Source organism: Cyprinus carpio, chromosome B5 (genome assembly GCF_018340385.1).
Source record: "Cyprinus carpio isolate SPL01 chromosome B5, ASM1834038v1, whole genome shotgun sequence".
In the NCBI taxonomy this organism is placed as follows: Eukaryota; Metazoa; Chordata; class Actinopteri; order Cypriniformes; family Cyprinidae; genus Cyprinus; species Cyprinus carpio.
This window is the reverse complement of record NC_056601.1, coordinates 23,058,764-23,635,479: the sequence shown is the minus strand read 5'-3', so window position 1 is coordinate 23,635,479 and position 576,716 is coordinate 23,058,764. Positions and strand designations below refer to the sequence as shown.

The 576,716-nt window shown below is 37.3% G+C and overlaps 31 protein-coding genes, 1 long non-coding RNA gene and 1 other non-coding gene across 51 annotated transcripts; 13 read left to right on the top strand and 20 right to left on the bottom strand.

Moving 5' to 3' along the window:
- Nucleotides 1–105,593: 105,593 nt before the first annotated feature.
- Nucleotides 105,594–113,365, bottom strand: LOC109078546 (protein phosphatase 1D-like). Its single transcript, XM_019093798.2, has 6 exons — nucleotides 112,722–113,365; nucleotides 110,446–110,674; nucleotides 110,177–110,301; nucleotides 109,267–109,448; nucleotides 108,963–109,187; nucleotides 105,594–106,964 (listed from the first exon to the last, which is right to left on the bottom strand). Exons 1-6 carry the CDS (start codon nucleotides 113,185–113,187, stop codon nucleotides 106,590–106,592), a joined length of 1,602 nt encoding a protein of 533 aa, XP_018949343.1. The 5' UTR covers nucleotides 113,188–113,365; the 3' UTR covers nucleotides 105,594–106,589.
- An 8,629-nt stretch (nucleotides 113,366–121,994) lies between these two features.
- On the bottom strand, nucleotides 121,995–131,523 carry tia1 (TIA1 cytotoxic granule-associated RNA binding protein). Of its 2 annotated transcripts, none has more exons than XM_042724980.1 (12): nucleotides 131,268–131,523; nucleotides 130,226–130,322; nucleotides 129,922–130,020; nucleotides 127,375–127,429; nucleotides 127,121–127,208; nucleotides 126,544–126,619; nucleotides 126,302–126,410; nucleotides 125,750–125,845; nucleotides 125,545–125,629; nucleotides 125,324–125,462; nucleotides 124,990–125,138; nucleotides 121,995–123,516 (listed from the first exon to the last, which is right to left on the bottom strand). In XM_042724980.1, exons 1-12 carry the CDS (start codon nucleotides 131,294–131,296, stop codon nucleotides 123,378–123,380), a joined length of 1,161 nt encoding a protein of 386 aa, XP_042580914.1. In that variant the 5' UTR covers nucleotides 131,297–131,523; the 3' UTR covers nucleotides 121,995–123,377. The 2 variants fall into 2 exon arrangements, with proteins under 2 accessions (XP_042580914.1, XP_042580915.1); XM_042724981.1 differs by having other exon boundaries at nucleotides 124,990–125,135.
- A 178-nt stretch (nucleotides 131,524–131,701) lies between these two features.
- trnag-ccc lies at nucleotides 131,702–131,772 on the bottom strand. The gene has a single exon. It is a non-coding gene; the product is annotated as a tRNA-Gly (tRNA).
- A 330-nt stretch (nucleotides 131,773–132,102) lies between these two features.
- tmem232 (transmembrane protein 232) lies at nucleotides 132,103–146,354 on the top strand. The gene is made up of 13 exons (XM_042724979.1): nucleotides 132,103–132,298; nucleotides 132,450–132,561; nucleotides 132,892–132,997; nucleotides 133,286–133,443; nucleotides 133,672–133,768; nucleotides 134,391–134,506; nucleotides 134,585–134,733; nucleotides 134,855–134,966; nucleotides 137,428–137,605; nucleotides 143,867–144,036; nucleotides 145,412–145,695; nucleotides 145,910–145,988; nucleotides 146,199–146,354. Exons 1-13 carry the CDS (start codon nucleotides 132,165–132,167, stop codon nucleotides 146,352–146,354), a joined length of 1,851 nt encoding a protein of 616 aa, XP_042580913.1. The 5' UTR covers nucleotides 132,103–132,164.
- Nucleotides 146,355–146,356: 2 nt separating this feature from the next.
- Nucleotides 146,357–205,919, bottom strand: man2a1 (mannosidase, alpha, class 2A, member 1). Its single transcript, XM_042724978.1, has 22 exons — nucleotides 205,447–205,919; nucleotides 203,456–203,713; nucleotides 200,078–200,222; nucleotides 191,748–191,919; nucleotides 187,282–187,409; nucleotides 184,948–185,121; nucleotides 179,100–179,286; nucleotides 178,725–178,902; nucleotides 178,402–178,613; nucleotides 175,273–175,458; nucleotides 173,250–173,364; nucleotides 173,086–173,153; nucleotides 172,691–172,856; nucleotides 172,294–172,524; nucleotides 172,086–172,208; nucleotides 170,913–171,027; nucleotides 168,736–168,869; nucleotides 165,587–165,728; nucleotides 164,172–164,305; nucleotides 162,387–162,584; nucleotides 151,575–151,688; nucleotides 146,357–148,333 (listed from the first exon to the last, which is right to left on the bottom strand). The coding sequence occupies exons 1-22, from the start codon at nucleotides 205,570–205,572 to the stop codon at nucleotides 148,181–148,183; spliced, it is 3,459 nt and encodes a 1,152-aa protein (XP_042580912.1). The 5' UTR covers nucleotides 205,573–205,919; the 3' UTR covers nucleotides 146,357–148,180.
- Nucleotides 205,920–207,276: 1,357 nt separating this feature from the next.
- LOC109055415 (E3 ubiquitin-protein ligase Praja-2-like) lies at nucleotides 207,277–221,471 on the top strand. Of its 2 annotated transcripts, none has more exons than XM_042724977.1 (9): nucleotides 207,277–207,427; nucleotides 208,836–209,027; nucleotides 210,312–211,284; nucleotides 212,299–212,475; nucleotides 213,033–213,218; nucleotides 213,734–213,848; nucleotides 216,640–216,754; nucleotides 218,996–219,111; nucleotides 221,026–221,471. In XM_042724977.1, the coding sequence occupies exons 2-9, from the start codon at nucleotides 208,838–208,840 to the stop codon at nucleotides 221,143–221,145; spliced, it is 1,992 nt and encodes a 663-aa protein (XP_042580911.1). In that variant the 5' UTR covers nucleotides 207,277–207,427; nucleotides 208,836–208,837; the 3' UTR covers nucleotides 221,146–221,471. The 2 variants fall into 2 exon arrangements, with proteins under 2 accessions (XP_042580911.1, XP_042580910.1); XM_042724976.1 differs by having other exon boundaries at nucleotides 212,296–212,475.
- Nucleotides 221,472–223,529: 2,058 nt separating this feature from the next.
- On the bottom strand, nucleotides 223,530–250,220 carry LOC109090630 (tyrosine-protein kinase Fer-like). 2 transcript variants are annotated; one of them, XM_042724974.1, is made up of 20 exons: nucleotides 249,891–250,220; nucleotides 249,665–249,785; nucleotides 243,951–244,233; nucleotides 243,564–243,737; nucleotides 241,963–242,062; nucleotides 240,612–240,795; nucleotides 238,668–238,805; nucleotides 238,378–238,497; nucleotides 238,013–238,135; nucleotides 236,629–236,818; nucleotides 236,079–236,174; nucleotides 235,782–235,985; nucleotides 235,408–235,530; nucleotides 233,225–233,281; nucleotides 232,293–232,408; nucleotides 232,038–232,132; nucleotides 231,772–231,895; nucleotides 228,661–228,815; nucleotides 227,342–227,462; nucleotides 223,530–226,935 (listed from the first exon to the last, which is right to left on the bottom strand). In XM_042724974.1, exons 3-20 carry the CDS (start codon nucleotides 244,158–244,160, stop codon nucleotides 226,797–226,799), a joined length of 2,469 nt encoding a protein of 822 aa, XP_042580908.1. In that variant the 5' UTR covers nucleotides 244,161–244,233; nucleotides 249,665–249,785; nucleotides 249,891–250,220; the 3' UTR covers nucleotides 223,530–226,796. The 2 variants fall into 2 exon arrangements, with proteins under 2 accessions (XP_042580908.1, XP_042580907.1); XM_042724973.1 differs by lacking the exons at nucleotides 223,530–226,935; nucleotides 227,342–227,462 and having other exon boundaries at nucleotides 227,950–228,815; nucleotides 249,891–250,219.
- Nucleotides 250,221–251,495: 1,275 nt separating this feature from the next.
- Nucleotides 251,496–253,931, top strand: LOC109090130 (V-type proton ATPase subunit G 1-like). The gene is made up of 3 exons (XM_042724975.1): nucleotides 251,496–251,697; nucleotides 252,392–252,492; nucleotides 253,160–253,931. The coding sequence occupies exons 1-3, from the start codon at nucleotides 251,616–251,618 to the stop codon at nucleotides 253,331–253,333; spliced, it is 357 nt and encodes a 118-aa protein (XP_042580909.1). The 5' UTR covers nucleotides 251,496–251,615; the 3' UTR covers nucleotides 253,334–253,931.
- A 950-nt stretch (nucleotides 253,932–254,881) lies between these two features.
- LOC109090631 (high affinity copper uptake protein 1-like) lies at nucleotides 254,882–267,978 on the top strand. Its single transcript, XM_042724971.1, is given in 6 exon segments — nucleotides 254,882–255,093; nucleotides 265,244–265,383; nucleotides 265,609–265,681; nucleotides 266,231–266,399; nucleotides 267,630–267,776; nucleotides 267,778–267,978. Coding segments are annotated over 5 exon segments (558 nt in total). The 5' UTR covers nucleotides 254,882–255,093; nucleotides 265,244–265,266; the 3' UTR covers nucleotides 267,830–267,978.
- A 1,378-nt stretch (nucleotides 267,979–269,356) lies between these two features.
- LOC109090632 (anaphase-promoting complex subunit CDC26-like) lies at nucleotides 269,357–272,049 on the bottom strand. Its single transcript, XM_019104460.2, has 3 exons — nucleotides 271,966–272,049; nucleotides 271,408–271,512; nucleotides 269,357–269,675 (listed from the first exon to the last, which is right to left on the bottom strand). Exons 1-3 carry the CDS (start codon nucleotides 272,011–272,013, stop codon nucleotides 269,490–269,492), a joined length of 339 nt encoding a protein of 112 aa, XP_018960005.1. The 5' UTR covers nucleotides 272,014–272,049; the 3' UTR covers nucleotides 269,357–269,489.
- Nucleotides 272,050–272,622: 573 nt separating this feature from the next.
- On the top strand, nucleotides 272,623–278,625 carry prpf4 (PRP4 pre-mRNA processing factor 4 homolog (yeast)). The gene is made up of 14 exons (XM_042724970.1): nucleotides 272,623–272,775; nucleotides 273,221–273,421; nucleotides 274,227–274,413; nucleotides 274,718–274,805; nucleotides 274,912–274,991; nucleotides 275,103–275,196; nucleotides 275,293–275,387; nucleotides 276,299–276,357; nucleotides 276,476–276,599; nucleotides 276,681–276,770; nucleotides 276,911–277,033; nucleotides 277,408–277,515; nucleotides 277,620–277,738; nucleotides 278,075–278,625. The coding sequence occupies exons 2-14, from the start codon at nucleotides 273,259–273,261 to the stop codon at nucleotides 278,266–278,268; spliced, it is 1,524 nt and encodes a 507-aa protein (XP_042580904.1). The 5' UTR covers nucleotides 272,623–272,775; nucleotides 273,221–273,258; the 3' UTR covers nucleotides 278,269–278,625.
- Nucleotides 278,626–278,701: 76 nt separating this feature from the next.
- On the bottom strand, nucleotides 278,702–282,774 carry rnf224 (ring finger protein 224). Its single transcript, XM_019104453.2, has 3 exons — nucleotides 282,444–282,774; nucleotides 281,453–281,663; nucleotides 278,702–278,983 (listed from the first exon to the last, which is right to left on the bottom strand). The coding sequence occupies exons 1-3, from the start codon at nucleotides 282,521–282,523 to the stop codon at nucleotides 278,702–278,704; spliced, it is 573 nt and encodes a 190-aa protein (XP_018959998.1). The 5' UTR covers nucleotides 282,524–282,774.
- Nucleotides 282,775–292,846: 10,072 nt separating this feature from the next.
- On the top strand, nucleotides 292,847–295,578 carry si:ch211-202f5.3. Of its 3 annotated transcripts, none has more exons than XM_042724969.1 (2): nucleotides 292,847–293,056; nucleotides 293,961–295,578. In XM_042724969.1, exon 2 carries the CDS (start codon nucleotides 294,294–294,296, stop codon nucleotides 294,597–294,599), a length of 306 nt encoding a protein of 101 aa, XP_042580903.1. In that variant the 5' UTR covers nucleotides 292,847–293,056; nucleotides 293,961–294,293; the 3' UTR covers nucleotides 294,600–295,578. The 3 variants fall into 3 exon arrangements, with proteins under 3 accessions (XP_042580903.1, XP_042580902.1, XP_042580901.1); XM_042724968.1 differs by having other exon boundaries at nucleotides 292,851–293,056; nucleotides 294,285–295,578; XM_042724967.1 differs by having other exon boundaries at nucleotides 292,861–293,056; nucleotides 294,183–295,578.
- Nucleotides 295,579–297,911: 2,333 nt separating this feature from the next.
- Nucleotides 297,912–332,444, bottom strand: pisd (phosphatidylserine decarboxylase). Of its 4 annotated transcripts, XM_042724964.1 has the most exons (9): nucleotides 332,362–332,430; nucleotides 323,696–323,754; nucleotides 322,714–322,868; nucleotides 310,875–311,040; nucleotides 308,103–308,339; nucleotides 305,516–305,654; nucleotides 304,399–304,548; nucleotides 304,025–304,185; nucleotides 297,912–299,216 (listed from the first exon to the last, which is right to left on the bottom strand). In XM_042724964.1, the coding sequence occupies exons 3-9, from the start codon at nucleotides 322,794–322,796 to the stop codon at nucleotides 298,992–298,994; spliced, it is 1,161 nt and encodes a 386-aa protein (XP_042580898.1). In that variant the 5' UTR covers nucleotides 322,797–322,868; nucleotides 323,696–323,754; nucleotides 332,362–332,430; the 3' UTR covers nucleotides 297,912–298,991. The 4 variants fall into 4 exon arrangements, with proteins under 4 accessions (XP_042580898.1, XP_042580900.1, XP_042580897.1 ...); XM_042724966.1 differs by lacking the exon at nucleotides 310,875–311,040 and having other exon boundaries at nucleotides 332,362–332,444; XM_042724963.1 differs by lacking the exons at nucleotides 322,714–322,868; nucleotides 323,696–323,754; nucleotides 332,362–332,430 and adding an exon at nucleotides 315,518–315,984.
- Nucleotides 332,445–333,349: 905 nt separating this feature from the next.
- LOC109065832 lies at nucleotides 333,350–345,396 on the bottom strand. 2 transcript variants are annotated; one of them, XM_019082837.2, is made up of 9 exons: nucleotides 345,027–345,394; nucleotides 344,062–344,377; nucleotides 342,197–342,517; nucleotides 339,993–341,748; nucleotides 339,783–339,839; nucleotides 338,444–338,657; nucleotides 338,136–338,269; nucleotides 335,763–335,834; nucleotides 333,350–335,685 (listed from the first exon to the last, which is right to left on the bottom strand). In XM_019082837.2, the coding sequence occupies exons 2-9, from the start codon at nucleotides 344,363–344,365 to the stop codon at nucleotides 335,415–335,417; spliced, it is 3,129 nt and encodes a 1,042-aa protein (XP_018938382.2). In that variant the 5' UTR covers nucleotides 344,366–344,377; nucleotides 345,027–345,394; the 3' UTR covers nucleotides 333,350–335,414. The 2 variants fall into 2 exon arrangements, with proteins under 2 accessions (XP_018938382.2, XP_018938383.2); XM_019082838.2 differs by lacking the exon at nucleotides 339,783–339,839 and having other exon boundaries at nucleotides 345,027–345,396.
- Nucleotides 345,397–351,664: 6,268 nt separating this feature from the next.
- hspb2 (heat shock protein, alpha-crystallin-related, b2) lies at nucleotides 351,665–354,065 on the bottom strand. Its single transcript, XM_019104722.2, has 2 exons — nucleotides 353,795–354,065; nucleotides 351,665–352,186 (listed from the first exon to the last, which is right to left on the bottom strand). The coding sequence occupies exons 1-2, from the start codon at nucleotides 353,886–353,888 to the stop codon at nucleotides 351,774–351,776; spliced, it is 507 nt and encodes a 168-aa protein (XP_018960267.1). The 5' UTR covers nucleotides 353,889–354,065; the 3' UTR covers nucleotides 351,665–351,773.
- Nucleotides 354,066–355,687: 1,622 nt separating this feature from the next.
- cryabb (crystallin, alpha B, b) lies at nucleotides 355,688–358,840 on the top strand. Its single transcript, XM_019104723.2, has 3 exons — nucleotides 355,688–355,997; nucleotides 356,941–357,063; nucleotides 357,395–358,840. Exons 1-3 carry the CDS (start codon nucleotides 355,815–355,817, stop codon nucleotides 357,596–357,598), a joined length of 510 nt encoding a protein of 169 aa, XP_018960268.1. The 5' UTR covers nucleotides 355,688–355,814; the 3' UTR covers nucleotides 357,599–358,840.
- A 166-nt stretch (nucleotides 358,841–359,006) lies between these two features.
- On the bottom strand, nucleotides 359,007–361,438 carry cb5h11orf1 (chromosome B5 C11orf1 homolog). The gene is made up of 4 exons (XM_019095481.2): nucleotides 361,289–361,438; nucleotides 360,619–360,871; nucleotides 360,097–360,166; nucleotides 359,007–359,975 (listed from the first exon to the last, which is right to left on the bottom strand). The coding sequence occupies exons 2-4, from the start codon at nucleotides 360,862–360,864 to the stop codon at nucleotides 359,800–359,802; spliced, it is 492 nt and encodes a 163-aa protein (XP_018951026.1). The 5' UTR covers nucleotides 360,865–360,871; nucleotides 361,289–361,438; the 3' UTR covers nucleotides 359,007–359,799.
- Nucleotides 361,439–361,510: 72 nt separating this feature from the next.
- On the bottom strand, nucleotides 361,511–362,994 carry LOC109090638 (melanoma-derived growth regulatory protein-like). The gene is made up of 4 exons (XM_019104463.2): nucleotides 362,831–362,994; nucleotides 362,150–362,283; nucleotides 361,878–361,988; nucleotides 361,511–361,764 (listed from the first exon to the last, which is right to left on the bottom strand). Exons 1-4 carry the CDS (start codon nucleotides 362,958–362,960, stop codon nucleotides 361,741–361,743), a joined length of 399 nt encoding a protein of 132 aa, XP_018960008.1. The 5' UTR covers nucleotides 362,961–362,994; the 3' UTR covers nucleotides 361,511–361,740.
- Nucleotides 362,995–365,099: 2,105 nt separating this feature from the next.
- bicdl2 (BICD family like cargo adaptor 2) lies at nucleotides 365,100–371,389 on the top strand. 2 transcript variants are annotated; one of them, XM_042724961.1, is made up of 10 exons: nucleotides 365,100–365,189; nucleotides 365,968–366,467; nucleotides 367,766–367,981; nucleotides 368,208–368,324; nucleotides 368,490–368,636; nucleotides 369,695–369,841; nucleotides 370,060–370,134; nucleotides 370,228–370,310; nucleotides 370,501–370,615; nucleotides 370,994–371,389. In XM_042724961.1, the coding sequence occupies exons 2-10, from the start codon at nucleotides 366,204–366,206 to the stop codon at nucleotides 371,162–371,164; spliced, it is 1,335 nt and encodes a 444-aa protein (XP_042580895.1). In that variant the 5' UTR covers nucleotides 365,100–365,189; nucleotides 365,968–366,203; the 3' UTR covers nucleotides 371,165–371,389. The 2 variants fall into 2 exon arrangements, with proteins under 2 accessions (XP_042580895.1, XP_042580896.1); XM_042724962.1 differs by lacking the exon at nucleotides 369,695–369,841.
- Nucleotides 371,390–371,399: 10 nt separating this feature from the next.
- Nucleotides 371,400–376,356, bottom strand: crfb12 (cytokine receptor family member B12). Of its 2 annotated transcripts, none has more exons than XM_019083634.2 (8): nucleotides 376,047–376,356; nucleotides 375,648–375,767; nucleotides 375,280–375,409; nucleotides 374,997–375,181; nucleotides 374,743–374,891; nucleotides 374,502–374,649; nucleotides 373,867–374,006; nucleotides 371,400–373,372 (listed from the first exon to the last, which is right to left on the bottom strand). In XM_019083634.2, exons 2-8 carry the CDS (start codon nucleotides 375,706–375,708, stop codon nucleotides 372,803–372,805), a joined length of 1,383 nt encoding a protein of 460 aa, XP_018939179.1. In that variant the 5' UTR covers nucleotides 375,709–375,767; nucleotides 376,047–376,356; the 3' UTR covers nucleotides 371,400–372,802. The 2 variants fall into 2 exon arrangements, with proteins under 2 accessions (XP_018939179.1, XP_018939181.1); XM_019083636.2 differs by having other exon boundaries at nucleotides 371,401–373,372; nucleotides 375,732–375,767.
- Nucleotides 376,357–378,004: 1,648 nt separating this feature from the next.
- Nucleotides 378,005–385,575, bottom strand: si:dkey-71l1.1 (uncharacterized protein LOC569883 homolog). 2 transcript variants are annotated; one of them, XM_042724958.1, is made up of 10 exons: nucleotides 385,321–385,575; nucleotides 384,796–384,975; nucleotides 384,637–384,704; nucleotides 384,411–384,503; nucleotides 383,297–383,398; nucleotides 382,865–382,970; nucleotides 381,481–381,603; nucleotides 381,256–381,332; nucleotides 381,074–381,176; nucleotides 378,005–379,034 (listed from the first exon to the last, which is right to left on the bottom strand). In XM_042724958.1, the coding sequence occupies exons 2-10, from the start codon at nucleotides 384,938–384,940 to the stop codon at nucleotides 378,895–378,897; spliced, it is 957 nt and encodes a 318-aa protein (XP_042580892.1). In that variant the 5' UTR covers nucleotides 384,941–384,975; nucleotides 385,321–385,575; the 3' UTR covers nucleotides 378,005–378,894. The 2 variants fall into 2 exon arrangements, with proteins under 2 accessions (XP_042580892.1, XP_018960010.1); XM_019104465.2 differs by having other exon boundaries at nucleotides 384,796–384,980; nucleotides 385,321–385,574.
- Nucleotides 385,576–385,879: 304 nt separating this feature from the next.
- On the top strand, nucleotides 385,880–387,443 carry ufc1 (ubiquitin-fold modifier conjugating enzyme 1). Its single transcript, XM_042724959.1, has 6 exons — nucleotides 385,880–386,153; nucleotides 386,349–386,416; nucleotides 386,507–386,570; nucleotides 386,658–386,734; nucleotides 386,900–386,990; nucleotides 387,102–387,443. The coding sequence occupies exons 1-6, from the start codon at nucleotides 386,031–386,033 to the stop codon at nucleotides 387,180–387,182; spliced, it is 504 nt and encodes a 167-aa protein (XP_042580893.1). The 5' UTR covers nucleotides 385,880–386,030; the 3' UTR covers nucleotides 387,183–387,443.
- A 676-nt stretch (nucleotides 387,444–388,119) lies between these two features.
- Nucleotides 388,120–389,933, bottom strand: LOC109090645 (grass carp reovirus (GCRV)-induced gene 2p). Its single transcript, XM_019104468.2, has 2 exons — nucleotides 389,641–389,933; nucleotides 388,120–389,094 (listed from the first exon to the last, which is right to left on the bottom strand). Exon 2 carries the CDS (start codon nucleotides 389,077–389,079, stop codon nucleotides 388,438–388,440), a length of 642 nt encoding a protein of 213 aa, XP_018960013.1. The 5' UTR covers nucleotides 389,080–389,094; nucleotides 389,641–389,933; the 3' UTR covers nucleotides 388,120–388,437.
- A 430-nt stretch (nucleotides 389,934–390,363) lies between these two features.
- Nucleotides 390,364–395,591, top strand: fdxacb1 (ferredoxin-fold anticodon binding domain containing 1). Its single transcript, XM_042724957.1, has 5 exons — nucleotides 390,364–391,231; nucleotides 391,589–391,745; nucleotides 391,918–392,121; nucleotides 392,257–392,415; nucleotides 393,142–395,591. Exons 1-5 carry the CDS (start codon nucleotides 390,991–390,993, stop codon nucleotides 394,193–394,195), a joined length of 1,815 nt encoding a protein of 604 aa, XP_042580891.1. The 5' UTR covers nucleotides 390,364–390,990; the 3' UTR covers nucleotides 394,196–395,591.
- Nucleotides 395,592–395,987: 396 nt separating this feature from the next.
- On the top strand, nucleotides 395,988–407,193 carry alg9 (ALG9 alpha-1,2-mannosyltransferase). 2 transcript variants are annotated; one of them, XM_042724956.1, is made up of 15 exons: nucleotides 395,988–396,221; nucleotides 396,950–397,085; nucleotides 398,114–398,248; nucleotides 399,432–399,502; nucleotides 399,606–399,694; nucleotides 399,783–399,918; nucleotides 401,156–401,243; nucleotides 401,427–401,532; nucleotides 401,650–401,772; nucleotides 401,853–402,007; nucleotides 404,160–404,265; nucleotides 404,464–404,611; nucleotides 404,957–405,086; nucleotides 405,380–405,510; nucleotides 406,343–407,193. In XM_042724956.1, exons 1-15 carry the CDS (start codon nucleotides 396,049–396,051, stop codon nucleotides 406,464–406,466), a joined length of 1,851 nt encoding a protein of 616 aa, XP_042580890.1. In that variant the 5' UTR covers nucleotides 395,988–396,048; the 3' UTR covers nucleotides 406,467–407,193. The 2 variants fall into 2 exon arrangements, with proteins under 2 accessions (XP_042580890.1, XP_042580889.1); XM_042724955.1 differs by having other exon boundaries at nucleotides 396,001–396,221; nucleotides 404,136–404,265.
- A 7,700-nt stretch (nucleotides 407,194–414,893) lies between these two features.
- Nucleotides 414,894–430,800, top strand: ppp2r1ba (protein phosphatase 2, regulatory subunit A, beta a). Its single transcript, XM_042724954.1, has 15 exons — nucleotides 414,894–415,048; nucleotides 415,942–416,032; nucleotides 416,140–416,240; nucleotides 416,349–416,581; nucleotides 417,696–417,843; nucleotides 418,060–418,215; nucleotides 420,625–420,739; nucleotides 421,606–421,676; nucleotides 425,281–425,415; nucleotides 428,190–428,363; nucleotides 428,580–428,640; nucleotides 428,803–428,957; nucleotides 429,226–429,368; nucleotides 429,467–429,558; nucleotides 429,765–430,800. Exons 1-15 carry the CDS (start codon nucleotides 414,971–414,973, stop codon nucleotides 429,779–429,781), a joined length of 1,770 nt encoding a protein of 589 aa, XP_042580888.1. The 5' UTR covers nucleotides 414,894–414,970; the 3' UTR covers nucleotides 429,782–430,800.
- A 6,037-nt stretch (nucleotides 430,801–436,837) lies between these two features.
- On the bottom strand, nucleotides 436,838–477,414 carry sik2a (salt-inducible kinase 2a). 4 transcript variants are annotated; one of them, XR_006154900.1, is made up of 16 exons: nucleotides 476,802–477,405; nucleotides 475,125–475,241; nucleotides 473,828–473,891; nucleotides 469,076–469,237; nucleotides 452,050–452,174; nucleotides 451,403–451,526; nucleotides 450,998–451,224; nucleotides 449,860–450,012; nucleotides 449,353–449,511; nucleotides 446,011–446,227; nucleotides 444,204–444,467; nucleotides 442,386–442,546; nucleotides 442,090–442,209; nucleotides 439,687–439,781; nucleotides 438,538–439,591; nucleotides 436,839–438,403 (listed from the first exon to the last, which is right to left on the bottom strand). XR_006154900.1 is itself a non-coding variant. In XM_042724953.1 (16 exons), the coding sequence occupies exons 1-15, from the start codon at nucleotides 476,937–476,939 to the stop codon at nucleotides 439,732–439,734; spliced, it is 2,112 nt and encodes a 703-aa protein (XP_042580887.1). In that variant the 5' UTR covers nucleotides 476,940–477,414; the 3' UTR covers nucleotides 439,451–439,591; nucleotides 439,687–439,731. The 4 variants fall into 4 exon arrangements, 3 of the variants coding, with proteins under 3 accessions (XP_018960016.2, XP_042580886.1, XP_042580887.1); XM_042724953.1 differs by lacking the exon at nucleotides 436,839–438,403 and adding an exon at nucleotides 440,582–440,612 and having other exon boundaries at nucleotides 439,451–439,591; nucleotides 476,802–477,414; XM_019104471.2 differs by having other exon boundaries at nucleotides 436,838–439,591.
- A 3,214-nt stretch (nucleotides 477,415–480,628) lies between these two features.
- layna (layilin a) lies at nucleotides 480,629–486,896 on the bottom strand. The gene is made up of 8 exons (XM_019104475.2): nucleotides 486,784–486,896; nucleotides 486,379–486,396; nucleotides 485,559–485,856; nucleotides 485,330–485,487; nucleotides 484,851–484,895; nucleotides 483,703–483,789; nucleotides 481,383–481,485; nucleotides 480,629–481,296 (listed from the first exon to the last, which is right to left on the bottom strand). Exons 1-8 carry the CDS (start codon nucleotides 486,857–486,859, stop codon nucleotides 480,945–480,947), a joined length of 1,137 nt encoding a protein of 378 aa, XP_018960020.2. The 5' UTR covers nucleotides 486,860–486,896; the 3' UTR covers nucleotides 480,629–480,944.
- A 338-nt stretch (nucleotides 486,897–487,234) lies between these two features.
- hoatz (HOATZ cilia and flagella associated protein) lies at nucleotides 487,235–495,061 on the bottom strand. Of its 2 annotated transcripts, XM_019104491.2 has the most exons (6): nucleotides 494,440–495,058; nucleotides 494,151–494,186; nucleotides 493,980–494,053; nucleotides 489,433–489,492; nucleotides 488,214–488,269; nucleotides 487,235–487,370 (listed from the first exon to the last, which is right to left on the bottom strand). In XM_019104491.2, the coding sequence occupies exons 1-6, from the start codon at nucleotides 494,639–494,641 to the stop codon at nucleotides 487,316–487,318; spliced, it is 483 nt and encodes a 160-aa protein (XP_018960036.2). In that variant the 5' UTR covers nucleotides 494,642–495,058; the 3' UTR covers nucleotides 487,235–487,315. The 2 variants fall into 2 exon arrangements, with proteins under 2 accessions (XP_018960036.2, XP_018960037.2); XM_019104492.2 differs by lacking the exon at nucleotides 488,214–488,269 and having other exon boundaries at nucleotides 487,236–487,370; nucleotides 494,440–495,061.
- Nucleotides 495,062–497,644: 2,583 nt separating this feature from the next.
- On the top strand, nucleotides 497,645–499,111 carry LOC109090657 (maternal B9.15 protein-like). Of its 2 annotated transcripts, none has more exons than XM_042724950.1 (4): nucleotides 497,645–498,020; nucleotides 498,104–498,232; nucleotides 498,350–498,608; nucleotides 498,706–499,111. In XM_042724950.1, exons 1-4 carry the CDS (start codon nucleotides 497,848–497,850, stop codon nucleotides 498,907–498,909), a joined length of 765 nt encoding a protein of 254 aa, XP_042580884.1. In that variant the 5' UTR covers nucleotides 497,645–497,847; the 3' UTR covers nucleotides 498,910–499,111. The 2 variants fall into 2 exon arrangements, with proteins under 2 accessions (XP_042580884.1, XP_042580883.1); XM_042724949.1 differs by having other exon boundaries at nucleotides 498,095–498,232.
- Nucleotides 499,112–537,900: 38,789 nt separating this feature from the next.
- LOC122137500 lies at nucleotides 537,901–539,754 on the bottom strand. Its single transcript, XR_006154899.1, has 2 exons — nucleotides 538,954–539,754; nucleotides 537,901–538,851 (listed from the first exon to the last, which is right to left on the bottom strand). It is a non-coding gene; the product is annotated as an uncharacterized LOC122137500 (long non-coding RNA).
- A 2,629-nt stretch (nucleotides 539,755–542,383) lies between these two features.
- Nucleotides 542,384–543,440, bottom strand: LOC109057344 (proline rich transmembrane protein 1B-like). The gene is made up of 2 exons (XM_019074578.2): nucleotides 543,244–543,440; nucleotides 542,384–543,143 (listed from the first exon to the last, which is right to left on the bottom strand). Exons 1-2 carry the CDS (start codon nucleotides 543,365–543,367, stop codon nucleotides 542,998–543,000), a joined length of 270 nt encoding a protein of 89 aa, XP_018930123.1. The 5' UTR covers nucleotides 543,368–543,440; the 3' UTR covers nucleotides 542,384–542,997.
- Between the last annotated feature and the right edge of the window lie 33,276 nt (nucleotides 543,441–576,716).

Here is a 576,716-nt window from a genome sequence, read left to right as displayed (position 1 = left end):
AAAGATGTCATAGGGATATTTGTGAGATCAAAATTGAATGATCTCCAAGAGTTTGGCGTCTTTCTTCCTCTCTTTGTGTCATCCTTCCTTAGCCTCTTTTTTGCTTCTGAGGCACAACAGTTCCAGAGAGACAGTTCAGAAGAAGAGCCAGGCTTTGGGCTCTATGGGCCCTCAGGGTGTTTGTGGCTACAACATCCCCCATGAAACCACAATGATGTCTTATCCTAATAATGAGCACACCCATAAGCAGCCAATGTGATAGCCACAAGACGAGTCATTCTCCCCATGGCACGATACTAAGGTCAGCTCATCCTCACGCCAGTACCAAGTTCAAGCCATCATGAATATGAGTGTGACAGTGGGTTGGTGTTAGCGTGATGGAGAAAATGTGTGTGCAGTGAAAAGAGGTCATGTCATCTCCCATAAGAAAGAGCTGAAGTTCACAGTTACTCTGAGGCCTCAGAGGAGCTCCACAGTCCAGCCATTAAAGCCCTGTTAAAACTGTTCTGATGCTGTCAGCTTAGAAGAAGGGAGATAGACAGAGAACCAGACAGAGATGGTGGAGGAAATTGAAAGTGTCCCATTCAGCACAACGGCACAACGTCTGTCTGGCCGGCAGCACTTTGCTTGGTCTCCAGCTTGCATAGGTGTCAGATCAGCAAGCTCGTAATTTCAGCATCAAACATTCATGAGCACACAGCAAGATTCACCGAGGAGCACTGGAGGCCTTAGAGCTCAGAGCTTAAAATGCTAAAAGCCTCTCAAAGATGTTTTAAGTGTCTTCTCAGATGATCAAAGCTGGTGGATTCTCTTATACTGGGGCAGTTGTTGTCATTTATAGTCATGATCAGATGGAAAAGATAGGTTAGATGGTTGTGAACTTGTGAGCCCTGTTTAAATGCTTGTTTAGATTTATTACATTTTGTATTGTAATATGCAACCCAAGCTCACTGGAAATACTAGTCTCTTTCTACATTTCTGAAAAACTCTAAAAAAAAAAAATACCTATAGGTATTATTTCCCACCCAGGCTGACTGGAAATACATGCTGTAATTATTGCATGTTTCACGGTAGTTTCAAAATTAAATGTTTGGGGAGTGTCACTAAAAAGTTAATGCTCTATCGTGTTGGAAAATAATATACCCCCTCCATAAAGCATGTCACCTCAAAGGGGCAACGCTGTACAGCATGTTAAAATTGTTTTGAATAGTGCAAAAAATAGTGAAAATTAGGCTATTTTAATCGAAACTCTGTAAATCATACTTTTCGTGGAAAGGAATAAAAGTTGTCAGAGTTTTTTTTTTGTTTTGCAGAAATGTAGGTAGAGGCACATACTGTATTTACAATGAGACTGGGTAGCATATATCACTGCAGTTTCCAGCTGAAAACTAGATGCAGTAAAACATTCCTTTTTATTCCTTTTCACATAAATTATGATTAAAAGAAAATTATCAATTAATAATGACTCATGTTCACATGGTTCCTTGTACAATACAAAGTTATATGACCTCAGAACACTCATACCATATTCAGTGATTTGTAAAGTAATATATTTTGATGTTTATATCACATAACCAGCTCCGTATGTATGGCTTTTCTAATTTAGTAAACTTGTTCAGTAGCTCACCTGGCACAGCATTGCACTTGCAATGCAGAGTGCTCATGTATAAGTCCTGTAAAACATGTCCTGACATTCCACAAAAGACCACAAAGCCAAAACAGTTGATTCAGCCGTTGATTTTTTTTCTCACATTTGCTTTTGGTAACACTATTTGTTATGTTTAGTGTAAGGGTTTGTTATTTTCAAATACAATAGAACATTAACCTTATACTGCCACTCTCATTTCCAATATCTAATGGGGGTAGTAATGGGGTGTTGAGCATTGTAATCTCACCCGCTTTTAAAAGTGATTCTATTTGTCCCAGCTCAATTCTGAAGATTTTTTTTTTTAATTGAAGGTACTTGATATGTTTATATGCACCAGTCCAAATTTTCTTCATGCAATCCCTCTTTTTTATGAGTGACTGTCAATGCCTGCTGCAACAAAAATAGACCCAAATGGTTTGTGCCTCTGAACTTGACCCTCTTGACCTCTCCTCCACTCTTGAGGGCTGGAAGGCGCCAGGCCTTGCTCAACATACCATGTCAGTAAGCGATCACACAGTATCTCAAGGCTCTTGCGTTATAAATGGAACACTTATAACAATGTGTGCTATTTCCGGGTTTAAATTGCTAAAAGCAGTGCTACTCACCTTTGATGTAATGGAGACACCCTGCCATGGGCTTTTATAAGAGAGAAAGAATTGTACAAACCCAATTCCAAAAAAGTTGGGACACTGTACAAATTGTGAGTAAAAAAGGAATGGAATAATTTACAAATCTCATAAACTTATATTTTATCCACAATAGAGTATAGATAACATATCAAATGTTGAAAGTGAGACATTTTGAAATGTCATGCCAAATATTGACTCATTTTGAATTTCATAAGAGCTACACATTCCAAAAAGGTTGGGACAGGTAGCAATAAGAGGCCGGAAAAGTTAAATGTACATATAAGGAACAGATGGAGGACCAATTTGCAACTTATTAGGTCAAATAGCAACATGATTGGGTATAAAAAGAGCCTCTCAGAGTGGCAGTGTCTCTCAGAAGTCAAGATGGGCAGAGGATCACCAGTTCCCCCAATGCTACAGTGAAAAATAGTGGAGCGATATCAGAAAGGAGTTTCTCAGAGAAAAATTGCAAAGAGTTTGAAGTTATCATCATCTACAGTGCATTATATCATCCATCATCATTCAGAGAATCTGGAACAATCTCTGTGCGTAAGGGTCAAGGCCGGAAAACCATACTGGATGCCCGTGATCTTTAGGCCCTTAGACGGCACTGCATCACATACAGGAATGCTACTGTAATGGAAATTCACAACATGGGCTCAGGAATACTTCCAGAAAACATTGTCAGTGAACACAATCCACCGTGCCATTCGCCGTTGCCGGCTAAAACTCTATAGGTCAAAAAAGAAGCCATATCTAAACATGATCCAGAAGCGTAGGCATTTTCTCTGGGCCAAGGCTCATTTAAAATGGACTGTGGCAAAGTGGAAAACTGTTCTGTGCTCAGACGAATCAAAATTTGAAGTTCTTTTTGGAAAACTGGGACGCCATGTCATCCGGACTAAAGAGGACAAGGACAACCAAAGTTGTTATAAGTGATCAGTTCAGAAGCCTGCATCTCTGATGGTATGGGGTTCCATGCGTGTGGCATGGGCAGCTTACACATCTGGAAAGGCACCATCAATGCTGAAAGGTATATCCAAGTTCTAGAACAACATATGCTCACATCCAGACGTTGTCTCTTTCAGGGAAGACCTTGCATTTTCCAACATGACAATGCCAGCCCACATACTCCATCAATTACTACATCATGGCTGCGTAGAAGAAGGATTCGGGTACTGAAATGGCCAGCCTGCAGTCCAGATCTTTCACCCATAGAAAACTAAAAAACATTTGCCGCATCATAAAGAGGAAGATGCGACAAAGAAGACCTAAGACAGTTGAGCAACTAAAAGTCTGTATTAGACAAGAATGGGACAACATTCCTATTCCTAAACTTGAGCAACTTGTCTCCTCAGTCCCCACACATTTGCAGACTGTTACAAAAAGAAGAGGGGATGCCACACAGTGGTAAACATGGCCTTGTCCCAACTTTTTTGATATGTGTTGATGCCATGAAATTTAAAATCAATTGATTTTTCCCTTAAAATGGTACATTTTCTCAGTTTAAACATTTGATATGTCATCTATGTTGTATTCTGAATAAAATATCGAAATTTGAAACTTCCACATCATTGCATTCTGTTTTTATTCACAATTTGTACAGTGTCCCAACTTTTTTGGAATCGGGTTTGTATAAACTTCTTAAATCATCTAATCCAGTGACATGTATGTTAGATATAGAATATAGAATAGATAGAATATAGAATATAGATATAGAATCTGAAACACTCAGTTCAGTTCATGGATATCTCTCTCAATGAGCTGAAGACCTGAATCAGGTGCATTAAATAAGGGAGACATACAAAATATGCAGAGCAGTGGGTCCCGAGGACTGGAGTTGAGAACCACTCTGTTAGACCCTATTCCATCTAAGCTACTAAAAGAGGTTCTTCCAGAAGTCATAGATCTTCTTCTGAATATTATTAATTTGTCATTGTCACTGTATTTCTCTAAAACCTTTGGCCAGGTTGTTACAAATCAGAGTAGAGACCTGCACTCCCGCGGGAGTACCGTGGGACCCGCGGGACCCAATACAGCAGAGTGCGGCACGGGACAACTCTTGGTGGGCGAGTGCGGGCGGGAAGAGACTCATGTGTGTGCGGGATGCGGGAGAATAAAATGATAGGCAAAATAGAAATTATCTAAACAAAGTGTCTAAAACACTAAAATAAATTGTTATTTATCTGTTGCACAAAAGCAAAAAGATCAACTAATATTAACATTAAAATGAGGCGAATGAAATAGACTGCGCCATTGACCAACTAAAACCTGGTCTGAAGTCAATGGTGCAGTCTATTTCATTTGCCTCAGAATAGCAACGCGCCAACAATGCACCTAAGCACACCTCGTTTTCAGACCAGCACACCCAAATACATTTGCTATTTAAACAACGTGGCACAGGATGTGACAATGATAACTGTGTCGGGCTGAAACTAGCAAAAACACTTGCACCATAGAGCCCTAAGGCTCTGTGAATTTGTGGCTTGTGTTTTAGAAAATCAAATCTTTCTGTAATCTTGACAAAACATATATAGTTGGAATGGTCTGACAGTCAAGGTTCCATATTTGGTAACAGAAGTGATATTGTGACAGAAAATAATTGATTGGTGACAAAAAAACTGCATCAAAAAATTCAGTAGTGTTTGGGTGTAACCCAGTGGTAACCCACTATTTTTGTGATATCAACTTTAAATTTGGAACATAACTTGGTTAGACATTTGGCTTTGATTTTATAGCAATTTTAGGGTGTAACATATTTTATAAAATATTTATTTTATATAAAATAAAAAAAGTATACTACATTATCATTACTATAATCTTAAACTTTTTTATACTTTTTTTTTTAAATGCTTTCACTTCAGCAATAATCCATTATGTGACTTCTTTAAAAAGAGACCAACCTTAGGTCTTTATTCCAAAGTGTACAGGAATTACAACTATGTTGTAACAAGTTTTGATAAACAAATATTCTGTTTTCAGTGAATTTATACCCCCAAATGGGCAATGTATCCTGGAGAATACAAACATTAAAATACATCAAAACATTAAAATAAGCTGATTGGCAAGCTATCTAGTGTGCTGTGATTGGCTGAATGCCTCAAGTGTGTGACGGAAATGTTACGCCCCTTACCATACTGTGATGCCGTCATGCCATGTGCCCCGGCTTGACCAGACACAAACGAGGCATTTGTTGCATACAGTGGGTCATACTTGCTGATTATAATGACTTATACTGTCTTTTTATGCATTGCGTTGGGTATCGCGCCACATAAACATAAAACCTTTTCTGCGTTTGTGATTGGAGAAACAACAAACAAGCTTCTACTCTACACTGCTCAAAACTCGATTTTGAATCATCAGTGGCAAATCCTTTACATATGAAAACGTACTTACAGACTGTGAGTCAGAAGCGCCAGACTGTCCTTGCAAAGTTGGAATTTCCCCACTTTATAGAAACAGACACCGGCATTGTAGGCTACTCTCGCAGGAAACAGTCCTTGTCATCCGCAAAATGTGCAGCACACATCTGAATATTTGGTTTGAACTGTTTCGGAACAGTGTTGTAAATACAACTTAAATTTCACATTCAGCTGTTTAGTAAATGTGTTGAGATCAGATTGTTTGTCATTTATGTTTATATATATGTAACTTTAATGTTTAATGCTGTCCTGTACACCTTCTGATTTATAATGTATAGTCTATAGTTTTTTGGTTAAATGAATCTGGTCATAGATCTTAGATGCAAAGTGTCATGTTTCTTTGGATATTCAATTAAATCTTTGATATGGTGTGTTGATTCTTTTTTATAATATTAATTTGCCATATACAGTGTAGCCTGTTCATAAAATAAATACATGGTGATATGATATGCTACTTTTACATTAGTGACCAGTCTTCCATGAGCTTACTGTAAAAAATCAGATTTCCCATGCTCCCCTTCTGTGTGGCAGGTCAAGTGCATTAACATTACTATTGATGTTACCATTTCTCCTGCAAACACTGGTTAATTCTTTCTGTCTTGTGAAATGTTTAATTGCAGAAGCCAATTTGCTGTACTAAATGGCACCATTTGAGGGATACACATTAAATACTTTAGCTTTAGCAATGTACCACCCCATGGGGAATCCACTTTAAAGCCCCCAGGTGCTTGTCAATACTAAGCGCTCTCCCTTCCACAAGCATAGAGATGGAAACTGGAGCATAATGTATACTGGCTGCTGAACACCTGCTGGCACTGTGGAGATCAACAGTTACCACACACTGCACAGCCATGCAAATACAAGCAGCCATCTTAAATAAAACTGATCCATGATTACTTGTATTTATGTGAAGTACCACACAGAATCCTGATTATTGATGTTATACTGTTGGCTATAATAAATCAGTTTAGATGTGTTTAAAGAGTGCTAAATACAGCACAAAAGGTGAATGTATTTACAGCTTGTAAGCGATTATCACACACAGAAGACCACCTACAGTTTTACACGGCTTTTAGCTCATAGTGCGACTTAAAATGGGCTGTTGAGAACAGCTGGCATGGCAGGCTGAGTGAGTCACTTTCTGTTTGGGTCTTTCTGGTCTTTTTTTTTTTTAAGAGTGTAAAGCATTCAAAAAATGTGTCAGTCTATCAGATAGGCTGAGGGAAAGAGTATTTAAGGAACTAATAGACTGCAATTTTACTCTATTTTTCATTAATATACCATCTATTTCATTAATATACATTATTAAGACAAGATCAGTCCAAACAGTCTTAATCCTCTGGAGTCTAAGGGTATTTTTGGGGCCTGGAGAAGTTTTGTCATGCCCTGACATTTGTGCTTTTTTCAGTTTCTTATTAATAACTAAATGGCTAAAGTCTAATCTCACTGTAATCAGCACAATGTGGGCTATAAAAATTATATGAGCAGCATGTATGTACATGATTGTGTTTTTGAGAAAAAAAATGTTATGCGTGGTTAGTAAAAAACTAAAAATGTTAAATCACTTGAATAAGGCAATAAAACACATACAGAACATTGGTTCCCGGGACTTTTGAGAACTGGAGCTTGTAGCCTAGAATTTTTCTTTCTAAATTATGTGAAAATCATCTTGTTTACTCACTTACAGAAAACAGGAGAAAATACCCCAAAACGCGTATACGTGTTAATCGACTCCAGAGGGTTAAGAAAAAAATAATAATAATAAAAAATAAATACTGTACCACATTACCACATATCTGACCTGATCTGCCTGCTGTTTGCTATAGCACTAAACTCACTTTGTAGCAAAATTCTCAATGCAAAGAAAGGCTTAACAGCTTAAAAAAAAAAAAAAAAAAATTCTTTAAACATAAATTACTACAGGTGTTGTTTTAGTGCACTGCTCAATTCCTAGAATAAAGAACACAGATATACTGTACAAAGAAATGAAAGAATTTCCAAAGAAGCATTTCCAGTGCTTTGATAAACATAGATCTGGAGGGAAACATTAGCTGTCCGTAATTGTTTTTCAATCATTTGTGAACCAGAAAAGTCTGGTATATTTTAAATGTTAAAAACAACTGGCTGAGATGCATCAGAAATGTTGCTTCTTGGGAAGAAAAAAATAAATTATAATCCAAACAAAAGACCAAATTAAGGCCAAATTTGGGAGTGAATATCCCATTAAGTCCACTGACCAACATTATTAGGAAAAGACTCATAATCCACAGGAAGTGAGAATGATAAATACCTAGAAACAGAAAGACTGGATTGCAAAAGCAAAACGTGCAGAAGACGACATCTAGGAAAGCAAAAGAGAAAGTTTATAGGAAACTGGACTTAAGATTTTTGCATGGTAGAACACAAAACAGATGAAGTCCCATAGGTTTGCAATGAAAGAGGGCTGCATCTGGAGACCAAAATATTATAGAGACTTTATAGGCTTTGACTCTGGGCAGTAAGCTACCTCAGAGCAACACCTCTGCAACCACCAAGATCACCCTAGTAACTACATAACAATGCATGGCCAACCCGTTTTTTTCGATTATCAAGAATTAATTAGCAATACTACTTTTAAAAGGGCACCTATGCTTTTTTATATTTTGCCTTTTTCTAAAGTGTAATATATTTGCTTTAGCTTTGAAACAATCTGCAATTTATAAGACATTAGTACATATATTCACGTATTGCAAAGTCCTACTGAAAACACTTTTCTTATATGCCTTGGTTGGACTCCTGCCATTATTTCTATGACTTAGCTACATCACCATGCTACACATTTGCATGATGTCCACCTTTAGCCTGAGAAAAAATATATATATTCCTTTACAGATCCCCCGTATCGTTATGAAAATTTTAATAACAGTCTGGTTGCATTCCCTACTCGTCTTCACGTTCCATCACACCCAAAGTCATACTAACTTTTTAAGTGTCATTCTCTTGGAGCTCACTAAAATATTTGGAATAGCAGAGCACTAATACAGTATCATAAACCTATTAGAAATATCCAGTAAAACTCCTGAGCAAGGCACGTGCGTGAAGTGCTATCTCCACACTGTCCACATCAGTCTTATTCATGCCTGAGCAAGATGAGCAAAACGAGTGAGATCCTTTTAAAGTGCTTTCCTGGCAGACCTCAAAGCTCTCCACAATGCACTTAGGAGTCAAATATTTGGATTAAGAGCGCCCATCACTCTCTATCAGTATAATATATCCAGTGTGGCGTTTATACTCTTAAGAGCTGTCTGTCTTTATTTGTGGAGATGCTGGTGCTGTGGCTGACTCCTTTAGCTCCAGTGGTACTGCTCAGGTTGACTGTGCACAAATAAACAGCAGTGTGTTGATTTAGGAAAGAGAGAGAGAGGAAATAAAAGACTGAAAGTGGGAATCCAGTTCTGGAGATGCAGTAAACATACAGAGGGTTGGCTCCAGGGCAGACTCATGCTCCTCAGCACAGCAATCCAAATCGAAGAGCAGTAAACTCTCAGCCCTGCTGTCTGGAGCCAGGAGCTCACTCACATGGCATTTAGAAGAGCACTTACAGTACCACCAGTCTTGCCACTAATTACCCCAGAATAAGCATTTGGGAACAGTAGTATGAGAATAACGATTAGTTTGCTAAGACAAGCATATTAATGCTCATATTTAGGGTTGGAGATTTGAACAGACCTGACCTATGTATTAAACTTTGTTGCATGATGTGAGCTGTTTGTACAAACATGATTCCTCAAATCATGCAGACTGTTGAGGAGATGTGATCTTTTAATAAATCAGACTTGCAATTTTCACCTGGTGGATAATAAAACAGGTTTTAAAGGTCTCATAGACATTGCAGTTTTCATCCAACTATTTTCATGCAAATTAGAAAATTTCAATAATGTAAAACCTGTTTAAAAAATACACACTTCACAAAGTAATTGAGGATTTTGTCATTTGAAAATGATTCAAATTCATGTGTGAAGAATGAAAAATTAAGTAATGAAATATCTAGAGGTGATGATTTAACAGGCAGCAGGATTCCAGTCTGTTGACAATTATGTTTTTAGTCATTAATTAAAATAAGTGTTGATGGATGTGCAGAAAGATGAGATGAAGTCATTTGAGTGGGTGAGTGCTGTGAGGTCACACTTGGATTCTGGACTTTTCCTTTCACTGTTCGTTTAAGCATCATTACAAGGGTCAAATTGGCCATTATCCTACCTACTTCATTTAAATAATCACACATGGTCTGATGATGTATTTTACCACTGTTTACTGAAAAAAAAAACACACACACATAAATGTTAATGTTATTGTTATGTCTTCCACTTATAAATTACATTAGAACTTCACTTGGCATATTTATACATTATACAGAGAATATTTTAGTTTATTTTAGCTATTAAGTGTGAATATGTATATAACAGCACTGAAACATATCACTGTTTGTGTCATTTAAATTCTTTGTATTAACTACATAGAATTTGAATTTGATGGATTGCAAAATTTTAATCAAACTTTTTGTTGGTGGAGCAAAAACAACCTTAATTGGTCATATTGTGCCTCTTAATATTAATTTATAGAAGTCTACAGAATTGTTTTATTAAAGCAATCATGCTATTGGTCTGAATATCAGTACTGCTGTTCAAAATTGTATAAAAATTAAAGAAAAAACTCATGCCTACAGCCAAATCTCAAGAGCACTCTGGTTCAACTCATGTTGCTGAATTATGTTGCACTGGATTAAGAACTGAATGTTGTTGAGACTGTCAGTTCACGTTGTCACCTGACATGTCACCAGTGGTACTGTGGGGTCCAGCGGGGGATTGCTGGCTCCTCCAGCATGAGGTCATGACCCTGGGCTACAAAGGTGAGGCCTAGGGCTGCTGGTGGAGGTAGTGTTGGATTACCTCATTTGTTCCTTTCCTGCCATGATTAAGCCAATTACATTACATGGCAGTCATCAACAGACACAATGAACGCTCTTAAAATCACCATCATGAGGAACTGACTGTCAAAGACCTTCACTCAGAGCTCCACATACAGCAGCCTGTGGCCGTATACCTCATGATTATGTAGATGTGGATAGTTTCCAAGGCTCACTGAGTTCCACAATGAGGCATTATACAGGAAACCCTCCACTTTTATCAGATTTACCTCACTGCCACTGACTTAGCTTGTGTTTACATATATATGTTTCACATATTAAACACAATCACACAATACACAAGCTTAACTGTGCCTGGCATGAGCAAACATACAGTCATCTTAAACTGAGCACAATTTAATGGAGTGTCTTTCAAATTTGATTTGCCTACATTTCAGGGTGGAAACTCAAATTCCCTGTATAACCGAATCTAAGCCAATGTGTGTCATGAAATGAAGCCAGACTTTTTTGTTAAACTGACACTGCTTTCAAAAAAGTGAAGTTCAGAGGGTAGCTCTTTCTAACCACTGGGGTAAAGTATGAAAAACTTAGTAACATGAGCACGGAAAGGCAGTGTGTTTTAGAGAGCACTAATATATCACTATTAGCACATAGACACAGTCTTTGTAGGCGCCAAGCCATAAGGGGTACATTGGCATGCTTACAGAAGACTTGAATCAACTTCTGACTTCCCATGATACGTCTTTGCTCACACAAATCTATGTTTAGGTAATAGGAACTCTGTATTAATGGATCCATCAAACATATGGTGGAACTATTCCACTGAAAAAGGGGGATTCAGTCTTTTTCATTTCTTCTTTGAAAATGATTACCTTGAAAAGTTATTACCTTTTATCCTAAATGGAATTATCTACTGATTTGTCTCCTAAATAGTCTCATTTTCATCATTTAAATGGTTAATTCAGTCATAATTTATTCACTCTCATGTCATTCTTGCTATTGATGTTTTTCAGTGAAAAACAAAGAGGAATTTTAAAGAATTCTTCTTGCAGCACTTTTCTGTACATTGACAGACAGTGTCTGCCAAGTTACAGTTTACAAGCTCGGGTTGTTGGGGGGGTTTTCTGTACTTTGATATAGAGTTTATGTAATCAAAATTTAGAATGACAAAAAAAATTATAAACATTGACAGCATTTCGTTTTGTTGCAAAATATTCCTTTAACCTAACTAAATAGATAAAAATGCACTAAATAGTTAAAAACAAAACCTTCTTTCAACTTAGACCATATTGTATCTGATCATTTAATTCTCTTTCATGAGTAAATGTGCAAAAATTTGAACGTTATTAACATGTTATTACTACATTATTAAAACTTGAAACTATTTTTTTATTATTATTTCAAAATATGCATGACCTACAACAAAACCATTCTGATTCCATTTACAAATATATTTTCAATATTTATGAGAAATTTGTTCGAATGTGTCATTAAGTCTACACTGTTTAAAATATATAAATATATATATGAAAGATTATTGGTTTGCAAGAAAATACTATTTCAGAATTTCTGCTTCAAAATTTCACATTTAATTCATTTAATTTAAGATTTTTTGTAATTATTTGTGACATTTACTAGCACTTTCTTATGGAACGTCATCTTTTTCACTGTAAATGAAATTTGTAAGGACATACAATCGGACAATTACCAATGATAAGTCAAGAATAGTCTCTTTGTCTTTTATATTTCCTCGCTTATTTAATAACCGGAACAGTCAGAATCTCCCAGTCATCCTGACTGCATAATAGGAAACGGAAGTGTGAGTAGTGTTGTTAGCATTGATCCTAAACATCTCCACCTGGTCAGCCTGAGGGCCAGTGCCCAGCACCACCCACCTGCAGCATTGGTGGACTATGCTCAAATAGCTATATTGTTTTTGGGAATGGAGGTTGGGGTATTAGTAGCATTGTAGGGGTGGGGTAAATGGTCCTCTGACAGCTGCTGACCCCCAAACCCTTCCTTACCTGCTAAACACACACGCTTGTATACACAGAGGTCTGGTTTCCATTTCAGCTTTCTGGTGGAAAGGGTGGAAAGAAGTTGACCCTGCCCTGTGTAACGCCATTCTCCCTGACAGCTCTACGTGTTAAAGCTGTGATATGGCACACGCACAACCTCCCAATTTAGCCCAAATGGGTCTTGACTGCTACCAGACCTTCCCGGTATCTCTGAGCAAACTCTCCTGCACCCTGCTGCCACTCTGAACATCATCAATCTCCATAAGGGCTTCCTCTGGAAAGCTTTGCTCATTATTATGGTTGTGTTATGTTTCAGAAAACTAAGAACATAAGCAAGGGTGCCGATGAGTTAAATGTTACAGTCCTTATGCTGTATATAATGGACCTAGTTTTATTTTGAAGTCTTTTTTAAAGTCTTTTGAATAAATTATAGGAGTTTAAACACATATGAAATCACTACTGAACCACTTTAAGTCAATGTCAATTAGCTTTAAAACCATCTACTACATGGTCAAAAGTATGTAAGGACACCTGAACATCACACCTGTGTGCTTTAATTTCAAAACCATGAACCATTCCATATATTAAATAATTAGTTCACCCAAAAATGTATTTTAAAAAATCCTTTGAAACAAGTACATAAATTGTTGTTTGATCCAAAAAAACCACAACAACAACAACAAAAATGCTTGAGATAATGTGTGTGTGTGTGTGTGTGTGTGTGTGTGTGTGTGTGTATTTGTTTGTGTGTGTGTGTGTGTGTGTGTCTGTGTGTTTGTTTGTGTGTTTGTGTGTGTGTGTGTGTGTGTGTGTGTGTGTGTGTGTGTGTGTTGTGTGTCTTGTGGTGTGTGTGTGTGTGTGTGTGTGTGTGTGTGTGTGTGTGTGTGTGTGTGTGTGTGTGTGTGTGTGTGTGTGTGTGTGTGTGTGTGTGTGTGTGTGTGTGTGTAGGGTTAGTGTAGGGCTACAGAAAATACAGTTTGTACAGTGTAAAAACCATTACGCATGTAGAGTCCCCATAAAACAAAAATGCAAGTGTGTGTGTGTGCAAAAATTACATTTATATTTATATTAATATACATTTATATGTATATTTACATGTATATAAATAATTTTGTAAAAACCAAAAGAAAAAAAAAAAGGTTGTAAACTTATATAAACATTATATATATATATATATATATATATATATATATATATATATATATACTATCTATATATATATATATATATATATATATATATATATATATATATATATATATATATATATATATATATATATATATATATATATATAATTTTTTCTTTCACACAGAAATGGAATGGAATTTAAAACTTGAACATTGTTGCATTCTTTATGAAATGGGTCCCCCACAAGGGAATTTAGAGGGTCTTTGGCATCAAAAGGTTTGAAAAATCTAGTCTATGCATGCAAGTTAAAATTAAACTTAAAAAAAAAAAAAAAACACTGAGGATTCATGTTCACAAATGCATATACAAATCTTTGTCCAATCAAATGCACTATAAAAAGAAAATGTCTCTCCTACTAAAAGCACATAATGTCAACTTCTAAAAGCAAGGAGCAAATCATGACTGGCTACTTAAAATACATAAGACATATGCCCCTTGACATGCAAATTTTGCAATGGAGAACGTTATCATCACAGCAAAGAAAACTGTGCTCATAAAGGATTTTAACTGTCAATATAGGTCTAGATGCTGCCTCTAAATACAAAAAAATTTCTACAAAGACATTCAAAAAATAATAATAACTAAAAATAAAAAATAAACTTCATATATCTATGTAATGCAATGATGGCATTAGCAATTCCAAAAGAAAATTCTGAGACAAGCACACAGTGCAGTAGTTGACATGCTGGCTGCCAAATAATTTATGGACACAAAACTACTTTGACTACAACACCAGCCGTGACCCCTAAGCCACTCGCCACAAAACATCTCACTGACTGTCAATACTCTAAACCAATAAAAAATTAATCTGGTGTTCACTACATTCCTGTGTAAGGGGTTGGAAATACAATGAAATGTATGCATAGATTTGAGTTCCTGCAATATTTATTATAAGCATATCTATTATTCAGCATACCGTGTGAGAGAATTTCAGTGGCCAGACAAACCGGCATGTACCACTGATAATTTCTGAAATCACAGTGGTGTGAGGGACCACAATGGCAAACTTTCTTCCCACTTTCACATCTGTGAAATGGGCGAGACACAGTCACAAAGCACAAGGCTTTTCCCACCTTAGTGTCTCACAGCCAGTACCCAGTTTCCCAGCAACTTACATGCTAGTCCAAAAAAACACACAAACACCCTTACTGTTAGTGTTTCATGCTCCTAAAATGCACAGTAATGAAGTTTCATGCTCAAGCTAAAACCTAGAAATGGATATTGTAAATAGAGCTGCACAGAATACTTCACAGACAGTGCAAAAATTCCTGGAAGACTCTTTTTTCTCTCTCTCTCAAAGGCATTTGCTATTGTTTTTGGTGCACCAGGGAATTCAAAAATACATACGCATGGATTTGCTTCGCCTCAGGAGTTGATTACATATTTCAGATCCTAAAATAGTTTTGTCTATTCCTAACACGCTGATTAAAGCTGCGGCTCTGTGATTGTGCGTGTGTGTGTGTGTGTGTGTGTGTGTAAACTGTAAATTGTTTTAATGTTTAATAATTTTCTTTTATTGTATGTTTACTTATTTCAAGTGTATTTGTGTGTGCAATTAGTAAAAGTCGCATTTATTTTGTGTGTTACAGTATATTTAATTGTTATGATGTGCTTTCTCAGAAAAAAAAAATATATATATATATATATATATATATATATATATATATATATATAAAAATATATATATATATATATTTCTCAAAGTCTAGTTTTGGATGCCATATATGATGATTAGCCTGTTATGTGATTATATTAACAATATGAAATCAGTTATGGCACACTTATGGCTTAGACACTTAAACTTTATTATATATAACATGAATATTTATACAAAGGCAAGAAAATGTTTCCAGTATTAAATCAACTGATTTCAATGGATTTAATACTGATACTTATATCCTTCTAAATGTCATATAATGATATATTAAATATTTTGTTTTATGAATATTGAAAAAACAATCTTGCATTGAATAAATTTTAAATGAATAAAAGGAGTAAATATAGTAATAACAAGGTAATAACATGGTAACAATAAAAACTGAATTTCTGCACATTTACTAAGTAAGTTATTAATTAAATATAATAGTTATGAAAGTTATGAAAGTTTTATAAACCGATGTTCCACCAGGATTTTTTTTTCTTTCAGTTTTCGAATGCCTTTAGCAGGGTTGAGACATTTTTACTAATATGTAACTTTGTAGGTTTATCTACCAATATGGATTATTTTAGAATCAGAAAAACTAACTAATCCAACAAAACATAACAGAATTCAGTAAATCCACTACTGTTCAATAAATTGCTATAATGCAGCACCTGGGAAAAACAGCAAAACTAACATCAGTGAAATGATTTAAAATTCACCCCATGTTAACTTGTGACACTGTGATAAACAAAACTCTCTGTTGTTCCTATATGTCAGCCAAGTGCACATGCATGTGTGCTATTTGTATAGGTTTGCATTGATTCTGTCTCAACAGCAGTTCAACAGCTGCACGTGTTAATGCCTGCATGTAGTGTGTTGAATATGTCAGCTTTACATTAGACTAGAGAATATGTTAACAGCTGCTTCACAGTCAATACAGTTAAACTGTAGTTAAACTAGACGCAAGAGATCAAACGTAGAAATCAACATTAAGAGATTAAGTCTAGACTTCAGGATGTGTTCATATGATACAATTTATGCAAAGAATTCTTTAAAAAAAATAAACTAAGAATTTGAGGTTTATCTCATTTGCAAATAGGAAATTGCATGTGTATAATGTGTATATAAAGTACATTTATCTTATTTGAAGGGTGCTTGAAATTTTTTTCTAGAAATATGGTATAAAAATATAAAAATACTGATTAAGCAATTTATTTTTTTCAATGAAATGTGACATGAATATTCTCCTACGGGCTGCCCATCCTCTAACATCGAGTGTTGTGTATGTTTTTATCTTCTAAACAAAACAAAAAAATGATTTTGAAACTCTGAGTTTCAAAGAAACATTGCTGAAGTCAATGCAGATATGTTTCCAGTTAGACTGTGTGTGAAATAAATGAGTGACATTAATGCTAACACACCGAAAGCAAAAAAACCACATCAGAGATGCTTCCTACATGCCCATATCTGACAACAGATCATTTCCTGGTAAAGAGTGGGCTACTAAAAAGACAGCTTGTTTGTGCTGTTGACGGATCAGAGAAGTTTGTTTATATATGGTTCCAAATAGAAATATGGAGGAGGAAGTTAAATCAGCAGTGAGCACAGACAACCACACGGCTCTGTTTATTCCCTCATTTCTCATAGACAATTCAGAAACAAATGTATTCACTGGATCAAATATACCATCATTTCTTTGTGGCTGGAGTTCTTTCCCATTTCTGTTTTGCAGTGTATACTTTAGGGGTCAAAGGGCCTCTGAGAACATAAATGAATAAATTCAGACTCAAAGAGCTCATATCATATATATTTTTTTAATTTAATAATTTAATTTGGCACCAAAAACAGTTGTAACTGTCATATACAGTATGGCCACTTTGCTACACTTTGTTAGTTAAATATACTTTCTGTACCCTTTCAAAAGGTACTAATACCCATATGTGCCATTTAGGTACTAATATGTAAACCTTATATATCAATATCTACATTAGGGTACTAATATACATCTTTCAGCAGTAAATAAGGTACAGAAGTGTACTTTTTGGAAATTTGCCATCCAAGTGACAGCCTTTTCTGAGATTGTACCAACTGCAATAATCTTTTTCATCTTGTGATTAGCAAATATTACTTGTGGGTTGTTGTGTCTCACAATATTATATTAAAGGGATAGTTCGCCCAAAAATTAAAATTCTGTCATTAATTACTCACCCTCAAGGTGGTTTCAAACCCATAAGACCTTCGTTCATCTTTGGAAGCATTTTTGAATAAAGTTTAATATTGTTGAATAAAATATGTTTCAGGGCCTGGGAACATTTCAGTTGTATTGCTGTCTACGCAGGGTCAGAAATCTCACAGATGTTATTAAAAATATCCCAATTTGTGTTCTGAAGATAAACTAAGGTCTTACTGGTTTGGAACAACATGAGGGTGAGTAATTAATGACAGAATTTAAATTTTTGGGCAAATTATCCCTTTCATTATATATGTTTGACATCAGACAGAAGCAGAAGTTTGGAGAGAGATGTTTTTGCTGCGTTGTGTCATTATGGTCGTTCTTCACTGGGGAAGAAGTTCTGAAAGTTTTCATAGTACATTTCAACTGTTTTATTTCAAAGATCAAAATATGACTTTAGACAGAACTTTGGGCAGAAACGCTGACCTTTGTTGTGGTTAGAGCTTTGGAAACATAGTGATGGCGTGTAATTATTCCTCCAAAGAACAAAGAGAATTTAAGAAGCGAGGAAAAGAAATACTGGCTATAACAAGAGTTGTGAGTGGAGACAGACAACAGCTTATTTTAGTGCAACAACCTAGTTTGAACAACTGGCTAAGGCAAGGTCAAAATCCCAGCTCAATGGGTCAGTGGTGGAATGTCCCTTTGCATCAGAGGATGAAGAATTCTTGGCAAATATTTTTAATATCCTCATGACAGTAATCTGTGGGCGGAGCGCTATGAATCTGACCACAGTATAGCTTAGGGGGTGAAATAAGCTCTCAAATAATGTGCCCGACACACAGTCTTCCTCATCCCTGTCACCCTTCTTTCTATTGAGTGATTTCCTTGAAGATTTACCTGGGCACTAGTAAGGAAGTGAAGGAAACTGTCTCACTTCAGTGTAGTCTAAGAGAACACAATGAAAACTATCTAAAACTGTGAAATAGCCATTGATTACCTTCACCCTTTGCTGAGTTGATGTGAATATTTGCAAAAACACACATACTTAAGCTAGACTGACAACTGCAGGAGGTCAGTGAGAATTTGGGTGGGGGGGGGATGTGCTCAATTATCATTTAAAATAATGTCAATAATGTCATGCAAAACATACACTGTTATTACTATTATTATTTATATTTCATTATTTTTGGCCTTTTTACAAGACTGTGATGATACATTTCAGCGGTCATCGGCAACGTAAATCCTCAAAAGTTTTTTAGATTCATTTTTTTTTAATGTATGTACATTTATAACACTATACTTTGTATTATATCACCTTTGCATCAAATAACAAAACCACTAGTTAATGCTAATGCAAGGGTGTTTCTAATGCAGCATCTATGGGAGTGACAATAAATTTGACATCATTCTCTCTTCCGACTGCCTTTGTGAAAAAGGTCCATTATTTTGGTGTGAAATGTTTGTTAAATGTCATCATAGATGTCTACAGTGGATGGATGGATGGATGGATGGATTGTTTGATGTGTGTGTGTGGGTGTATGGTTGGTTGGATGTATTTATTTATGATGCCCCCCAGTGTCACCCTTTAAAGACATGCAAAATTAATCCACAATGCTGTACTGAGGGGGCCATGAGGGCCATGCCGGGACATCATCCATCTATTGCCCAAATACACTCTAGTCTGGCAGACGCCTCAGTAAGAGGTGACAGCTGGGGCTAAAGATGTGTTTATCACTAATTTACTCTGACAGCTTTCAAGGAATCCTAATGAGGACGCAGCCTCATTTGCATAATACCCACCACAGAATTGTACAGCCCCCCTTCCCCGTTTTTGACCAAATTTGAATATAACTGTCATCTGTCATATCCATATGTAGATAAAGTTTCAGTATATAAAGTTTCACACTAATGTGATGCTTGATATTCACAGCAAACTCACATCCAAAAGATTAAAAAAAAAAAAACTGTTGATGTTTAAATGCTGATGAGTGCATGACGACAATAGACTGTTATTGGTGTTTGGATAATGTCATAAAGGGACTGGCTGTGATATTTAGCAGCAGACTGGGTGGAGTGGGACAAGAATAAATTCCCAAATGGGGTGAGGTAAAAAGAGAGAGTAAAATAAAGTCTGATTCACCAATAATGAAATAATTTGAGCACACTGTGCTTAATTCTGTTGGATTTGCTCAGTACAATAACATATTTATGAAAGTCATTCAATGTTCAAAATGAGGATTGCAACATTACTCTGAAATGGAAAGAAAATAATGACTGATTTCACAGGGAACTACATGTTGCTAAGCTAAAAACAACTCTAGTAACTGTTAAAAGACATATCATACAAATAAGGTGTAAGAATTTTCACTAGATTTAATCATTTGATATTTTTGCTAATATTAGGAATCAGCATTACTGCATAATGAAGCTATTTATGAAACTACTAAACATTTTGATTAGCTCGTCCAGCACTTCATTTTAGTATTGAGTATGAGTATTTTAGTTGACATTTCTACAATCTTTTCACTGAGCTTGTCACAGTGCATTCTGGGATTGACATATCCATGAAATTTACATGTACAGTAACATTGCCTTAGAAAAAGAAATCTTATAAAGCAGCACAATGCTCTTCCCTACCTTGCAGAGCAGTCGTTCCATCTGGACCGTGTCTATAGGCTAAAGACTGTTTTGACAGATCAGTGTGTTATCTATTGCCATTGGTTGATGCTAGTTTTCACTGATAGAAGATGTTCAAATGGCATTTGTCGAATCGTGGAATGTCTGAGAAGCGTCATACTGTAATCTAGTAATTGTCGGCATCTGTTGGTGCAGTGTAAGTTAGACTTATGATGTCTTAAAATGCTGCCTAAGTAGGCATCTCACTAGATTTTGGAACAGCGCTAATCAATTACTGTAGCTGTTTGCATTAAACAGCAGCAAACACAATACAGGCAGTTTAAAAAGTAAAGTCTTTGAATGCTGTAATTCAAGACAAAACTGTAGATGTACTCCACCATAAAAAAAAAAACTTTAAGTGTAGCATGCACACACATTCACCATTGATCTGACTCTTTCCCAGTCTCTCTCTCTCTCACACACTCCCTCCAGGACTCTTTGGTAAAGGATCGGCAGACTTTCACAGGCTAGTATTATTGAAAACACATATAAAATGTTTGAAGGAGACTGGGAACACAAAGCCAGAGCCACGCTGTACATGCAGTGCAGGCACAGAATCGGGCAGCCCTGCCTTGATTATAGAGACAAGTACCAGGATCCTTCTGTAATGAGCTACATGGCCCATGCGTCACAGTTTGCCACTGCCAAAATGGAAAAGTAGACACAAGATGTTTGCCGCTGGCCCCTAAACTTGTGTTTTACCCCCTGTTCGGGTTTCTCTGTATGCACTGAGCATCAAATGAAAAACACAGCCTGCTACTATGCAGGCCGGCAGCCTGGGGCTGAGAGCGCACTGAGTGAAATGTCAAAAAGGAACAACTTAATGTGCATTAGAACTGGAAGCTGATCTGCACAGCGGGTGTCGGAGTAGGGGATGTTTAGCGGTCATAAAAAGTATACACACAGGCACACATCCACAATCAGAGATAGTACAGCTAAGCATTGCACCAGAGTAACCAGTTTCTAATCCCAAACACATGCACATGTACCCATGGAAACCTTCGACACCCCTCGGAGGATCTGCTCTCTCGCTCTTGTCCCAGATCCTGGGACCATAATGGCAGTGGCGGTCTAAATTAAAGATGAATCCCTGTTGGTGCAAATGCTGTTTAGTCATGTGTGAGAGGTTCCCTGACCCAGTAATTATAATTGCAAACTTTCCCTGAATATTTAATGCTACACTACAGCTGTCAAACAAAAACAACAACAGACAGGGACTCTTAAGAATCAAGATAAACAGCCTTACGGTTCTCATAGGATCAAATCGCCTGTGGCGCAGCACTTCTGCATGTTTGAGCGACAGTTTACACTTCATTATCATCATGAAGGCAAAAATAAAGCTTTTTGATTTAGTGAATAAAGTGGCTCTGTATGTTAAACAAATGTGTGTATGACTGGTGAAATTACAGGGCATAGAATTACACAGAATTAATAGTAAATTACACACTGATGGCAAGAAGGTCACTAAATGATCTATATTAAAATGATACTGGTGACAGAAATATTGTAGAGATGTATCTAGTGCAAATTTACATAAACTGTCTTATCGTCACTTTAATTTTTAAAACACATAAATGTAAATTTCTTTGAAGAACAAAGTTGGCAAAAATAAGTTTCAACTGGACCTTGTATGCAAATAAATTAAAGGAGTCATTCACCCAAAAATGAACATTTTGTGATCATTTATTTCCCTCAAGTCCCCCAAATCTGTATGCCTTTCTTCTACGAAACAAAAAAGAAGAAATTTTAAAAAATGTTTTTGCCCATTCAATGAAAGTCAGTGGGGTCCAAAACAACAACAAACACTGAGCTACTTTTCAAAATATCTCTTTTGGTGCATTACCGAAGAAAGAACATTAAGGTGTATAAATGATCACAGAATTTTTGTTTTTGTGTGATCTATCCCTTTAAGAGTATTAGTGACAAAGGTTCACTGCCAAATGTGAAAAGAGTATCTCTAAATACTGTATGAAAGGTTACAAGAATGGTTACATGGTTTACCATGAGAGTGTTTTTATACATGCATGTCGCGTGTGCAATAAGGAACTCTGTAAATGTCTTATATGCAGCTGTGATATGATTGGGGTGTGCCATTTATCACAAAACACTTCCAAAAAAAAAATACTTGTATTTCTTGGTATGAGAGAGAGAGAGAGAGAGAGAGAGAGAGAGAGAGAGAGAGAGAGAGAGAAAGAGAGAGACAGAGAGAGAGACAAAATAAACTATACTAGTTGGTTAAAGTGTTGATCCAAAGATATATCTTGCCATTAAAACAACTGAACATGTGAACACACCGCTCAACACAAGTGACAATGCTCTAAGTAACACAGTTGTTAAATTTCATTTTAAAAAGAACCAATGATTAAAAATATTCGACTCTTATTTTATGTATTTGTGATTTTACAGTTTCCGAGCACAACACTGATCTTTCTCATGAGTTAACTTTGAACGTCTCACAGAACTGGGCATGAATTGTTTGCTGAGTGAGTGTGTGTATGTGTGTGTATGTGTGTCTAACTTGACAAAGTGAGGGCAGGCCCTTTCCAGCCGAAATTAATGAACTGAGAATGACCTTGATCAATGATTCAAAGCGAGGAGCAGCAAAGCTTTCCCTCCTCTGCCACTCTCGGTCCAGTCATTCATCAAGTGCTCTCTTTTGATCTGTGGACTGGATCGCGTGTGTCTGACCAATCACAGCGCAGCCCTGCCCAAACCCGCAATGCTCCTGCCCATAAAGATATTAACCACACTAATTGAATCCAATGTTGGTCACCTAGGGTCACTTTCTGGGTATGTATATTGTAAATATGCTGAGTATACTTGCAATTACACTTGCAGAACAAGCTAAGCTTGTTAATTCATTTCCAAAAAAAAAAATATATTATTTCTGTCAGTCTTTCTCTGTGGAAATGTGATCTAAAATGCTGCCACAGTGCTTTTATGACATTGTTTTTAACTCTTACATATTAAAAGTTCTTCAGAATATATTGATAAATGTTTTTTCTTTCTTTCCTCATTCCTTAAATTTCTTTGTTTCTTTTTACCTAACATTTCATATCCTGTAGAGTTACCAATGCAAACCATAAATATATTCCCAGTGCTCCACTGCTCTGGATTATGGACTGTGCCATCTAAATCTAGCCATGGGAAAAGAGGTCATTAGATGCACTTACGTTTTAAAAGTGATTTTCCCTCTTCCTCTCCAGGCTACAGATTATTGGATTATATTCCAATACATCTGCTTCGATATTAAGGGCCACAGCATCAAGATTTTTCTCTGTAAATCTCTTGGACTAGGGATGTGAGATCTGACTGATATTTCATGTTTGGGCTTGAAGGCCGATTAGCTGGCACTTATTTTACTTTCTGCCCCTGCAAAGCTCACTAACAAAGATATGTTTAACTGTATATTATTTTAGCTTGTCACATGACACTCTGGCCAGCCTATATTTTTAGCTGGTTTTCAAAAGCAGCTGTGTGAAAAATGTGTGAAATAAATACTTTTACATCACTTCGAAGAGATTCATATATCAGAGGAATGCATGAGTTTGTATGTGTGTACATATATCTCTAAAAAATAAAACTTTAGGAAAATCAATTATGTTTTGTGGTTTTTTGAGAGTGTTCCTTTGTTGTGGGTGTGCGAGCGTTATTTTTCACAGTCCATAAAGTATTCTCAGTCCAACCCACAACCATTATGGGTTTCTCCAGCGCAAGAACAGAGAGAGGAAAGTTGTTCATCAAAGTCTGTGGAAACGTGAGCCATTAATTATGGCGACAGAAGCGGTGTGGCATTCTGGGGTCCACAAAAGGGTCACAATCACTTTCAAATAACCCTCAACACACAGCTGGCTGTTCATCTGAGCAGAGGTCATCTTAATGTCAGTTTAAGGTCTTCATCAAAGTGTTTCAGGCACACAGACATTAGGAAAACATTGGGTCAGGCCTATAACGAATGACTATACTTACTCCAAATGGAGAATATCCCCCTCTGGATGTCAGTCGCAGGCCTAGTTGTTCCTCCTACGCTCATATATGTTTAACATTTAATTTAATTATCTTTATTATTTTTATTGATTGAAATATACTTATATAAACTGAATGTATTGTTTGCCTATTGAAGAAAATAATAAGTATAATCATAAATATAATCATAAAAAAGAAAACATGCTGATCACTGTGCATGCTGTTACATTGAAATTTTTTAAGTGTTGTATGTATACCATGAATATACATACAGTAGGCATCCTTAATAAATACTTCTCTATTTATTTTATTATGTGTGTGTTTTTTTTTGTTTTGCTTGGTTTGTGTTTTATTTATTTTTATTTACATTGTTATCTATTCAGGTGTGATGTCACATACAAACTATCATATTCTATTTGTGCGCACAGATTGTGGCTATAACTTACTCAAACATATGTTAAAAAAAATGTTTTAATGTGTTTATATATAAACACTATTACACACTTCACCTTTAAAGTGATTTTGAAGTGTGTAATTGTTAATACTTAAAAAAAAAAAAAAGTAAAAAAAAAAATGTTTCGCCTGTCCCAGTTGAATATAGGTAGGCTGTTTTCCCAGCAAAATGTAAACCTTGTGTTGCTATCAAAACTTTGATTTACTTTGAAACAACTTTCAAAATTGCAAAGAAATGGCAAGTAACACATTGAATTAAATGCACTTTCTTGTAACGCCATCTTATAATCTCTTATTTACCACTTTGAAAACTTTATTTATTTGTTTGTTTGTTGTTGACTCTATTTGTTTGTCCAATCAACTGCAGATTGAAAAATTCTCAAGAAACCTTTTTGATAACAATCATTATGTTTGCACTTCCATTTGGTGCCACTAGAGCAGTGTTCTGCTGCAATTATATTAAAGCTGATTGTTTTCAAAAGTTTTTATTAATATGTGTTAATAAAAGTGTTTAAAGTGTATGTTCTTTAATAAACCAATACTGTAGTTGTTGAGGGATCAATAAGAAAAAACTGTCTACACCTTGATATTTTCTTTTTCATATTTATTCTTGTTTTATTTTTTTTAATAATAATGCCATGTTGCGGCACTTTTAGAAGTTTGCTGAGGCCCCCTAGTGGACCCCGGTCCCACTTTGAGAACCACTGCTCTGGAGGTACTCAGTTCCCCTTTAAGCAGCAATGTTTACACTTAGACACACCTATCAACCAGAAATTTTTGTGAGCTACATAGGAAGGGTGGTGAGTCAATAGTTCCTCAACATTTTTTCACTCTTTCAACATGTAAAACCATCTAAGTTACAAATTTGCCAAAAGAAGGTTTCCATAACTGCTTTAACCTTCCTCCTTTCATTTTTCTTATGAGGCCACAGGCCGAAAAAAGAGAACAGAGATGGTGGAGATTTGTTTCCCCCAAATGCTGGAGGACTGGGACCTGAGTCATGGGTCTTGCTAATGGCCGTCAATGTTTAAATATAATTATTCTGTTTTTGGGGTTGTGAAGACGGACCCTCATACTGCCAAGGGGAGGCATCTTGAACCATTGCAAGGCTCCTGTTAAGCCATGACAAAATATAGGTCTGGACAATCAGCCAGGCACAAAAAAAATCAAGATTTATGGACAGAAACTCCCCCATAAGAGTGGGGTGAAAACAGTGCTGGGGGCAAAAAGATAGATGGAGGAGGGGGGGAGGTTTGGGAAGTTGAAAGAGAAAATAAATGAAGACAAAATACTCTCTCCACACTCTCTGCTTCATAAGAACTACATGAATCAAAGGTCACTAAAAAGGTAACATTACAAATACAGATGATTGTAATACTGTTATACAGTACTTTATACACTACCATTCAAAAGTTTAGGGTTCAAGATTATTTGGTAATACTTCATTTTAAGGACCAGTTCTCACTAGTTGCTTATTAGAATACATATTGGCTAGCGTATTGGCTGTATATTAGAACTCATGATGCACACATTAATACCTTATTCTGCATGACCATATTTTAGATCCTTTAATCCTACCCCATACCTAACTGTACCATATAAACTATTTATAAGCAGGATTTTTTATTTTTTTTATTTTTTAGTTTGTACAGGGAAAACACTTAATAGTGAATATGTGTTCCCCATTCTAAAGTGTTGCCGTTTTTTTTTTATATATGTATTTATGAAATGAATACTTTTACTCAGCAAGGATGCATTCAATTAATCACATATCAAAACAGCAAAAACATTGACAACAAAGACATTTATAATGTTAAAAAAGATTTAGATTTCAAATATATGGTGTTCTACTGAATTCTCCATTCATCAAAGAATCCTGAAAAAAAAGAAGACTTTTGTCTGGTAGTGTGTACATAACAGTTAATGACTTTTTTGGGGTCCTATATATTAATTTATTTTAAAAAACATTAAAATCATACAAAATGCTGATGCAAGGTTAGTTTGGTTTTATGACTTTTTCTCACAAGACTACAAAATATCACGCTGGTACATCACGAGTAGGTCGCATAATAACCCAGCAAAGGCTTTAATTTCAGATGCACCATTTTTTTCATCCAGTCATGCTTTTTTTATCACTGTTTTGATGGTACATCATGCGCAGTTAAACTCCATTCCTCTCAGCTGTCTACACAGATGGCAACAGTGATCTAATCATTCAAAGCCCTTAAGTCTTACTGCTGAAAGTGTGGCATAACACAACATTAAATCCAGAATTGTGCAGGATGATGATTATCCTGTCAATGCAAAACAAGAACTTTTAAACATTTAAACATTAAACTTTTTTATTTCATTTTAAAGTTATCACTGTATTTAGACATCAAATATCCGATTATCAGTAATTATTTCTTAAGAAAATGTGACTTTATGGTGCCATGGAAGCCTGTGTGAAACCTGTTTTCTCAGCAAGTACCTACATTCAGCCTTTAGCTATGTTCGAAATGGAATACTAATGCACTGCCTGATGTGAAGTATGTACTGTATACGAAAAAAAAGAACTGTGTGTGGAGCAGCAGGATGCACTATGTAATAATATATGATTCTAATGCTATGTTGTGGCCACATGACCTCACGACAAAGCACATTACATTCAGTAGACAACATCCAGTTGTTCAAACCAACAGTGTTGTGACAAGTCATGCTTATTATTATTATTATCTATCCATTCCTTCCATCTATATGTACAGCACAGCTAAACACGAGCAATGCATTAGAGGAATGAGGAAGAGAGAGTGGCAGCTGAGGCTACACTAAAGCTGAGGGGGTTACTAACAGAGAAGATGAATGAAAGAGAAGCACACTCATGGAAGCGTCCGGGGAACTGTTTGAGGGGAAACAGTGTCCGTTTGTGGCCTATGATAATACTTTCCATTCAGCAGGGCTGACAGTGAGCTGATTCCTCTGATTGCAGCCTGGCGCCCTGCTGGCGAGGCTCAGCTCCGAAATTAAATCCACTCTGTACAGTTATAAATTATTATGCTCTATAAACAACACCCCCACTGGGAACAGAGAAAAAGAGAGGGAGAAAGAATGCTTGGATAACTGTCTTCTTAAGGTGTGAAAAGTTTTGCTTTGATATTCCTAAAATATATACACATATTAGAAGTCATTCAATCATAAATACAAGAGCATACATTGTTTATTGCTTCTCTAATTGTAGAGTTCTCTCAATAGACAATTTGTGCATTACAGTATTTATGAGGTGAAACAGGCTGGTGACCACTTTATGTTGCAACATGGTGATATATCCTCCTCCACTTCAACTGGATTCCAAAGTTTAAGATTGTTTAACTGAGCCACTGGACCAAAACACTGCAGCTGTGCGTGACCAAGCCGCCTCTTTTACAAATGTTTGAAAACACCAAGAGGAAAAGACGTCTGTCCTCTTGAAGGTTTACTTTATTTGTTTTAATTGCACAGTTCCGTAAATACAATATATTAAAAATATATATATTACGATGAATGTGGTAAACTGCTGCCCATGGGTGTACCACTTTTATTTCAAGTTCATTAAACCAAATCTCAAAAAGTCTTTAATTTCATGTTCAAAGCTCTGGTTTTCTGGTCTTTGGATGACAGTATTAAAACTACACAAAAGTACTATAGTAATAGGAGGTTTAACCCTCATGTCATCTCTCTGAAGTAGCCAGTGGAACAGCTGGCATCCTGACAGCAACCGAGCAGAGTAAAACTCAACCTGCGCCTGTAGACAAAGCACCAGATGACAACATCACAACAGTTAAGAGTCAGTGTTTAGCCAGACAGACATGTAAGAAAACAGGAACTGACAAGCTGCAGACAAGGGTTTCAGAGAGCTAAACTGGACTGAGCAAGCCAATGAAATGCTGAAGCATTCAGACCAGTGTCTTTCTGAGATGTACGTAAGTGTGTTTGTTGACCATTTGCTGGATCGCCAAGTTAAATAAAGAAGACATTAAAAGTATTGGTCACATTTTATTTTAAGGTCCAATTCTTGCTATTAACAAACCATTAACTACGACTTTTACCTCAATAAACTTTTAATTTGCTGCTTATTAATATTATTAATTTAATTTAGCATTTTGTTATCCATTTTGTTTTTTAGCAATTTGTTATGTGTTTGAGGTTGTTAGCTAGCATTGCTATGCAGCTCCTATGGTTTTCTAGATTTTTTTTACCGTATTGCATGCGGTTGCTGTGTTTTTTGGAAGTTGCTAGGGCATGTTATGTTGTTGTTAAAGGGATAGCTCACCCAAAAATGGAAGTTCTGCATTTACTCATTTAAACAGTTGCCAGTAGCCATTGACCTACTATGGAATACTATGGAAGTAAATGGCTACCATAAACTGTTTGGATACCAACATTCTCCAAAATACCTTCTTTTTTGTTCAACAGAAGAAGAAAAAAGTCATACTGGGTTGGTTGAGGGTGAGTAAATGATGACAAAATTTTCATTTTCTTTAAGATGCTCAGATGTTTTTATTGTGTTGCAATGCAGAGCAGTTTTTTTGTTTGTTTGTTTGTTTGTTTTTTGCATTCTTGTGATTGAAGTTTTGAAGTTGAGCGTTGCTATGTGGTTGTTAAGTGTTTTTTTTTTTAGTAATAATAAAAGTAATATGTATGTTAGCCATCGCCATTAAACGTCATCATATATCAGTAATTTTGTTAATATTCACAGCCAACATCATCACTTTGTATTATATTTCATGGCTATTGTTTCTTGCAGTATTTTCAACTGTCAGTTATTTCTATAACCTAACTCAACCCAGGCTAACGCACAGGTCAGGCAGGTCTAATTCAGCAACGAGTGCACTGCTGAGTCCTTGGTTTATAACCAAAGTGCTGTGTAGTTTGTGCCTGCAGCAATTAACAGGAAATAGAGCAAATGCTTTTTGGTTTAAGGTGTATGAAGAGAGGAGAGCAGGCAAAAGGGTAAAAGATCACGCTAGAGAGAGAGACAGAGAAGGTTGAAAGCATATGTTCTAATGGTTTAGGAGGTCTGTTCCCTCACCCTGCCTGAGGATGAGAGCTGTCAGTTCACATAGCCTGTGACGCGCTGCAGAAGTGAGGGCAAACAAAAAAAAAAAGATGGGGAGAGAAGCAAAACTGCTCTGGTGGTAGAATAAAGAAAACAAAAAAATTAAATAAAAGCAGGAATTCTTGGCCAGTACATAAGAAACAAATATATTTCTATATTTTGCATTCATCCGAGAAAAATATTCACAGATGCACCACTGGAATGGCATAACGTCTTGTGGGCTTTATGTGGGATGCTAACATTGAGCATCAGGCACAATGCCTGTGAGAACAGTGAAGCTTTTATCCACGTTACTATTCAGTTACATCTCCGGCTGAGTCTTTCACCTGGATGTGCAGGTGTGATGTGGAACCAAAGGTCCACACAGAGCCTTTGTGAGGAACAATGGACCAGCAGGTAATAGTTTGACTCAGTAGTCTCATTCTGCAGCTGTCGCTGAGCTGAAACCAGCCATCCTAGTAAGGGGTCAGAAAAAAACCTTAATTGAGAGGAAATAAAAGCACAGGTGTACTGTAAACACTTGAGTTAAGGTCAGTTCCCACCAAGAATGATAACTGTAACAGTAACTATATTAGCGTCCACATCAACGCACAACAACATTCTGTTTATTTTAAGTGTGTGCTGCAGTTGTGTCATCTGCAGCTATAATTGCTCAAGCTCTTTAAAGCAGAATGGATTTTCATTGGCTGTTGATTGGTTTATCATTGATCTGCTTAAAAAAAAAACATTCAGAAAATGATTGCAACAAAATTGCTCATCTGTGCCATTATTGTTATAGTTATGTTGTGGACTCAATTTTTACAACTTTATCTTTATTGTTATCATTAGTGTATCAAACCATCCTTGGTGTAAACTGACCTTGCTGGGTTAAATACAACCCAGTGCTGGGTAAAATATGGACAAACGCAGCGATTGGGTTGTTTTCAACCAACAGATGGGTTAAATGTTTAACCCAACCACTGATCTATATATAATGACTGGATCGCTCATTGTGTTCTAAACTGCCATAATGAATTGAAGTCACATGATGTTTTGGTTTGTGGGAATGTTGTGTGTGTTTGGGCTGTTATTCTCTGTGTTTCAAAGTTGGACTTTTCTAGTTATTTCACCGGATTTGAATTGGATTAGTCTAACAGTTATTCATTTTTGTGACATGTGTATGTAAATTCATTTTACTTCAGATGTTATCTGCAATGTTCATGATCTTTTTGGGCAGGATAAGCGATATATTTAAATCGTTAAGGTGGGTGTGTCTGCTGCTGATTTACAGGTAGCGTTAACTGATCCAACACAAAATTAAGCCAGTTTCTTTATGTACGTAATTATTCAGGAATTATAAAACATGAACATAGTATTAGTATCAGAAATTGATTTGAATATACATTTCCAGTTAGCCTACTGTATAAATAAAAACACTATAACAAAATTACGTCAACAATGAATAGCTGTACAAGACAAATTAAGGTATATGTATAAAGCATAAATCTTTAATCAGATTTCAGAATGAGCACTTTGTCATTTGTTATATATATGGTATGTTGAGGATCTCGTCCATCTGATGTTCCTTACTGTAACATATATGAACATAACAACCATTTACCATTTACATGCCTAGGGTGTTTACATTGTACGATTGTACAGAGATACTTAAGATTTAAAAATGCTGACTTGTTAGGTGATGTTTTCTCCTTCCTATTAAATATTCAATGCAATGAATTAATATGGGAATAGTGGGGAGCCGCCATGCCGCCATTACACTTACAGTAGAGTAACAATAGACTAACTGTTTAAAAACTGCATAGCTTTTCCAGTAACAAGCTACTTTTACAATTTTTTTGTGGTTTAGCATAAACAAACCTCCTTTGCTGTTAAAGTCGCACTGAAACACCCCCGGTCACGAACATAAGCCTTGTTCCCTGATGGAGGGAACGGAGACGTTATGTCATGACGACATTAGGGGTTTACTCAACATAACTCATAGTGACTCACAGATAGGGAACTTTACATTCTCAAATAGAAATTTTGTTAAGGAAAACTATTCTTTCATTAATGGATCAGTCCCACAGTATACTGTACCATTGCATTCTTTAGCCTTTCTCTAATGCGATCACTCAGTTCGTCACACGAACACTATTGAACATACACTCGATCCAGCCTCAGTTCACACCTGTGATTTCTTCATGATATCTTCACTGCAAGAGAAATTGCTTTAAGTGTAAGAGCTTCCCACACCTCTCAGAACATGGGTGAAAGAGAAGAGGTAACCTCATGGATCTTGCTCTAGATAAAGCAGTGTGTTAGAAGAACTGGAGTTGAATCTGCAAAACATCCTGTGCTCCCCATAGAATTACATATTATTTCAGAAGTGGCTCCTCTGACTGTGTCTGGCTGGTGTGGTGATAAATGGCCAGTGTTCCTGTATTCACGCTGCTCCTCGTGCGCTCACAACAAGTCTCTGTTACAAACGGTGACCCCCTGAACTCTCGGATGGGAAACAGTCCATGACTGTGAACAAAGACCAATCCCCCACAATCCCCTACATTCTCATCTCCAGCTCACTTGCTCTCATTCACTCGCTTTTAGCAGTGCAAAATCCTTCAGTCTGCTTTCATCTTCCAGACGTCACTGTCTATGTGTAAATGAAACATTCCTTCAGTCTACACCACAGGGAAAAAAGCAGATCTAATTAAATTGCATGAAATTAAAAGACTAAGATGCTTATGTCTGCCAACCATATCAACATCATGGGTTTTATCAGAGTGTCACAGGACATGGAAGGTTTCCATGCTGGACAAAAAAACAAAACAAAACATGACTTTCGTTGCTGGTGCAGTAATGCCATAGAAGGACCATTTTAAAAGGTTCCCTTAAATAAGCTATTAGGAAACAGTTTAAAAAAAAATTATAATTGTCTTAGCGTATAGAACATTTTACATCTATATATTTATTTTGGTCACACTTTATTTTAAGGCCCATTTCTCACCATTTATAAACCATTAACTATGACTTTTGGCTCAATAATCTCCTAATTTGCTGCTTATTAATAGTTAGTAATAAGGTAGTTGTTAAATTTAGGTATTGGGTAGGATTAGGGATGTAGAATATGGTCATGCAGAATAAATGCATTATAATCAGCCAATATGTTAATAATAGGCATGCTAATAAGCAACTAGTTAATAGTGAGAGTTGGTCCCTATGCTAGTGTTACACTTACTTTCTATTATAAGTCAATTTAAGCTATTGTTCAATGTCCATGGTAAAGAAAAGAAAAACTCTTTAAATTCAAAGTTATTAGAAAAGTGCCCTGGTTTTGACAAACATTAATACTCTTTTCAAGAAAAGTTTAAATATAGCAACTCTAAAAATGAACTATGGTATAACTAAAAAGTAACATATTTTCCCACCTTGAAAATATGTAAGTGTACACACCTTAATCATTATTTTTAAAAGACATTTTGAAAAATAATTGTCAAAATGAAAATTATATATATATATATATATATATATATATATATATATATATATATATATATATATATATATATATATATATAAGCAATAATATATAATATAAAGTCAATATTTTTTATAATATTTTTATAATTAATGTTAATATATTAAAACATGCTTATCAGAAGATTTTATGTTTTATCATATTTTAATAATTAATGTTAATATATTAAAACATGCTCATCAGAAGATTTTTTATTCCAGTTATGGTATGCATGTAGCACATACACATTCATAGTATTTTCTCCGGAAACATTCCAGAGGTGGAAGATGAGTATGGCATGGTGTTAGTGCAGAGTAATTTTTTAGGGAGTCGTGGCCTAATTATTAGAGAGTCGGACTCCCAATCGAAAAGTGTGAGTTCGAGTCCCGGGCCAAGGAATTGTGGGTGGGGGGAGTGCATGTACAGTTCTCTCTCCACCTTCAATACCACGGACTAAGGGGCCCTTCATAACCCCCAACAGACCCCGGGCGCCGCAGCATAACATTGCCCACTGCTCCGGGTGTGTGTTCACAGTGTGTGTGTGTGTTCACTGCTCTGTGTGTGTGTGCACCTTCGGATGGGATGCAGGCACATGAGTATGGGGTTAGAATGTCACGTCACTATCCTTGAGATGGCATGGTGTTAGTGCAGAGTAATAATGACTTTTCAGCTATCTGCTCTGAAGACGACATCAGTTTGTACAAGTGGGAATGAGTGCATGCATTCACAAACACTGAATGTACTAAGGCACCTTGGCAGGAGTTGATGTTATTGCTGTAATTATACAACAGTGTCAGCCCCATGAGGTAGTAATGCTTGTAGTAGGATGGCCTCTCCATGACTTACATACTTATTGTCATGCTGCATTTCACCCAATCACAAACCAACAAAAGCAGTGTTGGGGAAGCTAATTGTTGCTTGCCAAGATACAAGCTACTCAATTTAAAGTAGGTAAACTAAAATCAACTATACCCTTTAAGTACCCACATCATTCCACAGATCTTTCCAAACTCAAAGGGCATGTGCGACAGCTGTGGCCTGACTATATTGGTGCCTGATCTGTAATACAGTTTTGTGCCAGCCAGTTTGGTGGCCATATCTCCAAAAAAAAAAAAAAAAAAATCCAGCTTAGGCTGGTTGATGTGTTTTGGAGTTGGCAGTGTTAGGGAAAGTTACTTTTAAAATTAATGCATTACAATAATGTGTTTCTCACCAAAAAAAGTAACTTATAGTGTTACTGTTACTTTTTATGGAAATTAATGTTACGTTACTTTTGAGTTACTTTTTCTACGACCATCTTAAAACCCTCTTCAGTGTTCCAAAATACAGCTAGCTACCATAATAAGCAAAGCAAACCTATTCTCTACAGTGTCATGGACTATTCATAAAAGTGAGAGGACATTCTAGAAGATTGTTTTTCCCAGACAGCACATGTCACCCAGACGTGTCTATTCTTTGTGTGCATTTCAATCTGGAAGATGTCATTTTTAGTTTGCTTAAGGCTGGAATGCACTAGACGACTTTTTAAAACTGAACAGATCTTAAGATACTTACTCTTAGTAATAGTCACAAAAGAAAAGCTGGCCATCATACACTAATGGACTGAGGATCACACACTTCCAGATTATAAAGATCACAACAAACTCACGCAGAAACGTGCGCCTTGTTGCTAAGAGACTCATGACAAATGGAAAAAAACGTGTTCTAAAATCGGCTCCAAATTTCAAACATGTTTGCTATCCTCCGACTGGATGGAATCATAATCTGAAGCTAAAAAAAATCTGAGTCTGTGACCATCATACACTACTGTATGCGATTTTCTATTAAATCTGTCAACTCAAGATCAGTGGAAAATCAGGGCAAAAATCATGTAGTGTATTCCAGCCTTCATATGCAATACATTTCTGAAATATTTCTGTCTTATGTTAGAATGACATTCAGCAGATGTTTTTGCAACATTTGTGATTTGCAATATGCGTGAATCTGTTCTTTTCAAGATGCGTATCTGATATGGACACAGCAGATGAAACACAATGCTTTCCAGATATATTGTGAGCTTACTGGTTTGATTATTCCCTCGACTGTAAGGTTGCGCAATACAGTGTAACAAAACAATGTGGTGTTTGATATACAAAATAATATTTTGTTACTGAAAAATCTATATTCTTTTGAAAATGATTCAGATACTGTTAAGCTACTGAAAATGTAAATAAGTTGGTAGCATCACCAGTTTTAACACTGCTAAAAAGCTAATGCTAAAATTGTACACATGTATAATTTAAATGCATATCATGCTTTGGTAACAGCTTATAGCTAAAGCTAATAGCTTATTGTTCCTGTATTTTCCTTCAGTCTTGAGTGCAAGCATTACAAACATGTTTTCAGATACAGGATATGTAAAGTTTCCCAGCATATAAACAACCTATAAACACTAATAATATGTGCATTAGCTGTATTAACTGTTCAATTATTACAAAAAGGAGGAGGGCGCGACCTGCGATTACACCTGGTGTAGCCCCCACCAGAAATGACTTCACCTTTATGTCTTGGTCACTGCACATCAGAAGACCCCATAAAACGCTACAAAGGCATGTAATTTTGGGAGCGTTTCAAAGGGAGGTCAGGCTGGTATGTAGGAAAGTGCTTTGCCTAGGCTAAAACAACAGTCTAGCGAGAGTCGCTATGGCAACATCTGTATCCAATTACACACTACATCCTACCAGAGATCCGCAGTAACAAGAACAGCGCAGAAGAGGCTGTGGGTCTAGGAGAGATGTCAAATTTAGGTTAACGCATGGTGCAAGAGTTGAGATGCTTCATTAAATGAGATGAGATCAGAGACCAGACATGAGGATGGAAAGTTTTTTTGTCTGCTGTGAAGTGACATGACCATCTCATGCATGGCCTCTGTGTCTGAGACCTGTGCTTGATTAAGGTGAATTCACTCAGCTTGATGTTATTTGGATCGGCTGGTATTCCTACAAAGATTATGTTCTCAGTTTAACAGTACTCTGTGTACATGCAGACAGTGGTTTTATGACACTCCTCGATACTACAACCACACAATAAGAAATGCAAAGACAAACACACACATGTATTCATGCAAGTTTATCATGGCACTAATAAAACTATGAGCTATGAATATATGAGCTATATTCATAATAGAATATGGTAATACTTTTTTAAAAAGCTAATTGTGTTACTTAGTTATATTATTTTTGCATTACTTTGCGTTAAGCTGGGCTTGCTTGTTTGTTTTTAATATAAAAAAGTAAGTCAAATGAAATTGTTTTTTATTCATTTAGAGAAGCACTAAATCTGTTTTTTAGATTTAGATGATTTTAGATAATTTTATTTGTTTTCATTTTTACAGAAGGTGTGCATATAACACATTGAGAACAACACATTACATACTGTACAAACTTGTCACAATTCCTTAAAAAAAAAAAAAAAAAGTAGTCTATACCTGAATCTGGATCATTTAGGATTATGTGTGCTTTCCAAATCGTAGCTGAAGTGACACATTCTGATCATTTAGGAGTAGGAATACCAATAATCCTACTAGCCTTATAAGGTATCTTTAAATGTTTGTTCTTATTACTGGCTGTAAGTATATGAAAAACACAAATGGCACCATAAGAATTGGCTCAATAATACTCCGATACAGGAGGAGAAGGAGACAATGCCGAACAAACAACTGCTTAAGTTTACAGAGAACTGTAAGTCTCTGCTGACAGCATTTGTAGATACAATTTTGTGCAAGTGAGATGAGTAGATGCATGTTCACATTTAGTCTAGAACTACAGTAACTATCACATATACACAGATCACACAATGACTCTGTACTTACTCCCGAGTTCTTTCAACATGAGAAAAGGAGAGCTGTCAGTCAACAAATGAGAAAACAATAACTGGTGCTTCTTATTTCAAAAAGTAACTCATTTTATTTAATATTTCCATGTAAATTAATGTAAAGTAATGTGTTACTTTACTAGTTACTTGAAAAAAAGTGATCTGATTATGTAACTTGCATTACTTAAAATGCGTTACCCCCAACACTGGTCAAATAAATGTGTAAATGGGACCATCAAACTAATGTATAAACTAAAATATTAGTGTACTCCATATTGCACATTATACAATGAATTGATTTATTATGAGCTTGTTTTTAACCAGAAGCACAAAAAAAATATGTAATGACTATTAAAATGTTATGTAGTGTATTAACTAGGAACTAAAAAAATCTTGAATTATTCATTTATTTTGTTGCATTATATGACATTTTACAACCTGATCTAACCTTTCCTTAGAAAGGTCACATTATCTTATATTTGCAGAGAATATTGACCTTGACACAGTCATCATCAGGACCCCTGTGAAACCTTTATACCTATATATATATATATATATATATATATATATATATATATATATATATATATATATATATACTATATAGTACAGGTCAAAAGTAATGGAAACATTACTATTTTTAATGTTTTTGAAAGAGGTCTCTTCTGCTCATCAAGCCTGCATTTATTTGATCAAAAATACAGAAAAAACATTAATATTGTGAAATATTATTACAACTTAAAATAATAGTTTTTCTATTTGAATATACTTTAAAAAAATAATTTATTCCTGTGATGAAGAGCTGAATTTTCAGCATCATTACTCCAGCCTTCAGTGTCACATGTAACATCCAGTCTATCACATGATCATTTAGAAATCATTCTAATATTCTGATTTATTATGAGTGTTGGAAACAGTTCTGCTGTCTATTATATTTGATGAATAAAAGGTTAAAAAGAACTGCATTTATTAAAAATAAATAAATAAATCTAATAATATATATTCTAATAATATATTTTCTTTACTATCACTTTTTATCAATTTAACACATCCTTGCTGAATAAAAGTATTGATTTTATTTAAAAAAAGAAAGAAAAAAAATACTGACCCCAAATTACTGACCAGTAGTGTATATTGTTATTACAATATTTTTATATTTTTAAAAAATAGCTTCTTTTTTTTTTTTTTTACTTTTTATTCATCAAAGTATCCTAAAAAAGTATCACATGTTCTGAAAAAATATTAAGCAGCAGAACTGTTTCAACTTTGATAATGAATCATCATATTAGAATGATTTCTAAAGGATCATGTGATAATCATCCTAAAAAAATTCAGCTTTGCATCACAGAAATAAATGATAATTTAAAGTATAATAAATTTAAAAACAATTATTTTAAATTGTAATAATATATCACAATATTACATTTTTTTTCTGTATTTTTGATCAAATAAATGCAGGCTTGATGAGCAGAAGAATTTGATCAAAATGCAGCCTTGATTTGTAATGTTTCCAAACTTTTGACCAGTACTGTATGTATGTATATATATATATATATATATATATATATATATATATATAATATATATATATAATGGTTTTCAAGTCGCTATTGTATGTATGACTATACATTTTCTAATGTATCAATACACATCATTGAATGTTGGAGACTATACCAAAAGTTATACTCTTCTAAATATGCACTCTATACTGCAGAGGAAAAAATAATAATATTTCAAACATGCAACGATAAAAAGAGAACATTATGGTGTTTGTTTCTGTGAAAGAAGCTTATTCTAAAGCATCAGCTGATACAGCACACTAACAGAGAGTGTCACCTAACCTGACAGATTCACCAGAGAGCTACTGGCAAACACTGCAGCATGTGACAGCTACAGTCACTGCGTGAAGATCCATTAATTTAATCTACATTCATGGAAATCACATGACTGAAAACATTCCGATTCATACTTCCTCAAATTAATCATCATTAACTGTATCATAAACTGTGTCCTGGTAGTTTTACAATAGATTAGTCTCTGCGGTCTTTTGAAGTCGAGTAATTAGCCACAGGCTTTTTAAATGCTTTAAGATTGATGCAGTAAGTCATCTCATGTAGAACTGCTGGAGCTGCACACTACGCAAATGTACAAAGAGTCACAATACACACAAGAACGCACATGGACATACACACTCAAGTGCACACTGTCTCCCTATGGCAGGGTTGCACTGGTGAAGTGACATTTACCTAATGTGGCTTTGAAGCACAAGAGCTCCTCTCAGCAGCTCTTGTGCTTCAACTGAGTGTGATGCAGTCTGACTGCTGCAGCCTCGGACACTGTTTCTGCTTCATTCACACACACGCACAAACACCCAGAGGAAAAACAAATGATTGGTGAGAGATTGCTCTTTTATAGTACAGGAGATATAATAGAGATCTCAGTTAAGACTTGTGGAGGAAACAACTTTGTCTCTGAAATTTCTCTGAATATTCTGTTGGATAAAAAACAATGAGCCAATTGTACAGTACATATTCAATGTCAAGAAAAAAGTATTTGAATTGGTTGGTTTTCTGCATGAATCGGTCATAAAATGTCATATGATCTTCATCAAGTATAAGTATAGAATGACACAATACACAAACAAGTATGATCTTTCATGTCTTTATTGAACACATCCCATTAAACAATCACATAGAGCTGTGGAAAAAGTAAGTGCGTCATGACTAGTTTGACTTAATGACAGTAAATGCCATTGGTTCTTCATATTTTTAATATTTCATATTTTTCCTTTGGTTATATAGAAAAGAGCAGCTTGGATATTCTTTCTGTTTTCCCCTGAGAAAAGAAAGTAATTGGGGTTTGGAATGACACGGAGGTGAGTACATGATAACACAATTTAGATTTTGGGGTGATTATTACTTTAAATTGTATTAAACCTGTAAACATTACAATGAATAGGAAACAATGTATAGTACTGATAAAGACTATAAAATACATTTGACGTTAATTGCAACATAATAAAATATGTACAAATACATAGGTATTTTAAGATTGTAGGGGGACTGGGAGGTCTCTTAAGAGGGTTGTTGGGTTATTATGGTAAATGCGACTTCTCTGATTGGTGCCTGCATCTTGAATGGTTTATACATTAATGTTAATAATATTGCCAATAATTTTTTCTTTGGAGAAAGTGAATAGGATTTTTACTTTCCAGTACCCAGTCGCCATCCTCTATTTTTAGTCTTTGGCAGAAGCAAGATGTTCACTGTGAGAAAAATCGTAGGTGAAGTGTGTAAGGAATTAGTCACAGCAAAGTGTGTGAAATGAGTTTAACTGTGTATAGCGCTGAATGACTCTCAGTGAGCAATGACACAGGAAGAGGTCATTTATGAGATTATCTAGGGTTAATAACATCAAAATGTCAAACAGACCAGGATGTGATAGTACAAGATGTTTGTGGTGCGATCGGATGTGTGGGTGTGGAAGTGGGTATTTACGATGTGTTTGTGTAGAGTAACACTAACAAATATGTGTGACTGGGAAGATTCATGTTTGCTGAGGTCAAAGCAGAGACAGCGTGGGCAGCTTGAGGCATATTCCTGTGTGAGACGCATTAATGACTCAGAGATTGGAAGTCCCTGATGGGGGCCAGCCCATCCTTCCAATGGCATGAGAATTTCCTTTGCTTGGGCAGAGAGTTTGTTTCCCCTGGCCACTGTTGTACAGTACTCTAAGGACCAGCGCACAGTCTCAGACCATGACTTCCTGTGCTCCCATAGTCCGAAAACAGTGCACCCTCTCACCCTGTGTTATCTAAACATTCATCAGTATTGGGTCTCAGTAGTGATTGGGCCTTTCATCTCAAATCATACAGCACCAAAACGGTGTTTACTGTATGTCAGTTCCACCCCCGACCCAGATCCACTTCACCCCCACAGTGCCATTCAACTATACAAGGGTAGGAGGAACCATAAATCAGTTTCCCGTGTGGTCGCAACACCTTCTAATCAACTGCCTTGGACCAACAGGGGACTTAATCTGATACCAAGACGCCAACAGTTCATCATGTAAAAAGTAGGCCATAAATATAATTTGTCATAAAAATAATGTTGGCAGTAGTACTGGTCTTTAGGGCAGGACATGTTCTTGTGTGCCATTTGTGCTATTACCATCTGTGTTAAAAGCTAACATATAAGCTGTTTTTTTAGCATCCCATGCCATTAGTGAAGAAAGATACCATATTGAGAAAAAATAGTGCAGAATTGTTGTACATACCTAATAGCAGTGTTGGGAAGGTTACTTTGGAAATGTAATAGGTTACAGATTACAAGTTACCCTATATAAAATGTAATAAGTAGTGTAACTCTTTCAATTACATAATTAAATTAATGTAACAGATTACATTTGATTACTTTCTGATTACTTTTCTAAATTTCTAATGTTTTCAATCATTTCAACATTTAAAGCAGGTAGGGTTAACTTTACAGTAGTACTCAACACTGATTACTGTCAGACTTTCAGAATCCTTCATCATTTAAAATTAAGATTATAATAATTTATTTTTAAAGCACAACCACTACAAAATGAGACTTTAGTGCCTCTTTTTAATTTGAGATCATTCTAAGGTTAAGTGGTAGTTACTGAATAACATATTATGGAAAGAAAAATACTATAGAAGTCAATAACGGTAGCCACTGACATCTATAGGATTCTGTAGTTTTTTTTTTTGTTTTTTTTTTTTGTTTTTTACATCCTGTGGAAGTCAATGGCTACCATCAACTTTTTAGTTACCAACATTCTTCAAAAAATATTTTTCTGTGTTCAGCATAAGAAAGAAACTCAGGTTTGGAACAACTTGAGGGTAAGTAAATGATAACAAATTTTTGGGGTGAACTATCCCTATACTGTATATAATTGTTGTTTTACTCTGGCTGTAATAAACTTCTGTATAGCAATGGTAAAGTTATCTTTAAATGTCTGTCATAAACTCTTTATGATATTATGCAGGAGATAGTTAAAAAGAATCTCTTCAAACTGTTCTTGGAAATTAATTTGACCTGCAAGAAAAAAAATGCTATTTGCTATCTATGCAGTTTATGACTGTAGTGCCCCTTGTGGCAACACTGACAATGCAATGCATACAGAAAAATCACATTAAGCATTGTGCTCTGACTCCATGAAAACAACCATAGATTAATATGTCTGTGTTCACTTACTTGTGAAGAGTGTGTTTCAAGACTTAGTCTATTATCCACTGTTAATTTACAGTACATTGTTTTCTTGAGAGGAGACCCTACTTGAACACTTAGTTTTAGTTTAAACTAGTCTGCTCGTTTTGTTATTGCGATGCTCACATATTAAGTGTTGATTCCACATCACCTCTGGAGCGAGATAAATATTTAGACAGGGCCTTCTGTCGTGCATGCGTGCATGACTGTAATGTGGAGAGAAATGACACATCAGGCTCAGAGTGACATCTGAGAGAGACATGGGACATCTGGTGACCCATGCGCATCCCCAACCAGGGCTGTAAGATCAGGTGACAGCCTGCTCAGCCAAATGCTATGCGCAATTCAGAATCAACTCATCCGCATGGCTCGCATTTATTCCACATTCGTTGGTGATCTGCTAACACATTACACGGCCTGACAGCTTTCAATAACAAAACATTTATGATTGCATTTGATTGCATGGATACTAGGTCTTCTCGTTTTAGCTGAATTTATCAATTTACTTTGCTTTTAAGCAGTCTAAAAGTAAAGGGTAACTCCTTCTAAATGCTTTGGGCATCTTCTGTCCGTAAGAAGTGGCATGCTCCCACAAATTTGTTGAGCAAAATGGATTTTAAATGCAACATCCAAAACAATGTTTTGTATTTTTGATAATTGCCCAAAACAGTGGCTTTGACGTGGACTTGTGTAAACATTCATGTTAACATATGAGTTAACATTCACAGTTCAGTTCTAAATCATCAGTGAAGAGTACCGGCACATGCGACGTTGGCCCACACCTCTGCACACTGCACGTGTGGCGGACAGAATGAGGTACATCAGGTGGGCTGCATCTGCGTCACCATATGCCCTCCACATAGTTCCTTAGGGACAGCTGACGGCATGCACCCAGCTGCTTCCTCTGTCACCTCAGCTTGCGTACAGTTACGCCACATGATGAGTTTCTGGCTTGCTTGTGTCGGGGCATCTGCAGTCTGTGCTATAAGTGAAATTGCCTACAGCTTTTGAGTGTGATAAGTTATTACTATGGGACAGATCAGAGATTTATATGTAGTCTGATGTACAGGGCATCTAAGTGTGCTTAGATATATGTTTACTAGAATCTACCAGGTAGGTGGACACCCCTGTCCTAGAATCAAAATAAGGACTATTAAGATCAGGGGTGTCCAGAACTGGTCCTGGAGGGCCAATGTCCTATCAAGTTTAGCTCCAACACAACGGTGAGCGTGATTTCATCAAATGCAACATGTTCCTGGATCAACATCCATGTTGATCCTGGAACAACATTCAAATCAACCAATCAGAATTGAGGCATAAGTTTACAAGATATGTCAATTTTAGCCTTACAACCAGAGTTAGGTGCTTCTACACCCTTGTTATTCAACCATCATTTCCCTCTGATTTTAGGGATCATTTATGGGTAGGGTTAGGTTTAGGGGAAGTGATAGGGTTAGGTCTATATTAGGTCTATATAGATGTTGGTCTTACTTGGCAAAATCACGGGTGATCCTTGAATACTTTGCTAGGGTTGGTTCAGTTGTGTTTAATTAGGGCTAGAGTTCAATTTTTCTGGAAGATGGCCCTCCAGGAGCAGGATTGGACACATACTGAAGTATAGGACAGCTGGGCCAGGCAGTGCCAGTTGTAATCTGCACAGCTGCTATTGGAAGTGGCATGTTTGTGTTAGCCATATAAAAGGATAATCACAAATGAGACCTTTTTAATATCTCAATTCATTCTCATAGGAATAAAGAGTAAATGGAGACTAAAGGGATAGTTCACACAAAAATTTATATTCTGCCATCATTTACTCAACTCTGTGTCTTTCAAAATTCAAATGGCTCCTGATTCTCAGTTTTTTTGAACTGGTTCTACCCATGCTGCAAATCGTTAAAATAATCAATTAACATTATTATAAGAATACTTATGTACAGGAGACACAGGTCAACACATGGCTGACTGGGCAGAAAAGATGAGTGATTTCAAATCATATTCTTCTGGGAAGGTGATTGTTTTCTTGAACTAGGAGCTAGTAGGGTAATTCTCAAAAAATGACATAAAATGTTACTGTTTTGAGTTTTTGCAGACTTGTTCAAGCATTGGAACCATTTTGGAAAACTGAATTGGGCTGCTGGTTTGATTAACTTTATTATTGATGATGTCTGATGTATGATTCATTTCACATAACACTATACCCTGACCAGCAGTTCACTCTTTTACAGGCCTTTAAGGATAAGGCTCTGGAGATTCAAGGCTGCAACCTTTTACTCCAAACAAGAGCAAGACAAAGATGGGCTGGCTCCAATTTGTTTACTGAAAGCCCCTTTGAGATTCCTCTCGGATACACAATAATGCAATGCGAAACGGAGCTGGCACAGGAGTCTGTGCAGCCTCAGGCGTTGATTTTATGATTTTCTTGCTGTTTGTTTGTCTTTGTTCATGGCTAGGATGGGTGTCTGTGGCATGGCCCCTCTTTTGCCTCCTCCCCCAGCTTCGCCTTTCCCGCGCTAAATGATCCTTTCATTTCCTCTTAGACTCGTCTGCCCTGAGGGCTGAGCGCCAGGCCCCGTGGCCCTTTGCGCTGCATGTGAAGTTCACAACTCGTCCTCCATTGGGCAGAACCTCTTTCAAAATGTACTTCCTGTCTGAGCCCCATCTTGCGTGAGATTGCCCAGGGCCAAGGCGACAGCCTTGACTCAACTATGTGAAGCTTAGCACTAAGCAATCATCTCTGCTCACCAGTCCACCATATCCAGGGTTTAAACTGGGATTTCGAAGGTGGAGGAGCCATAAATTCTGGAGGTGATTGCAATGAGTTAGGAAAAATATGACATGGGTCAGTTCAGTGGTATGATTCTATCTGACACTTTTTTTAAAAGACATCCTAAATAAATGTATCAAAATTTCAGAAAATGGGTGTATCTGGTTACTTTTTTCTTTTGGGATTTTATAAAAATGGCATGCAGGCTGTGCAACAAGGTGGGACATGTGTCTAATAGATGGGTGCAGCACCCCCTGCTGCTCTGGAGAACATTGACATTCTAATATGATGCATTGAAGAGGACACTGACATAATGTGTAATGTAATGAACTTTAAACTTTTTTTTTACACTCACTAAATGCCGATGAAATTTAATAGAGTGACAAGCAATAATAACAGTTTTGTTTTGTTGTTTTTTTATCGAAGGTTCAACTCTTCCGGATTGTTGCAGGCCAATTTTACCCCTAACCATAGCCAAACTAACCCAACCACCTTTTGCCCCATTCCCCCATCAAAACCCCACCCTAACCCCCTCCTCTCGTCCTCAGAGACCTGGCTCCGGAACTGACTTAGGAAGTCCCTTAATGGTTACCAAACTGTGGGGGAACTGCATACGCTCAGCGAGGACTAAACATATGTTTAGAGGAGACAACATCAGCAATCACCACTTGACCCTGGCGCTCATACTTCTGTTTTCCTCCCCCTCAGACGGGAGAAAGAACTCAGAACGGGTAATATAATCAGCCGAAAGCACAAAACCAGTGAGGAGGCACTGTGAACATGCCCAGTTCCAGATGTACGGGCAGCCATGTACCGAGACAAGGCTGGGAAGAGAAGCAGAGGATGTCGAGGAGGAGTTAAGAAATAAAGATGAATCACTGCAGAATGAAACTTAGGAAAGAAAATATTTCAAATAAGATCTCTTTGATATCTCTTTTAAACAGCAAATTGGAGGTTTTCTGAGTAACAGGAGCTTCCTTCTTCTCAGATCTTCTCCTGAAATAGACGTCAGCAATCTCACAAATAATTTCAGAAAAAATCCCAACAATGTCTCAGACTGTTCTCAGAATTGCCAGTATACCATAATCAACCAAAGGTTGTAATGGTCTGGATGTTTGTCCCTTTAAGACTCTGATTCAGGGTTTCCTCTGCCCCTGCACTCGTGTGTATATGCTGGGAGAACCATATTGTACTTTCTACCATTTTGAAGCACCTTCCTTTAACATTAATTCATTCGTTGATGGTGACCTGCATTGTGCGTTTCTTTCTTCCATAACGCACAATAGGTTACAAGGTCAAGAAACATTCCTGTTTATACTTTGACTACACTATTCAGTGCCAAAAAGCAACAAAAATGGTCAAATCTGCAGGTTTACAGACACAAGATCACACTCACAAGTTCATTGTAGGAGCATGATTCCATACAGATGTTCAACCGTGAAGAAGAAAAATAGGTGGGAGGGGAAACTGACCAAAGAGTGAGAACAAATTGCTTATGTCTGTGACTTCACATTCAATGTGTAAATAAGATGTTCAAAGAAAACAATATGGAGTTATTCCAAAACATCCCTGAAATCCCCTGCTCCCCCGGGAAGCCGCTTCTCATTGTTTTTCATTAACCTCATGCCTGCGTGTCTCCAGAGGCCATTATTTACAACAGATGAGAAAGTGGTGTTTGAAAAACTCAACTGGTTACTTTCTCCCCTGTACGGTGAAATTGGGTACCTTGTGAACCTGTATTCGATTCTCGGCTTTTAAGACCCGTTATATCAAAGTAACTATATAATTCTATGAGAATAGGCAAATCCACGCCATAACTATAAAGATAACAACATTGTTAATTTGTGCAGTAGCCATCAGGGGAACAAATACTGTCATGACAAAGTTAAAAGATGGTGTCGTAACTGCACTCTCCTACTCACAACAATAAAAAGAAATCATGTGTTTTGGTTTGGTTTATTATTATTACATACATTACATACAAGCAATGGAAAAATAATTTTAAGTCTCAGATCAGTGTACAACAGGCCACTTGTAAAATGGTGCTTTTCCTCATTTCATGGACTCAGTCAGGCATGTGCTAACAAATGGCTGTAAGTTGGCTAACTAAGGGAACATCTCAAAGGAAGAAACATGAGGTGACAATGCAAGTGATAAATTCATTTCAATGTGGAAAAGGTGTAATCATTTGAGAATAGTTACTCATTGCCAGGAATTACTCAGACCCAGCTGTGTAGTACACACAGCCACGAACACACACAAACACACACATCTATCTATCATCCTCCCCTCTGTCCACCCTTACAAATGTTTAGTCACTCACATCTAGTTACCAATGAATAAAAAAAACACCCCTGAAAAAGCCTGACGGAAAAAAATGATGGGAGTTTTCGGTTCACTGTCTAAGGTCAGGTATCAGCACTAATATTTGGCTGAAAAATGTCACTTGAACTTTTTCATTATAAAACATTACCAAACTCCCATTTAGGCATGTAAATATCTCATGGCTGCTTTCTTATTCACTGAATAAGAATATTTACAAAAATAATATTTTTCACTGAATGTTAAACTACAAAATGTGCTCCACATGGTAACTCCTAAATTAATTTAATCCAAATCTTTTATTTAATCTGATATATACATTATATGTTTATTTAATAAAAATAATTCAATAATCTATCTATCTATCTATCTATCTGTCTGTCTGTCTGTCTGTCTGTCTGTCTGTCTGTCTGTCTTTTGGGAGTTAAAAAAAAAAATTAACAAAATGGAACTTTGTGTAACTGAATGTACAAAAAAATGTATGAAATATTTGAGAATAATCATTCATAGCAAAAAAAAAAAAAAAACCTTAGATAAACATTTTTTCCGGGAGCAATTTTGTGAGCCGGGTAGGATTTCCCAGTAGAAATCATCAGCTTGGAGGAAATCATTTAGTCTCAGTAAGTGGCAGACAGCATCCTGATCTCACTGCTCTGGCTCCAGTCTCAGAACAGCTCCTAAGCGCTCTGCAGTCTTTCAGGCCAGGACTATATAAACACTGCTTTAAGAGGCCGACATAATCCTTGTGTGGCCTCTCAATTCTTTTTAGCTCATGAACAATGTTTCAAAAATCTTTAGAGGAGGAAACAAATTTGAGAGACAGAGAGAGGAAAAGAGAGAAGATTGAAATATTATAACATCGAAAAGAGAGATAACAACATAAGCTGAATAAATGTCCATTTCTGCAGAAAATAAGACATGACATTAATCTGTTAAGGCTTGTTGGTTTCTTATTACCATTTCATAATGCCATGATTATTATTATTATTTTTTTTTTTATTCCCTGCAAACACTGCACTGACTAATATGGCATTAATTTCGGACTGATACTGACAGTGGAGTAGAGGAAGCATCATGAAAAATGTATGTTTTTATTAGTTACCAATGCTGATGTTAAGTTAAATTTTCCATTCACAGTCAGCAGTAATTTATTTATTACATATTCTCTTATTATGATATGACTGCTCTTATGTTTACTTTTTTTAAAGTCCTATTCGTTTCTGTGTAAAATAAATAAATAAAAAATGTTTAAAAAGGAAAAAATAACTTCACTTTACATTTGTGCAATTGAATTGATTCTGAACATTGTGCCACAATTATTATGTTTTTATGCATAAATCTAAACTGTATTTTTCTTTAACACTTTCTTCAGCTTTTTTAAAAAAACAAACAGTCCAGTGTACCCACGGATGAAATTGGGCCGTTCATTGACAGCGAGAAGTGTTTGTTTGGGCTCTGGCACGTACAGTACACGTCTATCGCTTATTTAGTAGATTTTGTCCGGCTGATTTGACTGTCTGAGCAGATTCATGCAGAGTGTTTGGCTGTTAGAATGTCCTGCGGGAGATGGTCCTGTTTAAGCGTTGTTTTGTGTGTGTGTCCAATTAAGTCATGGGTGGAGTGGAGATGGGCTACAAGACATGTAAGACGTGCCATATCTGCATTCAGTGCCAAAATGTAAACACATTAAGACAGTTTGACCTCAGAAATCTCCTCGCAGCTGAATCTAGAGTAACAAAGCCCTACAAATCTCCCTTTGTGTCTTCACTCTGAGGAGTATGTTTTCTGTACTTTGATAGACTGAATCTAATGTGGACATATGGAGGATGTGACTGTCCAATAGCTGTGGAAAGCAAAACCATATTTTCACTTTCCGAACGGCCCAACAGAACTGACAGAGTCATTTTCGACGCCATCCCTTTCCCTTTCACTTCCCTCCCTGTCCACAGAGCTACAAAACAGAAACATGACTACAGGTTACATGGCTGAGGCATGTAAAAGAGCTGGCCTCTACCTTGACGTGCACTGTACATGCTTTATTAGAAACACATGCTCGTCTGATTTTTTATTTTGTCTTGGCAATTTGACACAAGCGCAGCTCACTCAAAATGCCACTGCCTTGTGTAAACAGTGGAGATCACAGAGCTGAGGGCGGACAATTCATTAAAGCTTTCCCCTTTATTCATCAAGCCTTGATCTTTCTTTCTTTTACTATCTTGTGAATGAAGTTGCAGGTAAGGGGTGTTTTATTAAACTTTTGAAAATGTAGTTTTTGAAAATCCCTGCGCTACACGGCTATATTACTAACAGCACTATTGCATCATAGCTGTTGTGGATTTATCATTGAGCACAATTGTAAGGAAGAAATGTGCCTAATATTACTGAAAGTGAACTTGTAATTTAATTTAAATCCTAAAAGTATATTTTAAATAAACAGTATATGCAGATAAAATAATGACACAATTAAAGACTAATTAAGTGTACTTAAAGAGTGGACACTTTTCATGACAATGTTTCTAAAAAAACTCTTAAGGACAATTTTAAAATGTGCACTTTTTAATAATTTTAAATTAAACATTTAACATTTAAGTACATTGTAAATCACTTTTTTTATTTTACATTTTTGATGCTCTAAATACTAACATACTAAAGCACATAAAGTACATATAAAGTATAATTTTAACTGTAATGTGATTCAAAATTACAATTAGTTCATATATTTTAAATGTACAAAAAAAATGCAAATTCATAATTACAACCATGTAATTATGAATGTATTTAAATACATGACAAATACGTTTCAACAGACTTAACTGTATAAATGACAGATATATTAGTTTATAATAAATTCTGGTAAGTACATTTTGATTTTGATTTGATTTCATTTAATTTTAATTAATTAATTAAATTCAATTAATTATTATTAGTAGTAGTATTATTATTTTCAAAACCTTTTAAATGGCCACATATATGTAAAATGTTTTGAAAATAATAATAATAATTAATTTAATATATATAATTTATTTATTGCAGGACTGTTTAAAAGTATAATTATTCTGTCTCTCAATGAGTATCCTAAGAACTGCACAAATAACAATTATAAAATCATCATAAAACAGTTTAAAATAGTTTTAGAAGAACATCCCCTGAAGGACACTGGTATGGCATGTCATGTGAACTGCCCGCTTTATATTCTGTGCCCTAAACAATAGCAGAGCCCTCTCCTCTTTATGATTACCTGCTTGTGGTTCCTTATGAGAATGGTCAGGCAACTCAGAATGAATACACAAAGACCTGCTCTGTGCCTCACAGGAACAGGTGATTAGATATCATCTTCCCTTACCGCCGACCCATCTGCACAAATAAACGCTCACAGGAAACGACCTGTCGCCCCAAAAACATGCAAGAATGATACTGGCCTGGAGGGAGAGGGAGCGTGGATGGCTTGTATCTGGTAGGAGTTAAGGTTGATTCAACACACTGTTGTATACTTGGATACACAATACTAATGGTATGTCATTAAATAATGTGATACTCCTTAATAGCTCCCTAACAGTTGAAAGTTATAACAGTATTTCTCAAAGACTGGTCTCTTAGAAGTAATTATTTCTGGCAGGCCATAATTTCTGTTACATTAAGATGAATAGTTTACAGCCCATTTTAAGTTATCATATCTGGCTGTAAATAAAAGTTGGTTTTCTAAAAGGATCCATTGTGTCTTTGCTGAATGAGCTTTAAGTCAAAAGCAAGTATTTTGTAAAAACACTGCCTCACTCCAACCAATCTTTATCTAACAAGACACTCATTGCATGGCTTAGGTAATAATGTTTGGGTTTTATTTTATATTTTTATTTTAAATGCATGCATGTAAATACAATCGTTGCATTGTGTGTCAAGCATCTTTTTCTTGTTTTTCTAATTGCGCAAATGTAACATAATGGAATCTGTAATAAAATCATGTCAGAAGGTGAAATGGAGAATTCAGTTGCATAACACACAGCAGTCATGTACCTTTTTAAACAGTGCCCATAAAAATCTTGTTACATGGTCATTATTGTTGGCCCATAAAATGGCCGAATTAGGGTAGAGAAGGAGAGAGAGGAAGAGAAAGGGACAGATGCTATCAAACAGATTCCACATGGCAGTGTTATGAAAAGCATGGCTCATCCTAAGTTCTTTCTTGTTCTGTCACGAAACAACAGTTCGCTAAAACACTAACACAGAGTACTAAACTTTTTAAAAGAGTACTAAACTTTTTAAAAGAATGAAATCTACTACCACGGTACATATAAACATGAAATTACTTTTTTGCAAGTTAAATTCTACTTCTATCCAACTACTACAGTATCTCCAAAAAATATTAGTATATACCATAGAAGAAACGTTTTAAAATGTTCTACGGATATTAATTGCATGTTATTAGCATGGTGTTATATAGTTGTTAGCACCATTCTATAACGTTTAAGCATATTGCATAGTTTTTGCACATTGTTTGCACTTTGGTAACTTTGCACTTTGGTAACTTGTTTCTAACATGTTTTGGCATAGCGTGCTTGGCAGACTTCTAGCATGTCTTAGAATGTTTGAAAGCTTGTTTTTTTTTGCATTAATTTTTACAATTAAAAATTCAGTGCAAAAACGATTCTTGGCTGCTGTGAGTCATTAGCAGGGTGTTGCTATGTGGTTGTTAAAGTGTAATAGGAGGTTGCTAGGTGGTCTACTAAGACAGAAGAGGCTCTTTGATCAGTATGATATGTTGTGTCTACAATGGAATTTTCACTTGTTTTATACCACGTGAAAATTGTAAGTCAGACAGGGTTGCCAGGTTTTCACAAAAAAAAATCCACCCAATTGCTACTCAAAACCAGCCCAACCACATTCCAGGGGATAAAATACATGTTTTTTGGCAGGGTTCCTCTGGTAAAATTTGCACTTCTGATCTTAAAATTCGGCTAAATATCACATTATTTGGGTCCTTTCAACCCAGTGAAATTTAGAATTATAGTGTGCAAATGTGTTGGTGTTGTGGTATTCAAGGGGAATACCACAGACTTGGCAACACTGAAGTCAGATAGCTTAGAAAAGTGATAGCACAGCTCATTAGCAGCTCCCTTACGTAAATGAACCTTGGTTATTACTGCACATTAAACAAAAACAAAAAAATGGTTACTATAGTTAAACCATGGTAACCACAAATTACCCATGGTCTTGCAACACTAACCATAGTTTAACCATGGTATTTGTAGTAAAACTGTGGTTATACAAATGGTAATCAATGGCACCAAAAAACATGGCTACTACACTTTAACTACAATAAAACCATGGTTAATTTTCATAACGTAAAAACAAATTTTTTTTTATGATATTCGTGACTATAGACCCCACTATGCCATATGCAACTGTAGTTACATGATATCACTAGAGTCTTCCAAAGGTACTCAGCCTTAAGTCCCTTCACATCCTGTTTCATCATCTGCCACTATTTTGAGACCATTTCATGCATGCCGTGAATCCATGAATCATTCCATGTGTTGAAGCAATTTGCCGTTCTGCTCCCAGAGGTCCTTTGAAAGCAGAAAAAGCAAAGCGGGATTATGAATCTCGTAGGCTGCCCAGGACATACCGAATGCCCTGACGGTCAAGCCATCAGGAAACAGGTTCTGCTCTTCCTCTGTGAGATTGTGAAGCTTCTCCTGAGACAAGAGGAAAAGGAGTCGACATGCAAGGCCTGGAAGCACCTGCATCACACCTCTAGATCCATGGAGAAACTGCGGATCGTGTCCGGCCGGCAGTGGGAACAACAGATTGACCAGAAGAAGAGAAGGAGGAAGCTAAAAACTAAAATCTTAGGAAGAAAATTACAGAGTGGGCGACAGGGTTTCTCTCAGGTGCAAAGGTCAGAAGATAAGTCTCCTATCAGTGCTGATAAATAAAAGTACCTCTTGTGAAAGGGCCTCTGTAGGGCTGAATATGAGCACTGTATCAAACAATAAGCCTTTTTAATGAAGCCAGGCTGCCTAATAACAGGCCCGGGGTCAGCCTTCTCTAACCATATCCATTACCAGAGCAGCCACCCTCAACCCACAGAGGAAGGGGAAGCCTTCAGGCGCCGCTATCAGACACAAGCACACAGAAAGGCAGCTGGAGGGACACCTTTTCACCTCTAAGAGAGAGGGGGCTTTGTACCTGTAAAGAGCAACCTCCATGTTCTTTGCACAGCACTCACCTCTTGATCAGTATCTTCTGGGTAATTATATGGTAATATAGTTAATGAGAATGAAAAAGTGCAAGGTGGGGGGGGGTAAAAAGTGAATAAATAGATCAATTAATAAAATACCCCATTATCCAAAATTAACCATTTGCCATCTGTCCATGTAAGCTTGAAAGTATTTTTTGCATAATAATAATAATAATAATTAATTATTTTAATTTTATTTAATAAAACTATATTATAATAATATAGATATACCAATTACTTTTCTTTATAATACTGAATATATGAATATATAATAAATATTATTATAAAATATAATTATAAAAAATATAATAACATCTCAAGACATATATATTCCCATATATTAACTGCGAAACACTATTTTTCGCTTGCCATATCCAAACGTTGGTAAGATTTTAATCTTGTTTCATAATATTTAAAATGTTTTGGATGTTATCATGTGATTGATTTAAGTTTGTTTTGTTGTTTGTTTGGTTGGTTGGTTGGTTGGTTGGTTGGTTTGGTTTTTGATGGCAAATACAGAAGTAAGTACAAAAGTGTTTTCATACTGTATGTTCAGCAGATAATATTCATATTAAGATTTCTTAGGATTTTCTATAAAAAAAAAGGTCAGAGGTTGTCATATTTGAATGTTGGTGCTTGTTGCCACATAAATGTGTTACTACACTTTTGTTTTGTGGAATGAATGAATGAATGAATGAATGAATGAATGAATGAATGAATAATACAGAAAGTGTATGTATTACTATATTAAGTCAATCATATCATTAATTTAATCATTACTTTTGTGTCAGTGTCTATAGTTTTGTTTCTTTACTTGTGCTTTGTGTGGCCTCTGTGGAAATGTCCGTCTGAGAGCTTCATTGATCGAGGGAAACTGAGATACTCCAACTTCACTCCGATTAAAACCAGTCTATTTACTACACAGACACAAACACACACAGGCCTAGACTCAATTACAATGAGGCACAGGCCACCATGACAGCTCTATCCTCTCTTAACCTATCAGACTGAGGTGAGGTGTTCAGAACATATGCACTGCCTGTTAGTTGTGCTCTTTCCACAGGAGATAATGTCATGTGGCGCCTCTATAGATTGAAACCAAACCAAATCAAACTCAGACAATGTGCCTTTGACTGGAGACAATGAAATCAGAGGCGCATCTGCCATCACAAGACTGTTTGTTTCATCCAGTGTGAAGCACAGAGCTCTAGCCCACGCTTTGCCCCAAACAGGAAGTCTGAAGTCATTTTTCTGGGAAAGAAAAAAAAGAAAGAAAAAGAAACACTAGAAATAACTGTTAGGATAAAAGAAAAAAAAAAATGTAAATTAGGGATGGGACAGGTGAGAAATGAACAAAACAGAGACCCTCAATCTCAGCCACCTCAGAGACAATGAGGTAAGACAGTGTGATGTGTTCAGATAAGAGGAGGCGCCGTGCTGCTCGGGGCTCTGGCTGATGAGTAATCACAGTCAGACTGATAAGTGACAGAAGGCAGCAGAGCATACACACACACACATACACATGCACCCACATACATTCACATGTATGAGAAACTCCTAGAATGCAAACAATCATTAATTCATCTATCTATCTATCTATCTATCTATCTATCTGGGCTGTGTTTCCCAAAAGCATCATAACCCTAAGGTGATCATTGCTCCATTGGATTCAATGGGTCTACAATGTACTTACAATGCTTTTTTAATGTTTTTAAATAAAGTCTCTTATGCTCACCAAGGATTTATTTGATTAAAAACACAGTAATACAGTAACATTGTGAAATATTACAATTTAACTTTAATGTTTCAACACTGAAAAGACTAAGAAATGTTTTCTTAAGCAGCAAATCAGCATATTAGAATGATTTGTAAAGGATCATGTGACACTGAAGACTAGAGTAATAATGCTGAAAATTCAGTTTTGCCATCACAAGAATAAAAAGATATTAAAATGTAGACTTGGAGAGAATTACAGGATTTTATTCTAAAATTATTACCTTTTTTGTAGCTGGAGACTGTTGTGAAGCTTTTCTGGAAATACAGAAGGTATGACCCGCTAGATAAGATGTTATCTAATATCTTTAATCAAATCTGCTAGGCTATACACAAGTCGTATCAGCAGAGGAACTAACTGTACAGTAGGCCATCATGTGACAGGCATGATTGGGTTATCTGCCTAACATGATAACAAGATAAAAACGATTCAGACATCTTTTTGGGAATCAATTTGCAAGTAATACAAATTCATAGAGTTTTTTGCATATTGATGGCCAGCATTCAGGAAGGTTACTTTTAAAAGTAAGGTACCAATATTGCATTACTCATTCTGAAAAGCAATTACAGTATAGTAATGGGAAATAACATTATGATACTTCTGCATAAAAAAAATTCTACCAATTGCTGATTGTACTCCATAATAGAATTGGTGTGTTTGGCTTGCATGATTGATTGATTGATTGATTGATTGATTGATTGATTGATTGATTTTTATTTAATTTTGTTGTGGATAAGTTTTTATCCCACCAACATATTTTGCATACATGAATGTAAAAGATGAAATGAAGAAAGAAAATAACATGTCAAGACAAAATTCAGGTTAGTTGAACCTGCAAACTCCATGGGCAAAGTAATCAATCATGCACTGCAATTAATGTGAAAATTAAAATCTGAAAACAATGTTACAAAGCATTTTCTTCATCCAAAGATTCCATTAAAGGGTTAATTCACCCAGAAATAGGGCTTGAACTACTTCTGATTTTTTAAAGTCGACTTTTATGTGATGAAAGTCGAGTCGAAGTTGACTAGTTGCTGATGACGTCATTAATGAACAAATAAGTCTGGAGCTGTGACAAACCCCTTGTGCACAGCTATGGTATATGACACAGTGATGCCCACATGGCTATTGCTCCTATAACAGCTCATTTTTATCAGTTCTTTTGCCTTTGGGTCGTTTTATTTCTCACGTATTTCTGCTCGTTCTAAATCAGATATAGATAAAGTACCACAGTAAAGATTACATTTATATGAATGCATTAGTGAGTGCGATTGCTTGTGTGAATTAATTCTACATGGCAGCATCTCTCTAGTAGTAGTGACACTGTAGGGTTTAGTTATTAATAAATATATGCTTGAACTTTTCGGTTTCTAAACTATTTTGTTGAGAAATCACAGAACAGCATTGACAGTACATTTCCGCACTGAATGATTCTGTGCATACACGATCTGCGCATGACGTACGAGCTACTGTCTGAAGCCTATGTGTGTGCAACCCCTACCCAGAAATGAAAATTAGCCCATAAATGACTCACCCCTCAAGGCATCCTAGGTGTATATGACTTTCTACTTTCAGATGAATCCAGTCTGAGTTAAATTAAAAATTGTCTTTGATCTTTCAAGCTGTTTAATGCCACTCAGTGGGTGTTGTATGCATCAGTCCAAAAGAAGTGAAATAAAAAGTGTCCATCCTTAATATAAAATGTCTCACATGGGTCCAAGGGTGTAATGTAATAATCAATTTAATCTAGCTTGCACTCACTGTTGTAAACGGAAGCAGCTCCGGGCGGATGACGTATGGAGGTCAGCTTTGTGCATGCGCCGCTTAGAAGTGACGAATGCGGAATTGCAGGGGAGAGATCAAAACAAAACTAATTAGAAGTACAAAATGAGGATATGTAAAGAAGAATGACGGAGGATGGTTTTACTTTGCTAAAGAAAGGAAACTTTGCTTCCTTTGCTCCTGTTAACAAACATTGGTTTTCACGAGACTCACCGGCGCATGTGCAACTCTGACCTCATACGTCATCCACCCAGAGCTGCTTCCGTGTACAACTGTTGGCTCAAGCTACATTAAAGTGATTATTACATTTTAAATATGGATATTTTTCTTACAAAAATGCATCGGTTCGCTACAGGAGGACTTTGTTCACCCCCGGAGCCGTGAGAGACACTTTTTATTACGGATGGGTGCTTTTTATTTCACTTCTTTTGGACTGATGCACTGCACCACCCATTAAATAGCTTGAAAGATCAAAGACCATTTTTAATATAACTCAGACTGGATTTGTCTGAAAGAAGAAAGTCATATACACCTAGGATGCCTTGAGGGTGAGTAATTTATGGACTAATTTTCATTTTTGGGTGAACTAACCCTTTAACTTTTAAAATTAATGCTCCATAATTAGATGTAACTTATTTTTAAAAAAGTACCTTGCATATAATGGTGTAAATTTAACTAACCTTTTTTTACATAATCATAGTGACACATTACTTAAAGAGGGAACTTCGATATTAAGGTGTACAGTTAACACACAAAAAATGGCTTTTTTTCCTTACTTGAACAAAACTTACCTGGTTATGTAACATTACTTATTGAAAAGTGTTAAAAAGTAACCAGGATAAAATGGTGTAAATGTATCAAGTAACATGTAGCTATTTTTGTTTCTTGAAAAATGTAATATAATTATGTAACTTAAGTTACTTGTAACTTGTTACTCCCCACACAGATGATGGTGAGTTTACAGTGTATGACACATCGAGTGAAATAAGTGTTGCTGGAAGAGCTTTGGGCTCACGGCCGTCCCCGATGAACTCACTGTGAGGATAATCCACTTCAGATGCTGTTTTGTGACAGAATGCCCAATCTCACACATACACATATTGTCCAATATTGTCTTGTTTTTGTTCCACTGAGCTAATGGATAGTCCTCTTCAAATGGAAGATTTGAGCTCCCTTCTTATGATTCCCACAGTAAAGCCTCTAACATCTCCAACTTACACAATAAATGGGTCATACACAACAGATCCTGTTGTGTTGGCTCAGTGAGCAGATGCTAATGGGGCTTTGAGTGAGAGTATGAGGGTCGAGCGTGAGATGCCCTGGGCTTTTGTACTAACGCCATCATTTTAAGAAATACTAGCTGTGAGTATTAACACACTCTCTGTGGAGCAAAGGCATTATGAGTAGATAACAAAATAATTATCATCATAGGCTTTTTAAGGTACTTGCATAAGCTTTATGGATATTTTTATGGATTTCACACAGATGTGAAAACTTACACACAAATCCAAGAATTGCACACACAAAATGCAAAATGCCTCAAATCTCTTATAAAATGAGGCACTACATTCAAAATATCACAAAAACATATCAAAAGCAAAAATTTGCAAACACCTTTGCCATAATATTAATTCCTGTTAGAGTTTTGTATTTGTAAATGAAAACAGTCAAAGTCAATGGCCGAGAATTGATGTGTGGTTTTGCAGATTTGGTGTGTGGTTCTGGTGTCTGAGTGTCAGGTTTCAGAAATTAAGATTTTGTATGTAAGCAGTTGTAGCAACTGTAAGAAATATCGCTTTTTTCTTTTATACAACTGAACGTTTTAAAACAGAATATGTTTTCTTGGAAACGGTGTTAATCAATATGAAATTGTAGGTTTACCCTGTGTACTTAATTTCACTTTCCATCCTGGTAGATTTTTGTAAAACCCCCTTAACTAACAAAAACCAGGTCCTTAATGACATCTTCCAGCAACTGACTTCATTTTGATGGGAAAACAACCGCACATAGGTTAGTAGGTATTAGCAATGGATTTGATGAATTCTGTGATGTTTATTTCCATGTATTACACATCCTGACCATTTCTTATTGTTGTGTAAACCGTCAAGTTAGAATGAATAAAGTGTAAGCGCCTGATGTTGAGCAGAGCATATTTCTGAAAGCCTGGAAAAGAAATGACAAAACAACACAAGCAAGCTTTGTATGCAGTTTTGAAAGCTACAGACTTCAAAAGGTACTACATAACAAACCAAAAAAAATACCCACTTGTAAAACAATTTAAATAAAGAATGACCTAAAATATGGTCTTGTTGTATGATGCTATCTGACCTTGCAAGCATGACCGTTTAAAGGAAACATTAGCTAGGAACTCATCTTCTTAACAACACAGTTCTTTGCAAACTGTTGGCACTGCTTCAAGAGTATGTTTTGTTCAGACAAAATCTCAGAAAATTGTTTCAAGAATAATGCAATATACAAAACCCATTTAAAAGATAATCAAATGCACAAGGCCTTGCTAACGCTACTTGTTTTGAGTTTACAAGAAGTGCAGTCTAAATACAAGCCACAAATCTGCTGATCACACATAAATGCAGCAAATTATTTAAAATATCAATGTACAGTAACTGTCCAATACATAATGTCAAAAACTGGTGTACTGTATATTATATAGATTATATAAAATCTCTAAAAATTCTTAAGAGCATAATCTATAAAATTATTGTGGCTCACAATATTTGTCCGTGGAAGAATATGATCAGAAATGTTTGAGGTTTTCACTGCAGGTCACTATTAAGTGTCCCCTTTCATGCATCTATATTAGTTTCAATATTGCAAGTCCTTCAAAAAAAAAAAAAATCTTCATCAGTTCAGGTAAAAGCAGCTGCTTTGATTTCTCATGTGAGAGGAAACTCTGCCCTCTTTGCTTGACAGAGCTCATCACGTCCTTAGCATTTCACTCTATCATTAACTGTCTTAATGATCGCTTCTCACTGGAGCAGCACTGAAGCTGCTGATGTATCAGTGTAGCTCAGGTTTCAATCACTCACCTGTTTCACAATCAAGGCTTCACTTGATGGTCCACTGAGGTCCAAGGTTGCCACTCAAATAAGGAGAGGTCATAACTGTAGTATTTGTATTGTTATAACTATGTAATTACTATATTATAACACTACAACAAATATGTTAATGTAACATAGGTTATTATTAATATTAATCACCAGGTCTTTTTAAACAGGTCCTTTCCACACTTTCATCTAGCTGTTTCATTCTCCCATAATTGTTTGTTTCTGTTGGTTCCTACACCATTAAGGGATATTAGGCAGTAATGATGCTTTTCTATGCTAACTGGTTTCAAATGTTGCCTAAATACACATTTACCCATTAGCATGTTTACACTGTGCAAACAGCTGCCTCTTCTCATGTGAAAAGACTTCACAGACCTGACACATAAAGACCAGTTATCATTAATTCACAAGAAATCTCTGACCTGTTACTTAGACTGATACTAAACCCTTTAGGTAGATCGATCATTTTGGTTTTCCATCTGATGCAAGAGCAGGGGTTTTACAATACACTTTTTAAAATAAACGTTCCAAAATTGGTGTTTTTGCAGAGATGTCATAGAAGAACCATTTAAGAACCATTCAGTAACCAATTCTTCTGTTTTATTAATCTAAAGAACTCTTTTCCATGGTAAGGAACCTTTGGTGCAATGGAAAGTTTCAATGGATGCTAAAGGTTCTCATGAAACCATGGATGGGAGTGAAGAACCTTTATTTTTAAGAGGGTATATTCAAGACTTATCAATCATTTAGTCAGTGACAAGTAGGCTCACACACAATCTGCACACTGTTTTATATTTTTTTATTATATATATTTGTTGTTGTTGTTTAACTGCAGAATATATCTTACATGTAACAGTATTACACACAGTAATAATTCTTATGTACTAAAACTAGCAATGTTTATAAAGTGCAGTAAAGGAAGCTTTGATCTAAGATGGTACACCATTGCACATTATCAATAATCACAAGATTGTTAGGTACTACTGTATGTTCATGACAGGCTTATCATATGCATGTTCAAGCAAATAAGAGTCTCACATCTGGGTTACATTATCTCAGATAGTGATAAATGTGCGCCTTTGACTTCATACTGAAAGGTCCTATCTCTTCTCTCCACAGATGTCAGATATATTCAAGTAAATGAAAAGATATTGGCTGACTGTGGATGCTAACATTGGTCCTTGTGAAACCTGAACTGGAAAAGACTGAGCTATGTGATATGCCTCCATATGGATCTGATCTCAAAACAGTAGCATGGTTCGACCTGTATCCAGCTCTGATAGGAAAAGAGAAAAAAAATAGCTTTCACATTTCAGCCATGAAAGTGAATTTGAATTGTTAAATGCACTATGATTTTAAGATACTCTCCAGAGAGGTTGCCACATGTTCCCAGACACTCTATGACTCTTTTATGGAAACACAATAATCCATCTAACCTGCTGCATAATGGTGCAAACATAAGAATCTCTTAAGATGGTGTTCCTAGAATGATACATAAGATATTACATTTATTTATCTTTAAATAAAAACATAAATATTTTTATGTTGTTTCTCATAATTCATGAATATGCACAAAATCCAATGACAATTAAAAATAGAGTTGTTGTTGTTTTTTTGTGTTGATTTATTTCTTATTTAAACAGGAAAATGGGGCTGGATATATCAAAAGACTCATCCCTTTTTAAAAAAAAATAACCTATAGAGAACATAACATAACATAACCTTAGTTATTATATATATTGCTTGAGTGCAATGACAATATATATAAGCCAGTTGAACAATTCTAATAATTTACTTATGTTGTAATATAATCCTAATAATAATAATTTAAGAAAAAAAAACCATGTTAGTTTTTCATTTTTTCACACAGTTGTCATATACAGCTGCCTTTATATTTTAGAAATGCTGTCAATCTTAACATTTGTGTCTTTACCATCAAAAAAAAAAAAACCTATACTAGTGTATAGACGGCCCTATGCTAGCAACACAGACTTAAAGCCACAAAACTCCAATTGTGATTTCATGGAGTTTCAAAAGCTTGAAGTCTGCATCAAATCCATAAAGCTTAAATGATAAGGACAACTGGCGGCTGACCTCAGTCAAAAGCTATCTTGTGCGGATACACTCTAATTATCCTGTGACAGCATAAAAACCTCACAACTTTCGATGTCCCTTTAAACTGTCAGCAAGCCACAAATTAGTCCACCACGTGCTAGCCACCCAGCCCTCCCAATATAACCCCAGCCCTATGGAGGAAGAGCAAGAGTCCAAAGCGACATGCTATTGTTTATTAGTATTGGATGGAGCACGGGGGAAGTTTGGACATGTGTTCTTGCAGCGGTGGAGGTGAAGACTGAGGGAAACGTCTGTGAGGAAGAGGATCTAAACAGACTCCTCTGCTGAATGTTTGGATAATAAACACCATCTTTGTTAGGGTCAAAGTTAAGATTATAGATCATGTCAGGCCAAGGCACGTGTTATAGAAGAAAAAGTAAATCCGGTCCGTTACTACACTGTTAGGCCTGTTTCACAGTACACATAAAAGCAGCACACAATTAACAAAAGTTGTTGGTAAAATTCCTTTTTTTTTACATTTTAAATATATTTACTTTAAATGAAGTACTGAATAACACACTAGAGTATACACGCTAAAACATAATCAAGTACTTTAAATTTGCTTTAGTATGTTAGTCAACACATCAAAATCTGTGTACTTCTTTAAAACTTGACAAAAGGTAAAATGTACAAATTGTGTAAAGAAACATATTAAAGTGTGTTTAAAGAAACAGTCGTCAGCTTCCTTTATGTACACTTAAGTGGCCTTTTATTTCATGACTGTATTTTCTGCACGTGTGTGTGTGTGTGTGTGTGTGTGTGTGTGTGTGTGTGTGTGTGTGTGTGTGTGTGTGTGTGTGTGTGTGTGTGTGTGTGTGTGTGTGTGTGTGTGTGTGTGTTTCAAAGCGGATGACCATTTGGAAGTAAATGTGATTCTTCCTTTCCTTACTTCTAATTTTGTCCAATTTATCATATTATTATCAATGTTGTATTTCATATTTTTTTTTTTTTTATAGCTATCAAACGAGACAAAAATGTGCATCGTGACAAAGACTTTTTTTTAAATGAATTTGAATGAAAACTTGTTGACAAAAGCATGGCGAATGAAACATAGACATAGACATATTATTAAGTTGAAATAATGTTGTTTTTATGTAACAGCGCACTAAAAGACAAAAATTTAATAGCTAAAGATAAAGAATTCAAAACATTGTAGTACAATCCATTATAATGTTATTTCAGGAGCTCAGGTTTTCACAAGCATGTTTACATGTTTCTAAAATATTACAATGCTTGAATATTTGGATTAATTTTGCACTTTGTTTTCAACTAAAAAGTTATATTTGTCAATTACACTTAAATGTAATTTTATCCAGAGTAAAATTGACTAAAATGAATGAATATGACATGATAAAATGCTGACTAAATTTACATTTACATTTAGTCATTTAGCAGATGCCAAATTTAATTTAATTTAACAAATACTTTCATGACAAGACAAAAACAGGAGTAAAAATAGATTGTAGCTCTGTTATGCAGCAGATGCACTGTCAATGCAGGCCTGCTGCTGCATTTGTGCTGCTTATGTGAGCAGTGTAAAACAGTACTGAGCATTAGCACAAGCATTATCCACACCAGCTGGAGATACTAATCAAACACTGAAACATCGGCACAGGAAGTTTGGGGTTCACAAAGTGCAGCATGCTGCTTCCTTTTCTCTCCCAATTTCCTAAAATTACATTCTCATATCAAAGCGGAACAGATACAGGGCAGATAGGAAAGCTGGAGCATGCTTGATGTGGAGGAGAACACACTTTAAATAATAAACTCCCCCGTTAGCCTGCTGAGAACGACAAAAAAAGGAAGGAGAGTGTCTCAGGATTCAAGGAGATGCTATAAAACTGCTCTTCGCCTGGAGCAGGGCCGAAGCTTTTGGGAAACCGAATGAGATTACCAGCACATTTTAGAGGGGGGTCAGATAAGGGCCATTTTAGGGAGTTCATTTAATCCGTAAATTACCAATAGAACTTTGCTTTATAATAGCACCCTACAAATACCTGCAGCTGTCTGTTTTCAATAACCAAAGGAGAAAAAAAATATGATACAAGAGCAGGGGTGAAAAGTATTCTCAGCATCAGAACCACCGGCTGTGTCGAACTGTTTTTTCAATGTCCTGTGTTGGTTTTGGACTCAAGGCCTCAGGAAATAAATCTAGTAATAATATGATTTAAATGTACTATTTTATAGAATATATGAGGCCTATATTGTCCAATTTGAAATTGAATGTGTTGAAGAATTTGTGGTATAAAAGAAGGTACTAAAAGGGTACGGAGGGGAAAAAACGGAAATGAAAAATGAAAACAAAACAAAAAAAATGTTCCAAAGGTTTGGAATAGTAGCGCAGACCTGAGTTATTTTCCATAGTGACATCATGCTTGAACTAATATTTCTACCTCGTTCACAACAGTCCAAAACCACCAACAGCTTTTTCCATAAACATCTGACGTTCAAATGAACCTTTCGCAGGGAATTACTCTGCCAATTTAGTAAAGTGTGAAAAGAATTGTAAAGAGAAGAGTCCAAACATAGATGGTGACAGATTTCTCTGGTCTGTTTCTCAAGCCCTAAATTCCCTGAAGTGGTTCTCAGTGGGAGAGCTATAAAAGACTATATAACCATCATGTTCTGCTTGGAGACCCCAAGGCCTTATTAATAACTAAAAGAATCTTACATTGTTATAAAAATTTAATTGCCGTGCTGATACCTCATTTTACTTCACATGGCACATTATGGCACATTATTTAACATGCAGGTGCAAAACATGGCTAAAAGCAATCAACTCTTAGATTAATTGAATATTTTTTATGGTTGTTGTCCAAAATGCAGCAGTGCCTATCTGCCAGTTTTTAGCAGTACATTTCTGCTAATTTGATTGGTTTATTGTATTTTTGTTTACAATGTTTTACAATTGCTGAAGCCAAATAGAGCCCAAGCAGAAGAATCTCTATTATCTACCTTGTTTTGCAATGCAGAAGTAAGCTGTTTTATTTATATTTGCCACTATAGATGCATTAGCAAAAGAATAACAAACAGGGCAGTAAACAATAAAACCATTTGCACTACAAACAAATGTGTTTATGTAAGGAATAATTGACGACAGGCCATTGAATTATTAGAAAATTAATGCACACCTGAGGTGGTAATGCAAACTGGAGTCAGTTATTCTTATTCATATTCACTTTTACTACAGTTACCACACCTCAAGATATTGTTCAGATGATGTATTTTTAAGACATTTGTCAGGTTTAAGTCCTTTAAAATGCTCTTGAATACAGGACTAATTTCTTATGCGTTTCATCCCACGTCTCAATTTCTAAATTCAAAACATGATTTTAGTGCTAGCAATGGAGGCTTGAGCTATTGATAATGCAGTTATTATTACAGTCTAATACAGTTATTAGAGAGTGAAAGAGATAGAGAGACATTAAATGAGAATGATTAAGAGAGAGAATACAGGATTATAATAATGAAGTTTTACAATAATATGATATATAACTGAAAGCGAATGATACCAGAAACTTTGCGAGTACAAGTTACACATGGCTGCGCCTGCTCTTCCGTTAAAAATAAGATTACATAACAAATCACATTTACGAAAAGTGTTTTACTTTGATTAAAAGAACTAGATGGGAAAATAACAAATTAAAGATGCACTCAGTATATTTTTGTTTATGTTGTGCTGCCTGATATGGCAGTCGGCTTATACTGTCACCTAGTGGTGTGGATGCAGAATCACGTTAAATTTACCGATGCGAGAGTACAAAGTGTGCTATCTGCAGTCAGCCATTCCACAAGCAAAAATATTTGATAGTTCTTCTTTATATTCAGCTCATCATTTAATCACAAAATTAGAGTCTCTGGGTCCCCAGCATATCAAACATGTAGTCAGTATTAACTGAAAATGAGGGTTAAACTGGCAAAATGAGACAGAGAGAAAGAGGAGAATGTGTCCTCAGGAGGATATGCCCTGTGACTCCTTTTTCCTGTATTTATCCTGGACCGTCAGAGATAGTGATAGAGTTGTAAACTGTTTATGGTTTGCATCTCTCATCCTCCTCAGAAGAATAGTGGGTGAGCTTTTCTTGTGCAAAACATCACTCATAAACAAACCTCTTACACAAGCATTGTGTCCTCACTATTTCAAAATGTATTTACAGACGCAGATGTATAGACAAATAAACAAGCGTTGTCTGTATAAACACACCCCTTTTTCTCATCATAATGGCTCTTTGAGACCGATTTAATAACTTAATATGTCTGCATCATACATCACCCTAATGCATATACTTGGACTGGCCTGCAAGCATCAATCTGTCTTATTTTTTATATGCATACATACACACACATTAGCTCGCTGTAAATGAAACATCTGGGATAATGTAGGCAGCAGCGCCCAGTTCACCCGCTCATATGTTTACAAAGGCCGTCTGATAGTCAACACAGGCTTATACACACGCACATGACCACACACACTCAAGTACACAGGTGGGATTTCGTGCCTGCACAGGCTTTTGCATTCTGTGCTTTACATAGAAGAAATAAACAGCAACGGAAGTGTGGGCTTCCTGCCATTGATTCAAAGGAGACAGAAGACAATTTGACATTTGATGGGAGGAAAGTGTGACTTATTGCTTTATATATTTTTATATATCATTTATACATTTGATATGTAGATGAAATCAGGAGGCAGACACCGAGCACCTTTTATGCAGGAACTTGCAGCACGAACAACATGTGATGTTAACACTACCACCAATGGAGTAAAAAAGTGTCGTAAAAAGTGAAGTGAACTTTTTTTTTCAAAGAGTACCACTAAATATCTCTCACTGAACTTCTGAGCACACCAAAATCTTTTTTTGTTTATAATTATTAAAACATTATTTTATTAAGCAAATTCTTCATACTGTAGAATTGGCAACCTTTTACTATAAGCTATAGTCTATAAGAACACTGCTGTGCAACAAAACTAATTAATGATTAGGTGACTGAACAGAACTTGAATTAACTACTTGAATTAATTAATTCAATTAATTAATTAATTAAAACATAAATAAATTGACAAACCAATAAATAAAGAAATAAAAGCAACTGTCAAATAAACATCATGTAATTTTACGTTAAAAAAAATAAATACAAATTTGTCAATTGACATAACATCTATTTGCATGTATTATTAAACTAACATATATTAATAATATTATATTATATTATATTATATTAATTATATTATATTATATTATTAATGTTTTTAAATAAATGTCAAAAATGGCATGACAGTTCTTATTATGAATATATTGCTTTAATTTACAGTTTTTTCAACTACTTACACATAAAATCTTTACTTGTCACACAATTTCTGAAATCTGACACTCAAACACCAGAACCACTCACCAAATCTGCAAAACCATACACTAATTTTCAGCCTTTGACTGTTTTTGTAAACCACAACACACAATTATCTATGTAAAAATCTAACATGAATTAATTTTATGGCAAAGGTGTTTGCAAATGTTTGCTTTTGAGATGTATTTGTGATATTTTGAATGCAATGGTTCATTTTGCAAGAGATGTGAGGCATTTTGTGTGTGCAATTCTTGGATTTGTGTGTAAAGTTTAAAAAAAGTTTTGAAGAGTTTTGAAAATGTAAGCAGTTGAAAAAAACTGTGATTTTAAATTTACATATTACCTTAATGCAAACAAAAAAAAGTTTACATTTTTAATTTTAATTAGATGTTTAAATGCTTTAAATTTCTGTTTATTTATTATATTAAATAATTTTATATATATATATTGCAAGTTATATAATTGGTGTTTTACCCTTTAAATTTCAAATATGTAATGCTTCAGAACTTTTCACGGGAGAGTAAGATGTGACAACTAGATAACTATCCCTGATCCAGCTTTCCTTACACAAATATTTAAATCCAAAATCTCAATGCTGATCAGACGTGTGAACTTGCTGTGAATTAATATGGATGTGTTAGCATGAATACTGTAAATCATCATGAATATGCGATAGGTTCATAACTTCAGACTGCTCTGAATGGAGAGATGTGACATTGTCTAACATTGCTGGTTAGACAAAAGGATTCAGATGATTCAAAAGACCACAGTTAAGACATGAACACTTTTGACAGCAACAAGAAGAAAGAGAAGGATTTCATCATTTTTAGTGCTTCTTCAGTGTTTCAGAGATGAGCACATGGGAGGGGGTGACAGTGATCATGGCTGCACTTCATGAATGCCCCAGACTGCAGCACACTTCCAGATGTGCTGGCCCGGGGGCCCTGATGGGTCTCTCCGTAACCTCGGGCCAAGCTCAAGCGAAGCTGGGGGTGGCGGGGTGCACACATTCCAGCATGTTCCACTGCTGCCTTGGGACCGCTCCTGGAAGTGTTACACAGACCCCGATGTGTGAGCAGGAAGTAAGCATGTCAAAGCTCTGATTATTAAACATCCGACTGTCCGGAATCAGCCGGAACAGAGTTATCACTACACAGCCATGATTGTCTGGACAAGACTGGCAAAACACACACACACACAAGCACGCGCAACTCTTATGATAGTCACATATCTGAAAGTAGCCTGAAAGTTGGCACATTATGATAATTCATCTTCTCAGCAACATGCAGTGGCTGAACTAAAACAACAAAGAAGATGAGGAACAGAGATAGTTTGGCCCCTACGTGAATGAATAAACGAATGTAAGTGTTATCTCAAATAGTCTTCCTTCCAATCAGTAGGCCTACAATGTATAATTTATACACTTTTCATACAAAAACAACTGCAGTCCAAACTTAAGTAGAAATTCCCTTTTAGGCGCCACTGTCTTTGTGTAAAGTAGTTAAGTTGTAGCTCATTACGAAAAATATATACCCCAGAAATAAATCACTTGAAGAGCGTGGTTAGCTTTTCTGTGTTGAAGCATTTCCTAAAATGGTAATTTTGGGATGGACAAACAGAAAGGCTCATCTTGTTTAAATAGCCAGTATTCTTTAGTTGTGTCAGCTACTTGCTAGTCAGCTGTAACTGGAATTAATGGGAGTTATATTCTCAGACAGCATTTGATTGGACAGGAATTTGGGTAGTGCAGCATGAGTCATCAATATTTTTTGGTTGATTTTCCAAAATTAATGTAATTTTTAAATGTGTATATCTGCTAAAAGAATTTTGACAGCTTTTAGAAGCATAGAAATGATGTCAATGCTAGTATATAGGGACTCATTTGATTTCATGGTCTGTGAATGTTGTTGACTTAATGACAAATTACTTGTGATGTTCCTTTAGTTTATCTTTGAATAAAAGCACCTGCTAAATTAATAAATGTTAATGTAAAAATTATTTTGTGAACATGTTACAAGTTCAAATCTATTGTCTTAATAAAAACTATATATTTTTTAATATCAACAACGGTAAATCACATTTACTTTACAATGAAAATCATTTGAATGTAAAATCCACAACACATTTCAGGATATTAGTTTGAGTTTAACATTTGGTGCATCCAAGGGGTGTCCAATCCTGCCACTGTCCTGCAGAGTTTAACACCAACCCAAATAAACACACCTGAATCAAGGTCTCAGGTACACTGGACACTTCCAGGCAGATGTGTTATAGGCTGGAGTTATAGGCTGGAGCTAAACAGGACAGTGGCCCTCCAGGACTGAGTTTCAACATATCTGACCTAGAGCCTTTCATTGAGCCTTACATTAAATTTATATATATATATATATATATATATATATATGTGTGTGTGTGTGTGTGTGTGTGTGTGTGTGTGTGTGTGTGTGTGTGTGTGTGTGTGTGTGTGTGTGATTAAACATGCTTTTTTGCATTTAATATCTCTACTGTGCCTGGATTTTAGTCCAAATATAAGCATATTGTGGATTAGTTCACCCAAAATAAAATAAAATAAAATAAAACGAATGCTACTTTTATGGTGCTTTTGCCTCATTTTGTGCTCCAAGACAGAAAAGTTGTCAGATGTCTTGGAACAACATGAGGGTGAATAAATGATGACAGAAATGTCATGTTTAGGTGAACTTATGAACTTTAAGTACAATAACATGAGAGAAAAATAACTATGTTAGCATAGTAATCAAATATGTTAAGTATAATCTGAGTTTAAAATTCAGTCCTTTCTAAAGATGCCAGCAGCTGGGACTGGTCCAGTGGACACAGCTGTGGTTTTGTGAGAACACCTGGGCACTTCTGGACATGGTGTTCTAACAGCTCTTAATTGGCACAATTGAAGTGAAATGTGAGCAGTCCATGTGAGATGAGCTGGAGGTAACAGCATCATGAGAGGAAAACTCAACACATGATCCAGCCATGCAATGACAAAAGGGCCACTGTCCACCTTGCTTAAATTTTTTTTTTTTTTTTTTTTTTACTTGAATCATTAGAACAATTCTCTGCAAAAAAATAAAAAGTAATGTCTAATTATGCTGTTTTTATAGATAAACATTAAAAGATTTTAAACTTGGGGGTGGAATGGAAGGAAGAACTGATTTATGCGTCAGAAAATTTGAGGAAACAGGGCCAGTGCATACAGTACAATCAACAATATAGCAGCAAAACATGCCATAAACTTGCTACAAGACATTTCAGCATAGGCTGATTGGTGGGGAAAAATGCCTCTACCTATATTTTTGCAAAACATACCTATTTAATCAGTTATCTTTTTTTTTTTCATGAGAAGAAACACGAGTTGTCAGTCTAAACATGTATGAATTGCTTTTGTTGCATGAAAGAAAATATACGAGTTGGCCACAAACTAACAAGCTCGACAGACTGAGCAGAAGAATGAAAATGAATTAAGGAGAGAGAAAGGAAAACAAAAGAAAAAGCCCAGAGACAGAGAGGAAGTTTATGAAGGAGCATGAGAGTGGCAGAGAGTTTAGATCATTAGTCTACCGTGCTGGTTTTCATTATTACTGCGCAATGCCAGCCTTCTAGTTAATCACACGGCACCCATTTAAGACTTCTGCCTTCAATCAAAGGAGCATACAAATATACACACACACACTCGCAAAACCCTAAAGCCCAGGTCGTGAGGACCCTTCATGTCAGAAAGCCCTCTCCGCCCAGCCTATCCATTGGTGAAGGCACCTTTTATAAGGCTGGGGGAGAGGAGAGAAAGGAATCCACAGGAAGCAGACTGAAAAGCCATAATGGTACTTCAGATGGATTGAGAGGAGGAGACGAGGAAGGAAAAATCTTAATGAATCCAGCATCCTCCTTTCACAGAAAGAGGCTTCACCCAATATTTTGTTACTTCAGCTGATGGTGATGAAGACCGGAAACATTACTGGCTAAAATGAAGTACCATGGTATTAATATAGTTTTTGGGCACTATTGATGGTATTCTTGGATGTACAATTCTGATTGTTGAAAGTTTGTATTTTACCATGTGTGAACTTCAGGATAAGTATAAATGTACTATTGACTATTTTAGACCACTGGTTAACAGTGATTTCAAAACATGTCAGTTAGCTGAAGTTAGTTCTGAGAAATAGAAAATACATTTCATTTCAGATTTATTATGCAATGCAAATCATACAATTTAAATACATTTTGGAGCCACTGTATACCACTATCTGATACCATGTGATGATGGTGTTTTTGGTGGGTACTTATAAGTTCTAATTCCAAGTCACTCAAAAGTAACTCTGACTCTCCACAGAGAAACACAGTCGAGTCAGATGGACCCTTTCAAATTCCCTCAACTACTGTTACTACTCAACCACTGCTTTTCCCCACAGGCACAATGAAAACAAATTAAACTGCTCGTTGCAAAATACAGATGCTTTTGGGAAAACAGCCCTCGCAAATGTTGTTTCTTTAGTAATTCACAGATAGCAATGGTCTTTTAAAATCTAGTGTTTGCTTATCAGATCAGCAGTCAGACCCAGTATGGGGTCAGAATGGCCGGTGTGAACGTAGCTCAGTTCTGCTTGTCCTAAAGAAGTCACCAGGGAACCTTAATTCAGAGGACTGCGATCAAAAAGATCTTGAGCTTTGAGTTGTGACACTGTTTGGTGTTTCTTGAAATCTCTCACACACAAACACACAAAAATTATTTAAAAAATTTATCCTCCATGTAAGGAAAGAGGTTGAGATTATTTTGCAGTTTTTAATTTATTTTGGTGCAATTTTCACAGGCAAGTTGTACATGTTCAAAACTCACAATCTCACAACAGATCATAAAAAATCCACTTTTTTCAAACATTTCAGTTGCATTAGTACACAGTAAAACACAAAATCAAAAAAAAAAAATCCTTTCACACCACAAGAGTTTCATCTATGTAAACATTTCATTCACAGTGACTGCCTTTCATAATGCTATTACTATCAAACTTTATTAACCCTTTTCATTTAGTTTAATATGTCAGTCTATGATTCAATCCAACTCATTTTAATGCTTAATCAGGGAATCACTTGGTAAGACATAAATTCTAGAACTGCATGATTTGCAACTAATTAGTCATCCCTAATAACAAAGGAGTAGGGTTTGACTGTAGTTTTTTTTTTTTTTTAGGTTGTACTTTTATATAAAAAGTATATAAAAGTATCAAATGTATAAACGTGTGTGTGTGTGTGTGTGTGTGTGTGTGTGTGTGTGTGTGTGTGTGTGTGTGTGTGTGTGTGTGTGTGTATATATGTGTGTGTGTGTGTGTGTGTATGATTTTGTATAAGACCTATTTTTCAGCAGGGAGGCATTAAATTGACAGAAGGTGACAGAAAAGACATTTGAAAATAAAATAAAATAAAATAAAATCTACATATTTCAAATAAATATTTCTTTTTTATCATTCTATTCATCAAAGAATGTGAAAAAATGTATCATTACTTCAACAAAAAATATTAATCAACATTTTCAACACTGATATTAAGATATTGCAATTTTTAAAGCATGTTATCTTTTCATCATTCATATATTTTCTTACCCAGGCTGCAAATGAGACAAGACTAACACTAGTGCCATTTGGAAAAAGAAAAAAAAATGTCCATGGTGTCCCTGAATACAAACCTCCAATGTTTTTACCCTATTACTACCATTGCACCCAAACTATGGAATTGTCACCCCGGTTCACTTAGTTATATTCACAATAATTCAGATTTTAAATCGCTACTCAAAACACATTTGATCTCTGAATGTTATGCAGTTTAAAGTCACATTCAGCAAACAAGTGAAAGGCAAAAACAGGCCGAGATATAATAAATAGGCCTCAGCATGTGGCTCTGATCAAGAGAGCATAATCTGATAATGTCAACTAATTTAGGCAAATGTGGTAACCACACTGATTATTAAAGTCATGAAGGATCTCGGCGTCCAAAAAGCATGAAGAACGAAAGCAAGAACATCTCAAGTACATTTCGCCACATGTGAAATTCAATTAAGCACCGTTTGACTCATTAAGATGGAGACCGCTGCCCAAGGTCACCCAAAGTTGGACGGTTTCTGTGAATCCCAATGCTGTGGTTCTCATTTGAAAGGGGGAAGAGGTTACAAACACAACGTGTACTATTAGAGCTTGACCATGAGAAACAAAATTATTTCTAAACATGGAAAAAGGCCTCAATAACTTATTATCAAATGGACCAAATATTGCTTGTGGCATATGTTTATTGCAGACAAAATATTAGCAGGCTTTCATGAAGCAATGTAATCCAAAAACATGTAAACTCATTAACGATTGATTCAATGAGGACTGATCTGTTTTTCAGTCTGTTATGGGTAAGCACCGGACAAGGGGGCCTGAAGCTCTGAAGTGGGGCAGCATAATAAAAATCTGCTCATAAGCATATATAAACAAGATGTGGAAGCCAAACTCTGAGAAAAACTACAAAGGAACAACCAAACAGGCTACATTCACCTTTTCTCCCAAACAAGCAAACTGAAAGTCACCAAATGCCTTTAAAACAACATATTTTATGGTGTCTTAAATAGGAGAAGATCAAAGTGTCTCATTGAAGCTTAGCAAATGTACAAACAGAGTTATGGAGTGAAGGTCAGACAAGCATCTGTAATCTCCTTTAATGGTTCCTGGCGAGGCATTCTTAAAAAAAGAAAAAAGAAAAAGAAAAGAAGCAGAAAGCAAGGAGGAAGTAGCCAGAGAGAAAAGTGAACAATCTCAGGGACATCCCTTACTAAGACTAACAGCTGTTTAAACATTTCCCAGATAAAGAAATTGGCTCAATTTATACAAAGCCGGACTTCAAACGGCAGGAGTGAGCTGCTTATATTTACATAACTCACGGCTTGAAAGTCTCCTCACTCCAAAGACATGGAGCCCATTAATGCTGAGCAATAAAACTCGAAACCCAGTCCCGTTCCTTCCATTTTCCTCTCATTTGAGCTTGCCTATGGCTCGGTCTACTCCGCTCGGCTGCGACTGCCCCACTGTCAGATATCTGACAGCTCAAGTTTACATTTGATCATGGTAAAACCATATGCTCCCTAAAACCACTGCGTTTATCCAACTTATCCCAGGAAATCGCCTCTCTCTGTGCCGAAGCACTGTGTTAATAGGGAAAGTGACCTTCTCGTTACAGATTTGGGGAGAGATTAAAATTAATAGCTTTACAATTTTATTTTTCTGTTTTGATGGAGTGTAATTTAGCTGTAACAAGTAAGACCTGTGAGGATTATGTGTTAAATGTCTATGTTGATTGTGGATAGAGGGATGTTAGTGGTTCATCTGCTGCGCTGAGCGAGATAAGACACAACCAAAGCGGTGAAAAAACATGTAGTGGTTTATAAGTGTGATAAGATGGGATAGATCAGTGGTGCAGTTTTTTTGAACATGAAAGGGGACCAGAGTTCAAATCCTGACTAAACATATTTCCTGTTCCATGGGGAAAAGGTCATGTAGATTTGGAGATTTTAGAGTTTAGTCATGTGAATGGGTGATTGCTTTCACAGTATTTTTAAACAAGCACTTTTTTTTACCTTAATTGTGTCTTTAATCTTTACATTTTTTTAGACTAAAAATGCTCATAACTTGAGTATTTAAAAACTAGATTTGTTCTGTAGTCTTCCCAATTGAACTAAGCTTTTTTGAGTTTAATTACTAAAAGTATATATAATATGAATCATTCTAACAATAGTATTTATAATAATTTGATATTTTTCATTAGTAAACATATAAATAATTTATAAAAGATCTTGCCCTCTAATAAAGATTAATATCAATGGTATTCTCTGTGTTCATCCACAAAGCATACTGTGTATTAATTTATCCATGAAGCATAGATCATGGCATAAGCTCATAGAGGGGAAGTAATTCTTTTGGGAGCTGTGCTGTTTTCTAGCTGGATGAAGCTTCAGCACCCCTCATTGGTCAGTCTAGGTAACATCCTATAATCACTAACCCTTTCTCTTTCTTTACATTACATTCATCCATGTGTTTGTATTCAAATGTTTAAGGATCCCCAAAACCAATTCATTTTGCTCAGACTTCATACCAATTGTAAATAGAATCACAAACAAACAGTGTGAACTAGCCAGTATGAGAGTACAACAGAAAGGATTACTGTATATACCGTTTATAACTCTTCAGTAGAAAAGTTTATGCTTTAGCTATGCTTAAAAACTGTAGTTTAAAAAAAAACTTGTGAATAATGTATTTATTTATTTATTTATACATTTACAATTGCTGTTTTACATTTTTTTCTAACTTTCTGTTCAGTAATAATGGGCCTTAATGTTTAGCAGGTATAAAAGAGACATGAATATAGACATTTAAAACTTATGAACTTGATCTGATTTTTTTTCTACTTGTTTTAGAACAATATTTGCAAAATGCCCTTTATAGTGGTAAGTTGAGAAATATCCAGATACATTTTGGAAGGTAATGCCTAAGTAAACAAGCTTGAAGTGTTTAAATTATGTCAACATCACATCTGTTCCAAAACTCGAGAGGCTTCTCATTAGAGCTGAGTGTTCACTATGCCTGAAATACTATATTACAAAAACAGTTCACAGAATAGTTTCCGAATTTAGTAACACACAGTATCAAGTATTTTTGTTAACAAATTCTTTAGTATCCCCATTAAACTGAATTGTGTCTTTCATTTTAATTATTTTCTGAATGCCTAATATGCTCATAACAAAAGTAATATATTTTCTCTTTAAAAAAAAAAAAAAGTAGCCTAATATTCACACAAACACAAAATGAACATTTCACTAAATATTTCCAATTCAAGATGATATAAATAACAACATCAGAAAATATCCCAAAGGTATTAGCAAAACAATTTGCTTAGTTTCTATTTCAGGATATACAGTATAAGAAATGTATAAGCTTTATAATTCAGGATATATAAGAAAGATATAAGAAAGTAGGCAGTGATAGTATTAGCAGAGAGACTGATTGCAAGTTTGTCAGCGCTGACAGGTGGACCCCACGGCTTTTCTTTGAACAGCCGGTCTGATTTACAGCACAGAGACACAGAGCGTTCCAGCCCTCTGATATCACCAGCTGACACTGGTAATTAATACAGTCTTAAGGAATAAGAGCACACACTGGGGAAAACTTAAGAACCGGTAATTAGGCCCAACAGTTGCTAGTTTGACTTCTTTGATTTCTGATGGGCCATAAGTAGCCATGAACGTCACTGTACAAAAATATGACATAACTGTAGCAGAACAACAGCTAAAAATGAAGTTAAACAGGCTGATATTAATATCATTGAAAGCCGAATGTGAAATTAGCCTGATTTCTTGACCCTGACTGAGTTTCCATTCAACACAGAAAGGTAAGGGTGCTGACAGCCCAAGACGCTGACTAATTCACTCATCCGCCACGACTCAACGCTCCATTCAGACCATCCAAGAGACAGACTGCCTCCTCCAGGAACATCACACATCTGATAAAATCTTCCCAAATATTCCAGACATGCAGCTCAGACAAAGGAGAAGGGGTAAGGGGGCTCTCATTATCGTTCCGGTCTTCAGTTAGCCCGCCGTAAAATATGGACGTCTCTTGTCACTTTTCGTGCTTTTGCGGCACAGGTCACTTCAGTTGTGGCGGCAAGGGTCCGGTCAAAAGGAGACTGAAGTCTGAGTCCTAACGCCAGCTTTTATCAAGGCCTGTCTCTGAAATTGAAGGGATAATTGTCCAGGCTATGGTTGCAGCAGGTAATAGCTATTGACTGTTGACTGTGTCTTTTCGTTTTTGGAAAGCTGTTAAATTGGTTGACTCTGATTAACAATGCAGGTATGCACTGCATGTGGTTGTAGTAAAACAGTCTTGATGAAGGTTAAGTATGGTATGCTTCACATAGTAGATCGCTAAAGCCCAAGGGTTCCCACAATTTTCTCTTCTTGATGAGGCACCATCATTTTTCCAGTATAATTTACATAAATATGTACATGGCTGTGTTTATGCTGATTACTGGATCCTGGGAATGCAGGCAACTGCTCTATCTTTCCTGTCTGTTCTTGGTTGTTCTGTTTATAACAAAAATAAAAATGAAAAATCTCACAAATATAATAAATAAAAGACTGATTTTCATGTTTTGTGTATTTTCATGAAAACAACTGGTTTACTGCTGCTTCTTTCAACAAACAAAATTACAAAATAATATTTATTTGTAAGCATTCATTTATAAAGTAATAATTTCAACTTTTAATTTTATATATATATATATATATATATATATATATATATATATATATATATATATTATATATATATATATATATCAAAATAAAAGTAAAGAAGTCAAATTAATAGTTAAAATTCAAATTAAAAGTTGAAATTATTACTTTATAAATGAATAAAATATAGCCTGTTATTGTTCCTTTCTTGTCTTCTATTTTATTTGTGTCAATTTTAATTATAGTGTCATTATATATTTTTTTTTTTTAATTATAAACTTTTTTTGTAATAATAAAAACAAATTGTCAAGGTTTTGCTATACTGTAAAAAATTGTATTTAAAAAGCGTGTTAATAGTACAAAAAAAAGTGTGTTAATTGTTTCTTGGGTAAGATCCACTAAGACTTTCCATGTACATGTAAGATTAAAAAAATTTTGGAAGCAAAAAAAGTCATTTTATAAAATCTGTAAACTGACATTTCTCAGAACTCTCTGTGTGACAGCTCACATTTTATGTTTTTTCACTGAAATAACTGTACATCACAATTTTATATTATGCCTAATGTTAATGTTTATGTTCGGGTTTAATTAATTAAATAAAATGAATGTTTATTAATTAATTGTATGTATGACACTGTGCACCTTCTTTATATTACTTTTTACCTCAGCTTGTGGAAAAGCTACCTGTGATGAAAAAAAATCATAATAATAATTTGGTATATCAACATTATTTCTGTATACAGTTTTTACTGTAAATTTAATTTCAATCTGGAGTGCAAAGAGCTATTAAATAATTTCCATGTATTATAATATTTTGTTATGTTTTGTTTTGTAATCTTTAAACTAGTCACCATTAGCAAAAAATTCAAATCACAAACTTCTCTTCAGCAACCAAGCAACCGCCACAGACATGAACGAGAATGCTAACAATGAATGCTAATACTGTTTACACTAAAAAAACCCCGACACACATCACCTTCAAACAACTCGTTGAACATCAAAAGACTATTAGTGAGTGAGGTCAAAATGCGTATTTGGTTTGTGCTAACTGATCCAAAGGTGGCCTTCGTGTGCTCTGGTTTAGGTTAGTAGCAGTAGACTTACTCCCAAACAATCACTGGATTTCAAAGTGAAAAGTGACCCTCTTAGCCCAAGGTGCAACATTAAAGAGATGTTTAGGTACACGGCGTGTGCCAAGCGGGTTTTTATGTACCCACACGAGCTTGAGGTCAAAGTGGCTACAGCTGTCAATGAAACAGAACAAGCAGAGTCAGGCGGCCACGCAGATAAGCCATGGATGCCAGGCGCCCCGTGGACGTCCTTATCAGGCCTCCACTGCACTCTGGGACAGATAACGGCACTCTCCGGACGCTTGCTGCGCTCCCTCTCATGTTTACTGAGCCACATCAAAGGCCAACGCGTCAGCTGGCCGGTCATGTTAGTCATTGACAAATTATGCAGGGACTCATCTGGTCAGGGAGCTCCCCCTCTTCCCTCTTCTGCACTCTTCTGGAGTCGCTACGCAGCCCGTCCGGTTCTCTTGCTCTGCCCTGAGGTGTTCTACACAGTAATTACTCCTGGGTAATGACAGCCAACACTTCAGTAGTTTGTAAACGGCAGGAGGCTTGTAAAGAGGCTGTGACCGGTGGAGGCGCGAGTGTGCTGGGGTGAAACTACAACAGCAGGGAATCAGGCCCACCCACCAAACCAAGCCGATTCTGCTTTTTTATACTCTACTGAACACTTCTCTACTCTTACTGTACTAGATTCTAAACAACTCTGTTCTTCACTGCTGTACTTAATACTACTGTACTTTGTAAGTCAAATATTGCCAGGGACCCTCTTGTACAATATGAATGCAGCTATATATACTCACTTTTTACAGCCCATTTATATTGTGTACAGAAGTAGTAATAGTAACAGTTTTATATCATTCCACTAAAGCAATAAGAAATAATTTAAATATTACCTGTGAAATATTAGTTTTTTTCTTCCCAAGATCAGAGTACAGTTATAAGTACATAACCTGACAAGAAACATTGTAAAATTCAGTTTCATATATAGGACAATTTTATTTGCAATAACATGTTACAGAGAATATTCCTTTACAAACCTCAGTGAACAAGTTAAATGTGGCAATGATGAGAAGAAACTCTACAAAGAAAGATTCAACAAAACCCAAAAGATGATGCAAGAATGGAGAGACTTTTATTCATCATTTGAAGAATTTTTAAATATGTAAAAATAATAATAATATAATTTAATTAAATATAAAGCAAAGTGAAACAGTAATAGTGTTTTAAATAAATAAATAAATCATTCACTTACTAATTATAATCAATTAATGAATGAAAAATAAAATAACAAATAAATAAATCATGCACTAACTCATTATTATCATCATCAATTAATTATTTTTTTGAAAAAAAAAAATCATTCAGTCAATTATTCTCATTCACTTATTCACTCACTCACTTGTTTATTTATTTTGGGGTCCCCAGACCTGCTTAGAAACTGCTTAAAACTGATGAAGGCATCATCTGACATTCACATTTCTATGAGACAAGAGGCATATCATGAGACTAATTATATCACATTACCTCAGAGGTTTCTAGGGCAGCCCTTTCCCCCATGAAAGTGTCAATTGTTCAACACACAATGCTAACATCTGTTTATCACAATGGTTTCCTAAAGAGAAAAGGCTCACCTACTTATTTACTTTGAATGTAAACAGTGGGATATAAACAGATAAATATCACAGTCTGGAGACAGTTATGAGTTTATTCTGGACCAGACATGGGGGAAGTTTCCTATTTGCATGAAATGCCATGAAAGCAGGGTGTTCTGGAGCGTCATTAGGAGGTTGCTTACTGGCTCATGTGAAAAGAACCCATCATGTGTCTTTAACAACACACCTCTCCACGATTTGAGGTATCGTTCATCTTCGCAGCACAAACAATACCTCATTCTAAGACTATTTGAACATATACAGCTTGCTTTGATGTTAAAAGTGCTAAAATACGAAGTGATTTGTGTGTCTAATTGTTCAGGTGTGTTTGTACATGTATGTGTTAACGACAGATGTCCAGACAGCAGGAAAGGCTCTCAATATCCTTAGACTCCAGAATTCAGACAGACAGTAGATTGACCCTTGACCCCAGAGCCTGCTGTCTTGTTATCAGTCTTCCATTATCTCACAGGGAATCTCTATCGTAAGACCATGTCACCTCAGGTTGCTGCTGGATAGAAGCTGGCTTGAGCTTCGCCGGCTGCAGAGATCAAAGATGGCTGGATGTGCTAGTAGTAATATAACCTAAGCCATTACAGTTGGAATTCTGGTTACTCTATAAATCAAGAACAACTAGTAATGAGTATTAGAATGGATTTGAATTTGCTTCAAAACATTAAGCCTTCAACTTGAGTCAAAATGTCTTCGTCTGGACAGGCAAAAGTGTCTGGCATTTAAAGAAAAATGATTGCTTCTCCCTTTACAAGGAATTTGTAGTTTGAACCTCAGATTTGATTTAGTGGTGAGGTTTCAAAAAGTACATTGACGTGAAAGTCACAGTAATTTAGAGGGATTAGATTTTCCTACGAAGCATGGCCAACACAACAGAAAGTGTCTATGAAGCAACAGCAGCATTTAGCACCATTTCCTATTCATCATGCTAATTGTTCAGGCGTAGAAATATTGTTTGTTTTGGACAATTAGGGTTTGGTTTAGTGCCCTGCGTTAAAGCCCACAGCTGTAAAGAATTTCAGCCTTCGCTATATGACACTTAATTTATGACTCTCACAAGTCAATTATACTTCGTTCTGTGCAAATAGCCAGTTTGTCTCTTCCCCCAGCGGAAAATAGCATTGTCAGACTGTGAGAGGGCTATTAAACAACAATGTCTTCTGTCAATATGAGCCAGACAGCAAGAAGCCTATTCTGAGCGTGGAGTCTCGCGTGCGAGTCTCGTCTCTTGACAGTATTTAGAATACACACATAGACACGAGGGGATGAAAGGGCGTTTTGTGAACGTTGATTTCCAGTTATCGTTGAAACGTAGTGCCGCAGTAAACAGTGCAGCGCTGGGTGGCCATGCGAAAGTTTAAACAAAGAGAGAGGAATGCTGAAATATTCCACATTCAGCAGAACGGTTACGAAACTCAGAAAGAATGGGGGGTCTACACAACAGTGCATCAAAAACAAGTGCTAAATGTCAACATGCAACACTCAATTTGTCATATAAGAATGTGTTCAGCTTCTAAAGACATAGAGAGTAGAGATAAATGTATGACCAATGGGCTTCAGCAGAAAGAGAACAAACAGGAATATTGAAAAAATGGTATATATGCAGTGTTGGGGAAGCTACTTTGAGACTTTATGTCTCTATACTGAAAAAGCTATTGCTTACAGCATACACCTGAGTCACATGTTGCAACATCGACAATGGTAGCAGCGAGGAAGAGTAGTTAAGGCAGGATCTGTGTACAGTGGTTTTATTAAACAACAAGCAAAATCTAAACACACAGGAGATCAGAGGAAACAATTATTAACAACATAAATATCAAAAAACACAGAACATAACCCTGACATTTACACACCCTCCCTAATGGGCGGCCCCTGTCGGTGTAAACAAAAATATCAGCAGTACAGGGGAGGATTGCCAAAACTTTTGCTCAAAAAAAAAAAGTTCAAAAAATAAATAAATGGCATAAAAGGAGGAAAAGTCCTAGCTAAGAATGTGGAAACAAGAGGTTGGGTAGAGCTGGTGGGGACAAAAGAGTTTGGATGCTAGCCGGGACCAATGGTCAGGATAAGAGAGTTCATCCAGCTGGTCAGAACTCGCAAAAGGTGAAGGAGTTTGAGGGTAGGCAAAAGGGTGGGTTCTGGCTCTGTGTCCTCTAAGTCAATAAGCCATTCCTCAACCTCTGTCTCTGGGATGGAGCAAACGTTGGACTCTGTCTCCGGGATGGGCATTGTGGCTGGCTCTAACTATAGGAAGGACATTGTGGCTGGGTCTGGCTCCATCCCAGCTCTGGCTCAGGCTTTAACATTTCATGAACCGATTCACTAGAAATGATTCAATAGAATGAATTGCACAAACTATACCATACATATGACAGAGATCTGTATAAAGCAAGCAGATTAACTAGAATCCAACACTACAGGAGAGAGAACAGGGGTGTCCAATCCTGTTCCAACTAGAGGGACAAATTCCATCAGAGTGTAGCACCTACACAGCTGCCTCAAATTTTCTTGTGATCCTGAATACCTTGATTAGCTAGTTGAGGTGTGTTTAATAAGAGCTAAATTGTGCTGGATGGTGGACCTCCAGTAGCAGGATTGGGCAGCCCTGGTTTAGGATGAACTTATTAATTAGTTTATTTAAAATTTACATTATATGAAATTTCAATATTAGCATTCTTGTAATTGGATTTTTGAGATACCTTGTAGTTACTGAGATGTATGTCAAATTTTAGTTATTGAGATGTGCGACAAATTTCCCAGTCCCAGGCTATGAACAAGATATCTTGTCATATCAATACAGCTTGCCATCGTCCTGAAGTCAATGGGCTTTTTGAATGATTTTTTTTTGTTTAAATGCCTGAAATAAGGTTTGTGGTGAACAAGCTCAACTTTAATAAACAAATAAACAAACAGAAAATGAAAGAAAAAAGCGGCAGCCCCTCACAGACGACTGCTGCATAAAACATAATAACACAATAACATAAAATCCAGGTCGTCGCTCCTCATTTTATCCTTCCGGAGCTCCTCCGTGGGACTCGAGACCGGTGAGTGGTGCAGGTATCGCTCATCATCATTTACTCCACCAGGCTTGCTCTGCTACCACAGCTCTTGGCTCCGCCCCACTCATCACACCCCTTGTGAATTTTTTAAAGAACTACAGGGGGTTATCTGGGTGTAAGAACCATAAATGTTTGTTGGTTTTTGCATAACCCAAACGCCAGTAGAAAAATCCTGGGTTTTTGTTGAGAGAACATATGGGTTGTCCTTCAAAAATATGTAATCACTGCAATCATTGTCTGTTCTTACCAACACTATTCCCATCACTGCAAACTCATTAGTATGGCCTTTTTGTGTATTGAAAATATATATGTTTTTTAAGTTTTGATCTTTGCAACCTCAAAGTGAGTTTAGCCTGTCTAGAAAATTAACTGATGGTGTTCATCCCGTTCTTGAGGCGTTTTGTTTATTCACAGGCTGATGTGCAACATCTCGGACAAACAGAGACATCTTGGCTGGGCTAAAAGGATGAAGACCATGAGTGACAAAGCAACAAATAACAAATCTGCTGCCAAGTTAAGAAAAGCTGCCGTCAAGGATGCAGCCACAGACAAAATACTCTTCTCTTCTCGCATTACCCAGCTCTTTACTGGAGTGAAGGAAAAAGGAAACTTTGGTGACTGTTCCCTCAGCCATCAGGTGTTGTTTATTAGTGTTTTTGTGGGCCCTTTTATGCCAGTTTAGATTTGCAAGACTGAGGGAATGAGGGAAATACAAAGAATTCTGAAAAAGACAGAAATAATGCAAGTGTTTACTCATTCAGCTTTTTGTTTAATCGCCTTAGCTTTGTTTTAAATACTTAAATGCCACTCATAGGCCCATTGGAAATGTTCCTCAGGATTTCTCAGAAAAAACTGGGGTGATAACAAACATGTCTCATTATTTCTGATCAGACCTGACAGCAGAGGTTAAAAACGTTTGAAGTCGCTGGTGCCCCTGCTGTTATCTAAAACTAGCCGCCTGCAGACCTCTCACTATGGGGCATCTGGACTGGCGGCACTCAGCCCCTCTCAGCTCACCGGTCTGTGCTGGGCCACCTAGACAGATTAATACTTAGCTAAGGGTCAGGAGAAAGTTTAGGAAACTTTCAGCAACAACAGCTGAGTTCTGTCTAGTGCAAAACGTCAGGTGACAACAGCAAGGCTGGTTTAATAAATTAATACAAATGAACTTTGAAGTCTGCTTGATATACAATACAGAGACTTAACATAGTGTAACATAAATAGTGGGGTCCAACAGTCTGAGATCACTAGTGAAAATGCTTCTGTTTTGCATCCATTTAATCCATAAAAAAAAAATGGTAATTAAATGATTCTTATTTGTTTTATTTGAACTCAAAATTTATCCACAATTCTAAATCTTCATGTTTATTTCCAGGTTTAAATTAAATTATTCAATCCAGATTGTCACTGTGGTCTCACACTTTTGTACACCACTGTAAATCCATTTTCAAATTCAAAAGAAGTAATGGTAGTGGCTTGCTTGAAAGAATTTGAGGTTCAAAGGTTGAGCAACAGTGCCCCCCTGAGCTAACAAACTTGTTTATGTAATTACACCCTGACCTATAAACTATGACCTGTACAACTTTGTTTTACTATTGAATTGATGACACAACCTCTGTTTTTTTCAATGCATTTTCAACACAGCTGACAGTACAATGCAAAATGTAAACAATATAAACATTTTTATCTTTCAGACAAACACTCCGTGTCCTCACTCGGTTCTCTTTGTCAGACATTGACCTGTGTTCCATCATGTAGCAGGTATGATTAAGAATTGAGTCACTTTGACTCCAGTTTTCCATGAAAAGCTAGAATTATGTCCCTTATTAAGTGTCTCTAAATAGACTCTGCACGGAGGCAGAAGCTTTCAGCAGCCTCCCTAATAAGGCAGCTTTGAGGACACAATAAAGCATTGTCCCCTGCTTTGCTCTCTGCGGAAGGAAGTGGAAGAGCGAAACAGAAAACCAGGGGCTGTATGAATCAAAGCAATCATCAGAGAGATGCAGCCTGGGGTCAGGATCTGTTGCACCATAGCCATGGTGACAGAGATGAGACATGTTTTTACTGCAATATGTGGGCTTGTGTACGCTGTCTTTAAAAAGACACTAATCTTAAAGGGTTAGTTCGCTCAAAAACAATCACTGTCATTAATTACTCACCCTCATGTTGTTCCAAAACAGTAAGACCTTCATTAATTTTCAGAACACAAATTAAGATATTTTTGATGAAATCAGACAGCTTTCTGACCCTCCATACACAGCTACCACATTCAAGATAAGAAAGGTAGTAAGAACATTGTTAATATAGTTCATGTGACATCAGAGTTTCAACTTTAATTTTTTGAAGCTACAAGAATACTTTTTGTCCGCAAAGAAAACAAAAATAACTTTATTCAAAAATTCCTTCTCTTCTATGTCAGTCTTCTATGTGCATTTACGAGAGTACCATGACACATATGTGAGGTGCTGCTGACACAGGAGCCAGCATTCTAATGGAGAACATCCTTCTCTCTTAGTTCATTGTCTGAATATTCTGGATTTAATAAGTAAGGCTTTGCAAAAAAAATTGCAACTTATCCTCTCGACTGAAAGTTTTTTTTTTTTTTTGTTGCACACAACAAGTATTCTCGTAACTTAATACAATTAAGGGTGAACCACTGATGTCCCAGATTATGCCTCAACTTACTGTCTGTATAAATCAGCACTAGTTACCGAAAGTTACCGAAAGTCAGAGCCAATTTGCAGATTTTACATATTTCATAAAAAATGTTGAATGTATGATAAGCACAGACTCCAATTTTTTTCGTTTTGGACTATAAATCGGTCCAGTCAGAGGAACTCAGACATGCTTGATATTTTGAGCCAATTTTAAAAAACAAATTGTTTTCGTTTTTCGTGTGTCTTCTAGAAACAAGGCTCACGTTTCAGCGTGAGTTTGTTGTATTCGGAACGGCTTGAAAGACTGGTAGTGTAATCCTCATTTGGCAAGAGTATTAGTTCGAATTTTGAACCACCCAAAACACCCTAGCAACGATGGTGCAACATAATGATTCTGTTCTAAGTGAAGTACTTAGAACAGCTTGGCATCCACAAACTAAGCCCTAGAACACCTTAGAATTGTGACCACTCATGTTTTCATTCTAGTAGCTTAAACATTTATTCAATATATGTCATCTTTGTGCACTTGCCCATGACATGAGTTGCTGGCTCACGGGGACCCGGGTTCAATTATGATCTGGGTCATGTCCTAGTCTTCTACCCACCGTCCAATCCTGCTCCTGGAGTGCCTTGCTGAAGAGTTAAACTCCATCACTATTTTAACACACCTGAACAAGCTAAGAAAGGTCTTCAGGATCACTGACTTCTCAGTCAAAAGGAAGCATCCTATAAGATTGCATATCTCGTCTGCCACATCATGAAACTCTGTCGAAGGACATCTCAGTTTGATGGATGCTTGGAAGGCAGTCTTCATTCTGACTGTTTTGAAGGATACTTCAGGTTCACATCCACCAGTTACCCACAATAATTTGCACACATTCCAGTTCACCAAAAATAATTAGCTGAAAATGAATCGGCACTGAGCAATGTTTGCGAGACAAAAATGTTTGAGAGATGAAGGCATTATATTTTCTTTTGTTGTAAATGAATCATATAATGCTAAGCTGTGCACCACATAAACCAGACTTCATTACTATAATGAATTAATCAATCGATAATGTATGATATTTTGAATAGAGAGACAACTTGCATTCATATTCAGTCAGGTCTGCTGCAGTTTATTTGTGTTCACATAGCTACATTAAACAGCTTCAATAAGGGCTTATAGTCCAAAAGTGTGCATACCTGGAGAAATATTGATATATTTACACATTTATATTTCTTCAGACAGAATCATAATTTCTATTAATTTTTCACTGATTTGCATGATCAGATGAGCATTAGCTGTTTCCAGCACTGCCTCAAGTCTCGTTTAAGATACAGCAAGCTTGCCTGAAATTTAGGCGAGAGTAGACAGCTGCAGTGAGGGGAGGATGTTAGAATGCTGTTCATCGACTTCAGCTCAGCATTCAACACAATAATCCCACAACAACTAATTAATATCCTAAACCTGCTGGGCCTTAACATTTCCCTCTGTAACTGGATCCTGGACTTTCTAACCAGAAGACCTCAGCCAGTCCGTGTCGGCCACACCTCGAGCACTACCACAGTGAGCACAGGTGCCCCACAAGGCTGTGTGCTCAGCCCACTACTCTTCACATTGCTGACCCAAAACTGCACTGCCAAGTTCAGCTACATCCACATCATTAAGTTTGCTTAAGCTCGACTGTGGAGAGAGTCATCAGCACTAAATTTCTGGGGATGCACATCATAGAGGATCTCATCTGGACCACCAACACCATGTCACTCTCAAAGAAGGCACAACAGTGCCTACACTTTCTCCACCGGCTGAAAAGAGCAAGTCTCCCTCCACCCATTCTTACCACATTCTACAGGGGAACCATTGAGAGCATGCTGACCAGCTGCATCCCTGTCTGGTACGGGAACTGTAGTGCAGCAGACCGCAAGACCCTCCAGTGGACCGTGAACACAGCTGCAAAGATTATCTGTGCCCCTCTCCCCTCCATCCTGGACATTTTCCTTGCACAATGGTCCAGCAAAGCCAACAGTATCGTGAAGGACCCCACCCATCCCTCCCACAGTCTCTCTTCCAGCTCCTACCATCAAGAAGATGGTACCAGAGCATCAGAGCCCACTCCGCCATTGAAACCATTCTTACCTTTATAGTCCAAAACATCCATTCTGGAGAACTTGATCATACAGTTGGCAATAAATGTGAATGTGCAATGGTAGAGCTGTTATGTAAACATGCTGCGTTCATCCAATCAGTGACACTGACACCACAAATATGCAAATAAGGACTTTAACCTGGGGTTTTTGAAATGTGCAGTGTGAAACGGCAGTTTATGAATACCCAGGATTAACTTTTAACTCTGGGTAAAGTATAAGCAGCGTGAAACTTGAAGCAGGATAACCCAGCATTCCACTTACCTGGGGTTTAGAATGACCAAGGGCTAACTCTCTTAAGTATGAAAAGCCCTTTTGTGTAGGGACAGAGAAATACAAAATGCATTTTTTTTTGCTTCTCTAACACTCTCTGTGCAGATCTATCACCCTTAACCCCATTTTTCCACTATATCTATCACTTGCCACTATCTCACTGTCACTAGCTATGTTTCCATCCACCTATTTTTATGTGCATTTTGGAATATCCAATAAAAAAAACGCTGGATGGAAATGCCAAGATTTGCATAAATTCTAAAACTTTGCATAAATCTTATGCACACAGTTTAGTAGAAAAAATGTGCATAAACAACGATGGAAACACATTTTCCATGCGCATCAAAAAAAGTCATGTGACTTTGCGCTATGAGACGGGATAACTTGACTAGCAGCGGACCAATCTCATGCATCTATATGTTGTTATGGTCATTCTGAAATGCCTATGCAAAGTCTGTCGTCAATGTATTTCTGTATAGTTGTCTTACACGACTACGTTCCCAAACAGAAGCATCCGCCTTCAAAAGGTGCAAGTAATTTATCATATATGAAAATTATTGTATTCAGTGGCTTCTCAAACTTTTCAAGTAATATTTAGTGCCAGTTGACCAGTAAGTGACGATTTTGTTCTCTTTGACTCGTTGGATGTAAAATGTTGCTTTATTCACAAATGTTTTATGCGATATTCCAGTTTTGCACATGTTTAATTTGAATCTTTGGATGGAAACATAGCTATTGACACTGTGCCCAGACACACTCATGTGGCAGCTCACACCTGCAGTTCCCCGTTCCCACCAACCCCACATATCAGATCAATGTTCCCTCTTTCTCTTCACGTGTCACAGGCCCTCAGAGAAAGGAACATGTCCAGTGTGATAACCCCACTCAAGCAGGGTCCTGAAACCTGGGACTGTCTGCAATTAATGGACTTTTGGTCTGACAGGCCCTCCGTCGCCCCTCACCTCAAGCACATCTGGAGTCCGGGCCCGGGTGTGCGAGAGGAGTACTCAGCGCTAAGTGCGCCTAAGAGCAGCCTCTTGAACGGCACAAGCCAGACAAAGATGGTGTTGAGGAAGCACAATGTCTGCGCCACATTTTGGCAAGCTTGCAAAGTGCGTATGCCAAAAATGTATATATATTTTTTCCATCCTTTATAAAATGTGGATCCAGAGCAGTCCTTAATGCAAACAGTAAATCTGCAATAAGTCTCAGTCATATGTAAAACCAGTATGCGATTTCAGGTTCACCGTGTGACTGTTCCATACATGTCAACTTCAATTCAGTATTTGGTGTCTGATTTTGCAACTTTAAATCTGAATGTCAGAAAGGAAACTAAACTATCACGCATATTCTGATTCCCATCACTAAAACTAAAAAGCTTTTCTGTAACTAAGCCCGGATGCTGGACTTCCCATGTGTGCAGGTGATAAACAGAAAATTAGCTGCTAAACTACGTCTAATAGGATCCCGTCAGAAGCAACAGCTAAAAGCCAACTGTAGCCTCTTATTTGCACAAGGACATCTGCTTAGGAATTAAGATTAAGAATTTGTTGAAACAAAAACGGTCCTTTTAGCACTGCGGATGAAGACAATGTCGCCCTGTTGGGAGTCCCGTTGCCCCCTTTGAAGAGAAATAAGAGTGGGCCCACATGCGCAAGGTAATCCTATTACCCAGGAGACAAGGGGATCGCTGCTCTCGATCAGGGGTCAGAGCCTGAATGACCTCACTCTTACCAGAACAATGGAGCAGAGAAAGACAGTGGGCTTGGGAAGCTGGCAGCAGCATAAAAGGGAAGTCTAACAGACAGGTTTTTATCAGACATTTCCATTAAATTTATATTAGGGTTCGTTTCTAGGTTAGGGTTGGACTAAGGGATAGGATTAGGGTTATGGATAAAATTAGTCATGCATCATGGGAAATGTTTGGACGGGAAAAGTCTGCTTAACTGTTAACCATTTCATCTCCAATGAATCCTCAAAGACAAAGTGCTGGCCTGGCTGCTCCACTGAACTCTTGGCAGAGATGATGGGCTGGTTGGAAGTATGCAACTTAGTTGTGTGTGTGCTGGCAGAGCCAGTGCAACCGAGACTTTAATGTAGCTGGCATGAGTCCACACAGAGGTAGGTAGAGGCAATGCTGGCATCTCATCAGAACTACTAAAGCTAAAAAAAAAAAAGCTAAAAAAAAAAAACAGCTGTTGCTTTTCCTGTCTTAGCGTGAGAACACCCAGGTCTTCGTGGGTGAGAGCAGAAAAACATTTTTCAGTGCTTATTCAATAAGGCTATGGTATAAAACATCCGCCTGTCCTGAGAGGGTTCACTTCATTAACGCGTATGCATTTCACTTATTCTGAAACTGCAAAAACAACAGTGTTCTCTTACTTATAAAGCACTCAGTCCCAGAGAAATATTTTATTCCTGATTTTTTTTATAGCTCGAAGAGCTTGGAGCTCTCAGATATACATCTGTATATCATCTGATCTCAGATATGCATTTGTGTTGTTATGCAGTTGCTAAGGTCTTCTGAGTGGTTTATAGCAGGGCTGTAACCACCATAGTCATTGAAGGGGACAAGTCCCCTCCAATAATTAAAAAAATTAGATAAAAAAAATATATATATGTGAATTTTGCACTGGTCTGCTACACTCAATGTTGTTAGGATGACAAAAATGTTTAAAAGTTACACTTTTAGGCTGGTCTGCCCCAGCAGTATAATAACCCTTATCAATGCCAAAATGACTGAGATGACCAATCAAATTAAAGTAGGAGGGGTTTATCATTCACAGAAGCAGAGCACAATTTCCAGCTAGAAGCGTCAGTTTTAAGGTTGCAGAAAGTAGTGAAACATTTCATATTTAACAACTGTTTACAGAAGATATTGTAAAACAACCAACGACAATATCCAGTGATACAAACTACTCAATATTTTCTCAAAATGGCCATTTTGAATTGAAAATATGGTATCATTTACCTGATTCATGTCATTCCTAACTGAATGTGACGAGACAATAAATGTTTTGCATTTTCAATATGCATTCAAATTAAAGTTCATGTGAGCTTATTTAAAAAATATTATTTGCAACCAGTTATTTGAAAATATTATTTGTTAAAATGATTACTTTCCAATTAGAGTTAGATTTTTATTCATCCTTTATTCAAAAAATGGTTAAGGCCTTGGTTTTGCACAATTTGCACAATGTGAAGAATACATAAAGAACTGAAATCCTTAATAGGGAATTATTCAAAGCCCTTAAACACCACTGATTTACTATTTTGACTGTATAAGAGAACTGCATATCAGGCAAGCTATCAGCCTGCTAATCAAAATATCTGAAGTGCTGCTTGAACAAAGATCATAGTCTCTTCCCAAAAGTTACCATATCCACAGAGTGTCAGTTCTCAGTCCTCGTCTTATCACTCATCTGCAGCCAGACCAGACCAGACCTCTCCATTTCGACCGTTTTTGATCAGCAGGAAAAAAACTCCCTTAACTGCAATGATTAGAAGATGCATTAGGGGCTGATCAATCAGAAGGCAAATGCTTCTCTTAATAATTGATGACAGGCAATTTACACACTGTCTGTGCATAGGACTCTTTCCCAGTGTTTGACGAATACAGGCGCCGTAGACTATTGACATGCACCAGTGTGATGGAGTTCACCGCTCCTCGCAGACAGCCACAGAGACTCACACTACATTAACTGAATGATACTGAAGATGTCCCCCAACAAAGAGCTGAAGTACAGATGCTTCACTTAAGTAACGATTCTGTGGTACATGAGCCTTGAGACCATCAACATAGTGTTTGGGGTCAACATCCATAGAACTTCTAGCCCCAGCAAGCTTTGTGCAGTCTTCTGAAGCCATACAATAGTTTTGGATGATGAACAGACAAATATGGTACATCTACAGTCACGGTGGACATCAGTGACATTAAACATCATTGGTTCTTGTTTGCATCATGACCAACATCATTGACGGCAAACCTGACAAGCAATGTTTGATTTGAAAGTAAGTAGAGGGCAAGGGAATAATAACTTTAATTTTGGTCTGTTTGTCGCAGAAGAGAAAGAAAATAGAGCACAAGCTGGAATATTTTCTTGGTGTTTGATCACTATTAACTGGCATTATTTGTGAAAGAGCTGTGAGAAGATTCATTCACTTCCATGCATGCACTATACAGAACATTGAGATGAAAGTGATTCTATGCACCTTTTTTTCTGGTTTCAAAGACTGACTATAGCAAACAAACTCTTTGTTGTGTGCTGACTATAAAGCATGTCATTGGTTGGACCTACTTATTGCATACTCCGAAAGCGTTTTATCCAAAGTAACTTCAGGCTAACATTTTTTATCTAACATGTGTTCCCTGGGAATCGAACCCACAACCTTTATCGCTGATAATGCAATGCTCTACCACTGAGCCACGGGAGCATATGTCTCATACGAACATATGTATAATGAATACATCCCTTCACTGTATGAATCTAAATGTGTTTTGAATCTGAATGAGAGCCAGGACATTTTAGTTCCTAGAAGAAATCATCCCAAAAAACAGTTTCAATCCATAATCAATATATTTAGCCTATATTGTTGTCTTTTACTATAGTTTGAAAAGTCCTTCAAAGCCCAGCTGGCAAAATAGGGAGAAAAATAATAGATCTACTTTGTCGTCATGATTAAGCAATATACGTTCACACTGATAATAAAGGATGACGACAATCATGATGTGACTGACCCTGATTTTTTGACAAAATCTTTTGAGTGTCTCAACAGTCATTGGTTGCCATCTTCTGATGTAATGATGTACCTAATGAAAGCCTCTCTGAATGAATCAGTGAATGATTCTGAATCATGTTTTAGTGAACATAATTACAACATTCAATTCATTAATATGATTAAAAATCACTAACATTTTTTAAACATTCACCTTTTATGATCCACATTAAATAAAACAGCATAAAGGTTTGGAATGGCATGGTAAGGAAATAACACATTTTATTTTGGGGTAAACTATTCCAAGAAGAATCCTGATGGAGACACATGTCAGCAGGAGACCAGCATCCAAAACACAACATATGCTGGTTTTCAGTGGGGAAAGTAGCTGACTTCAGGCCAGTTTCCCTTCCTTTATTTAAATTGAGGTTTTCACTGGTTTTAATAAAGACTGGGCTTTAGCTAAGATCAGAAAAAGGCAATCACATTTCCCTATTGATGATACAATATTTTTCCACTGTGTCACAAAGATTTATGGATCAAGGAGCCCCTTAAAAAATCCATGATGTCTATCATCTTAAACCACTGCTGTTTAAGATTCATTTTCAGACCAAGGAATCAGTTAACAGGAAACATGTTTTTCTCTCATCCCTGTTCTTGTTATCTCTTCTATCTGTCTCATTCTCTGAAGTCTCCAGCTTTAAACTTAGACTCAAAGTCAGGCTTAGGCTAAGGGGCATTGTCATAAATTACAACTGCAGCCACAGACTAGCAGTCTGCAAACCCAGTCCCTTTAACTTCATTTTCTCCTTCGGTCTCTCAGCATACTCCCTTTGATGCCCTTAACCATTAAGCCTAATGGCCCTTGTCTCGCACAAGCTGTTGAGGTTCGTTAGGGTCCGATTAGGTGTCTGGGGAATACACACAGTAAATCAATGACAATGCTTTATGATTTGGGAGTGGACTGAAACCATATGGGAGGCTCTATGACTATGCCACATCAGCAAAAGAGCAGAAAAGGTCACGTAAAGCATTGCATTATAAGACAGTGGACATCACCTTCCCCCCGTGCAGACTCAAAGGTCATTTACGTGCATCCACATGTCTCTAAAGGAATCGTTTAGCTGCTGCTAAATGAAGCCAACACTTCATGTTTAAAAGCATACAAGTGAGACAATTATATATGTATGTATTATACTTTTGAATAAAGTACATGTTACATTAAAAATCTGATTAGCTGGCCTTTACAATATACAATGAAAAATTCAACACATTATCATGGAAATCAATAACTATTTTACATTTCAGTGACATAGTGACTAATTCGTATTTGTATAATCTCAGTTCTATGTTTTTGTACAATCTGCTTATGACCCACTGATGGTTAAATGTAAGAGTGGACCTCAATGTGTCCATTTCTGTATGATTCACATTGTACAAATTCATATGAAATTCTTACATGTAATTTTATTGTGAAAAATCTCAAATAAAATGTTTTTGGAAGTTAAAGTAAATGACCTCAACAATGAAAAACAATGAAAGGATATGTTGCATCACATTTGACTGATTTATTGAAATACTTAGACTAATATATAATTCTATAGTACTGTATAATTTCTGTTATCAGTTGTCTTATTCTATATTGTGTTATTTAATGAATGTTTGATGTTTATGTTTAATGAATGTGTATCACTATATTAAAAGTTACATTCTACTGTACCTAAGTACATACTCATGTAAAGCAAAAATGTATTATATAGAAAATCTTGACTGTGTGACTATTGTTCCGAAGTGTAAATTGTAGAAAACAGCTCTTTATATAAAGTTGAATATATTAGCATATCCAACGTTATCCATATACAAAGAGTACACTCATGTAAAGCAATATATACAACACAGCAAATCTCAACTGCTTATTTTTTTTTCATAGCAAAATGTATCTATGTTATCACCCAGCCCTTAATATAAAGTTGGATAGTATACTCATGTAAGGCGATATATACTATATAGAATATATCCAAAATGCTTGATTGCTTGTGGTGCCACAAAATGTTAACTATACTATTAATCTGATAAAAGCAACTATAATATATTAGGAAATTATAAACATTAAAATGATTTTCTCCCAAACTACTTAGGAACAATATGTAACAAGCACTGCACAAAAAAAATCGACTATACATATATATAAATATATATATATATATATATAGGGCCACTATAGACCACCCTTTAAAGGGTCATGAAACCCCAGACTACTTTTTCTGAGATTTTAGCAGAGGTGTTTGTGTTGCACATCATAGAAGACAATGTTAGCATTCGATAGTTTTAACTGTTGGAGAAAAGTGGTTAATTTTAAGCTTTTTTGCGCTATTTTCTTCTTCCGTGTTTAAAATTTACATTGTGTTGATGTCACAATTTGTGACTTGGCAATGGACTGTAGAGACAGAGCGGATTTAGGCCACGCCCACATTGGGGGGGGGGCAATCCAACACACTCCATTGACTTTCTATTGCGGGAAGCTGCCTCCTTGTCATATTGACTTATAACAAAAAACAGAGCAATGCCTAAAAGCTGCTATGTGACAAACTATACAGCAAACAAGCTAAAAAACCCAGAACTACATTTTTGTAAGCTGTCGATCCAAAAAACAGTCGTTTAGGACACAAAAGTAGAGTGCAATGGATCATATTACTCTGAGAACTGCACCCACTGGAGGGAAACATAATCGGCGACAAGACCATTCATTATTTTAACCATGTCAAAGGATTATTTCACCACCTGATTGTGAATCTGAGAGAAGGAGATATATTAAGAAACAAAATTTTATTGGTCTATGTCAGTGCCCCATCTCCTAACCTTCATTTTGTTTGAGAAATGATCCAACTGAACGGCCCAATGTAAAATATCTCAACATCTACAACTATATGTGTCGTAAACACTCATTTTTTGGGGGTTGACAGCTTATAAAAATGTAGTTTGGGATTTTTAGCTTGTTTACTGTACACTTTGTTACATAGCAGCTTAAGGCATTGCTCTGTTTTTAATCAAGTCAGAAATAACGAGGCAACTTCCTTCAATAGAAAGAATTCATCTGTATCATTTCTCAATGAAAAGGAAGGTTAGAAAAAGGGACACTGACATAGACTAATAAAATTTAGTTTCTTAATATATCTCCTCTCAGATGCACATAGGGTCATGAAATAATCCTCTAAAATGGTTAAAAATAATGAATGTTTCCTGTTGCCGATTACATTTCCCTCTAGTGGGCGCAGTTCTTAAAGTAATATGACATGTTGCAACCATAGACTGTATAAAAACATGGACATAGTGTCCTTGACGTCACCCATAGACTCCTGAAGAGTGTTTTTGAAGCTCATAGTGTGCCGAGCGGGCCGTCGCCATCTTGGCAGCGCGTCACCGTGCGACTCTCGCGGATAATCGAAAATGGGCAAAAAGGCGGGAGCTGGTTGCTGAAGCAAAGCCCACCTAGCGCGATGGCATTGTCAGCAGCGGCAACCTGTCACTCAAGTGGCCAACCCCTTAATTATGCAGAACTTTAAGGCTTGATATAATTTAATCGGATGAGTTAAAAAAAAAATTCACCCCCCTCACAGTTGTCATGAAGTGCAAAATTAGCTATATAGAACAAAATAATTTTTTGAACCAGGCTATAAACATGTTTTTTTCAGCTGTAAAGTTGGGCATTTTAACATGGGGAGTCTATGTGACTGACTCCCTTTTGCAGCCAACCTAATTAATGGTGTGGCCACTTGAGTGACAGGTGGTTTGGCGCTGCTGACAGTGCCATCGAGCTAGGTGGGTGTGGCTTCAGCAACCAGCTCCCGCCTTTTTGCCCACTTTCAATGATCCGGGAGTAATGCGCGGTGACGCGCTGCCAAGATGGCGGCGGCCCGCTCCCACCCACTTCAAAAACGCTCTTCAGAAAACTATGGGTAATGTCACGGACACTACGTCCATGTTTTTATACAGTCTATGGTTGCAACATTAGAGTGAATAACAATAGAGAAAGAATCAGGCCACACTCTTTTTAACTAGATCAGCTCTGATCACACCATTGGCCTTTTCCCCAAGAAAAACCTTGAGGATTTCCTCCCAGAGTATCCCGGGAACAATTAGCGCACCAGTCAACGAAATAAGTGTGTCCATCTAAACCAATTACACAGCCTAAGTGGAAAGCATGCTAGCCAGTGGCAGGAGGATGGCTCCTGTACTGATTAACTGGCAGACACATTGACCTGCCTGACCTCTTAAAGCCCTTTGGGGGAAACCCTTGTCATAAGGAATAAATCTGGGACTCCCTCTGTTCAAACATAGCAGAGAGCTCACAATAACCAATAATCCATTAAGCAAAAAGTAGATACGGCTAATAGCATAAACATGGTTCATGGTTCATGCTGCATGGATCTTTTTCAAGACAAAGGAGGTTATGGCCTGTGCGGGGAACAGTTTGACAGAAACAATGTCTGTGATCTGTTTAGGACTACAGGGAAAGCTGTTTGTTTAGTCTATAGCGAGTTTGGTTTCAGCATTGACCTGATTAGCCAATTGAAGTTATTAGCAAGGGAAAGCTTTGATCGGTGATGAAGAGAGGAAGTTTCATGGAAACCTGAACACTGTTTTCATGGAAACCTAGTGAGTCAAACCATCCTGTCAAAATAATATCTTTATTTGTGATGACGTAAACTGGCAGCCAAATATTATTTGTGACTGCTATATCAATCATATTCATCATATAGTCATCTCTAAAGGACATTAGTTTTCGATGTGTGCAGTGACAACCTTATTTTAATTAGTTCAGATGATGTAAGTCTGTTTATATAGAAACAACACATTTCTGAGACCATTTTAACAGTTATTCAAATAAAATAATTACAAAAATATGGTAGCACAATGAATATTAATAATAATAATAAATAATAATGATTATTATATTCATGTACAATTTTATTTACATGGTACTCCAAGGTACTTAAAAGAATATTTGGTAATACTTTAGTTAAAGGTGTCCTTGTTTACACGTTACATGTACTTACTACTATAATAACAATAAATTATGCAGAATTAAATGTAAGTAACCCTAAGCCAAACCCTAATCCTAATCCCAACAATATAGTAAGTACATGTAGTTTTTTTTTGGTCCTACTTCATATTAGGTGGCCTTTACTACTATGTACTTACAAATACTTGTATGTAATTACATCTGTAACTAATTTCTGTAATTACATTTATGATTACACTGTTGACCCATTCCTAAAAACTTAACCCACCTTTAAACCTACCCATACCACTAAACCTGTCCCTAACCTTACCCATATCCCACCTCAATAGCAGCAAAAAAAATTGCAATACAATATGAACACAATAACTACATTGTATTTATTTTTTCATGCAAGTACAGTACATAGTAGTTAAGGCCACCTAATATAAAGTGGGACCCTTTTTTGTCAAAATAGTGGAGATTTGCCCATTACAGTAGATGCATCTTATGCTTTTGGCTTGCATAGCTGGTTTCTGGCCTTTTCATGTGTTCTGTCTGTTGCAGAGGGAACAAAGTGTATGTTTCTGTTGATTGCGATGTGTCACAGGTGTACAATGCACACGTGCCCTTTTGAGATTAAATTCAATAACAAGTTCAAGCCCTCCTTAAACAGTTTATAACCGAATCAGGGAACAACAGAATCCATGAATGCCCTTAGGAATGAGACAGTGCTCAGGGCTCTGTCAGAGCAATCATAATTTACTATTTCCCCCCCTCTCTTTGACAGATCTCTTTGTTCCAGCCGACATTACACATGTCAGGCCATAACAGCATTTCCACCAGCTGACAAGCAAAGGCATGGCTTTAAATGAGGCCCATTATCATGAATCACATTTGAAAATGTCAAAGCCTGAAAATGCAGGAGGTGTACCAGAGTTCTCCTCTTAGATCTTGTTCATGATCCCAACACTGATTATATTATATTAATATATCAGTTACATTGGATTTGATTCCCCATTGACTGATCAAAGCATATACTGCAGTGTAGAGAGGTTATTGGATTAGATGGGGCTGCCAGAGACATAGAGACAAATATATCAAGAGACTATTTAGCTCAAGACCATGCAAAAATGCCTTGGATTTATGTTTGTAGCTAGCCTTTAACACTGACAAAGATTATATTTTACTTAGGATGCAAAATTGGATTTACGTAGGCATGCTTGGTCCTGGGTTGTGCTGTTGATTTGTATTGTGCTGTTGCTCACAAGTCACAGCTTTAGGTAAAGATGAAGTGTATTATTTTTTAAGTCTTTAATTTAATTTAATTTCTGCAATTCTGTTTTAGTGACACAGACATTACATACTTCAACTCTGTGAGACAGTGAAGTGAACTTTTATTAACTGTTATCAAACTTAAACTTTGTTCAAATTCAGTTTACTTTGCTTTTTGGATCCAGTTTTAAGTTCACTCTTCAAATCTAGTGTGAACCTAAACCTTTGCTCTTTGAAGTCAACTTTTGGATCCAGTGTGTTGCTGTTTGGATACACTTTTTAGATCCAGTGTGAAGTTAACTGTGTCACCTTCTCCAGATCCAGTGTGAAATTAAATTTTGGATTTTGCATTCAGTGTGAAACTTTTCTAATAAGATCCAGTGTGAACTGCACAAAAGTTTTTAAATAGATTTTTGTTTTACAAGTTTAAATATCTAAAAATCTTTAAAAGAAGTTCCATTTACTTGAGAAGCAACTCTGAATAACATATGAAGAATGTACATTTAATATAAATGTATTGCAAAGGCAATGTTTTACGTAAAAACCGAAAACATCCAGTGCGGTAGGACAAGATACTCTTATATTCAAGACACAATTTATGACAACATGTCTAATATCTCATACATTGTCTCTTCTCAAGTAAATGTATCTTGTTGTAAGCACTTTCAGACATTTTAACTGGAAAACAAGAAACATTCTAATAAAGAATGTAATTCTTTGTGGTGCATAAGCGTTCACACTCAGATTCAGTGTGAATTTAAACTTTCATGCATCAGACCAATGCAAACTTAATTTTGCACTATTTAAATCCAGTGTGTGAACTTAAACTTTCACTATTCCAATCTGTGTGAGCTTAAACTTTCACTCTTCAAATCCATTGTGAATTTAGAAACATTAATTCTGACTGAAGTTACTGGACAGAGTTCGTTGTCTAAAGTGTTAACATTTTCCGAAGGCAAACTAACCCATCAGAATCAACTTCAGATTTACAGCTCAAACATTTGAGAATGGAAACATCTGGTCTAACTATAACGCTTAAAATAATAGCACGTTCAGCATGACAAGAGGCCATTATCTTCACATTTTATGGTGTTTTTCACATTATTGTGTGCAGTTGATATAGGCAGAGGTCTCTCTCCTGGTGTTTCCCATCTAAGGAGGTAAGGCAGCAGGATTTGGCTATTGGCATTTATTAAATGTGTAAAGTATTCATTCTTGATACACAAGGGCACAGAAGCATAATAGAAACTTCAGCCAAGTCAATAATTGTTATTTTATCCAAGTTCAGTACTTCAGTATTTTATTCCACCATATGGACCAGCTGCAATCCCTTTTATTTACAATCACGCATATGCGAGTAGCCTATATCTTTTATGGCTTCATTACTATAATACAGGTGGATTGTCTTGTAGATGCTTAGTTTTTTCATTGCATTTATGGAGCAATGTAATAAAAATATGTTTTGGAAGATCACCATGAGTATTAAACGCAATCAGTCTAGAAAACAGTACATCCAGTACAACAGGCAAGTGTTTAACCCTCAGAAATCCAGACACACACAAACAAATTTTTCACCAGAGGAGGGATTTAAAGCTGTATATAGTGATGGTCATTATTAAGAAGAGCACATTAATATTATGATAATGCTGTTAGAGGATAAACCATGGACAATGAGAGAGCTCATACAAACAAGTGCTATAATGCTCTGCATACTCTGTAAAATGATTTTCAATGGCATGGTAATGATTATTTTAATTAGGTGTGGTTTTCATTCGATAGATGTTTAAATGTACAGCTTGATGGAAATCAGCAAAAGAATATGGATCAGTGACTAATAGGAGTATCCATTTTATTTATATATATATATATATATATATATATATATATATATATATATATATATATATATATATATATATATAAAAAAACACAAACAGAAAAATTTAGTTTAAAATAAATGAGGCAAGTTCTTTGAAAGAGTCTTTGTATTCAAGTTGTTAAACTTATAACACCCTGAATATGTGAATGTACATGATTGTTTTTTTTTTTGTTTTTTTTTTTTTTTTTATTAAAAGGGAAAAAGGTCAAATATATTTTTACAAATATGTTATTCATTAATTTATAAATATAATTATGTTTTTAGAGCGTCTCACCGCATGACATCTTATATTTTTTATATTTTTCTATGAAATAGAGAAAGAAACAGATGGCAAACTACTCTTTTCCGCCAAGAAGTGTTGCTCTTCATTGTGACAGTTGTATCATCCTGAATTTGTTAATATTATGTCACAAAAAAAAAAAAAAAAAAAAAAAAAACATTAAAATTAGGCTTTTTTAAGATGGCACCAATAGCCTTGTGGGCAGGGCGCCAACATCGTGTCCTGAGTTCAAGTCCCAGCTTGCAGGCTTTTCCCGATCCCATACCCACTCTCTCTCCCACTTCGCTTCCTGTCTAAAATTACTGTCCTGCCCTAACAAACGCCAAAAATAAATCTTTAAAAAAAGAGTAAGTAACTGTTAAAGTAACTGTATACTGCACTAATTACATTTTTAATGTATTTTTAAATAAATTAATAAATCCTGAAAAAAATAATTAGACACTCTTTTTGTGACACTGACCAGTTGTGCTCTCTCAACCTTCATTTTAAGCCTATCACTTCAAGTTCTGACATCTCAGATGATAATAACAGCTCTTAACAAGCACAATAGGAAAGCTTATAGTATAGCTTTATAGTGCACTAATACATAGAGAGACTGTGCCAGTGACAAGTGTGACGCCAATCTCTCGGCCCGAGGCACTGTAATGCAATGTGGGCTTCAGATACAAGGACTTTACAATGTGGGACTGTTTTTCTGGGTTAATCTCTTCACTTCAGTTTGCACCATTGTCCAACAGGTCAGCTGATGTAAATCTGATAACCATTACATTACTGAGACTCAGTCCAGAGAAGAAGTGCAGTGATGTGGAGAATAGTGACATTACTTAGAGCACTCACATAATTCATACACTTTATATCAGTGTAATTCCTCATTATATCATGACAGACTGGTAATGTGAATTCAGTTTCTTGTCACAACACCATCAGCATCATTGTCCACATAGAAACTTACTCCCGCAGTTGAAGCGTATGTTATTCCTCTGAATATGACTTTTCAAACCAACACAACCAACCATATATAGAGAGAGAGAGAGAGAGAGAGAGAGAGAGAGATAGCTATATATAGAGATAGTGTGTCTTAGTGTACTTGTTTATGCTACACTGTGGGGACCAAATGTCCCCACAAGGATAGTAAAATCTGAATTTTTTGACATTGTGGAGACGGATGAGTGAAAAAAAGATTATTATTACAAATAGTAAATGATGTTTATCTGAAAGTGTAACAATGCAAACAGGTTTTAAGTAAGGGGAAGGTTTAGGGTTAGGGTTGGATTAGGGGATAGAAAATATCAAGTAATTGAAGTCTATAGAAAGTCCCCACAATTCACAGAAACAAACATGCATGTGTGTTTGTGTGTGTATAGTTACCGAAATGAGTCAGGTTAGGGAGTTTTATATAGAGATATTTAGATTAACTATAAACTCCCCTTAAAGAAAACACATTTATGTATGTATGTATGTATGTATGTACGTATTCGTTCATTCATTCATCCATTTGTTTATTAAATGAGTAAATAAATAAATGTTCTATTATGTATAAATACTTTTTTACAGTTCATGATACCCCTGAGTTTTTGTATTTTTATGAATACTTTTTACAATTCATGATGTGTTTTCATGCTTTATTAAATATTTAAATAAAGGCATGTAATTTCTGAAATACTAAAAGATTTCTATTGTCAAAAATTAAGACCAAATAAATGAATAAATCCCCCAGATGTCGCTAAAGGGACGTGTTATCAGGTTTGGTTAAACATCTAAATAAGGACATGTGATTCCTTAAACACTAGGCTATATGGTCCCTTTAAGGAAATAATGGGGACGGATCGGTGTGTTTAGATTTTAAATAAAACTAATTAGAATTAATAAAGAGTAATCTTTCAGGGGGAAAAAAACACATTGTTTATTTTGTTATGCTATATACGTTAGGTCTATATTTATTTTTTCCTTTTGAGAACGTCCCAGAAATATTCAGGTAACACCTGAGGACATTTTTCAGCAATTTTCTTCTCGAAGAATAACTAAGTTAAACATGCGCACTCACACACACTCTTCACTCAAGAGGAGCAGCAGATCAGAAGTGTTTCCTTGTCAGTTTAGCACCATTATGGAGGGTGTGGGTTTAGCTGCTGTCAGGCGTGTATCTCCACCACTCATGCTCTCAGATTAGCTTCTAGAAAACGTCAAGCCAAACTGTTCAGTAGTGAACGCTCACAATACTAGATTTTCACTTTAGTCACCTAGTATTGACTGCCATCTAGCGGCGGATAAACACAATGAAATGAATCCACGCCCGTTCTTGTACATAAGTACTTAAAGTCCAAGTACCTTTTATGCCAAAAGTAAGCTCTAAATTACGTTTCAGTAAACAGGTATATATGCTTAATTATGGTATCATTCTTTGCAGTTTATGAAATTCCAATTACGGAGTTCATAAAATGTTACCAGATTCTTCCTCAAGAACAATGACACAGAGAATAGCAATACATACATATTTAAACACAAAACTAAATATCTCTTTAATGCAATATAATAAAATAAAATCCCACTCTGACAGGTTTTAACCATGCAGATTCTGATCAAAACAATATTTCGTATCTCATGTTTTCTCTCTCTCTCTCTCTCTCTCTCTCTCTCTCTCTCTCTCTCGATTTTAACTATTTAGGGCCTTTGTAGATGTGTTTGAAATATAATATAATTGGGTTTTTAAGAAACTATGTATTTAAATCCATCAAACTGTCACTATCATTCAGGCAACATCACATGAGTACTTTTTTTTTTATGGCGATTAATCGCATTGTTATGCTCAAAATTCAATAATGAATTCAAATGTAGTGTATTATGTACTTTTTCCATTTAAAAGTACTGCTATATGAACAAAAGTGCAATTTGGTTTGCAAACACTTTAAACAAATAAGGTGCTTTTACATCAGTATTACTTTTACATAGTAGCAGTTAAAATATTTCTTGTAAATCTCAACTTAATAACATTAATGTAATCAAGTTAAATATAAAACCAAAGTTTTTTGCCACTGCCATGGCATTAACATTTTTATAGAAAATATTTTATAGTTTATAGAAAAACAAGTTATGCTCAGAGTCCAGCCTCGATCATTATAACAGAAACCTTAGAGACTGCGGACGGGTAGAGACTCGTGTGTGAGGTTATGCGGGAGAAAACTCTGCAGGACACCGGCCCTCCAGGACCGAGTTTGGGCATCCCTGCACTAGGCAATCTTAACCATTCCCAACACATGCTATCGTCAGAAACTTCCTATTTTCCACTTATGAAGTCATGAGTGTTTCATGTGAGCGCTGCTGCAGCCTTAGGCCCAGCCCCAAATGCTCATTGGTTGAGACGCGTGATGACACCCATCCCAAGCCAGTACTGATCAACATCCCACCCCTCCTGTGACCCAAGGTTACTCATGTGTATTCAGTGAGCAACGGACTTTCATAATAATAAAATATTTGTCGGCGTTAATCAATTAAGCGATAATAACATGTTAACTTGCCCAGCCCTAATAAAAACACTATGAAAACATTAATTATTATCCACCTTGACAGTTTACTGGAAAATCTCCTTCAAAAAGACAAAGTCTCAAACATGGGGCAACAAACATCCCACTAAAAATGTGCTGTACACTCTGACAAACACCTTCGTCTAAACATCGGCTCATAAGCACACATCACATTAGCTCTGGAACTGGTGTTGGAAGATGTTATCTGCTTTACATTAACAGACATTATTGATATTAAATAACTTACAATATCGAAATACATACGAAAAGGTGGACAGTCAAGAAACAAAACGCTCCAAGATAAAAGACAGTTTCAAAAGGATAGAACATGCAATCCTCATTTTACAAAAGCTTTATCAAAAGAAAATAAATTAATTTGCTATGTTGTCTGATGATCAGAGATCTGTATTCGATGAATTAACTAATGCTCTCTGAAAACAAAAATGGAGCAACTCAAAATGACAAAGACAGGACAATGCTAACAAATACATTGCATACAGGTGTGAATATTTAATGCACAAACAATTAAGTATATTGGCAAGGGAAAATGTGCACACAGGCATTGTGGGGCAAGAAAATTGGGTATTTTGAAAAATATAACAAGTATAAAAATATATTTTGTACACCTCCAACTATTTGGTCATTTTCAGAAAATCTGTACAAGCAATTCATGAAATTTTAAAGATGGATATGAATAATGCTGTTTAATTTAAAAGGAGAAAGATTAAATACATCCTTTAAATGAATATTCCTATAAGAGACTGATCTTTTTTTTTCTTTTTTTTTTATAAAATTACTATAAATCTGATTGCTAAAAAGGAGATTTTCTTTTTAATCTCACACCATTAAAATTAAAGGAAAGAAAAAAACCATAACAAGACAAAAACAAAAAAAAACTACATTACAAACAGAAACAGTAGCACATGGACCCAAACAATAGCAGTTATTTACACTTGTGACCATGCAGCGCATCAGAAACCAGGATGTAGACTGAACGTATTGTATTAGTCTGACGGAGGAGTTCAGCAGACGCAGAGGGTTGCTTTGCGGGGCTGTAGTATAGGGACACTGGGGGTCCGTTTGGGACTGTTGCCGACGTTGCGTTTGGGCACAGAGCGTTCACTAGTCCTCCGGCGGGAGCTGCTTGGGGTGAGGGGGCTCCGTCTGGGCCTCTTCCCCACCGGGCTTGACACATCTGGTGGGGACAGGGGCATCTCTGGGGTCCGGTTACCCTCGCTGGGGCACACAGTCAAGGCAGCTTTGTCCGTGAGCTCACCGTAAGGGAGGTTTTCTTCTAACAGGGGTTCTGCGCTCAGACTCACTCCTGACAAACCGTTCCTCCTCTCCAGCGCCGGCAGAGACTCACTGCTGGCTGAGGACAGGTCTGGATCCGGGGTCTGTAAAGGATCAAACATATGGTCATTTTCTGATTCTATCATTAACATTTTATTATATGCAAATTACAAGTGTTGGGAAAGCTATTTTTAAATTGTAGTATGCCAAGGTAGCAGAAATAGTCCTTTTGAGAAAATTGACTGTTCCAATACAAGTTTTATTTACAGGGACTATTTATATTTTATTATGTCTTTTAAAATGGATTTAATTTATTTTAAAAAAGAACTAAGAAAAAAGCATTTATCAGCATTTACTTAGCTTTTATTTGGCATAAAAACAATAAATGTACTTATCTAACTACATGTAGTGTAGGAGTTACTAAAATTATTAAAGTGACTCAATGTTATATTGCAATAATATTATATTGCAATATATTGTGAAATAGAAATCATTCTGATATGTTGATTTTTCAGGATTGTGTAATGTATAGAATGTTCAAAATAACAGATTTTATTTTGCATTAATGTTTTTTCTAACAAGTAAAAATCTTTACTGTCACCTTTGAACAATTTAGTGCATCCATGGTGAACAAAAGCATTAACTTCTTTCAAAAAAAAAAGAAAATAAATAATTACACAATGTATATTACCCTATATTTTATATTTTTTAAAACTGGATATTTATGCATGTCTATTTGCCCCATGTTTACATTAAGAAAAATAATTATCAGCTACTCAGTATCAGCCAGAACTGTAATATTTAGGAATCCTTAAAAGATATAAAGTAAAAGTGAAAAAAATTATGTTAAAAAAAATTCCCAGAGGAAATACCAGAAACTGCAAACAAATGCCAACAACTCTAAAAGACAAAATACAAATAAAGCAAGTCTTAAGTCTGGTCTTCATCACTATGACAGGGGAAACTCATCGTGGCTGCTCTTTTGCATACTCTTGCCTTGTTCTGTATTTTTCATTTCCTCTCTATCAAAATCATAACAGCACCAGAAGAGCAAACAGGAAAAACGATCAAAGCGGCCTCCCAAACCCTCAAATCCACTCCACTTAAAAGGATTAAAAACACAAACATCTGTCCACTCTCCAGCTCTCCAAGCCAAAGCAAAAACAGCCAAGAGCAGCTGGAGGAGCCGTGCTTCAAACACGCTGGGGCCAAACAAACACGCAGACATGGCTTCCATCGGAACTGCTCTGACAATGGAGGCCTCGATCGGGAAATGGGGGAAGAGAGAGAGAGTGTGTGACAGCGCGAGAGGATAAAGAGAAAAGCATGCAGGACTGATGAGCAGCATGTCAGAGTCTCTTTTGGTGGGCATGGAGCCAAAGTGTGGCTAACATGAGCAGGAACTCTGTAAAAAGTCTTATCTAAAAGCTTCTGATTGGCTGTGAGCCTGGACAGTGTACAAAAATCTCTTGAAGTTCAAGCATATCATGAACTCTTGTTTTTGTGTGCTTGAAGTGGTTGGGTAGTGTTTTCAAAAATAACGGTACTTCAGTACCAGGTCGGTAATGGAATTGTTCAAATGTGACCATACCCGACTTCTTGCAGTACTGGTAGAACTGAATAATGACCCACACATAGGCGACTGCATTTGCGCTCTGAAGATAAAGTGTAAAGTGATAAAGAACAAAGTGTAAACATGCGACTAACAATTAGTCAACTGTAAATGTAAATAATAGTGAATTTTTCACTATTAATTATTGACACAGCGATAATCATAGCAATGATAAAACAAAAAATATATATAAAAAAATAAGTCTTTGCTGAATAAAATAATCCCTAAACCATTATTCTAAAATAATATAAAGTGTTACCATTTATCTAAAATATTTTTTTTTCTAACAGTTCAATAAAATAATAGTAAAGGGAGTGTATTCAAATAGTTTTTGCTTTGTTATCAAAATAAGTACAGAGAACCGTGAAATTTTACTAGTATAAGTACTAACTACTGAAATGTTGGTATTGTGACAATAATGTATTTCTTTCCTTTTTTTCAGCCTGCCTTTACTTCTCAAAGTGTAGCTTTGTGATTTTAGTAATTTTACCTTAATGAGTGGCGTGATGGAGCGGGACCCTATTGAGGGGTCACAGTGTGGGCCCTCTGCCAGGCTAAGTATGACCTCGTCTCTGTGCATAGGTAGATGGGGTTTGCCAGGCTCAGGAAGGGCAATAACTATGACACTAGTGTTGTCTGCACGGAGCATCCGCTGACGCCATCGCATCAATGCATGGCACCCCAACCGACGTGCAACCGACATCCCGAAAGGTGCCTGTAGGGCATAAAACACACTTTTAGATATTAACTTAAATAGCAGTATATCACATAGTTAGGGATAAATTTGTTCGTACCACAGCTTCATCATGGCTCTGGCACACAGTCACTGCCTCCTGTGGTGGCACCATGTTCCAAAGGCCATCACTGCCAACGATGATGTAACGATGCCGTTTAGGGTCAAGGGTCACCACACTGGTGTCAGGCTCAGGAGACACCACAAACTCTCCACTATAGAAGTCATAGCTCCATAGATCACCTGGAATAGTCAACATTATATTTAATATTATTTGCTTACCTTAACCTTTGCCAATAAAAATACCCCAGAAATTATAGGAAAACAAGAAAACAATTCTAAATTCTGATATCAAGCGCCATCAGCTAAAAATAAAAAAAATAAAAATAGTAAACAGGCTCAAACATGCTTGCTTGGCATGAAAGCACCTATGAGGTTTGTTGTTGTGTGTAACACAAACATGTTTAAATCATGTTCAAACTAGTTTTTTTTTTGTGTGTCAAGCAAGTAAAACTCAGCTTCTGTTTAGCATATTTGATGTGCTCTATGCATATGCATTGTTCAATGTTTATATGTAAATAAAAGGCCAAATAACATCTGTTCTCTTCAGAGTCTTCAGTGTCTCTATTAACTTTTTGAAATGTGAAAGCTTTAGTGGACTAAACTTTGAATGGAGAGACAAATCTCTCAGGTTTCATAAAAAATATCTTTATTAGTGGTTCGAAGATGAACAAAAGGTTTATGGGTTTGAACGACATTAGGGAGAAGACAGATTTTTTTATTGTTGGGTGAGCTATCCCTTTAACTGAATTTGACTGTGATGGATTTTACAGAGACACAGTTTGCATTATCCTTCTTAACACTATTTAAAGTAGTGCCCTTGACTTATTAATGAGAACTGAAATCAATAAAAACCACATATTAATCAATAATTAATACATCAGTGTAACTGTGTGATTGTAAGTGTTTACCCAGAGCTCTGGCGACAGCGAGGAAGGGGATCTGATCGATCGGGGTGCTCCTTCTGACCGGGCCGTTGTGAGTTAGCCTAGGCCTCTTCCACACAACACGGTTCACACCAGACTTCTTCACCACACTACACTCACACAAACAAAGGCACGTTAACTGGTCTTCCAAAACACAATTGTACTGGTTAGTTGATTTGTTTTAAGACTGCATGCTATCCAAGAGATTGATTCTTATGATGACTTAAAGGTGTCAGCAAGCATCAAGATCTCACCTGCCACCCAGTCCCTCAATTCTCTGCTTCTCTTTCGGGAGCTCGGGCTTGTGGTCTTGTGTGACCTCCACAGCTTTGATGACTTTATCAGCGGGATCTTCCCTCACACCCAACACAACAGATGAGTCCCCGACATGAGCCACAAACATGCAGTCCCCTCTGATGACCACCACACTGGCTGTAGTGCCCGAAGTACTGGGGAGGCCGGTTAATGTCTTTGGCCATTCAGCTGAAGAAAAAAAGACACATTATTAACCACGACTGCAGCAAGACACTGACCAGTAGATGTCACTAGCATGCCATCACACCCACAAAGTCATTATTTTTAGACCATTTCTCATTAAAATGAGATGCTAAGTTATTATTATGAGAAAGCTTCTCATAATGAGATGTTAAGTTGTGAGGAAGACTCTCATTATGAAAAACGAAGTCGTTGTTACTAGAAACTTTTTTCATTATTATGATATGTTAAGTGATTATGATAGAGATTCTCATTATTATGTGATGCTAAGTCGTTATCAGAAGCTTTCTAATTGTTATAAGCTGTTAGGTGGTTATGTTAGAGTTCTTACTAGAACCAGGAAGTATGACCATATTAGCCTGGTTCTGTCAACACTGCACTGGCTCCCTATTAAACATCGTATAGATTTTAAAATCTTGCTTATTACTTATAAAGCCCGAATGGTTAAGCAGCTCAGTACTTGAGCAAGCTCTAATCGTATTATAGTCCTCCACGTCCGCTGTGTTCTCAAAACTGCCAATTTAATAATACCTAGAATTTCAAAATCAACTGCAGGCGGCAGATCCTTTTCCTATTTAGTGCCCAAACTCTGGAATAACCTACCTAACATGGTTCGGGAGGCAGACACACTCTGTCAGTTTAAATCTAGATTAAAGACCCATCTCTTTAACCTGGCTTACACAACACACTTACACATTTCTAATATTCAAATCCGTTAAAGGATTTTTAGGCTGCATTAATTAGGTCAACCAGAACCGGGAACATTACCCATAACACCCAATGTACTTGCTACATCATTAGAAGAATGGCATCTACGCTAATATTAGTCTGTTTCTCTCTTATTTCGAGGTCACCATAGCCACCAGATCCAGTCTGTATCCAGACCAGATGGTGGATCAGCACCTAGAGATGACCTCGACAGCCCTGAAGGTCAGCGGAGACCAGGACAACTAGATGACTCTGCACAATGTGACTTTGCTGCAGCCTGGAATTGAACTGCTGGTTTCGTCTGGCTAGAGGAGAACTGGCCCCTCCTGACTGAGGCTGGTTTCTCCCAAGGATTTTTCTCCATTCTGTCACCGATGGAGTTTTGGTTCCTTGCCGCTGTCGCCTCTGGCTTGCTTAGAGGAGGACACTTAATATCCAGCAATATCATCGACTTGATTGCACAGATACTATTTAAACTGAACTGAGCTGGACGTTGACATCACTGAATTCAATGATAAACTGCCATTAACTGAAAATTGAGTGTTTACTATTGTCATTTTGCATTATTGACACTGTAAAGTGCTTTGACACAATCTGTACTGTTAAAACCACTATATAAATAAAGATGACTCGCATTACTACAAAATGCTAAATCATTATTATAAGAAAATTCCTCATTATTATCAAATGTTAAGTCATTATTATTAGAACGTCATAATAATAATAAGATTTCTTTTTCGAAATATAACATTAACTTAATTATGAGTTCGTCTCTCATTATTATGATGTACAAAGTACATAATTATGTACAGTTTCTCAATATAATGGAGCAGAAAATCACAATTATGAGAGTTTCTCATTATTACGACTTACAGAATCATATTTTTACTCAGCAGTGGAGGAAACGGGTTTCTGTGTTATAATGCATTTGCTTATTACCTCTAACAGTGTGTAAAAGCTTGCAATAGACCTGCTGATTCCGCGCATGCGCAGTGCGACCCTTCCATTCGAATTTTTTCCGTCTTTTCTGCAGTAAGTAGATAGTGTGGCGCCCGATTTCAAAAAGTGTATTAGTCCAACAGCTAATTTACACAATCGCAACCTCGGTGTATATCTGTCTAACCATACGAAGAATAATTCCAGCACGCATGCGATTTTAATCGTTAAAAATTGCTTTGAGGTCTTAAATTACACTGCCGATCATCATAACCCTATCCTCGGAGCTATTCACAACGTACCGTTAGTTATACAATTATTAAAAAAAAAAGAATGAATGTGAGGAAACGTCACACCATTCACAGGAGAAAACAGTCTAGAATTGACTTACGAAGCTTTTTCCACATTGCATGATGACATGCGATGAAACCCTTGCGGATTGCGGCACAAACTTTCCGGTAATCCTTCGACCAAAAGTCCCGCTGCTGCTTGAGAAAATCCCAGAGATGATCTCGAGCGAACAGCGCAGCTTCTCGCCCTCCGTGGCCGTCAAACACGGCGAAGAACGCGACCGATCTCCTGCTGTCCCCCGCCGCCGCCGGCTCCGTGCCGTCGCTCTCCTCGGTGGACAGTGTGTTTGTCCACGTTACCGTGACAGGTAAAGGCTTGCTTGTGCAGTCCGGCGGATCGCTTTCAGAGACCGGCTCCTGATCCGACTTTGGATCGGTGTGCCCGGCCGCTCGCCTCTCATCGTCGCTGGGCTCCAGCTCCACGATCACCTCCGTTAAATCCTCCATGTATTTCCTTCCTCCTTGTTCGGAGAAGACGCTCACTCGCAGCGATAGGTTGGGATTCATGACCAGTCGGACAGCCCTTGCTGATAGGTCAACCTAAAGACTGCAAACGCGTAATTAAAAGATTTTAGATAACGTCAAATAACATTCATTAATCCGAGCTCGTCTTTTGTTTATTTTATAAGCTGCCAGTCCTTCCTTCCTTCGCAGACACATAGTAATGCAGGCAGAACGGTCATTAGCGCCATCTGTTGGACAGGAAGATTATCTACGATGTAGGGGTGGTTTGTATACTAGTATACTATACTATGTACTATACTATTCTACCTACTATTTCCAAAAATAGTCTACACATTTCAGGTTTGTCACATCACGTTGTTCCAGCATTACCCAAAGGGGTCAAGCCATTCAAAAATATTTGTAGCCTATTCTAAGTAAACTAAGTAAAATAATGTAATTATTGCAGTATATTTCTCAGTGCACAGTTATTTTAGGAGGCTCTATAAGAAGAGAAATTCCTGTGTGAGGTTCAGCCACTGTGCCACACCAGCTCACATCTGCATAACACAGTAAATAACATGTTGTAGAAACCATCAAACTAATTGTTTTAGGGAGTAAACAGATTCCCAGGCAATTAGGCATAACTGCTGATACTGCAGTGTTACACAATAGCTATTGAGATCCTATGTGATGGCACCAGAACTCAGATAATAAATACTGTGGTTCTCATTCATACTCGTTTGACAAAAAAAGAAAAGATAATAAAGTCTGAATTTATTTGAGGTGAATTCTGAGTGCAGATTGTGTTTTTTAGCTAAAGTTGGCTTTGGTTTACTGGTTTACTTTTGAGAAAGTACATGTGCTTAGTCTTTTTCACCCTCCCTGCCATATAATGAAGTTTTGATAAACATATAATTCAGCTTTGAAGAAAACAGTACAATCATATATACTTGAGAGGAAATCATCTAATGAAAAATTTAGGAAAGACATTCGGGTGCATGATTGAATGATCTGATTCAGTTCCAAGAAACCATTAAAGGATTTTTTATTATTTTAATATATTAATAATAATAATTGAGGTTTACTTATAGTGTAAATGAAGTTTTTTGCACACACACACAAAATAAAATAATAATATGTGGGAAAATGATTATTTTCAACCCTCATTCTGAACCTCTCTCTAAAATGACCTGTTTTTAAGGGGCGTGTCCTTTAAGGCTCCTCAGTAATCGGCCACTCTTATGATTGGCTAACATCATTGCATAGGAAACAGTATCAAGGCCCCCTCGCTATTGCATGTGTTTTGACAACATAATCAAAATAAAATGGTCATTTCCAGACAAAGCATTATTAAATATTTTACTTACGGTTTGTGATCCATCTGCAGTCAGATATTACCGCTTCTTTCATCTTTCAACAAATGTTTCTTTGTGAACTCTCCATCACACTGTGCCTCGTTTACAAAACTAAATGCTCCAATCAATCCTCTGGTGCCATTATAAATAAACGATCCACTTGTTCCTTTCGCCGGGATCCTTCTGATATCTGTACAAAGACCTGAACATGAATTACGAAGTCGTGTGAATTACTTGTTGATTTTTGTGATGTTTTTATCAGCTGTTTTGGACTCTCATTCTGAAGGCACCCATTCACTGCAGATGATCCATTGGAAAGCGAGTGACGTACTGTTAAATTTATCGAAATCTGTTCTGAGTAAGAAACAAACTTATGTACATTTTGAATGGCCTGGAAATTTTAAACCAAATTTTCATTTGGGGAAAACCATTCCTTTAATACTACATTTTTTAATACTACTCACTTGTAGTTTTATTTACTCTAAGTATAGTTTTCCTTCTGTCAATGTAGAGATTGTGTCCATTGTTTTTCACGCTCTTTCCACAGGTCACGCTGCTGCTGTTGATTCACATTTGTCCACCAACTGCAGACACCTACGAAACTAAGTGTGCCTCTAATACATCGGAGAGACTTAAGTTGATTGGTTTTTGTCATCCTCTGTGTGAAAGAAAGTATCTTCAAGTCTCGTCCACTAGTTTGCAACTTCATATGACTATGTAAGCCTTCAAATCAGTTAAATGTTTCAGAGACCAAAAGTTGTAAGGTTTTAAACTGTTCTTTATGATATTTTTGTTCTTTATTTTTGTCATCTTGCTGCAGCATTGATGAACATCTGGAAGAGATGAGTTTTTAGCTTTCTCTTGAATATTCAGCATTCTCGATGGGCAGGAAAGACCAGCAAGGAACTGTAAAAAAAAAAAGTGATTTTGTGCTTCTCTGTGATGATACAAGGCAACGCTCACTTACCAATCTCATGTTTCTGGAGGGGGTGTAGACTCGTAAGAATCAGCACAAGATGCACTTATCAATGCTTACTTTCTAATATCTCATTTGATATTTTTTACCCCGGCATAATTCTATCGCACATCATCCGTATTAACAACATCTGTTGTAGAATCCCTTGCAATGCAAAGAAAATAGTTTATAGCAATTCACTTGTTCTCTCTTTTTAGTAATTTTTGTGGTGACCATTTTGCCAAGATCCTTGCGTCAAAGCAGTTGGTACACAACCAGATCTGGGTAGTAACTGATTACATCTAGATTACGTAATCAGATTCCAAAAATTAAGTACTTGCTATTGATTAAATTACATTTTAAAATACTCGTAATCAGACTACACTACAGTTACTTTTTTATTACTTATTATTCACACAGCAGCAATACATTAAGCATAATTTATTGATTCTCCCTATAATCCTCTTTTTCATCTTTTATGTTGTCCTTTCTAAAATAACCTACCATTAAATAGACTCAGGGGGTCTTCCAGTTTTGTGGACATTCACACACAGATCAGTCATTAGTCAGGTGGCTACATAGCATCTGGATTTACAAAAATCATTTCAGTTTTAAGAAGCACTTTAACATGGCATCAACTACTATGAACAGATAAATGTTTCTATGAATCATCACTCAGTAGGTTAACCGTGTATTACTGTCTTTGGAAGGCTTTTGTCTTTCAGACATGTTAAAATGCACAGATTCATGTTATTTCATGTTTCATGCAGAATTCTGGGAGAATGAACAAGGAGACACAGAGCCAGTGTACGTACTATAATAACATTTACAAATTTATTAAGGAAAATGGGTCATATTTATTCAGATAGATTCATGCAATAACATGAAAACACATTCTGTAATGGTCTATCCATAAGCTTTAACGTACCAGTAGAGGACTCCACAAATTTGAGTCTCTTGGAACGATGCGAAATGGAAAGCTCAGTGTGCTGCTGAGACTCAGGTATACCGAGCGTTGTAGCATCTGCCATCTCCTGCAGTCCTGAACATGCATAATAATTCTCACAGTAGAAAAACACTCAACACATTATATATAGATCTGTTCCAAACCTTTAGTAAGCCCTAACTAGATATCACAGGTTTGCTGTCAGCACAAATGCTGTTTCCTAAAGGTAGGAATTGTATACTCTCTAATACAGCTAATTCTGGTCAAGACCTAAAGAAGCATTGCATGTATCTTTAATGGTAAAAGCAATTATAGAATCTACTGTGATAATCACCTGCAGTACAGAGGAGAAAAAACTGTTGAGAGGACATTACTTATATGATTCACTCAATATCAAAAGTTATCAATACAACGTTAATCTTCTAATTCATGAACTTCAAATGCAAAATTTAAAATCTGAAAATATATTTGTGTACTATGCATTTTGAAGTTTATGAGATAATGTTGTTAGCCTGGCATCATGGTAACATCAAAATCTGTTGGAAACAATTCAGCCAAGTTTCCTGTGCACTTCAGGAGGAATATTTTGTGCAGCACAAATAGCTTTCTATGTAGAGCTTTCTGTCACTTCTGAAACCTTGGTTTGAATGCAACCTTAGAGCAGATGTAGTCAACCCTGCTCCTGGAGGACTACCTTCCTAACTGTGGTTTACAAGTAATCCTAAATAACTTGATTAGCTGGTTCATGTGTTTGTGATTCATGTGAAACTCTGCAGAATGGTAGCCCTCCAGTAGCTGGGTTGGCTTAGGCCACATCCACACAAAGCCTGAGCTTTCGCTATCCGATCTTTTTTTTTCCTCGTTCTAAAAAAAAATTATTTAAACACGGCATTGTCTCAAGAAACATCTGCTTACACGAAACCACTAAAACCAACTCAAAACAATGTTATATACATACCAGACCAGTATGTGGCACTGTAGTTCTGCCACAGAGATACAGTAAAAAGACTTGGAACATCCGCATAATCCTTGCACGCTATATACAAACCCAACACAACAACAAAGAAGAACATTTTACTTTAATAAAGCTAATAGGCTCAGTAGCTTCTGCAGCACGAACACTAGCATGTAGTCCACCATTGTTGTTGCTGTTACATGTGATAGCGGTGTCTGACTATTGAGACGTGGGGTGATGGCATCATCACGGCACAAAATGGATTGGCTATACACATGAAAAAAGCAAAGGTGTCATTTTGAGATTTATCCATTCTGGGACCCGGTTTCAAAAAACAGCCGTGTCAGGTTCCCGAAACAGCAGATCCATCTGGCAAACGCCGATACAATACAAAATGTTTAAGTATACAGTTAAATGTGTCTCTGTGTGGATGGGCCCTTAGAGAATAGCTGCCTATCTTAGGCTGTAGACTTGGTTCTCAACTCCAGTTCTGGGGACCCACTGCTGTGCACATTTTGTATGTCTTGCTTATTTAACTCACCTGATTCAGATATTCAGCTCATTAGGAGAGATCTAGATTAACTGAACTGAGTGTTCCAGATGAAAAAGACTTACAAAATGTGCAGAGCAGTGGGTCCCCAGGACCAGGATTGAGAACCACTGAACTAGGGGTGTCTAATCCTGCTCCTGAAGGTCCAACGTCCTGCAGAGTTTAGCTCCAACCAGCTCCCAGACACTTGATGTTTCTACTAAGTCTGAAGACCTCGATTAGGGGGTTCAGGGGTGTTTATTGCAACTTCAGGAACATGCCTTTAAGGAACAGGATTGGACACCACTGCAGCAGACAGAAATTAGGCTCACTAGGTCATTGGTTTTCATTGTTGGTCACTGGCCATTCTGGTCCTGGTGACCCACTGCACATATTTGGTGCTTCTCAAACGGAAGACTGCGTCCTCCGAAGGCTGCATATCTCGGCTGCCACGTCATCAAACATCCCTGAAGGCCATTTCAATCAGAAGGATCCTTGGAAGGCTAGCCTACAAGCCTTCTGTTTGAGAAGCAACCTTTGTATTTCTCTCTTATCTGTCACATTCAGTTCAGTTCATGAAGATCTCTCATAATGAGCTGATGATTTGAATCAGGTGAGTTAGATAAGCATACAAAATGTGCAGGACTGGAATTGAGAACCACTGCACTAGGTTTTGGAAGAGAGCTTATGTGCACATGCACATAAGGCAGGGCTGGGCAACTTCAGTCCTGGAGGGCCACTGTGCTGCAGAGTTTACCTCCAACCCTAATCAAACACACCTTTCTGTAGCTTTCTAGTGATCCTGAAGACACTCCCTGGGTCTCAATGTTCATACTATCCATCCTAAATAGTATGTGAGATTAGAATAAGTGTGTCCCAAAGCATAGTATGTTGAAAAGAGTATGCCAAAAGTCCCAGGATGGTCTACTATTTCAGGTCGATTTTTGAAGTGTGGATCCATGCACACTCTAATGACTAAAATTGCCCACAATCCATTGCGCTTTGGCGAAGGATTCTTCCAGAACTAAAAAACGAATAAAACGTGTTAGAAAAACTACAAATGTGGCAGATGGGCATAAATGGAGATAAATGTGGACTTACCATTAATGTTGTCGTTGAGGAAAGCTAAAAACTCAAATGTCAGCTTTTCATCACTTGTAAAGGCACAAACGCAAGCATAGGAATGAAGGCAGCGCTCAGGTAAACTATGCTGGAGGGAATTTTCTCCTCACCCCCAAATTCCCCTTGGTATTAGGTACGTAACATGCACAGTGAAAGGGAGCCAGACCCATAGTCTTGTCTTTAACACCAGATACAGTCACTGTCAGATGCAGCAGTCCCAGAGGGTGGGCTTCACCTGGATGGCACTTCACTATTAGGGTCCCTTTAAGCCCCTTTCACACTGCACGTTGGACCCGGAAAATTGCCAGAACATTGCCGGGTCACCTTCTGTGTGAATGCAAACAAGTCCCGGGATTGATTCCAGGATTGATCCCGGGTTGGGGACCTAGTAACATTGCCGGATTCAGTCTCGGAAGGGGCGCTGTGTGAACAAAAGCCAGAACTAATGCCGTAAAGGGTGTGTCGTAGTGATGACACACGTTATCGCGCGACTCTTTTAGCGGGTGTTTTGAAGGTAGATCAACGTTCGCGATGAAACAAATGTGCAAACTGTAACGAAGCAGAGATCAGTTAGTTCCTCACTTTCCACATTGAAGCTGAGATCGTGGGCCAGCTTAAGTGAAAGTTAACGTGCCTAGCGTTTTCGACTCGTACATTACACGTCACACCCTGATATCATGTGTCTTCACGGGACCTTTACAGGTTGTGTGTGAACACACGCACATATTCCTGGTAATCACTGGCAGTGTGAAAGGGGCAAAATCTAGCGACCCGGGAACAATTGCCGGGACACATTACCCGTGTATTTTCCGGAATCTCAGTGTGAAAGGGGCTTTAGAGACCCTCTCTGCACCAGGGGTCGCGGTGTCTCGGTAGCCAGCATCCACAACTCTTCCTTGTCTTGGGAAGTGGCCACTAGGGCCTCCAGCACAGAGTTCTTGAGTGGCAGAGGTGTTGCTTGGGTCTGACACTCCATGGCTTGCTTCACATGGGTAGAGGGACTTTTGGATGTTTGTGACACTTGCTGATGGTCACCTTCAACTGTAAACTCCCTTTCGTTCTGCTGGCAAGAGGGCCTGTAACAGCGACCGAGGTTGACACAGGTCAACAGGGTTCCATCTGCGGTGGTAATAGCTGTATCCGTGAGGACTAACTCAACAAAGCCTCGTTCAGAGCCATGTCCCTGCTGACGCACAGAGAACACTTGCGGCCATCCAGCCCTGCCACCTCCACTGTCTATCACAACTCCAACCACTTCACATGCACCTTTCTTTAAAAGTCCCGTTCCATGGTCCTCATCCCTGAAGATGGTTCCACAGGCCTTGTCTTTTTTACTGAGGCAATCAGTATCGCTGTGTGTCTCCGTAAAACATTACTGTTAAATCCTCGTCTGACTGTGGAGATTACCATGTACTGGTTTGTAAATAGGTCTGAAACTGTTCATGATTCAGTTTGATTCATTCTGCCTGCAACTTGTGAATACTGCAGACCAAGGAAATGTATGTTATTTACAAAATATATAACAGTACAAAGAAGAGTATCAAAATATGGGAAAACTTTTTTATTTTTTGATTAGTTTTATTTATTTATTTGGACTTGGGCCAATGAAACTGTATTAAAGGCTAGAAATGCTCCAGGTAAAGTAATGGTATCAGATGGGAATTCCATGTCAGTGGAAGTTTAGTCTCAGCCTCAGACGTCACGCCCATGGACCGTTGGCTAAATGTCTGATGCACATGGGACACAAAAGTGGAAACACTTCAAGATTGTCAAAGTCGTCATTGGATTTGTTGAATTCTACAGGATTTCTGGGAAACCTGTGTTGCGTTCTTTAACGTTCTGTCTGGAAACAAAGGTGCCATGACGCCAAACCCCCTCACAAAAGAAGAAAGCCGTAGTGTTTACAACTGTGACGAGAATGGTTATCAGGATCAACTAAACACTGGAGTTTCAAAAGTATGTGAAATATCTAAAGTTTGCGGCATAGAATCTTTCAAATATGTCCGAGACTTTTACAAACCGGTCTGTTATTGTGGCGAAATTTCAACTCCCCGAAACAAGACGCTGAATGAAATGAACTGTGATTGGTTGTTTGACATGTTGGTCAAACGGCCTCATGGGCGGGCCTTGGACAATGAAAGATGCCATGAATTCGCCATGAAGCCGTCAGTCTGAAGGTCTGGCTACGCGAGACTAGTGGAAGGTTAACATACCAATTGTAGGCTACTTCAGAGAGAAAGAGAAAAAGAAGAAGAAAAAACACGCACATGTCCAAGGAACCCTGGTGTTGGATTACAACGTCTAAAAACCCATATTACTTTATTTGAAAACCCATGGCACTTTATTTGGTTAATGTAATCTCTGATTGAAAAATCCCAAGGCAATAAAACTTTTTAAGTCATATGATGAATAGTTTTAGTACATACTTCATTATGTAAATTTAAATAACGGAGAAAGCACATAATGTCACATTTGCACAAATGATATGAAAATGTCATTGACATGCAATCATACTGTAATATGGTAAAAGATTAACAATGCATTCAAATGACACGGATACATGGACTGATTTGAGTTAAACATTAGCTGTGCGACAGCTTACTCTAGATAATTTAAAGTACTTATGTATAACAGTTACACAATAATATATATCTTATGTGATAAGATTTTTTTTTTTAAATATGAAACTTACTATACCTTCAGTTATTTTTGCTGCTTAAAATTTCATGTAGATTTTGATCTACCTTTGTTCCAGATCCGTCCATATGAAAATAAACCTATACCACATAAATACATTTCATATTTAAACCTATCATAACCTAAACACCTAAAAAAGGACAAACCAACCTTTTTATTAGTTCCATACATTACAGCTGTCCCTCATCTGTCATTTCCCATCTTTCCCCTAATAAAGCTTTTATTATTATTATTATTACTATTATTGTTCTAATTAGCAAGCCCAATATGCCAAGTAAGACAATCTAGCTCAAAGACAGGACAGACAAATGTTGGTTTCGCATCTGTATTTTAATAGGACAAAGCAAGAACACGTAATAATAGGATGAACATTACTTTAAAAAATCCCTCAAAACACAATGTCTCAGTTTATTTGTAGGCACTGCCTATGTTTAATTAACATCAGTTTCTTCAAATGAAATCAACTCAAATAAGGCAACACAACTGGTCTCGTCTTTTAAAACTCCAATGGGCAACAGTGCAAAATTCTGATCCATTCAGGTTTCTCGTCTTGATACTGAATACTTCATTTAAAAAAAAAAAAAAGGTCAACATTTCGATTTTATATATACAGAATTATCGCAATTCTAACAAAACGTTTGTTGCAGCAAGACAGCAGATTTTCCCCCAAGAGTTATCTGGAAGAATCCTTAAACCGTATGGACCAGCATTTAACAGAGCTGCTAATGCTGAAAGATAGTTGCAATGAAGCCCAAAACCCCCTCCCCACCCTCCGCCCCTCCCACCTACCTACAAAAACAAAAAAAAAAGCAAGCAAGCATCCATAATCAACATCTGAATTATCTTTATATAGCGTCCCAACAGTTGAACACAGTTGTTTGGTTATTTATATACAGAATGGTATACTGTACTTATAAGCCCTCAAAAAAGTGGAATGCAAAACAATTTAAAATACCTAAAATTTGCGTAACATCAAATTCTTGTGAAAACGTATTAATATTGTGCAATATTCATCTGCCTTAAAGGAAAAAAATGTGGCAGTCATCCCTGCAATTGGTTCTGTTTGAGAAATTGAATGTCTAATTAAAAAAATACAACAGTTGACATCCATTTTATTCATTTTATAAACAAAAAAAAAAAAAGTTGACATTTCACACGATTCATTGGTGTCATCGCTCCTCTCAACAAAATTTTGCTTTTAAAATGGCAAGTCCAAAAAACAAAAAGGCAAGGCTTCATATATTACAAAATCAGCAGCTGAAATCGCTCTTAAACCAAAAAAGCAAAATGGAAAAAGTTGCAGTTATTGTTGATTTTATTTATAGTACTTTGAGTTAAAAATGGAATAGTCCTCTTCGAATAAATCAGTCGGACACCAGGCCGAAGACTTGTGGATTTATGTGGGTGTGTGTTAATGTGTCTGAATACGTTTATATATATCAGGGTGTGTCATTTAATCCCAGTCTAGGGCAACTCGAGACCCCGCGATGACGAGCAAGATCTGCCTCAATGTCTCAAACTCAAGGAAAATAACAAGTGGAGGATGGTGAGGGTCAGGAAAAAACAAAACAAAACAAAAATGGCACACCCCTTCCCAGGCCAGGTATCTTGATGGGTGTTTAGGAATGCGGTGGGGGTTGTGTGTAGATCCCTGCTGCGGCCGCAGTGGAGTGCTAGAGTTGTCCGTCGCTCCATCAGTGTGTGTGGTATCCTGCAGTGCCCATGCTGGAATGATTGGCTAGCACGGTCCCGTTGACTCCCTGCGCAGGCTCCACCACGCCTCCGTTACTCACGGCGCTCACACCGGGCCATCCAGCACCAGCCTGTATGTGACTACAAGACAAAGTGGCTGTTAGAGGCTGGAAGAGATATTTAGCAGATACTTTGATTTGATCATAATAACTGACAACAGTCTCCCATTTACCTAAAAATGTATGAGTGAAAATGTTGACCACAGAGTCTACACAAGCTTTCCACTAAGGCCCTGTCCACACGAACGTGGTTATTTTTAAAACCGCAGCCTTTTCTATGCGGTTTGGCCATTCGTCCACAAGCAAACGCAGTGCCAGGTCATTGAAACTGAACATTTTTGGAAAACGGCTGCCAGGGTGAAGATTTTCAAAAACTCTGGTTGCGGTGTTATCGTGTAGAAAGTGAAACCGGCGTTTTTGGCTTGTGATGTCGGAGCCAGCGCTGTTATCTCCACCTACTGAAACATTTTTCAGGCTTCTGATTGGCCAACATGGCTTTAACCGTTGAGATTAAATCGCCACCTATTGGCTTGGCATGCTCTTGACAGTTCAGAGCACACGTTTGCATTTTCATGTGGACAGAGATTTTTTTTTTTAAATGGAAGAAGGAAAAACTGTTTATAAAAATACCTGTGTACTTGTGGACATGGCCTAATTTGTTTGGTGGGGTCTATGAAATCCCTCATTTGAACTATTTACCACTGCATAAATGGATAAACCACACATTTTGTGTACAAAAGAAAAGTTCCCACAGATTTTAGACAATGATTTTCTCAATAGTTTGTTTGGGATAGGATTTTATCAATTTAGAATTTTTTTTTTTTTTAAACGCTGCAGTGCACACAAAAAAGAACAATTTGTAGTCAAATAAGTTTTTGAGCTAAACACAACTAAATTATTTTTAGTTGTTGCCAAATATTTGGCTTTTTTTATTATAGGTATTTGCTGATGGGTTCTTCTGTTTGGCTAACAAATGTCAGAAGTGGGACTTAAACTGACAGTATATTTTGAAATCCCCAAAATTATTTAATTTAAATTCATGTCATGTCTTTCCCTTTATCTGTGAAAAAACTATATAAGAATAAAAAATACAAAATCAGCAAGTTGCCAAGGTATAAAACATTGTTATTTTTAAATTCAAGTTATTTTGTTCATACATTTAAATTACAGCACATACTAACTTAGAAATAAAATATTAAAAAAAAAAAAAAAATCATATATATATATAAATCTGATTGTATCATAATTGATATATGAACTATGTACTGCATATCTACACCACTATGGTCTCTAAAGTATTGGCATCAGCCATTGGAAAAAAAATATTTTATTATATATATATATATATATAAAAACCTCTAATTGTATTTACTGTCAAAGTGTCTACAACTGATTTAATTCTCAAGGATTTTACTGTCAGGTTTCCCTGCAGAAAAAAGTACATCCTCACACCATTTTACCAACCATAACAGATTATTATTACCAATATTAATTAAACCAGTAAATTGGACTATAATAGAGTAGCCTTCTGAGGCATGTTGATCTGTAGACTTACTTGAAGCCCTGCTGGTTCCAGGCCTGTCCGTACACACTGTAAGTGGGTACCTGCCAGCCGTTAGGGACGTACTGACTAATTTGTTGTGCGTTGCCGTACCACTGTCCCCACTGGCCATATGGTTGTGCAGCAAAACCAACTTTGTTCTGCTATAAAATCAGAACATGCGCCCATGAGTTATTTATACATTTATTATCAGGAAACTTTAAAAACAGTTCTCACCATACATGCAACATTACTACACAAGAAGAAATACCCCTTTATATTTTTCTGGAACATTTCTAAACTTTTTTTTAAAGAATAAAACAGGGGATGGAAACATACTACTGCTCACCTGGGGTACCTGCACCTGCTGCATGGGGCTCACCATGTCTGTGGTCTCTTTACCCCAGTAACATTTCACTATGTGACCTTCTACAGACGTGCCATTAACAGACACTATGGCATGAGCTGCACTTTCGTGAGAGTTGAACCTGCAGAGATCAACGGTGTTACATCAGCCTCCACCATTATAACCTGTAACCAGCACATTTTACTTGAACAACATTAACATACCTCACAAACGAGTAGCCTTTGTCCGGAAACACTCGAATTTCCATGATTTGACCAAATGGGGAAAAGGTCTGTCTCATGAGTTGTTCCAGAGAAAACAGAAGAGGAACACATTACAAAAATGACTTTCCATGTGCATAACTTTGAATTCAAAAGGGTTACACAGACAGCGCAAAAAAAAAAAAAAAAAAAAAAAAAAAACACCAACCTGTAAGGCCTGTAGTGACTCCGCCACAATACACAGTGCAGTTGCTGGGGCTGGACTGGTTCACCACTTCATCAAACGACAAGTGCTTGGCATTTGCTGTGAAATTGATTAATGAAATGCTGATTAACTGATGGGCCCATGCATTCATTTTAAAGTCCAAACAGTTTAAAATTTGTCATCACTGATTTCAAAATTATTCAAAGCTGAGGTCCATTTTGCTGTAGTCGGTGTTGGTTGTCACTTGTACCCAGACACACTGAACCAGGACTGAAAATGATGACAAACATGTTCTTGCAAGTCCTATAATTAAGGTTAAACCAGTGCGACAAGACTTGAAGTGCCATATTTGAATCAAATTAAATGTGACTTTTAGTGAATAAAGACTTAGATTAAGCAAAAGCTTTATGTGGGTGAAAAAACAAACATGTAAGACATGGAACAAATGAGGGGGGGGGTAATCTAGTATTTATGCTGCTTTGCTTATTTTTGGAGCTCAGGGTTATCTCTTGATTAAAAGCAGTGGAGAAGTCTTTAACGCATATGAATACTCACTTTCATAGGTTGCTTTAGGCGCTGGGGGTTTTCTTGTAGCCCAGTTAGTCCTGATCTGCCTGCCGCCCAACCACTGACCCCCCATTTGCTGAATGGCATTCTCTGCATCCTGCCAATAACCAGCACAACAGGAACATCAGCACATGGCCACAACAGAAGCTTCTGGGATAAGCATTCAAATGCAGATGTTCCCCACCCTTAGTTCAAAACCTGCATTTCCTGATGTTGGGATCGTGACTCACCCACTTGTTGAAGAATGAAACAAAACCATAGCCTTTTGACTTCCCCGTTGCCATGTCTTTGACTACACGTGCGTCTCTAAGAAAATAAGAGAAAAAAGTTGGGTGTGTTGAGAATAGACAGACAATTTAAACTCCGATGTGCTATTTTAAGAGGGAAAAAAATAAGCTGAAATCCTTTGAGACTTGTAAACATATTACTGAGGGAAAAGTCAACCAATGTTAACACTGCTACACGTTGAAAAACTACGCATTACAAAAACCCATTTTAAGTATTCAAATGGAGAACAAAAAATGGCTAGAAAACAGTTTACATGAGATTTGAAATAATCCAAGATTATTTAGCAAAGCTAATAATCATGTGCGTATTTAATAAAATGACAACTGAGCTATACACGCAAACTTAAAGTGGGGCAATTAGCCATGCATGACCTCTCCTCGAGAAAAAGGTGAAAAGGCTTTTACATGACCTTGCACGTTACTGGCTTTATTAGTCTTAAAACAGGCCTAATGACTCAAAGCAGTTAAATGCAACTCACTGATTTTCTTCATTCTAAATGCATCATGTCGTTTCACTTACGATATCCTCCCAAAGGGTGCAAAGGCAGCTCTGATGTCATCAGTGGTGATTTCTGGACTGAGGTCTCCAACAAAGACATGGAAGTGATCTAAAGCACACCAGGCAAGAGTTAATTGGACAGACACCCCATTTGTAAGAATCCAGCCATTCAAGGAGTATGAATGAGTGACAGATCAATGTACGAGCCAGGTCTATTAATCTGAGAATATCTGGTCTTTTTAAGATTACAGGCATTAACTGAAGATGGAACTCACTGGTTGTGTCTTTTTTCTGGCTGCTAGGTGACGTAGCCCAGTTGACCTTTACCTCCTAGGAGAGAGGGGTTTAGGGAGGAAAAAATTCAAAGAAAGATTAGAAATGATACAGATATGGTCAAGCTGCTGCTCTCTACTTATCTATTAATAAATTACTCTCCTTAACACTATAGAGGTCTGAATGCACAGCAGAGAAGAGGGAGACCTGACGATACGAACTTCACACTTCACTGTCCAAGACAAGTGAAAACTTATGAATAGGCAAAAAAAAAAAAAAAAAATTCTTGGTAGCAAAAAGGTCCAAATAACAAGGGACTTACTAAAAAAGTGAATTTACCAACTTGTATTACTCCTCAAATGGTCCTTCATTACCTGTTGAGGATAAAATATTTTGCACTGAATAGGCAGAAGGCTTAATTTGACTAATGTAAAATCTTGTTCTAGAGTCAAATTCTAGGTATATGAAGGGTAATATGCAATATACACTAATGTTTTGAAGTTTGGGATCAGTCATTTTTAAATTTTTTTCAAGTCTGTTTTTCAGGACTCTTTGAATAGAAAATTCAAAAGAAAACCATTTACTCTAACAATTTATTACAGTTAACAAATAATAAGCAGCTGTTTCTTACACTGATAATAAGATGTCTCTGAAGGATCATGTGACACGAGTAATGGCTGCTGAAAATTCAGCTTTGGCATTACTAGAACACATTACATTTTAAAATATATTAAAATTAAAAAAATTTGTGTAGTCATATTTCAGTATCATTGGTTTAAAGGGTCATATGATGCGATTTAAATTGTTCCTTTCTCTGGAGTGTTAAGGGGCGGTCACACTAGACTTTGAACGTGCGAAATTTTTTCGGACACCGCTGCGAATATGGGCGGGAGCAGGTAACGGTCTCCCCTCAGTTATCACATCATGGATTAATGTGCTTGTACTGTGCCTTTTGCGACGGCGTCGAAAACGTTTTATTATGTTTTACTCTCTGTCTGTCTCTCTCTCTATATAAATACATACACACTAAGCAATAAAAAATTATAAAATGTGTCCTCATTCAAATGTACCATCTGTTCCTGTTTCCATTGACACTGCGAACCATGAAGCTTTTTTTTTTAAATAATCTTTTAAAGATGTATTATATAAAATAGGATGCTGCGCTACGGCTAAAATTAGCGCTTCCTTAATTTTTTAATTTCTGTCAGAGAGGTCACGCAGTGACGTATTGATATTCTACTGATCACCCGTCTTCACGTGATGCGAATTCGCAGGTCAGAGTTCACCAAAGTTGAACTTTGGAACGCAGCGAAATGCGAAATTTTTCGCATGAGCTTGCGTTTCCGGTCTGACGCATTCGCATGCGTATGAATGGAAGTCAATGGAACGAAAAGTGCAGTGTGACCGCCCCTTTACACGCTCTTGGTGCATGAAGAAGATCTGTAAAGTTGCAAAGACTAAAGTCTCAAATCCAAAGAAATATTCTTTATCAAAGTTAAGACTCTGACATGCCCCCCTAAAACGGCTCGTTCTAACACGCCCCCACATCTCTATGTCACTATGTGGAAATATTTGCGTAATGCCGCCCAAATGTTCACGCAAAGAAAGAAGGAGTGGTTTCAGTAACTGCAGTTAGTGTTGAAGCAGCAATGTCAGGGAGATGCTGTGTGTATCTAGGCAAAAGCAAGAGCACTTTATTTGGTCTTCCGAAATTGATGCGTTTAGGAATCTTTAAGATTACTTACAACAGAACAGCAACTCATTTTATGAATGACCGTTTCGTGAACCTAGGAGAGGAGGTCATTCTGACTTTGCTATGACAATCTGGCACTTCTGAATCAGCTACTGCAAGTATGTTTTGTTATTAGTTTATTTCTGGGCGAGTGCTTGCGGTGTTCGGCCAGTCACAATGCACTGGGTCAGTTGGCCAATCAGAGCAGACTGTGCTTGTCAGGAGGAGGGACTTTGTAGAAAATGACGCATTTGAGAGAGGCGGGGCATAGAGGACCTATAATAATGTACAGTATTAGAAAAATAATGTGTTTTTTGAACATTAAAGCATGTCAACATATTCTGTTACACCAAATACACAAAATAATGATCTTAAAAAAAAGCATCATATGACCCCTTTAACTTTTGAAAAAATCTTACAAACCTCAAACTTTTAAATGGTAGAGTACATGAGAAGACTTGACGCAAAAACAAAAAAAATGTTACAGAGGTGACATGGATATATATGAATGTGGGTGAAGTTAAGCTTCTTTTTTCAAAATACTATCTTATGTACAAAAGCATCGGTCAGGTGAATTATGTACTATTCACACTAATCTTTACTTTATTCAAACAGAGAACAAAATAATGAGATCTGTATGGCCTGAACATGAAAAATGTCAAAATCTCCCTCTCAGTTCACATTGCACATCCAGTATACATTCTAACGTTGACCTCAGACTCAACTGGTCGAGTCTACTTCGCTAAAAGTCTGCAGAACATCTAAACTGTCCCACCCCCGTCCCAGCCCAACTCACCCTGTAGATACGATAGCTTACCTTACCCATTATTTTACGCCCGTTCATAGCTGCGAGTGAGGCCGCTGCGTGCCTATGCTCGAAGAACTCCACAAAGCAGTATGGATCGTTACCTGCCGCCTGAAGGCAAATGAGTCGATTAGACAAAAGCAACTTACGCCATGTGGTGTATATCCTCAAAATTCTTATTGCAAATTTATAGAGTTTAAGTAGCAGATAAAAGCCTTTTCAGACTGGGTGGGAGATCTTCATGAAAAAGCTACTGGCGCGAGAAATCTTGTAAATTGTAAATAAACCTCAAAGAGAGAAAAAAAAACACACTCACATCCACAATCATTTTACAACTCTTGCAGGGGCCAATTTGACCAAAGAGCTGCATTATAAGGGCCTCGGTCACATCCCGTGACAGGTTTCCTACATACCTGCACAAAAAATAAAAAATAAAATGGATAAGCAAATAACAATGAGTGACTTGCTAAATAGAAGAAACATGTATTTGAATCTATAATTTGAGACACTAATTATAGGCGTGCATGCGCGCAGTCTGTGCCATCTTCAAGTACCTGCGTTCCAACGATCCAACTGATTTACATTATAAAGGAATCAGGTAGGCATGAGGACCCACGGGCCGTTACTTCAGCTTAAAACACCTCAGTAGTCATCCGGCAATGAGCTGCTTATTGTCGTGTATATACAGGTTTGAAACAAAGAGACGACAAACCTGAGCGTGAACGACCAGCAACAAAAGCTCTCCACTGAGAAGTGCGCTGTGACCAAAATATTCGCAGTCTTCACATCTACAAGCTGTATTTACACGTCTGCGTGTCAGTTGCATAAGCATGCAGCGTTTCTAGAAGCGAAGTGTTATACATACGTGAGTGAATACACTAGACTGGCTCTTTGTCTAGCAATGCTGTAACGACAATGAGTTTTCAGTAAGTACAAGGCAACTTTACACACTCAAACACAGACAGCAGTGTGAGTGTGAGCGGCCCTGCTGTGGCCTCGACAGGCCTGCTCTAATTATCTAAATTAACTCGACAACTACCGTTAGCACATGGGTTACGAAGCGCTTTGAAACCACACAACTGTCCCTTTGTCTAACGGTCTTCGGCGACGAATATTACGTAACGTTACATCTTTTATTTCAGAAACCGGAGCTTTTGTTTAAAGCACACAATGTACACGTCTGCTTTGTGGTTGTAAGGTGCGTTAGTTCCCTTTGCATCGCACTCAAGACTGTTAGCAACTACAAATAAGCTAACTGACAAATCGGAAAGTGTTTTTGAAGATATAAGACAGGAATGACTTTATATGATTTGAAGCTGGCTGTCTGAAGTGTTGGCGTGCAATGCTGATATACGTACAGGGTCTTGGGCTGCTCGTCGTCCATCATATTTTTCCGTTTGAATTAAGACACCCAACCCTGAGAGAAAATCCTCTTTGTAGATTTTGAGATGATCTCGAGTTCCGCCTGTGTCCCGTTCTTTCCAGTGTTGTGACCCTCTCTGTTCTCCGCCAAACCTGTTATAACGAGAGTAACTGTGAAATGCCGCCTCGGCTGCCTCCAGTTATGAACAATGGAAAGGCGACATAAGATGGCGGAGGAACCGGACCGGAAATGCAAGCGCGCATGCGCGTACGGACTACAAAGCGCGCAGAAAACAAGCTTTGAAAATGCGCTGTACATTACATTAAACAATAATTTACGTACACTATATGTGCAGTGTTAAGAAGGGGATAACAGTTAAAAAAAATAGAGCAATGCACTGAAATACGTTTGTTTGCAGACCAAAACATGTGCGCCGCCCGGGAATCGAACCCGGGTCGCAAGAATGGGAATCTTGCATGATACCACTACACCAGCGGCGCTGATTGTTGAAGTCTGCCCCTGTGGTCTATCATCACGATTATGACATGAGTGAACGTGAAGTTGTGACATTAAGTCGACATTATCAAATAAAAAAAACCAACAAAATTACATACTAAACCTGAACACTGAGTCGATATTGACATAAAAGGCTAAATTATGAGATAATAAGTAAATTATGACAAAATGTCGTGTCATAAAGACGTTTTATTTCATTTCAAAAAGCTTTAGAAAGTTGTGCACCGCAATTTAAAAGTTTATATTAAGACATGTGCATGTATGATGTAAAACATTGTTTTATTGTTTACTGTTGACAATGTAACCATAGCAACAGTTCGACGTCCCCAGCAGTGTGGACAGTTGCATTGTGAGAGACTGTGCTGAACCTGTCAATATGCCTATCCTCAAAATTCCTATCAAACATTATTTAGGAATAGTGTCTCTGTCTCAACAAGAGGATTTCAAAAAACGTTTCAGAAAAAGGGCCGAAGAAACTGATACTGCTACAAATGCCACCGATGTCAGAAGGTATCTGAATAAATAAAGTACAATTTTGTTTATTTTTTTGCTGCGAAAGCCAAAATGAAATAACGAAAAAATTGTATATCCATCCATTAAAACGTATATTATTGTTATTAAAATTGTGTTTTATTAAACTGACATTTGTCGTATTTTATAGAAACCCCTTTGAAACAACAGAAGGCTTCATTGGAAAATACAATCACGCACAAGGCTGCAAAGAGCAGGAACAGTATGAAAATCTCGCACAGCAGTTTCTTAGTCGATGCAAGGTATTAGGCCAAACATGCTTCCTTAATTTTTCAATCGGTTTAAACCACTGATCTATATATATATATATATATATATATATATATATATATATATATATATATATATATATATATATATATATGTTCTATATTATAGATCAGTGGTTTAAACTGTTTTAGAAAGAAAGCTTCATTACAGAGATATATTCGATTCAGAAAAACCCTCGAAAAAAACTTCTGACTAATAGTTTAAAAAATCGACATGTTACTCTCTCCAGCCACAAGGTGGAGACGAATCTCCACTGATGAAAACACTCGACTCAACCGCAGCGATCCGCTTTTTTTCCTCAGCGTCGTGCAGGATTCACATCTGGAGGTGAAGGCAAGCATGTTGATCTCCCCGGGGCCTGGACACAGCTTCTCCTGCTGAGCTCGTGCAATGGAAAAGTTAGAAATGGTGTGTCAAAAACTTGCAGAGACTGACAGCTTCTATTTTTACAGTTGGCTACAGAATTTACAGTGAGAGTCACAGAGGCTCTCCATGTGTTGACTCCAGTAACGTACTCAGAACATATTAGTACTTTTATATGCCATAAGACTGAATAATTACAATACTCACATACCATGGTTACACTCCAAGGTACTTCTAAGAATATTGTGGTACATACATTTTAAAAACTACGGTATGTTTTGGTGTATTTTGGTTAGTGGAAAAGTGGCAGATGATGCTGATGGGTTTTCTTAGATTCTTTGGATGTCCTGGTCGAGTCATTGGACCATGCACCTGTTGATGCAGATCAGATCCCTGTGCTCTTCCACCTGGCAGAGTCAGCCCAGTATTTCCTGTGCTCTGAAACAACTCTTCTGGACCAGCCATGTTCTTATGAGATGAAGATGCTACAGGTACATGCCAACACGCTGTACAATCTCTAAACATGTGCAGACACTTTTCATTTATTCATTATTATTATTATTATTTATTCAGATATTTGCTAACTAAACACAAGCCTTTTCTCTATGTAATTAAAGAATGATCTATATATCAGTCCTTATTTAGCCTATATATCTTTCTTTTCATATGTAAGTTCTGCTGACAGTTTCACTCTGGTATTTGTTTATTTAATTTTACAGCTTTGTTATTTAGTCTCTCTGAGGCTGTTCATCTTTAAACTGAATGGTAATTTGAAGGGACATCAGCCAAGCAGCATCTATCTTCACAGCTTAAAAGGTCTGAGACAGTCTTAGGTCAAACATTACTTCAAAATGTCAAAAATGAGTGATGCACTAACAAGTTCAAATTATGGCATACAAGTTGATTTGTTAAGATATTAAGTCATAACTATGAGATTAATCCCTAAATCTTGATGTAAAAATTGACATAAAAGGTCATAATTATGAAAAAACTTGTCATTATGGAATAAAAGTTGAAATTGTGATATACCAAGTCATAATTATGACATAAAATGTCATTAATAATTCATGTAATGACTTTTAATATCAGAATTTTGACTTTGTGTCTTATAATAATGACTTTTTATTCATAGTTATGTTTTACCAATGATTCACAATGATTGTTATTCTTAGACGGCAGGAACGGGCTTTCTTAAATATGTTATGTGACATAATATGTACAGTTTTTCTTTTTCAACTGCTTACAAACAACAAAATCTTTACTTGTCACAGTTTCTGAAACCTGACACTCAAACACCAGATCTGCAAGTTATGATCTAATGACAGGTGTTTTCAAAGTATAAGCGTTATGTCAAAACTATGGCAAGTAAATCGTGGGACGTGTCTCAAGAATCAGTGGAATGCATGTAAAGTTAACAGCTGGTTTCATCTGTCAACAGGGCTGTTAAAATGTGAGACACGCTACCAAGAGTTCCCCAACATGTTATTTGCCGTTCACTTCATGCTGCACGTCGGGGAGGATCTGTGTGCTCTTACCAACGACAGTTCAGTGCAGGTTTGAAGGCTGGGTCAGCTGTATCAGAAAGAGAGAGCTGAATGATTCACTGAAGTGAAAACTCTACGTGATTGACAGGTCTCTGCGGAAGCACAGGAGCATGGTGTTAACCAGATACTATGGCACTGCCTTCTCAGCTATCACTGTGTGCAAAACAATGGCACTCAGCTCTCTCAAGTGATCAAACAGCTTATGTTGCTGAGAGATAAACTTCAACATGACAACTGGTGCGTGAAGTGTTTGGGAGATGCTTTCCGCAGGTTTTTACGTTATGTAAGCAGCTTATAGGTGGAACTGTAGGTTAAATCCCACAGTAACATCAGGCTTTTTCACCTTCTCTTTTCTCAGGGCCCACTGTGGGTTAGGACTGATGATTCTGGGAGAGGCTGCCAAATCTAGCATGCTGTGCCTTCAGACACTTATGAACCTTCACATGACCCAAAGACAAGAAAGTTCTCAGGTGCATAAGAATGTAGAGGGATGGGGGGAAAAACACATTGAAACACTGATTGAAAGGAATGGTTCAAAACAAACGAGTAAATGGAAATCAGTTGGGTTCGGATACAAATAATGACAAAATTTTAAAGTTGTATGACTTTAATCTAGTTTTTCAAATATTAATATGCAGTGAAGTAGTTTTGTGAAAATATTTTCCTGAGATACTGAACAAGATAAGGTTAAGTAATAAATTCTTTATTATGATTTATGTATTTATGTTTTATCTCCATGGTATTTTTGACTTTATGCCCCCAAAAACAATATCAAAATGAATATTAATTGAGAAATAAAACAACAATGGTAGAGTATGCTGCAAATTTTCTTTATAAATGAAGGACCTGTACAACATACTAAATTTGCCAAAATGTGCAGATTACAACTAAGCACATTGTTCACAGTATCTCAAAATGCAATGCACTTGCCCTTGCAGTTCAGCATACAGATGGCCTTAAAGGGGTCATATTTTCATCAAATTTTTCTTTTCTCTTTGGAGTGTTACAAGCTCTTGGTGCATAAAGAAGGTCTGTAAAGTTGCAAAGACTAAAGTCTCAAATCCAGAGAGATATTCTTTATAAAAGTTAAGAGTAAACCACACTCCCCTAAAACGCCTCGTTTAAACACGCCCCCACATCTCTACGCCAAGATGTGGGAAGATTTGCATAACGCAGCCCAAACGTTCACGCAAAGAAAGAATGTGTAACTTTTATTCTCGCTGTTGCTGCCGGCGCCATGTTGTGGAGACGCTGTGTTTGATTGTGAAAGTGAAAATACTTTGTTTGGCCTTCTAAAAGAGGACACAACTAGAAATCAGTGGTTAAGTTGTATTTACAACACTGTTCCAGAACAGTTCAACCCAAATATTCAGATGTGTGCAGTGCATTTTATGGAGGACGAGGACTGTGTAGCCGTGTAGAGTAGCGCTTGTTGTTTGTTGTTTCTCAGATCACAAATGCAGACATGGTTTTATGTTTACACAGCGCAATATGCAACGCGTAAAAAGACAGTACAAGTCATTATAATCAGTAATTACATCCCCACTGGATGCAACAAATGCCTCGTTTGTAATGGGTTTTATTGGTTTTGTCTCATTGCACTGGGACACGGCATCACAGTATGGTAAGGGCCGGAGCATTTCCGTCACATGCATGAGGTATTCGGCCAATCACAAAGCACTGGATAACTGGCCAATCAGAGCACACCTCGCTTTTCAGACCGGTGAGCTTTGTAAAAACTGACGGCTTTCAGAAAGGCGGGGCATAGAGGAGAAACAATAATGTACAGTATGTGGAAAATAATGTTTTTTGAACTTGAACCACATAAACGCATTGCATTACACCAAATACACAAAATAATGTTCTTTTTAGCAACATCATATGACCCCTTTAAAACTAGCACAAATAGGCAAGTTGAATTTAAGTCAGTGTCTCTTATTAATGTTTGCGGACTTCAGGAACATAAATAAAGGAAATTATTCTATTTGGAAATCAAAAGACTGACATTCAGTGAAAAACCTCATCATAGAACACGTTATACATGTAAATGTGTTCAAGAATTGCGCGTTAATATAGTTTTTGACAAAAGAGATAAATGACAGAATTTTATGAATGAGAATAACAGAACAGAACAGAAAGAGAAGTTTAATTTGTATCGAATTAATCCTACTCAAAATTCACCCCCAGTTTTCTGAGTTATCGTCATCATTTAATTTGCCTTCCTCTCACCTATTTCAGTACTTTCTAATGAGGCACTGTGCCTCCTCTCTGCTCTCTGGGTTTCCCTCTCTGCCTACAAAGTCCCATGGGAGGAGGCATTTAAACTGAATCTTCATATGGATGGGATTATCTCTAAGATATATGCAATTATCCTGTCAAGGGATAATTCTCACAGCATTAAAATAATCAGGGCTTGGGAAGAGGAACTTGACCTCGAGTTGACTACTGGAGTTCTTGTGCTAGACTTAGCTTTATACAATTTAAAACGATTCACAGAGCTCATCTTTCGAAGGCAAAACTTTCTAAAATATATCCCAGTGTTTCAGATTCGTGTGATAAATTTTTGTCCCAAGTTGCAAAACTTTTGGAATTCTTTTTTTAAAATAGTTTCTGATGTCCAAGGGGTCCAGTTAATTGTCTGCCCTTTGATTGCAGTCTTTGCCCTTTTAGCTGGAGACAGGCTGATGTCATAGCTTTTGCATCTCTTCTTGCTAGGCACAGAATACTGTTATCTTGGACCTCCCCTCAAGCCCCCTCTATTTCAGTTTGGCTTAAAGATTTTAAAACTTGAAAAAAATGTAATGTAAAAATGCAATTTGCAACAATAAAAATAAAAATCACACCCAGAACAGTTCTAAATAAATCTCTAATCATTTGATTCATAAATACTCGTTGTATGATTTATTATTTTTATGTATTTTGTTAATGCAGGAAATGACATCGCAGAAAGCTTCCTGGCCGTGGCAGCTGGAGTACATTTACTGCTCTGTTTTGATCAACATTTGCCAAAACAGCTACTGTGCTGAAATTAAGAAAACAGCCCTCAGTGGACATTCAGACTCTACTCAGTGCAGACGTTCAGGAGGACTTATAACCTTGCTAAAACAGTGTAAGTGCTTTAAACAGAAAGATCTGCATACAACGTCTACATGAGACTAGAATCATAACTCAGAAGGGGCTGTGGGCAATTCTGTCTATTCTGTGTGACAAAGTTTATGTACAGTGGCTTCCAAAAAGTATTAGGTGACATAAAAGTAAGATTTTAACTGATTAAACAATAGACAAAACTATTGAGACACTTTTCTGGTTGTCAAAATGTTTGTATTTAATGTGTTGAGCTGTCATTGGTCGAATTGTAAAAAAAAAAAATCAGAAGGGATGGTGGACAATTTCTTTGACTTTTTATTCTTTATTAAACAGCTCCTTCTGGGGTCTGAAATGAAGGAGTTTTGTTCAATACTGCTACTTACCCTACAATACCCTAACCCTAACCCTAATATTTTTCTGAATGTGTTTTTGTGCTGGCACCTTGGCAGGTTTAGGACTGTCATGGATAAATAAAGATGACAATAAAACCACCCGTAGGTGGCAGCAGGTCCCTGTTTTAATAAATGATTTATTGAATCATTCAAATCAAACGATTCGTTCAAAACATCTCGGTTACGTATGTAACCACGGTTCCCTGAATAGGGAACGAGATGCTGTGGTGACGTCACCGTATGGGAACACCTTTAGGTGTGAGGAATGTCTGAAGCCCTATACCATCCCGCCAATTTTATTGGCCAAATAGCGCTTGGCACCACCTTACACATGCGTACGCATAGTATACCTGAGTGCCGCGCGCTATTTCGCTCAGATTTCATGAACTGAAGAAATGATATCAAGGTACGGAACGGCCGGACCGCAGCATCTCGTTCCCTATTCAGGGAACCGTGGTTACATACGTAACCGAGATGTTCCCTTTCATAGGTCACTTCCGTGCTGCGGTGACGTCACCGTATGGGAACCCTATACCATAACGCCTGACGTACCTGATAGTTGGGATCCAAGGAAAGCATCTGCTCAAGTGGATAGAACCCGGGAGCCAGGAGCCATCCTCACATCCAGACTGTAAAACTTGACAAAAGTGCTCGGGGAGGACCATCCTGCCGCAGCACAGACATCATATATAGAAGATCCACTTAGAAAAGCTTTCGATGAAACCACTGCTCTGGTGGAATGAGCTCTAATTCCTAAGGGCGAAGCGAGTCCGCGCGCCTCATAGGCTAGAGATATAGTCTCCACCAACCAATGGGACATGTGCTGCTTTGTGACAGCATGGCCTCTATTTTGTGTCCTAACAGACAACAGCTGGTCGGACTCACGCCATGGGGCTGTTCGATCAACATAAGTCTTCAGCGCTCTGACAGGGCAAAGACTCAGATCTCCTAGCACCGCCTCAGCAGGGGGTAAAGCTTCCAAGACCACTTGCTGAAAGTGAAAAGGGTTCGAGGCGACCTTGGGGACATAATTAGGCCTCGGTCGCAGCAGTACTTTCACAAACCCTGGTGAAAAGTCCATGCAAGAGGGCTAAACAGAAGGGCCTGCAAATCCCCAACTCTCATGAGGGAGGATAAAGCCACAAGAAGAACTGTCTTTAAAGTAGGATTTATTTATTTTTTAAATTTCCAAGGGCTCAAACGGATGTTCTGATAGACCTTGCAACACAACGAATAAATTCCATGAAGGAACTCGTGCAGGGTGGGAAAGGCTTTAGCCGTCGCAAACCCTGTATAAGCAAGAGACCAGCGGATGATGGCCCACTAAAGTACCATCTATATATACGTGGTTAGCTGAAATGGCTGCCACGTAAACTTAAAGAGTGGCTGGTGTTACTTCATCAGAAAAACGGTCTTGAAGAAACTCCAGTACTGAAGCCACGGGGCAGTAAACTGGATCTAAATTACAAATTCCACATCAGGCAGTAAACAGTTTCCATTTGAGAGCATAAAGCGTCTCGTAGAAACTGCCCTAGAATTCATTATAGTCTCGGTGGTTCCAACTGAAAAACCGGGACATATTAACTCACTCCGCTTAGAGGCCACACCAACAGCTTCCATAGATCTGGCCTTGGGTGCCAAGTCATCCCTCGTGCTTGCGATAGTAAGTCCTGTCTGAGCGGAATCTCCCATGGAGAGCCCGCGACAGATTGACCAGATCCGCAAACCACGGCTGTGTGGCTCCACACTGTCCAGCCAAATTCTGGATAGCACTGCTGGAATTAGTCGAATTGGAGGAAAAGCATAAGCTGGTCCTGGGCCAATCGTGAGCTAACGCATCCAAGCCTAGGGGCGATGGAGGGCATAGGGAGAACCATAGCGGGCAATGCGTAGTCGTGCTCGACATGAATAAGTCCACTGTCGCTTCTCCAAATACTTGCCATATAAGGCTACCGTTTGGGGGATGCAACCTCCATTCCCCTTGCTCCAGGCTCTGTCTGGAGAACAAATCCGTTCCGAAGTTAAGTGCCCGGGGACATGAACCACTCGGATCGACAGAAATCTGTTCTGAGACCAAAGAAGAATAATCCTCGCCAGCCTGCATGGGGTGAGAGCGTAATCCTCCTTTCTGATTCAGATACGACACAACCACTATGTTGTCTGACCTGACTAGTACATAACGGCCGATCAGCAGATTCAAGAAATACTGGAGAGCTAGAAAAACTGCCAGCAATTCCAACCTGTTTATATGCCAGCCGCGTTGTGTCGCCGTCCATGCTCCGTGAGCTGGGCGTCCTTGACAAACAGTTCCCCAACTGGTCAAAGACACGTCCGTCGTGCCAGTCTCGCGGGAAGCACGAATCCCCAGCTGAACTCCAGTTTGAAGGAATTTAGCTGACATCCATGGTTTTATCGACATAACACACCTCCGTGTCACCGAAATCGTACAATGCGGAAAACAAGGGGGTGAATTGTTTTGGCTTTTCGTCCACCACTGAAAATGGGCGCATGTGAAACAAGCCCAGACGGATTACAGGGGATGCCGCTACCATTAGACCCAAAAGTCTGAGGCACAAACTCACCGTCACTGCGCGACCTGCTATGAAATGGCGCAGGCATAACGTGAGAGACTGAACGCGCGGGAGAGATAGTCTTGTTGTCATCGCGCGAGAGTCCAAGTCTATTCCCAGAAGGTTATCTGCTGAGAGGGAATTAAAACACACTTCTGGAAATTTGTGCGTAAGCCCAGGCTGTTTAGATGATTCAGCACAAGATCCCGATGGGAGTGTGCTTGAGTCTGCGATTGTACTAACACCAGCCAATCGTCCAGGTAATTCAATACACGAACGCCCTGGAGCCGCAACAGGGCCAGAACTGCGTCCATGCATTTCGAAATACTCGATGAGCCAAGGCTAAGCCGAAGGGAAGAACACAGTATTGATAAGCTTTGCCCTCTAAAGCGAATCTGAGGAACTTCCTGTGTCTCTTGATGATCTGAATATGAAAATATGCATCCTTCAGATCGATCGTGACAAGCCACCTGTTTGGTTGAATCTGAGACAGAATAGACTTTACCGGTAACATCTTGATTTTTTTGCTCATCCTGAGTGCAAGATTCAAACAGCATAAATCGCCACTTTTTTTTTTTTTTTTTTTTTAATCAAAAATATCTTTTTTTTGATCTTACTGTGTGTGAGATTGATGTGGTTTTAATCCAATATCGGTTGGCAGAGATGCTCCTGCCGCAGCACCACGATTTCCTTTGGTTTAACAACCATGGGAAGATTTCCGCGGCAAGAGACGGGCCTTTCTGAACTGAATGGTGTATCCGTGACGAATTGTGCGTAACACCCATAGTGAAAATGCCGGGCAAGCGCTACCCTGCGGCCCGGAAAACGTAGTGGTTTCCAAGCCTCCGCCTGCAGCATTCCCACATGCATTAATGTCCGAGCACGGAAAGCTCACAGCGTCCGTAAGCAAGGAAAGCGCATGTGTCAAAGTCACTACGTTTCATTGTGTCTAATCCTGAAGTGTATCCACGGCAGGATTAAATCCAACAAAATGAACATCAGGCCCCGCCGCTAGCGTTATTACGGCAGCTGTGTGGGCCGTCATAAACGGGCGGTCTTAGTCAGCCTCTTGTGCCGTCCCTCAAGTGAAGCTCGATTGTGCAGATGATGCTCGAGTGATGCCGATCCAATGCTGCGAGACTTTGCTGCGAGACAGTTAGAGCGTGGGGACTGCAGTGAGAGGGTTGGATGTGCATTAGCGGTCCAACAGCGCTCTCCGGTGGAGGGCACAGTCCCTGACGAACAGCAGAAGTATCAGGAACTGCTGTAAGGGGATTGAGGAAGAGAGGCTTTGCCGTCCAACTCAGGTTTTCTGTAATGTCGGCGAGATTAGCCAAGGTGGCGCTCGACCGTTAACATCCCCGTCATAGAACGGTTCACAGCTCGGGCAGTATGTTTGGTAGCACTTAGCGCCAAATCTGTTGCCCCCCACAGCTTTTTCACAGCCTCTGGTTGTGATATCTTTCTCGTTAAGAACCGCCATCAAGTGAAGTAAATTTGCCGAGATTAGACGCGACTCGACACGCCTTAGAGAGGGGGCGAGACTTTAGGCCGCGGCCGAGTTCGGCGCGATACGCTAGGCTAGAGAGTTCGTCCACCGGCGGCATCGCTGTATAACCGCGGTCCCCCATGTCAGCAATGGTGGCGAAACCCGCGGCGTTCGTGACGCGCGCTGATTAAGGCTGCTTCCAGGACCTCAAAACCTCTTGGTGGAGATCCGTGAAGAAGGGTAGTGGCTCACGGGGGGGATAGTTTATCCACCACAGGGGTAACCAATTCAACAGCTCACTGAGAAAGGGGAGGCGCGTTTCTCCTGTCCGCTCGGAGGGAGATAACCGCATGTGCCGGCCAGAGCGTACTCTGAGTCCGAAGCCGCGGTGGACAAACATAGTTTGTAAAGCAAATCTGCTGATTTAACACACTCGAGTGGGGGAGAGCGAGCGAAGTGGAAAACTCCAGCGCATCACTGTCCTCATAGTCCAAGCCGCACACATCGCCCCAAACCACCGCCTCGTGCGGCGCCTCGGCGACCGCAGAAGCGTAACGGCGGGGGTTAGATGCGAGGCGACCCAGAGAAAATACACTCCCGAGCGCAGAACTGTAGCCGCAGGCTATTACAGAGAGAACATGTAGAGAGGCTGCTAAACGAACCTCTCATGAGTGCCTCCCCGTGATAAACCCGTTATACGGCTCTTACCTTTCGTTGACTCATCGCGTCCGTGAAGAGTAGTTGAACACTGCTCGAAGAAAAAAACGCTGAGAATGCGAGATGGTTTCTTTAGGGCACAGATGATTCGCTTTCCTGAAGGAAATGAAATCTGAGTGAAATAGCGCGCGGCACTCAGGTATACTATGCGTAGGCATGCGTAAGGCGGTGCCAAGCGCTATTTGGCCAATAAAATTGGCGGGATGGTATAGGGCTTCAGACATTCGTCACACCGAAAAGTGTTCCCATACGGTGACGTCACCGCAGCATCGAAGTGACCTATGAAAGGGAACTGCTGATTCAGTTAGAAACGAAACAAGTGAATGGACCGTTGAATCACTGGCTCACTTGATTCGTTCAGAAACAGATTCAATCAAGGATCTACTTTTCAAATGAGAAACTCACCGAGATCTACCAGGTGAAAAATAAATAAATAATAAAATACATACAAAATAAATAAATAAAAAAGTGTGTTGGGGTGTATCTTTATATTGCATTAATTTAAATTTTAAATAAAATACTAATAATAATAATGTTCAATTCTTAGTACCCCTGTAGAACTGTGCCTGCATTTACCTAAAGCAGTGGTTCTCAACCTTTTTTACTCCAAGACCCCCTCCTCTCCAAATCAATACCGCAAGCCCAAACTTTTCTATTCACTAAAACCTTTGTATTTGTTATTACTTTTTAATTACATGTTTTTTTTTTAAAAAACAAAACAAATTCAAGATAGATTTAAACATTCCATGTTCTTTTTTGCAAACATACTTTGCAAAAATGTCATTGCAGATATTCTACACAACTTAAAATGATGTAAAGCTCAATATACAGTAATTTTAACATATAAGCACAAGTCAACCTGTCATTCCAAACAGTACCACAGGGAGATGCCAAAGAACTGCATACTAATATTAATAATACACAACATTATTATTCTAAGGAGGATGGTGGTTTTACTGAGGGGATGCTTTTTGTAATTTTTTTCCACAAGGGGGGTGCCATCCTGAGCCCTGGTTACTCAGTGTTAACTTGAGAACTGACTTCATACTGCTAAAAGTTTTAGCCACTAGTCTTTTATCATACACTGAAAGTAAAGCACATATCTGTGTTTGTAGCGCAGGAAGACATGTGGAGGCTGCGGTACAGTGTGGTTCAGGGTTTGGCTCAGATTAGCCACAGGATCACGCTTCAGGATGGTTTGAGGAACACAGCCTGGTTAACGCTGCAGAAGCACCTGAAGCAGGAGACAGACCTCCGTGTCATGAACGCTGTGAGGATCACTGAGGTACTCCAGCTTCCTTCTGCCCAAATATTACAACACTACTCACAGCAAACTCAAGAAAAACAAAAGCCCTCATTTGCTTAACCTGGCCTGACAGTTACTCTTTTAAACCTTTCACTGGGTAATGTTTCAGGTGAAATCTTTTGACTTAAAACTTATATAGAATCATTTCTTTCTACTAAGAGAGACTTGTGTTACTGAAGTCCGTCAACATTAGTTAAGAGACACTGAAGTCAACATGTCCTTATCTGGTAGTTTTAGGGTCATCTGTATGTGCATTGTGGGATATTGGGCAAATTTAGTAGGTAATACAGGTATTTTATGCATGCAGTAAATTTGCAGAATGCACTACCATTTAAAAGTTAAGATTAATTTTTTTTTTTTTTTTTAAGAAGACTCTTATTCTCACCAAGGCTGCATTTATTTGAATAAAAATTCAGCAAAAACAGTAATATTATGAAATACTATTACAATTTCAAATAACAGTTTTCTGTTTTAATATATTTTGAATAATAATTTATTTCTGTGATGCAAAGCTGAATTTTCAGCATCATTACCTCAGTCTTCAGTGTCACATGACCAGAAATCATTCTAATATGCTGCTCAGAAAACATTTCTTATTATTATCAGTTGTTCTGCTTAATAGTTTTGTGGACACTGATACATTTTCAGGATCCTTAATGAATAGAAAGTTCAAAATAGCATTTATTTGAAATAGAAATCTATTGCACCATTATCAATATCTTTAATGTCACTATTGTTTTATTTTAATGCATCCTTGCTGAAAAAGATATGAATTTCTTTAAACAAAAAAAAAAAAAAAAAACATTACTGACCCCAAACCCCAAAACTATATACTGTAAAAATGGTAAACGTAGAAAGTTACAGTAGTATGTTATCTTGAACAGTGGACAGGGCAGTGTTACTTAAAAACAAAAAGTACAAAAGAAAGAAAAAAAATAAAATGTAAAAATGGTGAAAGTGGAAAGTTACAGTAGTATAAAAAGTACAAAAGAAAGAAAAGAAAGAAAGAAAGAAAGAAAGAAAGAAAGAAAGCAGATGTTTTTTTTATATCTCACCCTCATCCAGCTGAATAATGCATGAGGCTTATGTAGATTAAGTCTAAATTTCGAGTTTTATTGTGCCTAACACTAAGGTGACATGATAATAGAGAGCTCATGAGGCATCAGAAAGGAAAGTCAATCTGAATTTAAACAAAATGCTGAAGCACATTGTTGTAGCTTTAAACGTTCATCTGATGTGACTGCATTAAACTCTGACACTATGAAATCAGACGAGTCAAGAACAGAATCTTAATTTGAGATTCTACATGATCAATAGGACCTACAGTTTCACCCTCTTATTATCTCCATTCCAGGGTGATAAAAGGCTTTTGGAGAACCACAGAGAGAGGATGAGAAGTTCACACACAGCTGAAGTGTGCGTATGTGCACAGAGCGAGCAGATCACTGGTCGGCTAGCACACTCTCTTTCCCAGATCTGCTCTTCAGTTCAGCTCACTACTCATTCTGCAGACCACAGGCACACAACAAAAACCACCAAACCCAGGAAGGAGGCAGTTTCCACAGCCAAGGCCGGAAGAGGACACCCTGAACTGATCACACCCCACTCCATTACGAAAGACCATCACAAGACACAAAGGTTATTGGCTTCTCTTCTAAATATTGCATCTGTTACACTAACAGAAAAATACTGTAGTTTTGTGGTTGTTAAATTTGATTACTTATCATTCACCACTCATCCAGTACCATTGGAATATTTCAAAATACCACAGTATTACCATCTGATACCATCACTGTATCACATGTGCCTCATTTGATCTCTTTCATTTCAAATATGTGCCATATTTGATCAGACAGGGCAAACATGAAGCCTCTCATCTGGACCGGAGAACCAGGACGGATATTGATCTGATTAAAGTTGTGGAAGATCAAGTGAGTATTTCATTCTCTTTGATTCAGTGCAGTAATCCATCAGCCAGTCAGAGATGGCCGATCCGCTAAGCGGTGCTAATGAAGTTTAGATTAGTATTTAGATAGAGGTACAGTAGCTGTTTGTTAATGGGACCCAATGAGCTTGAGGCTAGAGAAATATGTGCAGAGAATTGCTAAAAAATCTATTAATATTCTTTTGAAATCTTTTAGTGGCGAAAGGAACTGAAAATAATGATGGAAAGAGACGAAGAGATGGAAAAGACGGAGCTGGAAATAAGAAAGCAAGAGGAAGAGGAGAAGATCATGAAGAAACACATGGAAAAGGTCAAAAAGAGTACACAACATACCATGAGAAATAGTCCTTAAAATCCAAACAAAACATTTTTTATTTTTTTTTTGTAACATCCCTTTTAAATGACACAATTGTGATTGGCAACACTGGTAAAAAGATGCATACTCATCAGATAGTCACCACAATTTTCAAGATTAAAAAAAAGAGGAATGTTCTCACAAGGTTGGAAAGCATCGGCCTGCTTTCATTATCCTGATTCACTACAGTCACGGACCAATTTGGTCATAAAAGTGTGAATTAAGCAGCTAGTTGGAATACAGTGATCACAGCACTTCTGACTGACCAACAGAACAGCAAGCCAGTCCATATTTTCATAAAAGGAAAAATTACCATTTGAAAAAAAAAAAAAATCACAGTAGCAAGTCAACAAATAATCATCCTTCATCACGCTCAAGACAAGCAACCAACTCTGTTATCGACAGTCTGAAAGCAGATTTAAACAAGAAAACACCTCATAAAAGACACCCAGAGTGTAAGACTTCAGGAATAACCATCACAGAATGAAGGAAACCGCATTTGAGGAAAACATTCATAATACATGTCATAACATGTTGCAAATCTACAACATACCAGAAAAAATTCTCAAGAATTTGTCAGGTAAAGCGGGGAGCATTTCTGACTTGATTTAAGATAAACCCCGTAGGTCCCATGTTACCAGTCGGTTTAAAAAAATAGATCATTGTTGCATAAGACACAAATGTACATTTGCATAGTTTGATTGTGTAATAAATCGTACTTCTAAGATCATTTCCATTCATAAACCTCAACACAATCACACAAAGTTTATAATCCATAATAACAACGACAGCATTTTATGATTCGTTACTCCTTTCAATTAAACCACTGCGTGAATTTATATTTCTATTGATAAAAATATATGCATGTTTATATTCATATAGCCTAATATATTAAATAAAACATTTCATTTCTTCTTTGATAATTATCATCTCTGGGAACAATGGAATTCAATTTTCAGTATACATTCTTTAGGAGATTGTTGCAAGACACCGACCCACCTTTGATGAATTGAAGTTGAACCGATTTACAATCCTTCAGACTGCATAAAATAGACAAAAGGTGACATGTATACAGTATGTTTTAAAAAAAAAGCTAAAGAGAGAATCTGAGGCTTCATCATTTCAATTTCAAGTTGCATTAAACCCATTTCAACGAATTTGATAAACCCATGTAACTTGCACTCCTTTGCAAGAGACATTTAAAAAACAAACAAACAATAGCAGTTTAGTTGACCTGGATTCGAAAACACCAAAAATACAAAATGCATGATTGTAAAGATAAGTGGTTGTTTAAAGATGACTAAAAATTTCTTTACACTAATTTCTCACATCCATTAAGACAAACACCACCCCATGAGACTAAGGCACAGTTCTGAGTCAAAACTCTGGGATTGCAACAAAGTAATACAATCAAATAAAATTTCTGGTAAGACTCCAATCAATTTTACAATCTGTATATATTAACTTTCATCTGGCAATTGTGAGGATAAAATGGGAGCTTTTCTCTTCGTCTTGTAACAGAAGTAAGAAGAGCGTTTCTTGCAACATGCCCACTGTAGCAACACTTTCAAAGCATACAACAGCTTGTACGTTCCCAGTACAAAATGTCAACTTGCAGCACAGTGAATCACACATAAAAAGCGTCTCGTTATGTTAAATAACCTGAGAGAGCTGGTTGGGAAATCTTGGAGATTTCATATTGCGCTTTGCAGTGAAGCTTAAGGTTTCTGTCGACAATCGTTTACCGAGTCCTTGGCTGAAGGCAACAACCTCACGGCTCTCGAGTGTAAAACACGGAGGACGTGAGCAGATGTGACTACAGCTCAGCTCAGCTGCAGGCGGTAAGTCCTGATTTCCATGGGTTTAAGGCTGATCTCCTGGGGGTCTGCATCACTATTGTATGTGTGCATCAGAGACAGCGATACAGGAGTGATGCTTTTCAGCTTCAAATCTGTCAGGAGCTTCTCTAAATGAACCTACACACACACACACAGCAAACACAGTATGGTGATTAGAGCATTTCAAAACGCAACATGTTCAAGTATGCATTTAGTCACAGCTTTAGCTTTGCCTTTTCACTTGTAAGAAGTGAGATGGTTAGTATATGTGACAGTCTGACAAGTTTAAGCACAGTGAAAAGTAAACAACTTGAATTTTCTTATGGGACTTTTTCTGTAAATAGCTAATTTACATAAACATCTTACAGGTGATGTATCATTTTCGAAATGTTTCTTCTGTCTCTTGTTAATATGCAGAGCAACTATCAAGTTCAATTTTAGTAATTTTGTTATGTGCGTATGTCATTTGAATTTGAATGCGTAGGCACCTCATTATTAATATCAATATTAATGTTAATTTTCTTATTATTCTTTGCTCTTGAGTCTATGGCACCTCATAGAACCACTTGTGGGAAAGTAATGAAATATGGCACACAGGACAGTCTGAACATAAACCACAGCAAATTTGGTGTCAATTCAAATCAATTCCTCTAGCACCACCAACCGTCCAGCTTTTGAACCTTAAGGGTTAGAAACAAATTCTCTCTCTCTCTGAATCCTTGGCTCAAGACATCGATTCCATCACTTTTAATTTTCTAACATCCTACTTTTTCCAACTTACAGTTTTTCACTTCGGCTTTAAATCATTAGATTATAAAACCAATAGTTCTGATTCTGAAATCTGATTGGATGAACTGTTTTCCAATGCTTTGTAAAGTAACCTTAATAAGCTTAAATTTAAATTAAATTAAATTAAATTAGGTGGGGTTTTCAAATTTTTATTCTTTATTTATCACATCCAAAATAAAAGTTTTGTTTACATAATATATGTGTGTATACTGTGTATATTTATTATGTATATATAAATACACACACATGCATGTATATATTTAAGAAGAATATGTTATGTTTATATATTAAATATATTTATATATAATATAAAATATAAGAATATAAATATATAAATGTATATACATGTAAATATTTTCTAAATATATAATTTATGTGTGTGTATTTATATATACATAATAAATATACACAGTATACACACATATATTATGTAAACAAAACTTTTATTTTGGATGTGATTAATCGTGATTAATCATTTGACAGCCCTAAAATTAAATTTAAAGATTAGCTTTTAGCTTAAAGAAAGTAGCCTCATTGGTGCTTCTGAACCCATATTATAGCTTGTTAATTATTGAAATAATGTTTTTACATCCACCCTAGCTCTCCTAGGTGAGCTCATCAGAATTTATTAATAAAGTGGCGATATCTAATTTGTCTTTTAGTTACATTTATGCATTAAGCAGACACTTTTATCCAAAGCGACTTACAGTGCATTCAGGCTATACATTTTTCTTTACCTCACGTGTGTTCCCTGGGAATCAAACCCACAACCTTTTGCGCTGCCAACTCAATGCTCTACCACTGAGCCACAAGAAAGGGTTAATTCACCCAAATATGAAAATTAGCCCGTAAATTACTAACCCTCAAGGCATCCTAGGTGTATATGACTTTCTACTTTCAGATGAATCCAGTCGGAGTTATATTAAAAATTGTCTTTGATCTTTCAAGCTGTTTAATGCCACTCAGTGGGTGTTGCATGCATCAGTCCAAAAGAAGTGAAATAAAAAGTGCCCATCCTTGATATAAAGTGTCTCACACATCTCTGGGGGGTGAACAAAGGAGAGAACTGAAGATAATTGATGTGTTTTTGTAAGAAAAATAACCATATTTAAAACGTTATAATCAATTTAATCTAGCTTGCGCTCACTGTTGTACACGGAAGCAGCTCCAGGCTGATGACGTATGGAGGTCGGCTTTGCGAATGCACCGCTTAGAAGTGACGAACGCAGGGGAGAGATCAAAACAAAACAACGGTCACTGATTAGAAGTACAAAATGAGGATTTGTAAAGAAGAATGTCTGAGGATTTCGATATAAGCCAAGAGGAGACTAAAGTAAGGAAATGTTGCTTTCTTTGCTCCTGTTAACAAACGTTGGTTTCACAAGACTCACCAGCACATGCTCAACACTGACCTCTTACGTCATCTGCCCGGAGCTGCTTCCGTGTACAACTGTTGGCGCAAGCTACATTAAAGGGATAATTACGTTTCGAATATGGATATTTTTCTTACAAAAATGCATTGAGTCGCTACAGGAGGACTTTGTTCACCCCCCAAAGCCATGTGAGACGCTTTTTACTATGGATGGGAGCTTTTTATTTCACGTCTTTTGGACTGATGTATGCAACACCCGCTGAGTGCCATTAAACAGCTTGAAAGATCAAAGACAATTTTTAATATAACTCTGACTGGATTCGTCTGAAAGAAGAAAGTCATATACACCTAGGATGCCTTGAGGGTGAGTAATTTATGGGCTAATTTTCATTTTTGGGAGAACTAACCCCTAGAGTTTTTCAATAAATATGCTAACACAAAAACTCAAAACTTGTCTAAATTATAAGTCCTCAAGTTCAAAACAGGTACTTAATATTTCAATAGCAGTGGTTCTTATTAGGTTACTTCCCTGTTTCCCTGAAGATCACAGGTAAGGTTCAGTTTCTTGCACCCACAGATCATTTCGCTTCATAAGACCTCAATATACCATTATACCACAGGTATTAGGTGCTTTATTTGCCTTTCAAAGTGACGGTAGCCATTGACTTTATGAATTATGAATCACCATTTTATTTTTTTATTTTATTACCATTTTATTTCATTTTATATATCACCAAGGACCACGGTTTCACCTAAAAAATCTTCATTAAAGAAGAAAAAGTCACCTACATCTTGGGTGGCCTGAAGATGAGTAAATTAACAGCAAATTTAAATTTTTAGGTAACTATCCTTTTAACTGCTCACTGGAGGGGAAAATATTTGTTTTCTTACCCACTACTGCATGACTTTAGAAGACTAATGCATTTATATCACTTTTATGGTACTTTTGTGTCCTTTTTGAAGCTTGAACGCTCCAGTGCCTTATCATTGTAACTGGATAGAAAGTTCTCCCTATTGTGTTCTATGGAATATTAGTTTTGTGTTAAAAAGAGATTTTCATTTTTGCATGAACTATACTTTTGGGAGCAAATGTACAATCTTTTTTTTTTCTTTTTTAATATAAGCCTCAAGGTCTTCCAAAACTTAGTAGCAGTGATAAGACCCTCTGTAAATTAGTGATGTGTGTCTGTGTGTGGGAAGCCGTGTGATCTGCTTTACCTTGCCACGTGTGGTGGTACACAGTAGGGCAGTGTTCCGATTGGAGAAGCCACAGTCAAAGCCTTTTCTGTGCAGTATCAGAGCAGCTTGCTCGGATGGACCTCCCCCTTCCTCCTGCGAGAGAAGCGAGACAGAGCCTCAGGCCGCATAAACACAACACTGTTTCTCCTCCACACGCACACACTGGGCCAATTATGGAGCGCTGCCTTTCACTCATCAGCTGCAGCTCAGCACCACATGAGAGTCTCTCCCATCCCAACACCATGGAGAGAGCTTCTCCTCAAGATTTCAGAAAACAAAGGAACTTAAAGCAATCCTGTTGGTTTGAAATAACTTGACCTTTATTGATAGCATGTGACAAGCTGCTGATTTGCGCTGAAAATAATTTTGACGTATCCATAGGTTTGTAAAATCAAACAAAGTTTGCATTTACAGTAATGCACTTAGAATGGATTGATGGGGCAAGGCATTCTTTTGGTAAAAAGAAGAAATGAATTTTCACTTATTTCTAACAGAAATGAGCTGTAGTTGTGCAAACCTGGACTTCCCTAAAGTTGTATAGAGAATTATGCGTTGATGTAATTTGGCTGAAATTTCTGGTATCCTTGCACGTATCGCATCACAGTTACAGCATTTACGGACTTATCATGCTCATAAACATACAGTTCAAATACTGGATTTGAAATACTGGTGATTAATTCTTTACCAATCCACCAAACCAAAATAAAAATTTTCATTTAGCAGAAAACAGAAAAAAATATCAAATATCAAATTGAGTTGTATATAAAAATGTAAATTACACATAAGGTAGTTTATATATAAACTTTTTAATGATATGTTAATTATGTTTTTACTCTAATTTGTATATAATATAATATATAATATAAACATTTCAACTGTGATAAATTAATCTAATAGAAGCTTGTTTTCATGAAAGATTTATATTAAATTAAATAGAAAAAAAAACAGGCTAAGTAATAATATAAAGAATATGTAATATAGTGCATATAATAGGCCTTAAGCAAAATGCTAAGGTAAATGTAACATTACATGACAAGCTGTTCTACTTACATCTTACATCATAGCTACATTATACTATAAAGCAGGGATAGGCAACTCCGGTCCTGGAGGGCCACTGTCCTGCAGAGTTTAGTTCCAACCCTAATTAAACACACCTGAACAAGGCAATCAGTGTTTTTGGGATTACTAGATAGATACAGGCAGGTGAGTTTTTATGAGGGCTGAAGCTAAACTCTGCAGGATAGTGGCCCTCCAGGACCGGAGTTGCCTATCCCTGCTATAGAGCGTCAAAACAGCTATTATTTAGATAGAAAATTGACCGAATTTAAAAGCTCATGCTGTTTCATATCCAAAAAAGTATCAAAACGATTAATTGTGCACTACACTGGATCTTCTCCATCCAGTTGGTTTGCACATTATACTGACACCTGTTGGTCTGGATGTATTGTTTGTTTACTAACTGTAGCCACTTTGTATTATTGCTGTTGCCATTGTTAGTACTAATTGGGTGCATGACACAAATGCATTACAAAAATTATAGGGCGCAACTTTAAATCATGTGGCTTTATTTTCAAGAAAGCGTGTATGTAATGTTTTCCCAATACAGTGTCATTCCCCAGTGGCATTTTGCCCCAAACTGGAGTGAGAGTTAATTATTTTCTATGGTAGCACTTCTATCGAACCCGGAACATTCCATTAACTATTTTCTGTCATTATTCATAATAAAATTTGCACTTGAATCTGTACTTGGCCCTTCATGAACAGTGAAACAGGAAAATATTTACACACACCCCTCTGCTCAGCCGAATCTCTCATCACTGTAAACCTGGAGCACTAGATTAACAACAGAAATAGTAAATCACTCTGCACAGTCCATAAAGCTCTCACAACCGAGATACATTTTTGGTCGTGCAAAAAAATAATGAAATGTACTCAATGTCTTCCATGCTTGAAAAACACTTTCCATTTGCATAAAAGGTGTCCTTGAGTGGATATTTCCACGACATGCAACAAAGGAACACTCAGGCATTGTTAAATGATTTTATTCTATTTCAGTGCACCAAAAGCTCTTCTACACTTCAGCCAACTATCCTGTCAATGATTTTAATGAATAATTACATATATCATGAATGAATTCAGCAGTTAAAGGGATTTTTCTGGCTTTTTTATGGTCTGTAACTAACACTCATGTCATTGCTCAATCAAATAATTTGGGAAAGTATAATTCTGATACACCTTAATGTCAAAACTAAATTTGAGTGGCCATGAATGTAGTCAATAAGTGTAAGAGAAACAAAGCCCAACGTTTTAACAGCTCTGCTCCACACCCTAGTTAGCTGTCTACCTAGACAGCATTTTTAACCATTCTAAACATAAAAGGTTGTTCTAAAAAACTGGCAAAATTACACTTTTTAAAATAATATTATGTTGGCCAAATTCTAAAACAGCAATTGACGTATCCTCTGTGGATAAGCTGAATGTATGCATATTATTTGTTAGCTTAGAACATGTTAACATCAAATCCTTTTGGAATGAAATGTGCACTCCATTCCATTAGCGAACTACTATGGTGTGCCCTTGAAAAAATTGGTACACTTCAGCATACTTTTAAAAAGAGCACTTATTAAGGATAATAGAATCTACTTCAGTGTGAACTGAATGTACTGTTTTCAGACACTTAAATGCATGTTCATTGCAATTAAGTGAAAATTTAATATCATTTAATTTGCTAATAAATGCATTTAACTGAACTCTAGATTGCTTTTTGACCCACTTAGGTACATTTTTATATGTAATTTCACAATTACTTTTACTAAATTTGGAATATGCTTAAAGTGTACTGCTATATGTACTGACAGGCATGGTAAACTAAAGTATTTTATATCATATAATGTCATATACTGTATAACAGAAGTCTATTGAAACTTGTAAGTCATGTATTTAAATAGATTTGTTATTATACCTCTGATTATACCAATGATGAAGTTACAGTTGAGTACAGTTTTAAATGTAATATCGAATAACACTGCAGATAAAATTATAATTAATTACTTTACATATGCTTTAGTATGTTAGCCAACACATTAAAATAAATTGAAAAGTACAACAAATTATTAAACTGTAATGATATAAAACTTGTCATGAAAGTGTTCTCTCTTTAAATACACTAAGTGGTCTTTTATTTCCTTACAGTACAGTTCTTTTACAGATATACTTTTAAGATTCAGTACACTAAAAGTGCACTTTTCAGTTAATATTGTTACGGTCCCTGGTCTAGGTCAGGGAAGTAACATAAACAACACAACACTGCTTCTCAGTTAAGTCTTTTATTAGACTGTTCTTGCTCTCTTGATTGTTTTTAGAACATTGCATTTTAGATTTAACAAAGTATCCTGAGTAAATCAGAAAAATTGAACAAAGGGAAAAAAAAGAGAGAGAAAAAAAAGAAGTTGAAGCAAAATCTTCAGGGGTGAGCTAATGCCAAAATAACAAACAAAAAAAAGAAACTAACTTTCCCACAAGAACTAACTTCCCTAGGAACCACAAATAAAGAAAACAAAATATACAATAGCATACCCTATCTCCTTAACTAGCCCATAAACAGGAGAAAAGTATAAGGCCGTTTGGCCTAAAGAAAAAAGGCACTCACCCCCTACAGCTTCTCAAATTCATTTCATTTTGACAGAGGTGATCACAAAGGCACTGAGGTTTCTAAGAGCATGTCACAAACAGTTACCAGTGGCTAACAGCACTCTGTTACCACTACACAGAGCACAACAAACACATTGTACTACACTTTCACAGGTCACACCCACAGTACAACAAAGTGCAGACAAAAAAGAAAGGCAAGGAGCTCCCTCCAGAGTTATTCCAGGGGATTTTATAGTCCCGGCCTCTTTCTCTGGTCCAACCACCAACGGCTTCTCATTAAATCCAAGTCCAATCCTAGAGGAGAAGGAGACAGCAGGAACAACACCAAAAACCTCACAACCGTAACACCCACACCCTTAAAATTACAAATCAATATTTGTAATTACAAGACAATTCTCAATCCCCAAGGTTACATGGTGCACGTGACAAGGCATCAGCAAGCACATTCTCACAACCCTTCTTGTGCCGAATTTCCAAATTAAAACCTTGTATCAAAAGAGAGCAGCGCATCAGTCTTTGATTTGAATTTGACATTCGAAAAAGGAAAAACCAGGGGATTATGTTCCGTATACACCAGGATGGGAACATTACAAGCATCAAGATAAATTTCGAAATGCTGCAGTGCAAGCAACAGCGCAAGAGCCTCCTTTTCGATGTGTGCTATAACGTTGCTGCGATTTCGTAAAATTTCCTTGAAAAATAAGATACTGGGTGATCAATTCCCGTATCATCCTCCTGAATAAGGACTGCTCCTGCTCCCACCTCACTCGCATCCACTTCCAATTTAAATGGTCGCGAAAAATCCGGAGCTGATAAAAACCGGAGCACTACACATCAACGTTTTAACAGCATCAAATGCTGACTGACACTCTGAGGTCCACTCGAAAACTTTAGCTTGACCAAGCAAGTTGGTAAGGGGTGACGCAACTTCAGCAAAATTCTTGCAAAAAGCTCGGTAATATCCCGTCATTCCCAAGAAACGACGCAACTCTCGTTTTGTTTTGGGAGCTGGAAAATCAATTATGCACTCAACTTTTATGTCGACAGGACGCACCTGTCCTTGACCCACACATTTCCCAAGGTATGTCACGACAGCTTTACCGAACTCAAATTTAGCAAGATTCAAGGTAAGAGATGCATCACTTAGTCGATGGAAAACTGCATACAGACTTGTTAGATGCTGTTGCCAGTCAGATGAATAAACGACAATGTCATCCAAGTATGCCTCACAATTCTCTAACCCAGCCAGCACTATTCTCATTAGGCGTTGGAAAGTGGCGGGTGCATTTCGCATACCGAAAGTCATCCTCTTGTACTGCAGGAAGTGGTCAGGCGTAACAAAGGCCGAAATCTCTGAAGCCCTGGCTGTCAAAGGGGAATCTGCCAGTACCCCTTTAACAGGTCAAGCTTAGTTACAAACTTTGCAGCGCCAACCCTATCAATACAATCATCCATCCTTGGTAAAGGATAGGAGTCAGGTTTTTGTGATGGAATTTACCTTGCGGTAAATCGGTGCAGAATCGAAACTTCCCACCTGATTTAGGCACCAACAGACAGGGTGAGCTCCATGGACTGGAACTTGGCACAGCGAAACCATGTTCTAACAAGTATGCAGTCTCTTCTTTGCATTATTCCTCTCTTGATGGGGTTTACTCGATAAGAATTTTGCTTGATAGGAGAGCAATCGCCCACATCAATATCATGTTCCAGTACTGTGGTTTGACTAGGCACATCAGAAAAGAGAACAGGAAACTTTTTAATGAGCGCAATAACATCATTCCGACACGCTTCACCCAAGTAACACAAATGGGACATTAAGTCCTCTAAAAGCTTTGAATTGTCCAGCAGAGCACATGAGACCTCTCGCATTCTAAGCCCATCCTCCTCAGGACAATACACGGCTGCCATAGCAGCAGAGATGGAATCAGTGACTTTTGGCAAACTCTGAGCTACCTCCCTCTGAGTTACATCCCTCATTACATAGGCTTTAAGCATATTTATGTGACACACTCAGGTCTTTCGCTTCCTGTCAGGAGTATTAATGACATAATCTGTGTCACTTAATTTCTGCTTGATAGTATAAGGACCCGAGAACTTTGCCTGTAATGGCGACCCTGGAAGAGGCAGAAAGACAAGCGCCAAATCACCTTCCTGAAAACTTCGATAGACACTTTTTTTTATCAAAGCGGGTCTTCATTTTGCTCTGAGTACGTCCCAACTTCAAAAGTGCCATCTCACGAGCTCGGCCTAGGCGTTCTCTGAACGAACTTACATATTCAAGTACGCTGGTTTGGGGGGTTGTCTCTGCCAGCAACTGTTCACGAAACAGTTTTAACGGGCCCCGCACATTGTGCCCGAACACTAAGTCGGCAGGACTAAAACCCAAGGATTCCTGAACAGTCTCTCGTACTGCAAACATGACCAAGGGAACGCCCTCATCCCAATCTTTCCCAGTTTCAAAACAGTACGTACGCAACATACTTTTCAAGGTCTGATGAAAACGTTCTAGCGCCCCCTGTGACTCTGGATGGTAAGCACTAGAAAGCTTATGCTTTACAGACAGACAATTCAGGACCTGAGAAAACAGCTTAGAGGTAAAATTTGTACCTTGATCTGACTGTATAACTCTGGGAATTCCAAATATAGAGAAAAATTTGACCAGTTCTTAAGTCACATTCTTAGCTCTTATAGTACGCATAGGAATTGCCTCAGGGTACCGCGTAGCAGCACACATTAGAGTCAGCAGATACTGATAACCAGACTTGGTCTTAGGTAATGGACCAACACAATCAATAATAATTCTCTCAAATGGCTCCGACACAATTGGAATAGGATGAAGAGGAGCACTGGGAATTCCCTGGTTAGGTTTACCAGCTAGTTGGCACACATGACACGATCGACAGTACTCTGAAACTGTTTTTGCTCAAGCCAGGCCAATAAAAATAGTGAAGGATGCGACTAAAAGTCTTGTTTACACCAAGATGACCAGAGAGAGCATGGTCATGAGCTAAACACAAAATCTGTTCACGATAATTGTCAGGGACCACTACCTGAAACACAGTTTTCCAGCTCAGATCCTTTTCTGATGGGGACCACTTACGCATAAGCACTCCATCCTCCCAAACATAGGCCACATCCTTATCTGCTACTTCATCTTTTTGTACAGCCTCAGCGAGACACTTGACTAGAGACGGGTCAGCTTTCTGTGCAGCCGCCAGCAGTTCTTTCCCAGCCCCAAGCATAGACTCAAACTGGACTGCAACATCCTGGTCAGAAACACACACATTAGGAGAAACAGCCTGCATACCTTCCTTTCTGTCACCTTTGTCAGTCATAAATGTCTCAGACACATCTAAAACCTCATCAAACTTTTTAGTCTGAGCACGGGTTACCGCACAAGCAGTAAACACAGAAGGAAACTGTTGACCCACATCAACCTGTTCACAACACCCAGACACATCTGGCTTGTCTACAACAATGGGCTGCGGAAACACCTCACTCCCCCCCCAGCAAATATCATTACCTAGTATTAGCCCTACTCCTTCTATCGGAAGTTGAGCACGTACTCCCAAACTTACAACTCCTGTGAACAGATCAGATTGGAGGTAAACAGAGTGCAAGGGAACTTTAACACAGCCGAGCTCAATGCCACGGATTTAACACACTTGATCCGCAGTACGACTCTTCTGAGAAATCTAGTGCGCTTTCCACAATAAAAGATTGAACCGACCCAGTATCTCGCAAGATCGAAATCGGCTTCAAATTTCCCTGCTTCCCTGAGAGAGATACTGAACCATTCATAATAAATGGGCAGTATAAATTTGTATGCAGATTACTAGAATTAAACACAGAGGGAGCAGTATGAACCAGAGCAACTCCCTTTGGTTTCTCAGGGGGTTTATTCTGATTCCAGCGCTTACAATCTGCAATCAAATGTCCTGGATCACGACAGAAAAAACACACACGTCTTTCTCCCTCCCGAGCCACATTTGTATTACGAGACACACTTAAAGCTGCCTCTCTATTCTCTCCTCTTCCCTTACCCCTAAAAAAAACTCTTGAGTTGTTTCTCACAGGAAAATCAGATGAACTGTGTTTCTCTCTATACAAAGATGGAGTAAAAACAGTTTTGTGCGTGAGCACAAATCTCATCTGCCAAAACAGCGGCATCAGTTAAGGACAAGACCTTCTGCTCATTCAGATACACAACAATGTTCTCTGAAACACAAACTTTAAAATCCTCCAACAACAAGAGTTCACGTAATTGCTCAAATGTTGTAACTCTGCTTGCTGCACACCATTTGTCAAACAACACAGTTTTCTCACGAGCAAACTCGCCGAATGTTTGACTAGTAATCTTCTGATGGTTCCTGAATTTCTGGCGATAAGCTTCAGGTACTAATTCGTACGCTCTCAGAACAGCAGCTTTAACAGTATCGTAATTCAAACTTTGTTCAATAGGTAAAGCTGTGCACACTTCCTGAGCTTTACCCACTAACTTACATTGCAATAACAGCGACCACAACTCATTTGGCCAACGTAATGTAGCTGCTATGCGCTCGAAAGCGACAAAATAAGAGTCTACCTCCGTCTCTCTAAAAGGAGGAACAAGTGTAACGTATTTACTTACATCAAAGCTGATTGCAGACGCACCAACAGAAGAGGCAACGGGTGGACTTTGATTCTGCACAGGTGAAACTGGTACATTCCCTGGCAAATGAGGAAACGATGGTCTAGATCTGGGAACAGGCCACAGGCACCTTAGGAGATGATCTGGCCTGCAATTCCAAACTGCGCAGTTTAAATTTATTATTATCAGCCTCCACCTCTCAATAGTCCGCAAATGAAGAAGCTGCGCATCATAATCCTGTTTCTTTAACTGCAGGTCCAACTCCTTCAATTTAATAGCTAGCACAGGATCAAACCGGGGATAACTAGGATCTATACTAGGGAAAGAAACGGTATCCCCATCTCCAGCTGCTTTAGCCCCCTCCCCAGTTACTCCTTCCACAGATTCCTCCGGCAAAATTCCAGCCTCCACCAGTTTACCATACAATTCCTTTTTAACAACTTGTTTTTGTGCCTCCCTAGGAACAACAATTTCAAAAAAATCTGCAATTTGTAACAAATCAGCTTTACGACATTTATTAAACTCCTCCGTAGTAGGAGACAATGTAAACAATGTTAAATCAAATTCCATACTTAAATTCATCCAACACCAGAGAAAAATTACTAGGCAACCAACTGCGTATGTAACCACTATCAATAATCTTCATTGATATGCAATGGACGAGCCCCCAATTTATGTTACGGTCCCTGGTCTAGGTCAGGGGAAGTAAACATAAACAACACAACACTGCTTCTCAGTGAAGTCTTTTATTAGGCTGTTCTTGCTCTCTTGATTGTTTTCAGAATATTGCATTTTAGATTTAACAAAGTATCCTGAGTAAATCAGAAAAATTGAACAAAGGGAAAAAAAAGAGAGAGAGAAAAAAAAAGAAGTGGAAGCAAAATCTTCAGGGGTGAGCTAATGCCAAAATAACAAACAAAAAAAAAAAGAAACTAACTTTCCCACAAGAACTAACTTCCCTAGGAACCACAAATAAAGAAACAAAATATACAATAACATACCCTATCTCCTTAACTAGCCAATAAACAGGAGAAAAGTATAAGGGACGTTTGGCCTAAAGAAAAAAGGCACTCACCCCCTACAGCTTCTCAAATTCATTTCATTTTTGACAGAGGTGATCACAAAGGCACTGAGGTTTCTAAGAGCATGTCACAAACAGTTACCAGTGGCTAACAGCACTCTGTTACCACTACACAGAGCACAACAAACATTGTACTACACTTTCACAGGTCACACCCCACAGTACAACAAAGTGCAGACAAAAAAGACAGGCAAGGAGCTCCCTCCAGAGTTATTCCAGGGGATTTTATTAGTCCCGGCCTCTTTCTCTGGTCCAACCACCAACGGCTTCTCATTAAATCCAAGTCCAATCCTAGAGGAGAAGGAGACAGCAGGAACAACACCAAAAACCTCACAACCGTAACAATATGCTGCCTTAGGAGGTAGCTGTCTGTAGACAGCGAGCCAACTAACTACAGTTTGGAATATAATATCTTTTTATTCCCGTGGGGTCTACTTTACAATGATACTATAGTTTATGTTTCAAAACTCTGCTCAAACTATTTTGTTTGAGCAGATAGCATAGCAATAGCATCCATGCTGAACCTGTATTGTGTGATAGATTCATTAAACAATCAAAGCTGAAATATATCACATAAACTGTTAAATTCAGGCTGACATGATCAAGGATATTGTTAAAAAAGATCAGTTTCAGCTGGTGTTTATAACAGAAGGATACTGCAGAATGACAGCATTTGTTCTGGAGTTAAGAATAAGTATCCATATCCATTTATGAATACCAAATAGACATTGTTGACATGTTAATGTGGGAAGTCATGTGCTTATGTTATTTAAAAAAATGGGGCGTAGTCACATGAGAGGATTTGGGGCCGTAAAGTTACAGTATGTTTTGACAGTACAATGAAGTCTTTGATCTCAAAAGATCAAGAAAATTGTGATTCCTTATGATAAGACCCCTTTAAGCATTTAAGCCAGATTGAATCGCATCCTCTCATCCTAAAATAAGCCCTGTTCTGAGCACTTTTACCTTTATCCTGTCATGCGTTAAAATATTACAGTTCAGCCCTGGGAAATAGTATAGGATGCTAAAATATCAATTTGAAGGTCAATATACTTTATGGCCCTCTTAGGAACTGAGCCAGCAGTCGTGTGCTCCCCAATTACGGCCAAAACAGCTTTCAGCTTCCTCTTTCAAATCCTTGAACAGACCCTATTTTTTCTTTTTAAATTGATGCAACCCATATATATACAGTATACACACAGTTTATATATATATATATATATATATATATATATATATATATATATATATATATATATATATATATATATATAATTATTTTTTTATAATATAAAAAAATGCACATCTATTTTGACATTGCATACTTTGTCCAATTATCACTAGGATTAGCTCGCAGAACTCAGGATTGATCAAAAACTTGGGTATTTTAAAATCGCTGCTCTAGAAGACAAACACAACTGAGACGTACCTTTGACTGGATAGCACGCAGGTTAACCAGATGCATGTCGCAGGGGAAGGAGGCGCTCAGAGGGCTGTAGGGAGTCAAGGATGGGCTCTCCGAGCGCTGACTGACTGCCATTGAGATGAGGGGATGGTTCAGGTACATGTACGACATGTGACTCAGTATAGACGGATAGCTGTATGGTGCACTCTCCTCATTCTGGGCTTAGACAGAAAAGTGATAGCATTAGTGATAGATGATCAGCATTACATTGACATAATTGTAACGTATTTGAAACTACACAAGTATGTGAATGCAAACACTCCTGAATTACAATGACTATTATGGTTTAGCAGCATTTTCAAGAAAGTCTAGCAAAGTAAGTTATTTAAACTATCATCATAAAATACTTATAGTCCCATTGAGTACTGAGGTTTGTCACAGCTACAGTAACACAAGGAAGAACATTAAAGCAAGAATGTACAATCAATGGGACTCCATTGACCAACATTTGCGTCCTTGCATTGAATAAGTTTCTGGCCTAAGTAGACAGTAACCAACAGGTTATTCTGTCAATCTTACTGGGGGAAAAACAGGTAAAGGTGGTCAAGCTGGTTATTACAACATTTGATGCTGGGAGATGGTTTGTTATTGGTCCATGAGCCGACAGTCCATCTGTTTAACCATCTAGACCACCTAATAACCATAAATGACACTTAAAGTCTTGTAATACCGGTATGTTAAGCTCATCTTCAGGGACTCCAATAACCATTTTCATGTTAAAGCCATAGAAGGTTATACTGTTTATCTATATACATACACTGCTGTTAAAAGGTTTGGGATCAGTAAGATTTTTTTCAAATAAATTAAAACTTTTATTAAGCAAGGATGCATTAAATTGATCAAAAGTGACAGTAAAGACATTTAAATGTTACAAAAATATATATTTAAAATAAATGCTTTTATTTTGAACTTTGCAATTTTTTTTTACAGTATTACTGTTTTCATTATTATTATTAATAAATTAAAATATATTAAAAAAATAATGTTAATAAATGTTTCTTGACACTGAAGACTGCAGTAAATGGCTGCTGAAAAATCTGCTTTCCCATCACACGAATAAATCATTTTTTAAATGATTTTTTTATATACTTTTTACTGTTTTTTAATTTTACTGTTTTTACAGTTATCTTTTTTGGCAAAATAAATGCAGCCTTGGTCAGCATAAATTACTTCTTTCAAAAATAGTTTAAAAAATCTTACCGACCACAAACTTTCAAATCTTGAGTCTAAATACATTGTTAAAAAAACATTAAAAACTATGAACAATCATTTTAAATTCTACATGTACATTTAGACATCACAACAATATGATATACAGTATGAAAAAATGTTCTTTCTGAGATTTGCTAAAAATGACATTTAACTGTTTTTAAAGATGAACTTTTAAGTGAGCATTAGATGATGGCAAAAGTAATCTAAATATAACAACAGGGAAATAATTTGATATGCAATATCATTTGACGGTGATAATTTATAACAAGTCTTCCTGTAGCTTGAACAGTAGAGCACAGCACTAGCTACACCATGGTCAACTGATAAAAATGTGTACCTTCAATGCAATGCAAGTCGCTTTGGATAAAAGTGTCTGCCAAGTGCTTAAGTGTACATGTAAATTATATCTAATATCACCTAATAAAGGTCTTAAGTGAGTTTCAGCAGGGAACTTCCAAAATTCCAAAGATGCAGATACTGAGAGCAAGTGGTCATTAATGAATGTCTTTAGCACAATTATTTCTCCATCCTGATTACCTCCTCCGCAGAGCTCCTCTTCTCCAGCAGCAGGCGGAAGGAGTTGGCAGTGATCTTATTGTCCAGCACTCCCTGACCTAAACCTCGATTATCATCCTGATTGAGCCTGCGGTCCATAATCACCTCCAGCTGACCTGTGGAATCCACACCAATGAGCTTCATTAGGATATGGACATGCATAAATCATGTGCTCCACAGACCACGAGACCACAGAGCCTGGTGTTTGAGCACCAAACAAATAAATCTTTTTTGACAAACCCACACTTGACAGATTGTATTAAGGACAAAAGCACTTTACATTCAACTGTGGAGTGGTTTTCACCACTAATTCACCTACGCCTGTAGACCTGCCAGAGTGGAGAAAGGCCACATCTATTCAAACAAAAATGCGAGGATAACGGGTCTTGATGTGTCTACATTGTAGGCTGTCAAATGATTTGCTTACGGATTTGTAACTGTTGCAGCATTAGGTTGGCATGTGGTATTTATAATGAAGTGAGAGGGATATTCTCATTAAAAAGAGCATTTTATTTTTCAGAATGTCTCAGTATTTGGTTTGACTTTCATGACAGCAGCTCTTACGCTGTAAAATAGTTTGATCATGTTCTCCAGCGTGATATGAGAATGATCCAAAGCACATTTCAGATGATATTAAAAATATATACAATTTTGCCTAAAAGAAATAAAAATACAACACACTTAAAACTAAAATCAATCTTTTTTTTTTTTTTTAGTGCCAAATCAATGCTGTAATCCTTAAGTGAATTTAGACATCAAAAGTTTGGAGTAGGTAAAAGATTTGTTTTTGAAAAAGTCTCTTAGGTCACATTTGTTTGATTGAAAAATACAGTAATATTGTAAAATGTTCAAATATGTAAATATAACTGTTCTATTTTAATGTTTTAAAATGTAATTTATTAATGTGATGATAAAAGCTGAATTTTCAGCATCATTTCTCCAGTCTTCAGTGTCACATGATCCTTCAGAAATCATTCTAATATGCTGATCTGCTGCACATTTCTTCTCATTGTCAACATTAAAAACAGCTTAATATTTTTGTATAAAACCATTATATGTTTTTCAGGATTCAGAAAGTTCAAAAGAACAGCATTTGAAACATGAAACACTATAAAAGTCTTTAAATGTGTCCTTGCTCAATAGAAGTATTAATTAAAAAAAAATACTGAGATAAACAGTTGAATGGTTGAGATGATAAAATGGTCAATGGTACAAATGTGTTTATTTGATCAGTATCCAAATAATGCTGAATCTGGAATGTTTAATAATGCATTATTAATTCGACCGAATGCAGAATCTGGGATGTTTCTTATTAATTACTTTAAATTCTTAAAAACATTTTTTATTTCCAGGTTTAATTCAGATTTTCCAGCACTGAGAAGTGAGTTCAAACTGACCGCTCTTAAGGCTGGCCGCTCCGAGTGACTGTGCGGTAAGCAGAGAGAGTCTGGCGCTGGAGTCCTGCAGGTAGACCATGCTGGTCATGGGGTAGAAGTTTGCCTGCAGGGGGAGCTTAGCCATGGTTTTCCTGGGCTGCACCTGTGAAAACAGCCCAAGGCAATTTTAGCAATGCAAGGAGGAAAAACTCCAAATTCCCCCTGTTCAGAGCCCCGCAAACACTGAGTGTGTGCATGTGGAGGCACTTATCTCATGGAAAAAACACTGTAAACTGATGAGCTTCGATGTGTGTGTGTGCGCATCACTAGATATTCCACTGTTTTTATTCATGAGGCATTTGTTTTGAGAAGTCAGTTAATTAGTTTGGATTGAAGAAAAGCACTTAATTCTGGCCAAGGCCAGAGAAACATCATCAGCTAATTAAATGCCATGCCAATACTCCAACATGTCAAAAAAAACATGACAGAGTGATTTAAACTGACACTTGTTTGTTTTGGTCAGCCCTACAGCACACTCTAAACTCTTTTTTGATTAATTATTTGTCAAAAGAAATGAAAAACAAACTGACATTTTCATTATGCCATCCAAAAACAATTAAGCATTTTGACACTATCAACCGAAATCAAACAAGACTGTCAAAATAATCACTTCAAATAAATGAACTAACGTCTGATGACTCCTTTGTTGATTAGTGTTACTTTTCAGTAAACAGAATTAGTCCAGCTAGCTGTCTATATCCGCACCTTCAGATCATATATTTAATATCAACTCTGGCAACAACACGTTTCATTTTCATCTTTAGTCAGAGACTAATCAAAATTTGTTTCCATCACACTTGAGGTGTGTGATCAGCAGTGGGGGAAAATTCACTGGGGGGGGCCCTAGTTTGGAGATGAGTCGGGGTCATTTTAGATGACCTTTCAGATGTATTTAAATTTAAAAACCTTTATAATCTATAATAGCATTAAACTTATTATTTAATTGTTCCTATGAACCATTTTTATTGGGTATCAAGACGTGGTAATGTTGTAGGGTATAATTTAATAAATTTAGGAGAAACTTCTGATCAATGACAAAAATGAACCTTCCCATTATGAGGTGGTATTTGACTCCTTAAAGAAATAGTTCACCCAAAAACTGAAAATTCTGTCATTAATTACTCCCCCTCAAGTTGTTCCAAACCTGTGAGACCTTCATTCATCTTTGGAACACAAAGTAAGTTTTTTTTGATGAATTCCGAGAGCTCTCTGACCCTCTATAGACAGCAACAGAAAAACCACATTCCAGGCCCAGAAAGGTAGTAAGGACATCGTTGAAATAATCCATGTGACATAAACCATAATTTTACGAAGCTACGAGAATACTTTTTGTGCACAAATATAACAAAAACAACAAATTTATTCAACAATTTATCTCCTCCGTGTCACCATGGCACCATTTTGAAAGTATCCACTGAACTTAAAACAACATTTAACAACAAATTAAGTTGTTTACACTTTGATCTGAACGAAAACAACGTTTCCGCAAGGTGCTGCAGACACAGAACAACATACGTTGTTTAAGTTCAGTGGATACTCTCCAGAATGGTGCCAGGGTGACGCGAAGGAGACGAATTGTTGCATAAATTTGTTGTTTTTGTTTTCTTTGTGCTCAAAAAGTATTCTCGTAGCTTCGTAAAATTACGGTTGAACCGCTGACGTAACATGGATTATTTATTATACGTTTCTGGACCTTGATCGTTATAGTATCCTTGCTGTCTATGCAGGGTCAGAGAGCTCTCGGAATTCCTAAAAAAATATCTTAATTTGTGTTCCGAAGATGAACGAAGGTCTTACTGGTTTGGAACGACAGTAATTAATGACAGAATTTTCATTTTTGGGTGAACTAACCCCTTAAAGTGATTCGCAGGGGCACTTTTGTATTAGCCTTTTTTTCTAACCATGTTATTAAATGTTCATTTTTATGTCAAATTTATATTATAAACCCTTTTTAAAAACTGTAATGAAACAAAGAAACTGAATTAGAATAAGACACAATCAGGAAGAATCAAATGAACTCAGTATCAACAAAATTCATCTGTACTACAGAGGCACACAGAAGAACACTAAATGTGCATTTAGGTATACTTATAGACTGTTTGAGGAAGATGAGTGTAATGTTTAAATATAAAGTTTTGAATATAGAAATACTAAATGATTTAAATAACAGAAATGATTATTTAAAAAAGAAACTAAATCCATCAGTAGGTGGTTCAATCGGCTGATTCATTCAGGAACGAAGCAGGTGACATAATGAATGGGTCATTGAATCATCGACTCACTAGATTCGTTCAATAATTCATTCATAACCAAAACAGCACTGTGTTTGATTGGAGATGTCCAGTGGCTCAGCTGTGACTTTGTTTGGAACTATTTCCATTAACGAAATACAGCAAAAACAGAGTTTCTCACTTAATATTAACTGCTTGTTTATTGAACTGTTGTATAAAACCAGTATCACATTTGCTAACACTATTTATAATTATTAAAAAGCTGTCACTCATCTCAGTTCATGACGATCTCACAAACTTGTTATAATCAATGAAACTCTACACTACACAATTAGTCATATTTACTATGTGTCTACCCTTTCTTATAATCAGAGGATAACTCAGCACTGAACAAATACTCCAGTGTTAATTAATTCAATTAATACAGCTTTATCCATATAACATTTTCTGTTACTGCATCTGTTAAAGTAAGATGTTAATATTTTCGACAAAAATCACAATTCATCCTAGATTGTTTACTTGAAGCAGTCTGCTTGCGGTGTCTGTTCTGTGAGCAGGATGTGCACCGATAGAGAAGCATTTCTATTGGCTGCAGTCTGCTGGTATTATGACCAATCACAAAAGTCGACATTGCGCATCCCGCTATGTTTTTATTATAATATATTGCATTTATGTGCAGAACTCCGATCGCGTTCATAAGCTATCAAATGGATCAAATGTACAAATCCTTTTCATTTCAACCCAACCAATATTATTTTGCCAACTCCAGCACCAGATAGTGCCTTGCCTTTATAACAAACACTTGCATATAAACAGTGTTAACGTTATTGTGTATGTGTGCGTCAAGGAGAGAATAAAAAGAATATACTGATGTCCTACCTGGTAGCCATTGAGATCAGTAAAGAATCGATCTTTGCTGTTCAGATCTGAAGTTATCCTCATTGCAATTTCATGGTTGGTTTCGCCTCTTATATCTACAGTGTTACAGATCTCAACAGACTGACCCTCTACACCTATGAGAAACAAGGAAAGCAAAAATGAAGAAGGACTGGATGTCATTTTCCTCCACTTTCATACTACAGTTTCTGTCAAAGCATCAACTGTACCTGAATATTTAAAGGAACAGCTCACAAGAATATCATTCTCATGTTGTTTTAAACCCGTATACTGTTGTTGTTTCTGTGGAACACTGATTTTTAGGAATTCTTGGAAGTGATTGTTTGTGTACTGAATACTTTGAGTAATTTAGCAAGAACCACTAAAGACCACTTCCTTTTAGGCCAATAAGTATAATTAGGCTGATAATGCACACAACAACATCTCATTTACTGTTTGGCGCATAATCGCATACAAACTGCCAAAATACTGCAAATTGTACATTTGCCAACAGCAAATGACTGCTTTCCTTTTTTAACTTTAATAACTTGTTTGCCTGTTCCTGGCTTGAGCTGAATTTGAGCAATTAGATTTTCTGAGTACGGAGAAAATAAGTGAACACTCCTTCAAGCTAAATGTACATTTTGAATTGGACTAATTGAGCCTTTGGGAATAAAACAGTGCAAGAAACAAATATGTTCCATTTCCTTTTAACGAAAATAAAACCCCTTAAAGGTGGAGGTTAACCAGGTTAACCTATAACAAGGTTATGTTTTTATGGAGTACGATAGCTTGGAAACTGTTCAACATGAGCGTGTCCTCATTAGCTCACAGTGAGATGGTAACCTGACACTTTTAGTGATACTACTGCTCATAAGTGAAGTTACTGATTTGAACAAACACCTAAGCATACATATTACAATTTGTTTGTCCTACAGTCATAAATGATATCTCAAACTGTGCGGTTTGATATTACTTTGCTGATTTGGGTGGAAAAGATCTAGATTTACACTAAAGGACCTGAAATACCTCAAGAGACTAAAATATGATAGAGACTTAGGCTCTTTTGACTTGAGCGACAGCATAACAATCCCTAGCAACCACACACACACACACACACACACACACACACAAAACACTCATAACACCTCAGCAATTAGATAAAAACACTATTCAAACCACCTGAAGGAACAGTTCTCGCAAAAATGAAATTCTTGTTTCATTTCAAAAATGAAAACCATATTTACTGACATATCACTCAAGACATACTGATATCAAAATTATAATTAAACAGGATTTGGAGTACTACTTTTACATAAGGCACATTTGTGTCTTTTACAATGAGATGAGATGAGTACATAATGACAGAGACAACTATTTTGTGTGTGAGACGAAGGTCCCTTTCATTAAGCTTTGCATACTAAATTCCAATTTCATCTCAAGGAAATAACCCACCAGAGGTTTTGCCTTATACTTTTCTTTTTCTGAACAAAAACAAACATCACTGGGAGAAAAGTCCCTAAGGCTACAGGGCATGGCTCATGTGACTGCTCTGCTCTTTCAAAAACACTCATGTACATTATCTCATCCAACCCCCTGGTGCTCTTGAGAAGAAAGCCATGAACTCTTTCTGAATGCATTTCATTCTTTCACAAAATGATCCCACTTTTAGCACACCATTAAACTTTTGTTGGATTGTGTTTTGTCTGGTATCAAACTTCCTTGTCTGATGCCGATTAAATTTGTAACTTAGTAGCTTAATGCACTGCCTTTTTAGCACTGACGATCACACAGTTCAAATGATCCATTATAGCTTGAGGAACATTCAAAAGCTTACCTTTACAATTCGAAGATTAATATTGCAATATCAGAGAAAGGAAAATGTTTTGTAAAGCGTATAATAAAAAAAAACCCTTGTATTAAACAAGCTGATATAATAATGTGAATAAATGAAAGATTACTTATGGACATCATCTAGAAGCATTTCAAGGATGTGGAAGTTCTGGGGGTTTTATTCAACTGGAGGTTTTCTGAGGTTACATTTCTAATTATACAGCACTTCCTTCAGACAACTATTCGAACTTGAAAATGTCATTTTGCTAATCCCTGTGTAAATATTGGTGGTGACTGCAAGCATAACTGAGGAGTGCAGGTGATGAGTGTTTGCTGTCCTCTCTTACCCTGGATGTTGTAGAGCCGGAGAGTGTGTGTGATGTGCGTGAAGGTAGTGGTGACTTCAGAAAACAGCGGCCCTTTAGTGACTCGAACCACGGGTGGTTGAGAGGGAGAGTAAATCTGTGTGAGAGAGAAAGAAAATCAATGTGAATCAAATCAAACTCATAAAATCCCCTCAGAGCAGAGCTACCAAAGACACTGCATGACAAAACTGCCTAATGCCCTGACGAAAGACAGAGGTTCGCTCTTATGAGGTTTCCCAGTGTTTGGGTGGATAGCAGATAAAGCTGTGAGCAGTGACTAAACCTCCATTACGTTTAGAACTCCAATCATTGGGATGACACACTTTGATGTTATAAGTTTGAATGAAACTTTACAAAAAACACAACGTTGTAGCAGATTCTCATAGTAATCATTTGTTTGCCACAAATTTACCACAAGCCTGCCACAAATAAACAGTGTTTAGATGGGTGGGTGATTTATAACCCAGTTTTCCATGCACTGGTTCCACGGCTAAATAAAAGATATTTGTTTGCATAAAGTTTACAATTTGAATGACAATTTTAATGACGGTATTTTTTTAGTTTTGTGTGTGATTTTTAAACGGCTAAATAAAAGATATCGAAGGGTTGTGAGTTCGAGTCTCGGGCCGGCAGGAATTGTAGGTGGGGGGAGTGCATGTACAGTTTCTCTCTCCACCTTCAATACCATGACTTAGGTGCCCTTGAGCAAGGCACTGAACCCCCCACCTGCTCCCCGGGCGCCGCAGCATAAAAATGGCTGCCCACTGCTCCGGGTGTGTGTTCACAGTGTGTGGTGTTCACTGCTCTGTGTGTGTGCACTTCGGATGGGTTAAATGCAGAGCGCCTAATGGCTAGAGGGTTGGACTCCCAATCGAAGCGCCTAATGGCTAGAGGGTTGGACTCCCAATCGATTGTTTGATTATGGTTTTGGGTTTGAATGATTGTTTTAATGACGGTATTTTCTGTAACAATAAAAATAATTACGTTATTGCTATTATTGTTATTAAGCAAAAGGTAGAAAAGATGCAATGCAAATAGTATAAAATAAGAATTACAATACAATACAATACAATCAGTACAATTGGGCAAAATATGGAATATCTGATCATTTGAAGAAAAACCAAAAAATGAATAGATTATCAAAATAGTTTTTACTGTTGCTTCTTTGTCAGGCAGGAACAGGTAGGCGCCGCTCTTGTCTTTATTGCTGGTGGTGCCGTACCAAACAAACTCCACCTTGATCAGGTGCTCCGAGTCATCCTCCTTCAAACTCATTTTCTGTAAACGAGACGTTTTCCAAACATTTCAGAGTCATTCCTAGATGTATGAACTTACAACAAAGCCAGAGAGCTGCAGATCTAACCTCTAAAAGACCTGTGGCTGTAGAGATGGAGAGTTTCAGGTGAGGATTTTCAATGTGCACAGGAGCCGCATCTTGTTGGTAGAACTGTTGGAAATGCTCCAGTTCACTGATTGAAATCTGCCTGCCATCCTGAAGAATCATGTACTTAGCAGCTTCTGTCCTTGGCTCCATTCCTTCCATCAGCTGGTACACGCTCAGTCCCAGAGGAGCAGCTTGAGCCACAAACGATAACTGTCGTGGAATAAACACCATCAGCTGGCTTGAAGAGCATTTAGATGACCTCAAACCTCAAATATGGACTAGTTTGAAGACTCCACAATCCTCACATTGCTCTTTTCCGTAAATAGTACACCCATAATAACGCTGTGATATGATGCACTGATGTAGCAGATCTCACCTGGAAGACGTCGGCAGCAGCGTGACTGACATCATTCCACACCGCGCTGACTTGAGCACGGACCACATGACCCAGAGCATTCAGCACACGCACTTTAGGAGTCGTCACATATACTGTAACCATGGACATCCTGGCTTGCTCTGTGGGGTTGTAAACCACCAACAACCTGGGAACAGTAAAAAACTAAGCATATTTATGAAGCATTATATGCCACACTATATGTCATCATCTTCATCAAGTTCATCTACTTCAACACATGTACCATGAATCCATTTTCAACTCAACATTATTCAATATTGTGCTAATTATTATGCTATAAAGCACAACAGCAAGGTTCTCAAAGTAAAATTCCTATTAGTTTTTTTCTAAAAAAATTAAAGGAATTGTTGATTTACCTTGGTTTTTCTTGAACTTCAAAAATTATTTTGCGAGGTAATGCATCTTGGGCTGGCTGAACATCATCCTTTAATACAGAACCAGCAAAAATGTAATGTTCACATAGCAATAACCAAATTTCGGAGTGATGCCATGTTATGGATGTACGATATAAACGGCTCACCATCTGAAGAACGGGATTTGAAGGATCATGGTAGTATGTTTGTTTGTCCTTAAGCACCAACCAGTGAGCTGAGCTCACAATCACTCGCTTCACATTCAGAATAGAGTGAAACAACCTTAGAAATAACAAAGATCATGATGTTTTACCATGTTTTTACCATGTCTCTTTTACCTGATAATATCAGATAATAAGAATCAGAAGTTCGCAAGTGAGCGCGATCATCCCTTCCTCTTTACTACTAGTTTTAATGGGAAATAAACATGAACGAACATCTCCTCAGGTAATCGCTCAATCAGTGTTTCAACCACAGAAAGACGTCAATAAAACTGTTTGTAAACAAAATATCACGTAGCATTTCATTTACTTCAGGCAAGTCATCAGTGTCCACAGCTCGTTAGTTTGCTAGAGATTCTATAGAAGAGCATTTTGCAAAGTTTTAGACTATATATTCTCATCATATTTTACTTTGCCTGTTAGTGATGTCTTAATTATTGTATGTTTAAATAAATCTGTTATAAATAAATCTGAAATATTTCAACAACAAATAGAAATGTTATAATTTAGACATTAATTTAAAAACTGCATTTATTTAAAGGAGCTATGTGGAGGTTTTTACTTAAAAAAATCTTTAAGATAGAGTTTTCATTTGTACATGTATGAGCCAACCATGATGTAAAAAAAAGAATGACACCTCGACTGTCCACCACGGTTGCCTCTATCAGCCTGTAGGCTCAATTGTGTGTAGAGGAGTCGGGCCCGAATTGGTGCGAAAATTCACAAAATGTGACGTCATGCGCGTTCTCGTCTACTTGGGCTTACAACCGTACGGCACGCCAGCCATTATAGTAAGCAGCGGCATTAGTGTTTTCAGATGGACTCTGTGGATGGAAAGAAGCGACCAGCCTCCGGCAGCACAATTCAGACACCCACGGACACTCCTCGTAAGTAAAAAAAAAACAAAAACGTATCTAGTGTGGCAAAGAGAGAGAGCGTGCGCACTGAGAACGAGCATGAGACTGGCTGCAGTTCCTCTAACGGCCACTGGTGTCAGTAACCGTTAGAAATTTCAGAACCTACTCAATGCTCCTTTAAAGAAAGATCGATTTGTTTAGGAAACCACAGTTTAATATAAAAACAATAATAACAATTATGTTTAGTTTGCCCTCCATTGTAACGAAACCATACCTAACCGCGACGTCAAAACCGAGTTATGTACCAAACCATCTTGTTTGTGTACTGTTACACCCCTACATCATTCAAAAGTGAGAGTAAAAACGTTTGAAGTTTTTAAAAGCGTTTGAAGTTTTTACTTTTTAAATATTTCAAATAATTCTATTCTTTTGAATTTGCATTCATCAAAGAACCCTGAAAACAAATAACACATATTAAGCAGCACAACTGTTTTCAAAATTGATAAAATATTTTTTGACCGAATTAGAATATTAGAATGTTTTCTGAAGGTTCATAAGACATTGAAAATTGAGCATAAAGACTGCTAAAAATTCAGATTTACGATCACGGGAATACATTTTTAAAATGTATTAACGTTAAAAAAATAAACATTTAATTGAAATTGTAATATTTCACAATTTTACTGTTTTGCTGTATTTTTAAAGCTTTGATCAAATACAGTGAATACAGCATTTTGTAATATTCAAATTTTTGCATCTAGTCAGCCTTCGAATACCCAACCAGATATGAGAATTACTAATATTTTTTCAGTAAACTTTATTCTTTAAATGCTTTCTATATAATAGGATTTCAAAAAAAAATTTGTTTGTTTTCTTTTAAACTTAATGGCGGTCTTTTGTTTTGTGGATATATGAATACATTCATTATTTTGTCATTGTACAATGGTTATTAATCAGATGGTAGTGACTGCTTGATGAGCAGTTTGGAAGTTCTTCCCTACTGACACTTTGGGTCAAAATGCAACATACGTATGCAAATATTGGTGGTAGTGAAAAGGTGGCATATGTCTTCTGCACATTCACTTTAAGATATTTCAAGCAAGATGCACTACCTGGTTCCATAGTCCACAACCACCCAGTCTTTGCCCGTGCCCGTGATGGCATCATGATGTTGGAAGAGACCTAGATTGCGTCTGGCTTCTGTCAGTAACTTGTAATTATCTACTGCAGGGTAATCATTGGGCTGGCCGTACTTCTGAATGTTGGCCAAGGTCAGAGAGTAGAGGACCTCAGCTGCCCTGCAGACAAACATGAAGTGACATATGAAACTCCCTCCCACACAAGATCAAAAGTCCCCTTAAATCCACACAGAATAAATCCACAGCATTACAATCCATCTGGCATCAAAATACCTCCTGAATCAGGCTAATGTTCAGACTCCAGTAAAAGACAGATAATAGTATGGTATGGTCACTGTTGCGTTGGGAGTGTCCCGAGTGAGAACAACAATAATACCAGAATCTCTCCATATTTTAGTAACAATACAGGTGTCGTCTCTCCAAATAATGACCTTCTCAAATTTTCTACAGCCTACAGGAGATGAAAATCTATACCTGGGCGAACCTCACAAAACCTGTTGAACGTGAGTCATATTTCACATCTTAAAAAAAAAAAAAAAAAAAAAAGAAATTTTATTTTTTCTTTAAGGCAGTGGTTCTCAACCAGGGGCCCAAGGCCTCAGCAAATTTCCAATTGGTGTGCAGGAAGACTAAAAAATAATTTTAATGAAAAAACGGGTAATATATTAAAAATAATCTAACTCTAATATAAATAAAAATGCTACATATACAATAACTATCAATTATTAATACCTAAAAATCGATAACTGTTCTAAACAGTTCTTGAAACATCTGGAATCACAAAATGAATGATGGTTACTTTTTGAAAATATGAATGCTATCGGTTTCTTTAAAAAGTCTGAAAAGAAGCAGCTTTGTCATAATTACAGCAGAAATACAGGAAAATGTTTAGCCTACATTGGAGTGGGGCTTTGATTATTATGTTAAACAGCGGGGGTCAAACATGTTAAGAACACCTACTTTAAGGAAATGAAGCCAATTTTTCCATGTGAAAATATGTAAATTTCAAATAAATCAGTTTAAATGTACAGAATTCACACATGATGTTAGTAGTTGTTTTACTACCTTTCTTTATGCTGATTTAAATAAAATAATTGTATTACAGTAAAGAGAATCTAATGAGAAAAATTTATTTCCAGTAAAATGCAGGTAACATTTTATTTTCTTTATGAATAATATCATTTCTTTCTTTTCTTTTCTTTTTTTAAATGTTGGGGTGAAATGTGACATGGACATGTTTTCTTGAGATATTGACCCAGATAAGGTTTCAGTGAGTGACATTTTATCGAAAAGTGCGGAAAATGATGGCCTCTAACCTGAGTACATCAGTAAACAAGACTGACACAATTCTCCATGGTTTAAATCTATTTTTTTGAACCCAAATAGATCTTTAAAGTGAGTTGATAAAGCAAGACTAAATGGTTTCTGCAGATCAAACTTTTCAACATTTCTACTGTATGGTTCACAAACTGTAGTTAAAAGATAAAAACACAGTACATGTGACCTACATATTTCACATCAAACATACATCTGCTTTCTGCTCCCGCAAGAACAGCCAAACACTGACTTTAATAATTAATTATACATGAAATGACCTTGGACTGAATATCTCTAATCAATCTACTGTGTGTGTGAGAGAGAGAGAAATTGAGCAGAGCTGAACAAAGTCCTATTTGCTGAGTGAAGAAGCCATCGTGTAGAACGGGGAATAGTTTAACAACTGCATACTGATGAAAACTGTCTCCAGCCTAAATTTAGACGCCCATCAAAATGCAAATACTGTCTTAAATAGAGTTCTTCGCAGTTATCACGTTTTGTCATAAACAATGAAATGCAGGACAGCCACTGACATACACAAACACATACACATACATACAGGATGCATAGAATACATAATATCAAAAAAATGGTTTTAGTTAACAATGACAACACTGCTCTACTGTATATGTAAAAAAATGTCTGTAGAGGAGCATGCAGAAAAATCAATGTAGAAAATCAATATGTATCACTGTAACGTCTCATTATCTAGAACCAAGCCAATTAACAAGAGCTCCGAAGAAAATAATACATAAAAATAAATAAATAACAAGGAGTTATTTCTTTCACATTCCACAAATTAGCGATAATATTCTTTATTAAGATCAATTTGTATCTTTCTAGGGCCAATATCATGTTAGAAAGAAGTCAAGGAGTAAAGTTTGTAAAGCACCCACTGATGAGAAGGTGGCACAGTCAATGGCCATGGTCAAATACTGAACAAATACTAAAGCCATTGAGTTGGTGGCTCAAAACCGACTGCTTTAATTTGCTTTGACCTTGTCACAGGGCTTCAGACTTATCGTGACAACACAGACATGCGCTGCAAGAAAAGATGGTAACGTCTGTTATCACAGAGCTCCACTTCCTATAGATAGAATTTGAAAAATGCTATTTTCATGACCGCTAGTATATGTGTGTTAGGACATCTGTATGTTAGTGTACTTATAAAAGCTGATAAAAGAAACTTTTATCAGGTAAAATATAAAGTCTTTTTCTGATGACCAAACAGAAAATATTTGGGTCTCTAAACTCTGAATATTTAGAGAAAAAAGTGTTCAGACTTTGAAAAAGCTGAGTTTCCAGAACATGTCATTTGTTTATACAATATGAATTGCAAATTTTATTGCACATATTACCATGGCATTTGGGTTCATAATTAACTTTATGGTAATTTTGAACTCATGGTCTCAAATGCAAATCAAGTCCAGACATATGGAAATGGTATTTTTTATTGTTTCAACTTTTGGACATTGAGACCCATACCAAAAAAGTTTATGCAGTGCATTTCAAATTTCGTTCTTCACATTTTCTCGTTGGTGCAATGAATGACGTTTTTGGTGCTACAGAGAGCAATAAAAGAAATCCTCTGTGCTTCCTATAAACTTTAACAGATCATTTTGTGATGTCACTGATCTTCTCTTTCATAGACTGTTTCAGCAATGAGTATCAAACTTTTGTTCAGCTGCACACATCAAAATTTAATAACTCAGTTTTATGTATTTGCTGAAGCCAATTTTTACCTCCAATGTCACTGTAGAGATTCATGTAGTGCATTTGGCTCACCTGAGGTGGGATTCCAGCACTCTGTCCAGGCGTTTGTAGAACGGCCGTGAGGTGAAGTATCCGCTCCAGTAGTGATCGTCTCGATCTGCGTAAGTGAAAAAGTCTCCACTTAGCACAGGCAAAGCCAATTGGCCGACATTCATGCCAACCGGATCCATGCCAGTGCTTTTACGCAAGGCCTCGAAATAATCTGAAATAGTTCCAAATTGGGCCTGCAAAGAGAAACAAAAGAAATACATAAGAAAAAAAAGAAACAATTTTACCAAGACTTCAAAGTGTGGCCAACTAAACAAAACACTGAAGTCTGTCTAAGGATACCACACCTGGACATGAAGCTCAGGGTGAGAATTCATGTAGTCAAAGAGTTTCTGGTAGTTTTCAAACTGTTGGTCCCATTCAACAGCTTCAGTGTAACGGAAATCATCTCCAAGTGGTGCCAGCAGCACATTGGTCCGAAAAAGTTTGGATTTCTTCCTGTACTGGTCCAATAGCGTCTGAGCTCTACACATGGAGAGAATAAACTAAGTGGAGGGAAATCTAAAACTAATCAGAATTGAGGGAACACAGATCCACAAACACTGACACAAAACCGTAACTTATTGAAACAGACAGACCTTTTTAAGACATAGTTAGAAACAATCATTGTTATTTCTAGGTGGGTAGTTCCTAATGTCTGTGACTGGTGTGTATGGCTGTACCTCTCCTGTACGTTGTTATCTGTGATAGCCTGAGGAGGAATTCTCCATGGACAGCTGATTCTTCCTCCCGGCAGCCTTTTAAAGTCAAACTGGCAGCAGATTTTTGGGTCAGGACCACATGTATGGGGAACATCGTAGCTGTAGAATGGCATCATGTGACACAAAATATCTGAACTTGAGTCCTGATCTGTTGAAATCAAAAACAAATGCAAAGTTACTAGTCTTGTGTGGCCACGTTGGTGAAATTTCACCTAAATTTCACGAACAAAAAAAGCTACACTGTCTACTGGTAATAGTGCAGTGATAGATGAGGCACAGACTATGCAGAAATCAGGCAGCTCTCAGTCGGTCAACATTGCAAATTTACAATTTCAATTCTGCACCTAAAGACTAATATATTTCTATTTAACAGTTAGTATTGCTATTATGCAAGTGATGTCACCAAGCCCTTTCATTTTGGGGCCTTTTATGTAAATAAGTTCACAACACCCACTTTCCCTGCTACAACTAATTGCTTAGGTGCTAGGGCTGGGCGATATGGCAAAAAAAAAAATCCCAGATTTTTTCACCAAAAATCCGATTTACGATTTAAATCGATTTTTTTTGCCCCCCCCTTTTTTGCCCCCCCCCCCCCTACAATATTCAAATGACAAAGAAATTGTTCAAAACACATTTTAATATAATTCATTATTTATTATTTACCAGTCAAATTTATAACTGAGAAGATGATTTTTTTTTAAATTTTATTTAATACTAGCCCATCATGCATCTAATCATCCACTCGGCGTTAAGAACTGTTAAAATTAAAATTGGCAACTATGCAGTGAGTCATTTTTTTTCTTATATAAATTATTTGTTAATATTGCAGACACTGTCTAAATTTGTCTACACTGGACGCGAGGGTTGTCGGCTGCGCCCCGCTGTGCTAAAAGTCTGTCTAAACTTGACCTCACACTACAGTTGCAAATCATCTGAACGTAGTGTCAGAACATTTTGTCATAAATAGAACGAGCATCAGTTTACTGATGGGGATCGTGTCGCATCACGCCGCGTCCAGTTTAGACAACATCAATGGGTTCTATTTTCTTTTGTCGGATCGCACCACTCATGCCCGGTGTAGACATTGCATGCGTTTTTAAATGGGTTATGTTACAGCCCTGCTTGTTTTTAATTTTTTTATTAAATATCTGTATTGACTGTATGATCATATCATCGTATTATTTACTGCCATGCAAGCCACAAAAGTAAAGCTTGGTGAGCCGTGCAATGAGCATTGCTGCAGGTTGCTTTTTGGCGGATATGCTGTGCTTGTGCTGCCGCGGTCTTGTTCATTTTGTAGGGCAAAACATCTCTCTCACTCGGTAGCGGAGTATGTGAGTGGAGTGGAGCGTCAACTATTTCCCTCCGCGTTCCGAGCATTTAATAATCACTCCACGCTCACTGATACCAGAAACACCGCTCCGCCTTCGCTCCGTATTTAAAGTATTTCAGTATGTTTGAAATGTTATGTTAACATATGTTAGCCTATATTAAAATAAAAAGTAAATAAAATAACAGTAGAGTTTCAAAGTGGCTTAGGCTATTGTGTGCAAACTTTTGTTTCCTACCACATGCCAAACTAATAACACTGTCAGCATTAAAAGGTATAATTGCTGCTTTCTGCTGTGCAAATTTTGTTTGTAATGAAAATAGCAGTTCATTTTCGTCAGTTATTTTATCTACAGATCGATGCATTTCTTACAGATTTCGAAATCAGATAAAGATGAAGTATTGTAAGATTACATTTGTTTGAATGCATTATTGCGAAAGCGATTGCGTGTGAATGTGCTGTATCTGTTTAAATCATGCTTTAACCCAGAAATATTCAGTAAAAAAGAAAAGATAAACTCCTTGAGAACTAGCCTATAACTTCCCGCTCGGTTATTGCCGTCATTATAATCTTCTGATTTGAGAGATTCATCTGTATCAAGCTATAGCTAAATATGTTTAACATGTGAATTATTGCTAAATGTCCAGTTATATTACGGGCCGTTGGCATGAATTGTACTCGTGATGGAGCGGTGCTGGAGTGCTCTTGGAGCGAGTGAAAACCACGACGCTCTGACTTTTAAAAAACCTGCGCCTCGCTCCAGTCAAAATCACACCGCTCTACTCCGCGCTCCGGTGAAACATACTTTGCTCGGCAGCATGTCTTTATGGCAAACGCACGGAGGAGGGTTGAGCCCAATCGGAACAACGGGAGCCCTGAGTGGAGCGTCGGTGGATGTTAAAAAGAAAACCGATTTTCATTCAAACAAACCGATGTAAACTACACATTCGAGTTAATCGATAAAATCGATTTATCGCCCAGCCCTAAGGGGTGCTATTATGCTTTTTCACTTTTTCAACTTTAGTTAGTCTGTAATGTTGCTGTTTGAGCATAAAAAAAGATCTGCAAAGTTACAAAGCTCAAAGTCTAATTCAAAAGGAGATATTTTATTGAACAGAAATCACTTTTCAAAAACTACTAACGAATGACTCGTTTGGACTACAACACATATTTTCCGGGATTTGTGATATCACAAAGATCGACGAATGGGACGAGACCTGGTTGAGCTGCACTAGAGAAGGCAACGAGTGTTATCACTATGTCGGAGACACGCTAGCTTTCTGAAGGCAGATGAACTTGTGTTTACAATCATCCAGGTTTAAATCGCGCTCAAATTGATTTGATTTTGCCGCAATATTTACACTGAACCTCGCAGCAGGCAGCTATGGTAAGGGGCATGACATTTCCCAACCAGGCACCGAGTGCTGTCAATCACAACACATACTGGCCCAGCTAACCAATCACAACACAGACTGGCCCAGCTAACCAATCACAGCACATTTCGTATTTAAGAAGGCCGGCCTTCATTTGATTTAGTTTGTATTCCAGCCGTTCATGCCAGACTGGGGAGAGAGGTGTTGTAATAATGTAAAATATGTGAAAAATATATGTTTTTCAAACAACCTAGTATGAGAGCCTGTTCTAGTACACCCCCAAAACAAAATCAAGACTTTGTAAAAGAGCATAATAGGACCCCTTTAAAGATGGATCAATTCTATTTTTCCCTGTTACTCGCTGAAAACGTTTCGTTTGCACATAATTCAGAGTGCGATTTTGACAAACAACTACGAGTCCATTCAGTTTCAGGGCTTTAAATCATGAAGTGATCCACTAATGTCAAAATCAAATCATAATTTATTTGCAATAAAAATATTCAATTACCCATTCAGCACAGCATGTGCTCCAGAGTGACCTTCATAAAAGCTGTGCGAATAAATAATGCAAGATTTTCCTTTAAACAAGGGACCAGATGTGAAGCACAGAGTAGTCTGGCTGTCTGTTTAATGGTGATATATGGAATTTCATTGAGTAGAAAGCTAATTCAGCCTGGCATAGAGTGCACGCTGTCGCAGCCAAATGAACTGTAATCATATTTGTTCAGCACCAGCTACAGGCAGAGATCTAAGTTCGGAGTCCATTTTTCCAGGGTTTTTTAACACTAGGTCTGGGAAAAAAACAGCATATCCCAAACAGATGCATGACACTGAACAGACAGACAACGGAAAACAATAGATGAGATGTGGGACGACATTCCCTATGACTTCTCTTTATGTTGCCGCTCTGAGAAAAGCTGGCTCCAATTCAGCCCTTCATTTCCCTCAGCATTTTTCATTCAAATCATTAGAGAATAAGTACCAATGAAGCAACATATATCTGCTCCCAAAAACCCAGACTTTTAGAGGTCAGTTCTCCTCAAATTCACAGATGTGAAAAAAGAGAGTAACCACAGGTGTAATTTAGGCACTTACGGATTGAGAAACTTTGCCCTACATAGTAAGAGATTTGGACAGTTAAAGGTTGTAGGGCTTAGTGTATTTCTAAATGCACAAAGGCTGATGCTAATTAGGTTATACTTCACATGAAATATTTACACATTTTACCTCACTAATAAACACTTTCATAATTCAAAACTAACTAAAATAAATGCTTTAAACTGCTTTTCAAACGCCTCATGTTTTAAATATTTTTAATTGTTTTATTTATTTTAATAATCATTTTAATATTTAACATATAGCCTACTGGCTGAATTCATAAAAATAAAAAATAAAAAGCTGGTAGTTCAGCAGTGCAGCAATAAGCAAATGTACTAAGTTATTAGGTAAGCTTCTGTAATACAACTTTGTTTCTTTCATCTCCTTCATTAGAATAACAAAGCAAACACATTTACATTATAATGAGACCAAAAATAACAGTTACAACAGTTTTAACCTTTAAATCCTTTGTATTTGTAACTGCTTATTTTTAGGTTTTAAGAAGTTCATAATAATTTATATGATTTTTATGAAACCACAGAAGAAATGCCATTTACAGACTTGTGAAGTGTGGTCTGGACTGAAAGGTTTTGCAGCAGTGCCAAGAGTATTTTTAAAATCATTCTTATGAGAAGTTCTGGTTGGAAACAACTCTACAACATGGCTGCCATTGTATTAATTTGTTCTTTTCTTTTTGCATTTGAATTTCTATTAATGACTTTATTATTAATGTATGCATTGGTGGTGCTTCATAACCAAAAAGTGTCCAAATGCATCAATCTGAACACCATGTATTGTTTTATTATTTCAAATCTATTCATAAATTTTCAGTGCATTTATTTTGGTTTGAACTTTGTGCTTTGTACTTAGTTTGTACTTTGTTTTCTAATGCAACAACATTCGTTGCACATCTGTGTCTAAATTTTACACTCTGCATGGTTTTTTCCTTGTAACAGCTCAAAAAAAAATGTTTTTTTTTCTTTTTCATAATACAAAATTTGGCATTAGGTGTTGAGCTGAACACTACTGACGTGTAGCTACATGTAGGATGTTACCAAACAATAATTATCAAGCCATAAATGATGAAATGCTGAGGAAAGAGTCTAGGGTGTGTGATGCACGGTCACTGCACCATTATTATCATTAATTTAACCAAGCCCCCAGTGTGGTTTCTGACCTCCTGAGGAGTCTGAGGAACTCAAGCAATCTAAAGCTATCTAGTTTTCATGATTAAAAAGCATGCTGGACAAGCAATATCAACCCATCGCAGACCCACAACATAGCTTCAAGCGCATTTAGTTGAGGGTGACCATCGCAGTTCCTGTCAAAATCTCAGTTTGTGTGATTATCTTTCAGGGTGAGGGTCTGAATGACCTCCAGTGATGGAGATGTATCTGGAACGGGAGATGAGTTTTTCCTAGGCACAGGCTTTGTTAGGTCTGTTACCAACTGCTACAGGGCCAACAGCTGCAGATGCTTCATGGAAAACTGGATTTATATCACTTCGACCTCTATTTCTAAATCATGAGGCTAAATGTAGCGAGCACCCCCACCTCCCCAGGTTTTAATCAACGTAATCGGTAAATAAAAGATGGGAAGTGTGTATGGCACCACTGAGCAGCTCATGTGATTACAACAGAGATTTCCAATCAAATGTGTGAGGCCACTCTGACACACAGTCAGTTTTGAGACTTAAAATGACTCAAAATGATTCTGCAAAACATCTCCATTCGTGTTCTATGGAAGAAGAAAATGGGGTTGTATGGGGTTGGAGTGACATGGTGGTGACTTTCATTTTTCATTTTGCTTTCCCCTAACACTGATTTTGCCACTTGAGTCAAACTGAAATGTCAGATATTTTATTGTAAGAGACCTATATTCATATGCATCATATTTACTAGTTTAAAGTTCCACAGAAAATCATCATAAACATTAAAGCACTGCATAAAAGCATAGTCATTTTCTATAACTTTATCCTCAATTTCCTACATCAAGATCAGCTGCTCACCCCAGTTCTGTCTCCAGAAGAACTCCAGGGTCTTCTGAGAGGCAAAGTGTTTCTTCACTGAGTAGTGTACTCTCTGGATCAGCATGTTAGATAGACCTGCTTGTCTCAGCAGGTAAGCCTGGGTAGGAGTGTGACCGAATGGATCCACAGCCCAGCCAGTCTTGGGTTTCACTCCTAACAAAAAGGGGAGGAATAAGAACCACAATATTATGTACTAACCATACTATAACTGTGTAGTACTAGAAGTGCTTTCCACCATTACATGTACTTAAAACATAACAGAACTCAAAAATGTTCACAGAAGTTTTAGTATATAAAAATATAAATTATATGTATTAATACAGCTGACTATTATTTGCATTACTGATGCATATAAATAAAAAAGAGTCAAAATAACATGCTTGTGTTCATTCACTAAAAACAATGTAAAACATTATTTAACTGATTATTTAAGATTCAAACTGTTTAACTTGATTGTATTTTACTGTATTGACTAAAAGCCGTCAGAACAGTTATATATATATATATATATATATATATATATATATATATATATTATATATATATATATATATATATATATATATATATATATATATTAAGATAAACTCAAAAAAAATTTAAATTTAAGATAAACTCCCATTTAAAGGTTTAGGGTCAGTAAGTTTTATCTTTTCTTTTTTCTTTTTTGTTGAAAGAAATTAATACTTTTATATCAGCAAAGATGCGTAAATATGATCAAACAGTGACAGTGAAGACATTTATAATGTTACAAAAGATTTCTATTCAAAATGAATTGTTGTTTTGAACTTTTTATTTATCAAAAAACCCTGAAAAAAAAAATATCACTTTTAAATTTTAATAATATTTCTGTTTTCACTGTATTTTTCATCAAATAAATGCAGCCTTGGTAAGCATACAAGACTTCTCTCAAAAACATTTAAAAGAAAATCATAATTACTTAAAACTTTTGGCCGGTAGTGCATTTTAAATTGTAATAATATTTCACAAAATTATCACATGTATTTTTTATCAGATAAATCCATTCTTGGTGAGTATAAATATAAGTAGTCTATTCTTTTTCTATTCTATCGGTTTTCTTTTTATTTATTATATTTAAAAACCCCTTGTTACATGTACTGCATTTAAGCTAACTGAGACTTGTTATAGCACTTGTATATCATTGCTCTTTTGTTGATTTTGGTTGCTTCCATTGTCTTCATTTGTAAGTCGCTTTGGATAAAAGTGACTGTTAAACAACTAAATGTAAATGTATAAGAGACATCATTCAAACATATAAAAACTCTCACTGACCCCAGTCTTCTTAACGGAAATGTATGTGTAGAATTCTTTGCCTATAGCACCAATCCCTTGTCACATTTTTACAAACAGCCAAGGTCCCATTTTTAGTGTGGATAAAGAAAAACTGGGAATGTATTCAGCAGAGCAATTACAACAGCTCAGAATGTAAAGGGAGGCAATTCTCAGAAGGAACTCATGGAACAGAGTGAACACAGGGGACGCAGGTAATCTTGAAGGTCACATGTTCTCTGAAGACAGCCGTGTCTATATTCATGAGCACCCGAGCATCACAAACCTGAACACAGCTGCACATAGTTTTCCTCAATGTAATACTGGGTGCATGGCATCATCAGCAAAACAAGTGTTGTTTGAAAGCCAAAGACTCACTGTAGTATCAGTCTCTCCAATCAATCTAGATTTCAGAAGCGGTCCACAGACAGCTGAGATATCAGGAGAGCAGATGGTAGAGTGGATGTGTAGTAATGAGAGCCAGGGCTCTGCTCCATGTTTTAATACACTAATAATGAACACTGAAAAAAAATCTCTCGGAGGTCTTTGAGTCAATATAGGAAGCATAAATATGTAAAAGAGCTAAAATTCCTTACAGTATTGCAGTTAAGAGGTTTAACATTCTGGGTTTCACAACCCACATCTTGAGCTGAGGCTGATTCAGAATTTAAATGGGTCTCAAACAAGATATTATTACCCAGTTTAACATAGGACCGCCCACAGTACCTTCAAACTGGAAAGTTCTTTCTCGATCTAGCAAGTTCTAAACTAATTGACTGGCTTTATATAACATCTGTATCAGTCCGCCTGGAAACAAATCTATTTTTCCACACCACTGTTTTTTTTTTATACCGGTATATTATATATATTATGCAGTTGAAGCATACTTGATGCATTTTTGCTGTTTCTGTGACTTTTAGATTTGAAGTGGAGATATCGACCACTTTGTTGTTGTTAACTTTAAAGAAACTGAATGAATCATAAAGGGGAAATAATCGGGTGAGATGCAATAGATTTACATACCCAAATTTCTCTCCAACCACTGGTGACCTTCAACTAACTGATCTATCAATGCAAAGTAGTGAGTGTTGGCTTCGTCAGGCATCACCCAGCCTCCTGTAGCCACTTCGAGCTGACCGCTCTCTATCAGCCTGCGTTAGAGAAAAAAAGACAGTGAATGAAAGAGAGAGAAAAAGAGAACCTACCTACAGTCAACATGAAACTCATTCACAACTCATTGTACTTCTGTGATGTGTTTTTTTTTAAATAGAAAAAAAAAAACCCAGATATTTCACAAGAAAATAAAGTAAGGTGGGACTTGATTGGATCAATTAAAGTTTTTGTTAAAAACAACCGATATTCCTACAGAGCCTTTTCTTTGAAAGGCCATAAGAAATGTAGGTATGGTGGCCATACTTAAGAATTCGCACCCACTACTTTTTAGTTTGTGGTATTGGCAGGGTGATTTTTCTGATTTTATCGAATCATTAGAATGTAATGTTTTTTTTTTTTTTTTAATTGAGCAATCACAGTTTTAAATAAAAATATTAGCAAACATAACAATTAGACATGTTGACAATACACTGATAGCCTGACGTCACACCTGGTCAAACACGTCCGTCAAGTACGTTTACATAGAAAAAAACAATGGCAAAGCAGCATAAGGAATGCAAAAACCTGTAAAGAACTACTACTGTATGTTTGATATTTCTTGTTTGCATGAGGATGACAGGCTGAAAGGTGCTGGTATATTTATTTATTAATTTATTTATGCTTTTACAAAATATGTAATGTTAATAATAGTCTGCTACTGGTGTTTCACTTTCAGTCAATTTAAATTTAAATGGCCTTGACTTTTTGAGTTAACCTCCAAAACTGCTTTAGAAAAAGCACAGAGGAAGATTTTTTCAGCACTCCATGGAGCACTTATCACCCCATTCCTACTGCATTCCAACTACATTGCAACCTCTGCCCTAATGAGCTTCCTCCTGACGATGGGCATGATCTCTTCCCATCATGCCTGGGTGTTCAGCATCTACAGGAAGCATTTATGGACCCGTGGCCGTATTGTAATTTGCTTCCTATGTCGAAGAGACAGTTGTGTTTAGCGGAAATTGACAATAACCAGAATGCTAGAATTTTGCAAGCAGATCTGACTTTGCAGCAGAAAGCTCAAAAGCACTGCACCTCAGCAACTGCTGGTGATCCTCGGGCTAAGAAAAAAGAGTGTTAAGTCAAGTCAAGTCACCTTTATTTATATAGCGCTTTTAACAATACAGATTGTGTCAAAGCAACTTTACAGTATTAAGTCGGAAAATAGTGTGTCAATAATGCAAAATGACAATAGTAAACACTCAATTTTCAGTTTATTTTCAGTTCATCATTGAATTCAGTGATGTCATCATCCAGCTCAGTTCAGTTTAAATAGTATCTGTGCAATCAAGTCGATGATATCGCTGGATATTAAGCTTAACTAAGCAAAGCCAGAGGCAACAGCGGCAATTTGCGGCAAAAATCCATCGGTGACAGAATGGAGAAAAATCCTTGGGAGAAACCAGCCTCAGTCGGGGGGCCAGTTCTCCCCTGGCCAGACGAAACCAACAGTTCAATTCCAGGCTGCAGCAAAGTCACATTGTGCAGAGGACTCAACTGGTTCCTGTGTAGTCATTTTGCTGGACACCTGTTGTCAAAGAAAGTTGCTTGCCTTTCTTGAGACATACTGTCTTTAACTGAAAATTGAGTGTTTACTATTATCCTTTATTAAATTGTCCACTATTTTCCTATTTTATACTGTAAAGCTGCTTTGACACAATCTGTATTGTTAAAGGCACTATATAAATAAAGGTGACTTGACTTGACATGCTGGAGAAGTATATCTTTTTGCAAAACCTCCAACCTGAAGACTCAGTTCTTACTGCTTCTGTGGCTTCCACGGAGGATCCTCACTCACATTCGTCTAGTGAAGAGCCTACCTATTTGCCCTATACTCCTCATAGAGGTGCTTCAAGGTGGGGCACTGAGCTGCAGGGCTTATATTCCCTCAGATCAGCTCACATCACTACGTGACATCCTTGGTATGTTTTTTTGACCTATCTACTGAAATAGCACCATTTCTTGTAGTCATCCATTACATACATAACCAGTGTTTTGTTTCATGCAGATGTTTTATGTAATATAGTTTCACAAAGATAAAGACAGACTTGTTTAAGTTAATTCAGTTTTTGCTTCAAATAAACAGGCTTATAAACTTTTCAATAGTAGGAGAAAACACAACATATCTTTGGTTGCTGATGTCAAATGCTCGTTCAAACGAGTCATATTGTAAAATCTAGGTTGCATGAAATGCATTCATCTATCCAAGTTTTTAATTGTAATATATTTTAATGTTTGAATTTAAGGCAATTTTTGGGTCACTTGTCCAATGTAAAATCTGGGTCCTTGAGGAAAACCAGATGTGAACCACTTATTCACGAGTGGATGAGTCAGACTGGTTAGTCTATTCACATCTGGAACATTAATGTTTTATTTTTTTTTACTTACAGTAAAACCAGGAATGTATAAAATATATAAAGCATATACAATCCATTTTTATGTCTTTAAACTAAGATAAGCAAAGCTTTGAAGAGTACAGAGGAGCTGCTAATATTTCACCACAGTAACATCATCGACAGCTTTTCTTCAGGGTTTTTATTACAAAGCACTTTCTTCACCTATGCAGCTTTACACACAGTAACTAAATTTTTTTTAATCTTAAGATTTATTGAGTTTTGCCACTGCAAACTAATTAGTTTCTTGAACCAACAGCAGACACCTTAGAGTTCTCCAGGCCTGATTGCCAGTCAGCAGCTTTTCTCTGTAATGCTGAATATTTCAGCTGCGAATTGTATAGAGTGGCCCTCTGGAGGCCAGTAATAAGAGCGGCGGTAGCAAAACCAAGAGCACTAGCTCAGCACGTAACTGACAGAAACTTTCGAAATTACTTTGAAAAATGGTCTGTTATTCTAGAATCAATCACTGGCTACAAAAATGAGCCAATGGGCAGCAATGATTAGACCCTTCATTAAAGTCGATGTGAAATCAAAAACCACCCTATTCACTTTCTTTGTACTTGGGTTTATTGTGTACGATTTATCAATGCATGTTATTCGAAATTTTTGAACAAATGTAATAACTTTACTCAGATAAACCCAGTAAAATGGATTATGAAATCATTTTATGTTGACTTTGACCCTACTGTGAACTTTTTTCCATCATCTAAGACATACTTGGTTCATTTTACACCATAGCAGCAATTTAGACCATGATATATACGTTTACCCCTTTTAGAAAGAGAAATTTGAGGCTAAATGCTTCCTATATCATGTTAAATGTTGAGAGGGCATGAAATTGAGGTTCAGGTGAGGTTAGACCAATCTGAAAATATGTTGACATGCTCTTTGACTAATGAATGAAATATCTGAAAATTCTCATTTCCAATGCTGAGAATTAAATATATATATATATGCCAGCATAGATTTGAATTTATGGACTTATCTGCAGTTCCCATTTTCCGTAACGCACTAAGCAGACTCCAGAGCTCAGACATCTTGATTTATTCTGAAGATACACCTCAATGTATGTGGCAGTAAAAGAAATTCAATCATTATGCTAGACCTTGATTTGGCTGATAAAAAATGAAATAAAACCTGCTCAGGCCTGCCAAAAATCTTGATTTAGAGTCAGCCAAGGCCATCTTGGAAATAAACGGGTGGAGGGGGGGCTGGGGGGTGTTGTAAATGTTCAAAAAGAATAGAGCTTGTTTGCTTCAAACTCTTTCTGTGCATCAAATCAATAGTGAACAAATATTGGCGTTGGATTTTTCATTTGGCTTCAGCCTTCACCTCAGGCCATTTTGAAAGATGTTCTAATTGGAATTCAAACCCACAGCAGAAATGTTTATTACATTTCCACATGGCATTTGTATCTTTTCCCAAGGCTAGCTAAACAGTCAACACAACCAATTCTGTATATTTGACATGCATTTATAGCCCATCCTCTCTTGTGGCAGGGTTGACCTTGTAATCATATGTTAATATGTACTGATGACATCTTTAAACGAATAACATTGATTAACTATAGCTTATTGGGAAAACATGGACGCAATGTTCAAAGAGAAGCGAATGGTTATGAAAATAAATACATACTACAAACTACATTTCCTGTCATTATCACTATTAAAATTGTATGTTTGTATCAAAACAATATCTCAGCTTAATTTTGTTGTCGTTTTATTTTTGTGCATAAACCGTCACCTGAGAGCTAGGCAATAAAGTACAAACTTTGAGCTTAATTAAAATGGGACCAAAAGCACAATGGAGTGCTCCTCCACTCCTCAACATCTCCCAGTCTTGCTTACACCAGACCTGTGTGTGAACGTTGCAATTAATGAATCCATAAATTACACCGACGCATGAGGATATATGGATTTCAGCAGCAGTGAAAAGCCTCACCTCCTGACAGCATCTCGTTTCTGCTCATCAATGTTGTCCCACCATTTGGAAAAATATGAGATCTCGGACCATATCATTTTTCGCCGACTGTCTTCATGTAATTTCACCACCATGTTGTTGAGAATGTGTTGCGTCTGGTCTCTATAGTAGTCATCGAATGTCTTCAGCCAGCCTGAGCAGAACAACACACAAACTTGTTAAACTTTGACTTGACATTAAAAATGGTTTCAAAAATGAAAATTCTGTCATCATTAATGTACTCTCATGTTATTCCAAACCATTCTTTCTTCTGTGGAACACCAAAAGAGATGTTTAACAGAATGTTCAAGCTGATAAATGCGGATCAGGAATAGCGGTAGTCACAATTTACTTTCAATCTATGGAAAAGAGCAGCCTGGATATTCTGCTAAATAGCTCATTTTGTGCTCAATGCAAGAAGGTAGTAGTAAATTATACCTTTAAAAGGGTGTGAAACAAAAAAGCATTATGGTATCAGCATGTTTTTGGGTATGGTATACTAATGCAATCAAAATTATTCAACCCCCCCAGAGTCTATAACAATTTCCAATGTAAGCTTTTTTTGAAGATTTTATAACATCGACAACAGTTAAGTGGCATATTGCAACTATCCCAAAGTATACATCCAAGCTTGGTTCAGGAATTAGTCATAAAATGTTTTTGAGTGGCCAGTTCAGTTTTTAGATTTAAATCTCATTAAAAACATTGGACACAATTCTTGCTATCAACAAACCATTAACTATGACTTTTGCCTCAATAAACTCCTAATTTGCTGCTCATTAATAGTTAGTTAGGCATTTGTTAAGTGAAGGTATTGGGTAGGACAAGGGATGTAGAATATGGTAATGCAGAATATGTGCTTTAGAAGTACTAACAGCCAATACGTTAATAATATGTGTTCTAATAAGCAACTAGTTAATAATGAAAATTGGTCACTATAGTAATGTGTTACCAAAATATTTGCTGAGATTTGAAGAAAGCAGTGGAAAAATGTCAGCACAAAAAGACAACAATTATTGGAGGTAACAAAAAGTAAAAGATTATCTACAAAATGTAACTTTTGGGTGTTTGATAAATTTGTACATGAATGTGTACTGATCCCTTGGTGTAACTGTTTTTATCAAATGTTGTTCAAGGCAACAGAATGTCTTGCAATTCAAGGGGGAGTGAATAATTTTGATTGCAACTGTAGTTTGTTTTAGGTAAGTAACATAAAAATAACACCGTACATTAATATATTTTTGTATAACCAAACATTACTGTTCAAAACTTAAGAGTCAGAAGGTAAAAGAACTTCATTTTAAGAATCTTGAAGACAAATTACAGCATCTAACAAAACAACACAATTAGTCAGGATGCTTAGATTCTGAGGCAAATTAAAGTTATGAAAAATAAGATGGATGTGATATATAAGGAGGAGAAGATTAAAGAGGCACTTGAGTTGTATTATAAATGTCTATATTCTCAAAAGACAACAGGTGCATTGATTAAAATGTTTTTAAATTCTCTTGACATTCCTTCTATTGGACAGAAACAAAATAATCTCTTAAAAGAAAATTACACAGGAAGAATTTAATAGAGCTTTAAATAATCTTACAAATAACAAAATTCCTGGTAATGATGGTTTACCATCAAGGCATTTAGAAAAGAGATTTCACCCATTTTTAACTCATCATTATTTCTCTTGGAGAAAAGCAAACATCTGAGTTATGCCTCAAGAGGACAAGGATAAAGCCCTATTTAGTTCATTTAGACCTGTATCAGTTTTGAATGTAATTGTAAACTACAAATTGTTAGCCTCTATTTCAGCAAAAAGGCTTCAGTCCTTTCTACAGATTTATTAAAGTTAGATCAAAAATAATTTATTAGAGGACAACAGACTCAGGATTAGAGAAATTCTTCATGTAATTCAACAAACTAAAAAAAGATTATGTTAATGCATCTTTAGTAAGCCTGGACACAGAAAAAGCATTTGATTGTGTGAATTAGGAATAGTTATTTCAGGCTCTACTTGCAGTATTTGAAGCCAGTGACTAGCATTAAAATAAATGCTTTCCTTAACAAAAAATATATAAAAGTATAAAGTGGAACATGATATGGGTGACATGACATTCATTTGAACAACCAAATTCAGATTTTGAATTGGGTGGCACACAATTCAAATCAACCTGGATGGATAGGTTTAAATAATTTGTTTAAATAGTTTCTTTAAGGAATTTCCTCCATTTGCACAATTATAAAGGATGGCAATACTGAAAGCTTTCAAACTTTCAAAGACAAGTTTGGCCTTGTAAACCAAGACCTATTTCAATACATGAAAGAGAAAGGATAATGCTCAGATTAATCAAATCACACAAATTATTATACAGGGATACAAGAAAGTTACAAAAATTATAGTATCCAAATTATATAAAGCGATAAATAATTATTGAGGACATTCAACAGAATATATGAAAATGGGAAAAAGAAGTAGGCATCACCTTGACACTGGACAAACGGAATAAAATATGTACTACCCCACATACCTCAACAAGCTCAAAAATGTGCCGTGAGTTCTTTTTGAAGAACCTGACAGGATTGTTTATCACACCGTGACTTACAAACTGGTGCTCCCCACCCATGTTGGAAGAACAGTGGGCTAGAGAAGGCACATCATGCACATAGACAGAATTTTGGCAATGTCCAAAGATGAATAGTTTTTGGGAGGTCATATGGTCTACTATTAATAGTATTTTTTCTCTCTGTTTTCCTAAGCCATTCTGTGTTCAATATTTGGGGGAAATTCCAGATAAGGTTGAAAAGAATAACAGATGCTTGTTTAAGATATTACGGGTATAAAGTTGCACAAAGAGGATACATCTACTGTATTAGAAAGAAAGAATGGTTTCAAATACTAACAAATGTCCAAGAAATGCAAAGACTCATATTTGTACTATAACTGCAAAAACAAATATTTGACAAACAAATAGAGAAAGCTGAATAGATGAATCTGTTTAAAAGATTACATAAGTGTATAATGATTTAATGTACTGCTGAACTGACTGATCGAATATACATAATGTGTTATTTTTTTTTACATGTTTTGTTTTTCTGTAAATTTCTCTTCTTTTAACAAAAACCTTTTAAAAATATGTTAAAAAAAAAACCTGTAAATCAAAGTAAACTAGCATTATCACATTATACAATTCCAGTACCATAGTACCGCGTTTTAGTAGAAAACAAAAAAACGTGGCATGTCTGGTTTTACAGGAAGCAGGAAGAACTGTGTTATGTTTTAACTATTGGCATACCGGTACATAGCAATAAGGGGTTTACATTCATCTAACACACCAGTTCTTCATGTGTGAGGATTGGAATAGTATATCACTGCTGAAAGGGCCCTCACACCCGGGCTCACCGCCACTGGTGGGCAATATGCATAGGAGGAAAATGTCAAAGTCATTTATATGTGCCAAACTTCCTACTGCCAGCTGGTGGCGCTATGACTGTAACTGAATGTTAGCATGTAGATGTCTTCAGACTAGGACTTTTATCAAATCTGTGAAATTTGGTGAAGATTGAACATGGTATGTTTGAGTAAGTGTAAAACATGAAATGTGCTGTTGCCAACAGGTGGCGCTATAAATGATATCTGAAAATCAGCATGTTAATGTTTTTTAATGTTTTAGGGCAGGGGTCTTTTGAAGATTATGTGGATTTTAAGGGGTTTTTTCATTTTTTTTATGTTATTCTATTTTATTATATTAGTTGATGCGAGTTGATTTATTCTTAGTGCGTGCACTAAATCGCTCTGTCTTGCGGCGAAACATTGTTAGCACTTAGCTTAGCCCAGTTCATTCAATAGGGGCCAAGCAGAGAAGTACCTCCACGTTTTCCCTATTTAAATACAGTTACTCGAGTAGTGTAACTCGACCTAGGACGGTGACACAAAACAAAACGTTGCGGAATACCATAGCAAGTGCTCTGGAGCACTTTGACTTGGCGCAGTAATATCTTCACTCATGAAAAGTCCTCTCACCGGCCCCCGCTCCCCACGTGAAGATATTACTGCGCCAAGTCAAAGTGCTCCAGAGCACTTGCTATGGTATTCCGCCATACAATATAGTTATCCATTTTACACGCTTAGAAAAGCTCAACGTTTTGTTTTGTGTCACCGTCCTAGGTTTACACTACTCGAGTAACTGTATTTAAATAGGGAAAACGTGGAGGTGTTTGGTAGCTTCTCTGCTTGGCCCCTATTGAATGAACTGGGCTAAGCTAAGTGCTGACAAAGTTTCGCCGCAAGACAGAGCGATTTAGTGCATGCACTGAGACGAAAGAGGTATGCATCAACTCGTATTAGTTAAGGGAATAACATAGTTTAATATGAAAAAAAACGGTGGAGTATCCCTTTAAGGGCAGATCAGACATTGCATGTTTAAGTCATTTCCTGTTGCCAGCAGGTGGTGCTATAATTATAACTGAATATTGGCCTTTAGATGTGTCCAGGCCAGGACTCTTATAAAAGGTGTGAAGTTTGGGGCAGATTGGGCATTGTATGCATGAGTTACAACAATTTCCTGTTTGATGGCGTTAATAGCATACTATAGCACTAAGCATGTTTCTAACATGTTTAGCACACAATGGCATATTATACTGCTTACAGAGTTAAACATGACACTAGGTGGCACTATGACTATAACTTAATATGGGTATGGGTATTTGTTTATGACAGAACCCCTATGAAACATGTCAAGTTTGGGGCAGATTGGACATTGCTTATCAGAGTTACAGCAACTTCCTGTTTCATGGCAAAACATCAAAATTTGTCAAGCCGCCAGGGACACACCCTTTGACGAAAAACTCAAGATCTTCACAGTTTAATGTCACAGTGGCTTTTATGTGTTATTGTGTAGTTTAATGAACATTTTGTCATTATTGTTGAATCACTGATTAACACTGTTAACACTGTTATTTACTTGGCAGTCTATGGGACAGTCTCAAGCCTACCGGTTTTCATCCAAAATATCTTAAATTGTGTTCCGAAGACGAACGAAGCTTTTACGGGTTTGGAACGACATGGGGGTAAGTGATTATTGACAAAATTTTCATTTTGCGGTGGAGTAACCCTTTAAGATAACTCTTACAAAATTTGAAGATGATCCAATTAAAACTGTAGGAGGAGTTTGTCAAAGTACGAGGCCTGGAAATGGCAAAAACTGCACAAACATCGTACAGGAAATTAAAAATAACTGACTTCCTGTTGGGTTTTGGATTTTGTACCAAGAGACTTTTTTTGTAGGTATTGGTGTGTTACTGATTTTTGCACATGTTCTTAAAACGTAGCTCGAGGCGCACTCCGTTGAATGTATACAGGTGGCGTTACTGAGCCATTTTGCCACACCCACTTCTGAAACCCATATCAGATGTACATTTTCGCCATTTCTGACGCATGTGCAGTTTCATGAGTTTTGGAGCATGTTTAGGTCCTCAAAAATGTGATTCACTTTGGAGAAGAAGAAATGGAGCAATTCCAATAGGGTCCTCCTCACACCATCGGTGCTCGGTCCTAAATATATAGTATAACTATTGTAAGTGTATATTTTTACAGTAGTAATTCCTGGTGTCACCTTATTGTTTTTCAAATTTAAAAGCTCAGGTTGACTAGCAATACAAGTTTACAATTTTAAATGAACTTGGCAAATATTAGAAGTCAAGTGTGTAATTTCTGCGCCTCAATTAGCACCAAATGAAACTCCAAACAAAAAGAGGTTTTGCAAACACTCCCACAGTCTTCTACTATTTATATACAGTCAACAAACTTACAACCTGCAAACAGACACTCCCACTTTCATAATAATTACATATATTTGAATCCCACATGAAAACTAATCCTAATAAGTATAAAGATATACTGACAGCTGTCTAAACACATTAAACTGGTGTGGAAGTATTCTAACATCAAAAAACATTTAAGGTGACCATAACTGACAGTTGCTACACATCCTTTACCGTAAAACATCACATTACGACATTTAACAGGAAAAACAACAACATGACCTTCAAAGAACCAGTTTTCCAACTAAAAGTCAGTGGTGGTTTATCCTGAGGGGACTAACTTGCTGCTCGCTATCTAAACACTAATAAACACAGTAAATTACAGTATATGATAAATGTGAATTCAAAGTTAATTATGAATTAAATGTAGGTCTGTTCATGCACACTTTTTGATGAACAACATTTTGACGAAAAATAACAATGAAACCAGAGTGAAAAGTGAAAGAAATGTTGACACAGAACAAAAACAGGACAGATCAGGTTACCACACACACAAATGAAGTCAAACAACAAACGTGTGTGAGAAGAGTGCATGTTAATTCACCTGGCAACGTTTGCACAACTGAAATGGGTTCATGTTGGAACATTAGTTATCCATCAACAGTCTAGTCACACTTGAGCGAGTAATTTGAATTGTATAGCCTTTATTTATTTACATTTTTGTTGATTTAAGTAATATTTTAAATATTTTAAATATTTAGTTTAGCATATGTTTTTAGCATCTTGTGCCATGCGTATTGTATTTTTCAAGCTTAAAGAGTCTTGTAAGCCCCTATTTTTTTTTGTGCTGCATTAAGCTGAACACAGAAACAACTTATGTAAAAACCTGCTAAAAATCACATTTTCCTTTTGAGTATGGATAACCAACCATATATATATTATCCATACTCAAAAGGAAAATGTGATTTTTAGCAGGTTTTTACACAAGTTGTTTCTGTGTATATATATTACTGTTTAATGTTCACACTATAAATATATCAAAATACACTGAAATTACAAAATAGACAAAATGTTTATCACAGAAGAGGCATATATTTCTTGAAATACTAATATTTAATAATACTTAACATTTCCTGTAAACGCAGACAGCATAGATATGATTTCAGATTTATTTGTAATTATAAAAACATTAATCAGATTAAAAAGAGATAAATCTAGTAACAAAATCCTACCATCAAAGTAAGAGAACATCAGGTAATATCTGTCATATTAAAATAATTTTTGGTGAGTTAAAATACTGACTGCTGTGTATCTGACAAAGATTTCCTTTTTGTCCTTTCTCATATGTAATGTAAAATATGAGGTGCACACTTGGTAATTCACACTGAAGGGTCAAGTAATAAAGCTCCTGTTTTTGTAGAATGCTATTTCATTATTAGCTCTTTTGCCCTGAGTGAGATGACTGCGGAAAGGTACATCAACTGTCATCTATCACAGATATTGAAATATCCTGGAAAAAACACAAACGGCAAGTCTATTCAGTTAGCTGGTTTAAAGAAATATTCAGAGTTCAATAAAAGTTCAGCTATAAACAGCACTTGTCCATCACCACAGGAAGTAATCTCTGCTACCCCTAACTATTTGTAAGTTAAAACTCACAGTTTTAGTAAGGCACTTTATAATGGACAAAATACAGACAATTCTTAAAGTATAACCATGTAAATACTAGACATGTGTGTAAAATTATATTGTATTTTTGAACTTTGTTGTCATGGCGACTTTCTCACAATAAGCACAAGGATAACTGAAAAGGACCTGATGTAACTATGACCCCGTTTACACCTGGTATTAGTATCGCTCTCAGGTGATCCGACCAGAAGTGGTCAAACAGGGCGCAAAATCTTTCCTTACACCAAAACCAACTAAGGAGAAAGTCAGAAGTGCAAGTGGCCACGTGATTATTTCTGTGCGCTCTTTTTGGATGTTGTCTCGTCTAGCTAGTCGTGATCAGATCACAGACAGATCTTAATTCACAGTGCAAATCAAAGACAAAGCTCAAACAGCAACTCTTGCAATTAAAAAGATGTTAATCGTAGACTAAAAGAAATATAGATGTAAAACAAGATCCTACAATTAAAAATCAGTAATGCATGTACTAATAAACCAAATTTGCTTGAGTTTTAATTAGACTGATTGAGAAAGAACTTCCTTCCTACTGTAGGCTACATCAGTTTTACACAGAACAAATATACTCCCATAAGACTATAACTATTCCTAGCTCAAAAATGTTTATTTAGTCAGACTCAAACATAGACTGTTTTTAGTCTATTTAAACTATAGCTATAGTTAAACTATAGATGGCTACTTTGTGCGCGGGTCATTACTCATCTAGTCAATTACTCACGTACATCGCTGGATTTAATCTAGGTCTGCAAGTGATCAAATTTCAGCCATTAGTCACAAATGTTTGTACATACATCAAACAAACACTTGATAAACGGTGATTCTCACTGACTACAAACACAAGACTATGGTCGACAAACATTAGCACTCACCAGGGTCATTATGTGAATGGGGCACAACAAAGACTTGGAGTGGCTCATTGTCCCATTCGTTGTCCTGATAAGAGATATCAAAGCCTTGTTTCCATACTCCACCATCAGGGTTATCAAAGCTGAGTAAATCATAAACATCCAGCATCTGAAAGAAACCAGAAAAAAAAAACATCATTTTATTGAACTATTACAGACATACTTCCATTAAATTCCTATTTTGGTGACTAAGTGCAGAAGTCAGTTCATAATACAACATGTGTACATAAAAATATATTGGTTATGAAAGTGAAAATCATTTTGTGGAGTTACTTAAAGGCTAGGCAGGAGGAAGTATTGATGAAAATTCACTGACAATTAGTTTAATGATAACAAGAGCCTCCTCATGGCTTCTCTGTGATGAAACTCATTCAAGCATCAATTAATTCAAAAGATGACAAAAACCATTATTTGTTTGTATTGGCTAAATTTAGTTAAATCCAGATGGCACTCCTAAAACGTGGTTCTAGCTCATTTCAGCTGTCGGTTTTCTGAAACAAACAAAAAATAAATGATATTCTCTTAAGCATTTCCTGCATGTAAACTCGAAGTTGTTTATTTGGACAGGAATTCAATTGAATTATTGACATACACAACACAACCCTGGTGTTTGTCAAAAAACAGAAGGTAATTCAGCAGGGATTGTTTTCTCAAGTGACGGGTGGAAAAGCAGCAATATTTCTAGGTTGGATAGCAATATAAATCATAGACTTGCACCTGTAAATGCTGATATTACATCACGTCCCCATGTGAAACAAATAAAGGCAGAAAAGGGCTAAGGAAAAAGGCAAGCCATAGACAAACACACATGCAAATATATGCAAAAATTAGTCTGCTAGCGTGACACAATTCACGCGCTGAAATATTTCTCAACCTCCACAGAACAGCCAGTCGGTCTCCAGAAAACAAGTCTCGCTGGCATTGATCTATCCGTGTTTACAGTAACATTGTTCAGGAAAGGAAATTTACTTTAAAAAAAAGTGTATTTTGTGTTTTATAATATAGAAAAATATTTTTTAGGTGTGTATGTGTTTTTTTTTTCTCTCTTTTTCTGTGGTGTGACCCAAATGCTTATGGAATGATGAATGTCTTCCTGATTTAATACAGTATAACAACATACAAAATACATGCAACAGCTGTGAACATATTTGAACCCTTCAGTTAAAGTATGCTAGTGTGGCTCACTTGTGTACGTCTTACAAAAATATGATGATATTGAGGTTTTAGTTTAGAGGAAGTATTGATATCGACTCTCTTTTCCGCCATGAATTAACTGCCATCTGAATGCATGTGTTCTATCACACAGGGCTGTTCGATTATGACAAAAATCATAATCACGATTATTTTGGTCAAAATTGTAATCATGATTATTTAACACAATCATGAGTGGGCCAAATGACCAAATGTCACAATTCTCAATACCACAGCAGAATCCTAGGGTAAATAATATTAGTAAAACATAAAAAAAGTCTTCAAAATTATTGAAAATAGCTAAGCTGTCTGTAATAAAAAAGCAAAGGACAAATTCAATAGAATAAAAAAAATACTAATAAAACAAACTTCTTTAAGGTTGTTGTTTTTTCTAATGCAAGTCTACAGTATTCAGTCTACACAGAAATTGAATAATCTAATGTAAATAAAACAGCATAGTCTTCACTGTAAGAATTAAACTTCATTTGTTTCTTATTAAAGCTACAAAAGTTCTTCAGACAAGAGCAGTGAGTGATTTTTTTCTTTGTCTTTTGTTGTTTGATTAATATTAAGCACACAGTTGCAGCAGGAAAATAGACCGCTGTCACTTTAAGAGCCGCACAGATCTAATTTATTACATAACTGATGAGGGATTAAGTGAATAATCACTAAATGCTGCATTTTAACACCTTGAGCTAAAAGATGACTTTATATGTCCGTGTTCTGTGCCGTCTCTGAGCACATACAGAAATCCTCCCAAGAAGTTCTTTTTCGTGCTTTTAAAACATGAATAAAGCTAATCAACTTTAATAAATCAAGCACGTTCCATTTTGCAGAAGTCACGTTACATTATTTAACTGATTTGCACGTGAAATTGGGCTTTTATGGTGGAGAGCAAAACCACACCGCTGGAAGGAAAGCAGAATAATCATTTATCTTGATTAATGCATTTTTATAATTGTTGAAGTCAAAACTTTATTTCGATTAATTGAACAGCCCTTTTGGCCTATGTAAATGTTATATACAGACTGTTATTTAAAACTGGCTTATTTCCAGCTATTGTTGCTATAAAAAAAAAAAAAAAAAAAAAAAAAAAAACCTTCTACATTTTTTATAGATTTGTTGTAACTTTTTTGTGAGGAAAACTTTTAATAAATATATAAATATAAACTATTTATACTACCACAGCCACAAGTATGGGGTCTGTATAATTTTTGTTTTTTAAGTCACTAATGTTCATCAAAGCTACATTTATTTGATTTTAAAAATACAGTAAAAACAGGAATATTGTGAAATATTATTGCAATTATGGTTATTTTAATATATTTTAAAATTTATTCAGCATTTGAATTATAGTCTAATAATATATATTGTGTATATATCTATTATAATTTTTATTTTATTATATATTTTATTATTACTGATTGTATTTAAATGAAATTATTTGTAAAATATTATTTATATTATTATTTATTATTTAAATATTGAACACACACACACACGCACACACATATGTATATCTACAGGGGCGGATTAAGGTGGTCAGGGGTTCTAGGCTGCTATTTGTGTACCTATTATAGCCTACATACTAATAACAGCCTAGATATGTTATGTAGCCTAATTTGCGCTTCAGGGAGTCAGTTTCAAAACGCGGGGTATTAAAATCGTTTTGTGTATGCGTGTGTGAATTACTTTCAGTTTTGATTTAATGATCACGTGAACTCCCAGCGATGCTGAGCGTGCACAACACATTCATTTTTTCAGACGCTCTGCAACAAATCCTCATTATATTCTCGTTCTTGTGGACCAATCGAGGGTCTTTTTTGTTCATGATGAAGTAAATTTAAATTGATAAAAAAAATAGTCTGGCTAATCCGAGGCCCCTGTCCATGTGGGCCCCTAGGCTGCAGCACAGACAAGACTGTGTGTTAATCTGCACCTGTATATATATATATATATATATATATATATATATATATATATATATATATATATATATATATATATATATATATGTATAATTTTATATCAAATACTGACAGGGCAGGTACAGTAAAAATCTGTATCACTGGGCTAAAGCAAAAGAAATATTATCATTGAGCCCTGACAATCAATTGGTCCGCCTTATCTTAACACTTATTTTTTTTGTACCTGTACTCCATCCGCTGCCTTGGAGTAGGTCCGTGCTGCAAACTGGCAGTCCTCTGAGTGGATGGGGAGCAGCGCAGGAGCAGGGGGCAGCAATTCCAAGTCCCCCTGACTCATGTTCCCTTCAGGAAACATTTTCCCATCTTTCACAGTTTCCCTCAGGTTAATTACAGAGTCCCTGATGTTGCCAATGATCTCATTGTTCTCTGCAAGTAGTCTTTCTAAGTGGTCTATTTTGTCCTGCAGAATACCAAGCTGACCCTGTACAGAAAAACAGAGAAACACTTAAAACTGGTCAAAATCATGTTCCCTCCTCAGTACAGACAATGACATAATTGAATGCATTACTACATAACTAAGTGAAACTGAATTTAGTACATCTCAGACTTTGTTTACAAGACTAATGGATTTAGAAAATATATTTTAACATCCAAAGTAATTTAATGCAGCATCTGACCGCAGATCAGGCTCAAGCACTGTGTCTATGAAAATGGTAGAGAATAAAAGGTACAACATTAATTTTGAATTCTCCTACTGTGGCTCTCAAATGTCATTCAGAAGAGGTGTTTGAATATTTGTCATGCCAGATTATAGTACACTAGTGTTAAGTAAATTAAGGTTAAGTCTACTGGATTTCAAATAGACAGTGTAAGACACATGTGAATCCTGTAGGACTTGTTAGGGTGAGCCTAAATTCACTAAACATCACTGTTTCTCGGCTGTCAATCTTAACCCTCTGTACACATCAGAAATGTGACAGTTTTCCAATATAACAGGTTTCTGTTTCTGAAAAATACAAAACAAACATTTGGAGAAAAAAAAAACATTTATTAAAATAGACAATTTGTCGTAAGGGAGTCAGTTTTTAAATTCAGAATTTAAAAATTGACTCCCTTTCGATTCATGTGCTCATCTGGCCACACCATCAGGAAGCTGTGCTGGAAAACAAATCACTTACAGTAGGCTACATTTGAGTAATGACAGTGTATTTTAATCTGTTTTTAATCGCACATTTTAACAGTATTAAGTGGAAAACGTAAGGGAAAATAGCAAGAATTATGTCTGTCTTAAACCCGAGTGAACTGCCCAGTGGAGAAGAGTCAAAGCTGTTTGCGCATTTTCAGCTTCAGCTTCTACTGACTCTCCAGTGTCACAGCAAAGCAAATGATATTTTATTAGCTCACAGTCTGAATAGAATGAGATGGAATAAAAAGACTATGAAATAATGCCAAAACCACATTTTTTTCCTTTTTTTTTCTGTTGAGCTGACCTCGCAAGCTGTCTGCAAAAGCAAACGTACAGCGCGGACAATGAAGTCCGATTCACGAGCAAATGACTCTTATGAGCCGATTCAACTAATGAAACGTAAAAAATACAATCGTATGATTTCGGTTTAAATCCGTCTGACATAACGAATACTCAACAAAACGTTTATCTTTCCGTCATATCAGACTCGAATTTAACAACTACTTAAGGCTACTTAAGGTGCATGAAATATCGTTGTTTACTTCAACCATAAAAATACAATATTCATTGGACCATTCATTGGAGTATGCGCATGTCTGAATGCAAAGAGATAATTCAGTGACAATCACACTCAGCTCGCTGGGATTTTGAAACACAACCCATGAACGCTGGGGACTGCGGGTTACTGACCTTTGAGATCAGTTCACTGACCGAAGCCAAACACAGTTTTTCTTAATTTCTTAGAACAGTATCACAATAAGTTATTCAACAAAAACACACGATAAAGTATTTGACAAACAGGAAATGACTTATTCTAATGTTCACAGCCATCTTTGTGTCAGTGTATTATTTTGACAGCATATGTCACTTGAAAGGAAGCAGACTATCAATTCAAACTACTGTCTTTTATCAACCACATCAGCATCGAGTTAATATTAGCCTGTAAGTTGACGGACCAGCAGTCTGAACACAGTAAACACACATCTGCTGACAACACAGTGTATTGATAAGCGTAAGACAGTACTTACCTTCTGAATTCTCTCTCCATTTGGGTTTTTGCTATGATCTATGTGATCCAACATCAGGTACAAGGAAAATACCACAACACAGAAGATGGCACTGCCAAAAACTGTGAACTGTCTGCTGAGCTTCATTTCTCAGTTGAGTCCTGTATATTCACATGAAGGGCAAACTTTTAGAAGCGTGTGGCTCGCGAGCGGTGGTCCTGTAGGTGACAGAAGGCAGAGATGAAAAAGAAAGGTCTGTTCTCCATGAAGAGTTGTGCGGAAGGGGACACCTTCTCTAGCGGACGGCGGGGAAATGTCGCGCTGTGTGTCCACGGACTGAAATCCACTGCGATCTGTCTTCAAAGTTTTGACGATGCGGAAGAGTTTGTGTGATTCAGCAAATTGTGATGGTCAAACAAGCAAAAGGAAAGCGCCAACCCTGCCCCCTTCCTGCAGCGCTTACTGGGCTACAGACAGAGAAAAAGTGAGCGTGGAGTTGCGCCGCCTAACGAGAGAACACACACACACACAGCGCGCGCGATCAGGTGAGCCCAGCCCATACATTTTAGTCAATTTACTGTTGAGGCTGTCTTTATCTGTGGGGTCCCAGAGATCTAAAATATCCCCCCCCCCCCCCCCCACTGTAACATAGCATATCTATAGAAATGTAAAAATATGGAATTTATTATAACTAAACGTTTGTTTAGTGTTATTACGTTAGGACTATATTTTATATAAACGTGTTATATCTTAAATTAAAAAAAATACATTGAGATTTAAAATCTGATTTAATGCAAAACACTACAAGCAAACCCGTTTTTTCAGGCACTGGTCAATTTTGAGATTTTGAGTTATTTTGCAACTTGTAGTCTTTGAAACGAGTGGGAAGAAAACGCCCAAAATACACATTTAAGGGTTTATTTTCTTACATTTGATCTGTTTGCTTGTGTACATTTCAATAAAAATACATATCTTTAAAGACCATTTTCTCAAAATGAGTTTTTTTTCTCATGCACTGAAAAAGAAATCTGCATTTCTTACACACACACCTCACTTTCTATTCTTTTTTATTCTTTTCTGTACTCTGAACGTTTATACAGAATGGTTTGTTCATATAACGTCCACCTAATTTGTATAAAATCTTATATAAAATATTGTGATTTTTTTTGGCCGTCTGACAGCATTTTATGATTTATGAAGTGGAATTTTATAATTTATGAACAGATAAAGTAAGATATCCAAAATCCCCTCCTTAAAAACCATTAACTCAATGTCAACAAAATGCTTGCTTTATCCAGTGTTTAGATTTCTGTTCTGGACATATGCAATATTTAGTACATATTTAATTAGATATGCTCATTTGTATATTTCAACATAAATCAGAAAACTTGTGATACAAAACAATGGTATTAATGTACTGTGCTGTAATCTTTTTTTAATGCTGTGTAGCCTACTTATAGTGTCTTGCCTTAATAAATTATTAGCTAATTAATTAATTGATTAATCAATTGAAATTATTTTTGTGCAGTAGCGTTTCTTCCAATTATTAGGTTTATAATGTGTGTGTTTGGCAGTGCTGACTATACGAATGAATGAATGAATAATTTCCTGGTCTACATACATTCACGTAATATTTTATGAAGCACCTAGCAAATGCATCATTGGAAATCAATTCTTTTTCAGTTTCACACAATTAATTCAACCTGAACTTGCATTATTGCAATGTGTCACCCTATCTTATCCTATCCTACCCTGCCCTGTCCCGTCCTGTAGCATTCCACCCCATCTCATCCTATCCCCGCCTGCTTTCTGTTTCCAGGTGGGCTTTAAATTGCACACGTGCTGTTGCAGTTGGTTTACAGCTGCCTAGCTGCACTCGATTATAATACTGCCAATGATACTCACAGCTGATTGGCGGACATGAGTCACGTGACCCTTAAGTTTCGTGGTGACGTTCGCAAGAGTTAGTTAGTTGTGATACAGAAGACATCCAGGAACACAGGTACTGTGCGTTAACAGACAACACATTTCCTACAGCAAAACATCGTGTGCGTTTTCTGCGTGAAATTGGAGGAATGAAGGCGTCAGCAGACATTATAATCCACGTCCTAGAAGCAGCAGCAGCGCCTGTCGACAAACATTAACGTTAGCTTGTTAGCTGAGCTCAACTTGTATCAGGGCCCGTATTCGACTGGATTGATCCTACTGATCATGTGAATCACGGGAATCACGGGATTTGTGTGTTTCTTTGGATAAAAATCTGTTTTGAGGGCTGTATGTTATATTTATTGCAACGATTTATTTCTGTGTAACGTGACAAGCGATAGCATTTGTTAAGCACTTTTAGTGCGTATTGTTGACGGGTGTGATGTGTTTGTTGCAAACCACATTGACAACAATAACAAGACAGTGATGTGTTATAATCAGGCTGTGCTAAAGCACTGTCGTGATGTTACTCTGATAAACATCAGTGTGAGCTGTCATAGGTTAGAAAGCTTTAATTCTTTCTAATCCTGGTCCTGAAGTAGCACTGCATTGCACATTTGGGATATTTCCTGTGTTTAACACCCATGACTTCTTAGTAGATGCTCCAACACCGGAACAGGATGTGTATTTAGGGATTGAACCAGTATTTAAAAGATTGCTGCATTTTCTGCATCAAAGATGGATAATCTTGGTTAGAATTGAATCCTCTTTGTTTTAGGCTTTGTAACATAAAACACTGTGTGTTATTTAATGCATTAGGTTTCACACAGTATGTTTTCATTTACATTGTTACATTTAATCATTTAGCTGATGCTTTTATCCAAAGCGAGGAACATCACAAGCAATTCATCATACATGAGTCAATAAAATTTACAGTACCACAAGGTCGAGTTGCAAGACTAAGTGCATTTGTAATTAAATAATTGAAGTGTCTTTTTTACAGTGACCTCAAAAAGTATGTAGACACTAAAAGTTAAGTTTGCTGTATTGTTACAGTGTCGGTAGTAGGCTTAGGCTATATGTAAATGAACAATGTTTACTTTTTCCACTGTGTTACCTGCACCCAGGTATCCTGTTTATTTGTCATGAAAAGTCCAATGGATGACTCAGAATGTTTTATTTTTCACCAAGGACGATAGCTGTATTTCTAACAAAAATGGTTTAATAATTGTGAATAGGGAACAGAGGAACAATATAGCTGAAAGAACACACTTTTTTTTTTCAGCTGATAAAAACATAAACAGGCAATCTGAGTCTATTTGACTTCAAAGAGCTTGAGCATTTAAAGTGGCAGATGACATAACTGACATATCACACTTACAAGATACAGAACGATATCTTGCGTTGGTGTGGACAGCTATTTAGTTATGGTTATCTTCATAGTTATTGTTCTTGGTGTGAATATATGCTTCTGTTTCTCGTAGGAATGGGTCAAGAAGCAGGCAAGTCTGCATGGCCCAAACCAACAGGAGGATACCAGACCATCTCAGGCAGGAGGTACGGCCGGAGACACGCGTATATCAGTTTCCGGCCAGTTACAGATAAACAAAGAGTCGCATCCACTGTGGACGGTCATAACATGGAGAGGACGAGTAGTCAGAAGGACCCGGCAGTGGGTATGTACCAGCTGGTGATGGAAACCCTCAGTGGATAATTCAGCTAAAGAGTTCCTCAACATTTAAGCCCAAGTGTGTCATTTTCTCACCACAAATGAGGAAAAAAGAACTGGTATTGGTTGAAAAACTGATCCCACTCTAAACTCAAGCCAAGCCATTGTCAATCCAAATAAACAGATCATTTTAAAAAAAAAAGATTATTCTGGAAATCAACTTAAATGTGTCTCACTTATAGTTGTCACTGAATATTATATTAAAATATTATGTTAAACTTCCAAACTTTAGCAACCAAGTCCCGAATAACTGGAAATCTGTGAGCAGTAAAAGTGGAGGAATGGATTTTGAGATTGAGGTTCTCATGGTGAATAAACAGCTTTGTAATATTGGGAATGTAACAGGGATTTTGAAGAGCTGAAATATGCGTGCGTGTGGGTTGTTCTGCATTCATCACCTTTAAAAGGTGTAGACAGAAACTCTGTAGGAGACCATTTGACTTTATTATGCAAATATATATGAGAATGGTGAGGGTGGATAGAAAGTAGTTTGAAATGGGTTTTGGTTTCTTATGTTTTTATAGGGAGACTGTCAGGAAATGCCCAGGTCATATTTCACCCCTAAAACCAAATGAAAACAACAAAAACAATATTTGAAAATGAAGCCTGTTTTCAGGACCAGTAAGACTTTTTTTGCAAATTTGTTTTAATTTTATTTTTTATTTTTTTTACAGCAATTAATCACGTTATAGCATGTTCTCATTTTCTTACTCTGAACAGTCTCTTAATGTCCCTGAATTGATAAAAATGTCATTCTAGTTTAGCTATTTATTAAAATGTTTAATTATTAAATAATGAGATTTTTCTTCGTAAAAATAAAAGGTTTACATTGCGAAGTATAATTAAGCATGTGGCACAATAGTATTTATTGCACTGCCTTTAGTTTGTCATTTTTTTAAATAATTTTTTTGGTAATTTTCAGGACAAGGGTATTTTCATTATTTTATTACAATAATGAATGAGGTTTGGTTTATTACAGTAATTATAATTTTGGGGTAAACATAATTGTCATGAAAGAGACAATACAAAGAATCAAAATGTTTCTAAAATAGGTTTTATTTTTTGTAATGCAAAGAATAAATCTTATTATATTCTTGTAAATTTGGGGGAAATGTAACCAAAACTTTTCTTTGTCCCATTCAGTCTGTAGTGCATATACACTTAGTTCCAATGAAATGATATCCTGTTAAGGAGAATGAATAATAACTGAAAACTTTTTTTTTTCTTCTAGCGTCAAAGGGCAACATTTCTTCAGTGCTTCAGAATATCCTGCCGACAGCATGCACAAATGCAGTGCACCCCGAGTTAAACGCAGCATCAAATCAGGAGGGCCACAGCAGGAGGCAGTCTTCATTGTGTAGAGTCAAAAAAGTGCCCTCAAACCATTTCAAGAGACCAAAGAGTGACCAGGTTGTGCCATATGACAGAAAATATTATTCTGGCATAGAAAAAAGTGAACAGGCCAGAGTGTGGCCCATCAGTGAAGACCCTAAGCCCAACCCGGAAGCTCTGAGTTACATTAACATTGACGCCTATGAGCCTGACAGCAGCGGAGCTGAGGAGGAGGAGGAGGACTCGAGTTTAAATCCATCTCAGGCTGCTCAGAAGAGACGTGATGGTATTTGTGAATTGGGTGGAAATTCACTTGATGATGTATTTTCAAAAAGAAGTAAACATTCGGTGCAAATGGCACCTTCTAAAAGCACGACAGACCTTTGCTGTGAGCAGCCAGATTTTGAAAGAACTGTAAAAGCAAATAGGAAAGTTAGTCCCTTGTTGGTTGGTGAAGACCAAGCTCCAAAATGTCAAGGGGTTACAGCCAGCTCTGCACCCGCTTCCTATAAAAGCACAGGAAAAACCAACCCTGAAGAAACATTTCAGTCCGAAATGGTCGTGAGGCCAAAGATCCGCAAACAGACGAGCGAGACTCACCTTGAAAGGAGGAAATGTTCCGAAAAAGAGGAAGTAAGCCATTTGTCAGGCGCAGCAGTCAGAAACAAGTGTGGCTCAGCACCTCCGGGTTTCCTCTCACAAACAAGCTCTGAAAATGAGTTGCTCTTTGACTTTCCACCCATGGCCTCGAGTGACCTCAACTCTGAGGACAGAAAAAATGAGGGTGACATTAACGCCAAAGTAGATGAGGAGGAGGATGATGATGAGAATTTTGGAAAGAAATGTGACCCATCTACGAAGGTTGATGAAAGGTACAGTATTGCATGTATTTCTATTTAATTTATTTCACTATAAATAAAATTGAATTGATGTCACATTACCTTTTTTACCTTCATGTTATTTATGTAGTAATGGAAGAAAATCTTTAGAGAGAGAAATCTTTCCCACTGTTGTTAATAAAATGTAAGGTATATTTAATTCTTTTGAAAACGGTATTTTATGCTCTCCAAGGCTGCATTTCTGTAATCAAAAATGATAGCAAAAACAGTAATGTTGTGAAATATTATTGCAATTTGAAATATATCTATCTTCTATTTGAACATATTTTAAAATGTAATTTATTCCTGAGATACAGAGCTAGATTTTCAGCAGCCATTACACCAGTCTTCAGTGTCTCGTGATTCTTCAGAAATCATTCTAATTTGCTGACACTTAATTAAAAAAATTTTATCATCATCAATGTGGCTCTAAATATTTTTTCTGGAAACTGAGATGCATTTGTTTTGCAGTATTCTTGGAATAGAAAGTCCAAAATAAAAAGCGTCTGCTTGAAATCTTTGTCACTTTTGATTAATTGAATGTGTCCCAAACTTAAACTTTGCTTGAGGTCAGCTCAGTTATAGAAGTATGTATTTTTAAAATGCAATTTAAATAAACAAAAGCATAATATTTAGCCTGTTACCTATTTTGTGATATTTTAGATCTATTTCTATAGCATTGCGGAAAGTAAATACCATTTCATACACGTTTGCTTATTTATTTATAGAAAATTACAAAATTGCAGAAAACAGGCTTTTAAATTGGTTCCGCAGAAACTGCAAAGTCAGGTGGACCAGCCTCATTTAAAAAATCCTCCTAATTGAAGTCAAGGATGAGCTTGAATGCTTGATAAGGTACACACTCAGGAAATGAGTGAGGTGCCAAAGGTGCGCTCAGTGGGTGCTCGTTCTGCATGCTAAGGCTCTTCAGCTAAGAGGATTAGATTGACTTTTACGAGGTGGGCTCACGTGTGTTTGTGCGTGTATCCTGCTTCGTGTTCTCAGCAGCAGCTCAGAATTCAGCGAGGGCGAGTGGTCGGCCTCGTGGACGTCTGACTCTGGGCTGGAGAAAGAGAGGAGCACGAGTGAGGAAAGCTGGGAGACTCTGCCTGGCATGGATGAGCCGCCTGACAGCTGTAGCAGCAGCAGTCTGGAGGAAGTGCCTTCTCTCAACCTCGCTTTAGAGTAAGCACACATCCTCTAACAAACTCCAAGCACTTAAGTAATAACATCATTACTCTGCTGCCACCCCATTGACAAAGACTAGTATTTCTAAAGATTTTTTGTTTAACCCCCTTAAAAAACAACATTGAGATATCTGTCCACATAGAATTTTTAAAAAGGATTTATTCATACTCTGTTCATTTTAAAGCAGTAGATATAAAAGATCAGTGAGCTGCCTTGCTGATCACATTATTTTGGGCATTATAGGCATGTATTGAGTTAACTAGGCTCACACACTCACATTTGGCAGTAAAATAATGAAGTTGTCTGGGTAGGCCACTTAATGAATTGGCCGTTAGGATCTTTTTTCCCATCATTTACTGATAAATGAGTCTGTCTACAGCAGTGATGTACACATCGAACACAGACACGTGCTACTGCTATTATTCCAACATCTTTGGTCACTGGGGACAGAATGAAATGCAGTGTCAGATGTAATTTAAATGTGTTAAGAATTTAATAATGTTAAAGTATCACTTTTTTCCCGCTGTCTTGTTTTTGTGTGTGGTGTTCTTCAGGGAGCAGACCCCTCTGGAGGAGGGCGAGATCCCCTGGGTCATGTATAATGAGGACTCGGGCAGCAGCAGTGATGAAGACCCTGATGGTGTCAGTCAGTTTGTGCACCCTGGACTCTTTATCCTGGATGGCAACAATAACCTGGAGGATGATTCCAGCATGAGTGAAGACCTGGACACAGAATGGAGGTAAAAAAAAATAAAAAAAAAAATAATGTAATGGCATGTCATCCTTTGATTCTTACAGGGGAAATCTCATGAAACATGTCGACTTAAATTGTTGTACTCTACATACTAATTAATGCAGATTTATTTATATATATATATTTGTATATATTTATTTATTTACTGTAATACGATCATTTTACTTTTGAAAGTTAAATGAGGTTTTTTTTTACCTTTTACCAATTATGCATTATGATAATGAGAATTTGAAAGGGAAATGTGCTTGTCATAAAAATATCACTGCCCCCAAAAATAGAATTAATTCCTTTATGCAAAAATAAATAACTATTTTTTTTGGGTGAAACATGACATGTATTCATGAGATTCACCCCAATGATGCATGCCTAAAATATGTAAAATGGTAATGAAATTTATGTACTATAATATATTACAAAAAGAACTATTGATTGTGTCAGCTGCAACATGAAAGCTGCTGACTAAGAGAGAAAAGCTGTGTTTAGAAGTCTTTTGTTTTTCAGGTTTCTGGATGAATTTGGCGATGGTTTTGGGATGGCTCAAGCAATCTCTTACGTGGATCATTCCCAGCTCCTTACTTACATGGCGTTAGAGGAGCGTCTTGCTCAGGCTATGGAGGTGAGGGACCTCTGCTCTGCTGCATAAACTTGGCTTGCACAATTTGTTGGGGGGGTGGTGTTGATTGTATGTGTTTTTTTTTTTTTATCACAATTTAAATTATGAGTTTAGAACTAACTATCTATCTATCTATCTATCTATCTATCTATCTATCTATCTATATACAGTCATGGCCAAAAGTTTTGGCAGTGACATAAATTTTGTGTTTTGCGAAGTTTGCTGCTTAAGCTGTTGTGGTGTTCATTCACATTGTTTCTAGATTATTGTGTAGAGTAATCGGATGCATTTTTGAAATTTCACAGTTTTTTGTTCCTGTATATGTATATATATAATGTATGACCAGTATACATTAATTGACTAATCATATCAGCAGCACATGTGAAAGTGTGAATGAGTACTAGTCAGGTTAATCACTATCATACTAATTAGATTGTAAGAGCAGACTGATTGCTATAAAAGGAGGGAAGAAGCGCTTCCAATCATTGTGTTCTTGTTAGCAATGGTTACCTCCAAAGGAACACGTGCAGCCCTCATCGCTTTGCATCAAAATGGCCTCACATGCAAAGAAATTGCTACAAAGAATATATAACCATTTACTGGATCATCAAGAACTTCAAGCAGAGAGGTTTGACTGCAGTGAAGAAGTCTTCAGGACGTCCCAGAGTGTCCAGCAAGCACCAGGACCGTCTCCTCCTGAGGAGTCAGCTGGAATCGTGTCACCAGCAGTGCAGAGCTTGCTCAGGAATGACAGCAGGTTGTTGTGAGAGCATCTGCACGCACAGTGAGGACAAGACTTTTGGACAATGGCCTGGTGTCAAGAAGGGCAACAAAGAAGCCACTTGTCTCCAAGAAAAACGTCAAGGACAGAATGAAATTCTGCAGGAAGTACAAGGATTAGAAGGCAGAGGACTGGTTCAAAGTTATTTTCTTTGATAACGCTCCCTTCCGACTGTTTGGGACATCTGGAAAATTGATTGTTCGGAGAAGAAAAGGTGAACACTACCATGAGTCCTGTGACGTGCCAACAGTGAAATATCCTGAGACCATCCATGTGTGGGGTTGCTTATCAACCAAGGAAGTGGGCTCTCTCATAATTCTGCCCAAAAACACTGCCATGAATATAGAATGGTATCAAAACGTTCTTCAACGACTTCTTCCAACAATCCATGAGCAATTTGGTGATGATCCGTGCATTTTTCCAGCATGATGGAGCACCATGTCACAAAGCAAGAGTGATAAAGAAGTGGCTGGAAGATCATTACATTGAAATTTTGGCTCCGTGGCCAGGCAACTTCCCGGATCTCAATCCCATAGAGAACCTGTGGTCAGTCCTCAAAAGGCGAGAGGACAAGCAGAAGCCCACAAATTGTGATTAACTCGGAAAACTAATAAGGCAAGGACGTATCGCCATCAGTCAAGATTTGGCCCAGAAGCTAATATCCAGCATGCCAGAGTGAACTGCAGAGGTTATGAAGAACAAGGGTCAACACTGTTAATATTGACTCATTATATATTTGCCAATAAAAGCCTTTAAAACATATGATATGCTTATTGTTTTTCAGTATACCATAGAAACACTTAAAAAAAAAATAATCGACAAATACTGAAGCAGCAAACTTAGAAAAAACACAAAATTTATGTCACTGCCAAATAGGGCTGTTGCGATTTGTCGGTTTTGTTCAACTATTTGATTTTTAACAATCCTCGACTTCATTTTGCTCGCATCGACTAACTGGCGAAATACCGGAAGTGGTGCATTTCACGGACGAGAATCCATAAAACACATTATTAGACTGTTTCCCAAGACTTCATGATATATTAAACCCATTTAAAAATCATTACTAAGCATAACGTGCACCATTTCATCAGATTTGTAAGGTAAATCATTTATAAATCTACGCAAACTCTGGAGAATACATTGCGGTTTCAAATTAAAAGCTCAAACCCTCACTCGGAGTTTACATGTTTTGATGTCCACATATTTATTAAATTACAGTGGCTATAGCATTTCTGTCGTAAAGAAATGGTCAAATATTAAAGATTAAGTGGACATTTGAATTATATGATGCTTGGTAAATATTAAACAAGTATTAGATTGCACAGCAATGTATAAAAATAATCACCAGGCCGTTGGCTCCCTCTGCAGGCCTTTGTTGTAATGCGCAATGTACATTAGCTCTATTTTTTTTATAATACATTATGTATTTTAACAGTTTTGTTCAATAAAACTATGATTTCTTGATATGACAATTTTATTTCGTTTGATTGTGCAGCTCTAGCATTATATTAAAATGTTTACCAAACAAAGAAGTATTGTGATATTGCAGTTTGAATCACTGTGCAGTCTAATTATATTAGGTTTTGATGTCACCAAGAATCTTTGAGTCAGATGAGTATTTTTTTTTTTAATAAAGAGAAGCTTCTTTTATATATCATCTTGACCAATTTTAATCAGTGGTCGAATTTAAATGGAATCTCAAGATGCATTTAGTTTGATTATTGTTCATGTCTTAATGAGATGAAAGCATAGTAGTCTTGCATAATATATATGCTGCGTTTTCATTAACATAAATATTGTGTTATACAAATAAATGATCCATCTTAATTCAACCAAAAAGACATTAAGAAATTGGACTCGGTTGATGAGTGACGTTGTTAAACCCCAACAAACTTCATTGATTTCAGCCAGTGAGAGGGCACACTAGCAATGTAAGGCTTAATGTATAATTAACTTGCTTCTATCTTTATCCAGGGGAAATGAAATATGTTAATGTGTTTTGTTGTGTTGCAGGCAGCACTGGCTCATCTGGAGTCTTTGGCTATAGATGTGGAGCAGGCTCATCCCCCCGCCACTGAACAAATCATCGACTGCCTTCCCCAGATCACCATCAATGCCGAAAACATTGGTACTGCTTCCTTTACTTGTAGCTACATAAAGTGCACAAAATACAATAATGCAGTCAGCAAGTGTCTTATAGTCTAGTGTAAGGTTTTTAATCAGTCTGTTCAAACAATATGCAAATTTGGACAGACTCAGTGTTTAGTAGAAGTTACAATAAGAAATGTTATTTTATGAAGCATTATTATTATTATGGGGTTTAAGTGTACTATATTGGATAAGCCTGGCATGTCACTAGAGAGATGTTGGTTGCTTCACTGTCAGATCAAGTTTTTGATTTATTGACATTTTTAAAAGAAATGACATGCACAGTCAAACTTTAAATAAATGCATGGATGAATTGATTATTATAATATCAACAAACATGCATTTGGAAAGTAGATGCATTTTTATTTCAAACATACAGTTCAAATTGTCAAATTTGTAAAAAGGAAAAATTAAATTCACAAATTGAAAATTGACTAATTGATTTGTTACAATATGTTTGATAGGTTACAGTAAAAAAAAAGCATATTCAGAAGCAATGAGCATTGTCAAATGGGCAATTTCTGAGTTTGAGGACATGAGTGGCTCTTCGCAAAGTGATGTACGGACAGAGCAAAGGTAACTAAGGGGGGTGGGCCTTAGTTATCTTTGCTACATCCAACAAGCCATGGCACTCTGACGCCACACATCATGTTCTCACGCAATGAAAAATATATCACAGAGCAAACAGGGAACTGATAACACACCGACAGACAAGACAGAGAAGGTTACTTGTAGTATGAAACAAAGTAACAAATTTTTTCATTTTCATTTCTATTTTAAGAAATTCAAACAAAAAATACCATTTTGTGCTAGGACTGGGTGATATAGCTAAAAAACCTTTCATGATATAATATTCGGTATCGGTAATTATTGAAATTTTTTTAAACAAAAAGCAGTAGAAAAAAGGTTTGAATTAAACCACTGTATTTTTTATTTTAGTTTTAACAGTCAAACACAAAATAACATTTAAACAAAAATACCCTTTCTTATATTTTATGTGCAGATTAGCGTTAAAGAAACGTTTGGCTTGTCTTCTTTAGGCCACAGGAGGGCGCAATGAGCAAAATAATGCAGCAGCGGCGCATCTCTTGGGTTCAACTTGATAGGCTAACAAAAACAATAAAATGCAACAATGACACTTACATCATCATTGCCGTTGTTAAGGATCCTTGGACGCACACCTAAAATTCAAATGCAACGTTTTAGCATTCGAATGCAAATTTTGATTTTAAATATGACTAATATTGCTTTTTTATTCTCCTGAACGCAGGCAGACGTTAACGTGTTTGTGTGTTCATGATGACCGGCGCAAGAACCGATCATATCTTCCTCTTTTCTTTACTTTATAGCACAAAATAAACATGAATGAACGACAGAAGGTATCTTGTTTCAACCACTGAAAGATGTCAATACACACAATTTTTCAAGTTTTAAGTTCACCGATGTTAATCTACTCTCCTGTCTGGTTTGTTTGTCGGACAAAATAGCAGATTGGGCGTTATGATGGGTCAGATCGCCTGTCAATCAGACTCCGGGCAAAGGGTGAATTCCAACACGACATACAAGTGTTCATAACTGGTCATAACAGACATGAAAAGTCAGTAATACAGCAGTTGTACACTCATGAGCTGCAGCAGACAGCCTCTATAGGAGTGTTACAAAAAAGGTGTGTGTTTATGTGATTGTACTGTATTTATAATTTGCCTTCCTGTTTCTCACTGCTGCCCAGGTGAAGTGTTATGCAGATGGGAAATTGTAGTGTGTATGAGACACACTTGTGCATACTATCCACCCTATCTGCCCTAAATAGTATTGAAAATGACTAATATCACATAGAATTTAGGATGGATAGTATGCACATTGGGACACAGGCTGAAAGACACCGAAACCCAAGCTCATCACCTACTCCTTTTTAGTGCAATATGAACACCAGATGATAATTTTTTTTTTTCACGAAACTCAACACACGGAATGAATGCCAGGAAAATCATGCTCTCACACTAATGTCCCACTTCAACTTTATTGCCTGAGTGCATTTGGGGCGATAAATCTGCTTTGGAAAGCATAAAATGACTTCACTTTCAGCCCTAATGACTGAAATGAATAATTTGATGTGTGCGTGGCTGGATCGAGACATGCTTAAATATTTGGCTTGGTGTTGTAGGTTCAGAGTTGAGTGTTTTTACATGCTTTCACATGCACACTCTCTTTGGTTCTGCAGAGCAGGAGCAGTGCTGTGCCATCTGCTGTTGTGAATACGTCAAAGATGAGATCGCAACCCTGCTGCCGTGCCGCCACATGTTCCATAAACTCTGTGTCACTCTCTGGCTCAGAAAGGTAATGCTGTTTTGTCTTGCCGCTTGTGAAAGAGACAAATTAAATGGTTATTTCAGCCAAAACATAACATTCTGTCATCATTTACACCCATTTTGATTCAAAAATGTAGTTTATCTTCAGAACGTGAATAAAGAAACTTAATATTCTCTCATCATTTTTGTACATCCATTGAAAGTCAAGTTAAGTGACTTTATTTTAATAATTCTACATTTAAGTACTGAGTAATATTAACTAACTACATGTACTTACTACATGGTTTGGGACAGGATTAGGGTTTGGCTTATCTTAGGGTTACTTGCATGTTGTTATTATGCATAATTTATTGTTATTGTAATATTAAGTACATGTAACGTGTAACAAGGACACCTTAAAATAATCCAAAGAATGTATTGTAAAAGCATTCCATATGCATCCAAGTTTTGAATAGACATGATCATTTTATATAATGAAGAGATTTAATTTAGGTATTTTATATACATTTCATATATATATATTTAATTAATTTTATATTAAAATATATTAAATAATAAAATATATTTAAATAATAAAATAATTTCTTATTTTTATATTTTGAGCTCATCAAATATGGTAAACTTGTAAGCTTTTTTTTTTACGTTTAAAAATGATTGTCAGAATTTATTAAAGACATGCAGGGAATATTAGAAATAAAAAGGCAGACATAGTTATTTTGCAACTGACCATATTGCATATTCTTTCGTAGGAGTTTCCCTGTCAAGAGGTGAATATTTAAAGGGTTACTCCACTGCAAAAATGAAAATTGTCATTAATCACTTACCCCCATGTCGTTCCAAACCCATAAAAGCTTCGTTCATCTTCGGAACACAATTTAAGATATTTTGGATGAAAACCGGGAGGCCTGTGACTGCCAAGTAAATAACTGTCAAGGTCCAGGAAAGTATGAAAAGCATCATCAGAATAGTCCATCTGCCATCAGTGATTCAACTGTAACGTTATGAAACAACAAGAAGATTTTTTGTACACAAACAAAACAAAAATAATGACTTTTTTCAACAATTCCTCTCATCTGTGTCTCTTCAAATTAGCGTAGCGCCATTTTTGCAATTCTTTGTGAGCCGTGCTGTGCCAATGCGCTGTTTGCTTTCAAACCAAAGCGTAAATACAGGTAAAAAACGTATCCTCGTGGCGCGGCTGAAACAGAAGAGTGTAAGCCGCTTGCATACTAGTCAGATTTGTCGAAATGGCACTACGCTGATTTGGAGAGACACAGAGAGGAATTGTTGAATAAAGTCATTATTTTGTTTTCTTCGTGTACAAAAAGTATTCTCGTGGCTTCATAACGTTACGGTTGAACCACTGATGGCAGATGGAGTATTCTGATGATGCTTTTCATACTTTCCTGGAACTTGACACTGTTATTTATTTGGTAGTCTATGGGACAGTCACAAGCCTATTTCATCCAAAATATCTTAAATTGTGTTCTGAAGACGAACGAACGAATCTTTCACGGGTTTGGAACGACATGGGGGTAAGTGAATAATGACAAAATGTTCATTTTGGGATGGAATATCCCTTTAAATGAATCACGCAAGCTGATATACTAAGATTTGCAGTAGTCAGTGTTACTGGTGTTCGCACCATAATTTAACGCCAAAAAACGTTCCACTCCCATTGGCACTTTTATGGCATTGTTCTTTCACGCTAATTTGCTTTGAGTAACTAGATGGACTATAATCGTTGAGGTTTCAATATATCTATTTTACGAATTCAATAAATAATCTTAATTCATGTTTTTTACAGTCCTCTAGGTTTACGGTCCTCTAAGTTCGGAGCGTCAGTAAATGATGACAGAATTTTTTGTGAACTATTCCTTTAAGATTTGAATTTTTTAATGACATCATTATGTGTCGAATACTGTCTTTTCATGATTTTCAGTCTGGCACATGTCCAGTGTGTCGTCACGTTCTGACCCCGGCGGTGAGCGAACCTGCGTCTTCAAATACTGAACAAGAAACGCCGCCATCCAGTCACAGCGCGTCTGGGGGAACGTGTTGAACGTCAGTCATACACACATCAAAACATCCCACAAAGAAACACTTCAGTAATAAATAATCAGTCTCACAAAGAAATGGCAAGCAGCGGCCTGAGCTAGCATTCAGATTCCATTTAACCTAGTGACTTGTGCTGCAATTCATGATCCAAGCGTGGCGAACTAAAACTTATTTTCTAAGAAAATACGACTACGTATATATATTCATAGGAAGCATATTTATTCATGTTTCAGTTACAATGTTTTTGTACATCCAGGCTAAACATAATTTCACGTTATGTCAAATAAAACTCTGATGCAATCCCTCAATAAAAGCTCACTTTTGGTTCAATTGATCATTTCTTTGCTCAATTCAGGTGCTTTCCACCCTGAACTCTCTCCAGATATCCATTCAGAGTTCATTCAGTTGCTGAGGCGCATTGTAATTCCAGATTTAAGTGCATGTAGCTGGATATGAATGATAATAGCTGTGCGATATATTTCACTGTGGTTCGTAAACGTATTTGTATAAATCATCCAAATAATGGCCGCTGAATAGGTAGTTTTCACAAAAGCACCTTCGGGAGCAATATCATTTCCAGATGACTGTGTGCGAGCGGCTGACAGTCTGAACTGGAAAATATGATGGTGGGGGACTATAAATATGAAATGGCTTTGTGCTGTTTATTGCTAAGGCAATTGGCATGTATTGAATGTTGTGTTATTTAGAGGCGGCGGCTCGTATCTGCATCACTGCAGAATAATACTCAATGAAAGGCGCAGGTGTGCAGCCACCCAAATCACACATCATTGTGGACTCTATTTACTGGAATCTTGCAAACCGGACATATTATTTCTGAAAGACAGTGTTAACATGACTAACTAAGCCTTCCAGCAGACTTGACTGGCTGAATGATCAGTGAGATGAGCAGCTGTAGGCACTTTCCACAAATAGGGTGTAAATTGGTGTCCCAGTTTAACAATGAAACACAATGGCTCTTATTCAGTAATAATTATGTGGATTATTCATATCTATATGCACAGGAGAACTTCTCATGAAAAAATAAAATTCCACCTAATTAATGTATTTCATAATTAATATAATTCACAAATTTGGAGCATTTGAAACGAACAGTAATGTGCAGTGATTTGAATAAAGCATATAAGGACTTCCTGCACAGCTTTGTTTTCTGCTTAAGTGATTTATATTGGTGGTGTGTGTTTGTGTATGTAAAGATTTTTCAGACATTTAAAATAAATGTAAATGCAAAAGTTATTTAGGAATTTATGAGAACATTCTTTATGGACAAAATCGTGAGTACGCACAGTTAGAGAGTGAATGAGAACCAATGTACTTTAGAGAGGAAACTACTGGATAAGCTATATCTATATTAGTGCTGTCAAACGATTAATCGCATCCAAAATAAGTTAACGTTACGTTTATGTATTAAATATATACATGTAAATATTTTCAAAATATATGCTGTGTATGTGTGTGTCTTTATATATACATAATATACACCGCACACACAAATATATTATGTAAACAAAAACTTTATTTTGGATGTGATTAATCGCGATTAATCGTTTGACGGCACTAAGTATAGTTATTTGTATTTATCACCAGAAATACTCACTCCATTTTAGAGAAAAATGTTACAATTACTTCATAATTTCCACCAAAATAATGCAAAATTTGATACACATATAAGGTGACATCAGTAAGCTAATTTAATTTTCTCCTAATTTTTTTTTTGTCTACATTCACCAAGCTCAACCGTTCAACTCCATTATCAAATTTCACGAGAAAAAGGATTGTACAATTTAAAAAAAAAAAAAAAAAAATTTATGGGATTTATCTAGAAAAAGTATTCTTTTATTAATTTTAATTCATCTATAAACCAACGCTCTAGCATACAACCAAATTAGCTTCAAGTTTGTATTTCTTTTAATGTTTTTGTTCGTTATTTTATTATTGCTAGAAAATAGACATTTCCCCAAATTTCAGTAACGTGGGTTAAAAATTTTTTTTAAACATTATATTAAACAGACAGACAGCTTATATATTCAGTCTGACCTCCTGAATGTTAAGCACTTCCCTTTACACACAGTATTTTTTTGATTGAAAGCCCCTCATCATCATTCATTAGAGCTTTTCAGTGCTCACTTTGATATAAGGACCAATTCTCACTATTAACTAGTTGCTTATTAGCATGCCTGTTATTAATATATTGGCCGTTTATTAGTGCATAGAAATCACATATTCTGTATGACCATATTCTACATCCCCAATACCTAAACTTAACTGAGCAACAAATTATGAGTTTGAGGCAAAAGTTGTAGTTAATGGCGAGAATTGGACTTTAAAATAAAGTGTGACCCTCAATTTTAATTCATTTCAAGCAGCAAATTCAAAGACTCCAAACTTTATTGTAAGTGTACAATATAAACAATGAGCAGACATCGTTATAGTTGAATGTCCATCAGAGAGGTGTTATGAGCAAACACAGACAGATGAAAGAAAACTACATGGAAACCAAGGAATCAAGCCTTCTAAATGTCAACCATTTCACTTTTCATATTTCCTCTTTCAGTCGGCAGGGGTGAAAATCTCTAAAAGCATTAGTCCAGTGTTGCTTTTCTACTTTTGTTCATGGAACGATCATTTCCTGAAACAGCAATTTTATGCCGTTTTATATTAGGAGATCATGTTAAAGCATAAAAAGGCCAAAAGTGCAATCAATACATTAAGTGTTTCCATCACAATAATAAATAGTCCAGCACATGGAAGGAAGAATTGCCAATCCGAATGACAACAGAAACTTTGGCTTATTGTTAAGGACTTTGAAAAGACTAATCGCTGCTCTAACAAAACAAGCCATTTTTCTGATGGAAGTTTACATGAGCACTCTGTGCAAGTCAGACATGGGAAAGGGCATCTAATGTCTCGGAGTAACACCGATTTCAATATAATGTGAGACACAATACTGGCGTTTGCTTTAATACACTTGACTGTAGGAATTATAGTGAATGGTACAAAAAAAGCAAAAGATTAAAATGCTAGAATAATATTTCAAACAACACACTATAGGGATAATTGCTTTGATGTTTAAAAAAAAAAACAGAAGAGCTCACTCACCAGTAGTTTAATTGATGTAAGCTCAGCTTCACCAAAAAAAATAAAAATAAGATAAAAATAATAATTTTGATCTGAACCCACTGGCGAATCATGCAAGGTTACAAATCCAAACTATTATACAGTAGCTTTGTGTAAATTGTCACCAGTTTTGCATGACTGGCGCATGCATTTTATTGCATGTCAAACTCTGTTGACTTTTTGCTGCATTCGTGATAGCAACAACGTGAAGAAAAAAAAAAAAGATTTTGCAGACTAGAAAGAAGCACAGTCAATGCTATGGGACCCTCTTTACATATTCCAAATGTGCAAATATTAGAGCAGTATTGATCTGGGTCTTCATCGCTACTATTATAGCTGAAAGTTGACGCATCTTCCTGACAGACATCCACATTCTAATATCATTAGTTTTGCAGTGAAAAACCAAACACCTACAAAATTACATTACTCAATCTACAAAAAAGTATTTACAAAATACAAAAGCAATGCTTTGATAGAGTAAACCTTGAAGAAACCACTATTCCATTTTTGTGGAAATGGAATGACAAATTTATGTGACTCGGGAACGAGAAGTTGCTCCGGTGGAGCTTGGGTACATATGCATGGAAAGAAAATGGCACTTGACAAAAATGGCGGGAAACTACCTGGGAAATTCTTAATACAAAACACATCACGGTCTAACCAAACCTGGAATACTTGTGTAGGTCAAGGGTTGTCTGCTTGAGAAAACCTGATCGTAAAATAGCACAAGAACATCACAATCCAAGACAATGGCATAGATACAAATAAACATGCTTGTGACTGGCTTTGGTTGCTGGTTACTGAAGAAAAAAACCAACAACATAAAACACAGTCAGTTTTGGACAGAGCTTTTGGTGACTTCTAATATGCTACATGGCAACATTGTAAATATAAAGAGATCGTTTCTGTCAAAATTTGTATGATTTTCTTTGTTTCTATCTGATGTTTTGAAGGCAATCTGCTCTTTTCCATACATTGAAAGTCACTAGGACTGTCAAGCTACAAAAAGTACCATAAAAGTATCAGAAAAGCTGTCTATTTGACTTTTTTCGCTCTGTGTGACAGAATCTTTTCATTTGATATTTGCTTGTGACAATGAATGGGATTTGGGTATCCTTAAACGTGTTGTCGTACCTTCACATTACTTATCTATATATATGTACAAACCACAAACAAGAACTGAAAGCTACAGTGGAGTGAGAGATTTTCAGTGAACGGCAATTTGTGTCCTCAGCAGATCTGAAATATACTGCAAAAGTCATATAGTCCACTTTTATGATATTTTCTGGTGCTTTTTGAAGCGCAAGGGCTCCGGTAACCATTTTCTTTTGCAGTATGGAAAAGAGCAGCAGGAACATTATAGTAAATTTCTTCTTTTGTGTTCTACAGAAGAAACGAAAATCATGAAGCAATCAGAAAGGCATGGGAATGAGCAAATTATGACAGTTGACTTTTTTTTTTTATTCTGAACTATGACTTTAAACATCGAATATGACTTTTACCATGAAGAGGTGTGAGGTTGAAGTATTTGGAGAGCTTGTAAACTGTAGATTGATGCAGTGTCCATACAAAGCAGCCTGGCAGAATGCCACCTGACTGCAGTATACTATTTTTGTTGTTATAAATTGCACTTAGGTAAATCTATGCATTTGGTCTCATTGCTTGAGGAGTGCTGAAACGCTGGAATATCACTCAGTGAACGTCTTAAGGATGTGATGTTATTATGTGTGACTGACAAACACCTGTATTTTTTTCCCCACAAAAAGGTCCTATTACTCCAGTAACATAAAAATGGCATAAAATGGCTTGACTATAAAACTCCCCGAACCATTAGGTTTTAGGACTTTTAAAAAAAGAAAAAGCAATATTGTCATTGGGTGGACAAACAGTCCATCTTCACACATTCATTTCCATGTTTAAAGGGATAGTTCCCCAAAAATGAACATTGTCATCATTTATTCACCCACGTTCTTCCAAACCAGCATGACTTTTTCTTTCCTCTGGAGAACACAAAAAATGATATTTTGAAGAATGTGAAACGAGTATAAAACAACATTGGACCCAACAAACCCTTACTGATTGGACCAAAAACACTTTTCAAAATGTTTTTTGTGTGTGTGTGTGTTCTAGAGAAGAAAGAAAAGTTCTGCAGGTTTGGAACAACATAAGGGTGAGCAAATGATGACAGAATTTCATTTTTGGGTGAACAACCCCCTCTTTTTCACTTGTGAGTACACAGGAATACTCAATGGCATACTGAATACACTTAATACATCTTATGTGCTGTCTGTCGTAGCTTAACTGTTGCTCAGTTACCAAAAAAATGGGGGAAATCTGCATAATTTTGACATCAGAGCAAAGCTGAGACCTCTCTCTCCATGCTAATGGCTCAAAACAGCTGGTGCATAGGCAGTTCACACAGTAATTGCATGTCATTTGGAGGGTGAAACATTCGTTGTGTTTCTCTCTGCAGATTAGGGATCACCTGGATGTGAAGTATGAGTTTGGCCTCATTAAAGGCTATTTTTTCTTGACCGAGGCCAGTTCTTTCTGAATGTCGACAAATTTGGGTCGATTCTCAGGCTTGTACTCCCAACATCTCTGCATGATCCTGTACACCTCATCTGGACACTTCTGCGGGCAGGACATTCTGTAACCTGCATGACACACAAACAAACTTTCTGTCAGGGTTGATTATAAATCAATAATTGACAGTGGATATATGTTGACAGGATTATTAAAAGGCTAACGGAGATTGCAGGTTATGTTCAGAACATGGTACTAAGGTACTGCACGCTGTGTTGTACGTTCTGTGCAGTACCTACTTTAAAAGAAAACAAATGTGAAATGGTATCCAGTTATTACAGAAATAAAAACAGTCCATTTTTATATAATTTCATTAATAATTATGAATTTATTATATCATTAATTAAAATATAATTTAATAAAATAGAACAAAATCTTAAAATAAATACAAAAATTAAATGAAATCATTCAATTAATTAATTGAAATATCACATCAATCTGTGTATGGTTTATTTACTTAAATGTGGTGTTTTTTGTATTTTTTTAGATGTTTTCTAGAGTGTTGTTTTTTGTTGTGCGGGTGTGGGCACACTCCTAGACTGAAGGTTTCCCACAGGAGGATCCCATAACTCCACACATCACTCTCTGAGCTGTATCTCCCTGGGATTTAAACAACACGTCAAACGTCAGTCTGGATCCAAGCACAAATCAAGTACTTGTGTAACAGTCAATTTTTCAACAGTCTTCTCTGTCTCTCTCCATATCACCGTATGCTGCATATGCTCTTCTGTATCATCTGCACCACAAGGATGCACTGTTTTATTTCAAATCAAAGCTAAATACATGTAGAAACGGTGCATCCTTGTGGTGCGGATGATACAGAAGAGCATACGGTGATATGGAGAGACACAGAGGAGACTGTTGACAAAGGAATTATTGAATTAAGTCGATATTTTTGATTTCTTTGCTTACAAAAAGTAATCCCGTCGCTTCATATAAACCAGATTGCACGTCTGATGGCAGATGGATTATTCTGACGACGACTTTCATACCTTTTATGGACCTTGACACTTTTATTTATTTGGCAGTCTATGAGACAGTCACAGGTCTCCCGGTTTTCATCCAAAATATCTTTAATTGTGTTCTGAAGACGAACAGAGCTTTTACGGGTTTGGAATGACATTGGGGTAAGTGATTAATGACAAAATTTTCATTTTGGGGTGGAGTATCCCTTTAAGTGTTAGAAGTAAAAAGAACTTCTAGGTCACTGATAATTAAAGTGCACAAACAAAGAAGAAAATAACTAAATACAACACCAAAAATTAAGACAAAATAAAATGTGTGTAAATTGTATGGTGACAAATAGTATAAACATACAATATAAAAAGAGATGCCATATGGGCCAAAATGTGTTACTAGTTTTCTATCATTTGAAACTGTTACAGCAGTGGGGAAGATAAATGGCCATTGGTGTTATTTTAACGCTATCCAAATTCAATGAGAGTATTAATGATCTAAATATGATAATCAAGATATTTTGGCCAAATGTATTAAACAAGAAGAAAAACCGAGTGCCTGTATAGCTACAGCAAACTTTCTAACCTGTAAATTGATGAAAATGTAATGTGAATAATCTGCGGCCGTTCTAATGACAGACTAAACAAACCCCATCATTCGTTCATCAAAAACCTCGTTAACTTCATTTAAGCATGCGTTTCAGAAAATGTTAAGTGCAAGTGTCTGATCATATATAAAGCCAAAATACAAACTTTTTGTACTTATCGAAACAGTACTGCGGCAGAAAAAAGGGTTGGGAATCACTGATCTAAGAGCAGCACAGACACCATGAGTGCTTTACCATAGTTCAGTGCTTCCGGTGCAGTCCACTTGATTGGGATCTGTTTCAGTCCTGATGAGGAGTAGATGCCATTGTCCTCCTGGCGGGACATCCCAAAATCACTGATCTTCAGCACATTGTTCTCTCCCACAAGGCAGTTGCGAGCAGCCAGATCTCTGCAAGATTTCAAGACACACTGTCATACCACCTCATAAACACTGAACACATGCATTCTCAGCTCGCAATCATGACTGTGATTGGACATTTCACACCTGCCAACACAATCATCTATGGGAAAATTGGTCTAAACTGGTTTCAAATCAGAGCGCGAGAAAAGTAAACTTCTGGCAACAAAATGATTGTGAGCGGCTGGAGCAAGCGGTCTAGATCCACAATTAACCTGTGATTACACTTATGAACAAAAAAAAGTGCAAAAGTGCCCAATGAGATCTGCAGCGGCCAATACAGACATCATCTGCCTTCTGCTGTCAAAAATATCCAAGTATTCTCATGTCTAACTGTTCTACAAATCTTCAGATTGAAAAAAAAAAAGTGTTATGCAGCCATGTACTTTCTGGGACTGGATCAGTTTGGAACCTGTTGACCTATTGTAACATCACAAATTAGATTTTAGACAAGCTGTGATGTTTCTGGCCAAGTGTAAAAGCTCATTTAAAGAGTTAAATGGATATTCCAACCCAAAAAGAAAATTGTGTCATCAATAACTTACCCCCATGTCGATCCGAACCCGAATAAAACTCAGTTCGTCTTCGGAACACAATTGAAGATATTTTGGATGAAAACGAGGAGTTCTGTGACTGTCATATAGACTGCCAACTAAATAACATTGTCAAAGGTCCATAAAAGGTATGAAAGTCATCGTCAGAATACTCCATCTGCCATCAGACGTGCAATCTGGGTTATATGGGAACAGTTTTTGTAACCGAAGAAAACAAAAATAATGAATTTATTCAACAATTCCTTTGTCAACGGTCTCCTCTGTGTCTCTCCATATCACTGTATGCTGTGTGTGCTCTTCTGTATCATCCGCGCCACAAGGATGCGCTGTTTCCACGTGTATTTAGCTTCGATTTGAAAGAAAACAGCACATCCTTTTCTTCACTTACAAAAAGTGTTTCCGTCACTTCATATAACCCAGATTGCACGTCTGATGGCAGATGGAGAATTCTGACGATGACTTTCATTCCTTTTTGCACGTCTGATGGTTTTATTTATTTGGCAGTCTATGGGACAGTCACAGGTCTCCCGGTTTTCATCCAAAATATCTTAAATTGTGTTCCAAAGACGAACAGAGCTTTTATGGGTTTCGAATGACATGGGGGTAAGTGATTAATGACAAAATTTTCATTTTGGGGTGGAGTATCCCTTTAAACCCCCCAAACTTAATTTTTTATAATAATTTATTCACAATTACGTCATCCCAATATATGATCTTCTTTATTCAGATGAACAGTTTATGACTGTAATCCATATGACCTTAATAAATTACTGAATGTCATCTTATGCAAAACGACAGGTATGTGCAAGAAAAACAATATTTAAAAAAAAAAAAATTTCAGTATAAACCACAGCACGGTGGATCTACTTTTGGGTTACAATCCACATGCATTGTATGGACTCTTTTTATTTTTTATTTTTTTTTTCTTCTAAAAATCTACATCAATAGTGCACAATAGTTTCATGCTTGTTTCATTTATAGGCGTGTTATAAGCAGTTATAAGCATTACAGTAATAATATTCCTTTCCCTGGTAACTAATAGAGAATACTTTTTGTACACAAAGAAAATAAAAATAACGACTTTATTCAACAATGTCTTCTCTGTGTCTCTCCGCATCACTGTAGCACCATTTTGGAGAATATCCGCTGAACGCAGGCAGCTTACGCTCTTCTGTGTCAGCCGCGCCACAAGGATACATTTTCTACATGCATTTACTCTTTGATTTGAAAAAAAAAAAAATAGTGCATCCATGCAATGCGGCTGACACAGAAGAGCGTACGCTGCTTGCGTTCAGCGGATATTCTCTAAAATTGCGCTACTTACAAAAAGTATTCTCATTGCTTCATAATGTTACTGTTGAATCACTGATGGCAGATGGACTATTCTGACGATGACTTTTATACCTTTCTGGACCTTGACAGTGTATTTTAATTGGCAGTCTATGGGACAGTCACAAGCTTCCCGGTTTTCATCCAAAATATCTTAAATTGTGTTCCGAAGACGAACAAAGCTTTTACGGGTTTGTAACGACATGGGGTAAGTGATTAATGACAAAATTTTCATTTGGGGTGGAGTATCCCTTTAATAGAGTAGCTCCATATCTATTTATTTATTTTTTAAGTCTACAAAAGTCAATCGTCATATTCTTAACATCTCTCTCATATAAAGAAGATGATTCTATCTAAACTCTTCCATCCCGAACCAGTGATTTAAGATTCTAGTCTACAGCCACCGCTGTGCCTCTCGCTGGCATTAATGCTGAGCAGACATCCTCAGTCATACAAGCATATTAGGTTGTCACATCCCAAAAATTGCTTTGCTGACATGAGATGGGGAAAGACAGTAGGGGGGAGCGAAGAAGCTGACAGAAAGGTGCTGAAACCGCCGCCACCCCCTAACATGATCATGTCTGATAGTAAATGGATTTTAGTGGGGTGCTGATAGAGCCGTGGCAGTGTAAGCGCCCAGAGTTTAATTCTGAGCGACATGTATTCAGCCGGCCGGCTCTGGTCTCAAACAGCACAATGCACCAAAGCCTATTTCACAGTTTCAAAATCACCACCAGAAAGAAGCAAGAAAATGAGGCTTGTTTCAGTTATAGAAACTTCACAACTTCTTAAATATCATTGAATATTAATTTAAGTTTTATTTTAAGTTTTTAAATAATTTATAGTAATAAATGGCTTGTAAGTTTCATGACTCTTTTTTTTTTCCACATCGTCCACCATTTCTTAAGATTAATGTAATAGATTCTGGGCATTCTTATAAATATATATATATTTTTTTATACAAAATAGTATATACAATATTACTTTTTTTTTTTTTTTAATCTGACAGATTTTTGCTATGATAAGCTGTATCACTATGTCTGAAACATTTCAGTTTTTCTCACCTGTGTATACAGTTCTTCAGCTCCAGGTATGCCATTCCGGCAGCAGCGTCTAATGCAAACTTTACCAGTTGCTTTGTCTTGAGGTCCTCTTTTTTCTTTCTTAAGAATGATAAAAAGTCCCCGCCTGTTGAAAAATGGCAAAATAAATGAGCTACAGATATGCAATAAATTACAAGAGACACCAACATCCCTAAAAAATTGATGACACTTTTATAGAGGAAGGGTTTCAGCAGCTAATGGCTGAAGCAAAGATCCAGTTTACTGACCTGGTACGAGCTCCATTACTATGTAAATGGGCTGCCGTTGGGTACAGACGCCTATTAACTTCACAATGTTGGGGTGATCGTACTGCTTCAGGATCCTAGAGGTGGAGTTAAGCATAAATGAATATGGACATGACCACATTACTTCATCACTCATTTTTAGGAGAATATGAATGAGGCAAACATTATCTTGATGTTTGAGGAATGAGATAAAGAGCAAGTGTGACGTAAAGCATAAAACGGTGAATGTGGGTTCACCTGGCTTCTGAGAGGAACTTTATCTTGAGGTCTTGTGGTAGATCTTCCTTACAAGTTTTCACGGCCACCAGGGTTTTATCTCGCAGCGTTCCTCTGAAAACCTCACCAAAATTTCCCTAAAACAACATTTGTCCAAAAGCATTTCTTAAGTGTCTAATTTTATTATTTTAAATAACAAAAACACCAAAAAGAAATACCTTAACATGGCTTCCTGAACATACATCATAGTAGTAGTACTAGGAGTGGGTCATGACAAATGGCTAATTGTCCAAAAAACTACTTAAAGTTAATTCTTGTGTTTGTTTTTTTTTGTCACAAACTAGTCACAGTGGGATGTTTTTTGTTTTTTTTCATTTACCATGCAAATTATGACCCATGATAAGTTATTATCATGCTATTTATTCAGAGTATACACTAGTTTTGAAATGTTTGGGGCTGGTAAGATTTCCTTTTATGTTTTTAAATTAAGTCTCTTACACTCACCAAGGCTGCATTTATTTTATCAAAACAAAAACAGTAATATTATGAAATATTATTACAACAAATTAAACAGTTTTCTATGTGAATACATTTCAAAATGTATTGTAAATGCATTTTTAAATTCAGAACTTGTTCTAATATTGTGATTTGCTGCTGAAAGACATTTCTAGTTAGTATCCATGGTGATAACTTTTTTGTATTTTTGAATATTTTTGTTGAAATGTTTTTTTTTTTTCAGGATTCTTTGATGAATATAATGTTTAAAAGAACATTTATTTAAAATAGAAACCTTTTGTAACATTTTAAATGTCTTTAGTGCCACTTTAAATATTTTTTAATTAATTAATGAGCATCCTTGCTGAATAAAAGTATTAATTAATTTTTTTTTTTTTTTAAAAACAAAGGGGTATTCTTAACATTCCTAAACACAAGCACAATGGATATGGACTTACTTTCCCAAGGAGTTCTCCAAGAATGACGTCCTCATGATTGAGAATCCATTTCTTATCCTGAGCAAACAAACAAAAATAGCAAATGATCTTTCTGACGCTTGTTCATTAATGAAGTAATGACTCGTGCAGAGACGAACAGAAGAGAGATGCTGAGCGTCCTGTGGGTCAGTCACTGTGTTACTGCTCTGATGAATGATAATGATGCAATTATCACCTCATTCTCCAAAAGCACTCGCTTAGACACAGACATTCTGGGATATCTATGGAATATCTCAAAAATATTTTTTTGTGTGTGTGAGAAAACTCTACTTTTATTTTATTTACGTTATGCACAATTGTATTTGGAAACGAGTACACTATAATGATAACAGCAATATTTTGCAAATAATACCATCATAATTTCATTTCTAAAGGTGCAGCAGGAAGATTTTCTGGAATATTCCTTAAAAGCCATAAAAACACTTACTTTTAAATGCATGCATTTTTCTGTGATTTTCTTTCATTGTGTTTCATTGAAAATTGACCCTAGCTGCTTTTACTGGCACAAATAGCGAATGTAGCACTGTAGTCTATGTTTGAGGGTTCAAAGAGGTTCAGACAATTAAAACACATACAGATGAAAAAAAAATAAAAAACGCTTTCTAAAATCTCAATGCATTTACAGTAGCACTAATGAAATAGACATTTATTACACCACTGATAATGGCATCAATTAAAGAGCCATTATTCTAAACATCTTGAAGATGAGTGACCTGCAGAGTCAACATTAACCTGGACAATAATGCACTTCGCTCAATATAACCGAGCACAACAAAACAAGCAGCACAATCTGAGTTTTAGACAGCTTATTAGTCATTTCAGACTTTGTCTGTCTACTAAAGCTGCCCAAATTGACCAAAACGAACATATTAATGGCTATAAAATAAACATATATCATGCTGCTGCTGCTGCCAAGATATCAAGGGGAAAAAACAAACAAACATAAATAGCTCCAAACCAAATCATATTTGGTCTATTCTCTGCTACCAGTTACTCTTTAAGGGTCTTTACACTTGTTTTCTATTTATTAGTTTTGTTTTGTTTTTTAAAGAATCAAAGTCAGACCTCTTCAGTGACTTAAAAATGAACCCACTTCTCTTTGGATTCACACTGTACATAAACTCGTTGTAATAAGAGTTCAGTTTTCACTAATTTGGAACAAAGTCAAGTCAAATATTATTAGCAATAAAATGATTGCAAACATGAACAACAACAACATTATGATTATTATTATTATGCTATTATATATTGTTTTTCTTAGTTTTCATAATGTTCCTCACTCCAAATCTGCTAAAATGATTGTGTGCCTATAATTATATAGCACCTTATAATGCATTGTACAATCTCATGAATAATTACAATCACAGTTAACACATTATAAAACTTACCAATTCATTGTTACACAATGCATTTTAAATTCGGTTATAATTATTTATGACAAAATATAATATATTACAAACTATGAATAATTATAATGCATTATACCCTCTAAATTAGATTAATTAGCCTTTATGTAATGCATTATAAAGGGATGTTAGAGGCTCTAATATCCCTTTATAATGCATTACATAAAGCATTTAAGTAAAATGTGCAGTTTTACAGTCCAAATGTATCCCAGCATTCACAGGGGTCTGATAGTGTTTTTTTTTGCATGCTGCAGCAGAAACATCACCACTATTATGATTTCAGTCAACATGCTCAGATGAGGTGCTTTACCCCGTCATCAAAAACCCATCAGAGGAACAGCATGGCAGGTAATCATCCGACCTGACGGATGCACACATAGACACACACTTCCTGGGGGAATCCAGCCAGTGTAGACCACCATCAAGAAAGGAGTTCAAACTGATATTTTCTAAACCATTACAATCTTTTTCTGTAGCCAAGAAGAAATCAACACACATACACACACACATCAGCAAGACAGGTTGATTTGAGAAGTGCACTGCACAACATCAATCTAATGTTCAATGTAGCTGCACACGTTAGGGAAAATGAGCAATGCACTGTCCCAATTTCTGTAATAAGGAATTTTATGGCTGCATATTGGAAATATAGTTATAGCTTTAGAAGTGAAGACATATTAAATGACTCTACTGAGAGCAGAACAGCTTGTTAAAATGAAAAGAGAGACAATGTTTCACCTTTATGACAGGGTTCAGGAGCACGACCCCAGATTTCTTGGTGATGACTTGCTTAGTTGTGTAATGATGCTCTATGAGCTGTGGGATGGTGGGGAAGCCAGTGCCTTCAAATCTGTACTGATTCTGCAAACAAAAAGAGGCTAATTAAATCAGACAGTATAGTGAGTTTTAATGCATACCAGCCAATCAGAATCGAGTATTTACACAGACCTTGGTATAAATGTGTTACATAAATATATATAAGCCATCATTTTTAATGATTCCTTTTTCACTCATTGTTGAATCTAAAAATATTCTGACTAAACTATTCTTTGGATGAATAATGACATTGTTTTAAATCAGTGTGGTGCACAGCTTTCTGATCATGCACTCACATCAGCAAACTGAATGATGAAATGTCTGCGCTGTCCATCTGAGAACACAGACAGCACATATTCTCCAGGTTTGCCGTGGCTCTCGCGCACCAGGAAGTCTCCCTGCTGCTTCAGCAGCTCCTGGGCCTCTGTCCTGGGAATGGCACCGTGATACCACTCTTGCTCGCTCAGCGGTTTCTCACTAGTGGGTATCACATCAAAAAACTGAAGAGGAACAAACACAAGGAGGTCAAGGCAGAGAACATGACAGGACAGATAGAAATAAGGAGGTGATGATGGAAAAAGCAGGAGACTTACTGATGAAGAGCCCAGTACAGACTTGGGCGAGCGGATGATTCCAGCGATGGAGTGTCTGAGGGTGTCAAACTTCGATACCTTGTCTTTGCTTTTATCCTGAAATATAATGTATTTTTGCAGCACATTCATTAAACATAAAGAGTATACAAAATAGATAAAAAAAACAGTAAATAAACACTGTACACATGCTGTGTGGTACCAGTTTTCAGTACCAGGGCATTTTAATGACTACAAAGACATATATATTGCAACTAATGATGTGACCCCTTTAAATTGTAGACATTAAAGACAGCCGTGGCAGTTTTGACCTTGGATTTTGCACCAAATTAAAGTCAACAGAGAATCGTCCCAAACTCTTCTTCTGGGATATGATTAATATGAGTTTAAATGAGCAAGCACAGAGACAAGTCAAAAACCCGCCTCTGGTCACCTTTGGCATACTATTTTCAACGGTCTATGATTTGGGACACACAAATTCTAATCCTCCGCACTCTATAAAAAAAAAAGCGTTAGTGTGTGATTTGGGATGCAGCTCCAAGAACTGCCTTACCATTGAGTTGACTGAGCGGGCATCCTCTTCATAATTGACAACAGGCGGTGGTTCTTTGCCCTCGTTCTCTTGCATCTTCTGTTCTAGTAGTTCCCTCTGTGCCATGAGTTTGGCCTCGGAACAGCGCAGCAGCTGGACCGTCTGTCTCAACTCCTCCAGAGACTGCTTCTGACTGAGTAACAACACCACACTGAAAAAAAGAGAGATCACGCAGTTCAATCCACAATGAATGAACACTTGCTTTTAATCTCTTTTTAAGGATTTTTTTTTTAAACGTTACGTCAGAGGCAGAAGAACTGTCAAGATTATTTCTGTAATCTAATCTGAAATGCAACCAATGAAACTACAAAAATATAGCAAAAATGTCTATAATACATGCATGCAAATAATTAGCAAAGTTCTTTTTTTATCCATTTTAACCATTTACATATTCATTTTGACAAAGCCCTTTTTCCACTGCACACAGAATTGCAACAGAATGTCATGAATTTAAATGTAAAGAGTTCAATTTGATTTGCATAGCAAAAATTGCCTTAGTAATATAATATGCTCATGGTGTGAAACAGGCCAGACCATTTCATTCCGATTTCTAAAAGGAGAGAAAAGTATCCTAGAAACAAATATGAAATATCATCCACGACCAAGAAACGTGTACAAACGTGAAAAAAAAAAATAGCATATGAAAGATTAGGTCCATAAAGTGTGGGCAAATATAATTGACTGCATACATCAGCAAAGAGTTTAGCTGGCTAAATTGGCATGAGGAAGTTCAGGTGTAGAGCTGAGCAGCACTGCCGCCCATTTGCAGAGGTGATTATATCAGCATCTCTTGCACTGGATTACCCAGCAGACCTTAAAGAATGTGCTGAAGTTGGACAAATCCTCATGTACCCAGCACAACAGCACAGTTCACTGAGCTCCGTCAGTCCGAGCCCTTTCATCTTCACAGAGGTGCTGAGGTCAACACGGATCAGTCTGCTCAACCTAATGAATCTCTATGGAAACACTTGAGTTCTCCACACATCACTACTGCATTCATTGTTAAAGCTAACACAGAGAGAACACTGAAGCAGGAATGACCATGAATGGAAATTCAGTCAAATAATGGTTTCAGTGGAAAAAGCCCTTGCTGCTTGACACTGTAGAACTCCTTAATTAAAAACTAGTGTAAACTAACATTAGTAAACAAGCATTACGAACATAGTGGCTGGTATTTCTATCTTTAGTTTCTGCTTTTTAATGCGTTCCTCCATTTAAACTAAAATTTGTTTCAGTTTAATTTGTTGTTATCTTGTGGCCTCCTTAGCTAAGAAACACTGGTTTGGAGACAACACCCTGATTTGATATATTCTGTGTAAGGGTTAAAGGAGGTTCATTCTCTCACTCTGATTTCTTCTCAAAGGTTTTGGTAGATTCCTCGAGTTTGTTCTCCAGGTCCAGCATGAGGTCCTCTTTGCTGCGCAGACTCTGCTGTGTTAGGAGCAGATCCTCTGAGGTGGACTTCAGCCTGAGATCAGTCAAACACACATCTTTACTGTTATCTACCATATCAGGTCTACTACTTACTACTGGTAGCATAAAAAGAACTCTGCTTACTGAATATGGAGACTGTGAAAAAGGCTAAAACTCAGTAATGTAAACTAATGCTATCAAGCACTATTACCAAACATAAGGATTGAAGCATTCATGCAAATCTTGCATCTAATACCTAGCTCTTAAGTGACACTGACTGAGAAATGAGCAACTCACATTGCCTGTAAACTGTCTGCTGTCAAATTATTCCACAGAATCTCATTTGCTTGAAGATTCTCAGTTTCTTCTAATAGCGCTGCATCAAATTCTACAATTGGTTCTTTGGCTTCTGGTGATCTGTTGAAAAGTCAATTGAAAAGATCTCAGAGACATTTAACATTTCTGACATAAAAATATTTTAAACAATAAAAACATACTATTTACATTATTATCTAAAAATAAAATGACGTTAATAGAAATTAATCACACCTATAACACCTATAATTTTTTATTCACAAGTGTCTTACTTATAAACGTCGATAAAGCTGTCATACTCTGACAGTGGATCGATTTGGTCGATGGAGGTGTGTATTTCTTTGTGGACCTTCACTATTTCATCTGTTAACAGGCTGGTGATTTCACTGTACTCCTCCAGAATCCCCTTACTAGAATTAAAAAAGAAAACAAAATTAAAATCATTGTTTGCAACCATTTATGAATGTACCATGTCATTGATATGAGTTAATCTACTTGGATTATTATTAACATCAGTGGTGCTTATTGAGCTCACACTTAAAGGTGCTGTATGTAGGATTGACACCGAATTCAGTTTGGACCGATTGCAGTCCAAATTCTAAATATTTAGAGGGTTTTTTCACCAGGCCCCGCCTCCTCAGACTTGACACGCGTAGGTTGCCAGATTGACGACACAAACAGGAACGAGCACACTTGATGATGAATGAAATTAAATGTGCTGTGTTTTCCGCCAACTGGCAACCCGGGGTGCCGAAATACAATTGGGTAAACTGGCAGTGGGCGGGTTTCACAAACCAAAACAAACACTGACATTCCGGCCCTGAACACACATTTTCAACGGAGAATAAGTGACTGTAGCGTTGTTTTTCAGATAAACAAGTATGTTAATTTTGCATGTTTCTTAAATATCTGCAAACATATTATGGTATTTTTATGCTTTAGTAGAGTCAAAATCTTACATACAGCACCTTTAGGGAAGGGTTTTGAACAACCCTATTATTTTAATGTTTTTCTAAACTAAAACTCTATTATTGATCATTTTTTAAATGTTCTGACAGTTCAGATAATCAGTGGTTCTGAATATATAACTTTTCTCTGACTTTATGTCCAACATCGAAGAAACTTCTGCATGGTTGTTTGACCCACACTGAATGGTCATATATAATACAGTGGTGCGTTCTAAATCAATCCCAGAAGGCTCTTGCAAATGTTTCCTTTGTGTGGATTAACCTCCACTTCAGATTACCGCAAACTCTGTGATTAAAAAACAGCTTAAGAAAAGAAAAACCCCAAAGAGACTTCTGTTCTCCGCTAATCCTCTGACAGCCATGAGATATTGGATTGGGGCTACATCATGCAGTGAGGTTTTTAGTGTAGCTGCACTGGTTGCGCAAAGGTCTTCAAGAAAAGATTTTATTACACGTGGCGGTCCAAGGCATTCACCCAGACACAGTACAATCCAAAGACTACACTGCCCTCCCCAGGTCAAGAGGAAGCTCTGTACTCCTGTCAATGCCTAAAAGCTTATTTGTACATATAGAAGGAAAACCTCATTTAATGACAGATATAACTATTATGTGCTTAAATTGTATACTGTTATTAAATTTTACAATACTTACATATGAACTACTGTTCATAGGTTTTATTCAGTAAGGAAGGACACATTAAATTGATCAAAAGTGACAGTAAATACATTCATAATGATATTAAAAAATAATTTAAAATAGATCTTTTCTTTTTTTATTTGATTCTACTAATCAAACAATCCTAAAAACATTTTTATCAACATTGATAATAATAAGCAATATTTCTTGAGCATCAAATCAGCATATTGGAATGATTAATAAAGTATTATGTAACACTGAAGACTGGAGTAAATCCAGTTCCTTTCTACATCTAGAAAAGTAGATCTACCTCAAAATAACCATTTTGATTACTTCACAGTTCAGTAACAATGTTGTTATAGTTGTGCTTTTGAACCCTCTGGTACTTCCAGGATTTAGTTTTAAGGTGCATTATGTAAAACAAATGATTATCTGTTAATTGATATTTGGCTGATATGTACTGTGGACATCAAAATTTACGTGTACATTTATCCATTTGCCAGACACTTTTTAATCCAAAGCAACATACACTACATTCAACATATATACATTTTATCAGTTCATTCGTTCCCTGGGAATCGACGTTTGAGCTACAGAATCTGGAGCACTCACAGTGCATTGATCATCTCCTCCTGCATCTTCTGCAGGGAGTCCAGCAGCAGAGGCAGTGCAGTCTCATGATAGTGCTCCTGATGCAGCTGTGCGCTTTTCACCGCTAGCACATACTGGTTGTGCAGGTTATGCAGCTTTGTGGTGGCTTTGTCATATCGCTCGCGGGCTTTTTCAGTCTCTTTGCCTGCAGGAGAAAGAAAAGTGGTTGTGCCAGTGAGATAAAAGGTGAAGTCCTCTGAACACCTGCTTGTGTTGTGCAAGCCTTTAAGAAATGCAAATTTGTTATACAAGTACCGGTAGTTGTAAATAATGGTCAAGTGATACGGGTTTTTAATGCTCAACACCAATCTGAACCCCTGAACCAGAGGGGGCACTAGGAGACAGTTCACCCAAAAATGAAAATTCTGTCATTAATAACTCGGCCTCATGTCGCTCCAAACCTGTAAGACCTTTGTTCATCTTCAGAACACAAATTAAGATATTTTTGATTAATTCTGAGAGCTCTCTGACCCTCCATAGACCACAAGGGTCCTTACACGATCAAGGTTTAGAAACGTAGCAAGGACATCGTTAAAATAATCCATGTGACATCAGGGGTTCAATCGTAATTTTACAAAGCTACAAAAATACTTTGTGCACAAATAAAACAAGAATAACGACTTATTCAGCAATTTGTCTCCTCTGCGTCACCCTATAGTGCCAATTCAGAGTAAACAATGTATGCAACGTATGTACAGTATGCGGATACATTGTTTACATTCAGATCAAAACATAAACAGCGTATCCGCATACGGTGCTGCCGAGACAGAACAGCATACATTGTTTATGCATGTGATACTTTCCAAAATGGCGCTATAGGGTGAGGCGGAGGAGACAAATTGTTGAAATTGTTTTCTTTGCACACAAAAAGTATTCTCATAGCTTCGTAAAATTACTAGTTGAACCACTGAAGTGACATGGATTATTTTAACGATGTCCTTGCTACGTTTCTAAGCCTTGAACATGTTAGGATCCTTGCTGTCTATGGAGGGTCAAAAAGCTTTCGGAATTCATCAAAACTATCTTAATTTTTGCTGAGTAATTAATGACAGAAGTTAAATTTTTAGGTGAACTATCCCTTTAAGGACACTGAGCTTTCCCATTTATCAGAGCTCAGCACACTTACTTCCTGTCAGTGAATGTGGATACTGGACCGACCCTGATTTTAACTTTTAAGCCTAAAACTTTTTCATATATTTGACTCAAGAAAAAGAATTGATTCATAACAGTTATTTTGTTGTGAATCGGACATCACAACAAATCGAATATTTATTATTTGAAAGAATGAGCAGAAAATAAATAAACAGCTTACCTTTTATAACAGCCTCCTTGTATTTGTCTCTTGCTAAAACAGCATCCTTTGTTAACTGCCTGTAGGTGCATTTCAACTTCTCAAGATCGTTTTTAGTTACCTATGAAGGACAGAAGCCAAGTCAAAACTGATCCGTTACTCTGGTCCTGTTTAAACCTAGTATTACGATGCATTTTCAGTGATCCAATCACAAGCGGACAGCTGAGACAAATTACAATTTACACCTGTTCTTCACATGAGTTTTAAATGTGACCACATGTGTTCAGATTCCGTCACACTCTACATTAGGCTTGCTGCGATAGACGGTGATAAGACACAACACCGGTTATGTCACTTGCCCACCACAGCACTGACCCCCAGCATCGTTGTGATTTTTTTATAATAATAAAAATCACTTAGTTCAGTAAAAGAACAGACACTACAAATAAAAGCTGAATGTGGCTGCTCAATTCAGCGTGCCAAACGATCGCATCACAGATCAGATTTCATTTATCCAGTGAGGAGAGTGAGGAGAGCTGACTGACAAGAAGAGTTAGGTGAGACAGACAAGACGATGGCGGATGATTTAGTTTTAATTTAGTGAAACTAAATGCAAAAGTGCCTGTTTGGCAATATTTCAGATTTTGAAAAGCCTGTTGACTTATGCCGTTAATCTAAGGAGATTTTCGGAAGTTTTTTTAAACATTCATTTCTTATTTAATTGGTTACACATTATTGTTTACTTTATTTAATCTTTGTGTCATTTATTTATTTTATTTGACAATCAAGATGTATGCTGTGCTTCCAAGCTTTCGTACTCGTTTTTCTAATAAATGTTCTACGCGTTTTTGTTTTTTTTTGGTTTTAAACCAAATTTTATTTGGTTATATATTATAAATGTTTACTTAGCCTATTTCCAGTTTTGTATCATTAAACTTTATGTAAGTTATTTGTTACTTTATATTAGGCATAGCCTGCCCTATAGCATGGTTTATTTTTATTTGTTTTGTTAATAAAAGTACTATGTTTTGTTTTATATATAGGCTAAAGTGAGTTTGACGTTGTATTTTGTTGTTGCATTCAAGCAATTGACGCCGAACTGCTGCTAATTTTATAAGTGAAAGAAAATGCACACGGCGCTTTTAAGCTATTTAAAAGAGAAGGAAAGCGAGGAAAAATTCAAACGAGCTAAAAACGACAACTGCTTTACGCCGAATTTGCGCTATTTGAAAGTGAAAGTGAAATCCGATTTTACAAGCTATTTAAAAGCCAAGGAAAGCAAGGAAAAGTGTGTTTTTGTAAAACATAACCAAGTAGGAATCGATTGTTTTGGTGCGCTTCGTCAAAACACGTCCCATAACGATCCCGTTAGGTCAGAGGGTGGCAAGTATAGGCAGCCTTTTGCGATTTTTCAAATACATTCAACTACATGAGTGTCTACCCTACAAAAGCAATTTCATTACTTCTGGAAATGATTGAAAGTGGACAAGCTCAAAATTATTTCTATTCCATTTAGACCTGTATTTAATGTCGTCGACTTGTGATTGGATGAATGAAAACACATCTTAATACCAGGTGTAAACCGGGCCACTGATGTTCTCTGAATCTATATAAAGGCTCACCTTGTGCATCTCAGACTCGATCTGCTGGTGGAGGCTTTGGTAACTCTTCTTCACCTGCTGCTTGTCTTTTATCATCATTGTGAGGCGGTGGAGAGGCCCTGAGTTGAGTTCTTCAGCGTGGCACTTCATAATCTTGCTTAACTGCTCCGTCTGCTGAACCATGTGAGTCCACGACTGATAACAAAAACCACATACCAAGATATAAAAAGATAGGACAAGAAATGTGCGTGAGTGAGTGTGAGAAACAAACAAAGAGATGAGCAGAAATTGAGAAGGCGAGACAAAAACAGAGAGAGCAGGTTGCAGAATGACTAGTTCTGAACATATAAAAAACATATAAAACATCAGCTCCACCTGCCGACCCATAATGCAACTGTGGGCCGTTACCTTGGAGACCGTACTGACGTAGTGGATCTGAGAGTTGTTGTCATGCTTGTCCACCTGCTGACTGATGTTGAGCAGGAGCGATGCATATTCCTTATCGCTCTTCACCCGCAGGGTCATGAAGCGCTTCACCGTCTCCAGCAGCTTCAGCTCCCAGTCCTGCAGCTTCACCAGACCCTCGTGGGAGTTGCGCAGGTCCCGGCCGAACCCCATCTTGCTCGCAAGGCACGTGCTCTCTCTATCTCTCGATCAGTGGGGGGTGCTGCTCAGGTCTGCATTGTTACTGCTGCCAAGATATGATACGGGTAGAGATAATGACTGGTTAGTTAAAGTGCATGAACATATGTGCTAAGTTGTTTTCTTTAGATGGTTTCATATGGTTTATCATTATCTATAAAAGTTTAAATGTAATGACTCTAAAATGTCATATGGTATGTTACCATGACACAAAAAATAATGGTATATTTTTCTTACATGATTACATCTAACGTGAGTGTACATATCTGAATTTAAATTTATTTATTTTTCTTTTACAAACATCATAAATGATTATTTCATCAATATCATTATGTTTTGAAGAGTCACACCATATGACACTATGCCACCTGAACTAACATGGAGCTATCATAAAAAGGTCAAATTATTTGATATTTTAAGAGACTAATTGACATTCTGCAGGGGGTAATCTCTATGATATAATTTCCCGTTTTTATTCTGCATGTTGGTCACAACACATGACTTTGATATGACAGATTTTTTTAAATAAATATAATTTATATAATATTTTTAAATATCTCTTTATCTAATAAATACATAGATATAAAAATAAATGAATAAATCAATAACATAATGCCAGACTTCTTAAAATATTTTTTTTTCTAAATAAATAAATAAACAAATGACTAGGCTATGCCAAACAACTATAAGGTTTTCTTTTCAATTAAAGGGACAGTTCACCCAAAAATGAAAATTCTGTCATTAATTACTCAACATCATGTCGTTCCAAATCTGTAAGACCTTTGTTCATCTTCAGAACACAAAGTAAGATATTTTTGATGAAATCCGAGAGCTTTCTGACCCTCCATAGACAGCAAGGTTACTACCACGATCAAGGCCCAAAGGCAGAAAGGACAAAATCGTTCATGAGACATCAGTAATTCAGCCATAATTTTATGAAGCTACTAGAATACTTTTTGTGCATAACGAAAAGAAAAATAATGACTTTATTCAACAATTCTTCTCTTCCGTGTCAATCTCCACTGCACAATCACGAGAGTACCACGACACATGCACTGTGCCTTGTTTACAAGCAGAGGAATGCACACGCATGTGTCATGGATCTCTCGTGAATGGTGGCTGAGACTGACCCGGAAGAGAAGAAAACGTCATTTTGTTTTCCCTTTGCACACAAAAAGTACATCATAGCTTCATAAAATTAAGGTTGAACCACTGATAACGAATGGACGATTTTATCAATGTCCTTACTACGTTTCTGGGCCTTGAATGTGGTAGTTGCATTGCTGTCTATGGAGGGTCAGAAAGCTCTCGGATTTCATCAAAAATATCTTCATTTGTGTTCCAAAGATGAACGAAGGTCTTGTGGGTTAAGTAATTAATGTAATTAATGACAGACTTTTCATTTTTGAGTGAACTAACCCTTTAAGGCTTTTTTCTTCTTATCATCATCCTGTATCACACTATGTATGAATATATATAAATGCAAATATATATAATCGTCATAAAATTACACTTAACAATTGTTGACATAGGCCTATTTTCTGATGCTTTTCATTTGTTTGCTTGATTTTACACTCTATAGAAGCAACCAAACAAATTACAAAAATACATTTTATGTGATAAATATTATGTAATGGGTTGTTTCTTTTGATTAAAAAAAAACTGTTGAACAAATTCAATTTTTTAAAGAAATTTCTATTTCACATAATAGTCAACTTCCATTACTTCCCAGTAAAATGCAGACAACTTTTTACCATACAACAAGTGGTTTTCCAGAATGGAGAAATATTAGCACACAACCCAAACTGGACATCTGACATGCCACACTCAAGAAGTGTCCATCCAAGCATCACACAAACAACACGATCTGTGTCCACCTCAAAGCCCTCATCTGTCATAAATAACCACGTAACACAAGCATCATAAACCATTCTTACCTTGTTATCAACACATCTCTATTCTGCTAACTAACCTCGCCCGACCAGTGCGTGCGAGTGAAACAGAGGAATATGCCTTAAACCGGTGAACATTTATGCCAGGTTTCCTAATACAGGTTAATTGAAAGAGAATGCAGTTTATCAAGTGCAAATCAAGAGAAAACAGACTTCCTGTGTGACGACCGGCTGATACCCACATGATTTATAAACTCAAGCCTGTTAAGAAAACAGTCAGATCTAAAACAGTCAATGACTGCTGAACTGAAAGCAAGGACTATAACACATCACCACATTTTTACACCTCCAGCTCCTTTCTAAGCAACTAAAAAAAAAAAAAAAGTATGAGAACAACTTCAGGTATTTGTGCCTTGAGGCTAATGTGTGACGACATGCCATGACTAAAATGACTCTGAGACATAACAATACTAATATGCAACAGCTACAGGTAAAACAAAATGCTTTTAATACCAGAAATGGTGGCAGACTGGTTTACAGCCTTTAGTAAAGCAGAAGGTTGTTTAATTACTGAGATTAGTAATGTAGTTTAATACTTCACAAAGCTCTTAATAACCTTCTTATATGAGAGTACATGCCTTCTGCTCCCCTTCATCCACACAGCTCACATTTAGCTTATAGACCATCGATTCATTAAGAAGCTTACAGAAAGGCAGCTCTTTTGAGGAGGTTTGCCACTAAAAGTGATTAAGGCTATTGTGTTGTATCAAAAAAACTTGCAGAATTCAAACAACTGTTTTTGTTAGCAGAGGCATACTTTTTAATCATAAGATATCATAAAGGTAGAGCTCTGGCAATACAATATTAAAATGACATTACTGGCATAATAAAAAGTAAGCAAGTTAAAGGTCTATCTTGCATGGGAAATTTTTATTCAGTTAACATACCAAAGTTCACAGCAATCATTCAGTTTGTATAAAGTTAGTTTTCTGGCAGACTACAAGAGGTGGGTACGTTGTGTCTGTTAACCACAAGAAGAAACCATAGCTGCCAGACAAATAGATGTTACTAAATCTGATGTCAATTTGACAGGAACAGCTATTGTTGGTTTCCTGTGAAAGCTACTGTTCAGACTAACACTGTCAAAAGTGACAGCTCTTGACAGATATATTATTTAGGAAGTTTGTTTAATTATAAATATGCTAAGAATCTGGACTCAAAATCATCTTTTATTCACTCTAAATTGTTGCATGTCAATAAATAGAGATTACAAGCAAGTTCAATATCTTATTGATAGAAGGTGATGAGAAAAAAGTAACACTTTACAATAAGTTAACATTAACAATGAGCAATACATTTGTTACAGTATTTATTAATCTATTGTTAACAACTGTTCATTGTTGTTCAAATAAAACCTTACTTTAAAGTGTTACAGTAAGGACTACATTCTGCACAAAACACAAAATAACCTTCACATGATAATTTTTTGTTAACTTGTATTTGTACACCAGCAACTGATTGGATTTTGTTTTAATTATTGATTTTAATATCAGTTTGCTGTCTTTGTTTAACAAAAAATATTTGACAGAAACATTAATTAAATAAAGCAAATGGTATATGAAAGTTTTACATTGTTAGTCATAGAAAGGCAACCACTATAACACTTTCTCATATTCAGGGATATGGACAGAAGACACACGAGCAATACATTTTTAATTTATGATATCAAAACTATGCTACATTATATCCAGTTGGCCGTTATGTCATATTCACTTCACAGTGTACTGTACCTAAAATTGGTGTTACAAAGTCTTTATTTGAGAAAATATGATTTCATTACATGAAGATGTTTTGACACTTGGTTCGATTGCTTGGTCCGAACACAACTCAATTGCAACCCTCCTTTCAGTCTCTGCAGGCTCTTTCTAGTGGCTGACCAATATGGATTTTTTTGATGGCCTATGCTGATATATTAACTTAAAGAGATGACATAACAGATTTATAATTGATTTAGAAGCCTTATTGCACTATAGTATTTTTCTCAAATAAAGAAATTGTAAAAAGCATGAATAGAAAAGGAAGTGAACACTAACCAACAGTGCAGTCAGTATTAATTTGTTACTTTGGGAACCAGTAATTTCAACGATAGCTCATAAGCAAAAGCCTGAGCCATCTATGAAAACACATCATAGCGCTGTAAAATAACCAGTGTGCTGTATAATCCTCTCTCACCCATAACACAATTAGGCTGCTTAATGCACATCAGTGGGAGTTTAGCTCAACAAGGATTTGCTGTGTGCTACAGAACAGCTCTGTGGGGGCACAGCTGCTTGAATAGCACTTCTGAGCACACCAACGGAGGAATGTGTGTCCTCTATATGAGCGTCTCAAGAACGGGACACCAAACACAGCATGTAAACAAAGTCAGCTGCTCGTTACCGCCATCGCTTTATGTTAGCATAATGGCAGATCCAAGACTTACAGTGTGTGTTCTTCCATTGTAATCCAGGTAAATACATTATGGATGATTCTTACAACCTGTTTTATGACTTAAAAAAAAATACTCGCTGAGTCTCAGCCCACTGGTTGTGACAGCTTTCCCACAGGAAATGAACAGCATGTTACTCAAAGTCCAAAACACTAGCATAGACTCCCAGCTGTCAATGGTACAAATATACCACAACAGACCGAGCATCAGTAAAATGATTGTGATTTACTCTATTAAAACACATGCATATAGTAGCCACAAAATGTATTTGCACACTTGGATTGTTGCATACAAAACTGGAAGTCACTGCATTATAACAAAATATGAAAGCAATTAGCATTTAAAAAAAATAAAGCCAGCACAAGCACACTTAACAAGTTTAGATTATATACAAATGGTACTCAACATCATCTTGTTTTATCGAGTACTATACATCAAAGCAAGTCAGATGCCAAAACTGGACCACAGTAATGCTTGATAATGATAATTTAAAGAGTTTATGATTATCATACAAAAGAGGAAGCTGAAGATTTTCTTTAACACAATTCAATGGAATGACCGATTTCCTTACACACACACACACACACACACACACACACACACACACACACACACAGCCCTTCTCAGGATCCCTCCTCAATCGCACAGAATGACACAATCTGACAGAATATCATTACATACTCATATAATGTGATCGGTTGAGCTGGTCCAGGTGAGTAAACCGCAGTTTAGCTGGTTATCTACACAGTCCGTTTATACCGCTGTTGTCAAAAGTTTAAAAGGAGTGACGGGCGACTGTTTTTCGTTTTCAGATATAACACAACCTCACACATCCATAACCGCCATAAATAACATTTACGGACAGATGACAGACTGCAGAACATATTTTATAGGCTTACTGAACATGTTCATTGGCTTTCCTGTGCTGGTGGGACGTTAGCCGCTGCTAGCGCTGCCCTGCTAATGCTGCCTGGCCTTTTCCTTTGGAAAAACAGCAAAACAATTGAAAACAAACGCGCAAAACCGAGCCTCGCGCCACACCAAACACCGCCTGCGCGCCAACAAAATTGCATATGTGATAGAATAGTAAACTGACTTACTGTAAAGGTGTATTGTGGTATTTGTCCGTGTTTCCTGATTCCTCGGTATTCCTCTTTTCTTTGACTGGGGTTGGAGGAGTTGAGTTTGGGACTCGGGAGGGGTTTCCGCTCAGCTCCAGCGCTGCCACACAAGTATACAGATCAGTGCGCTCACCACACGACCCTCGAGCCTCTGTGTTGTGTGTGTGTGTGTGTGTGGTCAGGGATCAGTACTGTATAGACCTACCTGAAAGCTCATTATTTCTAAGCAGAAGAAAGAGAGGTGTTCATTTTATGGTCATTAACACGAGGGCTGCTGCAGAGCCGCTCTTGTCTAATATACTCAACTGCCGAGGAGATTGAATAGCTTAGTTTTATACTCTTCTGAGTTACTTTACAAAACTAAAGAACCAGTCACCCCCTCATACGCAGAGTGCGCTGAGATTAAATGAATGATCAGCAGATGTCTGTCCGTCTCGAGTCTTGACACCAAACACCCGTCTGTGTTCAGAGTAATTCTGTGAATGTCCAGGAGGTGGCGCTATTTCCTCTGTTAGCTCGATGAACACACTCGTGGACTCTGGACTCTTTACAATCCTGATGATTTACTTTGAGTAACTCTTGTATTTTAAATCCTAAGTATGCAAAATTAACCAAACCTAAAGCTGATTTATGCTGAAGCCCTAAATTCAAATCTCCAGGTTAGACAAAAGAAGTAATACGGAAGTAATGCCTTACTATGTCTATCATTCATGTTTGGGTACTTTTTTCCTTTAGCATTCTATCTATCTATCTATCTATCTATCTATCTATCTATCTATCTATCTATCTATCTATCTATCTATCTATCTATCTATCTATCTGTCTGTCTGTCTGTCTGTCTGTCTGTCTGTCTGTCTGTCTGTCTGTCTAGCTAAGTATATTTTCTAATAAATAAAAATAAAAATGGAAAATATTATTGAGTTTTTTATTCTTCAATTTGATTTTCAATAATTTATAATAATAATAATAATATATTTATAAATAATACATTTATATCTATTTTATTTGTTTGGAAACAAATTCCCAGTGTTAATTTACTTACTATTGTAGATTTTGATAATATTTTGAATTAGTTGAGTTTTATCATTTCTGTTTTTATTTTACTTTTAGTTAGTTTTAGTAGTTTCCTTGTGTTATGTCATTTTAGTTTTTTTATATTCACTTTTTTATTATATTTTTATATTCATTTATTTTCAGTCATTGTATATAGTTTTAGGTTTTAGTTTTTGTTTATTTACTTTTGAGTATTTTAGCACTTCAACTTAAACTAAATAAAATATGAAATGTTGCTTTGGCAACAAAAAAAATGTTTTATCTCAGTTAATGTTTATTTTATTTCATGAAAATGTTTTTTATGTTCATATTTTTAGTTAACGATAACCCTGGAAGGACCTTAATGACAGAAGCCAGTCATGAAGCTGAGGGCTGAGCTTTAATGAACTGATGAACCTGAAGATAGCGAAATAAAATGGATACGGAAAATATATATATATATATTTAACAAGGTTAACTAGCTTGCTAAGTCATTATCAGCAAGTCACAAGCCAGGCCCTGCCGTTCATTAAAAGTATGCTCTCTTTTGGTGGCTGGGAAAAGTGTCTCATGTAGGGTTTAACAAAGAACATCTGTGAGATTAAAGTGCTACTAGACTTGAAGTAAACTGATGGCAAAAATGGGGAATAAAATTAAAATGAAGTAAATTATGAATTTTTAATATTATGATTTGAATATTTCAAAACAGTGAGATTACTAAATGTGGACATACAGCGCGTGAACGTGAATAGTAGGAATGCCCCCTGATGGAAGCTGCGGTCTCGCGCAGTCACGTGATTTTCATCAGGTGACGTTCACTCGACCTTCTCCACTGCGGGAGCTACGGACATCCAAACGTCTCCATCCGCAGCGCTTCAAATATATCCCGTACCGAAGCATGGCGAGCCAATCTCAGGGCATCCAGCAGCTGTTGCAGGCGGAGAAACGAGCCGCGGAAAAGGTCGCAGAAGCCCGTAAAAGTAAGTTGCCGTTTTGCTTGTCATCGCTGCAGACTAGCGCTTAGCTAACATGCTAACTGGCCAACAAGTCCCTGCCGATGTTTTCTGTATATATACAAATAACACAGAGGGGAATGAATGAATTTGAATTGAAAAGACATTTCCCTGACCATGCCAGCCAGATTTGGGAAATGAAGTGTTAATGTTTTTGTTTTTCAGTATTCATTCTTTTCGGCTAACAGCTCTCTATAAAAAAGCCTGTATAATCGATCATATTTACCGGTGCACGACATGACATGTAGAGAATTTTTTTCTTTTGGCCCATTTACACTGAGGATGTCAAAGAATTAAAACACCAGGTAAATTGGAAGGCTTTGTCTCACCACATTTTAACATTTGAAGTCATCTTTTAACTCGTCGTTTTGTGTTTGTTGTTTACATGTGGGAGATACTCAAGTTTCATATTTCATCTTTATAGTGAAGGAAATGATGACTGTAAGTTTACTAAATATCTCCTTTACTCAAGGGTCACAGTGACATTGACTCACTAGACATTCACTCAGTTCCTGTTTTTATAGATTTTTTTTTGCTGAGAGGAATTTCCCTGGCAGAGCAATATTCCACTTTTCAGTTTTTCCTGCCTATACAGTTGTGGCACTGATAGTAACATATTTTTTTTGATAATGCATTTTGTGATGTTGTTTTTTTTTAACAGGAAAAAATCGTCGTCTGAAGCAAGCCAAAGAGGAGGCGCAGGCTGAGATTGAGCAGTACCGTCTGCAAAGGGAGAAAGAGTTTAAGACAAAGGAGGCTGCCGTAAGATTTATTCATTTTTGGTTCAGGCATCCTTTTGTCGCCATATCACTACTTCTGTATTTACATGGGCGAAATCTTGTCAAAAAGTATTTTGGTTCTCTGATTTGAGGAATGCTTTTATTGTAACTTAAATTGTATGGTTACTGGCAGTTATAATGTCTTTCTATTGTAATTTAAGAAGTTCTACCATTTTGAATAATGCCCATATAGTGCTATTGTAAAAAATTTAATTAAATTTTCTCCATAAGGGAATTGATTTTTATCGATAAGAAAGACAAGACATACTGTGAGCTACTTGTTTTGTTAATAGATGGTAATATGCTTTGGTTGAATCATGTTTTACAGCAGAATTCCTGGTGAAAGACTACATTACCCATGATTCCTCAAAAAAAGAAGCCTTAGGATCCTCCCACTCCCTTGAAGCACTGCAAATTACATGATAGTCAATCACCTGTTCTCAAAAAAAAAAAAAAGTTATATTAAACACTTAAATTAATCTCACAATACCTCTGCAGTTCCACTGTGAACCTCGTGGGTCACATGGCTTGTTGGAAAACCCTGACAAATCCGAAAACCTGTCATACTGTAATTGGAAGAAACACACATGTGCATTAGTATTAGTTCTGAATAATGCTTAAGGTTAACGCCCCATTGCTTGGTCCCGCAGGCCCTGGGGTCCCATGGAAACTCTGCTGTAGAGGTGGATAAGGAGACCGTAGATAAGATGAGCCGCATCCAGAGCAGTTATCAGAAGAACAAGGAAGCTGTGCTTGTAAACCTGCTGAAGATGGTGTGCGACATCAAGCCAGAGATCCACGCCAATTACCGCGTCGCTGGATAAACACCTCTATCCAACCACCAACCGTTACAATCCCTAAAGGCCCACAAAGTACTGAGACAAAACTGCTACTACATGTATCTGTTTACAATCCTAATATTTAGATAGCTGGACCACACTGCTTAATAATACACTTCTTATCTACATTATGACATTAACACATTTCCTGGGGTTTGAACAGACATTCATTGATACCTAAACCAGTCAGTGCTCGTGGTACTGCGCACACACATCTCTGCAGTATTTTTCATTGTTTGCAAATATATCTTTGATATGATCCCATGCAAGTCTTTGTCTCTGTTCTTTTAGTTAACTCTAGTATTGTGCAGTATATCAGAGTGAGTTTCTTTGTGAATGATGCCTTTAAATGTTTGTATCTTGATGCTACATTCTTAATTTATAAGTAATCAGATGTTGTTTTATCTAATCGATGTATGCAATATAATTTTTTTTTGTGACAAATCTCATAGTTCTCATAATCTTAATGTTGTATTTGTAATTAAATACACTTCCTCCCGGCGCTCTTGTTCTGTATATGTTGATGGCACTCCTCTATTTCAGCTTGCTGTGAAAATGTAATAAATGTTTGTTTACAAATGGATCTGCACTGTTTTACATGAGAATTCCTCTTTTATTTTTTTTTCTATAATAATTGCTGATGGAGCATAATTATTGAATATTGTTTAACTGTGCTCTACTCTTGAAATCTAAATCTAGGTTTCAGTTAACAATCTGCCACATACGATCTGTTCTAATGTAAAGATCGACCGAGTAGCAACGCTAGGGGTTGCTATTTAACTTTATTGTCCCCGTCTTCGAAATTTATAATTCTCCAAAACCTATTCACTAGTTATAAAACAGCTTAGATGTCTTCACTAGATTCTAATATTATATTTATTGCTCACGGAGAAATATCCTCCACACTTTTCCTGAATAAGTTTAATAAAAAGCTTAATTCTATTTACAAATCTACAACTTGAGCTGTAGATTTAATATACACAAATAAAAATAAGCGCTTATTTTTTTATTTTTTTTTTAAAGGCTAATTTTCATTGGTGGCGAAACATAAGGCATTAAAACGATAAACGTTGCCAAAGCGTAAAGACAATATTTCAAACAATTCTTTGTCAACATCAAGCATTAGTTGCCATGTGGCAACGGAAGTAAGGGAAGTTTTTATTGCATCACATCACCGCGGAACACATGGAAATCTCTTCAAAATACTAGTTGTTTTTAAAATAATCTTTATTTTTCGTTATTAAAAAGAATAGAATAGACAATCCATGACTGCTTGTTAATCAGCGGAAGAAAATGCAGATAGAAAAGGCTTTGTGTTTTATTCTTTACCATGTTAGAACTGAGAACAAGCTTGTAATGTTTCTTGTTTTTGTACTTAAAAATAATACTATTTAAATACAATTATTTTAAAGAGAATTTAAAATAATGCTACAAAGAATAACAAACTGTATTATGTGTGCCTGTATTTTATTGATTTAAACGACTAAGTTAGCATAGAAAATGCTAATAAAAAACCTGTCAATCCGTTCACTTTGAGACGACGGAGTTTTCTCTGGAGACTTTTATTGTGTATTCGGTTCCGCGTTGTGGCGGACTTCACACTGTCACTTCTCTGAGTCGGAGCATCTCGCCGCTGGTCAGTGCAACGATTAAGTTGATTTACACTTGTCCCAAAACTGATGATCTGCAGTTAATCTCAAAAACAGCAAAGGGACCTGTGCACGCATTCGTCGCATGCTGTGAAGGTGAGATTTATGTGACTCTTTGCAGCTCAGTGGAGTATGTTTCCCGTGTAATCTGTGTTGCTGTGACCTCTGAGAAGACATTTGCGCTTCTGCTCTCACTCTCTCTGGCTCATCTATGGCTCATCTCTGTGGATAGCGACTATTCAGCGATAGTTCATTAACGCTACCGAGATTTTGTAATATTTTGTACTCAACAGTAGATGATATTGTCTAAATGCGCTGTACTTGAAGTCGGTTATGCTGGTTTGATAGTCTTCTAGCATCTACATCAGATATTAAAGTGTCAGGGCAGATATATTTTATATTGTCAAAATAGTTGCTCGTGCAGGTCATTCTTGGTTATTATGCTCAGCATTTTCACTTTTAATAAACTTGCAATCCTGATGCATACTTAACTGTTTAGTTTTAGAGTGCCCTTGAGCAACTAAAATGAGAAGTCTTTCCAAACCCATAAGGCTTGCTTTCGTTCGTGTAACACAGAAGAAATCTTGCAGAAGTTTTGCTGGATGTCCCAGCTGCTGTGTTCATTACCTTTTACATATTCCAGGACAGTGTTATTTCAGAATTTTAAATATAAATACTAATACAATTATGCTTTTTGATTGGTTATTATTGTAATATTTAATATTATTTTAAATCATATTTATTTTAGTCATTTTTTTTTAGTATTTTTTAATTTAAATGCATATGTTTTAAATGGCGGTTTTAGTAATTTAGAACTAAAATTTTATTTCTGATTTTTTTTTTTTAAATAAGAGTTTTATTTAATAATTTAATAAGTATGTTTTATCCCATTTCGGCTTTTAAAGTTAAATTTTTTTATTTATTATTTTTATTGTTCGTTAACAATAACCACATTGTTCCAGGTTTTTGCAGAAAGCTGCGTTCTGTGAAACATAAAGTACATCCAAATGCGGCTTATGGTCATGTAAATGCGTAAACAACATTCTTACATTTTCCTAAGTGTGGCATGCGTGTGGAAAATACCGGATAAATAATGTGGAGAGAAAGCTGGTTACTGACTGAGCTGAATGTGTTTAAGAGCACAGTGCTAACACAGTGCATGTAAATCAATGCTGCTTTGCTTTAAGCAGCTTTCTTGTAATAACCATTTTCTAATGTGTATGTAAACCCGTGGTTCTCAAACTTTCTGACTGCAAGGCCCCCCAGTGACAACAGTATTAGAAGGCTTGTGATTTACTGGATAAGGATTAAGGCTAAGGATTTTAACAAAATTTTTTTTTACTTACGATTTCTGGCCCTACAAATGTGTAGAGCTTGACATAACTAGAATGTTGTATTTCTGCATGCATATATGTGTTTATGTTTGTGTGTGTGTGTGAGTGTGTGTCATATTGAGACCCCTTACCACCGGCCCTGGTGACCTAGTTGGGAACCACTGATTGAAACACAGTGAGAGTGAATGGGGACTACAGACATGAAACTCAAAAATGCTTAAAAAGAAAACATAAGCACAGTAAAAGTAGTCCATATGACATACATCCAGTATTCTATGTGTTTTGTTTTAATCTTTTTTTTAGTTTTGTGTGAGGAAATGTAATGCACTGAGATGAAAAAACAGCAATTTGGACATTTTACTAAACTTCTCACTTTGTTTTCATTGTAAAGAAAGACACCGGTCCTTTGTCATATATTCATTCTGTCCTCTAAAAATGGTTTTGATGGGGTTGTGTGAAAAAGTTAAGATAACTCTGCTGTAATACAGAGCTACACAACTCAATTGTTAGACTTCAAGGAAAAAACTATTTACAGAAACTTGCTTTTGTTCCTGGATACAGACTTTTTTTTTTTCTTTTAAAAGGAAGTTAGTATCAAAAGTGGGGGAAGGAAGGATACTGGATTGATTGTTTTGCTGAACCAGAAAACCAGGTATTGAAACTCTGCGACCCGGTTGGATGAGGTCCTGTGCCATATTTCATCAGCATTGTCTAGAATGTCAGTGATGTTGACTATCTTTGTAGACTTTAGTAGTACACCATACAACTATTGTGTAGAATCTACCTTGTTTTTTACTCGTATGTAAAGGCGTGTAAAATACTTTGATTTGGACCTGTATGAAAGTGCAGTAGCAGGTCAGGGCAACACTAGCTCATTGTCTCTCTTGTTGCATGAGTGGACGCTGCTGTGTGTGTGTGTGTGTGTGTGGGTTCACTACCGTGTGTGTGCGCTTGGATGGGTGAAATGCAGAGCACGAATTCCGAGTATGGGACAGGGACACCATACTTGGCCTCACATCATGTCAATTTTTACATTTATTTTTAATTCATTAGACAAGACTTGAGTGATTTTGTTTAATTTTTTTATATAAATAGCTCACCTATGTTGGTAATTAGATACAAGCTATAGGGTTTCAAAAACATCCCCAGTTTGACTTTAACATATTCCTAAGTGATTTAAATTCATGTGATTTTGATAGGTCTATTAAAAGTTCAAGCTCAGATGGTTTGGTTTTTAAATTAACTAGCCATATTGGAATATGGTTTCTGTATTGCGTCACACTGTTATACATATTGGTTTTCTGAAATAGAAACTAGGGCTTTGTGCCTGCATTTATTTTGCATGAAAATTATATTTCACCCTCTTTCTGTAATTTCTATTACTGTAATATTCAATTCAAGTTTATTTGTAGCACTTTTCACAATACAAACCGTTGCAAAGCAGCTTTACAGAATATGAAATATGTTTCTTATTAATCTTATTAAAATCAACGTTTTTATATATTTTTTATAAGTTAAATTCACTACAAAAACTCTACTATGTAATATAAATAACGCAAAATGTACATAATATATAATTTGTAAAACTTTTTCAGTAATATGTTTAGCATTACAGAACTTGCAATGAAAATATGAGAATGCAAAGTATCAGAATAGTCCTAAAAATAGTAAGGCTTGATTTTCCCAGCATCAAGTCTGCATGAATTGAAAATTCACCCTGTCTGTTTTCTAAAAGCATATTATTGATCTTATTGGGAATGAATCCATCAGTGCATGTCTTTATTTATTTGTCATTTTGACCTCATACTTTTTCAAAATGAAATCTTTCAATGAAACAACCGATCTGGCACTACTTCTGATTCATCACGACTTTACATATATATATATATATATATATATATATATATATATATTATATATATATATATATATATATATATATTGTGGTACCAACCAACAGATGATGCTTTTAGTACAGTCAGTTAATAATAATAATGACGTATGTTTGCTGAGAGTGCTGTGATTTCTTAGATTCACTCTAACTGTTGAGCAGAACTGTTTGTTTAACCATATAATACATGACTTCTGGTAAACCAAACAAAATACACATTACAGTTCAACATTTGTTGGCTGTTGTGAAATTTTGAAATGTTGCTCAGTTGCTCTTTGTTCCTCATCTTGACCTCTGCACTAACACTGGTAGATTACACTACTAGTGCTATTGAACACAGTTAATGCTGGCTCATGTTGCTGCCCTCTTCACATTCATTTGCTTGCATTTCTGTTTTATGACCTGCCAATTAGAAGGTTATGTGGTCTGAACATCATAACGATTAGCAATGATTGACCAAATCCTTGTCTTTTATCCAAGCACTCAAAAGATCATTGATACCATCATTTTTTAAAGGTGCTGTGTGTAGGATTGACACCGAGTGGTTGAACTTGGTATTGCAGTCCAAATTCAAAATATTGGAGAGGGGTTTTTCACCCTGCCCCTCCTCCTCAGACTTGCCGCACGCAGGTTGCCAGATTGACGACACAAACAAGAACGAGCGCACTTGATGATGAATGAAATGAAATACGCTGTGTTTTCTGCCAACTGGCAACCCGGGGGGCCAAAATACAATTGGGTAAACTGGCAGTGGGTGGATTTCACAAACCATAACAAACACTGACATTCCGGCCCTGAACACACATATTCAAAAAAGAATAACTGACTGTAGCATTGTTTTTCAGATAAACAATTATGTTAATTTAGCATGTTTCTTAAATATCTGCAAACATATTATGGTATTTTTATGCTTTATTAGAGTCAAAATCTTACATACAGCACCTTTAAGTAATGATTAAGGCTACGTCCACACAAAGCCAGAGCTTTCCCTATCCAATCTTTTTTTTTTCCCTTGTCTCAAGAAATATCTGCGTCCACACGAAACCGACACAAAACTATGTAGTATACATGCCAGACCAGCTTGTGGCGCTGTAATTATGCCACAGAGATACACTAAAAACGGACAAGAAAACTTGGACTATGCTCATAAACCTTACGCACGGTATACAAACGAACATGGAACAATACATTTATTAACCTGTGTTAATGTTTGTTAATAAAAAGACAATCGTTTGGTGTTTGTTCATGTTTTTTGTTGCTGTTACGTGACGTAGCGGTGTCTGACTAGGGGCGAGATGTGGGCTGATGACGTCATCATTTCAGAAAATATACGGATTCGCTGTCCACACGAAAACGCAAGTGCAATGTTTCAGATTTATCTACTCTGGGATAAATTGTTAAAAAAAAAATATCGGTTTCACTCTCCCAAAACGCTGGATCCTTCTGGACGAAACGCCTATACGATACAAAATTAATGCTGATATTGATGTGCAAATATTTAACACATTTTAAACCCCTCCCTTTTTGATTTCTTACTGTCTGTTGTTTATCTTTATGGGAACAAGCACATAGCACATAATTGGATCACTTGTACAGTTCAACATCGTTAAAAGCTGTTCTTTGAACATCGATAATGTTCTTCTTAAAGCACACGTACTTTACCCGTTATGAGCAAACTCAGCCACAGGTTTGCTTTATGACTGTTGAGGAAAGGTCATAATTTGCACAAACAATCAAAACCTATTTGGACTAATAAAATTGTTTTGTATTGTGACATCAGCGGAGTTTTCATTCACCATTTATGCTGTTCTGTTATTGACAAAGTGAACATATGCAATAAAAGTATGCAAATCCAATTGGCCTTTGATGTCATCCTTGAAGAAATGAATTGTTGCATGAAAAGTTTTGGTGTATCACAAAATACATAAAAATATTGATACAGTAAAGATTTGTTTGGAATATAAGTTCGATTTTATGCACCCTTGAACATTTTACCAAGAAACAGCAAAAAACAGCAATTTCTAAGTTCCGAAAACTGTTCTGGTGTGATACGTAACCAAGCGCTGTGAGCTTGAATGAGGTTAAATTGCAATCAGAAACAACAAGCCAAAAAGACAAGATGGCAGGTCCTGCCATTGTAAACCGTGAAAACGTTACATAAAATAAAATGTAACATAACATTCTTATCATACTGGATACAGTCTGTAAGACTGTCAAAGGTCTTTACTATTTATTTATTTTTTCATGGGAGCCGCACTGATAGGGCAGAGTAAATCAGAGAGCAACTTTTACCGCAAAGTATCAAAAGCTAAATCTAGTCACAAAAAGCATGTCTTTTTATCAATCTGTCATCCCTGATATGCAATGCAATGCAATACAAAAGGGGCTATCATTCTTTATCATTTACCAGTCAAATTTGTAACTGAGACAAGATGATTAAAAAAAAAAAAAGCAGTATTACCTTAATGTTGGAAAGATTATACTAGCCCATCATGCATCTAACCATCCATGTGCACACTCGGTGTTAAGAGCTGTTAAGATTAAAACTGCCAACTCCGCAGTGAGTCAGTGTCATGGATGTAGGACAGAGCAAGTGTAAATATATTTTCTAGTCTATATCTCCATCTTGTTGTAAATAGAGCAGACAGTGTCTAACTGTGTCTACACCGTTAGATAACAAGAATAACAACGGCAGCTATTTTCATGAAAATCAAATACACTTCTTCAGTTTTTGAATTTTAGGTAGGCTAGATTAATATATTAAATACATTTTAATTAGCCTAATACAATTAATAAAATTAAGAAGAATGTAAGAATTTCGTTTTGAAAAATTGCCATTTATCTGCATGCATAATTTTAGACAATTATCCAAGAATTTCGGTACAAACAGTAAACATTAGGCCTGCTAGAGACATTTTATGTCGGAGCGGGATCTGAGCGGGAATTGGTTTATGGCGAGGGTGAGCGGAATATTAACGGGGCGCTTGCTTGGTGCGGCTGAGCGACTGAGTGGAGCGCACGTCCATACAGCGGGAAACGTAGCGGAGCTTCACACCATGGGCGGAGCGGGGGGTGGCTAATTGGGCTTAAGCCCCGAATGTTTTGTCAAAAGCCCCGAATCTTTTTTAAAATAACTTTAACTTTGTTTAATTTCCTCTCAATCTTTCAGGCTGGGGCGGCAAAAAATGAAACAAAAGCTCTATTACCGTGCGTGGTGGTGGACGGTAATGCATCGCGCATCACTCAGCTTGTATGCCAACTGCCAATAAAAACTAACGAAGAAGAATATAAATCTTCTTCTTCGTCGTTGTCATCAGGGGCTGGCAGGCTTTTTTATTTCACCGGCGTCGTAGTGAGCTCACTGGCTAACCGGCTGAAATGAACATTATGGATATAACAACATTTTTTAAAAGGATCACTAACAGTAAACCTCACCGGCCGGAGAGAGATTCAGAAGCAGCGTCAGAGGAACTGTGGACAAGTGTTACAAATGTAACCCCCTCCCCCAAAAAAAACCTAAACACACAGCTTGTATCAAATGCTTAAGCCCATTCTGAACTACGGGAGCCCTGAGTGGAGCGCCGGCGGATGTTAAAAAGAAAACCGATTTTCATTCAAACAAATCGATGTAAACTACACATTCGAGTTAATCGATAAAATCGATTTATCGCCCAGCCCTATGTTCTGATGATTCTGTGTTTCCCGTAAAGGATGTCACAAACCAAAAAACAGAAACGCCGCCCTGCCTCGTTAATTACTGAGCACATTGTTTCCAATGACGCGCACTCCACAGACTCACTGCGCCGCATCCTGTCTTTAACTGCCGAACCGTAATCAGAACCAGAACTGCTAGGCGGAACTGGAACCAGAAAATTTCTAACGATTCCAAACACTAATTTTCTTACAGTTGTGAGTTTATATCTCACAATTGCATTTTATGAAGTTAGAATTGTGAGATAGAACCTCGCAAATCTGAGAAAATCAGTTTTGACTTTTTTCTGTTTGTAATTTGGAATATGTAGTATGGAAGGCTGTTTGTGCCACTGAATGAAAAAAAAAAACCTCACAATTTTTTACCTCACAATTCTTACAAAACATTTTTTTTCTTGCAATTGCAAACTTATTCGGAAAAGAAAATTCTGAGAGAAAAAAAGTTAAAATTGCGAGTTTATATTACTCAATTCTGAGAAAAAATCATGGTTGCAAAAAAAAAATCCAAATTTTTAGATAAAAGGCCACAATTACCAGTTCAGTGGCAGAAAGAGGCTTCCATACTACATAATAGGGATGCGCGGTATAACGATACTGGAAAAATACCAATATCTATTATATTTCAAACAGTATATCATTTTGCTCAATTCGGTATTTCATGCGCTGCTGTTCCGAAGTTTACCTGTAGGTGGCAGTGCTTCCCAAATTGATGCAAAACCAGTAAACCTGAAGAACAATGCCATGGATCAAACAGAAGAAACTCTATTAACGCGCCCTGAAACTAATAAATACAGTAGAAGTGAAATATGGCATTACTTTGCATACAAAACAGATGATAAAGGTGAACGAACTGACCACAGGATTCAACATATCAAATCTAGCTAAGCTTTTGTCATGTGCTCATCCTGATCTTTTCCGAGAATTAAGAGATCGACAGGTTAGTGCATCATTCATAAATTCAGACTTAATTTGAACTTTTATTCACAACTGATCAATGCACAAACATAAGATGTGATGCAGTAAACACGAAAGCTCAAACATGTGACGCTAGAACCAGTGACATTTTAGTCACATATATGCACTTTTCAAACAGTCAAATATTAATTTAATTTGAATGAAACGAGTTGATTCAAATGAACAGTTTTGCTATATTAATTTAAGTATTAATAATATGAAGGGAATGATTCTGCCACATTGTCGACCGCTAACACGAAGCAGCCGAGAGAGAGAGAGAGATTTTTATTTAAAGCTTTTTCTTTGGCTTAAATCTTAGTCTGAAATCTGAAAACAATCTGAGGGAAAGAGAAATAATAATGTGATTTTGAATATTACTTTGTTAGAATAACACTTGAAAAAAAAAACATTTGTTATAATTCATCAACAGCATTACAGCACTTATTAATGTAGGTCAATGATTATTTATAAATGATAAATGTAGGCTACTAATACATGTTTAGTATGTTAACATTACTTTATGCATTAAACACATACCTAACATTACCCAAGATTAATAAATATTATAAATGATAATCAATTAATTTTTTTTTTCCTCCATTTTTTTTGTTTGTTTTCAGTTCACTTATTTTTTGAGGCTGGTTTTTTGCTACCTATGGTATCGATTTAGTATTACTTTCTGGTATCGTACCGAAGCAAAATAAAGGTATCGAGCCATCCCTACTAAATAATTACCTTACTTCCATTTGTGTTATAAAAATTATCATTTAAGGGCTATTGTTCAAAAAGGTGGCAAGTATAACAATACAGAATTAGCAGTTTGTCCAAACTTTTGACTGGCACTATATAGTGAGTGGATGAAGAGAGGAGGTATTTCCAGGGTTTTGTGGGTGTGGCTAAAACCTTGTGATTGGATTAATGGCAGAAGAGGGAAATGAAAAGCATATGAGAGGTCACATGAGAAGTCAGTGCAGTCCGAAGAGCCTCACGCTTCATCCCTAATACTGTTCCTGAACACTATCGCTGTCTTGCTGCACATTACTCGCTAATTGCACCTGTTTGCTGAGAGATACTGTGAGAAGAAAAGCCTGACTGGAAATACTTGTACATTTTTGTAGTTCCAAACAGAAAGAAAAAAACTCAATTGAAAAAGCCAACTTCAGAGAGGTGACAGATTTTGCTTGGGTGAGTTATTTCTGGGGAAATTCTTCATTGGATTCAATTTAGTTTTTTTTTTTTATTTTTTATTTTTTGTATTGTATTGTGTTCGACAGTCAGAATTTTTAGAAGATTATATTGTTTTTGTACATAAAAACGTATAACTTTGACCTAGTGTGCAGACGTGTAAGTTATAAGAGAGCGGTCACATGATGTGTTTTACTTCTTGACAACGGTGCACATTGTCTGGACAGTGTATGAAGACAGCAAACAAGCAGATATTTATTTTCTGAGTGTACTTTCTGACTTGATTTTCCCCTTCTTTCACTGTTCCTCAGTTGACCTGGTTAGACCTGAATCTGAGCTAATTGTGAGGAAAAATTCCATCCCACGCTTGTAAAACAGTAGCCAAGTGTCTGCTTAGTCAAACAACAAAATGCTGACTACTGGTTAGTACAGATAGTATAGATAATCACATTCATTAGTCTGGTGTGTGTCACATACAGCCATCTCTGATATGTGTTTTATCCCCGAGGCTGTCCCAGACCTTTAGAAAAGCATGCTTGCCACTTAATGGGGAAAGTAATTGTTTTATAGAGGTAACTGTTTGATTATCTGGACGATGTTGCCGAGGTGAATAGCCTGGGGTTGTTGGAGCATTTGATTAGTGAAGGTCTCTTGTGTCTGTTTTTCCTTTGACAGAATTTGAACACTTTTTAACAACTGAAAATAACCAGAGGCTTCATTTAATACTCCGAGACCATGAGAAAAATATATAAAATTAACCCTTTAATATATCCACTAAAAAGCACTGCTACTACACCAGTTGATTAAAAGTCATTGCTCAGAAGAGTGAAGTTATTTTGCACTTAGCAGATGCAACTTAGTTACATATTATATAAATAATGCAATGATATTCAGATATTTACAAGTATCCAAATACTCTTTGAAGGCTGCTGTAGGCTATTTCTGGCTGCTGCTTTTAACCTGCAGATCAGGATTTATCTTGCAAAGCATCTGCATAGTATCAGTCTCCCAGAGCTAAAAAGCTACTTTCAAGATCTAGAAACACTTGAAACGTTCAGCTATAGTATGATCTGCTCCTTTCATTTAACAGAATAGTTCTAGAACATTCTTTATTATTCTAGAGAGCTGTCAAACGCATAACTTGAATGTTTGCACTCTGATCTCTCCCCAGCACCTCTGTGAAGTAAGATAAAAATGTCAAATCCACACAGTCACCATATGCACCCAACCATGCAGTCAGATGTCTCAGACCATCATGGCGACCATGTGATGTCCCCCGACAAAGGCCACGGAGATCACATGATGATGATGGTAAGACCACCAGGAGTCCATTAAGCCTGTTTGTCAGTATTAAGACGGTTCACTTGATAAAAATCCATCTTCGCATTAAACAAAGACGTGATCATGTTATCTGTTCATTTAAAGTTGTTGTTCAGTGGAAGTAAGGCTACTGCTTCTTTAACATATTATCAGAATTGTGTTATTCATTATGGGAAAAAACATAGGTTGAACACATTGATTCATTTATTCTTTCAGCAAATGACCTTCTACTTCGGCTACAAAAATGTGGAGCTGCTATTCGCTGGGCTGGTCATCAACACACCAGGAGGTAAGATGGTGTTTTTCTAAATTGGTGAAATTTTGCTGCATATGCAGCACGGTGATATGGAGAGGCACAGATGAGACCGTTGACAAAGGAATTATTGAATAAAGTCGTTATTTTTTTGTTTTCTTCACTTACAAAAAGTGTTCCCGTCGCTTCATATAACCCAGATTGCACGTCTGATGGCAGATGGATTATTCTGAAGATGACTTTAATACCTTTTATGGACCTTGACACTGTTAATTACTTGGCAGTCTATGGGACAGTCACAAGCCTCAAGGTTTTCATCCAAAATATCTTAAATTGTGCTTTTACGGGTTTGGAATGACATGGGGGTAAGTGATTAATGACAAAATTTTCATTTTAGGGTGGAGTATCCCTTTAAGGGCAAGTGTACTGGTTGCACAGGTTTTAATAAGCTGATGCATCTGAATTACGAGAACAAAGCAGAATATTTTTGCAGCCAGGAAGTTCCGGGTACACTGGGGTAATAAGATAAAGAAGGTGACAATGTGAAGTTTCCTGGGTTTTAACCCCCCTCATCCTCGTCTCTAGGAATGGTTGGCGCGTGCATTGGTGTGTTCTTGCTGGCTGTGTTCTACGAGGGTCTGAAGATCGCCCGTGAGTTCCTATTGAGAAGGAATCAGGTGAACGTGCGTTACAACTCCATGCCTGTCCCAGGAGCTGATGGCACCGTGCTCATGGAGACACATAAAACAGTCGGGTCAGTGAACGGAGTACTCATGTTTTCAGGATACAATGCAAAAAATGACCCTGTCTTCTTGGTGAACCTTTGTGATCTTCTTGTGAATGATTCATCAGTACTCAAGAATGTTTTTGTTATCTTTCATCAACTTGAAGAAACTTTTCCTTTCAGCACTTATCAGGCCGTGTGTTTTTCAGTTCTCTGTTATGATATGGAATGGCCACTTTGCACTCCATGTTTCACATGAACTACGTAAAAGTCAAATTGGTTGTGAAAGCAATTGCATGTTGACCTTAAAGTTATAAATACTGAAACTGGTCCATAAATGTGACCATTAGCCCCACAAAACTGTTGCAGTCCAAATTTAAAACGAGAACTGGAGTTTGTATGCGCTATATACAGTACATATTTATGGAAGCCCATTTCTGCCACATAAGAAAAAAATCATGCTTTGATAAGACATAATTATGGCACAAGTTAATGATAAAAGAAAATGATCAGATTAAAAAGTCAGAGGTATGACATACCAAGTCATAAATATAAAATAAAGTCAAAATTGACCTATTAAGTTATAAAATAAAAAAAATCATAATAAAAAAAAGTCAACATTAAAGTCAAACATATGGGAGAAGCCATAGTTTTGGCACTCAAAATTCAGACAAGCCATAATTATAATATAAAGTACTAACAATTACTTTTAATGTCATTATGGACTTTTATCTCATAAAGTCTGACTACTTATTATGTCATAATTCGGACTTATGTTGTGATTAAGCATTTTAAAAAAAGTACACAAAAATAAGCGTGGTAATATAAAGAAATGTTAATAATTGGCCTTTATATTGTATATATATTAGGACTAAAGCCAAATGAGACGATTCAGATATTATCTCTATTATTAGATGTATAAAAATTAGATGTATCAATTTATTCATATAGTATCCAGTATTTTTTTTTTCTCTCTTTTTCATTTTGAATCACCACCTTGTTTGAAAACCCCTGGGTTTGCAAACCTCTAGCTCCGATTGAAAACATTTTTCATCACCGCTTTTTAAAATGAGCAAACAGGCAAACACAAATCAACGTTAAGCCTGTTTACATTGATCTAATCATCTCCTGGATGTAGTCATAGCCACACGAGTGACCTCCTGTAGGTAAACATGCATTTCCCAGGTTGTCTTCACACTGATGACCTGCCATCTCTAATCCTGGAAGAAGCTAAACACCTGCTTCTGTTCTCTCCTCCAGCCAGCGAATGCTGAGTCTCGCGCACTTCTTCCAGACGTTTCTTCACATCATCCAAGTGGTGGTCAGTTACTTCCTCATGCTGGTGTTCATGACATACAACGGGTACCTGTGCATCGCTGTGGCGGCAGGCGCTGGCTTCGGCTACTTCCTTCAGCTGGAAGAAGGCAGTGGTGGTGGATATTACAGAACACTGTCATTAACCTCTCCTGTGTATAACCTCAGAAACACCCACTTCACAATCTCAACATGCACCGCAACTCTATAAGTGTAGTGCACTATATGATTTCTTTAATCTCGGTAAATATCAGCCAAGTGGCTCTATTCATTTTAAAGCTCTAAAGCTCTCATTTTCTTACAAATTAGCCCCATATTTCATATTCCAACAACCGTACATCATCACCATCCTAATAATAGCATAAGTGTGCACAGCCTATCAGTCTACCTCCATAGTACCGACAGTCACAACTGACACTGTTTGTAACATCTCACGGATTCTTGTTTATGAAGGTGCTTCTGGGTGCAAAAGAGCCTTACTAAACCCTTTGCCTTAAATTAGGGAACACACACATACACCCAAGAGGGCGACTGTAGACTCTAAAAGCCAAACTGGATCTGGTGGACCCAATATATATATATATAAGTGATGGGAGGGTGTTTTGTTTTTTTTATTTGGAGGTTGTTATGGCCAAGTGTTTCAAATCGCTGAAACCACCGTTAATAATCAGTGACCATTGTTTAGACATAAACACTGGACTGAATGATGTTTGCACAAGAAAGAGAGGTTTTGGGACTCTTGAGTTTGAAGTCGTACTTTGCTCCCTTTGGAGTGCTTTTAAGTAAATACGGGGAGATTAGTGGAAAATAAATTATATCTGATGCCAGTATCACCGATTTCGTTTTATCATTTATATTTGTAACACTCAACTGTATTTGTTATCAATGTTTTCTGGCTATCTTTATGTGGATACTTTTACGTTATGACATTTTTAAATGAAAAAATGTGCCACATTTGTGATGTTGAGCAAATCATGAGCTGTTTAAAAACATTAAGGTCATCGCTCTGATAGTTACTGGGTCTCGGAATGTGAATTTTATGTGGAAATTGATGATAGTTATACTCGTTATTTGAAAGGAGTGTGCCTTTTACATACAGGACCCAATAAAAGTGCCCAAAGAGTCTCAATTGCTCATAAGCTTTCTGAGAAAATCACAAGACCACATATATTTTAAACCAGTAAGCATTTAGGTTTTAGAAGAAAGCATGTTTAAAAGGTTTTTTTTTTTTCCTGTAATTTTCTGATTTTTTTTTTTTTTTAAGCAGAAAAATTATTCAAAAAGAAAATATTCACATCATGTTTTTGTAGCAGTTGTCCCTTTGTAGAATTGTTTGCCATCATCATAGCGGTTACTCAAACTGCAGATTATTTTTAAAAAACAAAGTAAGTTTGCATTGTCTTGAATGGGGAAAAAACTACAATTGTAGACTGAACCTGATTTCCAGTGCTGTGGCAGTGTTAATATTTCTTAGTCTGTTTACGGTTCAGTCAAGTCTGTAGAGTAATTTACTGTAATCATAAAGAAAATGATGAATAAATCTTGTATGATTTCAAAGAGAACTTCTTGACCACCTCATTTATAAACCAACCCGTTTCGATGAGCATCTCACCTATGAAATACTTCTCTTTGTCTTGTTCTTGTTGTATTTACAGTAAAGCGAAAAGATACAGTTTTCCACATCCAACTAACAAGATTTTATTTATTTGAGCAGAAAAATAGTCCTCTGTAATCAGTTATCACGAACACACAGTTAACCAAACCCAGAGTGCTTGTGCTTTCAGTCTATTTCATGTTTGCACATTGTCAAAACTGAAGGTTCCCAAAAAGTGACGGTAACGTGTTAGGCTTTGGGTGGGGTTTGTAACCGATTCGCTCGTGGATCATCTGCTCCCTGGTCTTCCCGTCCGTGCCGCCACCTGATGCGCCGCTCATCTCGCTGGATGTGGCGACACCAACTACATCCACCTCATCCCTCTGTTTCTTTCGACTCTGGACAGACATGGGTAAGAAACGTGGAGATTAAAACAAGATCAATCTTTGCTTACCCAAAACTATCTGTAAGTGTATGTTGTAGATCTTAGCACACATATTTGCTTAAATATGCTATAGACAAACTGTCATTTCCTGCTCAAACCAGATGCGGTTTCAGAGGTTCACATACGGCATTTTCATAAGGTTTTTTAGTTATATAATTACTGTTAGCTACTTCAATCTGGTTTAGGCCTGCTTGACCACGCTTGCAGAACCTCAGTGTACGCAAGATGAAAACTGGATGCCCCTGTATAATTTTGTATAGTATTTTGCTACCCATGAGTCTCAGTACCAGAAGGAATTGTAGGTGAGGGAGTGAATGTACAGAGCTCTCTTCCACCAATTCTGACCTCGTACTTAATTCCCCCAGAACTGCTTCCGTTTACAACAGTGAATGCAAACTATATTAAAGTGATTATTACGTTTTAAATATGGATATTTTTCACATCGGTTCGCTACAGGAGGCCTTTTTTCACCCCCCGAAGCCGTGTGAGAGACTTCTTTTATATGGAAGGGCGCTTTTTATTTCACTTCTTTTGGACAGATGCACTGCAACACCCACTGACTGAAATAATAGAAATTTAAAGATCAAAGGCAATTTTTAATATAACACTGACTGGATTCGTCTGAAAGAATTAAGTCATGTACACCTAGGATGCCTCGGGGGTGAATAAAACGCAGCCTAATTTTCATTTTCGGTTGAACTAACCCTTTAACACTGATATTTTCCAGTTTATTCATGTGAAACTGCTTTGAAAGAATCTGTACAGTACAGTATAAAGCGGTATTTAAATAAATGTGACTTGACTTTAGATTTAAAACTTTTTAGTGTGTAAAACCCTTTAACTGATATCTCTACCACACGGTTGAGCTTACTTTGATAGGGAATAACTCTGTCAAAAGGAAGAGATGAGAGAGCAATCTTTTTACAGCTTTACTGCCCCACATTTCTGTGTCTGCTGTTGCATGGGGGGTTTGGGAATTTGGGAATTTCCAGTTTTCAAGTGACAGCAGCAGTTTACAAACTTCTATCAGTTACACAGAAGGGAGAGCAGTGCCTATTAGTCATCAGAAAATAGAGTCAAACAAGCAATCAGGGAAGTAGGGATAACACCACAATGTCGTTGTGAATAGGATAGAGGGTAAAGAAATGCAAAAATCTTTATTTACCATAATTATCCAAATTCATGCGTGACCGTACAGCTGACATGTCTGTAAATGACATCATATAGCATATATATTGCCATACGGCTGCTGTATATATTATACAGTTGCTTAAATATATATATATATTTTTTTTATCTATGTGGACCCTGAAGGCTATGAAACATATCCAGGATACTAATTAAGTTAAAGGAATGTTTATTGCTTGAAAATAACTCATGAAATAGACTAGTTCTCTGAATTTAAATTGAGATTTACCATGGACAGCTCAACCGTACGGTAGTTTTATATAACAAATAAATTAAAAAATAAAAAAAAGTGCATGATGCTATTTATTAGAGGTCTACTAATAAGAATTTTAAATTAAATATTTTTTTCATTAGCTCCTTATAGTGGTGAAAGTTAAAGGGTTATCTTTTTGGTTGTTTTAGTGTTCTTTTCTGGAAACTCATTTGTATAGAAAGCATCTCCTAAACATCCAGTCCCGTGAAGAACTGGATTTACTGGAGGATCATCTGGACTTTACCTCCAGCTCTTTCTTGACACTTTCAAACTCCTCCGTGTCATCCAGCTTCAGCTCCAGGCGCGTGGGTTTCCTGCGCAGCATCCTCACATCCCCGGGTCTCGATGCCTGGAAGACCGCTGATAGTCACTTACTGTGGCTAAACCACTTAGCTATGTTTACAGCTTTATTATAGCTCTGTGGGATAAACCCACGTTAATTCTGCTGAACCCTTGTTCACATATGTCTCGAGGAAATTACTATCAAAGCAGTCGCTCTGATGACTGCGATACCGACATCTGTAGACATAACACATATATCAATATTTAAAGTTTAGCATCGTTAAGTAATGCATATACCGTCAATTTAAAGACGGGTTTATCGAGTCCTGCTGCAGCAATATAACGTTATTGTTTAGCAGCTACATAATTAGCTCACTAGCTTTGAACTCTCGAGTCTTAAACAGTCACAAACAGCAGGGTAATGAACTATGAAGACTGACGTTTATTTTATTCAACATGACAGATTATTATCAAATAATTCAAACTGAAATGTATAACTGTTTGACATCATGCCACTTACCGCAATCACACACGCTTTATATCCGTCGGAAGTTAGGAAGGGAATCATGGGAAATGTAGTTAAAGCGCAAAGAAAATAAAAGAGGGGAAAGAAATCAGTAATTCAGTAGCACGATGATAGAATAAACTGAAATAAAATGCTGACTTGTTTGAAGTGTTTTGTGTTTTTTTAATTTCAGAATTCTTCTGTTTATTTTTTTTTCTGTTTTATTCTGTCTGTATTTAGATGAAAGGACCACAGTAAAAGTAATACAGTTCGTTTAATAATTCGTTTTTGGTCGAATTTTATATATATATATATTAATGAATTTAATAAATAAACCCACCCTGAGAAATAAATAAATAAATAAATAAAAAAATGGTATAAGAATACTAAAGCAGTCACTGCAGCCCCCGACAACCAGGGGATCTCAATGCGCATTAAAATATGCCAAAACGTCGAAAAATCAAGACTTAATTTATGCTGTATCCTAATTCTAAAACTGTGATCCATACCACAGAACACACGTCAGCGTAATAAGAAAAATATTAAATTGATAATGTTAAAGCACCTATTAGACCCAGACAGTGTATTTCCACTGCGGTCTGACCATAGACTGTATAAAAACAGGGTCTGACATGATTTCAGCCGCTGGATGTCACTATTTGTTCTTGGTAAAGAGTAAAACAGGCGGATATGACGACATACTGTGCGCCAAGTATCCTGCGTCGTGTGGTCGTGTTTGTAGATAATACACATTGGATTTCATATAAACAACGTTTTGTTTTGTTTTTAAAGGAAGCATTCTGTGCGTTTGTGAAAGGATAAAGAGTAAGTGAAGAGTTAGTTGAGCTGGTTGTTCTTATCTTTCATTAGCTTCTCTTGGTTCAGGTAAAATTAGTTTCTGAACACCCTGCAAAAAGTACGACACTGTTGGAACGATACAGTAATATATCATGTGGTAGTAAAATAATATCGAATGATTGCTGTATTCATATAGAATGGTATTTACATGGTGCTTCAGTGTAATTGATAGAATATCACAGTACTTTTGTTTGTTAAGGAGCCCCATCTGACACTGAATGTGTGAATGTGTATGTCCTATCGTTTGTGTCTTCCAGCAATCACATTTTTAATAGCGTTATTTGATAATAATTTATATATCATCAACCAAAGTAAAAGTTAGGTTGGCTAATAAGGTACGATTTAGAACTGTCCATACATTATTTGTAAATAAGGTACTGTGGTTTAAAATTGTGCCTGTTTTTCATATCAGATAACTACTCTGTGGTTGTTGAACAAAGAGTTGAAAAGATGTCGGATGAAGACGAAGTTCCAGTTGTGAAAAAGGCCAGGATCTTCTATGGAAGCCTTGAAGAAAAGGAGAAACTGCGTCTCAGCCGTGAAGGAATATCTAGCACTGCCAAAGATGCTGTTAAAGCTGGCATTGAGGCTGGACATATTAATATCTCCAGTGGTAAGCTGGATATTTCAAGATCGCAAATGTTGTTATCAGAGCCCTAACTACAAACACTAAATTCTTGAAATTTTGTCGAAGCGTTTTAACCCTAAGCCTACTGTAGCATATTTCATTGGAATTTCTAAAGCCTCTAAATTAGCAAAATGTTCAAAACAGTGCTGAAAATACTGTCACACAGAATCTGCTACATGCCTTCTGTTGTCTGCTTAATACTTTATACTTTCAAGCAAGTAAAGGCTTTTTAGTGTGATTTATTTTATTTTTTTTTAATAATTTTCCCCTTTTTTAAAAATTAAACAAAAGTCATTTTTATAATGTTAGTGATACTTTAAAATGAACACTTGCTGGACTGAAGAAATGTATTAGTTTTTAGAAAAATCATATTAAAATGTAAGAATCCATTACAATAAGTCTTACTCAAATATGATACATTGGGCTTTTGAGGAACGTTTTTTTCTTCATTTCTCAATTATTTTATTGCATTGAATTATATAAAAGCTTATCATAAAACTAAACCCATAAAACTTAAATATCATCTTACTAAGACATAAGTGGGAGTTATAGAGTGACCTTTTATACCAAATTGCATATTTTTCCTCAGTTTGGGCCCATAAATAAAATGTTTTTCTTCCTAAAACATAAGCTGCGTGTTTTCATTGTATCATATTATGCAGGCCATAATAGCCTTTTTTTTTTCTCAAATGTCAGCTTTTACAGGGTTAATCTGTGACTGTTTGTGACAGGAAATGATGTTTGTTTGCTCTTTAGCAGTATTCTTTGTTTGTTATTTCTCTCTCGTCAGGTGAGTCTATGGAGATGGAGGAGCGTGTGAGTGAGCGACAGGCTGAAGTGCTGGCAGAGTTTGAGCGTAGAAAGCGAGCGAGACAAATCACGGTCTCCACTGATGATATAGAGGTCAAGGCCTGCCTCCGAGCTCTCGGCGAGCCAATCACGCTGTTTGGGGAGGGGCCTGCAGAGAGACGAGAGAGGTGGGTGGCCAGATTTTTATGACTATTGGTAAGCTTTGCAGTATATTCTGTGCAAGAAATATTTTTGTATAAACCTTGATACATTTTTGCAGCATTATAAATATTATTCCGTTTTGATCAATTGAATTCATCCTTGCTCAATAAAAAGTACTAATTTCTAAAAAACCAAGTACCAAACCATTGAAAGGTGGTGTACTTCTGCACATTGCGTTTGACATTACATAAACACCGTATCTCAAATGACAGAATAAAACTGAAAAAATATATTTCCAGTTTTAATGGTTTCTGACTTTTTCCCTCACAGATTGAGGAACATTCTTTCAGTAGTTGGTCCTGATGCCTTGAAGAAATCAAAGAAAGAGGATGAAAAAGCAAAACGGACTCAAGATGAGGTAAGAACACTTGTTGTATCTTTATAGTTACGGTAGACTGTAGACTATAGGTCATAGATTTGAATGACTAATGGAAGGTGTTTGTCTACGCATGTGTTCTGTGCAGTATCAGCAGACATGGTACCATGAAGGACCGTCATCTCTAAAAGAGGCACGTATTTGGTTAGCCAAGTATTCCCTACCCAGGTAAACAGAGGACAGATATTATTTTCCTGTATCCAACAATCTAAATATAAACTGCAGTGTATGTATTGTATATTTTAAAAGCTAGTTTTGTGTCTTTGTTTGGTTCTCCAGAGCAGTGGAAAGGTTAGATGCTGCAAGAGCACAAAAAGAGATTCCAGAGTCTACAAGAACAGTTAAACAGCAAGAGCTTCACAAGACCCTACGGGTATGCCAAGAAAGTGGAAAAAGACACAGGCTTATGATGTGTTGTCATGTTCTTTCACTTTTAATCCTGTAATAATTATTATTGTGTTTTATTTAGAATGTGAATAACTTCTGCAGCCAAATTGGTGATGACCGTCCAATATCTCACTGCCAGTTTAGTCCCAACTCTGAATTGCTTGTGACCGCATCATGGTATGTTTTTTATATTTAATTATGTGTTGTTATATATACGTCATTCACAAAAACATTTGTTTAAAGAAGGTTATTTATATATGCTTTGTATGCCAGTGGGAATCATCAGATTTAGATTTCCAAGTATTGTAACAATCCAGTGAGATTTTTGTATGAACAATGAGTCCTACAACAGAAGGTATGGCCCACAGACAAGTGAGCACTTTATAAATGAGACAGCCTTAATTAAATTACATGATGAGACCGAAGCAACTCAGAAATAAATAGAAGACCTGTGGCTACTTCTCCAAGATGCTTAGAACAATCTACCTTTACCTAGGTACTTCCTGCAAAATGAGGATGCTTTCAAAAGTAATGCTTGGAGTAGTTTATGCTTAACAGGAAACCTACATTGACTAATAAAATAAAAAAATTGGAGTGACCGTTTTGCCTGAAAAACAGGTTTTTTATTTGATTTTTTTTGTATTATTGTTTGCAGGCTGGTTGTTGGCCGTAATGTCTGTTGTAGGACTTGTTTGAACAAAAAAGTTGCTGGATTAATAAATTATTTACAAAAAAGATGTTTGGAAACAAAAAAAATAATAATTTCTAAATAATATTTTAAAATATATGTTTGAGCATGTATGAAAAAGCATGTTTTAAAAGGCTTGTTATATTTGGTATAAAAACATATATATACAATCTTACTTTGTTGTAGGAGCGCTCACTCAGGGACTTGTTTAGTGACATTGTATCAGAAAAAGACTTTAGAATTCTTCTTAGCATATGTTAAATTAAAAAAAATTGTGCATGGTTTTTATTTTGTGTTTATGTAACTCTTTTATTAATCCAATGTAGTTTTTGCCCTGCAGATAGCCTTAGATGGTGACATGGTAATTAAAATAACTAGTACTATTACTACTTTGTTGTAGGAGTGGGTTGTGTAAATTGTGGAAAGTTCCAGATTGTACACTTATACGCACATTAAGAGGTAAATACAACAAATATGTTCTGTAATATTTTTTGTTGTTGTTGTTATGTTTTTTCATTCCTGTTTACAATACAACATTTACCTCTGGATTCATTGAAGGTGAACTCTTCCTTCTCAGGTCACAATACCAACGTGGGAGCGATTAGCTTTCACCCTCAAGCCACACTCACACTCGAGGAGTCGGATGTCAATATGGCTTCCTGTGCTGCGGATGGATCTGTTAAGCTGTGGAGTTTAGACAGGTGTATATTATTAGTATTCATTAATTTCGGTCTCAATTTGTGAAGTGAAACGTTGTAACATTTACCTGTTCTTATCTGTAGTGATGAGCCTGTAGCAGACATTGAGGGGCACTCTATGAGGGTGGCTCGGGTGGCCTGGCATCCTTCTGGGCGGTTCCTTGGAACGACTTGGTATGAATGTTTTTTTTTATATATATATTTTTTTAGAAGTAAATGGAAAACAATGGTATAAATATTGGTGTCGGGATAAAATTTTCTGTCATATATTTAACAGAATTGTCTTTTCTTTTCTTTTTTCTTTTGCTCTTTAGCTATGATAACTCATGGCGACTTTGGGATCTTGAAGCCCAAGAAGAAATTCTGCATCAGGAGGGTCATAGTAAAGGTGTCCATGACCTGCACTTTCACCCAGATGGCTCTCTGGCAGGAACTGGGTAAGGGCCTCGCACTGAACCCAGAGGCACTCCACTGTTTTTGTAAAGGAACAAGCACAACACTCAAGTCTATACAGTTGCTTTGATGCTCTTAGGAGTCCAAGTATGTTTAGTGTAAGACCAGCCAAATAAAAAATGATCTTTAATCCATCATACATGGTTCCTAATCTTAACCCTGATTCCTCTGATTGCAGCATTGGTCCTGCAATATTCGCATTACCAGAGAACCACTTAATCTTCCACTTTATTTTGTGATTGTTCATTCAGTCTGCTTTTGATAGGTTGAATTATGTTTTATATAATTATATTATTTATATTAGATTTATATTTGGCTTATTAATCTTTCAGTTGTTGTGTTAATGTTATTCATACAGTGGTTTGGATGCATTTGCTCGTGTCTGGGACCTGCGGACTGGTCGTTGTATCATGTTCCTGGAAGGCCACCACCAAGAGATTTATAGCATCAATTTCTCACCAAACGGGTAAGTAAAAGAAAGGGCCTGTGAATATTTAAATGATTTAGTAAGGCTATTTATTGGTATTTGAGCTTTATTTGATAATTAACCCCTAAATCTTCCATGTACAGCTTTCACGTGGCAACAGGAAGTGGAGATAACACCTGTAGAGTGTGGGACCTTCGTCATAGAAGGTGTATGTACACCATTCCTGCCCATGAGAACCTTGTGTCTTCAGTCAAGTTCCAACGTAAGTAGTCAAGAGTCAAGTCAAGAGGACATTTATTATCAGTCATTGAGAGATTATTCATTCAAACATAAAAATACTCATCCTTTACTCACCCCTCTTCTCAGCAACCTTAGTAAGTTCCCAAAATAAAAAATCACTGTAGACATTCAGGAAAATATGCGTGTTTCACAAAAGAAAAAGTCACATGGGTTTTGGGTGAACAAATATTTTATAGGATTTTCGTAGGTCCATAGGTCTACTGACTGTCAAAGTGAATGAGTCATTCACCTCAACTGAACTTGCAAATTTGTGTAACAGTTTTGCAGTGTCAATATTAACAGAATCTCTTCCTTTTAGCTAACGATGGGCATTTTTTGCTGACTGGTGCATATGACAACACAGCCAAAGTGTGGACCCATCCTGGCTGGTCACCTCTGAAGACTCTGGCAGGTCATGAAGGGAAGGTCATGGGTCTTGACCTTTCACCCAATGGACAGCTCATTGCCACCTGCTCTTATGACCGAACCTTCAAACTCTGGATGGCGGAATGAGATTCTGTTTATCTTGATGCATTTTAATTTTTAATTTTTGTCCTACTGTCTTCTATTTTTTTAAGTTTAGATTTAAAGAACTGGAAAACAACAAAGGAGATCTTTAAATTAGAAGCTGATTGACAGTTTGGTTCAATTAAAACAGAAATACAATCAGATTTTCCCCACAGTTTGAATTGTTATAACAAGCAGCTCCTATTCAAGTGGATTGTCTAAGATCTGAAATCCAATCTGTCCATTCTTGAATTGTCTCTCATGTCCATGTATCCTATTCCATTTTGATCACTGAGTTTGCAGAATTTGACATTACTGATCCACTGGGTATCCAAATAAAATGTATTTTATTGTCCCAGGCAATTCTGTAAAGGAATCTGTGGTTTTCAGAGAGTGGGATATCACCTGTCAAATGTTTTTGTACATCATGTACGTGAATCTAGCACCACCAGCAGCAGAGCAGGCAGTGCTTGCAACAAGGGCTCCTGTGGAAGCGATGCTCTGCCACTGCCACATTGGCCCATGCTGAGGGTGGTTGATCTGTGATTGGCTGCTTTATAAAGGAGAGCTTGGTTTCCAGCGGTGCTTTCTGGCTGTAGGTTCGCTGGTTTTCCACTTCAGCTTTAACACCCAGAAAAGCTGCCAGGTCTAGGTCTAGACCAGTGGCGCCCCCGCGAGGTAGAGGAGTGTTCTGCCGGCACTGTGGACAGGGGATCCACATCTAGGGGAAAAAGCGAGTCAGTTACAAACATCTGACACTGCTCAGCTGAAGTGTGTGAAACGGTGCATCAACTATGAAAATTAAAAATATACAGATTGTTTCAAAACAACTTCACAGTAATAAGAAAAGGATTGTTAATGTTGCAAACTAATGCAAATTAATTTTAGATTTATAGCAGTTCTGAAAAGATAACTAATTTTCAGCTTAATTTAGTTTAGCAACAACAGTTTCATTATTGCAATACATGTTCATTAGTTATTACTCAAAATCATAGAAAATAATTACACAGCAGAGCTACATAAGATCATTATTCAGCTCACGTCATTTCAGTGTTGATTTAGTTTAGTTCAATAATAGTGCAAAGTTCATTAAGTTATAAAACGAGCTTAATTAAGTTTAATTTTTAACCCAAGATTTCGCTTGATTAATCAATTCATTAATTATGTAATAATTCAAGTCAAGACACTACAGGTGAAATGGGTAAAAATAATAGCTTTCCCAGATGACGGATTATGTCAAGCAAGTCAGTTTTGTATTACAAGCTGTCTAATGATAAAATGTTTAAATATGCAAATGAGGTATTTGCATATATTTCCAGAACAGAAATCTGAAAATTGGATAAAGCCAGGTTTACAATTCTTTATTACTCCATAAATCAGAAAATTCTGTCAGAAGCCATAAAAAAACACATTTTAATGTTCATAGGAAGAAAATGTTTATTATATATCAAATCAGGTGATTGATATATGAACAAACCCTCTTTTTTTCTAGAAAAAAATAGTGATGCGCTGCATAAAAATGTGCTTATTATTGTGCATATGTGACTTATATATTTTTGAAAATTTGTATTATATCATAGAATTTAGGATGTATAGTGTGCACATTGGGACGCAGGCATCGTTTTCAAACATGTTTATCAGGCATCTCCATTGGTTCAGACAGGTAGTCCTGCCCCCAATCTCATGCCATTGGTTGATGACAATAAATCAATGCCCTTGAACAAAGCACATCTGGTTGTAGTATTTTTTTGTTCCCCTCTCTAAACAAAATAGCCTATATCTTAAAGAGCTGTGGTACTACTCTTTTAAAGGTGACATATTATCCCCCTTTTTACGTTATTTAATATAAGTCTCTGGTGTCCCCAGAATGTGTCTGTAAAGTTTTAGCTCAAAATACTCCACAGATCATTTATTAAAGCATTTTGAAAATGCCTATTTTGATTGGAAACAGAAACAGCTGTTTTTCGTGCCCGTCTCTTTAAATGCAAATGAGCTGCTGATCCCCGCCCCCTTTTCCAGAATAGGGCTGTGTCATTACAGATGGTCCTGCTAAAAACATCTGTTTTGGTTCTGATTATCATGTTTATAGCACTAAAATCATGCCCTTTAAACCATATTAGTTTAAGCTTCTGATATAGGGTTTTCTGAGTGAAGCACATGGACAGAAAGCGGCTATCACAGTATGTGAGTACTAAAGTATTCATTCACACATGAGTTACAAACACAGTCGGTTATGTCTGTGAAGGTTTTAGATCTGTGTGGCAGCAGCAATATACAGTAAATAAATCAATACATCCACTGCTCTCATCTCCTCTAAAGCTGGGACTCTAAAAAGTGTTCTGTGATCGTCTGTGCAACCAAAGACAGAACAGTTAGCATGTTTTGCTCAAACTTTCGCCATTGCATTAGAACTGGTACACAGTTGTCGCTTGCAAAATCAAAATGAGGCACCATGGGCGGAAATGTACAGATTAAGGGGCGGTAATATTATAATGAGATCCCTTTGCCACATCACCAAGTGAGCTAAATCAAACGCGCTGGTTTTCTCAGCATGCAGCAAAAAGGCTTACCAAAACAAAGTTACTGGGTTAACCTATCTCACGTTTCCTTGGTTGGTAGATGCACCGGGGACCTGATTATAGCACGTAAAACCTGGAAAAGTCAGATTTTCATATGTCACCTTTAAGTTATTATGGAAGATGACAGCTTTTTGCAAAAATGCCCCTAAGAACAAAATTTTATATTTATTTATTGTAACAACTGTAACAATAAGCGGCTAGGATTTCTGTTAATTTAACAGACACTGTTGTGATGTAAACAAAAATCTAGTATTTGTAGTTAATTAATATAATTGCTCATAAAGCTAAATGGAATGAAAAGGTGCTGATTTTTGAACAATTTAACATTTGGAAGAAAAAAAAAATTAGGTTTGCAAGCGACATCTGAAAGTAAAACTTGTTTAATCATTGCAGGAAGTCAAGCATCAATTTAAGTTTTTAAGTTATAATAGGTGGAATTTATTTATTTATTTATTTTACATTGCAGTGATATAGGCTGACTACAATTTGTTAAAGATTTCCACATGCAAGCCACAAGCTGGGTGAACATTGCTGTATTTGCACTTTGAAACAAACAGGTCAAGCAAAAATAGTGATATGAGTGATATTAATGAAGGTAGCTTGAATCCCACCTGCTCATTGATGAGGGTGTCCAGCCGCTTCAGACAGGCCTGGCAGAACGTGTGACCACAGTAGAGTTTGCGGGGGAGTCTCTCTCCCAGATTATACACACTGTAGCAGATGATGCAGTCCAGTTTGCGGCTGTCCCTGGAGTTTTGTGCTCCAGCCTCCACGTCCTCATCCACAGGAACCTCAGACACAGGCCCACCCTCATCCGAGACCCTACAGAATGAGCTCAATATGATCCAAACATCTCCCTGTGTTTGCCTGAGATGTTCAGTGCTGACTTTCTAATGGTTGATTATTTGTGGCCAACATAACAGAGCCAGCAATAAAAATGTATTTGAATGAATACACTTGTATAATGTTCTGGAAAATATCAAAGCAGCTGGTTAAAATTGCAAAAATGCCACAAAAGCAAAAACTAATCATTTACATTTTCCCCACAATATTTTACTCTTCCAAGTACACAAGGTCAGCCGTTAAAGAGTGTGTAAGCTGAGCCGCATGTATCTGTTTACTATTAGTGGCCGGCAGCAATGAAATTTGTACACACAAGATGTAATAGTAAAAGATCTGTATACTGTGGGTTCTCAAACTCTTAACGGTGTTCTTTTTATTCCAAACAAACACAAAACATAACCATAAAACATACAATGTGCTCAATCAACTTATGTGAAATATTAGATGGAAAAAGTTTTATTTGCATGATTTGTCAAAGCCATTTCATTCTTTATACTGAAAGCAGGAACCATATGTTTATTTAATAGAATTCATCATTGCAAATATAATAAAATGATATTAAAACTGAATAAGAAACACGTGCATAATCTTAAGAAATAAATTATTTTTAAATGAATGTAAAAAAAGATGTGTTTTTCTCATTCATTGTATTTCATTTTCATTTAAAATAAGCACAAATTCAAATACGTCTTATTTTAATATCACATAAGCAATTTCCTGTAACTTCAAAAAAATGAATTTTCCATGCAGAGGGTCTACCTGTCCACTTCATCCTTGTGTGTGTTCTGTGTGCCGTCGGTCTCTTGAGGTTCTGCTGTTCCGCTTGCAGTTCCATCCATGTTTAATGTACCAAAAGTCCAACTTCTGTCAACATTTTACAGCCGACTCTGTCTTGCTTCACATCCTTTGTCAGGTAGTTTAACACTTGAGTGCACTCTCTGTTGCTTTCCCTGAAGTTGTCCTTGCAGTTCCCAGCAGCACGGGCTCTGTCTTTGTTGCTGTTAGCTCTCTCTCTCTCGCTCTCTCTCTCTCTCAACCAACCACAACTGCCTCTCTGAAATGGAGGGCAAACAATGGTGTGCTTCCCCAGAGCCTTTAATATTTAAGTACCGCCTGTCACCGTGGACCTGTGCTGTTACACACACACACAATTGCACATCCACCCTTTTGAAAAAAGAAAAACAATTGGTGCTTGTGGGAGGAGAGATGCATGTTGTTAAGCAGGTGTTTTAATATTTAGTCAAGAGTTGCACATTTATGCATCTTGGTATAAACTGCTCTGTTATTTTCTGTTATTTACGAAGTAATGATTTCATTCTGTCTTGTATATATTAAGGGAAAATTTCTGAGAACGTCCAACAGTGAAGGAAAGGGCCACAGACACAGTGGCTTCTGAGAAGATTTGGGTTTAGTTTTGTGGAAGAACGTGAAATTAAAGACATCAGACACGTTTAGGGTGCAAGAAAGTATAATGGGAGGAGGGTGTATCGCTTTACAGTCACAAAACAGGCCTGAAATTCAAGCCTAGTCACCCACAGACAGTCTGTCATCAACGTTTCCCTGCCAAATTAGTTCTGAGACCTTCATCACCCCTATAGCGCAGCAAAGGGATGTCCGTATTGGTAGATATCTATTATTATTGAGCAGAAGAAAGTGAAGTGGAAGGGGGTACAGCTAAATTAGAGTCACGTTAGATTTAATGATGGTAACTGAGATGTTGGGGGACTTTAGGGTGGTTTGAGAGATGCGATGAATCACTCCAGATCATCAGCAAAATGACACACAGCTGAGAATTAACACAAAAAAACCCACAATCCTGAGTCTTGTGACATCAAAGGCAGCAGAATGGGAAAAACATTACAGTAAATCCTGAAAGCATGCATCACTGTTTTTACAAATATATAAAGCAGCACAACCATTTAATAAGAGATATTTCTCGCACACTGAATCAGCATATTAGAATGATTTCTGAAGGGTCATGTGACACTGAAGACTGGAGTAATGATGGTTTGCCATCACGGGAATAGATTTTAAAATATATTTAAATATTAAACGGTTACTTTTAATTGTAATAATATTTCACGATATATCTTTCTTTTACTGTATTTTTGATCAAATAAATTTTGAAGATAAGAGACTTCTTTCAAAAACTTTAAACTATTAAAAAAAATAGATTTTTAAGAATGCTGGGAACCAGACAGCATTAAAGCCCACTGGCTTCACACACACAGACACATGGGTAAATTATGACAGAATATTAATTTTTGGGTGAACATTTTAATTCATACGAAATGAGAATTTGTAATATTGTATGTATAATTATAAATCACAACTTTTAACAATATTGCATTTTAAAATCGGTTACTACATAACAAAAACATATCTGACATCACTGCTGTACAGTGATATGGTTGTGTAACTTCAGACTGTTACTCTATTGTGTGCTTTTTCAATATTGGAATGCTTAAAATATCTTAAACAAAATCATCTTAAGATAATCAAAAATGATTTGAAATAAGCATTACTAAAGATTTTTTTCTTTGAAGAAACTGTCACCTTTATTTATATAGTGCTTTATGCAGATCGTGTCAAAGCAGCTGTACAGTATTAAACAGGAAAACAGTCGATAGTGAAAGAGGACAATAAACACTCAATTTTCAGATAAAGTCAGTTCATCATTGATTCAGTGATGTCATCATCCAGCTCAGTTCAGTTCAAACAGTATCTAAACAATCAAGCAGTCCTTGCAAGTCAAGTCAAATAGAGTTCCTTTGGCCTTAAAAAACTTGGATATATGACGTATCTGCCGGTTTTTAAAAGAAATCTCTAGAACTAGAAAAGTCATTTAAATAAATCAAATCTTACAGTAAATATATATTACACTAGTTATTCCAAACTCAATAACCGTAACATTATGAAGTGATGAGAATACAAAGGAATACAATTCCTCTCCTCTGTGTCTCTCCAAATCAGCGTAGCGTAGAGACACAAAGGAGAGAAATTGTTGAATAAAGTTGTTATTTTTGTTTTCTTCATGTACAAAAAGTATTCTCGTTGCTTCATAATGTTACGGTTGAATCACTGATGGCAGATGGACTATTCTGATGATGCTTTTCATACTTTCCTGGACCTTGACACTGTTATTTATTTGGCAGTCTATGGGACAGTCTCAAACCTATTTCATCCAAAATATCTTAAATTGTGTTCCGAAGATGAACAAAGCTTTTACGGGTTTGGAACGACATGGGGGTAAGTGAATAATGACTAAATTTTCATTTTGCAGTGGAGTAACCCTTTAAGAATCCTACATTGATGTGCTGCATGCTACACTGTACACCAGCAGATGACAGCACAGAGCAAATCTTCTTGCATTAGGTACACCTGAGCTTCATAGCGGTCAGCTGTATCTCACTAAACATTTATATGAATTTTCTTTTGCTTTGCCATCTCTAAATGGTGAAGCTATATTATTAAGCAGTGATATAAGAGAAGAACGAGACAGAATATTTTCTTTAGAATAGCAGTTTTGGTTGCTGCAGCATATTTGTATGTCTCTAATTTCACATGTTGGCAATGTGGATGAAGAAATCCAAGTTCACAATGTCCTTCTGCTGGCACAATGAGGGCAATCAGACGTCATTGGTCCTATCAATCCTCTGTTTAGTGTGTGCATGTATCTGTGTTTTTGGTGTAGATTGTCTTTGCATGGGAACTCAACTTGGTGGACACCACACAGATCTCAACTTTCCCATGCACTCTTGATCATTATCTCGCATGTAGGGTTGTGTTGCGGTAAGAAATGATGACATATGCAAATCCCATGACATTGTAAACACAGAAAAAGGTAAGGACCTGCTTTTTAAAACGAGATCTCTTTAGTTTATTTGGACTTGTAGTGGTTCTACTGTTTTAGACTCCGCCTTATCCATCTACCCTAAATATGATGAGACAAAGGAAGACAAGACAAAGTAATTACTAAATCCAGTGTGCTAACATTGCCACCTAGTCCTCAGAGGCCTTTGGCTACCCTAAATATTTACAATGTCTCTTAAACATTTTAATAGAGTTCATAAAGCTATTTTCCTGTAGATAAATACACATGAGACTTAAGTAGTGTTCACACTGACTGCAATTTGCTGTATTTTCCAAACCTGGTCAAAACTGCATTGTTGAGGGAGAGAAAAAAGTTAAATCAGTGTGTGAAAGAGCGTTTACACTTGTAGTTCAGTTCCCTCTGTCCTTTTGGTCTGGATTCAAGAAGAAAATTATACATTTAGTCATTAACATTTAGGTTCACTTAGCGTCCAAACTGTCATTTTTAACACCAAACCTAAAGATACAGAAAAAAAGACATAATTATACGGTCACACGCTGACTGGACAGTTTAATGATGTGTGTTTTGCGAACTTTCCAAACATCCAAAACTGCTGTGTGCTGGGCCAAATGCTCATTAAATGCTTGTACATATGGGGGCATTTTTACCAGCTAACTCACAAAGAGCTTATAAAATGTGCAAAGGAAAACAGTGCCAGGAATTCTTCTGTTTGCACACACAAATTTGCTGCAAGACAGAGCTTCTGACGCCCTGGACCAAACTGTAATGGGCAACATAGCTCCTGTGTACCAGAGTTCCTTTCAGGTCGATGTGACTTTGCAAAGTAAGACATGTTCCTGGATCATCATCTTTTGATGATCCTGGATCAACACTATTGTCCAAAAATATAGACTTAACCCAATCCCTATCCCTAAACCTAACCCTACCCATAATTTATTCCTAAAATCAGTGGGAAACGATAGCTGATTAACAAGGGTGTGGAAGCACCTAACCCTGATTGTAAGCCTAAAGCAGATATTTCCTGAAAAGATATTTCTCAATTCTGATTGGTTTATTGGAATGTTGTTCTAGGATCAACAAGGATGTTGATCCAGAAACATGTTGTACTTGGTGAAATCACACTCACCTTCATTTCAGTCGAAAGAACCGGCCAAGTGTGAACACGCAAGTGGCAAGTCACAGTGCGTCATTGCATGAAGTTGCATTAAACCTATTAGAAGGAGCTAATGAGCTCATGTTAACCACTCAAACCTTAAAGGGATAGTTCAGCCAAAAAAATGAAAATTCTGTCATTTGTGTGCAAAGAAAACAAAAATAACTTTATTCAACAATTTATTTTCTTTCATGGCAGCCTTTGACACACTTTCACAACAGTACCACGTTTTCTTTGCACTCAAAAACAATTCTCATAGCTTCATAAAATTACAGCTGAACCTCTGACGTCAACTATTTTAATGATGTCCTTACTACCTTTCTGGGCCTTGAACATGGTAGTTGCATTGCTGTCTGTGCAGGGACAGAAAACTCTCGGATTTCATCAAAAATACCTTTGTGTTTTGAAAAATGAATGAAGATCTTACTGGTTTGGAACAACATGACGGTGAGTAATTAATGACAGAATTTAAATTTGGGGGTTAACCCCATGCACACACCCTTTTGGCCAAATGCTGCTATCAACCCTTGCAGTCCTCCTCCAAGTTCACATTTTGGTGATGTAAATGTTACACACACCAGTGGTTCTCAACCATTTTGACTCCATCACCTCATACTTTACACTATATTCAACTACATTCTACTACATCTACAACAACATAATTACATTCAAAGGCCTCGACTTTTCCAGTTGTCCATGATTAATTTGATAAATAAATAAAACAAAATATTTAAAAAAAGTAGATTTATCTTAAACACATTTGCAATGTATTTTTTAATTATTATATTTATAAGATTTTATTAATGACTGTTACAGGTCTAGAAATCACAAAAGGAGCTTACATCGTGAGGGCTTAGCAGAGGGAGTTTCTGAATCATACAATGACAAATCGGACACCCTACTGTCCCGTGGGCTTCATAGACACGCACAAGCAAGGACCACAAAACCACAAGTTCACAACAAATGTGCCATATGGGAAAAATTTGTTACATATTATGCAAATAATGCAACAATGCAATGCTTTATGCAACGACTAGTACCAACAGCAGAGAAGACAATGGAGCTCACGTGATCTGCCTCCTGATACAGCTGGATACTGCGGTGACTCAGTGACCCCCAGCGAGTCTAAACTGTAGTGCTGTGGGTAAATATTTGATTCTCTCATGAACTTGAGATACCAGCCTCTACCAGCTGGGTGTGTCATTTGATTATAATGGATAATGTTTAATAACTACAGACTTAAAATGGTCTGAGAACAGCATTTAGGCTCATTTGAGGAGCAAGTCACTGCAGAGTCATAACCTGGGAAACTTATGTAAAGAATTGCGTAAGCTACCACGTGTTGAGGAACTCATTTCTGTGAGTGTGAGAAAAAATTTGACTTAGTTTCAGTAAGGATCAAGTTGTTTTCTATTTCCTTGTTGATTTGTTTAATTTACCACTGTTTGTTTTGGGAGTGCTGCTTTTAGAATTGCGTGCTGCTTTTTGTCAAGCAAGTGGCGTCACATTCTAAAAGACTTCAAATGAACTTACAGTACCATCACTAATATTAAAATGTTGCTCTCAAGCCACTGAAACCCACTGAATGAGAAAGAGAGGAAGAGAATGATTCACTTAGTGTGGAATGTGATTCGGTCACTTGCATGTTTGACTAGGGAACAAGTCTCTGATAAGTTCCTGTTGGCTTTTTTTGGGTCACTGCCACAGGATTTGAATCAAATCATAATACCACGAGAGTTTCCACACTGTCACATGACTAAATGGCCCAGCTGCTAATGTCTTGGCAATCATGAGCCATTTAGTGTGTGGAATCTAATTTAAAAAGGATTATTTTTGTTCATTCTGTTATTTGGGATGTAGCTCATGCTGTATCATCTCAGCAATGAACATAAGAAAATTATATAACTTGTTGAGGAGAGGTGTGCTTCTAAGTGATGCAATTTAAAATTCTGACCTTGTGGGCGATAAAAGGAAATCCCATAGACATACACTGAATAAGAGACCCAAGCATGTCTAGAGGCCGGAATATCATAGACACACAGTAAACACACAGTAATGCAGTAAAAGCAACACTCAACACCTTAGCAGCCACCCACAACAACCTAGCAACCACACTGCAATGTGTTAAAAATAACTCAAAACACTTGAGCAACTGCACAACATCCATCCACTCAGAGCCAACACTGTTTAAAAGCAAGCATCCAAAGTTAGCAAAAAACACAGGGAAGGAGATCAGTGGCCATTTTTTTTTAAGAAAGAAAAAAAATTGCTGATTTATAAGAGAATTTTCTCCAGTGGTAGAGCTGGAACTTGGTATCTCCCAATAATAAGACCATGGCTGTGTTTAAATGGCACTTTACACCCTCATTCACTATTTCCTTCAGATGAATTCAGAGTGCACTGGAAGAGCTGCCACTCTTGCATAGTTTGTGCATGCTGTTTAGTAATCATTTGAAACTTGGCAGCTTCAATAGTAATGAAAAGTGATGGAAACTAGCATATATATTCAATTCAAGTTTTCAATTCAAGTTTATTTGTATAGCGCTTTTTATGATACAAATCGTTGCAAAGCAACTTTACAGAAAATTAAGTTTCTACAATATTTAGTAGTAGCTAATCAGTGATGACTGTCAATTTATGTGCATATGGCAGAAATGTACGGAAAAATCAATTAAAGACGTAATCAAACAGATGATGAACACTATTAACAGCAATTATTATATGATGCAATCAAACTTATAGCAAATTTTGGTAGTTTTGTATGTTTTTTTGGGGTTGTCATTTTATGAGGTCCTCTGAGGGGTTGGCATCATCTCTTCTCAGGTGTTCTGGATCCAGACTGAAGCTTGAGTAAATCCTAGTTACCATGGGATGTAAATTCCGTGGCAAAACAGAGAAACAAATAGAGACATAATTAGCGTTGCTTCTGTTCCAACCAACTGCAGTCCAAAATTATGAGATGCATTATTTGAATGCTTGGCCAAAGAGATGTGTTTTTCATCTAGATTTAAACAGAGAAAGTGTGTCTGAACATTATCAGGAAGGCTATTCCAGAGTTTGGGAGCCAAATGCGAAAACGCTCTACCTCCTTTAGTGGACTTTGCTATAGGTACTACCAAAAGTCCAGAGTTTTGTGATCTTAGGGAGCGTGATGGATTGTAGCGTGGTAGAAAATTAGTTAGGTACGCAGGAGCTAAACCATTAAGGGCCTTATAGGTAAGTAATAATGTTTTGTAACTGATATGGAAACTTATTGCAGAAACTGTAAATTTGGGGTAATATGATCATATTTTCTTGACCTGGTAAGGACTCTAGACGCTGCATTTTGGACTACCTGTAGCTTGTTTATTGAGGATGCAGGACAACCACCTAGCAGTGCATTACAATAGTCCTGTCTAGAGGTCATGAATGCATGAACTAGCTTTTCTGCATCAGAAACAGGTAACGTTTCATAGCTTGGCAATGTTTCTAAGATGGAAGAATGCTGTTTTTTGTAACATGGGAAAATATGGTTTTTCAAAAGACAAGTTGCTTTCTAATATAACACCCAGATTTTTGACTGTAGAGGAAGTAACAGTACATCCATCTAGTTGCAAATTGTAATCTACGAGATTCTGTGTACTGTTTTTTGGTCCAATAAGTAATATCTCTATTAACTGAATTTAATAGGAGAAAATTATTGGTCATCCAATCTTTTAAATTTTTAACACACTTTGTTAGCTTAGATAATTTAAAAGTTTCATCTGGTCTCATTGAGATATACAGTATAGTTGAGTATCATCAGCATAACAGTGGAAACTAATCCTGTATGTTCTAATAATATTACCAAGGGGCAACATGTATATTGAAAATAGCATAGGACCTAGGACAGATCCTTGTGGCACTCCATATTTTGCTGGTGATAAATGAGATGACTCCCCATTTAAAATTAACAATCTTAAAGCCTGCCTTTGAATACCTTTTATAATATAAACCTTTCATTAAATGACTTACTAATCAATTGAAAATAAATGTATAACTATAACCCACATTGGACCAGCGGATTGTAAAATGGATGGATGATTCGGCTGCAAGCACCATCTTCTGGGAAGACACAGGAATTTATTCGGCACGACCCTCACAGTGCATTATGGGTATTCACTAGCTGTTGTGTGTACATCAGTTGTACACTCGTTATTGCAGTGCATCATGGGATTGAATGAGTGCCCTCGCTAATATGCTAATATCTCATCAAATTTTGCCTTTTTTAAGGGTGGGGGCAATTTTGGACACAGCCAAACTCTGCCAAAACCCACTGAAAACACTTTAGCAACTGCATAGAACCCCCCCTGGGAGCCACCCATAACATTATAACAAACAGCAACTGCATATCAACCTCCCATGATCACTAGCAACCAAACAGCAATATGCTAAAAACCGGACAGAAACGTAAAAATGTAGTTATGTTTCTAAGAAAAAAGATATTTGTTTCTCAGGAGTACATGATGTTCAACACTGTCTTTGTTTTTCTGCAAAACTATTATTATTATTTTTTTTGCTCTTTTAGCAATAGCTTTGTTTGTGCTGTTAGCTGCTTTTAATCATTTCTTCTGTTTTGGTCTGTCTAACCACTCTAGTTCTTTGTTGCTGATGTTTGTGTTCGCTGTCACTACGGCTACCTTTGATTGAAGAGCTCTGAAGTGCCTCTTGAGCTCTTTTTAAACCTCTTTAACCTCTGAAAACAGAACCTGGTCAGACACGGCCTTGTTTAAAATTCTTTTAACTTCAATCATCAAATGAGATAAAATGTGGGTGGGGTGGATTTCGCACGTGTATGTAACAATGAGCTGGTTCAGTCCAGATAGGCCTGCCACCCCCTCAAAAATTTAAGATGCACCTTAAAACTCCCAGCAGCACCATTTTTAGCTCGCTAGTCAACAATGTCCTCATTCTCAGGCCTTGAAAAGAATGTGTTGGAACCAGTATGTGTGCATTGATATTGTGTTTTGTCATTAAACACCCTATGATGCCATTCCATCAGAACAATCTATGCTTACAGAACACAACCTGGTCAAAGAATAACTAAGCATTGCAATCGAACAGGAAATCATATGGTAAAAGTGTAACTACAAACAATTCTTTGAAACTAGGTGCATGGGTAGTATATATATATATATATATATATATATATATATATATATATATATATATATATATATATATACACACACACACACGTTTGGATTAAGATTTAAGATTTTAGGTTAAAATTAAAATATACAGTAGGTCCATAACAGTTTGGAATTATATCTTTAAAAAAAATCTTTAAAAAATCTAAAAAAAAAAGCAAGTAACACCTGTAAACAAATGTTGCTGGATTTCCCCCCAGAATTATCTTCACTTCTCAGAGACATTTTTACAATGATTTTCTCATCTGCTCTCAGTGATTTCAAACAGGTGGTAGCAGAGTAACCACAGGTGTAGTTCATCACTTTAACTATAAACATCATCCACTAATGTTTGCCAACCACAAGGTCACAATACTTTTTGTCTTCATTTTGAACAGTATGTCTATTTTTGTGATTAAAACTTCTTAAAATAAACACCATTTGATTTGACACAGCATGTCACACTGCAGGACACTACCCATACATATGTTTTCACTACTTTTGTGGCATTACAATAAGCTCATGACTGAACAAAATTTCATGATGTAAAGTTAGCATCTTTGTAACATGTTTCTCTTTCAACAACAACCAAACCCAGTCAGACAGCTTTTAATTCTCTCTCAGCGTTTAAAAACTGCAGCACCCTTCTACTTTTCCAATCAGAAGTAGTTTAAAAAGTCAATTCTGTTAATGTTTAACAAAGTTAAAACAAGGCTGTGTACTCCTCTCAGCACTGTGATGTTTGCAGAGCATAACCACCTTACACAACAGCATCCACAGAGTTATTATATTTGTTCAGAGCAAAGTAGCTATATCTGGCATCCGTTTGATGAAAAGTATATTTTTTTATTGTATCTTGTCTGCAACATGTCGTCATACAATAATATTAATAATAAATTTTATATTAGCATTCCTGAACTCCCATTAGCCTCCTCCCCAACTATATCTCTCTCTATCTCTCTCTCTCTCTCTCACACACACACACACACACACACACACACACACACACACACAAAAAAAACATGAATACCCAAGGGTGGGGTTACATACACACTGCCATGTTTAAACAAGACTCACGATCAGCTGGACTGCCACCTCCTCCTTTTCCCTCCAGCCTGGTGGCTCAGGTTTGTCTTACCTTATTTCGGAAACACGGAAGAACAGAAGTCACAGCAGAAACAGCGTGCAGCTGTGAAAACTGATTCCCACCAAACAAATCACCCCCAGGCCTCTGCCGGTAAGCACTTTCTCTGTATTTAAGATTCACTGACACAGGAAAAGTTAATTGTTGTTTGTTTTTATTTTTTACAAGTAAAGGAGAGTTATTTGATTTGATGAGGGGAAAAAAAAAATGGTTATAAGAATATTATGTCTTATTTACAATACCAGGGGCCCAGAATATAATTTAACAATTAAGAAATAAAAGTTGCAATAACAACTAAGCATTTATATAATTATTAATGTTACAAAAATACTTAATTCAAGCAATATCAGATTTGAAATCGTGCTGTTGTCCGAGCATGAAGGCCGCAGATATCATCACTGGCCTGCTGTTATTTAGACCACAAACAGCGTGGGAGTGTGCATGATATTGGTTTATTTTATAGGCTACAACTAGGCTACTAAAAACAATAAGTTGATATTGAATAAATTACATGTAAGTTACAATTTTGCCAAAAAAATTGTCCGTTTTTGCACAGCCAATAAAGATTCCAAGCGAAGTTAAATCAGCTGTTGCGTCTCCGAGCAAAACACAGTAGTGTTGAATCAGTTGTGTTTGAAGGAATCGGTTCGGTAAATGAATCAATGTAAAATTGGCGTTCTACCGTTGTACTCTTATTCTGTCATGGCTTTATATGACATAAATACAAAGAGTAGTGTTTTTATTCCGAATTACAGCCTGTCAATTGTTTTGTTGATTAATTATAAGTGTCATTGAACGATTAAATGACACACACTCATAAAGACAGAAAGACTTGTCGCCACCTACTGGCGTTACTTACTGAATCCCCATCCATAATGAACAATCTGGATATCCGCTCGAACAATCAAATTGTAGAACCAGAACTAAAGGCCCTTTCACACCACAGAAGATTACCATGAATAAAAGGTTTTAATAATTGTTCTAATTATCTTCACAGATGAAGGATACGGTTGGAATCATTTTCAGAACAACAGCCACCTGACTTTAAAGAGCTCAAGCATGTAGTGCGCTTTTAATAAACCGAAGATTGTGCGTTGATGTGGATGACAAAATAGTCACGGCTCTTAGATTGAATGGGTTTTGTTGTATAATGTGTTTTGTCATACAATCTCTTGTTTGCTATGCAAATGTTCAAATATTGAAATACATTTTTCCCCAGGAATATTCAAGAAAAATCTGATATTCAGGACCTCATGTTTCAACAGTTTTAACAGACTGTAACCGAGGCTCTTGATTATTCATTTTTGACTTGCTTCTCCAGCCTGACACCATGAACATCTCTCTTGAGAACCCCTATGGTGATGTCACCATCCCTCGTGCCAAACTGCGGGATCCGGCGGATTCCAGCACCATCATCATGAACCCAATGGCCTTGGAGAGCACCTACAACAACCGCAACTCTGCCCTAAACCCCTACAGCAGCACCAAAACCCCAGGCGAGAACAACACCTCAAGTGTGCCAGTCTACGGAGAGGCCAGGAACGGGAGCCAGAACCCCCCTCCGGCTTACACGGTGAGGGAAAGCGAGGAGCAGGTGGGACGCTGCTACGCCTGTTGCTGCCGGAGGAGGAAGTGAGACTAGATTTACCCTGTGAAGCAAAGGATTATGGGTTTTACATTTTGGAACCAACATTCCACCTCCCAAATTTCAGAAGCCAAATGCTGTACAGTTCTAAAATGACTGGATTTTTGGGATCCTTTAGCTATTACATGAACCTGGAGATCATACTGCGGTTTGGACAAAACAAGAGCTGACCTTCTGTGACTGCACCAAAACCTATTATATTAAATATTTACATTTGGATTACATCATTGTTTTGTTAAATTGGCACAGTTAAGTTCAGCTGGATTGCTCCTACTGAACCACATTAAAGCAGCCTTACCTTTATCTGGCTCAGACAATGACATGCTTAGATACTCTTCTTCATTTTGGCGTCACCCAATTGTTCCCATACACTTACTTAAAATAACTCATGTTAAAGTTATTCGACTAATGTTGTTGTTGTTAATGGAGTGTTTCTATAAATCTGTAATGAGGTTAAACAGGTTTTATTGCTGCACACAGAGGTGGGCTCTCTTCAGAATATGTCCCGGTGGACTTCTCCAAGTTTCTTTAGGTTTTTGAGTCACACCCTGACATGCCGTCAAACACAGGTGACTGAAACTTTAGGAAGAACCCTTGTTCTTTTACAAAAAGACACTGTCATCTTTTACTTCAGAATGAGTGTTGTGCCATCTGAGTTTCTATTGAACGAGCTTTTCTGGTTACTGTAGACACACTGCTGACACATTGTGTCTAGGATTGCCAAAGAGACTATTAAGTGCAACACAAAACCCTTATAGTACTAATATTATATGATTATAAGCAATATTATGCTAGTTACATTTAATACAATGGGTCGTTGACAGTTTTTTTGGCCACAAGACTGTGAGCCTGACTATTGTAAATATAAAATATGCCAACCAAAATGTTTTGGATGTCTGTATATGTTAGGCACGATGATCAATATATTTTTTGATACATAAAATCACAGTTGTCTCTGTAAACAACTTTTTTCAAATCATTTTTACTTCTGAACTACTCAACGTTTCCTACAAGGTGACTCATGTGACAAATTCTTTCTAGCTGAGTAAAGGCAGTATTATCAGATAGCAACTGAACCGGTTTGGGACGTAGTGTCCTGAGAGCAAGTTCCTGGAACAAATACACGTGGAGTCCAGATCAGCCGGTTTACAGGTGTAAAGAAACTTTGTTACCTGGAATCTCAAGCACTACAGTATTTCCCGTATATGGGTTATCATTTATATTGACATTAACTGTTAAACTTCAATTAGATTTTATTAATTTTCAGCATAGTGCCAGAGGGTTAATGTAAAGTTATCCAAAGGTTTGCAAAGACAGGGGAGAGAGTCTTAACATTTAAAACATAAAATATATATATATTTTTTTTCATTTAGAAATCAGTTGATGATAGATTCAAAGGGAAACTGTATTTATAAACTTTTGCATATTCTAAACATATATTTTATCTTTACTTTAAAGCTATTCCCCTTGAAAAAAAACATACTAACCATAGAGGTATTGTGTAAAATGATCATAAATTCATGTTGGATCTCATTGTAACAATCGTTTTCAGAATCTTTAGTCTATTTTTTATTATTTGCACAGTGGTGGTTACATTTATAGAGTTTAATCACAACTATAGTTAGTTTTATTTTAGGCCGAAACTATGAGTTTTGTGATTTTTGTAAGGCTAATTAAGCCATCACTAACTGTTGGTAAATTGAAGGCAAGGTTAGGAAAGCATGTGAATACACTAATGTAAACAAAAACGAAAATATGACTCTAAACATAGTACGAGGAAATTCTAGGACAAATGAATGGAAATAAGTATTAATGTGGTTCTCATGATAATGACTGTTGTCTGTGCAGACTGCCAGTAGTCTAGTCTACCGTCGGTAGGGGGAGATAAAAGCTCGTAATTGTAATAAAAATAAAATTTTCTTCGCCCTCAAGTTGCATTTTTGGTTTTATTCACTGGCTTACACTCTTTCTATGACCTTAAAACGTATAGCTACAGATAGTTATATTGTGTTTTGATACTGCTGTGCTTTCTTAACTAGCTTACCTTCTAAAGCTGTTTACTTGAGAGGGAAGATTAGACAAACAACACTATTTTTTATTTCAATTATTTTTTTGTTATTTTATTATTATTATTTTTTTTTTTACATTATATTATTTTACATTTAACATTAGGTTAAAATAGTTACGGGTGTTATTTTTTTGGGGTTAAAAATGTTCCCGATAGCCTATTCATTCATTCAATCAATCATTTAGGCCTAGCTATTTTTAATTGCAATTAAGCTTGATTCACAAACTCATTTTTTTAAATACAATGTCATTTTGAATTTATATGAGGTAAGGCTGTATTTTTAATAATTATGTAAAGAAATATTTATGTACAGTAATTATGCAAAATATCATACACTGATACTGCATCTCATTCAAAAAGAATCTTTTGTGAATTTTTTTGTCATTTTTGTTGACGGTGGTGGCTACGTTTACTGTTTTACAAAGGAGCATAGGTATTTTTGGCTGAAAATATGATATGATTATTGTAAATATATGAATTTGGTAAAGCTAATAGACGTTAGTATGACTTTAATAATAGACATTAATATGGCGCCTGAAAATAATGGTAAATTGAACGCAGCTGTTAGGATAGCACGGGGATACACCAGTGTAAACAAAAAGGAAATATCTGACTTCATACGTGGTCTAGGACGAACCTGCTAAGAGATGCATATTGATTTGGTTATCACAATATTAACTTTGTTTAGTCACTTCAGACTTGGCGCCAGTTGGAGGAGCACATAAAAATTCAACAACCTTCAGAACATTACGAGCGCAGGGGAGACAGGGTAGCGCGGGATTCTCTTAATGGTCCTGTGGGTGACATCATTTTTAAAAGTACAAATATCCCAAACAATCTTACTATTAATATTAAGTAATAAAACAATGCATCGTAAATGAGAATAATTAAATAATTTTAAATAAAGTACAGCATGTCACATTGCTTGATGCTGTTCCTGATTCAGCACTTTCAATTTTAATCCATATTCCGTTGAGATTTTGTTCAATATTAATCAGGTTTACGTAATGATAAATGACTTTCCTCAAATACCGCGGTCAGATTTATCCTTTTTATATTCCCCCATGTATAAATATACAAACTGTCCTGTGAAGCTTACTGTACTAATCCACCACAAACTGTGTATATTAACATTTCCCTGGTCAAGAAGCTGCAAACCTAGTAGCTGTATGCAAAACATTACAACGATGTTATCAAATCTTAATACCAATATCACAAATTTATACAACACAACATTTTAAATAACCTTTAAAATTTATTAATGACACGTTTCTTGCGCTCTGAACTAGTTTGAAATTAATGTCTATGTTACATAAATTGAATTAATGAGACTTTTCTCCAAAAGACGTGTGGCCCAGTGTTTTCAACACATTCAAAACAAAGTGCTTCCCCTAATCTTCATACACTCGTGTGGTCCAGATTAGGGGGGTCCCGAGGGTCTTTATCCTTAGCTCAGGGTGTAGAACTTGCCAGGTGCTGGTTAATAAAACAAAAGTCCAAGAACAAAAAATATACGCCATACAATCACAAGAACTTGATTCATATCAAAAGGGGAAAAAAGTGTGTTAGTAAAAAATATATCTTGTGTTTTGGCACTAATCAAGATGAGACAGCATAATACTTAACATTTATCTCCCAACTAATTGCTACACCAACAAGCAAAGCCATAATTCAATGCCAGAGAACAACAGCAGTGATAAATGTCGCCTGTCTTTTCCAAAACTCGTTCTTAGTGAGTAAATGTGGCCAAGATTTAACGGTCAAAATGACTTGCACCTTATTTGTGAAGAGCAAAAGTTGGACGGAGAGAACGGTTTAAAAGCTAAGCATTGTGAAATACGAAGGTACCAAATAGTGATGGCCTCTCATATATTCCCAATGCTTGCAGAGTCAGCTGTGGAAGTCCTGAACTCTTCAAACCCTTCACACATGTTGACTCAAGCCAAAGGCAATATGGGCAAACACAAAAACTAAACAAAATCGCTTTACCTAAACAAAACAGAAAAATAATTTAGAGCCCAAAAAATTCAGGATGGCATTTCATGGTAAACAGATACAACGTGATGGTCTAAGCTCAGCTTATTTTACAACAAAAACAAAAAAATACCCCTACGCACCCTAACAAAACGACTGTGAGAACCCAATGGCAATAATGCAACAGTGGTGGTTGATTGAGTACATATGAACACACATGTATCTCAGTTTAAACAGAGTACATCTCTGCAAATGTGAGTGTATTAGTTTTTGAGACCCTGAATGCAGCTGCACACAGATTAGCGTGTCCATCATCAGATTCCGTTCCCCTCTCGTAGGCGTTACATTGTCCCAAGAGGCTCTCCAAAACGGATCTTCTGGCCTGCTTTCAAATTAAAGGTAAAATCCCGCGGAGCTTCGAATAACAGTACAATAGTGGAGCCCAAGTTGAATTCGCCCAGGTGTTCTCCTTTTCTCATGCTGACGCCTTCCTGGTTGTTGTTTGTTACGTAACTGAAGTCATTGTATGTTCCTTTGCTGTATCGAGGGTTGTTGGTGCGGAGCTCCTAAAGAGAAAAAACACTTGTTATTGTAACTGCACTACAATCAAATGGCTTGCCTTTTAAAAATCCAACTATCCTCCAAATCTGGTACTTATAACAGATAGGGAACCTCTCTATTTTATTACAAATAAAATCCAAATCCATTAGATTTAGGGAAAACGTACTTTAAGAAATGTGGTATTATGAAATAAGCAGGGTCACGTTTCTCAAGTCGCATGCTGCTACTGAAACAGGTGTCACTACCATCTACATTCAAACACTCGTCTCACCCATTAACCCACATTGTTACACAAGCCCACTACTGTCTAGTGGTCTGATTGCGGCCCATTAGGAATGAGCCCAAATCCACTCTTAGCGGTGTAGCTCAAGTTCTGCTAAAGGTGAATGCTAAGAAAATATATCATACGCCAACAAGAGTGATTCTGCGGCAATTCAGAAATTAAACCATATAGGCCCAGCACCATGTTTGTTCACATTCATGGTCATTTGCATTCAGAAACGCCTCCAATGAACCATATTGTACATGTCCTCACCGAAATCATGACAAAGAACAAGGTACCGACTGAGAAGCCATTCTGTGCTCTCACTAAACAGATCAGCGCAGTCTTTGAAAATGCGTTCTCTGCACTGTGCATGCTTTGCCGAGATCAGCCATGACACTATAGCTACGTTTCAAATGACCTCCCAGCTGTCTTTTATAGCTTTTCACACTAATTACGCAAATGTCTAGCCTGAACTATGAAATTATTAATTGGGTATCTGCAATTAAAGGACAGGCGGCGGCACTTTCTTTTTGTAGTATCACCATTCTACACTAGATTCTCTGTGTAAGCATGCTTAGAGTTGTCCTTATATTTACAGACATTCCTATGTAAAATCACAAGCTGGTAGATCCCACACTTTTTGTGAAACCGTTCTTACGCACACATCATCATTTATCAACTCATTACTGTTGATAAATGAGGGTCCTGGTGTTATATAATTTCAAACAAAGGTCACAATGAGGCCAAAACAAAGTTCCACTGAAATTCATCTCGGGAGTTCGAAACAGCTTTACAGAAAAGAACTACCACTGGTCTGTGGTGATCACGTAATACGTACATCTATTCAAAACCTACATTACTGCCTTTCTCAAGCCCAAAATGTACTTCAATTCTGATACGTACACTTAGCATATGAGTATAGCCAAACGTGAAGTATACTCCATTTGACAGTGAGCGCAAACATATCAAGGTCATGGTCAACTTGTGCACTAGAAAGTTTCCTTGTTGTCCAGCATCTGCGCTATTTCTGCCTTGAAGTTACGCAAAATAAAAATGTCTTTGCACATTTAACCTAGAGTTATATTAGAGATATCAGCGTTTCCCAATCCCAGTCTCTCTTATCACATACTGTACAACGTTTGTTCTAAGTGCCCTGCGAAGTAGACATCACTGGATATGCAGCCATGATTCCATTTTGAAACGAGTGTATATGTTCCATTCAATGGGCATTCAAGTGTGCGAGACTTGAATTAAAATAGCATTTATTTACAGAGGTACAGTATATGATGTCACACTTTACATTTCTCTAGTAAGTTTCATCTGTGAATGAATGTTCTGAAGTGAAGTAAACTTCAATGGATTTGTATGGAGCCATGAAGACTGTATAGGGAGCATGTCAATGGGAACACAGTTCATGCACGGAGCTCACTTCTAATGAGCTGATTATCTGAATCAGGTGTGTTAACTAAGAGAGACGTGCAAAATATGCAGACTCAGGTGTCTGTTGTTGTTGTCTCCAGTAGTTTGTTGTTATAGTTCCGCAAAGGACTGGGACGTTATTGCTACTTTGTAGACCGACAAATTATTGCAAAAAAATTCAAAGTACATGTGTGAGTTTAGCGTTCACAAATTCAAAGTTAGACAAATCAGGACGTGTCCACACAGTACACATTTACAACACTGTAAAAAAAAAAAAAAAATCGACAACTTAAAACCTTTGAATAAAAATGAATAAAGTCGGTCTACTGAGTGTTAAAAGATCTTTCAAAGCAATCAAAGATTTTTAGCATTTAACAATCCTCTTTCATTTAAATTTTTGTTTTCAAAGCCTTCTACATAATTTGGGAAGTATATGCCTCTTAAAACTAAAGGCAAACATTTATGCTGATAGACAAATGTATTAAACAAGTTGCAATGAGATTACTTATACAGTACCTCAGCACACGATTCTCAATCACGGTGAGAATCAACAAATTCTAAATCAGTAAAAATATTAACTCTGTTCCACATGACAGCTAACTGACAGTGACAACAGTAGCAGCAGCATAAATTAAGCCAGTAAAATTTAAAATGATAATATTTTAATAATAATCAACAAAATATTTTCAAGCTGCAGTGCATGCTGGGAACGTGTGCAATATTGTTCAATGTAAAATTGTTTGTTCAGATGACTCAATTTGAAAAGTTAAGGTAAACAAAACAACTTTTGTTAGCGACATGTTTAGAGTATTTTTGTTCAGTTCACACAAAACATTTTTTTTTCAAGAAAACTGTCATACATGTGTTCACAAGAGAGTGGGGTTCCAGCGGATGACGTAGGCCTTCTATTTGACTGCTGAATATCAACACCCATTCATTGCCATTATAAAGCTTGGAGGAGCCAGGACATTTTATATTTGTCTGAAAGAAGAAAGTCATATAAACCTAGGATGCCTTGAGGTCATTTTCATTTTTGAGTGAACTATCACTTTAATTTCAGTTAGTTTTGATTACATTTGTTTTTAATCTCATATTCATATTTTATTTCAGCTTTCAGTTTTTTAATAGTGACTATGGTCAGCGCTGTTAAAGCCTGTCTGAGAATTTTTCATTTAAAGAATTGCTGCTACAGCTTTCAAAGCAGTTCATTTCAATACTGCTGGACAAATCACCTTCTGCGATTAATGTTCCTGTTTTTATGTAGAATCTGCAGGTTTATTTGTGAGATGTTATTGAGAGATTATATTATAGTCTGTTGTTGAATTTTTTTTTATTTTTTTGGTGCTACTTGTCCCTGGGAGCCCTTCAGACTGCTTTAAATATAGTTGCAGTACAAAAATGGCTCGACAAACAGCTGGATACCATGAACTAGATGTTGAACAACCACAATATTTCTAATCAAACAGCCAAGAACTTTTGAACGAGGAGTGGTTTTGAAGTGGTTTGGCTGCAATTTGTATTGGAGCTTTTCATAGATAGTATTCTACTGTAGAAGGTCACAGTTATTTAGGTCACACAAAGAGCAAAGACTGAATATGCAGATTTTAATATGAAAATTTCAGTCTGTCTCATAAAGTTACTGTACTGTATGTCATCAGAAGACTTTTATGTTTTTGTAATATGCAATAAGAGATGCTTGGACATTAGTCTAAATATCTCATTTTATGTTCTACAAAAGAAAGACAGATTTGGAACAACACAAATGATAAGCAAATAATGAAACCAAATAAAAGAATGATAAGCAAATAATAAAAATGATTTCTAACCATATAAAGCTTTTGTTATATTTGATATGTACATTTCTAAGGCCACAAAATTAAAAATTAAATGGCTTTTTATTAAAATCGTAAAAATGTGCCACATATTTCTGCTTTGAAATCCTTACTGAAATGTAAAGGTTATATTGTTAGTCATATTTCAAGACGAACAATTATTGGACTGAAGCAACCTGATCATCCATTCTATAATTTTTATTAGAAAAAATCTAATTAAAATTTCAAATATGATTTATTGGGCTTTTAAGGAATGTTTATTTGTACATCTCTCAATCATCATTGTATTGCATTGTATTGCAAAAACTTCATTGCATTTCCTAAGATTTATTTTTGATGTTTATGGCTTTATTTTGATAGGAAAGTAGTTAGACAGAAAGCGAAATGGAAGAAAGAGAGGAGGACAGGATCGGGAAAGATCCGTGAGCCGAAACTCAAACTTGGGATGCCTAAAGAACAACGGCGCTACATGTCGGCACGCAGAGCTGGGTAGTTACTGATTACATGTCATCTGGATTACGCAATCAGATTCCAAACATTAAGTACCAGGGATGTAACGATTCACTCAACTCACGATTCAATTCGATTCACGATTTTGAGTTCACGATTCGATTCGAGACTAGTTATAAATTAAATGTGTCCTTTTATTATTGCTTGGACAAAATGCTGCACGTTTCTTTGTGAAATTGAAATATAACACTATAATAATATACTAATATAGCACTTGCATATTATTGCACTTTTGTTGGTTTTGATTCCTTCTTTTGTCCTCATTTGTAAGTCGCTTTGGATAAAAGCGTCTGCTAAATAACAAAATGTAAAACTAATGTAAATGTAAATAACAAAACTAAACTGAAATTTTAAAACAAGCCCCCAAATCAAATAAATAAATAACACAATAAAATAAATCTCTTCATATAAACAAAATAAGGCTTTGTCTGTGCTCTTTCCATTTGAAATGAGAGACAACCACTGCATTTTAATCATGATCCAAACAAAGATGCTGCATACATGCAACATGAGCAGTTTTTAATCTAAATTCGATTGTATAATTTCGAAACTTGAAGCAAAACCAGAATGGTTTGACTTCAGTTTTGTGAAACTATACATAAAAAGTATCTGCATGAAACAGAAACAGCAGACGACAAAAACAAGATAGGTCAAAAGTAAAAGGGTTATTATTAGGGGGAACTACTCCTTTAAACACTCATTCTTTTGCAGACGCTAAACAAACAAACAAACAAACAAACAAAAAGAGTAATATTTGTATTTTACTACAGTGCAAATAAATTCTAACCTTGTCAAAATAGATGCGTATAGATCCCACATTTGTTGCTCCTACAGCCGTGAGTGAAAAGAAACCATGCGTCCACTCCCCACTCAAGACCACCCGCTCATTATGGCAGAAAAGTTCCTTGATCCAACGCGCAACTCCTGGGTTCACTGACATCAGAGAACCTATAATACACATAAACATATCAGACCACACTCTGTGCTTCAGTTATGTAACAACACTGATGGTATCACGCTGCTCAGTCGCCATCAGATTAGAAAAGACGCTTAAAACTTAAGCATATAAAACCTAAAGTCACTGTTGATTAATCTTTTAATAACAAATCATATTTTCAAAAAGCAAAGCGAAATAGAAAGAGAACATATAAAGCCGCTGACCTGGGAAGTGGCGTCTGTGTGCCACCCTCCAGTCTGTAGGCGAGTGGAAGCAGTGGTAGTCACCTGGAGCCAGATAAACTACGCAGTGAAACAACTCATTCCCCTCTTTAGTGACCAGGGCATCCTGGTACGTGCCAGGATCATCCTCATCTGAACATGACGGGAAAAAGGTGAGAAAAACTAAAGTGATTATTTTCAATAATTGGTAGGAAAACCAATATGAAAGATACTGGACAGTTTGTTTGTTTTTTTTGTCTTCACATGGCCTATGAGCTTAGCATGATTTATCCAAGTAGGACATGTTCCTTGATGTTCAGATTGGTTAGACAAGAATTTAGGGTAAGGCACAGGGCTTTCAACATTCATATCAGTCTACAATTTCCCTTTGATTTTAGAGGTATTGTTATATTTTTTATTGGACATTAGTCTAGATAAAACAAAAATAACAACTTTATTCAACAGTTACTTTGTCAGCAGTCTCCTGTTTTCTTTGTGCGCTGTTTTATTTCAAATCAAAGCTAAATACATGTAGAAACAGCGCTTTCTTGTGGCATGGATGATACAGAAGAGCACACACAGCATACAGTGATATGGAGAAACACAGAGGAGACTGTTCACAAAGGAATTGTTGAATAAAGTTGTTATTTTAGTTTTCTTCGCTTACAAAAAGTGTTTGTGTCGCTTCATGTAACTCAGATTGCACGTCTGATTAAGTCACTTAGCACAAAACATTTTAATACAGCTTCAGTATAATACATTTATTAGGTGAATTTGCTGAGGCATTTGAAATATGAAGTCAAACAAACAGTGATCCAAAAATTGAGAATAGAACCGCCTTAACTTTGCCACTGCTGTGACAAGCAGTAAGTGTCTGCTGACTGTGCAGTGTGCATGCAAATTGATAAGAGTGAGTGATACTCTCCTTCCTGAAATTGTGATTCTTTCCCAAGTCGTGTTTACAATCTAAAAATAGATTTAGCTGCTTGGAAAACCTTGCATTAAATGTCACTATTACAAATGTTCTAGTGTTAATCTTGTGATGTTCCAGTATCAAAGGATTTTGATCCAGGAACATTGTCCTACTTGGTCAAAATTACATAATTTTACTGAGACTTACTTCTGTTAGCAGATAAATTCTCGGTCCAGTTGCGCGGCCCGAGGAATGTCTCCAGGGAGTAGGTCACTCCCTTCACCTGCTCGACCTCACAGTTCTTCACGCGGCCAAAATGAAGGATCTTGCCATCTGCTGGACTGATCTGTAGAGCAAATCAACAGTTAAAGTAAACTAAACTAGTCCGCAAGTATCTGTGTCGACCAGGGGTGTGCGATATTGTGATATAATATCTGGATATTTTCTGGGATTTTATCGATAATGACAATTAGATGATATTTTGCTGTGTGTCATTGTGCTGGTACCTTAAAGATACCATGGGCAGCTGACTCCTAATGTTTTTGATATTCTTCAAATTCTGTGTGGTGGTCAGTTCACACGGACAGAAATTAATCTTTTCCAATAAGTTTAAACTGATTTGTACATTTTATTAGCATTTTTACCTTTAGAAAGCCATTATTTTTAAAGTTTGCATTATCTTTTGAGTCAAATTTAATCAGTGAATTAGATTAATAAGACATGGCTGTTACCAAGCAAATTAAATCAGTATCAACAAAATTCATCCCTGCAATGCAGAAGAAACACAGAAGTTGCATCTGAAGTGGCATTAGTATTTACACACTGATTAATGCAAGAAATGAATGCATTTAACCTGCAATTACAAATACATATTTGTTTAATATATTAAGAAAAACCATTGAATACTGATATTTTAAATTATTTAAATAATAAAATATACTTGGGATGCAAAATTAAAACCGCCAGTAGGTGGCAGCAAGTCACTGTTAAAGGGGTCATATGATGCGATTTCAAGTTTTCCTTTCTCTTTGGAGTGTTACAAGCTCTTGGTGCATAAAGAAGATCTGTAAAGTTACAAAGACTAAAGTCTCAAATCCAAAGAGATAACTTTATAAAAGTTAAGAGTCAACCATGCCCTCCTAAAACGGCTCGTTCTAACACGCCCCCACATATCTACGTCAGTATGTGGGAAGATTTGCATAACGCCGCCCAAATGTTCACGCAAAGAATGAAGGCATAACTTTGATTCTTGCTGTTGCCGCCGGCGCCATGTTGGGGACACAAACAAAGTAGACAACTAGAAATCAGTGGTTAAGTTGTATTTACAACACTGTTCCAGAACATTTCAACCCAAATATACAGATGTGTGCAGCGCATTTTGCGGAGGACAAGGACTGTAGCCTACAGTGCTGGTGTCTTTTTCTATAAAGTGGGGCAATTTCAACTTTGCAAGGACAGTCTGGCGCTTCTGACTCACAGCCTGTAAGTACTTTTTCATATGTAAAGGATTTGCCACTGATGATTCAAATGCGAGTTTTGAGCAGTGTAGAGTAGAGTTTGTTGTTTTTCGTTTCTCCGATCACAAATGCAGACATGGTTTTATGTTAACACAGCATGATACGCAACGCAACGCATAAAAAGACAGTATAAGTCATTATAATCAGTAATTATGTCCCCACTGGGTGCAACAAATGCCTCGTTTGAAATGGGTTTTATTGGTTTTGTCTGGTCGCGCCGGGTCACAGTATGTTAAGGGGCGTAACATTTCCATCACACGATTGAGGCATTCGGCAAATCAAAATGCAATGGATAGCTGGCCAATCAGAGCACACCTCGCTTTTCAGACCGATTCAGAAAGGCGGGGCATAGAGGATAAACAATAATGTACATTGTGGAATATAATGTGTTTTTTGAACCTTAGACCACATGAACACATTGCATTACACCAAATACACAATATAAGGTTTTTTTTAGGAACGTCACATGACCCCTTTAATAAGTTGCGATTGAACCGAATCAACGGTTGATTCATTCAGGAACGAAACGCCATCATGTTGCTCAGAGACGCAAAACAGCACTGTGGCTTTGTTTGGAATTATTTTTGTTGTTGAAATGGTGCAAAAACAGGAAATATGATGTCTAAAATGTAAGTCTCTCTATTAACTTCTTATTTATTGAACTGTTGTAAAAAATCAATATCACATTTGTAATCATAATTATTGTTGGAGAAAAACGGCACTCTTTGTGTGAAACTGATTAACTATATGAAGTGGTATAAATATATACATTTTCTGCCCCCATGTCTTAATTTGTGATCATTTTAATGGCATTTTAATAGACTGAATCATGCAGTGAAAGAACACTCTAAAGTTATAATATACCTGCACTAGTCTAGACGTAGGGGTGTTTTGAATGCTTTTCTCGATAATGTCAAATCGCACATTGTTAAAACAACAATTACAATATTATCGCAGACGATATATCGCACACCCCAAGCTGACATATTGTTTATTTGGTACATTTTCTGTAAGCTGTATTTAAATTCCAACATAAGTAGATGGAATATGCAGAATGATCAAAATCAAATAAATATTTCAGACACCATAATAAATATTTTGATCAAATAAATGAAAATATTTAAATAAATCTCCAAAATTTATAACATTTAGTCCATCTATTTGCTCTATTGAAATGAAAATTCTCCGTACATGCTTGCATATGAATGAAAGTGAATGGGACAAAAAATCTATTCCATCTACAAAGAATGCCTCTACAGCTACAAACCCAGACTCACCACGCAATGCGAGTCGCACACTGGCCGGACCTGAGGTTTGAGTTTGCGCCTAAAAAACTCGCCCAGGTTTCTGTAGTGTTGTAGATCCTCTATTGCCGCTTCCTTCATGTTGACTCCAAACGTCCATATATACAATCTAAAGATAGGTTTCCGTAACCAAGTTGGCAGGTCCACCTGGTTCAAGCGACCCCAGGCTCTGGAGAGAAGTCTTGTGGGTATGGACTTGTAGATTGTAACCTACGACCCAAGAGACAGAGTTTGGAGACACCATGCTCAAATATCTTATTCACATAAGCAAACATTTGCAGAAAACAAGTAAACACATTTAATGATCTTCCACCTGGAAAGAAAATGTAAGCAAGTGCCACTTTATTTCTTTATATATCATCTGCATAAAAATAAGTGATGTACCGAAATTTCAGCATCTCAAAATATTTGGCCACAATAAAAAAAAAAAAAAGGTTTTGGAGGGCAGAAAACGTTGACCGAAACAGATACATGACACTGTGAACAGCATATACAGTACTATGACCCAATTACCCAATTATATTTGTGTTCAGTTTTTGACTAAATGAAAACCAAACAAAATTTTGGTTTCTGTAAAAAACAACAACAACAACAACAACAAAAACATTTTGGTGCATTACTAATAAAAATATGTGCGTCAAACACTTTTCGTCTGGTTATACTAATTTATATTAATATAACATATGCAATTCACACACACAATGACTTGAACCTTTTCTGAATGTTTTTAATTGAAACTGATTTCAAATTTATTCTGAGATTTTTTGGGGGCATAAAGTAAAAAATAAAGTAATATCATAATGGATTAAAAAAGCATTAACAAATTCATGTAAGTTTTCTATTATTTATATAAAATAAGCAGTTTTGATAACATGTAAAAAAAAAAAAAAACGTTCATGTCAGTCATGCAGGGGAGAAAAAACATAAAAGAGGAAATATAAAACAGGATCCCTGCAAACCCTGTTGAACATAAATTTAATAATTTTTAAACCTGCTGTATTGAGTCCAGCACCTGCATATGGCTTTATATCACCCGCTGTGAACCATGTGCTCCAATGTGTGCATTCCTAGAGTGTTTAGATCAGTGTAGCTCACTGATGGTTATTGATCTGGGCAAAAGGAATGATCCTAGATCAGTGTTACAGATAGTATGGAGGCTGATGCATGACAGGAGCTGGCCTGAGTGTTCAGTGTAAGTGGATTACTGTAGTTAGCTTCAATCCCAGCTGACAGACAGGAGGCTAAATGTGGACACTCTCGGAGTCTTACAGGGTTGGTGGGTTGTAGATAATAGTCATGGGTTTAACAAACAGGAAGTGTAGGATATCTGACCCAGAAAATTCTCTTTAAGAACCAAAAGTGTGTCATTATACGTTCGCTTTTTTTAAACAGCAAATAAATATTAGTTTAAATAATGTATTATTATTATTATTATTATATTTACATTTGTTCTATTTATTTAATTAAACTCCAGTTGCTAGTGGTAATGGTTTTGTTTTGTTTTGTTTGCTTCATTTGTTTTACGTTGGTTTGGCAATGTGAAATAGTTGAGATGCAAGTTCTAGGTTTCTTTTTATTTTTCAGGTGCTGTGAGGATTATTAAATAACTACAATAAATAATAAACGACTCCTTTCATTGACAAAATACAATAACATAACAACTGAATGTTGAATATGTTAAAAGTATTAAAAATATATTAAATATAGAAATATACTCACACACACACACACACATACACACACACACACATATATATATATACTTATTATACTTAGTATACTTATTATAGTAAACTTATTACTTATATAATTACTTATTACTTACTATACTTATTTATAGGGATGTCCCAATCAGGTTTTTTGTGCCCCCGATCTGATCCGAGTCATTGAATATTGAGTATCTGCTGATACAGAGTCTCAATCTGACACTGTATATTCCTAGTGTACTTAAATATAGTTATATACTTACAACTTTATTATTGTGTACTGCAAATATTATTGGCTCTTATGATAAATTGTTTGAGAAGTTCCTAATTTGTAAGTGGATAAAAGCATCTGCTAAATGACTAAAGGTAATGTAATATGTGTACTACTATCAGTGTGGCAGTTATATGTGCAAGATTTCATCATTCATAGTCATGATGCCATGACGCCTCCTGTATGTCCAACACTACAGATTTACATTAACAGACCAAACATTTTTCTGTTTCTCTGTAACTTCCTGTCTGCCAGTGGAGATACGGTATCTGCTTCAGAGCATCAGCATGGGCTGACTGGCCAGTTTTTTGTGGGAACTGAACAATAGTGGTGCCAGAACCACCGTGGCACGATGCCCTCGACTGGGTCTAGAGACAAACTGTTCCTCAGCTCAGAGCTGCACCGTGGGACAATGGCTCTTTTCACACGAGTCCCAATGCAGCTCAGAGCTCAGCGGGTCCATATGCAAGCAGCCATCTGCTGATAGCAGCAACACTTTCTGCTGACCTCACATCAGTTTTGTAGCTTTCTTTCTTCTCTGGGTTATGAATTAAACGTACTGAGCCCAGATCAGGGTTACTTAGGACATTATCCCTTAATGATTCCAGTAAAATTTTCTATAATCTTAAACAAAATCCCAAATGGCCATTACACACTGATTATTCACTGATGGATAACATTTATGTCTCTGGATAGTGAGAATTTGCAAACTCAAACACACACAACATCAGTATGTGGGCTCTATTTGTTGTTTCCACCTGTACTTACTCTGCTTGTGGGCCTCCAGCCTACTTTGGCAAGAGGTTTGAGTGCTCCAAAGGGCAGGATGTAGTAGAGGATGGACAGAGGCCATGAGCGAAGGCGAACAGTAGACCGGGACATGCAGCTCAGCTGGCCTAGTCGCCGCCGTAGGGCCAACTGTGGGAACTGCAACCTGCACAACACATCCGTGATGCCAAAGTGCACAAAATACCCAGACAGACACATGTGAAGTATAAAGAAGGTTGAAATGAAATATATTAGAGCAGATGGTCTAAATGTTGTAGAGCAGGGGTACTCAGTCCTGTTTATGGAGATCTACCTGCTGCATAGTTTAGTTTAGGTTCTTGAAGATCTTATTTAATTGGTAATTGGATAGGTATGGAGCTAAACTGTGCCTGTAGACCTCCAGGAAGAGGACTGAGCCCCACTGTTATAAAGTGAATCTCAAGAAACCTATCAAGACCATTTCTGGATCATATTTCACCCTAAAAATCTTAATAAGCAAGAATTGTGTGAATTTGGAGCAGGATGATTTATATGCCTGTTCAATGAAAGACAGTGGGAGTGAAAACCTGCTGGAAAAAAAGTAATTCTGCAGTTCCATTTGTTGACACTAATGAAAAAATTACAAACTTTTTTACATTTTCATGACAACTAAGCATGTATTTACAAAACCGTTATTACCTCAAGACAGTAGAAAATAATTTAATTAAACATAAATAGTACATAAATATAATTAAGTTCTTGACAATCATATTTGTCCACAATTGTCATTAAATTAATTTAAATAGAATTTTATATTATATAAATATTATTTATTATTATCATCATAATTACAGTGAATATTATTAAACTAAATACAAATATAATTGTATTAAATACATTAAATTTGTTTTCTTGTGATTCTTGAATAATAACAGAAAGAAGGAAGGAAAGATTTATAAAAATGCAGAAACATACCCACAGCGCACTCACACATACCAAAGACCAAACACAAAGACGTCCATACAGAAGACAATAAACAGCAGAAGATAAACGCTAGAAAAGATTCTTGAGATAGGAAAGAGACAGAAATAGCAATTCTCCACTTTACAGTAAACCTGACCTCATGGTTGTTCACACTGCTTTTCTTGACTTCACTGACCATATACTCCTTTCAGCTCAATTCCACTTGCATCAGTCTAAGCAAAGGCTGCTTTCACCTGCACTGAAAAAAAGTGTTTCATTCATCCGATTAAAAAAATGTAGGTTAATGATTCACATCTATATTTTTTAACTTGAGCCAATGAAAAATAAATAATTTTGCCTGAGGGCAAGCATTACCCTAAATTTTTTTAATCGGATGAATGAAACACTTTTTTCAGTGTGCTTAACACCTTTAGTCTCATTTAGGGTTTATCGTCACCTTCCTGCTACACTTGTGCTAGTAATGGTACATGAGGAGAAATACATGACCAAAGGCCTGGGCCAGTCTCAAAAAAGGCCACATTTTAATCAACATAAACCTATTTAACCAACAAGAACATGCATGTTTTTATGGGTCATGCCGAGTGGGATGCTTCCACAGAACTACTGAAGCCATGATGGATATCCGCCAGTAATCTTTTTTAAAAAAGATTTGTGTTCACTGCACTATTTTTAGCACCAGTGCGGGTGGATAACATTCCAGATCAACACAACTGTTAGGCCAATGGAACGGCACGTGCAAGAATATTGCACTTCTATTCTGGTCCTGTTGATGGAGCGCGCTGTCTTGTTTGGCTAGAACTGCTCGCTTTTTATTCAAAATGACACTAAGAGCTACTGCTTCTGGCTAAAGTGAGATTAGCTTTACTGTGTCAGTAAAGTGGGTCAAAGTTGGCCCTGAAAGTGATGACACAGCACCAGCGGGGTTGACAGCTACCATCCAGGGCTGCAGCTACACGGGCTATCTATAGAATATAATACTGTGTCCACCCTAATCAGGATGAAACCCTGTTCTGACCTGTGGACAGAGGAGACTTAGCCATAAAAGGCTAACACAAACACTCAATTTGTCACCTGACTTCGCTCACAATGATGCACACCAGAACATCTTTACTCTGACCCTTTCAATAATCTCTGTTTGAGAAATCAACATTTTTCATGGTCAGGGTGTGTTATCAGATGGTAATAATTCTCAAGTGTATTGACGATAAAAACTATAGCAACACTAGCTCACGGCAGGTTTGTCGGGCTCAGTGGGCAACCTTTTGGTGCCTGGGCGACATTATTTCCCTCCACAATCTTAAAGTACAATGACCTTTTGTGCGTCATCATAACAGCATCTGACGTGCAGGCCTCTTCCACAGAAAGGTGTAAATTTTTATTGCTCTTACTCTAAAAATAGACAAACTGCAGCAGGCATGACATAGGGCAAACTCTGGAGACCAGTCCAGTCACAGCTCTGTTATGAGCAAATGTAAATAGCGACGTTCAAAGTCCTTTGTAAAAGAAAGCGAGTCCACTTGGCGGCCATCCTTGTAATGACGCCAAAGAGACAGCTTCTTTGTATTTGAAAGGTTAAAGACTGAAATCTCTGAAGCTGTTTGTCAATGTAACATTAAAATAATATTGCCTCATGCCTCTACCTAAAACTCCAAAAATGTACCTATACATACAATTCCCTTCAGTTTCCAAACACTAGTGGGCAGTAGTGATGATTATAGGGGTAGATTATTAATTTGTAAACTAACTCACTTTGATGTTGGCATCATAAAATGTTGGATTTTCTGACATGGTAAACTTGCTCGATAGCTCACCTGGTACAACACTGCACTTGCATTGCGGAGCATATATGTATCCCATGAAATACAAGAGCTCAAAAACTTGTGGAAGCAATCTTAATTGCAGTGTTGCTTCCGCAAATGCGTTTGAATTTCATGTTTGCTTTTGTTAACACTATTGGTTAGGTTTAACGTAGGGTTAAGTCTAGACAGTACATCATTTTCAATCATTATAGAGTATTAACCTTTTAACGCCACTCAGTGAACATTTAATTTCGGTACTGCTGCAAAACGTACAACAACCGACGTAAAAGTTGCCAGATTTACATTCATCTGACATTTACTTTCATGTTCAAAATGAACAATTCACTTTTAAAGTGTCGCGAAATGTGCAAGAAGCAATGTAATATAATTTTGCAGAAATGTTGCCAGTGTGCCTGGGTTACTGGTATTGTATGCTGCACTTCTTTAACTCAAGTAATACAAAAATAGCTGTATTTTTAGGTCAGTCAACAAATACGCATAAGCATTTAAATGTAAACAAACAGGTAATGCCTCTATGAGCATTTAAAAAAGCATTTGGCAATTTAAACTGTGGAGCATTATTACATAATATGGCCTATGATAACACAGCGTTCTACCCTCTCTTCACATTTATTTGTAGTGTTTTGTTCAAATCTTTAAAAATTCTACCTAACTTGTCCTGGACCTGGCAGACAAGCATATCTGCCTGGCGGTAAAAAAAAACAAAACAAAAAAAGACAAAGGCTTACATTGAAGTTTGGATTTGAGCCAATACGGAGGGCCCTTTTCACTTGGGACACTAAGCACAACCACGTAGAAGGCCATAGCAACGTCCTATAATCACAAAAGCAACTTTGCCGATGCCACCACCACTCACATTTTCTTGAAAATGCAAAAATCTAGTTTCTTTTGTCATAACATATTTAGAGGTAAAACTACTCATTACACAACCTAACAATGAACCTGATAACCCGCATTTAGCACTACATTTGTAAAAGTGCTGTGCAAATGCCTGGTATAACCTTTCACATTAAACACTTTTAGCGCTGTGCATTATGTAACCTCATTCTAGCGGTTGGCAAATCCAGTTAATACCCCAAAGTGTGGGCTGCGCCCTAGTGCGCTAAAACAGCTCTAAACAATGACTGTGGATTTTTACGAGAGCTTTCAGTCATCAGGTTATCATTCAATTGAATTTAGAGCGTTTCTACCCCTCCCCCATCCTGTCCAGAGCAGATGAATAGCCATCAAAGGACCTTGCATTTCAACAGCTATTCACAGTGCATTACTCAAACTGCGGAGGCTGTTTGAGAGCTGATGATTGCAGCCAGTAAAAAGACAACGTAAAGTCTTCGGATTCGGACTCTTTCTCTTTTGCACACTCTATGTCCTACATAGCCCCCCTCGTTTCTTCATTGCAGGCACATATTGGCCAATCAGTGGCTGAATCTGAGCCTCCCTTAGCTCTTTGCATCTTTCGCTCACTCAAGGGGAACAGCATCTGCTCCGAGTAGAGCTATGCAAATGGTGTGGATTGTATTGGACGGAGAGTGCTAGCAACAGCCTAATGTTACGTTGCAATTAGGCCAAACACAATTGCCGGGACAGTGACGGGTGCTCATCTGGGGGAACCGAGTCCAGTCACACGAACTCAAACTGCACACTGATTGTCCCTCTGCAGGGTGGCCCAGTTCATGCAAGGTCTCTGTAATCCCTCTCACTCGCCCACTTTCCAGCCCTGCTGAACCTTCAATTGTCCTCTCTCACTCCGAGTGCGCCGACAACAACTGTTCTAGATGCCACCAGCAAAATTCACCTGTCATCCACACACATTCTCAGCCTGAACTACATCCTAGAATCTCACACACTCCCTGCTGGTACCTGAATCGGCTCCGGTGGCTGAGCTGAGACGGGCCCCCCGGGGCTCCAGGGCCTCCCGTGCTGGCGTTGTTGGCGCCGTGTGCGGGCTCCCCTGTCGCTCCCGCTGAGGAGCCCGGTGGACGAAAACGCCGCACATCAACCCTGACTCTGTGAAGATTGTAGCAAGAGGGAGAGCTGTTCAAAGACCTGCAGCATCTCACCATTTCCCCGCAGTGCTCCGCACCGGCCCCTTCTGCTTCTGCTGCTTCAGACTCCCCTGACACATGATCACTGTGGAGGGATTAGTGCGTATGGCAGGCTTTAGCCCTCTCTCACGCTCACTCCGTCCGTCTGGACCAGCGGTTTTCTGATGCAAAGCTTAAAGACTGGCCCTCACTGCTCGTCACGTGTGGGATGCTTAACTGCGATTGGTCAGCTGGAGAATGAGTCCACCTTCTCTTCTAAGCCGCTGCTGAATTCAAAGCCTGGTGCTCCTGGGAAGGTGGCGATATGAAAAGGAGGAGGAGAGGGAGGGGTTTGTAAACAGACAATCCTGTCAGCATGTGCTCAGTAGATTCTGAATTCCATCTATGACCCCATCCCCCTCTCTCTCTCATCTCTTTCTCAACTGAAGGATAAAGAGCAATAAGCTCCCGACTGTTATGACAAATGATTTCTGATCTCAAAATCACTTTCTGTACAAAGTCCACCACATCAAAAGTGCCTTAAAAACAGTGCATTTACTTTAACTTGCTTTTTATTTAAAGAATGCATGTTCTGCATGTTCTATAAAACATTTTAGTATAGCAACAATGTGCAAGAAAATCTATGAGTGCATATACCAATTAATATGAATTTTATTTTAATTTTATATATACAGGTGCATCTAAAAATTTTTAGTAACTTATTTCAAAAAGTGAAACTTATATATTCTAGATTCATTTCATGTAAAATATTTAAAAAGTTTTTTTGTTTTAATTTTGATGATTAGAGCTTACAGCTAATGAATTTCAAAAATTCAGTATCTCAAAATATTAGAATGTTTCCTAAGATCAGTTTTAAAAAAAAAAAGGATTTGTAAAACAGAAAAGCTCAAGTTCTTTAAAGTATGTTCATTTATGCACTCAATACTCCTCCAGCATCTTTGGACCACTGAGCAACAGTCCAGTTCTTTTTCTCCTTAGCCCGGGTAAGATGCTTCTGAAGTTTCTGTTTCAGAAGTGAATTGGCAGCCCTTTTGTGAATTTCTTTCTTGCCTATTCTACACATGAAATAGTTTGACAACCTGATGAAGAAAAAAATTCAAGCCCACAACACAAATATACAACTACTAATGGTAATATACAAACTAATTAAATAATAAAAAAGACTTACAAAGGAAATCTTCAAACTCACTTGTACAGTGTGACACAATAAGAGGTCTGTCGATCTTCTTAAAGGACTACACTCCACTCACTGTCTTTGTACTAGGATCCGCTCAGATATGACATGTGTGATGTGATGTCATTACTAAATATTAACCAGACCAATGAGTGAAAGGGCTTACTTCCAATTTGATGACTGTCAACGAGCCCATCCCACTCCATAAACACACACAACTGCAGACAGCTATAGCATGTGTATTCAGTAGACACAGAGAAATAAATATAACTGACAGGACCAAGCGCTTGTGATTAAAGTCATTAAGGAAATAATCACAGTACGTTCGCCACAATAATTTTCACAGAGTGATTGCTTTTGTGTTACAACTATTGCAACATACTGTGACTGATAATTTTTTGGGGGTGGAGGGGTTTCAGTGAACTGATATTACTTTTGGGAATTGGTTTGTAAAGATGTAGCTATGGAAGCCTGTTTCCGCCACTAAATAAAAAATAAAACAAGGTAATTGCGACTTTTATTTTACAATTCTGACTTTACTCTCAGAATAGTGTGATATAAACTCACAATTCTGAGTTATAAAGTCAAAATTGCAAGTTATAAAGTTAGAATTGCATGATATAAATTCGCAACTGCGTGTTATAAACTCAGAATTGCAATATAAACTCGCAACTTCTTTATAACTCACAATTTTGACTTTATAACTCACAATTACAATATGAACCCACAATTGTGAGAAAAAAAGAAAGTTATAATTGTGATACATAAACTCGCAATTCCGAGAAAAAAAGTCAGAATTGCGAGTTTATATCTCACAATTCTAATTTTATAACTCGCAATTTTGACTTTAGAACTCGCAATTGTGTTATAAAGTCAGAATTGCAAGATATGAACTCGCAATTCTGAGGAAAAAAAGTCTGAATTGTGAGATAAAAAATCGGAATTACCATATTACCATACCCAGTTCCATATCTAGCACATGCTTGGCTAGATGATGCATTTTTAAAAAAAAGAATCTAGGAAAAGAAACTAGAAATAGGGCTGTGTATAAAAATATAGATATCTTGATTTTAATTGACTGTCATTTTTACGAAACAATATCGATTCTTAAATCCCAAGAATTGATTAGTCTAACCTGTTTTCAGTTAATGGACGGAACATTGAAGGGCACCTCCCATACAAAATATCACAATAAGCATTGTGCTTTGGTACTTTTAATATGAAACAAAGTCTCAGATTGCAAATTCTGTCCATTATATTGCAGTATTCAAACAATAAATGCTTTTTTGGCACTGTTTAATGTGAAGTGACAGATCGATGTAGCGCCTCAGTTCAACAGACGCAGTAGCGTGTAGCGCACGTGAACTGATCGTCTCCTCCACATTAATACCAGTTTCAGCACAAAATAATCATGACTAAACATCAAGGTAAGAAAAGGTAAAAGAAAGAGTTCAACTTTACAATCCATATTCTGTCTCATGTAATCGCTCAATCAGTGTTTTAACCGTGTAAAGACGTCAATATATCGGCTTGTAAACAATGTCACGTAACGTAACATTTACCTCGGAAACAAACATATTCGGTAACATAAACTCATTAGTCAGCTAGAAAAATAAACTGTAGAGAGGAGCATTTTGCTTAATATATGCACCATATAATATATTCATTACAATTTTTACTTTTCTTAAATGTTTAATTTATATTTTTTTTATGACAGCCACCATTTAAATGTTTATATTAAAGAAAAACGAATTGAAGTAGAAATATTTATGTAATTCTAACTTTTATTATAAAAACTTCATTAAGTGTAATTTATGCAGTTGTATAGCGTAAAAAAAACAAGTCAGTTTTAACCTTCAATATTATAGTAATGTAATACCAACGGACTCTCATGTAGGCCTATATTTTACAGCTTTAGTTAAGAGAATTGTTTTCCTTGAGAAAATTTGGCATGTGTACCTGATATTTATACAAATTAACCGATATTGAATCAAATCAAATCGCAAGCTTGTGAATGAGAATAGAATCGAATTGTGAAATTTGTGTCAAAACCCAGCCCTAATTAGAACGTTTCCGTTATTTCAGTCATTCTGCAATCAAATACAAAAATGAAAGTGAAGAAAATGTCAACCCTAAAAATAGTAAGCAATTAAAAATTCATGTTAGACACCAGCAATTTTTAGTTTTGCATCAAAACATATTGAAGACTGTTTTATCATAATTATAAAACTGATTTAGTGAACTGACATAGCATCATGATGAAAGAGCATCAGAATGCATACATTTAATATTGTTCATTTTTCACTCTAAAAATGCTTATTTCAACCCAATTTTGTGTCAAATATGGACTAACCCAACTTTTGGGTTAAATTTTAGTTACATTTTTGAATTAACTTTTTAACCCAACAGTTGGGTTAGTCTATATTTGACCCAAAATTTGTTATTTTCTGGTTATTTTTTATAATTATAAAATATATTATTTAACCTCTTAAGTGCCACCGGCCCACCAGTGATTTTGAATTTGAAAACTTAAAACCTCAAAATTTATCCTGTGAAAACCATTTTGAAATCGGACATTGCGTTACCATGGAAATCGTAATTTAATATATTTTGGCAGTTTCCTTGCCCTTAGTGGGTGGAGTCAGGTGTCATATTACAAAATGTATTATGGTCTTTTAGAGTCAAAACTTTTTATAATCTTGATAAATACATATCGTCGGAAAGGTCTGAGTCTCAAGATTCCATATCTGGTGGCATATATTTTGTGATAGATGTAATATTGACAGAGATATTTAGACATTTGTGACAGAAAAATGCATAAAAAAATCAGTGACCCAGTGGCTGTTTGTGGTATAACACCCTAAATAAAATCTCTCGGGAACCTCAATTTTTTTTATATCAACTTCAAATTTGGAACATAACTTATTTAGACATAAGGCTTTCATTTTATAGCAATTTTGGATTCTAAAATATTTTGAAAAAAATTTATGTAAAATAAAATAAAAATGGTACAGTGCATTTTCTTAACAGTAAATTTAAACTTCTTTAACTTTTTGATACTTTAATATTTTTAAATGATTCCACTTCTGCAGTAATCTGCAGATTGTCTTCTTAAAAAAAGAGTCCAACCTTAGGTCTGTATTCCAAAGCGTCCATGAATTATAACAATTTAAGTTTGAATAATGCACTTTCACATCTATATTCAAAAATGGGGGGTGCACTTAAAGGGTTAAAAAATATATTTTAAATTGTAATAATATTTCAAAACATTACTATTTTATAGCATTTTATAAATACCACCTTGGTGAGCATAAGAGACTTCTTGTCAGAAACTGATCCCAAAACCTGAACAGTAGATACTGTAATAACAGTTATGTATCATCTGTAGTGTAGTCATGACAGAAGTTTAGTGTACCATAACAGAAGATTTATCATCCATTTATTACCTCTAGGCTGCAAATATAACAAAGCCATTGTGCATCTTAGAAGGTTCTGGAAAAGGGGCACACCTACACAAAGAGTACTGTTTTCTCCAGCAGCAAGGCTTTCTGCTGCACTGTGCCTTATCTGTAAATCTACAACAAACCCACTGAACTGAAATCTGTCCTCATATATCAGCCATAACATAATTGAAGAGTTCATAACCGACAGTCTGTGAACACCAATCATACACAGAGCAAAAGGGTGTTTCAGTGGTACGAATACCACAGACAAATACGCATGCAAATAAAGATAAAGATACATACTGAATGATTTTAATACTTCTGAAAATGTCAAAAGCACTGGCTACTTTTACACTGTTAAAATGCAATGAAATCACATAAGGGTTTAAAATGGCATTGATTCAGCCACTGTATAAAAATAGTCTTGTCCCTTGTAGCTTTGTTGCCCAACCCCCTTTCCACGCAAGAAGAAATCTTGCTATTGTTTGTGAGGTACAAGTCTGCCATGGTGCTGAATGCCCTTGAAAACCATTGCTGTGTGAATGCCAGGACTAAATCCCAATAAAATATATATAAAAATAGGCCTATATATAGACAGAGAGTGTTGGTTCCGGATGCTAATATTGGCTTTGTGTGTTACTGATACAAAATGTCCCAATGTCATGTTTAAAGTCACAAAGATCAAGTTTTTAGAGGTTGTGTCAACTGATTTAACTGCATTATAACAGCTTTGTGTGCAAACATAAGTGTCCGGTGAGACAGGTCATCAGTGGGTCACGATGAGTGACTGCTAAACAGGAGCTCCACGTTGGAGGCCGATGTTTATCTGATATATGAAGCAGATAAAACACTACAGCACTCTCGGGAAAGCCTTCAAACAAAATCAGCCAATCAGATGCTAGTGACAACACCAGTGAATTTCAACATGCTCAGGTGATGTGGACACTCAAACAACCCAATCTGCCGACTGGTATTAAAGGCCACACAATAAATGAACACTAAATTGTACTTGTCCTGGATTTGTGACATGTCATTACATAAGGGAACATTTCATAAAAAAATAAATAAAAAAAACATAAACATTATTAAGTTTGATCAAGTATTATCATATTTAATAGTATTAGACCAGATTCATGTGGTAAGCATTTCTGATTACCAATGGATAAGAAAATACTTTTTGAGTAAAATGATTGACATGAAAACTTGTTTTTTTATTTGATATTTTATTGAGGTTATTTAAATAGTTTAAAGTCAATTTAAATAACTTTGCACAAGCAACAGAATTCAGGTTTGCCAAACTAAATAAATTGCCAAGATTTTCACTGTAACAGCTTGACATCTCCAGCAATGTCACACTGACACTTCCAGGTTTAAATGCAACACCACAATCTCTCTGACAGAGCGGTAAATGACACAATCTCTGTATCTTAGGATCTGTTTCCACTTGGCCACTTCATGCTTTTTCATTGATCATATTGCTATTCTAATATATCATTATGCAAAGAATTACATATAATATATGCACCTTTTTCTTCCTGTAAGAGCAGGAAGATTATATATATATATATATATATATATATATATATATATATATATATATATATATATATATATACACTCTCTGGCCACTTTATTAGGTACAGTACACCTTGCTAGTACCAGGTTGGACCCCCTTTTGCCTTCAGAACTTCCTTAATTCTTTGTGGCATAGATTCAACAAGGTGTTGGAAACATTCCTCAGAGATTTTGGTTTATATTGACATGATAGCATCACGCAGTTGCTGCAGATTTGTCGGCTGCACATCCATGATGCAAATCTCCTGTTTCACCACATCCCAAAGCTGCTCTATTGGATTGAGATCTGGTGACTGTGGAGGCCATTTGAGTAAAGTGAACTCATTGTCATGGGTTCATAATGTACTCGCTCATTATATATATTTTTTACATTTTCAACACAAAACAACACTGTGGCACAGCCCTGCGCTGATTGGACCAGAAGAGCCGGGAGCGGTGGATTTTGTTTATATTGGAGAGAAGTAGCTCCGGCTACAATGTTCTTCTGCCAGACGTGAGTCCCAAAAGTTACTGATTGCAGCTTTAATAAATCACCTAATCGAATATTCTTAAATCAGGACCCATCCCTACACCATACCAGTACAAAAAATGGTTTCAGTGTTTGGGAATTTATTTTTTTTGTTTTGATATCAGTTTTCACAGAATCAGGAAACTTAAATTTTAGTTCATGGCACACAACCTACTATGCTGAAACAAGACTGTGGGGAAATAAGTGGTGGAAGTGGCAGACCATGGCAATGTTTTGCAACAGGACCATGTTTTAATCTGTCTGGAAATAATTTACACACAAATAATATTATATTCTGAGTTTGACCTTACCTGAATTTCACTGGCAATCCGCGGTGGCACTTCAATGCCAAGTTTCTCCAGCTGCCGATCTTTGTATCGCCCATATTGATCATATCCTACATAACCCCCACCTGTAGCCAAAAGAAGAGGAAGGGGTCGTATACGGGCCTGTAGTCCAGGAAAACCTAAGAGAAAAAGGAAAAAACAAACAACAGTAAATGTCTATTACATGTGTGTGACAGTCAATTTAAGAAAGATATTTATAGATCAATAGCAAATATACATAAGAAAATCAAACAGATGCACACCTGCCAGGTTCCATTAGGTGTAAATAATAAAAAAATGTAAGTGAATTATTGTAACAAGGTATTTATTATTTTTCATATTATTTATTATTATCTTTTTGTAGTGTGTCAGTAAGAGATGGTTTACATTTCCAAACATTCCTTTTGTCATTAATTGTAATAATCCAGTGAGATTTTTCTACACACAAAGAGTCTGACAGCAAAGATCTGCTCTCACTATCATCCAGTTTTGTAGCGTCTTGGAGATGTTGCCACTATTCTTCTGTATCTAGTCTGTCTTAGTTTGTTCTGTTTCTTCATGTCAATTGAGACAGATGATGATGATGGTGAGATCAGATCTCTGTTGTCAGACTCCTTGTGCATTCAAAAATCTCATTGGATGATTATAATTAATGGCAAAAGCAATGTTTGGAAATGTAAACTGATATTTCCTACTGACACACTGCAGCAAAAGATAGAAATAATTTGTTTGTATATAAATATACATAAACTCGTGACGTAGCGGTGCCACCTAACGGCTATTATGATGAACTGCAGTATTACATTCTCCAATAAAGACTTTCAGGTTGATTTAAGTTTAATTTACGTTTAGGGACAAACCCTAAACGTTTTTCAAGTTTGTGAAAAATAAGAAACTGTGCAGTGGCGCATAAACACATATGTGGGGCCATTTAGCAGGGATAAAATATTAAGAAAGTGTGACTGACCTTTTGAAAATAACCTCTGATGACTCCATCTGAGACCGACAGCACCGTGCTGCAGGAAACTGCACACAAGACAATTCACGTCACTGTTTAAAAATACTGAAGGACTGCATAACCAACATGTGCATTTCTAGGTGACTCCATTTGGAAATTGAAAATTTGACAAAGAATGTCGCTATTTGCAAATTTGCAGTAATTAAACATTACTAAAGAAAATGAATGACTTAATCTCATCTTGAAATCGCCCCGCTAATGCAGACATTTATGTAGCAGTCACAACTTGCATTATTATAGTAACTGGGCCTCATAGTAACGTTAAAAGACAAGAAATCATATGGGTCAACTTGTTTAATACCACCTTATATGAAATTTAAGACCTAAACTGTTGATGGAAATACACATTATATGACATACATACATACATAATATTTAATGTAAATATATATATATATCATTGCTGTCATAAATTATATTTATTACTAAGATATACAGTAAAATTTTCATATCACCAGACAAATCATACAAAATATCCCCAAAAAAGTACTGCATCACTGAGATTTTTGGTGGTGTAAACAATTTATTCTGAAGCAGTATTTTCATCAGCTTTTCCATACTTAAATCTGCATATTTTTATTTACCTTTACAAAGGCCTGTTTTTTTTTAGCCTTTTTAAATGTGTGCATCATCTTTTATGACAAATTATTACAATTTATCAACAAATTCAATATAAACCATAGCGCTGTTACCAGTCAGATTAAATAATTTACACTGCAAAATTACAACTGCAATAAATAATGTTATGAGATTAATGTTTTAAATACATGTATGAATATACAAATAAGAAATGTTGGCGGGGGGTGCACACGTTTTAACATGCTAAACCACCAGTAGGTGGCAGTAAATCACTTAATGAGTGAATCATTGAGTCATTCATTCAACAGATTGGTTCAAAACGCTGAATCATTCAGTGACAAAACAGCCGAGTGTTGCTTGGAGAATATGCTATACTTCTGATATTTGATTGGAACTATTTTCATTGGTGAAATAGAACAAAACAGTATATAGTTTCTAAAATGTAAGTAACTTAATAAGTACTTGACTACTTGTTTATTGAATTAAAATCAATGTAACATTTGCAGTCGCGAGAATATTCAGCAAAGTAGCCCCCTTGTCATGGTACATTACTTATATTATGCAAAATACGATGAAGCCATCACAACTGGCCCACCTTTACAGGTACTTAGCCCTGCACCAACTGTGAGCCAGTAGCATCGCTTCTCCTCTCCTTCTCTCTTCCTTTTAAGCACCAAATCAAAGAGTTGATCGTCAGATGGGCACCCCCCTTCATTGGTGTTTCACCGATTTAAGCCCGACAGCAGATCCAGCGTCCTGGATTTACCCCTGCTGACAACCACCAACTCTATGTCGTTGTTCGCCCTTCAATAGTTTGGCTCTGCCACCGCACCTCTCGCTGCATCCAGATCCACTGAGATCCTGTTTCTGCCTGTTCGGTAACCTTGCCTACCAGCTGTTTCCTGGCCATGCCTTTAATACCCAGCAGCCCAAGCGTTCTCCAGAGTGACTGCCCAGCAAAACCTCTGCAGTCGACCTCTACTGGTGAATTCCAGGCCTTCCATCCATTTTGCTGGCTCTCAAGGCTAAGATCTTGATATATCTTGCGCTTACGCTCATGAGCCTCCTCCATCCTTTCTTCCCAGGGTACTGTTAACTCTATAAGCACCACCTGCTTAGTGCCTCTAGACCAGAGGACAATATCCGGTCTGAGGCTGGTGTGTGCGATCTCCTCTGGGAATTTTAGCCGCTTCTTTAGATCTGTCTGCATCTCCCAGTCATTTGCTGAGGCCAAGACCCCTCTACTTCTCCGTCCTGCTGCAGTGCTCTCTCCAGTCCTGGCAAATTGAATAAAGTGGTGCCCTCTGGAAAGTTTAACTTTCTTCCTTGTCTGTTCCACGCCATCTGCCAACTGAGACAGGATCTTATCATGACGCCACCGGAATTTCCCATCTGCCAGACTTGACGGACATGCTGAGAGGACATGCTCAAGGTTGGCTTGCTTTCTACACAATGTGCAGCTGGGACTCTCTGCCATCCCCTAAATATGGAGGTTTGATGGAGTAGGCAGCACATCGTAGACAGAACACATCAAGAACTTTATCCGGGGTCCTTCCATGAATCCAAATGTCCTGCCACGTCAGGGCCCTTTCTTGTACGCCCTCCCACCTTACTAAACTATATCATTAAAAAAAGAAACATTTTGAATTGATTCTTAGTTTCTTTACGTGTGCTGTTACGCTCATTTGTAATTTGATGAATTTTGAATTTGGACTGCAATACCTAGTTCAACCATTCTGTGTCAATACTACATACGGCACCTTTAAGTTTTAATTTTAGGTTATTAGTACAGTTGGAGCCGATAAAAAAATAAATAAAAAACAAATATCTAGACGGCTGGTTAGCTTTAGCTTTACCTATATTATTATTATTATTATTATTGAGAACATATATCAACAAAGAAGACTGAAGATATTATAGCGGTAATGTGACCAGAAATATTGAAGACCCATTGAATCTAAATTTAAGACATTTTAAGTCTTTTTAAGGCCTTTTATTAGGAAAACGTAATTTCAGACATTTTAAGAGTTTTTAAGGACCTGCGGACTCCCTGTAAACACTTGAGCTGACGCAACTCTGTAAGGCGCATGTGCAAAGTGGGGCTGTCATTGAAGCTAGTATTTAATGTAAATTAAACTGTAATTACAAGTTATAGGTGTTTCATAGGCTTACACAAATTATATTATACTGCGATTTTGTCACGCCCCTGGACTCATTTCGTTGTGCTTTTCCTCCCCATGTGTGCCTTGTTCCCTTTTAATTAGTCATTCCTTGCACCTGTGTCTTCCCAATCATCCTGTGTTTAAAAGCTCCAGTCCTTTCAGTTTGTGTTGTCGGTTATACTTGTTGAATGCCCTCCTTGTTCTCTGTTTCCTGTGGATTATTAAAGACTGTTGTTTGTATTACTCCAGCGACTTCTCGTTCCTCTCCTTTGAATTATGACAGAATAACCTACCCAAACAGTTTAAATTGCAGAGGCCGTGACGTCAGTCCAGGTGTGTGAGCTGGAAACACTGCCTGCCACGAGAGAGAAAGCCACGGATGGTGTGAGCGTGGAGAGGAGCTCCGCCCCCTGCACCGCGGCTGAGGGTGAGCTGAGTATGGCACGGCAAAAGGGCCAAAACAAGGAGGAGGATCTCACTGACTGGGAATCTGATCTGGAGATCGAACTGCCCCCTCTCCTCTCTCCGTTGTCTCCATTGGTTCCATCCAGCCCTCCCCTGTACATGGTTCCCGCGTCCAGCCCTGAGGGGGCTTCCGATTCTCCAGTGCCTGCTCCTAGAAAGCACCCTCTAGTGCCTGCTCCTCAAAAAAGAATGCCTGCCCTCCCACCTCCTCCAGCCTCCTCCACCAATGTCGTCTGGCAGACCCTCTTATGTCTTGGCATAATACATATTTACCTGACTATTAATAAATTCTTACATTTGATTCTTTTCTGTTTTACTCTGTAATTATTGACTCTAGTAGATTACGCTGTATCCTTGTTACCGCATTTCCTGTGTCAGGTTAGTAACGGACTAAAATTCAGTTGAGATGGAGCATAGGCACACCAATTGTATCTTAAGAGATCCGGCCTACACTTGGTTTTAGTTCAAGTGTACTTCGATTGTAAGGGCTTATAGGGAATTTCCGTTTAGGTCAACTGGATGTTGTTCGACCAGCCTAAACAGGGTGAGCCTAACCTCTGTTTATTTTAATATTACTCTAGCTAAGTGAACATGGGGAAACCATGGCATGACCATACCAAAACTACTATCAGTGAAAGTAATATTGGTCGGCTTATATCTATAGTAGTGGTCGTGACCTCTGACTAGAAATAATGTTGCTTTATTCAAGTGTGTACAAATCTATGGGGGCTAATTAAAAGTACTTTTAGAATGAGCAAGCATAGGAGCGGCTGTCTGAAGTATTAGCCAATTACCTCTGTCTAATAACCAAGACTGACGAGAATGTGACCGTAAGATACGATAAGTCCAAATCGATAACTTTGAGCGATATGAGCACCCGAATGAACAAGTACAATAATATTCACGAATAAATAGAATAATCTGATGTCATAATAATAAAAATTAGAGACAGATAAACAACCAATTTGCCTTTCAAACTAAATTCGAGGTCATGCTAAAATGGAGTCAGATTAGATACTAAAATGGAGTCAGATTTGAGTTTAATCTAAACTGAATAATTTTGCGTGCTGAAAAGACCGAACACGCAAGAAACCTTCAGCCAGCACCGGATACCTTCCTTGGACCGAGTGCGTGGACCTTACAAAACCATATTACAGATGCGCTGTCAGATTTAAGTTGAACCGCGGTCCTAGTGCCTACCCAACCGTGTGTGGAGAACCGTACGGTTCGTTTTTTTTTCCGTGAACCGTCCCACCCCTAGTTGACATCATGGCTGTGGCCTGGGTCCAGCTGGACTCCTCCTGCTCCAGCCCCTCCTGTCTCCTCTCTCCATCGTCTCCTCCGTGGACTCTGTCTGCCGGCCCCCTCCCAGGTGTCCGTCGTCCTCCGGAACCTCCTCCTTGGTTCCCAACCATTCCCCCCCTATTTTGTTCTACGGTGCGAGGTCGTACCTACTGGGAGGGGGGAGTAATGTCACGCCCCTGGACACATTTCATTGTGTTTTTCCTCCCCATGTGTGCCGTGTTCCCTTTAAATTAGTCATTCCTTGCACCTGTGTCTTCCCAATCATCCCATGTTTAAAAGCTCCAGTCCTTTCAGTTTGTGTTGTCATTTATACTTGTTGAATGTCCTCTTTGTTCTCTGTTTCCTGTTGATTATTAAAGACTTTTGTTCATATTACTCCAGCGACTCCTCGTTCCTCTCCTTTGAATTATGATGATTTTAAACTAGTAGTGTATTCAAACTTTATTTAAGCAATGATGGCGTAGTTTTGAATGAAAGAGCTTGGTATGTAAGCTATGTTTATTTTTTATTAGTTTGATTCATTTTAGAAATAAAACTCTACTAATTACAATTTAGTTTGTTCTTTATGAAAAAATGGGTTGTAACTATAAAAAATTCTTTATTTCTTCCTCTGATAGTCTCATAGTTCTGTCAATAATTTGTTCATGAATAAAACAGAATTTTTCATTCTCACTCTCTGTGCTGTACGTGAAAGAGCATAAAAGTCATGGGCGTCGCTAGACCATTTTTAGGGGGGCTATAGCGTGTTCTTTTTCAATCTGCAGACGGGGGCGGCACAGAGCGAGAAACAGAGTACAAGGTGTGTGTTTATCGATATATTGTTATAATATCTGCATCTGTGCAGTTCTGTCATAAATACGGTTTTCAAAATATCATGAGGGAGCAATCGGTTCCCCATCTACTGTAGCCTAAAAGTTTTCACTACGTTCACCTCTCATCACACCACAGCTGTTTCCTCCAGTGAAAATTAAGCACATATGAACGCATACTTTATAAAACAATAATTTTGCCATTTTCATTTGAAAATTTAACTTTCAATGCAATACATATCCTCCTGAGACCAAGCTATGGAGTTTTTGTCTCTGCAGTTGACATTATAGGCCTATTTTAGTGAATTTCTCTGTGATCTCACATGTCACAGTTTTAAGTCTGGATGTCCTGTACAGAGCACATTCAGGGCTTTTCTGAGAAACTTAATATTTTGAAGTTTCTCCATGACCACTCCCTGTGCTTGGTCTTTAAAAATGTCTGACATTAATTAAGTGATAAAATTGTACATCCTTTTGGAAAAGATAAGAATATTTTGTAATTATCATTTAAATCTGATTTTCAAATAGTTTGTCATAAATCACCATCTCAGGAAAATGTTATGGGGTTTCAAATCAAAATATGACTTCCTGTTATGAAGCAGGATATTGATTTTATACACGTCCACTGTAGAGGACATCAGGACTAAAAGCATGTTTATTATGCATTTTGGGAGACACAACTAATTAATAAGAAATAAATTATATATCAATATTCTTATGAAATATTAGATATTATTATGAAAATCTGGCCAGCTGTTACTCCCATTACTACACTTCTTTTTTCAACATGCTGTACCAACAGCACATTCATATGCAAATTAGGTACAGTGTATAGATAACATTGTGTTTAATGGGAAAACCAGTTTATGGAAATTTTACACACATATTGCATAAAATTCCAGTTTGCATATCGGTCAAACCGGTCGACCGATGATGCCATCGCCACTGCCATCCACTCAGCATTCACACATATAGACAAAAAGGACTCATATGTCAGAATGCTGTTCATAGACTTCAGTTCAGCATTCAACACAATCATCCCTCAACAGCTCATTCACAAACTGGTCGAGCTAGGGCTCAACACTTCACTGTTGGACTTTCTGACTGGAAGACCTCAGGCAGTACGGGTCGGCAGCAACACATTCAGCACCATCACTGGGGCCCCCCAACGATGTGTGCTGAGCCCCCTCCTCTTCACTCTGCTGACCCACGACTGCACACCATCACACAACTTCAACCTCTTCATTAAGTTTGCGGATGAAACGACTGTGGTGGGTCTGATTAACAACAGAGATGAGACAAACTACAGGAGTGAGGTGAGCCGCCTGGCCAGATGGTGCAGTGACAACAATCTCTCTCTGAATGTGGAGAAGACGAAGGAGATTGTTGTTGACTTCAGGAGAGTGCACACTCAGCATGTTCCTCTGACCATCAACGGTGCGACTGTGGAGAGAGTGAGCAGCACCAAGTTCCTGGGTGTGCACATCACAGAGGACCTCTCCTGGACCGACAACACCGCAGCACTGGCCAAGAAATCACAACAACGTCTCTTCCTCCGCAAACTGAGGAGAACCAGAGCCCCACCCCCATCATGTACACCTTCTACAGAGGCACCATCGAGAGCATCCTGACTAGCTGCATCACTGTGTGGTATGGCGCCTGCAACGCATCCTGCCAGAAGACTCTTCAATGCATAGTGAGAGCAGCTGAGAAGATCATTGGTGTCTCTCTCCCCTCCAGGAAATTTACGGAACCCGTCTCACTCGCAAAGCCCTCTGCATCGCAGGTGATCCCACTCACCCGTCACAGAGCTTCTTCAGTCTGCTACCATCAGGGAGGAGACTGCGAAGTCTCCAGGCCAGAACAAGCAGACTGAAGGACAGCTTCATCCATCAGGCTTTCAGGAAGCGGAACTCGCTCCCCAACTTGCCCCACCCCGTCCCTCTTCTGCCCCAGGCACTGAACTATGGATCCCCCCACCCACACTAACATACGATGACATGCACCAGTCACTTTGTGCAGCATTGGTCTGCTCACTACCTCATTCACCATGGAACTGATGTCATTCTACCACCTCATCAGTCAGTTTAAATAAAATAACTGCTCTTGAGCCCTTTTGTCACTTTAATCAGTCTATATAAGCTTTTTTTGCACTAAAATCTTTTTATCTAAACTGTTTGTTCACTGGTTTGCACTCTATCTGCCATGTGCCTTGCGCTGCTTTATTTAACTTTTTTTTTATTTTTTATTATATGTCTTTTTTACATTCCCTTATTGTATACAGGTGCTGGTCATATAATTGGAATATCATCAAAAAGTTGATTTATTTCACTAATTCCATTCAAAAAGTGAAACTTGTATATTAAATTCATTCATTACACACAGACTGATATATTTCAAATGTTTATTTCTTTTAATTTTGATGATTATAACTGACAACTAAGGAAAATCCCAAATTCAGTATCTCAGTAAATTACAATATTACTTAAGACCAATACAAAAAAGAATTTTTAGAAATCTTGGCCAACTGAAAAGTATAAAAATGAAAAGTATGAGCATGTACAGCACTCAATACTTAGTTGGGGCTCCTTTTGCCTGAATTAGTGCAGCAATGCGGCGTGGCATGGAGTCGATCAGTCTGTGGCACTGCTCAGGTGTTATGAGAGCCCAGGTTGTTTTGATAGTGGCCTTCAGCTCTTCTGCATTCTTGGGTCTGGCATATCGCATCTTCCTTTTCACAATACCCCATAGATTTTCTATTTGTTTTTGCCTTTTCATGTCTATTCATGTCATTATTTTTTAGAGTCCTGAGGACAGAGGACATAGCATAACATATGAATAAAATATTTATTTATTATAACATATGAAATGCAGGCTATTCAAAAAATAAATTAATAAATAAATAAAACTTTGAAATTGCCGGTACAGACGAAAACATCGCGGATGAGCATGAAAGTTTTTACATTGTAATGTAACGACTAATGTCATGTATGTAATGTAACGTTAACCCTTGCTACATATATTGCGTTAGACTTCACTTAGACCAAGTCGTTAGACTAAGTCGCTGTGGATAAAAGCATCTGCAAAATGATAAAATGTAAATAAAATATTAATTTATTCGAGCGCATGCGCGTAAAATCCACTACGTAGTAGATATAGTCCAGTTACGTCATCGAGCTGCAGGCTGCAGCGAAAACAGACTCGGAGAATGAATGTAGTTGTTAGCATTAGCCTCCGAAGGTCTAATGTAATTTAGATTCATTCACAAAAGCGCAAAATAACATAACACAATTACCTGCTCTTTCCCGTCCCTGACAGGTGCATAATAAACTCTCTGCGTGCGAGCGCTGCCATGATGCTTGTATGCGCTTAGTGTCCCGTGTTCTCCTCTCGCTTCACATCTTTACACGCGCTGATGCCATCTACCGCAACGGAGGGTCCTTTACGACAGCACTACACACATGGCACTAGTTTTACAATAAATAAATCATAAATAGAACTTAAATTAATAAAATGTGACACTGGACAACAAAAACAGTCATATGGGTCTTTTTTTTTTTTTTAATTGACACTTATACATTATCTGAAAGCTGAAATAAGCTTTCAATTGATGTATGGTTTGTTAGGATAGGACAATATTTGGCGAAGATACAACTATTTGAAAATCTGGAATCGGAGGGTGCAAAATAAATAAATAAACCCTTTTTACCTTCTGGATTTTGAGATATTAGCATTTTAAGTTTTCCAAATTAAGTCCTTAGCAATGCATATTACTATTCAAAAAAAAAAAAGAGTAGGAAATTTACAAAATATCTTAATATCCTAATGATTTTTGACATTAAAGAAAAAACTATAATTTTGACTAATTTTTGTCTATTGCTACAAATGTACCGTGTTATTTAAGACTGGTTTTGTGCTCCAGGGTCACAAATAGAAAATAAACAAATATCCTATTTAAAACAAAACAAAAATAAATAATAATAATAAAAATCAATATTCAGCTGTTATCATGTAAGGTGTCCAAAAACTATAGTACCAGGTACAAAGATAAATTAAAAAATAAACAAACAAATAAATAAACCCAGAAATAACTTTGTTAGTTTTGTTGTATTGCTTTACAGTTTCAGAAACATCAAGATGACAGAACAAAGAAAGAAGATAAAGAGGGAAAAAAAGAAAATGTATTTTGTTTGTTACAAAGTTTTTGTATTTATTTCATTTATCTATTTAAAAAAAGATCAATTACCGTGATTTCAGTAAATCACCCCAAGCATGACACGGAGTCTTAGTTAACACTATTTTATTCATAAAATATATATCAAATCACATTGACAGCAATCAAGCAAAACTAAGTGTTGGTCTGTTGGTGAGCTCAAAGAGAAGCACAACAGTAGCAGTAATCTGTAAGTGTGATACGGAAACAAAAGATCAATACAAATATTTCCATCTGAAAAAAAAGAGCTGGTTTCACTGCGTAACTAAGAAAACACACAATAGCCTTTTTAAAATTTGCTCTTGTGAGTACAATTCTAACACTTCAAAGTGATTCAAAGAGACAATACATGTCTGTAGGTTGAGTTATAAACACATTTCTATCCCACAAACACAACTCGTTGGACAAAGGTGTTGACTCTTTAGGGGTCAAGTGCAGATAACTGACTTTTAAACCCTTAGGTAATAGGTCAAAGGCTACATTATAATTGATTGTAAAAGTTTCCCATTAAATAAAAGGAAGCAATGAAAATGACAACATAATCTCACCAAAACAAAAAAAATGTAATCTTGGTTTCATCCTCAAAAAATAAGAATAAAGTTGTGGTAATATATTGCACAATGGGATGATAAAACTAAAACTAAAATAAGTCAACATATCACTTTATTAGCTGCATATAACAGCCAATTAATGTCAGCTCAGAAAAGCAGAAAGTGGGTCTCACCAAACTGTTCACTTTTCTCAACCAGATATTAAGCCAGCAAAAAAGAAGCATGGATTCACTGCAAACATGTATTACATATCACGACTCCATTTCAGATAAGTAAATATAATCCAAAAGTTTATGATGAATAAAAGCAATTTCACATCTAAAAAAAGAAAAGTGGTTTTTCTCCCATTTTTCTCAAACACAACCCAACCGTGTTCGAGGTCTCCGAATGTAGTCTTGGCTATAAAAATTAAAGAACTTAAGGGACTTTTTATAAAAGTGAGTAATTCTTTACTCACCCTCATCTCATTCCAAACCTGGATTCTGTGGAACACAAAAGAAGTTATTTTGAAGTATGTTGCAACTGTTTTTGTCCAAATAACAGGGTTCAGAACAATGCTAGGTTCCGTTTACTTCCACTGTATGGACATTTTTTATCTTTTTGCATTCTGAAGAAGAAAGTCATACAGGTTTGGAATGACATGAAGAGTGAATAAATACATCACACCGTAAGAATAGAGTGCTCAAACACTGCACTGTACCGTAAAGGATTTATTTAAAAGAAAAGAAACACTTAAAATAGTTTTTCGTAGTCTTGTTTTAGGCCGCAAATCACTTAGTATTTTCATTTATAAAGCTGTAAATACATATACTAGTCCTGATAGAAAAAAATGGAACTGTCATGATAAAATCAAAGTTGCCAATTTCATAGGTCATTAGTAGTCAAGGATGAGCACCTCCTTGTTTCAGAGACCTTGAAGGGCTTAAACTAATGGATCAGTAATTATTATTCCCACACTCCTTTTTTCATCAGAAAATGACAGATTAGTGTTAGTTAGCAATGTGTTGCAAATGAAAAGAAAAAAAAAATCAACAACTAGGTTGCAGCAGTCACATTGTGAGGAATCAGAAAGTGCTCAGGTGAAGGTCTACTATACTGTGCTTATATTATTTGCGCACACACAAACACACACATACAGAGCTCTAATGTTTTTCTTGTCAGTCCGCTTCACACGCTTTAAGTCTCAACTGTAAATGCTACAAGAAAATGTTTTTTCACTCTATTGCTGAACGTTCGGTAAACTATGGAGCCCCGCACATGGCATGCAGCAAAAAACAGTAGGCTAAATCATGTGCACGATTTACTATTTCGTTCCCCCGATTTATAAATTGTGCAAACAATTTAATAAATCAAAGAAACTAAATAGTAATCGTGTGCACATTTTAGTACATCGAGGGAACAAATTAGTAAATCGTGAGCAGTATTTGTTAATTTTTTCTTACATGTCATGTGCGGGCTCCGTAGTAAACAACGGCGTGTGTAGCGCAAATTCTTTCCTTGATTAGGTAAAAAGATTAAAATAACATTTTTGGTAACTGATCAATTGTTTACAAGAACTAAGAATAGATTTGTGAAAAACAGAGCTTAAACCTCCAGGCCTTGGCGGGAAAAGTAGTCTTCCAGTTCTGTGAGCTTCTCGATTAGCAATACATCAAGGTCAACGTCGTCTTGTCTTCCCCTACGAGCCCTTCCTCGTGGCCCCTTCACACGCAGTGGACCCAGGTTAGTTTTAGCCTTGCGTTTCCGAGGCAGTGTGAAATCTGGGAAGTCTAGAACTCGCTTTCGTTTCTGATGACCGATGCATACCAAAGAGCCATTCTTCTCTTTCGGTTCTTCGAATATCGTCTCCAGGCTTCTGTGTGATAGAGAAGCAGAAACAGGAGAATGATTTCCAGAATAACACAATTATAAATAAAAGTTGCAAAAACAAACCTGTTAGGGGTTGGAGACTTGTAATTCTTGTTGGTATAAATCTCCTCCAAACTGAATTCCTTTTTCTTCAGCCTTATTGGATGCAAAATGATAATCGATGTTTTAACCAATGTTGTAAGTATCACAATTTTAAGCACTTTTAATTTAGCCATTAAGTTTCCTAAAGACCTGTTTTGCATTGGCTTCTTGTGTTATGAAAAATATGGTTCCTCTGAATTAAAAAAAATATCTATCATAGGGGTCATGAACTTCCTTTGTTATTTTGTATAGTGCTGGCAATCGCTAAAATTTTTTTACTAATTAATCACACTTTTTTCTGAAATAAATCGTGATTAATCCCACCTAATATTCAAGTTTTTAAATATACTTTATATTGCAATAATTTCACATTCAATCTTAAAATTAATGTACAAACAAAATAAACACAGTATATTTTTAATATTTGTTTAATGGCATCTTTTTTTTGACTTAAGGCCAGTACCAATTAATACTGATTTCCCTATCAAAAAATGTTCCCCCTAATATTTAACCATTGACTTTAGCCATTCAACTAGGGATGCATGATAAATATCAGCACGATATTTAATGCGCATCTCATCAGTAAAGCCGGTTCTGTAATCAGGGGTAAATCTCTACACGTGCGTGCTTTCACATGGAGCAGCATTTACTACACAGAGCCGTTGTTAACTGACAAGCTGCGCAAAACCACGATCATATTTTGCGCAGCATGTCAGTGAACAACAGCTCTGTGTAGTAAAGGCTGCTCCACGTGAAAGCACGCACGTGTAGAGATTTACCCCTGGTTAATGTTTTGGATTTGTTTTGCGCAGCTTGTCAGTGTATAATGGATATATTTATTGTGCATCCCTACAACATTACATTATAATTAAGAGCTATCAATTTTAACATTTATTAGACTTATTAGAACCACCCTCATCTGAATGCTCTGTTTGAATAGGTGTGACGGATTGTAGATTTGGAAGTAAACGCGCACTGTTATTATTGGTTAACAGTTGTGCATGTTTGTTTATGTTTCACAGATGGACACTGCTGTGATTTAGGTTAAAAATGCATAAATACTCAGTACATATCAAACAATCTGTTTAACAGACAAAGCAATAGTGACCACGTAATAAAAACGGTTACTCACACTTGTGTTGCGAGTTTTGCGACATTACTGTCGAATCCAATAAAGTCGGCTCAGCATAGTCTTTTAGTTTCAATCTTTCTTAAGATCCTGCATCAAATTATGCCTTGTTTGTAAATGAATCCACGGTAAAATGAAGTGAACGAAGGACAGAGTTCTTACTGACGCGTTCTGAAACGTCATTACAAATAAAGTTCATCCACTCTTTCCTAACTTTGGGATCAGAAGGAAGGCAATGCAAAAATGTTTTTCCACAACTTGGCACTGCACAGCGTCTTGTCTTAGAAACCATTTTTATCATTTGGTTTCTCCATAGACCTGCGTTTGCCTCTCATTTTTTACAGTACATGCACAAATCGGTGGGCGGGGCTAAACGGGCAGTGATGTAGAAGCAAGTATTGATCTTCCTCTGCGGAGGCAGTGCTTATCCACACTATTACATCTAGGGCTGCACAATTAATCGAATTTCTAATCGCGATTACAATTATGGATGCCACAATTACGTAATCGTTCAAAGCGGCAATTAATCGTTCAAAGTTCACTTATGTTATTCTGCACACTTAAGATATGTTTTTTTCTTTCTACATGTTATCTTAAGGGTCTTTCCATTGTTTTAGTTTTAGTATAACATTATAATACCATTCATATTTTTCAACTTTTTTTATATTTTAAAGAAACCAATCCGATGTATATTTGACATTTGAGGCTTATTACTATAGAAATGCACTAAAGGTTTTTCAGTTAGTGTTTTCAGCTTGTTTGTTTTCATATAAAAATATGGCATGCAGTTGCATCAAACAATGGTATAAACATCATTCAATGTAAAATGTGATAATCGTAATTAATAATCGCAATTACAATTTCAAGGGAATAATCGACAATTATGATTTTTGTCATAATCGTGCAGCCCTAATTACATCATAGAGTTGTACATTCCACAACTTGTCGTTTTGGCAGATTGGAGTCAATTTAAGCTGTTTTTAGACTAACAAGAAAGTTTTGAGTTCTGAAACTCACAGGATGTTTTTATAGTATGATGACCTCTTAATTGTCAAAAGATCAAGGGAATTTTGGTTTCTCAGTTCTTGACCCCTTTAAAATTTTACTGCAATTACAAGAACTGTAGCAAACGGTTAAAATTAAATTGTTTTTTTTTTGTTGTTACAAATCCTAAACCAGTTCTACGATTCCACATCATTATTTATTATGAAGACTTGAATGCTCACCTCTTTGGTTTGGGGAGTCCCATTGGAGTAAGGTTGTTATCTGGTTTGGGAACTGTCTTACGAATACGAATTTGAGAGACCCTTTTGGAACGCTGACATCCTTGAGTTTCACTGTTAGTGTCGTAAAGTTCCACCTACAAGAAAGATGAATGTCTAGGCTTGAGGAAACATAACCAGAATGCAAATCCTTCAGTTCAGCAGTGTCTGAAGATCCAAATATTTCTCCTTGCATTCTTCCTTCTACTTGAATTCTTCCTTCTTTCAAAACTATTAGTTCAAATGCTAGAAGAGATTAAATATTGTAATACCTGGTTCATTTCTGTAGATGTGCCCCGATTATGCAAACCTGGGTATTTGACATTTGCACTGGCAATAGCATAACTAGGCACAGATTCAGTGGGGGATCCATCCATTCGCGCCGCTTTGGGGCTGATGCTGTGCCGAGAGGGGTGATCTAGGCTCCTTTCTGGTGCGAGACGATTTTTTGACAGATGACACACTGATAGGGATGAGGTGGCTTTCCTACACACAGTGAAAGCATTTTAGAGAACATCAGGTGAGTGCTAATATAACATCAGTCAACATCGTATAGATCTAAGTGTAGATAGCTGTGGATTGTAAAATTGGACTGCGTTCATGCTTCAAATCTGACAACAATCACAAATTGAGAATGTCTGAAAAGAAAGATTGATTTTATTGCTACATTCCTATTTTATGAGTAATTTCTGCACCACTAGCAGTATCAAAAATTTTTTTGTTTAAAGTTTTATGATTAATAAACATTTTTGGCGTAACCATCCATGTCAGCGATACACAACGAGCGACAGGGGATTCTATTTTTGGAACAGTTTCTATATCGAGTGACACCTCAGGCATTTACTGTGTTTTGTTTAAAAATTTGTTTTATTTGACTTCAACCGCCAAAATTAAAGAGACTATGAATAATTTCCCTCAGATCTTGGAAAGGAAATAATAAAGAAAAAGTGTGAGACAGCAGTGCTGTTGCAGAGACAGAGCCCGCCCACATGCTCTTCTGATTGGCTGTGATTTGTGATTGATTTGCATATCTTGTAGGTATGTCGCAACTGGTGTGGACAGACAAACTGTCACTAGAAATTTTATCGCACTTGGTTAAGATGTAAGGTGTAATGTGTTCTGGGTGGTTGTCAGGGTGTTGTGGGTGGTTTCTTATTGGCCCACCCTAAAATAATCCACACTCAGGTCTCTATGATGCCTTGGCTTCATATATACCTGAAAATCGTACACTCAATCCCTTAGAAAAGTAACAGCACAGCTCAAACACAGCAAGTTAGACAAGCTTGTCATTCATGTATGCAGCAAAAATGCAAAGTTTGATATCTGTAAGTGTAGTTAATGTAATAATAATAATGATGCTTGCATTCCAAACACAGGAAATCCACAAATGCCACAAAATAAGTTTTAAGGAAACAAGATAATGCCTAGCCACTGTAGATTTCCAAAGATTTGGAAAGCTTTTCAGCCACTTGATTTTGTGTTGCTAGTTGCACTAAAATGATGCACTTCACCTTCAACCTGAACTGATAAGCAAAGACTGATTAAACTTATTTTTTTTCATTGAATACATTGTCACACAAAAATGTGAAAGATGCAGGGGGATATGCCCACCGTGCTGAAGCTCTTTTCCTGCTGGGTGTAGCATCTTGACTGGATCGGCGTATATAGCTATCAATGAAAAGATGTAGATCAAAATGGGTTGAACTGTAAGTGCAAGCAGCATGCAGGTAAAAACTGACATTCACCTCTGATTATGTAAATTAAATTTCCTTGCAATCAAAACATGCAAAAAAAGTTTTAACTTCAACAGCTTTAACTCACTGGTGATCGTTGTCCATGCCTGGTGGCGCTGTGAAGTCAACCAGAGGTCGAAAAGGATGACATTTGCTCCTCCCCAAAATCCGACTCACAACCGTATGGATACCAGGACGTGACAACTGCAGAAGAGGAAAGTTGATTCTTCTGTGTCGAAACCACAGTCTGAAGGAAGCTGGAGAAGATAAAGCCAGGACGGTACTAACACCTGCCCCAGAGAAGCTCCCTTTGCTAAAAGTAGACAAAGGTGGACTGCTGGGGCGAAAAATTTGAGATAAGCTAGGACGACCTGTAGACTCTTTATCCAGGTGGACAGGTAAAGCATCTGAAGGACCAGTCAATTGATGAGACACAGGAAGTATCAAGTCCTCAAGATTTGGCTGCCAATGTTTGGACATCCCTCCTGCCTGATCAAAGAAGGACAAAGAAAGGGTTTCTCCAACTTTAAGAGCAGGAAATCCAGGAAGGTGATGTTTCTTTCCACCACAGTGTTTGAGTTTGGGCCCAGTCCTGCTGTAACCAGTCCATCTGTCCAAGTTGCTTGAGGAACAGCTTCTGGACACCAAGCGATAGGCGGTATCTGAGAGCTGATTCAACAGTTTGTTAGTATCGCCATCTAAAAATGGTTTGGAGCACCCATTTCTTGGGGCCGAGAGATGCGAGCTGGAGTGTGCTTGATAAAATGTAAAAAGCGAACCTAGTGATTTTTGGTCACCTACACCTTTTACCAATTGTTTCGGCAAAGCAAGTTCACAGTATGGCAGGATTGATGACCCTTGAAGAGGGCTATCCTTTGAGTATGATATATTTGAGTACTGACAATCAAAGCGTTGTCCCTTATTACCTATCTTTGTGTTCTCGTCAGAATCTCCAGCATTTGTCTCTGTCAATTCATCTACATCCCTTGACGTATGGACGTGATCCAAGACTGAAGTAATATTACTCAATGAGGTAGTTGTAGAGTGAAAAAGACCATTCATTTTGATCCTGTCCAAGATCACTGCTTCTTTCTTATTAGAAGTCTGAAATAGAACTGAACAACTCTTGGATTTATCAGGGTTGGGTTGTGCTTCCAGCGGCTTAGTGGAGAAAGGGAAGGTAATCTGACTAAACGACTGCTGCTGGATTTTTTCACACTCGTCTTTAGAGGAATCTGTCAATGCTGCTGGTTTCCCAGAGGGCTTTGAGTTCACTGCTTTTGAAAATAAACAGTGATGATCTGTATTTGTGTTTGACTTTAAGCCACTAAGAGCTGAAGATCTGAGAAACTGAATGGAAGGCACCCGAGGGTTTTCAGGAACATTTAAACACTGATTATTCAATGCGTCTTCTCCTTCCTGACCAGTTTTATTATTCCCTACACTAGCAGAGGAAAGTACTTCTTGAATACAAGGAAGTTCCCGGCTGCCATTTTCATCTGAGCTGCTACGAACAGAATCGACCAATAGGTTTAACGTGACCCTGTTCTTCTCAGCTTCCAGTTCCATCTCCAGGTCTTCAAAATCAGAAACGGGTGAGTAGTTACCCTGCAAACAATTGTCTTTTTGTCCCGAATGGCATGTTTTTAGAATTCCACATGATGAACTACTATAATTTCCACTTAGATCTTGACAGCTTATGTCCTCGGACTTATGATCAGGACTTTGGCTGGGCATAAAAGGAGTTGACATTGCCCAAGAACACACAGAGTACTTCTTAGTTTCAGGAGAAGAGATATTTGAGATAATTCCTTTGTAGTCTTTTGGCACCTCTGCATCCACTCCTGAAAGCACAAAATAATAAATCAAATCAAAATTGAATCTATGTCTTTGCTTAGATGTGAGGTCACTTGCATTACAGTATAAATGTTGACTAAGTACTCCTAAAAGTCAACTAAATTATCTTTTAGCAAACACCTGGAAGAATTTCTCTTCAAAATGTACTATTGCCCAATAAATTGCTTTTCAGACCAAGAACATCCTCTCCTCCTTATACGACATAACTATAACAAGCATTACAAATCATGCTTTGTGGCTTTAATGTTAACTACATAATGTTAGCTATTTAAAAGGGACATGTTTTTTTCCACTGCACCTTCATGCTACAATAGGAAATACATCAACACAGGAAAGAATATTATGCTCATCACAGCATTTGGGATGGGATATATGAAATTAGCTTCAAATTACATAATAATTCATTTATATGACTATTCTAACATAAACATTTACCACGGCTGCAAGCTGATGAAACACTTGGAGTGATTGGACAGCCAAAGGACAAGTCTCTTCCCAGCTGGCCTACTTTACTGTGCAGCTGAGCTAAACTGCGAGTATGTGCACTGCTTTGTGAACACAGCTGGTCCATCCTCCTCTCCACTGCCTCAAGACGCTGGGTCAGAGATCCAAAGGTATCAGTCAGCAGACGCTTCATCTCTATTTGATGGGACACAAGAAATCGTTCCAGAACTCCAAGCTGCTCTCCGGATGGTCCAGCTGGAGGAGATGAACTGAAGGTGGCAGAGGTCCATCGTTGATCCCTAAACTTGGCCTCTGCAAAGGAGATGTTGATCAAAAGCTCTGCTTCATAATAGGGCTGGGCGATATATCGAACGATATGATCATGCGTATCTAGTCAGTAAAGCCGGTTCCCTGATTAGCGCTAAATCGCCATCACCTGCTTTCAAATGGAGCGGCATTTAATAGACAGAGCCGTAGATCACTGACAAGGTATGCAATATCGCGTTCATTATCAAAGGCGATTCATCTGGGATAATGAACGCGATATTGCGTACCTTGTCTGTGATCTACGGCTCTGTCTATTAAATGCCGCTCCATTTGAAAGCAGGTGATGGCGATTTAGCGCTAATCAGGGAACCGGCTTTACTGACTAGATGCGCATGATCATATCGTTAGATATATCGCCCAGCCCTACTTCATAACATTTACCAAAAAATTGTTTTGATTCTATTTGGAACCAACTGTTTTACAATATATCTGCAATCTTCCTTTTAGGAAAACGTGTGCACACCACTGATCTATAATATAGAATATAGATATATAGTCATATATAGATCAGTGGTGCACACTTCTAAAGCTGCTCCCGTGCAGACCAAAAAAGTCCAGAGGAAAAACGTAAAAAGATTAGAAATGTAATAAAATAAGGCTAAATGAATGGGCAGCAAACTGCAGATGACTTGAAAGACCTTTCTGTGCTGTTATTCTATTTTAGATTCTATTTTTATTTATATACATATGTTATATTCTGTATTATATATTATTGTATTATTTTGATATGTTCATTTTTCTATTCATCAAAGAAATGTCTAAAAAAAAAGTGTGGCCTCTAACTATAGTAACTCAGTAACTATATTCTACCATTCAAAAAGTCTGGGGTTAGGTAAGGAATAAATACTTTTATTCAGCAAGGATGCATTAAACTGATCAAAAGCGACAGTAAACATATTTACAAAAGATTTCAAATAAATACTGTTCTTTAACTTCCTGTTCATTTATTTGAACTTTTTATTCAAATAATCCTGAGCATATTTTCAACATTGTAAAAAAAAAAAAAAAACATAATAATAATAATAATAAATGTTTCTTGGGCACCAAATAAGCATATTGGAATGATTTCTGAAGGATCATGACCCTGAACATCACAGGAATAAATTACACTCTAAAATACATTAATATTTGAAAATATTGCCACTTTTACTGTATTTTTTTATCAAATAAAATGCGTCATTTTGAGCACAAGAGATTTATTTCAAAAACATTTAAAAATCGTATTGGCCTAAAAGGTTTGAACGGTAGTGTAGGTATATATTTATTATTCTAATGTTTTTATTTGGTGTATAAAACACCCACTATGAGGTGGTTTATGATAATGGGATACAGTACATAGCAAAATAAGGAAATTAAATGTTGCACATTAGATTGCTTTTAATTTTTATAGATTTTTTTGTAACTAGAAAAACAAAATACGTATGAACATAAGTGTTTCTTTTCAGGTAGCAAGGGGAAATATGATTTGCTTTAGTAAAACCAAACTTAGGTTGAAAATGGCAGATTTGACCACATATATTCAACATTACCTTGTTTATTACACATGTGCATGCAAGTCGAACTAGGATTGACTCCAAAGTTACTACTTTTTGGATCAAACGTCATCTGTCTCAGAGCTCCTTCATTTTCCAGATGAACTTCCTTCAAGCCCTTCTCAAAGTCTGAGGGTCGTGTTTCATCACCAGATCCAGCCTCCTCCCTGCTGGTTTCTCTGCATCCTATGGCCAGCTGTTCCTGATACAGCGGAGAAAGAGCGGCACGGTGGCATGGACCAGCCGCAGACGCAGGAACCTGCTCTGTACCTTTCTGCTCAGCCAGAGGATTGGACAACATCTTTTAAAGTGACTGATGGGAGAGAATACATCAGATCAGCAACCGATTAAGTAGTACGTCATAACATCAATTACACATGCTACATTTAATATTACTGTTATGTCAATTATTTGGTCTTTCCAGTTTTATCGTAAAACCAGATTTGTATATATTGTACCATGTTATTTGTAAGGTCTCAGACAATAATATCAAGGTACTGAATGATTAGTATATTTATACATCATATCTTACAAGATACTCGTTATTTTGATACATAACATGGTACTGAATTATTCAAATTAATATATCATGGTATTTACACATGCATACAATTCCAAGGAGCTTCAAACCATATCAAAATTGTACTGAACTGTCTATACGTGCACATACATAAACATAAATCATGCTTTATTAAAACACCAGCTAGAATAATGTGTCCGGAATCACATGAATGAATGAAAATGAACAGGTTTCGTCGGAAATATCCTCACACTAATTAAAAACATTTTTCTAGACCACCTTTCGTATATAATCCATCAAAGAAAATATTTATGCAACGTTATAGGTCTTATGCATAATGATGTCAACGAACAGGCTTCTCATGCATGCGAGACTTTTGAAGGCCCTGGAAACGTATTCAAATAAATCAAGAGCAAGTCAGACATGTTTCGTAAAGCAGTACCTATATTGCGTTCCCGTTAAGAACTGTCAGTCCCCGCTACAGAACGTCTCCGGCGGCGAGAGTGTGCTGTTATATCACTAATACTTGCCGATCCATCCTCATGATGATGCACAGGTCGGATGTGATTTCTTTAAGCCAGTAAAAGTCATTTCCGGCGACCCTTCAGACCCATATTCAGATTGATAGACAGACTTCCAGTGCAAACTGACTGCACACTAACCTAGCGTATTATTACGACCGCTATGTGATTAACTATATCATAAAACTAATACACAGCGCTAACAAATTCCTCAAGCGTCATGATATTTGCTTTTGACGGTCAGTGACGACTTCCGTCATGCGTGCTGCTGTAAAGCGTGCTGTCATTGGGTGCTGCAGGAACTCAGGCTCATTTCTATTGGGTACTTTAATGGAAACACTTTCATGTGTATTTGAAAAACATATTTTATTACGCCGAATCTACTGTGTACCATTTTGACTGTTACATACAGTGGTATATTAGTCAGAATAATTACTAAAAATATTTGTTATTAAAAAATAAAGTCACAATTTAGTTTATTTATTGATCACTGAAAGAAGTTTAATTTTAAAAGACCAAATCATGAAAATCACAGCAGGTTGATTATGTTTATGTTTATCATTTATAGTTTTTTTTTTTCATCGATAACATATAACGATGATGAGCTAATGATGATACTTTGTTGAATTTAGCTTGCTATTCATTCTTTATTAGTAGTCAAGATAGAGTGAGTGAAGAGTATAAGTAACCATTTTTCCTCACATTTTTACTTTAATAAAATCAGGGTTCTGATATTCTGACCAGCAGAGGGCATGCATCCCTATTTAATGAGACTACATTTCACATGCCTCACAAAGTCTTTTCTTCAAGGCAAAATTGAGTAGGGCAGTTTTTATATTTATAAATAGTTTTTGGTCGTGTAGGATGAGCTACAGAACATTTAATCAATGTTGCAATTCAATATTAATATTGAACACTGAATCAACAAAACTGAAGAATTTCCTTTTGGCTTTTAGAATAGTTGTTTTGCTTTTATGAGTGTATTACTTGAAGAGACTTTTTTGTGTTGTTGTGTAATCTTACTGTATGTAATAATATTACTGTATCCTAACCAACCACAAGAAATAAGAGGCAAACCATGAAGCAAAACATGATCTTCTAGATTTTGAGCAGCTCTGTATGCCATTTGAGTGAGTGAAAGGGTGTTCTTTTTTTAGACACAGCAATAAACCACAAAGTGTCAGAATAGTCAGAATAAACCACAAAGTGAACCTGACGTTTGCTGGCTACACAAGACTACTAAGATTATTATAAATGTACTTTCAATTAATCAACCAATTGGCTGCAAATGTATTATGAATGTTTGAAATAAATTTTGATTTGCAGAAATGATATCTAGGCTAGGCTATATATTTTAAACAAACAACCTCTTTATGCACTTGAGTACAAATTGCACACTTGAATGCTTTGTTCAAAGGCACAATAGTAATACAGCAGGATAGAATATACAAAATTAAACAGAAATGTATTTTTGTTTGTTCACGCCATAACTGCTCTCTTTGAGTGGACATTCTTCCTGTGGGAAAAGCTCTTGTTTGGTCTCTGTAGTTCTCCAGGAGGGATGAATAAATCTGCAGGTTCAGCTGACGTCGGTGTCTTCACAGTACTTTTAAAGTCTATGGTTGCATACTCTGTGTTGTCGTAGTTTGAAGTCTGTTTCAGTTTTCCTCTGCTGGTAACAGTTTCAGACTGTAGGACTTGAATCTCTGCGTAGTGTATACCATCCTCATTCTGCTTCCGGTTTTTGTTCACCTGGGCATACTGTGGTTCAGCTGACACAACGTCATACATGTGAGCATCAACACGAGCCTTCTGTGGAAAAAAGTTGTTGTCTTCACAAAAACATTTGCATATATTTGCATAAAGGTTTTTTTAGTGACCAGTTAAACCAACACACCTGATGGGAAGGAACCACAGGTGGACCTGCTGTAAAGATGTACGTTGTTGAATAGCAATTAACAGTACAACAACGGGATAAGCAAGTAATAAACATTGTTTTGCTAACCAGAGAATCCTTTTAATTTGTTATCTCATAAATGGATACATTTGTTTTGTTGTGTTTTGTTACCTTTTCTTTTTGCCTGTTTTTGTTTATGTTTTCTTGGATTTATTCTCCATCTAAGAAAAAAACAAAAAACAAACACATACTACAATTTAAATTAAAGGTTTATTTGTTCTGTAGTGTAGTTCCCTAAGTTGATCACTGATAGATTTTTCCATTGTGAAAAAGAGCTGCGTTTAACTATACTGAATGTGTATTTGTAGCACACTTAAAATTTTTAAAGTATATTTTTTATATAAAATATTGAATTTTGAAATATTGGCCACTTGAATGTTCTTAAAGAGTGCACACTTTCATGACAATATTCTTATTAACCTAAGTACACCTTTTAAAAGTTTTATTTTAGAGTATGCAGAGCCATATGCACCATTGAGGTCCCCAAGGTCTGGACCATGGTATTTTTCCAATAGCAGAAGTTGTAAAATAATTAACTTATATTAATTCTGCTTTGGTGCTGCAAGGATAAAAAGCCAAAAATGTACATATTTATACCACTTTATATATCAGTTTCACACAAAGAGTGCCAATGTGACATTTATCTTTTTTTTACAAAAGCTCAATAAACAAAAAATTAATTAAGAGTCTTACGTTTTAACACCACATTGGATGTTTTTGCTCTATTTCACCAACAAAAATCATTCCAAACAAAGCCACAGCACTGTTTTGCATCTCTGAGCAACATGACAGTGATTCGTTCCTGAATGAATCAACCGTAGATGATTCGGTTCAATCGCAACGACTCACTTGTTAACAGTGATTTGCTTCCACCTATTGCTGGTTTTAATTTCATGGTTCATGTAAAACATGTATTTCATGTTTTAAATCATTTAAAATATCAGTATTTAATGTTTTATGTTTAATATATCAAAACATTATTAATGCATTTGAAAATGCAGTTAAATGCATTCGTGTCTTGCATTAAACAGTATGTAAACACATCTAAATGCCACTTAAGATGCTGCTTCTGAGTTGATTTAATTTGCTTGGTTAACAGCCCAAATGCCTTATTATTTTAATTCACTGATTAAATGTAAGAATTTGACTCAAAAGATAATGGACACCTTTAGAAAAAATGGCTTTATAAAGGTAAAAATGCCAATAAAATGTTAAAATCAGTTTAAACTTAATGAAAAAGATTAATTTCTATCAGTGTGATAATTTATATTCATGTTTAATCATTTTAGACCTGTGATTTATTGAAGGCTACCAGGATAATTATAACTGAGTTTATTTAATTCATAAACATAAACAAACTATAGCTTCTCTATTTCCAGTTTGTAGTGTGGATCATTCATTGCAACATTTAATCTGATTCTCATGTTTAAGAATCTGTTATCTAGAAAAATAATTTATGCTACTACTGCCCACTGACTTGTTTTTAAACCTATATTATTATCCAATTTATGAGTCTTAAAACATCTTAAAATGCACACATAAGTCAGGAAAATCAAAATTTTCTCAGGGGAACAAGCCCCCGAATCCCCTACCAATCTCGATTTTGGGACCTCTGTATTTAGAAAAACCTGCATACCCCTGAAAGTATTTTTTTTTTTTTAAAATAATCTCATCATGCTTTATTTTGATTTGACTTACATGCTAAAGCACAAAATACTTGATTATAACTTGAACTGTGTATTATTTAATTTTACATTTGAAGTTATTTCATTTCAAATGTGTAATTACTGTATATATGCTGTATTTAAATACATGACATACAAGTTTCAACAGAAATCACATTTTAGTATGCATTTTATTTACCGTCAATATTTGTCAGTACATTCGGCAGACTTTAACAATATTTCAAAGACAATAGACGCAATTCTGAAATGACATATAAAGATGCACTTCAGTCTTACTTAAGTGGGTCAAAAAACATTTTTTAAAATAGCATTTAATATGAACCTAATCGATAATAAATTTTCAATTAATTGTAAATAACATGAAATTAGGTCTGAAAACATTACACTCTGTATGCACAGAACATTCTTTCAAAGTAATAAGCACTTTTATTAAAAGTAAAGCATACTTCTTTTTTTAAGTTCTTGAATCTTGAATCTTTTACAAGGGTTAAGAGGAAGAATATTTACTTCTTTGTCCTGTTAAATGCTTATACAATATTTCCCTCTTTCCTGAACAATGCAATACGTTATGAATCCCAACCGCATTTGTTAAGCACTCAAACTATCAAATATGAACAGACACAGAGGATCTTGTTTCTCAAAGAATGGCCTACTTAAAGGTTCACATTTGTGTTAAATAGTGAACAGAACATTTAGCAAAACAAATGAATCTTGTTAAAGGCAGTTTCCTTCCCATCAAGATCCTACTGCTATAAAACAAGCACATGTCATAGAACCCTGTCACATTTGAGTAAATAAATACAGTAAACTCTGCCCAGTATGTTTAACAATTTAAACATGCAAATGTTTGGCTACTCACTTATTTATTGTTTTGGTTAAACTGCTCCCCATGGCAGAGATCGTCGACAGTGCACAGATAGCCTAGAGTTGATCAGCTGCTCATTTTTCATTTTTCATTTCCTTGTTCCTCTGTAACTGGAGTCCTGCAGGTGTTGCTCTTAAAGAAAGCTACTTTCGTACCTTGAACTGCAACGCCCCTATCGTTGAGGCTGACCTTGAGGTCATGAATGTTTGACAATATCTTTAATGTTGTATATCTTTGCAGTCATTCATTCATGAACAGAATGATAGTGATTAGCTAAAAACAGATCCGTTTCCCTGCAGAGAACTCTTGGTTTACATTGGACTTACTGTGTAGGCTACTACTTGCATTGTACAGCTGTATTATCCGCATACATGTGAATGTAAATAGTTAAACAATTATAATAATTTTTAAGTGACTTATTATGTCTTGTTTAGTCTTTTTAGAAAATCATTTATTAAAGTTGAAGTGTGTAAGTTTGCGATGATAAAATCTTTCTCAGATCCGGTTAACATGCAGAGACAAACAAAAGCAAACAATGGTAGACTGATTTCCTAGGAAAGTGTAAACAGTGTGATTCTATAGTGCTTTCAAAACTTTGTTTGTTTTCTTTTATTGAGCATCCCGACTAGCCTAAATTCAGCTTGAAATGGAATTTTTTTAAGAGTTTTTTTTTAAGCTCAGAATTTTTATTCAAGATGTCATAACTTCTTATTAATGATGTTTGCTGTGCTCGCTTTCTTACTTCAAACTCACATTCAGATCTGCATCCATCCAATTAAAAACTGATGGATAGAACCAACCAAGTCATTGCAACTTTAACACACAAACAGTGGCTCAACCAATGGCGCAACTTTGGGGCAGGGCTATCTTTTTAGCCAACCAATGGCAGCTGACCTTTTCATTTTTGCAATAACTATAAGTAACAAAATGGAGGCAAGAGTGTTTTAAATACTTGCCAGCTATACAGAAAAGTTTATTAGAAAACATATTTTTATAAATTCACACATGGCCACACATCCAGCAAGGTTATCCTGACCTGAGGGAACTTAACGTGTGTCATAAAATTACAGTGTTTACAGTTTTACTCCCTGATGTAAAGCTTATACCATAAATGAAGTAACTAATGTACATTACCATTCACAAGTTTGAAAAAAAATAAAGATTTATTTATTTTTTTTGATTGTTGTTGTTGTTAAAGGGATACTCCACCCCAAAATGAAAATTTTGTCAATAATCACTTACCCCCATGTCATTCCAAACCCGTAAAAGCTCTGTTCGTTTTCGGAACACAATTTAAGATATTTTGGATGAAAACCGGGAGGCCTGTGACTGTCCCATAGACTGCCAAGTAAATAACAGTGTCAAAGTCCATAAAAGGTATGAAAGTCGTCGTCAGAATTCTCCATCTGCCATCAGACGTGCAATCTGGGTTATAAGCGACGGGAACACTGTTTGTAAGCTAAGAAAGCAAAAATAACGACTTTATTCAATAATTTGAAATACTCACTCTCAGGCCATCCAAAACATCTTGGAAGGCCTGAGAGTGAGTAAATAAACAGCAAGTTTTCATTTTTGGTGAAGTTTTCGTCTAAAAGAAGTCTTTTATTCTTGTCAAGTCCGCATTTATTTGATCAAAAATACAGTAAAACAGTACAATTGTGAAATATTATTACAATTTAAAATCAGTTTCTATTTATATATTAAACTGTGGCAAAATTGTTGCAAAAATGCAAAACTGTTAGCAAATCAGCACATTAAAATGATTTCTGAGGGATCATGTGACACTGAAGACTATGGCTGCTTAAAACATCAGCTTTACATCACAGAAATAAATTACTTTCTAAACTAAACTAAACTAAAAAATGTAATAATAATAGACTTAGTGAGCATAAAATGTTTTTTTTTTTTAAACATTTAAAAAATCGTAATTATTCCAAATGTTTGACCTGTAGTGTATATACAGACCCAAAAGAAATCTGTAGACTTTTTGACTCAGAATTCTGTGGAATGCATTTTAACAAACTGTGAGAGAGACAACACAATTGAGAGCACTTCGAATTATTTAAAATATCCAAAATATTTAATAAATGAGCACGGAAGTGTTGGACAATCCAACTCCATAGACATTTCTACAGAGTTCTTCTTATACAAGTCCATTTTATTAACTTTTGCTTTCCTTCTTGTCCACTTTAATCTTGAGCTGGTTGATTTTAGGCTCCAGGTCCTCAGTTTTTCGTGGTGCCTGGATGCACAGTATCCCATCATGTGAGAGAGACACCTGCACCAGTAGCGGATCCACACCCATCGGTAAGATGTATGTGCGGGTAAACTCACGACTCACAAAGCCATGCTGGTCCATTTTCTGAGCGTGCCGTCCAGTCACCTCCAGCAGGTTGTCCACTGTTCGCACACTGATCTCATCCGGAGTGAACTGGCACACATCCAGCAAAACTCGATACCAATCATCTTCACTTTCTACCTGAGAGAAGCCCCGCTCGAGCTGCTTGTTGATGCGGGGACGGATGTAGTAACCGTGGTACAAGACAGGGGCCAAAAGGTCCTTGGGACTCAGTGCTGAGAAGGTGAGAAGGCAAATCCATCATAATCTCAGTTAATCATACTTTCACAACATGTCCATGGCATGAAATTTGTCTCTCCATAATTAAATTAGAAACAACACAATATAAATATCAGAACTTCCTTCTTCCTGCTTGGAAAAGTGTAAGTGAATACCAATTGAAGTCAGACTTTAAACTTGGAAACAAGCAGGCGTATAATGTGAAAATCCTATAAAAGTTTAAAACAAGTCTGAAGTTCGAAAAAAAGTACTCTTTGTGTTTCTTTTGGTTTCATCCAGTTTTGAAAAACTGAAATATAAATGTATTCCTCTAAAATATGTTCCTTACACCTTGAATAATCCTAATCTTAATAAATTGCACCACATGACATTTTACAACCTGAACTAACCTTGCCTTATCATAATAATGTCAAAGTGTCTCATATTTTAAGAGACTTTTGACCTCATGATATCATTTGATGTTTAGTTTACTTTTTTGTGTGCACTACATGACTTGGAGGACATCTTTTAAAAAATAATGATAATAATAATAATAAACAATAAAGCAGATTTCTTAAAAGATTTTTTAAAGAAAATATTGAATAAAATATTCTTTATTATTTAAGTTACTTTTCAAGACATTTTTTTCATTGTGATATCAGAACAGTTGTATCACACTAACATTTTTACTTAAAACTTCCAGATTGAAAAAAATAAAAAATTCTTGTTTTATTTTATTTTTTTTACATGTTGCTGAATGGTAGTTACCCTACATGTATATGCCAAATGACTTAATTTTTTAAAATATTTTTTTTTAATAAGCCTTTTTTTCATCATTGTGATATCAGTTGTATTACTTACATTTTATGCCTCCATACAGGTGTATTAAAGTCTCTGGATTGCATTTTAAATATAATTTATGAATCAAATCGAACAAAAAATCCAGACAAAGAAACCAAAATCATGTCATCGACCATGAAGCAATTTGCTACTATTGATGGAAATGTAGCTACTATATATGAAAAGCTTGTCTCTCTAGATTCTAATAGGAAATGTCTTCTAGAAGACACAGGAAATCTGCATGTCAGGTCTATTTACAATTTGTGATGCCAGCTACAGATCAAGATTCTGGTTGCACTTACAGTTTCTATTTTAATCCTATCACACGTGGAATTTTTATGCTGCTCGGTTATAGCTTAACAGTGAGTGGTGTTTTCACAGTTGGCCTCCAAACCTGCTGCAAACTTGTTTGATAAGATCAGCTCATAATCAGTCATGAAGAAGACAAGAGGTTTTTTGGTCATGTCATGTGTGGAATTCTAAATATAAGCTGTTACTGAGGCATCACATTTCAGTACTGTCATAGTTCAAGTGCTAATATGGATGTTCACAATTATATAGTTATTAGCTATAGGCTGACCCTCATTTATCACCATCAAAATTATTTCTTTTTTTTTTGTGCTAAAATCAAATATATGAGAACTGCTTTAAAGCATTTTGACATAGTCATTGAGACATAGCATGATAGCCAGCAATATAAAAATAAAAGAAATGTACCCGCACAGGATGTTTTGCCTCAGAATGTTGTCTATTTCTATTATATTCAAGACTCTAGTTTTACTTACCTTCTGCAAAGTTCTGATCATAGATTCGAGGGGGTGAACACATCTCGTAATCCATACTTATTGGGTAGGCATGAGGAACGGTGCGGTCAGCCATTCTGACCTCTGTAGCAGGTTGACAAGATAACTGAAGAATTCACTGGATTGACAGACTTCAGTTACACTAATTTTCGGTGTGAGAGGAACAGGAAGGCCAGAAAGGGAGAGGAGTGGAAAGAACAGCAGGGGAAAGGAGAAGAGAGATCAGTGCAGTTGAGACAGGACGGTAATAAATGTTGCTACAAATAGCTTGTAGTAAACGCTGTGGACCTGCATAGCTCATATAGCAGGATATATACTGTACACAGATGCATGGTGAATGGGTTTAGTGATAGGCACAAAAAGCAAAACAGACTAACAGTTCTAGGTCTGAAAGTTGTAAAAAAAAAGAAAAAGATTGTTATTTCAACTCTTGAAAACTCTGGTTTGGAATAGGCTTTAAAATAAAACGAAATAACATGAATGAGCTTCATAACAGCATTACACCATGTTAATCAGTCAAAATGTTCTTTGCAGCATAAATAAATAAATAAATACATACATAAATAATAAAAAGTGAAAATAGCCTTTTCTCAGAAAATGCATAATGCAAATCTTAATTATAGTTGAATTGAATGGAAATTGGTTAATATTATATTCTAACTGAAAATATATATTTTTTAAATATTTTATTTTAAAATTGATTTTGCATTGCACATGACAATAAGTTAAGAGTTGCACTATACCATTCAAAAGTTTGGTGTCAACATATTTATTAGGCATTTATAATATTACAAATATGTCTGTTTCAAATAAATCCTGTTCTTTTAAAATTCTATCTATTCTATTTATCAAAGAATCCTAAAATTAAAATGTATTAAAAGACAAAATAGTTTTAAACTTTAATAATATTTCACAATATTATTGTTTTATTATTTTCTACATGTTAAAGGCTACCTACTTGACTTGGCCGACTTTTTTTAATATTAATAATCAGTAATTTCTAAGAAATAATAAATTATTATTATTATTATTTATAGTATATTATTCTGTTTATCAAAGAATCCTGAAAAAAAAATTATCAGAGTTTCAGAAAAAAAGGCTTTGCCATCAAATGAAAAAAAAAATTACATCTGAAAAAGTATTAAAAGAGAAAACAGTTTTGTAAAACTGGAAAAAATATTAATCATAATAATAATAATAATAATATATATATATATATTTTTTTTTTTTATAAATGCAGCCTTAGTATGCATGAGAGATTACAACCCCAAATTCTTTCAAATAATGTTACCAAGTCCAGTATTGTAATTTTTTTAAGTCCAGGGAACTAAAAGAGCACCAAATCCACAAAATGTTTTTAATTATAAAATATTCACTGAGAGCACAGCGACCGAGACTGCTTACCCCTCCAAAATGATGATGTCCAGTCAGTGTGCCAGCTCAAGTAAGCCCCGTACACACTGCCCAGCCGGGGGCTTGTTCATGGGGATTGACTTTGTATGGTGTTTAGCCTGGCACAGTTATCTCAGCCACATTCACTGTCAGATTCAGTAAAGACTAAACCTCCAAAAGGGCTCAGAACCTAAATATGCACGGGCACATCACCTCATGGACATCCTAATCTATGCTGGCATCAAATGAGCCACAGACTTTCCTCAATATTGGCAGGTTCAGCGCAGTTTCCATTGCAGCGAACACAAGGGACCATCAGCACTATTGGGGGCTTGCACTGTAATCCAGTTGGTATCTGAGTGAATAGAAATCTGATCAGCTCTTTGGATAAATACAGAGAGTGATGGTTAGAAGAGGGGACAGGGTGGCAAGCAGAGGACAGTGGGAGGGCCAAAGTGAAAGAGGCAAAGGCAGGCGAACAGTTTACATCATTATTCCAGAAAGATCCACAGCTGGCTCGTCTTGCCAGGGGCCGTCGGTGTGGCTCTATTTAAGTGCGCAGGCAGAAAAGACAGCAGTTTTCTGAGTGCTGCTAAGGCCCAGACACAAAATGGACATCGCCATTCAGCATCCCTGGTTCCGTCGCTCCTTCTGGCCATCCTTCTTTCCCAGCCGGATCTTTGACCAGCACTTTGGGGATCCCATTTCTGAGGCCGACATGATTCCCTCGCTGTACTACCCACGACCTTCCTTTTTCCGCTGGCCAAGCTGGGTGGACAGCAGCCTTTCTGAAGTGAGTCTACAATGACTTTTGTCAACGTTGGGTTTATTCTACATCAGCATTATTGTAGTTTCGTGTCTGATTTGTTGAGTCACTATCTCAAAATAAACTAGGTGTTTAGGATGTTAAAGCAAAGTGGAGGGGTCTCGTATCAACCTAAAGGGTTTTCATTTGAGATAATGGCTGGCTGTACATTTTCCCTACTGTACAGTTAATAAATGGGTGTTTGAAGTCATTTTAATATGTTAACAGTTTAGTAGACATTAATATTTGACCTTACTTGACCGATCAAAACCAAGTATTTCAAAGAGACATTATTTGAGGATTTTTTATAGCTATTTTAAGTTTTGTATTTAACGCGAAGTTTGTCCATGCTAATTTTAAAGATAGCTATAACCATTTTTTTTTCCTAATGGCAGCCACGCTCATAGGAGTATGAGTTGTTTTCTAAATTATGATCCCAATGGATAAATATTAAAAAATATAAAATCAAAAGATAAATATTTATAAAATATAAAAAAGATAATTATAAAATATAAAATCAAAAGATAAATATTTTTTGCATAACGAAAGTCAAGCATATTTGTAGAATTATTAGGATTTTGCATTGTGAAAACCGCATATTGTAATGTGAAAAAATGTAAATGTAATTGTAATATAAGTATAAAATAGAAAATAAAATATACATTATTATTCTTATCACTTAATATTATAACTATGTAATATAGTAATGAAAATAGTCCTGTCTGCAGGTTAATATATATTTTTTTGTTTAGTTTTTTGACATTACAAGAATTTAGGGGGCCATTTTTGAAATCGTCATGAAAGGAATGTCACAATAGAAAAAATCAAAATGTCTAAAATTAATTAATTAATGATTCTTTTGAATTTGAAGCGCTAATTGTGACCATTAGATTAAACTATTAAATATATGTCACTAATTCTGTTTTCTTAGATGAAAATGGAAAAGGACTGTTTCTCACTAAATCTGGATGTTAAACACTTTAAACCAGAGGAGCTGTCAGTGAAAATCAGTGGAGATTTCATTGAAATTCATGCCAAACATGAGGATCGTCAGGTAGCAACTCACAATACATAAACACTGAACACTGCCCTGTTGAAAAAAAAAACAGCATGTATGCTGGTTAGGTATGTTTTGAAGCATGTGAGCTTGTTTAAGCTGGTTAGGTGCTTGCTCCACTGCTTCAGAACATACCTAACCAGCATATGCTGTTTTTTTCAACAGGGTGTAACCCAACACCTTTGCATGTGAATGGCTTCTGTTTAATATCCACATGTCATCACCAAGATCACTGGCCTTGTGCCGCAAGTTAACATTGAGTTAAGCAGAGTGAAAGACGGACCATTCATTATCACCTGCTCAGAACGATGTTGTGCTTTCCTCGCAGGATGATCACGGTTTCGTCTCACGAGAGTTTCTAAGAAAATACCGTGTCCCTGCTGGTGTGGATCCAGCCTCTGTCTCTTCCTCCCTGTCTTCTGATGGCATTCTGTCAGTGACAGCCCCGCGCAAGCACACAGACGGCCCGGAGCGCTCCATTCCCATCACCCGTGATGACAAACCCACCGTGGCTGGGTCTCAGAAGAAGTAAAGCTGCTAGACTTCCATGTTTCAACTTTCTGTCCCTTGTTTTCCCCTGTCCCACTGTGCTCCTGCTACATTACGAGGGAATAAATTATTAGCCCAGTGTTTCCTGACAGGCCGAAACTTAGGTTGTCTTTGCTACAGCGGCTAGAGAAGAAACAGTTATTAGCTTGAAAACTCCATCAGCGTCAAACTAACTGTAAACACAATCTCTAAATGATGAATGTTACCTAAAAGATTTTTATAGAAATACACTTTTACAATAAAGTATTGTCTTCTGTTGATGCCACCAAACAAAGAGGCTTTTGTATATCGTGCATCCTTGACAGCAAGACAAAGTATTTGAGTGTTGGAGTATTTCTCCCTGGCATTTTTTTTTGTTTTATAACAACGACAAACTGGCAAATGGCAAAAATGGGCCATTGTATTAAGCTGGATCAGATGGCAAAAAATGCAATAGTCTCTCATTATTAATGGTGTGATTTGCAGGAGAGTCAGAAAAACAGGAACATTTTACAATAAGGTCATATTACTGTTACTCAATGCATGCATTAACTTACTTTAACAATGAGCAATATATATCTTACAGTATTTATTAATCTTTGTTAACGTTAATTAATAAAAAAAATTCATGTTATTTCTCTGGTCCATTATATATTATTAACAGATACAACTTTTGATGTTGAAATTAACATTAACTAAGAATAATAAATGCTTTATAAGTATTAGTAGTGTTAACAAAAGTTAACAAATGGAACCTTGCTGTAAAGTGTTTCTTCAGGTATTGTTTATTCTGAGTTTGTTAAAATGATTTGTTTGAGATGTCACAATGGCTATTGTTTTTGGGTTGAAAAAGTACATTTATTTTGAATTTAATGATGGATTTGGGACCAGAGGACACAGTGAGGGAACGTGGATACGTTCTTAAAAAAGTGACAGTATATAAGTATTTTTGATTGGTTAATGACACATTTATGCACTGCATTGCTACATTCACCACTGTATTTACATGACAATAGCAGGAGCAGGGCTTTAAAACCAAAGGTTAAAGAGGGTTATGAACCCCTTTCAAATAAAAAAAAAACTATGAATATGTTGCTCAACACAGCTTTAAATGGTTAATTGTTAATTCATGGTTAAGCAGCATGAATAATAGGTGCTACTCTCATGATGGTACCGTTCCAAGAACTGCTGTTACTGCAACGATTAATGAAAATGAAAGCATATTAAAGCAAGTTTATTCATGCAAGCATGGTGCATAGGTCAAATGTCCCCCTTGAGATTTACTAAATAATATTTGAATGTTACTTTTGAGGGTGAGATGTTTGTGCATGTGAATAAGGGCCAAGAATTTCTATTGTTTACAATCACTGAGACTATTCGGTATCTTAGCAATGGGTCACTTATTCAACAATGGTAAAGCTGCTAATATCAAACTAAATCAGTCTTTTTTTATATGGAAAAGCAACATAAGCAGGTTCTGACAAAGATGTAGCAAAAAATATCCTTATTTCCCCATATTTATATCACTCTACTAAAGCAAAGGCCTAAACTACTGCATTATCCCCACTAGGAGGTGCAAGTGAGAACATGGTTTGCACTGTCCACTGCTTACATTCCTCATTAATCACAGCTGAAGCACTGAATTAACTTATTAACGTCATTAAATAATTATCAATAAATACTTCAGCCAATTGAAACCAGTGTGACCTTATTTTTTTAAACTCAAAATTATATATATTTTTTCTTTTACTGCATAGTGTAACTCAAAATGTTCAAATATTAGGGAATTCAATGGTCTGGCAGATATTTAGTCTATAATTAGGCCTACAAAATATATGTTTAAATGCTGAATTGCTCTGCATTTTAAACTCAAGTATAGTCTAGCGCTGCTTGGAGAAATTTTTTTCTTTTTTCAACACTATCTCACGACCGATTAGTACGTATTTTACAGGGTGACTAATGCAGTAAAGTACAAAATAATTGAAATTGAAAACCAAAAAAATCTAAGCTCATTATGTATGGAAAATCAGTCAATATGGGTACATTTTCTTTTCACCGTATGCATGATTAAAAAATAGACACATGCTTGAGCAAGATATAAGAATACTTTTTATCAATATTTGACAATGGATCCCTCACAGAAGTCAGCTGGAGGGTACTGAAGCTGTTATAATTTTTGGAAGCCAAATTTCTCTGCCAAAGGCTTCAGTTTGTCTCTGCTACACTCCTGCACTGAGGCTCTGAAGTCTCCCCCACTATTTCTTCTCTACGCTGAGGGCCTTTAAAGTCCAGTCTGTAGCAGGAGTTTGGCACACACTTAGTTTGTGGAGGGTCCAGCTCTGGTTGGTGGCCAGGGAAGCTTCTTGACTCTCTCTTCGGGGCTGAAAAAGTTAAAATATAAAGTTCTTTAAAGTAAGCATAATTATTTTGTTGAATTCAAAACTAATTAATAAAATAAAAGTTAATAAAAAAACATTTTTAAATGAAATAAAAAAAACATACTTGTGTAAATCGGCCGAATGTCATCTTTCTTGTAGCTGGAATAATATGTGGTTTCAAAGTAGTGGGAGAACTGCGAGGAGTCGCAAATTCAAGGTTATCGGACTGTTATTTGTTTGGTATTTGAACACCTAAGTGACACTTAAAAATGCATGAATGTCACTGAATCAAACCAAATTTATTTGAAAGAAAGATAGCACTAGCACACTTTTAAAGCAAAACATTCAGAAAATAGGCTAGGTTTTAAAACAAACAATCAGTGTTAAGTGTTTAAAATGATTTGCCTTTTTGCGATTAACGTGTTAAGTGGAACATGTTCATAGTTCATGCAACTAGCGTACACCTGCGGTTACTGAGCTGGACACTTAATTGACTAAAAATCATTGCATACTGCTCAAAAAAGTGAAGCAGTGAAAGGATTGCAGATGCTTCTTGGTTTTATATTTTATTATCTAACGCAATGACATTCAAACATTTTAAATGTGACTTACAGTATTTGGCATTATTTTACTAAGCAATACCAACCTGATGCGGAAGGGGGCGTCGTAACGCCACAGTCCGGCGAGTGTCAAACCTCTCTTCTGACCAGTTACCAATGAGGGTGGCATTTGAATAAGAGTCTTCATTCGTTGAACATCGCCAACCATACTGACGAAATTTCGCCTCGTCGGTAAAATCATACCAGACCTCAGCTTGCCCAGACGCCCGAAGCATGTCATGAAAAGCAGGGCCATTTGTCACCCATGAAAACCCCTTGCTTTTATTGGACATCGTGCCACTAAATTTTGTGTGATAAAAGAACAGACTTTTAAACAAACTGCAAAAGCAGCAATATGTAAAATTCCCAATTAATAGGCCTAGTTAAATATTTTGTTAAAATTAACCAATGCTATTTTTTCCGCCAAAATAAATGAGCTATTTTGCAATGTCGGTCGCATATGCTTTCGCAATTTTACAAGCGTTTTTATAATTTAAAATCTTTTTTTTTTTTTTATAATAAATAATACATTCTCAAATAGCCTGTACTTAATAGTCATTCTCATCAGACAGTAACTTCACCCTAGACCACACACATTTAAATATTTGTGAAAGTCGTCCATAAGCTACACAGTCGCCCATATCAGTACAGCCCTTTACATTTTATTTACCTAGCTGGAAGTTAAAAGATTTTAATTAACTGTAAACACGCACTCACCTTGAATGCCGAGTAAACACGCGATCCTCGAGCTGTCATTGGTCTCCATGGAAACGCGCATGACGCAACTGGGCTAGAAACCGAATATCTTCTGCTGAAGTCGTGTGAAGATAATAAAGCCAGATGCAATCATTTATCGCTTGAGTAGTAATTGATTTTCTCTTTAGCTTTCATTCAAAACTTTTCTCACCAAAAACATCACGTGATACAAACAAACAGTGCTCTGTTTGCAAGAGTAGCAGCCAAACAGCAGCAGCTCAGCTTTATTCAAACTATTGCATCAACAAGCATTTACAGTCTACAGTCACTCTTCTATATGATTTCCTCTTCTGAACAGTAAGAAATCTTTAAGTTAAGTTGCCTACTAGAAATAAGACATGTAGTGACACACTGTAAAGTGCAGAGTGGAATCAAAAATCGTGTTTATGTTCCAGCCGAGACAGCACACAATGCTAATAGCAGTAAAAGTCCCATTTCTGAAAGAAAAAAAAGCTTATAATTAACCTTAAATGTCAGTTTTCTATTACATGTATTTGTCAGTGCGTCAGTTTGTTTGTGTTAATCAGAGACAAACGATTGAGATACACACATCAGTCTTGACCTCAACCTCTGCAGGCATTAAGGCATGCGTCTCTTCAACAACACTGCTGGGGAAATATCCCAGACGAGCTTCCTGGTCTCCATAATATGACCCTTGAACCTACACAAACAGTTCTCTTCAGTTATGCTTTGTGACTTCATTGTCAGAGGGGAAAGCGTTTGTTTTTGCACACTTTGTCAGTACAAGAAAATCATGCAAGTTTTAATTATTAAAATACTGCAGTTGAGTTCACTCACTAATACAGTAGACAGGCTACTTACACTGCCAGCCCAAAAGAGGTTCCCACGGTCTTTCAGCATGGCGTACACATAGACAGACTGGCCTTGGTGGATGGGAATGAAGCGGCAGTCTTGTGGGTAATAATCCTGCAGAGCTCTAGCAATGAGAATAGGATCTGTGAATAGACAACAACACGGTTTAGATGGATATTATAACAATTGTATCACCACCATTTTTTTTTTAATTTTTTTTTTATCATTGTATATAGTCTATAGAAAAAAAAAATTATATATATATATATATATATATATATATATATATATATATATATATATATATATATATATATATTTTACCAAACTCTTTTATAATATAAAAATAGACTGTAACAAATTCAATTAATTCATATTATTATTTTTAACAGTATTTATTCATCTAACCGTTCATTGTTAGTTTATGTTAGCTCAGGTCCAATAAATAATAATTACAACTTTTGATTAAATAATGCATTAGTAAATGAACATTTAATAAAATATTTTCATTGTTTTGATGTTATTTAATGTTAAATAATGTTAACAGATGGAACCTTATGAAGTGTTAACAAAGTGATTTATGTTGAAATGCAGCATTTAAAAGAAAACACAAAAGGAAAAAACAACCTATCCTGAAACTTCCCTACAGTTAATATATTAAAGTTAAATCAGCTGGTTTGCATTACTCACGGCTACACTCTGAATCGGCGCATAGCTTGTTGTCCGAGAGTTTTGGCATCTGCCTGCCAGCCTGAGTGTTCAGTGGCAGGAGGCCACACAGCACCAGGAGAAGCGTCCAGTTAGCACCGTGTTTCTCCATCTCTGTGTGTCTGATTCTTAGTTTGCTTGAACAGGACTAAAGCTCAAGTGGGAGGGGCCAGTTGAGGCCAATCCCCACCCATTTTCAGAAAGTAGACATGTAATCCATATAATAACAGGAAACCTTGCAGTAACACTCAAATGAAGCGTTTACTTATGTAGAACACAAGTAATTCAATTTATTTTTCTCTTTAGCATTTAAGGACAAAATCTGACTACTATTGCAAACATAATCATTCAGTATATGATTCACGGACTGTCTTTTTTTTATGTTATTCAAAATTACTTTTTATATTTGTAGGTTTTTCTTGTGTTACAGCTGTAAGCCAAGATTCAGAGCAGAGGCCTAGCTGTAACTAGCTTCATTCAGGGTCTGTAAGAGAAAAATATGAAGTCAAGAAAACAGGAAGTATTGCTGCAAGTTTCACAGACTCTCACTTGTGTAGATATTACTAATCCTATCTGAAACCACAAACAGTTCATTATTACCACAGTAAGGGACATAGCCAGGCCACGGGTCCCATAGCACCTAGTTACTGAGGCTGAACAACCCGTCCTTTCACAGCAGCAAAAATTTAGCACTCGTTTTGGTTCAAAGGATTCCTTGTGGTCTCTCTGAGCCACTTCCATATTTGGATCACCTTGAAATATCACAAACAGTCCAACAAAGCTAATTGTACATTGCAAATCCAGTACCTTCCTAAGTGAAATCTAGACTAGAAGCTGCTCCCTCCACAGTGGCAGCACTAACCACAAAGTGACAGCACTGAGCAGGTTACCTAACAGCCCCTGAATGGCTGCTTTTATGATGAGAAATGTTATGACAGTCTGCATAACATCTGACACTGTGGAAATTATGAATACTTCACTTACCTATACAGCATTTCAGAGAGAATTATAAAATTATCTTTGAACACTCTGAACCATGTTGTAGTTATAAAAATGTAGAGATTAATTGAAAGTTTTATGAAAGTTTTAATACATGAGCACAATCCTTTATGTAATTTCTTTAACATGTGGGACGAATTAATCATATTTTCAATCCTTAATGTAAAGAATTATGATGGCACAAAAGAAAATAGAGAGGCAAAAATGTTTAAATATTTGTAAAAAATTATGTATTTTTTTATTTATTAAGATAAAAACTAAAATAAGACACTAAAGTTCACTGGAAAGTTTCTGTAAATGAATAAATACAAGTCCAGATTTCTCTCTTTTTTTTTTTTTAGAATTCCTTATACTTTAGTGTAGCTTAATTAATTGTGTCAGGAAGTTGATAAAATTCAGATTTGAACTGTACATACATTTTGATTGTGCTTTTTCGACATCTACAATAATGTAAATTAATATTCACCAAAAATAATTGTAAAAATAATCATTTTTGTGACAATAATTGACAGTAATTATCATTAAAGAATATGATTATTTATATTCCATAGTTGGCAAGGAAGGCAAATTAGTTTGTTTCTTCATTTTATAAAAAAAAGTACAAATCAGCAGAAAGGAATGTATTATCTTTCTGTTTACAGAAATTGAAAAGATATTATTCATTGACAATTCTAAGTATGTAAACAACTAAATGATTTCAGAAAAAAAGGATAAAAAGTAAATGGGAAAGACAAAAAGACAGAAGTAAAAACTTAAGAAAAAATATGAAAAGTGAACCAAATGCATACAAACAATAAATGAACAAATAAATTAATCATAGGCTAGTTTTTATTTTTATTTTATTTTTATAAAAAGCCTATTAAATATTTACAATTACAGCCAGAGGATACATTATAATAAACAGAAAAACAAACAAACAATAATGACGTTTAAGTTATATAACACAATTAAATGTTTACAAAAATGTATTTTACAGCATTCTTATTTTTGGAACTTCATATTGTTTTTTGGTTTGTTGAGCTTCTGTCTTCAAAATTCAAAACAATGGTTCAAATCCCCCATGTTTACATTAAATAATAGATCGTAGTTTTGAAAGGGTTAGGATTTTTTTGTTTTGTTTTGGTTTTAATAAATCGAAGTTCGTACTATATCAGTGACTGTATCTCACCTGAACGCCTGACGTCAGCGTCACCTACCCTTTTTGTGTGTTTGGGCTCCTCCCACTGAACTGATGACGCCATGAGAAGGTGTGGCTTAATTAGCTTTACAGCAGCGCTTCCAAGACGACCAGTAGTACCTCCCTGTCACCTGTAATGCTAACTTTGGAGCAGGAACTTCCCAGGTAGGAAAAACAAAGCATTACTTGTTTTAAATAGTCAGTAAGAACATTAATACTACTAAGAGACGTTTTCTTACCGATTTTTACAATAAATTTGTTTTGAATATAAAACATTCTCATTCAAGTTCTTAAGTCTTTTAATTAAGCCTTTATTTGCTGTGAAGTTGAACAGTTTGGGCTGTTTTATTTACACAACATTAGACTAATGTAGTTGTTTCAACAGTTTCAATGCCATTAAAATACCACATCATGTTACTAGCAAACACTTTAGCCCGAGGTTCTGGTTTACATTCATTTCTATCATCCTGTGCCTGGGTTTCCTCCATTATGATCCACAGACAGGAAAACAGTTCCTGTTTTATTCCTAGAAAACACTTTACAGCTATGCTAAATAAAACTGGTGAAATATCAGCATTAAGGAGGTCACCTATGTCTTAGTTACCTGTGCTCTTTAAAAACTGGTTTAGCCAATTGTAAGGGGTGTAGTCACTGGGCCACTGAGGAGTCTTGAATGACTACTGGAATGCGAGAGAAACACTGAAACTTTGTTATGTTGGTCATGTCCACAAAAGAAGCTCCTAGACAACAATAGAAATGCCCAAAGGTAGAAACAGATAATGTGGAGTTTGGATACACATACTGTATAGGGACGAAATCCAAGCTCTTTAGAGTCCAGGAGGATTAGATATTATAAATGAAAACACCTGCCAGCTTTGTGTCATAATTTTCAGGGTGAGTTCCAACACAATTATCACCTGTTTCAACATGTTTCTGTCCATAGGGAGATTTATAAGGAAGACTCAAGATAAAGCAAATAATAATTCATCTGATGATTCCACCCTTGGAGGAACCTTTTGAAGGATATACAAAGAGGTGTCAGGTTCTTTGTTTCCTTGAAAATCCAGTCTAGACTACAGCCTTGGACATTTAGACTGGGAAGGATGCATAGGAACAACTTTTGACTATCAGGACGGTTACTTGGAGTCCTGCTTAGCCGTGAACTTGTGGGACGGACCAATGTTTTCATCCAAGAAGGAGAACCTACCCTCTCCCATCCTGGAGGATTCTTTCTTCCCCTTCTCTTCGTCACACTCTTCCTCCGGTCACCGGATCATGGCTCCTACAATGGGAGCAGATGATCTTCTCGCCTCACCTCAGGATGACAGCAGTCCTACGCTGCTGGAAAAGGACCTGATCTTGGCTGCTGAGGTGGGCCAAGCTTTGCTGGAGAAAAATGAGGAGCTGGCTGCTCAGATAGAGCAGATGGAAAGGGAGATGGAGGTATGAATGAAAATGAGTGCTCAGAAATATAAGAGTCTCTATAAAGGCCTGTTAAAACCACAAACGCTAGCTATAAATTTTTATTAATCATTCCAGTTCTATGACAATAGCAATAGTCCACACCCCAGCTATAACAAGACATAGGAGCAATATTGTTAGTATCACTTTCAGAACAAATTTTTTCAGCTGATTAAATAAAAACATTAACAATGTTTAAGTTCAAGCATTTTAAACAGCAGACAACGTACAGTAACTGCAGTGCATGCTTATATTGTCTGCTGCTGTGTACGCTAATATAGCCTAGTTATCTTGATTGCTCTTGGTGTGAATGGGCCTTAACTCTGTAAAGTAACATGTTTATACATTATATGTTAGCAGTTGTTTAAGCTTTTAATAGATTCGATTTACATCATTTTTTTTAATTTTATATTTAAGATTAAAATGAATACTTTTATTCAGTAAGAACACATTAATTGATCGAAAATTACAGTAAAGATTTTATTTCAAAGAAATGCTGTTCTTTTGAACTTCCTATACATCAAATAATCCTGAAAAAATGTATTATGACTTGCACAAAAATATTAAGCAGCACTGATCAGCAGTGCAATGTTTTCAACACTGATAATAATTAAGCAGCAAATCAGCATATTATAATAATTTCTAAAGGATCATGTGACTGGAGTAATGAATGCTGAAAATTCAGCTTTGCTCACACTGGAATAAATTACATTTAAAATATTTTGGAAATGAAAAAACAATATTGGAATAATATTTCACAATAATGCTGTTTTTTTTATTTATTTAGATAAAATGAATTCAGCCATGTTGAGCAATAAGACAAATAATTGAACGGTAGTGTAAACCCATTTCTTAAGATGCTGAAAACTACGCAGTGGTAAACATCTACTAGAGGGCTTGGCAAGAAAGTACAAGAAATAAAGGTAAAGAAGCAAATGCTCAAAGATGATTGATTTCGAGTGTTTAAATCTCCTGCACAGTGACATTATGTTGCATATGATGCAGCAACAGTTATAGTTTATGGTCGCACTTCATTTAGATAGAGTTAAATCAGTGGTCTCAAATAGTGCCAAAAACCTGAATGATAGAACCTGTTATAAAGGTTACTTTATAACCATTACACCACCTTCAGAAACACCTTATAGAACCTCAAAATAAACATTTCACCATAAAAGGCCCATTTAGGTGGATATAGTTTTAAATCAAACCTACTAACATCATTAAAGAACTCTTTTAAAGTGTGTGAATTACAGAAAAGTTTGTTTGTCTCTGTACAACAGGCTATGCAGCAGGAGAAACACATGCTGCAGCGACGTCTGGAGGTGCGGGACCTCGAGGCAGGTCAGCGGGAAGCAGAACTGCAGGCTGACATCACAGCGTTGCGTGCGCAGTTGGAACAAAAACACGTTCAGAGTCGTGACCGGCGTCGCGAGGAGAGTGAGCAACTGACTCAGCTGTCCAGCCACAACCAAAAACTTGTGGAACAGCTGGCAGAGGTGACCAATCAGAAGCTTTAAGTCCCCAGCTTTCTATTTTTAACAGCTTCTTGCAAATCTTTTCATGTGGGTAAACATGTCTAGTGACGTAATAACACTGATACAGTTGTATTCAGGGCTGGAATGAAGATCAGCAGGTTTAAGTATCTGTCTTCTGTCAGAAGCAGTCCTAGAAATAATGTTTGACTACATCTAAACTTTTCTCTCTCCTTTTTTTTTCTTCCAGGCAGTGGCCTTAGAGCATACTTTGCGTACTGAGCTCCGTTCACTGAGGGAAGAAATGGAGGATACAAGTTTTAGCAAATCCATAAGCTCTGCTAGACTGGACAGTCTGCAAGCAGAGGTATACACAAAATTAGTGATCCAACCTATAAATCGGCCAGCCCAATTAATCTTCTGATATTTTGACATTATCAACTTTGATTTATAGCAGAATAATCAAAGAAAGTACAGTATGTTGATTCACTGTTTTTGTCTGTTATTTTTCACTACTGATCCTGTATCATAGAACAGGGTTATGAAAGAGCGCTGTACTCATATGGATGAAAGATTGAAGTCAACTCAAGAAGACAACCACCGGCTGAGATCTGAGAGGGATGGATTGAGAGAGAGGGTGATTGAGCTACAGACCAGTCTGAAAGATAAAGAAACGGAGGTGAGGAAGATGTGCTAGATGATAGAATTTGGGTAGGAAAGTATATAGCAGATGGGGAGCAAATCTCTATGTAGGATCAAATATAAATACTGTATACAGTTAGAATTTACACCCTACATTCAACATGATAATTGATTTGTAGCATTTAGTGATGTAAAGCTGCAACAGTGCTCATCAAACTTAGTCAGTAAAGACATTTGTTACCAAATAAAAAATACATTTCGGATAAATGCTTTTGAATTTTCTATGCATCAAAAAAAAAAAAAAAAAAAAAAAATCCTGAAGAAACGTATGACTGGTGAAAGCATTGAGCAGCATAACTTTTTTCAACAATGATAAGAAATGTTTCTTTAGCATCAAATCAGTCTATTTTTGATTAATTAAATGCAGCCTTGCTGAGCATAAGACACATTTAAAAACATAAGAAAAAACGAAAACCAAACTGTATGTTGCTTGCAAAATATTTTATTTAGTCAGAATACATGGATATTTTTAAATGGCTGTCAGTGGAAAAAGATGATGTAGTTATGACCAGCAGCAGCAACTGGACTTTGCTAACCTGCTAAACCTTGAGCCTTTGACCTTTACAATTAATAGATCTGTGGCTTCTAGCAACTTCTGCCTTTGCTGTTTGCTGCATGCACAAATAAAATGGCTTAATTTGAAAAAAAGATTGATTTTTATTTTAAAAAAGATTGCTTAATTTTGATTATATATATATATATATATATATATATATATATATTATATTTATATATATATAAAAAAAATATATATATAAAAAATTTTATGTATATTTGTTTATTTTTTTATTTGTTTTTTTGTGGGAATTGAGCACACTTTGAAAATACACTGAATATAGTGTACCATATGGCCACCGTGACGTACTTTTTTCAAAGTACTATGATTTGAGGCCAACTAAATCTAATCTTGCACTATACTGTTGGTCCTAAATAGTATGAGAATTGGGCAGCCTAGGTTTCAGGTTCAGGCTTCGCTGGTCAGAGTCCATCCATCCCTAGAGAGTTTCAGTCTGGCTGTCTCTGGCTCTTTCACAGCTGGAACAGGAGCACAGCACAGTGTTTCAGCTGCGCACGGTCAACCGAACCCTACAGCAAAGGGTTCAAGCCCTGGGAGAAGAGGCCAGTCTGGGGGAGGCTACCTGCTTTCCTATGTCACTTCAGAGTGAGATCCAACAGTCTCAGGTAGCGCTCAACCCCTGCTTAGTGAAAAGATAGGTGTTCATGCTTCAGCTTAGCTTGTAGCAAATAATTACTTACACTGCAAGTGACAAAAAATTGACTATCAAACGTCTTTAGGTCTCAAGTATGTAAGTGCTTGTTTTCTCCTCACGCAGCTTTTTTTTTTCTCACTACACTTTCTATTTCTGCTGACTGGTTGTTTTCATTTTGATCTCAAACAGGCCAAAGAAACCATTTTGGCCCGTTCAGCCATTTTGCAAGAAAAAGAAGAAGAAATTCAGAGGTTACAGAAAGAGGTTAGTTAAATGATACAATGACATCACAATAGCATTCATATAGACTGAGTATCTTCATCTAAGTTGATATGCAATGTTTTTTTCTTTCATCAGATACAGTCTAGAGAAACTGAATTAGAAGGGCTGAGGGAAGAGGTGAAGCCATTTCGTAACAGTCCTGGCAAACCTACTTACAGGTGAGAACTGGATCAAAAGGCTTTACAACCTCTACCCTTTTGTTCTCTGTGTGTCATATTTAATGCCAGAGATAAAGTGATAAGCTAACGATACGTGATGAATGGGGGATATTTTGCATAAGAGTCTGAGGATAGATTGAAACTGTCTATTGTTTTATCCAACCCTATCTTTTTTCCTTATTACCCACAGTGCCTTGGAAGAGGAGATCATTTTGGCCCGACAAGAACGTGATGCACTCAACCAGCAGCTTCTGAACACTATCAGACACAAAGTGGCACTATCTCAGGAAGTTGAGTCTTGGCAGGTTGGTAACTTGTAATTGATTTCTAATCCAGTACTACTACAGGAAGCACTATTCACTTTTTTTTCCATAAAATGTATATCCACTATGCAATGCACAGAGAGCCGTATTTGACATCCTTCTCGAATTCGGAAACACAGTTCACAGAAACACAGTCCTCATTAATGTTTTTTAGCCAGGCCAGTGCAGTTGTTTGGTGTTCCTCAGAGGTTAGTCTTAGGACCCTTTTAGTTCCTGTAGTGACACACTGTATAGAACATACACTGTATTATTATAAATGATGGTTAACCTCCACTATGCATTGCATGTATTGATTATATATAGAAAATTAAAAAATCTAGTTTTGCTTTCCTTTTGTTGACCAACAAATTTCTGTTCCAGGAGGACATGCGTCTAGTGATATGTCATCAAGTTCAACTCCAACAAAAAGAAAAGGAAAACGACAAAGAACGGACAGGCCTTCAAAGAGGCACTCGCACCACCAAATCACTGCGTGTACGTGGGGAAGATGGAAGGAAAGGATTTTTTTCTTCTCTGTTTGGGGGAGACTGACTGGAGGACAAATAAAAAGGGACAAGAAGAAAAGGGAATAGGGAGATTTCTCACTTTTTTCTACAAATGTCAAATAATCATTAAAATCACCCAAATGTGTAAATAGAAAGACAGTAGAAAGAAATTATATGTACTCCATAGTGGCACTATTGCATATGTATGTTTTTCAATATTTATTTGCAACTTCAAAATACAAAATACATACAAATAAATGTATAGCATTTACTTTTTTCTTGTCTGTTTAATAGGAGGGGTTAATCATTCTTAAACCATAAAAAATGGTCTCTTTAGCACCAGTAAAATCATTGTTCAGTAAGGCATTATACAGCATTACAGTCAGTAACAGTTCATGAAAACATATAAAACTTTTGCACCCATGATGATAACAAAATCTTTGATTATATATTATAGCACCATTTTATAATAGAAAATGTTTAGAAAGCGCTTTACAGAAAACAAGTGTTTGTACATAAACACACATAAACACACTGACATACATATGGTAGGATACGACATGAAAATAAAACCAGCACAGTAAAATTGTTGTGTCCTGAAAGATACATGAAGATTTTTTTATGTATCTTGTGTTAGTGTGCCAAAAATTCTATTTCCAAAATTTTTTTTTTCAAATACTGTAATAATTCAGTGAGATTTTTGTATGAACAAAGAATCTTACAAACAAGAGACAAATTATGAACTATCTTACAAACCATCCTTGAGTCAGTTTAAAATCACACAAAGAGACAAACAAAAAGAGAGAGAATTCCATTAAAGTAATTGTGGGAACTGCAAAATATACTTTTTAAGCATTTGTGAAAGGATGCTGTAAAGAGAGTATGTTTTCAAAAATAATGCCATTGGTAGTTTTGTTTATTTTTTTTATTTAACCGTTGACTTCAGTGACCACCATTTTGCAGTTGTTTCCAAGTAATTTTCATCTTTGATCAGATTTTATACAGAGATTTTCACCACAGTGGTCTTAGATCCCAATTTGTGTAAATTATGATATTATAATTATGTTTTTTTATGACATACAATACACAAGAATACACTTAGAATTTCAATTGTCCAGTATTTCTGGTAAGTTAGGTATTGCACTGCATCTTAAATTCCTTCATGTAGCACCTGGAGTCCATTATCAAAGTGTCTGAACAGCCATTTATCGAACAGACGGCTTGTCATGTGACCAGTTGCATCAAAGTGACACGCTGTAGAATGTGTAGCTCCATTTTATTCCTGAAGGAGGCACACTTCCATAGTTTAAACTGTGTTCAACATGACCCACTTATAGTACTACAACTGGGCAATCAGCAACAAGATGGCCATTAAGTTGTAAGTGCTGTAAGTGCTATTGCGATGAAAGGGAATATTAACGGGTAGTTCTCTCCAGGTATTAATCAAACCCCAGATTTTGCTTCTATATCAAGTGTTATTCCCTCATGTTATGGATATTCTGATCTTCTGCATCACTAAACTTCACACAGAGTTTTGCAAGTCTACTTGCATGGCTCAGGTGAAAGGTGGATACTTTTTTGCTTGAATTTGGTTGCAGACTCCACCTTTGGAAGTATGTTCAGGATACTGTATGTATATCCTCTTTAAGGGCCTTCATAGTTTTGAAAGTAGAGACTTGGAAGTTCATAATACTTGGTCAGGTCTTGGTTCATAGCCGCTCTCTGAGTTCGAATCAGGAAAGAAAAAGCTATCCTCCTCATCTTCAGCAGTCACTTCTCTTTCACAGCCACTGCCAGAAGAACAGGAAAGGGTTTCTTCTACATAATTGCTATCCATCTCTAATTTTACAAATGTGTTCACAGTAACCGTTTGCAGTATTTGGGATGATCTTGAACTGTTTAAAGTATTAGCACAGAGAGATCCCGAATCAGATTCACTACCTGGATGCATACTGTCATCATCCATTTCAGACATTTCATTTTCTTCACTATCTTCTATATCATTCGCTAGTGTGTATTTATCATACTGATTTGATGCCTCAGCCTCCTCATCTTGCTCTGGTGGGTTAACATTGGTGATGGCTGATGTAAGGTTTTCTCTTGATTGATAGAACCTAGAGCCATCCTTGGAGTCTTCCTCCGATGAAGAAAAACGTCTCTCTGTGTTCATTTCTTTTTTTGGTGGGATCACTGTAATTGGCTGGGATTCCTCAGGGGTTGGTTTTAGGACCCTTTTATATCCTGGAATAACAATCTGTAAAGGACATACAAACACTGTATTATTGTAAAGGATAGTGAACCTCTACCATGCATTGCATTTATTTATTTGGCATCATTTTACAAGCTTCCATAGTTAACTTTAGTTAAAGCATTAACTAACATTAATAATGAACAGTTGTATTTTTATTATTATTTTTATAGATGCCAAGACCACTTAAAATAAAAGAAAGTGTGGCTCAGAAAACAAAGTTAGTTCCTAGAAAAGCTCAAGCATCATTTGTTTGCAGATGCCACTTAGTTGGATATTTTGCATCTCTGAAATTCAGATTTGTTTTAAAGTTTGACTTGAGGCCTACACATAATAAATGTATATTGTATATAAAAATATGAAATACATTAGAAAAAAAAATCAAATAATGTTCACTAAATGATTTCAATATAACAACTAATAAATGCAACTTAAATTCTAAAGTCAAACTGGGACATACACAAAGCTGTATGAGCTTCAACAAGTACTGAAGAACATACCAAAGGTTTTGGAATGCTGAGATTCTTGATTTGAAGCCTCATGTGGTAAAAACAACCAAAAGGCAAAAAAATCCCAGTTGAAAAAATAATCAGCAGCATGGCCACAATGCACACTACTAGCACAAAGCTTCTAGTAGAATCTAAAAGACACATTAACATACAAACAATATCGTTTTAATAAAGTAGCAATGATTTTGAAGTAAAGCTATGCTCACCAAGGCTGCATTTAATTGATCAGAAATATAGCAAAGCAGTAATATTGTGAAAAAATTATTAGTTTAAAATAACTGTTTTCTATTTTTAAATGCAAAATGCAAAGTTTTTAGCATCATTACTGTCACATGGTCCTTCAGAATTAATATGTAGATTTGCTGCTCAAGAAACACTTCTTATTTCATCATTTTTATAAATGTCAGAAAGAGTGCTGCTTTCTATATTTTCTTCAGGATTCTTTAATGAACAGAAAGCTCAAAAGAGCATTTACTGTATTTGAAATAGAAATCTATTGTAACATTATACATTTTTACTCTCACTTTTGATCAATTTAATGCATCCTTGCTGAATAAAAATATTAATCTCTCTCTCTCTGGATAGACACACGCTGAACAGTATACAAATAAAAATATATCCATTACCTAATAGAAATATACATTTGGTGGTGTTGAAGTTATTGTCCTTCAAGGCTTGTTGATGACTGGCAGAAACATTAACACAATAGTTCTTGCCAGATGGCACATCATGGAAAATGTATGGAGATTCAGAGGCTGATATCAGTGCTACAAACTACAAAAATAAAAAAAAGTTATGCATTTATGCATGTAGAAATTTCATTGTAATAATCAGTGATTCTACATGACAATAATATTATGTGTTTACCTTTGATTCCTCAGCAGGACTGCTCTCAAAAAGATACAGCAGGTATTCCAGTGGTTTGACCTCTGGTTTTAATTCCAGCCAATGACTAAAATGAATTTTAATGGACTTTTGTTCAGTTGAGATTTTTACATTTGGGGGACTCAGGAGTGCTACAGAATAATTCAACAAGAAAGTCAAACACAAGCATTTCAGAAGAGCATTATTTAGCTTTGCTGACCAAAACATTACATTAATTCTGAAAGTCTTGAACTTACTGTCTCCATATGGCTGGAAAGACTTTGATGTAGTTGTCCAGTTGGAGCTCGTTCCTTTAAATGTTGTCTTGACCCTCACAAAATAGTTCCAGTGAAGCTCATTAGGTTGCTCATCAAAAGTCAGTTGGCATTTCAGTATTTCTGTGTTAGTGCAGTGTTGAGCATGATTCCACTTCCCTCCAGACCTACCCAAAAAATGAGTACAACTATTTTTAGAAATCTATTTGACAAGTCACTAAGTATTTTTTTATTGGTTGATTTTTTTGCGAATGTCTGTATGTACATTTTTTGTGCAGTTATAAACTCCAAGGTGTATCTGGTGTCAGGAGGATTTCCTTGTCCAGGAAGCCATTCAGCTGTAGCCTTAAAATCCAATAACCTCACAGTCAGATTCTTTGGAGAAGAAAGAATTGCTAAAAGGAAAAAAATAATTGTTGCATTAATTACAAACAAACCAATTAAATATGAAAAATGCCTAAATACACAAGCCAACACGTATCGTCAACAACAGGGTGTGTGCATGTAGAAAAAAACAGTATCTGTATATTTGCATTGTGAGATTAAAAAGGAAGGTTACCATTTGCATTACATATCTAAGCATCTAAGCAACTTTCAAATCTCAGTTCAGATGCAGAAAAAAATGTACACTACCTTTAGATGGCGTTAGACATATTTGAAGCAAAGTGAACATGCAGGCTAGAAAGCGGGTCATTGTGTCATTAAATCATGTCAAACCTTTAAAAAAGGCTGGAAGTTTATCCTTAATCGCCCCTGCAAAGAGCAGTACAAGACACATAATTACAACAGATCCCAGGTAATATACAACATGAGGTATGGAGAAATACAAATATAGATGAATAACAGTATTATATAAATAGAAATATGCAAAATAGCATGATTAGTTTGGTGCAAACAATATTTGACTTAAAGGGCCAGAACAAGTTTACAACTATAATATTAGAATCATTACAATATCAAAAGGAGAAATAAATTAAAATAAAAACAGTAAGTGTTCATTTACTAATAACAGACAATTCAAGCCACACTCACCACTCTGGAGTCATCTCTGTTTCTATAAATAAAACACCAGTCCTGAAGACAGCAGATCCATCTTACATACCACCAGCATACTGAGATTGGGTTTAAACAAATGATCCAAGATAAATACTACTGCTATCAAAGCGTCACTCGTTCACTACAGAGAAAGTCTTGAGGGAACGGCCATTAATTTTTCCCAAACAATCTTAAAAAGACTAAGAAAAAACAAGTATCTGTCTAAACATTCTGTAGTACACAGAATGAAAGAACAACTATCTGCAGGTTTCCACTGACAACATTTTAAACAAGTCCAGACTTCTTTACTGATCTAAAGGTATATTTGGGACTTAAGCCCCTCCCCTGTTACCTGGAACTTGAAAACAGGTTGTTCCAGTCTCCAGGATGGAATCTCGTCTGTCGTCCTCGTCAATCTCCACCCAGCATGCACCTGGTACAAGCACAGTTATTGATGAAGGGAATTATGTTGTTCTTAATACATAGCAGAAGCTTCATGATATGAATGAACAATGTTATTATTAATATATATTTATATATTATATAAAGTATAATTAAAAATTGGTTGAACAAGCTTATTTTAAATGTCTTGCAAGTGACCTAACTGCAATTGCAATAAATAAACATAGGACATTTTATACTAAATACTTTTAATTCTGTTTTATAATGCTATAGCGTAATTCTCTTCCCAGTTAAATCAGGTTTGTTTTGTTTTTGTATTATAGTGCGTGATTACTCATGTTCCTCCAACATTTTGTATTTTTTTCCCCCATAATTTTCTGCAATTACATAAGCAGTATCATGGTAAATGTATCAGGGTTTGGCCACAGGCATGAGTATAGCTGTCTTGTTTTTGCATACTAAATTGTGGTTGGTTGGTTTCTTTCTTATATTTATTTAACCATCTACAGCTTATCATATTCATATCAGATAACATGTTCATTCATTTGGCCAGAGGAGAACCATCCCCTGGCTAAGCCTGGTTTCTTCCCAGGTTTTATTTCCTCCATTTCTGTCATCTGATTTTGAGAGTTTGGGTTCCTTGTCATTGTTGACTTTAACTTGCTTAGTTGAAGCCTAAAAACACTTAATATTCAGTAATATTATCACTATGACTGCACAGACACCATCATATAAAAACAAACTGAAATCAGTTGGATGATTGTTTTCTATGGAACTGCTTTACAGCTGAATCACATCTTGCGAAATCGTCACAGTTAACCAACTAAACTGAATGAAAATTGAATAACAACATTACTGCCTTCTGCAGAGCTGCTTATAGCTGAAGTGAACTTCTTTCCAAATTTAAGAAATTTATACTGTTATTGAATTGAAATGAAACAAAACTGAACTGACTGAGCTGCTTTAAAGCAGAATCTTAATAATCTCCATAAGTGAGTATCCATAACTGATTCTGCTATTTTTACTGTGAAGCTGCTTTGAAACAATCTGGATTGTATAAAGTGCTATAGAAATAAAGCTGGCTTGACTGGATTTGAGTAGCTGCCTTTACAAGTTGAGAGACAAAAGACTATTGGAGATGGAGTGAAAGGGAATGGTGATATGTAATTTACAGTCAAGATTTTCTTCCTAAATCATATTTTGTTGGGACTATATAGAGTTCCCTTTAGGAATATTTGTTGGGAATACAGTATCCTTATAATATGTAAGGATACAGACACTTTGCATGTGCCTATATAACCTTAATGTCTAGAAGTGCAAGTGTTTTTCATAAGTTAGTTTGAGGCTGGATCACCTACTTATTTCTAAAACCTTTGGAAGTGTGTATAACTTGTGTAAATGCAATATAAAACTTTTTTTTAATGATCCTGTATCTAAGATAGACTTTCTCACGAACACTCAGTTTCAAAATTCCTCAAAAAACATCCAATTACAGAGTTCCTATATCATAACGTTGTGAGACAGGTGATTGGGAAATCTGACAGAACACATCCATTTACTCACTGCTTTATTTACAGCAGCTCTTTATAATGATATCAAGATTTGACCTGAAGCCAAAAGTATCTACAATACTTCTGACCCTTGGATACAGTCAGGGCATTTGAAATATAGCAAAAACCGATGAGAGCATGGTAAAAGTTTCCAAGACAGTTTGAATGTGTCCTTCATATAACAAAAATTAAAGCTGAAATCTGTCAGTTTTAATAAAAATCAACCCCGAAACATAAAAGATGAATCACCCCAAAACAGTCTCATTAATCACATGGCCAGCATTCAAACGGCAGCCAAATTTCAATTCTCACTTCACCTTAGTGCTTAATCTTAAGTATAAACAGTTTAGTAATTTACGGGAATGACAATCGCATTTTACAATGTTAATTTAGTGACAATTGCATTTACCAACATGCTGTATGCACAGAATCAAACTGAACAGCTGTTAAAGACACATTTAAACTTGCATCAGAGATGTGCCAAATTCTGTGTATGTTCAGTGAATTATATTTGGAGTTTGCTACAAAAAATAGACTTTTAATAGAGAAGTCACAGGAAGTTGAAACTATATATTCATTTGTGTGGTCTCCTCCAACAGTTGCAGAAGTTGCCATCTTCTTCTTAAGTGCGACAATCTTTGAATATTTATCTCAGTTTACATTGGGGCCAATATAAGACCAAATCCTTGGTACAGGATGGAGCCAACATAGAGGGCACATTCCCGGTCTTTTTCAGCCCTCATTCCTGCTTGCCATGAACTGCAAGATTGTCCAGTATGGCAAAGAGGGCTTTGATTAGTTGTTCTGTCCATTGTTTGTGGTGGACCAGTGTCTTTGGGCAGACATGAAGTCCCCAGTCCTGAGCGGTGCCTCTTTTAAGTTAGGTTTCGTATCTAACCAACGTTGACCCCAAGACCGACCTGTAACTTGTCTGCTCTGTGGTTGACAAAGGCACCCATGATCAATGTGGCAGGAAGGGGGTAAAGCCGCTTTTCCAGAACTCCTCCAATGATACAGCGGCTGTCCAACATTCCTAAAAAAAACATCAAAATGATCCACAGAGATAATGAGTTTAATGTTAATCCTAAATTGAATCATTCTGTTACATACGTTACCCTATAGTGAAAAATAATTATACTAAAATATATTTGAAATACATAAATACATTTATTTTGTGCAAAGTATACTACAAATACATTTACATATTTATGTACTTAATAAAAAATACCCTGCAATTGAACCTTTATACGGTGACATGTTCGGTTCACTTAATTTTGTCATGGCCATGTGTGAGTGTGTCACATAACATCCCCTTTAACTCCTGATGATGGACCCCTGACAGTAGAAAAATTTTTTTTTATGGCAGCGGCTATATAGCGATAGAGGCTATTTACACGAAGTGCAAGTAGCAATAGATGCTATTTACACTAAGTGAAAAAAGCATATTTTCTTAGCGATAGATGCTATTTACACTAAGTGCAAATAGCAGCATTTTTTAGTGATATGCTATTTACACTAAGTGCAAATAGCTATAGATTCTATTTACACTATGTTAAAATAGCAGGATTTTCTGCTATGTATTTTACTTATTCCAAATAGTGGCAATTATCTGCACATCAGTATTGTAGTACATTATAAAACAGTATGCAATAACTTATTGAGTGTAAATTTTAATTCAAATTATTAAATGGATGCCACCTTGCTGGGAAAATAAAGCCCTCCCTAGACCTACCCTTACCCTACCCGATACTTTATTTTCAACTTTTTGATTATTTACTTCATTTTCATTGAAAATAAATACTTTTCTGATTTTTGAAAAGGGAGAAAGAAAGTTTGCCAAAAGGTGGATTCAAATCTGGGTCGATCACTTCAAAATAAGTACAACACACGTTTTACCTGCCAACAAGGTGGGCTATTTGCACTTAGTGTAAGTAGACACACCGTTTTTTTATTCATTTTTATTTTCAAACAAATTTTAAACTTTTTTTTAGTTAGGTCATTTGAATATACATGTATGTATTTCTTAATATTACTGTTTGTATTATGTTTTTGTTTAAACTATGCAGCCTTAATTATGAGACTTCTTTCAAAAGCACTAAAAAAACCATACCCAGATTTTTGAACAGTAGTGTATAGAGTATGTTACCTTTTCTCGCTTGTTTAATTTAACTTATTTATAAATCAGTGATAAAAACAGTGCCAACCCACCCCGATTTCACAGACTTGAGGATTCTAGACTGCACTATTGCATAACATACAATCTCATGGTAAGTTCATGGTAAGTATATTTTAAAGTTTAATTGTTATTGCAAGGCCAAGATAAAGCCTGCAGCCTCTTTCATTTTCTATGCTGATTTTAGAGGGAAAATGTGTGTCATACTGTGGATTTAAACAAGGTTTGATTTAAATGGAATGTAGTAAACATTGACACAGCTCAGAGCAGAATGCAAACTACACAAGTGTTTAAAAAAAAATGCCAAGGGTGGAACATGTGAAGAGATTTGTTAATAAAAAGAGTTCTATTATAAGACGTAATTTGTCTCTGTATATTCTAATAAGATGTTTACTTCCTGAATGCTACTGGAACAGTCTAGAATGGAAAGTATGAAAAACAAAACACAAATTTGAGTATGAGTATTTGAGTGAATGGTTAAAATGAGTGTAAACTCAGTTTAGGCTGAAACTGGGGGTTTAATAATGTTTTGTGACCTATTTGGCTTAACGATACTAAGAATCATACAGAGCCCCAGACAAGACATGTGAGAATAAAAATATTTATATCATGGCCATGAATTAACAATTAGTTCCCACGACTTATTAATATGTCAGCACAATGTACTAATTTGTTACCTCGTTTTAAGTAAATTGTGAGCATTCTATGAACAGAACGGATTAGTAAATTATGCACACAATATATTTAAAATGAGGTAACATGATATAAATATTTTATTCTGCATGTCAATTCTGGGGCTCCGTAGAATAAATAAAAAACTGTGAAAACTGACATCAAAAAAGATTTCTCCGTTACTAATTTGTGATACATTACACAGTGAGTATATCTGCCCTCCTTACCTTTGAAGACCATTTTAGCTTCAGGAAGTTCCATCTGGTAACCAAAAGAAAAGGTTGTTTCCTGGGTCCTAGTGCTTGCCTCAAACTCCACTCCCACCTGAATCTGTGGAGATGAGTTACAGACCGCAGCATTACGAAACTATTACTGTGACATATCATCATATCCTTCAACATCATCATACCTGTTTATTTGCCCTGTGGTAGTAGCTGGCATGTGCACCTCCTTTACCAGCATTCAGTGTTGCAACCCAATTCGGCCCTAAGACAGAAAAGAAAGGACATTTGAGTCTCAAGTGCCTTTGAGAAACAGAAGAACATTGTACATACAAATAGGATTAATGACACTGAAGACGTAACTGTTTAGGATGACTTATACTGGTGTATAACAAACAGATGACCGCTCTAACCTGAGTACTGGCCTGCTAGGGTGAGTATGCCTCCTTCTTCTGCTCGACCTCGATGGTACACCAGCTCTCCCCCCAGAACCAGCTGCGGGGATACGCTTTGGAGAAAGTGTGCAACCATGATAACTGTCACAAAGAAAAACAAATGCACAAACAGATAACAACATTATAGGTGCAGTATGTGATATTGACAGCTAGCAGTTGAACTACAGTCCGAATTCAAAATATTGGAGAGCATTGTTTCATCACATGTGTTGCCAGATTGAGGACATGCAACAGGAAGGAGCACAACAGATAATGAAAGGCAACAAGGCTTAAACTTTAAGTTAATTGCGTTTTAATATGCCTCTGACCATAGAGCTTTTTAGATGGATGGCGAGGCTTTTTTTTATGGTGGGGAGAATCTGTGATCTCTGATCCTATTCATATGCTAGCTTCCATGGCCTCGATATGCTGTATTTTCCACCAACTGGCAACCCGGGGTGTCGAAATACTATTGGATAAATTGGCAGTGGGTGGACACACATGGCCTGAAACAAAAACAGACATTCCGAAACAGAACCAGTGTTACTGTGTTTTTTTTTTTTTTTTTTGCAGAATTGGGCTACATTAACACTGTTGCAAGTTTTTTTTTTCCATGTCCTCAGATTTAACCAACCCAAATATGATGATATTTAGCCCCTAAAATTAGATTTTTACCAGGGGAACCCCACCAAAAAAACTTGTATTTTACCCCCGGAATGTGATTTTTACCGGAGGACCCCCCTCGAAACGCAATTGGGCTACTTTTGGACTAGTTTTGAGTAGCAATTGGGCGGGTTTTGTTGTGAAAACCTGGCAACCCTGCATAGAACACACATTTTAAAGTGGAATAACTTCGGAGAAACAAGTACAGTATGTGAACTTATCATGCTTCTCTGGCCTCTATTAACATCCCGTTTACAGACTCAGGCTTTATGTCATTTTCTTTATCACCGTCCCAATATTCCCAAAAATAATACGTTAAAAAATACAGTACAAAGACTGGAAAAATGTAATGTATTTTTGTACTATTTGTCTGTTTTTTTTGAGAGCTACTGTACTGGGACAGTGCTAAGCCCACTTCGTAAAAGGACATAACAGGACCCCTTTAACAGAAGCAGGCTGTCTTATGGAATTTAAAATGAATGCAGTGCCACTCAAGAAGCATTGAAATAATAACTTACAGCCTAAAACCATTTTCCTCAATGGGCAAACAGAACAATTCGTCAAAATGACATACAAAGACAACCAAAGAAAAACATGTTCTGCCTGTAAGGCATTGCTTTGTTGTAACAACTAATGCACATTCCTGTGACGTCTATAAATCAGTATGTCTTCTGTTATTGGGCGATACACACGATCATACCTGATTCCCTCAGAATGTCGGGGTTGGCCATAGTAACCGCTGCTGTGAAGTCACTACCTCGATACTCCGTCTCAAACTGCCATGTGGCAAACTGTGCCTGTTGAGTCTATTAAAGAATAAGCAGTCAGTCCACATAGTGTTCAGAAGTATTTATTTAAACCAGGGGTGCACGATAAATATTGGCCGATAATTAATGCGCATCTCGTCAGTAAAGCCGGTTCTTCGCTGATAATGAACGTGGATTTGCGCAGCTTGTCAGTTAACAATGGCTTTGTGTAGTAACAGCTGCTCTATGTGAAATCATGCACCCGATGGAATTTACAGCTGATTAGAGAACCGGTTTACTGACAAGATGCGCATGAATTATCGGCCGATATTTATCGTGCACCCCTAATTTAAACTAGTGCAATATCGCATATCACTGCTCCTTACCTGAAATACTGCTTTAGCTCTTATTTTCTCACTCAGATGGAACAAAGAGTGTGCATTTAAGCTGCCAGAGGAGTCCATTTCTCCAATAAGCATGGGTGAGCCCTTTATACACAGAACATCATTGGATTGATAACTTATCTAATACATGCCCAATTAAAAACACACTTCAAGACAATGTCCATTAGCTGAACAATATTATTTAAATGCCCTGATTACTGCTCATGAAGATTTGTTTGCCTGAACAGCTTTTGAAATGTGTTCCAAGAAACCTAGTAGCTTGTATTGCAGGTTTTAGTATTCAATCATTGCATAACATGCAGTAGGAGTCATAAACTATAAATAACTAATGCTTATGAGTATAGGATTATGTTAAATAAGTTAACCTAACTCATTCTTTGCAATTTGGTAAAAAAAAAAAAATAATAAAAAAAAGCCTCCAACATCCAAGTTATCCAGTAAGGCCAAAATAAGTCAATTTCATGTCCACATGAAGTGAAGGCATATTTCCAGAACAGCATCCTTTGTCACTTCAAAAACAACATTCCTATCAAACAATCATAATTGACACTTTTTTTTTCAATGTATTATTTTATTAGTTTGATATGTATACTATCGTATGCTTTTATACTCTACCATTCAAATAATTGGGTCGGTATATTATTTATTTTTTTTAAATTATTCCTTTCATTGACCAAAAGCATTAAGAAAGACTCTTATTTCAATAAATAAACGAATAATTTACTTTTCTGACATTTTTTCAGTTTTTTCTGTTCACTTCTTTTCCTTTTTTTTGGTATAAGCACCTAAAATAAAGTTTATTATCATTATTACTGTTTTCTTACATTCAAAACAAACCTACAGCTAATTTTCCTGTCAGTTTGTCCTGATTCTAAACTAAATCCATACCAAGTGCTGAATTTTTCAGTGTGACAGCAGCTTGTAAATTTCTAATGTAATTTCCAGCATAACCAAGTGAAAATGTCATGCAGCGGAATAACAGAACAACTACTTATGCCTCTGCCCAAATGTACTGTACTTCTTGGCAAAACATTTTGATAAGAATACTACAGAAATCCACTTGAACAGGAACAAATGCACTGTTTCAGATTCTTACCGTCTCTTTGCTGTCAGTGTCTGATTGTAGGTGTTCAGCATGAAAGCGATAACTGGATGGAGCAACAGCACTGAGGTGAAATGTGTGACTGACCTGAGGTGAGAATTAAACCACAAAAGCATCCATTAGTCCTTTGGGAAAATATAAAAATATACAGTTCTGAATAGTGATAAATTTCACTTAACTGTCCTAAACAGTGTCATAACTGCACCATATATGAACAAACCTTGAAAAAGCTGCTGAGGGTCTTATTTATCACCAGTTTCACTCCTTCAGTCTGCTGTGGAAATACATCTAGATACACAAACATTTAAATGACATCAAACAGTCTAAGATGCTTCACTCTAATGGAACTTATGAAAATGCATACAAAATTAACAGATACCTTTACAGTTGCGATGCAAACCATCAAAGCTCCCTGGGTTAGGTAGCCGTCCATCTCTCCTATCCCACCGTGACAAGGGTCTGTCTTGTGGAAAAGGGGAGTTTTGGCGCCCTGGACGGGTTGACAAGGCCAGCACACTGCCCATGGGAACCCACAAGCCAAATGAGAGGACCTGATCTTCTGAACTGTGAGAGACAATAGTAATTTGACATGCTCATGTAATAATAATAATACACAACACTGGATCATGCATCCTTAAATATAAGAAATTACACTATTGGCCATATTATGCACATTTCACATAAATGGATACAAGGGATACAAGAAAAGAAATTAAATGATGGGGGAAAGTCTATAATTTTAAAATCTGCTAGTACACAAATCTACAGTGATGTTAATGAATAATCTGCACATTTATTAATGCATTTGAGCGCGTTATCAGGGATTAATAATTGCATCTGAACGATGGTCAATAATCACGCATTTGGGAATATTATGTTAGGCTTTTAAAGTCTGTCTACTTACGCTGAATAACTGTGGGCTGTGCAATTACTGTATGCAAAGGTTATATCCTGAAATCATACTAAAATGCAAGCTTTATGCATGCAGTGACCGCTGGAAGAGAGTAAGGTGAAAGGATGCTGAGGGATGTAATGACAACTCAACTACAGACTCCAGCAGCGGAACCAGCTGATCAGTGCGGTCATTTAAAGAAGAGCAGCTATGAAACAGTTCCGTGCAGAAACACACTGCTGCTCATTCGCACACCCGTGAAAACACGACCTGCGACTGACGAATATAAACATATTCGGAACGTCAACATATGATATTTTTCATATATAATAACTGTTAGCCTCTTTTAATAACAAACTTCACCTTAAATAAAAGATTGTGACGTCACTGGGCACATTTATTTGGGTTCCTCCTGTGAGTCAACTAGTGACGAGAGGTCTGACTCGTTTTCGCGACTTGGTTCTTTTGAACTGTTCATTTTAATGAACCGATTCACGTCATGGCGTGATCCCTGACATCCCACGTTTCAATAAAGCCATCTGTATGCGCATATCGCTGTTTATAACGTGTGTTTATAGAACTGTCATAGAATTTAACATGCAAACATATGAGGTATTATGCTTTTTGTCCACTTCAAACGGTCTTTTCTACTATAAGCTCACTCAACGAGACGGTACACTAAAAAGATCCGACTCTCTGCGAATCGGACATAGCTAGTCAACATGGCAGATGAAGCCACTAGGAAGGCAGTTTCTGAAATACCGCTTTTAAAAACAAATTCAGGACCAAGAGATAAAGAACTATGGGTTCAGAGACTTCGAGAAGAATATTTGGCTCTCATAAAGGTGAGTTGTAGCAAAAGTATCAGGGAGCTAACATTATGCTAGCTGTATGAATGAATAACCATACGTGTCATACTGAGTTGAAAGAGTTTAGTCTTATTGACGCTGACAGCCCTTTAGTATTGTTTACAAACTAAATATATGAACTGAATATAACAAAATATACGCGCTTCTTAAAATAATAGCGTTGTTTTGCAGTATGTTGAAAATAACAAAGCAGCTGACAATGACTGGTTCCGTCTAGAGTCCAACAAAGAGGGCACAAGGTCAGTTTTTTTGTTGCTAGTTCTTCTTTTATGAGTAATAATATTTTCATTAACGCCTTAGAGTTGTATAAATACGTATTTTCTGTGTAGGTGGTTTGGAAAATGCTGGTATATTCACGAGCTTCTCAAATATGAATTTGACATGGAATTTGATGTAAGATATTTTGAATTCCATTATATTTAACTTCATTTTGTATTTTGTTAAAGTCCAGAGTAATTATCTTTTTATCCTAATGTCCAGATTCCAGTTACATATCCTGCCACAGCACCTGAAGTGGCTATTCCAGAGTTAGATGGGAAGACAGCGAAGATGTACAGGTTTGCTCCATATGTTAATACATATATATATATATATATATATATATATATATATATATATATATATATATATATATATATATTTTATCACAATTTAATATACATATATATATATTTTTTTTATAATGTACCTAAATTATTTTAAAAACCCATCTTTTGTCATAGAGGTGGAAAAATTTGCCTGACAGATCACTTCAAGCCACTGTGGGCAAGGAATGTCCCAAAGTTTGGTCTGGCTCATCTCATGGCTTTGGGAGTAAGTTATGTTGCATGTCTAAAATCAAAAGTATTCTGTCATTCATTTCCTAAAAGGGATGCTTTGACATTATTGCGTTTCAAATTAATAGCTAATCTCTGTTCTTTCCTGCTTGGACCATGGCTTGCAGTTGAGATTCCAGACCTCATTGCAAAAGGCATAATTCAACATAAAGAGCAGCAGAACAGCTGAAAACAGTAGCAGCCTTTGCATTTCACTATGTCTTACTGATGCAAACACAACTGGCAGTTTTAACAACAGTGGCTTGCTTTCCCTGTGGTTTCAAATTTTTTGTTTGCAACCTCACAGAAACTGTGTACTTCACATTCATATTTGTACATAGATCTGTTTTTATTTTAAACTGTATATCATAGTGGTTCAGTATTGGCAAGGTTTATAATACCTTTCCAATTGAATATGTATGTTTTTCATCAGTAAAGCTTGGCAAATAAACGTGGGACTGTTTTAATTGTAAGAATTGGGTACACCTCACGAGGATTTAAAATTAAAAGTAGAAACTATGCAAGATTATTTTTTTCTCAGCTGGAAATGTTTCTTTGGTAACAGCTTTTTTAAAAATTAAGTACTATAAGATTTTTTTTTTTTAATTAATTAATTGTGAAATAGGTTTCTAATTTGTAAATTATTTAAATCTAATGTGTCTTTTAAATCTCAGTGACAGAAAGTTACTGGGCCTCAGTGCAGTTGCTCCAGGGTGTTAATAAATCAAGAATTTAAATATTAATATTATGTAATGTATCTGTACTTCATTTTTTAATAAAAATTGGAGATAAATCTTAATTCATTTAAAAGTATAAAAATATACATTCAAAATATATTTGCGCAGCCACACAGTTTGGTGAAAAGAATCTTGTCACTCCATCTTGTAAGCTGAATGCTTGAATATCTTATGAAATCGAATCTGTTTTTTTTTCGTGATGTGATTGTGAACAGGACGAAAAAGTAGGTTAACATTATGCTATCATGAAATATATCTGCATGCCTATAAAAAGCAACTAACCATAGCAAACATTCCTAGAGGTTCTGCAAATGAAATCCTCTTTACTTTTGCATATGTAATAAGATCAGGAATAGATTGATTCATATACTGTACACTGACTACCTGAAATGACTTAAGGTGACAGGCTCTTTTTATTGAATGTTTAAAACATTTAAAAAATTCCAGATTGATCGAAAAAATCTCTTCAAAAGTCCTAGATCATTCACAGCCATATGTGATCATATACATTTCAATTCTAAATATATAAATGTCAAAGATAATTGTGTCACTGAGAACTATGAGGAAAGTAAACAAACGTGTATGCACAGAAAAAGTAGCTTTCAATTCAGCTTCAAGCATCATGCATTGACTCATGTCAACAAACCAGTCCAAAAACCTGAAGAGCTTCCTGAATGATGCATGTGTCATGATTTCCTGGTAACTTTCTTAACTGCACACATGTTTGGTCAGGAGAGCGCAGATAGTCTCTCCACACCCCCAGCATGACTGTACACTATGAGCAGGCCCTAGCTTGAACTTGCACACTGTACAAGTACCTGAGGTGTTCGAATTTGATGGCCCCTTCTTGTTTTGAGCAATGAGCTGTTTGAGTTCATTTAAGATTGTCGTGTTGGGTGCAAGAGCGATATCTGTGACCTCGATACGCTGTGGGTCATAGACGCAGTCCTCTTCTAGACCGCTAGGCACAGATTTCATGCCACAGTTCGGAGGCACCCAGGCAGTGTCATAGCCCTGACTATGCCAGGTCTTCTGTAGAGGATGGTTGTCCTTATCAATTCTTTTGACTTTTCCACAGTCAACGCTTAATTTAAGCACTATTCTGTCAGTAGGTAGGGATTTCAGAGGATAGCGCTCTGCTTTCTTCTGGTCACGGCTCACATAAACTCCAGGTCCCAGCATTCCATCTGCTGATTGTCTAAAGCCTGTTGTTATGATCAGACGAGCTTTTTGAACAGTGGTGCCGTGATACATGGTGTAGAGACTGCCTGATTTGGGTGCCTGGTCTGCCTGAAGATGACGATCTTCATCAAAGAATGCTTCCCAGCCATAGAACGGGATGGATGCCATCCTTTTTGGTATCTCCTGTGGATTAAATGTAACCAAAATATAATATTCACTACCAGGAAATGTTTAGATCTGCTCGAACTTTATTGATATTTTACATATTTTAGAATACTAGTCCTGTCATCAAAACCATGACTAAAAATGTTAAACCAATCAAAACGATATTTTAGCTTCTTCACTGTGTCTAAACTACAACATCTACCCGGTCTAAAATGAAAACTTACTGTTCCAAAGAAATTGGTAAGGAAAATTATTTCTAATTTCATTAGTCATAATTTCATTAATCATTTAGGCTATGCCAAACACATCAACATTTTCGAAATGAAACAGAAATAAAGTTTTTCCAAATCTTTCAAATGGTATGTACAGCCTGTTCTTTTGACTTTTGTTGTATAGTTCAAGTTTTGAAGTTTGAACTGAATTATGTGTAAACATTAACAATACGCCAGAACTTCCGCTTTATCGTTCCTGTAAAATACGTAATTTACATGTTTATCAACATATTGATTATGGCCTGTATTATTCTAAAGGAAAACTTTGTTGTTCTGAAGGAAACAAACTTACCTTAAAATTCTTCTTGCAAGGGAACAAGAAATGGCATGAAACTCCGCGTCCACTTTCAATTTCTTCTTAAACACGACTTCCTGGTGTGCTCATGAAGTGAAACAAATATTTATACGATATATTAAAATAGCGTTTTTTAACTTGAGTAATCAAGGATGTCAGAGAGTCTAGTTCATCGTGTATTTGTTTAATTCTTTAAAGCGGTCACACTTTTTAAAGGTAAAATAATATAATATGTCAATCAAACACTGTACACCCGCCCACTTCTGGTAGAATACACTTCATTAGCAAGAAGCACTCTTACGCATAATCGTGGTGACCAATAATGTTGCCATGCAGGCTTATTATAAGCGACTTGTTGCTTTTAAACATGAAGTCGGTCAATCACTAATAGCAGTTTCCCAAATACCTCTTCTGCACCAAAGATTAATTCCAATACGTAGATCTATTCACGGTTCACTGATTCATGATTTAGATGACCAATAGTTTATAAATCTATAAAAACTACGGAATACTTCAGTGTGACTATTCTTAGCGTCCTGGAAACACAATGTGTCTCTTTTGCGGCCTCTACAAGATAATATAATTATTTCAATTAAACTTTCAATGAAACTCTATATTACATGTTTATTTATTTAATAAGAAACCATTACATTTATTGTTAATTCGATTTTTAATCTCAATACTCATTTTGGTATATCAACACGCTTTTTTCTGGTAAGATCTGGCAACACAGCCACTGCGTGCTAACATATGGGGGGAAACTGAAACGTGGTTTGGTTCTAAAATATTACATCTATTTTGAAAATGTACACAGTGCTGCTGGGAGAGAATTTCTCGTCATGATATCTTCATTGCATCGTTTTTTCTTCCGTCTTTCTTTTTACCGGACTGTTTATACAGGACAAAATACAATATTTATTTGACTAAACTGCGAAGTGGCCGTCGATCATAGTCTCGGGTGTTCTTGTTTACGGCGACAGAAGAGTCTGTTGTTGTTTTCCACTCTGCGGCATTCCCCGGGGAACCAAACTTCACCGCTGCTGCACGCTAGCGTATGATACTGACTGCACCTCTCTCTTTCTCTATTACACGTTCTTACGTAAACCTGCTTCTAAAACCCCAAACCTCTGGTGGTTCAAGTGCTGCGTTAGCTCCTAAACACGGGCATTACACGCAGTGGTATTTTAATTCGATTTCAAGCTGTATCGCGACAGCTGCCAGAGCGTCATTAGTCGTCATGGTGACATGCGGTCCAATGTTAATGCCGCAGTGTGTCCTGCCAGGCTTTGTTCTACACTCAGTTCAAGCTCGATAGTTGAAGGGACGCTGTAACCCTCGGTCAAATGTATGGGAAAGTTTAGTTCTCCTGCTAACGTGACAGCTTGCTGGGTTGTTTACTTGAATTTTTTGGAAATGTCCAAGACACGCGAAGTGCTACTTGTAGGGGAAGGCAACTTCTCTTTCTCGGCGGCTTTGAGCGAGAACGCAGGCGACGATGTCGGGGTGACCGCCACTTGCTTCCAGAGCGAGAACCAAACGTACAGACAGCAGGGAGCTGTCCTGAACATACAGCGACTCCGTGACAGAGGTCTGTCGTTAGGTTATTCTGCATTCTGCTAATGTTGTCTTGTGTGCATGTTTTTACTTTTGCGGTGCTTTCTTGTGTCTTTCTTGTCCTGTTTTCATGGTATCTGAAAGCTATTTGTTCGAGTTCATCCTAGCCACAGTTTAGTATCTGCTAATGTAAGCATTTTTCATGGATACATATTCTTCTTCCCACACATCAAGTATCATAGTCCTGAATTTGCATGCCTGCATCCGAGTCCATGAATTTACACATTTGGTTGCTATGAAACCACAGTCTATGTATGAAACTGCCAGGGAAGGTTAAAAGCCTCATTGAATTCTGGAGAGGCCTTGACTTCAATGCAAGCTCCCATTGCAGGATCAGTTGTTCTGTTCGAGGTGGACTGCACATGCCTAAAGGAGCACGAAGCCATTCAGGATCATCTTTTTGACTGCATTATCTTCAATTTCCCTCACTCTGGGCGTAAAAGTGGAGTAAAGAAGAACCGCATCCTGTTGGTGAAGTTTTTCCAAAAGTAAGTGTGACACTCTTGTGGCAACACGGTCTGAATTAAGGTGTTACATAAGCTTGACTTCAGGTGTTATATAATGTTAATACTGAGGGGATCAAGAGTTTCGAGGTCTTTTGATGTTTTGTGCATATTGCATGTGTGATGGATGGATGTTTTGGGTGTGTTTTTTTTCTAGTGCCGTTTCAGTACTGAAGGACAGTGGGGAAGTGCATGTCACCTTGTGCAATGGCCAAGGCGGCACTCCGTGTGACAGTCCAGTGAGAGAATGGCACAATAGTTGGCAGGTGGTTGCCATGGCAGCAGAAGCAGGGCTAATTCTCAGTGAAATCCGTCCTTTTGACTGTGAAATGTATCAAGGTTACAGATGTACTGGTTACAGGTAAACAGCTTTGGACAAGTGGACACAGTCCACTACGAAGTGATTTAAGATGGTGTTTAATTTGGACTTTTAATGGTCCTGTTACAGTTATGTAATGGCATTCAGTTTTGAATTCATCAAAAAAATTATTTTAAGGAGTCAAGACAAAGGTTTCCATGTAGAGGAAGCTCTGACCCACATCTTCACTCGGAGTCTCCCGCACACCATGCCAGAGAAACTGAAAATGGAGAAAACCATTGGGAAGGAGACAGTGTGTTTTGAGCTTCCGGCAGAGTTGAGTAATTATATCAACAGGTAAGTGGTAACTTTTTGCTGACTGGAAAACAGCAGCTCTAATGTCTCTTTATAAGAAATACATTACCTAGAAAGAAATGAGTGAATAATGACTTATGTTTTGGTCTGTTCCTCACATAAAGCTATATTAGTGCCCCAAAAGATTTAGCAGACAAGTCATATGAACTATTTTTATGTTACTCTTCTCTAGGACTGTAAACTTTAAAAATCATATTAAAATATATTTTAGGTTTTAGGGTTTTTATTTTATTTTGATAAAATGTTATAGAATTTTAATATTTATCGGTTTGTCATTTAACGGTTATCATTCAAACCTTGACCCAAACCAGGCCTAGATTCTTTTTTTTTTTTTTACTAAAGTCACACATTTTGAGGGTCAATACATGTTGACAGAATATCGTGTTTTGCATGAACTATTCTTTTAGTAAATTAACAGCCATTTAAAAACTAGAGGTAACTGCATGATCATGGCATTTATTGGTTATTTGTATGCTCAGCAGCAAACACTTCCTCAATCCCGTGTTCTCTGTGAATGGTGGCATTGTGAAGCTATGTCTTATCTGTTATCAGTCTTGTATTATATTATTCAAAAAAGATGGGCTTTCACGTATGGTACGTTTATCATTATGCTTATGCATCATGTATTTAAATGTATCAATTTAGTGGAATTTTTGCACATTATACAGTATATTTGATGCAGATTTCAAACCTTTCTTTCTGTGGTAGGGATTTCCTTGGTCAGCAGTCACATCATCCAGTGAAAACTGTCCAGGAGCAGTTACTTAGAGAGCTAAAGTCAATCTGCCCTGTGTGCACTATGAATGAAGACTTCCCAGAACTGATAAGCTGCCTACCAGAAACACCAGAGGCATGTGACTCCACTCTGACCCAGTCAGAGGTCTATTGGATTAAACCTACTGACACCTATATATTTGACCAAAGTGAAAATGAGCAAAACGACTGCGAGTCTATGGATGACCAACAAAGCTTTACTGGCAGCTATGCACTTCGACCGTCTCTGTTGTTGCATGTCCAAGAGATCACCCAGAATGAAGACTTCAGTCCTGGTACTCTTCACGCAGTCAGTGGCCTGGTTTTTCAGAGAGTGCCCATCTCCCGGAGCCATTCTCCTGCCTTTCACCAGCTTCTGTTGGTGGGAATGTTCCCTGCAGAATCCCATCCTGTCCAGTGCTTCCAAGATTGTTTGGAGTCACTACTTGCTTCTTATGGCGTCTCCTTTGAGGAGGCACAAACAGGCCTAGAGCCGCAAGTGTGGATGAATTCAAAGATGCTTTCCAAGTTTGGGCGGATCGCGTATCTGCCTTCCTTTTCCTCAGCCCTTGATGAAGGTTTGCAGTTAATCGCGGTCTCAATAAACTTGGATCATTTAGCTACCCTGATTTTTGGCATTTCTGATTGGCGCTTACTTTGGAGCGCCGATCCTCGGTTTCTTAAACAATTCGAGCTCAATCCACTTGGACCTTTCAGTCCTTTCTCCCTTTACCCTCCAAGCTACTTGCATGATATCAGTTTCTGGATGGAACCAGAAAGCTATGATGAACTGGACTTCCATGCACTTGTGAGAGAGGCATCTTGCGGTGCTGTTAAGGATATGGCATTAGTGGATCGCTTCAGACACCCACACATGGGTCATGCAAGCCTCTGCTATAGGCTGACCTATCAGCTGCCGGATCGGGCGCTCTCACACAGCCAGGCATTGGGACTGCAGAATCAGCTGCGGAGACTGTTACCCCTGCGTCTGCAGGTCACGCTGAGGTGATTGAAGAGGCTTTGGCGACAGTGGATCAAACTGATAAATAATCTCAGATTTAAATTTTTAATGATGAAGGTTTCCCTTTATAGAGCGAAAGCTGGTCTGTTTATTTTGACTGATTTGTTCTGCAGTTTTTTATAAATAAAAGAGAGGTTAAATTTTAGCAAATACAATGGGTGTTATTCCCATTTGTTTAAAACTGACATATCAACTTATTTGAACTAAAGGGATTTTTTGTTGCCATGTTTGAAATCCTATCATGTTTACATAATGCTTGTTACGCTAATTAATCAAAATTTTACATTATATATATTGTGGGTTTATATATAAGTTATCCAAGAAATGTTTACTGATTTCAGTAGGACTGTGTTACCTTTCCTTGTTGTTTAGTACTTTGCAATGAGGAAAAAAAATGAAAATATTATAAATTGCATTCTCTCCTATGTGAAATTGATTATGCATGTTTAGGGATGGATTCAGTTAAGAAACTTAGAGATGTAATTATCGATGCTCAACTGCAAATCATTTCATCTGATACATTTTTTTAAAAATGAAAAAATATTTTTCTATTTTCTTTGTATGGCACATAATGTGTGTTTACATTATCTCTGAAGCTGCATTTGATACTGTGATATTTCTGGAATATCTGTGATTATGTTTATGATCATGACTGTAAATTGCTATATGTTATTTATGCTATATATGCTGTATGTTAACATAACATATGCTATATGTTATTTCAGTTATTGCTATATACTGAAGGGTGAAGTGTGTCATTTTTCAGACAAATTGAATTGCAAAAATAATGGCTATTGCCACACACAGATTACCCGAAAACTCGCCTGTTTTCCATTATTATTTTGATCAAAAAGTGTTGTATTGGTTGGGATGCTCAAATTGCTGGTATAACCTGCTCATTAAGCCCAAAAGAGGTAAACATTCCATCCCTGGTCCTTTTTGAACCTGTAAAGACTCAATCAATAACACATGATAAGACAGTGAAAAATGGTAATTATTTCTAAATTAACTCATTTTGTTCACAACTTGTTTAACATGATTTAGCTAAAAACATACCAGCTAATCAATACAAATTAAGCCTTATGGGTTAAATCAGGTCTTTAAATGAACAAATGCAGGTTACTTTACAGTGTATCATCATGGCATATGAATATTCAAACCATTCAGTACCATATTATTGCCATCTGATAGCACACCATGAGTGTACCATAGTACAATGGTGTAAGAAGGTTGATAACAATATTATAATGATATAACAATACTTACATAAACCATTAACAAGATTAGTTGTTATTTGACTTAAATATGTGCAAAATGTACTGAATGAGAAAAGATGAGAAAATTGTGTTATGAAATGTGTTAAAACACTTCAATGGTTAGCAGCAGGGTTATTATAGTGTAAAAAGAAAATTGTTGCTTGAAATAAAATCGCCAAAAAGCATTTCTCATTTTCATTTAGTTAAACTTGACGTACTGAAATAGAAATTAATAATAAAACTATATAGATTAAAAAATACAAATTAAATAAAATTACTCGAACTGTAAAATTCAAATGAAAACGTAATATACGAAGAATAATTAAAATATCAAAACAACAACAACACAACATTAGTTTCTCAATTATACTAAAATAACACAGGCCTGTTCCTGCCATCCTCTCTCCTTGAAACAGGGGCCTGTTTCATAAAACAAGTTTACCAGATAAACCAGGCTTATTTCAGTTAGTCTGACTTATTTTTGAACCAAATCAGCTGACAATAAGGCAGACTAACTGAAATCAGCCTGGTTTATTTGGTAAACTTGTTTTAAGAAACAGAGCCCTGTCCTGCTTTCATCTAGCGATGACGTCACGCGCAGCCAGTAGAAACATGGCGACGAAGGGTCTCCGTCAGCGCAACAGACGGGGGAGCAAACAAGACGCGAACAACGTGAACAGCACACCCACCGCTGACAACCGAGCAGCAAAAGACGACAAATATGTTGAGGACAATAAGTCCAGTGACCCCCGAAACGAGTAAGTACCCATAAGCCAGTCCAGCTCGCGCGCGGTGTAATGTTGTGCTGGTGACAGCTCGCTATCGACAGGCTGTCTGGAGATGCCCATTATACAGAGAGTAAACACATGCAATGCCAATAGACTATCTAAATAACACGAATACAACGGGGAGAGACAGATATAGTCAAATGTACTGTCCAGGCGACACGAATAAGCTCGCTTCAGTGTAACATGAACGGCTTTCATTCATTAATTCATTCATTCATTCATTTCCTCACATCGCAGCTCTAACGGCGTGCAAACACCGATCCGCGCTGCAAAACATATGCTTTATATCAAGACTGTTTTAAAATATATGCCGTTTGTGGTTCATAAGCTGCATTACGTTAGTGACACTAGATAGTGGCACAATTTTTATTGCATAAGTATATTTGATGCTGTATATGTCAGTTGCACATTCGCGCATGTCCAATTTCATAATCTTCTTACATTGTAATACAGCGCATGAAGAATAAATTGACCCGCGATCAACACTGTGTTTTGTTTTTTGTTCGGTGGGAAAATCTGGAGTGTCTCATGTACATCTGTATTGGTTATGCTTGTGGATGAGTTTTAGACTGGTACTATTTTAATACTGAAATAAATGAATGTCAGCCTTGTATAACCCTGTGCTCTGTTCCCATATTGCTTATTAGTTTGCTCCCAGATAAGCACATTAGCTCCTGTCCCCCGCCTCTCCTTTACAGGTCATCCAGTAAGGCAGGGCAGGTGTGGGCTCCTGAGGGCTCCACGGCCTTCAAGTGCCTGGTTTCAGCCCGCTTCTGTGCTGCGCTGCTCAGTAACATCTCGGACTGTGATGAAACCTACAATTACTGGGAGCCAGTGAGTTAACAGTATTATTATTATTTTTTTTTTTTTTACTGGTTTACAGTTTTTTGGTAAGCTCTCGGAATACACTAATAAGGATGGCCCAGGCCTTTGGATAAAAAAAAAAAAAAAAAAAAAAAAATGATGTGACTAAGCAACTAATAAAATTTTGGTCGACAAAGCCTCTTCTGGTCGTCTAACAATCAGTCAACTAATAGCGGGCAGCACTAATATGTACACAAAATACTTTAAAAAAAATTGCAGTTACAGCTGGGTAAAAGCTATTATTAATATTAATTATTGAAATTTTTTAATAGTAGTACAATTATTGCCTGTATGCTTAGACATGTCATTATTAATAATAATTATTAATAACATAAAAAATAATTAACATACAAAAGTGTGTTTTTTTTTTTTTTTGCAGTTATTGCTGGAACCTATATAGCTTGTAACAACATGACAGCTTTTTATCCAACAACTATGACATAATGGTGCAAATCATTTATTATTTATTATGCTTAACTCATATATTACATTATATATGTATAGTATAACTTATAGCAATTATAATAAAATTATTTTTATTATAATCATATGTTTTTATTTTATTAAAATAACGTAAAATATGTTATGTATACTTTAACATGTTATAACAATTATAATAGATTTATTTAGAATTTAATAGTGTCTATAAAAATGTATTATGTTTATGGTGTAACAAGTGAAAAGCTGAACTACTGGTCTAACTGGAACAGCAGAAAGCAAATCCTTATTGTTGAGCCCTGATCTATGTCACTGTTGTATCCCATAATGCCCTGGAGTATTAATAATCCAAACCACTAGAGACTGTAAAGGTGCAGTTCAGATGCAAAAGCTTGCTTTTATATTCAATAGAATGTCTATAATCCTGAACATAACACACCATCAAAGTAAAAACCTTACGAATGGGCCATTTTGTCAATGTCAATCTTCTTTTGAAAACTACCAAATTTGTATATAAAAGAAAGGTTCATTCAACATTTTTTTCTCTTTTTGCTGGCCAGACTCACTACCTGCTGTATGGAACAGGAATGCAGACATGGGAATATTCCCCGGTCTATGCGATTCGGTCCTATGCGTATCTTTGGCTCCATGCCCTTCCTGCCTGCTTTCATGCCAAAATATTACAAACCAACAAGGTAAACTAGTCACCAACCTCAAACTGATTGTTTAGCAATTTTGATTCTGTGTTTATTAAAGCATTTGCAATATAGTAGGATATTTCTATGACCAGTGAGGTGGATACTTATCCTCACTGGAATCTGAAAAATCTGACTCTTGGAGCTGGATAAAAGCTGTGGTTCCACCAACACAACATGATGTAATAATGCGTTATAATTTACAATGATGAAAACTATGTTTGTTTGGGGTACAGTTTTGCTTTTGCTTAATCACAACTTTATCCAGGATTTCTAAAATGTAATTTTAAATGGCTCTCAGCTTTAAAATTGAGTTTTCATTAAATTTAGATCTGGCACACCCTGTTATGCAAGGTGACATTATATTCAAAGTATATATGTGACCCTGGACCTCAAAACCAGTCTTAAGTGTCAGTTTTTCGAAATTTAGATTTATACATCATCTGAAAGCTGAATAAATAAGCTTTCCATTGATGTGTGGTTTATTTGGATCGGACAATATTTGGCCGAGATACAACTATTTGAAAATCTGAAATCTGAGGGTGCAAAAAAATCTAAATACTGAGAAAATCGCCTTTGAAGTTGTCCAAATTAATTCTTTGCAATGCATATTACTAATCAGAAATTAAGTTTTGATATATTTACAGTAGGACATTTACCAAATATCTTCATGGAACATGATCTATACGTAATATTCTAATGATTTTTGGCATAAAAGAACAATCGATAATTTGGACCCATACAATGTTTTTTTAGCTATTGCTAAAAATATACCCCAGTGACTTAAGACTGGTTTTGTTGTCCAGGGTCTCATGTTATCAATTGATGCATTCCATGGGAACTGGTGCTGCTAGTGCCATGCTGAACAAAATAAGATGAATGTTCCTTTTAGATGTACTGCAGGGTTATTCAAATCTTACCCTCAAGGGCCAGTGCACTGCAGAGTTTAGCTCCAACCCTGATCAAACACACCTGAGCATGCTAATCAGTGTCTTCAGTATCATTAGAAAATCACAGGTAGGTGAGTTTGATCAGGGTTGGAGCTAAATTCTGCAGTGCACTGGCCCTCGAGGGTAAGATTTGAATAACCCTGATGTACTGTATATAGGCCATTCATTATAGTCCTGCTTAGACATGTACAAATTGACTAATATGTTTTTTGGATTCTTTTGTTCCCATTCAGGTCCTTGTGTTTTATTTCCTGCGCTGCATGCTAGCTTTTACCTGCTGTGTGTGTGAGCTCTACTTCTACAAGTACGTGCTACTACGTATTGCACCTTACATCAGCATTGTGCTAAAATAGGTCACTCTTACAATGAGTGTGGTTTAAAGATCTAATCTCACGGATTTGACACAGGGCTGTATGTAAAAAGTTTGGCCTGCATGTGGGCCGGCTTCTGCTGGCGTTCCTAGTCTTGAGTGCAGGGATGTTCTGCTCCTCTGCAGGTGAGTCAGATCTGGTTGGTTTCCAGTTTTCTTTTTTGACATTATTTTGTGAATGCTCTGCAGGTTAATGTGTTTGTGTTATGTGCAGCTTTCCTCCCCAGTACGTTTTGTATGTACAGTACAGTGGTGGCTATGACTGGCTGGTTCCAGGGGCGCCCAAGTCTGGCTGTGCTGGGTATTGCAGCAGGGGCCATAGTGGGCTGGCCCTTTAGTGCCCTGCTGGGGTAAGAAATAATCTATATTTTATATGTAGAGTGACAAAAGGGTCCAAAATATTTTCTACCACAAATAAATAATTTCCTTTCAATAAATATTCCTCATCTGATATGAACTGGTATTGCTGTATTTATATTAAAAGGCATATTTTATTCCTTATGAGAATAAGTATTTGGTTAATTTGTATTTTAAGAAGTATTTCCTTTTTTTTTTACCCTAACATTTTTGTTTTGGGGGGTTTAATCCATTTAATCTAATATTTCTCTTCATTTTATTTGCTCACGAGTGGTTGATAAATCTGAGTCAACATTTTAAAATAAATATTTTTTTATAAATAATATTTTAACATCAATTGATACTTACTACCTAAGATTTTTATTTTTATTTTTTTACAATTTTACATATTTACAATGTTACATAAAATGCTGTTTAAAATAAGTGTTGTTCTTCTGAACTTATTTCTTCATAATAAAAAAAAACATTTCCGGAAAAATATTAAGCAGCACATAATAATTAACCATGTTACTTGGGTATCAAATCAGCATATTAGAATGATTTCTGAAGGATCATGTGACACTGAAGACTGGAGTAATTCAGCCTTGCTTCACAGGAATAAATTACATTAAAAAATAAATTAAAATAGAAACCATATTTTAAATTATAATAATATTTCACAATATTATTGTATTTACTGAATAAATAATTGCAGCCTTGTTGAGCATAATAATTTTTTCAAAAGCATTAAAAAAGTTACCAACCTCAAACTTTTGGTGCATGCTTCCTTTTACCATTTCATTTAATGTAACTTTTAAATCTGCAATTTTTATAATAGGACTTAATCAGTTACCTATTCAAATATGGGGCTTTGTGGTTTTTCCGCTGATCAGAATTGTGAGCATTTGCACGTTCAGCGGGTAGATGACCCAGGTTTGACTGCGACCAGGGTCATGTCCTCATCCCACTTATTCTTTCCCACCACTGCTGTCCTGTCTACTCTATACTTCCCACAAATAAAAAGCAAAAAGCCCCAAAAATAATAATAAAAAAGTGAGTGTAAGACTGTAGGTCTTGCAGTTTAATCCACAAATTATACTGTAGTTCCTTTATAAATAAATATGGCTAGTTACTATGTTTCATTTACTCAACAAATTCAATATTTACTTGGATTTGGTGAAAAGCCAATAGAAATAATCCTGATCAGCCAACTAGGTGAATTTAAGCTTTGTTTACTGATTGTTGTTGCAGCATACCCATTGCCTTTGACCTGCTGTTTCTGAAGAAGAAGTGGAAGAGTTTTATCACGTGGACTCTGGTGGCGTTGCTCCTCTTTCTGGTTGGGAAACTCATTGATTTCTTTGTCTATCTTAGGTTGCTGAATTGTTTTTCTGTCTTTTTTTTATCTGACTTGAGACACTGAGATTCCATCAATAACAATATGGAATTTTAAAATAAAAAAATATCCAAGATTGGTGTATTGTACTGATATGATAACACTTATCGTTACATGTTTCTGTAGGTCCCTGTTGTTGTAGTAGACAGCTACTACTATGGCAAGCTGGTGATTGCTCCTCTGAATATAATACTATACAACGTGTTCACTCCTCATGGGCCAGATCTTTATGGTAAACTTCAAATCATTTGTATATACATTTAGAAAATAATATTGACTCGTATCAAAAAAAACTAAAATTGTTAACAGTAAAGTACTTTTTCATTACAATGTTTTTTCTTTCTTAAAGGCACAGAGCCCTGGCATTACTACTTTGTGAATGGTTTCCTTAATTTCAACATTGTATTTGTGTTGGCCCTCTTTTCTCTTCCTCTCACGGCACTTATGGAGGCACTGCTGCAAAGATTCAATGGTAAGAAGGATTTATCTTTGACTTGTTTTGTGATATGCATGTAACGTTCTGAACAGTCTGTTATTCTGTATAAATTGCAGTTCAGAACCTCGGCCGGCCGTACTGGTTAACCCTGTCTCCTATGTACCTGTGGATGCTGGTGTTCTTCACTCGTCCACATAAAGAGGAGCGCTTTCTGTTTCCCATCTACCCTCTCATCTGTCTGTGTGGGGCGGTGGCTCTCTCATCACTGCAGGTTAGGAACAGTAGACTGAATTTTTTGCTGATTGTGATACAGTGGTACTGAATGATAAACGTATTTATTTACCATGATATTTCTTTACTCTGGCGTTCAAAATTTTGTTGTTTTTTGTTTTGTTTTTGAAAGAATTCTCTTATGTTCACCAAGGCTGCATTTATTTAAACAAACATACAGTAAAAACAGTAAATTTGGGAAATTGTATCATTTATATTAGCTTAATATACGTACATATACAGTGATGCACATTTTTTTTCAAAATTCTTTAAGAAGTTCAAAAGAACATTTATTTGAAAAAAAAAATGAAACATTAAAATGAAATTTGTATCAATAGGAATTGTAACAAATGTCTTTAGTCGCTTTTGATCAATTTAATGGATCCTTGCTGAATAAAAGTATTCATATATTTAAAATCAAGTCTTGCTGATTTCAAACTTTTGAATGGTAGTGTTTACATGGAACTTTTCAAAACAAAACTTTAGTATTCAGTGCCATATGAGACAAAACTACATAATGTCACATTTTATTATTGGGTGTTTCAACACATAAATGTTTTACCAGCTAAGAAGATCAGCACTTGCAGGGTTTCACCCCCTAATCTGATGTGAGCATAAGTATTGGAACAGTTGCTTCACATTTCTTTCTCAAAGTTATCAGCTGTGTCCTGTTGCATTAATTATTCGATATTAAAAGCAGGGAATGTGTCGTATCAGTTATATCCATTGTTTCTGTATTCTGAGACTTGCATTTGATGATGACACACACAAACCATGATGAAGGCGAGGGAGCCGACTCTGAGAAAAATGCTTAAAGAAAAGAGGAAGTCAATCAGAGCTATAGCAAAAACAAAGGACATGGAGAAATCAAGAGTTTGGAGACCACCGGAGACATCAGCAACCAAGAACAACCTGATCGGCTGAGAAAAACAACAGAGGTTGATGACAGACAAATCATAAAAGCTGTGAAAATGAACCCTAAAATATGTGTCTGTAAAATCAATTACAAGCTCCAGAAAGCTGGGGTGATGGTCTCACAATCTACTGTCCGCAGGAGACTTCGACACAGAATTACAGAGGCTACAGCAGGATGCAAACCTCTGACAAGCACCAAAAACAGAAAGGCAAGATTAGAGTTTTCAAAATTCAGTAGAGTTTTGGAACAGAGATTTTTGGACAGATGAGACAAAGATGATGGGAATGGGAAAGTGATGGGAAAGCAAAAGTGTGGAGAAAATAGGGAACTGCAAATGATCCTAAGGCATACAGCCTCGTCTGAAAAGCATGGTGGACATGTTGTCATGGCATGGGCATGCATGGCTGTGTCTTAATTTTAATGATGACTTAATGTATGATGGCAGTAGCAGAATGAATTTGGAAGGGTACAAAACCATCTTGGCTACCAATATTCAAGAAAATGCCACCAGATTCACTGGGAAGCACTTCATATTGCATCAGGACAAATAGCCAAAACACCCTGCCAGTTCAGTCAAGGAGTTTATCAGGGCAAAAAAAAGTAAAGTCTTAGATTGCCCAAATCAATCTCCAGATTTAAATCTGACTGAACATTAATATCACCAGCTGAAGAGAAGACTAAAGGCAGAAACTACCCCAAACAAGCAACAGTTGGAATTGGCTTCATTAAAGGCTGGGAAAAGCTTATTAATAGATAAGACTGAGAGTCTGGTGATGTCTATGGGTTGCAGACTCACTGCTCTGATTGCATGCAAGGGATCTGCAACTAAATAATAGCTTTTAATCTTTTACATCTGCCTTAAGTTCATCTGTCCCATTACTTATGCTCACATCAAATAGTGGGATGACCTCTAAAAGTGCTGTCCTTTTTATTTGTTAAAATGTGTAGAAACGGCTAATAATAAAATGACATTCTGTAGTTTTGTCTCATATTCATCTTTTAATCATATTTGCATATTTACCTTGACTCCACAGCAATCAAAGCAGTTTTGTCTTTACTATTCCAATACTTATGGAGGGCACTGTATGTCCAAACTGGCATATTTCCTCAGCGTTGTGCAAATTAGTTTGCTGTTAAACCTGTGTAAAATATGAATGTGATACTTTAATTCATTTCCCATTTGAAACTGTTTTCTGTCTGTTTATCCATGTAGAAATGCTATCACTTCATATTCCAGCGCTACCGTCTTGAGCACTACACCATCTCCTCCAACTGGCTGGCTCTCGGCTCCGTGCTGCTGTTTGGAGTGCTCTCGCTGTCCCGATCTGTGGCCCTCTTCAGAGGTAAGGATGTTGAGAGAGAGAGAGAGGGACCAAGAAATTTTGGCCAGTTCTGCTGAAATTTGCCCTCACAGTAGAGTTATCTAACTAGGCCGATGAAGTTGGTGATAAACAGAATGATAAGAATCATATTCTTTACCTTGTGCAGTAAAGTACTGCTTTTGTGATGTCTCTCTCACATGGGGTTGCTGTGTGTTTTAGGCTATCATGCTCCGCTGGATTTGTATCCAGAATTTCATCGCATTGCTAAAGATCCTACAATCCACACAGTTCCAGAGGGAAGACTGGTCAATGTTTGTGTGGGGAAAGAGTGGTACCGCTTCCCTAGCAGCTTTCTGCTGCCCAACAAGTGAGTTTGAATTCTAATTAAATTCTCAAAACTGCACATAAATATAAACTACCATTCAAAGAGTTTTATTCCGCAAGAATATTCAGGCTGGAATTTCAGCTTTGCCATCACTGGAATAAATGACATTTAAAATATAATAAAATATAAAACATTTTAAATTGTAATAATATTTCACAATATTACAGTTTTGGCTGTGTTTGATCAAATGAATGCAGCTGTAGTATAAGATAAGAAACTATTTTCAAAAACGTTAAAAAAAACAATTCTTACAACCTTCTAACTTTTGAACGGTACTATAGATCTATAATATGTATTAACTGTTAACTGTGTCATCTTGTTTTGCAGCTGGCACTTACAGTTCATCCAGTCAGAGTTCAGGGGTCAGTTACCTAAGCCATATGGCATGGGTCCTGATGCCACCTGGATAATCCCATCAGACATGAATGATCAGAATCTTGAGGAGCCGTCACGATACGTGAGCGGTCCACTACCTCAATTTAGCATTTGACTCTTTGCAAGTTTATAAACCCTGATAACTGAGCTGAATGTGTGAAAGGACACTCTGTTTTTTGAATGACATTTTACTTTGGAAAATCAGCTATGGAGATCTTTAACACCCCTTTTATTTTTATTTTTTTTAACTCTACACCAGTACAAAGAAATATATCTAGTGTTACTTATCTAAAATCTTGACATATGTCTGCATATGTCATTGTGGCAGCTGTATGTGAAGTACTTGTGTAATTTTCCATGTTGTCTGGCTCTCAGGTAGAACTGAAGCATTGTCATTACCTGGTGGATCTGGCAACAGAAACAGAAGCCCCTCGTGAACCACGATACGCCACCAACAAAGAGGAGTGGAGCATTATTGCTGAAAAGCCTTTTCTAGACACTACCAGGCAAGTCTTTATGTGTGGAGTATGGACATTTTTGAAAAACGCGTGGAAATTTGTTAATTTACAAGGGTATGGAGTCAATATAATATCACATATATACGCAAAAAAATAAAGTTTTGCAAAAGAAAATAAAGTTTTGCAAACAAAAATTAAAGTATTGAGGAAAATAATTTTGCTTTTTGAAAAATGAAGCGCACAGGAAAAACTGCAGTGCAAGCTCAAACTAGACTGACACGCAAAATAAAAATCAGTGTTGCAAATAAAATTGTAGATATGACCATGGAAAATATGTATTGCAAAATCATTGCTTTCGCGCGCGGTATCATTTATGTTTTGCAATTCTTTATTTTTGTTTGCAAAAAGCAAAATTATTTTCCTCAATACTTTAATTTTTGTTTGCAAAACTTTATTTTCCTTTGCAAAACTTTATTTTTTTGCGTATATATGTGATATTATATTGACTCCTTACAAGGGATTTTTGTGGGTAATCCATGCAGAGTGATGAATACTACTATAAAGAATCATTGAAAATTGTAGGGCCCACTAGAGGGCCCCCTTGTTCTTTTAGATATACGTGTGTTCTTATGACATCATTGTCAAGTGCTCAACATAAATTGTTGTGACACTGGATGTCTGATCATCCTAAGAGAGATTATCCTTGACCTAATTAATCAGTAATTATCTCTGGGTGTCATTATTCAGTTCACCATGATGAAATAAATGTAGAATAAATGTATTTTTTTTAAGGATTTTGTACAATGTCTTGTGCATATTACGTTATTTTTCACTGTTCATGACCCTGGTGCTGTTCCCTTTTTGTGTCTCTCCCACACAGGTCCTCCAGATTGCTCAGGGCCTTTTTTATCCCATTTCTGTCTGAGCAGTACACCACCTACAGCAGATATGTCATCCTCAAACCGAGACGACCCAAGCACGCCCGGAAAAGAGTGCAAGGCTGACCTGCCGTTCCTGCTATTTTTCCTTCATCACAGTCAAAAAGCTCCTGCAGTGCTTCATCATTTGGTCCCAAGGTGTTCCTCCTAAACTCTTTTTGTGCACACACATGTGTGATTGTGTTTGTGTGCGAGTGAATGAATGAATATGCCAGAGTTTGTTTGACCATCTTGGCTATCAAGCCATGCAGTATCGGCTTGTTTGTAGACTTCAGTGTTGCTGCCCATCCTGGACAGTCCCAGCACAGAGCATGGATGCCTTACCCATCTTTCCTGATCATCTCCTCTTCATTCCATGTTCCTTTATTCCTGCTTGGGCTTCTCTGCATCTTTCTGAAGCGTTTCAGAAGATTTCTGTTTAGACGACCCTTGAAGGACTGCAGGTCCCTCGTTTGTTATGACCTCATCCTTGATCTGGGACAATGAACTGTACATGAACTGAACATGAGTGCAGACCCAAACCAGATCTCATGTGTCATCATCTATCCATCCATCCATCCTTCCAGAGCTGAACTTCTGTTCATTTGTCTTGCCAGCCTCAGCATCTCGGGATGAAAGTTGCACCAAAAACTCTCTCGGTGTTCTCCTTTTCGGTCATCGGTAAATGTGGACATTGACTGTGAGGTCAGACTGCAGACCAGGACTATTGAGTTTTACATTCCAAATCATGTTTGTCATCTTAATCATATCAGTGTTAACTGTGATTGAGTCAAATAAAAGAAGGCTGTCTTAATGTGTGGCTGTGCCATCTCAGAGAAATCATCTCGGAAAGCTGAGAAGCATCAAGGAATTGTTATTTCTGAGTCTAAAACAGTCATTGAAATATGTAAAATCTTAAATCAGTGAATTTTTCCTGCTCAGCTCTGCTCCAATAAATAAATAAATAAATTAATTAATTAATTAATTAATTAATTAATAAAATGTAAAACATTAATAAAAAAAATCTAAAAGTTATCATATTTCTGTTATTTCTATTTAATATAAAAAGTTTTATCCTACTGTAGTTCTGCTGTTCTTAAAACTACAAATATCTATTTTATTTAAAACTAGACCAAATCTAAAAATTATCACACATTTCTATTTAATATCAAACATGTAAACATTTTTCCCTAGATTTGCTCTGCTGTAAAAAAAAAATCTTTTTACTTAGATATTTTCTAAAATATCACATATTTATATAGCATTTAAAATATGTAAATGTTTTTCATACTTCTGCTCTGTTCTAAAAAAGTAAATATTTTATTATTATTAGTAGTAGTATTACTGTAAAAACACAATAAAAAATCATATTTTTATAAAATGTTTTCCTAGTCCTGCGCTAAAAATTTAATGAAAAAATCACAAATTAAATAATAAAAATAAAACATTAAATACGTAAATATGTAATGTGTCCTAGTTTTGCTATACTGTAAAAATACAAATATTTATTTTACTTGAAAAATGATAAAATATTTAATAGTAATACTTAATAGTAAATATGTATGTGTGTGTGTGTGTGTGTGTGTATATATATATATATATATATATATATATATATATATATATATATATATATATATATATATATATAAAGTAAAAAAAATTCAGAAAAAAAGATTCTGTAACAAAGTATTAATTAAAAGCTTCTTGATGTACAACTGGAAATCCACCACCACAGTCTCTTTCCAAAGGTCATGTAATGAAAATTCTTTGGTCAATAAATATGAAAACCCAGAGTTTTTACGTCAGATTTGCTCGCGCAACTGTAACAGTGGGTAAAGGGACTAAGATCAGCATTAACTAACAACTTTCTAGTGTCAAGTGACATTTTAAATTTGCATAACTAAGCTTTCTTAGAAACCACAAATAAAAGAGATGTCTGCTTTTTCATGATGTTTTTGAGTTAAGTGCTGCAGCTCTGGTCCATAGAGGCTCAGAATTATCACTGAACAGCATCACCCAAAAACAGGCATCATTTCCCCTGTGTGTCATTGTTGATTCTGTAAGATAGAAAATAGGTACGCTGTGGTGGATAGATTGTGGGTGTATTTAAACATGCTGAGGGCAATGAATGTGTGGCTCGTGGGATTATTAAGCTGTCTACAGTGACGACACGTTAAGCCCCACAACACTACAGGAAACTCTGATCCTTTTTAAATCCTTCCATTGACGCTATACACTATGACGCAGAAACCCTCTGAAACATAGATGAGACATAGTTTTCCAGACACCGTTCTATGCTTCATACTTTAAAAGTGATTTACAGCTAAGTAGAACAACGATCCAGAACTTCAGATGTTTACAAATTGACTGTGCTTTAAGAAAGCTGAAAAATTTTGATGCCATTATACTAATCACTGCATAAAAGTCCAACATTTTTGGGGTGTAAAAAGTCTGTTTAGATGTATTGGTTTGACAATGTTTGTAACATTGAAGATGACAATTAAAATAATATACAAGGTTCCGACATTCATAGAAAACTGTAAATAACAGAGATTTTTTGTGATTGTGAAATGACTGATTAAATTCTTAAATGAATAGTTCACCCAAAAAAAGAAAACTTGCTGTTAATTTACTCACCCCCAGGACATTCAAGGTATAGATGAGTTTGCTTCTTTCATCACAACAGATTTGTAGAAATTTAGCATTACTAGCTCAGCAGTGGATCCTCTGCAGTGAATGGGTGCCATCAGAATGAGAGTTCAAACAGCTGATAAAAACACAAGCAATCAAATTATCCACAAGTAATCCACACAACTCCAGTCCATCAATTAATATCTTAAGATATAAAAAGCTGTGTATTTGTTAAGAAATAAATCCACATTATGACATTTTAACCATTGCTTCTTCTGGCTAAATTATGAGTCCTCTATAACATTGCTTTCTTTAGTGAAAAAGCCATTTTGTCTGAATCAAGAGAGAAATATGCACAGATCAAGCACCGTTTACAAGAAGTAAATGTGAGTTGTGAGAGAACAACTGGATGAAATGTATCACTGCATGGAGGTAGCATTATAATGGGTTATAGCCAGAAGCTTAAACAGTTTAAAGTTAAAAACAGGCTCTCATCCTGACGGCACCCATTCACTGCAGGATCCATTGGTGAGCAAGAGATGTAATGCTAAATTACTCCAAATTTGTTCTAATGAAGAAACAAAATAGAACTTATAAAATATATATATAACTGAGTCAAATATTAAATTAATATTACCATTTCATATTTTGGATGGTAGTTAGCACATCATTTCTTTTTTTTTAAATGCAGTACATGTATGAAGCTTGTTTGATGGTTATTAGTCAGGACACAAAACTGGATCAGTCTGGCATTCAAATCTTGTCTGTTCCATTCTTTACATGTCAAGTGCACATTTAGTTGAGTGATCCACCATCTACAAAGCCTCAGATATGATGAAAGCAGGTAAGTGTATTGTCCTGACCATTTGCTTCTCCATCCTGGCAGGATCAGCCACCTGGCGCTGTCTGTCAAAACCAGGAATTACTTGGCCTTTTAAAACTGTAAGCCTGTTTTTATGCTGTGTGTTGTTTGTGGCATGGCCCTTGGTCATAAACATGCTATTTTGTGAAGCAGCTTCCTGCTACAGAGCGTTGCCTGAAAATGTTTCCTGTATCCAGGGCACCAGATTGATGCCATTTAATGCTGATACTGATTTCCCACTTTAATTCAAACCTGCACAACAACAAAAGAAACTACAAGCTTGATCTCAAGTCACCTTAACAGGGTGAGCTGGATCAATGCAATCGTTGTTTATGTGAAGATGAATACCATCTTTTTTAAAATGCAAACTAACAAAAGCAGGCCTAGTATGAATAATGGATATCAGTGTGTTTTAATTGAACATGAATTAGCAATTGAATGCAGAACAGATGGTACAGACACAAGCCCATTTAATCATACAAGACATTTTCTGTGCATATTAAATAACGTTTTTCTCAGTTCTCATGACCCTATTTCTTCCAAAATGGGTTTGATTCTTTTTTTTTTCTTGTGTTATTGTTTATACATCTGTTTATGGGAATCAAGTTTTCAAATTATGCATGTAAGGATTGTAGTGCACATTAAGAAAAGACAATGGTATATCATTATAGTTTTTGTTAATAATTTGAGTTCGATTTTCTTTTTATATTTTTAGTTTTCATTTTAGTTTATTTCAGAGATAAGGTGTTGAAAATAACCTTCAATAAAACTGAAAAGCTTTTAGTCTTTTGTCTTAAAATATATTAGATGACTATGTATGCAACAGTTTTAAATTATTAAATGTATTATTTTAGTATCATTGATATATCATTATAGTTTTTGTTAATATTTTGAGTTAGATTTTATTTTATATTTTTAATTTTCATTTTAATTGAATTCAAAGTTTTAGTAATTTTGCTGTATTTTATTTTATTTATTTTTTTATTATTACATTTCATATGTCCATATGGTTTTTGGCAAGTTTTAATTTGTTATTTATTATTAATAATAATAACACCGATGAGAAAACAAATAGATTAAAAGTCATTCTGGTTGATTCATAACACTGGAAATGAAAGGTCAAGTTGGGTGCAGTGCATTATGGGATGCAATATTTCTTACAGTGTGCTGTTCTGGTTGCATACTGGATGTTTTAGCAAATGTCACTTAAGTATTGTTACAAACACTGATTGATAGTAACTTTTAAATAAAAGTATTAATCTCATTAATTATCATGTGAAGCTTGAAGCTAGTTATATCTATAATTTAGTTATAGTTATACTTATATATGATTATATTCCATGATGTATTTTATCAAAATAAAAAGTTCATAAGAAAATGTTTAATTCTCTAAAAGGTTTTATACAATTTATATCAGGAATTTATATAGTGGGTAAGCAAGCTATATAATGCCAGAGAGTAAAGTAATGCCACAACTGTGGGGAAGTCGTGGCCTAATGGTTAGAGAGTTTAACTCCTAATCCTAAGGTTGTGGGTTCGAGTCTCGGGCCGGCAATACCACGACTGAGGTGCCCTTGAGCAAGGCACCGAACCCTCAATTGCTCCCCGGGCGCCGCAGCATAAATGGCTGCCCACTGCTCCGGGTGTGTGTTCATGGTGTGTGTGTGTGTTTACTGCTGTGTGTGTGCACTTTGGATGGGTTAAATGCAGAGCACAAATTCTGAGTATGGGTCACCATACTTGGCTGTATATCACGTCACTTTCACTTTCATCAGTGTTCAGATAATCTTTTCTCCTGACAAAATCATTGTAATGGCAATATTTCCATCTGCTGAATGTAAGCTTTTCATATTCCAAATGCCTGTTTCTACTGGTGACTTCATGTGCCTGTGCAATTTGTGAAAATTATGAAAATAAATCTAGGAATTATTGGATTGTTGGACTTTAAATCAGTAGGGGTTGAGACATCGGAAGTAACTTAGTAACTAGCTGTTTTATGGATGCTGTAATATTATTACTGAAATTTTATTAGTAATTAGTTACACTACTATTTACTGCAAAAAGTAATATTATTACTAGGGTTGGGAATCAAAAATCAATTCCGATTCCAGAATTGGATACAGCTGCAGTCCGTAAATTTTGGCTCTTCGTCACCATCTCTTTTTGAAAACCTGCAATTGCAGCTGTTTGCAGAATTAACTTCCATGCGTGGGTTGTGCACCAGTGTTGTGCCCATTTTTGACTCCCTGCCAAATTATTACCCCCTTGTTCAAATTGCCACCTGATTGCCTAATCCTAAACCCACCCCTAATCCTAACCCCTCCCTCACACCTACTCCTAAACCTACCAATACTAGGGGGGTAATAATCTGGCAGTGGGTCAGAATTGGGCACAACACTGGCATGGCTCCAGCGCGGATGAATCTAATGTTTTGAGGAGTATGTGTGGCAGACACTCACTGCAGGTGTGGATATTTACTGTACTTCGCACTCACCGATTCTAGCATACGTCTTGGAATATATGACCAAAATAAAAATTTTCACCGTATATTGTCATCTGAACAAGTAAGTAACAAGTCTGCCATGTTTGTTCTGACCAAGTGAGGAAAAAAGCATTACGATAAATCACGCTACCAATGGGGATTTAATCAAAAGATTGGTTAGCTCATATCACATCAAACCATGCAAATTATTATCATTGTTATACTTTATTCGCAAATTATTAATGTTTACACCACTATCTTTTTTGGGAATGAGGAATTAGTGGCTGTAAAAGCCTGACTCGCTGTTCACTGTAGGTACTATTTCTATAGCAGCTTTTGCAAGCAGTGTTTGCACTTCGTGTTGGAGAATGTGTTCGTTATCCTAAACCAAAGTGTGAATAATACCTCCGAAACAAGGTGGCCTGCGAGCAAACTGAAGCGAGTAGCCATGTTAAATTGTTTTTAGAACCCAGCTTGACATGCCTGTTATGGCTGCCCAGGCCTTGAACTGGGACGTAAGTGGATCTAATTTTGTGAATGAAAGTTTGCCGCGAGGGGGCAGGGAACTGATATCCACGTGTATAAATATGGGTAGAGGATATTCGCCCTTTTGAGTATTTGGGTCCACTATCACAGCGGTAAAACATTTGGGTAAGCACTGGACCTGCAGGGGGTGACCCGTGGGAAACAAAACTCCATTGCTCAGAGGTGATCGGAGGGATGGAGGGTGAAAGCAAGCTGAAAGCAAGTTCCAGCCAAGGCGAGAACTGACCCTTTCCTCTTTCTTTCTGATGGGTCAGGACGGCTTTTGGGGCTCAGGGTCCAGCACTAGTCGAGGGTGTGGGCCTTGGTGCTTCGGGTAAGGAAACCACTTTTCTATCCATGGGCTCTGCTGAAGCCTGGGCTCATACTTCCCTACCCTTTGTGGGCTGAGTGGATTGGCCTTGCTGGTGGCCGCAGCTACAGAGCCCTTAGGAAGGAAGTGACGCAGCGCTTGTGCTTTATTCTGAGCCTCTGAGAAGCGCTGTGCAAACCCATCCACAGCGGGGCCAAAGAGGCCCTTCGGCGAGACCGGAGAATCAAGGAAGGTCATCTTTTTATTTCAGTAAGGTTCAGCCAAAGGTGGCGCTCCAACACCACAAGGCTGGCCATGGTCTTGCCAATAGCCTGAGCTGTGGATTTCGTAGCGCACAGAGCCAAATCAGTCGCTGTGCGTAGCTCTTTGAAAGCATCCTGATGTTGTCCATATCACAGAGAAGTTTAGCCTGAAACACTTGTAGGACTGCCACTGTATGCAATGCCTATCCGGCCTGTCCGGCCGCTGCATATGCCCTGTTGGCCAGAGCCAAAGTGGTCCTGCAGGGCTTCGAGGGATGTGCTGCATGGGCTTTAATCCCAGGGCGGATGCTGGGCACAAGTGATCAGCTACCATCTCCTCTAGAGGGGGGAGCTTGTTATAGCATTTTTCCTCAGTGCCGTCAATGGTGGTGAGAGCTACTGAGGAGGAGGAGCTAACTCGGGCCGATTAGGGGGTGCACCACATCTTGGTCAGTTCTTTGTGAACTGCAGGCAAGAATGGGGTGGGCTGCTGGTGGGAAGGTGGCTGAAGGCGTCCCAGCAGGAACCACTCATTTAAAAGGCCATGGGGGCCCAAATCCTCCACCGCCTTGGAGAGAACACAGATCAGCTCGCTGTCCGGTTTCGGCCACAATGGTTGAGATGAAAGGAGGGCTTCGGGCTCGTGCCCGGAAGCACACCATCCTTCAGTGTCAAACGCTGTCAAACGAAAAAGTCAAGAGATAATCCTCTTTGAGGAAGCAGAAGATTCTGATGAAATGGCGCTGCGTTCTGGCGGGCTAATGTGGCATTGGTTTGTGCAGCTACACAAACATGAACAAATCAGGCTTCAGTAACAGAGTAAACAGGAGTTTACCCATACACAACGTGAAGTGAACGTTTGAAAGGGCACTAACGTCACAACCTCCATTAAAACAAGTCAAAATTTATACAGAATCATGCAGATCTTTTTTTGCACACAAACAACTCTCAATCAAATCCAGTTTTTATGTCGCTGGCTAATTTTTGTTTATTGTATTCACCAGCAATTAAATGTTTTGCAAAAAGAGACACCAAATAAATAGGCTTTATATCTAAATGTTTTCATTTTGACTTCATTTTTTTGACCACATTGGAATAGAAACTTGGAATTGATAAGAATCGGAATGACAAGCAGAATCGATTCGGAATTGGAATTTATAAAAATTTAAACAATACCCAAACCTATTTATTACTGTAACTGTTTAACTTACTAGTAACGAGTTACTGCCCAACACACCCGGCACACAAGATCAGGTGTTGAAAACTGTTGTTTTAATAACATTTTGTTTCAAAAAACATTAATACATATGCAACAATTTTAAATTATTAAATGTACCTTGATAGTGGATCACTCCAGCTATTTTGCAGAAAATTATTGTGTTTTGTGACTACAGTCATTCAGTATGCTGGGCTGGGCTCGTGCGCTGTTTTAGTGTGCTGGGCTCATGCGCTGTCTACAGGCAGCAGTGAGAAACCCCGTAGCAGGAACTAGCTAAGCAGCCTTTAGCATCCAAGATGGCGGGAGCAGACAGCGACGACTCTCTTTACCCTATTGCCGTGCTAATTGACGAATTAAGAAATGAAGATGTTCAGGTAAACAAAATACATATTTTAACACTGACTACTAAGTTTGGGAAATAGACAGGAACTCGTAGGCTTGATTTTGACACGAATAGCTAACAGAAACCGGTAACATGGGCCTGTCCTAGTTTAGCAAACCGGCTAGCAACTAAAAGATAATTCAGTAATTGAGATCCTATAAGATTATATATCAAATTAAAAAAGACAGATAAAGCCACCGGAATGCTATTTAGCGCACCCAAATGTATTATTCGATTTATGTCAAATGACTTCGTTTCTGTGTGAAAACAGTGTGACGCAGAGCAGTTTGTGATTGCTAACGCTGCTAAGTTAGCTGTTCTGTGATTTAACTGTTATGTCATTGACTCGCTTACTTAAATAGAGAATCACAATATTTCATTACAAGACATTGTAGAGCACAAAATAAGCATGAATGTTGAATAGTTTGGCTACACAACATTGAAAAAGTTCGTCATTTCAGCGAAAAGCTCCTTAATCAGCCGTTAGCGATACAATTTTTAATCGAGGCTTCATATATAACTTAATTTATATTTACTGCGTTTGATATCTATTCCATATTTTGTTTACAATTTTAAAATACACCAGAACTAATTATTAACAACTGTCACCAAACGGTGAATTCGTTTTGCTTTCATTATAAAGATACAGGACTGTGATAATTACAGGAATTAAGGAAGGAAATGAAGGGTGTAATCTTTTTGGTCTCAATGGTTTGGGAAGGATGTCATTGTTTTTATAGTTTGTCTTCTATCAAGCCATCATTTAAATTGCATAAGTTGTAAACATAAACCAGTAGTCTGTTTTGTCCCTCAGCAATCAGCTGCTTTACAACCAAATATATCAAGACTCTATTCTAATGGATTTCTTGCCTTTTTCCACTGTAGTTACGATTGAACAGCATTAAGAAACTGTCCACCATCGCCTTAGCTCTAGGCGTCGAAAGAACACGCACTGAACTTCTGCCTTTCCTCACAGGTAAATGTTTTTTTTTTCCTGTCTGAAATGACTATAACAGATATATTTTAGCTGTGGTAAATTCATCTCATGCATAACTTTCAATTCCTCACTTTGTGATTGATCAGATACCATCTATGATGAGGATGAAGTTCTGCTTGCTCTTGCTGAACAACTGGGGAACTTCACCATGCTGGTTGGAGGCCCTGAATATGTGCATTGTCTCCTTGTAAGCTTTTTGACTTGATTTCATACTGAAATTGACTAAATTAAATAATTCCTACCTTGAATTTGTTTGCTTTTTATTTGCTGACTTGCGAGTTGTTGTTTTTTTAAGCCCCCTTTGGAGAGTTTGGCTACAGTTGAAGAGACAGTGGTGCGAGACAAGGCAGTGGAGTCCCTGCGGAAGATCTCCCATGAGCACTCTCCAGTGGACCTGGAAGTGCACTTTGAGCCTCTGGTGAAGCGTTTGGCCAGTGGAGACTGGTTCACGTCACGTACCTCTGCCTGCGGACTCTTCAGTGTCTGCTACCCACGAGTGTCCAGTACAGTCAAAGCTGAGATCCGCCAGTAAGTTTAATATATTTGTGAGGAGTGTTTTGTTGTAATATTGCATTTTCATTTTTGGAAATGTTGATACATTTAATACAGGATTGTTCACACTAACAGCACACTGAAGAAGCACTTTAAAAAATGACCAATACAAATACAATACTTTTTTTTTTAAAAGTCACCATGAATTCAAGTTTAACAGTACTTTTTTTGTGGAATAAATTGCGTTATTTATTATAAATAACCCTCTGACTTGTCTGTGCACATCATTTTTATTTATTTATTTTTTTTACATTCTTGAGCCTTCGTAATCTTTAATCAAACATTCTGCCGAATACATAAATGTAGTAATTATTCTTTTTTAAATAAGCTTAAATTATAAAAAGGCAATGAAAGAAAGACTTTTAATAATAATATTATAGCTGTTTAATATATGGTGCTAGGTAGGTGGATGAATCTAACCCCCCCCCCCCCACACACAAAACCACAAAAGTGATTCTCATTGCTGTCTTATTACTGTTAATTCTGGCAAGTACATAGAGGTATTACAGTAAAAAGATAGCTGTAATACAATCAAAGGCACTACAAGAAATACTGCCATTTAGATCTGTAGTATTGATATTAGATTTTTTTTCTTTTGCATTACAGTGATGGTGCTAAAACAGGCATAATTTACTAAAAGTTTCTTTTCATTTTGGGGTAAAACATGATCTGGGCATGTTTTTAATAGATTACACAATATTCACACCAGTTTATATGTATATTAAATGTATTCCCACTTCACATCACTTCTTTCTGTCTTTTGCATGTTCTGTATTGACAGTATTAGCAGCTGTCAAACAGGGTCCCAGCTGGCTTCTATCATATTGAATTTTGTACAGAACCTGTAACATATTCTGACATCAGAATTTTTGTCCCTGGTGTGAATGGCTCCATAGGAATATATTGCTTAAATGTATTGTTTATTGTGGTAATAATTCACTCTCAGTGTGAATAGCCATTTAGACTAAACATAATTAGTTATGCTGTGTTAATGTTAAAATAACCAAAGTGGAAAGGAAAATCACTACCTCACCGTCGTCTTTTTCTGTTTAATTGGAAACATGTTAACACATGTATCATCTCTCCTCAGGCACTTCCGTACCCTGTGTTCTGATGATACTCCCATGGTGCGCCGTGCAGCCGCCTCCAAGCTGGGTGAATTTGCCAAAGTTTTGGAGCTGGAGTATGTCAAGAGTGACATCATTTCTCTCTTCACTGCATTGGCATCTGATGAACAGGTCTGGTTTCAGTAATACTCACTGAAATATACGCAGTCTAATTCTGTCATTACTCAAACCACAGCTAAAGTCTCTGAGCACATGTTGCATGACAAGTCCATTGGAGGCTTGAATAGTTTTCATTGTGTTTATGTAACTAGTGCTGGAGCAGAATTGTATGGGAAATATTTCATGTTTTCTTCTAACATTTGAATGCAAACCTTTACATGACTGCAGGACTCTGTTCGTCTCCTGGCTGTGGAAGCTGGTGTCAGCATTGCCACTCTGTTGCCTCAAGAGGATCTGGAAGCTCTGGTAATGCCCACTCTGCGCCAGGCAGCAGAGGACAAATCCTGGAGGGTTCGCTACATGGTTGCAGACAAATTCTCTGATGTAAGCCAAAAGCAAATCATGTGTTAATTTAATTATATGTAATTGAATTTTATTGAAAAATCCTAGTGTTTGTCACAAAGTTCCATTTTCATGCAGCGGGGTTTCTTTTCACCCATAATTCTCCTCATGGGCATAACTACATTACTGTCAAGTTAGGCGCTGGTAGGATTTTGAAAAGTATCTTATGCTCACCTAGAATGCATTTATTTAAAAACAGTAATATTGTTAAATATTATTTCAATTGAAAATAAGTATGCTTTCCATTTTAATATTTTTAGAAATATAATTTATTTCTGTGGTGGCGAAACAGAATTTTCAGCAGCCATTTCTCCAGTCTTCAAAATCACATGGTTTGGTCTTCAAAAAACATCTCTTGCTTATCACAGCTGAATTTTTTTTAGAAATGTACTTTTAAACAAACCAGCTTTAAAATTCTGTCTGGTATTGTGAGCCTAAAGGGTTAGTTCAGCCAAAAATGAAAATTGTCATCAATGACTAGTCCGATAGCTTTCTGTTCCTCCATTGAAAATGTATGTACGGTATACTGTCCATGTCCAGAAAGGTAATAAAAACATCAGAGGGTCAGTTAGAATTTATTGAAGCAAAACTGTCAACTGTTGACGTATGATGCTGCTGACATGTTTTCTTTGTTATTGGGCACGCCAGAAACACGTCAGCAGCGTCATACGTCAACAGTCACCGCAGTCGCACTCGCAACAGACCCGAAAGAGAAGACAATGCTGAATAAAGTCGTATTTTTTGTTATTTTTGGACCAAAATGTATTTTCGACGCTTCAACAAATTCTAACGGACCCTCTGATGTCACATGGACTACTTTGAAGATGTTTTTATTACCTTTCTGGACATGGACAGTATACCGTACATCTCTCCTTCACACGCTCCACTATTTACCGCCTGTGACTGTCACAAGATTGCGCCTGCATTCAGTTCGTCTTACTGACACATTTTTTGAGCAGCTGATGTGTGATCATTCCTTAGTACTTGTGGCCAGTAATGCTAAATTGAAGTAGTTTTACTTTTCTGTAGTTTTTCAATGGCTCTTGGTCATGCCGACGACATTACCTGAGCAGTCGAAGGCTGCGCATTTATTGCATAGACGAAGCAAAAATGTAAGTGTCTAAACCAGGGGTGTCAAACTCAGTTCCTGAAGGGCTGCAGCCCTGCAGAGTCTAGTTCCATTGAATAATAAATGTGTTTTAACAATGTCGTTGAACTGAATGTACAAAATAACCTCAGCATTAACAACAACCTTGAAAATAAGAGCATGAGGTTTATCTGATAATCAGATGCATGAAAGTAGCGTTCGTTGCTATAGCAAACAGACATCGGGCGCATTTTCTTTCAGAATCATCATTTGCAAATGGAGAGGAAAAGTTAAATGAGATAAAGATGTTTTCGCACTGAAGGAGAAGTGATCTCGCGCTCAAAGAACTTAGGAAAGGGATAGTCCACCCCAAAATGAAAATGTTGTCATTAATCACCCATGTCGTTCCAAACCCGTAAAAGCTTTGTTCGTTTCGGAATGCAGTTTAAGATATTTTGGTAAAAACTGGGAGGCTTGTGACTGTCCCATAGACTGCCAAGTAAAATACACTGTCAAGGTCCAGAAAAGTATGAAAAGCATCATCAGAATAGTCCATCTGCCATCAGTGGTTCAACCGTAATGGTATGAAGTGACGAGAATACTTTTTGTAAGAGAAGAAAACAAAAATAATGACTTTATTCAACAAGTCGTTTCCTCTGTCTCTCCCCACATCAGCGTAGCGCCATTTTGGAAAACACCTGCTGAACGCAAACTGCGTACGTTCTTCTGTGTCAGCCGTGCCACAAGGGATACGTTTTCTATGTGAATTTACGCTCTGATTTGAAAGAAAACAACGCAACAATCGTGCGGCTGACACAGAAGAGCATACGCAGTTTGCGTTCAGCAGGTGTTTTCCATAATGGCTGAATCGAATCGATTTGGTGTCTACCCAAAGATTCACAGCCCTAAAGCTCTCTATAATCCTGCACTAATGCACACTGCTCATTGTTGTGCAACTTGACCTAAATGCAGTTCCTTTCCATAATAATATGATAATATTTGTCATTTCATCGGATGGTTTTGGATTATTCTGAGCCACTTGTAATGTCAGATATTTTACATGAAAAGAAATGTTGAATGCAGTGATATAAATAGCTAGAAATATCCTGGGTTCTAGCAATGTCAATTTGACCTGCTTTAGAAATGAGAATTATGTACCACATCTCTTGTGCAGCGCTAGAATAGCCTTGGTTGTATCCTAGCATGCTTCGGAAGTGGCTTTGTCCTTGAGTCTGCAGGAAATGCTGAAGTGATACTGTAAAATGGAAATATGAAGTGACATGCTTGTCTCTGTGAATTTACAGCTACAGAAAGCCGTGGGTCCAGAAATCACAAAGAATGACCTAGTGCCAGCCTTCCAGAACCTTCTGAAAGACTGTGAGGCTGAGGTTCGTGCTGCTGCTGCAAACAAAGTCAAAGGTGAGAAAAAGCACCAACGCAGCCCTGAAATACATGAGCATGATTTTGATCTGCAAATCAGTTCAAATATGTTAATTTGCAAAATAGGTTTAAATAATCGTAGTTAATACATTTTCAGTAAAATATGTTGCACATCTATAAGTTGCGTAGTTCAAAATTGCATTCTTGAGAGAGAAAAAAAACAGATGTGTATGTCATGTTTTACTATTACATTCATAAATAATGTAAAATACTGGTAGATAAAAGTTAAACATGTATTTAAGCTCCCATCATTACACAATAAATCACTGAAATTAAATGACATTCAGAATAGGAATGCAAAATGTAAGTGTAAAACATAAATTAAAGTGGCGTTTATTATAAACACCAAGATCAAACATATATTTATTCAAAGTGCAACTGAAACTACCAGTGTGTTGGAAATGTGCTGTACAAATAAACTTGCATACCTCTCTTATTTGGCACAAATTCAAATGTGTGCACTTTGCATGTTTGCATAATACAAGTTGCTTTTGAATGCAAGTCACAGCGGGTTTCAGAAATGTTGGCAAAAAATACTGATTTATATAAAAAGAAGCATATTTGCCCTAAATTTGCTTCTTTTTTCTTTCATTTTTTGTTTAGTCAGTTTCTTGTATAAGGAATAAAATAATATTTAATATTTTTGTCATATAAACATCTTTGGGTTTTGATTGTGTTTTGTTTGTAGCTGGTATTTCAAACTGTGGTTCAAAGACTGCATGTTACTTAATAAAAGTCCAAATCTAGTCTGGAGAGTGTCTTTCTCTGATAATCACAAAATTACACTAGTATTTTTCTACTGAAATGTTCTTATTGTGATGACCCTAATTGATTTTTATCTTCAGAATTCTGTGAAAATTTGCCGGAGGACAGTAGAGAGACGATCATCATGACACACATTCTCCCCTGTGTTAAGGTAAAATGCTTTTTCATTCAGCGCTTGTCAACATCTCTGCAGTCGGTCACATATCAGACTGATCACTTGTTCCTCATTGTTCCAGTACTTGTCACATTTAATTGGTGCGCAGTTCCAATCCAGGATCCATTACTGGCAAATAACTCTTGAGTCAGCATCTGTTCTCTTAAGTGTCTAAGACTTAAACAAGATCAGATTAACAGTGTGTCATTGTGGCTGTAGCAATCAGTGCTTTCTCCGGTATTGTAAGAAACATTTTGTTCTGGTAAGAATATCTTTGTTGGCCAGGTTATCTTAGTATAATTTTTTTTTTTTTGAAAGTGTTATTTGTTTTGGACACACCCACTAAAAAATCTGCAGTGGCTCACAGCATAGATACAAATAATTGCAAGATTGATGGCAGCACAGCACTTTTTATTCCAAACCTTTTGTCTAGCTGAAGTACATTTGAAACTTCCTTACAAAAATTTTGTAAAAAGTTTGACATGTTTCATAGAAATATAAACATTCAACATGGTCCGTGGACAGCTTTGTTCCGCATTCATATAGATGTTTTTTGTTTTACACAAGATCTTCTTGCTGCAATGTGAATGTTTCCTGATCCCATGCATGTGTGTTATTTCATAACAGTGGCCGAACATTTTCAAATTGTTCATGTACCTTATTATTCAAAAGTTTTCGGTCGGTTGTTTTTGAAGAGTCCATTATACTCACCTAGACTACTTTTATTTGATCAAAAATACAGGAAAACTAATACCGTAAAATGTTTAACAATTTAGAATAACTTAATGTATTAATGCATTAGATGTACAATTTTTGCATTCATATTTTAAAACATTTATGTATAATTGTTGAAAACATTGCTTAATTCCACTTAATGTTGGATTTGCGTAATGTTATTGTGGAAACCATTTTCTTTAACCTCCTAAGACCCGAACATTGGTTTGACTTGCATTTTAGATTTCTTCTAGCTATTTGGGGTTAGGAGGAACCAATAAATATAATAACCAGATATTATCTTTGAACATGAAGCACTTTTTGAAAAAAATGATGTCCCACATATGTGGACACTTGGTCTGTATCCATAGAAAAAAAAATCAATACACCATTGTGTAACAAAGTGCAAATCTCTTTTATTTAAAGCCTGAGTACTGTGCCTGAACAGTTTTTATTGTTACTGTTGCATATATACGTTTCAACTTCTAAACATGGATATAGAAAAACACCATTTATAAGAAACAAGCGGTCATATCACACAACAGCCCAAAAACTTTAACTACTCCAAACTAGGAATGTCCTTTTTATCTGTGGGAACAGTTGATCACACTTAACCACTGTGAAAAAACTTTGTAACAGTTGCCTGCAGCTTGCAAGCACAAGAACACCTTGCATGTTTACAAATTGAACTCAAGTGCTGCATTCTTCAGATAGACCACCTATGGAAGATGTGCATTAGCCCTTCTGCGGACTGAGATGTGGGGCACTTCCTTCACAGTGCGCTTTTTCTCTGGCTCTGAATGGTCTGTGTTGTTTTTCCTGTTCTGAGAGGTCTCTGTTGTACTGTCTTCCTGTTCATTGTTATGCTGGGCCAAGTATGTCTTAGCCACTTCCATTCGGAATTCAAGAAATTGCATGATGCCCTTTCTTGGTGTGCCACGTACTGTGTGATCTTGGCGGTACAGTAGCCAGCTGTTGGCTAAAGCAACATTTGTGAAGTGCATGAGCATCCGAAGCATCCACTTTTTGGCAATGCTAAGGTCTGAACGATAAGCATAAGTTACACCACGGAGACGTTTACGTCCCCGGCTGGCCTTAGTGGACTGTGGAGTGGGATCTCTTCATCCCCACTACTCTCCTCCTCACTGCTGCTTGGCTCCTGTTGTGTGAGTATGGTAATCAACATCCTCTACAGGGTTGTCAATGTCAGACAAGTCCTCTACCTCTGAGTTGTCCCCAGCAATTGACTCCAATACTATTTCCAGTGCCTTTGAAAGGAATATGCCCTGGAAATTATATCAGGAGAAAAATAAAATAAAATTCAATGTAAAGTTATTTATCACACATGCAACGTAAAATTTGTACTGTTGTAAACTATTGTAAATTGATGTTTTCTAACAAATTCTTCCCAAACTAATTTTTTTGCTAAAGTTTTTACATTTTTAAATTAATAAAAAATCAATTTAAAGTTATTTCACACATGCAAAGTCAAATAATACTGTTGGTAAACTATTGTAAATTGATGTTTTCTGACAAATTCTTCCCAAACTACATTTTTTTGCTAACATTTTTAAATTTTCAACGAATAAAAATCAATGTTAATTTATTTCACACATGCAATGTCAATTTATACTCTTGTAAACTATTGTAAATTGATGTTTTCTAACAAATTCTTCCCAGACTATATTTTTGCTAACATTTTTAAATTTTTTAAACGACTAAAAATCTATGTAAAGTAATTTATCACACATGCAATGTCAATTTATACTGTTGTAAACTATTGTAAATTGATTTTTTATAACAAATTCTTCACAAACTATGGTTTCACAGTTACATTTTTTTTGCTAGTTTTTTTACATTTTCAACGAAGCTAAGTCCCACTGTCCACATATGTGTACTTCAAGTTTAGCGAAATAGTACATCTTTACCTTTACAAAAATTTGTCAAATTGTCATGCCATATTTAATCATACAACACCATTATGCATAACTTAACAAGAATCAACAATGAAATTTTATTAGATTTTTTTACCTTGTGGACGTTTTGGTCTGGTGCGGCTGCCTGACTTTTCGGATGGGTTCCCCGCCATCTTGGAATTTCTGTGTAAAGTGTTTTTTTCTCTTCTGACCCCACCAGATGGCAGTGTAAGTGTCCATGCTTGTGTACAACAGGTTCCAATTACACAGAATTAGGTTTTATGGGCGCACACAACTAAAAATGTGATGTCCACGTATGTGGACGCCAGGTCGTAGGAGTTTAATGAATATAAAGTTCAAAAGAACAGCATTTTTTGGCAACAGTCAATGTTTTTAATGTGAGTTTGGATCAGTTTAATACATCAATACAAATTTTTTTTTGACACTAAACTTTTTAATGGTAGTCAGTTTAACATGTACTTAATATGGTTGTTTTGCTGGAAATTCAGTTAAAATTTTTGCACAATCCAGGGAATTTAGTACAGTATAAAAGTTCTTTATTGATTTTCTTTTTCCTTTCATTTGAAACCAGATAGATGCAAAAAGCCCAAAAGCAAGATTCTTTTTGTCTGAGCAAAAAAAGCTTGACATTATGTAACACTTGAGTTAAAAACAAACTTAAAACAGTAAATCAGTACCAAAATACAGTCCTACCCACTGATAGCCAAAATATATCTACCTCTGTTAAATTTAAATTTACCAATGTATCCCTACTGCTTTTACAGTCACTAAGTCTATATAATAATACCCTCCAGGAGGATCAGTAGCGAAATACTAAACCTCCAGTATATTCTGATACCAGTGAGATATCATAGTTCATGTAGATTTCAGGTATTACACGTCATTATTTGAAAGTTGTATTAAAGCATTGATAGTCATTGATAGCATGTTGTTTGCTCCTCTTTCAATAGGAACTTGTCTCAGACACTAATCAGCATGTGAAGTCTGCGCTGGCGTCAGTCATTATGGGCCTCTCCACCATCTTAGGCAAAGACAACACCATTGAGCACCTGCTTCCACTTTTCTTGGCCCAGCTCAAAGATGAGGTAAGCCTGCTGTGTGTGTGTGTGTGTGTGTGTTTGTGTGTGTGTGTGTGTGTGTGTGTGTGAGAGAGAGAGAGAGACAGTACAGGTCTGGCTGAAGTAATTTGCGTCATATTTCAGTCACAGATGATACTTCTGTGCAACTGCTCACTTTGATCCTGTCAAGGTGAGGCATTGCTAATGCTAGCCTTTTAGTGGAAAGCAGAAAGCATTGAAGTGAGAGATGAATGGAAGAGTGCTGCACACTATCTCACGTATCATCTCTTTATTTGCTGGGACTTTTTGTTGCTTGCTGCTGTCTGTATTGCGATCGGTTTTTAAACTGCTTGGGAGAAGTCTTTGAACATCTGTCAGTCACACAGACTGCACAAAATAAATAGAACAAAGCCAGCTCCTGGACTACAGTGCGCATTGATCCATGTTTTAAGACTGGAAGCTGTTTTGCTGTTCTTTATCAGTTCTTGCACTGTTGTTTTGCAAAAAGAAAAAAATTGTCATAGTTGTCAGCCTGATGAAAACTTGACACTGCGTCATGATACACTGCCATTTAATGGTTAACATCCCTACTGACTGTATGCAGAGATTAACATGCATACATGTTTGTACATACATGCTGTTTTAATTCCAGACAAATTGCTTGATTGGGACAGTTTAATGAATTGGATAGGCGATTTGGTAAATTGTTTTGAACAGATTACAAAGTGAAAAATCTGTAATTTTATTTATTTGGAATTTTATTGGTAAAATGGAATCAGTGTTAGTATTTTTAGTAATATTTATATACTTGTTCTGGAACAGTGTTGTAAAAACAACTTAACCACTGATTTCTAGTTGTCCTCTTTTGCAAGGCCAAAGTTTTATTTTCACAATGAAACACATCATCTTCATGCATGGCGGCGGCAGCAACAATACTACAGCGAGAATCAAAGTTACGCCATCTTTCTTTGCGTGAACATTTGGGTAGTGTTATGCAAACTTCCCACACAGTGACGTAGACATGGGGCGTGTTTAAACGAGGAGTTTTAGGAAGGCGTGGACGTAGAGCTGCACGATTATGACAAAAATCATAATTGTCGATTATTACCTTGAAACTGTAATTGCGATTATTAATTACGATTATCACAATTTACATTAAATGATGTTTATACCATTGTTTGATGCAACTGCATGCCATATTTTTATATTTTTATATAGTATTAGGCCTCAAATGTCAACTATACATTGGATTGGTTTCTTCTTTAAATTATAAAAAAGTAAAAATATGAATGGTATTATAATGCTATACCAGAACTAAAATTAAAATAATGGGAAAAACCCTTAAGATAACATGTAGAAAGAAAAAAATGCATCTTAAGCATGTGGAATTACATAAGCGGACTTTGAACGATTAATTGCCGCTTTGAACGATTACGTAATTGTGGCATCCATAATTGTAATCGCGATTAGAAATTCGATTAATTGTGCAGCCCTACGTGGACGAGTCTTAACTTATAAAGAATATCTTTGGGTTTGAGACTTTAGTCTTTGCAACTTTAGGGATCTTATCTATTCATGAACAGCTTGTAACACTCCAAAGAGAAAGGAAAACTTGAAATTGTATATGTACCCTTTAAAGGTGGGATATTTTTTTTTCTAATGAGAGTGCATTTTTCATTCTCTGCAAACCAAATAAATGAATATTGCCATGTAAAAAGTAGAAAATAACCTGCATCTCTTGCAAAAAAAAAAAAAAAAAATATATATATATATATATATATATATATATATATATACTATATATATATATATATATATATATATATATATATATATAATATATATATATATATACATTTTAAATATTGTCATATGAAAAGTACAAAATAACTTGTATGTTTTGTAAATTAAGATTATTTTTAATAATACATTGTGTAAAGTAGAAAATAACTTGCATCTCCTGTAAACAGATGTTTTAAATAATGAATGTAAATAGAACACACCTGAGAGAGAAAGAGCAGGGCACTAACTCAGTGTTTTTTCCTGTCACTCAATATGTTTAAGTATTTACTCTAGGTTCTTACTGGCCATTCACACAGAACACGTCTTTGTGTCTAAAGGGCCTTTCGCACCATTTAGTTACAGAACTAAATGTACAGTATTAAAGTACTGGGACGATCTTGCGCGAACTATTTCCCAGTACCATTTAAAGGGTTGCATTTGCACCGAGAGTGTGTACTAGGACGTGACGTAAGCCGATCGACAGCGATGTCATTTGTGCGCGGCTTTCAACAACGTTAACAAAGAAGAACGTTGACAACAGGAGGATGGAGGACGCTGTGATCAGAGCTGTGTTTTTGTTGTGTCTCACGGGTTTCACCATAATGGACATAGAATGTCGACGTATACGTAAATCGATTTGAAAAACGGAAAGGAGGACTCTCCAACGACAACTGGCAGTGCTACATTTACTACAAGTGCCTGCACTTCAGTGTCCGTATATCCGCCTCTGGGGTCTTCTGATTGGTCCACTGTTTTGAACTGACATTGAGTGGTGCTGCGTGTAAAAGTTTAAAATTCTTTTAATGTGCAACTCATTTGCGAGATGCTGCAAAAGACGCAAATGCCACGGACACGTCCGTATAGCTCCTACTGTGTGTTTTAGCTTTAGAAATGTAATTTAGTTTTTCATGCAGTATTTATATTGTAATGATTTTAATTGTATTTGATTTTAATTTGTATTGGTTATTTGTTAGCATGTTGTCCGTAAGGTTACAGTTTTTGTCATGTCCTTCCTGTAGTGTCCAGAGGTTCGCCTCAACATCATCTCCAACTTGGACTGCGTGAACGAGGTGATTGGAATCCGCCAGCTTTCCCAATCTCTGCTTCCAGCTATTGTTGAGCTGGCTGAGGATGCCAAATGGCGAGTACGACTGGCAATCATTGAGTACATGCCCCTTCTGGCTGGACAGCTGGTGAGTCCTGACCGTCAATGTCCTAGAATGCTTTATCCTGAAATAGAGATCGGAATGTTCTGTTGGTCAGTTCTTATTCTTCAGTCTCTCTTTACACGTAAAGCATTTAACTAATCATCTTGTTAGCTTATTGCAGTCAGGTCGCCTTAGGTCACGTAAGCTAATCTAACTGATAGGAGGTATACTTTTTCTTCTTTCTCTTTCTCGTGCTTGCAGGGTGTAGAGTTCTTCGATGAAAAACTCAATTCTCTGTGTATGGCGTGGCTTGTTGATCATGGTAGGTTGCTTATCAGGAATTCAGAACTATAATTGCACATGTGTCCCTCACAAAAAAAATCTAGTTGTAATTCCATTTGCTTGTAGCATAAAAATTGAAAAAGCTGTTATAATGTGTTGGAGTCTTTCAGTCGACTAACACTTGTTTCTCTGTGATCTTCAGTGTATGCCATCAGAGAGGCAGCCACCTGTAACCTGATGAAGCTGGTGGAGAAGTTTGGAGCTGAGTGGGCACAGAACACCATTGTGCCTAAAGTGCTGGGCATGGCTAATGACCCCAACTACCTGCACAGGATGACTACCCTCTTTTGCATTAATGTGAGTCAGAGCTAATCAGCTTTAACAAACAGCTGCTGAGTCACAGAGGAATGTATGGCGTTGGTGGTGATGCATTAGGGTGGAAAAGCGCAGTTTGACGTACATTTTGACCTTAAAATATACTAAAATCTTTCTCATATTCTCTTTGTAGAATGGTGCATCATTAATGAAATATTTTAAATTATCTGTAGAAATTGTGTGTAAAAAACATATCAAATTCATCTTTAACCCCTGCAGCTGTACTGATGTGTGTAACTGTTTGTTTTAGGCTCTGTCTGAGGTGTGTGGACAGGAGATTACCACCAAACACATGCTCCCTGTAGTTTTCAAGATGTCCAATGACCAGGTAGCCAATGTACGCTTCAATGTGGCCAAATCTCTTCAGAAGATTGGACCTGTGCTGGACAGCAAGTACGTGTTCATCCACATTTAACCAGTAGTTGATTTTTTTTTATGTCACAAATATTCAGCATCATGGCTCTAATTAAAAAAATATATATATATTACAGCTGTCTGCAGACAGAGGTGAAGCCAGTGCTGGAGAAACTGGCATCAGATCAAGACATGGATGTGAAATATTTCGCCCAAGAGGCCATCAGTGGTGAGTTCTGCAACTGCTGCTCTTGAATGTTGTGCAACTATTGACACAAACCAGAAAGCTACTATCATTCTTAAATACAACCTGCATCAGTGCAAACTGATGACTCACCATTATCTAACACTTAAGTTAAAAAACAAAAGACTTAAATATGTTTCATTTAATAATTTTAAAAAGTTCTGACTTTTCTTTTTGCTCTCTCCCCAAAGTTCTTTCCCTGGCCTAATGTACCTACTTGCTGAACGTAAGACCCATCTCTCAAGTTGACCTGCATTGTATTTATTGACATCCAGGATCATCCACTGGACTGCTTATGGAGAAACAGTGTGCTCTGTTCCCTTTCAGTGAGAAATGTTTTAGGGATACTTGGCTTCTCTCAGTGTTTTGTTCAGCTGTTCACCAATCACCATCTTGCTCTTCATTCTCTCCCGCTGAGCCCCTCTTGCTCTGTGTATCTTCATTTTCTAACCATCATCCTAGGGTCACACACTAGTTTTATAATCAGTGTAACAATGTATTGAATCATCATAGGTTTAGAATGATAGATGTTTTGAGGCATCAGATTTAACTTCAGTCGTCTGACCTGATGGACTGAATCTCTTTTGCTCTTACTGCTGATTTTAAGAGTTGACCCATGCATGTGCACAGCATGACAAAGGGGCGAATCACTACTGCACCTTTCATTTGATTACTGTGTTCCCGTGGCCCGTCTTACACTGATCGTCATTGAGCCAAGACCCCATAAAGCTCTAGCCGCGTGGCCGTTCTTTAGAGGAGGGCTCTGATACTATTCCCCTATTCTCAAAGTGCTTATCTTCTTAAAGGGACCATTACAAATTTCCATCTGCTTCCTGCAACTGTTATAACAGGGGATGGGCATTCCTTCACGGAATTCTGTGCCATTGACCGTGTTGCACATTTTCTCTTTTTGTTTTGTTTTTAAAAAGATGTTTAAATTTGTGTCCTTTATATGAATGCATCTGCATGCCTCTTGCACACAGGTTCCGTAGACCGTCGGTATATTGAGAAGCTCATTAATCACAAGGCATCCTAAATTCCCCCCTTAACACATTGCTTCTGCCTGTGATGTTGACTGTCCGATTCTTCTTCAGCTTCAGAGTGCAGTCAGTATAGTAGTATCTTCTATGTTATGAGTGTCATTAGAATGTGCTTCGGGTTTTATATGAATATGGTCACATTGCCCTTGATGGAAGGGAACTCAATAAAGAACGTTATATAACCCCATTTCACTGTGTGTGTGGACCTTCTGTAATCCATCAGGTCGTATACAGTAAAACGCAATATAGCATGAGGATGTGTCTAAGCTGGGAGTGGATTGCAGCAGAGCTGTTTATTGAAGGAGGCATATCATGAGAAATCAAATTTTGAAATGAGTTTTTGCAGTAGGTTTTCATTGTATGTGAACTCTCAGAGCTCAAAACTTCTCTCCTGTCCAGAAAAAACATTGAGGTAATGGCAGGAGAGATCAAATAATGCATAATATTTTTTCTGCAAGGATGCATTGCATTCAAAAGTAACACTGATGACATAACATTTCTATTTCATATAAAAGAAAAAATGACAGCAAGAATAAATTGTCATGGTTTTCACAAAAATAATAAGCAGCCCATGATCAAATAAACGAAGCCTTGATGAGCATGAGAAACTTCTTTAAAAAACAAAGTCATGTTGACTCCAAACAGTTAGTGTATGCAAATGTATGTTAGTTACAGGTACACTACATATAGTTTTACAGCTAGGTGGAATTTATATAGCTGTTAAAATAATATTATTTTAATATTTATTATATTGTTAAATTTCATTTTTTTTCCTCTTTGTGATTGTATGGTCACCTTATTTTATTTACAAAGCTGTAAAAAAGACCTAAATGATGCAAAAAGAAGTCCATCAGCTTCAGCATCTCTTTCAGATCCTTCTGAAAGATCCCAACTTTAAGAAAGTGCTTGGTTTATTTTTAACACATCACCTCACGTAATTGATAGACTCTGGGCCTGGGCCTGTCAGTCCCAAGTGATAAAATAGTTTGATTTTCTTTCTTATTTAGAAAACTGCATTCAAATCAAGATCTAATGACTAAAGTTTAAGTTTCTAAGTCTGAATTGTGGGGCTGCTGCTGATGAACAGTTTACAGCTGGAACATCACGACGAACCTTTTGAGTGTAAGTGCCATTCTAACCAGATTATTCATCAGGGGAAATAAACACCTTTATATCAACACTTATGTTCATTCAGCAGCTATGTATAAAGTTACATTTCACACACTGTGTCTATTCCAGGGTTTACATGATTTTTGCTACATTTGTACTGTTTGTATTTGGATCTACACCAGTGACCAAATTGCCTGCATCATATGGCTAACTTACAGCTTTTTCATTCATGATTCAGCAAGCTCCATTTAAAGGGATAGTTCACCCAAAAATGAATATTCTGGCCATTTACTCACCCTGATGTTGTTCCAAACCTGTATGAGTTTTTTTTTTTTTCTTTCAAATAATGAGTCAAAGAGAACAAAATCGTTACTTCCTGATAAACTGCCTCAAAATATCACTAAGAAAAGTAGGAGAAGCCATAATTTTTGTATAAAATAAATTGCTTGTATGACCAGACAAAACGATAAATGCGGTCATTGCTTTCGGAAGTGGATGCCTGCTTTGGGAACACTGTCATGTAAGACAGTTGGGGGAGAAATACTTTGACGACAGACTTTGGTTGCGCTTTTAAGAATGATCATAACATTTCAAATGCTGTGCAATGACATCAGTCCGCTGGTTAGTCAGGTTATGCCATCCCATAGCGCAAAATCACATGACTTTTTTTAATTTGCAAAATGCCTTTCCATCTCCCATTATTCGCTTTAACCCTTTTTCACACAAGTCAAAAACCACCTCAAGTGAGCGGAAAAAAACTATTTTGTTAAGTTTATTTATTTTTTAAATTTAGTGTTTCCATGACTCATTTCTGATGCGATACTTCAAAATGTGCATAAAAATCAGTGGCTACTATAAACTTTTTGGTTATCATGATTCTACAAAATATCTTTTGTGTTCAACAGAAGAAAGAAATTCATACAGGTTTGGAACAGCTTGAAGGTGATCGTGATGACAATTTTTAATTTTGAGCGAACTATCCCTTTAAGATCTTTCTTGTGACATGCAGACACATTAGTTATTTGCCTCACACTGTTTTTTGAAGGGATTTACAAACAGCATCTGTGACATTTGATTAAATTTGTTTTTGAATTGAGGAAATGAATTTTTAACCCATTCTTGCTTTGTTCCAGAATCAATCATTTTAAACAAATCAAATGACACTCAAGACCTAGCACCACTTATTGTTTTAGTTTTAAATGTTAAATTCTTTAATCTTTTGGCATTATTTTTGTTCTATAAATCTATTTATATCACCTATGAGCTGCATCAACTGTCTGTGTAAATAAATCTAAAAGCTTGATGCTGCTTCTGTGCCTTTTCTGCATTGCAAAGATGGATTTTATTAGTTATTTCATCAGTAAGAGCCATTGTCTTATTCTGAACAAATTTATTGAATGTTACAAAAAAGTTATGCATAGCCTGTATTTAACAAGATTAGAAAAATGCCTGGATAACACTATAAATTTAGCAAAAATTGTATTTAATCAGTTAATTTTATTGTTTAATGCCCTGAGAGCTTCAAACTGTTTGAACACTGATCCAGTTGTATCCAAATTCCTGTAATGAGCATGTTACAATAAGGCTGAGTAAATGACAGAATTTTCATTGTTGGGTGAATTATGCCTTAAAGGGTTAGTTCACCCAAAAATGAAAATTCTGTCATTAAATACTCACCCTCATGTTGTTCCAAACCCCTAAGCCCTTTGGAACACAAAAGGCTTTCTGATCCAGCATCGACAACAAGGTGACTACCATGTTCAAGGCCCAGAAAGTTATTAAGGAAATTGTTAAAATATTCCATGTGACATCAGTGGTTCAACGATTCAACAATTCTTCTGTGGCACATGTATATGGTGCTGCTGACACAGGAGCCAGCGTTCTGACGTAGAACCTGGATGTGCTGCAGTTTGTTCGCAAGCAGAGGAGTGCACATGTATGTCGTGAACGCGAGTCAAAGTCTGATGCCGAAAAGAAGAAATTATTGAATAAAGTCGTTATTTTTGTTTTTGATTTTCATAAAATTATGGTTGAATCACTGATGTCACATCACTATTTTAACGATGTCCTTACTACCTTTCTGGGCCTTGAACGTGGTAGTTGCATTGCATTTAGTTACAGAACTAAATGTACAGTACTAAAGTACTGGGACGATTTTGCGCGAACTGTTTCCCAGTACCATTTAAAGGGTTGCATTCGCACTGAGAGTGTGTACTAGGATGTGACATAAGCCTCTAAGTAACATGGCAGCTTTCTTTGGCCAAGGCCCGCCCATGAGCCCGTTTGACCGACATGTCAAACAACCAATCACAGTTTGTTTCGTTCATCGTCTTGTTTCGGGTCGTGGAAATGTCGCCACAATAACAGACTGGTGTTTAAAACTCTTGGACATATTTTAAAGATTTTATGCCACGAGCTTTAAATATTTCACATAATTTTGAAAATCTGATACTGATAAGCGTTCGTCGTCACAGTTGTAAACGGGGTGGCTTTCTTTTCTTTCGTGAGGGGGTTTGGCGCCATGGTATCTTTGTTTCCAGGTGGAACGTTAAAGAATGCGGCACACACATCTCGTGAAAATCCTGTAGAATTCAACCAATCCGATGATGACTTTGACCCATATGCATCAGACGTTTAGCCAACAGTCCGTGTGCGTGACTTCTGAGGCTGAGACTACAGCATAAGCAGCGGCTAATGAACCATAAATATAACATAACATTGCAAACAAATAACTTATTAATCATAACTTATTAGTCATAGCTTATTAAATAATTTCATACTATTATAGATAATATTTACATACAGTATAATTGTATATCGTTTTATTTTACAGCGTTATATGTTTAACTATGACTATGTTAAGATTTATTTTAATATGCCAATAAAAATACTGCAGACTTTCTCCGGGTCTTATAACTTTATTAAAATTAAGCAAAACAAAACAATAAAGGTTTACTTTCGAGAGCCGTAAAGTATTTGCGAGAGCGAGTTTAAAGCTTGCAGGCTTCCATACACTGGCCACCCGCAGTGTCTTCTGGGATTTCTAACGGCTCGATTCTCTCAAATTTGCACTTGATGCATCCTCGATATCAAGAACACATCCGGGAACTTTCATGCATCCTCTGTACTTGCGTTCTTGAGAATTGGAATTGAATTTCGACAGTAAATGATGATGTAGAGCGAGAACACAAGGATGCAAGATTGCTGAAGAACGCATATTGAGAAACAGCCTAAGAATCTCCAACGACAACTGGCAGTGCTACATTTGCTACAAGTGCCTGCACTTCAGCGTCCGTATATTTAGCGCTGTTCGTCATACTTGCGAAATAAGTTGACACAATGTTAACAGTATGTTTACATGCCGTTTTAAATAATGGTGGGTGAGGGCGTTTTTGAACGCGTCTGGCCAATCAATGTCTACTTATGTCACGGGTAGTACCAGTTGTGCTGGTTTGACCCTGCTCCGGAGTAGGAGCTAATTTTGTTCTCCAAAAAGGGAGTCCGGTATTAAATTGCACCCAGTTCCTGCGTTGCGAAAACGCCCAAAAGTGGGTAGTTCCACAATTAGTTCTGGTACTATGAAAAGGTTCCTGCGGTGCGAAAGGCCCTTATGCAGGGTCAGAAAGCTCTCAGATTTCATCAAAAATATCTTAATTTGTGTTCTGAAGATAAACTAAGGTCTTACAGGTTTGGAATGACACGAAAGTGAGTAATTAATGACAATTACATTTTTTTCAGTGATCTATCCCTTAAAAACATGCAGTATTTATGTCACACAATTCTTTTAACCAATGAATGGACATCATCTTTCTTAGTATATAGTAAGAAATGACATAATGTGATGTGAGAGATTTAAAAACAAAATGTCACTCAAACATTTTCACTCAAGGAACGTGACTTTTATTCCCCCTTGTGCAAAGAACTCGGCATTTTCAACGGAATATAACAAAATTCATACTGTGATTACATATTGGGAAACATTTTATCACTGAAAAACGACTATAACAAAACAGTTCACTTTTCAATGTCGGTATTAATATCAGCAATAGTCAAGAAGGATCTGACTACATATTCTAAATAGTCACAATAACATCTTTTTCCTTCAAAGGCATAAAATGACAACACTCACTATCGACATCCATTTTAAACATCAGAACTATTACTCTAGATATTGCTATACTTTGAATGGCATGTACTGTAGGACCATGACAGCTATCTCATGTAGCTGGATGGTTCCAGAACAATCCACATAGTGGACTTCAAAATAGAACCTAAATCGAGACTTTGGTTCAAGGTATCTGTCTGACAAAAGAGGGTGCTTCATACTGCATTTCCAAACAGGAAGATGTACATGAAGAATTAAATCTAAAAACAGACATTCTTCAAAAAGGAATAAGAATTGAAAGGCACAACACTTAAGTTTCTAAATCTGCTGGACTTCGGTTTGAGTAATAGTGCACGCTGTCTGATATCATTGTTAAAGGGTTACTCCACCCTAAAATGAAAATTTTCATTATTCACTTACCCCCATGTCGTTCCAAACCCGTAAAAGCTTTGTTTGTCTTCGGAACACAATTTAAGATATTTTGGATAAAAGCCGGGAGGCTTGTGACTGTCCCATTAACTGCCAACTAAAATACACTGTCAAGGTCCAGAAAAGTATGAAAAACATCGTCAGAATAGTCCATCTGCCATCAGTGGTTCAACCGTTACATTATGAAGTGACAAGAATACTTTTTATATGTGAAGAAAACTAAAATAATGACTTTATTCAACAATTCCTCTCCTTTGTGTCTCTCTGCATCACTGTTGCGGCATTTTGGAGAATATGAGCTGAATGCAAGCAGCTTACACTCTTCTGCATTCAGCAGATATTCTCCAAAATGGTGCTACGGTGACGGGAGAGACACAGAGAAAACGAATTGTTGAATAAAGTCATTATTTTTGTTTTCTTCGCGTACACAAAGTATTGTTGTTGCTTCATAACGTTACTGTTAATCCACTGATGGCAGATGGACTATTCTGATGATGCTTTTCATACTTTTTTGGACCTTGACAGTGTATTTTATTTGGCAGTCTATGGGACAGTCACAAGCCTCCCGGTTTTTATCCAAAATACCTTAAATTGTGTTCCAAAGATGAACAAAGCTTTTACGGGTTTGGAACGGCATGGGGGTAGGTGATTAATGACAAAATTTTCATTTTGGGGTGGAGAAACCCATTAATTCTGATTGGTTTAAACCCTGTAAGTCTGAATGTTTACAGTGGCTCTAAAAGCAAACGTAATGTTAGAAAACCCATGTACTGTAACCTTGTTCTTTTCTACTTCTCCATTTCACTCTGATAAGCCCAAAGTAGGTAGTGTGATTTTAAAGTCAACATGAACTCAAAAGGAACCCTATTTACTTTAACGCATGTTGTTTGGTCTTACTGTGCATAACCATAGGTGTATGTTATTTTACATTTGATTTGTTTTGATAAGCTTTCATGATTGCTCAACCCGAAACAACTTTACGTTTCTGCTGACATCATCTAGGTCATGCCTGTTAATGTTTACCAATAGTCAAACAGCAATGTGGTAACACTTTACAATAGCGCTGCAGGAATGAGTCCTAAAACCCAGACTCGTCATCACAAAGTCAATGCTTGAAATAAGTTCTGTGGTTCACACAAGCTTATTATTCATTAAAACAAAGTAATACACTACCTATATTTTTTTAAAGCTTTTACATGTCTTGAAAAAGGTGGTTGCGAACAAGTGGCTAAATGGGACTACAGAGGTGGTTGGCGCATTAAACATGCCATTGAACACAAAGAAAATCATCTTTTACAGCCTTTTGTTTATACTTCCTCAAACTATTCCAACTCAAATTTTGCAACTTTATTTTAGAATTTAAATAAAGGCCGTAAGAGTTGTAAGAAGTTTAATGGTGGTGACACTGAAGTTGAGTGACTGCTTCTTGTGATTGTATTCAGTCTTCAAAATTCACAAACATTATGTTCATATGTGTCGAACAAAACGTGCAAGAATTATAAATTTTTGCTGGTCACAGAGCTTATTTTACACAATAATCCAAAATCCTATTGGCTTTTGTCGAGGGAACCAGGGTGATGCCAGTGCTGCATTTGCATGTCATAATTACGGTAATTACTAGATGAAAACTTGTGCCGGAACTGTTCCTGTCTTGAATTATACATTTCTATGGAAACACTATTAATGCCAAAATGACAATACTCATTTACTGGAATTATTATTAATTATACAAATTACTTAAATATTATAAAATGGAAATATTGCCCAATATTATTACTTCACTACAATTTGCAGCTGAAATTGCTGTCATATTAAAAGTGTTTTTGTGCGGTGTTGCAGCAGTCAGTTGGTACAAGTCAAAGCTTTCCAAAAATTCACAATTTGTAATTACACATTCTAAGAGGACGTGAACGTTTACGTCAGAATCTCGAAATTACATTAATCCTGACATTGTGTGAATGAACCATAATGTCTGGGTTGGCTTGCAAAATTACGTCATATCTGCAGCACTTAAATTATAAGTATGTAGTGCTTAGTTAATATATTAGTTATTGTGAACTAACAAATCAATGGTAATATGTTACAGCATTTATTAATATACTATTGTTTATTGTTAATTTGTTTATTTTTCTTTAACTTACTAATGCTAATTATTGTGAATATATAAATATAAAGAAGTTAAAAAGTATTATATGCATAAATTAAAATCAGTTTAGATTGATAAATGCTGTAAATTATTGTTTGTTCATAGTTGTTTATTTTCTGGACAGTTTATGAGACCTAATTATTATTATTATTATTATTTTTTTTTTTTACAAATTGAACCTTATTTTAAGTGTTGCCAATGTTTTAAACTCAGGTCTGACTCCATATTTTGTTCTTGTTTTTCATTCAGAAGTTCATCACTCCACTCCAAAAAATAAACTCAATGCTGTTGACTTTAACATTATTTCTTTTTTTTTTATCCCATTCGATAAGTCCTAATATTTACACATTTCTCTGTTGATTATATCTATTATTTAAAATCACACAATACTAATAAGGAAAACTTGAGCAGCTACTGATCATTTAAAGATTAAATAAACTAATTATAAAAACACTGAAACTCATAGAACTCTAGAGTATTACCTAGGAAAAGGAATATTGCTTTAATACTGATTTTTAAACTCTATGGTTGCTGCACTACATTTAATCTGTGCTTACCAGAACAAAAACAAAACAAAAAACATTTCACTAGCGTATCTCACAAACATCTCTGAAAATGAAGTTCTGTAATGGTCTACCACAGTTCTGCAGGTTTATAAGATGTGACAAACCATGGCATCTTGTTCGTCCCTGAGGGCGTTTTTTGCCACATCTTGTGCCTGAGAGCCAGCCTCAGAGTGCTTTACTTCACATTTAGTTTACGAGTACACAGCCCTGTGGGGCCTCTACGGTCTCCATCATCTCACAGTCCAGGAAGGGGGTTTCAGGTGCAGGTTGAGCCGAAGGGCTTTCTGCTTTGCCTGGTGGGAGAGGTGGCTGGGCAGGACTCCATGCATACAGGGGCTCTGTAGGGAGGGATGGGGTGTAGTTTGTGCAGTTGTCTGGTGGTAGAGGCCAGTCTGGGAAACGGGCTGGCTTGGGGCCGTATGTCAGGGATGAAGTGCCGGGCTCCAGAAAAGGGGTTAGGGTTTGGGTCCGTGTGAAGGGAGGGCTGGATAAGGGACTGCTGCTGTTCTGGGGGTCTCTGCTGTCCTGGGGATGGCGGTAAACATCCTCAGCCAGCTGCATCTGGTGGAAGTAAGCCTGTACCTGAGACTGCTTCTGGAGATAGAGCCTCTTCTGCTGCAGTCTGCGTAGAGAATTACAAATCAACAGATGTGTCATAACTAAAACTTAAGGACAACTTCGGGATATCAGTGCATTATGAAGGCAGATGTTCCTGACCTGTGCTCCTGGAGTTGTTGCTCTAAAGAGCGCGGTGCAGCCTCTTTACAAAACGTCTGTCCACTTCCAAGACCACTTGCCAACTGACTGGCCCTCTGAAAACAAACCAAGCCATAATCCATTTTTTTTTTAAATAAGTATCAGTTCAGTCTTGAAACTATAGATTGCACAGTCCTTTACATGGTAACAATTACATTGTTTACTATGTGGCACAAGTTGATAGGCCTCTGCTGATTCTGCAGCCAATGATACAGTTTGGTTTAGTGTTTGTAGTAAGCTAGTCCTGCAGCACACTATCAGAGTTCCTCTGAAACCCTCCACCTGTCTAGATCTGCTATGGGATTTATGTGTGCCTATTCATGTAGCAGCATATCTTACATGCCCACAGCATCATGTCCGTGTATCTATTGGCAGCAGCAAGCCCATATTTGCTCTGGAGCAGCAGGAGGCATAGCAGATCTGGTTCGCCAGTTGTCAAAATTTTTATTTTTTTTTGTTTTATGAAGATAACTGCCAACATAATGGCAATGGCTCAGATTTCCAGAACTAAACCAGCGTAAACTAAACTGCACTAGCACATAAAGTCGCGCTGGTTTTAGATCAGATTTTCAGTAGGGATTAGAGATTAAAGGGGTCATATGATGTTGCTAAAAAGAACATTATTTTGTGTATTTGGTGTAATGCAATGTGTTCATGCGGTTTAAGGTTCAAAAAACACATTTTCCACATACTGTACATTATTGTTTCTCCTCTATGTCCCGCCATTCTGAAACGCGTTGATTTTTACAAAGCTCATCGTTCTGAAAAGCGAGGTGTGCTCTGATTGGCCAGCTATCCAGTGCTTTGAGATTGGCCGAATGCCTCAAGGGTGTGATGGAAATGTTACACCCCTTACCATACTGTGATGCCGTGTCCCGGTCAGAACACTGTGCGACAAGACAAAAACAATGAAACCCATTACAAACAAGCCATTTGTTGCATCCAGGGGGGACATAATTACGGATTATAATGACTTATACTGTGTTTTTATGCATTGAGTTGCATCACGCCGCATAAACATAAAACCATGTCTGCATTTGTGTTCGGAGAAACGTCAAACAACAACCGCTACTCTACACTGCTCAAAACTCGCGTTTGAATCATCAGTGGCAAATCCTTTACATAAGTAAACGTACTTACAGACTGTGAGTCAGATACGCCAGCATTGTAGTCTTCTCTCCCAGGATTAGGAAACAGTCCTCCATAAAATGCATTGCACACATCTAAATATTTGTGTTGAAATGTTCTGGAACAGTGATGTAAATACAACTTAACCACTGATTTCTAGTTGTGTCCTCTTTTGGAAGGCCAAACTAAGTATTTTCGCTTTCACAATGAAATAGCATCTCCACAACATGGCGCTGGCAGCAACAGCGAGAATAAAAGTTACGCCTTCTTTCTTTGCGTGAACATTTGGGCGGAGTTATGCAAATCTTCCTACATCTTGACGTAGACATTTGGGGGCGTGTTTAAACGAGGCATTTTAGGAGGGCGTGGACGAGTCTTAACTTTTATAAAGAATCTTTTTGGGTTTGAGACTTTAGTCTTTGCAACTTTAGGGATCTTATCTATTCACAAACAGCTTGTAACACTCCAAAGAGAAAGGAAAACTTGAAATCACATCATATGACCCCTTTAATATTTTATGTTGGCATAAATACTATTTTTAAATACTATTTTGTAATATTTGGGTCAATGACACTTATTATCATGATTTTGTTTGGTCTGGTTCTGTTTTTACTGTCAATTTCATTAATATATTAGAAATGTAATTAGTACATACAATGACTTCTATGACGGGGATGTCTTAGTTTCTTTGTTAAAATTGAGGTGCATAAAGCCAGTAATGTAAGGGTGATACAACTGTGCTGATTATCATAATGAAGAAAATAAATGTAAAGATTTACATTTTTTAAAAGTAGTTTAGGGGTTTGGAAATCTTATACTATTATTTCTTAGAAAAACAATATTTTTACAAAAATCACAGCTTATTAAAATTTGAAAAATGATTGTCCTCTTAATCAAAGTTATGTGATTTAACCACAGAATAAAAAAAATAAATAAAAATGTCATGTGGCTGTAAAATGGTGTGACTCCCCAAAAACAAAAACAACAACAGAAAAAAGTTAAAATAGATTTTAACTGGAAAAATCTATTTAAAACAATAACTATATACATATACGTGTGTTCACATATATTTATGTAATAGGGAAAATATTACATTTTACTTGATGATTACACCAAGTAAACTTGAAAACATGAACACAGAGTAAATTTCTAAAATGGCATATGTGATTTAAACCAGATTTGTAGAAATTGAACATTTTCTTCATTGTGTTCAATCTTATACGTAATTAAGTATACCTGTAGTCGCTGAGCGAGGTACTGCGTCTCCAAACTCTGTCTCCTGGATAGCAGATAAGGGTGCATTTTACCCGTAAATGTCGATGTATCTTTTCCACTTGGACATTGGCGTCCTTCTCCCTGAAATTTAGAATTGTTTAATACCAGCATAAATCACAGAGAACTGCCATATTCTAAGTCTAACAAAAACACTCTTTAAGTATTTTGCTATTGGATTATTCCACATCCAAAGGCAAAAAACCCATGCATAAAATGTAAAAATAGAAAACCAAGAACAGCACAAATAGCTATCTGACCTGGTGTCTGAATGGGTGGTGAGGCTCTAGTAGCTCCTGGGGACTGATGGTGGGTTTACCGCCTCCTCCACCATCTCCTAACACTATCTGGGCTTTGTTAAGCTCCAGGAAACCCTTGGTTCTGGCCAGGTTCTGGAGGTGCTGCCTGAATGCCACTAAACCTGTTGGTGCAACAGACTTTAGAGTCAGATGAACTGGTGGAGATATTCCTGTGACTGCTGCAGGGGTGGTCTGACTCATAGTCTTGACTACTGCTATAATTAGTACAGGAGTGAATCACAGCGATTATTTACAGCTTTAAAAAATAGTCATTTATAGAAGGTCAGATATCATTTAGAATGAGGATTATTTTATCTGCTAACAATAAATCTTCCAAAACACTTATGACATGCAAATACATGCCTGCAAGTGACTAAAAACAGTGGTCACGCTAGGTTTTGTGCTCCATTCACATACATGGGAGAATGGATACGGTAGCAGATTTTCTCTTTTGTAGCACATTATACTATAGGGTTGTTAAATGCTTGAATCCGATTAGTTGATGAACATTCTAAGGTGTGTAATTATTTTCAAGTTATCACACAACACAAATTAGTTTCAGGCGGGTCACACTGCATGTCCATATGGCTTCAGCAAATGATTTCAGTTATTTTAAAGGTCTTTTCAGCCTAAAACAGCAAAAGATTCAAAACCCACAAGGACACTGAAGAAGCAAATGAATATAGTAAATAATACGATAAAAACGATTTTTATCGTATTAGCACTTTAAAAGCTACATGACGTATCTCACTAGAGAGGTAATAACGGCACTGCTGTTGAAGCAGATAAACTTAAAAAGATAGATTTTAGTAGAGATGAGCTGCATAAGAAATTACAGTAGTTCTACACACAAGGCTAAGGCAAATACACAGTCTGCATTTAACAGAATAACATCCTTGTAATAACTGTATAGGTCACCTTTTGCCAAAGAAATTGGTACAAAAAAGGTTCACTTAAAAGTGTACAATTACACATTGAATTAAATCTGATTTTATAAAGAATAAAGACTCAAACAGTATTTTCATATTAACCATACTCCAATGTGTTTCTTTACTTCAAAAAAGAAGTATAATTTAGAATACTTCAAAAAAAAAGAGAACTTATCATAGAAATAATATACTTTAAAAGAATATACTTGCGTGTGAACTAAATGTAATGTTTTTGGACACTAAACTGCATGTTAACTGCAATTTAATTAAATATGAATTATAGTTTAAATTTTATATGAAATGCAATAAGTTAAATTTAAGAGTTGTTTTTTTTACACTTATAAAGTAGGACTTACGTACATATTTAAATAATTACTTCTTTTTGTCTCTATACGGTTAAAGTGTGCTGCTGAATGTACTGTACTGAGAAGCATTTATGGTAAACTACAATACACTTAAACTAGGGCTGTCATTTTAACATGTTAATGTGTTCCAAGTTGTTCCAAACCTGTATGAAACCTGTATGTTTCTTTTCTCTGTGGGACACAAGAATGTTGGTAACCAAACGGTTGACGGTAGCCACTGTCTTCGAGATTTTTTTTTTCATACTATGGAAGTCAATGGCTACTGTTTAGTTACCAGCATTCTTTAAAATATCTTCTTTTGTGCTCAACAGAAGAAAGAAACTTATACAGGTTTGGAAATATGTGAGGGTGAATTCAAAGTAATTTTGCATGCAGAAATGTAACGTACCCACCCCGACGCAAAGTTGGAGAGAAAAGTTTTTGTTTTTGAAAACAAAAACAAAAATGACAAATGATGTGTACAAGAAAACACAAATCATCCTGACCTTGAGTGAGAGACGTGTCTGAAGCCCTTCGCCCCTCTCTGAAACTGACTAGTGAGTGATTATGAGCGCCCTGCCCCTCCGTGTTGAGCGGCTGAAGGGTGGACTCAGGGGGCTTCATGCCCAGGAAGACTGGAGCTGTGGGGCTGGCAGGTATAGAGCTTAATACATCCTTTAGAGCTGGATTCTCTTCAGGCAAGCTGAAATCACTTTGAGTCGAACCCATGCTGTAGTCTGAGTCCATGCTGCCGAGGGACGGGTTCAGACCTGCAGAGAGGAGCTTTTGTTGAACTGAAGTTCACTCAAGAATATGGTTGTAACCGTATTTATTCAGTGTCCAAACTCAAATGGAAGTTAAAACTGAGTTGGGTGAATACATAAATCTTACTAACCGAGAACTTTCAGAACTGCATCATTATGCATGGTTTACATTACAGTGTAAAACATTAATCCAAGCCTTGCTGAACACATTCTAGTCCAGACATAAACATAAACAAAATTCTCTGAATATGCACCTTGCCGTACTGACTACACTTGTTTTTAATCAATGTATGAATTAAACTTCTATTTTCATTTTTATGTCTTTAGGACAGTGGTCTAAAACTCAATTCCTGGAGGGCCACAGCTCTGCAGAGCTTAGCTCCAACCAGCCCCAAATCACAACTGTTTGGAAGTTTCTAGTAATCCTGAAGAACTTCATTAGCTGCATCAGGTGTGTTTGATTAGGGTTGGAGCTAAACTGTGCAGAGCTGTGGCCCTTCAGGAATTGAGTTTGAGACCAATGCTTTAGGATATTTTAGCAATGCACTTTTGTCTGAATTTTATTCTCTTTATTATGTAAAGCACTTTGAATTCCCATTGTTAATGAAATGTGCTTTATAAATAAACTTGACGTAAGCAACATAAGCAAAATCAAAGATTCACAAACTGTCTACTAAAAAAAAGCTGGCTGTTAATGTCAATGGGAAAAATTACTGTAAGCAGTTTAGCTAGGATGCCAAGTTGTGAAATATTCCTTATAAAAAATCTAAATACAGATGATCATGTGTTTGTATTAATTTTTTGTATGTGATTGGTTCGTTTATAGAGTTCTTATGTGATAGGAGTGGGTGTTGCCACCGGAAGTGTTTGAGCTGCCATCTTACTATTCCTTACCGGCAGAGAGCACCACTGAGTCACAGCCAAACCGCTGACCTAAAATCACCCGATTTGAAGTGAATCAGTCACCCGGGATTCATTTTTGTGACATGTGTATGTAAATTAATTTTTAATTCAGATGTTATCAGCAATGTTTATTTTGGGCAGGATAAGCGATATATTTAAACCGTTTAGGTGGGTGTGTCTGCTACGCAATACCGACACAGATGACTGATAAAATATACAGCACAATTGTTTCAACATTGATAACAATAAGAAATGTTTCTTGAGCAGCAAATAGGCATATTAGAATGATTTCTGAACTGATCACGTGACACTGAAGGCCCGGAGGCTGAAGATTCAGCTTTACAATCAAAGGATTAAATCACATTTTATATTATATAATAATATAGAAAAAAGTTATTTTGAATTTAATAAATTTTACAATATTATTGTTTTTACTGTATTTTTTAACTAACTTTTGATTCTGTATATTGATCAAATAAATGCAGTCTTGGTGAGCATAACAGACTTTCAGAGAAATTCATAAATCTTACAGACATCAAACCTTAAATGGCAATATATCATGAAGACACTATATATTAATATTGAAGCCTCTTAAAGACTATAATTGCCTGCCCCCATCACACACATTATGAAATGCAGTACTAACCTGTGATGGGCAGCACAGCAGGTTGGTTGGTGACCTCAGACAGTGTATGCCGGCGCTGACTGAAGCGAGCTGTATGAAAGGCGGCGAGGGGCACAGCATGCTCTTCCTCCGCCTCAATGCCCTCATCAATGGACGTCTCCATAACGTTGCTAGGCAGCGAGCCACTGACTTTGCGGACAACGGCTGGAGGGAGTGGGTCCAGTAAGCAGCCATCCACCTGAGATATAAATACACACACACAACGTTTGCGAAACTATTTTGGGCTGAAACAGCTCAGCAGGCTTTGGGACATTTTCACTGTTTCACTGTTTCCAGAACTGACAAGGGAAATCAAAGCCTAAACTCAATGGATTTAACTACTAGTTATTCCCAAAGAGGCAAACAAGAATGCTTTGAAATGTATATATAATAGTAAAGATTATCAGTGAATAACAATTTAATGGTGATATGAAATGCAAGTTATAAATGTTATTGTGAACTTGTCTACCTCAGTCTGATATAATCACATCACTATTCACATGGCGTAGCTGATAGGTTTCTTTTCACATCAGCAGCCAATAAGCTTGCTGGTCAACATTCAAATACTTGGCTGGTGCTTGCTGTAGCAGTTACAGTGTGCATCAGAAACCCTCCACCTTCCCCAACTCCACTTGTATAGATCTGCTATGAGGTAATTCATGTTTGCTATATATGGCGGTTATTTCATATTATGTTATTTCTTGTTTTATGTGCAGCAGCAGTATTTCTGTGGAGGTACTGGCAGTAGCAAGTCTCAGTACTTGCTCTGTCATAGCAGCAGCAGCATAGCACATCTATTTTGCCAAGACCAAACACATTAACACTGCCATGTATACTACCATGCTAAACTCCCAGAGAGTGGTCATGACAGAGACACAATATATTTGTAGAGCAAATATACATTAGTAATTCTATTCTACCTTCTCTTTTGTTCATAATATAACATCTTTTCTGTTACATTCTAATACAATAAAAGTGTTTCATTGGCATGAAGAACCGTTATCATCCACTGAAACTTTCCAGTGTGCAAAAGAATATTTTAGATTACTTGTTCTTAAATGTACTTTACAGTACAGTACATGAAAAAAAAAAAACGTTTATTTTTAGAACTGTTCTCTGAAAGGTTGTTTTGGGAACCAAAAAGTTTTATTTAATTTTTTTTCCAAAGTCATCACTGCAAAAACACACTTTTTGTAACCTTTGTTTTTAAGAATGTAGCCAATGTCATCGGTTTCAGTTATGAGAAATTATCTAATGTTGCTCTGCTAAATGTCCACAGGCGACCAGCAGCTTTCCTGAATTACAATAAACCAGCTGATATAAGTTTCTGAGAGCGTGACCTCAACGTGTTTGAAGAGATCCCTAGATTGCCATCTGTTCAGCTCCACAGGCACTGAGGCTAAATGAATGACTTATCACGTGTCCCTTTCTTCATAAACAAACATTTATATCTATTCATTTGGCAGATATCTGAACAACAACTCACAGTCCATTTAAGGACTACTTTTGTTCCCTCAGAATTAAGCTCTTGACCTTGGTATTGCAAGCACCATATGAACAGAAAAAGACCTGTTGGAGGGCAAACTGGTATGTATCCCCACAGGATGAGTCAATGCTGCATGTCAATTAAAGAACAGTAGCTATGGAGATTGCCTTGCGATAGCCAAGGTAACAAATGATGTAGTCACACTCTTCACGAGTGGAGAAAACACCCAGCACTGATCACATGGGTGGCCCATCACTGGCACATCTGGGGCATTTACAAACACAGAGCCATGACAGAAAACCTGACATGCTGGCGTTACTGTAACAACAGGCTGCAAATAACAGGATGTGCAGATGAAATGCAGGTTATATGTTTCTTATGATCAGCAAGGGTAAACAGCATGAACAGTATTTTATATCATGTTATGTGCATATGGCATAATAGTTAATTTTGCTGGAAATTCATTGAAAAACGTTTTATATTTTGATAAAAAATGAATACAAATATTTTGGACAATGCAGTGAATATATTTTAAAGACAAGTATGCTGTCTCATTTAATTAAAATAGTTTATATATTAAATAATCATAATAACAATAGTTAAATAATAGTAATATTTCGGACAATGCAGAGATTTTTTTTTTTTAAAGACAAGTGCTTCATCTCTGATTAAAAATTGTTTATAATAGTAGATTATATTATTGTTATTACTATTATTAATAGCTTATATATGAATATATATGAAATGACTACATATATGAAATAATCATCATTAACAACAACAACAACAATAATAATTATATATAATTATTTTAATTCATTAAAAGTACTTCATCTAATTTGTCTTTTAACTTTAACTTTTTTGGAACAAAAAAGGTGATTATATAAAAAAGTCTTTCATTTCATCACATGACTTAAAAACAAAACAGGAAAAGTTACATTAAATTATATTATATTAAAATTAATGATGTATTAATAACTAAATCAATAAATTAAAATATAATTAAGAGATATTATAAAAATGCCAACAGGCTTAGTTGCATTTTTATTATTTGTATATGTATTTGCTACATTGTATCAGGTGATATTAGGAGGAGGGGCATTCTCATTCTAGAGAGAATTTGATTGGACGAAAATCTGTGTAATGCAACATACTTCATCAAAACAAAGTACACTAGGATGTAGGTGACCTCAAAATAACTAGACATGGAGTAAAAGCCCCATAAACGACATCCCTCTCTATATTTTCACATTTCTCCATTGCTCATAAGTATAAAGCACTCTGACAGCCACACAAACTAGCTACCACTACCATGGTACAGCAAAATCTCTGCCGGTTGACATATTTCCAGTATCAAGCAGTGCATACTGTCATATTGCCTGATCCCAGATATAATATAAATTCCCTTGTCTATGTCTGAGTCATTCATCTATGAATGAGTAGCAATAAGTATTTGAGATACCTACACTGACGCAAAGCACCAATGGTGACACCTAGCACTGAAATCATAAAGAGCGTTTTTTATTATTTAATATATACGCAGGTGTTATTTTAGGAGGCTGAAGTGCTGCTGAGATACTGTGGGTGAGTAATGAGGAAGAGATCAGGCTGACACGCAGGCAGAGGAACTTCACACGCTGCAGACAAAAGCTCTTATTGCCGTCATACAGCAGCCCCAATGAGTAATGCTGCTATTTAAAACACGCAGGCAGAGCTTACGAAATATAGCCTCAAGCCCGAAAAGAGGATGAGAGATTTCTCTCTGTACCATACAAATCTATTTAATCATCTTTTTTGCTCTTTGTTTTGCCGCTCACTTCATCTGAAACATAACTGACCTTGGGAGTGGCCACGTCTTCCTCCATGAGCGTCTGATCTGGGGAAGCAGGGGTTTGTGGGAAGGTAAATGTGTCTGTAGTGGACTGCAACAGAACAGGTGAACGCAGGTGACGCGCTGCCTGCGGCAGGACGCCCGCTTGAGAAGGAACCGCAATGGTCTGTAACAAGAACATGAAGGCATATACCAATAAGTCCAATGGTAATATCATGGAATTGCAGCTATCTTGGTTGTGAACCTTGGTACAATGTAACTGTTTTTCCAAGTTCATACAGTCACAGTCAGTTACCATGGTATTACACAACTGATACTGCATGAATATGTTGATGAATCCATAAAAAGGATCATGCAAGGTCTCAAAAACGTGTTTCTGTGGTTTACGGTCACAGAGGTTAAACTGAAAGAAGGATGGCTGGATTACAGATTTTGCTCCTCATGATTCCAATATTTACATTTTTATACCAACGTCATTTCAATATGTCTGGGTAGACTTCACAGATGGGGTTACCTTGACAACAGTCTGCTCAGCGACGGTGCTAGGGCGGCGCTGGCTGGCGTGCAAACGCTGTTCCACAGGGAAACTGCTGCGATGCGCTTTCAACCGCTCCACAAGCAGGTAATAGATAGCAGCAAAGTGGTTATAGCTTTTGTTCTGAAGAGACTGTGACAGGAAAAGAAGGGTTTTTGAAGAACAACACAGACAAGGAAAGAAAACACTGGCAAATGTCACATTTCTATCAGTACATTTTGAAAATATTCTTAAAGGTTGTTCTTTAGAGTAATCACATTTGCAAATCAGAGGAGAAATTATTTTTGGAAACCCAAAGCCCAAACCATTTCTAAAGTTCGAAATTGAAGAACTGGCTCACGAGTTTTGTGACAAAACATAAGTAGCAATACTATTGCTTTGGACTAATTATAAATGTTTATTGCCTTGTTTATTGCTTATTATTTATTTTTTCATTTTTACAAAAAGGTGTAAATACTGTCCAAAATAACTCTTAAAATATATACATATAGCTTTTCATTTAGTCATTTAGCAGATGAGGACAACAGAAGCAATCAAAGCCAAAAAAAGAGAGCAATAATATGCAAGTGCTGTGACAATTCTGTTTGTCTAATGCAGTATATGTAGCAAGGTATTTTTTTAAAATAATAAATATAAAGAAAACAAGTAGATAGAATAGAAAAAGAACATAGTGTTGCAAAACTAGTGTTTGTGTATAGCTATATATATATATATATACATATACATATATATATATATACATATATATATATATATACATATATACATATACATATATATACATATACATATATATACATATATATATATACATATACAAATATTTATACATATATACACATATATATATACACATACATATATATACACATATACACACATATATATACACATATATACATATATATATATACACATATATATATATATATATATATATATATATATACACATATATATACACACACACACACACACACACACACACACACACTAATTTTAATTACAGTTCTACATCCAGTTTGCAACCCTAATTCAAATTCAGTTTAGATGCAAGAACTGAACTGGAATTTAAGCACATTCTAAATCCTGGTCAAGTGAAAGCTGATCAACTGACCTCAATAGTCTTCTGCTGGTCGATGCCCAGACTGTGCATGAGTCGGAGCACCTGCTCACTGTGTTCACCCAAGCCTGATTTGCTCTCACATGGCAGACCCTGTCTATATAGCACGGGCCGCTGGGACGGGACCTCCAGCACCATCCAGCGATGCTCTTTGATCTGACTCAGGGACAAACGCTTGGCTGGATCTAGAACCAACATCTTCCTGATCAGGTGCTCGCAGTCTGAAAGAGGATATAGGGAATGCAAAGAGCTCAAAAGACAGAGACATTTCCTTCTGAAACTTCACAGAGTAACTATTATCATTATCTATTTCTCAAAATATGATTACATACATGTAACCCTTGGCACTGTTCACTGTTTATTCATGACAACTGTCATATGTTACTTTGACTTTCTCACCCTCACTCATGAAGTAGGGGATGCGGAAACGGCCCTCCAGGACCCTCTGTCTGAGGACAGGAAGGCTAGGACCATCAAATGGAAGAGCACCACACACTAACACGTACAAAACCACCCCCATACTCTGCATGACACACACATACACAGAAAATCAATACATAAACATCAAACTCTGCATAGGAACTAGCATAAAGGACCACCCACACACAATACAGGAAATAATAATTATGTTTTCAATCAATCGAATTACCATTTGTCGCTGACGCAATTCTCTGTTCTGACTATACAGAGAGGACATAAATCAACAAATGGCAAGAATTTTGCCAGCTGCCTACAGTACATATTAGTTTAGTGCCATGAGGTCATATCATGCTTTTGTGAACATAGTTTCATTGTAATACCATGGTTTTGTGGACATGTACCAGAATGATTCTGTGTTATTCTTTGGAGAATCATAACAAGTCAGTTCATTTGTCTATCTAGTGTTTTCCAATTTAATAATACACTTTACATTTTACTGTAACAATGTAAATACCACTGTATATGAATATGATATTTAAAACTAGTATTGTACTAGCACAATACAAGTATTATGGTATCTATAAAATATTACTATACTATTGCCATCTGATACAGTCCAAGCTTACCCAGATGTCCAGTTGTGGACCCTCATACTGTTGCCCCTCAAAGACCTCTGGAGCCGCATATGGGGGGCTCCCACACCAAGTGGTCAGGGGTTCCCCAGGACGGAAGAAGTTTCCAAAGCCAAAATCTGCAGCAGATTTGAATAAAAAGTCAATGTCAGCACTCACATTAGCGTACATACATCCTCCTTGGCATTGCAAAATTTTGTGGGCAAAAACAGGTCAAATTTCCTTGAGAAAAACTCGGGCTCTTTCCTGTGCATGAGCTGCTCTGGGGTGTGTTTGCCCTACAAAGACAATAACTCGCTGCTTAATCACTGTACAATGCATCATTACAGAAATGAACAAGCCTAGCTACTAATGACTGTTTTCCAAAACCAATATGATTGCACTTCTGTTTTTTGAACCATGTTTATTCACCAATATAGGACTGTTGTTAATGATATCACACACAGGTGAAGTAATAACTTCTGATCTCAGTAGATTAAAGACTGCAGTTAATATCAGATTATCATGAACAACAGAAAGGTGTTAATTTTTTCTAAATTACTATAACATGGTTTATTTAGTAAGCACATTTCTAAACAACATATTTTTTCTGAGATGCTGCTGTATTGAACAGGGCATCTGAGTACTACTTCATTATTTTTGTTTCCCATCGTGTTGCTTTTTTTGATGTTTGATTCATTGCGGCTTCCCTCTCATGCCATACTACGGAGTTTCCTTAAGCATTTATGCACATGCGCACTTCAAAAATGTGCTGATCAATGTAAGTCTATGTCAGAAGCATGATGTATGAAAGTCTATGCAAGTTTTACAAACAACAAACTATGCTTCTAACCATAGGTTGAGAGCTGTTGTTCCTGCCACACAAGTTTGAGAATGTGGTTTCAGGAAACATGGAACTATATTGCTAATGGATATTGCGACCATAGTTGGCTAATGAAGCTTTTGGTACATTAACCCTTGGTTGGTTTGGGATGAGTTATGCAACAAAATGTAATACTTGGGGTTAGGGGATTCTTCAAATCACTAGTGTTTGGCAAGTAATAGTGTTATGCATCCAATATCGAAGCCAATTACATTTAATCTGACAGATCTGGTCACTGGTGCAAACGGATATATGACACAGGTTAATTGAACATAAATGGGCCAGATGGCTAAATAGATTCCTGGCTGTGTGTCAGCTCGCAGGCAAAAAAAAAATCTTTAGTGAATCAGCAACAGGAGAAAATGAATGTGACAGGACTGGATGATGTGACGGCACTGAAGCAGGTGGTACTCGCTGACTGACCACACACAGACTCTGGAAGGGTCTGCGTCTACTCATACACAACCAGCGGTGATGCATTTCCCCTGATCTTTACTCTTGGCAGATAATGGACAGGCTGAATTGTGTAATGTAATCCATATAATTTATAGATTAATGGATGTACGTCACCACTGACTGATGTAAATTAATGACTGCATGGAGGCGGGAAGAATGAACTCATAGGCCGTCTGCTGTGAGGGCAAACATAAAACAGGATATTATGTTTTATGTCCCTGAGCACGTAATACAGGAATCCTATTCTAAAAGTGAAAACAATAAAAACCTTGATTAGTTTGAGACTGATTAAACTGTGTAACATTTTCTGGAAAATAAGTCATAGGTCAAGATTAAATTGTCGACAGAAAAGAACCCCCCCCCCCAGAAAAGTCGCATCAGTGTATATCACATTTTATTATTACATTCAGTATGTAAATAAAACATTTATTAACATAAGTATTTTAGATTCCACAAATCTTTTAAAATTTATGGTATTTAGAACAAGAATGCAAAATATAAGTATAAAACAAACCTAAATTAAAGTGGAATTCATTATAAATGACGTTTTTTATAAATGTCAAGCATAAAAAAAAATATTTAAACCGCAATTGAAGCTACCGATGTGTTGTGAAATAAACACGAGTTCACTTACTTCTCTCATTTAGCACAAATTCAAATATGTGTGCTTTGCGCATGTTTTGCGTGTTTGATTTTAATATATAAGTCACAGTATGCTGAAAAAACGTGACTCAAATATGGTAGTCATGAAGCAAATTTCCTTTAAGGCAAGTTAGTTCCCTTAGTGGCCATTTTGGTGTCGCCCCCAGGCAGCCATTTTCTATTAAAGGGATACTCCATCCCAAAATGAAAATTTTGTCATTAACCACTTGTTAAGTCAAGTCAAGTCACTTTTATTGTCACATCACCACAGCACATGTGCCTTGGTGAGTGAAATTCTTGGGAGCGTGCACCAGAAATTGCAGAAACAGTTAACATATAACCATACAGACTTCAACAGGTGCCGATTATGCAATATGCACATACATATAGTCAGTACACACAGTGTACTATTGGACATACTTACAGTTAGCACTACACATTTTACGCCATATGTACATACATTCAGTTAGCACTACACATTATACATTATACACAGAATGTACACATTCTACATTATGTAGACATATATACGCATGAAAATATGCTATGGTGCAACAGAGTGTACGTGGGCTGGATACAGAAATGTTATGGATGTGCAATGGATGGAATCCAGTGGTAGCTTGTAGATTATTGTATTAAATAGTTCGGTGTTGAACTGTTAAAGTTAAATTGCAGTGTGTGGCATACCATATTGTGGAGTATGCTGTAGGGTGTATTAGTTCAGACTGTTCATAAGTCGGATAGCCTGAGGGAAAAAGCTATCCCTCAGTCGGCTAGTGCGGGATCGGATGCTGCGGAGACGTCTTCCTGAGGGCAGCAGAGAGAGCAGTCTGTGGGAAGGATGGCTGGAGTCACTGATGATCCTCCGGGATTTCCTTATACACCGCCTGGTATAGATGTCCTGGAGGGAGGGAAGCTCACCTCCAACAATGTGGCTGGCAGTTCGCACGACTCTTTTCAGAGCTTTGCGGTTGCCAGCGGTGCTGTTTCCAAACCAGGCAGTGATGCAGCCCGTCAGGATGCTCTCTATAGTGCAAGTGTAGAATGATCTGAGGATGCTGGGGCTCATTCCAAACTTCCTCAGCCGTCTCAGGAAGAAGAGGCGTTGATGTGCCTTCTTCAGCACTGCATCAGTGTGTGTAGACCAGGTGAGATCTTCACTGATGTTAACACCGAGGAACTTGAAGCTGCTTACCCGCTCCACAGGTGTCTTGTCGATGGTGATGGGTGTGTGTTCTCTGCTCTGTCTCCTGAAATCCACCACCAGCTCCTTGGTCTTGTCGATGTTGAGTGAGAGGTGGTTCTCCTGACACCATTTAGTCAGGGTGCTCACCTCCTCTCTGTAGGCCGTCTCATCGTTGTCGGTGCTCAGGCCTATCACCGTTGTGTCATCAGCGAATTTGATGATGACGTTGGAGCTGTGTGTGGCTGTACAGTCATGTGTGTACAGGGAGTACAGGAGCGGGCTGAGGACACAGCCCTGAGGAGCACCAGTGTTAAGGGTCAGCGGGGATGAAGTGTTGTTGCCCATTCTGACCACCTGGCTTCTGCCTGTTAGGAAGTCCAGGATCCAGCTGCACAGAGATCTGTTTAGTCCCAGAGTCTGGAGCTTCGCAACAAGTGTGGCAGGCACTATGGTGTTAAATGCTGGGCTGTAATCCACAAACAGCATGCTCACATAGGTGTTCTTATTTTCCAGGTGGGAGAGAGCAGTGTGTACGGTGAAAGCAATAGCATCGTCTGTAGAACGGTTGCTACGATATGCAAATTGTAGCGGATCCAGTGAGGCAGGCAGCACAGAGCAGATGTAGTCTCTGACGAGTCTCTCAAAACACTTACTGAAGATGGGTGTGAGAGCAACAGGCCTCCAGTCATTCAAGCATGTGATTTTATTTTTCTTTGGTATGGGCACAATGGTGGATTTTTTGAAGCACGAGGGAACCACAGACAGAGAGAGGGAGAGGTTGAAAATGTCTGTAAAAACACCGGCTAGCTGGAATGCGCATGCTCGGAGCACACAGCCTGGGATGCCATCAGGACCCGCTGCCTTGCGGATATTCACCCGTCGGAAGGATCGGGTTACATCCGCGACAGAGACGGAGAGTACACTCACATCTTCTGCAGCGCTCTCTGTGTGGGCGGTGTTGTGAGCCTCGAAACGAGCATAAAAGTTATTCAGCTCGTCCGGTAGAGAGGCAGCAATGTTCACAGTAGCTGGTTTGTTCCCTTTAAAGTCTGTGATTTTATTGATTCCTTGCCACATGCCTCTTGCATCGCTGGTGTTGAATTGTTCTTCAACTTTGTTTTTGTATTGTCTTTTTGCGGCTTTGATGGATTTCCTGAGATCGTAACTGGCTTGTTTGCGATCATCAGCGTTTCCGGATTTAAAAGCGGATGTCCGCGCTGACAAGGCTGCTCGAACATCGCTATTAATCCACGGTTTTTGGTTGGGGTAGATGTGGATTGGTTTTTTGTCGGCACTACATCTTCTACACACTTCCTGATGAAACACGTTACAGTTTCTGAGTACGCCTCTATGTCGTCATCAGACGCTGCCCGGAACATGTCCCAGTCCACGTGATCAAAACAGTCTTGTAGTATAGCTTCTGTTTGGTCCGACCAGCATTGAATTGTCCTGAGGGCGGGTGCTTCCCGTTTCAGTTTCTGCCTATAAGCAGGCAGCAGCAGAATGGAAGAGTGATCCGATTTGCCGAAAGGTGGGCGTGGGAGAGATTTGTAGGCGTCCCGGAAAGGAGAGTAGCAGTGGTCCAGTACAGAATCACCACGCGTGTTGATGGTGATGTGTTGAAAATATTTCGGAGATATTGTTCTGAAGTTGGCTTTGTTAAAGTCCCCCATAACAATAAACGCTGCATCTGGGTACGCGGTTTCCTGCTCACTTATATTCCCATACAGTTCCTTGAGTGCCTGATCTGTGTTGGCTTGAGGGGGAATGTAAACAGCGGTGAGTATGACCGCTGTGAATTCCCTCGGTAGCCAGAATGGTCGACACAGAAGCATATGAAATTCCAGATCAGGGGAGCAGAAGTATTTAATAGAGTGTAGGTTCCTTTCATCACACCACGAGTTGTTGATAAAGAAACAAACGCCCCCACCTCTGCTTTTCCCTGTGAGCTCTTTCGTTCTGTCCGAGCGGTGCACGGAGAACCCCGTAAGCTCGATGGCTGAGTCTGGAACCGCTGCAGACATCCAGGTTTCTGTGAGGCAAATAATGCAGCAGTCCCTTGTTTCTCGTTGGTATGAGATACGTGCCCGCAGTTCGCAAAGTTTGTTGTCCAGTCACTGAACGTTAGCCAGCAAAATGGATGGGAGAGGAGGTCGGAGGGGACGACGTCTGAGTCTGACAAGGACGCCGGCTCTCTTCCCTCTTTTCCGGCGGCGTTTCCTCGGTCGCGCCCGCGCAGCCCAGACAAAGGGCTCTGATGCGGTGTCTGTAAACAAACCGCCGGCGTTCAAGAACTCAAAGTCCGGTTTGCGTTCCGCGACGTAGGAACCAATGTTTAGAAGCGTGTGTCTGTTGTAGACAGTTATACAAACAACATCCAACACGTAGAACAACAAAAAAACAAGTAAAACAAACGAAAAACTGCAAAGTTTACTCGGAGCTCGCAACACGGCCGCCATGCTCGGCGCCATCTTGGATTAGAATATCAAAGTTAAGCTAAGCTTTGTTCGTCTTCGGAACACAATTTAAGATATTTTGGATGAAAACAGGTAGGCTAGAGACTGTCCCATAGACTACCAAGTAAGTAACACTATCAAGGTCCAGGAAAGTATGAAAAGCATCATCAGAATAGTCCATCTGTCATCAGTGATTCAACCGTAACGTTATGAAGCGATGAGAATACTTTTTGTACATGAAGAAAACAAAAATAACGGCTTTATTCAACAATTCCTCTCCTCTGTGTCTCTCCAAATCAGCATAGCGCCATTTTATGGGACAGTCTCTATGGGACATATTTTCATCCAAAATATCTTAAATTGTGTTCCGAAGATGAGCGAAGCTTTTAAGGGTTTGGAACGACATGGGGGTAAGTGATTAATGACAAATTTTTCATTTTGCGGTGGAGTAACCCTTTAAGGTAAAAGTAACGTGTGGGGAGAAACTGAGATTTTAGAAACTCAAATTAGTTGCTTCACACAGTGATTCACTGTTTCGAAGTGCTGAAACACCACATGCTGGCATCACCTGCTGGTCAAAATGGTGCATAAATCAACTTTTTAAAAACAACTTCAAATGTTTTTTTGTTTTTGTTTTTTTTGGAAGTATAGGGCTAATCAATTAAAGGCAATCTACAAATCATAAAATATTAAGAAATATTAGGAAGTGTCTGTATAATGTGTGTTCTTTTATTAACTTATAGGGCCTGTTATGTGTGTTTTATGGAGGGCTCGGCTAACCAGGCCAGTAAGGGAAATTTAACTACGACTCTTCTTGTTATATTATACAAATGTCAAGTTCTGTCATGAAACTCTAGATGGCACAGGCTGATGGGTCGGTAAGGCAAACTGATGGTATTCACAGCGTTAAAGTACTTGACACAAACTGTCACGACACACACACAAACAGGTAGATCCAATTGCAGTATGTTTTATTAGGATAATCCAAATCTCATGGTCAGCCAGGCAAAGGTCACAATCCAGGTAAGCAGTCCAGAAACAAGAAACATACACAACATCCGAGAACCACGACAAACCAGGGTGACATTCAACAAGGACTCCGTGACAATGACAGAACAACCGGGGTATTTATACACAAGGAAATGACAATGCTAACGGGGAATTGGCTGAGTGCAATGATTGATAACCACGGACAGCTGAGTGCAATGAGCAGTGATGAAATAGACAAGACTATGGGAAATGCAGTTCTAAAGTGGAGTGACGATAAGGGGAAGTGAGACCTCTAGTGGCCACCCAGGGAGACACAGAACAGACACCGTGACACTACCCCCCCTCTAAGGAGCAGCTTCCAGATGCTCCTCAGAACAAAATAACCAACAAACAAAGAGACCAGGAGGGAGGTGGACTGGTGGAGGCAGAACAGGGGGAGGGATGGCGGGCCAGGCCCGTGTAGGGGAAACTGGGACCGGCAGTGATGGCTCCCCTGGTAGCCCAGGTGGCTCGGTCAGATCAGGGGGGCCATGGTGGACCCGAAAGTTCAGGGGACCACGAGGGACCAGGCAGTTCAGGTGGCCACGGTGGACCCAAAAGTTCAGGGGACCACGAGGGGCCAGGCAGTTCAGGTGGCCACGGTGGATCAGTCCATTCTCGTTGTGCAGACGGCCAGGGAGGAATTCGCCATTTGAGTGGCCCGAACGGAACCTGCCAATCGGGGAGCCAGTAAGGAGCAGGCTGTGGCGATGGCCAGGTCACGGCATTGGGAACGGCATCGGGAACGGCCTCAGACAAGGGCACCGCCTCGGGAACGGCCTTGGACACGGGTATCGCCTCCGGAACCATCTCGGGCCCCGCATCGGCCTCCGGAACAGCATCGGGCACCGCCTCGGGAATGGCCTCAGGAACGGCATCGGACAAGGACACCGCCTCGGGAACGACCTCGGCATCGGGCACCGCCTCGGGAACGGCCTCAGGAATGGCCTCAGGAACGGCGTTGGACAAGGACCCCGCCTCGGGAACGGCCTCGGCATCGGGCATCGGCTAGGGAACGGTCTCAGGAACGGCCTCAGGAACGGCATTGGACAAGGACACCGCCTCGGGAACGGCCTCGGGCACGACCTCGGGCTCCGCCTCGGGAACAGCCTCGGGCTCGACATCGGACAAGGACACCGCCTCGGGAACGACCTCGGCATCGGGCACCGCCTCGGGAACGGTCTCAGGAACGGCCTCAGGAATGGTCTCGGCATCGGGCACAGCCTCGGCCTCGGAAACAACATCGGGCACCGCCTCGGCATCGGGAACAACATCGGGCACCGCCTCGACCTCCGCCTCGGTCTCGGGCATTACATCGGGAACCGTCTCTGGCACCGTCTCTGGCACCGCCTCGGGCACCGCCTCGGCATCGGACATTGCATCGGGAACCGCCTCGGCCACCGCATCGGGCACCGCCTCGGCATCGGGAACCACCTCGGCATCGGACATAGCATCGGGGACCGCCTCGGGCACCGCCTCGGCATCGGGCACCGCCTCGGCCACCGCATCGGGCACCGCCTCGGCATCGGGCACCGCATCGGGCACCGCCTCGGCATCGGGCACCGCCTCGGCATCGGGCATTGCATCGGGAACCGCCTCGGCATCGGGGACCGCCTCGGGCACCGCCTCGGCAAAGGGCACCGCCTCGGCATCGGACATTGCATCGGGAACCGCCTCGGGCACCGCCTCGGCATCGGGCACCGCCTCGGCATCGGACATAGCATCGGGGACCGCCTCGGCATCGGGCACCGCCTCGGCATCGGCCACCGCATCGGGCACCGCCTCGGCATCGGGCACCGCATCGGGAACCGCCTCGGCATCGGGCACCGCATCGGCATCGGGCACCGCCTCGGCATCGGGCACCGCCTCGGGCACCGCCTCGGCATCGGGGACCGCCTCGGCATCGGACATTGCATCGGGAACCGCCTCGGGCACCGCCTCGGCATCGGGGACCGCCTCGGCATCGGACATTGCATCGGGAACCGCCTCGGGCACCGCCTCGGCATCGGGGGACGCCTCGGGCACCGCCTCGGCATCGGGGACCGCCTCGGCATCGGGCACCGCCTCGGCATCGGACATTGCATCGGGCACCGCCTCGGGCACCGCCTCTGCATCGGGGACCGCCTCGGCATCGGGCTCCGCCTCGGCATCGGGCACCGCCTCGGCAACGGGCACCGCCTCGGCAACGGGCACCGCCTCGGCAACGGACATTGCATCGGGAACCGCCTCGGGCACCGCCTCGGCATCGGGCACCGCCTCGGCATTGGGCACCGCCTCGGCATCGGGAACAACATCGGGCACCGCCTCGACCTCCGGAACAGCCTCGGTCTCGGGCATTACATCGGGCACCGCCTCGGCATCGGGCACCGCCTCGGGCACCGCCCTGGCATCGGGGACCGCCTCGGGCACCGCCCTGGCATCGGGCACCGCCTCGGCATCGGGCACCGCCTCGGCCTCCGCCTCGGCATCGGGCACCGCCTCGGGCATCGCCTCGGCCTCGTGCATAGCATCGGGAACCGCTTCTGTCTCGGCCACCTTCTCGGCCTCGGGCATTGCATCGGGCACCGCCTCGGCCTCGTGCATAGCATCGGGAACCGCCTCGACGGAACGGCCTCGGCATCGGGCACCGCCTCGGGAACCTTGGACACCTCCACCTGGACGACCGCGGCCTGCTCGGGAACGTCCTCCTGGACGTCAGCGGCCTGCTCGGGAACGTCCTCCTGGACGGCAGCGGCCTGCTCGGGAACGTCCTCCTGGACGGCAGCGGCCTGCTCGGGAACGTCCTCCGGGCTTTGAGGAACGGCTGACGCCTGTCTCCTCCTCCTGCGGCCTCTATGATGACGTGCCGGTGGCTCCTTGACGGAAGACTCAGGCGTTGAGTCAACCATCTTGTCTGCCAACACAGGTGTAGATTCGACCCTCCTGTGCAGTGGTGCTGGGCTGGTGGTCATCTCGTGCTGTGGTGCTGGGCTGGCGGCCATCTTGTGCTGTGGCGCTGGGCTGGCGGCCATCTTGTGCTGTGGTGCTGAACTGGCGGCCATCTTGTGCTGTGGCGCCGGGCTGGCGGCCATCTTGTGCTGTGGTGCTGGGCTGGCGGCCCTCTTCTCTGGAGACACAGGTGTGGTCGAAGTATCCCATTGAGCACGATGGCACAGGTAATGGGTAAACCCCCAAAAGTCTAGGATCTCCAGCCCCTTCATCTCCCATTGAGGTAAAGGGTCATCCAGACAGTTGTTAAAAAAGTCCTTCAGTGCTGCATCGTTATAACCCATCCCGACCGCCATGGTCCAAAACAATTGCGCCAGGCCACCCACCTCACTCCCCCTTTGACGAAGGGTGGTTAAGTTCCGGAATCTCCCCCTTCGTTCCTCCATGGTGGCTGGGGAACCGATTCGAAATCCCACACCGCTGGATCTAGGCATGACGGAGTCCTTCTGTCACGACACACACACAAACAGGTAGATCCAATTGCAGTATGTTTTATTAGGATAATCCAAATCTCATGGTCAGCCAGGCAAAGGTCACAATCCAGGTAAGCAGTCCAGAAACAAGAAACATACACAACATCCGAGAACCACGACAAACCAGGGTGACATTCAACAAGGACTCCGTGACAATGACAGAACAACCGGGGTATTTATACACAAGGAAATGACAATGCTAACGGGGAATTGGCTGAGTGCAATGATTGATAACCACGGACAGCTGAGTGCAATGAGCAGTGATGAAACAGACAAGACTATGGGAAATGCAGTTCTAAAGTGGAGTGACGATCAGGGGAAGTGAGACCTCTAGTGGCCACCCAGGGAGACACAGAACAGACACCTTGACACAAACTGATTGGTTAATTTAGCATAAGCAGCCAATGAGCTTGCTGCTTTACATTTAAATATCTGTTTAGCATTCATTAGAGCAGTTGAACACTTTCATAGTTCCTTTGAAACCCTCCACCTTTCCCAGCTCCACCTGTATAGATCTGCAATGGGTTATTACACAAGCTATTTGTGCAGCAGCAGTATGTCTTAAATACTCATAGAACCGTATTAGCGTATGTATTGGCAGTAGCAAGTTCCTGTACTTGCTTCACAGCAGCAGCAGCAATAATTTTCAACAACAGCAATAACCAACAGCAGCAGCAATTCAGCAGCGTAGCCGATCTATTCCACCAAGACCAAATACATTAATATTGTCATATCCATTATGCTAAAATCTTCTGAGGGTTGTGATAATATAAAGGTTTAATACAATGAAATTAAAAAATATAAAAAAATATCTATATTATAAAGCTGATATGAGATCAGGTTAACACCATACAGACACTGGTTAATGGGTAAATAGACCGTTCCCTAGCGGCAAACCTTTACAATTTTGAAAATGTTTTGATCCAGATATAGTCTCAGCCTCAGACGTCACACCCACAGACCGCTGGCTGAACGTCTAATGCATATGGCATGCTTAACCTGAAACACTTCAAGAGTTTTAAAGTCGTTGTTGGATTGGTTAAATTATACAGGATTTCCGGGAGATGTGTACATCTGTTGAAATTATATTTCAAATGACCCTTTGCAAAGACCCGCACCTCTTTATTACTGTTGTAATGTCCGACAAGCCATGCCACTCTTACGCCACACATCATGTCCTCATATTCAAACAATAATATACTGTTTTGTGGCTCTTTAATGTGTCGTGACAGATCGCTGTATCGGCATGTGAACCGATCATCTCTTCCACTTCACTAGTTACAGCATGAAATAAACATGAATGAACATCAGAAGGTCTTGTTTCAACCGCAGAAAGATGTCAATACACACAATGTTTCAAGTTCAAGTCCACCAACATTAAACTACTCTCCTGTCTGGTTTGTTTGTTGCACAAAAATGGCAGATTCTGCAATATGATTGGTCAGATCACATGTCAGTCAAACTCCCTGCGAAGAGCCAATTACATTAGCAATAAAATCTGACAATCATGGTATCATAAATGTTGGTGCTTTACAGTACTGTAGCTCAAATTCAGGCTGTCTTCAATGATTTGCAGCCAACACTGCTATAACTAAGGTGACATATCTATTTTTAAGAGAAGATATATTTATTATTGATAATTAAAAATTACATAGTGAATAAATTCCGACTTTTGCTTAATTCTTCTATTTTTCAAGAGCAACAGGCCCCAGAAATCTCAATCTATAAAAAGTTGGGTTTTGATATGAACTATATGAGGTTTCTCATTAACTTCTTCCTGGTCCAAATGATCTAAGCTATGTTACTTACATTCATTTTATATTTCTACAGTACTCTTAGTCTAGTCAATGATTGTCTCAGTTTAACTGTTGGAGGGACATCAGAGAAGTTATAACACTGAAACATAACTGTGAACTCTAGTAACATCTGCACTCAAATTTCCAACTGAAAACACTTTTAGGAATAACTGAAAGATGGAGGTGTGTTTTAAAAAGCCTCTACTGTGGTGGCAAGCACATCACATCTTTTATCTGTGTGCATGAGTGACACAATGGCAACGCCCTATAATGCATTTTCAGTGTCTCTCTTTCAGCTTGGTATGACATAAATACAGACAAATGGTCTGGCACAGGACTCTGTTCTCTGCAGTGACTGGTTCTTATAGAGCACAGCATGTTAGAAGCCTCTCTGTCATCCTCCATCCCTCCAGTGACTTTTGTACCGCAGTCATTACTTTACATCACAACACGACGATTGCATGCTTGTAAAGGACAAAACAAACTCGACTGTTTGCATGGCAAGTTGTCTAGATAACATCTGGGAATTTAGGTCAGATCAGGTGAAGGTATTTCTGCAAGTTATTTTGTCAGTCTGTTACACATAATGAATCTGATAATGTTGTCTTTTTTTTAATGGACGATGATGATATCTGTAGCAAGCAGTGTTGGGAAGGTTACTTTGGAAATCTAATAAGTTACAGATTACAAGTTACCCTATTTAAAATGTAATAGTAGTGTAACTTTTTCAATTACTTTATTAATGTAACTGATTACTTTTGATTATATTTTGATTACTTTTCTAAATTTCAAATGAATATTTTTTTTAACTGTTAATCATTTTCAAACATTTACACCATGCAGGGTTAACCTTACAGTAGTGCTCAACACTGTCATCACTTGAATTAAGATGATCAAATTTGAACACATCCACCACAAAATCAGACTTTAGTACTGCCTTTTACTTTGAGATTGATCTGAAGTTCATTGCAGATTTAAAATCATAAGAAATTGTTTACTGATACTGTTTTTGAAACCAAATATTTGCATAACTACAGGAAACACTGCATCTAACAATGGTTTGGAAAAAAATAGTTAATTAAAAAATAATAATAAAAAAAAGCATATACATCAGCTCAAATACGGTTGTCTAATAAGCATACGTCCTATTCTGTGTACTAAACTCCTGAAACATTGGTGTCTCTTTGTATATGATATGACGATAGTTTTCTCAAAACAAGTAAAATGCTCATGAAGTGACTCAGAGCAGTTATAGAGATTATGTTTATGTGTTCATGTACTCATATATTGAGGTGGCAGAGGCTGAAAACACTTCAGTAGGCCTATGTGTAGTAAATGAAAGCGCATGTCTGCGCCATTAATTTCCATGAGGAGCGGACTGGGAAAAAATTTCAGACGGGGAAATCTCAAACTCATACAAACAAATTCTGAAACATGTACAACCCTAGTTTTTGTATGGACCTGACATATAAAAGGTTTAAATCTTTAGGTTGGGAACATAATAATAACTAAAAAATATATCCTGAACTGCACCTTCACTTCCATTTTTCTTTCAGTCTCTTTATTTTGCCCTGATATCTATCTCTCTCATGATTTTAATACTCAAGATTTAACAAAACTATGCTTTCTAAATTGCCTACATGTCAAAATTAGTACATCACTACAATAGCTTTATAGAAAAATCCTAATACTGAACATGAGTCATGTTTTTCCCCTTATAAAAATTAACCATGCTTTTATTATAAATAAAGTACAGTAACCATTTTTTTTTTTTGGCAAATGGATTACCATTTGCATTTATTTTTAAATAAATTGATTTGTAAATTAATTTTTAATTTGTGGTTACCATGGTTTAACAATAATAACCATTGTCTTTGGATTTATAGTAATTAAACTATTTTGAGTGATGACTGATGAGCAATGGGCTGCTGCTGCTTAACTAAGTAAACGAAGACAAAACTACAACAGCATATTTACAGATGAAACTGACCTGTACTTAAAGCCTGAACAGTAGTTTTGCTTCTCTGCTCCACCTGTGTGCTTCCACAGTCCACTCCATTCTCTCTCTCGCATTGATTACTCTGATCCAAACCGTTTGGCGGAGGCGCTGAGAGCGCGAGAGCCGAAGCATTGCCAGTCATGACTAACTGATTCATGATTTATTAGAGATTTAATTATCGAATGGCGGATTCGGAAATAATCGCTTTAGTACATTCGGCAGGCTATTATACAATAATTACAGGTCCTTCTCAAAAAATTTGCATATTGTGAAAAAGTTCATTATTTTCCATAATGTAATGATAAAAATTAAACTTTCATATATTTTAGATTCATTGCACACCAACTGAAATATTTCAGGTCTTTTTTTATAAAGATATTCTTTATAAAAGTTAAGACTTGTCCACGTCCTCCTAAAATGCCTGGTTCTGTGACACTATGTGGGAAGATTTGCATAACACCGCCCAAATGTTCACGCAAAGAAAGAAGGCATAACTTTTATTCTCGCATAACTCATATTGTAGTTGCCGCTGCCGACATGTTGTGGAGACGCTGTGTGTTTCGTTGTGAAAGCGAAATTACTGTTTGGCCTTCCAAAAGAGGACGATATCCGCTTCGTCATGCCTACAGCTGATCGCTGAGGAAATCAACTTCGCGCTGTGGATCGCCAGATCGGCTTTCATTGTGGTTGAAGAGGAGTTCAGCCCGGGGTCGTCACATGTGGTTGCTGCAAGCCCACCGGCCACACCTTCGTTAAATCCGCCGACCACACTGTTCTCAAGCCCACCCGCCTACACTCAAGCCTGCGGCGTGTGACGCTGTGTGTTTCGCTGTGAAAGTGAAACTACTTTGTTTGGCCTTCCAAAAGAGGACACAACTAGAAATCAGTGGTTAAGTTGTATTAACAACACTGTTCCAGAACAGTTCAACCCAAATTATTCAGATTTGTGCATTGCATATTATGGAGGACTGTTTGCTGAACCTGGAAAAGTAGTCTACAGTGCCGTCTACACACAAAGGCTGTTTCTATAAAGTGGGGCAGTTCCAATTTTGCAAGGACAGTCTGGCGCTTCTGATTCACAGTCTGTAAGTACGTTTTTCATATTTAAAGAATTTGCCACTGATGATTCAAACAAGAGTTTTAAGCAGTGTAGAGCAGCACTTGTTCTTTGTCGTTTCTCCGATCACAAATGCAGACATGGTTTTATGTTTATGCACGATGTGCAACTCAACACGTAAAAAAACAAAAAAAAAAACAGTCATTATAATCATTATGTCCCCACTGGATGAAACAACTGGCTCGTTTGTAATGGGTTTTATTGGTTTTGTTTCGTCGCGCCGGGACACGGCATCACAGTATGGTAAGGGGCGTAACATTTATGTCACATGCTGTATTCGGGCCAATCACAACACACTGGATAGCTGGCCAATCAGAGCACACCTCGCTTTTCAGAATGATGAGCTTTGTAAAAATCGATGTGTTTCAGAAAGGCGGGGCATAGAGGAGCAACAATAATGTACATTATGTGGAAAATAATGTGTTTTTTGAACCTTAAACCACATAAACATATTGCATTACACCAAATACACAACATAATGTTCTTTTTAGCAACGTCATATGACCCCTTTAAAATCATTTGGTCGAAATACTGTATATCTTTCACTAGTATACATCACATTTCCTCAGATACTCAAAATATCTAATAGTAATCACAAAACTATTATGTAACATAATAGATTTATTTCCAAAGGCACGTTCACCATTGGCTTGCAGCTTACGTGAATAGTGTGCTGTACTGTATGAGTTCATTCTAACTTAGGTGTATGTCTATGTTTGAGGAATGAACTGTGCAACTAAAATGAACTGATGTCACTGAGTAAATATGCATTTCCCTGATAGACTTTGGCTACTGTGAGAAAAAGGTCTGATTTGACCCCTGGAATGTACAAGAGGCAGTGAGGCAATGACACCTTTTATACTTAGATAAAGCAGAAAATTTGATGTAACTACATTCAGTTTTAAGCACAAATTATATAAATGTGAAAGCATAAAATTAAAAGTCTAATTAATTAACATGTCACATGGCTATCATGGTTATTAAAAATAAAACAAAAACTTGCGTAAAAAAGTTCACTGAAATAAAATAATAATAATAATAATAATAATAAAATAAAATATAAAAAACTTTAAACTTATTTGATTTCAGCTACTTGATTTCCAGCTACTTTACCTTGATGTAATAAAATAAGTATACAATTAAAACTGAAATAAACACTAATAAAAACTATACAGACATTAAAATACAAAACAAAATTTTTAACACTTTACAATAAGGGCCCATTAGTTAATGTCAGTTAATTCATTGTCTAATATTAACTAACAAATAGAAATACATTTTCTTATGGTATTTATTAATCTTTGTTTACGTTAATTAATAAAAATACAACTGTTCATTGTCTGTTTATGTTAGCCACATTCTAAAAAAATTAACAAAAGCTATAATATTTCAATTATACTAAAATAACATGAAATGATGAGGTACAGCATACATATATATATATATATATATATATATATATATATATATATATACACACACACACGCACAGATAATAGAATATAGATAGATAATAGATAATAGATCCAACATCATTCTTTTTGCTCCAATCTAACTTCAGGTGAATTCTCAAGTTGGACTCTATTCGCTTAATCATTGCTAATGTTTGCCCTTGAAACTCAAGATAAAAGTTGAAAAGTGCTATTTCTGTGCCACTATCTGTTTCCTACCCAAACATTCCCACCCCACAGCTACTAAACAGCTTATTACAGATAGCACTGCCCCAAACTCATGCTATTGGTTGAGCCATACTGTAGGTTGACATTTCAGACTGCTCAAATAAACAGAGCAGTGTTTTGACAAAGCCACATAGCTTACACGCCTCTAGAAGTCCACAAATGACTTGCTTGTTGTTGTGGTTTTTGCATATTATATTGGAATAGAGGAGAGAATTTTGACATCAAGATGTTAAAAAGCCTTTTAGTGTCACTGACACCTTCTTATAAGCTGTCTACTACAGCACCATGTTTTCACTCAGCCTCCCCAGACTGTAAGAAGTAAAGGTGCATCTCTTACCTGCTATCTTCATATTCATGTGAGCATCCAGTAACAAGTTTTCGGCCTTCAGGTCTCTGTGGACAATGTTGCGTTCGTGGCAGTACTCCACCGCTGAGAGGATCTGCCAGAACTTCCTCCTCGCATCCATTTCGCTGAGCCGCCCGCGGCTGGCCAGGTAGTCTATGTTGCCAGACAGGGATCAGGTGTTATTGGGTCGTCATCTGCACATCCAGGCAACATGTCACAGTCATGAATTTTTCATGAAAATGGTATGCAGATTGTGACAATGAGCAGGGAAACATATGTTTAACAGTGCTGCTCATAGACGTCCTGATTAAATAATACGTTGGACAATGTCAATATAAAAAAGGAAACAAAATCTGTTGAACACGGTTTATTTATTTCCATTTTAAGAAAAAGGTAAAATTTTACAAGTTTGTAGACATACAGTACTGTTAAAAAGTTTAGGGTTGGTAAGATTTGTTAATGTTTTTGAATGAAAGTCTCTTATATTTCACAATTTAAAATAACTGTTTTCTATTTTTATATATATATATTTTTTAAATGTATTCCTGTTATGCAAAAGCGGATTATTTAGCATTCTTTGCCACAGTTTTAAGTGTGACACGATCCTTCAGAAATAATTCTAATATGCTGATTTGAAATATATCTCATTATTAATGCTGAATACAGTTATGGTGCCTAATGTTTTTGTGGAAACTTTTATTAGATAGTTTTATTAGATTTTATGAAAAAAATATGCTCATCACAGAAGTCTATTCAAGTCAATGTAGCTATTGAATTGCATTTTTAATGTATTTTTTAACTAATTAATAAAACCAGCAGGTTAGTTTAACTTATAGTAATTTCAAGTGCTTTTGTCATTTTTATTATTTTTTTCTAAACATTTCCATTTAGCCTGAATTTATTTTTATTTCAGTTTTAGTTTTAATAAATTTAGTACTTGAACTAATTTCAGTTAGTTGCCAAATCAACATTTCTTTTCTATTTTTCATATAATATTTGGGTATTATTTTATTGCAGCTTTATTTCAGTTAACAAAAACAATTTTAAATCAGAAATTGTTACAGTATGTTTTCGTGGTACATTGAACTCTTTTATCTAAAAAGATAAAGGGAAATGTAATTCCTGAAGATAAGACCCTTTTAATATCACATTATTTTCTCATGTCCTCTTTCATACATACATAGCAGGTGTTGCTTAATACCTTTTGCCATGTCAGACTGATGTAAATATGCAACTACCAGCTTTTCATGAATTTCAAATGCAACAAAAACAACAACCTGAAGCAAGCAGCATATATTCTTTCTCTCCAAAAACGAAAGGCCAACCTGTCATCCACACATTCAAATACTACCTGACTGTCAGCCAGGCCTACTTCAGATGCGAGCCGAGCGCTGATAAAACAGCAGTCCTCTGAGTTAATCAGTTGACAAGGGCATGGAGATGCCAGTTACTCGTGTATGCATGTGTGCGTCATACGGCCCATGTGTTAGGGACATGTAGGAAACTTCAAAGGAAGCGCTGTGCATGCGAATGCGAGGCAGTGTGAATGGGACGGTATGATATTGAGTTGACAGATGGCTTTACATCCCTATGGTCTGACTATATGACAACACGTCATGTTGCATGATGTTGGTTTTATAGGTGGATTTGATTTCTTATGTTTATCATGATGACGTGTGAAATTTAGAACCTTCTCGCAACAAAAATGGAACTTCTCTCCAACATCCAGAATGGAGCAAAAAAAAAAAAAAAAAAAAAAAAAAATTATATATATATATATATATATATAATTGGTGAGCTTTAGCGCTTTAGAGATGTGAAAATATAGATATTCAAGTAAATAGGAGACAAAAGTTCAAATAAAAATTGATAATCACTTTATTGGATGATTCAGTTAATCTCTACACTTCTGTAGAATTTTATGTAAAGAGAATTGTGATATAGAGCAACTTGGTGGTCATTAGCCTTCTCTCAGGTACGAGCTATCAACAGCAGCAGATATAAAAAGATCAACTGCAAGACACTCCATGTGGAGAAAAATAACATGCTTGAAATTGAAGGAAAAATTTTCTGGGTGGCATCAATCTTGTATTAAGAATTGGACAGCAGTTCTAAACTTCACTTTGTCATTGTCATAAATCAGTGACTAGATAATTAGCATTTAAATCAAATTTTATTCAACAAGTATAAATTGTGTGGAGACCAAAATGTTTAACTGCAACATTTATGCTTAATAAATAAAACTTAAGATGAGGTAAGTCAAGCACATGTATTTAAATAGTACTCAGCTGCACAGTTGTTACATGATCTTAGTATTTTTGTCACATGACCTCAGCATTTTATGTAAAATATCTTGTGGCAGTCTGAAAAGAAGATGGTAAATTTACTTTTGGAAGCTCAGTGCATTGCGGGATACAACAGTGGTTCTCAATACTGTTTTTCTTTCTTTCTAGGACATCAAGACACAATAGTACCAAATACATTACCAAAAGTTTATTGCACAAAATTGCTTTTTATTTTTTTTTATGGTTTCATGCTCTCTAAGCCAATAATTCACCACACAAAACTCACTGTGCTCAGCACAAACACATACCATGTTTATCTTCAATGCACTCCCATTTAATGCACTGCAGTCTTGATGGTATTTTCTTTTACTTTTGCATGTATTTTTAAAGGATACACATGCTGATCATGTTTGATTGGATGCACATCCTTTAACATCAACAACAATAGATACTGAAAACAGTTTCCCTATACTTGCAGTGACAGTCGAATCATGTCTGTCTGTTGTTTTCAATACGCTTAAATACAAACCAAGTTCAGATTCATCAGTCCAACCATTTCTGAACATTTTCTTCATAAAACAGCAGTGTACCAAAGACAGATGTAAACAATCACAAACATGTAATCAATCCTGTCATCTTGCGAGTTTGGGCTTTTCATATCATTAGCGTTTCTACCTATGGACACTTTATATTAGGTGATTAGGGAACACATATTCACTATTAACTAAGAGTTTTCCCGCAATAAACTCCTAATTTTCTGTATATTAATAGTTAGTAAGGTAGCTGTTAAGTTTATGTATGGGGTAGTTTTAAGGGATCTAAAATACAATCATGCAGAATAAGGCATTAATATATGTGCTTTATTAGTACTAATAAAAAGCCAGTATACAATATGCATGCTAATAATTAACTTGTTAATAGTAATAATTGGTCCTTTTACTCGTGTTTTAACCACTATGTACTTAAGTCCAAAAAAATTTTATTGTTAGGTATAATTTTGTGTTGATGTTGAATTGCCAAACACTTTTACTGCTATTTAGGTGGGATATAGTTACTTACAGTTACATACTGGTAAAAAAATGTATAGCCTGAATGCACTGTATGTCACTTTGGATAAAAGCGTCTGCTAAATGCATAAATTAAATTTAATTAATACAGTTTAGGTTGAGGAAAGGTTTAGTGGTATGGTATCTTGCTAGAGTTTATTATCGTTTCTAAATCATGTTACTTACTACCAAATGTTTGTTAGGACAAAATACGGGAGTAGAAAAGACCAAATGCACATACTGTAAGCATTTTGTGCAGCATGATATCTATTTTGTTGTTTTTGTTGTTGTTGTCTCATTAAAAAATGCACAATACAGTTAAAATAAATGTCTTTTAATTTTATATTATATATTTACAATGCAAAAACATGTATATACACAAAAAGTAAATCAAATGATTGTACCAAATGATCAAATGATTAATTAAATTAATTTAATTTAAATGTAAGTACACAGTAAATATAAAGTGGGTCCCTTCAGTTAACTGAGTGAAAGTGGAGCTGTTGTAAATGAGGTAAAACAATTAATTTCAAGCCATATTAGGACATCAAGAAAAAAAAATGTAGATATGGCATTTTGATTTCCAAATATGAGTTTTAAATTAGTGAGTGTAAGGGGACTTTAAAAACTGGCTATCCTGAATATGCACAGTTATATGGTTAGTTACTTATTATGCATCTACAGTCCGTGACCTTATGAGAACAGATCTGATATTGTGAACCTCAAGCTGACAACCGCTGGGAAACTATTCCACATAGTGTGATCTCTCGCATACTGTACATTTTGGCAAATGTAATATTCCATATTCACATTCAAGCATACTGTACACGGCAGAAAGAGTAGGCTGACGTATGTGTGCTAAGAACACAGCACACATGCCGTCAAATACAAGAAGTATATTTAGACAATAACTGAAGACGTACTGGCAAAATCACAAGGATGTCTCTGTAAATTATTATCTTATTCCTCTTTTTTGGCAGCAGCTGTCATATCATATTCTCTCACTTGGTTTATCAAAGGCAACCTTTTGCCCCTTAATGAGGCTATAAATCTCATTCACTGTCTTTCAAGTATGACGGTAGCGTTACTGCATGGGGCTGTTATGGGTGAGATGATTGTTTCTTTGGTCACGTAGCTCTCGTCTAAATCACCAGGACCTTTTTCCATTACAGGTGACACCGCTAATCATCACAGCACAAAAAATAGCATGTGCTCAGCTCATCCATTAGGCTTTAAGTGAGTGAATCAGTGTATAGATGGATGAAATATGCAGAAATGTGGTATGACTAATGATCTCAATCCAATGCAGGCATGTATGCACTGCACACGCAATACATAACAGCTTGGGGTGAGTATATGGATAAGAGTGAAATGAATTTTGTTTGCACATGTATGGAAACAGATGCACTCACCAAATATCTCTCCATTCTTGGCATATTCTGTGACTAGATAGAGCATGTTTTTGGTTTCCATGACCTATTGAAAGAGAGGAAACGTAATTATTATTCATTGCATGATTATGGGATGATTATGGCAATGCAATTGATACAACAAATCACAAAAACCACAAAAGCACAACAGAATGACAGCATTTTCACCTGTCACAAGTTTTCACACTTGGCTTCAAGTGAAAAAAACAATGCTAGATTATTTTTTGTGTGAGCCTGTGAGGAAGATGAGAAGATGTTAAGAGTTTTTTAATTATTTGTTATTGTTTTTTTTTTATTATTTTGGTGTATTGTTTTAATATTTTATTTTCTCTATGGTGCTGTCCTCTCTGAGCACGCTAACAAAAGTATCATAGGATAACCTGGTCTTTTGGACATGTACCATGGTATTGCCATCATACTCTGAAGTATACTAGAGTGTCATATTATAATACTATGATACATGAATGTAGCAATGATTCAGTACAATGGTACTGTATACACAACTATCAAACATTTAAAAAATTTATATTCCTCACAATATTAAAATTTGACCTTGAGACTTTACACTTACAATACAATACAATAACAATTAATACCATAAATATAATAATAAAATATATACATTTTGTAAATTAAATAATTGTACTTATTGATTGTTGTTGTTATTTTATTATTATTTGGGGCACAACTACTTATTTTTTCCTTATTTTTTTCAAACAAGTTAATAAGTGAACCAGTCAATAATAATAATAATAATAATAATAATAATAATAATAATAATAATAATAATAATAATATGTACTGTGACGTTACTGTTAATTTACATGTATTGTTATTATTTTAAAAAATATAGTAATAATTAAAAAAAATAAAAATAAATAAAAATCCCCAGTTGACTTGCCAAAGGAACAGTAAGCAGTTTTTTGAAAGCTCTATGTATAATGTCTAATACCAGACAGACAGATCACAATATGAGCACTGCCTCTGGTAGAAGTCATAACCGGACTGCTGCTGATGCTGTATTTGTGTTGTATAACAGCACAGGTCAGGCAGCTGTTGATACTTTCAGCATCCAGCCCCAGAGTGACCTAAAAATCTTACATAACATAACAAGACTAACCCTATAAAGCACCCAGATGAAACTCCTGGGTTCAACAGTAGTCTCATGGGATAAATGCTAATACAGGTGACAAATCAAATTGCTTGCCTGGGCAGCTGATGGATTATCACAAATGTATTATAAATACACACAATACGCACATTAATGATTATGATTTACCTGGTAAAGCTTGATGATGTGAGGATGGTCCAGCAACTTCATGATTTCCACTTCTCTGTAGATCTTCTCCAGGTTCACTGCATCTAGCTGGGTCTTGTCTATGATCTTAATAGCCACCTGCAATACAGCAAAAATGTAATGTTAGTTGTACTGAGCTTTTGTTATTCATTATTTACAGTTAACAGAAAAACAAAGGAATTTATTTATCCACTGAGCTGCACTGCAATAATAAACAACAATACAATGAAACAGTAATAATTTACCTTTCTAAAAATCAAAAGACCACTTAGGCATATTTTTTCAAGACTTTATAGTTGTAATAAAGTAAAAAAATAAAAATAAATCATTGCTCACATACTGCTTCCTTTTGTCACGTCTTACTTTACAGCACCTTTTAAAATGATGCAACTGCAACTGGATATACAGCTGTTCCACTTTTGCCTCTAAGTGAGAAATGTGGGAAGCTGCAAAACTGATCTTGACTGCAGCTCTTAGTCACTCTACAACTCAAGTTCAGAGAGTAAACTGGCCTTTTTCATAGCACAACAACATTGTAGGCTAATACTAATCCAAACTGATGACAGAGAAACAAAGGGCAGATCCAGCTGTGCCTGTTATTTAAATAAAATACACATTACGCAATGCACAATTAAAGTACTTCATCTAGATAAACAACAATCTGAACGTGTAAAAAATGTTTCCACTAATAATTTCCCACAGTGTCCTAGATATCAAAGGTTTATTTTGATCTATTAAGCTATTCAAACATACATTAAAAAGCAATTCATATAAAAGTTGAAAACACATTTTCTGTGAAGAACATGTTTCTTTTTGATTTTTTAAATGACTTAAAAATGCTTAAATGTTACATTTAAAAATCTCATTAAAATGAATAAACATGTTATCGTAAGTAGTTTGGTAATGAAGAAATTTAATTTTTAAATATTAATATTTTTAATAATCAAATTTCTGTATGGCAAGTCAAAGTCAATATGGTTACACCAACATGAAATCCATAATGTCATGTGACAAAAATCAGGGGACCCCCTTTAGAGCGGTTTTTCTTTTAAATTTCACATAAAATATTTTGATTTTTTTTACTGCAAGTCACATTTTGTCCAAGTCAAATAGAGTAACCCCAAGAACTCATAATATAATAATAATAATAATAATAATAATAATAATAATAATAATAATAATAATAATAATAAAATATCATTAGGGCCTATATATGTATATATTTCATATTATTTATGAACTAAAACATTTTACTTGCACACTGAGTATTTTTTTTTTATAATTTTATATTTTATTATTTTTTAGTTGATAGTTACACCACTTGACATAGTAAAAGTCATTAAATTTTTTCTTTGTGCAAAACTGTATAAACGCTTTTCAAAAATTTATGAAATAACCGTGAATACAAATATAACATTACGATATCGGAACTTAGCACATGTGTTTTAAACTGCATTTTAAAGATGTTTCTATTTTCCATCTCGCAGATCACATTTATCAGACTCAAATACAACTTCCAAATGTTTAGGCTTAACATTTTCTATTGATAGTCTAATCTCCTAAATGTAAGGGTTTTTTTTTTAAAAAAAAATTTTGATTGCACAAACGCATGTAAATTAAAAACACTAGTGTGTGAGTGAGCGTGTGTGTGTTACTCACCTCAGATTTCGTGATACGATGTCTCGCCAGCTTCACAACTGCAAAATTGCCTTTTCCCAGCGTGCGCTCAATATCATAAAATCCCACGCGAACCGGAGCCCGCTGCGACGGCTTTTGGTCCTGGGCGGCCATGACCATAGTTTTCTAGTGAACAACTGGATAAAGAGGTGTGTGGATGACTTGGCCACCTTCACCTGCTCATACAAAGCAATTCAAGTGGCAGGTATGATTTTGTTTCTAATGCAAGAACTAAAACTAAAATGGGGCATATGGGTGCCAAGGGCTCCTGCACATGTCTTCGTTTCCAGATAAGGGCTCTACATGACTGAAATGAGAGCGCATACCAATCTGATGCTCGGCACGAGGAATGATGTTCTGGCGCTCGACATGCATTGACGTCAGTGCTGAAGGGATTTTATAAAGGGGCGGATCTCACAAAGCGGCTTCAACGTTCGCGACCATAATGTCACCAAGACAACCTTATCCACTGCGTACGTCAATCAGTGGCTATTGCAATCTCTTCAAACACTTTCAACTCCGTTGCTTACATCTGACCTTCGAAACCCCAAATGCATTTCATTGTTTAGAATCACTGAAAAGATCCTGCACGCGACACCATACCACAAGTAAATATAAGTACGTATTTAATGCATTTGTGCTGCACGCATTTTTCCTAGACGACTGTTTTTGCTTAATGCGTGAAAAAAGAAAAGAAAGAAAGAAAAGAAGAAAACAGGCATAGATAGCGGGAGCTCTGCCCGTGCTTGAAGCTGACATCATTGCATTGCTTCATGTTTTGAATTTATTTATTTATTTATTTGTTTGTTGTTTTGAATTTATTTAACACCGCAGTGTGGAAAGGGAACCATAAAAACAACAACAACGATAATAATAATAATAATAATAATAATAATAATAATAATAATAATAATAATAATAATAATAATGATAATAATAATATTAATAATAATAATACATGTTGTTATTATCATCCACAATTTTTGTTTTATATTTTTGTGACATTAGTGTCTAAAACGTTGACCAGTAATGTATGTCAATGCAAATATGGATATAAAGATAATATTGTGTATATTATGCATATCAAATGACTTTGCAGTATTTTAGAATAACAACTTTGATTACACATTAAATATTGCTATTTGGAGTGAATATATTATATAATTTTTAAATTTAAAATACACATTTTCAAATAAACAAAATATATCTTTTAAAATAGATATAATTTTGTATTTTATTAACATATATTTGTACATTTATTTAAACATCTGTAGATCTGCACATCTACGCTCCCAGTGCTCTGAGCTTGTTGTCAGCGAGCGACCCCTGCTGTCAAAAACGCTTACGCTGTTTTTAATCACTCATGTACAGGTGGTTCTCAATAAATTAGAATGTCGTGGAAAAGTTCATTTATTTCAGTAATTCAACTCAGATTGTGAAACTCATGTATTAATTAAATTCAGTGCACACAGACTGAAGTAGTTTAAGTCTTTGGTTCTTTTAATTGTGATGATTTTGGCTCACATTTAACAAAAACCCACCAATTTACCATCTCAACAAATTAGAATCTGGTGACATGCCAATATTCAACTCAAAACACCTGCAAAGGTTTCCTGAGCCTTCAAAATGGTCTCTCAGTTTGGTTCACTAGGCTACACAATCATGGGGAAGACTGCTAATCTGACAGTTGTCCAGAAGACAATCATTGACACCCTTCACAAGGAGGGTAAGCCACAGACATTCATTGCCAAAGAAGCTGGCTGTTCACAGAGTGCTGTATCCAAGCATGTTAACAGAAAGATGAGTGGAAGGAAAAAGTGTGGAAGAAAAAGATGCACAACCAAACCGAGAGAACCACAGCCTTATGAGGATTGTCAAGCAAAATTGATTCAAGAATTTGAGTTAACTTCACAAGGAATGGACTGATGCTGGGGTCAAGGCATCAAGAGCCACCAAACACACGTGTCAAGGAATTTGGCTACAGTTGTCGTAATTCCTCTTCTTAAGCCACCCCTGAACCACAGACAACGTCAGAGGTGTCTTACCTGGGCTAAGGAGAAGAAGAACTGGACTGTTGCCCAGTGGTCCAAAGTCATCTTTTCAGATGAGAGCAAGTTTTGTATTTCATTTGGAAATCAAGGTCCTAGAGTCTGGAGGAAGGGTGGAGAAGCTCATAGCACAAGTTGCTTGAAGTCCAGTGTTAAGTTTCCACAGTCTGTGATGATTTGGGGTGCAATGTTATCTGCTGGTGTTGGTCTATTGTGTTTTTTTGAAAACCGAAGTCACTGCACCCGTATACCAAGAAATTTTGGAGCACTCTATGCTTCCTTCTGCTGACCAGCTTTTTGAAGATGCCGATTTCATTTTCCAGCAGGATTTGACCTGCCCACACTGCCAAAAGCACCAAAAATTGGTAAAATGACCATGGTGTTGGTGTGCAAACTCACCAGACCTGAACCCCATAGAGAATCTATGGGGTATTGTCAAGAGGAAAATTAGAAACAAGAGACCAAAAAATGCAGATGAGCTGAAGGCCACTGTCAAAGAAACCTGGGCTTCCATACCACCTCAGCAGTGCCACAAACTGATCACCTCCATGCCACGCCGAATTGAGGCAGTAATTAAAGCAAAAGGAGCCCCTACCAAGTATTGAGTACTTGTACAGTAAATGGACATACTTTCCAGAAGGCCAAAACATTCACTAAAAATGTTTTTAAAATGTCTTATAAAGTATTCTAATTGGTTGAGATAGTGAATTGGTGGGTTTTTGTAAAATTTGAGCCAAAATCATCACAATTAAAAGAACCAAAGACTTAAATCAGTCTGTGTGCACTGAATTCATTTAATACACAAGTTTCACAATTTGAGTTGAATTACTGAAATAAATGAACTTTTCCACAACATTCTAATTTATTGAGAAGCACCTGTACATAACTATAGATGGTGATGCCGAAATATGGAAATATAAAGGTTTAGTTTCAACTTCATTCATTAGCTTTTTTGTTTATTAAGGCTTCACATCACTGCATTCACATTCCGATATTTGCATATAAGAAACTTGAAGGATGTTTGATCATTCATTATTTCACAGGAAAAGACAGTCTGCAAGAGATTGTCACAGTGTAATTACTGAGCCCCATACAACACATTCAGTAAAAGCAGCATAACAGGGTCATGCAAACCAACCAGCGAGGGCAAACATATCCGAGCATCTCATTCTGATTTGTTGAGCAGCTTGTTTGTAATATTGTACCACCTTTGAGTGTCTATCCTCCAGAATTTGGCTTTAGGATGCATTAAAAACTCCTAAGTATTACTGTATTACTGTTATAGATATTTTACGTGTCATAGGAGCTTATGAAAGCTAAAATCATAATACACAAAAAAATAAAAAATAAAAAAAATTGGCAAACTACATCTGATAATCATATGGGACCCGTAAACTTCAGATGTTGTTGCACTGAAAGTCTGACTGAGAGTAAATTAATGGTAGATCTGCAGAAATCTGGGTACTGGTTTATCTAATCAGTGTTATAATAGTTTGAAAATAAAATTAAAACCATAAAAATGTTGCCTACTTAGACGAAGTGAAACAAATATTTAAAAAAAAATTAAATTTACATTTAAATCTGTTTTAGCTTATGCTATTTCAGCCAAAGAAACAATTATTGTTTTCGTTTCGTTTAACTAGCTTATTAAAAAAAAAACTAAAACTAAATAAGCTAAAACTATAAACTAAAACTTAAAATATATAATGAAAAAAAACAACAACTAACTAATAATAATAATAAAAAGAGCTAAAACTTTAAATAAAAATTAAAATGAAATGGGACATATAAATAAAAATTGGATTCAAAATATTAACAAAAACTATATTAACAAAAACACAAACTAATGGTTTATGAATGATACTAAAATAACACACTCTCTCATTCATTCAGTACAGTACAGGGTACACACATCCAGGCCTGTTTTGAGCTCTAGCATCCTCCTGATTTGAGAACCTATACTGCAGTAGATAATATTGGATATCTGGCACCAAGGAAATACTCAGGTAAGACATCAACAGCTATTATCATTTTTACAGGAGAATATGCAGTTAAATGCTAATGTTCGCCTGTCATATCAGTAGCCATATAATTCATCCATCCATCCCTGGTCTCTGTAATATCTCCCACTTCCACGGCCTTGCAGTGTGTCATACAAATCGTTGGTCACAAAGCCACTCTCAGTGCTGGCCAGTGTCACAAAACCACTTTCAGTGTCCCGGCCTGCCAAGTTGTCGTAATCTCCAGGTGGAGTGTCTGGAGAAGAACCCAGGAAGGAAGTGTTCTTTATGTCAGGCCGTGTGCCGGCCAGGTCTGATTCATGCTGCCTTCGGATGACGTTATAAACGTCAGGGCTTGGGCTGTTGCATCTTTCTCCAGCAGCCCAGTATCCTGGCTCCTTTGGAGGGGTCTCAGTCTGTTGTTTCTTCCTGCATGCATAAATGATGTTGTATGCCATCAAATTTATCATATTTATAATGCTTCTGATCAGAAAGAGAGCAGTCAAACAACGCACCTCTTTGTGAACAGCTTAAAGCAGAAAACACTTGTCGCCACAATCAACAGCAGCAGAAGTGGGATGGTTGGCAGCACAATGTAAGCAATATTAAGAACGTTGTCTGAAAGACATGCAACAGGACATTGGTTAGTGTGATCAATAAAGTCTTTATTTACACTTTTCAAAATTTTGGGGTTGGTGAGATGTTTTAATATTTTTGAAAGAAGTATCTAATGCTCACCCAGGTAACTGCAGTAATATTGTGGAATTTTTACAATATAAAATGATTGTTTCTATTGTAATATATTTTCAGCAGCTATTAATCCAACCTTCAGAAATCATGCTAACATGCTGATTTTTTCAAGAAAAAAAAAATCTTATTATCATCAATATCTCATTATTATCAAACAGTTGCGTTGATTAATATTTTTTGTGGAAACAATAATGTTTTTCAGGATTCTTTGCTGAATAGAAAGTTCGATTTATTTTTAACATAAATCTTTTGTAACTCTACAGGTATGTATGTCTGGAAGACATTTAATCAATTTAATGTGTCCTAACTGGAAAGTTTTTTATTTATTTTTTTATTTTACTTTAATATACACCAGGGCCCGTATTAAAAAAAAAATTATCTTAAGGCTAAAAGTAGCTCATAACTCACCGATGTAGGAGAAAATCGTAAAAATAATGAGCCTGTCAATCCTAAATACTCAGGACTATTTAGGAGTATTTCACAAAGTGTTTTAGCTTTAAATCTAGCTCCTAAATCTGTGAAAGGTTAGGAGTAGTGAAGAGGACTCCTAAGTCACTAAGACCAAGGCACAAACTATCCTAAAATGGCTGTTGCCATTAATCTGCCTCTGAATGTAAACATTTTAGAAACATTTGATGATAATGAGCTTTTAAAAAGGTATCGCCTTTGGTTTTGGAGGTTATCCAAACTATAATTTTCCTTTAATTATATTCTTGTTTTCATTAACCAGTTGGGCAAGAAGTAACAGCTGTTCTTACATCCAGTTTTTTATCTTTTTATTTATTTTTATGTTTGCACGTATTACTATCAGCCATGATTATTCTACTCTTTTAATTAAAAGGCTGTTTATATGCATATTCACTAATTGTTTACGAGAAGCATACATTTAATAAGCTGACAATTAGCTGAACATATACTTGTTTAATTAGTGGCACTTAGCCTGCATTTTAAAATCTTTATTTGAATGTGGCAACATTTTTTTTAAAACCTTTATATATGGCAACATCATGCTCTACAATATTTCTATGAATAAATCTCTGACAGAGACCCCCCACCATCAGCCAATCACTGTGTGCACAGTTAATAAGTATGCTGACACCGTCCATACCAACTAGTCCACAGCAACACTTACTCTTAGCTTAAGACTTCTCTCTATTCCTCTGTAAAAGTTTGTCTCAAGCAGCTTTGTGAATGGGTTTTAAGAGAAAACTATTAGCTAAAAACTTTTACTGCTATTTAGGAGAACTCTTAGTGGTAAGATAAAATGTTTTGTAGCGTATTCATGAAAAATCTTAGTGCTAAGAGTTGCTCCTAGTAAGAAAATTCTTAGAAATGTGGATGTTTCCTCCTAAAATTTAAGAAAAGTTCCTAGTAAAGAAAAAAGTAATTCAGAAAGCATCTTAACCCTTAAAACCCCTTCAAAAGACTTTGTCATAGAAAGCAACTCCTACATATAATTTTTTAAGCTAAATTAGGAGCTTTCTTAGAGGAATCTTAGAGGCTTTAAGAATAGGGGCCCAGGTATTTGGTTAAGTTTTAAGTCAACACACAGTATACCATAAACTAAGTTGTAAATAAAACTCCAGTAAGTTTATTGGAGTACATTTTATATACTACTTTTACTTAAATATTTCATGTTTCATTCGTTGTTCCATACCATTTTTTTTTGTTTATGTACAGTGGGGTCCAAACTTCTGAGACCACAATATGTCTATTTCTATTTCAGTAGATCTTATTGCAAATTATACCATCAGCATAATCATTTGAATTAAAACTTGCATCATGATTCAAGATGATTCAAAGAACAGCTTGTGCTTCAGTGGAAGCAGGAACATCTGATTGTGTCTACAGAGAGTCACATGACCAATGACACAAGTTTTACTTCATTAGTGATGTAGAAATAGTGCACTCAGAAGCTGAAATATCTGTCTTTTATTTGCATCATAATTATTTAATTCTTCCAAAATCACAAAACTAGGTTTATTCCAGGTATTTCAGGTTTAAATTAAAAAAAAATTTTGTATTGTGTTAACCGATATTCATGCCATGACAGTCTTAAACCCTGTCTGTGAGAACAAGACTCACCTGGAGGTTCAGATACGACCACCCTCATGCCATCATCCTTGTCTGTGACAGAGGGGTTTGGGGATATTCTGGGTGTCGGAAGAGCACCTGTAATGTATGTGATATAGGTTTTATGGTATTATCTAATGCAAGACATCAATATAGCAGCATAACAAACAGAAAAAAGTATAAAACAAACAAACACATAAATAAACCAATAAATGCAGACTTTCCTATAATCACACAAAATGGCACAATAAAATGAATCCATCCAACATTAGGCCAGTGGTCCTCAACCTTCTTGGCTCAAAGGGTCTCCTTTCTTCAAGACAATATTAAAGGTCATTTTCTCTTTGTAAGTACAATTAAGTTAATTAGACTACATTTAAATAATTTAAGACTTTAAGGGATAGTTCATGAAAAAGAAAAAAAATTCTGTCATCATTTACCCGTCCTCAAGTTGTTCTAAACTTGAATAACCAAACAGTTGACTGTAACCATTGACTTCTGTAAATGGCTACTGTCTACTGTTTGGTTACCAACATTCTTTAGAATATCTTTGTTTGCTCAACAGAAGAAAGAAACTCTCATAATAATGACAATTTTCATTTTTGGGTGAACTATCCCATTAAGGCCCTCTCAGAATAATAGAATGATGAATATATATATATAAGATAAACAGGATAACTACATTAACATGATAACATTATGTTTATTATAAGCGCTTGCTGCAGTAATGTAGACTGCTGCTTTAAATGCTTTAACTCTTTGAAATCAGATTCTGATTGGCTTAATGTATATAAAGCCATTATATATATATTCAACAGCTGGAAAAAAATTATATTGAAAGTGATTACAACAATATCGTTACTCTGTGTCGTTAAAGCTAATGTGGGCATCTGTATTCTCATAGAATTAGAACAATTATTAAAACTTTTTAATTGTAGTTATAGTTATTGTCCTTGGTGTGCACAAGCCTTTTTTGGGGCCCACTGGAAAGTTGCTGAGGCCCCCTACTGGTTGAACCACAGTACTGCGGCGAACTACTGCAATAGTTGTTTATATATAAAAAAATCTTTTAACAAAATAATTTGTACTAATTATGCAGAGGTACTATATTAGTGTACAAATTAATTAATTTTCTCAAGCACAATATCTCTATAGCTTACCTTCAGATGTTCTATTTTCTGCAGGACTGGGTGCTGGAGGTTTATCTGAAAAATCACATTAAGACCATGGTACCATATACAGTTCTTAATGTAGGAAGCTCTAATAAAATATTGCAACTAATAGCACTGAAAATAATACTACAAATATTAACTTTTAAATAAATGTCTACATTTTCAAATGAGCACCCCTCAAATCTCTATAATATTCTGCTCTCCAGATAAGTGGTCTTGTCTGGAATGTAAGCAAATGGGAACCAGATGGAACTCATAAGCCTAATGGCTTTGAAAAATAATAGCATGCTTGTCTTAACAACGCTGCACTTTTTGAATGTGTCATTCATGCTCTTTAGAAACAGTGTGATGCGTTACAGTATGCTGAAGCTTAATGCTTGGTGTTGGGTTTCTTCAAATCAGTGAGCTATATCATTTCTATTCTTAACTGAGTAAGAAATCAACTGAATAAAACACGCCTTCCCAACCTTTGGTGTACTTGCAGATAAAGTTGTTTTTGGTTTCACAATTGTCATCATTCCACTGGAACATGTAAGGTCCACCCTGACCTGGAGGAGCAGAGGGCTGATGGTACATCACTACACACACCTCAAATCCACAAGAAGGCTCATCCCAGTGCCAGTTCCTGTCACACACACAAAACAATGAGCAAAAGCACCTACAAAGGAAATGTGTCTAATGTGGCTCTCGTCACACCTGAAGGTTGCTCGGCTTCCATCCAGCCAGTAGTATTGAGAAGGACAGTCTCCGTTTATCTCCTTATTGGCTTGATCCCTACGGAGCCCGATCCAGAAGTCTCCGTCTGATGATTTCAGTTCATGGATGAAGTTCTCTATCAGTCTCTGCTCAGTCTTAGACTCAATACTGATAAGATCTCCACCATCACTCCTGCAGGCTCGACTCGCATCTTCAAAGTTGAGTTTACGCCGAGTGTCTTGAAAATAGGCGATTTTATAGCAGGGCTTTTCAGTGCCCCGCTTGCATATTTGCTGGCCTAAGAGACATATTATAGATGTAAGGAAGAGATTTTGTTATAAAACATTTACAATAAAGAAAAACAAACCACATTTCGGAGCAATGAAAAGTGATTCTGTACTCATTGAGTAACTGGAAAATGTAATTGTAAAAAAAGGAAAATCTAAATTTCTTCATGCACAAAGTCCTTTATTCATAAGTATATATTTAATTATTTTTCTAAAGCATGGGTTTTTCAGACAATCCGCAAATCCAGGGACTCCCAATAGGCTACAAAAAGCGTTTTCCTTTCATAAAGAACATTAATAACGTTGTGTAGCGAAAAACAGATCACTATTTGATGTTCAGTTGATTTAAAACGTGGCCAGGATGTTAAAAGAAGCTACCCTATTCCTGAAAGTGTAAATATTTAAAGATAAAATGAAATGCAATTATGATAATGATTACATGTCGCTCTATGGATGGCATATAAATATATAGACATGGGATGAGACTGAGCTGTCATTTAGAGAAAGCCATTAGTGTCTGCGGCAGAACATACCTCTGGGCTCGTAAATGTCTGCACCACAGGGAGGATGGACAACACATCGGGTTTACAAGTGGTGAAGAGAGAAAACAGACACTCTTAAAGCATGATCTAAACAAGTCACTTCCTATATTCAAGCATCTCATTAAAATGAATTAAACAGGAAACGATTGAGTCGGTTAGCTCAGTGAGTGGGGGAACACCCCCACAAAACAGAAAAAAGTTATTGCAAAACCTTTTAAAATTACAACATATTACCATAGAGACCTGTTATACCCTAAATATTATTACCAAGAAGGTTGTCAATGCACACGAGACACTACAGTAAAAATGAAAACACTTTTTCAGCTTAGAAATCTTTTCTTTCTAAAATCATATATATAGTTTAGTATTTTAAAACAGTCGAGTGCAGTAACTTACCGCCCAGAAGCTTTGATGCGCACGCGGAGACGTTGAGTAAAACCAGCACGCAGCCACATTTTCTCATCAAATCCATTTGATCACCTTTTATCAAACTTCCATGGGCCTTAAAAGTAATTTCACGAGGTCAATGAAACGCCAGGAAAATAAAAGGATGAATATCCAACACCAGGAGAGCTTCTTCCAGTAGAAACCCGATCACCTGTCCCGTTATCCGCTGAAATCTTTGCGAACGTCCAGAGTAAGACGCGCACGCGTGACCGAACGCACAGACGACCACAGCACGTCATCAAATGACAGTAACTGACACGCCATGGGCTTTTATTTGTAGATATTAACAAATCACGTAAAAGATTACAAGTACAAAGTGCTCACTGCTGGTCTTTATTTAATATTTAAAGGCAAACCGACAATTTTTATAGGCATATGATAAACACATATAGTCTAGCTGCATTATAAGTAAACATATTATACATTGCTCTGTTTACTATGCTAAAATTACACATTACGTTCTTTAATATCATCAATATGTTTACTGGAGCTTCTGAACTTCTTTCTGGTCCTCATCCACAGATGATGGAGCCAATCTACACAGAACACAGAAATGATTTCAATGTTTTAAAAATCCACTTGGTTCATTATAGAAACATCATTTGAATTTATTTTATACAAAAGAAAGTGCATTTTCTGTTTTTGCATTGTTTTAGATGTAGCAAACAAGTTCATCTAAGCATTACTATTATATGTCATGTTTCCACATTTAACTTAATGTTGCTAGAAACCAATCTACCATACACGCTAATGAAAGTCTTCCTACATGGCATGAAGTAAAGGATTTTGCAGTGATGTATTTATCAGAAAGGGGATTGTTTTGGATAATAGGACAGGTAATCAATGCAGGTTTGAACTGTCTGTACAGAGCAGAGCAGAAAAGATCAGACAGATTTCAGATCAATATCCAAGCCTCAATATAAGCTTAAGTTGGTTTTCCAATAACCCTTCATCACTGGGTCTGGGAATCAATTTTAGTAGGTTAGAAATCCATATAATAATGAAAATGTTAGAAACTGTCAGTAATTTTCCTCTCTTTCCAGCAGACAAACAATTTCCCCCGTACTAGTTTACCTGTTTAAAACATACTTGTGGCCTTATGTGCTTTTCCCTTTTATAATTGGATGTGATTTACAGTAGCTTCATCAGCGGAATAGCTCCCCTTTTGCTGTCCACAGCAGTAAATTAGTATTAAGCATACAATTACTATTACTTTATTGAACGCAGTAATACATTGCACTGTACCATTACTTTTAATTGTGAAAAGTTTATTGCACTGGTGTCCATAAGTCGTAAAAGATACAGTGAAAGATAATTTTCCAGATGAAATTATTATCAGATAGAGTATATTAATCTTTGACAGAAAAGAGAAATAACACCTTTTATCCACTTGGTTGCATTTTCTTGTTTTGTTTTGGTAGGAAATCATCTCCTTCTGTTGAGAATAAACATCAAAACTGTATTAATTCTGCATGACATTAAAAACAAGGGACTCAAAATGACACAAAAATTTAAATCAGTTTTTGTTTGTTTTATAGTAAAAATTAAAATTAGATATGCTCACCAAGGCTGATCAAAAGTACAGTAAAAAATTTATATTGTTTTACAATAATTTTATGAAAATTGTAATACATAACATTCAAATTTAAAATAAATGTTTTCTGTTTTATATATTATCTTTAGTGTCAGATGATTCTGAGAAATCACTTGCAATACTGGTTATCAACTTTCTTCTTCTTTCTTTTTATTATTAGAAAGCTTTTTAACATTATAAAAGTCTTTACTGATAGTTTTGATTGATTTAATGCATCCTTAATCTTAAAAAAAGACGCCATATGTTTGAACAGTGAGGTATGTACACTGTAAAAAAAGATGTTTTGAACTTGTAAATAAAACAAAGATTATTGTGTATGTTTTAAGGAAAATACTACTTCAGTTTTTTTTTACCTAAAAATTTCACATGTAATTTAATGTTACTTGTTGTTTCTTTTATTTGTGAAATTTACTTGCAATATCTGAGTGAAAATATTTTCAAAGTATTTTTGAAAAGTGTATGTATTTATAAGTACTGATACCTAAACTTGAAAACTATTACTAGTATCATAAAAAATGTAGCTCTGTACATTATACAGCTAAAACTAAAATGCTTAACATCACTTGCAGTCACCAAAATGAATAAACACATCTAAAACGTCTGACTACAGTGCAGCTTGTAATAGGCCTATAAGGTATTCAGCACGGGCTGGATAAAGCACCACCACCCCACAATCATCAGGCTGCTCCCCAGAGAGACATCAGAGTCTTGTGGAAGCCCACCCCTCCTTTCCTCTCCACCTCTATAGGCGAGGATGCCCTAAGAAATGCTGAGGCTCTAGGGAAAAAGTGCTGAGGAAGGGAGAGAGAGCACTCTAATGAATAGGAGAGAAATAAAACACTTGGCTGTCTGAGGAACCCTATCCTGCAGCATCCAAATATGCAACGGCTGTGTCTGCAGAAGACCCGAGATGAGGTTTAGGCTGATACAAACTGAATAGAGAGACCTGAGCGGATGTTTTAAGCTAAAGGGTTGAAGTACTTCTTTCCAAGTATATTTCTTACCTTAATTCGCTCATCCCTCTGCTTTTTCAGAAGCGCAATAATCTGCTCTCGTTTCTTGGCCTAAAACAAAAACGAAATACGTAAGTAAATGCACAACCAGGGTACACTACATTAATTATAATACTTTTATGAAATTAAAACTATTTAAGCAAAAATTATTGGAGAATTACTAAACATCAATGTCATTTTAGTACTATGTATAGTTTTTTTTTATTCATTATTATTGAATTAGCTATTATTTTCATAATTTCAGTTTTCATTAAAAAAAAATTCACACGTTTTTGTCATTATTATTATTATTATATACTATTATTATTTTAATATTACTATTTAGGTTTAATATAGTGACCGAGAGAGCTAAATGGCTACTGTCAACTGTTTGGTCATATCCATATAAGTTTGGAATAACTTAAAAAAAATGTTTTGTAAACTATCACTTTAATCTTAAAATAAATACAAAATGAGAAATGTTGGTTAAGCAATTTACTTAATTGTTTTCCATATAATATTTTTATCTCAGCTTTAATTCAGTTCAGTTAACAAAACTGGTTTTAATTAATTTGATTAGTTTAAGTGTTAGTTTATTTTAACACAAATACTAAATATATACATCACGTAAATGTTCAACCAGGGCACATTGCATATCAGTTACTGAATTTATCTACCAGCACCTACAGTGATGCCCATCTGTAAAAGATGGTGCTTGATACATATACACATTTATATGCACTGCTATAAAATAGCACTGCTGAATAGGCACAGCTGTCTGAGTATAGCAGTCGACAGCTGCACTTACTAAACAAGCCTCATAATTTTGATTTAGCGCCCATGGTTTCTGGCTGCACTTAATGTCATTTCATTAAATCCATTACATGCTTGTACACTGTAACCATTTTTCAAGCCAATGTCATTTTATGGCAGGTTAATCAGTTATAATAATGTAATGTAATGTCTCTGTTGATTATTATCACCCAGTGTAAACATCTGTCGTATTGAAATCTACTAAAACTCATACAACTAAATCAAATGGAGTTATGGAACAGTACAATACATCGGGAAAATCACATTAGAGCAGACGGGAGTATGATTACATTTTCTCACGTTATGTTAAACATTACAATAATTGAACAATATAGAACAGAACCTTTCAGACATTTTTGAAAGTGCAAAGGCAATTTTTATGAAAAAAAACTCCAAAGAATAACCCTTCGGTTCAGAGGTTTTGGGAATGAGGCTAATTAGCTAAGAGTAATCTCATGAAATGGATCTGTCCTCCAGAGGGCCATCCATCTTGGGGTTTCCGGGTTGATTACTCATAGTGGGAATGCAGACATCACAGGGAGGGGACTGCCCACTGTCCTGATTAACATGCTATCTTCAAATGCAAGGAGATGAATGACTGGCCAGACTGTGAAGAGCACATGGAACACCATGGCTAGAGTACAACACATGGAGATGGTAAGCTGTATTGGCGCAGCTGACAAGCAACAACAGTGTTATGAGATGTGATGCACTATAATCTACAGTACACAAGCACAAAAAACAAAGAAACAAACAAAACACATTATTATAATTTTTATTAATATTTTGAATTAGCTTTTTTATATAGAACTTTCAGTTTTCATTTAAATTTTAATTACATTTTTACTAATTTTGTTATGCCATTTTGCACTTTTTATTATATATACTATTTTATTTAATAATGCTATTTAGGTTTATTTATTTATTTTTTATTTGAGCTTTTATTTAATTTATTTCCACTTAGTAATTTTAGTGCTTCAACCTAACCAAAAATTAAAAGGTTGCCTTAATTATTTATTTATAGGTTTATTTCAATTAACAAAGATGTTTTAATAGTTTTAGTGTTATTTTTAATAATTTTGCTAAACTTACGGTTTTATGATCTCACATTAACTGAGACTCCATGTATTATGTCTTTTTATTTATGTCACACTGCAGGCAGCAAGACCATTTAAATTAAACAGTGATGGCAAAAAAGTGATCGAAATGGTAAAAATTTTGAAATAGCAACCAGCTAGAGCACATATCCTTTATACATATACAGTAATATCCAATTATTATTATAATTTTTTTTTGTATTTAGGGAATAAACTGAAAATTGTAAAATTTCATAAAGTACTTTTATTTTAAATAAAGATATTTTTATATTATACTGTAACAAAATTTGTTACAAGTGTACTCCTTAGATGGTCAGATGCACTTTACTACACATTCCACTGAAGCTGAATATCATGCTGATTGTAACCTATAATTGTGATACTAAATAAAAACACAAAATTCATAGATTTATATGTCAACTATTATTTAAAAAATTCAGCTTTTTATGATTATAATGATCCAAGTCTATGAAAAAATACTGCAAATATATATATATATATATTTTAACTTACTGGTCACAGTATGCTTAGGTTATGTGGCAGGTGCAGAATCTTTAGTCTGTAAAGCAAAATGTCAAGTTTCTTGCCCCAGCAATGCCCAAAAAGGGACAAATTAATGCTTCCTTATGCTCATACACGGATGAATTGATCTGCAAGACCAGTGATTTCCTGCTAATGCGATTAGTAGATGTGGTTAATGCAATGTTGGGAGAGAAAGTAGCTATGCGGAGAGATTCATCACCACACAAATGTAGGGCTTAAGAGCGGTAAGCAGGCTCTTAAGTATTCTGCCTGCTGAATAGCATTGCAACTGACTCCTCTGTGAGGAAATTTACACGAGTCAGATAGCAATGGACATCTTTAAATTAAATCTGCAGACTTATCGGATACCTATGTTTGAAAGCATTGAACGTGTACAATCAATCAGCACAATAACTGCCTTGTAATATGAAGCACAGCAAATTGGGTGCAGGATGAGTTATGCGGTAAAGTTTAGGGCTATGAGTGTGTTCAGATTCCTAGCATCTATAATTAACATGTTATAGTGATACTTGCTTTAGTACCATTAAAAACTTCATATCAGAGTTCCATTTTATTCTGTGATCTTAAATTATCTGGGATGCTCCTCATTTTGCTTATGTGGCATACTGAGCGCTGTTGTTAAACTGGTGAATCCAGCCTGCCAGATCTACACTTAGAAACCCTGTTGATCTCACATCATCTATCATTAGAGATCCACAACTGCCCTCCACAGGCTGGCTCATTAGCTCTTAATGCTGTAATGCACTGTCTAGAAATACAGATCACAGCAAAGGGAGAATCAAGACAGAAGCAGGGGCCATCTAGTCCACATTATGCCACATATCTCAATCTTTCTTATTGTTTTTGTTTCTCAGAAGTGCTAATTACCTTATTAAATCAAGTCCTTTTACTTGACATTCTTATATGTGCAGGGTATTGAGTTTGTGGTCATTCTGCTTAAATACACAGCAACTATACATATGTTTCAACTATCCTAAAGAGAGCTGTCATACTGGAGCTGTGGTGCAGTGCAGCACATGTGCCCACAATATGTACAGCAAGTGCCATTGTCTGCATGAAAACATTCATTAACATAAAATTAATGAATTAAAATCTCTAAATTTACATTTTTGTACACTACCTCTTAACAATCAACTTCACTTTGTTCCATACTTATTTCCCTCAAGAACCTTGTTGCATGGATTAATATTTTACCCCCCCACCCCACTTTATTTTTCAAAGCACTTTGACTCTTTAAAAAGTGATTCTTTGGTAGGGATGTTTTCAGACTTTTTAATTTATTTATAGGAAAGTCGAGTGTAGATAGGAATGTACAGATAAGAAACATCTCTCCTTGGGATATGACTGAGGTTACATTCAAAAATAAGACCACAGCTCATACAGTTACAGTTAAAATGCTAAATAAGTACATTTATTCTTAGGGGATTTAAAAAGACTTGGCAGATTGCTTTGACTGCACTGACACTATCGGTTGAGAACAAAATTTGAACTGAATTCAGCTGAATGCAGAAACTATTGTTTTTTGTGGAGCTGGTTTATAGCTGAATTGATTTGTTTTATAATGGACAAATTTTACAACAACACTGTTATTGAACTGACCTGAGCTGAATAACAACATTATTGCCTTCTGCAGAGCTGATTGTAAGCTGAAGTGAACTTGTTTTATAATTGATAAACCTTGCACAGTTATTGAACTGAACTGAAATAACACTGAACTATATATAACTATATATATACAGTGTGTGTGTATAGCCTTAGTCTACACAATGAAGAATTAAAAAATATATATTTTAAACAGAGAAACAGCCCGGTCTCATGAAAAATCGTTATCAATAATACGTGTTTTTTTTTTTTTTTTTTAACGTGCTATTTATATGCAGAAACTAACTTTGGCGTTCATACAATACTCACGTGTTTGACGTGCATATAACACGCAGTTTCTGCGTGCATATAATATGCACCTACCCCACTCCCCAAAACAATTGCGTATCATATGCACTCCAAAGTCGATTTCTGCATACAAATAGTGCGCCAAATAAAAACAGAAAATCGTGCCATTGAAACACACATTCATGAGATCGGGTTAATGTACCACTGAGACCTCACCATCTCCATGTATTTCTGTCTCTCCTCTTGCTTTTGCTTCAAGTAAACATCCTGCTGGATTTCATCATCCCTCTCTGCCAAGGAGACAAACAAACAGGCCAAATCAGATTATAGCCTACTTAAGAAAAATACAATACAATAAGCTCAGACAAACACCTATACTATACTTACTTGACCAAGACGCTTGTTTTGCGCTAGCATTTGTGGCTAAAAATAAAACAACAAGGGATTACTCTTCTTTATCTGATTTTATTAAAATTCTTTAAATGTGTCACCAGAAAGTCTGAACCATATTTACAGACCTAAACAAGCGCTGGCCCTCGAGGTTCACATAGGTTTGTTTCATGATTTTTATCTTATGATTTTACAACTCATTCATACAAATTTGCAATGCCAATGTACTTCAAGACAGTTTGCAGGTAGCTACAGAATACGCGCTCGCACTGAACGCCACACTCACAGTGCGGTGTCTTCGCAGCTCTCAGCCGCTGCCTGATGTCAGCAGAAACGAGTCGAGACTCTATTGGTGGCTGAAGGGAAAGAGAGCTCCAGAAAACCTTTGCATATGCCACATCTTCTTGCGACGCTCCATCAAATACTGTACAAAGTTTGTCGAGTTCTGCAAGACTGTCTAAAACCTCTTCGTGTAGTTCTTCTGTCATAATAGTTAACAAGCTTGCTGTTCTAGCAATAGGTAACCAGTCATGTGTGGATGTGTTACGGTTGCCAAGGTGACCAAACGCTCCCTAGTAAACGGAAGTAAAGAATCACATGAGAAAGAAAGGGGACTCGAGGAGATCATAGATATTTCTATACATAGCTTACTACATCTATGCTCAATATATTCATGCTTCTTACGGGAATAAAAAAAGGACTTAAGTAGCCTAACTTTACTCTAGGCCTCCTATATTAGACGAGACAATTTAACGCACAATATTTTAAATTAGCCTGCTTAATTGTAGAATGTGTTTTCCGAGTAAAACGTATGAATGACCCAATTATTTGATTTACAGTGAAAATCTGTATAATACGCAACAAGACAATACATACTTGCACAGTATTGTTACCTTACACGTAGCCTAAGTAGAATTTTGTAAGTAGGCTATTTATTATTTTAAGATCTTTGTTTAATACTGTGCACTGTTTGTCACAGTTCAAGGAAAGCCCTTTTTTCAAGTATAGGCCGGTAATAGTAGGCTATATTAGCACTAGCCTATATAAAAATGAAATACACAGAATACAGGCACCAAACTAAACAACAACAACAAAATAAACAAACAAAAGAACAAAACAAACAAACAAACCAAAAACATCTCATGCACCAGAGAGAAATATTTATATAGGCCTATATATATAAAAATCTGAATATATAATCTATATATAATCAAATAAAATCTATATATAATCTAAATCAGGCTTAATCTAATCAGACAGATTAGAACGGTGTGGCATGTTTCACTTTATTTTATTTCCAGATGTAGGCCTATATGCATTACAAATTTTACATCTCGAAAACATAGCAAAAACAAACTGTTATTATAACCAAAGTCCCTTTCTAGTTTCTTCTATAGTCTTTGTTATAACGTTGTTTTATAACTGGCCTTCACCTGGTAGTGAGGTTAGTGATTACTATAGGGATTGTAATCAACTAACTACACTGCCTGATGACCACACAGTAGCCTATATTCTCGTGAAGGATCCAACTCCATCATTGATTCATCCTAATGTCTCCTGCAGAACAGAGTGTTTTATTTTTTTTCCATTTCACAAAAGATGGACTTTACAAAAAAACTGAAATTTTGGAAATCAAATAGACCATTATGACACATAAAAACAGAAAATAATTTTATCAACTGTGTTTCCTTGTAGGTCATTGTGTTGGCAGTATGGTTAGTGATTATAGTTTATATAAAACAATCAGCTAACAACACTGCCTACAAACCAACCCCAACAGCTCAATAAATCAGCACATTAATCTGTTTGTACCATGCAAACCTAAAGGAAAGGAAAGAAAAACAAACAAACAAAAAAGTCAGCAAAACAATAAAGATTTCAATTTTGTAGTCTGTTTTAGTACATACCCAAGTCGAAGAAACAAGTGAAAACTGATAACTAAGGCATAAGAAATAATAATTTGAGTCTTTCGAGAGTCACCTGATGGAATGCTTCTGCACTCCCAGGTTTATGTGCATCTACTGTTGTTACGACCGTGCTGACGTCACATCTCCAGGTGGGGTTGAACGTGCAATACTTCTTTTTAACTGTAGGTAACTTTACCTGCCAAATAAATCAGTATATAGATATAGTTGCGGACAAAGAAAGCCTTCATAACATTTAAAATTAGTAATCTTACCTGAAGAAATTCATCAGGAGCTCTCTGTGTCTTGCATGGTCCCTCTGCGTTGGATTCCAGCACACAACACGCTGTCTGTATTTATAGGCAGAGCTGAAACTGTATGTTCAAATTCAGCGCCATCCAAGGCGGGAGCCACTTGAGCGCGAACTACCGCGCTCACCGCTTCAGATACTGGCGCTACTTCTCCCAGGAAATAGCGTTGTGTTGTGTGTGATGAGCATAGAGATAGAGATGAGCGCCGTGCATAGAGGGAAACTATAGGCTATCAGAACTAATGAGCCCTTGCGAAAATTATTTTAACTAAACATGAACAATAAATGTTTTCTTTGCAAACTGAAGCAATTAATTTAGTTACCGGCTAAAACTTTTTTTTTTTCCCGATGAATCGAATTTATTCACAGCAGACACCATAGCATTTTTAATTTTCCGCGAAAGAAAAAGAGGCATTGACAGGCGTTCATCAGGGTACAGTTTTAAGAGCATATTTAATTTTTTTTTGGAAATAAATTCTTCCGCCAAGTAATATTACTTCTGTAGACTCTTTTGTAGCCTATAGAACGTGCTTATTTCAACGGCTTCGAACGCTGCTCAGTTAATCAAATTAAGAGTCAAAATGATCAGTTTTATTATCCACAGTATGATATCTAATGATTAAAATATACATTGCTAAGCTGTTACCTGTCATCATTCCTTAGGCTGAAAGAAACAAAGTCAAGCATAACGAGGCTTGGAAACAACAAACTGCCTTTGACACCCATATCTATGTCAATACTGAAAACTAGCTATGTTGTTAGCTGTTGGTAGGCAATGCTGTGCAGTGTTTATAGTGGACAATGGTTTTCTGGACTAGGTTACCAAAGAGACCATTTAGTCCACATGAAGACAGGTCTAGGCTTGCCTAGAGGGACTAGGCCAAAAACAAACAAACAAAAAAAAACTAAAAGACAAAGACAACTTATGTCCTTGCAGGTCACCCTTTTTTATGGAACAAGTTTTCTCAATTGTTTTGTAAAGCTAGTCATATTTCTACTTTATGCCCTTGTTTTATTGGTTGCAAGCTAAACCTAATAAATTAACCTATCACTGGGCCTATCTGCAACCCACAATGTTTCAATTTCTTTGGCATACCCCACGCAGCAGTTAGAATAACAAACAAATACCATTTTGTTGAACTACAGAGTAAAAGTGATTAATAAAGACTTGATTTTGCACATTATTAGCTCCTATTACAATTTGAAACACCTGTTTTATCTAATTACAAATGAGCACATCCTGAGACATTAAAAGGCTGACTGATGTTGAAAGAGATTGAATATCTTTGTTGTGGTATCTTGAAATGTTTTTGCATAGCTGAAGCAAAACAATAGCATGGAATTTACTTATTAAGCAGCTGTATTAATGAGCAAGTTGTTTGTTTCTTTGATTGTGATTTTATATATTTATTTTTTTTTAAAGGGAAGAAAAAAAAATCTAATCGCTTGCCCCATTGACCCCTGATCCTAACATTTAAAAATGAAGGAAGAGATTGCAGCAACAGTGTTTTTCATTGCAAGACTAGCAAAAAAACATGGTAAACTGGATCGTGTCAGGAGGGAGAAGTTTGCTGTGGAACTGACCTCTATACTCTTTGAAAATTACAAAAGTCACTGGTACCCAGAAAACCCAACCAAAGGACAAGCTTTTAGGTGAGTATGCTGATGCCATCATCTTCAGCAAATCAAATGTTTTATTGCACTGACTCAAGGGCCTATTTTCTTAGGTGTCTAAGGATGAACAAAGTTCAAACAAGAGACCCAGTTATTGAACGCGCTTGTTGCCAGAGTGACATTGTTTATGAAAATCTTGGCTTACCAAAGGAAATGACCATTTGGGTTGATCCAGGAGAGGTGTCATGCCGGTAACACTTGATTTGCTGGCCTGTCATTGAAATGCTTAATCCATACTGGTTTTGATGACTTCATTGTACCACTGTACTGTAGTACTTCCAAAAACTGAAAAGTTGTTTGTTCTTTTAATATGGTGAGAAGTCAACCCCAATTTGTGTTACTCAGCTGGAGAGTCAAAAGAGAGATGGGGAGTTCTCTCGTAGGATAAATAATGCGGTGGAAAGGGCTTCATCAGACTACCATTCTGGAACCTCCTCAGATGAGGATGGAGGAAACACCAGCATGAGCAGCAACATTAGTAGCAGCAACAGCAGTAACAGCAGCAGCTTTTCTGTTCCAGAGCCTAAATGCATCCCAACGGTCTCCAACCCGAACAGTGTCTACCAGGTAACACACAAATGCTCTTCAGTACCTTAGCATGCAACTAACACTACTGGTTGCTTAAATTTGCATGGTTTTAAGTGCTGTTGTTCTCCATCTATAGTTCAGTGAGTTTGGGCAGCCCCCACCTATGCAGAACTGGGGCACATACCCTAAAAGAAAGCCATATGCCTCTGAGGGCTACCAGCAGCATTCCTCAAGTGGACCATACCCACCTCATAAGAGTTTCAAGGGATACAGGCCCTCCTACGCATTCTCTGGTCCAAGGGTGGATCGATATCACTGGGTCAGCAAGAACCGCTGCTAGACTTGTATTAAGACCAGTGTATTGTTTTGCTGCGCAGCTATGCAGGCATATGTGAGTGTGGTAACTTTAATTTCTATGTAGAGCTTTAAATTTATTTATGGAGTCATGTGGCAATGCCACGAAGGCACTTTTTAAAAGCTAGTTTTAATGATTTATTTGTGGAGTGGAAAATACTTTCTAAATAAAATCTATTTTAATAAAACCTGTTTGTGTGGAAGTGCTTGGTCTGTTATGCCACTAGATGGTGGCAAATATCCACAACATGGTCTTCTAATACGGTGTTTAAGTGCACCTTTTTCATGAAATGGTTTGGCTTAATCTTATGTTGTATGGATACACTTACAACTTGGAGTTGAACCTCATTAATTTTTTTTTTTTTTTAAACCATCAAATTGTATTTTGTGCCTTTTTACTGTATTTGGTAAACCAGAATGATGTGGGGTGGGAACCTCCCCCTTTTATTTTTTAAATCCACTAGGCTGTATGTTTCTGAGACGTGACTCCTCCTGAAAAGGAAACTAGGGTGTGGTTTTGAGTTTAGTCACTGAAAGTTGACTTTTCCTAAACCCTTCGACACCACAAGAATTGCTGCGTTTGCCGTGTGTATATATATATATATATATATATATATTTTTTTTTTTAGTTGGTGTCTTCTGTAATCTAGTACCTTCACTGGTGTCTGCAGTTTGATTACATACGTGTTGGTTGGGGAAGTCCATAACCAGGAAAAAAAGATCAGTGTTCCCTTTTTTTTTTTTTTTTTTTTTTTTTCTTTTTTTTTTTTTTCAAAGGAAGTTGCATGGCTGGCACAGGATGGTCCCACAATTGTTATTTGAAATCTTCCATCTAATTCCATCAGAATTGTCTCTGCCAAGTCATAAATGCTATTTTACTAAATGCATTGTGAGACTAGTTGAAAATGACACTAATGCTAATGAACAATCACCAAAAATCTTTTTTTTTTTTTTTTTTTTTTTTTTTCCCAGTACAATTTACTTTTTACAACTGATTTGAAGCCACAGGTCACCACTTTCACAAATTCTCGATTACAGTGGAGATGAAAACTTTTTTTTTTTTTAATTGCAATGAGAAACCAACTTTAAAAATTTAGCTTTTTCAGGGCTTTAAAATGTTTATTGCTGTGTAAATGAAAGGCCAAACATGGGTGAGTAAGGGCCAGACTTACTAACAGCTTGCATGAGCGCAAACCCTACTGTCAGGACTTACTAGAGACATGACATAAAAATTAGCAATGAAATGGTGTGGACAGTTATTTCTGTGGGTTTATCTAATTGCATTTACATTCGTAGAAGTAGGATGCAAAATTTATGGTAGAAGAGTATGTAAATGAATCATTTTTAGTTTACTAAGGTTTGCGGTAGTGATTTTACTGGTATTTGGAGGAAAATTACCTAGTTTTTAATGTTTAGTAATGTTGGACATATAAAAAAAATTCTGTGATGTTAAAAGTTCTGTGGTTGCCATATATAGTGCTGAGGAGTTGAGCTTGTGGTTGGGCTATGGATGATTGAAGTGAAGACTTTTTAAATTATTTATTTTTACTCTAAGCGCAATACCCATGCGAATACGTGTGCTGTGATAAATGATTTCTTATGCCATCCATACACAACATGACTATCAAAGTCATCAGATTGTTGTTGTTCTCACACTACGCAAATGTCTGTCATTTTTTGATGTAAGATTTAATCAAAACAGATTTCCCACCACAGGATGTGGAATGCAAACAGATCTAGATATTTAACACCATCCAAACACACTACAAGATTTTAGGCCTGATTTTTCAGCTCACCACCAGTTAATAGAGATCGCAGACAAAAGCCCACAATCAAAGGCAAATCTATACTTATTCATGTGAATGACAATCCCTGTTTGAATGAAAAAAGATGCAATCTAATGCCAGGTATACACTACAAGATTTAGGGCCCAATTTACACTCAACAACAATTCAGTCATGACAACTTTTGGGGAGTTTAGCATGGTAATATACATGGAAATGTTAATGGTCTTAGTGAAATAAATCTACTACGCTGCTGCTGCAGTGCAAGTACTGAGATTTTCTATTGTCAATGCATCTATAGACATGCTGCCAATAGCATGTAAAAATACTGCTGCTGCACATAATATAACATATTTCACAAGTTCGCACTTATATAACAGGATTTAGCAAATAGTAAGCATATTTGGCATGCTGTTTTGAAGGAGGGCTCCTAGCTTGGAATATAGCCCAAACCCAGAGACCCCCCCCCCATACCTAGTATGGGATGAGAATAGTTTAAGAGTGATGTGTTGGGGTGGAGAAGGGGTGACGGAAAACAGTCATGGAAGAGAGTTGAGTTGGCTGTGTATATTATATACATACATATCATGCTAATTAAGTTGATCAACTAGACGAGCTCCACCTGTGCAGCATTGATTGATTACCTAATTTTGCTCCTCTCGATCCTTATTAAAACATCATATTCATAAAATAACCCCCCTTTTAACACGAAATCACCCCATAGCAGATCTATACAGGTGGAGCTAGGGAAGATGGAGAGTTTCTGAAGCGCTCTGCAACTGCTACAACAAGCACTAGCCAAGTATTTGAATGTTGAGCCACAAATTCATTGGCTACTGATGTGAAAAGAAACCAATCAGCTGCACCATGTGAGTAATGATGTGATTACATCAGTTTAAGTTAAAACTTTTCACCTGCTCCATCTAGAGTTTCATGACAGAACTTCGCATTTTTCTGTAGATTGTAAACAAAAGGTCAAAATCTGAGACAAATTGGTGCTCATTCATTTGAGTAACAATTGCATAGTGTGAATTATCAAAAGACATGATCTGAGTGAAGTACTGCACTGCAATGCATCTGCAATGCCTGAGAAACATGGTTGCTGCCCATATACTAACACAACTTTCAAACTCACTTGCTCTTTTCACTCTACACAACTACTAACAGTTTAATTTCCAGTCAAAACACACTAGGACCTGGCTCACAGAAAAGTCTAGATATTTAATGCTGGAATTACGCTACAATTTTAGGTCCAGTTTTTACTTGCTGACCCAGTCAGCAAGCAGTGTCGGCCCAGATCCGGCCCACATCTGGCCCGCATGCTGGCCAGATGTGGGCCAACACTATGTTGCTGTCTGGGGACTGTTCTATAGAGATTGCAAACAAAAGCCTGAAATTTAAGGCGGATCAGTGCACATTCACGTAAGTGATGGTGTCAGTTATGCATGTATCAAGATGCAGTCTGAGAGAAGTGCTTACCCAGGTAGCCAAAATGGTTTGGCCTGATAATGGCCCAGATCTGGCAGGCCGGAAGAAATAACTTGGCCCGGCTGCGGTTGCCAGAGTCGGCATGGACATGGGATGCATGACGCCCCAGAATCAGCACAAAAACACTGGCCTGAGTCCGGCTGCCAAAACTGCCAGCATTGGGCCACAATCACACCGATGGGAAATGAAACACTTAGCCTGTACTGGCCCGAGTCTGGGTACTGAAACTGGGCCAACACCACCAGCTTTCATAACAGCTGGAGGCTCTGGCATGGCGAACCAGACAGGTGAAGCAGCAACTCTGGCTGATGAGTTGGCATGTAAAGAAGCAGCTCTGGCAGATGGTGGCTCTGGCCTCTTGGGAGCTGACCTTGATATGGCAGCCATCTTGGATGCTGACACTGGCTGGAGCATGATGGCCATCTTGGAAGTTGACTCTGGATGTGGCATGGCAGCCATCTTGGGAATTGGTTTTGGCTGTGACATGGAAGTGGTGACAAATACTGGAAATCAGTATACAAATACGATTAAATACTAGAAATCATCAGTGTGTGGCATGGTGGCAATCCTGGTTGGCCAGACTCTGTGGCTACTGGAGCCCACGGCCTAATCCCCCCTGCAAAAAATGTTTAGGGGAGACTTCCTTGTCCCCCACAGTGACCTCAGAACCAAAAATAAATAAATAAAACAAAGTCAATATATTGCACCAGGGACTAACCTGGATCCTCATCAGACAAGTTGAGGCTGATATCCAGGTCAAGCCCACTCCAAAAACAGTCCCTCAGCAATGCATCATCACCAGGTACAAGGTGGCAATACGAAAGAAACTCCTCCGCATAAGCCTTAATATTACGTCCCCTTCGATAAATGGAACAAAGTTTCTTTAAAGGGTCAACAAGTACTTTGACGTGGGTGCATGATGAAAACTGCTGGATTCCTTGATGTGGTGAGTTGTTCTGTTACGAATGAGCACAAGCAGGCAATAGGCCAAATGCAGTTTAAGCTTTTAATGACAATCCACAGAGATATACATCCCAAATACATGACAGAATCCAAAAAAGGATCACCAGAAACACAGGAGGTAACACTTATCAACAACTCACACTGACAATAGCAGACCAGGGCTTAATATACACAAACACAGGACAAAACAGGAAATGGTACACACCTGATCCAGGTAGACACTAATGAAAACACAGCATGATGGGAAATGGAGTCCATAAACAGAACAACAGGCAGAAACACAAAACACAGGAACACCCTCTAAAGCAGGGCTCCTCAAATCTTGCCCTGGAGGGCCAATGCCCTGCAAAGTTTAGCTCCAACCCTGATCAAAGTCACCTACCTGTGATTTTTCTAATTATCCCAAAGACATTGATTAGCATTGATTAACATGCTCAGGTGTGTTTGATTAGGGTTAGAGCTAAACTCTGCAGGAAAGTGGATCTCGTGGTCCAGATTTGAGGATCTCTGCTCTAAAGCCTCACAGTGGTGCAGGCAACCAGGCGTGACAGTATGGAAGGACACCTGCTAAAAATCTGGGCTATGTACATGTAGTGTGTGGGCAGCATTACTTGCTTGTTGTATCTGAATTCAAACATATGTAGTGCTTGCAACAAAGTCTTTTAACTGTACAACATAACTGAATATTGAACTATAACAGGTCTATTAATTCATTCAAAAACAGACCTGTGAGTTTGGGGCGGGACTAACCAGAAAGGGGTTGAATATATTGAAACCTTATCGCCAGTGTTGGGGAAGCTACTCTGAAACTGTAACTTGACCATCTTGTATCTTGTTTAATCCTGCCACAACCATCCTTTGCCAAATGATAAGCACACTACTATATCACAATCTATTTTTTGCTTGATTAGTGTTCATTACAAAACTGTGGGTGGACAAATTCTATTATGACTGTTCATCAATGTAAAATAGATATTTAATCTGGAGTGCAACAAAGCAGAAAAAAAAATCAGTCTATTATTCCACTCCTGTATGTGCTTTAAGTATTTGACGTAGACCACATTTTAATCTTTGTTTTGCATAAATTACAGTTGATTCATGTGAAATATCCACTCCTGTACATCCTTTACAATATCATCAGACGATCTTTTGTCAGTGGACAGACTGTAAAGCAGTGCGATGCGTGATATCACAAAAGATGGCGGTAATGATCAGATTTAGTTTGTCAAAATCAAATCTAGTCAGAAAAAGACGCTGTGCTGCTTCAATGCATTTCATGCTCGTGACTCGTCAGAATGCAGAACGGAATGTAGCATTTTGTCGCGCTACACTGCTACTTGCTGGAAAAAGTTTTGGAGGTTTGTGGAGGGTTGTCCCGTAGGCTAATTTTACACAATTACAAAATTTGTCAAAAAAGGTCTTTATTAAATGAAAAATTTGCCTTATTAAACAAACTATTGTTTTTAAGCTTTTTTTTTTTCCTTCTGGGGCCTGAAATGGAGGAATTTGGGTCAATACTGATACTTTAACAATATTTTGCTGAATATATTTTTGTGCTGGCATCTTGTCTGGTTTAGGACTGTCATGGATAAATAAAGATGACAATAAAACTGCCCATAGGTGGCAGCAAATCCCTGTTTTAATAAATGATTTCCCAATAAACACATTTACGTTATGACAACGCCACTGCCACATTCCATTTTTACTCTAGTAATGTTGCTGTTTATGTGCTCACGACGTTGTAGCAACATTGAATTGTAAGACGTGAAAGGGTTGTAGCAATGTTGTTGCGCGACATTCAGCAACCGCGAGACGACATTCCAACCACATTTATTTTTATGCCAGATTATAAATATAACCTTCTCTGTGTCTTATTCATTTATTTATTTATAGAGGTGGAAAGTAACTAATTACATTTATTTTTTACCAAAAGTACAAAGTACAAAAAAAAAAGAAAAGAAAAAGAAGGCGCAGATGGAGAAGAGGAAGCTGGTGTTTGACAGGCACTTTTTTCAAACTGCTGGGGTGGAGCCCTGCGCTTCAGCCAATAACAGACAGGTCTGACTCGGGTGCAAAACCAATCAAAACTTCCAGTTCAGCTGTGGGGGCAGGCCGTTCAAACTGCCCTACAGTTTGACTGTCAATCACCGGTCGCCGTGATTTTGCCAAGTAAGACATGTTCCTGGATCAACATCTTTTGATGATCCTAGATCAAGATTGTGGTCCAAAAATATAGACTTAACCCAATCCCTACCCCTAAATCTAACGTCTAGGTTACGTATGTAACCCTCGTTCCCTGAAGGAGGGAATGGAGACGTTACGTCAGAAAGAGACTGACGAATGGGGTCTCGCCTGAGAGCCCAATCACCTTCGAGTGGTAACAAAACGAGCCAATGGTACACAATGTACCTTGGTATGCAAGATTTGCATCGCGAGCTCCGCCCCGCTGTGTGGGTATATAAGGAGCAGCGCAAGCAACTCGCATTCAAGTCTTCGCTGAGGAGCCGAGCCCAGTGACCCAGCCATTCAGCGGAACAGCGATGTGGCAAAGGGACGTAACGTCTCCGTTCCCCTCCGCCAGCACGAGTGAGGGCCTATGCCTGACACAGAATACACTGGGTAGCATATTCCAGCTGGACGTATGCTAGCAGGCTGCCTGCTCATAGGAGGACTTACAAGGCAGGTATCAACCGAGAGGTGGTGATACACATGAATTCTGAGGTACCCAGCCTGCAGGGTGGAAGTTTCAACGACAGAGCTGGCAAGGTGCTTGCCAAGGGAAAGACACATGCTACGAAGAGACTTACTGTGGAGATACACGTGGGATTGCCCAGAAAGGGGAATCACAACACATGGAGGCACCTAGTCCCACACAGGGCTGACTAAAAGGGCATGCACGCAAGTGGACATCAACAGTGCTGGAGGAACCCAGGGTTCTGAACTGAGGAACTCACCTGAGGGAAATGCTGCATGTATCCAATCCGTGGAGTGGAATGGCGCAGCAAACGGATTGACACCGAACAGGTCCTTACTGGCCCGAAGGGGCGAGTACCCGGGAGGACACGGGCTCTACACAGAGATTATAAAATCTCGCAAACGTGTTAGGTGTCGCCCAGCCCGCAGCTCTACAGATGTCTGTTAGCGAGGCGCCATGCGCCAGCGCCCAGGTGGAGGCTACACTCCTAGTTGAGTGAGCTCTCACCCCTAGGGGGCATGGTAGGTCTTGAGCCTGATAAGCCAGGACAATAGCATCCACTATCCAGTGGGATAACCTCTGCTTGGAGACAGCCTTTCCCTTCTGCTGGCCTCCGTAACAAACAAAGAGCTGGTCTGAGGTCCTGAAGCACTGAGTTCTTTCTACATAAGTGTGGAGTGCACGTACTGGACAGAGCAGCGCCAGGGCTGGGTCTGCCTCTTTCGGGGGCAGCGCTTGCAAGTTCACCACCTGATCTCTAAAAGGAGTGGTGGGAACTTTGGGCACGTATCCAGGACGGGGTCTCAAGATAACGTGAGAGTTGGCTGGCCCGAATTCCAGGCACGCTTCATCAACTGAAAATGCCTGCAGGTCACCGACCCTCTTAACCGAATCCAAAGCCATCAGGAGCGCAGTCTACAATGACAAAAACTGTAGCTCTACTGAGAGCAAGGGTTTGAAGGGAGCCCTCTGCAGTGCTGATAGAACAACTGCGAGGTCCCAAGAGGGAACTTGATGAGGGCGAGGCGGATTGAGCCTCCTGGTCCCTCTCAGGAACCTGATGATCAGATCATGCTTCCCAAGAGACTTACCATCAACAGAGTCATGGTGAGCCGAAATGGCGGCCATGTAGACCTTCAGGGTGGAAGGAGACAGCCTTCGTTCCAACCCTTCCTGAAGAAAGGAAAGTACTGACCCGATCGGGCATCTCCAGGGGTCTTCACGATGTGAAGAACACCAGGTGACGAAGAGGTTCCACTTCAGAGCATAGGCGTGTCTGTTAGACAAGGCTCTAGCTGAGGTGATGGTAGCTACCACCTGATGACCACACATGTAGGTTCCAAAGATCGGGACGCGGGTGCCAGAGGGTGCCCCGTCTCTGAGAAAGAAGGTCTTTCTTCAGAGGAATTTTCCAGGGAGGGGCTGTCGCAAGGAGTACAAGTTCGGAGAACCAGGTCTGGCCGGGCCAAAACAGCGCAACCTTGAGGACCTGATCCTCGTCCTCCCTGATCTTGCACAACATCTGTGCAAGAAGGCTCACTGGGGAAACGCCCTGATGGTTGATGTACGCTATGGTCGGTGTGTTGTCCGTACGGACCAGAATGTGCTTGTCCTTCAGCAGGGCCCTGAAGCAGTGCAGAGCAAGCCGTACTGCTAGCAACTCGAGGCAATTGACATGCCACTGAAGTCGGGGTCCTGTCCAGGAACCTGATGCAGCATGCCCATTGCACATGGCACCCCAGCCCGTGGCAGAGGCATCTGTTGACACAACAACATATCTGGACACTGGTTCTAGGGGAACGCCAGCCTGTAGAAACGAGAGGTCCAACCACGGGGTGAAGGTTCGGAGGCAGGCCTGAGTGACAGTCACTCGGAGCGTGCCCTGTTGCCATGCCCATCTCGGGTCTCGGTCGTGAAGCCAGTGCTGAAGCGGTCTCATATGGAGCAAAAAGAGAACGATAACAAAGGATTCTTCCCCGGCCCTCCTCCGGTGGAAGGAGTAGTCCTGCTACCATCTCCTGATGAGCTGACATCCCCAACTCCGGGTCGCCCGTCTCACGAACGCCGCTTGGCCTGACGCTTGGCAGATTTAGGGGCAGAGAAGGGCTGCGCTGCCCTTCTGCGCCCATCTCTTGCTGCGGCCCGGGTGAAGGCTGCTGTTGTGGCCGAGCGGGAGTGAAGGAGACCACAGGGGGCGACCTCGACGACGAGCAGGCTGAGGTGCCTGCGCCAGCGGCAGTGTGGAGGCAGCAGCGGGAACTAAAATTCTGCTGGGCAAAATTCTCCACCGCGTCACCGAAGAGGCCAGCCTGGGAGACCGGGGAGTTGAGGAGCTGAGTCTGATCAGACTCCCTCATGTCTGCCAGGTTTAGCCATAGGTGGCGCTCCTGGACCACCAAAGTGGACATCACCTGACCCAGGGAGCGCGCAGTAACCTTCGTCGCCCGGAGAGCGAGGTTGGTAGCAGTGCGCGCCTCCTGCAAAAACTCTGGGTCAGCACTGCCCCCGTGCAGCTCTTTGAGCACCTTGGCCTGGTATACCTGCAGGGTGGCCATGGCGTGGTGGGAGTGAGCGGCTTGTGCAGAAGCTCTGTGTGAGTTGTGCACAAGCGTGGATGAGAACTTACAGGCCTTGGAGGGAAGCTTGGGACCACCACGCCATGCGGAGGGAGGCAACGCAGCCGAATCCTCATCTCCCGAGGACTCAAGCCCGCCTTGTGATGCGGCGATTGACATAAGGTCTTCCTCCTGAGCCCCGAATGAGATGTCAGGAGTCTGAGAGGGTCCAGCAAACTCATCCAGAAACTCAACCGGCTGCGGCGTTTGTGAGGGGGGTGTGGCCCGAGGAGGCTGGCTCGTCGGGGAAGCCCACACGGTAACCCTCAGATCACCCTGGCCACCACCCGAAGTAGCCCTCTTACGAGAAGGTGTGGCAGAGGGGACTCTATACCTTTTCAGATAATCGAATCTCGATCTTAACGCCGAGATGGTCATGTCCCCGCAATGAGAACATGAGTCATCCACAAATGCAGTCTCAGCGTGCTGAAAGCCCAGACACGTGACACAGCGATCGTGGCCGTCACGAGGAGCGATATATTGACCGCACCCAGAAACACACGGGCGAAATGACATCTTTAAAAAGATGCAAATTCAACCCATTTACTCTTTTAGAGAGAGGAAAAAGCTCTTTCAGTGGTGCTGAAGCACTCAGGGGAACGCGGGAGTTGACTGCAGGAAACCCAGATGAACCGCTGAATCGCGCCGTCACACCAACACCAGCTGACTCGTTTGTAAACACTCTGGTGAAAGCAGCAAGCGATGTGCTCGGCTCCGAAGCAAAAGCCGACACAGCGGGGCGGAGCTCGCGATGCAAATCCCGCAGACCAAGGTACATTGTGTACCATTGGCTCGTTTTGTTACCACTCGAAGGTGATTGGGCTCTCGGGCGAGACCCCATTCGTCAGTCTCTTTCTGACGTAACGTAGAACGTGACCGACTGAAAGGGAACTCATAATTTATTCCTAACCCATAATTTATTCCTAAAATCAGTGGGAAATGATAGCTGATATACAAGGGTGTAGAAGCACCTAACCATGATTTTAAGCCTAAAACAGATATTTCCTGAAAAGTTATATCTCAATTCTGATTGGTTGATTGGACTGTTGTTCCAGGATCACCAAGGATGTTGATCCAGGAACATGTTGTACTTGTTGAAATCACGCTCACTGTCAATCACCTGCATTGTCATTTTGAATCAGCGTTTCAGTATTTTAGTGAATGTGAGCTATGCTCTGATTTTAAATTGTAATTTTGTCAGCTCCTGAAGTTGGTCTTACCGTTGATATTACACAGCAGTATAAGAAAATAGAAACGTGGTTGATAGAAGGACGCAGTTATTGCATGGATGGAGCAAGAACAATGTTTAGTTGAGTGGTAAAAATCGCCCTCTTTAATAGTGCAGTTAAACTAAATGTACATAGCTAAAATAACCTCAACATTTACAACATTGAAATAAGAGCGCATGCATTTTACGTGCATCTGGCTGATAGATCAACCTGATTTATATCCAAAACGAGATGATGTGAACATTACGAAGCTCTTAAACACTCTTATGCAGTGCATGTTTCATTCATACTCGAGGCCAGAGTGCGCTCTCCTGCAGAAAGTCCAAACCGGTCCAGTAGAAGTAATAACTTATGACTGCAGGAAATCCCTAATATGGAGAAAGGCACCCCACTATTGCTGTAGCTAAAAAAGGTCATTTCAGGTCATTTCAAGGTAATAAATATAGTACAGGTCCTTCTCAAAAAATTAGCATATTGTGAAAAAGTTCATTATTTTCCATAATGTAATGATAAAAATTTAACTTTCATATATTTTAGATTCATTGCACACCAACTGAAATATTTCAGGTCTTTTATTGTTTTAAAACTGATGATTTTGGCATACAGCTCATGAAAACCCAAAATTCCTATCTCAAAAAATTAGCATATCATGAAAAGGTTCTCTAAACGAGCTATTAACCTAATCATCTTAATCAACTAATTAACTCTAAACACCTGCAAAAGATTCCTGAGGCTTTTAAAAACTCCCAGCCTGGTTCATTACTCAAAACCGCAATCATGGGTAAGACTGCCGACCTGACACCCTCAAGCGAGAGGGTAAGACACAGAAAGAAATTTCTGAACGAATAGGCTGTTCCCAGAGTGTTGTATCAAGGCACCTCAGTGGGAAGTCTGTGGGAAGGAAAAAGTGTGGCAAAAAAACGCTGCACAACGAGAAGAGGTGACCGGACCCTGAGGAATATTGTGGAGAAGGACCGATTCCAGACCTTGGGGGACCTGCGGAAGCAGTGGACTGAGTCTGGAGTAGAAACATCCGGAGCCACCGTGCACAGGCGCGTGTGCTTTTGAACCAGAAACAGCGGCAGAAGCGCCTGACCTGGGCTACAGAGAAGCAGCACTAGACTGTTGCTCAGTGGTCCAAAGTACTTTTTTCGGATGAAAGCAAATTTTGCATGTCATTCGGAAATCAAGGTGCCAGAGTCTGGAGGAAGACTGGGAGAAGGAAATGCCAAAATGCCTGAAGTCCAGTGTCAAGTACCCACAGTCAGTGATGGTCTGGGGTGCCATGTCAGCTGCTGGTGTTGGTCCACTGTGTTTTATCAAGGGCAGGGTCAATGCAGCTAGCTATCAGGAGATTTTGGAGCACTTCATGCTTCCATCTGCTGAAAAGCTTTATGGAGATGAAGATTTCGTTTTTTCAGCACGACCTGGCACCTGCTCACAGTGCCAAAACCACTGGTAAATGGTTTACTGACCATGGTATTACTGTGCTCAATTGGCCTGCCAACTCTCCTGACCTGAACCCCATAGAGAATCTGTGGGATATTGTGAAGAGAAAGTTGAAAAACGCAAGACCCAACACTCTGGATGAGCTTAAGGCCGCTATCAAAGCATCCTGGGCCTCCATAACACCTCAGCAGTGCCACAGGCTGATTGCCTCCATGCCACGCCGCATTGAAGCAGTCATTTCTGCAAAAGGATTCCCGACCAAGTTTTGAGTGCATAACTGAATATAAATATTTGAAGGTTGACTTTTTTTGTATTAAAAACACTTTTCTTTTATTGGTCGGATGAAATATGCTAATTTTTTGAGATAGGAATTTTGGGGTTTTCATGAGCTGTATGCCAAAATCATCAGTATTAAAACAATAAAAAGACCTGAAATATTTCAGTTGGTGTGCAATGAATCTAAAATATATGAAAGTTTAATTTTTATCATTACATTATGGAAAATAATGAACTTTTTCACAATATGCTAATTTTTTGAGAAGGACCTGTATATGAATAATCCAGTGCCAATTGACATAACATTTATTACAGTATGGAAACTATTATTTTTTTTTTTTTGCATTTCTGTCCCCCTCATTTCTGAAATGATGGCTACGCCCCTATGTTTGCAGTACAGAAAACAGATCACGGGTCTTCTTGTGTTAGAATGGTCTAAAGTCATATTAAAACGCACACAAAGGAATCGATAAGAGAAATCTAAATTGTAATTTTATAACAACTAGACTAGTCCTGTCTTTAAGCATCCTCTTCCAGAATTGGAATGGATTTTGGATTTCCAAGCCTGGGTATGGGTTAAAATGTTAAATAAAATGCTCTTTTTATTTCTAGCAAAAATGTGCCTGGAGTCCACCTTTTTTATTATTACAATCTACACTTTCAATGTGATTTTGAACCATTCAAATCAAGAAGACTCACTGGCTGTTTTCTCTGCTGCACACACATCCTTGTGTAAGTGTTCTTTATCCTGTAGATTTTTATTCATAGTATTCAGCTAACTATGAAATATTTTGCAATAAGAGTTAGAATAAATGTGAATGATATCTAAGATTTTTATTTATTTATTTATTTATTTATTTATTATTATTTACCTAATTGGAATCAAAATTAGAAAATGACAAGAATCGAAATTATAAAAATTCAAATGATGCCCAACTTTACCCATACCCCACATTATTTTTTACTGCCAAATTTCAATTCACATTGTTTTAAACCCTTTCTTTTCTTTTAAACCCTTACTTACCCTTCTTTGCTTTTGCCCTTCTTAAAAACAACCACATAATCTTAACTGTACTTTTCAAAATTAGTTATAAAACAGTTGCTCCTGGCAACAGGGATAGGTAGTATATTTGCTTAACAGCGTCAAACTTGATAATTTATGAGACTTATATCATGTTTTGCTCCAAAATCACTATATGACATCAGTCATGTTTGAAACAGTTAGCTTCTGTGGTTTCATGTTGCTTCTTATCATAGTGAGACAGAAAATATTCTTTATAAAAATATTTACTGTGATACAAGCTATGTCAGTTAGAGTTGCATTGCAATTAAGTGTTTATTGTCTTCCACGTTTCATCAGTCAAAGTGTCTCTATCTCCATGTTATTCAGCTGTAGTGATATCTAATGTATTTGCCCATATAAGGGACTTCCTGGGTCTTACTTGTGAAACAGACATTAAAGTACATTTAAAGTGTTAGGGTTAGGGTTAACCCTGCTCCATAATGTTCACATCGTCTCATTTTGGGTAAAAATAGAAAAAGTACTTTGTAACACAGTAACTTGAGTAGTTTTTCAGCAAACTACTTTTTTACTCTTACTTGAGTCATATTATTTTTAAGTACTTTTACTTAAGTAAATTATTCCTTAAGTAGCAATACTTTTATTGAAGTACAATTTCTTAGTACTCTTTCCACCACTACTGTTGATAAAGGAATGTGTTAATGTTACTTTATTCCGTTAAATGTTATATGTGAGTTGGGACAAGCCCTGCCCCCTGGATGTGTGTGATGAGAGCACTTGGGAAAAAAGGGGCTCTGAATAAGTCGGGATATGTGTACGGCCTGGCTGTGGCTGAAAACAGCCTTAATAAACACTCCTTGTACTGCAAAACGTAATTGTCTCAAGAACGCTACAATATAATGTTTAACAGATAATTAGTTAATAATATATATATATATATATATATATATATATATATATATATATATATATATATATATATATATAATATTCAAGTAGCTACATGTATGAGGTAAGTAATGGGCTTAAAAAATGTTTATGAGTGAACTTGTTGAACACTACATAATGATTAGCAAATCATTCAAGTAAAGTATAATGCTTGCAGATATTATTAAACTTTAAATTCTTATATGATCATACACTTTTAAAAATTTACAAAATTTAAAAGTGCATTATAGTTTTTATCCATAAATCATTGACAAGCATTATAAAATGTTCTACTAACTTATTAGTATACTTATAACTACATATTCTACTAACCCTAACCCTAACCCAACAGTCTACCAATATTCTATGAAAGTTATTTGACATGTGGTTGCAAATTATTGAGAGTTAGTTAATATTGCAAAGTTACTTATAGTTAGGGGTTGCACGACTACTGATTTCTGCTAGTCGATTACTTATTTAAAAAATACTCGAGTTACTCGACTACTCGTGGTTCATGCTATTGTAAATGATTAGACATTAAATAGTTTTTATCGATAAACGTTTATTAATTAACTAATTTATTAATAGCCTAATGCAACAATTACATAACATACGTTAACTGTAAAAAACTTTATAATTATGACATAACATATTTAAATTTTCATGTAACAGCCAGTATTTGTATCTGTAACAGTCACAAACATATTAGTATCTGTTTTCGGATAAAACCATGTGTCGTACAGTTACTTGATCTTTTTTCCCGTAGTTTTCACTGAACAAATATGCTGCGTTAAATTAAAATAATTATTCATTTCTAAAATTAAATTAATCATATAAGCAGAGACGTCATGACAAATGTTTAGTGATCATTTGAACACGACTGAATGAATTCAAGGCGCACATTTTCATCACGTAGAATTCTCTAAGCGAGTCTTTTTGAACTTACTAAACAAATGTGCGTGTGCCACGCAAACCATCAAAAAAATAAAGAAGCAAACATAGAAAATGTATCTGCATCTAAGTTGATTATTAGCCTACTTTTAAGAGAGAGAACTGGTTTGGTTTTGGAGAGACTGAGGCGCGCAACGCGGCTGTTTGATTGGTGAGCGCGCTGTGCTTATTCCATTCATTCATGTATCATTTCGTAGCCTAAGGTTTAAATCATTGCCTTTTAAATATATACAAATAATAGACCGTGTATGATGTATTATTATAGGTGATATTACTCTCGCCAAGCTCTGATTTCTGAGAGATGCACGGAGAGGCAACATAATGCGGTGTTTGATTTGCACTATTTTCGTTCATAAAGTTTTTATTCATTCACTTCACACACTCATTATTGCGTGATTTTAGAGGTTTGTGTATAATATTGCGCTGATCCCCTGGCTCAACTGTTATCTAGCAAACAGCAGAGTGTGCCAGCCTCCATCCGAATATTCAGCCAGAATTATTCCTTATCCGTTATTCGTTTTTGAAGCCATTATCCGTGCAATTCCGAATAAGGTATTCGGCTTCGGGCACGCCCCTAATTATTAAATTACATATTTTAATTTTACATGTAACATAGATAAAGTGATAGAAAGTAACATCTACACGCAATATTGTAATCCTATAATTTGCGTTGTAGGCAAACTGTGCATGCATTATGGTTAATGCACGCTCGAGTAGTCGATTGTTTCTAACAGCGCCGACTAGTGGTTAAAGTATTCGATCAGTCGACTACTCGACTAGTCTGTGTAACCCCTACTTATAGTTCATAAATCTGTAGAGTCAACATAAAGCTTTTCTCTTAAAATGTTCTTAATGCTATTACACTCTTAAAAATAAAGGTGCTTCAAGATGAATGAAGAACCTTTTTGTCTAAATGGTTCCATATAGAACCTTTAATATCTGAAGAACCTTTCTGTTTCACAAAAGGTTCTTTGTGGCAAAAGAAGGTTCTTCAAATTATAAAAAGGTAAGAAAGAGATGTTTATTAAAAAATCTTTGGCTGAATGGTTCTTTGTGGAACCAAAAATGGCTCTTTTATGGCATCGCTGTGAAGAACCTTTTAAGCAGCTTTATTTTTAAGAGTGTATATGTTGCTGTTGTTTTTATATCTTTAGCAAGAATATAAATATTCTTAACTAATCACCTTTTACTCAAACTTTGATTCTGCAGCTAAGTGCAATTCCCATAAAGGAACTAAATGTTTAATAGTAAACATTTATAAATATTTACAATTCTTGAATAATTTTAACTTTCGAATGAGTACTGCAAAAACTTGAACAAACAATAAATAAATGATTTAAAAATATGTGTAAGTAGAAGTTGTCTGCACACCACAAAAACATGCAAATGTGTCAAAATGTCTGATCTTTAATACTAAATGATTAATAGTCCATTTTATAAGCATTTACTAATGATGGGTAGCTTCAACCAGTACAGCAAAAAATATGAACAAATGATTAATAAATGATAAGATAGGACAATGAAATAGGAAATAAAATTTAGATTGACATGACAGTAATTTATTATACTCAACGATGTACATCTGCACATCATAATTACACAATTTCTAAGCCATTGCACAAGCGCAAAACTTTGCAGTTTTGTCTTTTTAATCTGACAGTGTATTTACATGCTCTATCAAATGAATAATAAAAAAAGTTTCTTTCTTAAACCTATTGAAATTTCAATCAATTTGAGCATTTTTATTCTGACTGAGGTGTTTACATTTTCATTTGGATTGGACTTTTAAATCAGAATAAAATTCTCAGTGTAAATGCACTGAGTGCCGTGTAAACATACCTTAATTCACAACATCTGTGACGGCGAAACGAAAATCTGTTTATACTTACTGGTGGTATGCCAAATCCTAATATGCCAGGAAGTATGACTCACTTTCCCTGAAATGGGCCTCACTGTTCAAGAACTATGAACACTATACCTCCAAGCTTTAAATTTATCAAGCAAAATTAAATAATAGACAAAAGACACGTGTTTGCCTGACGAAGGTCTTTGACCGAAACTTGTTATTTTTTTTAACTTTTTTGAATAAAGGGAGAATAACAGTGTGCAGATCTTTTTTCTATTATTTAATTTTGCTTTATACATTTAAAGCTTGGAAGTTTCATGTTCATAGTTCTTGAACAGAGAGGCCCATTTCAGGGAAAGTGAGTCATACTTCGGAGCACATTAGGATTTGGCACACCGCCAGTACATATGAATGGATTTTCTTTTTGATGTCACAGATGTTACATGACACTCAGTGCATTTACACTGAGAATTTTATTCTGATTAAATTTGATTTAAAAGTCCAGTCCAAATGATTGGACTTTTGATGTACGGTACCTTTTGATCTTGCACCTGACCAAGAGATTTTTGGATGTGCAAACTTTGACCCTTTCTTTATGTAAAGCAAACATTTTAAAAATTGTAATTCAAACATTCATTCATAGTCACACAAAATAGTACACAAAAGCCATCCAATACATTGGTATACAAGATTTATTTAAAAAAAATAGCTGAACACTGCACACATGCTCTGACACACTAAACTGTGGTAATTGTGCAACTGAAAAGTTGCAACTGAAATTAAATTAAATATTAGAAAATGATTATTGATCAAAAGAATCCATAAGACTAAATGTACTTATTTATCATGTTAGCTGTTAGTAATGAAACAAACGATGTGCATTATTGCAAACATTATAGTGCAACAGTGAAAGCATTATCCTCCAAAGAAGTGGTGAAAGAACATTGCAATCTGCTGTTCATTACAATTTACTGTCTTCAGTTTTGGAGGGGGATTTTCTGAGCCTTGAAGTGCTGGATTGCTGAGTGCTATATCGTCCATAAGGCAGGAGTGTTCTAATGAAAAAAACTTCACTGGCTTTAGTCAGGGGCACCATAACGGGGGTACAGTTACAACAATTTCAAGGACTCAGAAAGAGGGAGGGGGCTCAGCAGCAAATGCAACTGAGGGGGCCCAACAGTTCAGTTTTCAAAGAAAATGAGAAACTTGCTAACAATCATAATATATTTTTAGTGCTCTAGTTTATGAAGCAACAGCCATTCTGTTGTTTTCACAGAATGTTTTATCATCAGTTGCTGCACAGGAAATGTTAAATGTTTAATTTATTATGTTTAAGTAAATGTACAATGTACAGTAGAAATATTTCCAAGTCTGGTGTTTAAATTATTTAAAATCAAGAAAGAAAAAAATGTTGAGGTTGGAAAAAGCCTAAAATTTTTAAAAAGAAGATATATGTGTTGATGGATTATTTACATTAAAATAAACATTATGAAATAACAGATGTCTCAGTGTAACACCCAGTCCATCAGAGATGATAAGAATAAATTCTGTTTCAAGGACCTTTGGCATGCGAACACATTAGCAGAATATCTTTTTTTTTTCTAAGAAGTTATAACCACAGACACACTGTTTGGTTTAGCAGATGTCAGGGTGTGCTTTTGGGCCAACAACATAACATGAGTAATGACCAAACAGACGGTGCATAAACTATCATTCAGAAGGTTTTTTCTTTAATTAATACTTTTATTTAGCAAGTATACATTAAATTAATCAAAAGTGACAGTAAAGGTCACAAATGCTACAAAAGATTAAAAGTTGCACTAGAATAAAATATCATAAATCACGACCAAGTTGTGATGCTCCCTGCCAAGCTTATCTGATGTGCTTGACGCCTTGAAGACGCCTTGAAGTCATAGCTACAAAAACTGTTGTGCATTTCCATGGTTATTGTCCAGGAAAACAGATTAAATTAATTGCTAGAGAAACTAAAGTTCTATAAATCCATGTTAATCTTTTCTAGTCCTCATTTTTAGAAATAATTAAACATTATATAGATGTGGCAGTAAGTGTAATGGCTCAGTTTTAGACTGAATAAATTACTTGACACAAAATCGAGTTATTCTTTAATGCATTTAGTACACAAAATGAAAAGCACATTTGCCTTTATCATAGTTTTAAGTTTGGAATTTTGTACATGAAATGCTGACTTACATTTCCATTAACAAAACCGAAACTGGCTTTTGTCTTTCTGTGTATAATTTTAAAACACCCAAGAGGAACTTGCGAACCCCAAATAATGTTCTCCAATTAAGGGTGCTGGAAAGAGGAGTGTGGGTGGTGGCCATTAATAAAGAAGACCCCACCTTTCTCTGTTGCCCATTCCCTGAACTTCCTCCAATTTTTGCAAACTTGATGGAGGAAAGAGAGGACGACGATGACGACAACAACAAAGTGATCAGTAGTCTGACAGAAGAGGAAGGAGAGGAGGATGAAGATGATGCGATCCTACTGCCGACTCCCTCCCAGCCGGACAGTGCATTAAGTGAATTGTTCCCCACCCCAGCTCAGGCAGTGAGGGCTCTGAATGTTAGTCTCCTCACCACTTATAAAGTGGAGCTCGTTGAGGAGATGGGGAAACAAACGGATGCTGGGTCACCAAACCCAGCAGTTTGGGAGGAGATCTGCGTTATTGCAGATCTCAACTGGGTGCAAGCCTCCAGGGGTGCAAGCCAGAGCTGCATAGGATGGCAGTAGTTGGTGAGTGAGCCCTCTGGCTGGGACTTGCCTCCCCCATAAGCAGATGAGTTCGAAGCCCCTCTGAGAAGTGGTCACTCTGCCTTTAGGAGCCCCAGACCCCTGTTCTTGGTCCTGAGCAGGAGCTGGTTGCTTAGGACCAGCACATGACCAGCTAAAACCAGCTCATAACTAGCTCAGGACCAGCTTAAACCAGCTCATGACCAACTAAAGACCAGTTTAAACCATCTCACACCAGCTGCCATGCCTCAAAACATACATAACCAGCATATTCAGTTTTTTTCAGACACAGCCTAAGCCAGCACAGCTGAGGGGAAAACCTTCCTTTGTGGCGGTGGAGGCTGCTAGACACCAACTGGCTAACCTCAAGGAGGAAAGAACCTAATCCTCATGTTTAGGATGAGGGGAAGAGCAACAGCACTCTGGGAGTATTTTTTTTTTTCTCCGCCTCCTTCCAAGAGAAGGCATAAGACTTGGGAATTGTTCATGAAAATGTCAGTAAGTTCTCTTTTAGCAGGTTCAGATGTGGAGTTGGCACTAGTTTCCCCAGTGCACTATAAAAAGTAGTTCTCTCCCCTCCACCCAGAGAGCAGTTTGCAGGAGAATATGTGTTGAATATTATTCAATGTTTAAATATATATAAAAACACCAAAACAAAATGACCTGAATCAGAACTGCAATCCCTAGCTCCCCCAGTAGTTGGGAGCTGCAGAGAGATGTTGATGTAAGCAGCAGAAGGGGAGTCAGCCAAGTTTTCGAGGAACAAATAGCCTTTTTATTAAACAAAAGAGCAATATGGGTTGTGCCACCAGTGGACAGTTATCACAGCTTTTACTCCAGGTACTTTGTCATTCCTAAGAGAGGGGAGCTATTTGCCCCATTCTGGATTTGTGGAACCTCTACAAACACCTCAGAAAATGCAAGTTCAGAATCCCCACATTCAGTGTGATATCTCTCTTTAATTGGGCGAAAGACTGGTTCACATCACCAGTTGATCTGAAAGATGCATTTTTTCAAATAGACGTCTACCCGGCACACAGAATAATATCCTTACAGTTACTCTATTACTAATGGCAGCTTATATAAGCTGCTTGAAGGCAGGTAACATGTGGAGAGTAAACATATGGACTTACAGGCAGGGCAGTACCACATATGGAACAGTCACTGTGGTAGGTCCTGCCTGGAGAGATATACATATAGTGCTCTCACCTCTGTTGAAAAGGAATGGGACTGCAAGTGAAACAACCTCTGTTTGGAGATAGCCTTTCCCTTCTGCTGACCTCTAAAACAGACAAAGAGCTTTTCAGAGCTTCTAATGCTCCACATGTGGTCCACATACACATGCAAAGAGCGAACAGGACTGTCAGGGTGATTTTCAGTTTGGTTGATCTTTAAGCAGTTTTTTATTGGGACAAACCAAATATCATAATCCAGCCAGGCAAAGGTCAAAATCCAGATAAGCAGTCAAAACAAGAAACATAGGCCAAGAAACACGAAAAACCAGGGTGACATTAAACAAGGACTCCGTAACAAAGACAGAAACAAACCAGGTATTTATAGACAGGTGCAAACAATGTAAGTGGGAACAGCTGAATACAATGTACAGTGATGAGTACCAACAAGACTTGTGGGAAATGTAGTTCTGAAGTGGGGTGACGATAAGGGGAAGTGAGACCTCTAGTGGACACCCAGGGATACACAAACCAGACACTGTGACATTACACATTCCTCTAAGGAGCAGCTTCCAGATGCTCCTCAGACACAAAAAACAAACCAAAAAGACCAGGAGGGAGGTGGACTGGTGGAGGTAGAAACAGGGGGAGGGATGGAGGTCCAGGCCCGTGTAGGGGAACAGGGACAGGCAGCGATGGCTCCACTGGCAGCCAAGGTGGATCAGTCAGTTCAGGGGGCCAGGGTGGACCTGAAAGTTCAGGGGGCCACGAGGGACCAGGCAGTTCAGGTGGCCATGGAGGATCCATCAGTTCCGGTTGTGCCGATGGCCAGGGAGGAACCCGCCATTTGAGCAACCAGAGTGGAACCTGCCATCCTGGAGGCCCTGCGGAGACGTGAAGGCATTCTGGGCGGCTTGTGTATGGGTTATGGGCTTTGGATTGGGTGTGGGGATCTGGGGTGGCCTCGGGCACCGCCTCGGTCACGGCATCGGGAGCGGCATCGGGCACCGCCTCGGGAACGGCCTCGGGAACGGCATCGGGCACCGCCTCGGGAACGGCCTCGAACACCGCCTCTGGAACGGCATCGGGCACCGCCTCGGGCACCGCATCGGGAACGGCCTCGGGCACCGCCTCGGTCATGGCATCGGGAACCGCCTCGGGAACGGCCTCGAACACCGCCTCTGGAACGGCCTCGAACACACCGCCTCGGTCACAGCATCGGGCACCGCCTCGGTCACGGCATCGGGAACGGGCACCGCCTCGGTCTACGGCATCGGGAACGGGCACCGCCTCGGCCTCCGGAACGGCATCGGGCACCGCCTCGGGAACGGCCTCGGGCACCGCCTCGGGAACGGCCTCGGGCACCGCCTCGGGAACGGCCTCGGGCTCGGGAACCACCTTGGGAACGGCCTCCGGAACAGCATTGGGCACCGCCTCGGCATCGGGCCCCGCCTCGGCCTCCGGAACCATCTCGGGCACCGCCTCGGCATCGGGCCCCGCCTCGGCCTCCGGAACCATCTCGGGCACCGCCTCGGCATCGGGCACCGCCTCGGGAACTGCATCGGGCTCCGCCTCGGGAACTGCATCGGGCACCGCCTCGGATCGGGCACCGCCTCGGGACTCCGGAACCATCTCGGGCACCGCATCGGGCTCCGCATCGGGCACTGCCATGGCCTCCGGAACAGCATCGGGCACCGCCTCGGCCTCCGGAACAGCATCGGGAACCGCCTCGGCCTCGGGCACCACCTCGGGCTCCGGAACAGCATCGGGCACCGCCTTGGCACCAGGCACCGCCTCGGCCTCCGGAACCATCTCGGGCACCGCATCGGCATCAGGCACCGCCTCGGCCTCCGGAACAGCATCGGGCACCGCCTCGGCCTCCGGAACAGCATCGGGCACCGCCTCGGCATCGGGCACCGCCTCGGCCTCCGGAACAGCATCAGTCACCACCTCGACCTCCGGAACAGCATCAGGCACCGCCTCGGCATCGGCCACCGCCTCGGCCTCCGGAACAGCATCGGGCACCGCCTCGGCATCCGGAACAGCATCGGGCACCGCCTCGGGGACGGCAGCGGCCTGCTCGGGAACGTCCTCCTGGACGGCAGTGGCCCGCTCGGGAACGTCCTCCTGGACGGCAGCGGGCTGCTCGGGGACGTCCTCCAGGCTTTGAGGAATGGTAGACGAATCTCTCATCTTCCTCCGCCCTCTATGATGGCGAGTCGGTGGCACCTTGACGGAAGACTCAGGCGTTGAGTCAGCTATCTTGTCTGGCAACACAGGTGTAGATTCGGCCATCCTGTGCAATGGTGCTGGGCTGGCGGCCATCTTGTGCTGTGGTGCTGGGCTGGCAGCCATCTGGTGCTGTGGCGCTGGGCTGGTGGCCATCTTGTGCTGTGGCGCTGGGCTGGCTGCAGTCTTGTCTGGAGACTCAGGTGTGGTTGCTGCATCCCACTGAGCACGATGGCGCAGGTAATGGGTAAACCCCCAAAAGTCCAGGATCTCCAACCCCTTCATCTCCCATTGAGGCAAAGGGTCATCCAGGCAATCATTAAACAAGGCTTTCAGTGCTGCGTCATTATAACCTAACCCGACTGCCATGGTCCAAAACAATTGCGCCAGGCCACCCACCTCACTCCCTCTTTGACGAAGGGTGGTTAAGTTCAGGAATCTCCCCCTCCGTTCCTCCATGGTGGCTGGGGAACAGATTCGAAATCCCACACCGCTGGATCTAGGCATGACGGAGTCCTTCTGTCACGACACGCACACAAACGGTAGATCCAAAAGCAGTGTTTTATTGGGACAAACCAAATATCATAATCCAGCCAGGCAAAGGTCAAAATCCAGGTAAGCAGTCAAAACAAGAAACATAAACATCGGCCAAGAAACACGAAAAACCAGGGTGACATTCAACAAGGACTCCGTAACACAGACAGAAACAAACCAGGTATTTATAGACAGGTGCAAACAATGTAAGTGGGTATAGACAGCTGAATACAATGGTGATTGGTGAGTAACAAGAATTGTTGTGGGTGTTGTTGTTATGTGGTGTGGTGATGATGGGGGGTGAGTGATATATTTGGTGGACAGGGATGGATACACAAACCAGACACCGTGACAAGGACACAGCAACGCCAAGGGCTATAAATGGCTCACAGCGACTTGAGCCACACCTGACTCCAGAGGAGGAGATGGCGGGCACTGCCAGCAACTTGAGGCAATTGATATGTCACTGCAGATGAGGTCCTGTCCAGGAGCCCAAGACTGCATGCCTGTTTGACACTGTGCCCCGAGCCCATTCTGGAGGCATCTGTTGTAGCAACAATGTGTCAGAAAACTTGCTTTAAGGGTACTCATACCCATCTCATATGTGTCAGTCCGAGGTGCGTCACTGCGGCTCCCAACTATATACCCCAGGAGCCTCTAAGCTGTTTCAGTGGAACCACTGTTTCCCCCCTGAAAGCAGCGTTATTATGAAAGGCGATTTGCAATGATTCATAAAAAAACCTTATAGTCACTTCTGTAATGACTTAAATGATTTGCACGAACATAGATGCATTTAGGTAGATCGGGGGCACATTCCCTTCGAAAAAAAAAGTAATTCACTGCGTCTTCAGCGGCTCAGATGTCAGGAGTAAATGATAACTGCTATGTTCATTATTACATCCAACAATAAAACACCTCAAACACTTAGGAGACATTCTTGTCTACACTTCCTTTGGCATTGAAACAATGGCAAACTGATGACAGCACACTCAGGGCGGGTCTAAGGTAAAACGCAAGTGTCAATCAACAATCATGGGAGGGGCCTGGGTCTATGTGACTTCACAATGCCCAGCAATACTTGGACTTCATTGACAACTGCCATTGATTTCTGTCTGCGAGTGTCTCACTCTTCATCCCTCCTTTCCTGTGGGTGTCGCTGTTGGACAGTGTTATTCCAGGTTCCTGTCTGCCGTGCTACTGGTTTGTGATTGTAGCTCTGTGTAGTTTCAATCTTACTATCACTCTCTGTTGTTTAAAGTGATAAGACCTAACTTAATTCCCACCATATTTCTGATATTATCTATCAACCTAATCTGATCAGCTTTTATTCTAAAACCACGAGTGCAGCACACATTAGCATTCGTTAGCCAGTCAGCTTGTCATTAGCATTTCCATTTGTGCCTATTGCTGTTTTTTCTTGTCTCTCGCTCTCTCTCTCTCTCTCTCGCCCCGTCTTTTCTCTCTCTCTCCGTTTTTTTACAAGTTCATCAAACAACTGTGGTAAGTTAGAATCATTCATTATTCTTGGTCAGTAATGGCTTCTTCTCCTGCTATTGTTGTTTGCACTGCTTGCCACTTGTATAGTTTATCTCTCTTTGTTGGCGATGAGGGATTCACTGGCTAATGCTAAACATAAATACAGTAAGATTGTTATTCATGCCGGCGCTAATGATGTTCGACTTCGCCAGTCGGAGATCACTAAAAATAACATTAAAGGGGTGTGTGAACATGCATGCATGATGTCAGACACTGTAATATGCTCTGGTCCTCTCCCTGCTTACCGTGGTGATGAGATACACAGCAGACTGTCATGACTCAATGGCTGGATGTCTATGTGGTGCCCCCAGAATAACTTAGGTTTCATAGATAATTGGACAATTGGAAGTTTTTGGGGCAGATCTGACCTGTTGAAAAGAGATGGTCTTCATCCCTCCTGGGGTGGTGCCGCACTTCTCTCTAGAAATATGGCACATAGTCTTAGAGTTTGTACTTGACTAACTGGGGCCCAGGTCAGGGAGCAGACAGACTGGCTAAACTGACCATCTGCTAGCCGCCTCATGTCACAGAAATCAGTTAATTCTCAGCACATAGTGACTATTTCACCTAGATATCACACTATAGAGACTGTGTCTGTTCCCTGAACTAGAAAATACAAAAAACGTCCAAACCAATTTAAGAGTAACAATTTGACTGATGCTCATCAAAAAAAACCAGATGTAATACGGATAAACAAATGATAAAGCTTGGCTTATTGAATATCAGGTCCCTTTCTACAAAAGCACTTTTTGTAAATGATATGATCACTGATCATAACCTAGAGGTGGTCTGTTTGACAGAAACCTGGCTAAAACCTGATGGTTACATTATTTTCAATTAATTTACCCCCCAAAATAAATTACTGTTATAAACATGAGCCACGTCCAAAAGGTAAAGGGGGAGGTGATGCTTCAATTTATAACAATGTTTACAGTATTTCTCAGAGGGCGGACTTCAGGTATAACTCGTTGAAGCAATGGTACTTCATATAACATTATCCAGAGAAAAACATGTTAATGATAAATCCCCTGTGATGTTTGTACTGGCTACTGTATACAGGCCACCAGGGCACCATACAGACTTTATTAAAGAATGTGCTGATTTTAAATCCTAGTTAGTGCTGGCTGCATATAAAGTTTTAATTGTTGGAGATTTTAATATCCATGTTGATAATGAAAAAGATGGACTGGGATCAGCATTCATAGACATTCTGAACTCTATTAGGGTTAGACAAATTGTCTCAGGACCTACTCATTGTCGAAATCATACTCTAGATTTAATACTGTCACATCGAATTGATGTTGATGGTGTTGAAATTATGCAGCCAAGCAATGATATCTCAGATCATTATTTAGTCTTGTGCAAACTTCATATACTGTAGCTAAAACTGTAAATTCTACTCCTTGTTACAATTATGGTAGAACCATCACTTCTACCACAAAAGATTGCTTTGTAAGTAATCTTCCTGATTTATCCCAATTCCTTAGCATATTCAAAACCTCAGAACAACTTGATGTAACAGAAACTATAGACTCTCTCTTTTCTAGCATTTTAGATACAGTTGCTCCTTTACTCTTAATGAAGATTAAGGAAAACAGTCTGACACCATGGTATAATGAGCACACTCGCACCCTAAAGAGAGCAGTCCGGAAAATGGAGCGCAGTTGGAGGAAAACAAAACTAGAGGTATTTCGTATTGCTTGGAGGGAAAGTACCCTATCCTAAAGAAAAGCATTAAGAACTGCTAGATCTGATTACTTTTAATCTCTTTTAGAAAAAAAAAACAAACAAAACCCCAGGTTTTTATTCAATACAGTGGTTAAATTATTGAAAAACAAAGCATTAACAGGTGTTGACATTTCCCAACAGCACAGCAGTAATGACTTTATGAATTACTTTACTTCCAAGATCGATTGGATTACTATTAGAGATAAAATTGTAACCATGCAGCCATCAGCTATAGTATCACATCAGATAGTGTGCTATTGATCGCCTGAGGAACAATTCTACTCATTCTCTACTACTGGAGAGGAAGAATTGTATAAACTTGTTAAATCATCTAAACCAACAACATGTATGTTGGACCCTATTCCATCTAAGCACCTAAAAGAGGTGCTTCCAGAAGTCATAGATCCTCTTCTGACTATTATTCATTCATCATTGTCATTAGGATATGTCCACAAAACTTTCAAACTGGCTGTTATTAAGCCTCACATCAAAAAACCACAACTTGACCCCAAATAACTAGTTAATTACAGACCTATCTCGAATCTCCCTTTTCTGTCCAATATAGTAGAAAAGGTAGTATCCTCACAATTGTATTCCTTCCTAGAGAAAAATGGTATCTGTGAGGATTTCCAGTCAGAATTTATTGTATCTGTGAGGATTTCCAGTCAGGATTTAGACCGTATCATAGTACTGAGACTGCTCTAATGAGAGTTACAAATGACCTGCTCTTATCATCTGTTTGTCGTTGTATCTCTCTATTAGTGCTTTTGGATCTTAGTGCTGCATTCAACACTATTGATCACAACATTCTTCTGAATAGACTATAAAACTTTGTTGGCATTAATGGAAGTGCAATAGCATGGTTCAAGTCGTACTTATATGTCCGCCATCAATTCGTAGCAGTGAATGAAGAGGTATCATATTGATCACATGTGCAGTATGGAGTACCTCAAGGCTCAGTACTAGGGCTGTTACTCTTCACGCTTTACATGTAACCCTTGGAAGATATCATCAGGAAACATCATGGTTACGTATGGTAACCCTCATTCCCTGAAGGAGGGAACGGAGATGTCACGTCGGTGACCAACGAATTGGGATCTCGCTTAGAGAGACCAGTCTACTTCCAGTGTAAACTAACACTAACATTGGCATGCGATTATTGCATCCAGCTGCCACTGATCACAGCATGAATATAAGTAGGCAGCAGGTGCACCGCATATTTGCTTTCCACTGAGGAGCCTAATTGGTGACCCGGCTGCTCAGCGGCGGTACAGAAGCTATGGCGACGGGACGTGACGTCTCCGTTCCCTCCTTCAGGGAACGAGGGTTACCATACGTAAATGAGACGTTCCCTTTTAGTTCGATCTCTCTTGACGTCACGTCGGTGACCAACGAATTGGGATCCCTACTAAAGGGCCACAGATACTGCCCCTTCCAGTTTCCCATGGAAGCCACCTGCACCCCTACTTTTTGGTGCAGGCCAGGGCTTACCACAAGGAGACCAGCTACTGCTGCTATGGCACTACCCAATCAGTAAGACTGGATAAAACTGGGAAAATTTACCCATTCCACTTGGGACAGGGACATTGCGGAAGCTCCATCCTTCCCGAAGGAGGTTAGGAAAGCAAATACATATATGAACATCCATTTAGGTGTATATGGAAGATTGGAGGTGATTTTAACCCTCTTGGAGCGGCAGAAACACGGGCTTCTGCCGGGGAAACACGGGCTCTGAGGGCACACCATTGACTTTACACATATGGAACCCAGACCTCTACCGGTTTTCACTGATTCATTAAGAGAGAGCCTGGCGCAGGAGGCTCCACCATGTCTGGCTGCCGAAGGGATGGAGGAGCTCAACAGGGTCTACTATATGGACTCTCTGGAGTGGTTTTAGCAAGCCGACCTGAAGCTGGGGCTACTGAGTGGTTCTACCCATTTGAGGTGAGAACACAGGAGGATACCAGCTCCACCCGAACGCTATAGAATCTAACAAATGTGTTAGGGGTCGCCCAGCCTGCAGCTCTACAGATATCTGCCAGCGAGGTGCCACGAGCCAGCGCCCAGGAGGATGCTACACTTCTAGTTGAGTGAACTCACAACCTGAACGGGCAGGGCACACCCTATGCCTGATAAGCTAGTGTGATGGCACCCACAATCCAGTGGGCCATCCTCTGCTTGGAGATGGCATTCCCCTTCTGCCAGCCTCTGTGACAGACAAAGAGCTGGTCTGAGGTCCTGAAGCTTTGTGTCCGGTCAACGTAGCATCTTAAGGCTCGGACGGGACAGAGCAAAGCTAGGGCTGGGTCTGCCTCCTCCGTGGGCAGCGCTTACAGGCACACCACCTGATCCCTGAAGGGAGTAGCGGGAACCTTGGTCACATAGCCGGGCCGGGGCCTCAGGGTTACCTGGGAGTCAGTTGGCCCAAACTCTAGGCACGAATCGTCAACCGAAAATGCGTGCAGGTCCCCTACCCTCCTGATGGAGGCCAGTAAAAGCAGGAGCAGAGATTTCATTTACAGAAACTTCAGCTCGACTACCTGCAAAGGCTCAAATGGGCCCTGCTGCAGTGCTGTGAGCACTAGAGTCAGGTCCCAAGAGGGTATAGAGGGGAGCCGTGGAGGATTTAGCCTTCTCGCCCCCTGAAGTGTCCTGATGTTCAGGTCATGCTTCTCCAGTGACTTCCCTTCTATGGGGTCATGGTTAGCAGCGATCGCAGTGACATAGACATTGAGGGTATAGGGTGGAGGGAGACAGCCTTCTCTCCAACCCTTGCTGCAAGAAGGACATCACAGCTCTGATCGGGCATCTTCAGGGGTCTTCTTGGTGAGAAAAACACCACTTGACGAACAGGTTCCACTTCAAAGCGTAAGCATGTCTCGTAGATGGTGCTCTCGCTGAAGTGATGGTGTCAACTACCTCTTGGGGTAGGTCACCTAGAACCTCTGTGTCTCATCCAGGGACCAGACATGAAGTTTCCAGAGGTCTGGACGTGGGTGTCATAGGGTGCCCCGTCTCTAAGTCAGTAGATCCTTCCTCGGAGGAATCGGCCAAAGAACTTACTAACTGGACCTGCTCCTTGTCCTCCCTGACTTTGCACAGTGTCTGTGTAAGAAGGCTCACTGGGGGAAACGCATATTTGCTAAGGCCCCATGGCCAGCTGTGTGCCAGTGCGTCTGTGCCGAGTGTTCCCTCTGTCATGGAACAACTGGCAGTGTGAGGTTTCTGGAGAGGCAAACAGGTCTACCTGAGCGGCTCTGAAACATCTTAAAATCAGCTGGACTGTCTGGGGATGGAGTCATCATTCTCCCGGGAGCACAGCTCGAGATAGCTTGCTGGCTGCCCAGGAAAGGAGGAGGTGGCGGGTGAGTTGCGACATGCAACCAGAGTGCAGGCCACCTTGTTAGTTGATGTATGCAACGGTTGCAGTGTTGTCTGTGCGGACTAGTACATGCTTGCCCCATAAGCGCCCTTTGAAACCGATCAAGGCAAGGTGCACTACCAGTAACTCTAGGCAGATTATGTGCCAGTGCAGGTGAGGCCTTGTCCAAACCCCTGACACTGCAAGCCCATTGTATGTGACCCCCCCCAGCCAGTGGTTGAGGCATCCGTGTGAACCACAGCATTCCTGGAGACCTGGTCTAGGGGCACTCCTGCCCGAAGAAACGCAAGGTCTGACCACGGGGTGAAGGTTTGGCGGCATCCCGGTGTGACTTGGACCCAGTGAGTGCTGCATTGCCACACCCACCTCGGGACTCGGCCATGGAGCCAGTGCTGAAGTGGTCTAATATGGAGCAGCCCTAGTGGCGTGACTGCCGTCGTAGCTGCCACATGCCCCAGGAGCCTCTGAAATTGTTTCAGTGAGACCGCCATGCTGCTCTTGAATGTATTCAAGCATTTCAACACTGACTGAGCATGTTCCTGCATGAGGCTTGCTGTCTGTTCGACCGAGTCCAACTCCATACCGGGAAAAGAGATCCTCTGCATCGGGGAGAGTTTGCTCTTTTCCCAGTTGACCCAAAGGCCCAACAGGCTGAGGTGTGAGAGCACCAAGTCCCTGTGTTCGCATAACTGATCCTGAGACTGAGCAAGTATGAGCCAGTCATTGAGGTAGTTGAGAATGTGAATGCCCTGTTCTCTCAGGGGAACAAGGGCCTCCTCCGCAACTTTCGTGAACTTTCGCAGAAATGGCCTGTGGGGCAGAAGGCTCGACACATGGAATTACGCGTCCTTCAGGCTTGATCGCTGCAAATCTATCTTGGGGACAGATGCACCTGAAGATGCACTTCTGCATGAGCATCTTGAATGGAAGCCTGTGAAGGGCCCGGTTCAAAACGCACAGATCCAAGATGGGTCTCAACCCACCGCCTTTCTTGTGTACAATGAAGTAAAGGGTTGTAAAACCCCGTCCTCATATCAGCTGGAGGAACCAGCTAGTGGCACCAACGGAACTACAGGTGTACCCGCAGTGGGGCAGCGAGGAAGAACGCAGGGACCTGGCCCGGGTGTCTCGTTGCCAGTCCGAGGCGGGGTCTGAGTGTGTGTAACTCTTACCTGTGTTCAAGCAGAGGGTGCGTGGGTAGTCTGTTGGTTCATCCTCCCGATCCACCCACTGCTGCTCACTCGCAAGAGAGGAGGGTGAGTGTGACATGACACTGGATTGTCCACAACCCAGAGACAGAGAAAATTGCTCTTTTGTTAAGTATTTGGGTACCGGGGAAAAAAGAAACAAAAGATTCTCCCCCCGGCCCTCCTCCGGTGGAAGGAGTGGTGCATTAACCATCTCCCGAAGAGCAGATCCCTCCATCTCTGGGTCGCTCATCTCAGGGCCGCTTGCTCTTGCCACCAGGTTTGGTGGGGGCCTGGATGGGCAGAGCAGCTGCCCTGCAGCCGGTTCCACGGTGCTGCTTTGCTGGAGGCTGTTGCATTTGCTGCGTGGGGGTGGCGGCAGGGTGCCGTACCTGATGTACCTGTAGGGGGCTGTACCTGATGGCCTCAGTCTGCTTTTGGGTAGCGGAGAACTGCTGGGCAAAGTTCTTCACTGTGTTGCTGAAAAGGCCGGTCTGGGACACGGGGGCATTCAAGAATCGTGTAATGTCCGCCTCACACATGTCGGCCAGACACAGCCAGAGATGGCACTCCTGGACCACCATAGTGGACATCGCACAACCCAGAGACCATGCCGTAACCTTTGTCGCTCGTAGCGGAAGGTCCGTCACAGTGCAGAGTTCTTTGAGAACTTCTGGGTCATGACCACCCTCGTGCAAGTCCCTCAGTGCCTTAGCCTGGTGCACTTGCAACAACGCCATAGCTTGTAAGGCGGAGGCAGCTTCTCCACAGGCCGTATAAGCACTGCCGACCAGAGCCGATGAATGCCTACAGGCCCTGGAGGGAAGCAATGGCTTGACCCACCAAGTGGTAGCAGCATTTGGACACAATTGTGTCGCAAAAAACCGATTCACCTGGGGGACTTCTGTGTACCCCCGAGCTGCACCACCATCAAGGGTAGTGAGGGAGGATGAGCCACTGGGGTGGTTTCTGGCAGTGAAAGGTGCCGTCCATGACCCAGTGAGCTCATCATGCGCCTCCGGGAAGTAAAGCACTGGGGTGAGGCCCTAAGAACCAGCGCGAGCCACCCTGAGAAACCAATCGTCCAACCTCAAGGGTTCGGGACGCGGTGGAATTTTCCATTCAAGCCCGACACTCTCGGCGGCCCGGGAAAGCATAGCCATCATTTCCAGATCCGCATCCGTGGATCTTCCTCCCCAGAAAAGTCTGGCTCACCCTCCGATGCAGCGATCGACATCCGATCATCGGGGGAAGCCATGGAAGATAGAGGTGCTACCCCTTTGGAGGGTCCAGCCTGCTCTCTTGACAGCTCCACTGTCCATCACCATCCATGACCATCACCCGGCACCAGGGAACGACCGCATCCAGATACACATGAATGGAAGGCCATATATAAAAAGATGTGTCTTTAAAAAGACGTTCCACCCTTGAATGCTTTTTTAGAAATGCTCTTTTAATGTGCTGAAGCGCACAAGGGAGATGGCTGCATGCAATACACACAGGGGGTAGTGCAGCCTGCTGTGTGCAACCCACTCATCACGGGAAAACCACCGCTGCTGAAGCGCTGTAGCACCAGCATGAGAGCCTTCGAAGAGCATGCTTGAACTTGATCTTTGTAGACTCGATAGCAGAAGGTCAGGAGCCGAACGATAGAACCGCTCACTCCGAAACGAAAAGCTAATATGCGGTACACCTGCTGCCTACTTATACTCACACTGTGATCAACAGCAGCTGGATGCAATAATCGAATGCCAATGTGCATAGGCTCGTTTAGTTTACACTCAAAGTAGATTGGTGTCTCTAAGCGAGACCCCAATTCGTTGGTCACCGACGTGACGTCGAGAGTGACTGAAAGGGAACATGGTGTTAGCTTTCACTGTTATTCTGATGATACTCAGCTCTATATTTCTTTGCGGCCCAGCAAAACATGCCAATTTGAAAAACTAGCAGAATGCATAGTCGATTTAAAAAACTGGATGAATGGTAATTTCTTACTGCTAAATTCTGAAAAACAGAGGTGTTAATTATAGGACCTAAAAACTCTGAATGTAATAACCTAGAACACTGTCTAAGACTTGATGTCTGCTCTGTCAATTCTTCGTCATCAGTTAGGAACCTAGGTGTGCTATTTGATAAAAATATTAGCTTAGAAAGCCACATTTCTAGCATTTGTAACTGCATTTTTCCATCTCAAAAATATATCCTAATTACAGCCTATCCTCTCAATGTCAAATGCAGAAATGTAAATCCACGCATTTATGACCTCAAGGTTAGATTATTGTAATGCTTAATTGGTTGGTTGTTCTGCATACTTAATAAACAAACTCCAGCTGGTCCAAAATGCAGCAGCTAGAGTTCTTACTAGAACCAGGAAGTATGACCATATTAGCCCGATTCTGTCAACACTGCACTGGCTACCTTTTAAACATTATATAGATTTTAAAATCTTGCTTATTACTTATAAAGCACTGAATGGTTTAGCGCCTCAGTATTTGAATGAGCTCTTGTTACATTATAGTCCCCACGTCCGCTGCATTCTCAAAACTCTGGCAATTTGATAATACCTAGAATATCAAAATCAACTGCAGGCGGCAGATCCTTTTCCTATTTAGCGCCCAAACTCTGGAATAACCTACCTAACATTGTTCGGGAGGCAGACACACTCTTTCAGTTTAAATCTAGATTAAAGACCCATCTCTTTAACCTGGCTTACAAATAACACACTAACACATTTCTAATATTCAATTCCGTTAAAGTATTTTTAGGCTACATTAATTAGGTCAACCAGAAATGGGAACACTTCCCATAACACCCGATGTACTTGCTACATCATTAGAAGAATGGCTTCTATGCTAATATTAGTCTGTTTCTCTCTTATTCCGAGGTCACCGTAGCCACCAGATCCAGTACGTATCCAGACCAGATGGTGGATCAGCACCTAGAGAGGACCTCTACAGCCCTGAAAGTCAGTGGAGACCAGGACAACTAGATGAGCCCCAGATACTCTGTAAAGACCTTGTCTCAGACAGCCACTGGGACAAGACCACAGGAACCAGTTGAGTCCTCTGCACAATGTGACTTTGCTGCAGCCTGGAATTGAACTGCTGGCTTCGTCTGGCCAGGGGAGAACTGGCCGCCCGACTGAGCCTGGTTTCTCCCAAGGTTTTTTCTCCATTCTGTCACTGATGGAGTTTTGGTTCCTTGTAGCTGTCGCCTCTGGCTTGCTTAGTTGGGTACACTTCATTTTCAGCGATATCGTTGATTTGATTGCACAGATACTATTTAAAGAGCAGGTCATATGGTATTTTAAAGTGTCCCAATACTGTATTGGAGTCCCCTACATCAGGTTTAAATGCATCTAAGGTCAGAAAACATTGTAATTTTCTCAGAATATACATTTAATATAAGAGTCATTTGCCAATGATTAGGAAATGATTCGTTTCAAGCAAGTTCGGAGCAAGCCCCTCCCTTCCTCAAGCCTACTCTGCTCTGATTGGTCAGCTGGCCAAACCTGTTGTGATTGGCACAGAGATGTGTCCTTGAGCCAGTTAGCCAGCGCTACCATTGACAAAGTACCTTTACATAAAACAATAATATAGTCAATCCATTCTAATAATGACATAAAATATAAAAACACTTATGCAAGCGAATCGTGCCCACAGCTAAAGTTTAGCTGCTAAACTGTGAACACTAGGTGGATACGTTAGCCGAGTGCTAACGTGACTAACTGATTAAACAATACAGTTTGTAAACCAAAATATGTTTACTGTAATGTTTGAAGAACGACAGACAAAAGACGCTTGGTCTTAACTTTTAATCAGAACGCAGAACAGTTGTATCACAGGAGCAACAGCCGAAATCACTCATCTCTCCCGCATTAACCCTGTAACTGCCAGTGCAGCACAATAAACAGCAGTTTTACAATTATTATAAAGTCTGTGTGCTACACTACATTCTTTATTATTAAACAAAGTAATTAGAACAACGTCAGTCTATAATAATCGACATATTCTTAGGTTCACTGTGAATTTTTAGAACTACTTCAGTAAGACAGTAATATCGTGCTTTACCTGGAAACCTAAAGCTGCACTAGGTATACGTCACATATTGGCACAAAAAAATTATATTTTGAGCACTCAATTGAAAATGTACACAAAACGTATCAATCGTACTACTTACAGGTTGTGGTTCGAAGAGCTTGTTAGTCCAAATTAAGAAGATTAGAAGCCAACGTAGATAAAAGCCCAGATTAGAGAAGCAGTTCTTGATAAAATGACAAGCACACGACAAAAGGCTCGAATTGTATTGCTGTGGTATCCTTGAACACCGCGTCTTCTCAACATGATGTAAACGCACTAATAGCAAAAGTGTTTGTGGGCAGGTCAGACTCTGTTCTTATTTTGCGGGCAGGCAGGGATTATGCAAATGTGTTACCCAGTGACGTACACCGGTAACAGGCAAAAGAGTCGAAAATATAATGACTCGTTACGGCGATTCAGAACCGACTCTCTCTTTTGAGAGACAATATCTTTATTTATTATGCACTTTTTTGATTAACAACTTTGCAGATTGTTTTCATTTAAGGATAGCTACGTTATAAACTGCAAAAGAGAGATTTTTCAAAAACCCATATGACCTGCTCTTTAAACTGAACTGAGCTGAATGATGACATCACTGAATTCGTTGATGAACTGCCTTTAACTGAAAAATTAGTGTTTACTATAGTCATTTTGCATTATTGACACACTATTTTCCTAATTAATGCTGTGCAGTTGCTTTGACACAATCTGTATTGTTAAAAGCGCTATATAAATAAAGGTGACTTGACTTGACTTGACATTACGGTAAGATACTGTATAGGTACGATTTTAAAACCGTTTTAACTCAAATCACTATTGCATGTATGTAATTATTTATTTGGCGAGAAACCTTTCCCCTTGAATGTTTGCCTGGTTTGAACATTGTCTGCCTTGGTGAAAAGTCAATCTTTTAATCACCCAGTCAGGACTTGTATGGTAATAACAACCGGCAGATTATACATGATCCCATTTATTACATGGCTGCTTGGGTCAGTAGTACAGTCACTCATTTGTTATTATGTCCTTACATGGTTCTTACTGGTAATTCTTATATGCATATTGTTTAGCATACTTCTGACAACAGTTTCAGATTTTCAATAGTGCATTCAAAAATTATTCAGACTCCTTCATTTTTTTTCAGATTTTGTTGTGCTGCTGGCTTATGATAAAATGCAGCCCTTTAAATCACCAGTCTACACTCCATGGCGCATAATAAAAAATTAAAAATTGAAATAGCCTTTGACTCAGGGGTGTAGATTACACGGGAGGACGCGGTGGACGTGTCCCCCCAACTTTCGCATACAGGTTTTCAAGAGCAGGTGTGAATAAATATAGATTTAAAACTCAAAGAGACAGGATAGTCTGCGCATGATCTGATGTTTTATTTGGACCCAGAATAAGGCGAGATGAAGATCACGGAGCGCTAAACACTCATGCAGTGTATGTTTTATTCATACTCGAAGCCAGAGGGCGCTCTCGCACAGAAAGTCGAACCAGGAAATCACTAATATGGACAAAGGCGTCCAGCTATTGCTGTATGAAAACAGTTGTTTTCACAGAAAATCAGAAACGGCTGGAAACATGAAGACAAACATACGATTGCGACAATAAATGGTTCATCTGTGTTTTTCAAGTCAAGATCCAAAGTACAGCAAAACAGTAAAATTTTGAAATATTTTTACTATTTAAAATAACTATTTTCTATTTGAATATATTTTAAAATGCAATTTATTGTGATTTCAAAGCTACATCTTTAGCATCATTACTACAGTCACAGGATCCTTCAGAAATCATGTTGATATTCTGATTTGCTGCTCAAAAAACATTTATTATTATGATGATGTTGAAAACAGCTGAGTAGAATTTTTTCACGTTTCGTTGATGAATGGAGAGTTCAGAAGAACAGTATTTTTCTGAAATAGAAATCTTTAATTACATTATAAATGTCTTTATCATTTTTGATCAATTTAAACCATCCTTGCTAAATAAAAGTATTAATTTCTATAATTTTTTTTTTCCCGAAAAATAAAAATTATACTGACTCTAAGCTTTTGAATGGTATAATTTTACAAAAGCTTTGTATTTCACATAAATGTTGATCTTTGGATCCTTCTATTCATTAAATAATCCTGAAAAAAAGTACTTAACTGTTTTAAATATTGATGATAATAATAATAATAATAATAATAATAATTAAAAAAGGTTTATATATATATAAAGGTTTATATATATATAAAAGGTTTTTTCCCCTCACTTCTGAAATGATGGCTTTGCCCCTGCTTTGACTAATAATCCATGAAAAACTTTTTTCAGTGTTAGCAGTTTCCATGTTTTCACTGGTGGCTACTTTAGAGGAAAAACAACAACTTTCATTTGATTATAATGATTAAGAAGACAATTAAATGTACTTCGAGGAATGTGTATGTATGGCCCTCAAAAGTATGTTATACACAATATAATACACATCTGGAACAGCTTTAGGACTGTAAGGAATTTGTTTACAATCCTAAAGTAGACACTCCCTATTCTCATGAAAATCCAATAGCATAACAGAAATGTAGGAGGAGATTTTGCAAGAGCAGGTTATGTAACTTTTCATTTTTCATTGTATACAACACCAAAACAATCATCAGATGTGTTAAAGACTGACTTTTTGATGATGTGCTGAGTGTATCAAGCAGATCTTATCTACACTCTTAAAAATAAAGGTTCTTTATTGACATCTATGGTTCCAAGAAGAACCTTGAACATCCACGAAAACTTTTCAGCTTCTTTACAACTAAAAAATGTTTTCAGATTATATAAAGTGTTTTTCACACTAAGAAAAAGTGAACGTTTACATGAAACTGTGTCCTATTAAACTCTAGTAAAAATGACCTCAGAGCACAGCATACAATTTATCATGCTGAGGCTATAACAGAGTGACAACAGACATGAAATATGCCCCTCCCTTACTTCCATTCACAAAGAAATACTTTCTGACTACTAGATCTCTGACAATGAGTCTGTTACAATAAACTCATTTATTGATAACCAGAACCACCAGAACTATTTGACCTGTGATCTCACATTATAGAAATATTTATGACATCACTTCTGTGCACTGGATATGGAAATTTTAAACAAGACAACTATTTTTAAGGATGAAATGACATTTAATAAAAGTTGATGTAGTGAAGTAAAAAAAAAGAAAAATACAGACTTGAGTATCATGGCAAAATGTTATGTAGAAAGGAGAAGTACTTGACAAAAGTATAAAATGTGAGCAACCAAACTGTTACATTTGAATGCCTTATTTATTATGTATGTAATACTTGTGTATATATATATATATATATATATATATATATATATATATATATATATATATATATGTATATAAATACACAACGTAAATGGAGAAAACCATTAATACATAAATGCAGAAAACCATTACATAAGCCATTTACCAGTTACATTTTCCATGCATATAGTAGCTATGTGATTACAGTACATTGCATTCATCGCACTGAATCGGAAAATACTACACTAATTAAAATGAAGGACATTTTATGATATTATCTGACATAAAACAGAATTCCCATGAACATTTCAGTTATATGCAAAATAAAATGAAAAGGACTTAAAAGGGAAATAAAAAAATAAAAATAAAATAAACTTGAGTTTTTAAATTTTATTCAAAATAATTTTATTTTAACAAATCAATTTATATTTCTGTAGCTCTTTAGTTTCTGAACACTGAGTAAACCCAAAAAAACAAAACATTGTGTGGATATAATTGCTTATTTGATTTTCAAGCCACAGCTGGTCTTCATCATCTCTAGAGCTGAGTGGTGTAGTTCATAGTTTGCAGTGTTGTTTGAATAGCAAGGACCAATAAACAAAAAAACAAAACAAAACAAAAATTCCATCACAAGCATATGGTCAAGTTGCTTACATGTTTGAGCTTTGAATCACCAACATTACAATCACCATAATTACTCCAATCAGTCCAAACACCAGTGAAGCAATATTCAGGTTCTTTGCTATCCTGGAGGACTCTTGAGCTTTTCCAGCATCTCCAAGTGAATTTGCATTGTCTGCCTACAACAGTAATAATATTAATAAAAGCACAGAGTACATACGTACCATTTTTTTTCATTTATTTATAAGAGCTGTAAATAAAATGAATTGTAAGTTACTTACTCTGCATGAGTAGATGATTGCTGCAATCCCAAGTGGCAAACAGCAACAAAAAGTGTTGAAGATGGACCAGGCAAGATAAGTTGGCTCATTTCTGCGAGATGCCATTTTCCCAAGCTCCATCAAATTTGTTTCCAAACAGGTCAAGCTTCAGGTTCAGATTCAGCACAGGGTGGGACTGGGCACTGGTTTAAATAGGGTGGGCTAGAGAGGAGAAGAAAAAAATTAGGTGAAGGGAGGGGATCCAATTAAATTCTTTGCTTTTCTTATGGTACTTGCATACAGGCATGTGCAGGGGGGGTTGGGGGCTCAAGCCCCTCCCCTTTTTCAAAAAAAAAAAAAAAATCAAAAGTAGCCAGTCCCTCTCAGACACATAGCAATGATGTTGTATGCATTTTTAAAATGCATTTTGATTATAATTAACATGACAGTGTTTACAAAACAGCAATCAATCGCTCAAAAGTCGGAAAATTCCTGTTTATTTTTACATATCTGTCAGTCTGAGGCGTTATTTGCCTGCGTTTTGCTTGACTGACTGATATTCAACAGTCTGTTTGGAAACCTTCTTTCAGTAAGTGCCTATGGGTCACCAGAAGGAAAAAATAAACTAAACAATATTTTAAAGTTTTTTCCCATAAATAATCAAAGCTAGTGTGTCGATTTAATTATTTTAGAATATTACATAATTCAATGCCCGTTTGTCACGTATAATACACCAACCAATCATGATCTGGCACAAGAAGTTCAAATTTTTATTGGACAATAATGTGAAGTGGAGCGGTCATTATCTGTTCTTATTCATAAATCAGTTGAAAATTACATGGACAGACGAGCTTACATTTGTGGAGCGATCTTGCTCTGTGGTTTGTCTCATTTTATAAATCAAATTACATCGCTGAGAAAATGGATGCTAAATGACTACAAAACCGTGCAGCGCCAAAAGTCGCAATAATGGTAATCAGTATTCAATTCACTTTTATTAATGTATGGTAGGCTACACCATTTACTATATCATGAAACTATCATAAATAATGAAGCCCAAGTGTCACCTACAGGCCTATTATGTGTAGTGTAGGCTGACGAAATGGTGATGTGAAAAGACTTTATTATATTACCATTTTTGATAATTATGCAGCATTATGAAAGTGCCTTATGTTCATCAAGCCTGCATTTATTTGGTCAAAAATACAGAAAAAAACTGTAATATTGTGAAATATTATTACAATTTAAAAGAATGTTTTTCTATTTTAATATACTTTAAAATATCATTTATTTCTGTGATGCAAAGCTGAATTTTCAGCATCATTACTCAAGTCTTCAGTGTAACATGATCCTTAAAAAATAATTCTAATATGCTGATTTAGTATCAATGTTGGAAAGAGTTGTGCTGCTTAATTTTTATTTATTTTTTTTTGTAACCTGTGATACTTTTTTGGGATTCACTGATAAATGAAAAGTTTAAAAGAACAGCATTTATTTAAAATAGAGATGTCTTCTAACAATATACATTTTTTCTATGACTGTTCTATCAATTTAACAAATCTTTACTGAATAAAAACTTTTTTTTTTTTAAATACAGACCTCAAGCTTTTGAACGGTAGTGTATATTGTTACAGAAGTAATATTTAAAATAAATGCTGTTCTTTTTTTAAACTTTTTATTTATCAAAGAATCCTTAAAAAATATCACAGGTTTCCAACATTGATAATAGCCTAAAAAGTATATAAGGTTTATTTTAATGTTTATTAATATTTTTTTGAAATAAATGCAGGCTTGAGGACTTCTTGCAAAAATCTAAAATAGTAATGTACCCAAACATTTGACCTCTAATTTATTTATTTACTTTTTTTTTTACATTGCCCCTTATTTACATTTGAGCCCCTGTCCCTGAGGAATTATCTGCACCCCTGCTTGCATACCATATCAGGTTACTCATCAAGCTGTGCCTTTAGTATCCTGAAATGAGTCTGGAACACTAAAAGTCAGGACTAAAGTTTTCAGCTGATAGTACAAATCTATACAAAAGTATAGATACAAAAGTATCTTTATATAAAGATAAAGTTCCAACAAAGATCCATACTAATTCTGAAGACATTTTCACTCTCCCCATACAGAGAGCAACTTAACTGTATAAACAACAGCTTACACAATGCGAAGTGGATGTTTTAGAAATGCATCTGTTGTGTGCATACTGCACATTTTCTAACCATTAAAAAATTACTCTCCATTTTAAAATAGTGCAGGTTTTTACAGATATATTGCGAGAGTGAAAATATCTTCAGACTAGTTAGTATGGAATCTCATATGAACATTATATGAATATGTATATTAATGCTAACAGCTGAAGACTTAGAGAAGATTTTGTCCTGACTTTTGAGGGTTTGTAACTCATTTTAGGATACTAGGCAGGGGTGTGGTTTGGATAAAAATGAAAGTCAGGAGGTTAAGGTAAAATGTAAAAACTGTACTGGATGGTTTTTTTTTTTTTTCTGTCTGCTGAACAGATATTTCAGTAATTCAACTCAAATTGTGAAACTCGTGTATTAAATAAATTCATTGCACACAGACTGAAGTAGTTTAAGTCTTTGGTTCTTTTAATTGTGATGATTTTGGCTCACATTTAACAAAAACCCACCAATTCACTATCTCAACAAATTAGAATATGGTGACATGCCCTATTCTCATGAAAATCCAATAGCATAACAGAAATGTAGGAGGAGATTTTGCAAGTGCAGGTTATGTAACTTTTCATTTTTCATTGTATAAAACACCTATTTTTGGTTGGCTTATGGACCAAAACAATCATCAGGTGTGTTAAAGGACTTTTTGATGATGTTCTGAGCGTATCAAGCTGATCTTATCTACACTCTTAAAAATAAAGGTTCTTTATTGACATCTATGGTTCCATGAAGGACCTTAAACATCCAGGAAAACTTTTCAGCTTCTTTACAACTAAAAATGTTTTAAGATTATATAAAGTGTTTTTCACACTAAGAAAAAGTGAACATTTACATGAAACTGTGTCCTATTAAAGTCTAGTAAAACTGACCTCAGAGCACAGCATACAATTTATCATGCTGAGGCTATAACAGAGTGACAACAGACATGAAATATGCCCCTCCCTTACTTCCGTTCACATAGAAATACTTTCTGACTACTAGATCTCTGACAATGAGTCTGTTACAATAAACTCATTTACTGACAACCAGAACCACCAGAACTATTTGACCTGTGATCTCACATTATAGAAATATTTATGACATCACTTCTGTGCACTGGGATGGAAATTTTAAACAAAACAACCATTTTTAAGGATGAAATGAGATTTAATAAAAGTTGATGTAGTGAAGTAAAAAAAAATAAAAATAAAAAATACAGACTTGAGTATCATGGCAAAATGTTATGTATAAAGGAGAAGTACTTGACAAAAGTATAAAATGTGAGCAACCAAATTGTTACATTTGAATGCCTTATTTATTATGTATGTAATACTCGTTTAATACAGAACATAAATGGAGAAAACCATTAATACATAAATGCAGAAAACCATTACATAAGCCATTTACCAGTTACATTTTCCATGCATATAGTAGCTATGTGATTACAGTACTTTGCATTCATTGCTCTGAATCAGAAATACTACACTAATTAAAATGAAGGACATTTTATGATATTATCTGGCATAAAACAGAATTCCCATGAACATTTAGCTTATTTGCAAATAAAATGAAAAGGACTTAAAAAGGAAATAAAAAAATAAAAAAATAAATAAACTTGAGTTTTTAAATTTTATTCAAAATAATTTTTATATTAACAAATCAATTTATATTTCTGTAGCTCTTTATTTTCTGAACATTGAGTAAACCCAAAAAACAAAACATTGTGTGGCTATAATTGCTTATTTGATTTTCAAGCCACAGCTGGTCTTCATCATCTCTAGAGCTGAGTGGTGTAGTTCATAGTTTGCAGTGTTGTTTGAATAGCAAGGACCAAAAAACAAAAACAAAACAAAACAAAAATTCCATCACAAGCATATGGTCAAGTTGCTTACATGTTTGAGCTTTGAATCACCAACATTACAATCACCATAATTACTCCAATCAGTCCAAACACCAGTGAAGCAATATTCAGGTTCTTTGCTATCCTGGAGGACTCTTGAGCTTTTCCAGCATCTCCAAGTGAATTTGCATTGTCTGCCTACAACAGTAATAATATTAATAAAAGCACAGAATACATATGCACCACTTTTTCATTTATTTATAAGAGCTGTAAATAAAATGAATTGTAAGTTACTTACTCTGCATGAGTAAATGATTGCTGCAATCCCAAGTGGCAAACAGCAACAAAAAGTGTTGAAGATGGACCAGGCAAGATAAGTTGGCTCATTTCTGCGGGATGCCATTTTCCCAAGCTCCATCAATTCTGTTTCCAAACAGGTCAAGCTTCAGGTTCAGATTCAGCACAGGATGGGACAGGGCACTGGTTTATATAGGGTGGGCTGCTGTCAGAGAAAGAGAAGAAAAAATCTAGGTGAAGGGAGGGGAACCAATTAAATTCTTTGCTTTTCTTATGGTACTTGCATACATTTTAATTATAATTTAATTATATAAATTATAATTAACATGACAATGTTTACAAAACAGTAATCAATCGCTCAAAAGTTGGAAAATTCCTGTTTATTTTTACATATCTGTCAGTCTGAGGCGTTACTTGCGTGCGTTTTGCTTGACTGACTGATATTCAACAGTCTGTTTGGAAACCTTCTTTCAGTAAGTGCCTATGGGTCGCCGGAAGGAAAAAATAAAGTAAACAATATTTTAAACTTTTTTTCCATCAATAATCAAAGCTAGTGTGTCGATTTAATTATTTTAGAATATTACATAATTCAATGCCCGTTTGTCACGTATAATTTAATAATGTATAATGGTTTGGAACAATAATTTTATTTTTCATTGGGTTATAATGTGTTTTGTTGGGGTATTTTTAAGTTCTTATTCGTAAATCAGTTGAAAATTACATGCACAGACAAGCTTACATTTGTGGAACGATCTGGATCTGCGGTTTGTCTCATTTTATAAATCAAATTACATCGCTGAGAAAATGGATGCTAAATGACTACAAAAGCACTGCAAAAAACCATGCAGCACCAAAAGTCGCAATAATGGTAGGCTACACCATTTACTAAACTGTCATAAAAAATGAAGCCCAAGTGTCACCTACAGGCCTATTATGTGAAGTGTAGGCTGGCGAAATGGTGACGTGAAGATACTTTATTATATTACCATTTTTGATAATTATGCAGCATTATGAAAGTGCCTTATGCTCATCAAACCTGCATTTATTTGGTCAAACATACAGAAAAAAAACTGTAATATTGTGAAACCTTATTAAAATTTAAAAGAATGTTTTTCTATTTTAATACACTTTAAAATATCATTTATTTCTGTGATGCAAAGCTGAATTTTCAGCATCATTACTCAAGTCTTCAGTGTCACATGATCCTTAAAAATAATTCTAATATGCTGATTTATTATCTATGTTGGAAAGAGTTGTGCTGCTTAATTTTTTTTTCTTGTAACCTGTGATACTTTTTTGGGATTCATTGATAAATGAAAAGTTTAAAAGAACAGCATTTATTTAAAATAGAGATATTTTCTAACAATTTTGGATTTTTTTCTATCACTGTTCTATCAATTTTTAACAAATCCTTGCTGAACAAAAACTAATTTCTTTTTCTTTCTTTCTTTCGTTTTTTTTTTTTTTAAATACAGACCTCAAGCTTTCGAACGATAGTGTATATTGTTACAGAAGTAATATTTAAAATAAATGCTGTTCTTTTTTAAACTTTTTATTTATCAAAGAATCCTGAAAAAGTATCACAGGTTTCCAACATTGATAATAGTCTAAATCAGCATAAAATGTATTTTAAAGTATATTAAAATTTTGATAAAATAAATGCATTCTTGATGATCATAAGTGACTTCTTGCAAAAATCTAAAATAGTAATGTACCCAAACATTTGACCTCTAATTTATTTATTTATTTAGTTTTTTTACATTGCCCCTTTTTTACATCTGCACCCCTGCTTGCATACCATATCAGGTTACTCATCAAGCTGTGCCTTTAGTATCCTGAAATGAGTCTGGAACACTAAAAGTCAGGACTAAAGTTTTCAGCTGACAGTACAAATTTTTCACAGTACAAATCTATACAAAAGTATAGATACAAAAGTATCTTTATATAAAGATAAAGTTCAAACAAAGTTCCATACTAATTCTGAAGACATTTTCACTCTCCCCATACAGAGAGCAACTTAACTGTATAAACAACAGCTTACACAATGCGAAGTGGATGTTTTAGAAATGCATCTGTTGTATGCATACTGCACATTTTCTAACCATTACAAAATTACTCTCCATTTTAAAATAGTGCAGGTTTTTACAGATACAGTTGGTACGGAAAGTATTCAGACCCCCTTAAATTTTTCACTCTTTGTTATATTGCAGCCATTTGCTAAAATCATTTAAGTTCATTTTTTTCCCTCATTAATGTACACACAGCACCCCATATTGACAGAAAAACACAGAATTGTTGACATTTTTGCACATTTATTAAAAAAGAAAAACTGAAATATCACATGGTCCTAAGTATTCAGACCCTTTGCTCATTATTTAGTACAAAGCACCCTTTTGATCTAATACAGCCATGAGTCTTTTTGGGAAAGATGCAAAATTTTTTCACACCTGGATTTGGGGATCCTCTGCCATTCCTCCTTGCAGATCCTCTCCAGTTCTGTCAGGTTGGATGGTAAACGTTGGTGGACAGCCATTTTCAGGTGTCTCCAGAGATGCTCAATTGGGTTTAAGTCAGGGCTCTGGCTGGGCCATTCAAGAACAGTCACGCAGCTGTTGTGAAGCCACTCCTTCATTATTTTAGCTGTGTGCTTAGGGTCATTGTCTTGTTGGAAGTTGAACCTTCGGACCAGTCTGAGGTCCTGAGCACTCTGGAGAAGGTTTTCGTCCAGGATATCCCTGTACTTGGCCGCATTCATCTTTCCCTCGATTGCAACCAGTCCTCCTGTCCCTGCAGCTGAAAAACACCCCCACAGCATGATGCTGCCACCACCATGCTTCACTGTTGGGACTGTATTGGACAGGTGATGAGCAGTGCCTGGTTTTCTCCAAACATACCACTTAGAATTAAGGCCAAAATGTTCTGTCTTGGTCTCATCAGACCAGAGAATCTTATTTCTCTGTTTTTTTAACAAACTCCATGAGGGCTTTCATGTGTCTTGCACTGAGGAGAGGCTTCCGTCAGGCCACTCTGCCATAAAGCCCGACTGGTGGAGGGCTGCAGTGATGGTTGACTTTCTACAACTTTCTCCCATCTCCCGACTGCATCTCTGGAGCTCAGCCACAGTGATCTTGGGGTTCTTCTTTACCTCTCTCACCAAGGCTCTTCTCCCCCGATAGCTCAGTTTGGCCGGACGGCCAGCTCTAGGAAGGGTTCTGGTCGTCCCAAACGTCTTCCATTTAAGGATTATGGAGGCCACTGTGTTCTTAGGAACCTTAAGTGCAGCAGAAATTTTTTTGTAACCTTGGCAAGATCTGTGCCTTGTCACAATTCTGTCTCTGAGCTCTTCAGGCAGTTCCTTTGACCTCATGATTCTCATTTGCTCTGACATGCACTGTGAGCTGTAAGGTATAGACAGGTGTGTGGCTTTCCTAATCAAGTCCAATCAGTATAATCAAACACAGCTGGACTCAAATGAAGGTGTAAAACCATGTCAAGGATGATCAGAAGAAATGGACAGCACCTGAGTTAAATATATGAGTGTCACAGCAAAGGGTCTGAATACTTAGGGCCATGTGATATTTCAATTATTCTTTTTTAATAAATCTGCAAAAATGTCAAAAATTCTGTGTTTTTCTGTCAATATAGGGTGCTGTGTGTACATTAATGAGGAAAAAAATGAACTTAAATGATTTTAGCAAATGGCTGCAATATAACAAAGAGTGAAAAATTTAAGGGGGTCTGAATACTTTCTGTACCCACTGTATATTGCGAGAGTGAAAATATCTTCAGACTAGTTAGTATGGAATTCCATATGAACATTTTATGAATATGTATATTAATACTAACAGCTGAAGACTTAGAGGAGATTTAGTCCTGATTTTGAGGGTTTGTAACTCATTTTAGGATACTAGGCAGGGGTGTGGTTTGGATAAAAATGAAAGTCAGGGGGTTAAGGTAAAATGTAAAAGCTGTACTGGATGTTTTTCTTTTTTTGAGTCTGCTAAACAGATATATTATAAGAAGATATAAGTATATCATGCCATAGGCAACTGCCTATAAGGACCTACAGTAGTAGTGTTTTGTTGTTTCACACATTAATTTGACTGATGATTGAGGAAGGAAGGAAATCACTCATAAGGGGGATGCAATCAATTTGTTGTAAGTTACCACCTAAAAAGAGCTGCTTGTACTGTAAATTAACAAATAATATTAACCATACACTCAGGATATATTCTTATGACTTTTTAAACTGGCATACTTTCAATCACTTATAAAGAAACCAACTTTTGTCATCATGCTCAAATGAGCTATTTCATTTATCACCATTAATGCTGAAACTTTGCAGAAAAAAATGTTATTCACTTCAGTGGCTGCAACAGATTGCTTGCTTCTGTCTGACTGGCTGTGTCTCTGTTTCTAGTCTTTAATGATAAAAACTTTTTTTCCTTGAAGTCCCCATCTGATCATGTAAAATTGATACTAAATACAGTGTAATAAAATGTAATTCAAATTTAATTAAAAGATAAATTAATTACATTTTGTTGAATTATTATAATGTCAATGTCGTTGTTTTGTTTTAATTTAATAATATTTAATTACATTTTATTAATTTTAAATTTACTACCTCCTACCTAAAGCAGAACAACTGGGATTGCTTTATTTATCAGATCAAGTTGCTTTTTTTTGTGAAATTTGGCCTTCCTTCACTTGGACCTTTACTAAAGAGAACACGTTCATGTGAGGGAAGAGTTCAGTGGAGACTGGAGGCTGAATTCTCTGGGAAATGTTTTGAAACTAAAAGGTCATATGCAGACTAGTTGTGCATTACTTACAAAAAAAACAAAAACCACACACATGCCAGAGGTCCTCTATTGGATTGAGATCTGGTGACCGTGGAGACCATTTGAGTATAGTGAACTCATTGTCATGTTTAAGCAACCAGCTTGAGATGATTTGAGCTTTGTGACATAATGGCACATTATCCTGATGGAAGTAGCCATCACAAGATAGTTACAATGTGGACATCAAGGGATGGACAGAATTACCAACAATACTTGTGTTTAAACAATGCTCAACTGCTACTAAAGGGCCCAAAGTGTGGCAAAGAAATATCCCTCACACCATTAAACCACCAGCACCAGCCTGATCTACAAGGCAGTGAGGATGGATCCATGCTTTCATGTTGTCCATGACCCTACCATCAAAATGTTGCAGCAGAAATGGAGACTCAGTCCAACCTTTTTCCAATCTTCTGTTGTCCAGTTTTGGTGAGTCTGTGCGAATTGTAGCCTCAGTTTCCTTTTCTTAGCTGACAGCAGTGATTATTATCATTATTATTAGTATAATTATTACATTCAGAAATGCTCTTCTGCACACCTCCATCATAACAAATGGTGAGTTACTGTTGCCTTTCTATCAGCTCGAACCAGTCTGGCCATTCTCCTCTGACCTCTGGCATCCACAAGGCACAGATATGCCTCTCACTGCATATTTTATCTTTTTCAAACCATTCTCTGTAAAAGCTAGAGATAGTTGTACATGAAAATCATAGTAAATCAGCAGTTTCTGAAATACTTCAAATCACCTAAATCACCTTTCTTCCCCATTCTTATGCTTGATTTAAACTTCAGCAGATTGTCTTGACCATGTCTACATGCCTAAATGCATCTAGTTGCTGCCATGTGATTAAGTGATTAAGATATGTGCGTTAATGGGCAGTTGAACAGGTGTACCTATGAAGAAAGTGGCCGGTGAGTGTATTTTATATGTAATAATGGGCTGTGCTATCCAACTAACTCCAGGAGGGGGCACAACAACCTTACCTTTAAATCCCATAAAAGCTCACCTGCAATTAAAGCCTGACACAAAGACAAGTCTTATATTGTAAATAACATTCTTCAGCCCACTTCTTCCATGCAGTAGATTTATTAGTTGGTCTTGTTTATGTTTCTCAGCTTCCTTCACTTTCGGTTACATTTGGGAAAAGTGACAGAAAAGAGTGTGTTAAACCATGGGCAACAGGTTTTTATAACAGTGAGCTGTAAAGAAACTATAGCAGTAACAGAAATTTCAAAAACATAGTATTTTCCCTGTGTATTTTAGAAAGACATTTGAGGTAAATTCTTGCATTTTTCCAGCATTGAGCTAATAAAACTGAATTATTCAACATATAGTATACCACTGTTTGCTTCCTATACAGCATTAATTTGTTATCCCTTGATAAAATTAAAAAGGTATATCTTTCAAAAACAAACAAAAAACAAAAAAACAAAAACAGATTGGACCTTAAGCAGGTGAAAGCAGAAAATCAATGCAGAAAAAAAGAGAATTTATGTATTATACATGTAGTGTTCAGCTCTGCAGTTCAATAGGATGTTCCTGATGAATGCCATTGCAGGAATCTAAAACATACTCTGTTATAGATATATGCGCTTTTCCACATTGTTTGGAGTCAGTCTGACAATGAATCTATTATTTATGCAGCAAATTCTTTTTGCTACAAAGTCTTTATTAAAAGAAACCTGCTCTTTAAAATAACTAATGTTCAGATAACTTGGTTCAAAGTTGTTGAAGTGTGAATGTTTGAGGTCAGTTCTACCTTAAGGCACACAGCATTGGGACTGTGTCCTTTTTTACCAAATAATTTGAAGCATGAGGTGTAGAGGCTTCTAACAGGTGCTCTGTGCACTTAAAAGAAATGTCTTTCTATCGATATGTATCCAGCTGTTTCTTATGTACAGCAGCATTCTAGACATTAGATAGACACTAGGTATTATGAGTTCAGTCGTTCTGAAACCTTGCCCTTTTCTCAGTGAATACCTTTAATTTCCTTGTCCAGGTTATATTATCCTTTATCTGTGATGTGCTTTGTGTATTGGCCAAAGCAGTTGTTGCCTTGTCCCGCTGAATGCATTTGTTTAATTATCTTAGAAGACATAATAGACCTAGGCCTAGTTATAAAAGCCTATTTAGTTATACAATGAAAACAAAGGGCAAAACATCCCATAAATATGTAATTTTACTGTAAAATACTATCATTTCTTTTTTCAAAAAGTTTTTTTTCAACTACACTTAACAAAATTATAAACGCAACACTTTTGTTTTTGCCCCCATTTTTCATGAGCTGAACTCAAAGATCTAAGACTTTTTCTATATGTACACAAAAGGTCTATTTCTCTCAAATATTGTCATCTGTCAAAATCTGTGTGCCTTAGGCTGGCCACAATAAAAGTTCACTCTAAAATGTGCAGTTTTACTGTATTGGGGGGAGTTGATCAGGTTGTTGATTGTGGCCTGTGGACTGTTTTTGATCCACTCCTCTTCAATGGCTGTGTGAAGTTGCTGGACATTGGCAGGAACTGGAACATGCTGTCGTATACGCCGATCCAGAGCATCCCAAACATGCTCAATGGGTGACATGTCTGGTGAGTGTGCTGGCCATGCAAGAACTGGGATGTTTTCAGGTTCCAGGAATTGTTTACAGATCCTTGCAACATGGGGCCATGCATTATCATGTTGCAACATGAGGTGATGGTCGTGGATGAATGGTACAACAATGCGCCTCAGGATCTTGTCACGGTATCTCTGTGCATTCAAAATGCTATCAATGAAATGCAAATGAAATGGTGTGGTTACAAGTGGTCTGCGGTTGTGAGGTCGGTTGGATGTACTGCCAAATTCTCTGAAATGCCTTAGGAGACGGCTTATGGTAGAGAAATGAACATTTAATTCATGGGCAACAGCTCTGGTGGACATTCTACCACTGCCAGATGCAGTTAGAAATGTACTAAATACAAGCTAATCGCAAGGTATCTAGTAAGGGGGACACCTGGGGTGGGCAACCAGATTCAGTGGGGACCGGTGCCACCCCAGGCCACCATACAGACACACCCCTCTTTCTGAATATGTCCTAGTTTGTCTCCCACGTTCTATGTTAGTGTTTTTGTGTTATAACTGTGGCTTGTTCATTATTTTGTTCTGGTTATTGTATTATATAGCATCTGTTTTTTTCATTTCATTGTCTGTTTTCATCATAGCTTTGACAGTTTGCTGTGTTTTGTGTTGTTAGACTTTGCCTAAAATCTATGAATTACACTATAATCCTTGTTTGGATTTATAAATCCATATACCGCTGCAATTAGATCCTGCCTCAAACTACTATTTGTTCCCACAACCAGCTCTTGTGACAAAACAATTCTGTTAATTAGTACTTAAAAAAAAGTATTAATATTTGTGCCTTATTTTGCACCACCATATTCTAGATCCATTAACCCTACCCCACCTAAACATAGCTACTACAACAACTTCCCTACTATCAATAATCAGTAATTAGCAATTTATTGAAGTTAACTTCTTAATAGTGAATATGTTTCCTTTAATCTAAAGTGTTCCCAAGGAGTCTTATATATTTGTTATGCACAGACTAATTAGAATAAGAAAGGAACAGATGCAAATTATAAGGGGATTAGGAACGAAACAGGAACAAATAAAGGACAGTTACAAAATAAGAGTTCAAATGTACAATGACAGCTCTCCCCAACTTTTCCTCATAATTTCAGACAGCTGAAGACATTACGAAACCGGGTTAGAGTAGAAGAAATACTGGTTAATAATGTTATTTTTAAAAGACAATTTTCTTTATTATTATTATTATTATTAATAATAATAAATAATAAAGTACAGCATTTTCTTTACTCCAAAAAAAACAAAAAAAAAACAGGAAGCGATCAGGGGCCCTATTCACAAAGCATCTTGAGGATAAAAGTAGCTCATAACTCACTGATTTAGTAGAAAATCTTAAAAATAAACAACTCCTATTTCACATGTTGTTTCGGGCCATTCCCATTCCAATTCTCGAGTGTGTTTTTGTGACAAAACATGGTTTGTAGAGTCGCTGGGTCACAGAGTTGTTGCTTGTGTAGAGTGTAACCCCCGGTTGTGGATCTTTTACATAGTCATGCAGTGTGAACACCACAACGACTTAAAGACAGACAATCATATCTTGTATTCTGAACAGCACAGCGATATTGTGAACTTGGCTTTAGCCTGCATTTTAAAATCTTTATTTTAATGTGGCAATTAACATTTTTACTTTTTACATTTTTATTTGAATATGGCAACATAATATTACGCTCTACATTATTTCCATTAATACATTTCTAACAGAGACTATCAGCCAATCAGTGTGTGCATAGTTAATAAGCATGCTAAAATCATCCATAGCAATGAGCTCAGCCCCACCCTTACTCTGAGCTTAAGACTTCTCTCTATTCCTTAGTAAAAGTTTGTCTCAGCAGATTTGTGAATAGCTTTTAAGAGAAAACTCATAGCTAAAAACTTTTACTGGTATTTAGCAGAACTCTTAGTGGTAAGATAAAAGGTTTTGTGAATATGGGCCCTGGCAGCCTTAACCTGCTGCGCTTAGTCACAGCCAATACAGCATCATCTTTTTGAGATTTTGGCCAAATCTAGGCTACTAAACAAACAAACAAACAAACAAAAAATCTATTAACAATTTAAAGACATTAAAGTATTTTTAAAGATATTTAAAAATGTTTGCTGCATTGTTAAAAAACGCAACTTGTATAAGATTGCGTTTTGAGAGTGAAAAACGAAACAAAACATAAGTCGCGTATAGGCTCACAACGCATTTTATTAGCCCTCTTACATTCAGAAATAATGTAGGCTAAAATGCTGGTAGGCTAAAGCAAAATGTTTACAAACATTATAAACACAGTTATTAGTTTCTCTCAACAACAAATCCTCAAAAGTTAGGCTATGCGTTTAGGTTATAAAAACGTCAATCCAAAAACAAATAAATTTAGGGTGAAACTGATGCCTAACTCTCTCATTTGGCACAAATCCAAATGTTTACATATTCACAACTTATTTGGATGATAAAATATTATTTATTATAGGCTAGGCTTTGTACTTTCATCAACATAAAACATCATCCTTCACATCGGCTATATCAGCACAGTGAGGCGCTGGTCACGCTGAATGCAACAGATTGAACAACGGAGCAGTGTAACTTTTTATAAGTTTCTTTAACTGTATTTTATTTTGATAATGAACAGGCTGCAATGTTGCAAAATTATGTATGCCCGTGAGGCACCACTGAAATGGTCATACCAACGCTGGTTGGTTATATAGGTAGAAGCAAGACATCATTCAAAACTGTCAAGCTTTTGCAAAATAATAATAAAAAAAAACCCCGTAAAACTTTTGCAAAATAAAGAAAACTAATTTCTGCCATTTATTTTTCCTTTCCATAGAACTTTGGAACGTGTCACAATGAACTGTGACTAAATTTTTTTTTCTTTCGTTTGGTTATCTATCAGTGACTTAAGTGAAATATATTTTGTGTATATGCCTATTTTTTCTTTTTATGTAAGCCTATAGTTCTGGTTCAGGAATTGGAGATTAGTTTGAAAATTCTGTGGGTTTGGCTTCATTGTGACGATATTGTAAATCATGTGTAATCAGTCCAATGGATGGGCGAGACATCACGGGCAGGGTGACGTAGCGACCAGGAAGCATAAAAGCATGTGCGGTGAAACCAGCATCAGCTTTCTGTCATTCAGCAAGCATTCTGTGTGTATCAGTCTTATTTGGTTTTGTCTGTCCATTATCACTCTTTATTTTACTAATATGAGTGAAGACAAACATGTGTAAGGATGGATTTCACCAAGACTGAATTCAAGATTCCTGTCCTGTAATAAAACAATAAAACTCTCCAATCTCAAGTGAGGATCTGCGAGAAAGAGCTCAGGACAACACCTGGCTCGACCTCCTCTCGCCCCCCCCCATACTGAGTTCCTGACTCCTCACACCCTCTCCTTCCCCGCAGGCCATGCAAACCTCACAAATCTGATATCTTGGTTGTTTTAAGTGACATCAATATAAATACTTCTGGTGCGGCTGGTAAGATGGTTTCACTCCCACATCAATAGAACAAACAAGAATAAAGAAAACAAAACCTGTTCTCCTGGTGTGGAAGATGCCCCAATAAAGATCTTTATTAACCATCTGTTTGTCCTCAAAACCAGGCGTGTGACCCTTTGGGGCATGAGAAAGGGTCCAACAAAAGCTGCACAAATATTTGGGTGCTAAATGTTTACTGTCCTTTTGTTAAGATGTGGGTATTTAAAGGGATTTGGCAAACCACTCAGGGAAGAATCTGCAGTCAGAATTTCCCACACAAATTGCTGTGTGTATCTCTCTATTTGCCAGGTATGCTGACTCTTTGAAACTCTTTCTAATATTATGTTTTGAATTGCATTATGTATTTTATGCTGATCAGTTGTGTGATGAATTCTTTTTGATTTCTTTAATTGTTGTTTAAATCCTACCTGGTAAATGAATAAATGTTATTCTTGATTTATTCTGCATTATTCTTAATTCATTATTTCTAGTAGAGTAAAGCGAAGGTATTACCTCAAATCTGTGTTCAGGATTGTTCATACGAAAGGTTTAATAGATGGAGCATGGGGCACATCAATTGAGTCCATTTCGATTTTTGACTATCACTGTCTTAAATAAGTTGCAGTTTTCTTAAATATATAAAAACTATGCTTTTTGTTACGAGTAAGCAGAGCGCAGCCGACTTAAAGGTAGATATGTACCCTGCATCCAATGTTTAAGATCAGAACTGATGAGTTTGTGTCCGGGAAGAGCATTCAGTCAGCCAAAATGTTACTTCTAAAGCGATACCGGGTCTGCAGTGAACAAATAATTGAAAATATAAGACAATCAGAAAAATCTAAGATCCAAAATTTAAACACAATTAATTATATGATCAGCTACATTGTGAAACTAAGAGTCACTTATAATTGGAGTCAGACTTAAATTATTCATGGAGTCAGATTTGAATTCGACAAAAAATTGTATTAAATTAAGATGATTTTTCCAGAAGTGCCAGAGGACTTACACGTGGAAAACCTTTGACCAGACCACTAGATGCCGTCATTGGGCTAGTGGGTGGAACCTTACATATGGGTGTCCTTCCCTGCCCATGCTACATTATGGGTGGGGATACACATAGTTTATGTGTTGTCTGCTTGGGAGCAAAACACGCAGAGTTGGCTCTCGAGGGCATTGCGAGTGTTTTGTCACTGCGTATGCTTTGCTCTCGGAGGGCTCTCTTTGAGGAGGGAGACTTCAGCAGGGGGTACTGGTTAGGAGCTGCCCCAACCGTGTTCCAGCTCCTCATTCAGGGAGCGTCACTTCTAGTACTCCCCATAATGTTGGAAACAGACTGGCGCTCCCGGGCTGAAGGCTCCTAGCAGAAGGCAGGTCTGCAGACCATCATTCTCTGTGGACAGTCTTCGGCCAGAATGTCTGGATGCCTATGACCCAGGAGGTATGAGGGCATGCCCCCTCTGGGGAAGAGCGGTGTCTCGAGAGACTGGTTCCCTTAGGAGTCACGTGGCGGTGTGGGAACCCCTGCCAAGCGTGTCTCGTTGGGTCCTGCCTAGCAGGCTCTGGTTCTACCAGTTTAGTCTTCCTGGGAGGTGACGTGGGTCTGAGGACCGTTGTTTCAATAGAAGATTTCAGCAAGAGAGTCCGGATGCTTATGGCTTAGGACTTCAAGGGGCAGACCCCTCTGGGGAAGAGCGGTGTACACCGCATCACACGGTGCCCGTCTCTCTTCAGTGTCCTCAGGAGATCAATCTGCCAACCCTGCCGGTGTTCCAGGGTGCAGCGGTCTACTTATCTGGGTGTGGTGTGGGATTCGACCACAATGCAGACACGTTGGTCTCCTCACGGCAGTCAAGAGAGTGAAAGAAGGCCTGTCACACACTGTCAAGCAGTTTCAGAGACTGCTGGGTCTGATGGCAACTGCGTCCAATGTGGTTACTTTTGGCCTGCTGTACATGAGGCCACTACAGTGGTGGTTCAAGACCAAGGGGTTCTCCCTGAGGGGAAACCCGCTTCACATGCTCAAGGTTACGTGGCGCTTCCTTCGTGCCTTAGACATGTGGTGGAAACCTTGGTTCTTATCTCAGGGCCCGGTGCTGGGGGCTCCTGGACGCTGCATATGCTAATGACAGATGCGTACTGATAAACCTTCTCACAATATTCTCACAAGTTCTGATCCTAGTTGTATTCTAGTCCATCAGCCTGGGCATTGCCTGGGGAAGATAGCTGCAGTTAGAACTGCAGAAACTTCATTAGTTGAGGATGAAATTTGTTCCTTGTTCAGTGAGAATTTCATCTGGAATCCCACTCTATTCAGTAGATTTCAATGCTAGTCCTGGAAACCCACACTTTCAGTCAAACTCCCTGCGAAGGGTCAATTCTGCGCTGATGGGATTCACTTAAAATTTTTTACATACTGATAGTTCTTTGATCACTTGGTGAATGTGACAGAAAGTTGCGGAGGTAGTCAGTGGTGAGGCAAGAGGTGTTGTTTTATGGTGTATTATAGAGACAGTTATATACAAGCTAAATTAACTGGGTTCGTCAGTAAATATTTTAAACTTGTTTTATTTTTCTCTTCATCTTCGTCCTACTTATTACCTGTTCACAAGTTTGCTGGCTTCAGTGGCACATCAGCTTATAAATGAACGCATAAATGTTTTCTTCAGTTGTCTCCATTTTTACTTCTGTTTGAAAGCATGCTTCATGCAATCAGTTCAGCACCATCATTTGTTCACACTGAAATCTGCTATTGGTCACATTTAAAAATGGTTATGTGAACAGTCTTACAAAAAATCAGATCTGGGCAATAAATGGGAATTAAGCGCTAATTTTTAACACACTTGTCCTAACACACCTGATTCAGCTCATTAATAGATACTGCAAGGCCTAAACTGGGTGTGTCCAATAACGGAGATACCCAAAATGTGCAGTGGTGGGGATCCTACAGAACAGGTTTGAGAAGCAGTGATCTAGAAAACATCTGGACCAATGTACTAATGATCTTGGGCAGTGGTGTCCGAAGCTGTTCCTGGAGAGCTACTATCCTGCAGAGTTTAGCTTTATCTCTAATTAAACACATCTTAAATCTTAACCAGCTCATCAAGTTCTTTACACTAACCAGAAACTTCCAAGCAAGTGTGTTGGAATAGTGTGGAGCCAGGGGCCAGGGGCGGTTCTGTGTTTCATTCCAGCAAAAATTCCAGTCAGCATAATCAAAGCTTTATTTGCATGTCAAGCATTTACAGTAGGCTATTATTTACAAAAGTATTCAGAACGTTAAGTAAAGAGATCGAAATGTAGGGGAAAAATGAATATAAACGAATATGAAAATATAACCAATAACAATAGGCTAACAATAATAATAATAATAATAATAATAATAATATACAAATATTAGGGGAAAAAGACTATCAGTTAATGGACTTAGAAGACTGTACGATGGATAAAAATGTTTTCTTGTAAGCCTATTTCATATTATGCAGTTTATATAACATTTATTCATAAAAAAATAGAATGCTGACTATCGCACAGTAATACAGTCCGATATCCATGGCTTATGGTTAATATAATAATTTAATAATAATTTCTATAGTAAATAATATAATAATTTCTAAATTCAAAATAAAATATTAATGAATCCATCTCTGATATTCCCGAGTTGCTATGGTCACACAGGTTTATTTATGCATTAAGCTTGTGGCCACAAGAAAAATATGTTGTTCCCTCAACATAAGTCATGGCCACGAAAAATGGATGTCTTTCCCTCAACATAACACCTCGAGGCCACGACATAAGGATGTCGTTACCTTGACAAAATGATCTCATGGCCATGACATAATATCATGTCCCACAAGTTAATATGACGTTCTTACAAGTTAATATCTCGTGGCCACGACATAATATCACATTTTTATGTTAATATGATGTTCCCTCGAATAAATATATCACGGCCACAACATATTATCATGTTCCCATGAGTTATTATGTCGTGGCCATGACAAAACTAAGTAAAACAGACATGTCACACCATACTCATATGTAAAAAAGGGGCAATGTAAAAAAAATATATATACATAATTATAGGTAAAATTTTTGGATACATTAGTATTTTATATTTTTGCAAGAAGTCACTTATGGTCTTCAAGCCTGGATTTATTTTATATATATATATTTTTATTATAATTTAAAATACATTTTATGCTGATTTAGGCTATTGATATTATCAATGTTGGAAACCTGTGATACTTTTTCAGGATTCTTTGATAAATAAAAAGTTAAAAAAGAACAGCATTTATTTAAAATATTACTTCTGTAACAATATACTGTACACTACCGTTCAAAAGCTTGAGGTCAGTATTTTAAAAAAAATTAAATTAGTTTTTATTCAGCAAGGATTTGTTAAATTGATAGAACAGTGATAGAAAAAGAACTATATTGTTAGAAAACAACTCTATTTTATATAAATGCTGTTCTTTTTAACTTTTCATTTATCAATGAATCCCAAAAAAGTATCACAGGTAAAAAAAAAATATAAAAAAAATTTTCCCAGCACAACTCTTTCCAACATTGGTAATAAATCAGCATATAAGAATTATTTTTTTTAAGGATCATGTGACACTGAAGACTTGAGAAATGATGCTGAAAATTCTGTTTTGCATCACAGAAATAATTGATATTTTAAATTATTTTAAAATAGAAAAACATTCTTTTAATTTGTAATAATATTTCACAATATTACAGTTTTGTTCTGTATTTTTGACCAAATAAATGCAGGCTTGATGAGCATAAGGCACTTTCATAATGCTGCATAATTATCAAAAATGGTAATATAATAAAGTCTTTTCACATCACCATTTCGCCAGCCTACACTTCACATAAAAGGCCTTTAGGTGACATTTGGGCTTCATTATTTATGATAGTTTCATGCAATAGTAAAAGGTGTAGCCTACCATACATAAATATAAGTGATATAACGATTACCATTATTGCGACTTTTGGTGCTGCACGGTTTTGTAGTCATTTAGTAACCATTTTCCCAGCGATGTAATTTGATTTATAAAATGAGACAAACCACAGATCCAGATCGCTCCACAAATGTAAGCTCGTCTGTCCATGTAATTTTTAACTGATTTATGAATAAGAACGGAAAATGACTGCTCCACTTTACATTATTTTTCAATGAAATTTGAACTTTTTGTGCCAGATCATGATGGGTTGGTGTATTATACATGACAATGGATTATGAATTATGAACATAGATGAATTATGTAATATTCTAAAATAATTAAGTCAACACACTAGCTTTGATTATTGATGAATAAAAAGTTTAAAATATTGTTTAGTTCAGGGGTGTCAAACTCAGTTCCTGGAGGGCCGGAGCCCTGCATAGTTTTGTTCCAACCTTGCTCCAACACACATACCATGCAGCTTTCAAATAAGCCTGAAAGACTTGATTAGTTGGATCAGGTGTGTTTAATGAGGGTTGAATCTAAACTATGCAGGGCTCCGGCCCTCCAGGAACTGAGTTTGACACCCCTGGTTTAGTTTATTTTTTCCTTCCGGTGACCCATAGGCACTCACTGAAAGAAGGTTTCCAAACAGACTGTTGAATATCAGTCAGTCAAGCAAAATGCACGCAAGCATTGCATTTTGTTTTGTTGACCACAATATCACTGCTATGTGTCTGAGAAGGGCACTTTTGATTTTTTTTTTGAAAAAGGGCAGGGGCTTGAGCCCCCAAAGCCTTCCCTTCTGCACGTGCCTGCAGATGAGAGACGTTGAATAAAGTCATTATTTTTGATACAGACTTGTCATGAATTTATTATTATTGCTTGATGAGTTTATTTTTGGAGATATTATGGCAGATGGACTATTCTGATTATGTCTTTCATACTTTTCTGGACCTTGACAGTGTCATTTACTAGGCTGTCAATGGGACAGTCACAAGCTTCCCGGTTTTCATCCAAAATATCTTAAATTGTGTTCCGAAGACAAACAAAGGTTTTACGGGTTTGGAATGATGTGGGGGTAAGTGATTAATGACAACATTTTCATTTTGAGGTGGAGTAACCCTTTAATGTACACGGCCATTAGAAACTGGTATGTAGGTATGTCTTCTGGTGGCAAAGATGGCATAGAGTATACAAGGAGAATGCTCAAACCATTGTAGGTACCACGATAAATTTTTTGTACTTTCTATAAAAGGGGTGTTCAGTCCTGTTCCTAGAGATCCACCTTCCTGTAGAGTTTAGCTTCAACTTAAAGTAAATACACCTCTACATTTAATTAAGTACTGAAAGCAAAGCTGCTTTAAGGCAAGTCTCCAAGGTTAAAAAAAAGGAATAACACAATGGGTGCTTCTCACAAAGATGGCAGCATCTTACGAAGGCTGCATGTCTTGGCTGCCACGTCATCAAATATCAATGAAGGCCTTCTCAGTAGGAAGGATCCTTGAAAGGATCTTTTTTTGTGTGTGTGTGTAAATTACTCAGTTAACACTAAACTGCCAATAATGTAAGCCACTAGGAGATTGTAGACGGCTGTGATTCATTGTATTGCATTATTAAGAAAGCCAAATAATATCAAGATTTGTAATACAAACTATTGTTCCAAAATTAGGCCTAAGTTTTATTTGTATTTTCATGCTGTGACAGTGAGGGCGGGAACATATGTGCATAACCATGCACATTTACTAGACTGTCTCATTCTATGCCATGGAGGACTCTAGTCTACAAGTCTCTGAAGGACTAAATGAGGAAGGACGCAGCCTCGGTATGATGTAGTCCTCAGTTTGAGAAGCACCCTATGGTATGCAGAGAAGGAAACCAGGGCTGCATTTCCCGAAACCTTCTTAATGCTACATCATTCGTAAGTTACACCTTAAGCTTTACCTTTACGTTAATACAGCCACCACTGTGCAACAAGCTTCTTCATATTTCAGTTGATACAATTGTAATTCTGTGGCAAGAAAAAGTGCAGAACCAAATAAATATTACAGTTCTAAAGTTGTAATACACCCAGTGTTCAATTAGTGTTCAATTATTTTAAGTGTTTTTATGCAAAGAATAAAACTAATTATACTGATGGTTGTTAGTTTTTTCATTATAATATACAAAGGCACATCAGCTGGCAAACCATTAGGCAGCAGGTTTTGGGAAAAGTTTAATTTATCAACTGTTACCGATCATCGGCAAGAAACTGGGGAGGCCAATGTCCCGCAAGGCAATAATTGTGATTGTGTCCCCCTTGGTTGCTCTCGTGGAGGATCAGGTTAAGGAGGCAGCAAAACTCGGTCTGTGTGCTGCAGCCTTATATGAATCATCAGATAATCTTCAACATGTTTGCCATTAAACATTTGTTTTAGATTTATCTATTTTTAGAGCTCACACAGAAAAAAATTTGTTTTACAAAGAGAGTCAAAGACAATGCCACAGGTGGGATTCAGTCTAAGGCACTTCAAATTAATTTCTGTGGTATCTGCGAAGAGTGATAGACTGTTGCACAACAGAACAGCAATTCAATGATGCCTAGGCTGTGATGTGATTGGTTATAAAGGCACATGTGATTGGCCATTACACTTTCTCCAAAAGTAGAGCTGTTGACCTTGGTATCTTCCAGTTACAAGACCTTCTCTGCCGGCATGTTGGAGTAGGCTGGAGCTAAACTCTGCACCAAAAGGTACCCCTTCAAAGAGCAGAACTGGACACTATGCTTTAATTTGACAATAATATCCCATTGTCAAGAACATATTCATCATTATAAACAGGTAGATGAGTTGACCTTCTCTCCGCATACTTTAAAATGGGGCTTCAAAGACTGTTAATCTCTTCTAGGGGTGCTTAATCCTGCTCCTAGAGATCTGCCTGCAGAGTTTAAATTCAAATCTTATCAAACACACCTGAACCAGATAATTGCAGAGGTTTGGGATTCATAGAAAGTTAAAAGATAATAACGTTAAAGCTGTGGTGTTAAATACTATACTTGAAGTGCCTTTTCCCTGCAGAGTTTACTTCCAAACTTATTCAAACACACCTGAACCAGCCATTACAAACAAGTGTATTGAAGTAGGTTGGAACTAATGGTGCATTCCATTTGTACTCGGGAAGTTGGGAATTCTTACCAGTACCAGTAGGAACTTTTAACTGGAATGCCTTCCCAAGTTGGAATTCTGGAATCACAATAACTCCAACTTCAGAATCAAATATGGCTGGTTAGTGCATCATCTGAAGAGAAACAGTAGTAATATATTGTTTATTAGCACTTATTAGCACTTATTCAGTCTGTGTCTGAATAAACTCAGTGGTGCACAGAATACTATCCAAACTCTTTTTGTGGACATAACAGTAACTGGTATGCAAAATACTGATGTTATTTGTTTTTTTCATTGACTGTTTTTGCAAGCAATGAATGCTGTTTTCTGCCTTCTCTACTGGAACATGGTCCACTTTCGTGTGACGTAATTCCCAGCTCTGACATCTGACTTTCAAGGTAAATAGAATGCAGCATAACTTCTGCATGATGGTAACCCTCCAGGAACAGGGATTAACACCCCTGTATTAAAACAAGGTTGAAGCTGAACTCTGCAGACATTAAATGAGTTATTCAACACAAAGCTAATTCCTAATATTGCCAAATTCCTTGCCAAAGTTTCATGCAGGCATACAGTCAGGGGCATTTGTGTATATATATATATATATATTTTACAATTAATTATTCTAATGGTATAATATTTTATAAAAACAAGGGAATTGAGTTTCATATGCTGATCTAATACATTAGGAGTTTATAAATCATGCAAAATTGCATCTTGGCAGCAGCAACTTTAACATTATGAACAAACTCTTTTTACTGTTACACTAAGTTACCGGCATCTTCATACTGGTATTTAATGTTTTCAGATCTCCAGCAGTCCTCCTTCTTTGATTAGGCTTTGATTAGTTTTAATGTAGTCAAGGATTGTAGTCAGTTCTAATTTAAATTATGAGTAATTTGTAGTTTGGAAAGTTGGAAGTTTTTTGGAAGTTCTTTTTATGTGTATGTTGTGCAATTAAGTTGTTTGTGCAATACAGTTGTCTGAATCAGGGTCTGAGGGCAGACTGCTCCCCAGTCTCCTCTTTGAAGTGTTGTTCATGTCAAAACCCAATGATAGTACAGTCCTTTTAAGTGGTGATGGGTCTTAGTCAGGGTCTCTCCAGGGGGTGTTACTGATTTTCTGAAGTGTGTCTCAGGGGAAATGTCAAACTTCATCAGCACTGCTTCAGATAGTTGTTGGTTCTGGAGGACTTCCTGTTCATGCATTTGGCTAGTGCAATTTAGTTCCCTTTAGCTGCACTACCTTCACCTAAACACATTTTGGGTGCCTCTTGTTCAAAGGTCTTGTTCAGTCATTATGTGTTAGCATTACATTGTGATGGAACTGTAATGGAAATCATCCAGCCTTTAAATGTTTATCCAGTAAACCAGGTCTAATGAATACATGCTCTTACAAGTCCATAGAAATTAGCTGAAAATATACATCCAGTTTATTCCATAAGTAATGTTTGTACCAAATATCTCATAAACACACAAACATGATTGTAGTCTAGAATTGTAGTCAGTTCTAATTTAAATTATGAGTATTTTGTAAATAAACTTCAAAAAAAAAAAAAAAAAAAAAAAAAAAAAAAAAAGACAAATTCAAAATAAAAATGACCACCTGCATAAGTATTAGTTTCAATAAATGCTTATTTTCACATAGGTTGATCAGAACGCAATGGACACCACAAGCATGCACCACACACTTAATGTACTTATGTAAACATGGAATTAGCTTATTAATTACCTTAGCATCAGAATCATTGATTGATTAATGATCAACTGTGATTCATTGATTAATTACATTAATGTTGTTTAAAAATAACACTTAAAACGTAACAATTTATATTGTAATAATTAGGGAAAAAATATAAGGGAAGCTTGCACAGATCAGACCAAAGGGGCAACAAGGACACAAGATCAACACTCTGCCTCAATTTTACGTGATGACAGATTGTGACTGTGAGCATAAATCAGATTAAGCAGGTCCTGTTTCTCCCCCTCTCTGTAGCCTCATTACATGCTAAAGCATTCATGTCATCTCAAGTTTGAGGGCCATTCTTTACACTTGACAGGATGCTCTAAAAATCCTCAAGCCACATAACTTCTATTGAGCAAAATGGCTAACAGCATATTTACTAATCATCTAAGGGCACTTGAAATGTAATATAGCATTGTATAGCATTGATACATTGTTTACCACACTGTCTGTGTTGTTTTAGAGCCCCGAACATTAATGGAATTATGCTAATCAGGTAACAGTGCAAGCCCAATGAATTAGTGCTGAATGCAGTTTGCATCCGGCAATTCTTCATCTTGTAGGGCAGTGTGTAGCCATTTTTGGAGGATGCAGCAGACTGCTGGGATCTAGCAAACTTTACTGGGACTTAGCAGCATCATTCCACCACTGCAATCCAGACCCTTGAACTGGCTTTTTAAAAGGCAGAACAAGTGCTTGACTGCACCACACATCTGGATACAGTTACAATGCTCTTCTTCATCATTTGATTACTATTTGATTATTGTCATTAAGTCACATAAGTGTCTTCTTTTCCAGTGGAAGGTGGTGGCCCTCAAACAGCTCAAATCAATTTTAAATACTAATAAATCATAAAGTGTGTTCACATTTGCATTTTTAGTGTGTAAGAAATTAGTGCATTGTCCATAGCAATGTACTGTGTCCCTTCTTTTTGAATACATATTTTATTATGTTTGAGAAATATGAAAGTTGGCTTGTCATGGTTTTTCTGAGTACACAGTAAGTCATTATCTTCTACATTTCCATTTCCATTTTTGATAGTTGTATATTCCACACTATTTTAGAGCAATTTAGTTCAGCCTCACTACCTTCATCTAAAACACATTTTCTTAGGTTTTGCTGCCTCTTGTTCAAAAAGTTTGTTAGTGTGACATTGTGATGTAAATTATATCCAGTCTTTAAATTTGTGTCATGCAGAACTCGTAAATCGAATAATTTTGGGATTGAATTATATTTTGTTTTTAAAAATCTAAATGTGGTTTAACTTCTAATTATTGAGTCTAATATAATAAACTATTTTAAATGCATAGCCAGGTCACACTTTATGTTAGGTGGCCTTAACTACTATGTACTTACATTTAAATTAATAATATAATACAATGCACTTATTGGCTACATACGTTTTTACATTGTAAAAAAAAAAAACCTTCATGTAAATACATCTGTAATAAATTTCTGTTATTACATTTATAATTACACTGTTGACCCATCCCTTTATACCTTAACCCTCCCTTAAAACTTACCCATACCCATACCACCAAACCTGTCCTTAACCTTACCCGTATCCCACCTCAATAGCAGCAAAAGTGTTTGCAATACAATGTGAACACAAAAAGTACATTGTACTTATTTTTTGATGTAAGTAAATAGTACTGCAGTTAAGGCCACCTAATATAAAGTGGGACCCATAGCCATAAAGTATATTAATATTATGAATAACAAGCTTTGTGACAAATGATTATGCCTATCATTTGCTACTCCAATTCAAGAATGAGACAATAATTCTAATTAACTTAATATGCAGCCTAATGTGAATAGATAAGAGGTGTGTTTGTACTGTAATGAATGCCAATTACTTAATTCAAATATATATCAGCATCTGGTTTAACTGCAGTGTGTCACACCACAGAACTGTTTTGTTGTGTTTTCATTCCCCATGTGCTCCAGCCCTTTGCCATCCCCTTAACATCCCACATCCACTCATTTCTCCTAAGTCCCCTCTGTCCCTCCCTTGTTCTCCACGGCGTGAGGTTGCAGCTTCTGGGAGAGGGGCGAACTGTCACACCACAGAACTGTCTTGTTGTGTTTTCATTCCCCATGTGCTTGTGTGTCCTTAATTTCTCCTCATGTCTGATTGTGTCATTCTGTTCACCTGAGTTTGATTAATTATCCTCACTTGTGTTTGTACTTAAAGTCAAGCCTGTTCAGTTCTGTTTTGTCGAGAATTGTGAATGTTACCTCGTGTTCGTTCCTGACCTGTTTGGACATTACCTGTTGTGGAATAATTAAAGTGTTATTGGAATTCCTTGTCTTTGTCGTCCTGCCTGATCCCACACACCACATTGTGACCCAGTGTGATTAGTAAAAAAAAAATATATATATTTTGAATGTAAATCAAAAATCTGGGCATTGATGTTGGAAGAGAAAATGAATGCACATTGTTCTAATTACAGTATTTTCATAGATGGAGAGGAAGAAGCCTAAAAGCAAAATGGGATTCTAATTTCCATCTGTGGGAGTGTTCTTCCTCTTCTTGGTGTTAATTTGGTGTGATCCCCTCCCATCGGCCTTTATTGTGCTCTGATCCAGAAAGCCGAGCAGTTCCACAGTAATCACCCCTTCTCTGTCATATACTTTCTCTTCTCCTTTTCTCTCTACTGCTGTAGGGGCATCAGGTGGTGTCAGAACTCATCAGGCTGAAGGCATCATCAGTCCCAAGTGCAGTTCATCTGATTGTCACATCTATAGGAGACTCACAACATCCTAACAATGGACCTGGTAGAGAGATTTAGAGACAGAGAGCGAAAATGCGTACAGGGTTGTGACCTGTGTACTATTAACAGACAATGATTTATCTACCCTGATGCCCTGTTTTCAAAGTGATTTGGGAGTGACTGAGGTGTTGCAAGATACTTTCACTGGATTTACTGCTTAATTCCAGATTCTACAGCAAACTACTAAATTTTCATGACACAGTCTTTAAATGTAAATGCATTTTGCTAATAATCCACAGCTGTGAGGACAAGGAGACTAGAATGAAAACAGTCATGCTTTCCTTGAAGGGAAATTCAAGTTTACAGTTTTTGTTCTGCTTTAACAATAACATAGCCATCAATGTTGTACTGAAACATTACAAAGTATTTCATCAGCCAAGACAGAGCTGCTTTAGTGTCAGGTATCTAGGTTATTTGGCGGAATGTAAATGATTCCACTAGAAAGAATGTGTAATTTGAGACCATAGTTCTTAGTACAAAGCAAATTTGGCATTCGCTTAAATCTGTCGTTTGCAGTAACACATCAGATCAACATACAGAAACGCATTCACTGAGTTCTTCTTGATGTTTCATTAGTGTTAGCTGATGTTTTTACCCTCTTCAGTATAGTTCACAATTCAGAGGCATTTTCGGTGATTCAATCATAAGTGGCCAGTCTAGACGCATTACTGTTTTCGAATAGTATTAACATCAGATGTATCTTCTGTGACCACTAAAGTTCAGATTTAATCAGTTTCTTAAATCATCACACTCTACATCAGTTTCATGGGAGTGCCAAATGCATTGAACCCATGTTGTGAGGCTTGCGATTAAAAGGGAACAAAAAGGAAAGGAGCCAGAAAGGAAACCAATGAAAAACATAAGGAGGGCAGTTTCAGTTTCAGCTGTAAGTCACATTTTTTGGCCTAGCAGGTTTTGTAAGGCTAATGAACATAAATAATTATGCAATTATTATGAAATAATTATTATGGACACAATTGTTTATAACCACCCATTTTATACAAGTGGTGTGTAAACTGATGTTTAAGTGCAAAAATCTCTCTGAATGTCTTCTCACACTCATAGCTTTAATTAGAATACATCCCATCTGGTTGGGTGGTTGCAAACAGTCTATCTGAAAAAATATTTCAATGCACTGAAAATTCTGCATACGGTTCTGGTCAAAACTCCAGTACTACTCTCTATTGGAAATGAATTGAGTTCTAGCCTGTCGTTTGTGGACTTTACACATATTTGGTGGCCACATGTTTATGAATACATCCATTTGTGGAGACTTGGGCTTGATTTGGGACTTGAATGCAAAGCCTTGAGACTTACTTGTGACTTGCAAAACAATGACTTGCTCCCATCCCATTTAGCACTGACCACTTCTGATCTGATTACCAAAAAATGGATGTTAATGCATTATCCAAAGCGACTTACAAATGAGGACAGTGGAAGCAATCAAAATCAACAAAACAACAATGCTTAATGCCAGGCATGGTTTCATTCAACTGTGTTTTGTCACATCCAACTAGAGTTTGATGATGAAGTACATGTAAGGCCGGATTTGATAAAAAAGGCAAATTAGCATGAAAGCATATCCCATAAAAAGCACTGATGGGAGTGGAAAGTTCCGTGGGTTATTTACTGACAATGCACAAATTAAAGGGATAGCTCACCCAAAATGAGAATTCTGTTATTAATTACTCACCCTCATGTCGTTCCAAACACGCAAGACCTTTGTTCATCTTCAAAGACAAATTAAGATATAATAGACTGCATAGACAGCAACGCAACTACCATGTTCTAAATCCAGAGAGGTAGTACCACATTGTGTCAGTTGCATTGCTGTCTATGCAGTGTCAGAAAGCACCTGGATTTTATGAAAACTCAAATCTTAATTTGTGTTCTGAAGATGAATGAAGGTATTACGGGTTTGGAATGACATGAAGAATAAGTAACTAAGACAGAATTTTAATTTTTGGGTGAACTATCCCTTTAAAGAACAGAGTTGCTCCCAGATCATTTCCATTATTTCCAATGTTTGACGCCAGCAGTATTTCAGTTATAGTACATGCCCTTATTTTTTTTGGACATTAAGTTCCCATTTATTCAAGTACACGTTATGTGTTATGTATGTCTTTTATGTCCTATTGTGTACTTACACTTGTCTAGTGTCAAGTGTCACCATGTACAGTAATGTTTCTGTAAAGACTAGAAAACTTTCAAAATTTCTTTTTGTTAACATGTTTTCAGAATATTCTAAAATCAGTCATGGTATTGAAGGTGGAAGAAATGCACCTACAATCCTTGCCGGTACAGAGACTCGAACCCTTTGAGTTGAAAGTCCAATTCTCTAACTCTCAGAATGGGAAGCAGCTGAGTGCAACGTGCTGATGGCCATGTCTTTACAAGAAGGACATATGCAATCAAACAAAAGCTGCTTCAGCATGGGTGCGGCCCAAACATTGAACACAGCAATCATGCCTGTCAGAGGGTGAGATGTACAAACCGCAACCAGAAGGACACAGACAAAGGGCATGGTGTGCAATACACAATCCGACTGTGAATGCTTTAATAGAGAAATTGCTCTTTTAAAGGAATTTTTCTCTCAAAGATCACAGTTGAAGCACCCAGGTCCACTCTCAGCACAAATATCTGTATATGAGCAAGCGAGAGACTGCTGCCTGTGCCATAGATTCAACGACAAGGTTTTTAAGAGGTGAATGAAGTGCTGCTTCTCAGTAAGCATCGGCTCCGAAGACCAGAACAAATGAGCAAATGGCAAGCTGGCCTATTTATACCCGAATATTCAGGGCTTGGCCAGCTACGCAAATTTTGCTCACCAATTACAATGGCTCTTTCTCAACAATGTCAGAGGTGTCTGGACTCCCAAGTGAGACCTCTAGTGTCTACTAGTGTCATACTTAAGTTCACAATAGAATGCCTTTCAGGGGTGCGTTCCCAAAAGAATTGTTAGCTACCTATGGTTGTGACTTGTGACCATAGTAGCTTTTGGGAAATGCACCCTTGGGTGGATAATGTCAGATGTCAGATTAGCGTAAACTCTGGTGAGAAGTGACGAATGCAGAAGTGCAGAGGAGAGAGCAAAACAAAACACTGGTCACGAATTAGAACTACAAAATGAGGATTTGTAAAGAAAAATGTTGGAGGATTTCGATACAAGACAAGAGGAGAATGGTTTTCCTTTTTGCTAAAGTAAGGAAACTTTGCTTCCTTTGCTCCTGAAAACAAACGTTGGTTCTTGCGAGACTAGTATATTCTCACTGGAGCTTGCACTATGCATACGTCGTACGTCATCTGCTGGACACCACTCTCTCATTAATATGCATATGGCAGTCAGCAAAAGCTAGAGATTACTGTTTATATAATGTTAAGTATGGATATTTTACTGGATATAAAACACATCGGTGCACTACAGGAGGCCTTTATGCAGTCCCCGGAGCCAGGGGCATAGCCATCATTTCAGAAGTGAGGGGAACAAAAATGAATATATATCACCAAGCCTGCATTTATTTGATCCAATGTACAGCAAAAGAAGTAATGTTGTGAAATATTTTTATAACTGCTTAAATAAATAAATGCTTTTTATTTGACTATATTTTTAAAATGTAAATGATTGCTGTGATCAAAGCTGAATTTTCAGCATCATTACTCCAGTCATCGGTGTCACATCTTTCAGAAATCATTCTAATATGCTGATTTGTTGCACAAGAAACCTTTTTATTATTATTATTATTATTATTATCATCAATATTTAAAACAGTTGAGTACTTTTTTTCAGGATTTCTTGATGAATAGAAGGATCCAAAGATCAGCATTTTGTCAGGAACGCGAAGAGAGAGAACTCAAACGCAGAGAATTAGTGCAACAGTTTATTAGGTACAACAGAAAATCCAAAAATAATCCAACGTGTGGTGACACAAACTGAAACCTGGTGTAACAACTCCAGAGCCGTCCGTACCGACACCTGCGGACTCAGGCTGTGGAGACCACCTCTGGTGCAATGCCCAAAAGGGATGTGGAAAACGAGACAGAGGATCTCGGGCACACGGCCAACGAAAGACTCCTCGTCTAGACGTCCTGAGCACAACAGCGGAAAAAGGTGAGGAAACAGACACACAGCACAATAACAATGACAACACGAAATCTACTGACAACAAGGGACAGACACAGCAGAGAATAAAAGGGAAAACGGGAATGAGCAACAGATGAGGACAATCAGCTCGTGATCTGCACACACGCTGATACTTCAGCGCTGATTGCCCAGGTCACGAGCTGCAGAAAATGACATGACACAGACAACAGGGAAGCCGATGAAGCACCCTGAACCGTGACAGTACCCTCCCCCCCCAGGGACGCCTCCTGGCGTCCCCGGAGGACTCACCATGACACCGATGGAATTGGTCAATGAGAGTGCGATCCAGAATGTCACGAGCTGGAACCCAGGATCTCTCCTCTGGACCATAGCCCTCCCAGTCTACCAGGTATTGATAACCTCTACCCCTCTGTCTCACATCAAGGAGCCGCCGTACCGTATAAGCCGGAGACCCCTCAATGAGTCTAGGAGGTGGAGGAACAGAGGTCTGGGGCTGAAGGGGGGAGCGAATGACGGGCTTTATCTTAGAGACATGAAACACCCGGTGGATATTCTTAAACTGGGGGGTTAAATTGAGTCGAACCGACACCAGACTGAGCACCTTAGAGATGGAAAACAGTCCAATAAATTTGGGTCCCAGTTTACGTGAGGGGAGTTTGAGAGGAATGTCTTCTGAAGACAACCAGACCTTCTGACCTTACACGTAAAGTGGGGGCTCAGCACGGTGACGATCCGCCGACACCTTGTTCCTGTCACCAGTCCGAGTGAGGGCTTCTCTGGCGATCCTCCACGTACGGAGGCATCTCTGAATAAATGAGTGAGTGGATGGAACAACGGCGTTGGATTCTTGGGAGGGGAATAAGGGTGGCTGGTAGCCTAAACAGCACTGGAAGGGAGACAAACCTGTAGACGAGACCAGGAGGGAGTTATGTGCCTACTCAACCATAGTTAATCTGGAACTCCAAGATGACGGTTCTGCGGACGCCACGCAACGCAAGACTCTCTCCAGCTCCTGGTTAGCACGCTCAGCCTGACCTTTTGTCTGCAGGTGATACCCAGAGGAAAGACTCGCAGTCGCCCCCAGCTGTCGACAGAACTCTGCCCAAAACTTTGACACAAATTGGGGACCCCTGTCAGAGACCACGTTCACCGGGAGGCCATGAATACGGAAAACGTGATCCAGTACGATAGTCGCCGTCTCCCTCGCTGAGAGCAATTTGGGGAGGGGAATAAAATGTGTGGCCTTTGAGAACCTGTCCACCACAGTAAGGACTACCGTGTTGCCGCTAGATGGAGGTAGGCCTGTGACAAAGTCCATAGCTATGTGTGACCAGGGTCTCGAGAGAAACAGGCAGCGGCTGGAGTAACCCTGCTGGGGGTCGATTGGAGCCCTTACCCGCAGCACAGACAGGACATGCCGACACGAACTGACAAGCGTCCCGCGCCATGGAAGGCCACCAGAAGCGCTGCTTGATTAAACTACAGGTATGAGTTGCTCCTGGGTGGCAAGCTAGCATGGACGAGTGACCCCCACTGAAGGACGCTAGTTCGGACCGATTCTGGCACAAACAACAGGCTCTCAGGACACCCCGCGGGAACCGTGACGTTGCGCAGAGCCGAGCGGACTCTGGACTCCACCCCCCAGGTGACCATCGCTACCACCCGATCGGGAGGCAGAATGGTCACTGGGAGGATGGCTCTTGGTTCACCCTCAAAGATCCGCGAAAGTGTGTCAGGCTTACCATTCTTGGATCCCGGATGGTAGGAGATGTTAAAATTGAACCGACCGAAGAACATTGCCCAGCGAGCCTGTCGGGAATTAAGTCGTTTAGCAGTGCGGATGTATTCTAAGTTCTTATGATCGGTCCAAACTATAAAAGGGACCTCTGCGCCCTCTAACCAGTGGCGCCACTCCTCCAGTGCCAACTTAACAGCCAGTAACTCCCTATTCCCGATGTCATAATTCTGTTCTGAGTGGGTTAAACGATGAGAAAAAAATGCGCAGGGATGTACTCTGTCATCCGAAGGTGACCTCTGAGACAAAATCGCCCCCGCTCCCACCTCTTACGCATCCACCTCCACAACGAACTGACGAGACGGATCGGGAGTAGCAAGAATGGGAGCCGATACAAAGCGACTCTTTAAATTTAAAAATGCAGCCTGAGCCTGCGGCGACCAACAGAATCGTCTTCGAGTGGAGGTGAGATCCGTCTGAGGAAGGGCGACATGGCTGAAATTCCGAATGAACCGCCTGTAAAAATTGGCAAACCCCAGAAATCACTGGACCGCTCTACGACTATCTGGGGTAGGCCAATCAGCAACTGCTTTTACCTTGGCGGGATCCATTCGGATTCCTTCGGGTGAAAGAATAAATCCCAGGAACGGAACCGACCGTGCGTGAAACTCCCACTTCTCCACCTTGGCAAATAAACGATTCTCAAGCAGCCGCTGGAGCACTCGCCTGACGTGTTGGACATGGTCGCGCTCGTTCTGGGAGAAGATCAGGATGTCGTCGAGATAAACAAATACAAACCGGTCGACCATGTCTCTAAGCACATCATTGACGAGTGCCTGGAAGACCGCCGGGGAGTTAGAAAGTCCAAAGGGCATAACCAAATACTCAAAGTGCCCTGTGGGGGTGTTGAAGGTGGTCTTCCATCCCTAATCCAAACTAGGTGATAAGCATTGCGAAGGTCCAACTTCGTAAAGAGGGTCGCCCCCTGTAAAGAGCTCGAAGGCCGATGACATCAATGGCAAAGGATAACAATTCTTGACCGTGATGTCATTCAAGCCCCGATAATCTATACAGGGACGGAGTGATCCATCTTTCTTCCCCACGAAGAAGAACCCCGCCCCAGCCGGAGAGGAAGAGGGCCGAATGATGCCAACTACCTGAGAATCATTGATGTACTTCTCCATGGCCTTCCTCTCAGGCCCGGAAAGAGAGTAAGGGCGCCCCCTAGGTGGAGAAGTGCCAGGCAACAGATCTATCGCACAGTCGTATGGGCAGTGTGGAGGAAGAGATGAAGCTTTTGACTTAATGAAAACTGCTCTCAAGTAATGGTAAGCCTCCGGTACATTCGCCAGGCTCACCGGCTCCTCCTGTAACACAGAACAAGACATAACAGGAGAAAATGCAGGACCCAAACATTGAGATAAACAAAAAGAGCTCCATGCCAGAACAGAATTAAGAGTCCAGTCAATGTGCGGGTTATGTTTGACCAACTGTGTGTCCTAATACTAATGGAGTGGAGGGAGAATGAATGAGGAGAAAACAAATCTCCTCAGCATGATTACCCGAGAGGGTGAGAGTAATAAACCTGGTGGAGTGTGTAATTCTAGTGAGATGGGTGCCGCACAGAGTCCTGGCTGAAATGGGCTCGGCCAGTGGAAACTGATGGAACACCTAATCGGGCAGCCAGCTCATTGTCCATAAAATCACCCTCTGCTCCAGAATCAATTAAAGCTGACACCTTATAAATAGTTCTATTAAATTGTAATGAAGCCTGAAGGACGAAACGACCACCAGAGGGCTGCAATGTATTAGTGACGCTCACCGTATGCACCTCCTTGGCCGAAAAACGCCGCCCCTTCACTGGACACGAAGCCGCCACATGCCCCGCCCCCCAACAGTAGAGACACAGACTGTGAGTGAGGCGATGGCGCCTCTCGGTGATCGTCAGCCGGGCTCTCCCGAACTGCACGGGCTCCTCCTCAGGCATGACGAGACCCTGAGAAGTTGCGTCAACCGCCGTTCCAGCGACCAGGTCGGAGAAGAGCTCGCGAGAGACCACGCCCCTCCGAGGCTGGGAGGCAGTTCGAGAGAATATATCTCGTCCTTGATGTAGTCTGCCAACCTGTGAAGAAAGTGATCCCACTGCGCTTTAGCATTCCATCCGCATGACGCGGCGAGAGTGCAGAACTCTATGGAGTAATCCGACACCGACCGACCTCCCTGTTGCAGCAAAGATAACGCCCGCGCGGCCTCCGTCCCAAGCGCGGAGCGAACGAACACCTTGCGGAGCTCCTCCGAAAACTCCTTAAACGAGCTGCAACACTGATGTTCTTTGTCCCACATGGCCGTTCCCCTTTCTCTCGCTTGTCTGATTAAAAGCGTGATGGTGAATGCCACTTTAGATCGCTCCGTGGGAAAACAAGAGGGCTGGAGTGAAAAAGTCAGCGAACATTGTGACAGAAATGAACGGCATGAGTTGGGCTCACCGGAGTATGGAGCAGGTGGATAAAGACGAGGCTCTGCATGACGGGAAGCAATGCTCTCTGGTTCGGATGGAGGTTGTACAACAGGAGTCGGTGATCTCCTCCTGCTGTCTACCCAGCAGCGTGCCCTGCTGCCTGAGGATTCGGAGAACATCGATCTCCTCTGCTTAGCCCATAATGGTCAGTAGATTCTGTCAGGAACGCGAAAAGAATAGTTTAAATTTATCAAAAATGATAAAGACATTTATAATGTAATAAAAGATTTCTATTTCAGATAAATGCTGTTCTTCTGAACTTTCTATTCATCAATGAAACGTGAAAAAATTCTATTCAGCTGTTTCCAACATCATCATCATAATAAATGTTTTTTGAGCAGCAAATCAGAATATCAACATGATTTCTGAAGGATCCTGTGACTGGAGTAATGATGCTAATGTAGCTTTGAAATTACAATAAATTGCATTTTAAAATATATTCAAATAGAAAATAGTTATTTTAAATAGTAAACATATTTCAACATTTTACTGTTTTGCTGTACTTTGGATCAAATAAATGCCTACTTTTTATTACCTGGAGATGACTTGAAAAACACAAATAAACCATATATGTCGCAATCGTATGTTTGTCTTCATTTTTCCAAACATTTCTGTTCTTCAGTGAAAACAACTGTTTTCATACAGCAATAGCTGGACGCTTTTGTCCATATTAGTGCTTTCCTGGTTTGACTTTCTGCGCGAGAGCGCCCTCTGGCTTCGAGTATGAATAAAACATACACTGCATGAGTGTTTAGCGCTCTGCGATGTTCATCTCGCCTTATTCTGGGTCCAAATAAAACATCAGATCATGTGCAGACTATCCTGTCTCTTTGAGTTTTAAATCTATATTTATTCACACCTACTCTTGAAAACCTCTATGCGAACACACCTGCGCGAATAAGTGCGGGGGATGAATTTACATGTCCACCGGGTCCCCCGTGTAATCTACGCCCCTGCCCGGAGCTCTGTGAGGGTCCTTTTATTATGGATGGATGCGCTTTATTGGACTTCTTCTGCACTATTGAAAAATAACATTCACCCACTGCCATTATAAAGCTTGAAAAGCCGAGACATTTTAAAATATAACTCAGATTGGATATCGTCTGAAAGAAGAAAGTCATATACACCTAGGATGGCTTGAGGGCGAGTAAATCATGGGGTAATTTTCATTTTGGGGTTAACTATCCTTTTACTATTACATGTTCATTAAAGATGTTTTTGTTGGTGGCAAATAAAAAATTAAAATAAAAAATAAATAAATAAAATCCCATTTCATTAATTATGCTAAGAAGTTCTTGATAGGAGCATAATAGACATACTGCCTTTTTAATGACTCTGGCTATTTCTGAACAGTTTTTAGAAATCACACAATAGCATGGAACAATTCAATGCTAAATTAGTTAAATGTGTTACAAATTTACTTAATTTCTAATTGTAACGCTTTAAGCAAAAAAGTCTATACCTCATCTGTTGTAATTAGTTTCGGTCTTTGTGTCCATATACTTTTGTCTGCAGTTTATTTTGTTTATTTGTTTATTTATTTGGATCCCCATTAGCTTCCACAGTGTGGTTGCTAGTCTTCCTGG

Excerpts from the sequence above, each read along its gene's own strand:
- pisd (XM_042724963.1), bottom strand. The coding sequence starts at position 315,720 with ATGGTGAGATGCTGCAGGTCTTTGAACAGCTCTCCCTCTTGCTACAAT. Across the intron at positions 308,340-310,874 it reads GCTGGAGGCCCACAAGCAGA|GTTACAATCTACAAGTCCAT; the intron begins GTAAGTACAGGT and ends CTTGGGTCGTAG. Across the intron at positions 305,655-308,102 it reads TGTGCGACTCGCATTGCGTG|ATCAGTCCAGCAGATGGCAA; the intron begins GTGAGTCTGGGT and ends TTTGCTCTACAG.
- ppp2r1ba (XM_042724954.1), top strand. The coding sequence starts at position 414,971 with ATGGCGGGAGCAGACAGCGACGACTCTCTTTACCCTATTGCCGTGCTA. Across the intron at positions 428,958-429,225 it reads CTACCCTCTTTTGCATTAAT|GCTCTGTCTGAGGTGTGTGG; the intron begins GTGAGTCAGAGC and ends TGTTTGTTTTAG. Across the intron at positions 429,369-429,466 it reads GGACCTGTGCTGGACAGCAA|CTGTCTGCAGACAGAGGTGA; the intron begins GTACGTGTTCAT and ends TATATATTACAG.
- LOC109090645 (XM_019104468.2), bottom strand. The coding sequence starts at position 389,079 with ATGGCATCCATCCCGTTCTATGGCTGGGAAGCATTCTTTGATGAAGAT.
- LOC109090638 (XM_019104463.2), bottom strand. The coding sequence starts at position 362,960 with ATGGAGAAACACGGTGCTAACTGGACGCTTCTCCTGGTGCTGTGTGGC. Across the intron at positions 361,989-362,149 it reads ACCTCTTTTGGGCTGGCAGT|GTTCAAGGGTCATATTATGG; the intron begins GTAAGTAGCCTG and ends CTGTTTGTGTAG. Across the intron at positions 361,765-361,877 it reads AGGTTGAGGTCAAGACTGAT|AAATGGGACTTTTACTGCTA; the intron begins GTGTGTATCTCA and ends TTTTTCTTTCAG.
- LOC109055415 (XM_042724976.1), top strand. The coding sequence starts at position 208,838 with ATGGGTCAAGAAGCAGGCAAGTCTGCATGGCCCAAACCAACAGGAGGA. Across the intron at positions 213,849-216,639 it reads GTCTTGCTCAGGCTATGGAG|GCAGCACTGGCTCATCTGGA; the intron begins GTGAGGGACCTC and ends GTTGTGTTGCAG. Across the intron at positions 219,112-221,025 it reads TCACTCTCTGGCTCAGAAAG|TCTGGCACATGTCCAGTGTG; the intron begins GTAATGCTGTTT and ends CATGATTTTCAG.
- tmem232 (XM_042724979.1), top strand. The coding sequence starts at position 132,165 with ATGCCTATCCTCAAAATTCCTATCAAACATTATTTAGGAATAGTGTCT. Across the intron at positions 134,967-137,427 it reads AAAGACAAGAAAGTTCTCAG|GAAATGACATCGCAGAAAGC; the intron begins GTGCATAAGAAT and ends TTGTTAATGCAG. Across the intron at positions 137,606-143,866 it reads TATAACCTTGCTAAAACAGT|CGCAGGAAGACATGTGGAGG; the intron begins GTAAGTGCTTTA and ends CTGTGTTTGTAG.
- crfb12 (XM_019083634.2), bottom strand. The coding sequence starts at position 375,708 with ATGACCCGCTTTCTAGCCTGCATGTTCACTTTGCTTCAAATATGTCTA. Across the intron at positions 375,410-375,647 it reads ATGTCTAACGCCATCTAAAG|CAATTCTTTCTTCTCCAAAG; the intron begins GTAGTGTACATT and ends TTTTCCTTTTAG. Across the intron at positions 373,373-373,866 it reads TCAGCATTCCAAAACCTTTG|ATTGTTATTCCAGGATATAA; the intron begins GTATGTTCTTCA and ends TGTCCTTTACAG.
- LOC109057344 (XM_019074578.2), bottom strand. The coding sequence starts at position 543,367 with ATGGAGCTTGGGAAAATGGCATCCCGCAGAAATGAGCCAACTTATCTT. Across the intron at positions 543,144-543,243 it reads CATTTACTCATGCAGAGTAA|ACAATGCAAATTCACTTGGA; the intron begins GTAACTTACAAT and ends TGTTGTAGGCAG.
- tia1 (XM_042724980.1), bottom strand. The coding sequence starts at position 131,296 with ATGATGGACGACGAGCAGCCCAAGACCCT. Across the intron at positions 130,021-130,225 it reads GTTGTAAAATGATTGTGGAT|GCGGCAGGTAACGATCCATA; the intron begins GTGAGTGTGTTT and ends ATTTGCCTTCAG. Across the intron at positions 127,209-127,374 it reads CCAGAAAAAAGACACAACCA|ATCACTTCCATGTCTTTGTT; the intron begins GTGAGTTCCATC and ends GGTGTGCTTTAG.
- rnf224 (XM_019104453.2), bottom strand. The coding sequence starts at position 282,523 with ATGGATGGAACTGCAAGCGGAACAGCAGAACCTCAAGAGACCGACGGC. Across the intron at positions 281,664-282,443 it reads CACAAGGATGAAGTGGACAG|GGTCTCGGATGAGGGTGGGC; the intron begins GTAGACCCTCTG and ends CTCATTCTGTAG. Across the intron at positions 278,984-281,452 it reads ACACCCTCATCAATGAGCAG|ATGTGGATCCCCTGTCCACA; the intron begins GTGGGATTCAAG and ends TTTTTCCCCTAG.
- cryabb (XM_019104723.2), top strand. The coding sequence starts at position 355,815 with ATGGACATCGCCATTCAGCATCCCTGGTTCCGTCGCTCCTTCTGGCCA. Across the intron at positions 355,998-356,940 it reads TGGACAGCAGCCTTTCTGAA|ATGAAAATGGAAAAGGACTG; the intron begins GTGAGTCTACAA and ends CTGTTTTCTTAG. Across the intron at positions 357,064-357,394 it reads CCAAACATGAGGATCGTCAG|GATGATCACGGTTTCGTCTC; the intron begins GTAGCAACTCAC and ends CTTTCCTCGCAG.
- LOC109090630 (XM_042724974.1), bottom strand. The coding sequence starts at position 244,160 with ATGGGGTTCGGCCGGGACCTGCGCAACTCCCACGAGGGTCTGGTGAAG. Across the intron at positions 238,806-240,611 it reads GAGGAGATGATCAATGCACT|TAAGGGGATTCTGGAGGAGT; the intron begins GTGAGTGCTCCA and ends TTTTAATTCTAG. Across the intron at positions 238,498-238,667 it reads AGCTTTATCGACGTTTATAA|ATCACCAGAAGCCAAAGAAC; the intron begins GTAAGACACTTG and ends ACTTTTCAACAG.
- LOC109090632 (XM_019104460.2), bottom strand. The coding sequence starts at position 272,013 with ATGATTCCCTTCCTAACTTCCGACGGATATAAAGCGTGTGTGATTGCG. Across the intron at positions 271,513-271,965 it reads ATAAAGCGTGTGTGATTGCG|GCATCGAGACCCGGGGATGT; the intron begins GTAAGTGGCATG and ends GCGGTCTTCCAG. Across the intron at positions 269,676-271,407 it reads GTGTCAAGAAAGAGCTGGAG|AGTCGAAAGAAACAGAGGGA; the intron begins GTAAAGTCCAGA and ends ATGTCTGTCCAG.
- hoatz (XM_019104491.2), bottom strand. The coding sequence starts at position 494,641 with ATGACAGAAGAACTACACGAAGAGGTTTTAGACAGTCTTGCAGAACTC. Across the intron at positions 494,054-494,150 it reads AAAACAAGCGTCTTGGTCAA|AGAGGGATGATGAAATCCAG; the intron begins GTAAGTATAGTA and ends TCTCCTTGGCAG. Across the intron at positions 487,371-488,213 it reads TGCAACCAAGTGGATAAAAG|ATTGGCTCCATCATCTGTGG; the intron begins GTGTTATTTCTC and ends TGTTCTGTGTAG.
- cb5h11orf1 (XM_019095481.2), bottom strand. The coding sequence starts at position 360,864 with ATGTCCAATAAAAGCAAGGGGTTTTCATGGGTGACAAATGGCCCTGCT. Across the intron at positions 360,167-360,618 it reads GACGCCCCCTTCCGCATCAG|TTCTCCCACTACTTTGAAAC; the intron begins GTTGGTATTGCT and ends GACTCCTCGCAG. Across the intron at positions 359,976-360,096 it reads CATTCGGCCGATTTACACAA|CCCCGAAGAGAGAGTCAAGA; the intron begins GTATGTTTTTTT and ends TAACTTTTTCAG.
- ufc1 (XM_042724959.1), top strand. The coding sequence starts at position 386,031 with ATGGCAGATGAAGCCACTAGGAAGGCAGTTTCTGAAATACCGCTTTTA. Across the intron at positions 386,154-386,348 it reads AATATTTGGCTCTCATAAAG|TATGTTGAAAATAACAAAGC; the intron begins GTGAGTTGTAGC and ends GTTGTTTTGCAG. Across the intron at positions 386,991-387,101 it reads CTCATCTCATGGCTTTGGGA|CTTGGACCATGGCTTGCAGT; the intron begins GTAAGTTATGTT and ends TGTTCTTTCCTG.
- alg9 (XM_042724955.1), top strand. The coding sequence starts at position 396,049 with ATGACGTCACGCGCAGCCAGTAGAAACATGGCGACGAAGGGTCTCCGT. Across the intron at positions 396,222-396,949 it reads TCCAGTGACCCCCGAAACGA|GTCATCCAGTAAGGCAGGGC; the intron begins GTAAGTACCCAT and ends TCTCCTTTACAG. Across the intron at positions 404,266-404,463 it reads ATCTGTGGCCCTCTTCAGAG|GCTATCATGCTCCGCTGGAT; the intron begins GTAAGGATGTTG and ends TGTGTGTTTTAG.
- sik2a (XM_019104471.2), bottom strand. The coding sequence starts at position 476,939 with ATGGTCATGGCCGCCCAGGACCAAAAGCCGTCGCAGCGGGCTCCGGTT. Across the intron at positions 473,892-475,124 it reads ACATCATCAAGCTTTACCAG|GTCATGGAAACCAAAAACAT; the intron begins GTAAATCATAAT and ends CTCTTTCAATAG. Across the intron at positions 452,175-469,075 it reads CATGAATATGAAGATAGCAG|ATTTTGGCTTTGGAAACTTC; the intron begins GTAAGAGATGCA and ends AATCTGCTGCAG.
- prpf4 (XM_042724970.1), top strand. The coding sequence starts at position 273,259 with ATGTCGGATGAAGACGAAGTTCCAGTTGTGAAAAAGGCCAGGATCTTC. Across the intron at positions 275,388-276,298 it reads TTGCTTGTGACCGCATCATG|GAGTGGGTTGTGTAAATTGT; the intron begins GTATGTTTTTTA and ends ACTTTGTTGTAG. Across the intron at positions 277,034-277,407 it reads GGCTCTCTGGCAGGAACTGG|TGGTTTGGATGCATTTGCTC; the intron begins GTAAGGGCCTCG and ends TTATTCATACAG.
- layna (XM_019104475.2), bottom strand. The coding sequence starts at position 486,859 with ATGGATTTGATGAGAAAATGTGGCTGCGTGCTGGTTTTACTCAACGTC. Across the intron at positions 484,896-485,329 it reads TATCTGCAAGTACACCAAAG|ATAAACCTCCAGCACCCAGT; the intron begins GTTGGGAAGGCG and ends GTGATTTTTCAG. Across the intron at positions 483,790-484,850 it reads AGAAAATAGAACATCTGAAG|GTGCTCTTCCGACACCCAGA; the intron begins GTAAGCTATAGA and ends CATACATTACAG.
- LOC109065832 (XM_019082837.2), bottom strand. The coding sequence starts at position 344,365 with ATGTTGTCCAATCCTCTGGCTGAGCAGAAAGGTACAGAGCAGGTTCCT. Across the intron at positions 339,840-339,992 it reads GGCATGGACAACGATCACCA|CTATATACGCCGATCCAGTC; the intron begins GTGAGTTAAAGC and ends TTTCATTGATAG. Across the intron at positions 335,835-338,135 it reads GGACTCCCCAAACCAAAGAG|GCTGAAGAAAAAGGAATTCA; the intron begins GTGAGCATTCAA and ends GCATCCAATAAG.
- man2a1 (XM_042724978.1), bottom strand. The coding sequence starts at position 205,572 with ATGAAGCTCAGCAGACAGTTCACAGTTTTTGGCAGTGCCATCTTCTGT. Across the intron at positions 173,365-175,272 it reads GTTGTGGACTATGGAACCAG|GTTGTTTCACTCTATTCTGA; the intron begins GTAGTGCATCTT and ends GTTATTTCTAAG. Across the intron at positions 168,870-170,912 it reads CCGGCTCTACAACATCCAGG|GTGTAGAGGGTCAGTCTGTT; the intron begins GTAAGAGAGGAC and ends TGTTTCTCATAG.
- si:dkey-71l1.1 (XM_042724958.1), bottom strand. The coding sequence starts at position 384,940 with ATGGGCAGTGTGCTGGCCTTGTCAACCCGTCCAGGGCGCCAAAACTCC. Across the intron at positions 384,705-384,795 it reads TTTGCATCGCAACTGTAAAG|ATGTATTTCCACAGCAGACT; the intron begins GTATCTGTTAAT and ends TTGTGTATCTAG. Across the intron at positions 382,971-383,296 it reads GAGCTAAAGCAGTATTTCAG|ACTCAACAGGCACAGTTTGC; the intron begins GTAAGGAGCAGT and ends ATTCTTTAATAG.
- bicdl2 (XM_042724961.1), top strand. The coding sequence starts at position 366,204 with ATGTTTTCATCCAAGAAGGAGAACCTACCCTCTCCCATCCTGGAGGAT. Across the intron at positions 367,982-368,207 it reads TTGTGGAACAGCTGGCAGAG|GCAGTGGCCTTAGAGCATAC; the intron begins GTGACCAATCAG and ends TTTTTCTTCCAG. Across the intron at positions 368,325-368,489 it reads TGGACAGTCTGCAAGCAGAG|AACAGGGTTATGAAAGAGCG; the intron begins GTATACACAAAA and ends CCTGTATCATAG.
- si:ch211-202f5.3 (XM_042724969.1), top strand. The coding sequence starts at position 294,294 with ATGAACATCTCTCTTGAGAACCCCTATGGTGATGTCACCATCCCTCGT.
- hspb2 (XM_019104722.2), bottom strand. The coding sequence starts at position 353,888 with ATGGCTGACCGCACCGTTCCTCATGCCTACCCAATAAGTATGGATTAC. Across the intron at positions 352,187-353,794 it reads TGATCAGAACTTTGCAGAAG|CACTGAGTCCCAAGGACCTT; the intron begins GTAAGTAAAACT and ends TCACCTTCTCAG.
- LOC109090130 (XM_042724975.1), top strand. The coding sequence starts at position 251,616 with ATGGCGAGCCAATCTCAGGGCATCCAGCAGCTGTTGCAGGCGGAGAAA. Across the intron at positions 251,698-252,391 it reads GGTCGCAGAAGCCCGTAAAA|GAAAAAATCGTCGTCTGAAG; the intron begins GTAAGTTGCCGT and ends TTTTTTTAACAG. Across the intron at positions 252,493-253,159 it reads TTAAGACAAAGGAGGCTGCC|GCCCTGGGGTCCCATGGAAA; the intron begins GTAAGATTTATT and ends TTGGTCCCGCAG.
- fdxacb1 (XM_042724957.1), top strand. The coding sequence starts at position 390,991 with ATGGGAAAGTTTAGTTCTCCTGCTAACGTGACAGCTTGCTGGGTTGTT. Across the intron at positions 391,746-391,917 it reads TTGGTGAAGTTTTTCCAAAA|TGCCGTTTCAGTACTGAAGG; the intron begins GTAAGTGTGACA and ends TTTTTTTTCTAG. Across the intron at positions 392,122-392,256 it reads TACAGATGTACTGGTTACAG|GAGTCAAGACAAAGGTTTCC; the intron begins GTAAACAGCTTT and ends AATTATTTTAAG.
- LOC109090657 (XM_042724949.1), top strand. The coding sequence starts at position 497,848 with ATGAAGGAAGAGATTGCAGCAACAGTGTTTTTCATTGCAAGACTAGCA. Across the intron at positions 498,233-498,349 it reads CCAGGAGAGGTGTCATGCCG|ATATGGTGAGAAGTCAACCC; the intron begins GTAACACTTGAT and ends TTTGTTCTTTTA. Across the intron at positions 498,609-498,705 it reads ACCCGAACAGTGTCTACCAG|TTCAGTGAGTTTGGGCAGCC; the intron begins GTAACACACAAA and ends CTCCATCTATAG.
- LOC109078546 (XM_019093798.2), bottom strand. The coding sequence starts at position 113,187 with ATGAATCCCAACCTATCGCTGCGAGTGAGCGTCTTCTCCGAACAAGGA. Across the intron at positions 110,675-112,721 it reads TGCAATGTGGAAAAAGCTTC|CTGAATGGCCAAAGACATTA; the intron begins GTAAGTCAATTC and ends TTTTTTCTTCAG. Across the intron at positions 110,302-110,445 it reads ATTGAGGGACTGGGTGGCAG|TGTGGTGAAGAAGTCTGGTG; the intron begins GTGAGATCTTGA and ends GTGTGAGTGTAG.